Source organism: Ischnura elegans, chromosome 5 (genome assembly GCF_921293095.1).
Source record: "Ischnura elegans chromosome 5, ioIscEleg1.1, whole genome shotgun sequence".
Lineage (NCBI taxonomy): Eukaryota > Metazoa > Arthropoda > Insecta > Odonata > Coenagrionidae > Ischnura > Ischnura elegans.
This window is the reverse complement of record NC_060250.1, coordinates 90,745,192-91,321,907: the sequence shown is the minus strand read 5'-3', so window position 1 is coordinate 91,321,907 and position 576,716 is coordinate 90,745,192. Positions and strand designations below refer to the sequence as shown.

General features: G+C 38.5%; 12 protein-coding genes and 1 long non-coding RNA gene across 20 annotated transcripts; 4 read left to right on the top strand and 9 right to left on the bottom strand.

Moving 5' to 3' along the window:
• Nucleotides 1-106,554: 106,554 nt before the first annotated feature.
• LOC124159255 (transcriptional regulator ERG homolog) lies at nucleotides 106,555-300,855 on the top strand. Its single transcript, XM_046534935.1, has 7 exons — nucleotides 106,555-110,717; nucleotides 112,606-112,653; nucleotides 176,445-176,516; nucleotides 221,932-221,979; nucleotides 236,286-236,475; nucleotides 259,688-259,908; nucleotides 299,957-300,855. The coding sequence occupies exons 1-7, from the start codon at nucleotides 110,639-110,641 to the stop codon at nucleotides 300,124-300,126; spliced, it is 828 nt and encodes a 275-aa protein (XP_046390891.1). The 5' UTR covers nucleotides 106,555-110,638; the 3' UTR covers nucleotides 300,127-300,855.
• Nucleotides 300,856-322,544: 21,689 nt separating this feature from the next.
• On the bottom strand, nucleotides 322,545-337,769 carry LOC124159254 (dnaJ homolog subfamily C member 1-like). The gene is made up of 7 exons (XM_046534934.1): nucleotides 336,894-337,769; nucleotides 336,720-336,821; nucleotides 336,420-336,638; nucleotides 336,236-336,342; nucleotides 332,187-332,643; nucleotides 323,189-323,554; nucleotides 322,545-322,825 (listed from the first exon to the last, which is right to left on the bottom strand). Exons 1-7 carry the CDS (start codon nucleotides 337,038-337,040, stop codon nucleotides 322,658-322,660), a joined length of 1,566 nt encoding a protein of 521 aa, XP_046390890.1. The 5' UTR covers nucleotides 337,041-337,769; the 3' UTR covers nucleotides 322,545-322,657.
• A 3,454-nt stretch (nucleotides 337,770-341,223) lies between these two features.
• On the bottom strand, nucleotides 341,224-354,185 carry LOC124159253 (deformed epidermal autoregulatory factor 1). The gene is made up of 11 exons (XM_046534933.1): nucleotides 353,787-354,185; nucleotides 353,497-353,610; nucleotides 352,964-353,134; nucleotides 351,601-351,746; nucleotides 351,253-351,352; nucleotides 350,966-351,098; nucleotides 349,026-349,384; nucleotides 348,228-348,373; nucleotides 347,455-347,557; nucleotides 345,515-345,742; nucleotides 341,224-341,769 (listed from the first exon to the last, which is right to left on the bottom strand). The coding sequence occupies exons 1-10, from the start codon at nucleotides 354,006-354,008 to the stop codon at nucleotides 345,515-345,517; spliced, it is 1,722 nt and encodes a 573-aa protein (XP_046390889.1). The 5' UTR covers nucleotides 354,009-354,185; the 3' UTR covers nucleotides 341,224-341,769.
• Nucleotides 354,186-356,711: 2,526 nt separating this feature from the next.
• LOC124159743 lies at nucleotides 356,712-358,481 on the top strand. The gene is made up of 3 exons (XM_046535654.1): nucleotides 356,712-357,379; nucleotides 357,662-357,748; nucleotides 357,859-358,481. The coding sequence occupies exons 1-3, from the start codon at nucleotides 357,295-357,297 to the stop codon at nucleotides 358,479-358,481; spliced, it is 795 nt and encodes a 264-aa protein (XP_046391610.1). The 5' UTR covers nucleotides 356,712-357,294.
• Nucleotides 358,482-358,561: 80 nt separating this feature from the next.
• Nucleotides 358,562-359,369, bottom strand: LOC124159742 (putative nuclease HARBI1). Its single transcript, XM_046535653.1, has 2 exons — nucleotides 359,343-359,369; nucleotides 358,562-359,230 (listed from the first exon to the last, which is right to left on the bottom strand). Exons 1-2 carry the CDS (start codon nucleotides 359,367-359,369, stop codon nucleotides 358,562-358,564), a joined length of 696 nt encoding a protein of 231 aa, XP_046391609.1.
• A 2,065-nt stretch (nucleotides 359,370-361,434) lies between these two features.
• LOC124159251 (catalase) lies at nucleotides 361,435-418,877 on the bottom strand. 2 transcript variants are annotated; one of them, XM_046534931.1, is made up of 10 exons: nucleotides 418,708-418,877; nucleotides 370,513-370,684; nucleotides 369,924-370,065; nucleotides 369,576-369,726; nucleotides 367,269-367,448; nucleotides 366,951-367,142; nucleotides 363,382-363,534; nucleotides 362,547-362,779; nucleotides 362,114-362,246; nucleotides 361,435-361,928 (listed from the first exon to the last, which is right to left on the bottom strand). In XM_046534931.1, the coding sequence occupies exons 1-10, from the start codon at nucleotides 418,762-418,764 to the stop codon at nucleotides 361,815-361,817; spliced, it is 1,527 nt and encodes a 508-aa protein (XP_046390887.1). In that variant the 5' UTR covers nucleotides 418,765-418,877; the 3' UTR covers nucleotides 361,435-361,814. The 2 variants fall into 2 exon arrangements, with proteins under 2 accessions (XP_046390887.1, XP_046390888.1); XM_046534932.1 differs by lacking the exon at nucleotides 418,708-418,877 and adding an exon at nucleotides 376,175-376,351.
• A 1,101-nt stretch (nucleotides 418,878-419,978) lies between these two features.
• On the bottom strand, nucleotides 419,979-445,071 carry LOC124159250. Of its 2 annotated transcripts, XM_046534929.1 has the most exons (16): nucleotides 444,935-445,071; nucleotides 444,646-444,750; nucleotides 443,932-444,356; nucleotides 440,308-440,497; nucleotides 438,256-438,480; nucleotides 437,207-437,564; nucleotides 436,634-436,861; nucleotides 435,137-435,258; nucleotides 434,601-434,806; nucleotides 433,071-433,323; nucleotides 432,577-432,729; nucleotides 432,020-432,154; nucleotides 430,334-430,460; nucleotides 423,225-423,340; nucleotides 421,089-421,243; nucleotides 419,979-420,780 (listed from the first exon to the last, which is right to left on the bottom strand). In XM_046534929.1, the coding sequence occupies exons 2-16, from the start codon at nucleotides 444,745-444,747 to the stop codon at nucleotides 420,768-420,770; spliced, it is 2,808 nt and encodes a 935-aa protein (XP_046390885.1). In that variant the 5' UTR covers nucleotides 444,748-444,750; nucleotides 444,935-445,071; the 3' UTR covers nucleotides 419,979-420,767. The 2 variants fall into 2 exon arrangements, with proteins under 2 accessions (XP_046390885.1, XP_046390886.1); XM_046534930.1 differs by lacking the exon at nucleotides 419,979-420,780 and having other exon boundaries at nucleotides 420,979-421,243; nucleotides 444,646-445,071.
• Nucleotides 445,072-446,337: 1,266 nt separating this feature from the next.
• On the bottom strand, nucleotides 446,338-465,393 carry LOC124159741. Its single transcript, XM_046535652.1, has 6 exons — nucleotides 465,389-465,393; nucleotides 465,146-465,282; nucleotides 464,687-464,993; nucleotides 461,267-461,492; nucleotides 457,590-457,753; nucleotides 446,338-446,683 (listed from the first exon to the last, which is right to left on the bottom strand). The coding sequence occupies exons 1-6, from the start codon at nucleotides 465,391-465,393 to the stop codon at nucleotides 446,551-446,553; spliced, it is 972 nt and encodes a 323-aa protein (XP_046391608.1). The 3' UTR covers nucleotides 446,338-446,550.
• Nucleotides 465,394-465,655: 262 nt separating this feature from the next.
• Nucleotides 465,656-477,427, bottom strand: LOC124159249 (protein nessun dorma-like). Of its 2 annotated transcripts, none has more exons than XM_046534927.1 (6): nucleotides 477,054-477,426; nucleotides 475,712-475,878; nucleotides 471,932-472,021; nucleotides 470,427-470,617; nucleotides 467,799-467,970; nucleotides 465,656-465,857 (listed from the first exon to the last, which is right to left on the bottom strand). In XM_046534927.1, the coding sequence occupies exons 1-6, from the start codon at nucleotides 477,294-477,296 to the stop codon at nucleotides 465,689-465,691; spliced, it is 1,032 nt and encodes a 343-aa protein (XP_046390883.1). In that variant the 5' UTR covers nucleotides 477,297-477,426; the 3' UTR covers nucleotides 465,656-465,688. The 2 variants fall into 2 exon arrangements, with proteins under 2 accessions (XP_046390883.1, XP_046390884.1); XM_046534928.1 differs by lacking the exon at nucleotides 465,656-465,857 and adding an exon at nucleotides 466,082-466,148 and having other exon boundaries at nucleotides 477,054-477,427.
• A 13,151-nt stretch (nucleotides 477,428-490,578) lies between these two features.
• Nucleotides 490,579-527,553, bottom strand: LOC124159246 (protein nessun dorma-like). 2 transcript variants are annotated; one of them, XM_046534925.1, is made up of 11 exons: nucleotides 527,408-527,553; nucleotides 507,589-507,758; nucleotides 505,792-505,881; nucleotides 503,829-504,019; nucleotides 502,073-502,241; nucleotides 500,680-500,880; nucleotides 496,127-496,263; nucleotides 495,667-495,973; nucleotides 494,860-495,085; nucleotides 493,158-493,321; nucleotides 490,579-491,254 (listed from the first exon to the last, which is right to left on the bottom strand). In XM_046534925.1, the coding sequence occupies exons 1-11, from the start codon at nucleotides 527,474-527,476 to the stop codon at nucleotides 491,131-491,133; spliced, it is 1,848 nt and encodes a 615-aa protein (XP_046390881.1). In that variant the 5' UTR covers nucleotides 527,477-527,553; the 3' UTR covers nucleotides 490,579-491,130. The 2 variants fall into 2 exon arrangements, with proteins under 2 accessions (XP_046390881.1, XP_046390879.1); XM_046534923.1 differs by lacking the exon at nucleotides 527,408-527,553 and adding an exon at nucleotides 510,230-510,638.
• Nucleotides 505,806-507,555, top strand: LOC124159248. The gene is made up of 2 exons (XR_006864934.1): nucleotides 505,806-505,894; nucleotides 507,191-507,555. It is a non-coding gene; the product is annotated as an uncharacterized LOC124159248 (long non-coding RNA).
• On the top strand, nucleotides 510,727-522,676 carry LOC124159247 (amino acid transporter AVT1B-like). Its single transcript, XM_046534926.1, has 8 exons — nucleotides 510,727-511,580; nucleotides 511,703-511,847; nucleotides 511,993-512,161; nucleotides 513,876-514,064; nucleotides 515,377-515,654; nucleotides 517,059-517,301; nucleotides 519,102-519,351; nucleotides 521,057-522,676. Exons 1-8 carry the CDS (start codon nucleotides 511,455-511,457, stop codon nucleotides 521,190-521,192), a joined length of 1,536 nt encoding a protein of 511 aa, XP_046390882.1. The 5' UTR covers nucleotides 510,727-511,454; the 3' UTR covers nucleotides 521,193-522,676.
• Nucleotides 527,554-529,611: 2,058 nt separating the features above from the next.
• On the bottom strand, nucleotides 529,612-555,529 carry LOC124159244 (L-lactate dehydrogenase). 4 transcript variants are annotated; one of them, XM_046534919.1, is made up of 9 exons: nucleotides 555,429-555,529; nucleotides 548,773-548,911; nucleotides 548,484-548,601; nucleotides 546,799-546,972; nucleotides 546,210-546,383; nucleotides 541,580-541,633; nucleotides 537,161-537,278; nucleotides 533,436-533,559; nucleotides 529,612-531,057 (listed from the first exon to the last, which is right to left on the bottom strand). In XM_046534919.1, the coding sequence occupies exons 1-9, from the start codon at nucleotides 555,491-555,493 to the stop codon at nucleotides 530,893-530,895; spliced, it is 1,131 nt and encodes a 376-aa protein (XP_046390875.1). In that variant the 5' UTR covers nucleotides 555,494-555,529; the 3' UTR covers nucleotides 529,612-530,892. The 4 variants fall into 4 exon arrangements, with proteins under 4 accessions (XP_046390875.1, XP_046390877.1, XP_046390878.1 ...); XM_046534921.1 differs by lacking the exon at nucleotides 555,429-555,529 and adding an exon at nucleotides 552,153-552,260; XM_046534922.1 differs by lacking the exon at nucleotides 555,429-555,529 and adding an exon at nucleotides 551,642-551,741.
• Between the last annotated feature and the right edge of the window lie 21,187 nt (nucleotides 555,530-576,716).

The following is a 576,716-nucleotide window of genomic DNA, read 5'->3' as shown; positions in this document are numbered from 1 at the left end:
CGACGTCGCACTAACCTGAAACTTTTTTATAATTTTTACTTACCATTTCGCACATTTTGAGACCACGAATTTTTAAATCGGACCATTATGAAAATATAAGCGCCGGCCTAATGTCCTGCCCTGCCCTGAAGACTGAATGCCCTGCAGACGATTACAGAGGCAGCTATCGAAACGTCGGCCAAGTAACCCACCCGGTGGAAACCCCGAGAAGACTTCATCATTCTCATCCTTATTTTGACCCGGCTACGTATCGCTGTCACTTTCTTCGGCACGGCGACGTACAGACAGAGTTCTGACTCGTACGTAATCGTCTGTTAACAAACCCTAAATCCCCAAACACCCACACAGTCAATTATGATCACAGTCCAAGATCCCCCACACGACGCTATCTCGTAATGGGCTGGTATGGGCAAAGTGTAACATTCACCAAATCCCAACCCCCGTTGTCCCGACAATTGATCGCAAATCGGCAAAGTAAACAACTGAAGCGTAATGAATATGAATGACGAGGAGGACGGATTGTCAGGGAGTATTAATGTTCATGAATGTCCTCCCCATCTGCGGACCCCTTACCCCTCACCAGGGGTCGCAGCTCCTGTTGGGGCGGGGAGGTTGGTAACGAAAAGGGTAGAATTAATAGGGGGGAGTGGCTGACGGGGGCGGGGTATGGGGGGGTGGGTGAGGTTTACTGCCCGTGGAGCGGGGATAATGAGCTAATGGACTGCTCGCTGACTAGTCCCCCTCAATCACACCGCGCACAGCCATTTCATCCTAATCTATAGCCGACATTGTTGGCCACGATAAACAAAACTCCACGCCCAAGAGCTAGTGCCACAGGGTGAGCCAGTGTTGTAATGGCAAAATTAGCAGTGCCGTAACGTACTTTCCTTAACTTTTTTTAGATGTGAAATATTACTGCGTGTTTTTTACAAGTTATTATTTACTTTTTATTACAATTTTTTTTAGTTTTGGTTACGAATATATGTATATATTAGAAATTTTAAGGCATCAAAATTGATAAAAGTGTAATTTGACTATTATGTCTTCCGCTTGCCAAGCGTTTTGGCAGCATGATACCACTGGGGTGGGTCGAAAAATGGCTTTTTTCGGGATAAAATTTTCCCCTAACTGGGAAATTGCTAGCTTGTATTACGGTCTCAAATCCGAATTGTTTTTCAAAATCGGATAATGTTAACCTAAAGTTCAAAAGTTTTAGAAAATTCAGGCTGATTTTGGAGAAAAAAAGCTATTAAGAAGAAATTTCTGCTCTCAAGCTCATGTAAAGTGATATCTCACGCCACCAGACTATTTAGATGGTATGCGAGTTTCCTAAACTCTACATTCTTGGGCATTCTCACCCATTCGATTCCTTAGATAAATTTTTAACTCCGTATGTATAATTCTTAAAGTTATGATCATCATCAGTAATTTAGGAAATGGGCTTAGTTACAGTAAATTCTTCTCAATATATTTTTGTTTCCAAAATCAGCCTGAATTTTCGAAAATTTTTAAATTTTATGGTTCGGTCGGCAGTTGTTAATATTATCCGATTTTGAAAAAAAAGTCGTATTTATGACTCTGATATGAGTTGGCAACTCATAGGGCAAATTTGATCCTGAAAAAAAGTTATTTTTCGGCCCATACTATTGTGTACTTTATACGGCCGATTTAACTCGCGGCACAAAAATCGCGCATTTCTTAAATGTACGTTTATTTCAATCGAATGACCATTAACATTTACACTTTGCGTGCACTGGGCTTAATATTCCTCCATGTGAAATCCTTCGATTTTTGCTGCGGGCGGTTTCGCTTATGTACTAATGCAATTAGCGGCACTACAGGATGTATATAGAAATTCATGCAGGATCGTACGTGAATCAAGTTGGGCATTTACGTGCTTCGTGTAAAATTGTCTATAGGGTCTTAATCAGGTGACGAATTCTGTGTCTTGTTGCAAGAAGAACCAATTTGAAAATAGCTTACTTTTCAGGAGAGCAGTCTGAAGTTTAAATGGAAAAAATTAATCTTATTTTAAACTAAAGCTAAAAAAAGTTATCTACATGGAATTTTCAGAAAGTTATGCCTTACTATTTTACGCAACATAGTTCCCAAGATTTAAAATACTACTAAAATTACAAAAGTGTATATTTTAGTAATTTGCCCTCATATCACCCGGCCACAGAATTATATTATCATTTTTCGTTCTACGGCCGCAATGTTACGCCACGTGAAATCTTTTGATTTTTGTAACGGGCATATAATTACGCCATCCGTGTTTTGAAAATCGCATTTCTTTTTAGAAAAAGAGGTAAACCTTTAAATCTTACCTCTAAATAAACAAAAAATTCATTCTTTAAAATAGTATCAAACATCTATTCCTATCATCAAAGGTTGGTAGTTAAGAAATGACACAGAAGTATTGATAATGGGCAGCAATGGGGAACGGATCTACAGTACTAATGTGAGCACGGAAAGTGTTGGAGAAGGGATTATTTTCCAAACCCACGTTCCTGCTTTTGTGCTCGCCATCGTGAAATTCACAGATCTATGCGATGTGTTTAGAAATGCAGGTTTCTAAGTCCATTAAATTATGCAATTACGCACCACGTATAATCTATAATATACTCTATAGCCTTTCAACTTACGGTACAAAATTGCGCATTTTCGGGCGGCATCTTTTACTCATTCGGGCGTGCAATAATTTTACACATGGAGTAGGGGCTCTATTTTGCCTCGCACTGCTCGTGCTTTTGCTCTTGTGTTCATGTAATTCACGCCTCTACAAAATGCATTCAGAAAAGCATGCAGGATTGCACTGGCATCTAGTTGGGCATTTACATGCTTCGTGTAAAATGAGCTTCAGGTATTGTGCAATTTCAAGTCCAACTTTTTCAGTTATTTTTTCACCGTTTCCACTAAACTGACACCAATATTTTTTCCAACGAACACCACCAATATACTGCGGCAAGCAATATCTCCATAAATGAGACTTTCGATTCAAATTCAATACATATCAAAAATGGAAGGATATTTTCATAGAAAGAGTTTAGGAGAAAAGTAAAGGAGTAAATATAAAATGATCAGCGAATTACTAGAAATAATCTATTCACGAGTAATATTCATGTTACTATTTTTTGTTAACAAAAGTGGGTAGGCGCATTAAGGCAGCCAGTATCTAGTGAAGTTGTAACCAGCCGCTTCGTAAACGACTCCTATTAATCGAAATATCTTGATCGTTCTCAGGGTAAAGGTGAAATCTCACACCTACGAGATATCTTGACCAGCAGAGCCGGCCTTAGGGCGGGGCGACCGGGGCGACTGCCCCGGGCCCCGCGCTTTGGGGGGCCCCGCGTTCGTGAAAAAATTAAAATATACGATAGTTTGAAAACGCAATTTCAACTATTACTGTATTGTTAAGTCCGTGCTAGACAAAAAATAATATTATGAAAAAGGAATAATAATGCAGTAATTTAAAGTAAAAACCGCGGTTTTTATGTTTATTTTACGTTATAATTTTATGAATAAATATAATTATAAATTTAATTTGTCTTATACTATTTTGAACTCAACTGCGTGATGGTATCATAACGGCGTAATTACGAAGTCTGAATTTGGGAGGGGAACACATACTTAGCCAGAGAGTGGTAGGGATTCAAAATGCTTGAGTTTGTAGATGGGGTGTAGAGTTTAATACTTTAAGTGAAGGGCCCCGCACTGAAGGTTCGCCCCTAGCCCCGCACCTGCTAGCGCCGTCACTGTTGACCAGACAACACATAACTTACTACTTCGTAAACTTACAGTTTGGTACGCGACCATCTCGTAATCGAAGATTGCAGAGGATGCAAGTATGAACGTATGAGAATTATTCATTGCCAAAGGTACAATAATGCGAGCTGGTAGAAATTATGTCAACTATCTCAGAGAGTGGCTATCTCAAGAAGTAAAAATGCTATCAACAATCGGGAAAAGAACAAGGAAACTTAATGTCCAGAGCTCAGTAATTTCGTTAGTAAATTAATTAATTAAATTACTAAATCGGTGGACCCCCAAAAAAAACTATTTGTAACAAAATTTTCAGTGGTTGAATTTTTCGTAGTATCATTTTTATGGGGCAATTTTAATAAAAGCAGGTGGTGTTAAACGGTATGAAATTCGAAGTAAATAAGAGCGTTCTCTTGACAATCATTCCAATGAGACTATTTTCATGCTCTCTTCATTTTCCCGCTCCATGTGATGTATGACGCCCCTGAGTGAGCATGCATCATATATAGCCCTCATCCCCACATCCCAAAAACCCTCTCCCCCATCCCCACAGCTCTCCGACACGACAACCTGACTCCCGCAACGGCCACCAGGGCGCAGCACGTCACAGCACGCATCATCCATATGATCCCATTATTACCCGAATCGGCCGCGGCGCACGCGGACGAGCGTCTACTTTTGAATTCCAGAGGACCACATAAGACTGTTATAAATAAAAACAACTTTTTTACTCATGAAAGCCTCGTTTATGTCGCGCACTATCATTTTTCAACCAACTCCCAGAAAATATTATTTTTTTCAATTAAAAGTTTCCTTATTTTTTATTTTTATAAGCTCTGAATGCTCCTAAGTACAGCTAGTGTTCTGTCTTTACACATTCTCAAATTCTCTTAAGATTATTCCGAAGGTGAAAAATATTTTAAATTCGAGAAAACAAATAGCTTTCCTCATAAAGCTGAGCGAGTTATTTCGCAAAGACTGACTGCTAGCCAGTCCGCGGACCGGAATCAGCGATAGTACATCCACACATTGCCATTCAAGCCAACTACAGAGGTGTTTAATATCCACCAGGGGCGGATACAGATTGGGGGGACAGGCTTCCCTCCATATTTGCGGGCCCACCCGTATTGTCAAACATTGCAGAACCACAATTAACTTTTTTACATAACATATGGCATTGTCAAGTATGTGTGTAATAAATTTAATTAAAATTTCCTCAAACTCTGCATGTGACTTGATTATTTTTTATCAGGATAAAAGTAAAGGTAACTCAAGATATCTTTTGCGCCCCCCCCCCTCGAGTTTTTGTGTACCCGCTACAGATGTTGTTGAATCTAATGAATGCTGACGTTGCTCTAATAAGCTGGAATATCATCGATGATTTTTCCGATAATATTGCTGGAATATTACGGGGGCCTTGGCCAATTTTGGATCGGAGGAGTTGTTAGCGTGAAATTTTTGGAGCACACAGTAACTTAGCTTTTTATTATGTGCGTATTTCGTTCATATTTTGTCATCTCGTGGGAAATTAAATATTAGGACCTTGGCAAATCTTGCACTTGTACCCGTAACTCTTTTCACTTGTTTATTACAATCTTTCGATATTTTTTCCCACCTATAACATGACGTGGTATAACGTGAGGTGCGGAAACGTGGACACTGAGGAAAGAAGACGAGAGAAGATTGGAGGCATTCGAGATGTGGGTATGTCGAAGAATGGAGAGGGTGAAATGGACGGAGAGGAAAAAGAACGGCGAAGTCCTGGGTATGGTTGGTGAGTAGAGGCAGCTTTTAGATGAGATACGGAGGAGACGGAAGGTATGGATGGAATTAGTGCTTAGCGGGGAGGGGATGTTGAAGATGGTGTTAGAGGGTAGAATGTTAGGGAAACGAGGGAGGGGAAGGAAAGGAATAGGATTTTAGTTAGATAGAAAGGGAGTAGGCCTTACAGTGAATTGAAGAAGGCAGTGCTGGAAGGGAAGGGAGGCTTCCAGATCACTTCTTGAACACACCATGGAAACCTACCTTAATCGGTAGAATACTATAATAAAAAATAAATAACATGACGAAACTGCTGCGCTTGCCGCAATTTGCATTCGAGGCACGCATAGGTCCAACTTCAAGGCTCAACTTCTCCATGGTGAGTCTCGGAGGTGCATTACCCGCCACCTTCCGCGCGCTCATGTTAAACACACGAGCGAGGAGGATCATCGCTCTTTCCTGACAGCATCATTTGTTTGGAGGTGTCATCGCGCGCGTTCTTCGCTGCGGCAGACGGTAAACGACGCCGACGCCAGGCGCCCAAGTTACACCAAGGAGGGTGAGAGGTTTTGCACTTAGACTAGAGTGAATAATGCGATGGGATCTTCGAAAGAAATTCATCGCACATCCCGAAAGGGCAGGGTTGGAACTAAGCTCCAAAACAGAATGGAAGTAGCGCTTCATCTTTCCTAAAAACGTATTGCAGGCGTAGCCAGGAATTTTGTTCGGGGGGGGGGGGTTCCATAACTAGGGGGGAAAATAAAAAAAAAAACGGGGTACTAATTAGAGGGTTTAAACTAATTTTAACACTTTTCATGATCGAAAAAACTTCAATTGTTGAAGAAATATTTTGTAAATTCATGATTTTTCATTATTTTGTTTTTTTTTAAAGATAAATTAATTTGGTTTCTTATATTTCTGGTCAGTCAAGCCAAGGTCGTAATATTTAATTTCCCATGAGTTGACAAAACACGAACGAAATGCGCACAAAATGAAAAACTACGATACTACCTAATATAATTTTTGTTACTTTCCCGGCAAACAATTGCAGTGAAGTTTTCTCGGGTTTCGCACCGGGTCAGGTCCTCCATTTCTCCTTCCAACGTTTCGATGGACAACTCGCCCATCGTCATCAGGGATTCAGGAATCCAAACGCCCCCTGGCTATGCCACTGTGCAGGGTCGTTTCAAGATTCAAATTTGCCTACCATTCTTCAGTTTTAAAAGGGCAAATCAAATCAGTTTCAATAGTGTATGCGGCGGATTGCTTTCTAGCAGTTAGAGTGGTAGTCAGCATTGCCTTGTAAAAACATTGACAGTTGGGTAAAAATTAATGTCAATTAAAATGAATGCTGACGTCGTACTAATAAGCTGGAATATCAAAGGGGATTTGGTCAGTTTTGGATCGACGGAAATTGTAGCGTGAAATTTCTGAAACACAAAGTGTCGTAGCTGTTTGTTTTATGCGCTTCCCATTCGTGTTTTTTCAACTCGAACAAATCATAGAAGGTGAAAGTAGCGTAGATATACGAATGGATCCGAGGAATAAAAACTGTAAAAGGCATATCGAGGCAGACGCTAAATCTATTCATTCTTGGTCATTTCATCTTAGCCTTGGTCTTCCCACTGGGCCCTTTCTCCTGATTGACCTCTCCAAATTCTCCTTATCATTGCATACTCCTCCCTCCTTCTTACATGACCAAGCCACCCAATTCTCTTACTTCTTTTAACAGCCACAATATCCGATCTTCCGTAGAAGTTCCTGTGCTCTCTATTTTTTAGCATTCTCCATACCTTTCTTCGAATGTTGACCCATACATCCTTCTTAATATTTTATTTTCAAAAGTTATTAACTTCATTAGCTTTTTCTTTAAAAAATATTCCATAAGAGGATATATTATATATATATTTCCATTTGTAGTTAAGTTTCCATGCATAATTACATTATAATTCTAACTATTATAATTCTTTTATTCCGCGTACTCGGTAAAAATACTGAAACTTGTATGCAAACTATCCCATAAAAATACTGTAACGTCACGTTAAAGTAACGTCCGTCCATAATAAATATGTCCCTCAATTTTTCTACACATCAAAATCCGTAATCAATAAATCATTAGCACAAAGTACAGCATAAAATCCTGAAACAATAAGTAAATCGTCAAACTGAGGTTAGAAAATTCTCTGGCAGTAATTTAGGGAGAAAAAACCACTGGCCGTTTTTGTATTTACTTCCTCTATCGCCCGCAAGACATTCTACTTACCATGTATGAATGTGGAGAGTGCAACTATAGGAATTTAAATAAGATATACACCATAAGAACGCTTACATCGGTAGCTTCGCAAGCATTATCGGAGTGATCTATAGTTATAGATTCCCTGCTTCAATGAAAAAAGAATGCGTGAAAGAGATGAATGGTTGTTCATTTTTTCTTGCTAGAAAAACACATATAACTATATCAATGGAAACGCACGTCAAACCGTAGTATCGCAGCTTTTCATTTTGTGCGCATTTCGTTCGCGTTTTGTCAACTCGTGGGAAATTAAATATTAGGACCTTGGCTTGACTGGCCAGAAATATTAAAACAAAATTATTTTCCTAACCGTCAGAGTCCCCGGCGCGGGCGCGGCGTGGGTCGAGCCTTGCATTTCAAATCATTCCGCCAGGGAAGCATATTCATTTAGTTCCTGCGCCTACCGCCAGGAAAACCGTCCCATGCCAGTGGCGTTCTCTGGCGCAGATCGCTGAAAGCACCGAAGCGGCCCTGCCCCCAAATACGAAGCTGACTGCTTACAAATCTGTCGTTGATGCTTAACGTAGACTAAAACAAATAATGAGGATAAATTTGATTCATTTCTTTAACCCCGCGGACAATGCACCAACTACACAGATAAAAATTCACATACCACTCCTACCATTTATTGTAACAGGCACAAGTAGGCAGTTGAAATTTGTCATAGTAAAATGTGCAATGCGTATATTTTACCTAACATAAAATATCTACTCCAATGATACAACAATAAACGTATTCACATCATTATTAAATAGATACACAGCAGGTGGAAATGCAAAAATGGAATATCGCCTACACATAAAATACTCACGCATTAAGAGTAAATACATAGAAAAGAAATAAATGACACTGATAGAGAAGCAGAACCATCTTTTTCTCATAGCATTGCTTCATAAATAACTTCCTTATATTCATACAAAAAAACAATCAATGCCCTCACAAAGGTCTACTACGAAAGTGAAATTCTTATAATTACTGAATACAAATAGTATGCGCCAAATAAAATGTAAAAAATTATAAGTGCCTCACATTATTTATAGAAATTGAAGTAAGCTAAGGCGAGGTCTCCTCTTATAATTACCGAACATTTTCACAAAAACAATATGTGCAAGTTTTATAAAGATAATTTTTACACAAAAACGGGTAAACGAACAATATATATTGAATTAATAAAAGAGAAAAAATAACTTCCATGTGAGATATGGAGTAAGTTGATTGTATCTCATATTAAATTATGGAATAAGCTTTCGATTAGTTTAGATGAAAATTGAGGATTATGGGGGGTATTGATGCAAAGAAGTGTGGTAAAAATGTTTTTCCACGAGTGAAGGAACAGACTGAAAAGATCTCGCGAAGGATCGAAAGTCTCCTGTTTTTCTGGCCCACGACAGACGCGAAACTCAAGCGAAGAAAAAAAATATCCCCTAATTACGACTCTTGATACCGTGATAATGGTGGCCTCAGGGGAGGGGAGGGAATAGCCGGAGGACAATTTCGATCCCCCCCCCCCCCCGCCCCCTTTTACACTTACACAACCCCGGAAATTTCATTTAAAAACATTTCCTCCGAATTCCTTCCCGTGCACGCGACGCATAATATCCTTTTTCATTGTACACGATTTCCTCCGCGTCCTGAATGAAGAGATTTTTTTTATACTCGCGGATGTCTCCTTGTCAACCCAGCCAGGGTCGGCTATTTATCTCCTCGACGAGCAAAACGAAGGCGATTGAATTGTTTTTAAAAAATGAAACCTTTTCAAAAAAATTTAAAAAAAGCTAGAGGGAGGTTGGGATGACAGCTCTCACGCACGCCAAGGGTAGGACCCGTAAGGAAAACAAATGAAAGACGATGTGGAGATGAGAAAAAGGATGCCGGGCAACAATCTCTGAATGGCTTCTTCGCGTACGTTTCTCCGTCGTCGAGGCGTAATTAACACGCGAGTTTACAAACAGCAAGCATCGGAAATGAGGATTTCTGTTAATGAGGGCCGCTCGCGCCGATAGGGTGGTTTACTATGTTTTCACTACCTAAATCGAAAGATTATTACTCCTGGAGTACGTATTTCACGCTTTTAGATTTTTAAGTGACGATATCTATTTTTCACGATTTAATGAAACGTGAACAATTTCAAGCGCACGAAAACGCGACGGCTAAGTATGAATGCTGGGAAAAGCCCGTGTAACGTTTTGCTGCCGCTGTGTGAGGCCACTGTGGTGCGAGGCTATGAACGCCGCTACGATGCAGGCTGCTTGCTGCCGGGCATGGCGGTAGCGTAGAATACCCTGTTACCAGGTAGCGCTTGGCTTAAATAAGGATTATCAATACCCTATGAAACGAAGGAAGCTTTCCGGCCATAGGCAATTTTAATAAGTGATTATTAAGAGATGTTTCCTTGAGATTTGTGCCTCACGCATGAATTGGTAATCTCAGGTGATGTAAAACTCCTATCTACTCGTACAGAATCTAGGTCCCTGTGACGTCACGTGGAGTGGCATCGCATGGGGGCTAATCTGGCCATTTTCAAATGAGGTTAAAATTGACCATTAATATTTGTCTAAACTGGGATTTCTAAAAATCAAATAATTTGTACATAATGAATACACTAATGGTGGGTAACGAATCGCAATCAATGCCTTTCGTTTTCTATGATGAAGGAGACTACCCTATTCACCCAAAGGGCATAGCCGGATAAGAGGGTGAAAAGTCTCCCCTCCGGGATTTTTCCCGTACTTGGGGTATGCGATTTGGGATCAAATATGACAAACCTCCCCACATTTCCAACCCGCTAAAGGCCCACCAGGGCCGGCTAGATCGAAAATACGATTTTCACTCTTTTTTTAATATCTCGGTCAAGAAGCCATATTTTTTAATGCAGTTTGCAGAATTTAAAACCTTATTTGATGGAGAAAATTTTCAATTGTTTTCAAGAACTTTGAGCGGGACAAGAAGAAAAAGCGTTGATTTGAAAATTTCTAACGCATGTTTTTTATAAAATATGTTTGAGAGGGCCAAAAAGAAAAAAACGTTTTTTGGAGGTGTTTTTTAATAGTTCGAATAGTTCAAACTAGCATATGCTTACACAAATAAGAAGCAATTCATGAGCAGTATTTAGTCATCTTTTCCCTTATATTTAATTGCTTCTAAACATTTCATTCTGTGTCTTAAGAAACGGAAATCCATGCTTGTAAAACGAAGGAAAATACTAATGGCGGAGGATAACTAGGAGAACTAGGTATAATTGGAGAGTAGAAGTGGTGCCTGGGTATGAAAGTTGTTAAGAAACAGCAACAAAGAAGAGATATCAATAAACGCCCGACTTTCAGAAGCTATCAGGACATACCGGAGCTTAAATAAACCCATTTAAAAATAAACTCTTGCCAAATAGAGCAAAAATTTGAATTTTAAAACCATACATGGTGCTGATACTATTATGTGGTTTTGAAGATTGGGATTTTACGAAATAATCACAAAAGAAGTACATGGTTTTTTAAAACAATGTTTTTCGAAGAATATTCGGTCCCATCAAAGAGGTAGAAACATGGAGAATAAGGAAAAGCAAAGAGTTAAGAGAATAGCACAAGGAACCAAATATCGTGGGAATCATCAGAAGCAGGAGGTTAAGATGGTTGGGACATGGCCATAGAAGATGTGAAGAGACAATGGTAAAACAGGCGAAACCTGAAGGTACAAAAAATCGCAGGAATAGAATGATGAACAACTTTGCTATTTCCACATAGTAATTTATTGACACCGGCCATGGATTCGTTACAGAGTAACATTATCAAGGTGGCTTACCATGGTCGGTGTCAATAAATTACTATGTAGAAATAGCAAACTGTTCATCATTCTATTCCTGGGATTATGGATTTCCACCAAGTTACGCCCGCTACTATTAATTATTTGTACAAAAAATCGGTAGGAAAACCGAGGATGAGCCGGAAGGACGAAGCAAAGAAAAATATGAGGAAGATGGGAGCCCAGCTGAATATGGCAGGCGGCCGTAGAATGTGGTGGCCCTTGGTTGGTGAAACCATCTAGGTTTCCAATGGCCACAGGAGAAACAGAGTAGAAGTGGTGCTTTCAACGCTATCGACTCCAGATACCAAGAAACGAGTGCTTGATTGTTTGCCGTAAAACATATTGTCTCGGAAAATCGAAAGTCCTTCACAGAGCGGCCGCACTCCTATCGAAAGAAGCGCACAATCTTTAAGTTTAAGACTTCGAAAACTGTTTCTAAGGTTTCTCTCAAGAATAATCGTTGGTTCCTCGATATCGTTCAAATCCTTCCAATAGGAAAAAATAATCCAATCTGTTCTTTTCCTTCGAGAATTCCAAAGTGCCACAAGTCTCCGAATTTTTGAGGACTCAGTTAGAAGAATGGCTTTTTGAAGGATTCACGAAATAAATACTCCCCACCGATACATGTCTCTAGACATTGCAACTTAGAGCTTGAATTCCACATCGTTTTGCAGAATAGGCTATTTGATATTCCGATGAAAATTAACTCACTTTCTCGGGAGCGGAAAAAACAAAACAAGACGGTGGATACATAGATTTTATTGTCAGCGGTAGGAAAAAAAAGGATTCAAATCGGAACTTGAAGCTGGAACGTGGTGGAAGGGCTCCATATTATCAATAACAGACACTTCGTTACTCCCACAAAATATTTATAAAAATTTCTATCTCATGACCAGTTTCGGCTGTTAACCATTATCAAATACAGAAATTATCTGTTATTTTTCTGATATTCGATATTATACGCATATTTTCTGCATTTAATAATGGTGTAACAGCTGACACCAGTCATGAAATAAATTTTTTTTCGTTTCCGCTTCAGAGGAAATTTTTACTATGGCAATGGTATGGCATGGGTTATCTTAAAAAAAATGGTGCGGCTAAATTCATAGGTTGGAAGAATGGATTGAACGGTAGAGGTGAGTGGATCACTCTAAGGGGACTAAATAGAGCAGGCTCCAGGAAGCTCATTTCTGTTGACACTTCGTTCGCTTTTTTAATCGGTTTTCAAAAATGTTCAAAAGGCGACGATGAGGGAGGAGCGATCAATTTTTTCCAATAGTATGCAGTAGAGAATTTGCAATTTCGAGGAATAAAATTATTAATTTGATGTATCACAGCACCAGAAATATAAAATTTGGCTCACATCCCAGATTATGACTTATTTCTCCGAGAAATCCGGATCGCTTTGTCCGTCAGCGATGCGAGTGGCGACTTTTGTAAACCCATTTAAGTGCTGGGAGAGTAACAACACATCTTGAGGCTAACTTGAGAATCCTTTATTGTAATATCCGTGGGATCTCCAATCAATCGAACACTAACGCCTCACCACGTTAACTCAACACCGACACCGACCGACCAGTTGACCGACGTTGACACCAAGCCGTGGGGCGAATGACGAAAAAAAATATGAAGGCGGGGAAGGACGTGGGGCAAATTGTCGAATAACTAGGCAAACAAATCATCCCCCGGCTCCCTCATCGGGGGTGGGTGGGGGGAGAAGCAAGGATTGTTTGAGAGAGGGAGGGGTCAGGGGTCAGAGGGGCGGGCGGCGGTGCCGGAGGTTGGCTGTCGCTTGCTTGCTGCGGTGGCGGCCGGATATCGACCAGGGAAGTGCATCCCACCCCAACCCACCCCACCTCACTCCCATCCTTGCACTCTCCATTAGCCCCTCTCTCCTTCCTCACAACTCCTCCCCCCACTTGCGTTGCACACGTCACAGCGAGAGACAGGAGGTGACAGGAGCTTCGCCTTTTCGCACCTATACATATTATAAAGTATTCCTCAATTTACTAAAATAGCTGAAATTCCGCTGATGACAAAAATATCACGAGCCCTTGACCTGTGCTTTTATTCTGCTTATTATTATCGGATTATACTTCAAGTTAGCGAACAATAGATCTATTAGTAGTTATAATTAAGGCATCAGTAATTAAAGCTTCCCAAGGCCGTGGCTAAGGATTTTTTCGGGAGGTGGGGAGGGCTTTTCGTAGAGGGATAGCGCATTTTGTAGAGATTTACTTGTAGGAGGATAGCATAAGTTTCATCTGGAGGGAGTAGAGTAGGATATGGTCATTTTTTTTAAAGTTGCTCAGATTATAGATTAGAAGCTGGAGATTGGATATTGAATCAGAATAAATAGATCTGATTTCGAAGCAGGATCACTGAGTCAGTACAAGGTTATGTGGACACTTAGGAATGCAAAGCACTCCATTAAACAAGTAACATTTTACGCAGTCACGCGCACAGGCACAAAGTTTTATACAAGGATGAAGTTAGCCATGGAAAAATTATTTGCCTTAGCTTTGGAATTCGAACCTGAATCTTCCGATTGCCTTGAAAGATGATGTCTTGGTGGTGTAATTGAGAGCATAATTGACCGGCAAACATTTTCGAATTCTCGCTGATCCAAATAATTTTTCTTGGCGAATTTCATCCTTGGTGGACACAACTTAACCTTTCGTTTGGCGCAATATTGGAATATTTGAGTTCAGGCGCAATGTGACTGAGAGGCAAAGATGTGAAAAAACATTATTAACTCTTAGCATGGCTCAGCGGTACACTGTTGAAGTTTAAAGCACCATTATTACATAATAATAGTTAGTGTAAAAGAACACTAAAATGATGCCTTATTTTCTATTTACATACCCGGATATCTTATACCAGATGATGGCTCAGTGAGCCGAAACGCGTTGTACGCGGTACAAAAATTTTGTGGAAAAGTGCTACGATCTTTTATTTATTTAAATATGTGTAACTTCCACTAATTGAAGCCTGAATCTGTTGAACTTAATTTACATGCCCCTTCGCACACTATCTTACGGCCCCGGACAGATCCAGCAAGGTTCGATTTAACGAGCTATTTAGGCTATTAAGTATCATTATGTGTAATGTATTTTAGCATGTGAATTTTTATAAGATCCACGCCTTTATTTTGCTATCTTATTTAGCTAATATTGGTTTTATTTTGCTTTATTTAAACATTATTTTGTTTTAAAATGCTAAATAATCCGCAACTGATCTCATCTCTCAATCGCAACTCTCCCCTACAGCATTTAAGAATAATTCCAATGTTTCCAAATAATTCCTTCTCGCAAAATAGGCCCATAAATTAAATGCTAATGATGAAATTAATGAAGACATATTTTCACGAAATATATATTCAATTCCTACAGCCAAATAGTCAATTACGAACTATTCTTAATTGAGGTAGGCAAGATTAGAGGCAATCCCGAGTAGTGACGCAGCAGCGAGTATTCATAACATCTCCACGGTTCCTTCCTCCGAACTCTTGACTCACACTCAGGAGACAAGACCGCCCCAGGAATTCCGCCTTTTGGACCCCTGAATGCAGAGAGGAGGGAACTCTACTCAACACCGTGGAAGTTGGTCGACTACCTCCGCCGCTCGGAAGGAGACCACAATTGGTCCCGATGAAGACGACTACTCGGAACTTGGGGAGTTGACGTGAAGGAGGAGGTTGGAAGGGGGAAATGTTGGCGAAAGCGCTTCCCTTGTGAGACGGGCGAGTTGGAGAGAAGGAGGAAGGAGTTGGCGGAATATAGGATTCCATGGAATGCCATTAGTGTGGCACACACAAAAGAAGAAGGGGTACGAAGGCAATGGATGGAAGAATAGAAGTGCTGGCACTGGTATATTGTTGCGCGATGTATCATGGTAACCTAGAGGGTGGAGCGCTTAGCTTTTACCAGAAGGTCCCAACTTCAAATCTTTTTTTCAAATAATTTGTCGTACAGCTCCCCTTACCCTCCACCCCGAATAATGCGGGTTATTGCTTTGGAGCGTGGTAATCTATATAGGGTAGAGCGCCTGGCTTTTGACTACAGGGTACCAGGTTCAAATCTATAGGGAATTTTTCGGACCCTTACAATTACCCTCACCCACACCTAACTCCCCCACCCAAAAAAAATCCAACCAACGCTCAATGGGCGGAAATCGGAAATAGCCGGACAGAATTACAAAATGGCTTTTTTTTAGTTAAAATAAAATGATAAATGATGAATTTGAAATTTCACATGTTAACTCGGAAATGATTGAGTTTTATGGAAATTTACCTGATTTGATATGATTAACCCGAGTTAACATGCGAAATTTCAAATTTATAACTCAAATAAAGCCATTTTTTAAATTTTGTCCGGCTATTTCCGATTTCCGCCCACTGACCAACGTGCAGAAAAAGGCGGGAATACAAATAAGGATAACAGAATCAAATATAAACTTGGCTACATTCCACAATTTTTTTATTACATCTTCGACCGGTTTCGACCTTTTCAGGCAATTATCAAGAGGTAAGTTGAATACTATGTGGCATATAACAAAGTTTATTTTTTATTACATCATGTCACCATTTTCCAAAGCGAACCTGAAAACCATTGATTTCTTTCAACATCGAAGTCGTCTTCTGCGTGATGGAGCAATCATAAAATTCCCCGGTATATTTTGGGAGGATCCGAGGTCAGGTAGTCTCTGACCACATAGCGTCGGAGGACATCAACCTTTTGATCCAGTGAGTACCCCGAGCCATCTCTATATATTGGTAATTAAATCATTAATTACACGTCTCATTTTTTTGTTTTTTATTTATTTACCATTTACCCCGAATACAGCTCCAATAAGCATTTACATATGGGGCTACAACAAATAACAATGGACTATCACGAACATGCATGCCCTAGATTGGGGCAAACTACCCAGGCGGGACTTGAACCCGTGACCTTCGGTTCGGCAGGCAAGAATTGTACCTCGCAGGCATTGAGGCCGGCAAAAAATGATGCAAATATAATAACTTACGTAGCCGCGTTTGAATAATGAAGTGCGATCGTGGCCGGATCTTGGAAGGGGAGTAGGGCAGCAATCCTGCCGGGCGTTTAGGGACTATGGAATACCCGCAATGCAACGAGGTGGGTCCCGGTTTGTTTAAATTAGCCTCTTCTATGCACTTCCAATTATTAGGTTGCATAGAAGTATCCTTCCCGCTTCCATTTAAATTTATTAGAACGTAATACCGATCGTTGCGTGGTAGCAGCAGTTGGATAAGATGACGGATGCACACGATGTCCGTCAAAAGCAACGTGCTGTAATTAAGATCCTTATTTTTGCGAATAATACGGTCTGAACCATTCGCAAAAGGTTGAAGATGGTGTGTACAGATGACGACGTCGATCGTAGTACAGTTAGTCAGCGGGCACAGTGAGTATCTGGTGAGAACGGGCACGCCAATATTGAAGATCGTGGTCGCAGCGGTAGATCCCATACTGCACAAACACCTGTCATTGTTCAACGCGCCGAATAAGGGTTTAACCGAACAGGAATACACGCCTTAGTTCCAAGGTAGCGTAAGGCTGTTAAAAAGTAACATGATGGTCTCAAAGGATGTGTTAATACACTGTAAAAATTGGAGGTGCCCAGAATAAAGATTGTGGTACCCATGGTGAAGAACACAAATGGTAATTTCCACACTTTTTAATTTAACACTCAACGACCGACCATGGTTTCAACACATTGTGCCATTTTCATTTCCTTGAAAATCACACAAAGTGATGAAACCGTGGTCGGTTGTTGATTGTTGAATTAAAAAGTGTGGAAACTACCATTTGTGTTCTTTATCATGGATATAGCGAACTTCCACAAAAATCAACCCTGAAACGATTCTATAAAGGTAAGGAAATTTGGGTGCATTAGTTATGGAGTGACCCTCGTACTTGAATGTACAGGTTTTGTACTATTTTCGCACATATTTAAGTTGGGGGGGCCATCAGGCTCCCACTAACCCCCCAAATCTCCGCCCGTGCGTGCGATACATTTTTATTCCTTCGCATTTCCTGATATTGCCAGAAAAACTATGGAAGAAGCATCACGCCCGCACTCACCTAGGGTTGAATCACAGAGTGAGTGACATGTATAAACTAGGCGTAAATCCATATGTTCACGCGGAAAAGATGCGGAAATTAAGACGTTGGCGGTAAGGGAAGAGTTGAGAGGGAGAAGGTGATGTATCCTTAAAAGGGCCACGTTCTTTGATAGTCGCCATTACGAGGAACATTTGCCGTTGCATTGTGTGGCTGAGAGGTGGGAGAAGGGGGTAAGTGGCTGAAACCACCCAGCCCATACAGCCCCTGCCCGACTCCCTCCGCCTGTGGCCTGAAGATCCTCCACGGCTTACCCGAACCCCACTCGTCACCCAACGAAGCCATTTCAGTCATTAGATTTGCTAAACTATTATGTTGTTGAGGAGCTTGGTAGCCTAGTGTGTAGCGAATATGAGTGCCGAGTTCAAATCCGGGCGAAGCCTTCGGAAACTCTTACCTTGTGAAGTCAAGCTTGGCTGGTTGGTCCTGCGCCCAGGAATGCCATAACGTCTTCTTTGCGTCTTTCTCACCATGAGCTGAGATAACAATTTTCCGTGGAAAATATGGGAAGAATATTAATTATTCACAGATGCCTATTGCTCAAACATCTCTAATTTACTCTTTTACATGTTGGTGTCATACACTCTCATAAATTTTCCATCGGAATAAAGTATCAAAATCATGAAATTTAGACTAGAAAAATAACAATGAACAAATGTAAAATCCGAGACAAAGTTATCAAATAAGTCGCACCAAAGAGTCCAGCTTGACGATATCTCCAAAAACGTTTCGGTGGGGGACGGGTGATGGTAACCTCTTTACCTCCCTCCCTCGAGTCCACTTCGGCGTTTAAGTACCTACTCGGCGTTCATGAACCACTTATTCCCCAATTATTAAAAGTTAAGAGACCCCCAAGTAATAATTCCATTGTGTTACTCCAGGAACCAGAGTTACTCGAGGAGGAAATCAAAGATTCAACAATGCCATTCCATAAAATTAAAGACTATTTAAAGTAAAGAAAATTGAACAAGTCTTAACGTAAACAATGAAAACTTATATAGCTAATAATATCAGGCTAAACAAAGTGAAACTTTTCCATTATGGAAAGTAAAAGAATGAAAATTTGTCAGATTAATTTGTACATACAAGTGAAGGTAATCACAATTACAAGTACAAGTGAAACTAAAAATGTTTTATTCTTTGGTTCTCCATCAGAAAAATTAAGATTATAAGATTAATGTTACGCGTTACTTCGACTTAAGGTAATGAGAGGCAGTTTGGTCATGAGACACTTTCACGAACACCTTTTTCGAAGGGGAAAAAGGAATTTCCTTGAAGATGCAAACAGACTTGCCGCTCGAAAAGTTTCACGTGAAGAATGCCTGGATGGTTTGCCTCCCTCGAAGATTGAGTCCCGACGTTTAATGCGCGATTACCGAGGAGTATGAATCACTGTAATTGGGCATAATTGCTCTCCCCAAGTGTTCTCTCCGTCTTAGCACTCTCACACCCCAGAAACCCTCTCGGACCCCCATTAACAGACGCCCCCCCCCCCCCCCCACAGAACCTCTCCCCCCTTAAACACCCCGTCCACGCTTTCCTTTGTCCTTCCCTCCCACCCCGTCTCTCCTCGCACAAAAAGCATTTCTCCGCCGCTGCGCCGGGTCTATCCTCCGATGTTCGCACTTGGTGCAGTCGGCAAGGCGTCTCCGTCAGGTTGACGGATAGTTTAAGGCACCATTGCACGCACCTAATCCCCGCATGTAAGGAACGAGAATGTAACCGACCTCAGGTAAGGATAAAATACACGTATAATCAATCTTTGGGAAAACTCACGAACGAGTACAGCCGGAACGGAAATACGTTAAGTACAGACACATCCAGTGCTGTATAAAGTCAACCTACTAATAATTGTTAATCTCCAACGCATCACTGCCGCATACTATTCTCCATATTTATCAACGACCTACCGAAATGCTTAATTCACTCACTTTATTTTTTTTATGCAGATGAATTTCAAATATCCCAGCAAACAACTCCAGAAAGCCTCATTCAAACTATCGATAATCTAAATGCTGATGTTGAATAGATTAACACGTGGTCTGAGACTAATGTTCTGAAAATAAATGGAAATAAAACAGAGGCCACTATCTTTGGCAGTAGGAAATTTTCCTGCTATTTAAATTTCAACTAAATCTCAGGAATTATGGTCAAACATCAATCTCTCCCCTATGAAATACAAGTAAAAAATATAGGTTTAATTGTGGACCGCAACTTAAACTGGAATACGCACTGTCTAAATATTAGTAGTGAAAGCAATAAAACGCTATTATTCATACAAAACACTGTCGGCAACAAATATACAAAAATCGGTTGCAAAATGCGATTACTTTCCCACATTTCGATTACTGTTATATTGTAATTGTATTGTCAATGAATTTAACATCCAAGTAACAATTTACGAAATTTGAACGGCATGAAGAACTCCGGCGCTAAAGGATAATCATTATACAGTATTTTCCACTATACAGTATACTGCCATCATTACATACGTCTCCGCCAGGTTGACGGATAGTTAGGAAGATCATTGCACGTATCCAACCCCCGCATATAAGGGACGAAAAGGAAATCCACATCAGGTGAGGATAAAATACACCTACAATTCATAACAATTAATCTTTTGGAGAACTCGCAACGAGTATACCAACAAAGGAACCCCGTTTAGTACAGACTCAACCAGATCCGTATGAAGTCGACTTACTGATAACGAATGTAACATCTACGTTAAAATGCACAGCACTTGAACGATACGAGTATCTTCTACGCTAAAAAGTCATCATTATACTCAGTATTAAATTTAAAGAGATAAAGACAGGAATAGTTATGGGAAAGGTAGCATTTAATAAGAATAGAAAGGTATTCTGTAGCAGTATGAACTTAGGGCTGAGGAAGAGAGTGGTGAAATGTTACGTGTGAAGTGCTGTGTGGATGTGAAACGTGGACCTTGGGAAGAAGAGATGGAGAATGAATGAATGGTTTTGAAATGTGGGAATGGAGAAGGCTAAAGAGAGTGAAGTGGGTGGATTGAGTTAGGAATGAGGAGGTGCTGGAAAGATTTGGGGAGGAAAGAACAATACTGAGAACTGTAATGAAGAGAAAAGAGAGTTGGATGGGGCATGTTTTGAGAGGGGAAGGGATTTTGAATGCAGCAGTCGAGGGAACAGTGGAAGGAGTGAAAGAAAGGTGGAAGAAGAAGCGAGGGCGTGCTCAGGATCTAAACTAGATAGTGGGCAAGCCGTGGTCTTTCAAGTTGTAACATTTTAACACAGAGAAGGTTAATAAAATTACAATTTTAAGAAATTTATGACGGGGCTTTATTAGTTTTTAAAATGATTTGCTTGAAAAAATAATTATTTTTATTATAGTTCCGTGTCTTATGCTGATATCATTTTGCTGACGGTCAATGAAGCCAAATTTTAAGAAATTTATGACAGGGCTTTATTAGTTTACAAAATGATTTGCTTGAAAAAATAATGTTTATTATTTTAATTCCGTATCTTATGCTGATATCATTTTTCTAAAAAAAAATTCCAAAATTTCGTTTTGAAATAAATTTATTTTCGCTTCTATTGGGGCAGCTGCCCCCTCCTGCCCCCCCCCCCCCCCCCTTGGGTATGCCCATGAGAAGAAGGCTGAAGATGACGGACGCGGTGAGGTCAGGAAGAAGCCACAGGGAAGCTTGGGAAGGCCTCGGAAAGGGTGAGTTGGAGACGACTTTGGTGCTTAGGACCTGACAGAGAAAGGCGGAAAAGCAGATTATGATGAGGTTGAAATTCGTAACCATCAGTGAACGTGCAAACAATTAGCAGAATTTAAACAGTGAAAATATATTTTTGCCAATCGCAAGGGGTTTACGCAACTTTTCACATGGAATGACCAAATTACGACAGCTTATGTCTTTGTTCTAGACTTTATAAATGTATTGCTGTTTCCATGGATTTAAGAACGCGGGATGATAGGAAATTATTTGACCGTTATACTTCCATTGTTCCATGTTAAAGTCAGCCGGAAAATCACGATAAATCAGCAACTAAACATGAATCGCAGCGTTCCATTCTCGAAAAACGTACGACTATGAGGCGGTTGGAAAGTAGTGTGTACCATATTGGTTAGATGATATTAAAAAATACTGACGGAAAAGCATCGATATTAATGAATTAAGTTAAAATAAATTTGTAATAGCAAATAAGAAATTGTGAACGTTATCGTGGTGGTATCATGACTACATCTGACTACAAATACTGAGTCATGTCGAATCGTGGTGAACAGAAAATATTGTAATTTGCGATTAAAAAAATAACTGTACAAGAATAGACGTACTTTTTCATAAAGTGGAACTTACTTGCATTACAGTCATGAGTGTGAAAAGACAAAAAATATCTACAAATTATTGCATAACAATATAATTACCGCTGCAGAGAGGAAAAATTATTAATTTGCTTAAAAAATAATCTTAAAACCCTTCTTTCTCTTGTGATCATTTTAATCCTCTCCTTTTCGTCATGAACATTTTGCGAAATACGGTAAGTAGTCACTTAATGATAACTCGGCACAAGACTTCTCTCCTGAGGGAGGACCAATATGGCAGAGTGCGCACGGTAGAGGAGGTAAGGTAGCCCTGGAAACCACAGTCGAGCATAATTCCACTCGAGAAAAAGGTTAATATTCAAATGTTCGCGGATAAAAATATCTAAAAACCAGGGGTGAATTACATTTCAATCATAAGTGCGACAAAATTTTAAATATCTACGAAATATTGTGTAAAATCATAAATGTCGCTGCAGAGAGAAAAAATTATTAATGTGCTTAAAAACTTGAAACACTTCTCTCGTGCCCCTTTTCACCCTCTCCATTGTGCCATTAATATTTTGCGAAATACGATACGTAGTCACTCCATGATAACTCAGCACAAGATTTCTCTCCAGCGGGAGGACCAATATGGCAGAGTGCACACGGGAGAGCAGGCAAGGTAGCCCTTGAAAGCACAGTCGAGCATTTTCTCACTCGAGAAAAAGGTTAATAATTCGAATGCTCACGGATAAAAATATATAAAAGCAGGGGAGAATGAGGGTCCCAACAGCTAAGGGGGTAAGAAATCCTTTTGAGTGGAAGCACAGGAGTGCATGAAGAAAAAGGCACTTTGGTTCACCGTGACGAAGCGAAAAAGAATGGGAAAGCAAAAGCACGCTAACGCATTGAAGGATCTTTCCGACGCGTGGCACAGAAAATCTCAAAAATGTTTTTTTTTTTTTTATTTTAGGCCTGGAAGTTGAAATTTTGCCAAGTTTTAGTCAACATATTTTACTTAGGCTTTCCATAATTAGCGGTGAAAATATCTCGATGTAACTCGGTGATATTTTTTTATTACCCTTCGTGAACAGAAAATATCGAATAAAATCAGGGATCGCCATTTTGTTTTGAGCCTTTGGTAAATATAAGAGTTAAGTATGGAAAGTTAAAGATCATCTGTGAAAAAGGACTGTTATTTTCGGGTTGTTTACATCGGTGGTGTGGCCTTGTGCGGCGTGTTGAAGTCTTAACTTGGCTTACCCCCAAAATCCATAAATATTGACATTTACGTGTAGGTATCTTCAATTATATGAAAATTCCACACAGTATTTATTGAACACTCTACCGGTTTCGATCTTTTCAGGTCATTATCAAAAGGTAACTGAGTTCCGTTACATCTTCGTAACGACCTGAAAAGGTTGAAAGTGGTAGTTTTCAATAAATACTGTGCGGAATATAACAACATTCGTTTTTGAAACCTTTACTTTTACCTCCAAATTTTCTTTTAGGCAAATGTTTCATTGTCTAAATACAGAAAATACTGAAAAAGAGTGTACTCCATGTGCCCTGAAAATTATAGAATGATAGCATAATTTTTATGCGAATAATAGGCCAAGAAAGAAGAATCGACGTGACGGATTCATCAGAAATGATGCGCCCTTTCAAATGTATCAACAATGGCGAGACGTGAGAAAAGCGCTGGCAATATCGGATCCCGGCGAGGGCACAGTTTTCGTTCCGCATTTGTTCTCCCACCACGCCGATGGAGGCGTTGTGGTCGCCTAAGCAGTTCTCTTGCTCGCCACTCGAGACGCTTTGGGGAAAAATGAATGCCGGGCGCGCAAGGGGGTGAAAAATATTCCCTCTCATTTTACTGGAACCTTGTTTTCTCCTCCGAGGAGAGCAGCCAGCACGTTTGACTGCTATTAAGAATGTGGTGTGGCAAGAGAGCCTTCTCCTCTCGTATATGTATGCATACTTTAATTTTTTTCAGCTCGTTCTTGTCCAGAAAACCGTTTTTCTCTCTTCGCTGCGGGATAGGGCTGGCAGCGCCAAATGAGGCGTCGTTTTCCGTGGCGAGGTGTTGGACCGGCGTAAATGCGCGACGCCTCTTAATTCGTCCGTCTTTTGTCGAATTGTCCGCTCGACACTTTCGAAAAACTACACGCCCCTTGATCTCTCTCCCTCCCCACGTCCTTTAATACTCCATTCTTGGAGCATACCTGGAAATTTTTCACACGTGACACAAGGGGGGAAAGGTTTGGAACCTTTCCATGGAGCTTTGGTCATTAAAAGTATTAAAATTTTTGTAAAAGTTTCGACAGTTATATTTGCCATACACAGGGCTTAGAAATTCACGACGTATGCAATAACGAATTCCAAAAATTTCAATTTTTTTACTACAACCACTCAACCATGGCTGAAAGTTAATACCATATTGTAGAAACATATGCAGAATGATCCTTATTTTAATATATATCAACGAGTAGCAACGATAGGCCCCACATTATATTACAAAATATGTCGAGCAGTTCCATCTCACGACTCCTCAAAAAAATTGTCAACAAGTTGCTGACAATTTTCTTGAGGGTAAGGTTTGTAATGCTACGAATGGTCACATATGTACACAAATAACAATATGGAGACGCAAAGCTTTGCCTCTCCATCTCCATCGGCAAATTCAAGAGATAATGGGGAGAAAGATTGAAAGATATAAACACTCCGTCCTTCAACAGATTTAGGCTTCAATTGGTGAAAGTTAGACATCTATATCTATATATATATAAAAGAAAGTCGAAAATCGTGTTAGTTAGAACACTTATAACTCGAGAACGGCTGCACCGATTTCAATTAGATTTGGTTCTTTGGATTCGTCTCAGGCGGGGTTAACATATAGGCCATTAAAAAAAGGATAATTTCACAAAAAAAATTCATCTCTTTCCTATGGGCATGCTTTTAGGAGTTATAGTAACACAACAATTGATAAGTCGGTCAAAACTACAAATTAAATTATTTGTTTTGTTTTTACCATTTTATTAACTAAACTTCGTGGCAATATAATATTTTAACTACTAAAAATACTAAATATATTCAAAATATTGAAATTGTATTTAAAAAATTAAATTCGAGCTAATTGTAATCCCAGCTCGAGTTGACTCTTCACTACCGTGTTTGTAAACAAATCTCCAAGCAATTGTTGACAAACGGAAATGTCCGTGTTCCTGTCGAGGACCTTTGAAAATTATTTTAATCGGAAGGTGAGCTCATCAACAAAGTGTTCCAGAATATGATTGATCACCACAAAAATCAAAAATGGTTGATTGAGCGAACAATTTTGACGGCCTAGAACGAAGACGTGGATGACTCAAACGAGGTATATCAGGATAAGATAGTTGGTACTCTGCATGAATTTGAATCTTTTAACTGTGTAACAAACGAAGACGAAATCACCAAATATCTATCTGAATATTTTAAGTCCTTGGACGTACCTGGCTTACCAAGGCACGATTTACAGCTAAATGTTGGCTCTGCGTTCATGATCTCTCGAAACCTAAACCAACCATAACTATCCAACGGAACGCGTTTGGTGATTTAAAAAAATTGATAATGAATGTGATTCACGCGACTTTACTCAATGGAAAATTAAAAAACGAGGAAGTTCTCATTCCGAAGATTCCATGATCCCAACTTATATGCCCTTTTGAGCTTAAAGGTATTCAATTTCCAATTCGTGTTGCATTCGTGATAACGATTAACAAATCGCATGGTCAGTCTTTCAGTTTTTGTGATATTTGTGCTCATGTGCCAATGAAAACCCATAATTTTCTCTTGGGCAATTAAACGTGGTATGTTTACGAGTCGGTAAACCATCCGCTGTATTTCTTCCTTCGCTTCAAGAGCGCAGCTAGGAATTAAGGATAGCGGGGTTTAAGGCGCAGCTAATACTACGGGTCTGTAGGGTATAGAAAACACACTGATGTAAGCGAGAGGTGTGGGGGCCTCCCCCAGACATTTTTAAGATAAATGGTTCAAAATAGTGGGTTTTGCGGCTGTGTGAATAGTTAAATATGTTTTGTTTGTTACTCTTCCGTACCCCTAATATTAGTAACAAAGTTTTTTATAAAAAAATTCTCTAAGCTCTTTGGGGGGTTTTATCCCCCAAAAAACCCCCTCGCTCCATCACTGCTTTGCTTCACTATATTTTTTTAGCTTCATCGGCTTAGTCTTGCGCCTAATAACAAAACAAAAACTGTTGTTAATCAGTAGGTGCTTGACACAAGACATTAAACCCGAATGTATATGGCACACCTTGGTGCGTTTACGCAGTGTATTTTTTTCCAAACAGAGATACTATGACTGGCGCGCCTAAAGTAATTTGATACGAATGCTTCTTATTAGGGGCTATTCTTACACGATTTTGAGCATCAGTCAAGCTTCGGTCTGGCGTTGTGTTAACTTGCCCCGTGAAAATGCCAATTTTACGCAATAGACTTGGACCTAAAAACATTTTTTTGTGGTTAATAACACATATAGCCAACCACTGAATGCGTATATTTTAATTTCATTAACTGCTTAATAATACCACAATGCTCAAAATTTCTTAAGCTAAAACGTAAGAAAATTCATTGAAAAAAATCCGCGTAAACGTGCTCCGATTCACCCTATGTGCCGCCAAAGGGTTTTGAACGCCCAAGTATCCGCGTTCAGCGCGAATTCCATGGCTTTTGTCGAGCCCATGTGCGGTCGTGCCTATGTGCTAAGTTACCGATTCTCAGATGCAGATTCAATGAAGAAAATTTCTTTCTGACAAGCAATTTTGATCCTCATTCACGTAGTTTTATTGAATTTGTATCATTATTTTATTATAATAAATTAAATTTGATTAAAAGTTATGCAGCCGCTCTTGATTTATAAATGGTGTAACTAAACAGAAAGTTCATTTAATTTTAGGCGGTACGAAGTTCGTCGGGTCAGCTAGTATTTAAATAAATAAAAGATTGTAGCACAATCTACATTGTAGATTGTAAAGGTGCTACAAGCTCATATTTATTTAAATACTCTTATCTCCACCTAAACAACACATCTCGAGTAGCTGAGGTTTATTTTTATGCCTTTCTCTAACATATAATATAGCAAACCTTGTCAAGTTCCTTGACCAGCTTTCCTTGATGTATCTACTCTCAGTCTCCTTCATCATCTCTTTCTGTTGCCAAATTCCTATTAAGTAAGAACCTTGTTTTTTTGTGATATTCTATTCGTTTATCAAGAAAGTACGACCGAAGTACCTCTATTATACCTCCTTCACGTTCAACTGTTCCACCCCTTCATCTTTCAATTATGAGGGCACTCTGACTCTGAACTTACCTGGCACTTTGGAACTGAAGTTACCTGATTTATTTTAATTTATTTTTTCCCCAGTTCCTATACGAGAAAACGTAAACGTTATGACTATATTATTATGACTATTCCAAGAAAAATATCCAAGATTACCGGCTTTCAAAGCCGGGATTACGCAGTGGGATAAACGATCGAATGCTTAATCCAAATTAATATTTTTCCCATCCAGTTTCGTATTAATATTTGTCACTTTTTTCTGGTGTAGGATTCTACTTTTTACTATACTCTCCCCACACGTTTCTCCATCTCTTTCTTTCCGTAAAAATGAGAAATTCTTAGTCAACCATTTCTTTCAGCTCTCGAACCCTGGAACGTATCTACATAGACTCCACGACAACACATTTTTCTCCTCACTTCAACGTATGCTGATGGGGTTAATAATTTTCCTAAGTTCAGCAAAGCGAGAGGTGGACATCAAAAGGGTGACAAAAATTATCATTTTTCCTCTTTTTCCCAAGCAACGTTAGCTGCCGTAGTCTTTTCGCCCGAGGGACACAGGAATTCCTCCAATTCGTCCACCAGAAGTAATTTTCGAGCCATTTTTCACTCCGTATCATTATTACGACAGTTACTTTTACTTCACGTCTCTGGCCTCGGGGCCGCTGGCGGGGGAAGAATAAAACTTAAGCCTTTAACGCGGCGATGTGAGTGGGATCTTTTGAGGCTGTGGCGGATGCAGTTATACATAAATGCATCCGTGGTCTCACGTAGAGGCTATTTCTGCACGGAACGTAACACACACAAGCAAAAGCAGAGATGAAAAAAATATTCCCGAGAGTGAAATGCCCGCAATTAACTCGGGGTATTTCATTTATTTACATGACCCTACGATTACTGCTCCATATATAAAGGGATAGGTGTTATTTATTTTTTCAAAAGGTGGCTCGTAAGGTCGGCAACCCTACCGTCACCGTAAATGACCACGTTATTACGTTAATAAGGAGGCAGAGAATATGGTTGCAGTACATTGGAAAGTACTGAGGAAATTCTGAAGTTCATGACAGGCAGAGTGCCATTAGGAATGGGAAACGGGAGAATAAGGGCTGGAAGTAAGTATGCCATGAACAGGGACGATAATTTTGAGATGAAAAAACGAAATGTTGCTACATAATTAATTTATATGAACTATTAATGTAGAGGTACTAGGAGAACATAGGATTTATCCTTGCAAAACTTTTCTCAGCTCATTTTAAGCGTTGAATTTTTCCATCAAAACCTCAAATTAGAATTCTTAGAGCAGTTGAATCGCTAAAAGATATTTCAATTTTAATCCCAAAATAATTGCATTTGTTCTTGTTCAAACCAAATGACAGTTAACACGGTATTAAAAATTCACCTTCCCGAGTTTACACGCACAACATTTCCAAATCAACATTCTTAAAAATATATTTAATGAGGGGAAACACCTGTGTGAATAGCATATGCTAGGCTTTATTTTTATCTACCGTTTCATGCGCACGTATGGGCCACTGTCATGAGTTATCATGGTACATCTTGCAGCATGCACAAATACGATGTAAATAAAGACAGTATACTACAGTTACACTGGAACCAAATGAGCACAACAGAGGTGAAACTTGAAAAAAACAGGAATAATACCAAGCGAAATAACACCAGTCAACACTCCACCGAACGACACAAATAAAAACACATCACCCCATCGCGGTGAAATACACGGAATGAGTCCAAAAATATTTCAACGAATCACCCAAAAAAGCGAAAAAGTTTAGAAGAGAACATATTGAAAATTCCATTCATAAAATAAAAAAATCTAAAAAAAAAACAAAAAAACTCCCTTCACTCCCTTGCCGTATTCGTAATGCAGAAAGCCAATCCCAGTGGCAGTAGATGCTGGATGGACCCACTTTGTGTGGAAATGGGTACCAATTAATCCGCCCTGCGTTTTTCGGGGACCCTCGCGAGAACAATTTTCGCGAGTGTGGTGCGCGTGAAAAGGAAAGAGAGGTCTGAATAGGAGGGAAAAAATGCTCATCCCCCTATTTTTCATTCCAGGCCGCGACGGAGATGGGGAAGGGTTGGAAGGAAATATGGGTAGGAAGGGAGTCGTCATCAGCTGTGCGGGGAAGGAAGAAGATTCGAGCCGAACGAGAGAGTGCGATGGTGGGCCCTTTGTTCGCCACCTCGCGACTCCTTGCGAATCATTCAAGGTGGCAATTCTTCTTCTCTCGCTTAAGTGACGCATCACGCGACTCCCACTAATTCTTTTTTTACATCCACGGAGGTGGCGCAGCGGAAAAAAATTATAATTTTTTTCATCTTCGGGGCTGGAGTACCAGACATTTTTGGTTCCTGGATTTCATATACTAGACTGCCAAATGACAAATTCCACGATTTTTCTATTTGATCCTACTCCTTATACATATAATCTATATAAATATATCGATAAAATCTACGATTCAAAATATCTCGGAAGTTAAGACGTAAAATATCACACGGCAACACCAACTTTTTTTACATCTACGCCATCTACATGACATTTGCACCAAAAAAAATAATAAATTTTTCTCAGGGCTCAAGGATGCTCCGCAGTAACCAAAAGCTATGGGAAAATTAAAACTTCGGTTTCACAAGTGGGGAAAGTTATCAAAACAAATAAACTAAACTTCTTAATAGATTTCATAAACGCATGATTCATCTCCCTCGTGAGCATCGATTTAAATTGAACTGAAATTTCCAGTCGAAACCGACGACATGAAAATAAAAGCTATCACAGTATAATTTATAAGAACCTACATTTGGAATATGGTCCTATACATTGATGAGGCATGGACGATCACAGAAACGGAGAAAGCAAGGTTGGAGTCCTTCGAAACGTGGTGATATAGAAGAATGATGAAATGATTAGGATGAAATAGATAGACCGAGTTATTAATGAGGAAATCCCAAGAAGAGTAGGAGAGAAAAGAAGCCTCATGAAAACCTCAGTAAGAAGACGGAAAAACCTTATAGGCCATACCTTGAGACATGATGGTCTGATGAAGATAATCGTCGAGGGACAGGTGGATGGCAAGAACGGAAAAGGAAGACCCTCGAACAAAATATATGGAACAAGTAAAGAAGGGTATGATGAACAAAATACACGTAGGTGTGAAAACATTAGCTGATAGGAGAATTGAGTGGAGAGCTGCGTCAAACGAATCTTAGGATTGTTCACCAGAGATGATGTGATGATTTCACGATGATGAGTATCATGCCTATCACGTGATCTTGCATTTTACTATAACGATCTCCGTCGCGTGTGCAGAGACCAAAAATCACTCTTGTCTCTGTGTGCCACATCACGTCACTCTTCTGCCCTCCCATAGAAACGCCTGTCTATAAGGGTATATACCATCGCAAGAAGCAACTCTTTCGCACCTATTTTTCGATTAGGTCTCTTTGTCTCCGCTTCAGAGCACTCAGGGCGCTTTCTGACGCTTCAGGCGGTGGGAGTGGAAGGGGGGAGGGTAGAGGGTTTGGACGATTGAAGGCGCTTGTTACGCATTTAACTTCGGTGACGTCAACCCTCGCTTCGAAACCCTACACACACGCACATCCCATTACCCACACCCCAGCCATAACGCAAGACTTGCTCAAAACCTGCAAGACCTGCCGGCCTCGGTGGCGGTGGGGTAAAGTCCTCGACTGCCAAACCGTAGGTCGTGGGTTCGAATCCCGCCTGGGTAGGTGATCCCTATCCAGGGCATGGATGTTTGTGTTGTACTTTGTTAATATTGGAAACCCTCGTTGTAAAAGGCCGTTATGTGCTGTTTACGGGGGATGTGATAAATAAATAAATTAATTAAAAAGAAGCAAACTCAATAGTACCACAAGGTACGGTACAGAAGTCACAATTGTGCAAAAACGCGGTTAATATGGACCGGTTTCACTTTCCTGGAATGTCATCTCACGTGTATTACATGGGTGAAGCGGAGATGTGAGAAATCCCAAAGGTGAAAATATTTTAACAAAAAATTATAGAAAAACTCCTAAATATATACACCGAGATATTTTATTAAATCGTAACTACAAATTTTTATGATACGCATTTGGTAACAGGTTCTAAAGAATACATAAAGCACTAAGTAAAACTAAAAATAACTGCCCTCACCTTAGCCTCAAAAATCTAATAGGGATTTCAACTTACGCTAATTAATAGTTTAAATACCTTGACCTTTTTCTTGACCGAACCTGAATGTAACATGAACTGGATGTAAAACCATTTCGCTGATAGTGGGCTACCAATGAAAACTAGCTTTATTATTTTTTTAAAGGGTCCAGTGTCTAACTACTCTCACTTATCTAAATGCACTTGAAAAAAGAATCGGTTTTATTTTTTTCGAAAGGATAGATGGGAATAACTCGGAAATGTGCTCTATCATTCAGGCCCGAGAATTCAAAGAGTAGGTACTTCCTACCCCTAAAGAAAGCTTCGTTTTTACTCCTAAATATCGATATTTACGGAAGGATACTTAAATGCATGAATACCACAGAGCTTCATACCAAGTAAACAGCAAGCGATGTTCCTATTTATTCCTGAATCCGAACAGATGGAATGTAGTGAAATTGATTTCAATTCATCTGTTATGCGAGGAATAGTAAAATATGTTATGGCTTGGAAGGACCAACTTTATATAAATGCAAATAAAGGTATACTATCATTAAAAAAAGAAATTCATTGCATAGTTACGAATTAATTATGTGCATTTTATGCTATAAATCTGAGCATGCACCAGAAAGATTGACTTACTTGCTGCCAACAACATTTCGCCCTTTGAAAATGGAGGGAGTTGTTCAAAGTAAGAAAAAGTGCTAATTAACCTGAACCTATTGTGCTTGAAATAAAAAAAAGTTGACGCAGTTCCAAAATTAGCATTAAGCATTCAATGCCGTGAAATGCACACCACCTGTAATTTGCGTCCATTCTTCAAATCGAGAAGCTTTTACCCCGGAGCGTTTATTGGCTCATATCCCTCGTTTCCCGTTAACAGCTCTCAGAGTCAGAGGGGGCGACACGAAGGAAGGATTTACGGGAAAGAATGGATCTGCCCATTTGCCGCGCACTTCCACCACTGAATTATTCCCCACCTCTAAAAAATCTGCATCTCTAAGTCTCTTAGTGTCTTATTTCCGTAAACGACTCGTCATACAAGAATTTCATCTTTTCCTAGGACGCAAGTCAACGCAACATATGTACATGGTAAAAACTGCAAATGTAATTTCCACACTTTTAATTCACAACTTCACAACCGACGATGGTTTCAATAATTTTATCAATATAAATCGTTTCAATGGTTTTAGTAAAATTATTTCCTTAAAAATGACATAATACCTACGTTGAAACCTTGTTCAGTAGTTGAGTTGTGAATTAAAGAGTGGAAATTGCCATTTTTAGTGTTTATCATGGATACATCAAACTCCCTCCAAGTCAAGCCTGAAACGATTTTGTACGCATCGTTTGTAATAGGTATAAAATTAACACAAATATAAACACATGAATTTTGATATTCGCAAACCAAACATTATAAAAAACAAGTATGGTTACAGTTGCTATTGATATACGTTTGAGATGATATTTTTTTGTTGATAAGTTATTAAAATGGAAGTTGGTTGAATCTATTGATGTATAGAAAGTGCCACAAAGAAAGAAGAATGTATATTTTTTAACACCTGTTCAAATTTTTTTGTCAATACACCTTAATTTCTCTGCGTCTTCATTAAGCACTCTGAGTAAGTTCACGAAATCGATAGAAAATTGTTTAAACTATTTTAGAGAGGAAATAATGGCTATACAAGAAGAGACGTTGACTAAACTATTCCCATTACATATTACTCGATGCACGCTCCTTCACATCTCTCCATTTATAGATGAATGATTCATTCAACTCTATATAAAATGGAATTTCCTCATCCTCAAGCTGGAAAATGTTTTATTGGAAATGCTGGAAATTCTCACAAAAAATATTTTAACGCCTGTTCGAAAGCATCGCCATGAAAGGACATGCTAAAGCCTCATAAAATCATCTAATCAAAGTTTATTTAGTTCAAAGTTTCAATATTAACTTTTAGGATCATCGTAATTCCTCTGAAAATAATGAAATTCTGGAAACTCGATGAGCGGAAGAAAATTCAACGAACGATGGCTGTCTCAGAATTGATAAAATTTACAAAATCAGTCCAAAATGTTTTCCTCCTACTCCCTTTCGTCATTTGAATAAAAACATCCTGAGCCCTAAACCAATGCAACACGATAGATTTTTCGATATAAGATGAATAAATTGAGAATTTATCTATTTGAAATGTCTTGCATTTAGTCAACGAAAAAAATCTTATCTCTAACCCGAAAAACAAGCACTAAAGATATACAAACGCGGCGTCAAAATTAAAATATAATGCAAGAATAACATTCATAAATTGAGGGGTGAAAAAATACTTATTTTCCGCACAGTAAACTTATCAGTTCTTCCGTTAACTAAATATTACCATATGCTTTATAAATTAAACTCTGCCCATATAGAACGTTACCGATCAATGATGCTTATATCCCTTAAACCTAATTACCATTAAAATTGCAAAAAACGAACTAGTAAACGCTGTTGTTATTATGAACGGTTTGCGGCACAGCGATAAAATATATTTATTTTAATTATATGAGGTTTTGGCAGGTCTTTCCATCATGATTTTGTCGAAGAGGTTCAAAAATATTATGGTGCTAAAATTATAACCGGTTAAAGGATCTGGAAATTCCGTTTTACTTATAATTTGATGGATAGATGGATGATTCTTTCGACTGTCGATGGAAATATGTGAAGGAGCATGCCTGAAGAAATACATGCACATATGAAAGTGTGTGTATTTATAATTTTTTTGTATTTTTCTTTCATGTTATTGCAATACTTAACAAATTAGGGGAATGAACTGGTTGATATACAATAAATATAAATACACCGCAGGGGATTGAGTTATTCCCAACGGTCTCCCGTTATCAACGCACTTAATCGCACGCCCGGTGGAATAAACCCGCAGATTCTGAATCATATTATTGTTTAGATTATTTTATTATTAGAATTTTCACCTACCTTTTTGCGGTCTTTATTGATGGAAACGAAGCTAACACAATTCATCGTTACCTGTCAAATGTAATTTATTTATTATATACATACATCTATGCATCTATTTATCTATATAGGAGCATTATTACCGTCAAATAGTAAAACTCTTCAGCCAGTAAAACAACGTTGACCCGCCCCCTAAATATCAATCGCAAACATTCATACGCGAAATCCAACAGCCCCACTTTCCCCTCTTAACCTTTGCACCTTTTTTTCACAGTGTTTACCCTCCGGGATTTCTCACCCACTTGACCCCCAGAGGGCGGCGGTAAAGAGGGGGGAGGGGTCCGACCTTTAACGCCAATTCTCCCACGGCCAACCCTCAAAAATCCAAAGCGAGACTGCAAAGTGCGGAGTTTCTCACACAAATCACATCCAAAGCGGAGCACGCACTTCCACCGTATACGAGCAAACCTCTCAGCTGTGGAGAAAGGTCCAGAAGATGAATTGAGACAGGGACATAGCGTTATTCGTCCCGAGTCGGAAGGAGATAGGGAGATCCAATGGAATACAACAAAAAATAATAATAGGACCATTCATCTATCTTCGTCTAGTTTCGAGCACGGGGTGGGGGAAAAGAATCTTCCTACGCTCGCATTTGGAAAAAAAAGGGAAAAGGGATTGAAAAAGAAATGGTCCAGAAGATCCAAGCATGAAACCAAGAGGAGGGGAAGATTCTGATGGGAGAGAAATTATTATCGTCACCGTTATGAAAAGTACGTGAGGGGTGGGTAGGGTTGACGAATTGAAGAGGACAATAATAATAATGATTGTGACGGACTAACTGCACATAACTCAAGCAATCGGTGCCATTATGCACCCACACTCCCGCAAGGCCAATAGAAGTCGGGGGAAATTGTTGAACCACACCCCAACCATCTAGTAGAAGCTGCTGCGAGTAGCCTTTTCGCTTCCCCGCCCCCACAACATTTTATCCCACCATTTCCCTTCCTCTCTATGACCCTGACTCCTATCCCTACCCTAACTATAAGGGTTCGACCATTCCATACTCCCCCAACCTGAGCCCTCCCCCCAGACAGTATATATAACGACCTAAAAATGCGTGACAATATGTGATCAGTCAGTGTTGTGATAACTACGGGGAGGGAGAGGGCGGCGGAGCGGAAAGCTGAAAGGGGGGACACGGGTGAAATAGGGTGAGGTGTACGGCAGGGGTTGCAGGAGCGTGCGAGAACCCTGCTCGTGTGTGAGGGTAGGGTGGGAAATGGCCCTGCGGACGCTATGACGGACGGTAGGGAGGGGAAGGGGTGGGGGAAGGGGTGGAGTGGTAGTGTATGAAAGAGAATAGTCACGGAGGGTGCATATATGAACTTCCAGGCTGGGAACAGAGAGGATACGATATGAAGTGTGGGTTTACTTTCAGTAGCATAGCGACAACCTTCGCTAACCTGAGGCAATTCTAGCATCGTTATCAATACCATTTTCGAAGCTATTCCGGGATGGTTAAATTGCAGTGCTAAATTAGCAATATCGACAGTTTTATTTGCATTATAGCTTATATGCGACAGCAAGTTGTGATAGAATAAGCTAATTTTGATACTTTTTAGTTAATAGATCTAAAGCACAGCACAGTAGTTCCTCGCTCCAGTAGAAGATTTGAGAATATTTTTAAATTTCAAATATCGCGAATTTTTTCTTAATAGCACAGCATGCCTTCAATAGCGTAATTCTGCGTCTTCTTTGTATGGAAAATGAATTATTAAAATAGTTACATGCACTTTATATTGATTCCTGGTCTGGAAATAATGTCGATTTAAATACGATGGAATTCGCTTTACGATCGGTCCTACGGAAAGGATTATTATCTTTAAGCGATGGTCTACTGAATCATCCGAAGGGACACATTTGACAAGCTTTCTTTTCAGATTAAAGTCATCAATTCGATAATATAATTGAATTCAATAGAATAATGCGTGACAAATTCATAATATGACTGAAAAAAATAACTAAGTCCGTTGAATTACGTCCATTTATACACGATGTTTTCATTTTTAAGAGAAGATTCCAGCTTGTACAATTGATAGAGATGGTAAATTTATTCTACAATTTTGATATCTCATCCATCACTAGCTACCGATAGGGATAGCTGGTAATCCCGTCAAAGCAGACCCATATTGCCCCACCCTGTAATCGAGAGAATTTGATCCCGCCTACACCCTTAAAGTTTCCCTCGCGAAGAGTCGAGTTTTCACTCTTGGCATCAACCTACCACCCTTTTGAATTGGGATCAGGAAGGTGGAAAAAGCGTCGCGAGGGGAAGGGAGGGAGGAATAGGGGGTGCCTTTATAGAGGGTTGGGGGCTGTGAAAGTGCGTGGCCGCGTGCCGAGGCGTGCGGTCGACCACGTGGCTTGTCACTCGCGCGCTCTCAACCGGGAGGTCACGAGGTCTGGAAAGCGGGAAGAGTGGGGGGGGGGGGGGAAGACGAAAGCGACCGCTCGCCCGAGTTCGGCCGAGTTCATCCGAGTGTGACGCGCCAAAAACGAACCTGTCCCTCGCACCCCTTATCCTTTCTCGCCGTGATATCGCCTCCTGCGATCGTCAAGTTCGGTCAAACGCCTCCCGACTGTTGCCTCCCCGCTGACTTTTATCATTTCGAAGACAAAAAATAAATAATTGACGTAATAGGGTGCAAAGTCATCACGGAAAACGACATAAGCCGAAAGTTCGAAAAAAAAGTTAAGGGTGATGTGTTTCCTCCCCATATAGGTGAACTATGAAGGATTTGGTGCTTTCCCGGCGAATGATGCAGATGAGGTCTTATCGGGCAATAAGATGGCCATTTCTGGAAATAAGGAGAAGACTTCGCCCCAAAGACCGTGGCACAGATGGCCATCGATACGTCGGCAACTTGGAAACTTGCCGCGGCTGATTTTCCGAGAAGACTTCATCGGTGATGCGTCATTTTCACGGCTATACTTGACTCTGCAAATGCAAATCTGAGTGGATCATTAAGAAGACGTATCACTCCCTCCTGAACGTTAGTTTTTTGTCTTTTTGTAGACGCATTAAAAAATCGCAAAAAAATCTCGTTTTCATCTTGCAATATTTTGGGATAAGGAGTAGACAGTTTCCAACATTTTCTTGTACTTCAAACAAAAATTTTTCACCTAGGAAAATATAAATGCAAATTTTTCAAATTTTATAATTTCATTTTACAGCACTTTACAATCGATAGTTTAATATCCTTTATAAATTAAGGTAGTCCATCATAGTAGAACATAAAAACCATTCTCCCTGGCTTGGGGAAGTTTCACACTCTTTTAGGGTCAGGATATTAAGGTCAATTCATTTACGCCAAAAACCATTGAGTCAACGGTAAGATATTCCATGCCCTTTAGGAAGTCTCTGAGCTCCACAATTTTTTTAAGAGTTAAGATCAAAGAAAGATAAAATCTTCGCAGCTGCCACAATCACTATTAAAACAAAAACCCGCGCCTAATCAAAGCAGCACCGCCGACACATTAATCGCAAAGAAATCCTATCACCCACTCGGCAATACGAAAGTAGCGGAAGCAGGTGTTGCGTTGCCACATTCAAAGAGCAGACTCTGCGAGTTTATTCCACCGGGCGTGCGATTAAGTGTGTTGATAACGGGAGACCGTTGGGAATAACTCAATCCCCTGCGGTGTGTTTTCACTGTATATCAACCAATGAATTTCCCAAATTTTGTTATAGTATAGAAATTGTAATATATAGTTTGTACAGAAATAAAGTTAACGAAAGATCCAAAAAAAATATATTTTATTGTATCACAACTGTTTCATCATGAAGGAATCATAATTTGCCGGCCTCGGTGGCGGCGGGGTAAAGTCTTCGCCTGCCAAACCGTAGGTCGGGGGTTCGAATCCCGCCTGGGTAGGTGATCCCTATCCAGGGCATGGATGTTTGTGTTGGTAATTTGTTAATATTGGAAACCCTCGTTGTAAAAGGCCGTTATGTGCTGTTTACGGGGGATGTGATAAATAAATAAAAATAAATTAAATAAAAAATTTGGTTAAAATAGTATCACAGTACAGTAAAAGCTATGTGTGGAAGTGTGCAAGATTTTGAGCATCAATAACAATGACACCAAGGGAAGTAATGTTTAGTTTGCTTCCGGACAACAATGGCAGTAAAGATTTCTCGGGTTTCACACCGGGCAAGGTCCCCAATATGTCCTTCCGACGTTTCGATGCGCAACTTGCACACGGTCCTCAGGTATTCAGGAATGCAATGAATGAATAGGATTGGATTCCGGAATCCCTGAGGATGCAGCTAAGAATGCAGCTAAAATCCGCTTGAGAAGAGATGAGACAAGTCAAAGGACATTAGGGGCTGCAGACAGAATACCAATTTAAAACTGAATATTTTTAACACATTGTTATAAAAATACAGTTACCCATTTCTTTATCGCTATCCAATGCTCAATCCCGACCGAAAGAAAACTTATAAATATAACAAAATGTAAAAAAAAGGAGCATCGAGGCTGAAAAAAAACACTTAAAAAAATAAAATTTCCTTTTACTGATCACTATATTCATTATTAAATTTGAATCTTGGAGTGTTAGTATTTCGTTTGGAATGCAATTTATTCCGAAGTTTCGGTTTATACATAATTCATCATCTCGGCTGGAAATGAAGGTGAGTGCATTAATAATGTCGATGCAAAAACAAAATAAAGGGTAAAAATTATATTTTTACAATAATACGATAAAAAATATTCAGTTTTAAATTAACAAAAAAGAAAAGACTAGAATTTTCACATACCTTTTAGCATCTTTTATTGATGGTAACGGTGCTAACACAATTCATGGTTACCAATCAAATTTAATAAGTTACATAATAAATGTTTTTGCTAAAATTTTCTGTCTTACCATTTATTTAATACAATCTTCTGCATGACCGGTAAGTAGGAACAGCTTTCGTGGTAGAAACCTTGTGCAAAAAACTTGACTAATTTGGATCATAACTTAAAATTGCGTTACTCGACTTACTACTCACGTCTAAAATTTAAAAGAACTCAAAATTTCCCTTGACCAGTAGTGAGGAAAATGCCTATCGGGGATATAAATTCCTAAGTCGTCAAAAATCAATGACGTCATAACTTAAAGTTGCGTTACTCGACTCACGACTCACGTCTATGCTTTAAAATAACTCCAAATTTCCCTTGACCAGTAGTAAGGAAAATGCCTATCGGGGATATAAATTTCTAAGTCGTCAAAAATCAATGACGTCATAACTTAAAGTTGCGTTACTCGACTCACGACTCACGTCTAAGCTTTAAAATAACTCCAAATTTCCCTTGACCAGTAGTAAGGAAAATGCCTATCGGGGATATGAATTCCTAAGTCGTCTAAAATCAATGATGTATAGATGCACAAGCTGACTGAAAATCCGAAAGGGTAACGAAGGCTATCGCACACTGGAATAATATGAGAGAAGGCACACAAACCTCCAATGCGGAGTCATATTCGTCGCAAAAGGAAAGAGGTGGAAATCATCCACTGCCCTCTGCCCGAAGCCGGACGAACTACCGAGTTTCGTGCATACCAAACACGGGCGATTACGCCAGCGACTCCCAACACACACACTGTACGGAAGGAGACCTCACACACACACACACTCACCATAACCACCGAAAGGAGCTTAATGAAGATAAATTTGAGCTCATTCACTTCACCCAGGTGGAGCCGGAGAAATATCTCGTCCACTTTAAAGCCTTTCAGGACAGGGAAAAGCAAGACGTGTTCGCCAAAGCATGGAAAATCACGCGGACTTCAGGAAAGCAGAGAATTTTGAGGTGTCGAGCGTGACTTTGAGGGGATTACTTTTCTCTCCTTTCTCGGTGGGGTGTGAAATACTTCATCGTGCAGAGAGGAGGAGAAGAGACCATGGAGATTGCAAGAGTGGGCAGGGGAGTACGAATGGGAAGGAAACGTGAAAAAGGGGGAAGATGGAAGGAAATGGGGAAGGAAGGAAGGAAGGAAGCGTGGGAGAGGGTGAAGAGGAAGGGGATGAGGAGAGGCGGATGAGTCAACTATCGCCTGGGACAAAAACAGGAAGAAGAGGGGAAGGAAAAACGGGGAGGGAACGAGTCCGAGAAAGAACGCATCATTCTTACAGGAACACCAATCTTTCGCTCTTTCGTGAAAGAACGGATCATTCGTATAGGAACACCGATCATTCCTTCTTTCGAGAAAGAACGAAACACCAATCTTTCGTTCTTTAAAGAAAGATCGGATCATTCATATAGGAAAACCGATCTATCGTTCTTTCGAGAAAAAACGGTTCATTCGCATAGGAACACAAATCTTTCGTCATTTCGAGAAAGAACACATCATTCGTATAGGAACACCAATCCTTCGTTATTTCCACCAAGTCGCCCCCTCGCTGTTACAAGCCTCAAACAAAACATAGAAATGATGACTTTTGAGAATACATCCATGGCTGGAAATACGAGCCAAGACGTTCACTCACAGTTACCAACATCAAACTGATCATAGAAAATAGAAATTTTTGGCTTTTGCGAATGTATCCTTGGTTTGGAAATGCGAAATAATGTTATTTCCAACAACGCTGTTTAAGATAAATTCAAGAGCAGTGTATTTTCTGATGAAGTTTGCCATATCTTAGGGATGCCAACATACTACGGTAGATCAGATTGTATAACTAAAATAAGAGAGATAGACTGTAAAACAGATAGATTCAGAATGTCGTTTTTTCCACCTTTAATAAGAGACTATAACGGTAGCGTTGGACCTCTCAAATAGATTAGATGGCTTGTATTGTAATCTACTAACTTGTGTATACCTTAATGCATGTTTCTAAATTTTCTTATTATTTCTAACAGCATTTTTTGTGTGTGCTAGGTTTATTGGAAGATTGCCTTACTGAGCCTTTGCATGAATGTGGTAGTAAAAATTGTTATTATGCGTAACGTTTATTATCCGTGTTGTATGCATGTGGGAATCCTAATGTATGCTGCAATTGCTGCATGTTGGTGATTGATCACCCCCACCAAACGCCCTAGAGGTGGCTCGTAAGGTATTATGTAGATGTAAATTATTGTAACGCCACGCTTGGCTTTTAATTGAATGGCAGTGTATACACAAAGTGACGGAAAAAACGATGGAAAAAGGAACGATGGGAATGACCTTGTGATTCAGAAAACCTATCCCTGGAGAACCGCTAATTAAGGAAAGGATTCGCTCACAAGAGTTTAAATATTAACGAAACACGTAAGACCTATGAAAGGAAAGGAGGAGTAGGTGAGAAACGGTGACTCGCTTCGGAGGAGCACGTGACGTCATCAACTTATCTGTGATAGGGTTAAAGCTATCCATTTTTCGGAGGAAATAGCTCAAGAGGTAGGCAGTAAAACGCGGAATACGGTTCTCTTTACTTTCAAATCTCTATCACAACAGATGGAAATCCATCAATTTTTAAAAAATGGTGAATGGGATTATTGTAATTCAATTTTTCATCAATTAATTCCTTAATTACATGTTTTATGCGAACACTGTTGTGACGCGTTTACAGACGGAGTAGTTAAGGGGCAGTCGGAACCTCACGGCCTAGTTCACGACCGTGAAATCGAATCAGGCAGTCGAATCAAAAGTGATCATCAGCGTTTCGCACTCGATCGAGCAGAGCTTCGGAAAACGGAAGGAAGAAGCTGCAAAGAGCGCGCGGGACACGAGCGGAAGTAAGTAACGGCGCACGGCTCGGAAGAGGATGAAACGTTAAAAAAAAAGTGACGACCGACCCCCGCGGGACTTTTTCTCCCTCATAACCCCACGGAACGGTCATGATTCGAACACGTGTCCAATCCGCTTCGGCACGCTCCGAAACGTCCGAATCCGTAATGGAAAAGGAAGGATGCAAAAAAAAATGACTCGACCTTTGCGCACGCATATGTTTCCGTTCAACGATGGCAACACTTCGCTCCGCAAGGCATAATCTTCCCTAAAGGGCAATCGCCAATCTCTCATGGACCTAACAAAACCCTGAAGAAATGACCAAGAATAGGAAAAATATCAAGATTGTCCTAAGAAGGGTAGAAAAGAAGAGAATCCTTGTTAAAATCTTCATTTCACAGTGATTTTGTTAGTTTTTAAGCATCTACGCGAATATTCCACGATATCCGATTAAAATATCTTTTTAAAAAATGAAAGATGAAATGAAATTTCATAAAATATTTAATTATTTTTCACACATCAACTGTGAGAGGATGATCATAGAGTAACTTCAGGATTTAACGAATGCATTTCGAATATATTAGTAAATAAGACGCTTATGGCAATTTTCCACATATACTTTTATGTCACTGACAGGGTTCAACATTTGTATAATCTTCAGTTCATCTTAAATCTAAATTTAAATTACTTGATTAGGCTTGTTTTTAAACATTTATTCAAATATTCCACGATAACCGACAAATGTCTACAAAATAAGTATTGGTTAGGTTTGAGTTTAAGCATTTAGACGAATACTCCACGGTAACCGACAAATATATGTAAAATAAAAATGAAAAGATGTAATGAAATTTCACAACACATTTAATGATTTTTCGTAAAAGTTGAAATTCATTATTAACATACTTATGTCTTAATCAATATGTTCTCGAAAGTTATTTATTTTCCTCAAACATAGGTCATCACGTGGTATATTTCATACCAGACGCGTAATCGGCAGTGAATTTCCCATGAACTGCCATAGGAAAAAATTCCCGTGAACCGGGAATCGAACCAGCTCTGGTTTACCGTTCTGTACCAATTTTTAATAAATTGTATTTAAAAATAATTATTTTATAAAATTTTAATTTTTTATAAAAACAAATTGAAAAATATTTTTTAATATTTTATAAAAAACGTTCCCATGGCAATTCATGTGAACCGATAATCACGCTTATTTCTGTATTGTTTTTCATGACAGGGTTATGGGCTAAAAAGTTAAGTGACATTGCTTAACTTCACAAGCTCCAACTTTTTCCACATTAAGTGGCCCTAGCTTTAAGAAAAACCTAATGGCATAAGAAAGAAAACAAATGAAGCACACGAAAGGTTTAAGAGAATAAAGTTAACTGAGTTTCCCGCGGCGTTATTCAGAACACTATTTCTACCGAGTTTTACCGCGTTAAAATTTAATCAGCGATGACAATTTCCCCGATATTCCAAGCACGTCAAGTGGAGACCTGTTACAATATTGAATTCGCTCGGAAGTGTCAGGAGAATCCAGTTTTTACAGATACCTGACGCCTTCTTATTGAGGGCATCGCAAATAAATTACCATCACCCAGGATTCAGCAGATGTAATTAGCGTGGCATATTTTTTTAAATTTTACTCTGGAGTCGTGTTCGAGATAAAAAGTTTTTTATTATTAATAACTACCCTGTGTAGGGAATAGTGGGTGATTAACACATTGCAGTCTAATTTACTCCTTCATTATGCTTGCCAAAATTGGTCATCCTTACAAATCACGACTCGTGATTCATGTTTGAACATGAATATTTGTATCCATTTGTTTGTATGGTCGCGTATTTTAAAGAAACACTAAAACTATTGACGTATCTGATCAAGGGCGGATCCAGGATTTTTTCCTCGGGGGGAGCCAGGATCTGACAGGAAAACGGTCTTGTCATACTTGCGATAAGAAGAATTACATGCAACAATTACTCTGCGAAATATACTCTTAATTTTAATATAAAGGTAGTTTATATGAAAATATTTATAACTTTTCTATTTAAATATAACATTTATTAATACTTCTACGTGTTAAAAATCTCGTCTATTTTTTAATCGTTTGAGGGGCACATGCCCCCTTGCCCACTAAATCCGCTAATGTACCAGATCCTTATAAAACTCTTTCCAGAAACCCCTGATGGAAATAATAGCGAAACTTCCGTCTCGAAATAAAATTAGATGCGGCGAAAACCTGAAGGAATTCAGTCATCAGGCTAGCGAGAAATTGTTAAAAGGAGAACCCTTAACTGTAGAAGGACGATCATGGATTTTTCTCAGGCTGAAACTCGTGGATTTCGGACACATTAATTCATTAAATAAAGGGAGTTGGCGATTTTGCATTAATACTACAAAAAATACCAGTGTCAACAGTTTGTATCATCTTAAGGATCTTCAAGACCTCAATATGAAACAGAATGTTGAAACCGGTCTTAAAATTGAGAATTAAGAGAAAAATTGCCAGTAGCTTTTTACGTATTAAATTAGTATAACGATAGAAATAACGGATCTCCCGATCGGACTGTGTGTTGCCGTTCACTGAACGACCCGAATCCTGCAAAAATCTGGCGGCACGCGATATTCTCTTCTACGTGTTCCATTTATTTCATTTTTGACAAGCCATAGCTGAATAAAAAATATATTATCCGTCATCCTTTAGCAGTCACGAGAGGCTGTCGTCTTCTCAAAAATCGAAATTACGGGGTTCGCAATTCTCCACACCATTTCTATTCTATTTTTAGCAAGCATTGTTTCCTACTGGCCATTCATTTCTGTTTCCATCGAGGTTTGGAGACCGTTCAATGCATGAATTAGTTTCACAGTGTATTCAAATGTAAAATGGTGAAGTTAATAGATATTTCACTATATAGAAAAGAACTGCAGACTTAAAAGTCGCGACTAAACTCTTAAAGATAACACCACATTGTTTTTGAAACATTGTAAGAATACGAAATTTGTTTGAATATGATACTTATCATCTAGCCATACCAAATTTCTACAGAGAATGCCAGCAAATCATCGATTTAGTTTAATTTTTAACATCTAAAAGTAAGATTTAATTTTTTAGGATAAATTTATATTATTCGCTCACAATGGAAAGAGTTTTCGGCAGAAATTTCAATAAACCCATTAAAATGGGAGAATTTGTTACACCCTTAGTTTTATCAAGAACAGAGGTTTAAGCATTTTAAGTGCTTCCCAAAAATAAACTCAGCCGAACATACAAATGGATTCATATATTAATGACCTGACATAATAAGTAAATTATGTTGCTTTAGAATGACTAATTACTGTATAAGTATTAATAAAGGAGGAAATTAGTGTTGAACGCTTTATCGGCCCGCACCAAATTCCTTAATAAAGAAAATATTCTTCAGTAAAAGTTACTTGTTCGTTGAAAATTCCAACAATATATAATACAAATGAAGGCGAGATGAGATGGAATTCACTAAGTCTTCTGGCACTGGCACGCAGATATGACTTCATATATGGTAATTTATTCCATAGTAATGGAAAAGATGAAACTTCAGTTGTCCACGGACTAAAATGACCTATTTACTTGGGTAATAAGTAATAAAAATACGTGGATATCGCATTTTATGAAAGAGTATCTGATTTACAAGGTCACAAGTAGTCAACATACATAATACGTTATCAACCTCCCTTTTCCAATCCGATGCCTGAGATTGACACAAATACAGATAGCTCAAACTAAAAGGATTATAACACAACGAGGGTGTAACAACTGTTCCTGCAAAACAGCTAATCTGACACGATAATTCAAACTGACTTACGATTACTTAAATCCGATACTCGACTTCAGGTCAAGGCTAAAAATTTCCTCGGACAATTGATGGGGATTTTTTTTCTTGCCGCAACGGTGACGTGCGGAAAATTATCACGCCTTCATGATTTACACTCATTACAAGCCAACGACGTTCATACCGCAATCCTCTGCTCAAAATCTCCAGCCGCGCGGTTTATCTCACGTGCACGTATTCCTCACACACATACAGTCCGTTAACCTACCCGCGTCGCACACATCTTCGGCGACCCTGACTCTTTTCCATTCAGCACACATACATACATATATATCAAGTCGCCCGCTGTGGGTGGGGATATTGATTGCAGCTGCACGAGGAAAAGGAGAGGAGAGGCTCTTCCGTAATTCTGCCCAATTGTCGTCAACCCCTCTTTTTTCACCCCTTGCATGAAATAGCCCACACATCCCCCCCCCCCCGCCCACTTGAGTCTTTCCCCACCTACCTTCGCAGCAAATCTTCCTCTCGTCCATTCCGTCTCTTAATCCTTACCCTATACCAATCCCCTTCCCAGCGTATGCTCTCTTCACCCATAGCATATAGTACCCTGGAACCCCATTCATAATTTCAATAACTCAAACCCTCCTAACGCATCAAATTTAAGATGAATGTTAAATGAGCCTTACTCAATAACAGAAAAAGGGTTCAAAGACAACGAGGGTATAACAGCAGTTTTTGCGATGCATAATCTGACACTATATTTCCAATTGAACCATTACGGCAACTTGTGCCATTATAAACGATAATGGCACAAGTTACCGAAACCATGGTCGATGAAAATAAAAGAGTGTGGAAACAGACAAGTTGTTTTAATAAGCTGAACCATTAGTACTTGAAATAAACTCACCAGCTCAAAAAACTCACTCACGGTTGGTTATTTCCCAATTCTCAATGCAACCTCCACCTGGGGTTTCCTTCCACCCTCTCCCCCATCCCCTTCAAGGATTATATATGCTTGCTTAATATTAAAATTTGTTGTACTTTATAATGACCTCTTTGGATCGAAACATGTCGTACCGAGGAAATAAATCAGTGGAAGTCAACGAAGTCTTATTTTAATTTTAGAATATCAACTTCCACATAGTTTAGCCTGATACCATTGAACGAATGATTAATTAAGTCCAATACTCGGCTTCTGGCCAAGGTGAATTTTTCCTCAATAACAATAGATGGGGATAGTACGTGAATCTACATTTACGTAAACATCAATTAGGTTCCGCGCAAGCCACCACCACAGTGATTCCACACCAGGCATGCAGCACTCATCCTAGCCTTAATATATACAACTTCTGTGGTTGAATATATTACCGGGCAGGCACACCTCTTGACAAGCTCATAGAAAATATTAAAATCCAGCTATGTGACCATTAATTCAATTTTCCCAACTCAATGGGTACTATCCTTCCCGAGCAACGCCTGGAGGACTGCAAGTGAATGATAAGAGAGATTTCACTACATCAAATCGCGACAAAAACGATTGCATATTCAGGCTCGAAAATAATTCAATGTGATGAGAACGAGAAGAAAAGGTCATGAGCTGGGCGTAAATGCATATTGAACTGGAAAAGAGAAAAGGGTAAGTAAAGGGACTGGCGAAGAACAAGCCCTTTCTTGACCAGGTGGTGGGATGATAAAGTGGAAAATGGAGAGGGAGGTAAAGAGTGTAAAGAAGAGTAAGGGACAGCGCGACGGATTTCGTGTTCATTTTATTATTATTTTTTTTGAGAAATAGACCATTCAAAAATTGAACTTCCAAGAGAATTATTTTTGGCGGGAGAAATTTTTCACGGCACACCCACGTTTTGTTTCGCATCTTCTCGACCGTGAAGAAAAAGAAAAGAATGAGAATAAAAATCCTCGGCAATAAAGAGCGCGTGCTTAGGGCACATTAGAGCGACCGCACACATATATATATCCCACCTCCTCCTACAAGGCTTTGGCTCTGAATGACAGATGATAGCAAGGACGAGGGTTGAAAGAGTAGGGGTGGCAGACTTTGGTGAGATTTTGCCACGGACAGCCAGGGCTCCGTGTGGGTGGTTTAGGAAGAGAGGAGGCAGGGGGGGAGTGGTGGTTAAAAAAGGACTGAGGTGGAGAATTAGCGAAGCAAGGGTGGGATATATCGAGGGGGTTGCAAGCGAGAGAGGGATAGATACGACGGGGGTGTTAGGGTGGAAATAAAAAAAAGAAGTGGGGAAGGGATTTTTTTTCAAGAGCGGGCGAGAGAAAAGTAATGGCTCGTCCTCTCTTCGAAGGGCGATTCCAACACTTAAAGAGGTGGCATGAGACTACCCGTAATGAATAGGAACTTGATTGATGCAATTTTCCTCACTCCCCCCTCCGACTCCCCCGCGCCCGAGCGAAGCTGCTCCTCCGCACCCTCCCTCTACTTTTCCACCCCCCTGCTCCCTTCAACGCTTTACGAAACCCTTAAGCTCCGTTCACGACAACTTAACTTGTCGTAACTTATGAAATCGTTTCAGGATTGACTTGGTAGAAATGTGATATCATCATCATCACTGGTCAACAATCCTAAGATTGTTTTGACGCAGCTCTCCACTCTATTCTTGTGTCAGCTAGCTTAAAGCCACCGAGTGCGTCCACCGGGTTGCGGATGGTGGGTCGACCTTTAGATATAGGGGTTAGCTGCGAGATAAGCGAGTTCTCTCATCGAATAAGCATTCGACGACAAAAAGCGGCGGTGTTCTGAGGGGGTATTGGGCTACCCTTGGGTAAGGTAGACCATTTAAATGATACCAAAACCTGTGAAGATACCGTGACTTGGCGACTGGGGGCCGCCAACAATTATGCCTCTCATCACCCGCGGGAGAGGGCAGCAGCTCTTCTTCACATGTGCGAAGGTGGAGACCATACTGGTCGGTACAGCGGCACACATTCCACTACGGGCGTGTTAACATTTACTTTAACGGCTGTAGTACTGCGATGTGGAAGGCAAGGGGAAACCACCACATTATCATCCCGAGGAGTCGCAGCTCCTCCACTCAATTTATATAATGACATGAAATGTGATAATCTATGATAAAATATAACACTTAGCAAGGCCGGATCCAGAATTTTTTCTGAGGGGTGCACAAAGGCCCGACAGGCGAACGGAATTCTCATATTTGAGATGTAAAACGATATACAACAATTACTATGCGTAATATCCTCCTCATTTAGCATGAAAGTTATTAATATGTAATTAATTGATAAATGCTGCGTAATATACAAAACCTTACGAATGTAATGACTGCCGTATTAAAAATCTTGTATATTTTTTTAACGTGCCCCCCTAAATCCGCCAATGAAATGTAGCGTTCCAATCACGGCAAAACTGCTTTTAACGTCTGCTCTACTAATGCTCCTTTTAACAGTATTTAAATGAGTTATTCCGTCACTAGACGTAATCTTTGTATCTCTGTTAATTCCTTGGTATAGCTATTTCCATTCGAAGTCGATAGATAACATAAACATGCGGAAATATAATGTTTCCAATTACTCTGAGTTCAGTGGTTATTTGTGCGAAAAATCATTCGCACGGTCAAGGGGAATGATTTTTTCTCTGTGGATTTTTCGCAAAATTACTGCATTGCGGGTGACTACGTAAGTTTATCACTGTGGCTAATCCCGTTATACATAAATGAGTGGTTATTTTGTAATGGATTAAAAAAGTAGCGAAAACGGCCGACGCACAGGGAATGACCAGCGGGTTTTGGGCCAGCGTGCTAAGTGATAAGCAATAAATGGTAAAAAAAACACAATTTAATATATAACTCCACTGTCGACCATGTTATCGACACTCTATGTGATTTTCAAGATTATGTAATGGACTTTTGTGTATTCTAAACTGTTAAGTAATGTTACTGACCTTGAAAATGCCATAGTGTTGACCTTCCCCCTCTATTCTCCCACTCTCCTGTTCCCTTCAACGCTTTACAAAACCCTTATACCCCTTACACAACACCTTAACTTGGCGTAACTTATGAAATCGTTTCTGGCTTGACGTGGTGGAAATGCGATATATCCATGATAAAAATATGAACAATAAATGGTAATTTCGTTACTTCTACGCATATTAAGTTTGTAGCGTGCCAGTCTGTCTGCATTTTGCGTAGTCACACTTTAGGGTCTATCTCAGTCTTACCATGTGCTTCAGGGATGTTGTTTGGTGCCTTCGACGCAGAACCTCCGCACGCACGTTTTAAACGCTGCATGCTGTAACTCGACATTGCGTAAAGTTGCGGGCAAAAATCGTGCAAAAAATACCAAAAACAGCCTGCACACAAAAAGGAAGACAAACGGTGGCAATCCATAATTAACTCCTATATCCCCACTGAAGTGATTCCCCTAAGCAATACTCTAGTAATCAGCAACAGGTGAAATACTATAACAGGCAACAGCGCCACAACTATACGCGACAAGACAACGACCAGTAGCGCAGCAGAGTCAACCTGGCTATGGAACAGTTAGGTTGGCACTACTGGTCAATTTATAACTTCACTACCGACCATGGTTTCGGCACTCCACATCATTTTCAAGGTTCTGTGATGGACCTTTGTGTATTTTAAACTGTTATGTAATGTTACCGGCCTTGAAAATAACATAGTGTCTCGAAACCATGGTCGGCAGTGGAGTTATGTATTAAGGTGTGAAAATTACCATTTGTTGCTTACATTTATGATATGGATTTGGCGTAACTTTACTTAATATCACATGGAACGGACACTGCTGGCCCAAGTGGCAGGGTCCTGAATAGTGAAAAAAAACCATGAGGTCGCGGGTTTGGATCCCGTCTCGGTTATTCACCATACTTGACCAGGATGCATGTGCATGTTCAGCATGTAAAACAAAAGAGAGAAATTAATAGTTCTAATTTCGCCGGTTGATTAAATTTTTATTATTATCATTATTAATAAAATTATAATTATTATAGCCTTACCTATACATCTACATAATATGCTGCGAACCACCTCTAGGGTGTTTGGCAGGGCACCTCAATCAACAGCATGCAAGAGGATTCCCACATGCACACCACACTGTCATAAAAATGTTACGCATACTGACAAATATACTTTCACATCCATGCAAAGGCACACTTTGCCAACTACTTCTGAAGATTATCCGCCTAAGAATTTAGAACATGCTAGACATGCTGTTTGAAATACCAGGAAAATAAAGAAACATGAATTAAGGAATAAATAAATTGGTAGGCTACATTACCATTCAATCAACCTAAAGTAAGTCCTAACTCTGCCGTTATTGTCCCTTATCGATCGTGGAAAAATGCCATTCTGAATCTATTTGTTCTAAAGTCTACCTCTCATATTTTTACGATCTGACCTACGGTAGTATATTGGCGTGATATGGCTAACGTCGTCAGAAAATAAACTGCTCTTTAATGCTATAATCACCAATCACATCTCTACGAACCGTCTACTAATCGCGAAGTCAACTTCAAAGATTTTCCCCGATTTTACCCTGATTTCCAATCCAAATTTCCCTGATTTAATACTAATGATAAAGCAGCCTTATGTAAGGATTTTTATGGAAAATGAAGACAGGTATACCGTGAATTAAATTCAAACGGTAATATTAGCGTAAATTAAGTAGCGCCGAGTGGGCACTACCCTTTGCTGCAAAGCGGGGAGGGCAATAAAATGCCAACTTAGCCGCTCGAATGAAGCATCTTTCCGTGATTTCAATCACAATTCGCAATATATAAGCCAATACTGGAACAATATGTCAATAAAATTACAACTTCTACCGTAGATTTTTGGTTGAAAAAATCGCATTATTCTCGGAGTTATATTCTAAAGGTCTCTGATAAATAATTAAGTCATGCCCCCAAAAAAACTAAAACCGATGGTTTAAAATGTTGTGCATTAATATGGGAAGGATGCATTAATTACGATACATTCTCTTGCAGCCAACATGTCATGACGTGACTCAATAACGAGGCTTATCTACTTTCCGGCTGACATGTTTATCAGTTAGCAATATCAACTCAGATTACTCTTCAATTATCGCCTACACCTTCAGTTTCCTCATGCTGGATCATTACTGGGATTCCACTAAATTAAAAATTCTCATCACTTAGCTAAAATGAACTTATCGATCTTGCTGCTTCCCGCTGTCATGAGAAACTAATCAATGTATTGACAAGTAAAATTTCGTTTTTAGCAATCTCACGTGTCCAGACTCATGACCCGGTCTCTCCTTGATAGCAAGGAAGAAGTAAACAGTAGTAGTTTACGAAACGTCGTACTTTCAATTACCAAGAATATCACTCGGCATCTACCCCATTAATAACTTATAATTTTCCCAACGGGCGGCAATAAATTACCGACAGCGCACCCGTTATATTATTACAATGAACTACTTCAATCTTGTTACATACATCATTTAAGGAATTCAGCGACTTGATGTGGTGAAAATCAAATCTGATAGGATGCATTAGATATATTCCTCACGATGCACCGTGATTTATAATTCAATAAACTGCATTAATACTAGTTGGTAATTTATTTGTGGAATTTTGCAAAAAATGAATGAATCGCCGGCAGAGAAAATCAGCCAAATAGAGGCTTAAAAATCAAATCTGGAAGATATCACTCAATAAGGATAAATTCTTCATGGGGCACCTCGATTTTAGTTGAATAATGTGGGTCATTTCAAGTAAAACATTGAAGAATTCAGCAAAGAATAGAAGACATCATATTCACGGAAAATCAGCCCAACAGACTTGATATGGTTAAAATAAAATCAGGTAGGATGCACAGGACAATTTCTTTCGGCAACAGAACCATTAACATAAACACAACGTTATGAAAACATAACAAACTGGTCCACTTACCGGATTTAGCAGTAAACAAATGACAAGCAATTCAATACATAACACAAAAGTCACTTTGAGCCCGGGACCACAACCGCGTCCACTTACTGGAGTTAGCAGTAAACAAATGACTACCAAGTCAAAACATGATCCACTGTGCTACATTTTTGAATAAGTCTTTTGCAGATGAAATGAATTGCCGAATAAAAAATGTAGGGTGCCATTTAAAAAAGACATACCGCTGTTCATATCTTTGTAAATAACAAAGCTACAAGGAAGGCAATCATGCTAATTAATGTCTCCTGACGGCTAATGAACATTTGCTTGACACATTTTTGAATTTGCATCCGGACAAAAAGTTATTTCAGGTGGTCAAGATAAATGGGACACCCTGTATAGTCAAACACGGAATTCCTCAGGGAAGCCCAACTGTCCAAGGAAATATGAACCCTGGAGACTTGATATGGTTAAACATCATATGTGGAGGGATGCACTGATTACGCTCCCTCCCAGCCACTAGATCATAATGCGTAGTAATATCGGAACTCGTTATTGCACCTCGGCTGTGTACATGGAGAGTGAGAGAAGGCAAAATAATAAACTGGCACAATAATTTCGGAGAGTAGCAGAGGAGGAGGAAAGGACTGAGGATGTATGGATACGGAAGAAAAGGGAGAGAGATAGGAATGTTAAGGGTGTCGGATAGATATTCGGAGAGGGTTGAGCCAAGGAGTAAGGATGGGATAACTTGAGGAGGCAATGGGGAAATAGTGTGAGGTGACACTGAGAAAAGTGAGTGTGTGTGTGTGTGGGTGTAAGGCTGCTCTCCGGGATTGTGAATTTCTGGGTTCCGCTCCTCCACACCGCCCTCCCCGCAAATCGATCTCGGTTTCCATGGAGACACTTCCGGTTTCGGGGGCCGCGCAGTTTGCCAAGAGAGAAAGAGAGGGTAGGGGGAGGGACCCATCGCCCAAGCATAAGAGACTAAGAGACCCCACGAGGAGTCTGTTCCGATGCTGGGTGTCTCGACTTTGTCCACGGGCGGGATAGACGAAGACGTCACCTACATCTGCATACTACCCTGGAAGCCCCCTTCCTCGATAGGCGTTAACAGGAAGCCCGCTTCCTCAATAGGAGGTGGCGGGGGGTGTTAGGACACTAGCAATTTACCAATAAGTAAGAATGAATTAATGAAAGTTAATTTATGCTCTGGAATTCCCCACATTTAGAATACGCTGCCAGTGTTTGGGACCGTCATGAAAAAGGCTTAATAACAGAGTTAGAATGCGTTCAATGAAGAGCTGTCAGGTATGTGAAAGGTCGTTGCAATAGTCTTGTTAGTGTAACTGACCTCTTAGATAAACTCTGATGGGAATCTCTGTCGGACCGTAGATTGAAAAATAGACTGAACCTGTTAGATAAATTCCAGAGCAGTGTCTTTTCTAACGAAGTTAACCATATCTTACGGATGCCAACATACTATAGAAGATCAGATCATATAAATAAAATAAGAGAGATAGATTGTAGAACTGACAGATTCAGAATGTCTTTTTTTCTACGATCAAAAAGAGATTATAACGGCAGCGATAGAACTCATAAATAGATTGCATGACTTGTAGGGTAGCCCAATAACCTATGTAAAACTTAACGCATTTTCTTAATTTTATTATTATTTCTAACAGTATATGGTAGTATAATTTGTTAGCATACGTGACGTTTTTTGGACCGCGTGGTGTGCATGTGGGAGTCCTATTGCATGCTGCATGCTGGTGATTGATCACCCTCTGCCAAACACCTTGGAGGTGGTTCGCAGGGTATTATGTAGATGTAGATGTTATCATACAATGCCACATGAGAACATGTTGGTATGCATTAGCTCCACAGTCTCGAGGCTGAAGCCAAAACATATGACGCCAGGGTGTTCACCATGGATGAAAGAAATACCCGCTGGCAACGGGATAACCGGGATAAAATACTTGTGAGGACAAATGCTTATTCTTCTGCAGAATTTTCACACTCAATTCGCTCTTACGAGTTACTCCGCAATGGAACGCCGACTAGCTAATTTGCAGTTATTTCTTTTGATGATTAGAGAAACCATTTGAAGCCCATTTTTACCCACCCGGTTTAGTTTTCTGGTTAATATACTGTGGAAATAATTCTCATCATCATCATCAATATTTATCAACCGTAAAATTGGTTGTAAGCAAGCTGCGAGCGTGATGTTGCTATGCATCCGAGGCATTAACAGAAGCGCTGACGAGAGGGAGATGACAGCACGTTTTTCAGTCGGAGTGTCAACGAAGGGAGAATAAAGCGACGATCATTCCCGATATGAGTTCTTTCTTTTTTATGCGCGACTTTTCTTATCCATCTCTGGCGGACGACGACGAAAAGCGAGCCACGGGACTTACACTACTGAGTAACATGATGTGGCCGATTTCATTGTCCCCTCTGCTATCTTGATTTTCAGAAGACTTTTTCTCTACTACTGCTCCAGGAATTACGACATTGCTTGCATGATCTATCCATTTGATCCTTATTATTCTTATGCAACACCACATTTCGAAAGCTTCCAGTAATGCTGTTTTTTTATATTTTAACGTTTTCATAAACTCGCTTCGTTGTTTCTCATCTTATCCGGGTCAAATATTGCAACTCAATTTTAACCCCTTTTCCGACTAGCTATCAAGCTGAGGTTTTCAGGATAACTCAGTACCAGACGACAATGCAATATTTTAACACTTTCATAATTATTTCAACTGTAACTCGATTGTTATTAAGAATTTAAAATTAAATATGGAGACTAGTTCAAAAAACGACCACCAAAATCCGATGGCAGCGCTGTTATCATTTGAAGGAACGAGAATGATCGAGAGTCATAACAAGAACTTTGTTTACATGAAAGTTCATTGAAAAATTGATGGAACCAAAATTTACTAACGAAAGAAAAAGAAGGAAATTAACGTCAATTTAAATGTAATTAACTGTGGTCCACTCTATTTCCTGGTTTCATTATGATAATAAGTACAAATTGAGTGTTATAGTGAAACATGCGCCCATTTTTTCCGTTGTAAATTAAGAAATTTATTTAGAGAATCTACCAGGATCATAGAAAATGCAATGTTTTCTTTTTAGCTCTCGATAAAAATACGTATTTTATAAAAAAATATTTATATATAGTATTATTTTCTTTATTTTCAGTGATCCTTTGCATTCAGCCCCAAAAACCGTCCTTTCTCACGCTACCAATCTGAACGTAGCCCTGATATATTCCCTCCCTTTTCAAAAAGAAAACCACTAGGAACACAAACACGAAAATACGATTCACCCCTCACCAATTCGACTCTGAAATCTCACCTCTCCTCTCTTTTAGCCTTTTACACCCTCGCGACATCGAATGAAATCGTGTACTTTGGAATGAATACAGGGAGCATCTAACCTTGCACGTATACGAACTCGTATACAAGGACTCAGACGCTTCCAGGCACGCTGCTATGGAACTACCGATCCGAAACGAAATTCGCCCACACCGCGCATGCCACAGCGAGTGGGTAGGAACGGGAAGGCGATCAAAGGCATTTCCACGGTCTGAGGAGCAAGATGTTTAAGCCCCGGGTGAAAGGGAGAAATGCTCCTATACACTCGAGGATGAAGCAGGAGAGGTTGTACCTGTCGCTATATAGGAGGACGAGTTATTGAACTACTCGCTGGATGAAGTGATGGTGAAGTCAAGGTTCAAAGTTTTGACGAATGGAGGAAGAAATCCCCATGTATAAAGTTTATTGTTGGACCAGTTTTCGTAGAATTAACAACTTCATCAGATCTTGTTTTTTATTTTTAAATATATTAAGCGTTCGCCCAACATCATAATCACTAGAAAAATATAACGAACACTGATCTTCATTTATTTTTAAAAATCAACAATATAACCCGATGAAGTAGATAACTCTACGAAACCTGTCCAGTAGTCGATTAAATACTTTTATAATTCTACCTCGATTCGACAAATGCTTGAATCTTAAGACATAATATTTTCATCCAAATTTGAGCATGAAAGCATATTCAACTCCAACTAAACATTCCGGCGTATTCCATTTTGGCGTATCCTAATGGTATATTTTCATATTTTACCAAAAACTACGTGATTTTAAATATATTATTACTATTTTCTCAGCTCTAAATAGTTGTAAAGTACCTTAATGTACCTCAATTTTACAGAGGACAGTACTTTTAAAATAAATTTTCTGAAATTTCACTCTTTCCTATTTTCGAAAAAATCTCATGGAGTGATATCTGATTTTTTCGTGTGAATTACTGAAATCGTGCTATTCTTTAATGATTACCCTGTACATTCTATATTGCCTACCGTTAAAGCTCGCAAAGGCTGTCGCAATGTGAACCGAGGAGATAGGAGAAGTCAGTGAATCCAATCACTGCCATAAGGATACCCACTCGTACGGTCGACGACAAGAATGAACAAGTCGAAAAACGGAATGCGAATTCAAAATGGGGGAGGGAGACAACTGACTCGCGACGTGCGGATCGGCGCGATTGGTTTTTACGAGGGAGGCCCGAAAATAACCGATTAATCAATGGAGATGATTGCTGCTCCACCACGCAATAAGACCAAAAAAAAATGAAGTATCACGAGCGCAACTGCAACACACAGCTCACACTCCCCCACCACGTTTCGATACCCAGTCGCAATTTCTTTGTTCCTTATTTTCCTCGCAGACGCTCCGATAGCTCAGTCTCCTTCAAAACGAAGATTAGTGAGACAGAAAACAGAGGCGACAGGACAGGCACTTCGTTAACGAGACGACGACGTGTGTCGTTCGAACGGAAATTTAAAGAAGGGGTGTGTGAAAAAAAATGAAGATCGAAAAATGAGAAAAACTGAATTCCGAAAGGCGAAGGCCGTAAAATAAAAAAAAGTTCAAATTGAGCGCAGAATCGTTAAGGGGTCCTCTGTTCCTGTGTATGGTGTAACTGGCGTCATTTCCGGGACCTCTTTTAACAAGGTAGAGCAGGGCGCGGCCCTGGATTCTGGCGCAAAAAAAGAAATGAACACCTTTTATTTCCTTCTTTCCTGATGGATCGTCATATTCATCTCTGGTGGGCAGGAGTGGACGGGGGAAGATTTTGCTGGTTAATTGGGGAATCGAAGGCAGTGAAGAATTTCCATTCGTTCCTTGGAAAATTGGGAGTTGGAGGTTGTTATTTTTTTGTCATAAGGCTATCAGTTAAAGCAGTTACGCAAGCAATCTGGATTCATCAGAGGAGCGAACTATGATTCGTCCGAACGGGTTCCATCTTCCCAATTACCGTTGTGACAGAAATAATACACCCAAGGATCGGAAGAATAAAATCTTCTCATAAAGACAAAAACACGTTGGATAAGGCATGGAAAAACAAAGTTAAATACATTGATTTTATTTCCGGTGAACTTCCCATTAAAAATATGATGATACATCACGTTCGAGGAAAAAAAAGACACATTTCAGCGAAAAATATTTAATTGGAGAGCGGATTGGAGAAAAATGACGCGAATTTGAAAACAATTAAGCGACCTAATCATCAAACGACTAAAAACTATGCATAAAAGAATTGAATCCTTGACTGACGTCTGAAATAACATAACTCTTCAGCATAAGAAAATAACGCAGAATATTATCTTACTTCTCAAATACTTTCAAATACTTCTAGATAAACTAAAAATTTATAGTACAGGATATTATCATCATTACTATAAAATGAAACCTATAAAAATAATGGAAAAGAAAAGGTTCGCTTTTCGGATATTGCAGATATGTGGTGAATTCAAATTTCAAGCCCATCAATGCGGTGGATTCAAGCCTATTTCATCATTCGATGTGTAATGATTTGACTCTCGGAGCTAATTGAAACGGCGATGTAAAAATTAAAGTACTTTTAATAAGTATTAAACAAAGGCATCGCTTATTCAATTTGCGTTTTTCACCATCATTTGCCAGGCAGGATTAAGTTCTAATGTCCTTTCAATATGTAGGTAACAGCCAATAACATTGGTCTCAGAGCTGATATTAATTATGAGGTACACAATAATCATTACGTTTTATAAGCATACCATTGATACCAATCCCTTAAAAAAACATACTACTAGCTGAAACAAAAACTTAAAAGCAATCTAAGGAGCTTACCGAAATCCCAGCGATGACTCGTATGATGTGATACACTCCGATGCCATATTTCGGCTCGATGTAAATTTTGAATACGTCCTGAAAGATTAATTTCAAAGCAATAGTATTAGTGAGTCAGTATAATAATAATAATAAATAAAATAGGTAACTAAATAGAACAACTAGTATTTCTCCAAGCAGGACAAAATAATATCCAAGACACACCTCATATTTAAAGGTTGTGAGGACGGAGTTACCCAGTGCCTACATTGATAATAATAATAATAATAATATCGTTTATTTTCGTAGGCACTGGGGCCCATGAGAAAATATAAGTACATCTTTCTACATTTCACATTGAGATAGATAAATAAAAGAAAAGTAAATAAATATATATACATATACAGTCAAATGTGAACAGTGCATATCGCCTAGTACATGAAAGAAACAATACAATATTTTCGACAAAAAAAAATAATAATAAATAATCGCACTTCGATATAACACACTAATTACAAAATTTAAGGTGACAAACAAAAGAAATATGAACAAGAGATATGAACATAAGAAAGTGAATATAAACAAGAAATATGAACATAAGAAAGTGAATATAAACAAGAAATATGAGCATAAGAAAGTGAATATAAACAAGAAATATGAACATAAGAAAGTGAATATAAACAAGAAATATGAACATAAGAAAGTGAATATAAACAAGAAATATGAACATAAGAAAGTGAATATAAACAAAAGAAATTTAACTTGGGGATAAGGAGGCATTCTTCAGAAACCCATATGTGCTGTGTTTGAACCTATTGATGTTTGTACTGCTTCTTATTTGGGCTGGGAGAGAGTTCCATATTTGTGAGGCGGTTACTATGAATGATTTGTTCATATGAGGCGTGTGATGTTTTGGAATATGGAGGTCAATGTTATGATTTCGGGTAGGTATATCATGAACCTCAGATTTTCTAATGAATTTCTCATACAAGTATGGCGGGTAACCGGTCGTTAAGATACTAAAGGCTAGAGTTATTATGTGAAGGGTGCGACGCTCTTTATACTTAAGCCAGTTGAGGTGATTGTAATAGTTACTGATATGGTCCCATTTTTTTAAATCGTAAATAAACCTTACAGCTGAATTCATGGCCAATTGGAGTTTATTATTGTTTGCGTCGTCTTGGTTAGTGAATAAGGCTGTGCAATAATCCAAGTGAGGGAAGACTAGTGTTTTAACTAATGAAATTCGTATGTCGGGTGTAAGTATTTCTCTGGCTCTGACAAGTTGATGTAGTGATCCCAAAATTTTACGCCTCGCATAGTTTGTTTGAGGCTTCCAGCTAAGGGTTCGATCGAATATGACTCCAAGGTTTTTTACTGTTTCCTCATAAGGTATATTGTGGCTACCGAGTCTTATTTTAGGTAGATTTTCGTGGTCTAATTGGGAAAAGAAATAATTGCTCCCTATAATTATTGCTGTTGTTTTCTTGTCATTGAGAACCAAATGATTAGCCTGCGCCCAACTGTTAATTCTCTCGATGTCCTCATTGATAAGTGCGATTGAATTAATAATATTGGACGGCGATGAATGACGATAAATTTGAAAATCGTCGGCGTAAAGGTGGTAGTCACAATGCATGAGGACATCAGGGAGGTCGTTTATAAAGAGAGAAAAAAGAAGTGGGCTAAGAACAATGTATGAGTTTACCTACCATACCTATGAGTTTAGGGCAAGGAAAAATAATAATAACTCTTTGAGTTTTAGCAGATATTTATCTGAGATTACGGGATGTATTAATCACAACAGTGCTCCAAAAATTCAATTCAAGCCTACCCAAATACCAAAGAGCTGGCTTACCTTGTACCACTACATTAAAGGAGCTAGCCCCTTACATGCGATGATCATTGCGTTACTCATAGAAAAAAAAGCTTTTCGTGTCGATTTTCTATCCATCTTAGCATCCTTTCCTCCATTATCCATTAACCTCCGATTAAAGTTTTATAACCAGTCCCATATTTCAAATTACTACAAATGATTCCTACATATATTTCACCGCTCACTTATTTGTGCCACAGCTTCGGCGATGCAAGGAACAAAATTAAACTCCAACAAAATTTTTGAAAACAACGCTTTCATTGATTGTTTCAGTTCATATGCCACCTTTAATGGGATTTTTTTCCTGAAATATTAGTATCGGAACGTGACGAGCTTTACCATATAAATATTTGACGGCATTGGAATGAAGAGGGGAGAAGGCGAAAATTGTAAGTTCCCACCTAATACAAACGCTGCCGAGAGCAAGTTATCTCATCCATGCCTTCCATCCCCCCCCCCTAAAATTGCCTTCTCCCCGTCCCTCTATCCGGGACATGAAATGACTGCCATCCTTGCGCCCTCCCCTCTCCCTCCACAACCCCCCGTCCCCCTCCAGACGACGCCTTATCCCCCGAATTAAAATTAATATCGGCGGAGATTCTCTCCCCCGGCATGCTTCCTCCCGGGAAGGAAGCTAGGGTTGAAGACGCAGGGAGGGCGAAAAGGGTACATATTGGGTGAAGGGGACAGGGTTACCAAATCTCCAGCGCGATACACAGTTTCCAACTCTTCGCCGTGGTGATAGTTATGTTATCGTTCTGATGACTGAGCACAAAATGTTAACCCAGTCCTTAATTTATACAGTTCTTCCATAAAATCTAAGTAATCTCGAGAAATTGAGGGGTATTTTTGAACTATTCTTTGGTGAAATGGTAATTTTATTGTTCCAATGATTTTTTACTAGTTGCTTAGCCCTTATTTCAACGGTATTACTTATGTAATTTATTGCTATTTAGTTGGCCCTTGGTTTCCACGTTATTACTCCATAAAATCCCATAAATCGAATGCAATACTTGCTACTTAGAGTAAATTCTGTTTTGGATAGATACTATATGCTACCCTTACAGCCATCTTTTGGCTGTAATGCAAAAAAAATCAAAAGGGTACTCATTTGGGAGGCTAATGGAAGCTAAGGACGGCTGCTGCGAGCTTCTATTCTGCATGAGAAGATGTGAGGTGGGACCAAAACAAAACGTAATAATCCTTCCAGTGAAGTAGTGATAAATGAGTTCAAGATAGGGTATGGAGTCAAAATGATCCTGTGATTACGCAAAATCAGATACAACTTTAATAACTGATCTTAAACTTTACAGCAATACATAGCTTAAAAATGAATCGATTACTTTATGCAATGAAAAATATTAGGCGGAGTATCTAATGCAGTAGAAATCTAATATATCATACTGATTTCGAAGCACCACCATCCATGTGGAAAAACTTTTCCATTATTCATTAACATTAAAAATGGTATTTATCCACTTTATAAACTTTTTTTTCGAAAAATTCTGTTACCTTACACTTAAGATAGAGAGAAGCTTGACATTTTTGCGGTATATCGAAACTGGTCGTAGAAAACGACAAGTTTAAAATTGCTATTTCCATTACCAGCAGATATTACGGTTATGCCCGAGATGAGTCATAAAAATTCCCGATGATGAGCCGAAGGCGGAAAGTTTCGTGAGACAAGCGGAGGTGGGAATGGGTAGAGATGCGAAGCGGGAATATCAGCAGAAAGTCGAACTGAAGGAAGACAGGAAGAAGAAATGGCGGCCGCATGAAGGGATGCGGAGAGAAATAAATACACATAACGGGAGAAGCCACCACGCCAGTCAATTCCCTGGCCGCAGGGTAAAAACCCCAGAAGAGGGCGAGGCGATCGACGCGGGGAAAAAGTAATATCGCCATATTGTGCTTTGCAGAGGAGCTTCTGGATGTTGGGAGCGGTTGAGGATATGGTAGGGGAAGTGGAAAGGGTGGAATGGGAGAGGGGGGAAGGAAGGGAAGGGGGATAAGAGAAGCCCTCTTATCTCATATTCCCGTTTTTACGGCGAAGGTCCGCAGTTACACTCATTTTTTTTCTGTTCGAAAAAATAAGCTAAAAAAATTCCCCCCATTGTTGCGTTGCCACTACTCGATCCTGGATACCTTCGCCGAGTCATCTCATGGTTGAATGGAAGGGGTTGGCACTTATATACATTTCAGGGAAAAGAAAGCCCGCGGCGGGAATTCATACGGGTTGATAGAGGGAGTGAAATAGATGGATAGGAGTAGAATATTAAGGCTTTACCTAATATTCCAGTATTAAAGGACATGGGTGAGCTAGCTAAACACGTCCATATATAGCAAACTGTCTCCTAAATATGAATGATTTAGTACTTTACATGGCGAAAAGAATAAATAAACTTTTCTCGGGTTTACAAGCGGGTAAGAAAGACCGAGAAAAGTTCGTCGCCTAACAAAGTTGCACCTGCTAATTCTCGTTGTCTATTTTGTAAATTTGATTCTTGTTTCTTGCGTGTTCTAAAATTTATGTACTTATTTTTACCTGGCCACTATGCAGAGGCCACACTGCAGTATGTGATTATCTATCTTTAAAATAAAAATAATAACCCCTATGTAAATTGCCTTGTTATCATTTTAAAACCAAATATAGTTTCCGTATCATATTTAAGGTCAATTAATTCAGATATCACAGCGCTTGATTATAAGCATTAAGATAATTAGATGTTTATTTACGCAGTACTACACCAATCATCCATAGTATAGTTATTTCACGGATGTATTTTGTTCAGACTTGAGGAATGCAGATCAGATGTCCAAGGAATCACTCCATTTACTTTCTTTACTGCCCCTTAAATGTGTTTATTTTTTATTGAATGGGTAAATCATAACATACTAATGACTGCAGTAGAACAAAATGCAGGGGACGTGATTTTCAGGATGCACTTCGGGATATTATATGCCCCGGTAGCTAATAAAATGAGATGTAAATTTTACTTTTTGGTTCATGTGAGTAATCAATTCTCGTTCATTTCTAAGCCGAAGCAAATATGGCATGGGAATAAGCAGTTCCTGAGCTTACAGCATAAGCCAAAATATGGTCATAAGTCCGTTTGTTTCATTAATCGCGACAAGTTTCAAATGTATGGCATTTTTCAGTATCTCCCTGGTTTTACAAGAAGTCTATAAGAATATTAAAGCTAATCAAGATAAAAAATTTATTTTACTCTATAAATTATTACGGCAGGCTTAAATTCTAAAATAATTTAATATTTAAACAACTTAATAATGATAAGAACGTGATTATTTTAAAAAACTAGCGTCCTAATTTATTATTGATAGAATGAATCACAAACTGTAAAGGAAAGTATCATTCCCACTTGAGTGGTCGTATTTTGTCTTTTCATGTGGCATATTTCTCTTCTAACTTTCGTTATCAACTTGAAATTTCCCGAGTACAAGAAATAATAAATTCACCTGCATCTCAAAAATAAAAAAAATACAGTTGAGACAATACCGACCTCTAATTATCAAATCTGAGATACAGACGATATGTTGCCATTTTATTTACCCTGAAAATTTTCAGATGATAGAGTAAGTTACAAACGAATATTACGTAAGGAAAAAAATACTTACGTATGAAAATTTTCAGGAAAATAAATTTATATATTTATATATAAAGTCTTGAGGAAAGCGCACTAAGCGATAATATATGTATGTGGCCGATCGAGGAGAACGGACAAAAATGACACTTAGAAAAACACAGAAACACATAAAGAGAGGACACTCACAAAAAATTTCGCAGACGTTTCAGCGGGTTGACCCGCTATCTTCGGTGCCGAAGGTGAACTCTCACCGGCACCGGCTCTCTCTCTCATTATATAAATATAATTTATATATTTATATATGATATATGGGACCCTAAAATATGGGACCAGTCGAGCGTAACTCAACTGTTCTCAAAAAATATACTTTTATGATTTTAAGCGTCGTAAAATAATCCCCGAAAATGACCCACGCGGTCTCATTTCCTCCCCATTTTCCTTGGTTCTTGATTTCTGAATTGCCTATCTCGGATCGCTTTGTAGAAACCAGGAATCACTTGACCAATCTTACCCTCCCTGTTCAAAAGGTGCCCTTTCATTGGCCGCATAAAAAAAAGGATCCAACAACCGCGTGTAAAAATAGACACGGTATGTTGAGGGTTCGAGCCAAAAACAATGAATAAGGAGAGAGGGAGAGATTTGGTTCTCCTTTGTGAATTGCTATCGCTGGAAGGAATCAAATACTTGTACACTCTGGCTTAAGATATACGATCGCAAAGTTCTAAAAGAAAACTTTCGCATTTCAGCCTTTGTAAATTACAGTGCTCAAGTTTATGAGTCTTAATCACAACATACGTCATGGTTAACTATAATTGGAAAGTCGTATCAGCATGCACTATTTTACTATCCTTCACCATAGCTGAATACATGGATCAGCAAGCAATTTTATGGAAAAACGTCTGTGGAAGGAAATGTTTGATAATAAATAAAAATATTTGCCGAGATAATTGTTCATTATATTTTACTAAGGGAAAAGAAGATACCACTTTTCACTTATACTCGCGAGTCATTATCAATACTCTCCCGTGGATTAAATTTCAGGTAAGCTTCAGGCCTACAGTAAATTACCTTGCCCCTCAAACTTACTATTCATTAGAGAAATTTCCTACTAAAAAAGTATAAGTGTCTCAGATACTCGTCATCATCGTCTAGTAAACGTACGCAATTCACGTCAATGTGACGTCATAGTGTTCGTCGAAGTTGCTAATGAAACATAAGACCATGAAATAATAAATATGTATTGGCTGACACCCAATGAGCATCAGGCTGTACTGAAAACGCATTTAAACAAGGTAGTGTCCCCAATATATATAAGCATGTCTCATTAATATACCAAAACATGGCAAAAATTTTCATTTAAAATTATTCAAGACATATTCTCCAAGGAACTGAATCGACATAAAACAAAGAAGTCAAGAGAAGAAAAAAATATAAATACATGTTTTTCCATTAACAAGGCTTTCATACAATGAGGTGGTTTGTGACCACAAGCAATCTCATTGCATGAAATCCCCAATAAGAGAAAAATAAATATTCAAAACGTTGAGCTAAATTTATTACGCCGCCACAGATGCGTCGGCTTACATGGCGGTGGGGTAAAGTCCTCGCCAGCCAATGAAGAGGTCGAGGGTTCGAGTCTCGCCTGGGTAAGTTTCCCCTATCCAGGGCATGGTTGTTCGTTATGTGTAATTGTTGAATTTTTTAAATACCCCGATATGATATGGCCAATGAGAGCAGTATTCGGTGGTTTGGGAATAAAATTTAAAAAATATTTATCAATATAAAAATTACATAACTTTACTTCATGAAACACTTTAAAAATATAATAAGAGATCAAGAAGAAAATTCACTTCATTGATGATCGTATCTAAAGTTTGATTTGGCGTAGGGTTTACCACACAACTCGGCGATCGTTGACGCGCTCGCGTCAGCCGTCCGTGAAATCTGTGTGTGCAAACAAATGCGACGCCGGCCAAAGACAGGCGGGGGGGGGGGGGGAAGCATTTGGACCCCTCGAGAGGCACTTGAAGCATAACGAAATGCCCGTTTGAAACACATACACACACCGGGATCGCACTCTGAAAAAAAAGAAGTGGAGCAGCTGTGGTGATCATATAATTCAAAACACAAGTTAGAATGGAAACCATAGCAACGGCGGAAACCGATGAAAATTCAACTCCACCAATGGAAAAACCCCGAGCATCCACATCCAATATCTCTCGAATGGTTCCTATAGTATCATGTTCTTATACAAGGGCTTTTGCGCTCAAAAAAATGAGGAGGGGGCGATTTTCTAAATTCAAATCAATATGGAAAGCAATCGGTGGAGACATCATATCACATTAAAGTATATCAGGCACCTAATCACTGAAACATAAGATCCGCCAATATATTTCTAATATCGCCAATTATCTCCTCTTCATTGATATTGCCCAGTTGACATGCCGTCACGTCCAAGCACATCCACGGTGAGAAACTTAACTACGCATACCACTTACAACGACAAACAAATGCCACGAATCTGAGTAAGAAAAAATAATCATTTGAGGTGGAGGTTTTCTACATATGGTACGACGGAAGAATGGCGAGTTTCAAATGAATGTAACTGGTAAGTAATGAGAAGTCCCAAGAAGAGTACGAGAGAAGAGAAGAAGCCTCGTGGAAACCTTAAAAATGAGACATATCAACCTAATCGGCCATATCTTGAGGCATGATGGCCCGATGAATGCAATCACCGAAAGGCCAGCAGAAGCGGAAAAGGAAGACCTCGAAAAAAATTGCCAAGGTTAGCAAAGTTAGGACTAACAAATATACTTTTAACATTCATTATATTTTTCCTTCTTCTTGAGTTTTTAATGTGATGGAATTACACGACATGAAAAAAATTTTCGTCATAAAATTTCCTAGATATCAAACAATTACATATACCACTTCTTTTTTACAGACCGCGACCCGGGTTTCAATGAATTATCATAATTTTCAGGCTTAAAAAAAGCCTGAAGATGATGATAATTCACTGAAACCCGGTCGCGCTCTGTAAAAAAGAAGTGGTGTAAGTAATTGTGTGATATCCAGGAAAACTTATAATGGAATACCACAAAGTTAATCAAGAGTAAGTGAATTTTATTATCGTCACAGTTCGCCAATCAAACACACCACGTGGTCTCGGATTTTGACATTTCAATCTTGGTCTCGAGCTCAGCAGACGGAGAGCGCCCAAGCATTTATTTGCTTCGAGGATGGAAACTTTTGGATGAATCCCTCTTCATTGATATAGCCCAGTTATTATTAGTTGCCGTCAGATCCAAGCACATCTACGAAGACAAACTAAACTGCGCATATCACTTACAACGGCAAACAAAACATTCCACGAATCTGAGCCAGAGGATATAATCATTTGACCAGAAAATATAATCATCATTATTCCAAAAATTTTTCGCTTGCATTTTCCGCCATTTGAAGATAGGTGGTACATTTGAACGTGAGTTGGTAGGGGGCATGGAATGAGGGCCTAAAAGGGGCCCTTGGAAGGTTACAACTCACCGGGGCCGGGACCCAGTAATCCAACTGATACGCCGTGTCACCTGAGGAGGAGAATGGATGAGAAGGAAAAAGGAAAGAGACGCCGCCAAGACCCGTCGACGCCACCAAGGAAGATAGGGATGGAAGGTACGGGATAGGGACGAACCCGCGTCTCCATGGGGACAACGGGGCCCACTACGATACCTCCACTGAACAAACTTTCAAAAATCGCCCACCGAATCAAACCCGCTCATCTAGTAGGGCAAAAATACGAAGCCGCTCAGCTGGCAGTGTCATGAGCATAAATGCTTACCTCCAAGCTTGGAGAATGGGAGGTGAGCGTTTATGCTCATTACACTGCCAGCTGAGCGGATTCGTATTTTTGGGCTACTAGATGAGCGGATTTGACTCGGTGGGTGATTTTTGAGGGTTTTTGCAGTGGAGGTATGGACTACTATCGAAACCATTACTTGATTTACCAACGAAATTGGCAGATTTTTCCATGAGGAGACAATTCCAAAGATCATATCGTTGTATTGTAGAGGGGCAAGATTGAGAACCCAAGAGGGTTCTTAGAAGGATGAAACACACCGGAGCCGGGACCCAGATCGGCAATTGATACGCCCGCGCACCCGGGGAGGGGATTGGAATGGGAAGGAGAAAGGATGGAGGCGCCGCCGCGATTAAGGAGCCCGTGGACGCCTCCAGGGCAGGGATAGGAACGGAAGGGCGGGATAGGGTAATGCCCTCGACGCTATGAAAGTGACCAGGGCCAACTGCTAGCGAAACCATACTTTAATGTGCCAACGATTTTGGAAGATTTTACTATAAATAAGTAAAATCCAAAGATCAAATCGTTGGGTGGTAGGGGGGCAAGATTGAGAACCCAGGGGGGGTTCTTTGAAAGATACAGGGGCAGTAGGTGGGGGGCAGCTGACCCAACTCGCCGTCCCTTGATACGCCTTTGTTTACGTTCAAAGTGTTTTGTGTGCGCAATATGTATCGCTTCCATTGTTCGCGGCACAAGAGGATGGAGATCGTTGGATATCTCTCTTTTTTTATTGACGTCGCCATGTCGAAATCTCTTTTTCATTACTACACATTACCACTCGACGGTAGTGGAGGGGCATTTTCTCTTGGCTTCGCTACGTGGTTGCGCCGGCGAGAAAGGGTTCTTTGGCCAGCCTCCTCTCTTCATTCTATAACCCCCCCCCCCCCCACCAAGTCCCATTCATCCCCTTTCCACTCTCACCACCGGCCTTAACAGTCTTTTCTCTTAAGGGCAATTCCGGTCGGGAAGGTGGACGTGAAATAAAAAGACGCGAAAAGAACAAAAATGCTGGTGATGAGTGGACCTCTCTCTCTTTTTTCTTTTTTTTGCTCCCCACAAATAAAAGGAGGACTGTTAAAAATGGGGGCTTTAAGTGGTGAAGGAGCCTTCTTGCCCAAGGGGATGGAAGGGGTGGAGGTAGTGCGAGGACCCTGGAAGGGTTGAAATGCGGGAAGGAAGGTAATGCAGAGGGTAGGAGGAAGGTGAAAAGGGTTTAGGAAATGTTCGCAGGAAGAGAAAAAAGGACATGGAAGAAGGAATTCATGTATTTTAAATGGAAGGAAGATGGCAATGGAGGAAGGATGAAGATATCATAATGACAGAAATACGTTTTTGTCGCCCAAAGAATTTTATTATAAACCGATCTAGATTTTGCCAACTTATGCCATTTTCAAGATGAAAAAAGTCAAATATTACATAAGTTATCGAAACGTGGCTCGTTAATAATAAAGTTATTAGCATGGAAAAATTTTTGTCGTCAAGCTACTTGTTACAAGGTTCCAAAGTTAAGTATACTGGTTGCTACGCCACCGAACCAGTTTCATATATATTCGTGAAGAGACTGGATATCACATTTTTGTCTAGGAGTGATGGCAAGTAATGGAGTTTTTATGATCATCAGAATATTTCGTCCTATTTCTGATACACTATCCGCCTTAAGTGTAACGAGACTGGGGGAAGCTTCATGAAAGTCTTAATGAGAAGTTGGACCACCTTAATTGGCCATATCATGAGACATTGATACGAAGGGGCATGTGAATGATAAGAAAGGAAGACCTTAATTAAAATGTGTGGACTAGGTAAAGAAGTTGATGGTTTAAGGCGTCACTTTGTGGAATTTACTCATGATGAATGAAAAAACTAAGTTCAATTTTCATTCATCATAGGTAAAGAATGATACGAAAGAAAAGAATTAAGTGGGTTTGAATGGATGAGCTGGTAGAAGAACTGAGTGGAGAGCTGAGACTAATCGAAGGATTTCAAAGTAATGCACGCAACAATTTACTTTGTGCGTAATCACGGCGCGGGTGCTGTAATTTCACTCTGAGAAGATGGCTTAATGGTGGCATTGGCACGCCTGACCGGCAATTGGGAGATCAGGGTTCGAATCCCGGCTAAGCAATATATTTTTTCATGGAGAACTTCATCCTCGGTGTATAAGGTGACCACCAGTGGCGCAGCGATGGGGGTTTTGGGGGATAAAAACCCCCCAGAGCTCAGAGAAATTATTAAGTTTAATTCATTTTACTCAATTGGATTGATATTACTTATATAATAGTGTAAGTATTAATGAAACATCCCTCAGAAAGCCATAAAACTCACCATTTTGAACCGTTAACCTAAAAAATTTCCTGGGGCGGGCCCCCGCACCTCCTGCTTACCCTTGCAGGTATTCCATACCCCCCAACCCCTACCATAAGTTGCGCCTAACCCCCCCCCCACCCTAGCCTTAATTCCTAGCTTCGCTCCTGATGACCACAATAACACCCGTTCGTCAGTAATGAAAAAATCTAGCGCTTTGCGAAAACTATATTTTCCTTTGACTTAATTCATTCGAAGTAAATATATTTTGCATTGAAGGATGAAGTTAACTTGGTTTCCTTGTTTTCACTTATCCGTACATTCCAACGAAATTCGTCGAGAAAATCACAACTTGACCAATGAAACTGCAATACTTTCTTTTGCGGCCTTCAGTTTCATGATGGGGGCAAGAAAGACTACTCTCTCTACGCCTTGCGAAAAAATGAAACTTACAGAAATAAAATGCTAATAAAAATAAAAACGAACGCCTCGACCTCAAATGAAAAAAAGGTTGCGAGTGACTACTTGGCCGCTGTCCTGCACCACTTAGCAGCAGGTCCGTTACAGCCTTATACCTTATATACACCTCCGAACCCTTTTTCGCGGCGGACCCCCAATGAGAGACACCCTTTCTGCGATACCCTCACCTGCCCAAACCCTTTAAAAAAAAAACCCCTTCCCACCGCCCTTTTCACGAGCGTCCGACCTCGGCCACTTCATTTGCCCCAACAGTCCCCTCTCACTCGCCGCCCCATCGACGATATTCTCTCTCTTTTTCTGCCTCGTTGACGGGTTAGGTCCAGAGGACTTCAACGGGAGTGAGAGAGAGAGAGGGTGGGGAGAGTTAAGGGTTAATACAGGAAGAGCCGATACAGACGGGGAGGGGTGAGAATGAAGGTCAACCGTTGGTAGGAGAGAATGAGAATGCTTGGGAATAAGGGTGTAAAAATACATATGAAGATTCGAAAGTGGTCCATTTGACGAGAAGGAAGGAGCTTTGCCATTTCATGCCCGACTCCAAAGGCAGAAAGAGGCCTTGGGTATACCTTAAGGCCTCTTTCTGCTGATGCTAAGGTGATTGGTGAAACTGTGAATCCTTTTTTTTCAGTGATATTCTGATATCCCGTGCTCTACCCAAGTGAAGCTTAGAATTTTTCTAGTAGCTATGTAGGCAAATTTTCAAGTGGCCATTTGCAGAAAAAACATGCTCAAAAGGATTATTTAAGTATACCACGACTTGGACTAAAGAATGAACAAAATGTAAAGGCGACCAAAAACCATCCCATATATATGACGCGTGATAAACCAACTTGGGGATAAGGGCGTAAAAATGATGGTATGCTAATATCCCGTGCTCTACCCATGTGAAGCTTTATGGACCTACACCTCAACAAATATACCTTCTAAAATCACAGTAACGGAAGCTAAGAATAAAAATCAAACACGCACCATAACCAAGTGATGGCGACGTTATAATCAGGGTTGGCAATCGAAACTAAACGAGAGTCAAAATCAGTCAAATTTCAATAGTTTCGTTCCCGGGAGCGAAACGTAGAAACGAAAATGAATAAAAGTTCGGGGAGCTAAACTCAGGGTCGAAACGAAATCAGAGTCAAAACTACTTCGGGACGAAACTAAACTAAACCTCTGGGACGAAACGAAACACAGATTATGTTTCGCATCGGAGGGAGCACGTGCTTCTCCTTCGAACAGTTTAGTTTCGACCCACACACCGAATACGAAGTATGGTTGAGTTGAGAAGAGGTTCGCCCTACCGCCTCTAGATGCGCGGGGCACTTTTCCACTCATATTGCGCAACGCAGTTATCAGTCGCAATATGACGAAGCTCAATGTCTTGACCTCTCTACATTCTGTCGTGAAATGGATCGAAACTATTTCCTCTTATCCCCCTCCACTCAACTTTTGGGATGGAAACTTAACTATGAGTAGCGGAGTTTCGATTAATTTGGTTTCGTTTCCAGGAATAAAGTTTCGTCCCGGGTCGAAATCAAACTCCTTGGTGATTTTAGTTTTGTGCGGGAACGAGCCTAAAGTCTCGTATTTTCGTTTCCCTCCAGGTCGAAGCGAAACATTTTCATTTCGTTTCACATGCCATCCCATACGAGAAAAAAATCGACTGAAAGGCAAAGGTGAACAATAAAGCCATTCACATTCGCGACTTAATATGACTATCGGTGATCTCGGTACGAAACTGTACCCCGAGTGAGTTTTGTAATGTTTCGCACGATACAATGCGCACAATAGCCGCAACTACAGCCAAAGAACTCTCGAAAACGGTGTATCGGATACTAGCGAGTTGATTCTTAAGCAACATTCGCAGACGTTTTTTAAATTCGTGGGAAGTGTAATGAAAAACATACTTATGGGCATCATTGAAGTTTACCACGGCTTGGACTAAACAATGAACAAAATGTAAAGGTTACTGAGGACCATTCAATATTTATGACACTTAAGGAGGAACCATCATTTCAAACATGCCCGAAAACCTCCCCTTATTTTGACATATGTTGTTGCTCATTATTTTTTCTATCGAATAGTGAAAAAATATTACTATGTCACCGGCCATTTAAGAAAGATTTATGGATTTGAAAATGACGGATTTCCACCTTGAAATACATTGTCTTTATGGGAGAATGATGACCTTCCCTTGTAAAACATTTTTTATCTCAAATTTGGCCCGAAATTTATCGTTGAAAAATTAGCACAGCATAGAATAGACATCGATGCTTAATATATGTATTTTTTTAGAAGGGGTTACCGATATGTTAGCGCCAGTATTTAAGTTTAAAGAACATACTTCCGGTTTTCTGCAGAGCGAGCAGCCATTATGCGGCGGAGGTAGTGGCAACGTTGCAAATATACGGAGGTTAAATATGAAGAGCGATATTGCACCTGTCGACCGCTGCATAATTCCAGTGAATTGGATTTTTCGGAGTCATTTTTATACGTATTCATTAAACGAATATTCAGTTCATCTCGAAACGTGCTATACACCGAAGTATGAAATTTATCAGTGCTGGTTGTTAAAGTAATTCCTATATGCGACTACATTTTATTAAACATGCGAATAATCATGACCGGAATTCAATACATCCCTTGAAATTGTCGGGGTATCGCTTCAAAAGCGAAAATGATAGAATATAATGAGACTTGCGATAGTTTATCTGTTCTTCTGAATACTACTTAAAAAATTTTTACGTTTATTACGAAATATATGCATCGTTTTCAACTTGTAGAAAATACTTATTTAAATAGAAGTTCTAAGCGTAAAGTAGAAAATCTAGCGCATTATGTATTTAATAATCAGTTTAATTGATATTAAATGTCTAGAATAAGGTGTACAGGTAAATGAATATACCACGAGACAAGCATATTGCCGTTGGGTACCGACTATGTAGTATTTGGAAATACAACTTCGCGAACGTACTAATTAATCGAATATTCACCCATGTAATTCTTCGAAAGTATAAAATAAAATAGACAAGAGTACTTCCTTTTTCACTGAACAAACAATTTACTTTGATACGTTTTCCAAAGGTCCAATTAGCATAATTTGAAAAAACAACAGTAAATACATTTACCTATTCATGAAGTCATTGCAGGAGGATAAAAATTAGGATGCATTCCTGAACAATCGATGGCAGCTGACATAAGTGAGTCCGTAGAAGTTGCAATGCCAGCCTTCCAAATTTACTGAAACTTCGGCACTAGGAACAAGTATTATTTAATTATCCTGATACTAATGATTCGAATTACATTTGGGTTATAACTGACACATTAGTTTCTAATTTTCACTAATCAACTCCTTATTAATAGTATGGATGAGGCTATTGAATGGAAAATCTACAAAGAAATAAACATTAAAGAGCTTTGTGTCAGTCATTCGACAGGGACTTTAATCTTCATAAATCAAGGCATAAACATTGATTATTTAAACAATGATGGACACTTTATGTTGGGAAATATTGCAAAAATTTCTTAAGAAATTAAAAATGCACGTAAACGATTCGGTATCCTTCAACAGATGCACTCGTTGAAATCGCTTCGATGGAATTGATGGATTCACTTTCGGCCACATTTCGTTTCCTCAAATAATCCAAGCTCTTACCTTTACCTTCAGACACAAATTTGCCTTTAAATCGGCATAAAGACGCCATCACTTCAGCCCAAAGGTATATTTAATAACTTAAGGCTAAGTAAAAGGGATAATAAAACGAGTAATATTGTCACAATGCAACATAACTCTAACAAGGGGAATACACGACCTTCGCATCGCCGATCGAGCTCAAATTTTGCGATTTGGTAGTTTATGGGTACAAATGTAATATGCCGAAGCGAGACGACGCACTTCTCGTAAAATTCCGAGAAAAAAGCAATTAAAAATAGTAAAAAATGAAGGTACGCTATATAAACTGTTTTGAACGCCCATGTTAAACAATTGGGCGACAGCCGGTGTCCGACTGTGGAGGTGAAGGTAGCGAGATTGATGCTTGCTCAGGGAACTTTTTTTGTGTTAATTTTTAAGAATTTTACTGTTTAAATTTTTAAAGTTCGTTTTCTTATCTTCGTTACTGCTATAGAATATATTTTTAAAAGAGTTTTTTTAAATATTTAAATCAGGAATGGATCAGCTTGGGATTAGGAACTGAGGATGAAGGGTGGATAGAAACCCGGCGTCGGCATTAGCCTGCTCTTAACGAAAGGCGCCAAGGGGACCACGGCTTAACGTCCCATCCGACGGACGGTGTACTGCACAACTAGTGTAATCCACATTACACGCAGGGATTGAATTTAGGAATGCCCCTTAATTCTTTACCGAGATTTGGATGTGGAAGGCCAGGACACTGCCTCACCACTCCAGTTAATCCTTTATTTGCAATTTTCAGGATGGATCTCATCATAAAGACATGCAAAGCAAAGTGATTTGCGGCACCACGAACAAGCAGAAAAGGCGTTTTTTTCCACAACTGCAATTACTGTCCATAATTTTTGAAGGAAAACACACGTCATCACACAATCCCAAGCTGATCCATTCCTGATTTAAATATTTAAAAAAACTCTTTTAAAAATATATTCCATAGTAGTAACGAAGATAAGAAAACGAACTTTAAAAATTTAAACAGTAAAATTCTTAAAAATTAACACAAAAAAAGTTCCCTGAGCAAGCATCAATCTCGCTACCTTCACCTCCACAGTCGGACACCGGCTGTCGCCCAATTGTTTAACATGGGCGTTCAAAACAGTTTATATAGCGTACCTTCATTTTTTACTATTTTTAATTGCTTTTTTCTCGGAATTTTACGAGAAGTGCGTCGTCTCGCTTCGGCATATTACATTTGTACCCATAAACTACCAAATCGCAAAATTTGAGCTCGATCGGCGATGCGAAGGTCGTGTATTCCCCTTGTAAGAGGTAACGTAAACAAACAAAGGTGCTCAACCGCTGTGAAACTACGATATGTTGGCAGCGTTGTCAAGTTGGTGGTCAGCAATTATAAATAAACCATTTTTCCAAATTAGGTTGAAATTAACAGAGCAAAAGGTCTCATTAGTTAAGTTCATTTTATTCATCACAAATGATGTAGTTATAAAGCTTTACTGTATTTCCAGAGAAAGTACTTAAATTCTTCCGATACCTAAGAGTCAATATAACAGCCATTCTTCATATCACTAGATTATTCCATTTTAAGTAAAATTCATGCATTGTACAGCTATTTTGATTGATTTAGCATTACTTTTAATTTTTATGAATGACTAATCTAGCGATTTTAACTCGTTGTTATCGAGTTTATCTAACTAATGAAAGCAGTATTTCGAAGCGCAGGTTCCTCCTTAATAAACCAACTGGACACAGTGTAACTAAACTTTGGAGTGATATTGGTTTGTTACAGTTATTCAGAATACGCGCCAGCTCCAAAATTTCAAGTGGTCGCATAGCTCGAAGAGCTCTGCATTTGATGAAATGTATCGAAAAGGTGCAATATGGAGAGCAACGTTCAAAAAATCTTCTATAGCGCAGAAAAAAATCTTTAAAATAATACAAGTATACAGGTGTCGATGGTGACCAACTAACCCATTCAGTTCCGTGGCGGCAGGCGGAGATTTGAATACGCATCGACGGTTCTGCGATATTTTCCCAGCAAAGCGTAACAGTATTCACAATAGCGGCCTCATGGAATGATATAGGGCCAAGTTATGAGTGCTATTGAAACGATTTAAAAGGTAGAAGAGAGAATTCCGTTGATGCAAAGTCAAAGACAGCCAGATGGATACCAGGCGAGAAAAGGAATTGTCATACAAAGCAAATAGAGTAAAAATATATACTCAACAGCATTATTGAAGGATAACACGACCTGGACTGAACAATTAACAAAAGGTAAAGGTGGTCAAGAACCATCCCATATTTATGAAACTTGATAAACCGACTGAATACAGTGTAACCAAACTTGAGAGTGATGTTGAGTTGTGCCAGTCATTCAGAATACCGGCATCGCCACAGCGTCAAGAGATCGCATAGCTCAATGATCTCTGCATTTGATGAAACGTATCGATAAGGAGCAATACAGAGAACAACGTTCACAAAAATCTTCTGGAGCGCAGAAAAAAAAACTTAAAATAACACAAGTATGCAGATTTCGATGGTGACCAACGAACCTATTCAGCTCCGGAGCGGCAGGGGGAGATTTGAATACGCATCGATGGTTCTTCGATATTTTCCAAGCAAAGCGTTACAGTATTCACAATAGCGCCCGTCTCGTAGTGATCCTGGTTCAAATTATAAGTGCTATTGAAACGATTTAAAAGGTTGAAGAGAGCATTCCGTTGTTATAAAGCCAAAGACAGCCATATAAATAACGGATGGCAAAGGAAAAACGTTACATAAAAACGTCAATGGCAATTCACCGTGCATTAAGACTAGAGGAGGTGATAGGGTTGGCGTGATGGCTTAAGTTTTGGCTTCCTACTCCGTGGGCTCGGGTTTGAATCCCGGCGCTGGCAGAGAATTTTTAGAGATTTCCCGATCCCTGCTTGAATGTTGTGTGGAGGACATTTCAAGCGCGTTACTCCACAACACCGTCCATAGGATGGGACGTTGATCCTTGGCGTCTTTCATTAGGAGCAGACTAATGGCGACGCCGGGTTTCTTTCCATCCTCTCCTCCAGTGGCGTAACTTTGGGGATGAGGGAATAGATCCCTCCCCCCAAAGCCTCCGAGAAATAAATAAAATATTTATAACTATTGCCTAGTTTTGACATATAATAACTGCATCTGCTTAAAGTTAAATTTTTAGTGCCAAAATTATGTAAAATGTATTTTCAGGCATGTCATTTTCCAAAATTTTAACCGGTTTTTGCCTGGGGGAGGTTGCCATTTCATACCCCCCCCCCCCCAAGATATATTCATAGTTACGCCACTGCTTCCCTCCATAACATAAATAGAAAAGGAAATTACAAACAACATCCAACATTGGGAGAAATTTAATAGGACTTTAGAACAAAAACTAATCAATACGCATTAAAAGCAATAACTGGAATAATAGATAAAAGGTAAATGGTAATCTCAACTCCAAGTCATATTAAAAAGACCTACGAATGAGAAAGAGAACGACACAGAGTTGATGCATATAAGGAGAGCAAATTTGAACAAGTAACAAAGGCGAATCCCGATAGATCAAATGAGTAAAGTACGAGTAAAAATAAGTTAAATTGAACAACAACAAGAACATATTCATCAAGTACAAAAATCTTCCTTTGTTTACGTATGAACCAAATATGAATAGAAGTAATGCCCGCACTGAGTGCAGTATTTTTTGAAACAGGCAAACGGTTTATTTGCACAACGCGCCTTCACATGAAGGGTAAGACCTCATAGGACCCAAGAAAAGCCACTCACAAAGGAGAAAACAAATAACAGCCAGCAGGTCGCAACCTTCGACACAATGAGCTCTTTGTAATAGCCCCTTCATCCCGCAGCTGAAGCCTTGGTCTCCTATTCAGTCTCGCCAATCGTATACCCATATCGTGAACTCCTATTTCAACACGTTGGCCCCGCCAAAGCAAATAAAAGGGGTAATAAATGAACATCGTCTGCGATAAACCTCACACAACCGCAAACAACCAACTAATGACCCTGGCCCCTCACATAAAAAGGGTTAAGGGGTCATTCATTGCCACCAAATACATTTCAACGAATATATTATTTAATATTAGTTCAGTTTTAACGAGAATCTACGCGACCATTAAGGCAAAAAATGGAGAAGCTGTGTTAAGCAGATAAATAGAGTAGAATACTAATTATATAGTTTTCTTTCAACGAATACTTTTAAATATCCGGGATAGCATCGAAGAAGGCGTTGATGAATTATTTCATAAATGATAAAGTGTTAAACTAATCCAACATTTTAAAATAAACATACTTTGAACTGCTGCGCACGGGACTAAGATTTAAAAGACCACGTAATGGTCATGATCGGCTGACTACGACGATAGCTTTGTTATCATGCTGTTCATTGCAAAAAGGAAACTTAAATTTCCATTCAAATAAAGGCTGAGGAAGAAATGGAAGTATCAGGATTTTAATACAATTTATACATAACTATTTCTTCCCCTGGCTTCTTCCATTTCCTCACAGGTACATTAATAATGGATATGGGGTTTCAATGTTTGCTTCAACTTTCGATTTTTTGCGCACCCATCTGCGAGAATCCCACGCAAACAACCAGCGGATATCCATCCTCATTTGTTTCCGCATCCTTACACACGCGATCGCTTGAGCACCAAACCAGCGCGCGGTCCACATCCCGCCCGCGCCGAACGCCGTTTCCAATAAACACACTTCCCATCCGCATAAAAGGCGAACCCCAGCATCCATTCCTTCCAGCGTAAATAGCCCGATTCATCCCGCCACGGTTGATATAGTGCCACGACGCATGGACGCGCGCCATCTTGTCGAGCTCTTCTTGTTTGTGTATCCGCCGCCCGCCGCGCCGCCTGGCCCGTCGCACGCGACCCACGCCGACAATGAAACGAAACCTTGAATGAATTCACGGCACTCCAAACAGCCTTATGCTTTTCCCCCCACCCAAACCTCTCCCACTATATATCGCACTATTGATACGTCGTAGCGTCTCACTTGCCTGCCCGGTCAGGGTTTAACCGTAGAGTAGGTACTCCCACGGGGCGACCCCCCGCTGGTGGGAACCCTTAGGGATCACTTACGCGAGGCTCAAAAATCATGGGGGACAGGGTGCGAACTGTCCCGTGATGCACCGCGCGAACCCCTCCCCCCTCCCAATCTCCCTTCGCGTCCTCCCACCCTCTCTGTTGACGACTGGTAGACCAGTATCCAACACCCAAGACACGTGGTGCATTGTGGGACGTCGGAACCCACACAAACTTAACTCCCAGGAAAGAGATAGTGAATATGAGATGTGAGATAACATTTTGTCCGTGTAATTGACCATGTTTGTTTTCTGAGACAATTGAAGTCAACACGCATAAGAATTTCAAGGAAATAGCTACCCTTTTTTTAATGACTTTTTGAGCAAAGGTAGACGTGAAAAACTTAAGATCAAGTTAAACAGACCTATTTAAATTAATAAAAGATCGTAGCACTTTTCCACAAGAATCTTTTTCTCATTCTCATTCTTGTGGGCAAGTGCTACGATCTTTTATTCATTTAAATATGTCAAACTTCCACCAATTGAAGCCTGAATCTGTTGAACTTATTAAACAGACCTTTTAAACCGAGGACGCGCACTTACCTTCATCTACATCTACATACTACCCCGAAAGCCGCCTATACGGCGTATGGCAGCAGGTATTGGGACACCAGCCATTTGCACATAAAAAGGAAATGCTCTAACAAAATTACGACTGGTATTTACTAAATTCCCTTATAGTTCGGGGGAAAAAGAAATTCGCATATCTATCCGTTCGGCAAAACTTATCCGTTCGTCTTAATTTATCGCCTCTTTCGGACTTGGAAATATAGTGGGGCTCTAATATTATGTTCTCCTTGTCGCTCTTAAAGATATCCATTCTCAATTGTTCAAACAATCTAAGCCTAGCGCGCAGCCTCCGAGTCTCCAGCGGCTCCCAGCCTAATTCGCCTAACATCGGCCACATTTGATTTCTTTTGGTGGCGTAGGTAATACTCGTTTATTACGTATTGCAAAGCTTTAACCAACATTCGTCTTCCTCTCCTGGATGAAAAAATTATATCTGGTATAATACTGATGTAAAAACTTTGAAAATAGAGCAACAGTCAATTGTTGACATGCGTTTACTCCATAAACCCATGAAATTTCAAGACGATAACAAAATTTTAAACTAGTGATACGTCCCGAGGGATAAGGAAGTGCTTAGAACAGTGGAAAAAAAGAGAAGTCTTTTAAAAACCTTAAGCAAGAAGACGGGACAACTTAGTTGTCCACATTATGAGGCATGATGACCTGATAAAAAACATTCGTAGGTCAGGCGGAAGGGAAGAAGGGCAAGGGACGGCCCTGAATAAGTTATATAGGACAGGTTATAAAGGATGACCATAAGTATCTTGTAGTTTAGGTCAAGATGATGTAAAACTTTTTTGATTATATTATTGTAAAACATATTTTTTGCAACCTTTAATTTTGATGATTAGTTTCCGGGTTTATTCCGCGTCGACTCAATTTTGGCGGACGTATATGAGTCGACGCGGAATAAACCCGGAAGCTAATCATCACTTTATTCACCGCGGAATCCTTCGTAATAACCTTTAATTTTGTTTATGTATCAATATTGTATACTCGTTTTTCAGTTAAAGCCCTGAAGATGGATTACAAATAAACCGAAACGTCGGCATAAAAGTTTGGCATCATTTTGACATAAACTCCAAGATACTTATGACCAGTAAAAAAATAGAGGTGAAGACAAGAAAACATTCTAGTTGTAAAGGATGTATCAGAGAAGAACTAGGTAGCTATGAAAAGCATAGAGGATAGGAGAGAGGAATGGAGAGCTGCGTCAAACCAATCTTAGGATTGTTGAATTATGATGACGATGAATACGACTTGCGAAAACACCAGTCGAGAGGGAGTGAATCTTTTTCTTACTACCCTTGCGCAGTTGATCGTTGATTTTTTCCTAAATCCAACCTTATTCGTCTTGGCTCATTCATTCAGTATCTAAATATTTCAACACGAAGGTTGGTCGAATCGGTGAGGGTATTCATCATCACATACTTAGTCACTGAAGCGTGGTTTTCTCAGCATCAGTTCGTTTATTTTTCGACCCTCTTACTGAGAGGACTTTTTTCTACCAGTTTAAATGCAACACCTAGTTATGAACCCAGGACCCTTCGCAGAGAAGCCAAGCACTCGCCTAGTTTGTCAACAGGCACCCTACCCATCCTGGATCATGTTTATTCTTGTCGCATGAAGCAGTAATATCATTTTAAAGCGATTCGGTAAAGATCTAATGATTAACGAAATTAAACAAACGTCAACACAGCAAAAACATACAGTGACATCATCAATCAAGTGACCGTGGCGTAACTATGGCGGGGAAGAGGGGATAGATTCCTCCCCCAAAGCCTCAAGGGTAATAAAAAATAATTTTTTAAACAATTGTCTATTTTTGACAAATAATAACTGCGTCTGCTAAAAGTTAAATTTTTAGTGCCCAAAAATGATGAAAATGAATTTCCAGCATGTCATTTTTTCCCCCGTTGCCTGGTAGCTACTCCAGGCAATCCCATTCCTCCACAAAGCATATTCCTAGTTAAGCCAATGACAAGTAATATGTACAATATATATCGGGGAAGGTCAAGGGAAACCGTATTTGATATGAAAGATGTTTAGTAGATTTAAAAAAAAATGTTTTCCGGTGAATGAGACGTTGAAATTTTATGTAAGAGTTGAGGAGAGAAGTTAGAGATCAATATTGCCAGGTTGAGGGTTATCGAAGACTGTCCAGTTAGTTGTGCTGATACAATGCACACATACACCTTATATGGATGAGCTATGGGTGCAATGAATGGTCAAACCTCAACTTCATCGCATTCTAATTAAATGTATTTTTTCCCGCACATTAAGCGTTAAAGAAGTGGCTGCAAGGAAAAATAATGCACGGTGGTTCACTAGATCTTCGAACCCATCAACGAGAAAGTCGCTTGCGTGCATGTAATCACGATGTGATTATAATATTTATTCTTTGAGTTGGCATGTCCCCAAGGTGTTGACATCTGAAAATTTCCTCCGGGGATTACGTATCAGATTAAAACACCGAGGGCTGAAACCCGTTGCGTGTGGAGGGCGATCACAAGGCAATTCATTCACGGCTGCGTTCAGTTCCAAAAATTCTGCCAGACACACTTCTAATCGTATATTCAATACTGCTGAACCCGTAATACAATATCCCTTGTTCCATATCCGAATTAAGGCAATGATTATTAAACATCTGTAAAGCCACAAATGTGTCAGCGTAAGCTCCTCGTACTTGTTAGTGATAGAAAAATCGATTTCGATTGTAATCGAAAATCGCGTTTCAATGGTGAAATATCGAGGAAATCCAGATGCCTCGTTCACATTACGATTGTCCGAGCGATCGTCCAAACGATAGCTGGGAGAACTAGCCGTGTGAATGCATGTCCTGACAATAGTTCACGTAGTTCTGAACGTTGCCACTTTACGATGATTAGTTGCTGGGAGAGCGGAAAAGGAAGCGACAAAAGAAAGACGAAAAGTTCGTGAAGGTCTCTTCGCTCTATTTTTTTCATGAATTTGTCCGAGGAAGGAAGAATATGGGCGGAAGAAAGATTATGCGGTAAATACACGTTGAACACAGTAATACATTGACCCTGCATACTTCAACAGCTTTGCTTACCGTCAATTTCTCGTTCAATTTAGATATCAGCACTAGAGGGCAGCACAGGTTTTAACCATCATCGTGTGAATGCACGATAGTTCCAACGATTGCTGGAACAATCTGAACGAGACAATACCGAGCCATGATCTTAGAGTTTCGATCCAAACTCGATTTTTCAACTTCGATCTAGACCATTTCGTTTGATCTCAGCAGCATCACTACTGGCCTCTGAAAACGCCATCCGTCCAAAGAGAAAGGGTTCTCTCATAGGCCGGTGAAATCGAAAGACACGCCCTCGATCCTCAAGAGAGCATCACAATCAGTTGAACATTAATAAAAATCTTAGTAAATGTGAGTGGCTCCCGGTGGCGTAACTATCGGGGGGGGGGGGGGTGAGGGGATAGATACCCCCCCAAAGACTCAGAGGAATAAAAAATATTTTAAACTTTTGTCTATTTTTTTAAATACATAATTACTGCATCTGCATACATTTAAATATCATTATTTATATGAAACTCAAAGTACCAAAATAATGTAAAATGTATTTCAAGGCATGTCATTTTTCAAAAATTTTCGGACCCCCAGTCCCCTTCATCCTCCCCAAAGCATATTCCTAGTTACTCCACTGGTGGTTCCAAACGGTGATACCAAAACTATAATGTGCTTCTTAAATCGACTTCAAACTTCGATTGAACGATATTTTGGTTCAAATTTCGATTCTTGTAGAAAAGTCTAACTTTTTCATTTCGATTAAAATCGATTACTCGAAAAATCGATTGCCTGAAAAATCGATTGCTCGAAAAATTGATTTCGGCCGACATTTTTCCATCACTACTGGTACTCCCGCCTTCCTGAACAAGAAACTGCAACTCGGAGGATGCATACAATCGCATCGTTTTCGGCGCGGTCAATGAATTTGGCGGATGGGGTTGTGGACGAGGGGTTTGGCTATAATAGGGCGAACTTGGAGTTACTCCCAGCCGTCAATGAATGGGGAGATCAAGGCCACGTGGACGGCAGGGCAGGTGGCCCGTGCACTCTGGGTGCGACCCCAGAGCCGAGAAAACGGCAGCCACCACCATTCTCACGAGTACACAGATCATAATGATCCTGACCAATCACTTTTTTCCTCTCGCCTCCTCCAACCACTTCCGGCTACAATTAATTTCTACACTGCATCATTACGTGCCCGGTAGCATCTAAATGCAGGCACAGTGAGTGAAGAGATTATGTCCTTGAGAGTACGCTAGACCGATGTTGTTTGATGACGAATGAGCGGTTTAAAACCTACATTATCACGAATAAAATATAATAGTTACAGGCTTGACGTTGAGGAAATATATATCCACGATATAATTTTGACGGCGTTGACGGTGGAGGGATCCGAATTTTACAGGAAAATAATCATCAACAAAAACAACATAAACACATTTTTTTCGGGGCGGACAAGTACTTTCTCTGTGCAGTTCCTTTGATTACGATTCTCGCGAAATTTACGTCCTTTTGATGCAGCAAATTTTTAAAAAATAAGGAGCAAACTTAACTTGTCTTAACTTTTGTATAAATAGAAATTTTAATTCAATGAACACGGGTAAAAATCTTACAATAATAATGCAACGTTTTCTTTTCCCTCCTAACAATTAGTAGGTTCTATTGTTTCTTGAATCTCCATGAACCTATTTTCGTAATGATTCCGAACTTAAAATGGCATAACGTAACGGTTAAAAATTCAGCTATTTAAAAAATATGAGAAAATATTGACCGATTGACAAATATTAACTTGAATATTTAACTAATTGGAGTTAACGCGCCGCTTTTTGTAAGAATTCTCTTTCTTTAGTGATGATTTTGTAGAAGTATCTATGCCATAGATGAATTTCCTCGTCAGATAAGTGCTGAATAGGATTAATAGGATATATTCAGGGCATGATAACCGCAATGGACCCAACATCAGACGGTCATGAATGTATCCGCATGTGCAAACTTGAGAATTCCCAGAGCTGACAACTGTGGCCACCCAATCACACCAAGCGAGTCGACGGAACTGAGTGAATTAAAAGCCTCCCCACTATTCCCCCCACGGGAATAAACCCCGTCATGATCCCCAATGCAGTGTTTCCGATCCTCACTCACCCTCGACGACGGAGGATCTTCAGGGGCCGTCACCAGCACCCGTAACTCACACCCTCCGCAAGCCCCAAAGCGTGCATTTCCCACACCCTCTCCCCTCCGGTACGATCTGTGTAGGGGAGTAGTGGATCGGAGCCAATGATGATGGTGGGGACTTTTAGAGATCTCCTTAACGGCGGCGGGATGCGTAGGCCTGATTGCTCCATTGTCCTCGAATTTCCCGGCAACCCTAGAATGGTGAGAACTCTGCACGCAGGGCGTTAAGGGTGGTGTTGAGTGTCGCGAGTGGTAGATACACGCACGGGGGATAGCCGCGCGTACAATTCTCTTTTCAAGTCGTAGGGGTCGTCTCCCTGTCGGTAAAGTCGTCCAGTTTGAGGGAAAGTCCATCATTTTTTTCAAGTTTGAATGGAAAATTCTGTGTTTCCATGCATGCTTCCGTGGAGTCTTTTGGAAGACGGGGTAAGTTTTCCGGGCATTACTCCACGTGAATCGGGCAATATATCGCCAGCGATCTTCTTAGCCTAGCTTCTTCTGAGTTTTATTTTTTTATTCCCATACCACCGACTACAACACGTATAGGCTATTTTACAAAGGGGTGTTCAATAAATTTAAGAATTACACATGCACGAAAAATCATGCCCTTAATAGGGGCAACCTACCCAGGCGGGACTCGAACCCTCGACCTCTTTTGTATGGCAGGCGAGGACTTATCCCAGCCGCCCTCGAGGCCGGTAATTTTCCAAACAATGAAATTTGGGTCGGGAATAGACTGTTTCATTGATGAAAGGAGATAGCTTTTAATAATATCAACGACGTCTTTTCGATTCAATTGATACCTACGTGGGCCTGTTAGTCGGGGACTGCAAATGGCATTTGCTAAGAATTAGTTTGCACTACCACATTTCGATCGATAAACATTTCCCTATAGTCTACATAGAGTGACCTTCACAAATATCTTATACGCATTGTGAGGCCCTGTTAGAAAAAAAGTAAGCTCGTATATTCTACTCCCCTTTCTTCTCGAACCCAAAGAAAGGTGAGAACTGCATGCAACGCACTATGCAGTGAGTGCTACTAGTAGGAGATACAGACGGGGTAGCCGAGGGTATGGCTATTTTTTCCCAAATATCGGGGTCGTTCTTCCTGTCGGCGAAGTCGTCGAGGGGTCATAGCGAGGGTAGATATCAGGACGGTCTCTGAATGAAAAGAGACAGTTTGTGGGAAAGTCGATGTTTCTTATCGGTTGAATACAAAACACTGCGTGTACGCATGATTTCGTTGAAATTCAGAATTTCCGGGCTTCGATAGGTAACAACATAAATATTGAACATAGATAGATGTATTCAAATGTTTGCATCATATTTTAAAATCTCTTAAATTTTTAAGACCCCTCAATTAGCTAACCATTGTATTTTTTCTAATATATATTGATTGTCACTTAATTAACATAAGTAAATCGACCAAAATAAACTGCTTGTAAACGAAAAAAGGAAAACTACGAAAGTAAATATCACGAAATTCTTATGATGTTACAAAACGTCACGCGGAAAACATCATATGAATTTCTATGAAAAATAAGACTGAGGTTCTTTTTTTCATGAAGTAATCAAAAATTTTTGTTGACGAACTAGAGAATTGAATACTATTCATGGAGAGACGCCACCCAAAAAAATAAATGTAGGGAAAATAATGAAGCCAAGAAAAAGAGGAAACAAAAGAAAAGGAAAGGTGACTTTGTGTTCGATTTCTATGAATCTGCACGTTTATGAATTTGTATAAATATATATGACTTGATTGAAATTCTAACTGATTCTTAAACTTGCAGAAAAAAATCACTCTTGATTTTAACTCACTAGCAGACATCGTGAGAATGATGTTCGGGATCCGAATGCCGAAGGTATTTCCTAAACTTATTCAGGTAAAACAATACAGATAAAAATTCACCGTTTTATCCACCAAAGCTCGGGGCTCAAGAGATTAATGCCTACTTTTCCTAACATGAAATATTTTGTTGAAGAAATAGAGAAATGAAAACAGTTCTTGAAGAGACGCCACCAAAAAAATAAAGCCACGGCAAAAAGAAAACAAATTAATACAAAAGGGCGATTTTGTCTTTGAATTATTAAATGAATTTTGAATCAATGTTCAAAAATGATGATTTTAACCATATTAAATACAAAATCAAGATGTAACATTAACATGATTAGAGTGAATTTAGTACGGTTCGTAAAAGGGATGGATCAAGTCAGAAATTCTGACTGAATCAAAAACAAGGAGCTAAGAGTTCAGTTTATGGATTCCAACTCAGAACAATTTTCTGCGTAGATGAAGATGATGCTTAAGTCTCTAGATTTACCTCCGCATCGTGAATTCCGTTTAATTAACCTGATCCAAAAAGTTTCTTCCGGAGAAATAGAGAACTGAGCAATATTCATGAAGTGACGCAACTAAAAAAAACGACGGTAAAAGAAGGAAGCCGAGGCCAGAGAGGATACGAAAGAATACGAAAGGGAGCCTTTGTTTTGGAATTTTGTGAATATGTACGTTATTTGCTGCTCGTTAATGATAAATGTTAGAAAAAAATTCAAACGTGAAGCAAAGAATGAAGTCTCCATATTCTAACTAGCAAGGAAACATCGCGAGAGTGCTGCTTTGCAATGTGAATGCCAAGGTTATTTTTTGAGACTTTACAGGTGAAAAAGTGTCACGGCTTTCTTCCTAAAAAAAATCCACTTGACCTCATCTAAAAACGTTTTGCTGAAAAAATAAATGAATACAGTAGCGTAGCGAGTGAGGGGGTTTCGATAAACCCCACCGGAGCTCGGAGAATTTATAAAAATAAAATTATATGATCTTAAGTTAATACTACCTTGGGTAATGCAATAGTAAACAATTATATTGCTTCTTTGACCTCTTATAAATTTCTGTCTATTATTATCATAAAATACCTTAAGCTTAATCCATTTTACTGAATTGCATTAATATTATTACCGTGATATCTATTGACTAATGTAAGGATTAATAAAATACCCCTCAGAAAGCCGTTAAACACACCATGTTGACCAATTTGAACCATTTAACTTTATATATTTCCGAGGCAGAGCCCCCGAACCTCGCGCTTGGTGGTATGGAGTACAAATCCGGGTACTCCATACCAACCGGACCCTCCAGTATTAGTTGTGCCTAATTACTTATAGCCTTTATTGCTACCTGCGCCCCTGGAGAAATAAGTACTATTAAGAAGAGACGTCATCCAAAAAAATGGTGGGATAAGAACGAAGCCTAAGTTAAGAGGAAACAAAAGAACACGAGAGGGCGACTTTGTTTTGGATCGCAAATCTCCCGGGGAGGAGGAAACGATAGAGGAAGGAAAGGTTAAAGGGTGAAGGCAGGGAAACCGGATTGGGGGCAGTGTAAAGCGGAGAGGGTCGATGGCTCAGTCACGGCGGAAGGAAGGAAGGGCGTCGGGAAGAAGGGAGTCCGGCCGATTTTTAGTGTCCGAGCCTTTTAAAAGGAGAAACACGAAATGTTGCATGTTCCCCGCATGGCCGAGTCGGAGGAGGAGAAGGGATGTATATGGAGAAGGATATAAAGAGAGGAAGGGGTAGGGAGGCGGGGTATGGACAAGGCGATTCCTACAGAGAGAGAGAGAGAGAGGGAGAGAATGGACGCCTTATTCACGTTCACGTGGCTGATCGATATCGCAAAGTATCGTAGGGCGGCGTAGACGGAATTAACAATTTTACGAGCGTAACATGGAGAAATGACAGAGAGGCGGCCTAGTGTTATAGGAGGGTGTCCAAAATTGACGTTGATACTGAAAATGTAGGGCAAGTAACGCCAGCATCTGCCAAAATATGATTGACATTTTAATTCATATATGTTAACCCCTACGTGACTATGCCTAGAAGACTTACGCGAACGACTGTGTGGGGTATCTCAGGTACCCCATTTTTAATTCAAAAATTAATTGTTGTATTTCAGTCTTTCCTGTAATTAATCACCATGTCTTTTCAATGATATAATATCTTGTTTTGTACAATTTATAATACATTATAGGCTACATTTCAGTTTTAACATTGATTGTGTGCGAAATGGCACGAATCTTTCATACTTTGCTATCATAACTGTACATTGACTAACATGATATGAAAAAGCACGCACAATAGGTACCATCATTTAGAATACTGGCGTTATATAAGTGATGATATAATAAATGATTTTGCATTCAACTTATATCGCTGCACTCATATAACAAACATGTTTTTTCTTCCCGCCAACGGCTGTGCGGGGTAACTCAGTTACCCAGCAAAAAAATTGTAGTTTTCAAAATCAATTTTAATGTAATACAATAATTCGTCGCCTAAATAACGACTAATTAGTTGAGCCAAATACAAAAAATAACAAAGGGTAAAAAATTAAATATATATAACATTAACAATTTGAGGGGACTGAGTCAACCCGCACAGACACGGAAGGGTTAATGAGTAAATAAATCATTAAATATACCTAATTAAATATTCATTCCCACATGATGCATAGGAAGGAGGAATAGAGAAGGCGTTAGCAAAGAAGGCGTTCATTAAGGGAAAAGAGCATATGAGTGGATCGTTTTGTAAGGGTTTAAAGGAAAGGTTAGTGAAGAGTCTGAGCTGGAGAGCATCCTTGAGGAGAGGCAGCTTTTAGATGAGATTCGGAGGAGACAGAAAGTATGGATGGAGGGAGTACTTAGCGGGGAGGGAATGTAGGAAACAGTGTCAGGGGGTGGAACACTGGGTAAACGAGGGAGAGGGAGGAAGAAAATATGATTATTAGATAGAATGAAAGGGAGTAGGCCTTATTCTGCATTGAATAAGGAATTGCATGAAGGACGGGGAGGTTGTTCAAACGTTAAGTGTCCAACGGGTGGAACAGATTCAACGACTTATTTTGGTTGGTAGCAAGGGGAAGAGAGAAGATATCGTGGGTGTAGGAACGGACCAGGAAGGAAGGACGGAAAACGGAGACGGGGGAAGTGAGAAGGACTTTCCGGAGGACGGACGACATCTACGAGGAGGAAAGATTGGTGCCTTCCTTTTTTACACCCAATTCGGCGAGAAACGACAAGTATTTCAGGCAAGGAGTGGTCCGAAGAATCGAATAACTTCGAAACAGACCAAGGGCGTATCCAGGATCAAAACTAGGGAGCGGCAAGCCATGGTTTTTCAAGTTGTAGGTAATATTTAAACATGGAGAAGGTGAATGAAACCAACATTTTAAGGAATCCATAACAGCTCTTCATTATTTTTTTGAATTATTTGTTTGAAAAATATTATTTTCCATAAAGACATTTGCGATTTTTGCTTTTAGGGGGGGCATCTGCCACCTCATGCCCTTGCTGGGTACTCCGATGACACAGATTTCTATAGCGATGCTATCAATGAAAATTATCGAGCGATGAAGTTGCAAAATCCTCATACATTTTATCACGTAAATATACTCAAAATGTCAGGTACAATAACGCTAAATAAGAATTAGTTGACAAAAAAAGAATTCACTTACTCATTATTAGCTTTGTGGTATTCCATTATAAGTTTTGTTGGATATTACACTATTACTTATACCACTATGTAATAAATAATTGCTACAAATATACTTTCCACCTATGGATATCTTACGATAGGGAAGGCTTTTAATATGAACATCTCTTCGTGCAATACTGCGACTGTTTAACCTTGAATTTAACAGAAAATTAGTTAGCAAAATTAGCTCCTTAGGGTTTGATTATAATGACTTTAGTACGGTTCATAAAAGCGACGAACTAAGGCATAGCGTTAGTTAATGATTATGCGACTTAGCCGCGAGATAAAAATCGGTACACGAGGTTGACGAATAAGCAAATTTCGGATTCGGTTATGGGGATAAATATGTGGGAGTCACATACTAAAAACCTCCCGAGGGAAGAGGGAGGAGAGCAGGAGGAGGTGAGGAAGAGTGGGGCGGAGGAAGAGAGAAATTTCAGACCCGGGGAACCTCGATTCCTTTTTTATTTGGAGAGAGAGACAGAGTGAAAGAGAGAGAGAGAGAGAGAGGTTAAGGGGTGATTTCCCCTCGTTTTCAATCCTCTCATCCACCATCCCTTCCCACTTGCTTCTCCACCGACCCCCTGTCTATTCGCCGGCCAAAACCAAAACGCCCTCCTCCCCACACAAAATACCTTTCAAAAAATACCCTCGCTCGCTCATCGCACGGAACCCGCTGGAACCAATTTCCACGAGTCAGGAAACGAAGCAACGGGAGGGTAAATGGTGGAGGCCCCGGGTCCACCACCCACCTCCCTCCCCCATCAGGAAAGCAGGGAACGCTGGTGGATGGGGGTTATGGCTTCTGTTGGAGGCGCCGGGTATAGGATTGAGGAGGAGGGGAGGGTCTTTGGATATTTGGTGGGGTAGAGGGGGGAGAGTGGGTTAAGGGGGAAGTTTGAAAATGAACGGAAAGCTCTCCACTTCACCCCGTCCCACCACCACTCTGCACCCCAACCTCCCTCGTCATATCTACGCAATCAAACCGGGAGTGATTAGTGAATCAGCCACCCGACCTCCCACGAATATCTCTCCGCACACCTCGAACGAGTTAGGGGTGGGCAAAACCAACTACTAATAGGGGCGCTGGGGAAATATAACGGTTGATATTCTGAAAAATTGGTTTCGTCTTCTCAAACCTACCATCGGCTACTTCCAGAGATAATCTGTTAAATTTTTTGCACTTGGATTAAAAAAAAGAAAATTCACAATTTCCAAAATATTGAGAATTTTTCCTAGTTTGGAGCAAAACTGTAACATTTTCATAGTTGAGACTCACCGTTATGTGAATGACTCATCTTTTAAAATAGAAATACGCCTATGAAGACGATCTCACTACTCGTTAGGCCATTTTACATACCATCTTTCTTAGGCCTGGCTAAAGCGACAAGACACCGAAACAATTACCCACCTATTAAAACCAACGAGTCCGGTTTGCGTAAGCCTTCTCTTCCATTTAAGGCTCCACTACCTATTGCAAAAAATTAAGAATATTGATCCAAGACGAAGCACTACAAGGGAGGAACAAAGCAAAAATAACTGTAACCAGAAAATGTTTTTTTACTAATGAATGCAAACCACGTCTATATATCACGTAAAAATATCACATCTATTTCCTAACACCAATCTTCGGGGTACAGTTGGTTTTCCTCAATACGAAGCTCGAATGCTGAAATGGTAGTAGAAGATAAGATATCTGCCCTATTCTATCTTCCATGAGATAGAAACAAAGCGTGATTTTATTGATGTCAAAATTCGCGCTTACAATCAATTGAAACCTAAAGTTTGATGGCCCTTTTAGCTGAAACCTATATTTTGAAACCGATTTCTCGCAGAAATTCCTATAAAATAAATTATAATCAGTGGTACGACTATACTTAACCAATTGCGCTGATTTTGTATGCAGAGTTCGAGTTAAAATTGGCATCACTCCAACAGTAAAACTTCACATAAAATAAAAAATGATTGTACAATCACACTTTAATTAGCACAAGTTAGGGTCATAGAACTGAGTTTTGAAGACGTTTTGTAGATCTATAGTTGATAACAAAAGAAGCAGAGTAGTGAGGCGTTTAATGAAATGCCTTCCTTCGCACCGTTCCTAAATATTTACCTCCAGTTTCCTATCTCCAATCTCTCGGGATGCAAACGACATGCATTCAAGTATGAGGGATATGATGTAATGAGAGGCTTTTTGAGACAGGAAAAATAGTAAGGGGCAGGAATTTCGTAAAATATCAACCGAATTGAAAGAGAAAATTGAAAAGGGTTGATAATGAAGCCTTGCAGGAAACTGCCTCATTTAGTAATTAAAAGATTCAATTGTATTAACAACGACGTCCTCGTCAAAATTTGAATGAAGGAAGACAATGCATCATTGATTGGGCGAACACCATCCTTAATCATGCTCGTACGACTCGCGTGCACCATCGAAAGAAAAGCTGAAAACAAAACACATGCGTGGGGGGTGCTTGGTTCCGCTTAATTCACCAAAAAAAGCTTTGTTTGGATTTCGTTTTGAACTCTCAGAGAAAAAGAATTCATGAAATATTTTAGCCAGGAAAAATATTTTCCATGGCCATTTATTTCCGAAACAGTCAATATATATCTCGGAGGTCAAAGTGAAAATCAACTACAGCCCTTACGAGTTTTATAAGATATTTTTCAGGTTTAGTAAGTTTCAGTTGGAAAGCTGTTGGTTATTTCCAGAGAACTTCATATTTTTAAACAAATTTGACAGCTATCTATTAGTTTCCCAAAAATTACCATACAAAGTAGGAGCTAAAATATTTCTAACGAGTAGTATGACGTGGTCCATTGAGGGGTATGTCCGGCAATGTGGAGAGTTAAGGGTAAAAAATTGTTGGCCACTAAATGAGGATTAAAGTCATTGGTAAAAATAAAAGGGAGATGCATTGACCACTTGCTATCAGAAATATAATCAAGCGTATTTCTCGATAGGGATTCACGTCCACCACCGTCCAGGTAATCATTTCATCACACATTGCAAGTCATAAACGGGAACTAGAGGCTTTGGCAAACATCCACAACTAACGCTCAAGAACTCTCTATAGTTTTGAGAGAGAGGAATACCTCAATGTAGCTAGTGAAGAAAAATATATCAAGCTATAGAGCTACTAATTGCAGGATGATGAGAAATTGAACTGGATGTGAAAGGATCGTAGGTAACGAGCTTGGGAGGCAAGACATAGGCTACAGACGTGACAAACTTAAAATAGTATTAATATCCTTTTTGAATGCAAACGCTGTTGCAGGAGAGAAATGAGTGTTCAAAAATATGAAAGATATAAAATGAAGAAGAGAAAGGAAGAGAGAGGACGAACTAAAAAGGAAGGGAAAACCTTTCTCTTTGAAAGGGGAAAGAAAAAGGAATGCCGAGATGGCGCACTTTTTGAGAGCGTCGATAATCCCTAAACCCTCTCCCCTCAAACACGTCACGCTTATCCCTCTTCCAGAGAGGAGTGAAAGAACGGAGAGGAGGCCTTTCGAAGTAAGGAAAAAATGTACGGCAGAGAGTGTATTAAATAAAGTTATTTATTATTTATTTATTGAAATACATTGGAAATCCCAAGGTTCTTGGTTCTATTCTCGGGCCAGAGGGATTTTTCCTCATGACGGTATGTGAATATACATATATGTTTTCTGTGCATAACCACCGCTGAAATCATTGTAAATGTAACCTGGTATCTTAATCGTAAGGTTCTGGGTTCAGTTCCAGTAAGGCCGCATTTTTACCCTTTGATTTCTGGCTTTTTCCATCTACCACAGCACCTTTGCCCTCGTCCTTTCTCTGCTATGTTCCCATCCCTTTCTTTCCCTCTCGGTGGATTTATGTTCTTCTTGCCCAAGTGTAGGCACACAAAAACATTTAGTTATATGGTACAAATAAACATAAAATAAAAAGATGGATCTCACGGTTGATAATTTGTTCTAATTTTCGATGGGAGCAGCGCATCTTTCTCACGAGAGAGGAGGAATAGGAAACTGCGTCCCATTGAAAATTAGCAAAACACTAACCCCGTAAGAGCAACCTTTATCTTTTGTTTATTTCTAATATATGAGAAAATGTTGTTACCATAGGGCAAGAAGAAGTTTTATTTAATTATGACGCTTGTTTGGGTCACTTTCAAACATGTTTAAATGTGTATATATATATCACACATAGGAAGGGTGGATTATATATGAGAGAATGAGAAGTCAAGGGGTACAAATGATTTTTTTAAACAGAGTTATGTACAGCTAATTGTTAAAAGAAATTTACAAAAACTTGGTTGCCCATGGATACGAATGAGTACCTCTGTTTTGTACTGACATCGAGTGGAATACAAAATGCACTGCTAAATATCTAATTGATCACCTTTGTTTTCTCTACCTGAATTCTGTACCTAACTCTGTTTAGAAAACAGAAATCACTTGTACCCCTAAGCTTCTCAACCACTCATATATACTTGTTATATATTTATGGCTCAAATCAATATCACTAAACATAGAAACACAAAAAGAAACACACGGGAAAATAAAACCGGGAGCTTTCGAAGTAGTGACTTCTTCATCAGCCTTAGTCAGAATCAGAATCATTCTGACTCATCCAAATGAAGAAGTCACTTCTTCGAAAGCTCCCAGTTGTATTTTCCCGTGTGAGTGTTTCTTTTTGTGTTTCTATGTTTAGTGATATTGACTTGAACCTTTTATATAACGTGCCACGTGCATCTCATTTTTCCAAAACATTGTGTATATTATATATATTTACATATGCATATAATCCACCCCTCCCTCACCCGCGGCGGCGGAAGGAGACGCTCATCAGCACCATCTTCCCTCACTTTCCCATCTCCCGCCGCCCTCACTTCCACAATCCAAAGACCCCTTTAAACAGCGCCCTCAGAAAACCTCGAAAAAACCCTTCCCCTTGTCCTCCCCTCCTCCTTCAACCCTCTTCCATCTTTTCTTCCCCTCGTGTCTCCGGAGAACATTTCCCGAGGTCCCACGCCGTCGAGAGCACACCCATAAACCAGCCGGGGACACGTTCGGTCTGCCTATAAGATGCGAACGAAGATCCGTCAAAAGGAACGATAGGCAAAAGATGGTGCCACTGCAACAGTCACGAGATGCACAATGGATATCACAAACTATATTCTAAGATGTTTGAACATATTGATGTACTTTGCTGAGAATTCAGTTTTAAAAGATCAAAGACACTTTATGAAGCAAAATTAACACTAAAAATATAACTTTAAATATATATTTTTCAGAGTAATTTATTCTCTAAAATATTTTTTTCAACCTGTCGGACGTAAAGCATGCCTGCATGCATATGCCTATTAGATAACATCATGCGGACTATTAAAAAAATACCACAATAGGATCAAAGTCAATTTAAATTCGTTTAGATGCTCGGATAATAAGCAATGCGTTCCATTATCCTTCCGTCTAGTAGGATTAAAATAGTATTGATAATAGTAAGGCAACCATATGTCGTTCAGCATAACACTTTTCATTTTTTTAGACTTTTCCCAGCATTTCATCCTACACAATTCCAAAGAAATAAATTTTATCAAAACAGGGACAAAGATATCTAAAAGGATGACATTGTTATGATATAATTCTCTGTTGCTCTTCGCAGGACAATGTTATAAAGGTAATGGGGCTACTTTAAATGTATTTAAAAATGACAACATCAGCATTTCGAACAACAAAATTATCATTACTTATTCCGAAGTTCTACACCCTTTACAGAAAGGATCACTTTAAATGCAATGAAAATTCCAGCATCAGCATTTCGAAAAACGTAGTCATCGTTCCTTATAACGAAGTTCCAAACCCTTTTCACATCTTCTGACAATATATGCTCTAGCGCTTAAACGTGAGGCAGAACACCTTGTGTCTTAACTAGATACATAAGGGGTTGTCCATTAATTACACAAGGTGATTTTGGCGATTTTTGGACCCCCTCCCCTTAGTGAAATATCGTGAGGTTTGGCTCAACCCCCCCTCTTATCTCAGGTGATATAGTACAAAAGGTCCATTTTCAGTGTAAATTCGTTCATCTATGCTCAACTGGGTTGGATTTATTTAAAAAACAATTTTTTAAATTATTTCATTGAAGATAATTTAATAACAGCATTCAAGATTACTTCCTCTTCATCTTCTTCTTCTTCCTTCCAGAATTAGGCTTCTAAGCCTGTTCTGACTCCACATCACCATCTTTTTCTTGGCCTGCCAACACTTCTCTTGCCAATTGGTTGATATTCCATTGCTTGTTTTGGAATTCTTTCATTTGGCATTCGAAGTATATGTTCCTTCCTTCTGTGTTTGTATTCTTGTAATTTATCAGTAACTGCCTGGGCACCCAGTTCATCTCTTATTTGAGTATTTCTTAATTTTTCCAATCTTGGGCAGCCTTTCACCGATCTTAAAAATTTTATATCCGACGATACTATCTGCCTTAATTCTTAATTCATTCTTTTTTTCCGTGGAGTACAGTAGAGACTGCCATCACTCTAAAAAAAATTTGTGCTTCTTTTCTCGTTTTATTTTTTAGAGTTCTTCTAATTGTGCCACATATATTAAGTATTATCTTTATCTTTAATACCTTTCTCCTCGTCATGTGTTATATTGCATCCTAAATATTGGAAATGCGACACTTGCTCCAGGACTTGATCCTCAACCACAATTTTTGTTCGCATCGGATTGCTTCCTAAAAATGCCATAGTCTTTGTTTTGGTTTTTGAAATTCTCAGGTTGTATAGTTTACTCAACTGATGCAGTCTGTGTACTGCCATCTGTAGTTGTCTGCCATCCTCTTTATCTTGTATAATAACCAAGTCGTCAGAGCACGGGCTATTTTGCTATCTCACGTCGACGCATTATCGCATTTGTTCTAGCAATTCACCGCTTTACACGACGCAATTTTGACTGCGCCTTCGTACACACGTCAGATTGTGCAAGTACGTACACCGTGTAAAACGGTCATTAGAAATTTATATTCTTTTCTTTCCAATATGCAGAGGTTTCACATAGTCGAGCCTGAAGTTGTCAGTTATACTTAAGGCATGGATTTAAAGCCTATTTGAAATATAAAAATTCTGGAAGAACAGTCAGTTAATGGTTATGTATGATCTTAGATTTTCCCGGCGTATCAGCTGCATAAAATTTTCTCGGGTTTTCCATCAGAGAAGATCGGGTGGAGAGGAAGATCCCCTGAGGATGAACAGCGAGTCGCTGCTCGAAACGCCGGGAGACATGGAAGGCATCAACCGGTGGAAAACCCGAAAAACTTTTCTGCAGTTAATGGCGAGTTTTCACCAGGAACCGGAAATGTAATCAAATAGAAAATAGTCAATAGATAATTGTCAATACTTGATGAATTAACTGGCGGCCCGCCTCGCGCTGCCAAAAAGCCACGCCCGGACGGCTCGCTCGCGGGTGAGAGGAAAAAGGCGAGAAGGCGAAGACGAGGAATGTGAGAAAAGAATGCAGATTGAGGAACGGGCGAAGACGAAGGGGGATAATGGAGACGGAGAGAGGGAAGGGTAGACGGGGGGGGGAGCGGGGTGGGGAGAGAGGACCCAGATTATTACGCCCTTCGCTAGTCTTCTGCGGCGCTTATCTTGTTTGCCTCCCACCCACCCCACTTCCCCTCAAAAGAAAAAAAATCATCCCCCATTCCACCCTCAAGTTCTCACTCATTCACTTCCCCCACCCCTGCCAAAAAGGAAAGACCTGCGCTCTTAAACTCTCACCCCCCTTCCTTCCCCTCCAACCCCCACCCTCGCGTTTCCTTATCCTTTCCTTTCCTCTCAAAAACCCCTTCCTGACTTCCTCCCCCTATACTCCCCTTCCGATACACACCCCCGTTCTTTCCTGCTTCGCAGGGTGGCGGGGAGGAGGATAGGGGAGGGAGGAGAAGGCGTTAAAGAGTAGGAGGGGGGGAAGATGGTTAGCTGCCGGCAGCGGTGTTGCCACATCTCTTCTCCGAGAGCAAAGGGAGCGGTTTTTTTTTTCTTTATTCCGTGTTATCTTCATCATCTTTCACGGCTCAGAAGCGCGGCTTCTTCTCTCCTTCTCGATTTTCGTATATTCTCCGCCTTTCAGGAGGAGTGTATGGAATTTTTTTGCGCAAAATATTTATCTTATTAATTTGGGAATATTACTTCACCAGAGAAGAGACGTTGATATCGCGGAAACAGTAAACATTTCCATGCCTATAACATTAACATCAATGCGAATTCGCGAGTCTCAAGGACGACAATAAGTTTCTTTCGACTCATTTCTCTGATTTCTCTTGCGACGGATTTAAAGGAGGAGTCACAGGGGTATTGCCCCCCCAAATTTATCAAATACTTTTAATTCTTATTAGTTTTACAGTTTTAGTATCCTTGTAAAGGGAATATATAAATGCAAATGTAGGGCTACATGTCACAAACGTGAGGATTGAGTTACAATAATCGTAAAGCGTAACCTGCACTACCTGCTGTCCTACTGTAAAAACGCCCCTAGGGCTCTACCGGGGAATATTTCATACTCCCCGGACCCAAGTCAGGACCCTCTCCCCAAATTTGAGGCTGAATCCGACCCTGAATTCCTTCAATGATGTTACACAATTTTGCAAGAAAGAAAATATAGAGTTGGTTGTTATTGGTCCAGAACAACCAATAATTGATGGGCTTGCTGATGATTTAGTTCTATAGGGGTATATTCTTTAGTACCCTGAAGTAAAGGACCAATACCTTGAATTACCATATCCTATTATATATCATATGTATTTCCTACGATTCCTAAAATATCCCAAAAAAAGGGTTGAGAAGCAAACTGATTCATCTAATTATTATTGATTGTTGCATAGTTTCTCAATCGACATTCACCTCCAAAGGGTACTTTAGGTGAATGCAGTGAGTTCTTCATTATAACCCCTAAATTTGGTAGCATAAAATCGTGATTTTTCACATGCCGGCTTGAAAATCTGGAAGAGTAATAAACCAGTTCTCACAGAGCCATTAACAGGTTTCGATCGCATATGTTAAAATCCAGGATATTATACTACGCAAATTCCTATCAATAAAGAAGAGAACTTGAATATATATTAGATCGCAATCAACATTAGACCTAATAACTGCGAATGCCACAAAGCGCATAGCATACAGAGGGGAAAAAATGTAGGTCAGTGCTAGCCGGTTTTTACAAATCCTCTTGCCAATTTCTCATCACACTCTGTAACGGATAATTGCTTCATTTTATGAGGAAATGGCTAGACGCATATAAAATCATAGTGAGATCATGAGAGATTTATTTAATAAATTATGAAATAAACTTTATGGCAAAAAACTAACATAAAAATGAAATGAAAACCAAGTTTTCATTTTTTTTCAGAAAAATGCGAGATAACATTACAGCATTAATCCAGTATACTTAATGAAAAAGTGATAAAATTTTGAAAATATTTTATCAACTCAATTTTAAGCATGAAATTCATAAATTTATTACGATGAGAAAAAAAAATACTTCACAAGCATGTGAATAAATTACCAAACATAAAATAAAGTAAAAAGGCAAGTCACCGCAACTAATATTTCTTTGCGCGCATCGTGAGAGAACAGCTGAATGAACAAACTTTTTCTCGCCTTAATTCATCTTTCCCTTCCATCAATCAATTTTTTCATTTAATTGCGATTTTGGTCTCATTGAACAAATCAATTGCTTAATTACACCATTTTATTATAGTTTTCATTTACAAAGTGTATCGGTTCCCATTTTTCTTTGGCATTTTTTTAAATGGAAACAATAGATCTCTGTGGGTTCTTTAAATTCTTCACGAGTTTTTCTACAGGTTCAAATTACCATAATTGTAAATTCGAAGCTTGTTCACAATGGAAATTTTAACCAGTAAATAATTTATCTGACCACCAACCAGAGTAAAACTAAGAGTTTATCAAACCACCTATCAACATAAAACTCGTGAAAAATTTAACTAACCATCTACCAGTGTTAAAATAAGAATTTAACTAACTACCTATCTGTGCCTAAAGAATAAAAATTTACCTAACCAACTATCAGCGTAAAACCCGTGAAGAATTTATCTAAAAATCCGCCGGGAAAACCAGAAATACTGCATCAACTTTCATGTACCTCTAGCATGACAAATACCCAGAGTTCCATCTCCTCCGCGATGCAAATCCTTCACATCAACACGCACCCTAGCGTCGAAGCGACTATAACCTCTCCGTCTCCCGAGCGACGTCCATAAATTCAGTTTGGCAACCCCGCGTTGTATTTCGCGAGACGACGGAGTGAGAGAGATAGAAACGAAGAGAGAGAGAGAATGACAGAAGACGACCGGAGAAGGAGGAGGGGTGGAACGGAAAAGACCTCCGCGGAGATAGGGAAACTCCTCGTAAGGGAGTGGGGGGAGTATGCTGGATGAAACGGGAGAGTGGGGTGAGGGTCTAAATGGTAGGGGAGAAAAACCAGCCGGGGGGAGGGACCGCGCGAGGCATTATGGGAGCCGAGGCGACACCGCATTGGCTAGGGGCACACCCGCTTGGCTCCGCCCACAACTCCCTTATCTCTTCCCCGACCGTGCGGTCGGATAGGGCCGGGAGGGGAGGGAGTTTGCAGGAGGGTGCAAACCACCCCCTCTTTCCCCCCCCCCCCCTTATATCCCCCTCAGACCTCTTGTATCCTCTCGCCGCTCTTGAAAACCCTTCCCTTACACACAGGGGGGCGCTGCCGACCCTGTCTCCGCCGCACCTACCTCCTCTAAAAAACCCTGGGCGCCTCTACCCCTATAGAAAGGTCTTTAAACATTGCTTCTCACACCATCAAGCGATATCTCCTTCCCCGCGAAAAATCTCTCTCGATATGCACTCCTCCTCCTGCACGACCTCGTCTTCCTCAGCTGGAAGGAAGGGTTTCTTCTTCCTACTGCCGCTCCGGTGTTGAAAAGAAGAAAAAGGTGAGGAATCTTCCGCGGAGAGATGTGGTGGGATCTTTCTATCGCACGTCGTCGATACCCAGCAAGGGGTGCTGTTTCGTGGGGAGGAGGGAATGTAGCGAGGCTTGGAAGCCCCGCAAGCAGATGGAGGGGATTGGCTAACTACGTTCGGTTGAGGTGGTTTCTGGGTTGGATGTCAGGGCAGTATCAAATCGTACATCCTCCCCTACGTGTTTATGCGGATGATGCGAAGAGGGGCAGGTTTTGCATGCTGATCTCCAGGTAGTTTGAGGAGCAAATCAGTCGTACTCGAGGAGGGCAGGAGAAATTTGTTTTGTCAATCGTATTTCATGAAAGTCCTTCCATATTGTACCATATTATAATATGCAAAATATTTAGGCATAGAATACTAAAAACATCATTCAAACTATTATTAGTTTATAAAAAGAATAAGAATTTTATGTCTGGGGAATATAGCTAAGGGAAATAAAAGTTGATACCCCTTCAATATTGGATCATATTATGTGCAAAATACTTTCACGTAGAATGAATATGTCATTCAAAATATTGTTAATTTATAAAAATAATAAGACTTGTAAACCTTGGGACAATAAGTTGCTAACAAAAGGAATTAAATGCTGTTGCATTACTTGCAAAACACCTCAACCTTTCCGACCATACATACTTTCAACTGCTTTAAAATCACTTTCAAATTTTATCTGCACAAGCCAAGGCAGACAAATCAGTAGTTCCCATTAACACCTAATTTTTTTCCGCAGCAGTTTTACTCAAACCCATCAACTATAGATGCTTGAGAATGACCTCATATTTGCACCTATGCGTATGATTTCATCCACATACATCCTAAGTAAATGAAGTAAATGCCATTAAACGTTAAATGTCTTCGTAAACGTATTTACTTACCATTTTTTAGATATTCTGAGCATGATGAAGCCAGCAGCCATATTAATGATCAAAATTAATGTATATTGAGCAATAACCGATTGAACTTAATATCGGTAACGCTCAATTTCCTTCATAATATAGATTAAAATGACAATGTTGATTCTGCTGCTAAAAGTGCCATGACGAATATCAATCTATTTGCATCAATCCAACCTATTAATTAAAAATGTATAACTTGCTGACGGAAAGAAACACATTTTGTCTAGTTATATGTCCAAGTAGCTATGTAACCATCAGAAATACGTATATATTATTTAAGAAATAAAAAATTTCACTGTTATTCAATATGTGGAACAGTGGGGTTGCCACGGATTTTGCTCCAGAGGGTCCAAAACCTGGGGGGAAATTTAAAAAAAAAATAGGATACCAAGTAAAGTATTTTAAACTAATTTGAACACTTTTCATATGACAGGGAATGAAAATAAAAACTTCATTTATCAAAGAAATCTTTTGTTAATATATGATTTTTCAATTTGTTTTTCTTTTATGAAGGAAAATATTGTTTTTTTCTTATTTCGGGGGGGGGGGGCAACCCCCTGGATCTCTCCCCCCCTCACTACGCCACCGATGGGGAAGTATCAATTAGTGCTTTTCCTTCTAAGTGGTTACACGGAAAATTATCATTTCACATAAGGTATGATGTGTACTACAGAAAGCCACATCTAGAAATATATTGCTGATTCCATTATTATTGGATTACAGCCAAATAGCGTAATACACCTAAAATTACACATAGAATAGGAATTCAGTCTTATTGCAACTAGTGAGACACGGATTTTTAAGATATGCAACTGCACGTTATTGAAACAAAGGATAAAGAAGTATATAAACATAAATTAATCATAGTATCAACAATCTTTCATTAAAGTCAGATACAATGATAGTAATTAATGTGGATTATTTCACAAACTTATTTGAGGTACACTGATTTCAATCAACACAATAAATTAATGATTTTTTTATGAAGATATGTTTGGGTGTAGCGAGACATGAAATACGAGTTAAAATCTACATTGGCATTTTTATGTTTCCAATTGGATTTTGGAGTTAGAAAACCAGGATATTAAAATATGAATCCAACTCTCATACATAGGAAACTCTTATCATAAAAATACTACCTGTCTAAAATACACATTGTTCCATTTTCAAAACGTAATTATTTCCTAAGAAACTTAATCATAAAATGTAATTACCTAAACTGCATAGAGTTACATTTTAAAATGTTATCATTAACCACTGAATAGATGTTCCTTTTTTCTAACAAGAAAAACAATAACGTATCTTAAATCCTGGAGATTGTAACTTTCAGGTAGATCTGCCTTAATTACACAAAACTACTGTTATCGAAATACTATTATATTTCCATTTTTGGCAAAAGTAATCAAAGGCATAATTTCAGGGAAAGGTTCCCGTGATATCTCATCCAAAATAGGGGCAAACTGGGTATTTGAAATTTAGCCCATTTAGACCGAACGCATTTCCCAAAAAGGGCCAAAGATTGATTGCACAGCGAGGGGTTAATCGAGAGAGAAGCAGGGAGACTGAAAAAATTTCAAGATAATGCATAATGGATTTCCCGAGTGAAATTGAAAGCATTAGGCCGTAATAACCCTCGCATATCCAATGTAAACAAGTCCAGGGGCATGCGTGTAATTATAGGGTGGTCGACCAAATTGCAAGTGGCATGCAAAAGGGAATGAGAGATTACGTAAAAAGTGTTTCGGACGAAATTGCAGCCTGAGGAACAAGGCTATTTACCGTAAACTCATTCTCTTTTAGAAATTAATTCAGGAAGTTGCCCTTTACAACCAGAAATGTCTTTTAATCTCCCGAAATTAACAAAATCTCACAATAACCCGATAATACAGGCGAAATCATTGATAAAAAATTTAAACGCTACTATTTACGGTTGCCACAGCAACCCGACTGTTGCCGTGTATCAGCCCGATTATTGAATATTTATCTTAAAATTAAGAAGTCATTCCGTGGAATATGCGACATGAGACGCTTTCTCATTAAGGGTATCAAAACGTCCACATATTTTTTAACAAGTTACATTAAATGTCTCGCTCCAGACATAAAGAGCTCTACCTCGTATGAAAAAAGAGATATTTAACATTTATTCTGAAGGAGAGATTATTTATTTCATTCAGTGCGGAAGGTCAACCAGATCTATGAAATCAAAATCGAGTATGATATTAATTCTTATTGAATTAGTGTCAGAAGTATGAATCTATTGATTAATTCCTTTCCCACTTCCTAACCAAATAAATATTTTTCATGAGCATGTGTGTGAAAATATTGTAAAAGATTCTCAATTGTTTCTGGTCCCGTTGAATACTTTCAATTAAAATGCATCACGACTAAAAATACAATGCATACAACCAGTATTTTGCCGCAATATTTCATTACATAGGTATGCTTGCCACAATATGTCGAGGGCATTTTTTTATAACTATCATAGTGCAAAGAAGTTTCCCCACACAATAAAACATCGGACAAAGACAGAAATATTAGGAGCACATATTTTTTCATTAGCAAGGCGCCAGATGGAGCCGCGATAAAAACATAAAACAACTCCTCGATTACAAACCATCACCAATCCCCCAAATCGAGCGAAATTAAGACCGTCCGATTCCATCTACGCAACGGCAGCCGTTCCACAAAGGATAAAAGGGGGAAATCAAAGCAGCAGAGGGAGATGGGAGGGGGGAGAACTCTGCGCACGGGGTTATATAGCGAAGAGCTTATTTTTTTCTTCACCCCCAATGAAGAGATAGGCAGGGAAGGGAGGGGGAGAAAAGCCATGTGCTCATGGGAGGGGAAGTGGGGAGTAGTAGGGGTCGGGGTGAGGTGGGGAAGTTATATCAGGCGGATTTGTTATGAGATGAGAAGGTGGTAAGGGGACGGGGGGTTTAAGGGTATGGGGGAAGGGTATAGGGGGTGGGGGAAGGGTATAGGGTTGGGGGTTAAGGGTATGGGGGAAGAGTATAGGGAGAAGGTATGAGGGAAGGGTACAGGGGGGAAATAAGGGTATGGGGGAAGGGTACACGAGTGTGGGGGACAGGGGTATGGGGGGAAAAAGAGATCAGGGGAAGGAACGAGAGGGGAGGATATGGGGAGTTGAAGCGATAGGGTGAGAGAGGGGTTAGGGGCGGGGTTGTTAAGGGTACAGGGACGGAAGGGAGTGGTCGAGGCGTGGGCGGGTAGGGAGGAGAGGGGCGGGGTGTTTGGGGGAGAGGGGGCGGGGTGACGTTAAAGGGTGGGGTGGGAGGGTTGGCGGGAGAGACCGGAAGGGGAGGAAGGAAGCCCAGGAAGGAAGGAAAAGGGACCTGAACGAGCGAGTCCCCGCACTCACTCAAGTCACCCGAGCCGTGTTAAGCAGACGGGAAAAGAGACGAAGGGACGATTCGGGTGTTTAAACCAAACCCTCCCCCACGCGGAGAGGAAAGCGTGTGCTGAACCCCCGCTCCGTACGCACACACGCAGCGAATCCACGAGTGTTGTGAACGGTTAAGCGGATTTCTCGGCGTAACGACTCGCAAAACAGTACGTTCGTGTCACACGAAGGAGAAAAGAAGAGATGGAATAGACGACCTCGGCAGCATATTGACTTTTCAACAACTTTTTCACGAGTTCAACGCGTGTCTCACAAATGGTAGACGGGTTTGGCGGCCGTAAAAATCGCAAAACCCTAAAAATTACGTCACAATCTCTCTAAGAAGAGGACACCTTGATAGGTGAAGTGGTGAAGGAAAAACAAGTACAACAACTGAGTTGATTATCTGCTTTTTTTGCCGGATTGAAAAAAGTATTTCATCATAGTTTCAAGTCGTCCTGAAGATTCCTCGACGAAAAATATTGAAATATCGTCTAATATCAACGGACTGTGTGGACTACCAGTGCGCTCAGGGGAGCGTCATTTTTTCGCCGGGCACACCCACGAGACCCAGCTGCGCCAGACCCACGTGCTCTCTCCGCCCGCCGTCGGAACGGAAGCTTCCCGCTTGCAGCTCAGTGTTTTATGCCCTTCTTGCTTGGTGCGCCTGTCTCAGCCACGTCAGTATTGAAGCGAATATTTTCTCAATCGCTTGGTCAAAGTGAAGTTGCACTCGTCGCTCATCGTGTCCTGCAGTGGAATAAAACGCAGTCGCAACAAGAACGCAATAGGAAGATCAATACGGACACATAATTTTCATCCGCGCCAGAGAACCTGTTGACCAAGTGATTCCGGACGCCTCAGAAAGAAATTAAATTCTTAGAAGCCTGATCAGTGCTTTGTACCCCTTCAGGAGGAGGATATCTATTGGAAAGAGGGGTGTAGAGAACAGGACAATCAACCTAATCTGAATCGCCCAAATTGTAATCAGTTTGCTAAGGAGTTTCGTACTGTCCCTTAGATTATATCGGCTCCTCCACGAAAAACTAGACGACGGGAGCATACGATTAGGGGGACTTAAATAAATCTGTGAACAAAAAAAGTGCCAACCGAAAACTGTGCTGTTAACCAGAGGGGACGATCGGGTCTGTGGAACAACGAAGACCGCGACACGGCCAACGTCACAACCCATCGCGGACTCGCGACAAAACCACCCACAAACAACGCCACCCAGCCCATCCGACGTCAGAGAGGAGGAGGAGGAGGGGCAAGGAGAGCTCGTAAAACGGGACAGGGAGGTGGCGGCGTTGTAAGCTGTTGCGCTAGAGAGAAAGGGGTGAGTGAGATAGGAGGCGAAGAGGAAAGGAGTGGTGAGGGAACTTCACTTACGCACACACAGTCGAAAAAGAGAGCTCCCTACCACCTTCTCCAGTCCCACCACGACACCACCATCTGTTCACGGCTAGCAGTCGCACAAGACAAGAAGACTCGCCGGGAGCGCGGCGACATCCTTCCTGCCCGCCTTCCGGAGCTCCAGCAGAGAGACAGACAGAGAGGCCTTCTTACTCCTCTGCGTCATCCTTCGCCGGTGTCCTTCCTGTGAGCAGAGAAGAAGGACCAAAGGCCCCTCCTTTCCCTCGTCCTAACCGCGACGCGGAAGACTTCACCGCCTTCCCCCCTCAAAACCACCCCATAGTCTGCCCCGACATTATTTCGACCGCAAGAAGGAGGAGGAGAGAGATACGAAACGTCTGAGACTCACTCCTTTCCACTACCACTTTGCCGCCTTTGAGAAGGTAGGGTGATAAAGGAAGGGGAAAGGAAGAATCCAAGATAAGGCTAAGATGCAGGAGAAGAGCTGAGATCAACACGGATTAATCTGATTGCCTTTTTTGGCCCCTGCCCCCTTGAAAAGTACAGAGTGCTAGGCTGTGCAAGCGTGTTTATAGTGTTTTCGGCAAAATACTCATCAGCTGGAGCAAGTGCAAATCATACGACGCAATGTGTGCCAATTATCCATCTGATTTGACTCACTTAACGCAAACATTATCTATCGAAGGAAGAATAAGAAACGCGTAGTCACAGCCTTCACCGTATCAAACAAATTCTGCAGTTAGCCCAACTTGTCGCACGTGTACCGTTGGTATTACCAGAAGAAGTGGGGAGTATAATTAATATACGTACTGTTTTTAACCAACTTATCACCAGCCTGTTTCCCATCCCAGCATAACATTCTTAGCAATCTTCAACACCTCCAAAAGATACTCACACTAACACACTAACGCGGGGTACATAAGGTGTCCTCCTTCTTACAGCTGATCGATATAAACTAGGGAGGGATAAAAAGGAGCCAGGGAGGTGTGGGAAAAGGGGTAAAGGAGGAGTGGCACATATATATATGAAAAATAAGAAGTAGTAGCTGATACCCCCGAGAGAGAGCTTCCCTCCCAACAAAAGAAGAGTTGGTGCGGCGGTGACTGAGCGAGAGGAAGAGAGAGAAGCAAATAATAATAATAAAGAAGGAGGGGAGTGTTCCATTCTGCTGGTTTTTTTCGTAAGACTGGCGAGGGAGACACTTTTGAGAAGACCGGGAGGAATAGGGTGGGAGGAGGTGGTATAAAAAAAAGATAAGTGTAGCCGAGCGGGAAAGAAAGGCCCTGGTGAGAAAAAAAAACAAAATCGCGAGGCGAAGATATGGGGCCGGCTCAAAGGTGCAGATCCGCGGACTGATCCGTGACAGAAGTTGTCGCGCCACCCGCCGGGTAAACCTCTCAACCGCATCGCGCGGTGAAACGCGGAAAGAGGAAGATCTGAAACATTACTGTCCACAAAAGCGTGTTGCTGTGCTTGTTCTTAACCAGTGCGTCGGTTTTTTTGAAGATCGCAAATCATCCGCAAACATCCGTGACAGAATATACGCACACATTTTCCATACATGACATCGTGAAAATACCCCCAAGCATCCAAGAATTTCCCGATGAATGTGAATTGTGCGTGTGTTCCAGTCATACAAAAATTACAACTATCCGTGAATATCCGTGGTAATATTACGGACATTTCCAAGCATAACACCCAGCAGATAATCGTTGCTTGAGTTTAGATTTGCCGGAGATAGCAACTCTTCCGGTATCGGTGGACTGGTTCAGGGTGTCTTTCTGATCAATGACCCGTATTTTCGCCTGTCCGCCAAGGCAGCACGCGTTCGTGGGACACGAGGAAGGACGAGGACCGATTGTCACGCCGGGCAACCCCCGGCCGATCGCCGCAGACGGGGACAGCGAGGGGAGCCGCAGAAGACGCCTGGTGGAAGGCGGGGTCTTTCCCGAAAAGCTGCAAGCGTGATACTCGTCAAGATTCGACTCTGAGGAAACTAGAAAAGGCTAATCTGCACTATTTCTCTACCGAGGGAAACGACTCAGAACACAATCACCAATTCAACGCCCATCAGTTGGATGAAACAGCAGATAAAATCCCCATCAGTTTATAGATATCCAAACCTTACGGGTGAATAATATAAATAGTGCTGCAGTTATGAGAAAAAACATTTCTCCTCGAAAAGATATTACGCTATCGAACTAACGCACGCAAGAGCTCATGAAAATCAATAAAGTTGACAGTATAGCCGAAGATTTTCCCGTGTTTCTCATACAATACAGAGTGATATCCGGAACTGATACCTCATCCGCGACCGTCTCCTAAAACTCGCTGCTGTGCCATCACCTGATCTAACAGGATCTAACAGTGAAGGGGAAGAGTGCGCATCTTTCGACTCTTCCTCCAAGGGTCTAGAGACCTCATCATCCTTCCTGAAAGTCTTCCGTGTGCGGAGCCTAGTTCAGTGTCGACCTCTGTCCATTCGCACCCACACGAACGCACACAAGATCTGGCCCACACGTGTCTGAGAAAGAAGTAAGCGGGCGTGTGGCAGGTGAGGGGGGGGCGGGGCAGGGAGGTGTGTTGCGGGTGGTGGACGATCAGGAGGAGGAGGAGGAGAAGGGTCTAATCTCTGGAGAAGGGGGCGAAACGAGAACAATGCTGGACATCAAGACGTCGGCGGACTACCTGACCGGACGGACGGGCACGTTCACCAATTTCTCGATGCTGTTCGCCGGTAAATCACAGCCCCGGTCTCCGACCACTGTCCTTCCCGCCGGTTTCACAAGCGCGATCGCCCCGTGCGGTGACGATGTGATACACTGTGATATACATACACTACGTTCATCCTTTCGAGTTTGACCCAGTAATCGCGTCATATGTTAGAGGATAAAATGAGAGGACGCGTGTGCACATCTAGCTTTGTACTTTTATTTTCGATCGATGAACGCGGCTTCGCTACTTCGTGACATTTTAGGTTAGGAAAATTAACAAACTTTGCTTTCTGCAACTTAATCTTTAATCATCGACTGGGTTCAATACACGGTACGATTTTCAAGTGGTACAATAAACATTGGAACTTGGTTATTTACCAGGTCGGGTGGGTGGGGGGCCTGGTGTATAGCCAAGTACCAATGTTCTTTGTACCACTAGACTTGAAAATGATAGTGTATCGAAGCCAGTCGACAATTAAATGTTAAGTTGTAGATAGCAAAGTGTGTTTATTTTCCTAACTTAAAATAGATTTCTACAAGCTTAAGGCCACAACAATTCCATGCATTAATTCATGGCATCATTAGGGTCTTCCATAAATTTATGAATATGTAACTCCACATTTTTCCGCAAAGATTTATTTTCTGGGGGCTAGTTTTGTCACAAAGGCGATCATACTTTATGAAACCTTTGCAAAAAAACAAGTCGTCTTAAATAAGTAAATAGTTGTGCAAATTCATACTAAAATTGTAAGAAAAATTTATAATGACTACGCATCTAGTTTTCCGAAGAATCAAGAGCTCATTTATTCATACTTTTTATAAACTTTTATACTCGTGACAGTATAATGCTCTTACACCAAAGTGGTTGGTTCGAAAGAAGTGTTTGTGAACACGTGCTCTTTTTCTCGCTTCTTCTCTTTAAGATGGTTATCGATAAGCTCTTCATAATAAGAGCTCGCACTCTTTGCCACGCCCTCATTGTCACAGTATAATCGTATTTCCATATTTTTACATGACTACCAGTGAAGGTGGTATCGGTAGAATTACACTTCACTCCCACAACAGGAAAAACCTAAGCGTTTAGCCATGTGTCACATTCGAATTATAAACATTAGCGGATATGCTATTTTACAACTTCATCAAAACTAATTTTAATCACGGTTTTTGACGTACTACATCATAGAGAATTACCAATCACTTGGTATTCCTCTTCATTTTTCATTATTTTAACTTAGCCGTCTTAAATTCGTTCATACTCCTCCATTATGAATTCAAACTATGTTTTCATGCGATAATTCCCCTGGATGACAATATATCAAACGTTTATTTGCTATGAATGCCTGAGTACACTAGTCATAATCATAAGTATTTCCCTCAAAATGCACACGGATATACGGACACTAATTTATTTTAATTAAGCGTTGCATTTTTTTCATTCATCACTTTTAATTCTAAGCCAACTGGTTTATCCAGATAAAGGTGAAAACTTTGTCAATCTGCACAGCATGTCCTCAATCTTAGCGTGATTGGTCTTTCACTGGAAATTTCCAATAGTCCTACAAACTAGCGGCGAACAAAGCAACTATTATTAACTAGAACTTAAAAACGGAACCTTTTTAGATAATAATCCATCATCCATCCATCATTTCATTCAGCGCTTGCATGAAATATTCCAGTCTGTTGTATTACCTATTAGAGTCTCAAGTTCTATAACGAAAATGATAATCTAAACATTGCTAATGCATGCATGACCATTGTGAGAAACAAATTTAACTGATGATGTTTAAAAATGCAGAAATTCTAATAATATCTTGTTAAAATTTTAGTTTATACTGCAAAATGTGACCAATGAAACGTATATTTGAGTGGAAAACAATGTTTTGATCCTGTGTTTCCTCATTCTCTCCGCAGATACCACGTACAAAGGCACTTGGAGCTCTCACAGCAGTCACGCACAAGGTAAGAAGATTTATATCTCATTTTCTCTCTCTCTCTCGTATTCGTTCCCTTGATCGTTCACTCAGTCTCACCCCCTCTGTGAGCTCCTCCTGTGTATTGTGAGTTTACCCCCTTCCCCGATTCACTCTGAAAACAACCAATCCCATCCCCTCATTCAAAAACTCCAATCCATCCCAAACCACCCCCTCCTCCCTCCTCTGTCTGCCTGTGAGACCGCCAGCTCCACACCCCATTTCGATTCAATGGTTCCCATTTAAAACCAGCCATTGTGTCTTCACTCACAAACCCTTCGACACATGCATGAATCCTCCCCCACTTCGCACGGTGCGAATTTCTCACGGGAGGGAACTTCGGTGATTACTGTACGCATTCCGTCGCTCTCAGAAAGCGAGGAAGGGAAGCCCAACAGCACAGTGACGTGCCGCTATCAATACCATCGAGAGTCCGAATAATTTTCCTCGTTTTTTATTATAAAAACATTATTAATGTACCACCGAGAACAGCCCCTTTGGCTTAAATATATATTGGGGTTTTTAACTTAACAATCAAAGGAAATTCTTTGCCCTAACTTGGGGCGATCATCCCAGGTGTGACTCGAACCCGCGGCCTCTTACGTGGCAGAAAAGGAATTTTCCCCGTCGCCACCATTAGGTCAATAAAACACAATTATTGCCAACTCAAACCTTCAGCTCAATCATGGGACTGATTCATTAGCTGTTAAAATACGTTTCTAATATTATCGATAACTTCAGTATTAACTTTGTGATACGTTTCACTGTGGAAAATAAAACAGTACTCTTCTTAAGGCTCACATCATTAGTCAATAATCCTGAGATTGCTTTGACGAGGCTCCCCATTCCTCTCTTCTATCCGCCACCCTTGCAATTGTGACGTATTTATTCTCTAACGTGCCAGTATCAAAATCATCAAGATTCATTGACTTATTTCTGGTTTTTTTAGCTTAAGAGTGCAAATATTGCCGTCTCAAACCTTTATCTCGATCTTTGGACCGAGTCATACGCTGTTTTAAATATACTAATATTACTAATGATTTCAATCTTAAATTTTTGGTACGTATTCATTTCAAGGTAATAAAAATAATACTATATGCAAGTTCCAATTTATTATGATTACAACCACAAGACAAAACTTGTCCATGCGTGCAAAAGCCGCGTCTTTTCTAGGAAACATGTTTAGTAAACCTTATCAAGTGTACTATTTTTATTTTCTATAACATTTCTACCATTAACCTCCAGAGCCACCTTAAAAACAAAACATGTTATAAAAATATTATAGAAAAAAAAACAAAAACAATTTTTAAAATCGTGTTTTGCAATTTTTATAAAATATTGCGTTATAATATAATAAGTATTCGTAAAAAGTGCTTGAAATAGGAAGAAGATTAAGGTTGATGACGGATCTAATATAGCTCAATCACGAATTATTTACTGCACAGAACTTGTTAATTATTTATATAGGTATAACAAGCTTCACTATTAGCTGTGAGAAAGATAAACTTCTCTGATAAAACGTTCAATTTCATTTTACTGAATATAACATGTTTCTTGTTAAAAACAATTGCCCTTATGAACGGTAATTCATTAGCTTCACAACCTATTTACCACATTGGTTAAAATATGGTGCTACTTTTGTAACACTGACAAACCATAATGTACCTTCATATTAACCACAATAATATCTCCATGTTTCTGGGTTTCACCGCGTGGATTTTCTTTGTGACGACAGTTTCTCCGGTATTCCAACCAGTGTCTTCATTGACCTGAAGACGCCGGTTGGAATACCGGAGAAAATGTCGTCACAAAGAAAATCCACGCGGTGAAACCCAGAAACATGGAGACATCATCTAGACAACGCCGCGGAAAACTACGCATCAACCACAATAATAGATTACAATTGCCCCTTGAACTTAATTTTTTCTTCAGAGGATAATATTTTTCAAATACTAATTCCCTCCTCAAGGCACTCAAGCAGGGATAGGTCAGCATCCGAAAAATCTCCGCCACGCTATCACTACTACCTTACCAGAATAACTGCAGGCGCAACATTCTTTCATGATAATCCCTTATTACTCTAGGTCTTGAATATAAGCACTCGTTTTAAACCAAAAGAATGAATTTTGGCGCAGGTTTTTCTTTTGACGCTCACACAAAAAGGTTGAAGAGAAAAGAATCGTTAGTCAAGTGAAGTCTGACAAAATTGGAAGACTATTTATCAAAAAAACTAAGAAGCGTGCATTGAGATTAAAGCGTTTAAGCCACTAACATAGACATATGAATTCCGCCTGCTTCAACTCTCCAACTGTTTAGTGAAAAACTTCAAGCGGGAATATCTGCGGTTATTTTCACAATCACAATATTATCGCAAACAGAGCACATATTCTACCGGAAAGCGAAATCAATCAATTTCAAGATAATTACGAAAAAAGCACATCTAAATGTAGTTATCAAGTATCGGTCAATATTCGACGTTCTATGCCATTTCTGTTTTAGAAGTTGGATTTGAAAATAGATGTATTTACACAGGATATTTTAGTAACTCTGATAAGTATAGAAATATGGTAAATTACAAATAAAATATTAATACCATTATAACAAAGATACTACAACCAGGTGCACAATTGCATAACAATCGTGATAAAAAGAAATTGTGCATACTCCACCCCGCTACTTCTATATAGGTTGGGATACCAGCGTTTTGAATGAAATCAAAGTCTATAAATGCTATTTTTAATAAAACAAATTGAACTTTGGAAACTCAATTGTTCTCAATTTCTCATTATCGCATTCCTAAATTCCAAGTCAGGTTAATATTTATCATTCTCACATCTCGCGAAAAAACACGTTCCAATCATCACACACATCCAAACGGTTTAGAAAGGAAGGATTCGGTCACCTCAACAACATTCCCAATCACAGGCTTGTTTACTGCGGTTGCTGTAGCACCCACGCGCTATCTGCAAGGGCCGCAAAAGTTGCTTTGAAGCCGTAAAGGTTGAGCATAAAATTTAAACTGAAATCCTAAAAATCAAAGGTAAGAAAATAGGCAGAAGCTATAAATTCTAAATTTGAATTGTTATATGTTATGTTCATATGGGCACTTGATTTATAATCATTCATTTAAGAGTTGATTTAATTGGGAATTAAAACATTTTGCGCTTAATTAATGGCACACGAGGAAATAAAGTCGTATGCGGTGTCTTGATCACTACAATTACAATAATATATTCATTTCTCATTAAAAAATTTAAGTATTTATAATATCGCTGAAATGAAACCAATTTTTGGAGCTTTAGGTGGCATCATGCCTGTTGGTGGGATCACCTTCAGAAAAACAGCCGTAACATTGTGCATTTTGTTGAAAAACAAAATGCACAATAATACGGCTGAATCTTCCAGATGATTTTTTTCCATGCGTAGTATGTAACAAATACACGTTAAAGAAAAAACAATGGAATTGAAATAAAATTAACAAAATTTGAAAAAGGAATTTGTATTTAAAGTTTTTAATTTGGATTAAAGTTTAATTATGGATTTCAGTTTAAATTTTTGGATTCAATTCTATGAGATATCCCCTACTTCTTTTCGCTAAATACTGAGGTTTTCACATGCTTCAGGAAGGTGAACATATTGTTACTCTATTTATATCATTCCCTAGTGCTCGTTGTGCCAAAGTCGTGGAGTGCAACGAAACGCGTCGAGTGAAAATAAATCGAGCAGAATACAGTGTAATCTTCTAATTTTATCGTTGTAACAGAATATCCACTTCATCGTGTCACAAATCGTATATAATAAACAAGAGACAACCTTTTTACGTTAACTAAACCCATGAGCACATTCGGAATCCACGTGAAAAAATCCTAAACTCGCATAACTTCGCAATTATGGAGGTTGTTGATGTTACACAAAAAAATATCAGCATTCAGAGGGAGATTCGGAGAGAGAAAGCGAGAAGGAAATTGAATGCAGCGGGAAGGATGAGGTAGAACTGTCAACGGGAAAATGCCGGGGAGAGTGTGTATGCAGCATCGGGCGGTTTTTCATGTGCAAGCAGCGGCGGGTGGGCTGAGTTGACGGGTGGGGGGGAGCGGATTTCTGGGGGGGAGGGAAGAGCGGTTTCAGCGGGCGCGTACGTATGAGTGGGTGAGGCGGAAGGGGAGGAAGGACCGTTGGGGGGAATGCAATTACCGTCGCATTACCGCACTCGATATTGCAGCCACCCTCTCCTCCCGGAATCATTTCAGGATGCATCGCAGTGGCGGTCCCTGCCGGCCAGGGAATAAAAACAGAGGCATGGGAAGGTATTCAGACTCATGACACTTCAATATTTCGGCCCGACTAATATTTTATTCGATGAGATCACGAAAAAAATATGGACCAGATTATTATATTAAATAATCGCAAGGTTATCTTAATTTGTTATTTTGCATGATTTGGTAAACTTCTTCAATAAATAAATAACAATATTTTTCTACTTGAAATACTCTACTTTACTTTTACTTCTTACACAATGTGACAAACTTTTTAAACAAACTACAATACGTAGCTAACAATGCGTACCCTGTTAATAAAATAATTACCAAAAGATAATTACGAAATTATGAAATCTAAATTGATTCTCCAATAATTTTAAGCCGATGTATAAAAGAGATATTTTATATACGCCTATGTATTAATACAGAAGATAGAGAGATAATAAATAAACAATCACAGGCAATTTCCCACAAATAGTCAGTTTTCAGTGGCATCATATTTTCACTCATTAACCAAGGAAGCTCACGGTTTGTTGATTTAAAATCTTCCTATCACAATATTAATGAGTGGAAACTTCAATGAAAACACCAGATAGCCCAAATTTAATTGCTCCTGCGCGCTTTAAGAATCTATTTTCGCTATTGGCAATGACTAAAGCTTGAATAACGCGATAATTTTTTACTTCCTTCAGAAAGACAAATTCAGCGACCACTGCCATGATGGCCGAATAAATGACTGTGTCTCCCGTACATTTTCCGCGATGTCTGCAGGGAACGAAATTCATCCATCCCTTTTTCCATCACTCGGCACGTCCTTTTTTCCGTCGCTGAAACCATCGCTGGCTCTGTCCTACAGCCAATCAGAACGCACGGCCGCTAACAGCGATTGCAACGCCACGATTGGCTTCTAATTGAATGATATTTGTAATTTCAGAGAGTGACGTAAAAAGCGATGGGAAAAGGGATTTTGGTAATGACCATGTAATTCAGAAAACGATGGGCTGAGCGATCGCTATTTAAAAAGTATCGTGAGATTCAAGCTTTGGATACTAACTTACTCACTCCTTCAAAACTTGAAAATGAGACGTAAGGGTTCGAATATTTTTTAATGGCAAAGTTAAATGAAGCGGGTACCTACAATAACATTTCATTATTTCGCATAATTATCAGCTAGTTTGTTTAGAATATCTCTCAACATAACGCTCAATTTAATAGTAATCAGTTTCGGCAAATGCACGAAAGGAGAGAAGAGAGCTTAGTATTCTTTTTAGTGGACCAGGCCATCTTTGTTCCTAAGACGACAAGGCATTAAGAAAATCCAGGTTATTTGCTGATGAGAAAAAAAACACGCCGTGCTATTATAAAAGTCGACCGTTCATCTATTCATTGCTTCGATCGAAATGAAAATATCGACATGATGAAAGCGGTGTTATTTTCCACTCAAACAAATGGAAAAACGTTCTCTCATTAATACGTATGAATTAAAAACCATTAATAATTTACTTCTACCACTAAGGAAGGTGGCAACGGCCACTGATAAATAAAAATATTAAGTCTTCCCCTAAGTGTCTCTTTTCACTGCGCCTAGGAGCTCTTTTTCCAGTCTTTAACATTTCGTATATTAAATAATAAAACTAATTCGTTTCTCACGCATTTTTTACAAGTCATATACACACCATACTGTCGAAAGTTGTCCCTGATTTCAAGTTGTACTAATGTTTTACAGCAACCAACTAGTCAATGTAAATGAATGGAGAATTACAAAGTTTATCGGTGTCGATTATATCCCGCATAGTTGATATGCCTTGCACCTTGCTCAAATTATTTTAATATACGAAGTAAAGGGGATTGGAGACTCGCGGAGCTCCATAAAACAACAATTAAAAACTTGAAAGTTTTAGTCTTTAGTTTGTTGCGGTGCCACCGGCTCTGAATGTCGTACCGTCAAGGTACTTGCGTTGCATACCATATAAATTTTCAAATTTCATATTTTCATTTATTTTGGGACAAATATGCCTTTTATACACAAGTTCATTATGAATTGAATTAAACCAAGTACTTTACCAGTTTTTAAATATCAGATAAGTGTTTTGCATCACATATTTTGAAAGGGTATTATGAAGAGGCTAAAACGTGAAACCTGAAACGTGTAATACCTGTTATTAGATATAAAATTAACGAGTGATAATGTCTTTTTAAAGATCTACGCTGGAGTAGAATGTGGTCTTCCAACTATGACGCATGCTGAATCAGAATGGTTGCTAATTCCCTGTCATACTTCGCATAATGCACATTAGTGTCGCGTACGAAGGTATACATAAAACCCACCCAATTAAGGGAAGACTCTTCAATCTTACATCATAAAAAAATATTGAATCAGGAGCACAAGCTAGATTCGTGAGCTTACGGAGTGATACAAGATTGTAATGATCCAAAATCTGAATACCGCAGCCACCTTAAAAAACAGTAAATAAACGGTATAAGAATGGACTGAAAAAGATCAAAGAAATCATATTGAAGAATTTCCAAAGGTTTCTGTCAACATATCACTCTGATCCTAACACAAGTTTCAGCCAATCTAACATCCACTAGAATTTACGATATATATTTACATTACTTTCGAACATGATGAGAAAATTAGAGGGAAATGATAATAAAACGACGTGGTAGGGAACTTTTTTTCCAGGGTCAGACGGCTCGAATCTCTTTTTCCTTCCTTTAACGAATGAAAAAAAACTTCCACGCACCCACGTTCTCGGAGTATTAAGCAACTCATAAACCATCAAACCAATATCTCTTCCCGCTCTCGAAGAAAAAAAAAGCGTATATGGCTCCGTGATGCATTTAACCTGAGAAAAGTAGGGAGGGAGAATTTGTTTGAAGGGAGAGAAAAGACTAGCGATGGAGGAGGCGGAAATGAAGGGGGAGGATAAGAGGGGTGGGCAAAGGTAGGGGCTAACACTGCGCCTCTATGTTTCATATTCACCCACGCACCCCAAGCCTCTCGAGATTACGAATTACGGAGAGATAAGGGGGGAAAACTTGGCCATTACCAGCGGTCGGAGGAAGGAAGAAAGGTTGGGGCGGGAAGGATTGGGGGGGATGACGTGGGTGCTGGAGGTTTTTATAGGTGAAAAGGAGGGAGGCATTGGGATGAGGAGGAGGAAATGGTGGTCGGAAGTGGGATGAGAGGAGTCGGCGAGAGAGGTTGCGGCCATCGCAGAAGCTTATGGGAGATGGATTCGTTAGGCACTGCGTCAATACCCTGGAGACTAATGGAGAACGCGCATCGCTCGGAAATAGTGGTAGGGAGTGGAATGAGGAGTCGGCGAAAGAGTTTGCTGCCGTCGCAGAGGCTTATGACAGATGGATTCGTAAAGCGATGCGTTAACACCTTATCGACGAAAAGAGAACGCGTTTCGCTCGGAAATGGTGGTGAGAAGTGGGTTGAAAGTAATCGGCGAGAGAGATTTCTGCCATCGCAGAAGCTTATGACAGATGAATTCGTAAGGAGATGAGTCAATATCTCAAAAACGAAACAAGAACGCACATTGCTTGGAAATGGTGGTCGGAAGTAGGAATGACGAGTCGACAAGAGAGATTGCGGCCATCGCAGAAGCTTCTGGCAAACGAATTGGTAAGGCGCTGGGTCAATACGTGAGCAACGATGAGAGAACGAGCATCGCTCGGAAATGGTGATTGGAAGTGGGATGAGGAGAGTCGGGAAGAGAGATTGCGGCCATCGCAGAAGCTTATAACAGACCATTTCATCAGGTGTTGTGTCAATACCTTAGCAACGCAAGGAGAATGCGCATAGCTCCCGGTCGAGTGGCAATTTATCGTGACATACTGTTATTTTTATAACTTGCTTTATCAGAGAAATGTTAATAGGATATTACACCAAGCATGTACAGTGTGACAGGTGAAATATCACAGTGGCTACTTTTTACCCAATTTATTCTCCTCAAGTTTTTGGCTCGCTTTTCTGAAGGCGCCTTTTAAAACACAAATTTCGATGCAAATTGATAAACGAGGTAAAATCAATGAATGTGCAAACATCATTCAGCTTCGCGCATCTCGAAAAGTGTGTCATCTTTATCCTTTGCACATTTTTATTAGGACAGATTATCATTAAAAATACGATTTTTGAGCTATTTTACGAGAACTATCACGAACACATCTTAATATGCAGCACATGGTCAGTAAGACAGTGTATGGCTTAAAATTCGAATTTTGTACTTTTTAAATGGAATTATCACTAATATTGACAAACTAAACCGTTTGTGTTCCAAAGAAAGTTAAAAATGGAGATTAAAACAGTGGAGTAACTATGGGGGGGATGACGAATAGATCCCCTCCCCCCAACGACTCATAAAAATATAAAAAATATTTAAAACTATTGTCTAGTTTTGACATGTAATAACTGCATCTGCTTCAAGTTAGTTTTTATGTGACAAAATGATATATAATGTATTTCCAGGTATGTCATTTTTCAAAACATTTTCCGAACACCTTGTTGCCAGGGGGGGGGGGATCGCCCTCCCAGGCTCCCCCATCCCCCCCAAAGCTTATGTCTAGTCACGCCACTGGATTAAAATGTACTTTTTTATCCCCCTGGTACTTAGTTTATGGTTTTCCATTGTAGCTCCACCACTGCTTCGGTCCAAAACTTTTGCGAGGGCTCCGGGTGAAACCAAATATATCGAGGTGAAATCAAAGAGTAATACTGTTCAATGAAAAATGTGTCATCTTTATTCTTGGCGCATTCTCATTAAGACAGTTCATGGGTTAAAATTTCATTTTTGAGCTATATAACGGGAAATGCCATTAATATTATCACACTAATTTATACATGTTCCGTAGGAAGGTTAAGAGGCAGATGAAACTTACAATTTTCATCGCACTGGTGCTTAGTTCATGGTTTTCTATCGTTGTTGCACCACTGCTTCGGCCAAAAACTTTCGCGAGGGCTCTAGAATGAGCTTGTGTGGAGGAGGAGGGAGTGGATAGCGGGGGGAGGGGGGTGTGCGAGGCAATTTTTCGGGAAATAGAAAGGGGAGGGTGGAATGAAGGACTCGACCGCGGTAAACGACAGGAAATTCGACGTCGGCAGAGAAAGGAGGATTTTGGGATGGGGGTTTGGGAGGGGAGGAGAGAGGGTTAGCTGGTGTTGGGGTGGGGAAACTGGATTAACCTCCGCTGCCGTACACGCGGAGAGGGCAGAGGATTATGGCGGGCGGGCAGAACAGGGGTCGACCGACGAATGCGCAATCGAGGAAAAAAATAAACCCCGAACAACATCATTCTGATTTATTTTTCATTTTCTCTTCGAATCATTGCTCTGAAAACGCTAGTAGAAATCTTTCTGGCGTCAGGAGGACGGCATTATACGTAGAAATCGACGAAATTCAAAACCTGAAATGACTTAATAGATTCAAAAAGTAAACGTTGTTGTGTTCCACTCAGTAATTGTTAAAATACTCAATTGGTTCCAACATATTCAGGTAATTATTTGCCAAAAAACAAATAGTTTTTTATGATGAGAACAAAAGAAACTGTGAACCCCTTTTGTCAAATATTATGTAATAAGAAATCAGTTTAACGGAACTGATACGATCCTAGAGTATTTTAGTTCCGTAAATAGGGCAAAAATCGCTTAAATTAAAACCCTCATACAGACTGCCACCATTTATTTGGAGGTGTCTATATTTGAACAACGTCTTGGTCTAGCGACAGAAACATTATAAGGGAAATGCGGGTTACGGATCTCTTAGTTTGGTTCCCCAAAACCAATATTTAGATACGCCACTGCCACAGAATGATATATGAATGGTTTCCTCATGTCCACGTCGTATAACTGCGTGAACACACAAGAAGGACGCGAGAATTTTAAAATCGTTAAGGACAAACCTATCAAAGAAATCGAGGCAGACAAGTTCGCATGAAAGACACAGAAACATCGCATAGCAGCACTCAAGATCAAAGGGGCTGTGCAAAAGGTATTCCGACCAAGTTGGTCACGCACTTTTCTCCCGGTCAAAGCAAAAGGCAAATGCCAGCTGGCCAAGGTCGAAAAAATGAGACCATTTCAGAGTCATGACACATTACCACCGAAGAATAAGAGAATATTGAGAAAGATTCAGAGGGAAATCCAAAAACAAATTCAAATGGAGAAAGAGGTAACGTGTTCACCGGAATTCCATGCAACGATATGCGAGAAAGGATAAGCCAATAATGAATAGAAAATTAAAAAGCACAATTGGATCAAAACCTTACACCAGAAAGCTCGCTAAAAAGGAATGAGATAAGAGATCCAACTACCCCTTGTCTAACACTAAAATTGCAAGGGAGTTCCATTAAGTGAGATAATTACGGTAACTTTGCCATTTTAAAAATTGCTCCCTCGAAAAACTTCTCGCAGCACCTGATTCATTTTATCAGGAAACCTAATGGAGGCTTTAAACAATTACGCATCATACAGTTTTCAGATTTCCTTAAAAATCTTTTCTGGGAAAACGCTCACATTACATGACAAAGAGAAATCGGATTGGATTCGATTAATCCTTCACCGACATGATTATGGGGCCTGACTCAAATGCAGAAGCCGGGGGTTTAAGGAATACGGGATTGATGATAAATAATTGAACCGTTGCACTTACCATATTATCTTATAACACAACGTCCTGCTACATATGTATTTACTCTCTTGCGGGAAACTCCTTGTGCAACGTTAGCAAACTTTTAGTCAAACTAATTGAGAAAACTACTCACAATATTCCAACGAATCCTATCCAATAAGAGCCCGCTAGAAGCCTTTTCAAGGGGCTAATCAAAAGTCACTTGACCGTCGGTGCGACTGTTTATATGCAGGTCACCAATTACACGACCCTATCAGCACACAATACGATGGCCGCGTAGGACGTGGAAAAGTGCTTTGGTGGATTTTAAAAATATTATCTCTTTCTCTGTAAAGCACTGCATGAAAGAGCTGAATTTACACGCAGTTACGCCCACGGGTGTAAAGTTATGGATGAAGTTCGCCGTGTAAAAATATTAGTCTTAGCCGGTATTGGAACCGGGATATTCCGATTGCCAATTAGGCGTACTTCATACGCCTGACCAGCAATCGGAATATCCAGGTTCGAGTAGCGGCTAATCCTAATATTTTTTCGCGAACATTACAAAAGAGAATCCTCAAGTCGGCCTCGGAAAGTGTTGTAACCCACCGCGCATTTAAATGGGTTTACAAAAGTCGCCACTCGTGTCTCTGACGGACAAAGAGATCCGAGATTCACAGAGAAATAAGGTATAATTAGCGGTATGAAGCGAAATGTACACACATGATGATTTTATCTATAGAAATAATTACTTTTAAATTCCATTCCTTGCGATAACCAACATTTTACTGCAAAATATTGGAAACAATCTGAGTGGATCGCATTGCACTCATCACCGCGCCGCGGACATTTTTGAAAACCGATTAAAATGCGACCGAAGTGGCAACAGAAATCGGCCTTTTAAGGAATGGAATTGGGCCTTTTCTATGCAGTCCCCTAGCTCATCACCATGGCAAAACCCTCCGCTCAAACACCCCGCCGTGGACGACCGCACCACCCCTGATTAAGGAGAGGACTAAGGGGCCCACCGCCATATCACAACCAGAGAGTATTTAAATAGTCATAATATGTAGTAGGAATTCATTGCTGTTAATGTTAAAAATATCACTACCATCTACAAAGGGAGTAGTCATTCATATCTGAAAGTCGCAATTCATAAAAATAAATCGGTGCTTCTAATAGAAGGAGTGGAAGAATCATAATTTAAGATTGAAATAAATATTCTGTACGCAGCCATTCTCTCGCAAGCTTGAAATAAAAGGTCGTGAAATAAGTTGTCCAATTTTCAAGAGTTGGTGAAGCCATCAAATCTTGTTGTTTATGCGTTAAAACTTTCGATATGATACCATGTTTCCGTTTATCTCTTGGATATTCATATTCCTTTACATTTAACTAATCTATCACCAATAAGGCAGTCACTCTGAAGCAGAGATTCAAACGCCTAAAACACTTATTGATAACGTCAAAGCAAAGTAGCAATATTCATGTTTAACATTACTGGCTTTAATTCGTGTAACCTTGCCATTCTCATAACAAGCAAGTGCATACAAGTCAAGCTCCCCGTCTCCCTCTGTCACAGTCCTTTCCTGTCCTTCACGTTCCACGTCACCCAACCCTTTTTTTCCCCCGGGGGCATATCAACCGAAGGGGCACGAGTTTAGCGGAATTCATTTGCTTCCAGGGAATCTCCCGAGTGGAAGGATCATGGACGGAGATTCATTATTTTTTTACGAGTAACTTTTTTTGTGACCCGTAAATCCGAGCATGTTTTACAGACCTGTTTTCCCCGACCTCGAGATCGCATTGTGTCGCCCCCGCGCCGGAGAGCGGGATAAGCTCGAAAAAAGAGAAGATCGCGGGGCGCAACCGATTCTTTCCCCATTTTTACGACCTCCTGGATGCAAGAGTGCCTGAGATGACGACACACCACCCTCCTATCCCCCCTCACCTCTCTTTGCTACGTCCATTTTCCATCACGCAGCGGAGGGGGTTGTGGGTACTAAAACGTAAAGTAGGTCCCAACTTACGCATACACCGATCCGTAAACCAGTTGAAACAGCCCGGCTTTCTTCTAAATAGCATTATTAGTTTTGAATCCTTTTGCATAATGTTCATTATCAAATAATAATGTCCAGCTTAAGGTAGATCAATAGAAAATACACACATAATTTCTCTCCAAATAGGGTCTATCTAATACATCCACCGGCCTCATCAATCAAGGGCGAAACCAACTCCAGAAAACCTGCTTTTCTATTGAATATAATAATTACTCACGAAAATTGTAGCTCCCCTGCTCATCATTATCATAAGTCAACGACCCTATGATTGGTTTGACGTAACTCTCCATTCCTCTCTCCTATCCGCTAACCTTTTCATAGCGACGAATTTCTTCTCTTGTATATCCTTCAAAACCTGTCCCATGTAATTCATTCGGTGCCGTCCCTTACCCTTTTTCCCTTCCCCCTGTCCTTCTATGAATATTTCCATTCAGCCATTATGTCTCATAATGTGGCCAACTAAATTGCCCCACCTTCTCATTAAGGTTTTTATGAGAGATCTCTTTTCTCCCACTCTTCTTTGCACTTCCTCATTACTCACACAGTCGATCCATTTCATCACCATCAATCTTCAGCAGCACAAAATTTCTAATGCTTCCACAATCTAATCATAAAAGCCTGCTAAAATACCAATGAAAACACACGAATAATTCCTCCCCAAATAGGACCAATCTAACGCAACCAGCGACCTGATCAATGAGGAGTCAAACCAACGTCAGAAAACCTGATTTTCTATCGAATACAATAATTATTCATGAAAAGTATTGCCACCCTGCTATATTTTTTAAATGTATGCCTCTTAAAAGTTAACAATACGCAACATATAATATTTTGCAAAGAAGGACCCACCTTAATAATCCGCCAACGTCTGCTTCGAACGACTGATAAATCAAGAATTGGTAATTTTGTTGATGCTTTTTCGTTAAGAATACCGGGTGCAGGAATCTCTGTAATCGTCAGCGTCATATCCACCATGTGAAGGGTTGACCGCTGTTTTCAATAGATGACATCATGTTTTTGACAAGTTTAGCTCTCTTGCAGTATCTTCATGACCTGGCCGGATGGCAACGTAGCAATTCAAAACTATGACGGGCGTAGACTCTTGAAATTGGACTCTGATGACAATTGAATATGATTTTCCATGCGCTTGAAAATCAATTCCAACTACTTGACCTATTCATCTCCTCCAAAAGATTCTACGATCCACCGAAAGCAGCACAAAATCATTCAATTTTATTTGGTTACAATCCAAGGTTTTTGAGACGGTTGACCTCATTCTCATTAGGATTCCACAAATCCAGCATCTCTCTTTGTTTCCACATTCTAATGGGACCAGATAAAGGATAAAATTTTAGAAATTTAAAATGACGGGTTCACGAGGATTAAGTACCTATTCTGCATCTTTGAAAGGCATATGCTACGGAACATGATATGTCAGAAATTTACCATGAGAAATTAGCATCATGCTATGCGATACCGACCCAATACAAGCAAAAATAGTGTGTAATGGTCCTTTTCTGATCATCATCACAAATGGGGAATTTTTTCTCATGGCAATTCTTGTATATTGTCTCTTTATTTTTCATTTCAGTTACGTATATAAGACTTCCGTCAAACTACTAAGATACGAACATGTGAAGATTTGGATAAATTTTAAAGAGGAGTCTATCGCTGGAAATATCTCATTGCATGACAAATGGCAGCTAGGTTTATCTTGAACTTCGACGGCACAAATTGTCCGAACCCAGCAGAAGAGTCGTTCATTATTCATCCCTTTAGCGTTCAAGTTTCATCTTTCAAAGTTCGCTACGATCCAAACAGTAAATATCATGAGGCTAGACTTCAACACAGTTTAGTAGAAGAATTTTTTTGCTCCCAAAATAACAACTTTTATTCCCAAAATGTCTCATCAAAATAGCGACAGGTCGCACCACACCATTCATTAAGTCTCCAAAGTGACTGTGATGAGAAAACCAAGTTATCCAGCACACGGGAACTAATTTTTAAGCAAACGTATCGAGACGCAATAGAGCAACAATTTTATTCCGATTTCGTGCAGAAAAACCTGAAAAGATTTTATCTCACTCTTTGTCATAATATAGTTCTGGAAACACGTTTCGCTCCGTACAATGATCTACAGTTCAAAACCGTGTTTTATCATGCATTTTAGACAGAGGCGCTATCTTCATCCTCGATAATTTAAGCGCGATGGCCCACATGGAGGCACTGTCATCGTTTAAAATGCTTTTTTACGTACTATTTTCGGTGGCAGAGAGTAGAACGCAGAGGATAGCGTTCAATCCGAGGCTGTTTAACTCTGTAATAACCTCACCTACGAGAAACAAAACGTTAAGTTGGATTGATGCCACGATAGAAAAGCGGCATTACTCCAGGAGTGGATCCACACTCATCGTCAGACAATGACACTATACCGAGGAGATACAGTTTCCATAGAGATATAGTTTCGTCCGGACAGAAAATAAAAGTAGTCCACCACCGCGTTCCCAGAGGTCCTTACAGCAAGCTATTCAGAACTTCAGCGACGTTCATTGTCGCCGGCACCCCTTGCCGTCTCTCTTTCGTACATCAGAAAACAGAATCGCGAAGCAAAAGAGAAAGATACAGAGGAAAAATTTTCCCCTTTGATTTGGCGTGTGCGCTAGAGAGAATGAGAAAAGGCGTAGGATGGGGAGGAATGGAGAGAGATGGGAAAAAGTGACAAAAGCGCAGCGGGACCCGCTTTTCGCGTTTCGATGTCGTCGACTCGTGCGAAAATTAAAAAAAAAAGTCTCCCTTGATTTTCGACGAATCCGTGTGCGTGAGGCCGACGCGTGTGATATTGTGTGAGGAGGGAAAAACTTTCCGAAAACTCGCCGCTCGGGCGACTTCCATTGTTTCTCGGGATCCGAAGAGGAGTTGTTCCCATTTAGTAGTCTCTCCCTTACGTGGGATCCATCCCCTCCCCCTCTCTACTAATTTTCACCCTTAGGCTATGCGAAGGGAGGGTTTGGAGGAATGTCTGAGGACGAGATCCAACGAGGTGTAAGGAAAATAAGAGAATCGGGAGGTAAGGAGGTTGTTTGACAGGCATGCTGCGAAAAGTAGCCTCAAGTAGGCATGGGCGAACCACTGAATTTACTCAATCGCTCAAATATTCAACCCGAAGTTTGTTCTGGGTAAGTTAGGGTAGAGCTCACCCTGAACTTAGCGACAGTGATGTGTCCCGAATACACAGCTGTCGGAGGTCAACCGCTTTACAATCGGTAATCCCTATAACCTACGACCATTGAGACCATACTTTCGATATCAATACTCGATTATAGTGATTACGGATTGAAAATCGGTTGACCACCGATAGTTGGCTTAATACCGGCAATGGAAATGATGCTAACAATACCGAAAAACGACTGCGATAACATTTATTATAACCTCTAATCTTCCTTAGGTTTAATTTTTTCATTTCCTTCGATTTTTTTCATTTACTTCGTTACAATCAGCAATAAATCCGAAGCGTATTTTACGTGATGAACGCTGAGATAATAAAGGCCGTAGACTTCGAGCGAGCCTACAGCTAAAGCGGGAGAATGAATTCAGGTTCATAAATTAAAGTTTCACAAATACATTCATACGTGAATGTTTTGTACGAATTCGATGGGGATGTGAGTAGTTGAACTGGAGTTTCACGTCAGTTTTTTTTTTCTCATTCCTCCGCTTATCTCGCTCCGCTGTTTCTCCTCCTTCTCGGTCTTCACAGACGCCACCCGAGGTGGTGACAAAAGAGAAACTCCGTAGTGAGGTTTCGATCGAGAGGAAGGGAGAAAATGATAGAGGAAGGAAAAACAAGATAAATACGATGCGCGAATATGTCGGCTACGTACGCAGAGGGCGCCAGTACGTGATGGTACCGAGAAAAACTGTGGTTGCAGAGGGGAAGCAACATTTCGCAATCATTCCGTCCCTGACTCCCCATTTAGTACGTCCATACAGCGCGTAATTACAACAGAAATCTTGTGATATGGCGTAATATATATTTAAAAATGAGAGGAATAATATTATACATACCATATATGGTCAAAATACAAATACAATTGCGAAGTCAAAGTATATATTACGAAAAAATAGGTACCATCTCCATCTAGCTAGTATTCTTTTGAGGCTACCTTTGACGCAATCTTTCAAACGCAAACTGATCTTAGTTAGCATAATTTAATTATCGCGGAACTCTCATTTTTAATCAGCGCATATGTAACGCACATAAAAAAAATTCGCCTTCAGTTACGAAACCAACTCTATTCAAATGTTTCTTTCAAAACCATTCTTTTTAGATCAAGACTTTATTTTTATTAAATTATTAATTATTAGACAATTATCAGATTTTTAGTTTTCTTCTGAGAAGAGGAGAGTACGATTTGATGCAGCTCTCAACTCGATTTTCAGATGAGCTAATCCTGTTATATCTATGTAGTTTGTGTCATTGAAACCCTTCTTACTACTAATAGCAGCCTTAATCATAAATGATGTGAATTAGGACAGCGTCAGAAAAATAATATTTAATCGTATCAATATTGGGCGCAGCTTTTGCATACTGCGCTACCAGGTTTAGTAGGTACTCGTGCTAATGTTTGCTATGGAGAGACAAACATAGCTAAACGGAGAGAAGGACAAATGAGGAGATAACATGATAGTAATATCTGAAAAGAGGAAGGAAAAGGTGGCACTGAAATTTCTAGACATTTCATACTATTTTGGCAAATATCCACACCATTAGAAAACTTGTTTCTCACGGAAATTCTATATTTTAGGGAGGCAAAATGAAATTAAGTAGATAAAAACATTAGCCTTGAAACGAATTAGCTTTATGGCATTAAAATGCATTTTATTAGTGACGGGTGACCAGCTGGTTGACATTTTGGGAATGGGATGTTAAAGTAATGAAGACAAACAAATGCCTAAGAGGATAGGAAAAAAAATCAATTTGAATTTTACAGCGAATATCACTTCCACAGATATTTTTTGTGATTTTCCCTAACAGTACATGACTGTACATACACATGAAACACCATATAATTGCCACATTTTCCACAGGAGAAGCCGCCGTGATGATGATAGATGGAATTAAGCAAAGGTCGAAAGAATATTATGCGATCGTTGTATAATGGCGCACTCACAGAGCGTATTCTGTCATAAGGAAAAGAAATAAGGAAATCACAAATCATGAAACCAGCCATCACTCAATTTCGAGAGCGTACGTCCAGCATTCATAAATGGCCGCGCTAACTCCAGGCAGACCACCCGACCCTCCGATCCAAGTCACCCTCCGTGATAGACGGGGCAATTTCGTTTCAAGATTGCGTGATGAGAAAGTTTCGTGGAGTTCTGACGACGACGCGGTGAAAAGTAAAGGGGCGAAATTCGAAATATACAAGACTTCACAAGTCCGTCTAGCTTCGGGAATGCATATTGGTAACTGAAAACGAGCTTTAATATATGTATATGGAACGCAATGGCACGAATAGTAAGATTAAAATGAAAATGGTGGACACATAAAGAAGATACAAAACTTTTTAGGAAAAGGTTTTCTTAGAGTAAAAATCCAAACCCTCTGTCGTAAATAAAGAAAAGTATGAAGATATTACACTGAGTCAAACCCTGAGCAATTCAGAAGGGGGCGGAGAATGGATTGAGAATTAGGATTGGAAAAGAAAAGAGAATTCTCGCTCACGATGACGTGACTTCACAATAATTGGAGGATAAATCACGTGATAGGAGTAGAAGCTCAACCGATTCAGGGGTAATGTAGTGGAAGTTTGAAATATTGAAATGACAGATGGTTGCACTGTTCCGCAGTATTATAATGCGTTCGACGCGTTTTGACTCACAGAGCCATCATCTGGCACAGCACATTGTATTTTTTGGTAGAAACTCTCGCGGGTCACAGGTAATGTTTTTTTTTCGAGTGTGCCTCGCGCACTTATTCCGTGTGTTGCCTGACGTTTCATGGTCGTTGCTGGACACTTTTTCTTCGGGAATATGAAATGAAAAATTGGTAAATTACCTAAGAAAATATGACCACCAACGGCCTCGAAACGTCTTGCAACAAACCGAATAAGTACATCAATGTACCCGAAAGAAACATCACCAAGACATTGTAGTTCATGAAAACATCACACCATTACCATTAAGGAAAGGGTGGGAGAAGATTATCAAATGAAACTCAAACAATTCCTCCCCTTCCCCTTCCTAAAAGGCATAATAAATGTGATTAGCTAATGCATTACAATTGCTTATAATAGATAATATCTCTTTGAACCGAAACGCGTCGTACGCATTGAGGCAGCCAGAAATTTCGATGAGGGGTCCATAACAAGGGGTAATGCTTGAAAAACAGGATACTAAGGAGAGAGTTTTATCTAATTTCAACACTTTTCATAACCGAAATAAACGTAATTTTTCAAAGAAATCCTTAGTAAATTCATTATATTTCAGTATTATGCTTTCTTTTATGGTGCAAAGTGAATGTTTTTTCATATTTCGGGGGGGTTCGTACCACCCACTGGTCGTACGCATTAAATAGTTGCGGAAAAGTGCAACTTCCTTTCATTTCACCTTGTGGAAGGATGAGTTCAGTGGAGCCAATCAATACTCTTCCCCTCCATTCTACTGCTCCCAACTCTAGAACAAATCTTCTTACGGGATCCGATGTTTTTCTTCGGCGCCCTTTGATCTTCGGCAACAGTGATGTACAAAAGGGGCCCACACACAAAACAGTTCTTTTTCTTTGCATCGTGAAACATTCAAAAGGGATGGATTTGATTCAATAATCTCCCCCAAGTACTCCTGAATCACCAACTCCCTCTATCGCTCTTTCACCGAATCAAAATCGACGACCCTTCCGAAAAAATCACCGAACTTGTTTCGTCCTGATTCGAACCCACGGCTTTCTCTTCATGCTTTCCTCCATCCCCCCTCCACCTTTCGATCGTCACATTTCTTATTCTCAAAGCCCATTTTCTTTCCGACTGCATACCGCCCGCTTCCAAAGAACGAAAAGAAAACAATTGTCGACGAATTTATAATTTTGGTTTTCCTGGAATTTTACTTTCGCCAGATATTTTCAGTCTTTCAACTATGTAAACAGGAAATAAATGGCGACGGCTAATTCCTTGGAGACAGGGATGGGCAAAATACAGGCCGACGAGAATTTTAAATACAAAATACTGCTCCAAATGTATTTGAAATTCAAAATACTTGTATGGAAACTAAGATATCTTAAAAAATATGACCTGCCTTGGCACGTGGTGGCAGGTCATATTTTTTTTAGGTTTTATTTTTTTGTGGCAAACATGAAGAAAACGATCAGAACGAAAACGAAGTAATTTCTGAGGCATAATGTTATCAAAGCTACTTCAAAAGTATTTTACGGAAATACTTCTTATTTTAGAATAGGAAAATACCATAAATCTTTATTTGAAATACAAAATGCAAGATAAATTCAGGTCGTGTATTTGAAATGCCAAATAGAAATTAATAATGTATTTCAAATACATATTTTAAAATGCTTGTTTTTAAAATACTGCCCCGACCTGCTTACAGATTATACTTCACTTATTTACTTAGCATAGAATATTAAACTGATGAGCAGATCTTATTCACAAAAATAAACGTGTATGTTGAAGCGGGGAAATTCGGGGTAAAATAGGTATTTCACGCAAAATAAAACAATTTGAGTTAGGAGTTCAAAAATCAGGTGACCTTAGGTTTTTGAGGTAGGGAGAATTTTATTATATCCCTGATAATTTATACTGTATGCATTCATGTAATAAAATTACAATATATCTCGTATCCATTTAAAGAAAAAGCTAAACGATAAGGGCAAAGAAAACAATATTTTAAAGGCACGAAACAGCTTTTTTCGCGGCATATCATTTGCTAAAATCTCACGCTTCCATTTGGAAATTTTTGCATATATATTGACTAAATTCATGTCAACACCTAAAATTCACCAGCATCTAAATTTTTTGATCTTTTTCCTTAGTAAATTCTGATTCCATAGGTGAAATTTTAATATGAGTAGAAGAACATTAGTAGAACAAGCTGAGTTAATTCTAATGTCCTTTTACCTTAGCAGATTCTGAGGTCAGATGTATTTGTAGCATATTGTATTAGTTGAGAAACAGGTAATTATTTACTAAGTTGTACTTCATCTACCCTGACATTTAAAATTTATAGCATAAATTATACACGAATAATTCATCGCTAAAAGAGATGTGAGTGAGTGTAGGTGATGCTTTCTCTTAAGAGACGAGTGAGTGAATGAAATACTTACGGCAATAATTATGCATGGCACTTCTAACGCCAGGGCGGAAATGCGATAATATGCTCAGAAATATGTACTGGTATACAGAGGGATACGGAGTTTTGGTTACCGTATCTTCGACTTTTAATTTTATGCACCGAGTTCAGTGACGTTGCAACCCATACTTTGCCTCAGCAATGCATCCAATTTGAAAATTTGAGAATATGAGACTCACAAAAGAGATTTCTCGAGAAAAATAACTGCGGACGAGCTGAAGCCTTCACGGAGTCACCCGCAAGAACATTAAGCACATGCAAATTCGGGAGTTCCGGGTTCGCATCCTGGACAAAGCAAACGACTCATCCATTTTAAAAAGTTTCTCATTCAAAAACGGCAATTCTATGATAAAATATACACAAAAAATGGTTAATTCCGCAATAACCTTGAAAATGACGTAGAATGTGGAAACCATGGTCGTTAGTAGATTTATATAAAGAGTGGAAATTACCGCTTAAATTTTTCAATGAATTTTCTAATTTTTATGTTTAAACTCAGGAAATTTTGGACATCGTTGTCTTATTTAGATGTTACTAAGGTCAACATTTTATGCATTCATTTTTTAGCCTATTTGTTTTTTTAACCGTAAAATAAATATTTTTGGGTCCAAATCTGTTGCGTAAACTTCCCCCCGTCAGTGGGGAAAGTTTACGCAACGCCAGATCGATGCTCGACTGACGCTCAAAATCTCATGAGAATATCCCGAATGGAGCATCATTAATATGTCATTACTTGTTGGGACTTATATTATTATCTTTACTTTATACTACTATGACCTGATACACGATACTACCTGACTATTACCATGGTTTCGACATCCGATGTTATTTTGATTGTTGAAAATTACAAAGAACGTCGAAACCATGGTCGGCAGTAGAAAAGTATATTAAAGAGTGAAAGTTACTAATATAGTTCATATTTTATCGTGGATATATCGCATTTCCACCAAGTAAAGCCTGAAACTTACGTTATAATCATTACGTTATACGACAACTTGGCTGGAAAAATTTTCACAAAACTTTCCTCACGGAGTCAGGACACCAAAGGAGGAGTGTATCCCTACTAGATCCCCTTAAGTCCATTGACTATCCTGTCTCCTCATCCATGCTTGAAGGCACCCTCTCCATCACAGGACGAAAAGGGTCGAAAATCTTGTTTCGGACCACACACAATCTATATCTCCAGGACGGGCGGCGGGTCCTTTTCATCAGCAGAGGGGGGGGGGAGGTTCCCCTTCGCTCCTCTCCTTCCCAGAATGCCCCGCGGCGGCCAGGACATTCGTCTACCAACCCCTCTACTCTACTCTATCGCATCTTCTCCGTGTTTTCCTTCCAACGTGTGTACGAAAAGTATTGCTATCTGCCGGTCGGGCGTCATAACCATATGATGAAGGATGGTTGGAGCTCGACTGGATTCTTCTTCTTGGAGAATCTCATAGGACGGGAGGAGATAAGGGCCACACAAATAGGGCGTGGCGTATGGGGAAGATCTTTTTATGGCCCGCGCGGAGAGGAACACGTATCTTTTCCCCGCGGCGGTATCAAATTTCGCCAAAGGAATAAAATACGTCGCCACTTCGCATTTTTAGGCGGGTTAAGTATTTTCCGATCGGGTTTTTTTCGAGCTCAGATTATCAACTCCCGGATGTGCTCCCGACGGCGTGGCACGAGAAACGATATTTTGAGGGCGAAATAAATAAAACATTGTCAATAATGGTATCTCACGGGGGGTGGAGTAGGGATAATAAATGCAATGATAATTTTTTTGACATTATTCGCCATTCGAGTGTGAGCAAGACACAGGGTGAAGGAAAATTGCGTGACGAAAGTTTAACCTTGGATAGCAAATGCATGTAGGAAAATAAATTACCAATGATGTTTGGATCGAAAACGCACCACTTTTTAACTACAGAAACTTTGAGCCAAGCGCTCCGATCGCCCGCGAGTTTGCGCTGTTGCCAGATACCTTGGGTACATAGCAACCTCCGGCAGGCAAAGCATTCGAAGTCCTGAATTTGCCCAGAGCATCCGTCAACAGGGCAAACTTGCGACCAATAGGAACGCTTGGCTTAAATATTCTGTTGTTAAAAAAAATGTGCGTTTTCGACCTAAACATCATTTAGTATTTTAGTTCCTATTGGCCTCGGCTATAAAGAGTTAAAATTTCATGGCACAATTTTCATTATATTCATATACACGTTTGAAAATGACTCACGCAAGCATAATAAATAAAACTACTTCTTGCCACAGGATGGGCACATATAAACGCTTATATAGTAAAAAATGAAAAGTAATAGATGAAGCTTAGGGGGGATAGTTTGCTCTAGTTTTCGATTGGACGCCGCACATCTTTCTCAAGAGAGGAGGGGAACGGGACTGAACAGGTCAGGAGATAAGAGTAGCTTCGGTAGCTTGGTTGTCTAAGCATCCCGGAAAGCAGAAAGTCCGTGGTTAGATATCGGTCGAGGTAAAATTTTTCATGTGTTTTCGGTCATCATTCCATCAACATGTCACCGCAAAGTCATCGTCATGTGTACGTGTTCCTGTCTCCTTCTTTCAACTTCTATCTGTACTTGTTTAAATATAATCCTTAATTATATAACAATTATGTACATCTAAGTTATGCACCGTCATAAAGGTATACAACGGTCACCCAAAATACAATCGTGCAACAGATATGAAATTTATAATAACTAACGATACTTCTAACATAATTATATATGAGTGCATGTGATAGCTTAACAGAACTATCGTAAAAAGTGTGTGACTTCATCTATTAAGAGTACCCATACTATGATTTTTAATAGTAACGCTTAAAAACAATCATGCAATGTATATGAAATTTACAATAATTATTATTATGATAACGTAGACGTCAAAGCTCTTTGCTGAAATGCCTTCGTGATTTTAATAAATTTACCAATATTTTTAACTTAAAATCAACTTTCGTGGAGGAAATTAGGTCCATGATGAAGATGGTGCATGCGTTCGAATTCAGTGCATTGCATGAGAAAATTCAATTCTAAACAGAAAAAATTTTCCACCAAAGGCACGCTGTCGTAAGCGTTCATGTAGCAATTATCTGAATTGTATTTTGCTTAACTACATAAAAGCTTCGTTGCTGAGCACATATACCTTTATTTGAATTCCAAACGTTGAAAACTGAGTTAGTATGGGGGGAAGAGACCATTTAGAAATCTCGATTTTTTTAAATCTCGTTCTCTTCTATTACCTCGAGTTGAAAGCCATCGCGTTTAATCATGAATTATACGAGCGTAAAGCTACTTACAAATGGCTCCTTTTGGTCTGAAACTCTTTAACTACGTTTTCGGATAAAAATTCATGCAATTTATGAACCACAATTTTCCGTTAAAATGCAAACGAGATTTAGATCCCTCAATCTCACAGTTTATCCCTGTTGAATTCCATGTGTCGCTTTGCCCCATGCATCTCGCCTTCCATGAATCATGTGACCTCGTAAATAAAAGCTAATTTCTGTCAGGCGTATTTCTGGTTGTGGGCGTGTGGCGTTTAAAGTACTCGTGTCGCTTATCCATCGCTTTTTCGCGTTTTTATCGTCAATCAGAGAGCATCATCTCCCGAGGGACCCTCGCTTGGGACTCACCCATCTATAAATTCCCCCCTTCCTCCTGTCCCAAAAAACTATCTGAAGTCGCGTTATTTCATTCCCTCCTTATCATTCATCTGCTATGTATAACTTATTCTAAGGTTCCTAAACACCGTGAAATTTCTTGCAAAAGCTTAGTAGCATTTCAGAAACTGTCTCTCGTCAGATGAAATGAATATTTTAAAAAACTCTATCATTGCGAGGTGGTTACCCTAATAATGTGAATATCAAAAGCATGTGGCTTAGTCCTGGGTAAGCTCTACCAACACCCATCCAAACCAACCTTAGGTTTTAGCAACTGAGTGAGAGTGAATAAAATATTTAGCATGCATTGCGTCCAATAATTTCTGCTCCGATGTGTGCCAGATTATCCAAACTGTTCCACTTATAAAGACCCTTTCTTACCCATTGCATCACGTAGGAAACACAAATGATCAGATTCCAAAAAAAAGTATGTGTAAAAATTGTTCATGGATGACTCTTTACATGAATATACGCGGTATTAGCTATTTTAACACCTGACACTTTTCATTCGAAATTAATGGGCAAAATTTGTCGTGATTCTTGAGGGAGAAGTGGCAGAAAGCTCATTTCCGAGAACAATTTCCATGCAACTTTACTGCTGTTTCAGCGCGTGTCTTTAGATGTGGAACGTATAGACAGATTTAAATATGCTCTGTCGACTACTCCTCAACGTCAATGGGATCTCACATCGAGATTTTCTCTATGTTCTTAAATTTTTTCAACAATGTTTCGAATATTTATAATTCATTCCCCTACCACCGCAAAAATCACAATAGACTTTAACATCTGGGATTTTTAACTGTTAACCGTTTACAGTCCCCATTTTGGAAGAGATTTATGACAATTTATGAAAATTATACTTCGTATCTGGGATTACTTTTATAGCTTTTGTTATGCAAATAAAGTATGGAAGTATTTTTTTAAATGAATCGCATGACTTGTGCATACATTGGTCGTTTATTATACCTTTTCAAAATTGGTTATTTTCATCACTTATGTGGTGAGTACGTGATTTATTCGATATCTTTCCCAACACTCGCTCTCCAGTGGCAAATGCTCATTTATTCAGAAGATAAATATGTATTATGTAGTTAAACTTAGTTTTTTTGGTCAAGCGTATATATACTTCTCAAGCAATAGCAAAATTTTGTGACGTGTCCCCATTTGAGAACATGTTTGAAAACGCATTCAATTTTTTCCGGGTTTTCTTTCATAACATCTCTCAACTAGTTGTAAAATAAGTGGGATATGCAAAAAAATAAATAAAAATCAGTTGGTAAGTTAGTTCGGTCCTTGAAGGGTTGGTGATTAAACGTACAAGAACATCCGTGCCCTGGATAGGGGCAACCCACCCGGGCGGGACTCGAACCCGCGACCTCTTCTCTGGCAGGCAACAGCTTGACCCCGTCGCCACATACTTAGCAACACATACACATTGAAGAAGATTAGCATGCGGTTGTCCTCGAGGAAGGATATCTATTCCCAGGATTTTTCACATTTTTTCAAACGTAGATCATTTCTCATACTCGTCACAGTGCCAGTCCCTCCCTCCGTGGAATAGACCCCCAGACACCCTCGGCCATCACGGATGAAAGCGTTTCGATTGTTCAGTCGTTGTGGAGACAGACGGGGGATGACAGAGGGGTGGGAAAGAAGTCGGGGTGTCGAGATTACGTCAGTTAAGGGGGGAATAAGAGGAGGGAGGTTGTTCATTCACAAAGAAGCGAAGGGGCGAGGGATGATCCACATCTACACAACACCCTACAAGCTATATCAAGGGCGTGCAGCAGGGGGTGAGTTTTTTTTTCAGCACGAACTACGCTAGACGTATGACACACTGCTTTAAAAGGTAATATACTAGAAAATACAAAACAGTATTTTTTAATGACAGCGCATTTTCAGAAATGATTACATGTAATTTTTCAACATTCAATTCATTATTTATAGATTTTTTAAAATTATACTGAATTATCTTCTACTGTATGATTTATTGGATTAAATTTACTATATGTGGATCGCTATGGAAAAGTAGTTGCTCAGTCCATTTTTAAGCGTCTTCCATTGTGTTGCGCTCAATGTGATAAAACTGATGGAGTACGATAAAAAACAATGATAATTTACGTTGAGTGACTTATTAACGATAATTTAGGGTAGGAAAATTCTTAATATCCGTATTATGTACGCCTTATACGAGAAATGTCTTACTTAGAAATAATGAATACTTTTATTGGGGGCTAATGACTTAAACAAAAATATCAATACGTATCGCTAGAGGTTAGGGTTTTAATTTAGGTCGTTATGTAGTAGTATTCAATCTTTTAAACTGAAGAGAACGCATTACTCCAGCTAGGCCAGTCGCATTTAGTATTTTTTCGCGGTTTATTATTTGCTTGTAGCGAGTCTTCTCGACTTGTATAGTTCAGGGTTTACTGAAAGAATTAGAGTTCTCAAAATTTGACCTAAGAGAAATTTTTAAAATAAAATATTCTATTAAATACAGCCAAATTTAGAAAAAGGTCTACTTTGCTCGCCCTTCAAAATTTCAAGTTGATATAGTTACAAATAACAAACACATCACAATACATTTATGCTATTATGCATTTATGCTATATATTTATGCAATACTATATTTTTATGCTAGCAAATTCATTTCATTCCATAAAATGACAACTTCCCAATTCCAATAGAGCCCATCAATTTATTTAGCATATTCTTGAGGAGTTATTAAAATAAATTTTCCTCTGCCACCATTCACAAATCCTCCTTAAAATGCCACCTCAACAATTCACCGCTGTCTAATCCATAATGCCCCTTCTTATGTTCAAAAATTTCGTTTTCTGTTAGTTTTTATGTATTGTGTTATCTTTTAGCTATTATTTATTCACGTAAAAGGCCAATTTAAAATCCTTTGTGCCGTTTTTGGCGGTGAAATAAATAAATAAACTAAAAGGGGTCATCAGCCGGGTAAGAGATTATTTTTAGAATTTATTTTCTACTTTTCTCTGAGGTGTGCGAGTTCTCAAGCTGAGAAGCGCCAGCTTTCGCGGAAAAAACCATGGATCGTCCCTCATCTCTTTCACACAGATATATCAGGGCCTGAGGAGTTTGCTCCCCGCACTACGTCATCATACACCCGCACACCTGAGCGCTGAATTCCTTGTGCACCCTCAATAAACTTCGCCTCCCATTGCGGTGAAGAACCTGGGGCGCTCCCAACTTGAAGACAAAGCGAGCGTTAGATCCAGCGAGGGAGGAGATGGAGAAACATTCAGAGTGGCAGAATTGACGCAGCGTGCCTCTGAGCTGAAAGCATAGCTTCCCTCTAAGTGAGGCCCGAACTGCGGATTTTAGGACGCCGAGAGTTCTGATTGGCTCCAAGTTTCATTGTTTCCACTAGAGGCTCCCTCTCATTGGCTAACAATTGTCCTGACGGCTTCTCGTTTGCCTCTCATTCGTGTATCGCATGAAAGAAATACTTTTTTTTTATCTCCACGTAAAGTTTGACGGGTTCCACGAGATAAGGTTTATTTATCAAGGATACATTATGTATATTTGCCAATAATGTGGAACATACGAAGTCATACATAATTTAAAATAAATATCAGCATGCATCAGAAATCGAGAAGCAAACACTTATTGAGTTACACTAAATCAAGAGCAGAATTTTTTGGAATATAACAGATCCTTTACTGACAATGCCAAGTGATAACTGATCAGATACGCCAACTACAAAATATTTCTCATGGAAGTTTCATGAAAATTTGGTAATTGCATTATATATCTTATTACTGAGCACAATAAAATGATCGTGAGCGTTATAATATCAAATATGCTTTCACGTATCACGTTATTTGGGTCAAAATATTTCACAAGGCTACGGAAAAACAACTTGAAATGAGCATGCTAAGAGGGTAGAGCCGATAGATTTTCGGTGACCTGAATTTCACAGCACGAAAGTCGGATAAAAATATTTAGTGGACCAAATTTTGATGCCTCATCGACAGCTTTCGTACTTTCTCCAAAGCGTTTCATTTTACATACGAAAATTGGCTCCGATCTCCTATCAAGCTCTCATACCAACCAGTTACTCCAAAGTTGGCATTTCACTTAAGTTATCTCTCGGTCTGCCATGATTAATCATAGCGATCTCCCACCCCTTTCGAGCCAAAATGAAGTTTCTTATATTTTAAGCGGAGATCAATTCGAATTCGGTGTCTTACTATTTTCGTATGCATTCTTTGAGGAAGTTGGCCAGAGACACGAAGTATATTTTATTTGCAGGAAATATTCACGTTGGTGGAGGTGGTGACACGACTAACGCCTATGTCAGGATTATCTCCGCTCTTCCCTTCGGTGAAAAGTACCAAATAAGTCGACCACATACCCCCGAATACCATACCGTACCTAAAACTAGGAGATTCTTATGAAAACAGGGTGGGCTAAGAAATAAAACAAAGGTTTTGGCGACAGTAAAAACTTATACCTGTATGATGTGATTTACATCCACCATAGAGACTTATGAACTGTTCAATAAGGCTGTTCTTTGTCGTTCTTCAAGTGGTATTACGTGCAACATAGCCCCTACGCCCACTCCAAACACCTACCTAATGCCAAGAATATTGCACCGAAAGGCTTAACAAGAATTAATACTGAGTCAGATAGCATACGTAAATTTCAATTGCGTATTTTAAAATCATTAAATAAATTAAACTCTTCAGTCTACGTCGTTCATACAGCTATATGTGCACCACAGCCCCTATTCCTATTCGATGAACCTAACTAATGGCTAACGAAATTCCATCAAAAAGCTCAACAAGAGTTAATACTGAGTCAAACTCAAAAATAGAAACTTTTCAGGAGAGCAAAAGAAACTATTTATATTCTTAATTGTACACTCAAATTATAAACCAAAAATTCAAATAAACTGAAAAAGAAGCATACATTTGCAAAAAAAAGAGTTGTTTTTTGCTTGAATTTTATTTTTTTAATGTCATGACACTTTGTGTAAGATACCTGTCTCAAACCGGCCAAATTTTAAGATACGTGTTGTTAGAACTTAGCCATCGTTATATGGAAATTTCAATTGCGTATTTTAAAATCGTGAAATAAATTTAACTAATCCTTTCCTTCCTCAAGCTTTCCTTGAGCTGCGTTCGACCTTCACCCTCTGCCCTCACTCCTACCCTGACAACCTCCTCCCTACTACGGGTCCGGGTGCCTTAGCAATGCTCCCACAAGGGGTACAAGGAGATCCCCCGAGGCGGAGGTAATGCCCCCCCCCTCCTCATCTCCCGCCAGGAGACGCGTATGTGAGGAGGCATCTCATCACGCCGCGTCGCCGCCAAGCGGCAGAGTCAGGAAATGAGCGGGCGGTGCGGTGAGGGAGGGGGGTGGCAGTTGCCTCGGTAACCTCGTCTTCTCATCCTCGGGCAAACTACCGTCTCTCTCCGCTCAGGCTTTGAGTTGGCGGCTCCCGGGGCGGTTCTGGGCCCCTAGAAAGGGTCCTGCGTCACGCCCATGGCCTCTCTCACGGGGAGCGTGGGTATTCGTGCCGCGAGTGACGCAATGCGTACGTGCACAACACGCGTGAGAATGTCAGAAGGCGTGATGTGGACTAATATCGATTGGGAGCGTGTGCAACTGAACTCTGAGCGATGGATCGCTGATGCCCCCTCTCCGATTAAAGCCAGGAATATGCGAATCTGACCACTCTGAGAAGAGCCTCGAGCTTTCTAATTGCATGGCTAGAAACGTAACTTTGAAATGTTACCCCGGCTCATCATAAGTCAGGATGACATTCCGACCATGAAGACCTGAGATCCCACATATCGATGGCTAAGTTCTAACAACACGTATCTCAAAATTTGGCCCGTTTGAGACAGTTATCTTTAAAAAAAAGTGTAATGACATTTAAAAAATGAAATTCAAGCTATAAACAACTCTTTGTTTGCATATGTATTCTTCTTTTTCAGTTTTTTTGAATTTTTGGTTTTTAATTTGAGTGTACAATTAAGAATATAAATCGTTTCTTTTGCTCTCCTGAAAAGTTACTATTTTTGAGATACGTGTTGCTAGAACTTAGCCATTGATATAAATTTTCAGCACCTCAAAAAACATTATCTTTATATTGTAACATTGAAACTTTTTGAATTTAAAATAAATTTTAGGTTCCCATGCTTGGAGGTCCAGCACTGGCTCTTCCTGATCCCGCACAACCTTTTGATATTGTCCAAGCTAAATTTAAAACTGGACTCGGTTTTATCCTCCACTCACTTTTTCAAGGAACTTTCTAAGGCTTATTTGAGACATGATGGCCTGATGAAGACAATCGTCGAAGGACAGGTGGAAGGCAAGAATGGAAAAGGAAGACCTCGAACAAAATATATGGAACAAGTAAAGAGAGATGTGAAAGAGAAGAAATACGTAGGAGTGAAAAGATTAGCTGATAGGAGAACTGAGTGGAGAGCTGCGTCAAACCAATCCTAGGATTGTTGACCAGTGATGATGATGATGATGATGATATTTAAATTTATCAAGTAAATTTGATTGAGATTTTTTTACATTTATTATGGTGAGTACATCCCCTCAAGTCTTCTTTGCAAAAATATCATCGTGTACTGGGAGACGGGAAAGTGACACAAAATTTTCTAATTCTCAACTATTCAGAGAAATGTAAGGAGTTATCCCTGAAAAGGAGTTATTTAAATCCCAACGAGACCTCTCCGTTTTATTGACTAGTAAGCCGTATTTTGGACTTTTATGACAAGTAACTACTCGTACGGTGTTAGAGTCACAAGCAAGGCTAATAGTCGAGGATACGAAAAGCTGCAGACTTGGTGAGGCTAAATATTTGAAAAAAATACCAGCGTGGCTTTCCTTTGGACTTTCCACCACATTAAGCCTAAAACTACCTAGCTTAATTAACTGATGTACGCGGCATCCATGATAATGGCATTAGATGTAAATGACGAATAATTATTGAAAATAATACTGTGGATTAGAAAAAAATAAGTCTATAGCACTATTAAATTATAAGACGTTACGCCTGAAAGTATTCAGTTTAATAAACTGAAGCATAAGTAACTGACATTTATGGTAACCATATTATGCATAACGAAATGTAAAAACACCTTGTGATTGCAAAAAGTGGATTTTAGTAACGGTGTTGGAAGGTTGATGAAAGTTTACCCAGCAGATTTACGGATGAAGATATTTTCTGGTGTGTTCAAAAGTTTCTCCGAGACTTGAACCCAGTACCCTCGGGTACATCACCAAGTACTTACTTTTTCGCTCATCGTTCATGTACTTTGGATGAGATATCATGAAAAATTATGGTGACAATCCCTAAAATACCTCTTAGTTGAATGCTCAAAACTTAAATCGAGTCAAAATTATTTTCTATTCGGAAGTTGCCAATTTATTCTGGAAAAAAATGAGTAAGATATATTATGTTTGAATAATTCATCTTAATAAAATTCAAATGAAAGGGCAAGATAGACCTATTTAAACTTTATCAACCCAGCTAAAAAGTCATATGACACATAAATGGGAAAAAAAGAAGCAAAAGATTAAATTCTTAAATCTTCGATTGATACTTCCGGGATCATAAATTCATCAAGCGCTAATTCCATCAGCAATTACCAGTATTTAAGTTATCGCTTCATGAAGCATCGATTTAAAAAAAGTACCACTTGGAAATTTCCATGATAGATACACAAATTATCTCCTGTATCACCTCGAGACTGAAATTCAAATCGACTAAAGCCATAATATTTATCACTGACAATTTCGTGACAGTTTTGTGACAATTTCGATCTGCATTACTGTCCCACTGAAGCACAAAACCACGAGAGAAAATGTTCACCCTTTCTTTTAATCCTGAGGCCAGCACATGCCTCTAAACAATATCACTTCTCAAAATCAGATATCATTCTCCTCGGCCAGTCTGTCAAGAAGCCTTTCCACGTATCTCGGGAGTGTGACGGTTCCCCTTCACCCACGACAATACCGCGCTATACACACGGTCAACGGAGAGCATATGGACCCTACGTGTCGTGGAAAATGGCTCGGGTGAGCTTGAGAGGGTGCGGGCATGCGGATCAGGAGACTACGGGGTGCGGTGTCTGGGGATTGGTGTTCCGTGTACTGCGGCGGGGTGTGGCGAATGTCACCCATTTTCCATGTTCCACGCACGAGCTCCTTCACCTTGGTGTTGAAAAGAGGGGTCCATGTCGGCGACACCCCTATAGCAGGCCACCTCTCCTTACACCGCTTCCAAATACCCTAGCCGAACCTTAAAAAAAAGCAAGGCCCCCTAGCCCCTTTGCCGTGGTCGCCCAAGTGGAAATATACACGGGTCTGCCGCATGCAGGGATATGGGGAAAGGGAGTACCTCAAGGCTGCTACCTCGCACCACCCCGCTTCGTCTTCTGCGCCAACGCCCATGTCTCACGCCTTCGCAACCGCGGCACAAAGGCTAAGATGGCCAGCGGCACAAGCCGATGACGAGGGTGACTGCTGGATGTGTTAAGGGATGAAGGGGGAGATTGTAGGTGCGGTGTGGTGCGGATGATGTGAGACGACACGACGGAGATCACGTGACGGGAGACTGAGGGAAGGAATCTAAAACCGGAGAGGTCTTGTAAGATTTTCAATCTCTCTTTGTCAATACCCTTACAATCCTCCGGATGGTCACAACTTACGAAAATCAGAGCCATTTTCACGTCTCATATTATGTAGTTAATAACTTTTTAAATGAAAAATATCCATTCCCCCAAGGATATAAGTTGCAGCCTGACGGAGGAAAAACGATTGCAGTCCAACGAGAAAAGTGATGGATATATACCCACCGAAAAAGATACTTAAAATATAATCAAAATCCGCTTCAATCGATAAATCATAACACTACGCTCTATGCGTCCTGAAAGATAGGGCCGGGGAATAAAAACTGGAAGTACTCAGGAGATGAACAGGGGCATGATATGCCGAAGAACACGGTCATGAGGCCAATGATTTCGTAAATTAACATAGGCGGATTTAGGGGGGCACGGGAGCACGCTTAAAAACTACACTTGAGTTTTAATGCAGTTGTCATTATGCTCGTTTTATTTTGTGTATTGTGGAGCCTTAATCGTTTAATTTAATATCAATAACTTTTACATCAAATAAAGAGAATATTTTTTACAGTAATTGCTGTGTTTTGTTTTTAATCTCAAATCTCAGAAGACCCGTCAGACCCCGCAGAAAAAATCCTGAATCCGTCCCTGTAAACAAACATATCTCTACGACGCTCACGCTCTTTTGAGCATTTTTAGTTATATTTTATATTTATTTCGACTCATTATAATGCCATCGTTTGAATTATTAGCTATATAAATCGATTCGATAAAATATAACAATGAAGAGTCTTTACAAAAACGAAAACTCTATTTCCTCCATCAAATTAGCAATAGAATTAGAATTCATAGGAAACTTTCACTAGTCCATCTAACGGCGAACGGACGTCAATTCTATCCTTCATGATGGCAATGGTATTAGAAGTGGCTTATTTTGGTAAAAAAATATAATAACCGCAGTGAATGGACCAAATGAAAAAATCAGGTAGAGATCTCTGCTTTATTTTTATCGATGCGCCCTTTTTTAGACGCCGGCATACATACTCGGGAGCTTCGTGGCTTATTTTCACTCTCCGCGTCTTATAAAAAAACACCCGCTCCCCTTACAAGTTTCACGCCACTAAATGAAGGAGTGCCGCTTTGAGGGGGGTCGACTCTCATTGGCTCTTTCGCACAGAAATCCAACCCCCTACACACGCGTCAAGCTCTCAGTTCAAACTTCTCTCCACCTCCATTCATCCATTGTACTAAGGCTTCCAACGCCCGCCTCCTCCTTTTCCCCTCCCTATCAGACACACACCTACCTGCTTTCCAACTCCACCTACAAGTCAACAATCGCGAACGAATCTTGCAGCTACGCAATAAAGAGTGGGGAGATCTCTCTATCTCTCTAAAACCATTCTGCAATCACGACACAAAAAAAGTTCGGGAAAAGTTACTTAGAAGCAAGGCAGTGTAGGGGGTGAGTTTTTGTTTAACTCTACACAATCGCTTTAGATTCTTCATTTTTTTTCAAATTTATTTTATTAACACTTTTCAAACTGACTCCTCCTGACTTCTCACCTCACTGTCTCCCTTGAAAATGTCGACGCGGCTGCCGTATATTGTTGTTTTTTTTTTTCTAAATACCTTGACTCAATTTTTTTTTCTCACACACTCTTTCCCTCGCCACGCGAAACTCCTTTTAATTCCTTAACCATTGTCGCAATTTTTCAGCAAAATTCTACTTAGCCAGCGCAGACTTCGTCGAACTCCTTTAGTACGTGAATGCGAGCAAGTGGAGTCATCAGGGTCATACACACAAATGAGAAAAAAAATCTTTGCGAGCCTAAAAAAAGGGATGCTGGTAATACACAAAAGGTTCAGCCTCGACAAGCCTTTCGGCTACCTGTCTTGACATCCACGCGGGAAAAATCAGGAGGGGGGAGCGAATTGAATAAAAAAATATAGTCCACAAAAAAGGATACCTTATTATTCTCCCCTTATTCCCTCTCAACATCATAGGGGGGAAACTTTGTTCTTCAATGTGCAATGTTTTCCCCCCCTTGATTTGTCCCCCCTGTCACAAATGAGGGAGAAAGTTTTCTGGGAATTCATGCGAGAGTTATTTTCAGAAAATGAAGCGAAGTCTTTAGATTGTCTGCATTTCATAATTTAAATTTTTTTCGAAGCAACATAGGCTTCAACATTCAGACCACCAAAGGAATTCATCTTCTCTATATTGAACTGTATTAAATGAATGAAGCTGAAAATGGAGGATGTTTTGGAATTTCACTCATAGTTTCAGGAACTTATCTTCTCTATCTTGAATTGTATCAAATGAATAAGGCTGAAAATAGGAGAGTTATAATGCCACTATTAATCCTGCTCTTAATTTTGATAGAATTTGGGTATTCCATTGAATAAAATTCATACTTAACATCATTGTAGTGGGCAAAATTAAGACAGGAAAATTAACTAAGCCTATTAAAGATGGAAAAATAATATATGCAATAATAGTCATGAATTTAAAAATAATGAATTTCTGGGAGACCCGTTTTACAATTGACTCGGGAATTATCTACGAGAAGGAGGATTGGTTTTAAGTAGCCGAGGGCTAGGCTCGATTTCCTTTTAGCGGGAGTACGATGTCATACGTTCTCCCTGTAGATAATGGCAAGTTGGTTTTAAAAACTGGTTTCGGAGAAATTTTTTTTCGATTAATTCGCATTCAGATATTCTCGGACATATTCTGTATCCAATAAGCAGAAAAATAAGGATTACATGGATCAACCGAGTAACTAATCGATCACCGTTCAGCGGGGTTATGACGTCATACCCTCTCCCTGTAGATGATTGCCCAATCTATTTAAAAGTAGGTTTTGGAGGCATTTATTTTCCGATTAATTCGCATTCGGATTGTCTTCGGACATATTCCTTTTACTCAATAGATAGTCAGACGAGGATTGAAGGATCGATCGAGTAAGTAATGAGGAAGTCCAGAGAAGAGTGGGAGAGAAGAGAAGCCTCGTGAACACCGTAAGAATAATGTTTGAACGTAGGTTTCCGCGGTGATTGTCTGATCTCTGCATTTCTTCAGGGTTTTTCTTCCTCGTCAGCTTGTTCATAGACAACAGTTTCGCTAGCTATCCTCCCAGTGTCTGCCCCCTACGACCTTAAGACGAGAAGAAATGCAGAGATCACCGTAAGAATGAGATGGAATTATGGAATCGACCACATACTGGGACATGACGGCCTTATGACTACAATCGTAGAGGGATAAGAGAACTGGAACAACAAACGGAAAACGTAAGCCTTGATAATATTACACGGAAAGGATAAAGAAAGGCGTGAAAGAAAAGAAATACGTAGGAGTAAAAAGATAAACTTATAGGAGCAATGAATGGAGAGCTGCGTCAAACCAATCTTAGGATTGTTAACAGTAATTTTGATTGTGTAAATCGACTGAATTACTGCATTTGGGTAAGTTTTACGCATAATAATATATACTACGTAGCTATAATCAATGTAAATCAGGCACATCTGGTATAAGTCTGAAATACTGAAAGTAAGGGGTTTGTCGCTAACAGAGCCATCAAGTACTCTAGCGTACTTAAATGGCATGAGTACAAAATATTTCACCAAGCTTGTAGCGCTTTTCTGTGCCAGGTAGCATTCCTCTTTGTACCAAAACATAGTAAGCATTGTAAGGTATATCACCTTTTTCCCACTTTTTTCCTTCCGAGGAAGGAATCTTCTCATACTCTTACGCATAGTCCACGAGCATTGGGGAAACTGTTCAGCAAATATTGGGGACCAAAGGTCCGGGTCGTTACGGAAAAGGAAGGGTAAACTACTGGGGCAGTTTGGAACGACCAAGAGGAGGTTGAGGGGGTCCGGCCAATTGATGCGAAGAAAAAATTCGACAAGGCCCCGGCCTAAACCTGAAAGGAGCAGTAGGGATTTAGAAACTTATTCAATCAGTGTTCAACCCGAAGGTTAGCTTGGAGAGGTGAGAGACGAGCTCGCCCCGGACTAAGTCAAAGACATTTGAGTCTCATGCGTTCAGGGGAGGGAAGCTAGTTTCTTTGCTAATACCACCTCGAAATTAGAAGTTTTTGTGGGATAATCCGAAGGTCTCCCCCGTCATAAGACCCTGTTTCTTTTTAATAATGAAATAAATATCCATCCTAGTGTAAAATATCCCAAAGCTTACAGGAACAAAGCATTTTCTTCTATGCTGATAACCTACTATTCAAATTCCATCAAATATACCGTGTTTATCACACGATTCCACGGATTATATACCAATGCAAATTGGTTACATGCATTATCTGCCGATTGAACTATTAAAGTAATTTATAGTGGCGCAGTTTACACGACAGCAATTTTTTTGTTGAAGTTGTCATTCATATTTCAAAGAGGTGGTCATTATTTAAAGAAAGTTCGAAGCGTGCGATTTTGAAAAAAAACTTCAAAATATTTGTTATATAAACTTCCTTCCGGAAAAAATCATTATAGATACCTACCTAACATCCTCTTTGCGATGAATTACCTTTAAGAGCATTGCAGTGGCTTAGGTTTTGTAAAAATTGGCTTCTTGGGACGCTTAAAAAATTATCTAGAAACATATATTCTGCCACTTTCTCATACCCATTTTAGAAACCGAACACAGTGCATTACTCTTTGTGTAACTCTAAAAGCGATAGAAGAAATGAATCTATTGAATATCAATATATCAATTTCCAAAACATTCAGCCAACGAAACTTTGTCAATCGCTCCAACGTAAAAGGGGTAGGGAAAAACTTAAGTCCCCGTACACCTTCATTGTTTCAGATTTTATGCACAATAGTATCCACGAAATAAACTCAATGGCATCAGCGCGAATCTATCAACCACCCACTTTCAGTAAGGACAAAGCTGGCAACATCCTTAAAATCTAGGTCGATTCCTAAGAGCAATGAAAAGTAAACCGAACTAACGCATCATAGGATTGGTTTGACGCAGCTCTCCCTCCCTCTCTTCTATCCGCTAGCCTTTTCATAGCGACGAATTTCTTCTCTTTTACATCCTTTATAACCTGTCCTATGCAACTCATTCGGAGCCGTCCCTTGCCATTCTTCCGTTCCACCTGCCCTTTAACGATTGTCTTCATCAGGGCATAGTGCATCAAAATGTGGCCAACTAAGTTGTCCCGTCTCCTGCTTAAGGTTTTTAAAAGATTTCTCTTTTCTGTCACTCTTCTTAGCACTTCCTCGTTACTTACACGGTCAATCCATTTTATCTTCATCATTCTTCGGCAGCACCACATTTCGAATGCTTCCACTCTTGACTTCTCCGCTGCTGTCAACTAACGCATGCCCGGTTGTTATTTCATCAACGTCGAAGGCGCGGACGGAAAACACTGAATTCCCTTCCACATCATCCCCTGCACAACTACACAGTTACGGCATCCTACTGAGAAGGGGATTTCCTCCCTGAGGCTTGAAGGGGGGGGGGAGCGAAGTAGTCAAGTGACCGAACGGAGAATTCACTCCATTCGATGATGGAAGTGGGGAGAGGTTTAAAACGACTTCGGGAGGGTGGAAGGAGGGAAAATAGAAGGGGTTGCACGCTCGAATGCCTCGTGAGTGCACTGGTGTGATGAAGCCAATGGATGATGGGCCATTCTTGATGTCCGGGGGATGACTCCTTTGTGCCGAGACGTGGGGGGTGGACGGGGGAGAGGAGAAAAGTTTAAGGGCGGCGGGGGAAGAGGACACTGAAAAGTGTCCCGGAGAGGGTTGTGAAGGGAAGGGTGGGAACGGAGGGGGATGGAGAATGACCTAGAATGGCCAACTTTGGGCTGGAAAGAGAGACAAGGGAGGGAACAAGGGATGGCGCAATAGGAGAGATTAGAGAGACAAAGCAGGTTCACCCAAGATTTTCCTCCAAGACCTCAAAGACATGGGGTACCGTCCGACCTCATGCAAATACCCTTACAGAATGTAATATTTCTAGTACTGATGCGTGAACGGCGGTGGAGTATACAAGAATTGCTATGAGAAAAAATTCCCTTGGACCTGGAATCGAACCACGGACCTTTGGCTTTCCGGGCCACTGCGCAGACCACTACGCTATCCAGGTTCTTCAATTCCCATTGCAATTATACCGAGGCTCATGTACTAGGTGTTAGACCCTCGCGGTCCATCAAGGATGGCAACGCGAGGGAGAAAGGACTTCCAAGAAGCCGCAACCTGTTCAGAGCCTCAAACCTGCGCTAAAGCCGCGCAAAGTGGTAGGTTTAAAATTTCTAGTCCTACCGGGTGAACGGCGGTTAAATATACAAGAATTAAATAACCTGGATAGCGTAGTGGTCTGTGCAATGGCCCAAAAAGCCAAAGGGCCGTGGTTCGATTCCCGATCCAGGGGAATTTTTTTCATGGTAATTCTTGTATTCCCTTACAGAGACTTTTCTATAAATTCCCATACGCAACATAGACAACAGCGCATGATCACCTTTTGCATCGGATTTCAATAGTTTAATAGATTTTATTCAATAGTTTAGCAAAATTGCATGACATGACGATTTCCTCTAAGTTAAGTTATAGTTGGGACTTATAATAAGTTAGGGCACTGTCATTACTACATTGAACTTGCATTTTATAGCTGCAAAAGACATCTCAATTGTAATTAGTGAAAGGTTTTACATTTACTAATTTTTACCTGTCCATGGACATGACTGATGATCTTGGCTTTCAAAAAACTGAACCAAAATTTTTCTTCCAGCGATAAAACATTCACTAAAGCAAGAATTAACTCAAACAACCCAATATAGCTGACAATATCTTTCTCTGCACCCTGGTTTTTCAGGGCTGCCACCATATCGAATGAATAATTCCCCCTTTTGCCCGTGTGTCAACGGAGATAGCTTTTTTCGGTAGGACAAATGTTTTTTTTATTATATAATAAATATTATGAAATAGAAGCAACCCAAAAAGACTATTTTGGAATGCTTATATTGTTGTCACTTCTTTAATCATAGATTTATAATCAATTACTTAGTAAAGGTTGTTAAACAATGAACTCCTCTTCGAAAAACTGTGTGAGACTGTCCACGGACATGACGAATCATCTATGGACATTAAAGTTGGGGAATGTAATTTTTTCTCTCCTACTTTGTCACCAAAATTAGTAAAAGGGTGCATAAAATAATATGCCACTTTATTTTTCATTCACCAGTTTTTTTTTATGGTTGTCAATGGACATAATTTTCTGCTATTGTGGGAGAATGACCCAATAAAGAAAGAAAAAGCAACCATGACCTGGATAGGGACCACCTACCCAGGACTACTTCTTTGGCAGGCGAAGACTATACTCTGCCACCACCGAATTTGCCTCTATAGCACGATAAATTAACGCCTTTATTCGAATTCATTTTATAGGTGTGATATAATCCTGCAGCGTAAAATCCACTAAAATTTCGCGGAGTAATTCAGAGGAATTGCCATGGGAAAACATTCTCGAGGACCGATAATTAGTTTTCAATACCATTTAGCGGGGTAAAGTCCTTGCCTGCCAAACAAGAGGTCGTGGGTTCGAGTCCTGTTTTTATAGGTTGCCTTGTCCGGGGCATGGATTTTCAATGTTCACGTCCGTTTAACTTTTAAATTTTTGAATAAACCCGACCCAAAAGACCATTATAGTGCTGTTTTCGGGGTTATGGCAAATAAAGCAAAATTTAAAAAAAACCGCTGACGCTACTTTATCACAACGTTCGATAGCTATTTACGGTAATGAAGTACCTTTGATTCTTACTCAGAAAATGTCCACTGTGGATAGAATAACCGTTCGCCATTTACTATGGGAACGGAGAAATTTCCTTGTCTCTATTCGAGTCCCGTCGTACATAGGCTGTCAATATCCCAGCTCTCGGGAGAGCCTACCTTCCCTCCCGGACGCTTCGGCGGAGAACGCCATTCTTATGCAAGACTGGTGTCTCCAGCGACCTCTAGGATTTCCCAATCCCAGAGCGCGAGCCACCATCAGTCTTTCCTTCCTGTCTCCCGCGCTACGAATACCATCAGCGAGCAATCCAACCCTCCTCCTCCACCCTAAGGCACCACGCCGAAAACAAACCTAGTTTCTCGTTCCCACACGGAGTAGAAGGGTGTACCTATACCTCTGAGCCCTATATAAACCCTTATCGATGCTCTGCGGTCCTTTTGATCTTACGGGAGGGTCCCGTGATTATTCTGTGGGGGTCGGGCGGTGGCGTTAATTTGCGCACTATACGTGTGGTGGTGGCGCAATCTCCCGCATCCTCCAAGGCTCTCTGCCTTCCGGGGTTTCGGGCGGCGATCCTCCCTTGTTTCTGCAGACCGCAGATTGGGTGCGCGCGAAGGGATTTCGGCCTTTCGTGTAAGCGGAGGATATGCGTCAGGGTTTTGCCCCCCGGGGGAGGGGGGGCGGAGGATTGAAGGGAAGCCGCCGCCATCCGTCTCCTCACGGGCCCCCGCGCAAAGCGCCGCAGAAACAAATGAGTTGCGGATTGAGGACGAGGCGCAGCGACAAACAGAAGAAGCACGAGTATAGAGAGAGAGAAACCAAATAGGGGGATGGGGGGTTTAAATGTATTCACGTGTTACTCACACAACCGTCTCTCTCCATCCCCTTGTCGTAAAATACCGCGCCTCTGGGGGCCTGTTTGCGTGTTATTTTTTTACTCCCCCCTACCCTACCTCCTTCTCCCTCAATCGTTCCAGTGTGATTTGAGGTGGCTTTCCTCCCTATCTAAATTGTGTTTATTGGGTTCCATCTCCAACCGAACGTGTACCTTTGTCGAGTCAAAGTGTTTCGCGTCGTCGTCTGCAAAGGGGGCCTTCTCTCCTCGCAGAGGGTGCTGCTGCTGTGTTGATCAGCGTTCCGAGCGCCCGCCCGTGTGGGGAGTTGGGTTTTCGGCGCGATCAGGACGTAGCGCTTGCCTTGGGGGGCCGCGCTCGAAGGCTGGGGACATTTGAAGCGTGAAAATGCGAGCGTATTGCTATCGAAATCCTCACACGTATTTTCCGATATTGAAATCTCGGTGCAAATTATCTCGATTTGTAAAATACTAAGATCCAAGCGTGAACGAGTGGAATTTTTCCAGATTGAAATAAACGACTAAACGATAAAATTTACTCCGACATTTTATGATCATAATATTTATTCCAATGTTACTTCCATTCCACTTCCTATGTTTATTCCAATGTTACTATATTTATTAATGTGATCATCTTCAATGAATTAACGAATAAATGCTTCGATGGAACCAATTTTTACCTTGACGATGTTATAGTAACGTAGAAACCTGAGTTAGAATAAATTTTATAATCGTGGAAAACTGCAAGTTTTTATTTTAATACCTCGATTTGTATTTAAAAGCGCACCTAATTTGATTTATTTTTTGTACCTCAACGCATTTATATATTATTAAATTTTTATGAACTACTATAGTGACACCAAGCCAAAAATATAACAGTACGTAATACCTTTGATAGTGCTGTCTGTTCGTTTACCAATTAATCCTAATATAATCCGGATTAAGTACCAAATGGTGAAGGTTATATAAATAGAATTAGCTTAGTTATTTCCAAACAAAGGATACATTTCCGTATCAGAAAGGATTCGTATTAAGTCCATGAAAATTTTTATATCGTGATAAGTGCTTTTGACCATACGTTAATATCACTGCTTAATGACAACCGCTAATTTGATCATACCTTCGTAATACCCAAAGCGTGAGCCCACTATATCAGAAGAGCATAAATTCTATTCACTTCTAATATCAAATGAAATAGTAAAGTATCCAAAAAACCAGAATTATTGTAAAAACTTAGACTAGACTTACCACTGCCGATTCTAAGTTCCATTCCCAATCGATGGTATTTTCTCCTCAATCTCCATCCAAACCCACAGCTGCAATAAAAGAAGAACTTTTAAGATACAGAATAGTTTAGGGATCGTAAAAAAATAACTATCACCATTTAGTGTATAGTCCATGAGTTTCTAAACATATTATTTCACAGTTTTAGGTTGCTGCGTACTGGTAGACGGTCCTCTCAAATCATTCCAATTTACGTCAAGGGAAGTGGTTACGGATGAGGCTTACCGAAAACTTTTTTAACAGAAACAACCAAAAAGCCTTCCCCTATCATTCATAATCTATAAAATTGACATTAAATGCATAAATATGTATGCAACTATTACTGCCATTCTTTTAATATCTATTTAATATAAATTGATCAAAAATACAAGTTTATGAATTAGTTGTCCAGAAATGGAAAACAATGTCGCAGAAAATGAGAAAAAAATATGTTTATTATGATGATGAATTATGATTGAGGAAAAATACATTGCAAATCCGTATAAGAGAACATTTTGCCCGTAGATGCGACCCTTAAGTACATCGCAAAATATCCCGAGCTCATGCATGAGAAAAACATGGCCATAAATACTCTATACGTAGGACTAAGTAAGGGTATACGACAATCAATATAAAATAGCCAAACTTATAAAAATCCCTCGGTTTATGACGCTATCAGTTTCTCGGTACTCAATCGTAGGGCGAACTAAATCATCTTCCCCTACATGAGAAACGCGCGGAAGACCTCGATCCCTGACAGGCTTTAGTCCTTGACGACGGTTGACTTGACGAGACTTCCAAAGCAGGCTGAAATGGAGCAGTCAAACGTCTCACAGCCCCCTTTTTCCGATGAAAAGACTCGTCAATGAACACCCATCCCCACCTAATTCTCTTCCCCCCACCAGAAATTCTCCCGCAAGCCCCCTCTCGGATCAGCGATTCATTGTCAGCGCCTATCCATCAAAGGCGAAAAAGGGGCCGGTGTCGCCAGGATAAACCCATCGAGGGATTTTAATTCCGTGCGACTACATATGTACTGATACGCACAGATATAAAAAAACACACCCAGAGAGAGATGCATACTACTCGCTCCGTCTCTACCAGCCCCGATCATTGGATTATGAACATAGTTCTGGCGTAAATGATGAGTTATCGGGAAAGAGGATGAAAGAAGCGAAACATGCATTTCATAGTGGAACATAAAAGCCTAGTACAAGATTTATAAATTGAGTTTTTCCCGGCGTAAAGTCTGAATGAATATTTATCGGGTGTCCCACCGGGTGTGGTTTTTGGCAATTGATCCTAACGTTTGGGAGGCTGAGTCTTGTTGTAGTTCTTGTCGGTATTGATTCCCTCGTGTGCTGTTCAAGTGGGCCTTGATTGGTTCTCCCTCGATTAGCGTTGTTTTTCTATGTTGTGGTTGATTATGCTCTTCGACGTATTGCTTTACTGGAAGCCTTTGTCTCTAGACGGAGAAAGAAAGACACTGGCCACCATATAAGAGTCACCTTCAACCGCAGAGTTTTTTGTTTCGCGTGCATGCGAGTTGAAGAGGGAAGAATGAGCCTTGATCGACGTTCAAAAATCGATTAGCTAGAGTGAGACCTGTTATGAAAGCTTGACTCCGAATCAGTTCGCGCGAGTTAAGATCAAAAAGACGATAAGATGACCCCTTTGGCTCCACGATATGGCTTCCAATTGTAAAAATACACAGAAAACATATTCTCTTCCTGTACTCAATATGAGCATGTTATCGGAAAACCAAGAAGGCGATTCCATCAAAAATAATTTTGTTAAATTATTCAAATGCCAATACATTTTCGTAGCTATTTTCGTATTGGCAACATAAATTCACCGAATTATTTTGATTGTTACACATTTTTACACAATGGAACAAACATTACGTCCAAAAAGAAATAATTCAAAAAATTAACGAACATAGCGCTAAGTCCGGTGCATCATTAAAAGGTATCAGCAATGAGGACTTAATACCAAATTTGACTGTAAAATGAGATTTGGAAACTTCATTTTTTTTATTTTTCTGGATTTTACAGGCTTCAATTTACATAAAAATACATCAAATCCTCTTCATTTTTATGAAAATTAAGCTTGTTATAAATCAAGATATGCCTTAAGATTGCTGCCTTAAGTGCAATCCATCACTGATGCCCTCCAGCGGGTAAATGAATATCATGAAGTAGATCTCCAGGTTTGAAAGCACAAATTTTTATGTATACACATAATATTCGAAAACTTGGAAAAATACTGTATAAAAATTAGGGAGCCAACTTATGAAGAATAGAGTGTGTGTAGACGAAATACGTCCAATGAAAAAGACAAAAGTAAACATATGTAAAGTTGTTATAGCTCGTGAAATTAATTTATCACCAAGTTTTTTTAGTGGCCATTTTCTACCTTACTTTTCCCAATCTTTTACATTAAAGTAAGCATACATTTTTCCAATAATAGAATGCCATGATGAGGCTAAAAATAGGAAACGAAACACCAGTTTACAGAGAATTCTTTTGTGGACTAAACCGGAGAGAATTGATACCACATCCAAAGCGACGGAAAACCAGTGCGGAGAGCAATAACCCCGAACATTTCCCCGCTAAGCCACCAGAGCTATTTCTCTCTCTCTCCCTCTTACCCTTAAAAGCCTTCCCCGGGACTAACCCTGGGGAGGGGGTGGTACCCTGACGTTTTTTTTCGCACCCTCGCCTCCCCCCCCCTCTTCATTGTTTCTCGTCTCCCTTAACCACCGCACGATGCCTCAGATAGCCTATTTCAGCCCTTCCCCTGAAAAACCCCCTCTTCACGCGTCCAAAACCACTCTCCTCACACTTCAGCCACCACACAGGACGCCACCCTCTGTGACTGCCTCCAATACCCCCGCGGGGTCCACTTTGCCGGGCTTTGAGTGGCCAACGGTGCGGCAAAGTTTGAACTCTCTCCGGGGCGCTGTGTGACGACGACGAAGAGCGAACGGCTGCGTTTGCTTGCTGCTGGAGTTGACGGGCCGGGAGAAAGGGATAAAACCCTTTACACTACTACTCCATCCTTCCACCACTCGCACCCTGGCGCTCTCAATTCCCCTTTTCTCCTTCCCGCCACCCCCTCCTCCAGGGTAACTCACACAATTCGCAACCCTTTTAGCGCACCCCTATCTTCCAAACGCATTCGCCCCGCTTTTCTCCTCTTCTTATCAGTTGTCCTGCTGATGTGTTCATCTGTACTACTCTCTGTATGTGTGTCTCAACTATTTCCCCGAATTCCATGTTTGCTTTTCACTGCAATTACCAGGTATTCACGTACAGTTTTCAGTAGGGATGAAAGGATCCAGGATTTTTTTCGGATTCGGATCGGATCCTTGATTTTCGGAGCAGAATCTTTCGGATCGGATATTTTCGGAGCCAAATACATTTTCCCACAATTCCCGCTATTAAACGAAGTAATTATTAAAGTTTATTCTGTGTACGTACAATCGAAGGAATGCTTTTAAGATTTCCATACAAATTTTAATATTTTTATAAATTAAAATCATTTCTATAGGCTTTCAAGTTGTTTTTTAGCATCTTTACATGCTCAGGGCCTAAACTGTTACGCTTGGGTTTGGAATTGAAAATAGGAAAAATCTTCGGATAAACCACTGACCAGTGGCGTAGGACAAGAATCGCATGCGACGGCACATTCGAAGAGATAATCGGAACTCTTTCCACCCGTTGCATTCACTGAAGCTATTGCTTAAAATTTCGGATCCAGATTCGATGTCTTCCGCGACTTTGGATCCGATGTATGCGATGAAGGGCAATATCCGCGGATATTTGGATCCGAGGTTTCCGATCCGACCATCCCTAGTTTTCAGCATTAAAAACTATTTGATTGAGATTTTTCCTCCTTAATAAAATATGGCTAAAGTTATCACCTGAATGACTCCTGATTGATTCCTCCTCTACACAGGACCATTACTTGCCAACAAATTTTCTTTGTTGCCGGGCCAATATTCTAGTTCATCTTTGGTGGTAACGAACGGAATATTCCCAGAACTGAGTAGACCCAGTATCCTCAGAGCACCTCCCTTTCGCGGAGAGAAGACCTCGACGAAGCTCTAACTTTGTCGCCCATCCATTCCCCACCCATCTCTTCCCAGAGTTCCCTCTTCCGGCAGTTGCCCCCACGAGTAAGAGGACAGCCACCGCGGGAGTTTTGAGAGGCGTAGTGGGGGGGGGGGAAGACGGGACAAGGAGTTTTTCGTGGCATCGGACACCATAGAAAGAGGCTGGAGGTCTCCCTGTAGCGGAAGGGGGGAGAACCGCGATGTCTCAACCTCAATCCGTGTGGCTCCCAAGTTCTCTTCCCTCGGTCTTGTTCAACTCGAGTCTCACATCCCATTGTGTTCCGCCGCCATCGCTGCTTCGGCGGTGTCCCCCCACACGCTAGTGTCGCGGTCAGAGAGGTCTTGTCACGCGGGTGGCAAAACTTTACTCAAGTCCATCCATTTGGATGACGCGCGCTCTCGTGTTTCAAGTCAACCCAAGCATTTCCCATCACAAACCGAAAGTACATCATTATTTTAATACTATTTTCTCTTTATTTCCTCTTCATTATCATCACATTCCTTTATTTCATCGTCATTATCATCAGTTTCACATAATAAGGATTAAATTCTCCATTAAAAAAAACAATTGGACTAGCAGGGATTCGAACCAGAATCTACCGATTTCCGGTCAGGTATACTATCAGTTACACCACCAAGCCATCTTCTATCGAGGCGAATCTCAGATTGGGCATCATTGTCATCGTTTACAAAAGTGCCGTAATATCAATACTAAGGTTGACTTGCAACAATTATCTCACTGTGGTGGAATTGTTCCATCATCTAAAGGTGAATAAAATGTATTTTTCCCTTTCTACAAAGTTATTATACGGGTCGACCGGTTTCGACGCACTGTATCATTTTAGAATGTCAAGTTGGAGAGTCGCCTCATACTTAGTTAAATAAGTGGGAAATAACATTTCATTTACGAGTAGAATCGGTTTATTTTATTTGTCCAGTTCATCTTCTCACGGAACCGGACCAGTGCATATCCTCCTCGAAGAAATATGAATCTAAAATCATCTAACAGTAAAATGAACTACGTAACGTAGACTTTAATCCCCCATGTAATAAAAAGTATTTCACTAAATTTATCGGTGGATCTCACATTTTTTCCTCCCTTGTTCAATTATCAAATGTCATACGACTCTTTTCTTTCAATATCACCCCATGTACGTTGCCAGCACGTCCGAAAGAATTACCCGGCCGTAAAAATGTCAGGGGCATAAAACATCAGAGAGAACAATGCTAGATGAACTCGCTGCACTTCAAAACAAAGGAGACGAGTGTCTGGAAACGCAAAAGCAGCAACACGAAATTCGTAAATTAATTGCTGTAATATTTTTCCGCTCATATTGCGCAAAAAATAGTAGTAGTGCACGAACGAGAATTATTGACCCTATAACTCAACTCACGCACATGCAAGGGGAGACCCTTCAATGCGATTAACATCGGTGGATAACAATATATAGCTATATAAAAGCTAACGAGACAAATTTCCTCATTCTTACTAGAGTATTAAAAATGCGATATATTTTGTTGTGATTATCGACGACTATATGTAAAGGAGCCTAGAAAATTCGGATACAAAAATTCCATCCTGAACTTTCGATGAAAACATAACGAATATATTTGTTGGTGGAAATGTTGAAAAGGTTGGACATTATGTAAAACGAAATTGTTCAACATTTTTCGCTTTCTCATCAAGCTTAACACGTTCCCTGCCACGCGCCGCCATAGGGCGTCTCACATAACTTCAAATACGAGTTAGTGAGCCGCCATATGGCGTCTCGCATTGCTGCTGGACGCAACTAGTGAGACGCCAATGGGCGTCAAAGTAGCATTTTCGTTGAATCATCAGGCGATGTATAGAACTTGAAATTTAAGCTGCATTTCCTTATGCACTGATGAGACAATGTTATCCTCTGTGAAAGGAGGGTATTGGTAACATATTTCAGCTCCAATTTCATTATTTTTTCGCCTTCGGTTTCTTGTGTTTTTTTCGGGAGTAGTATATTTCAATGGCTACATCAATCTATGTTTCAACTGGAAGCTTGAGGTATTATATGTCAACACAATGTTTCAAATTACATTTGAAGAGCTTTCTTTCGTTTCTTTCCTTCCCTCAGTTGTCGCTCATGCCTAACCGAGTGAGGAGCGCATCAGTATACCAAATTTATTCTCTGTGTCTGTGCCTTCGATACGGAAGTGATAACCAGTTAAGTGAATATATCATGTGTACGCCGTCACGCATTATTGGGGGAAAAAAACGTTTTAACGAAGAAGAAATCGGGCATATGTTTTATTCTGACAATTCGGCTTCCACCAACGACCTTGAAGGATTTTCTGAAGAAGACACCGCTAATTCACGGTGTCTGAGGAGTCGTATGAATCCTCAGATTCAGGTAATCTTTCTTCTTCTAATGCAAGTATGATTCCTTATTCCATTTTTTTTATTCACATTCTAATAACTCCTTCTCAGTGGCACCGACTCCACTGGGCCTGAGGGGGCCCGAGCCCCCCAAAAATTCATTACAGAAGTGAGGAAAAAATGTGTCATTTTCCCCGGAGTGTCCAGATATCTAGATTCCAGTGATCAGGGTTCTAACGTCGATCATATGACTCTTCTTAAATGCTTAAAAAACTTAAAATTCGCTACTTATAAAATTTACAGAGACAAGGTCCCCCGTTTGCCCCCCCCCCCCCCAATATTTTTTGTAAGTTGGCACCCCTGCTCCACCTGTAATGTTTAGATACTTCTAGTGAGGTGATTCATCCCACGCTTATGGAAAGAAATCTTGGGAGATAAGTCTCATTTTGTGGGAACCATTAGGAAAAATAGGGAAGGGCTGTTAAGAGAAATAACGATTTCTAAATTAAAGAAAGGCATTTCAGTGCTATGAAAAACTTGTGGAGCAACAGTAAAGAAATGGAAAGATCAGCGCGACGTATTCATGATCTCCACCACCATCAGATAGGAGATAATCCCCACGGGGAAAGAAATCGAAGAGGGGAAGTGGTTACTAAGCCAAAGATGGTGATTGAGTACAATAAAATAAAGGGAGGAATTGACATTGCCGACACCCTTTCGTTCGCACCCATCGAAAAACAGTAAGGTGGTACCACAAGGTGGCCGATGATGCTCTTTTTGGGACTTGCATTGTTAATGCTTTTATGCTGTGGAATGAAACACGGAATCCAGGTGCCCACATGATCTCTCTCCTGCAGTTAAGACGATAAATTATAGAAGAATGGATGCATATTATATGGGATTCCGTTGATAGGGTCTAAAAAATCGACGCACTACCTGGTAAATATAAATAATACTGAAGGAAGTCTTCGAAGTCTGGTAATTTAGAGGATAAAATTATCATTACATAAAATCGAGAATTAGTATTTTTAGCACTAATTTTAGCACTGTTTCTTCATTTTAGAAAAGCCCGTGTTGGCTGTCGCGGATGTTAAAAAGAATTCTTGCTGACGATGAGCCGCAAAGTTGCCCTCAGTAAAGCCAAAGTTGCCCTCAGTTTCTACAAAACTTATGATCTGTCCGGATCAGCCGTACCTACGTCTCCCAAATTTAAATCATTGCACTAATCATCTCCGGATACGGTAGCAAATATTATTAAAAGCATAATCAACAATTAAAATTTGTTTTAACATTATTTTCAATCATAGCTTTTCAGTGAGCACTAAAAAGTTGGAACGCACATCCAATTGCCTGAGCCGCCAAATGGCGTCTCATCAAATTTTAGACATTGTCAAAAGTGGGGAGACGCCCTATGGCGTCGCACGTGATTAAAGGTACAAGCGATAGCGCATCACGTAATGAGTGTAAATATACCGAGAAATATAAGTAAAACCCGAAGATAGGCTCAATATCATTATTGCCGTTTGGTAATAGGTTCGAAAATATTTGCCTGGCACACGCGGAATGACAGTAGAATTCGGGCCCGGCAGGGAACGTGTTAAGTGTCATATAATACTAAAATAGGTAATGGCGAATATTAGTTTCACACAATTTATCTTATAAGTAAAATAAATCCCGTAGAAACGACGGCTCAAATCCAAAAATTCAGCATTGTTAAAGTACTACAGCAATTTTTTTAAGTTAAAATAACGAGAGCTCTCACAAATCGGAGACACAACATAACATCTATTATTATTACTCTTCAATCGCAATGTTTTACATAAACTCCTTTTACAGTAGCAGTTGGTTAGGGTGCAACGGTCCCTTACACACGACCAAAGTCGTCTCGTTAGCTCGCTAAATAACGTCAATACGATAGAATACGAGCGTGATTCAAGTGGTAACCTAAATAGCTTAATAATTCTCCATTAAGGCAGTTAAAAACAAAATTTTCAACCATTTTTTTTACATATTCTCCCTTAAGTTCAATCCAAGTTTTCCAACGTTTTGGAAGTGCATGGATACCAAGTTGAAAGATCTCTTTTGGTCGTGTCTTTTGCAACTCACGCACCTCAGTTTATACCTCTCCGCCACTTGGGAAAACTCGCCTCCCATTGCTTCTTTGAGTGCACCGTACACATGTAAGTCACTTGGGGCGAGGTCTGGTAAAATTAGGTGATGAATAAGACATTCAATGTTGATATACTGAATTGTCTGAACTATCTAACTTCAGCATACGCTTGAACGTAATAATATTGTGGAAATACTCCGACAATCAAGAGTCGTCGCGTCGTTTATTCCTGAATGCAGGGCGAAGATGATATATATGAGCACAGTTGAATGAGAATGACTGACTATTGTCACTCACTTTTTCATTAAATAACTCCGTTTCCATTCCATAATATAGCAAGTTACAACTCGTATAAGATGGATTTTTCAAAAATCCTAAGTCGGGAAAAAGATTTCTAACAACAACGCACCCCTGCCCTACCCACGACGGGATTAGAGGAGACAAAAGGCAGATAACCTAATTTCAAAAGGGGCCGAATAAATACGATGGATCAATAGAGAGAGGAAAGGAGAAAAGAAAGCGTAGAGATCGCAGATTCCAAGACATCCAAAAGAAATTGTCAAACCTGAGTGATAGAGAGAAAGATAACAAAAGAGATGGAAGCGCCATCGTTTCCTTCTAAACTTGCTCGTGTAGCCCTCAAGTCCCTTACGCAAAGCAGCCGGGTGTAAGGAGGACGACGTATGTGATAAATTAAATGTTTACTGCTTACTGTTGCAATTTATGTTCTTCTTATTATTTTCTTTTCTTATGGTATCTATAAGATATTTTTTATTGCGATAAAGTTACTACTAGCCGTATTTATCTTGAGTCAGTGGAAGGACGATGGCATTGCATTGAGCGGACGACTTTATTGGGGATAGAATAATGAGTGAAATCGCTCATAAGGACGATGATTGAGTTCCTCTACAACTAAAGGAGGGATTTTTACATGAATATTACAAAACTGAGCAATATCTAAAGCATCGGAGACTCAAGAGAACAGTTTATAATTATAAATATAGTCAACAGCCCGGGTATTAACATTATGTTCACCCAACCTTCTTTAATATCCAACTCTCGTTTAAAACGATAGCATGCCTCCATTCTCTAACGTGCTCACATATTGGCAGCATAAGCATGTTATTAAAAGCTTAATGATGATTATAATACATTAAAAAATTTGAGGGATTTATTACACTAAAACAATGCACGACCGTAAAACATACATTGGTTTTAAAACTTCGCAATATGAAATAAAAGAAGCACAAAGTAGTTTCCGTAGAAGCGTAAGTGTTCAAAAATATGCAATACATCGCCTATATTTTACCTATCACCTTAGTTGAGAGTTAGAGAAAACTGACCCAATAGATATCATTTTTAACATTTTTTGCATAGTCACTACTCTCAACATCGTCTAAATCCATTGAACACCAGTCTGTTCCCTTTCTCGACCATCTTCAAACCAAGTCGACGCTAAATCATCACCTTCGAATGTCGTATTCCAACAAAAATAGCCGCCTTTCCTATTCCACAACATCCCTCAATGGTAAATCCAAAAAAAGATTTCCCTCACACGAGTGAAGCATACAAGTGGAGCCATATTCTTCTTCCTTTCCGCATATTCTTACATAGAATGTCAATTGGGTATTTTCAAGAGGGTGACGGTCGTCCATGAATAAGAGGGCACAGTTCTTTGGCGACGAAGAAAGAGTACCTACGCGAAAGAAAAGGCATGACGTAAGGGATCGAAACGTAGAAAATTGAACGCAACGGAAAGATTATCATAAAACGGTTACGCTCTTTCTGAAGTGTTTTCCGCAGAAAATATTGCACTCATACAAATGTAGCTTTAAGAATGTATCTAATCAATTCTTCGATCACTTCACCTCTGATTGTTTTACAAAACCTGAACATATATTTAACACCCATATTCAGTTCACAAGCCCAAATTGAGTATTACATAAAAAATAATTACATAATATTAATACTCTAAGACTAATCACATCTGAGATGATGAACCTTCATATTTATACTGATTCAAAATTTTTAAAAGAAAACAGCTATCTAGCAACACCTCTGGGTAAAACAGAAAGAAAAATCACGCCACGTTCATTCACAAAGTTAAATAGATTAGTTACACCAATAAATTATCATATTTAATAGCAGCATGCCACTGAAATCAAATTTTTTCGGGCATGATTTAAAGTTCAAATTAGCCTCAAAAGGAATATAATTCTTTTCCAATGGTTAAAAGTTCCACTTCACCGAATCCAACCTTAGTTTCACCAACCCAACAAACAATGAGTTCATAAACAGAACTCTCGTGAATAATTACGATTCGTACTTAGACGCGGAATTATGACTCGCCAGAAAACCATTAAAAACCTGAAAGGTGTCTCGAAATAATTTTTTTTTTTTAATATTCCACTCCCGCATTCAAGACGAAATTAAAGGAACTTCATTCAACAATACACTTCAACATAAATTACGTCCTTCGTCATTGGATGTAAGGGAAAAGAGGGAATGGAAAAAATCATATAAAAATGAGAAAATTTAAGAAGGCATTTCACCCTATTTCTTTCTCAACGCTACTCTTTTTCCATCTCTCATTATTGTCCTCGTACTTTTCCATTCCTACCCTCCCGGCCGACGTATATTACACTACGACGGCGGCTAACTAGCTGACGAACGCGCCCCTTCCACGCGATATGGAACCGAAATTAACCCCTTGTTTTTCGCAGGCAATCTGAAATGCATTACCTGCACTTACTCCTCCGCTTGGAACTGACTTTTTTTTTAACTCTTGAAAGCATCGAAAATCTCTCAGCGGGCGACGGAGGGTAAAAATTTTTAGCGGGTAAGTGCGAGCACGTAAAAGGTTGCGGAGAGGAGGGTTTGGAGATAGAAGGGGTGCCAGGAGAGAAGGTAAGATAGGGGGCGTGCCAAGGAGGGACCCTTGGAAAAGAGTTCCAAGAAAAGTGGAGAGGGAAAATGGCTTGTTTCTTGCCCCGTCCATTTTCTTCCTCCACCGCGCTTTTCGAAACCAAAGCGGCTATTTTGAAGGAGGGTTTCACGGAATCTAAAACGACTGGTCGTCTCTTTTACCAAATTTTCGGCAGGTTTAAAGCCATCGCTACCTCCGCGACTTACTGAAACTAAGGACATCATTCTGAAGGAATGTTTAACGGGTTTTAAAACAAGGAGTTTTCTCTCGCACCAAATTTTCGGAAGGTTACTGATTTCTCCGCAACTTGCTGAAATCGAGGAGGGAAGTTTTTTGCCGGTTTTAAAACGAGTGGTTGTCTTTTTGATCGAATTTTCGTCAATTTGCGATTCATAGCTAAATCCGCTACTTGCTGAAACAAAAGACGTTATTTTGAAGGAAGGTTTTATTTATTTTTAAGCGGTTAATTATCTCCCTTTCTAATTATTAGTTACCAAGTCAAGAACTACCTCTCCATCCGCTACCACCTCCGTGGCCCGCAGCATTCAAAGTTATCACTTTGAATGAAGGGCTCTGAACTTCACGGGTTTTTAACCAGGGAGGTATTTGCATCTCTGACGAACCATATCGATACTAAATACTTGACTTGTTTAAATGACAATCAAATAAACGAATGAAAAATATAATTGACCTTTTCTCCAAAAAATAACGGTAAACCTTTACCTTTTCTAGAGGTGTATATGGCGTTCACATTACGTAAGATTGAAGAAGTCTAACGACAGTTCGGGTAAAATAGTCATTGGCCTGACAGCGTTTACCACGCAAAGATATTTTTACCCGAGGAGCAATGCAATTGACTGAGCAAGTGACACCGAAAAAATCTCATCAGCAATTTACGTTTTCATTTCCTGATATGACCCTTGTATTAGGTACTAAAATTATTCAAAACTTGACGACCTTCTCGGCATCCTGTAACCTATAATATGAGAGTATTGGGCCACATGTAAAAAAAACCGTTTAGAGGCTCTACGATCAAATGTCTTTCTATCAAATTTCATCGAACGAGAAGGATTTCACTCACCAGCCAAACATTGGCGACGCGACCAAATTCAGTGATTTGAGCGCCAATGAGAGGCACCCAGAAGAATCGGAAATTGGACCAATGCGGACTCGTTTGCGGGGCGACAAAAGAAGCGGTCCCGCATTTGATTTTGTTTAAGTCACTTCCCCGCCTTTCCTTGGCCTTATACCGACCTACGAAAACGTCCAACCTCCCGCTGGTTCTTCATCTCCTCAGGAAATGACGTGACCTTCTCCCTACTCGGCATCGAGGGATTCCCGTGGCGGATATTGTTTCCCAACCGCATTTCCAGGTGATGTTTCCGAAGATAAACCGTCATTTCCTCGTGGTCCTGAAGGGAATCGAGCAGTTTTTCCGTTTGCGATAGAAGTTAAGTCTTATGGCATAATGTCTTTTCCGAAGAATTTTGGTATGTTCCACAGAAGGTGAATGTCCAGCAGAGATACTTTTCTTACAACAATCAATTACGACAGAAAATGTATTACTTAACGTTCTCAAGATCACTGAAGGCGCAGTATAAATAATTTTTCAAAATTGACACAAGGAAAAGATCTTCCAAACAGACGACACGATCTGTATCACGGAATTAATAACAACTTATTGCAAATTACGGATAACTGTATATATATTTTTTTTCGAGTAAAAACTGTTTCACCGAAAACAGATTGATGATCTGGAGAATGAGGTTATAATTTATGATGATAAATATCATAATGTAGTCAAAAATGGCACAGGCCAGAATAAAGAGTTAAAGAATATTGAATTCGCTCAATTAATCAGAGGAAAAGTACATTTACGCAATAGCAATTTAAACAATCTTCTCCGAGCATTACATGTATTTGGTAGTTTTTTTCGGGTTGCATATGATGAGGTGGGTGAAGCTGTTTGTCCAGAGCATGATTCTCATGACTTCTAATGAAAGCATTTTGATTTTTGGATCAATATTTTGCCTTAGCAACGCATCCACTTCTAACAACATCGAAAGTCTATGCACAGAAGGCGAGCTATATCTACCATGGCCCCTTCTTCCTATGGCCGAGCCTTCTTTCGGTCAAGCTCTCATCCCATGATCTTTCTTCCTTGGCTCAATACCTATTCTTCGACCACCCTGTCACCACTTCACTCTACGAGTCGCGCCCTTTTCCCCCTCCAAAACTTTCCCATACCTCTTTAAAATACCATGTTCCGAAGAATTTTGGTACATTACACAGAAGGTGAATATTCCGTATTGATTATTATTCTTTCAGCTATAAAATACGAGAGAAAAATACAGTACTTAAGGTCGACATGGTCTCTGACCGTAGAGTATTCAATTCGTCAAAATTGGCCCCAGGAATAAAACTTACAAACAGAGGAGACGATCTGCATAACCTCAATAATCGATTTTAGAGGCCTAAGAATAATTTTTATGTCCTTGATACGAGGCAATTTCACGGGAAACGTGAGAAATTTTCAACTATTGACCATCTTTAGTCGAGTTCCGCCATTTAAAGTAGGAAAACAACACATATCCTTTTGAGTTTTCCGCTTAATAGCTACGGCTAGTTAAGTTATTGTGAAGAAGACTCATGAAGACGATCTAAAGCATCTCACCGCTCCCTTCTATGACAGTGGGCACACCCTGCTTCCCCCCATCTACCAGAGAGAGAAATGAGAGATAATATTTTATTACGTATTTGTCCTATAAATGTACCTAATAATCGATTTAAAAAACTATCATCCTTTTTTCATCCAAAAAGGGTGAATTTGCAAGATAGATTTGAGCTTCTATCCACTGATGACAATCATAAGTCTAATTATGCCATTCAATTTTTTTTGTGAAACAAGAAACGTTCTCTATAATCGATCAACTCTATACTTACGCCAAGTTAAATTTTACGGAGCAAGGCTTATGAATACCATGACCTCACTATGCACTGGTCAACTCTTCTCCCTTCGGCCAATCCCTTTTTCCTCGATTCCCTTCCTTCAGCCCCCTTTGCTTTACCTCCTCATCCAACGCAGCAGTCAAGGGTCGTGCCCCATTTTCCCTCCAAAACTCCATCCTATCCTCTCTCTTTAAACACAGCCCCACCCTCTCTCCCATTACTGTCGACACTCTCCCCGTGCCCCCAACCCCATCTCACAAACAGTGAGAGAGAGAGGTGTATATACACTGAGAGGGAGAAGTCTTCCATTTCGCTCTTCTTTTTTTTCCCTCGGATTCCCGGCGACGACGACGCCTTTTCCCGTCACTCCTTGCAGTTCCTTCCTTCCTTCCTGTCGTCCGCTTCCCAACGGACGCGCATTTCCCGTCTTCCTCTTCCTTCCGCAAAAAGGTCATCCCCGTCACACAGAACGAGTCACGGCGGCAAACACACACTCCCAGAGTTCCCCCGGCAGAGAGCCGAGGGTGGAGAGGGACCGACCGAGGAGACGACAGAGGCCACTTGTGGACATGCGAAAAACATTTTCATAATGGAGCCCAACCTCCCTTACTTATTCCGCCCACCTCCGATGTGTTTCACTGATCGATCCTTTACCCACCTTCCTCAGATACTCGTTTGAATGCCGTTTGAATTCCGAAGGGAGCGGAATAATTCTCGGCACTAAGTCGGACTCAGCACTTCACAAGCGTACTTTCGAGGGGCGAAAGAGAACCCTTACCACCGCTGCTGCAGTAGGATACAATAAAGAAAATATTTAGTACCTTAATCTGAATTATTATACCGAATCTTAGCTTGGCATTGTATGTCAAATTCATTTGCAACTACTTACGGAGAGAGTAGGTACATATACCTTACTCTGAATTATTATATCGACTCGTAGCTTGACATGGTATGTCTAATTCATCTGCAACTACTTAAGGAGGTATATGTACCCACTCTCTCCTTATTATTTACCGAATTATTATATCGACTCGTAGCTTGACATGGTATTTCTAATTCATCTTCAACTACTTAATGAGAGAGTAAGTATATGTACCTACTCTCTCGTTATTATTTACCGAATTATTATATCGAATCTTGACATGACATTTCTAATTCATCCACAGCTACTTTCATAAAAATTTTCTTGGTTTACGCTTTTTTAAATGTAAAAATGAAGAGGTTTCCTCATTTAACATTTTTTAGCGTAACCCTGAATAGAACTTAGACTACTAATCCACAATGCTATAATCTATGTTCGCTACTGGCAACAATCATAAAGCATGACTTGCGCGAAAGACTCCAAATGCACACCAAAAATAATTAAAAGCCGTCATATGAACTTTCATGGATTAGAAGAGGTGTTGAAGGTGAAAATGACAGCTTAAAATAGGATCGTTAATCCCAGTAATTTAACGAATAGCACAGCAATCTCCCTTCCTTGAAAAACACTGATATGGGAATTATTTCATTTGATTTTCTGGTACGAATTCTCGATCTTCGTTAGATGTCATCTGAAAGAAGGTATTTCATTTTTTATGGTCCAATTCAAACTTGAAATAACTGTTAATCAAACGCAATAATTCAAGAAAACGGCACCGTAAAAAATAATTTAGGTACTTATTTTTTCTTCAGGGAAGCAGTTGTTATGAATACCAAAGATGATATAGCACAAACGTAGGAATATTAGAGGTGGCGCGATACATGAATATAAGTAATATTAATTCCCTCTGAGTACAGTGAAGGCCTCTATTTTCACGTCAACTATTCCTCGCAATAAATTACAATGATCATCACGAACTAAGCACTTGTATCGCCTACACAAAACTTGAAAATTCACTCCCACGAAGGAAATTTGTATACGACCATCACAGAAGCCACTTTGACTAAAGTGTAGTAAACAGGATTTGAAGGAATCAAAATTGGACATCTAAAATCTTCCCGTCATACCCTTCCGATGTAATCAAAGTGGTAAACTTAGTCGTACACCATTAGCTCACGTGCATTACACAAATTGACACCCACACCGTATTCCTGTCACATATCCACCCCCTTCCCCAGACAAGTCGGCTTCCCAATAAACCCAACTTCGTCCACCACCCCCTCCCCCGACACCCATCAACCCCTGCAGACCGCCGCCACCGCCGTCAGCGTGTCCGGGGAACGTGGCAGGGGGAGGCCGACCCCCTCACCGACGCTCCCCGGCCAGTGTTTGGCTTGCTCATCCAGCCGATCTGCGAACACGGGATTCCTTTCCTGGGCGTATTGGGAGGAGACTGCGGAGGGGAAGGGATGGTGGAGGGAGAGACAAGGGGAGGCACTTGTGCTTGCTCCCGCAGTGAGCTCACATCATCGAGGGTACGGTGCGAATTCAAAGATCAAAGATTTCTTCCGATGGAAAGGGAGAAATGATCAGTGCCGACATATGAAGGAACGAATGAGAAGTCATATATTTTCTCAATGGTTATTCTCTTGAATTTATTTTAGACAGGTCGACAATTATATTTTTCAATAAATAATTCCCGTGCCAAATTTAATGGTTTGAGGCGTTACTTGATAAAACTCCTTCATGACATTCAGAAAAAATAAACCTTAGCTAGTTCGATCATAATGCATTATTGAAAATGCCGGTATTAATAAAAATAGTGTGGAACTAGCAGTTTTATTTTTTCTGGTAGCCAATTTCCTTGCCAACGTTTAGCATGAATTAGTTTCAGGCTGGACGTGGTGAAAATGCGATGTATCTATAATGAAATATAAATAAAAAATTGTAATTTCCATACTTTAATATAAAACTACACTACTCCACTCCTTAAAAGTAACATTGAGTGTCGACATCATGGTCGGTAGTGGAGTATTATGTATATTAAAGTGTAGAAATTATCATTTGTTGTTTATATTTCATGATGGCTACAATGATTAGCAATTGTATTTTTGCATCATCGGGTAGTAGTAGGTAAAACAACCCATTGAAATAAGGAACACGGAGAAAAATCAATAAAATATACAAGCGATTATCTATATAATATTTAAATTTCAAAATCTAGCAAAAAAGTCCTACTCCGACAAATTGAATCTTCAAGAAATCTATTAATTAAAATGGCCAAGAAATACGTATTAATTGTTAATAGACTGAGTTACTAACTTCGGGTGGATACTGGGTTAAATAAACAAAATTTAACGAGTTGGCTAAAAGAAAAGAATCCACGACGATTCAATCCTATTTTAACTAAGAAGAAGTACATTCATTAAGTACCGAGGCTATAAATAGGCTCATCTCGATAGAGGATCACTCGATTGACCTTGTAACACTAGCTTTTATTTACAATATATCCATACTATAAAACTGTTATTGTCTAGAGATTGACAATGAACTTGTATTATGAAAGGTTATGATGACATAATGTCAAAGGAAAATATAATTAAAAGATCACACAAAAATACAACGTCCACTTTATAGCAGAAGGAGTACCAAACTGAAGCCAGAATATATATGATTAATAAATTAACTTCTCATTTTCCTCGAAGAGTTTATTTATAAATATGATTTAAAACTCGCCCTCGATTGCTCGAAGGAAACCCAGGTAGAAATTTTTTCCTGGTGTGAAAATTGGTTTGATCAAGTACGACATCTTTGGAAGATCTTACAAATCATATTTTAAGATGCCTTAATTCGCTTTTTACCGCAACAACAAAGGACTTAAATAGATTCTGTTTCGAACACTAATTCAAATACCTCATCATACGTATCTATTTTCTAAAAGGTTCTCGCAAGGCCGGTATCCAACACATCTACCCCACGCCTTCTGATTAAGCTTGATTAGTAGTACGTAGGTATAGATGAATATCTCATTCAAAAAAATATAACCTCCAAGTAATTGCTGTCTACGACACCGTAAGCTACTACCACTATCGAAAAACGGCTAAGGGACAGTCTTAACATCTGATCCGTTGGACGAAGTGCTTTAAGTGTTCTCCAAAGCACCAAAGTAGTGAGGTCAAATTACAACCGTAAATTTGGGAAGAGTGAAAGATATGGGCAGAGGGAAAAAATTGAAGACCGATTAACATTCGAAGTCAATTTCATTCAAAGTCCAGTATCATTAATTCAAAGAAGAAGTTCATTCAAAGGTAGAGTCGGCCTAAAGTCCCTGGTTCCCATGGCATAAAATACGACTTCATACGAATAATACGACGGGAATACCTCCTTCACTCGGCCTGATGGAAATGCAGAAGTGTTTACAAATATCACAGTATCTCTGTCATCACATAAACTGCCTATTTAAGTAGTAAATAATGACAGTAATAACGGGAAACTGCCGGTGTCCCAACAACTCCTGTCACAAGTCTATTGATGCATCTTGCGTAGTGACACGTAGATGTAGGAGAAGATCTCATTTTAAAAAAGCACAACCCCCAAGCAATTTGTTCTACACGACACCGTAAGCTACTACCACTATCGAAAACACCAAAGGGACAGTCTTAACATCATATCCATTGGACGAAGTACTTTACTATAAAGAAGTGTTCTTCTCCAAAGCACCAAAGTAGGAGGGTCAAATTACCAGTGGAAATTCGGGAAGAGAGATGGATGTAGTTGGAAGGAGAAACTTGAAGACTGGTTGCGAAGGGCAACAGTGGGGTAAGAGTGGTGGAAGGATGGAACGTGATCTGAATCCTCATGCGCTTGGTCTTTCATTCAACGCCCAAGGTTCTCCTGCAAGAAGGCTTACCATCCCTCACTAGCCGTCTCGGGTCGCTTCTTCTTCAACCAAGTCCGCCCCCGTAAAAGGGGATCGGAAAGAAAGTAGAAGAGAGAAAGATAGGTTGTAACGGTTCACTTCGAGTCTTTTAAGTAAAAAAAAAGAAGAATGATTTTCTTTTGAAGTTCAGAGTCCCACACACGTCACTTCAGCCAAGTGGGAATCATTGCCTTTGAAAGACGGTGGAGTCATGACTCTCTCAATTCGACCCTAAGAACCGTGAAGGAGTCCTAACTCTCAAGTACTTAAGGGGAGTTGGTCGTGATTGCAATGCCTCAAACCGAGTGTCTTAAGAAAATTAACGTCATCCTAAATTACCAACTTTCTGCAGAGAGACATCCAAAACGCAAAGGCTATATGCAGATACGTTTAAACTTTAAACACACAAGGAGTTCTTGTCTCATGCATTTTCAAGTATATCTTAACAGAATATCATATATAAATCGAGATATTAAAAACTATTTCTGCCGTAGCTGGTGAATGATGACCTGGCCCTTATTGATTAATTACAGAAAAATAACAAAGTTTTCTCTTCGCAAATATAAGTTTGATCAGGTAAATTTGTGTACTTCGTCATTTTAAAGAACTTCACATTGCATTCTACTGCAACTTCATTCTAATTCAAGAACATTCAGCTTTCGATTAATCGACATCATTTAATTCATCTAATCCACTATAAATCTTCAATCATTGCAGTCTAAATAAATTAGAAATTTCACTGGGACAATACTGTTCGGCGAAAGCATACAACATTGCATCGGTGGCTGGATTGTGTTCACAACTTACCGTACAATCAGGTAAACCAGCAATTTCAACAGTAGTGGACGTTCGATATGACATTTGCATGAGTCAATTTCCCATTTGCGACCATTCCTACTGCATGACCAGTCCTACAATACATATTGAAAAGAGACATAAAATTAAGAAAAAGAAGAATCTTGATACGAGGCACATCGTATTCAATATTCAAGCAACTCAATTTATGCTGAATAAATCAAAACCGATAAATAAATAAAAAACTTATAAGCTGTTTACACTCATCGGCATGACTAAATTACATAGAAACTAGTTTTAAATTTTAATTAGTTTCTCTCCTTATCTTCCCGACTAGGTTATGCCACCAACACACTTGGAGGGATGTCCAAGACGTCGCTGGACCCCCACAGTCACCTCCGACAACCTGGTGAGCTAAAAACTAGGATTATAGAAAACTGTTTACGCACTGAAGGGAAGGTATTCCTCGAAAATGTATTTCCCTGCTAAGCAGAATTTTCTCAATAACACTTTAGGCACTGGGACCTCAGTCAAAGTGAGAAAAATTTTTAAACTAAAAGAAATCAAAATTGAAACTAACCCGTGAAAAAAATCGAGGTAATATAACTGAGCACAGGAAATTTTAAAGACGGAATTTTTCTATTCAAAACGCTTAGTGTGAAAACTACTTCTTGAAACTCAAAACTCCCTGCTATAAGAGAGAGGTACTGAGTAAAGTTAATTTAAATAGATGTTCGTTATAACAAGGCGGTCATTGTGTTAACAGGCATAATGATAGACCAAAGACACCAGGAATGAACAGTGACACTGAACATTTTACTTTAAATGGGTGCGAAAGGAAATATTGTCTTACCAAATTTAGAGGATAAAGAATTATAGACTATTCTCTGGCTAAGAGTCAGCAATACATTTAGTCGGCTAGCTCCAATTTTATAGATTATTTAACATCGTATGGTTTCACTAAAAGCTCAATTGTAATAATTTCTTCAAATTTGTGATCTGAATTTATATCAAAAATAAGCATTGGTTTTTGCATTCAGGAAAATTTTAGAGCCCATAAAGTACTTAAAACTATAGCAAATACATCAAAATAATGATGTATAGGCAACATCGAGAAACATTCAATACGAAAGTGTCCTATTCCCAATCTGCTATGCATATTAAATTGCAAATGTGAGCCTTTATTTTATAACTATGCGGGGTGTGTGGTAATTCATAGCCGATTAAAAGGGCTATCCCCCACACGCCCTTTCCACAAGACGATTGGCATCAGACCCTAACCATTCCAATTCGTTCAAGATGAAGAAAAAATATTCGCGCATAACAAGAGGATGATCCCCTTACATAGTCATCAACATCCCAATCGCGGCGATGAAACTAATGGACGCGCATTATCCGGAGTCATACATCTCCAGTTACCGTAATACTCCCTCTCCGCACATAAAGCAGCGAGGGATGAATCTTTATCCCCTACCCCACAAAACAGCTCAACCAACCCTCCTATTCCAGCATTTAACGTCTAGCAGGAGAGAGAAAGGTGGGAATGGAGATATCTAGAAGATCCAGAGATCCCAAAGCGTGCGTGCACCCTACCCCCGAGACCTGTTAATTTCGGGAGTCCCACAAGGATCAGCCATTGACCCTGTTTACTTAGGCCCTCCGAGACTGCCGGGTCTAAGTCCCCCCAAACCCTCAATACACGGTCTCACACGCACACATTCACTCTCACGCCAATCTTTCCCCACGGCACCCTTACCAATCCCCTCGTCCTAATGGACCACGCTCAATCATCGCCTTCTCCCTTCATGGAAGCCGACTGTCGTTCATATTGCGGCGTGTTTACTTTATCGGCCCTCTCTCCTCTCGTGCAATGCTAACCCACTCCTTGAACCCTCGGCCCTGGACTCATCTCCTCACGAGGGCGTATCCGAAAAAAAAAGACTGTTGGGACATAAAATCGCCCGGTACATTGTTCCGCTTTCTCCGAGAGCAAGAGATAAAAAGGAGGTTGATACAAACTTTTGATTATGTGGTCTGTAGATTGTCAGCTTGCATTCTCTTTGTATTTGTGTCCATACATGCATTGCTTTCGTGTACGTCGTTTTTTGTCAAGGTATAATGGCTGCTTCTTCCACACAAACAATCGACAAAGGGAAGCTTTATTTACATTAATTGCCACGGGGAATATTTACTGGAATTAGAATGGACCCACGGAATTTGATTATTCCTAAAACTTAGCACGATGACCCTCGGGAAAATTGCCATGGGGATTGAAGCCTTTCACCTTGTTTGATTGAAAGATACCACATTTACCACCAAATCGCGGCTTATGTGCTCCTATGAGGTTTGCAACTGTAAGTAGGCACTTGAAAGACAAATCTCCGACTACCGTTTCTTCTAAAACTTTCCTATTATTATACAGTAGAACTCAAATTATCCGTATCAATTGGGACCATACCCCATTCGGATAATCAAATATTTGGATTATTAGATTACTTCCCGAAAATTGGGGTATTTTTAAGAAAGGATTTTATTTTTGGTACTGCATGCAATTTTAATTAATTTTAAATCGAAAGAGAACATTTTAACAGATTTTATTGCGCATAAAAGTGTTTTAAATAAGTTGCATTGAAGCAAACGCTTCTCTAGCTGATGGTCCCATGTCTGCTTCAACATCCACGTCATCGTCATCTTCTTCCTCAACACTGTCTTCTCTAAAGATTTCAAAAATCTCATCATCGCTAGCGGCTATACTAGCTTCGAGGAGGTAAAAAGAGTAGTGCGCAAAGGCAGAAGCGTTACTTTACGATTTTTTTTAGTTTTCGGTTCCAAATTTCTTTGTGTAAGCGATTCGGATAGGATAATAAATACTTAGTTATCTCTCTATCACCTGAGATACTTTGGTTCAGACTTATATTTTTCTTAAGCCCTTCGATGACACGTCACCAATCTCCCCTTTCCAAGCATAATGCCCACTCCAAAACTTGCCCCCGATCTTCGTCCAGATCCCAGCGACTGTTTGCTCATCAAAGAACGGGCTATTCTACGTGTGGAAGGGATAGATTGACCTTTTGTCCTACGACCATCCCTTTTTTATCAAATCGGAAGAAGCTTACACATCCTTTCATTTCATCTAAAACATCGAACATGATTCTACCACCATATACAGGTAATTTTTGTGTTCTGTTAAGTACCCTTTATAGATGTCGTTCCTGGTGACATCATGTCTCTCCTTTACTCGTCCATATGAAAACTAGTAAATAAAGAAACATAAAACGTGCAATCACTTGCATCCTGCAAATTCTGAATATATCTCGGGGAAAAGATCACCACTAAAAGCTAGAATTAGGGAATTTATATAATATTTAAAACATTATATAACAATATACGTACTTGGTCACCCCTTTGTCCCAAAACGGTCCTCGTATTTGTTTTTTAAAAGAGGAGATAATACTTTTTAAAAACATCCTAATTCACTTCTTTAGGTAGAAGTTTCGCTCAAGTTTTGATTTTGCTGAAATATACATTTTTTACTTAATTGTACATGGGAAAATATCAGTCCTTACAGGTATGCAACACAGCAAAACATTTATCGACCACTTTCATCCTGAGAGTGCTTTTACCGCAAAACGTATTCGTCAAACACATTGCATAAGACCCTGGAAAAAACCCAAACGCACTTTCTACTCTACTATCTAAACCCAGTACGGCACGAAAGCAGCTGTTCATACTTTCTACGGCAAATTATTCACCCTAAAATGCAATTTTCTGAAATTAGTTATGAATTCATAATATCAACATCTTTGTCAAAAAGAGTCGTTGCATAAATTATTATCAACAGAAATAGCGAATGACTTCCTAATCTTATGAAGAACTCAATAAGATGAAACTAGCGAAAGGATAGCACTATGTCTCGTTCGAGGCATTGAAAATACCTGAATCATAACGTCATTTTAGCTGGATTTTAAGAATTATTCTACTCCAAAGGAAATAATATCCATCATTTCCGATTAAGCGGACAGGAGGTTGTTAAGATTTTCCGTTTGCCCGAGGAACAATCCATTAATTGCCCTCGGTCGTCGTATATGTCACATGGCGCACCCCTGTAAAGTGGTCAAGTCCAATCGTTGTGCGGTAATTCTGTGAACCTATACAACACCTCTCTCCTATCCACCACGCCCTCTAATCCTAAAATTCCTCATTCTCACTCTGTCTCTCACTCAACGTGCTCCACTTGGGTACAATTTTTATCACAAAACGTAGCTTATCGTAAAAAAATACATATATCTACTGGATTTCCCAACAATTATGATAACTCATTTTGGGAATAAAATTTGAGCAGTATTGGATGTCTTGGGCACGCAATACGAAAAAATAGAATCAAAATATATTATGCTAGCACTAAACGAAAGCGGCTTTACATGAATTTCATAACCTACAGAGTTAGATAGAATATTTGCATAGAGGGCCAAAACTTGAGCAGGTGGAGCAATTTTATTTATTGGCAGCACACGTGGAGAAAAGCGAGCATTGCTTTTAAGATCTCGCATAGTGAATAGCGTATTCTCCGATGTAATTGGGAAACGGGTATCAAAACTCACTCACCCTAATCGGATTTTTAATCGATTCCAGTTAGGTTAAATAGAAGAAGAATTTTAGCTACTACAAAGACCAACATTAATTTTTTAAACAAATTCTAATGCAGAAAACTGTAATCTATAGGGGTGTATAGTATGAATACCTGGTCCTTGAAGGAGGAATGGGCAAACTTGAGATTTGAGCATGGAAGAGAACGAAAATGGTTACAGACAATATAACGTACATACGAGCAGTACAGAAATTTAGAGTGTCCATATCTCCATAACTACTTATCACTTCCCATAAAAATATAAGTTTATTATCAACATAATCAATGTAGTAAAATATGAACCTTAAGAGCAAAAGACTTTAAAGGAAATAGAATTTGGTCACGAACACAAAATTAATTTCCTGCTTGACATAACTCATTCTTCTCCCACATTTCTCCGCTAACATCGTCCGGTTATTGGCCCATTGAACGAAATGAGTTGAAGGAAAGACGCAAATTGGACAAACGACACCCGTGGGAGCTGTTGAATGACATAGGTCTATTCTTGTGGGATTGGGTGGAAAGCAAGAATGAATGATTGTTGAAGAGGAATGTGTGGAGACATTAACAAAGGACTTGAGCACGGTCTTAGAATATGAGAAGGTCTGGACACTCTCCGTTCAGGCATGGTCTTTTAATGAAGCCGTTTCCCGTTGAGGCCGGTAGGGGCGCCACCTATCCTGAAGGGCAAGTTTCCTACGTATCTGTATACGATACTTCAGTAATTATGAACTAATTTATGGCAAAAATGAATATAAACACATCGACAGTGGTTACTAGTTTACAAGTTCATATGCACTTAACATCTTATAGCGAAAAATACCTAGAAATCGTTCTCATACGTGAGTATTAATCAAATGGAAGGCGTTGGATTTCAGCTTCGTCTGCTTCCATACCTTTGTAAAATCAGTTACAGCCATAACGAAAGATTGTCAGCAGTTAAAACCTTATGTAGTGAGGAAAGGTATTTTTAAGGAAATAATTATTTATAGCTATCTTGTGGCAAACGTTAATATAAGTTGTCATAGAAGCTACGTACGCACCATTGCCTCTGAGCCCATCGACATGTTTCCACGGCCTTATAAGAATATAGATGTTATTCCTTGCTTTCAAACACTATTAACAAATATAATATCAGAAACGCAAACGGCTTCTTACCAAGGCCGAAGTGAAATACTTCTTATAAAGTGACGTATGTTAATGTTTTTAATCTCCTGAGTCTCGATCAAGTGATAATAATAATGGCAGGGCACAGCAAACCTAAAAAAATGATTTTATCCTAGGGACGTTTTGCGGGTATAGAATAGGCATATTTAATCGTTGAACAGGGTGAATAATTTCCGGAAGTACCATTATTACCGTTAAAGGCTATTTTATAACGATGCTTGCCTACTCACCTTGAGGAATAATTTGAGATTTAAGGGAGTAAAATACCATATGAAAGATAAGAACGAAAGAGATTTTGCAAATAATTTCCGAATAAACTTCCACGAAAACAGTGCAATGGATATAATCCGAGGGATTTGCGGATGTCTGATCACTTTCAGGTGCTGGCAAATCTGAAATATTATCCCTCGCCCAAAAATAAGATGAGTAGTACGACAGAAACCACAGGCTAATACTGCTAATACGCGGTAAATGTACTTTTCATGAGAGTTGCACGCACCATCGATAACAGCTACAGCTGTGCGATGCATGCATTAAAAGAAATCATCGAAAGAGGTATTAAGAAAGAAAACGATTCACATTTTTCCAACTTATATAATGTAGACACACATCAAATCTACATTTCCAGAATGATTACACAATGCTATTGAAACTGAGATTATTTATACAATCAATGCAAGGTAATGTCATGAAAAATAAATTTTAAGTACTCACAATTTAACATTTCTATTAATTCTTTCTATTACTAATTTCTAATTACTAATCATTCTAAGAGATTCAATTTAGTAGGAGAGAATGATGAATAGTTGATGAAAGCCGTCGCACATCTTGCATTTTCTCAGTGTTACTTCATTCCTCCACTGTGAATGACATTGACCACTGGAACAGCAAAACCTGTAATTTAAAATATGTATAAATTTTGGAGCTTTAGCACACCAAAAAAAGGAATCGTACAGCTATTTCATCGCTTCTCAGGGTCCTTGGGGACTTTAAAAAGCGAAATCCCCGAAGTCTTGTGGCCATAACCAGTGGTGCAACGCGGTACCACACACGTCCACGGCATTTTCCTTTTTTCAGTAAATCCGCGATATATATCTACGAAATATTAATGTAGAACAATAAGGAAATAATGCAGAAGACTAACATTAGAAAATAAATGAAAACTAAATCTTAATTAATTACAAAAATGACTATTTCCACTCACCTGTAGTATGCGCTCAACAATACGGAAATTAACTTACCCGCTAATTCTTGCCCTCCAGAATACGTGGCGCCGCCCCGGCAAACGTGCGGCAGGTTGAGGAAACGACTTCAATAAAAGACCATGGGTTCCCAATGGAGTGGGATAGGGAGTGACATAGGGCTGGACTTGAGCATACAAACGCAGCCGATTGCAGCGCCTGTTTAGTAAATTCGTACGCCTGAGGAACCGAGTTTAAGCGAAATGAAATGGAATGAAAGAAATACACACATACACACGTGCGGGCGCGCACGCTCGCGGAACGAATGCTTGAGCGTCACGCCAACGGGCAATTTCGTCTCCTAAAACAGCTGAAACGCGCGTTCCGCCTCGACTCCCGACGACGCACAGTGGGCGGAAATCGAAAAAAGCTGGCCAAAACCCCAATTTTTCACTATTTTTTTTTAATCCAAAAGTTACGTAGTATTGTTCTAGAATGTCTAGACACCCAAATACGTTAACTTTTTAAAATTTATTTATGCTCTTTATATGTGTAATATCCTTCGAAAAGCGATAAAAAATCGCGAAGTTCCAAATCTACGTTTTTTTCAAAAATTCTCTATGTTTGTTGCCCTGGTGTGTGAACAAAACATAAATATTGTTCTATTGGCGAATGCAAAACGATAATATATATCTTTTAGATACTATAACGCTATTCATCGTGGAAAATAATACTTTCCGAATGGCTATTATATATTAATTAAAAATTAACTGTTTTTCGTTCACATTTTAACTAAATCAGAGATAAACTTACTTACCTCCGCTTATCTCCGCGGAGATATTATCATCAACAGTTAGAGCGAGGTTTATTCTATGTAACGGAGCGATAAAATCCTGCGCATACTTGCAACTTTTCCACTTTTGTTGAATAATGTAAAATAACGCACGGCGCGTAGCGGAGCGGCGTCGCAGCGCTCGGAACAGAGGGTGTTCTGATTGTCTAATTCTTTGGAAAACTAGGATTGTAATCACACTAGCCATTCACTTTGCATTTTTCACATATTCCCTTTAATGCTTTTTGGGCGACTCCCAGCAACTGCGTTATAATCCTTTCCTAGAACTCCGCAGTGTTCAGACCCTGTCCGCGGTTCACCCAGACGGCAATAAAGAGCCCTTATCACTGTCCCTTGCCGTCTTTTGTGTACAGCGGCAACTGGTTCCTGTGCGTAAAAGCTTTTAGGGGCACATGCAAGGAGTATTGGTCATAAAATGCATTTTCCTAAAATTAATTCCTGAGTATTGGTTACGAGTGGAGGCCTCGAGGAAGACCGTTGACGCTTTTGGAGAGAGCAAGTGATAGGTCCAAAAGAAGAAAAACAGAATGATGTGAGAAGCAGCACTTCGAAAAAAGAATTTTGTGTGGCAACTTCAATTCAGTTACGTGCCACTGGAGATGAGAATACTTGACAAATGGAGAAGGAAATAAATAGCTCAATCAGAATAATCGGGGGAAGAGGCTATTTCCCTTATTGTAATGGGCCATCTGACATAGACGCAGTATATATTAATTCGTGAAATGGCGAGAAAACATGGCCACAAAATATACCCAAGTTACGACCAAATCAGTTTGGCAAAAAGTGCAGCATATCCTGAGGGATATCTATTTCTGAAGAAAAATGTGAAGTTAACTTGCAGTCTCTATTAAATCACACAGCCTCTAGAATAATATATAAATGGGGTTTTAAGGGAAGTTCTGGCCATTCCCAGTACAAGCAAACATGTGAGACTCCTAATGAAAGATACGAAAGCTTGTTCGCGACCTCTCTTGTACCACTACACTGTTAAACACTACATCAGGTAAGCACATTTAGAAATAGTAGTATTAGCACCACGCAACGTTCTCATTCTGAAACGTAAATAATAGTTTTTTTGATACAGGCAAATCTTTATGGTCTAATCCTCGCCCATCATCGACCAGATTTTGTAGACCAATAAATATTCGATGGACCCGAGTAACGAGAGAGGTTTCCGTGGAAGAAGAAAGGTATATTAGTGAGCAGATAAAGAATCTTTGACCAATTCAGATCGAAATTATTTTGGTGACTTTCAAATTATTGCTTACAGATATTGATGGAAAGATATGGCATATATAGAAAATGATAATAACTCGTTTTTATCAATTATTTACTCTTTAATTTATACCTAAATTCTTTCATTGCTTGGTTTTGTAGGCATGCTATGCATTGGCAGAAACGAGCAGCATGAAACGTTATCTGTCAGCTGCAAATATATGAGGCTGTATTTACTAAATATAGTTGTTCCACGGCCAAAATTTATGTCAAAATTTATTCCTGGTTCTATATGCCACCTACTGTGCATTAAGTTTTGATTCACGGTGCGGCAGTTATTAAGGACGCAATTATTCGTATTGGCCAGCTTTCCGAGGAGGCTTTGGAAGCAAGGAATAAAGATATTCGACGATTTAGAGAGCATCACTCGCGAAAAATAGCCATACTAGCCACTAATCACGAACTTTTTCACGGAATACTTCTTACGTGCGACCCATATATTTCATCTACTCCAAAATTTGGTAAAAATACAAAGAATAATGTACCTGAACTAGTCAGAAAACTTCCTTTGACGAAGAAATTGATTCAGATGCTGAAGATGAAGATTCTGGATCAGATCTGGATTTTGACTTTTCATGCGCCTAATTGATTTTTTATCGTTAATATTATATTTATTTCATTCATAACAATAAAAACTCAAATACGATAATGCGTTTAATAACTTTAAGCCTCCCCATTCTCTATAGATATAAATAAGCTTATCCTCGAATATTTAAGATTTTACTAAATTGTGTTCGTGAGAAAGTATTAAACTGCTAATTCGTATTGAAAATAGAAGACTTATGAAGTAAATATCAAAATATTACACTGACGGAAAAATATTTGGGGTAAATTACCAAAAATTAGACCAACCCATCTGATGACGCAAAAACGGCCTCTCCGCCATTTTGTTTTTAGAGCATCTTCTTGTAGAGATAGAGTCCCAAAAACACTAAAATTGGATTCTTCAGATCAAAAACTTCTAGAATCACCACAAATTAGCCATAAATTAGCCAAAAATTCTTCCGCAGAGGTTTTGGCCAGCTTTTTTCAATTTCCGCCCACTGTGCGACGGCGCCATCTTGCTTCCTCTTACGAGAGACTTCCCTTCCCGCACCTCCCACCACGCAGCCCTAAACGTCCTTAACTCTCGTTGCAATCTCTTTCCGTGCACACGAAAACATTTCCCTTTCCTCTGCATAACGGCGTCCACTTCGAAGACATGACTACGCTATCTTCGGCTCCGGTAAATCCAATTGAGTGATGATGAAATTTTGGAAAAAATATGAGTAGTAATTAATGTGTATGTGAAATTTCTATTTCAATGAAACTTGCCCAAGTATTCACTTTATTCATCGGCCACCTCCATAAGTGGTCACTTTTCTCTGGAAATGAATGTGCTACAAGTATAACTTAATTAAGTTCCAGCTCTTATAAGTGGTCATCAACCTAAACGGCCAGCGGTTAGTACTTAAGCGATCTCCCCCACTTCCCTTCCATAAAATACTTTGTAATATAATATTGGATTCTATATCGTATAATTTGGAAAGTCTATGTTCCAAATCATGTTTAAAAGAGCTATAATACACCAGTGGCGGATCTATATTGGGGGGGCTAAGAAGGCTATAGCCCCCCTTGAACGTCCAATTAGCACTCGATAGAATGGTAATTTTTGTTCGGACCCGCAACTGGGAGTTTACCCCATACCTAGCCCCCTTTGTCCCTATCCTGGATCCGCTACTGTAGTATACTATACCGCAGCCGCCCCTCCGAGGCAAGCAACCAGTTTTTCATAAAAAAAAACACAATGGCACCTAAGAAGAAAATCAAAACTTTTGAATAGAGCCCAATAATTATGGAAAATTTAGGTATGACATAAAGAAATGACGCATTTTATCATACTTCATTCCTGAAAACCTAGCACCTCTCACTCATATCCACCTCCTAGAGCAGACACTTTTCTGCGACCCTATCGGATGGTCGCTTAATACAGATTTCACCCACTTGAATTTCTATCAGATTCGTAACAATAGCACGTTGTACATTCTTATACAAACCTCATCCCTATTGACAGCGACCTATATAATTGCGAGCTCAATGTCTCATATCTCTGTGAGGCTTTATAGGTGAAGGTAGAGCTCACCCTGGAATATTCCGTTGGCGTGTGCATCTAAAAGTAAAAAGCCGATACAAATATAAGTATTTTTAATATCCCAGTTTCCAAAAATCTTCCTATTCGCAATTTGTACTTCTATTCACAAAACGAAATACTGTTCTAAAATATTTCTATTATTACCAAAATCTTTTTGCTTTGCTGTTAAATCTCTTAAGATAGTTACATTGACTTTAAATAAACATAATTTAAGCCGAAGGTTCTTATAATTTGCGAGAAAGAAATTCGCTTAATTCAGGCGAAGGCACTGTGGCGTACGCTGCCGTTTATATACTTGTCAAATCAAAAACATTTATTAAACTGCATGCAAGGTATCAAATTTGGTTGCATCATATGAATACTAATCACGTGAAGTTTCTCTAGTAGTTTACATTCTCGTATTGATGTCCGACTACTCACAGAATTTGTGAAGACAAACGAATTCGGGATATGATTTGCGTGAATTTAAACGTATAACATTTTACCCACACCGGTAATTGAGGCACCCACCTCACTGACAATGGATATCGGAGGGGTGTAAAATGTTCCCCGTAAATACTAAAATTCCGCGATCCAACTCCTAGCGTAGATGACAAGCAAATATATCCATAGGTCCATGAAGGAAATAGGAAGACAAAATGAGGTTACCCAAACCATCCATTCTGAGTAAAAAAAAAATACGGGAAAGTTTCTCTTAAAACGTGTCAGATCCATTCTTTGACCTCCACCGCAGGTTGACACTTTGCGCTTCCAGCCCTCAATCTTTTTTCTCCTACTCTTCGTAGAAAGAAAGATATATTTTGTGCACGGAACGTACTAAGCGAGAGCAAGAGAATGGAGAACATACAATAATTTTTCCCTTCCTGCCTCGGTCAAGAAATTTTTTCTCTATTTAATCCCAACTCCTTTTCTCGACTGTGTAATATTGACTTTTATAGTGTTGAAATTTTCATTAGTTCTAACGATATTAGAGGCCAATTTACTAAATACTCTACTGCTGTCTGTACGCAGGCAATATGTTGGGGCATGGGCCCTATGATTTTTCGTTCCCATTTGCGCATGAGCGTCGCATCATGGATATAGGATAAATAGAGATAGATAGAGATAAAATAAGTAGCGTTTCAAAAAACCTACAAATTTAAATTGTAACAAAATGCTAAATAAATGCAAAAAATGAATAGTTCATAATTTGGTACAATTCTGTGCAGTAAATTTCACGCACCGTGGCTCAGTTACTTAGATCCGTGGGTGATTTTATTATCAAACGTTATACCTCCTCTGTCTAGCAGATTCAGAACATCATTATAACAGGAATTTACTTTCACAATCTCATGAGTAGTGCGATGTGAAAACGAGACGGTAAGAATTTTTAATGAGAAAAAATAAGTATGTCTTTTAAAAACATTTTTTTCTGACTAAGATAATTTTGATAGTTCTCTTTCATTCATCGGATTTCGTAAATATTCATCGTTCACAGCCAGCAATGTCCAAAACAATATTTTCTATTCATAATCACTGAGCGACTAGAGGCGTATTCTAATTTTCTGCCTAAATATTTTAGGATGTTTTATTTAGGAAAGAGGCCGTCTTCTAACAGACCTGCAATCTTAGAGTGTTCACGTGAGTGCTGCAAACATGAGTTATGGTGGTGGATATGAGCAAAAATCATTCTTTTTTTCGGGCGTGACTTCACGGAATCGACTTGACAAAATTAAATGCAAATAACTTTATAATTCCACATAAATTTAGTACTACTTATCAAATATTATAAAAAAATATTAGGTAATACTAAATTACTAGAGTATTATTTAATTTATTATTTCACCTAAGTATTATATTAAGAAGGAATTATTAAGTTTTAATGCATTTCATTACGAGCTAAAACATTCTAACCATACGCATTGGTTTCATAGGCACCAAATCCGAAAAAACATACCACGCAAAAAATATATATTCCTATACAAAGGTACACGCATTGGATGTATGCGAGCCTTCGGACGCAGAAGACGAATTCCCTCTCTCTGGCCTCTCGTGAACTCAATTTATACATATTTTTTCTCCGACCGCCATTTTCGGACGAATACCCAATTTTCTCCTTTCTCCCCTCTCTCGTGTCAACCATTGTGGACTCCATACCCCTCCTTTCACACCCACAACACTACAAGGGGAGGGGGGACCGGGGGGCCAACCTCTGATTGCGGGGGCGCCACACGTCGAATGACAAATCGCGGCCTTCCTCCGCGTCTTCCTGGGAGGTTCCGGCCTTTGCCGCCTGCGCCGCCACCTCCGCCCGCTACGCCCTCCTCTTTTCCCGCCACTTCCCGCCTTATCACCCGCTTCCAATCTCAGACCACGCTCTCGCCAGCCGACATTTCCCATCTCCCTTCCTCTTCCCCGACGTTATTACGGCTCTTTTTCACCCTTTTGGATGAAAAAAGTGGAACACCCTCTCTGGCTTCTTTTATACTTCACTCGCCTCAATGCCTCCGGAATATTCCGCTAGGTAGAGGATTTTGAGTCAATACTGTCGTCAACTATCAAGAACAAAATCATTATAGAATCCAACCGTATTTCATATGTTTCATGAATGTTAAATGATATTATTTGATAAAAATACAGCAGGAATCTTGAACAGGAAAAAATAGAAACCGGTGGACGTTACAATTGTTTTTTTTAAGAGTACCATTATAAATATTTTATTAAATAAGGTGAGATTATTCACATTTTGTGCGCTTGGTGGAGGATTTTAAGTCAATACTATCTTCAACTATCCAGAACGAAACTATTATAGAATCCAACCGCATTTCATACGTTTTACGAATGGTACTACTTGACTTAAAGACAGCAAGCATCTTGAACACGAAAAAAATAGAAATTTGTGGACGTTATAGTTATTTTTTTAAGAATACCAGTGTAAATATTTTATTAAATTAGGTGAGATATACACATTCTGTGGTAGCACACCTATCAAAATTAATTAAATCGTTCCCAAAAAATTGTTCCTTAACCATTTTTTGTACTAAGATTCTTTTATTTTTCTTGCTTCATTTATCCTAATTATGAAATTATACTAAATAAAATAATATAACTAAAAATACAAAGGATATTACGATTTCTCTACGCAGGAACTACTTTAATTTCGCATGTTTTCTGAATAGTATTACGCGAAAAAAAGGAGAAATCGTCTTGGATGCGACCTAATTGGAATTTATCAGTTGTCAATGGACACATTTTTTTCTACTGACATTCTTTAATTTTTCTGTTTCCATATATATTAGATTTATTAAAAATACAGAATAAAGGGATCCGACGTAAAACACCGTTACTATTATTTTTCAACGCAGGAACAACTACATCGTTTAATTGAGATAGTTTTCTCGTTTGCGGACGGGAAGTATGACATTATATAGGTTAAAATATAATATAATTACAGAGAATAATGACATATCAGATTTCTAAAATGATACAGAATAAAATAATCCATCGGACATCGCCAAATATTCTACTATTTTTCATCGCAGAAAATACTGACGAGATATTAGAGATTTTTCTCGTTCCAATACGGGATATGTATTATTATATTGATTGATCCATGGGCTAAAAAATATATACGGTACAATACATATTAATATTTCCCAGGAAGTATTTCATTAGTCTCCAAAGATTAAATAGAATTTTTTAACTTATCTTCCTTTTCGGCAAGCGACCTAAAGTATGAAATTCTTATTTTTTCAAGTCATAATTTTATAATTTAATTTTAAGCAATGTAGAACATATTCTCAATGAAAGGACTTAATTTTTGGAAAATGAATGCTAACCTGGATCATCGATTTCCAAAACAAACGTCATGGTCAACCTATTTAGGCAATACAGCATTGTCTCTCAAATTGATCAGTTTTGTGTATGACACTCCTAAAACCCTTCATTACTCTTCGAAGATTACGTTCGATTTTCCATTTATTCTCCCTCTTCGACAAGCGGCATCAATTATAATAGTCTAGCATTTTGAATTTACAATTTTATACTTCAATTTCAAGCAATATAGATCGCCTGCTCAATGAAAAGACCTAATTTTTTGAAAACGAATGCTAACTTGGATTATCGATTTCGCAATGAAACGCTAGGGTCAACCTATTCTGGCAATACAGCATTGTCTCACAAGCACAAATATATAAGTTTTCAGCGAGGAGACTCCATTAAAGGAGGCCCAAGAACATGGCGGTTAAGCGTCATATCTGTTGCCGTTTCGCGCGTGTTTTGTTCAACGGCGCCACCGGGCAGCAGTATCTCGTTCAGCGAGACTTTTGCCATTAACCGCAGCGGAAGTGGTCGCTTTTAGTTGGAAATCGTCTCGCATGCGTTAAATGAGTGTTTTCTATGATTTATTGGCTCAGTTACGTTTTACTGTTGTGTATTTCTTCGTGAAAAGTGGATGGTAGCAAGCAAGCGGTAGATGGTTGGTAGCACCGCGAGTGACGATTTTCAAATCTGATTTTTATGCGCGCGGAGCGACAACAATTCTAGCGGTGGACTTGAGAATCATCTGATGTAATACTCTTGGTTCTCACCGTTCAACTCTTCCTTCAATCAACGTGACCCTCAAGATCCTGGACGTCATAAAAACACACTCTTCCCCCCCTGCCCAAAGAACACACTTTTATCTCTTCCTCCTCAACTGCCATCAGTAACCGGATATTCGAACTGCCTCTCAAACCCGAGTCAATTCGGCCCACCGACCGCCAGGCCACGTCATTCCCCTTCCGTGTTCAACGGCCCAAACCAACACACTCTCTCATTCACCCCACGCAGAAACCATATTTCCAAAGAAATACATTTTTCTTCCTTCCGATTCCTTAACTCATTCTCACCTTCTCCTCCCATTTCTTCTCGTCTTTTGGGAACTGAATGGTGCATCGATTATCAAGCTTCTCGTCACTCCTCCTTCATTATTTCAGTTTTTTATATTCTTTCCTCTCGCTCAAAAAATAAAATTACACAAGCGTGTTCAACTCCTCCTCCTCGGGAACGTAAAAGAAGTTATCTAGATCAATGTAGGAAATTCCCGGGAAGGAAACTCCTGGAGTCATTTCAATTTTTCACCAATCGAGTACCCTCGTATCGCGTCCGGTATTTTTGGCGTGACATGTTGATTATTTTGAAGGTAAAATTAAAATAAAAAAAAGAAATACGATTAGCCTTGGCGTGACCGTTTAAATGAGATGATGACGGACTGTCTAAACTCGCCTCAAGCTTGCTCACAATATTAAATATCCGCTTTTTTATAATTACAAGGGGGAAATGCGTGGACAAGAGTAATAATGCATAAAAATTACGATGAAGTCTTCACAAGTTCTCAGCCGGGTGATACGGCGGCATCCTACGTTCCCAAGCCCAACTCTGGCCTCGTCAAAACATCGGCAGCCGCCATAACATTAAAACAGTGGAGAACCCGTGCTGACAAACACCAGATCCTTTGGAAAAAATATATACGGTTAAATATAAATAGCAAACAACGTCACCGTAAACAAATTACGCTATTCTCACGTTATCAGACTACAATTTTGCATTGCATAAAAATATTTTCAGCAATATAGGATGTCCCAATCAAACAACTCATGTTCCAAAAATGACTGTGACACCCTGTCTTATATTTCTTCAATAAATTTGTCGAGTAAAAGTAACTCTGTTGTGTTTTCTCGAAACATAAGTTGCCGTATTAGCATTTGAAAGTTCGGATAATGAATGTTAACTTGCGTTTTTAATATCCAAATGAAATTTTTCCTAGTGTTTTGCTTTATGAGGACCATTATAGCCATTAATATGTAAGAAATATCTTTCCGACTAATACTGCTCATTGTTAATTAAAGTCTTCTGTAGCAACGGTGCAATGCATTAATTATGACCGTTAAACCATTATAATCCATAATCAAGTTATCCAGCTGCCACACTTCCCCGTACTTCACAGTGGATGGATTAAAAGAAAGACAATTTCACAGTGAAACTCTCCTCAGATTCAAAAATATTGTTGATTAACATACGAGACTTAAATATAGTATTCCCATCTTAAACGCGGAAGTTGAAAGTGGATACATTAATTTTATGATACTTCTGACCTGTTTCCTTTCCTTCTCAGATGAATTAATACCCTCTTTTGAGTTAATTATAGGCCTAACGCTGACCCAAAATACAATTTAAAAAAATAAATATTAGGATAATGAAACACTTTTTTCCGACTCGGGAATATTAAGAAAATGAATACGATTGGATCAAACAACCCCTTTAGACGACGGTCAGGGGATTATATTCGTATCCTTCACGGAAATCCTTCTTCACGTACCCCATCCCTCTCTCCCTACCCGACATGCACCGCGCTTCCTGCCTTCACCCCAACCTTCTTCCTTCCCCATTTCCTTTTGCTCCTAACTACACTCGGGACGATGCCAACTTTCCCGATATTTTTATATCGATACTTTCACATCAGGGCTTTACACACGGAGTCTTATAATGACGATCTTCTTCATTTTCGAGCTTCTGCCGCCAAAAGATAACCGTTAAAATACGAGATAACCGAAAGAATTTGCGGTAACCCACTCCATGACAGCGTTGAATTCTCATGTATTGCCCTTTTGATTTATTCCGGGACCGCTACTTCGGATTTCCGGACTGAAACACTGAGTGATTGATAATAATTTTATTACTCCACAAACAAATTACAGGACAATAGCAAAATTGAGTTATTTTAGGTAGACTTGAAGGATAACCTGTTTGAGGCTACCATCTTAATTAATAATATATTATGTGTAGCTCATTTTGTGTTACTACATTGGTAATCTATATTAACATAGCTTAAGTGCGTACATGAAATATAAAATAACGAAAAAATTATTTATAATTCATTTTCATCAATATTTTACGACAGTACTTGTTCCAAGTACTGTCGTAAAGAGCAAGACAGTACTTGCTCTTTGGTGAGAAGCCAAGAATGTGCATTTTGCAAAAAAATCAAAGACTTAGAAATAAAGCATGATTGGGGTGGCAAATTAAATACCTTTGGTCCTGCATACAAAAAACATCTTTTAAACCAATTCAAATTTGGTTGCGGGAAGGGCACACTTCTTTTAGGCAGGGTAAAGGGAGAAGGCACAAAAATGATTGGGTAAAAATACTCATCACTTCTTAGACCTAAAGGTGTCCGCAATAGTTCAGGCAAAACAGTTGTCATCCGCCCGAAAAAAAAGGAGAAATTCGTTGCACGACATCGTGAGCATCTTCATTCTAACAATATAAATGCAAATTCCTTATTGGAAGAGATTTAGAAAAATCCCTTTGTACACACAGTTTTTTTAAGAAAGTCCTTTTCATTCTGTGACAATATCCTGAATAGAGAGAATTTCCTAAAGCAGAATCATTTTTGAAGAGCAGTGAAACATTAAAATGCTAAACATCGTCATTAGTCAACAATCCTAAGATTGGTTTGACGCAGCTCTCCATTTCTCCTTCCAATCTGCAAGCCTTTTTATAGCGACGCATTTATTTTCTTTTACATCCTTTATTTACTGTCCTATGTAACTCATTCGTGGCCATCCCTTGCCCCTCTTCCCTTCCACCTATCCTTCTACGATTGTTTTCATCAGGCAATCATGTCTCATAATGTGGCCAACTTAATAGTCCCTTCTTCTGCTTACGGTTTTAAGGAGACTAAACTACTAATGAGGCTACTCAAATATTGAGAATGAAACTAATTAAGTTATTTTCACCCAACAGATCTATAGATAAATGTATGAAACTGCGACAAAATGAACAGAGATGAAATCTTTTGGATAATTGGTGTGATGTTCCCTTTTGATTTATGTCGGGCCGGCTACTTTGGATGTCCGTACAGAATAATTGATTGATTGAGTAAACAGATTTACAAATTTTCAGCCAATTTGCAATAAAAAACCCCAACGAATTTGCTGCATTACAGCGTTATATCACAGCAACACTTATGTGAAGTAAAACTTGCTCATAACGATCACGCATATAACGATATCCCGCCTATAACGAGGTGAGTTCCCGGTTTCTTGGACTTTCCTCTGATCGCCAATTTTTATTTCCCCGCACGTAACTAGTTCAGATGATACGACATCCCTGCTATTACGGACCATTCTTTGGTTCCTTGGGGAATTATTTCCTCTTTTATAAAGAAATTGAGTGCATCTTCTCCATTTAATCGTTCATTACCTTATCATCAGTTGTTTTTACGAGTGGCTATCACCACATAGTTCCACTGTTCCTTTTAGCCGTTTGATGTTAAGTGTGGGACGATGGTTAACTGCTACGGATCTGTTGCCTAAACAGAGACGATTTTCGGAACATTAGCCGGAAATCCCGTGATGTATAGGGCAAAATCCTTTATTATGTATATAACGAAATCCCGTTTATAACAAAATAGAACGATGGTCTCCTAAGCATTCTTTATAAGCAAGTTTTACTGTATTTCCGTATTGATCTAAATCGGACTGGCTACTTTGAACAATAAAATCAGCTGCTACCACGACAGTAAAACGAGTCGGAGAGAAAGGCCGATACTGGATAGTGAGTATCGATATCGGTCAAAGTCTATTCAAGGCGATCCTTGCGCTGCACTTCCCACTTCGGAGCAGTCCGCCTTCTCTTCATTTTTTTTATAATCGTTCCTTGCCTCCGGGAGCGTTTCCCTCACCGAGTCGCCGCAGCCGACCAAACGCCGGCAATCACTGACTCACCGCGCCGGGCGGCCGGCCACCGGCCAACCCGACCCACTCCCCCTTTAGCTCTTTTAGACTGCTCGCGGGAGAGGAAGTCAGGTAGGCGCGTGAGAGACTAATCTCGGCCGACCATCTCCGGTCCCCAGCCGAGCCGCCACTCGCCGACTCTCAAACACGCGATGAGATTCGCCCCACAACCCCCACGTCTCAAAGTCCAACCAACACCCCCAATGACCACACTTCATCGTCTCTCCCGCTATCCACTAGACCAACCGCCTCCCTTCACTGTTACCGACCCCCTCACAGTAAGTTTCTCTAGGGAACAGATAGATTTCTGGGTTGTCCCACGCATCGTTTCATCTTCGTGATGACCGTTTCGGATCGCACTTCATCATCCCTCCACCATAGCCACTGAACCAACTTCCACCCTTCCTGGTAACAGACACTCTGACAGTAATACTTCGTGTAATGTTCTCGGGATCGCCACCGGGTCAGGAACTGCATAAATACCGACGTTTCGATGTCCGACTCGGTCATTGTCCTCAGGGCTGTGAGTGTCGAGTGAGATTTTTTCGTTGCTTATATAAAGTCATTCTCGTGGTCAGCTGACTGCTGATTGGCTGTCGTCAATGGCGCGCTCTGATTTGCTGGCGTGTTAGTGACGATTTTGCCTATCCATTTTGATGGTTTTGAGCACAGGTTTCCAAGTGTTGCTCAATGCATATCCGGAATCCTATTGAGTGTGCTCTTGGCCAGTCTAATTTCAATTATGTTTTCTTGAATTAAATTACACTATTCCTTATACAACTGCTTTTTTAAAGCAGTGGTATAAGTAATAGAGTAATATCCAAGAAAACTTATTACGGAACACCACAAACTTAATAATGAGTTATTGAATTTCCTAATTTCAACTGACTCCTAAGACGATCCCAAAAGCCATTGGATCGGCAGATCATCTTGTTGTTGTCGAACTCAGAGCGCGCCATTGAATACAGCCAATCAGCAGTAACCTGGCCACGAGTGACTGCATATAAACAAGGAAAAATCTCACTGGACACTCACAGCCCTGAGAACGATTCCCGAGTCGGACATCGATACGTCGGCAGTTATGCAATTCCTTACCCAGTGGCCATCCCGAGAACATTTCACGAAGTCTATTCGCCGGGAAAGCGCTAAATTTTTCTACACCCAAACAGTAAGTTTCCCTAGGATCGGCTAGATTCCTGAGTCGTCCTCCGCGCCGAGTAGTCTTCGTGATTATAGTTTCGGACTACACTTCATCATCCTCACCCCTAGCCACTAGACTAATTTCCACTCTTCCTGGTAGCCGATCCTCTAACAGTAAGTTTCTCTAGGCGAAGATATGTTTGCTTTCCGCGTCGATTCATTGGCGTTGTAGCAAGCGTCTTCAACTTTTAAATCTTATTCTGACATTTTGAAAACTCTTCTCGGGATACCGCACGGGTAAGATTATATGAGAGCGCCGACGTTTCGGGTACCGACTCGCTACCCATTCTCACGGCTACCATTATTATTCATTTTTGAGCAGCCGTGAGAATGGGTAGCGAGTCGGTACCCGAAACGTCGGCGTTCTCATATAATCTTACCCGCGCGGTATCCCGAGAAGAGTTTTCAAAAGTTGTTCGCCGGGAAAGTGTTAAATCTTATATTATTCTGACATATCTAACGTTTATATTAGAGAAAACAAACAAATATATTTCTCTTCGTAATTTCCATTACCGACGCACTGTTTGAGACCTTAAGACGGCCGCTGCAATTCCGGTGAAACTGTCGTCACAAAGCTGTATCGACGCGGAGGACAACCCTAAAACTAGCAGCACGACAACTATTTATCACGATATTGTTGGTATATCTATAGCCTTGCAGATGAGGAAATAACCTTCAAAGAGACTAACTAACGTTGAAAGAAGAGAACTTTAAGTTTAGGCAAATATAAGAAAGTTAAATCCCTTTCAAATAAAATCACACAAAAAATCGATTTAGTATTCTCAGCAAGATATTGCTCACAGGAAAACTCCTTCAACGAAGAAAGAAGGTATCAATTATAATTATTCCTCACGGATTTTGGATTTAAAAATAACGAATTAACTTCATTGCAAAAGAAACAAAACATGGCATGTTGATGAGGATCACATTTGAAAAATAAGGCCTTATATTTGGCTAATTCGCTAACTTTCTTTTCGTCAATTCTTTTCCTCACTATGGGATGGAGTTACAGACATCCCTGATTCATGTAAAAGATTCCATCTGGACAAACTAGCAGGTGAAGTTAAAAAGCAGAGGAATATCGAACTCGGTGGAGTCGGGATAAAGTCTGCCTTGCCTGTCAAACAAGAGGTCGCGGGTTCGAGTCCCTCCTGGGAAGGTTGCCCCTATCCGGAGCATGAATATTCATGCATGTTTTATTAATTAGTAAAAAAAACAATTTAAGAGGCTAATGGTGCTGTTTTCGGTGGTACAAGAATAAATTAATATAAGATAATAAAAACCTAAAGTTCCATATCGACGATGTAGTTGACGTTCGAGGTCCAACGCTACAACAAGCAGTCTATTTGCTTACTAATTTTCATAGAACAATTACATCATTATGGTTTCGGTATCATTGATACTGACGCCTATGAGTCGGTGACCGTCACTGTAAAATCATGACAAGTCCCGAATCGAAGTAATCAGGGATTACAGTGGATTACATTTTTTTTAAATCCGTGAAAATAGTGCACTATTTTAAACAACTACTCATTAACAATTCAAATAGCACATTTCCGCGTCATTTAGCCAAACTTAAATGTTTGACTTTTGTCCAGCGAGATCGGCATTTCATAACACTGTGCGACGGCATCATCGTCCGCGGAATTATCTCACCTCTTTCCGCAAAACTACCCCCCTCTCCCTCCCCTCTTGCACACACGTACACAGAGAACAGCGAGGAGAGAGAGGGCACGGTCATTTCTTCTTCCCGCGGAACTTGCCCCGGATGCCACCGCCAACCGCTCTCGGCCACGGCTCGGCGGCGTTCCGATTAACGAGCGAACACGTCCTGTTACAAGTGGGGCCGCCCCCGACACGTATGCGTCGCCCTGATCGTCGCGAGTGGATTAAATGAATAGCAGCGATTGTGGGGACCCGAGATTTTTTACTACACAGGAGTACTTGGTGATACGGCAGCTTAAATGCCGTTTAGTATCATTTCAAGTCCGATTTCCATTCGTAATTGGAGTGCAATGGTACCGTATTACGTTAGTCTGTAATAATATTGTTCCGCATTCGTTTTGAGACACCACTCGAACGATTACTTTTGTTTCATTCGACTGCTGTCTCCCATGTTCTTAATAGTATCTATGGACCAACTATTAAAATATTATGTAACATTACTGGTTCAAAACTTTCATTGTAACCAACACCTATTTATCAAGATATTATTAACTGAAAGTTAAATGATTATATCATTTTTACTGTAATTTGAGACAAACATCAAAAAAGGAAGTAAAAAAAAACCTTTAAAATTAAATCACACAAAAATCGATCCTGTACTCTTATCAAGACATGGTTTTCTTGAATAATCAATCCTTCAATAAAAAAATAAGATATTAATTGCAATTATTCTCAATGACAATATGGAATAAAAAGTAACAAATTATAGCTTGTTAAAAAAACAAATCATGGCATTTTGATAAAGGGTCGTATTTGAAAATGAAGGTCTTACTTTCTTTATTATACTCTCGTTTACTTTCTTTTCATCAATTCTTTTCCTCATCTTGGGATGGTATAACAGAGAGCCCTGAATCGTATACAAGTTTCCATCAGGAAAAACATTCACCTGAAGTTAAAAATTGAGAGATAATAAAAAACATCGGTTCTGAATCAACATCAGCAACAGAGCAGCATCAAAGAGCATCATTACACAAAATTAATAATAATTGAAACAATTTTATAGCTAATAAATTCACGGAAGGAAGAATATTAACACAATTCGTTACAAATGGAAAATAATTTTTTTCTCCTTTCACATTTTGATATTCCAAGCAATGGGATCAAATGAGATTTTACCGCTGTATATAGGGGCATTTAGCTTTTAAAATATCCCTAGGCATAAACTAAATTCGATTTTTAAGCATATTTCTGCCTTAATAATGGCTTCCACAGAGATAAGAGGTAGCCACAAAGCAACAGCAAAGCCTATCATCATGCATAATAAGCGACATTTGAAACAAATTTTATACCGAAATCGGGACTCCTGAGCTAATATTCTTAATTAATACATTACTGGTGTTTATAAAACACAAATAAACCAACGGAGAAAGTGAAAGAGCCAAAAAAAAAGGCTATGAACATTTCACGGGAGAATATTTAACGACGTAGATGTCTCTTTTAAACTTCCCTTTACTAAATCTATGCATACTCTCTACGCCTGCATTAATATCTAGTATGAAAATGAAATTCTAAGCACTTAAAAATCAAAATTTCCCCCTGCATGACCAATGGAGCATCTCTGATATGCTCCAAATCATCGACAATGCAATCAAAAACAAATATTAAAAATTTAGCAAATCACAAGAATCAAGAAATGTGTCGTGAATTACGACACCTAACGAAATTTTTAACACGGTATTCCTTCACCCGATTTTAGGAATTTTCTTCAATTCTGACAAGGAAATTCAGCGCACAACGTCTTAGTTTACCTTCCTTGTAGACCTGCGGTAGCAATTTGTGCTGGATAAGACATAAATTTAAACTTGCGACGGTTACCTTTCATGGAAATGAAAAATGTTTTTTCTCCTTTCAAGTATTTGTAAAATTATTAGGGACGCGCATGAATCACGAAGACTCCAATTAAATATGAATTTCCAACGGCTATTTGAAATTAAATACTTGCGAATGAATCAGCTATGGCTAACGTTCATTCTCCACATCTCCGCGCTCAAAGCATTAATTTCTACTCAGCAGCAACGAATGATAAAGCGAAAAGAATTACATCGCGTGGCTATCTCATTATGATTGACACTGCAGTGTTAAAAAAAAGCATGACACGAGGTGAATTCTTCGGGTAATGACATTTAAATCAGCTGCTTTTTCCGTAGAGGTAGCAATGACAAGTGGAACGGAAAAATAGAACTCACGCTCCCCTTAATTTTGTTTTCGAGGATACTTTAAAAATGTTATCATCAAATCGTTTAACGAAACTATGTATAATTTTGAATAGTTTTAGTAAAGCAAAGTTATTACAAGGGAAGATGCCAAAATTTTAATGTGCACTTGTAAGTTTATAGTACCTACTAATAATTCAAGTATGTATTCTAACTATAAGTAGATTTTTCCCAATACTCAAATATGTATTTTGAGTGTTTTCCGAATAGATAATAAACGCGTTAGTATATTAACTGTTTTCCATCAATTTTTTTATAAATCGATTCTTTGGTTCAAATTTAGATATTCATCGATATCAAAAATCGATTGCTCGAAATATCGACATCGACCAATATTTCTCAATCACTAAGTAGGTATAGGAATTTCAGCGTCCGAGTTGTTGAAAGGGGCGAAAAGATTAATTTAATTTTCCTGCCTTCAACAGTGACAAAGCACGTATCGTGATAACCTTCTCGACATCGTGATTGATTATAAAATCGCACTTGGAAAATTAAAAAAAAATTGCAAGAACAATCAACGCATACTTCATTCACAACTAAAAGTAAAAAAGACATAGTGCATTAGTAGAAGCAATGGGATTCACTGAACGCACGTAGCGCAATTAAACTTAAAACAACAACGTGCTCAACAGCAATTTTGATCCGTAACGAAAAAGCAAGTTCAAAACTAAAAACAAAAGAATTAGAGCCAAATTATATTCAAACAGGCAAAAACCGTGTACAACGGTAAGACACCTGTTATCTCGCTTCCGTCATCAACTCCGCAATGGGGTTTCCTAATTAGTGTACACGCAGTTGTGTACTTTTAATAATTTTCGAATAAAAAATTATTCCGCAAAAATATTACCGATGTGGTTCCTTCCGTGTCCCTTGGTGGCGGCGAGGGAAGAAGCGGTGCCGAAAGAAAAGGAGAAAATAGAGGGATAATATGAAAGGAGAGGTTGAAAATAAAAAGACTGAACAAAAAAGGGAAATAAAAACCACTTCCTTCGAGTCTCGCTTATCGCATGCATCTCCACCACTGCATGCACTTGAAGACTCGCTCGAAAAGGTCATGCGCTGCAAATCGGATTTCTCTCTCCCAAGCGGCGAACCTTCCCATATACCGGTCGTATTACGTCGACCGACCTTATCCGCAGAGAAAAACCTTATGCTGCTCTAGGGCAGTCAAGCATTATCTGGCGCGTGAAAACAACGGACCTTGAGAGAGAGGGAAGAAGGAAATATGTCGGCACATATACTTCCCCATTCCCCTCCGACCCTTCCGCAAGATCGGAAGGTGTACGTCAGGTTAAAACGTATCTCATGCCCACGAGTAACGCCGGCGAAGGGCCGTACATCACGGCTAATACTCCCACGCACGAAACAGCAACTGTGGGAAAATTGGAAGGGAAACGTGTTGAAGAAAAGCAAATTGGTTCGAGGTGAAAATTTAACGAAACTCGATACTCCCTAAAAGAAAATTGAATTGGAATAAGTCATGTCCCAAATATAACATTTCGATTAGCTTGATAACCATCCCGGAGGATTTTATCGGGGAATTAGCCCGAGAATGTTAAGGCAAACAAACATAACTTAGAATGATTATTACGGAGGCTTAGAACTTAGAATGATAGAATAAAATAAAATTACTTTGTTCTATTCCACACTTTATTTTAAATAGTACGACCCGGGTTTCTGCATCTCATGCTACCATCATAACTTAGAATGAGTTATAACACACTTTTAACACAACATGAGTTAACGGATTTTCCTTGGTTGAAGCTTTCGCAGGTCACTGTAGCTGTTGGTGATGTTTTTTCGGGTGTGCCTCGCATACTCATTAGGTTTGTTGTCAGACGTTTCGTGGCCCTTAGTGGTGACTTTTTCTTCGGGAATAAGGGTAGTTTTTCCGTGGAGGGTATTTAATGGAGTTCATGGAGGTAAATGTTGAAAAGGGAGGAAGTGAAGGATTTTTCATTTAAGTTTTGCATAATTTAAGAGCAGGGTCCCACGTGTGATTTTTACGCCACAGTCCCAGTTGAAATTCTTTTTGCATTGGTCCCGGAGCATACAGCCTCGGGACACGCGATTGGCTTCCAAAACGCCAAAGTAGTCGCCAAGGTGATAAACTTTAAGCCCCGCAGTTTAAAATTAAGAAATGCGATGAATCATCACAAGCACCCATATCCTAGGTAGAGGTACTTAACTCGATCGAGGACTCGAATGTGCAAGTATCAGTTTGTCACTCGAGGATTTTACCCCACCGCCATTGAGGCAGGCAAACCTTGCGATTAACGATCCCTCCTTTTAAGGGTGGATGGCGATATTTGGTGGAAACTGTGTCACAGGAAACAATTAAATATTAGCTAATATTGTATGTTCCACAAATTTTTTAACGGTCTAACCCAGGTTTCGTCACTTAACACTATACCATTCTCAAAGATGAAAATATACATTTTGCGAGCTTATTTCCAAAACGGTATATACAGGGCCGGTTCTAGACATATTTCTAGTGTAAGCGAACAAAATCCGCCCCCCTCCTGCTCAAAAATAACCAGAGAATTAGGGACTCTCTCTGGATACATTTTAAAATAAATACGAATACTTTAGAAATAAGGATCGAGACTTAAATATCAGCGTGAACTTATAACGTGCTTGCTCTTATGTAAGTGGGTTGGAGACCAAGGGGTACAAGTGATTTCTCTTTTCTATATACAGAGTTAGGTACAGAAAATACGTATATAAAACAAATGAGATCAATTAATTACTTAGTAGTGCATTTGATTTTCCACTCGATGTCAGCAAAGAACAAAGACTCAACCGTTTCCCTTGGCAACCAGGTTTTTGTATATTTATTCTCACAATTAACGTTAATATTTTCACCGCCTTTTGCTGGACGCCTTGCGCGGCTGCGGACTTTGCTTGCCGCTTGAAAACGGCCCTGAGTATAAATAAGCTCGCAAAATGTGTATTTTCACCTTTGATAATGACATAGTGTATATTTTCGAAACATTGAGTCAGACTACGAAAAAAAATTTGGAACGTACAATATTACTGTACCTGTGATTGTGTGTCCAATCCCTCCTTTAACCATCTCGGCGGTAATATACTTAATTGTTTCAGTCAGTATCTCTCGGTCAATTCACCCTTTAGATTTGTGCTAAAAAGGGCTGGTGGATTAAAGACGAACGTTCCCTAGTATACGCAGACCCCTTTGTTGACTGACCACTCGATACCCTGCGAAAGCAGGGCGAGGAGTTGAAGAATGGAGTCTTATCCTTCACCGTTCTCTCTCATTCTGCCGAGTAGTCTTGAAAGAGGGGAAAACAGGGCAGCAATGAATCTTGCTGCAGAGGACGAGATTTCCACCACCACTTTATTCCGTGACCACGCAGTTTAAATGCAGTAGGAATCGATGATTAGGTACACATTGCAAGCGAAAACGGTGATTAACTACATAGTTAGCGACAACTTGACATTTCTCAATTTCTAATGGCCATTTTACACGGGGAAAGGAATTGAGCAGGTTAGAGCTGCATTAATTTCTAAAATGGCGTGGAATTGCGTGAATGCATGAACGAAATTAGAACAGGGGCTATTTTGCCGTCTCACGACCACGCGTTCTCGCATGTGTTCTAGCAATTCACCGCTTTACACGACGCAATTTTGGCTGCGTCTTCGTTCACACGTCGGATTGTGCAAGTAAGTGCCCCGTGTAAAACGGCCTTAACTCATGAGGTAGCAATCGCTGGACAAAATTTAAGTTTATTTTCGCAAAAAGGAATTCAAGAATTTTTTCAACCAGAGGGTATTAAAATATTTCTCTTTCATCAACGGCAATCCTTTTCTATTCTATCTCTGCAATCACGAAGTGTTATGACACCCTAGGGACACGTATATGTTAATTACAGTAGCGAAACATTGTGCTTGAGCTAATATTGCAGCAGTCAAAATCAGCGCATAAGCCCAGTTGAAGGTGACGAAACACTTCGCTCGACAATTCTTTTTTCGTTTAGAAAGATTGCCTTAATTTACGGTGTATTCTCGAGATTTTCAGAGTAAACAGAGTAGACCGTATTAAAATTTTGAATTGGACTAACATTTGTAAAAATGTATCTTTGTATTCTTCTTCTTAGTTACTTACTTCTTAGTATTCTTATTCTTTGTATTTGAGATAATAGCAAATGCTAAAAATCTGAATATGAAAGCATGAGTTTTATAAGAGTAAAGCTAATGTCCCACCGTTATTTTTTCGTAATTTTTTCATGTATATTTAATATTATTTATTTTATAATTCTCTGAAACAATTAACCTCAAACTGGTTGAGATTGCACAATCATATCGTTGATGAGTAGCCGCTCAAAGCTCTCGTTTAATTAAGCTCAAAGATAAATTGTTTTAGACGATTATAATCGCACATTTTCATCCACCCTTAATTATTTAATGTCCTTAAAAATCCAGAATATTAAATAAAATGTCGAAAAGTACCAAAGAAAAACCGTTTTTATGGTACCTGCATAGTGCATCCAAAAAATTCGTGCGTTGTCATAGCTCTGTAACTAAAGAGTTACTACCCCATGTTTACTGGATAAAAATCCTTACAATTGTCTCCCCTACCACCTCCTCAGGCATTGCATATTCCTCCTGAAGCACCCGTATGTATTTCATGATGGTTTGCGAAAAAATTTAGCGTGGGACACCGGCTTAATACGTCGCGGAAAAAGAAGGCAGGGCAGTAGTGATGCGTCCTATAAACAGCCAATTAGGAATCAAAATTCAATGACCATACCATGAGCCATTGTCCAATCCATGAACATATTAAGCCATTAAGATCGCTCCCAACCATGATCCATTTAATTCTGCTGAACTACCACTAGCCTGCCATGTGAACTCAAATGTAGCAAGTGATACTTAGTGGAATTTATTAATGTCACTAATATAAATAAAACTATGTACTATTTCGCTTAAGTATCAAAATACTTTGCACTGTTCTCACAGCCCATCAATCTTGACCAACCACTGATATTCGGGCTTCTGGAGAAGTTGAGAAGCCTAGTGTGGACACTATCCAAAGAACGAGTCGATCTCGATTGGGTTCCTCTCACCAGAGGCTTTGGAAACCTCGGAGGGTGTTCGATTGGCATTCAGTACGACAACACCCCTGGAGCTCCATCTGCTAAGGATCGTTCCCTTTCTAGTGGCAGGCGATCCACTCCTTCAAGGGTCTCACGCACAGAAGCACCCTCCAGTCAGGGATCGACTATCCCGCGCACTCCAGGGTCAAGGATCTTAGGAATTAGCCGAGGGAGTAAGGAGTCTATAAAACCCATCTATCCTCGATTTCTTTCGCCTAATTGCTTTAGGAGGCTCTTGGTGTCCAATCAGGGGTAACGCTCGCGGCAACCTTTGTATTGAGGGATGGGACGGACGGAGTCTGAATGTTGAGTTGACTCCCACACCAGTCATGGAGCTCGTAATCACACTATAGACTATAGGATACTAATTGATAGATGTGAGGGCAGACTCGGTTTGATACTTTCGCCTGATTTAGATGTACAAAGCTTTTCTCGGTCTAATTTATGGTTTTTAATTGTCTAATAATCGCTTAATCAGTAATCTAACCGAAAGGTTTTTTTATAGGTATCGGAAGAGCTCGCCTAGACTAAGTCACAGGCGTAATATGCACGCACTCAGGACGGGATGGGCAGTTCCTTTCACAGGAACACCTCTCACTGTGAGAATTTTGGTTTAGGAGCATCGAAACGCTTCAACCGGGAGTATGAGCCTGAAAATTTCGACTCGTACATCTATTCTATGTTTTTCGGGCCGAGGTTCATTGAGCTATAATTAGGACTTTTGACCAATATTTATTGCCGAATTGATTTGATCGATATCATTCATAACTTTTTAATGCTTCCTCGCGATTTCAGATATTACATTTTACATACTGAGAACAAATGGATCTTTACTCATGGCCGCGCAGCATATATTTCTTAAAACCATTTGAATTAAATTGCGCCGTAAGTAAATCGTAACATAGATGAAACTTCTTCAATACGGACTGGAGCCTTCACTAACAGTCCCCTCCCTAATACTCTTCGACCTTGGAGCAGAGTAGCGGCCTCTTAACTATGAATGCCACGTAAGCTTGAGCTTTGCGGTGCTTTATGCCTGCTTCCCTGCTAATGGTACTCCCCGAGGTAGGTGGATGTTTCCACTAGCGGGTCCATAGCTCACATCCTACATTTTAATCCACGACGAGCCACTTTGTTATTGATATACCGACACCATTAAAACTTAAAATACCACGTGCAAATAAAACTTAGCACCTACATCTAACACGCATCCTCAACGTATTTATAGACTGCCGCCGTATATTCGTGACTCATTATTAGTGATAACCGGAACTCTGATTTTTCAACCACTTCGTTACCTATGACTGCTACTCATCAGTAACGGTGATATTTAACTGTGATTGCGATCACTGAGGACGATCACTCATAAATGTCAGCGTTGATTTGTGGCGCTGCTTTCCTGCTATTTTGTCCAATTCCTAAGAATGAGCTCTACGCAAAAGGAACGAATAAGCTTATTGAAAATTGGATATTAGGGAATATCACTTTGAGGGTTTAGTTCTAATTCTGAGTTTGTATTACGATAATTAAGCAAATTTTATATGGTAAAGAAATTGATGAGTGGCAACCATTAATATCCCGTCGGTATTTTTTAACATATTTTATATTCAAACCGTTAGCTGTATTTCGTAAAGGATGTCTTGTTCATCATAAAAGATTAGTTTTCTGCAGTTGGTAGCTGCCGAAGCTATCTTTACCGTATTCACAGTCGCAGTGATTTCGAGTATACAGTGATTTAGTCACCGGCAATGATAGGCTACTTCTCTTCAATCATAGGCAGCGATATATCGCTCATCACTTGGTAGTAGCCTGAACTATCTTCACCGAATCCAGAGATCCAGTCACAGTGATTTCGAGCATTAAGTCACCGACATTGATTGCTACTTTTCAGTAACGGTGATTCAATCGCAGTTAGCGATATATGGCCCATCACTACTCATTATAGCTCACGCGGTCCACCGGGCCCCGGCTACTGTTTGGCGGACGGCAGGAACGCGGATATTGTTGGGCTATATCGAGTGGTGCATTTAATGTCTTACTTCGCTTTCCGTGTTTGGACTGACTATACCGACACCATGCTAACTTAAAATTCCACGCGCAAAGAAAAACTCGGCACCTGCATCCTCACCTAAACCCGCCAACTCATTCACACTCCCGGGGCGAGAGAACGCTACGTCTCCCCCCCTTAGAACCCTTAACCTTTATAATCCGCACATACACCGCAGGGGAACTCAAAGGGGAAAAGGGGACAGAGGAGGGGAACGCCACACCAACACCAAGGCCTCCTCCCTTCCTCACCCCCAAAAACATCGGCCCTCGTTACCGGCCATTTCACCGCAATTTTCCCAATCAGAGCCTCCCAGAGGCTGCTCAAATAGAATTCCCAAGACAATCAAGGACTCGGTATGGGCCGAGTGAAGGGGAGGGAGCAGGTTTTGGGAGCCCCGGAGGGCTAGATCACCACCGTTTGGGTGGGCTGGGAAAGAGGGTGAAGGAGACCTAGGGTTCCCGTCTGACTAGCCCTAGGGGTGATGGGGTCCATACCCTGTTCTGCAGGGCGCAGGGAATCCAAAGGGTCCGCCCCCAAACTGTCCGATCCGCCCGCGGGGGCAGGCAAGTAGCTTCAAGGGTGGCGAAGACTCGTGGGGGGACTCAACATACACGCGCTCAACCTCTTCCCCAAACTGGCGTAATGAAATTCCATCCCTCTCCATGGGCCGGGTCTATTCTCACCCCAGTATTTCCTACTACAACTACCAGCCTGACGATATACTGCAAAGACAACTCCGAGATTTATTTATGAATTTGATTCGCTAGGAAAGAATTAAATCTTCAGTGACTCAGAGATCGATCGAAGTCGACCTCCATGAGCTAGTATGCTCCAGTAATACATTATCAGCCTTAAAAGACATTAATGAGCATATGCAGTAAATATAAAAACTAAAATAAGACAACAGTCTCATTAGTCAGTAGTCTTATACAGAAACTAAAATAAGACTACTGTTCTTCGTAAAAACTTTCGCCGGTACTCGTCATGTTATATAAAAACTTTTGGGCTATGACGCGGCAATATAGCCCAAAATTTATTATTAACCAAGACTATAGTCTTTTTTTAGATGTTTGTGTGATATTTTATTATGATAGTCTATGCTGAAAATTTTTAGCAAAAAAGGGTCAATAGAAAGTAAGCGTTGCTAAATAATTTAGTGAAACTCTTAGCACATACAAAAACTAATATAGCAAATAAAAAAATAAAGAGTTCTTATATTAATAAAATAAGACACATATATTTTTTTGACTTTTTTGTCCTAAAAATATGCATAATTTCGACTTCGCATCCCTTAACTTTTAATTTTTTTCTTTAGCTTACAAAAATTATATTTTAAGATAATACAGTACAAAAATTATCCACGGATGGACAATACTTTACGCTGAAATGCATCAACTAATCAACAATAAAAGAAAGTAAAACAAGAAAATTTCGAAAAATTATAAGCACCAAGACATTAACTCTAAAATATTTTGCTATCTGTATGAATCACCGTAAGTAGCATTTTTCGCTCCGCTTTTGTCGGACCTGGAAAATTTTTCTCATCCGACTCCACGAAAAGACAAAAAAACGTGACCACCGTAAAAAAAGGTGGGGATTCTTGCAGCCAGCGCAGCGCGTTAGTCCAGTTGTGAGCATTTCCCGCGACTTCATCTCAGATAGGATCCCTAAAATCTACTTCCAAGGCACCACAAAACGAAACAACTGGTCTCCAGGGAGTCCAACACCGATTAGGAATTTAAAAATTGAATAACCTGTTGCACAATGATGGTATTACGTCTCTTTTCTCCCAACCACATGGCAAGACCCTTACTCTAAAACTTGGTAGGCTCACTTAAATTCCCAGGAGATGACTTTTGGTTCTTGGGGGACTTGAGATCAATGGATCAGAATTTCGGCCGAATTCTCAGATGGCAACCAGCAACCTAATGCAGCACGGAATGAAATGTTTCATTTTCCTCGCAACGTACCTTCAAAGCGAGACATTGACCGACTAATTTCACTATGAAACTATCAATCGCAGTGGCGCCGACTCCACGGAGCATGAGGGGGCCCAAACCCCCTCAGAAATTCGTTATGGGGATGAGGAAAAAATGTATCAGGCTTGTCGATTTTCCCCGTAGTGTCCAGTTTTCGAGAGTCGAGTTTTCAGGGTTCGAATGTTGATCATATGATTCTTCTAATATGCTTAAAATGTAACTCGGCCCCCAATATTATTTATAACTCGACCACCCTGATCAAGTGCGTATATTTTTAACGACTTAAACCTTTATTCCCACATTAATAGACCACGTAAAAATCAAGATATTGAAATACACTGCAGGCTTAGGAAACACTTTTCACGGAAATTCAACAAATGACTCTTCAATGATGAAATTAATCTTCCTTTGGATGCGATATACCAAAAATCAAATTTTGAATTAAGTTAATTCAATCGTGACACATGGTTCCCCTAATCAAAGCGTAGTACCCGACCATATGACGGAAAGAAGAATAGGTTCTCGACTGACACATGGTTGGGTTCATATGATAGATAGATTCACAAACCGGCACGAGAAGCCTTGATGAATATGGATAACTTTTCGGTCGATATTCCTGCAGCAATGGAGCTAATTACATGGACGAAAAACCGACAACTTTTCTGCATATAAATTAAGCCACACTAAACTAATAATCCCATCAAATCATGTTGAATTCCTCAAATTTATTAATTCTATCCTTTGCCTTTCTCCCATTATAACAAATATGTCTCGGAATCTGAAGTTAGAATTTTAAGTAACAGCATATTGACATTCACAGATTGATTTTTTTATTCTAAATTAAAGGGCATAACACTTATTTAGGCTTACTTGAATAAATGGAAATGACTGAATCTAAGATCTAGACAGGCCTATGCGTCCCTCATCTATTCTCCACCAGATACAGTGCTTACCCATATAGGAATTGCGAGATGAAAATCGTGCTTTTCCAATCAAAATGACTCCTACATTCCTCCAAGCGCAGAGCACTCGCAATTGAGCTGAAGAGAGACTGCTGCGAATCCCACTTTCCCCCTCACGGGAAAGGGTGTGCGGAAAATAAAAATATTAGGGCATTTTCCAGCCCGCACGAAGAAACCAACTTTCAAGTATCGAGGGAGAAAAAGGGGGATGAACATGTGCTTCACGAAGAAGTGCTCGTGACGCGATCTCTTGAAGGGAATAAAAAAGAAAGAAAAAAATAGACGCGAGAAGAAACAATCTTTTAAAGGAGAGAAGGGAGAGAGAGGAGAAAAAAAGAGAAGAACACGTGCTTTGCGAAGAAGTGCTTATGGCACGATGTCACGAGAAGGAAAAATTGCATCGAAGTTAAAAATAAAGAAAAAATGTAAAGAAAAAAAATTAAAAAAAAGAAAAAAACAAATGCACATTTCCCTTCCCCAGAACCGTTTCGGTTGTCGCCTTCAAGCGTCTCCCAGACGCTCGCATCATTCTTACACAACCCTCCTACACGACGACTTAGGGCGAGAAAGAATGAGCCATCTCAGCGCCCCCTACTGCCAGAGAAAATAATACATAATCACCCTTCCTTGAAGGCTCACGCACCCTTCCTCCCAACTCCTCCACCCTCTCCCTTGTACTCCGACATCCAAAAACCCACCCCCGTCATCACAAAAACCATCTTTTTGCATTACTCGACGCGACGCTGGGTCCGACGCCTCCCGGCGTTATCCCTCGCGTCTTCGGGACGCACCAAAATATCGACCCAACTCCTTTTTTTTTCTTTCCTCGGAACGAAGGAAGGTAAATGGGAGTATGGCAGGGTTTGTATCCCATGCAGGGATGGATGGAGTGAACAAGGAAGATTGGGAGATACCGAGATTGGGGTAAAGTCCTTTGTCTCCTACGAATCTTTTCCTCTCCCCCATACAATCGCCAATAATGCTTCGCACATCGATGATCACGTATTCCATTTAATGGCAGATAACGTGACAACCCCACAAGGATAAAAAACCTACTGGTTTCCAACTTCGCTCAGCCCAGACTGAACTGCCTAGGATTTTCGACAACTGCCTGCAAAACTCTAAATACGTAATTAACTCCTCAAGTAAAATTGGTTTATAAACTGTCAAATCTTCTTTTCATTGGCATTCCCACATTTATTTTCCTTTACATGTATATTTTACAAAATCTTAACCTGTTTTTGCACGAATAATTTTGTGAATTTATGACAATTTATAATTATCATAACTATACGTCCACATGTAAAAGCTTAGCTTATCAGATGTGTTTGATTTCGTTAACGTTTTCTATACAATATCCTTTTCTGGCCGGTAGAATAAGATAATTTGTGGTACAATGTTTCCAATTTAGTCCCAGAAATCTCGAGCTGCATGTTCCAATCAACAACAAGATTTATAAGCAGATTCCGGTACCCCGAGCACCGGTGACGATATTCCATTTATTACTTACTGTAGCGACCTAATATATCTAATACCCAAGGCGGAAATTTCGTGGGATGATAATGGCAAAATGAATTTTACTCTTGGTGAAATTCATGGTGAAACAAACTTTCGGATACTACACCATTATCAATTATTATATTTTCTGTACTTGATAAAAGTGTAACAGAGCAACAGTGTGAAATCGGTCAAAAAATATTTTTAAATATATTGTGGAAATAACAAAGTGTCTGTTATTGATAATATGGAGCCCTTCCACCACGTACAAGCTTCAAGTTTCGATTTAAATTCAAGGTGTTTAATAGAAGTAGAATAGGCTGGCATGGAATCTGGAAGTTATTTTCAAATTCTTCAAATTGCCAGAGCGAAGTAGCCTAGTGGGTAGAGCTTTTTAACACGGAGTGGCAGGTGAGGCCTCAAACCAAAATCTTCGAATCACGTGGAGGTCCAAGGAAAGGAATCGTCTCCCTCTCCCAAACTCTGTGACATCAACACCCCTGCGGCCTTGTCCGGTGTAAACTCTACCCTTACACATCCATACCATCGTCCAGGGTGAACAATGCTAAAACTATGATAAAAATAAACTGTGCTTAACTATGAAATGTGCCTTATTAGGAAAAAATAAATTGACCAACAATCTGAGAGGTATTCGGATGCTACACCATTATCAATTATTATATTTTCTGTACTTGATAATAGTGCAACAGCCGAAACCGGTCAAATAAATTTTAAATTTTAATGTGGAAGTTACAAAGTGTCTTTTATCGATAATATGGAGCCCTTCCACCACGTACAAGCTTCAAGTTTCGATTTAAATTGAAGTTATTTAATAGAAGTGTCAATAACGTTTCAGGAACAATAAAAATAAATTGCTAGTTTAATTGTATTTTTTGATAGAATATTTCTTGTAAAACTAGGCGTGTGTGGGAGCCGGGATCAGTGGCCGCTAAAACGACAGGCGCGTGTGGCCATCGGCCAACTATTACGTGTAAGTATTATCGAAGCAACGAACTAAAAGCCGGATGATGTGGGTGGGTTGGCTGGACGAAGAAGGAACGGGAACTACTCCCATATCTCCGTGAGCCCAAGTGGGAAGTAATACGTAAGATGGGGGGGACGTTCTATTTCTCCACCTTTCATTCATCGCCTTCTGGAGCAATCGCCAATAATCTTTCCCGCATCGATTATCGCGTAGTTATATCTCCCACGATGGTATGGCATCGTCCACTCGTCCACCGACAACGAGAGAAACAAGAATGGTGATAGTGGCTTGCCCATTTGTTTTTCTTTTTACCGTGGGTACCTTTTATTCGCGAAGGACGATTGAGTACAGGGTGAATAAAATAAACAAGCTTGCTTCTGCAAGTTCTAGATGGAGTGACTAATATCTTCGTTTTCATTCTTCCTAGTGTTGAGGATGATGAAGTTAGAAATTAGGATGCGAGGGATGGAATAAACGAAGTCGAGAATAGTCAAAATATCATGGACCATAATAGAGTAACATTTTTCAAGTAGAAAAAGACAGAGGACATAACCAATTCGCTTCCCATGATATATTAAGGATATACTACTTCTTCTTGAGTACTCAATACAATGGAACCTGAAATTTACAGTTGAAATACACAACATAAACATAAGCGATATCCGTTCAATGGTATTAGGCTCAACTATGTGGAAGTTAAAACTCGAAAATGAAAAGGAGACTTCGTTGATTTCCACTGATTTATTTCGTCCGTACGACATGTTTCGAACCATACAGGTCATTATCGAGTACTTGATAATGACCTCTATGGTTCGAAACATGTCGTACGGACGAAATAAATCAGTGGAAATCAACGAAGCCTCCTTTTCATAAGCGATATCGTCAAAAGTCAGCCAATCAGAACCATCAGCTTCGTTCAGTGCTCTAAGTTCTTGCAATTTTAGTATTGGTACTGGGCGCAGAAGCCTTTGCGTGCTCTTGTACGTATTTTCAGCGAGTAACAATCCTTGGAAAGCCAATCTTCATAATTGATATAGGTAAATATAAAAAATACGTTACCGGTGCTAAGGCTTTCACGTAGTTGCTTAGTGATCGACAGCATTTTCTTGGGTTTCCCACCTTGTCCGTTGTTTACTTTTGTTCGTTTTTTGTTAACAACGAACACGATGGAAAACCCAATAAGATGCTTTCAATCAAATACGCCATTGTTAATAAAAAAAAACTTGTCGCACGTTACAGTATCGAACGTTCTCTTACGTCTCGGTAGGGACAAGGGAGAATCATGGATTGGTGGAGGGAGAGGATGAGACAGAGGAGCCTTGGATGCACGTCGATCCAGGAAAATGGGAATGCACCGAAACAAATGCAAGCGGCAAGGCGATGCTGGGTCGGAGGAGGGAATAGAATGGAGACCGGGATTGATTTTTTCCTCTCGCGAAGGAAGGATGTCGGACGGCGAAACGGGGGGAAAAAGACAAAAGAAGCGCACAGAGGCGCTATCGAAGAAATGCAATCCTTGATCGGTGGTCCAAGATGGAACCGATACCTCACCCTACCCTTTGCTTTCACCCCACCCCCATCTCCTCTACTATTGTTCTCCCACCCGAGAATATATGGCACTCAAGGAATATGCCTCGATACTATTTGAGTCTTTTTTGACAGCTGCCAATACCAGTTGGCTGCAGTTTAGCAGTTTAGAATGAATATTTTCCAAAAACATACCATTAATGAATTGGAGAATTGAAAGGGAGAAAATTTCGAGGCATTCAGGAAATATTACTATATTATGATTAAGAGGAACGAAATTTGAAAAAAATCTAAGTTGCATTTGACAATATTAATGTTTGGGAATGGTAATCTAATATGTGATACATTTGGCTGAAGACTTAAGTACTACAGATCCTTAGAATTTTTTCACTCAAGAAAATAAAAACACAATCGAATTCGCTAAAATTACAATTTACTACAGTTGGTTGTTACAATACAATAAGCTGTGTCAAGAAAAACAGACAATACATCATTTATTTACAATAAAAATAAATCTCCTCACAACGGAGAATAAACTTCTTCACTGATCGATGCATTTGCCCACTAAAATAATATTGTAGTTAAACATTTGAAATATTTATGCGAAAATAGACACTTATATTTTGGGTTCCAAGGTAAATACTACACTTACAATTACAGTGAATACTCACGACTTATATCAGTAAGATATTTTTATCCCACTTACACCGGTTCATGTTTTGATAAAAGCACGATTCAATAATAATTTCCGAGCGTTAAATGTTTGCTTAGCATTCTCAAATCTGCCCGGAAAAATCCAACAGCACGAACTGGAGATTTATGAATATATTTCTTAATCATAGGAAACAAGTGAAAAATGCACAGGAATGGAGTAGAACTACACTTTAAACCTAATTAATCGATTAATTAGATACGACCTATTTCACCCATAATCCTTTTTTTAATAAATCCTCTTCCACGTCGAAATCCGTCACGAAATTAAAATTGCTGCGTTAACAGTGAAGGGGCGAGAACATAATTTAAATGACACAAAGCCACTCCTCATTAAAAATTCCCCCTGAAAAAAAAGAGGCCTACAAATGATCTTTCGTGTACAGCGTATTGATTTTGGAACCAACAAATGCGACGCTGGCGTACAATTACTACGACAGATTATCAAACGTCATTCGTGGAAGCAGGAAATTGTCGGAAGTCGACATGAATATTACTGCTCCCGCTTCTCTGCGTTCATCAATATCACGACCGAGATGATGCGAGTTCTCATTAAGTTCACAGAAAACCCGATAATTCCTGGGATAGCACTGCGCGACTTAAGTCATCTGCTAAGGCATTTACGCGTAGCATTTTGTTTGAGAGTATGCGTCAGAGGAGATGAGATTATATTCGGACTCAGGCGATGAAGGATATTGAGCTTAAAAGTTGAAGAGGTAAAACAATGAAAGGAATTCGAAACGGTCAGAGGCGTACGAGAGCTTATAAATAGGTAATAATTTTAAGAGGAGTACTCGTTTGTAGTAGAACGAATTTTTGTTTAGAATAGAATTTAGTTTGAATAGAAACGAACGAACGAAGATTGATGTACGAATTCCCCTTTTGATTCGACTAACCTCACGAAATTTTATTTTTTTAGAAATCCTGTTTGTTTTTCAAAAAATATTACGACCTCATATGTGCATTATGTGGTTGAAATTTACATGCAGATAGCACATAAACTCGTAATACGTAGACAACTTTTCACAAATATTTGCCACTATGGGTTTAACTACGTAAGAACCGCTCTCTATGCGCTCCTTAACCGGAAATGCGCGTAACTCAAACTTTTTAATTTGTTTTATATTCAAACAGGAGAGTTTTTTGGAAAGGATGGTACCCAGAAAAGTGAGGAACTTGGAATTGATGGTCATATAGCAGGTTTTTAGGTTTTGAGCGTGTCAAGAGGCGTGCCTATCCGGCAGGATGTCCAACCGCAGAAGTTGTATGACGCGACTTAACAAACGGTAGTGAGAAAAAAATGACGCGTTGAACAACACAAAAAGTAGAACTACAAGATTGGCAGCATGAGATTTATCTAAGTACGAACTTTGGTAGCAAACCGTGACGCCGTATGGAAACGCATAGCGGACAAACAAACAAAGATCCTCTTTTATATAAATATATTTCCCGAAGCATATCCGTTGAAAGGAGCTTAAAGCGGACATCCCATGCAAAGAACGGAGAGCAGTACTTGAATTTACCACCAAAATGAACTAAGGTAGGGATCAGGCAGTCACTGAAAAATCTCCGCCTTCCCCGGGATTTGTCAATCTTTCGATCATGCTATTTCCGCTCTATTCTCCACTCTTATACGGTCCGCATTTTTTTGTATCCATGAGTAACGGTTCTCCCACACCCCAACCTTTTTCTTCTCCCAAATACCCCTGTGCATTGATTAACTCGGTCATTGTTGTGACTGGACTGGGGTCGAGCAAGTCATGCGATCGCGGAGATGGCGAGATAAGTTTCGACTTTTCCGACCACAAACGAGATATTCGATTGTTCGCGCATGAGCCAACCTGAGCAAACGAGGCCTGAAAGAACTTGAAGGGATCCGTAACCTGATTGCCTGAGGAATTGTCCTCAGAATGAATAATGTAAGAACAAAAGCGTTTATCGGCCTCTGCGCATGCGATCAAGGTTGAAATTTAGAAAGCCGATACTATGAGATGGGTCTGATTGGTTGACTATGACGACAGCGCTTTTTTCATGTTATTTATTGCGATTGTAAATTTTATATTCATCCACACTCACGAAGACGGAGAAGTACAAGGATTTCCGACTCATTTTGATTGATATATCCCAGTGCTTAATTTCGGCTGAAACGCCGTTTCAGCATTTTTCAGAGAAAATTGGGTACTATTAATAAAAATCATTTGTGAGTAAAGTATACAATGAAAGGGTTTTTAAATCGTCATCGTTTTTTATTCATTTTAAAATATGATTCCTCGTGGTAACTTTTATTTCAAGTTTTAAAAAAAATCAATCATTCATTCATTGTTACAATTGAAAAATCGTGAGTGTACAATAGAGTATGTGAGAGGAAAAAATGTGTGAGCATGCGTTCCGGTACCTAAAATGTTAGAAATTGAGCACTGGTATATCCTTCCCTGAAGTTTGCACCCGGAGATGTGATTGGGGGACTATTTTCGCTGTGGGAATATATATCCGGAAAGGATGCCATCACGATGTGTTTAACGCGTGGCTGCATCTTCTAGAGAAGATAATGTGGCGGTTTTCCTTTGCATTCCACATCGCAATAGTCCGACCGATCCCATGAACTTCATTCTTGCCCTAAGCTATGGCCATAGATACGGGGCAGAGTCTCTGAATCTTCGCCACCTTCAGGTGAAACTGCTAACTCTCATCAGTGATGTCGAGTAGATAGGGGCAGATTTTCGCTTCCCATAACATTACAAATATCGTCTTGAACTGCCTATTTATTTCTTTATTAAATTTAAAATTAATTTCCTGGAGGCTCCGATCGGGATTTTAATAAATTTATTTTTTATAATATCATTCGCCAACGTTTTCCATTTCCCACAGTGATGATAATAATATTAATGTCTCATTTAATATCGTGAGCCTCTGCCCATGAGAAAATAAGTGTACATCACTTTTAACAATTTACAGTCGACCGATGCATAAAGAGAAGAAAGAAAGAAAAGAAGAAAGAAAAAATAAAGAAAAGAAAAAATATTTTTTTTTAACAACTCACCTCGTGCGGACCGCCGATATATGGAGAAAATTCAATGTAACAATTATTTCCAACAAATAATATTATATATTTAAAAAAACAAAGATCACACTGTGATGTAACCATTCCACACCATACATAATTCGGAGAATAAAGGTCACGCTATGATTTAGCAGAAACCTAAACGCAGTAAGGATTGAATTAATGTGCATAAAAATAAAAATAAATAATTAAGCATGAATGAATATAAAACAAAAGAATACAAAATTGAAAAATAAAATGCGCCATTATGACGTTGATGTTTCAATGTTGGCTTTAGATTTTGTTTACTGTGCGGCCACCTTGAGCGAACTATCTTGTATAAGCCTGTTTACTCTGAATAGGGAATGGGGTTTTTGGAGGAGTAAGATAGAAGTCTGAATGGGGTCATGAGTTGGTTGTCCAAGGAACCAGAGGTAATGTTAGCGATACTGCTCGCTCCCTGTGGGCCAATCATCCGCTCGGCAAGACACCCGTTCTGTATCCCCCAGGGCACGAATCTTCGTCCTCCCCACCCCTCCTTCTCCCTACCTCCTTCCTCTCCTCCTCCCTGCCCCTCCCATTACCCTCTCCCAGCACCCACCACTGCACATGTCCGAAAGTCATTTCTCCCGTATCGAGAACATCATCGCCCTTTCAGTACAGTCGGTGAAATAGGAATCTCCTGATCCCTCAGACCTCTCAAGAAGGTACGCCTTCATGCAATCGTACCTAATCGCCCTGATGCAAACGTTTTTTTTCTTTACTAGGAGTATTTAAGAAGTATTCTTGCAGTCTCCCCTCCTTTCATGGATACTTGTCTCTTTAATTCTGCATACATTCATTTATGTTTGCTCTACTTGCGAGGATTTTTACGGATGTTGTGAAATTCGAACTCGAAACCCTCATGTAGGTAGACAAATTTTCTACCCACCATGTCTCCACGCTTGGGTTAAGTCCTTTAAAATTGAAATAACTGATTATTCAAAAAATAATAACAACAATAAATTAAATAAATACACTGATATCAGCGATGCAAATACGTATCTCTGCATACGCGCCGGGTGGTGTTTTCTAATGATGACGACATATCGACAGAAGACTTGTTCAACGCCTTCAGCGAAATTCACCGCAAAAAATCTTAAATCCTTGATTATGTTATTCAGATTCTCCGAGCCAAAATTCTAGTTCGTTTTTATTCATAGTTTTAACTCGGATCAGAATCGTTGAAAAAAATAGCAAACAAACCCAATTTAATGTTCCAAAACGGGTAATGTCTACAAATGACTACGACGCTTCGACAGAAGATAATTTTATCATCTTCATCAAAATTAACCGTGATCAGTCTTAAAGCATATTTTCTGTTTCCACCCAGATGAATGCCGAATACATTTTTCATCATATTTTAAATTATATCAGCATTATCTATTTAATAAATTTTGCTTACAAGCCCATTCAATGTTTCCAAACGATTACACAATTGTATACTGAAACGTCAAACCATTAGCGAGATTTTTGACTCACCCCCTAAATTCAAAACCGTGTGGGGGGGGGGCTGACAAAATCATCGAATTTGGTCGACCAATGCCTACCCTTTCCACCTTCCCATCATTCCCTTCTGTCACTCCAAATCCCGTATCTTCCGTAAAAACGGTCGCCACAAAATGACCACCCAACTTCCCCCTGTCTCTATCTATCTCTCTTCCCATTTTCCGATGACCTTTTCCCCTCGGCGCAACGGAAGAAGACTTATACCATCCTTGATTCACAATCCCCCAAAGCGCAATCAACGAGTATAAGGATTTTTCCCCCATTTTTTTCTCCCACCCCCCAAAAACCTTCATTCCATATCTCCGCCCATGAAGCACTCCACACACGCCCAATTCCCCGAGCCAATGTTTGCCGATAAATTAATTCAATTCGATTTCCCATCGCTGCTCGGGCCATTTCGCGTGCCTCCCCATCATAGATTGACTCCCGCAAAATAATGACTGTCGGACGGAAAGGTCAGATGTCGCCGTCCACAGCATCCGACGTTTCGCCAGGGAGGAAGACGCCCTTTCCCCACGTTCCCCGGGCCTGACGGACAGACAGGAACTGGGGCGCGGTTCCTCCCGCCGCGGAAGGGGCCGTTTGTAAATGGGTCCGTTTAGCGAGGGAACAAATGGTTGCGCACATGTCCAGAAAAAATTACGCGTCCCGCTCCACCTCACATGTCCAAGTTGAACGAAATATTACGATGGTTTTAAATGGGAATCATTCAAATGTAGGCATTCATAAGCGCTACTGCTAGTGATATGCGCTCTTTAAAACAATAACTATGAACATTCAATTATAAAATATCAGTATTCCATCATCTAACATCAGGGTTCCATCATGAATGATCAGTATTTAATTATTCAACCGTTCAGAATTATTCATAGCCAGCTTAGGTGCAAGTGAATCCATACAGCGCACAAATGAACAGTCATCGTTCATAAACTATATGGAAGGAGAAATGATTAAAAATAAAAGCAAATAGGGAAATTATTACATAAAGTGATTATACGATTTAGATTTGGAATAAAAACATATACTCTAAGGCATATTAACCATAAAATTTCATTAAAAACCATAAAAATAGCACTCTTGGTGGTGCTGTTAACCGCTGACATTTTATTTCGCATTGAAATATACAATTCAAGTATTAAGTTTAGATTTATAAGTTCATTGCATGCTAATCATATTGGTATGTCGTAGAGAGAGAGAGCAATGAATCGTATGCATTATGTCCTGAAGGCTAAACTTTGCCAAGCGATGAATGATAAAGTATCTTTCTTTCTACTTTTCAGATCCATATCAGATGTTCGGACCCACAAGCAGTAGATTGGCAAGTTCAGGTGAGTTTCTACTGTTCCTTATCCCGCTCTGCCCTCTTGATAGTGAATGCAATCGTCGCCTTTTTGTGATCCGTCCACTCATCACCCCCGCAATTAAGGGAATGGAATATCTTGGGGTGGCTCTCTCGCCGCGGTCGTTTAGGCGCGGCCGTTTTAGCGCGGGCCAGTCGGGCCACCTTGGCGCGAAAAAATCTTAGCACGGTACCTCTTGGCGCGAAAGTGGGCGCACATTTGTTACGTTTTCTTTTCAGCAAAATGCGATGGTTTTATCACACACGATGAAAATACCTATTAAAATAATGTTATCGTGTATAAATTAATAATTAATGAGCATACATCTTTCGTCTAATTTGAAAAAGAAACTGTGATTGGCGCAGGAATTTTTAAAGTGTGCGCTCATACGTAAAAGTATGCATTCAAATTCTGGAGTCTTTCTTTTTTTACGAGGTAGATGAGAGATCCGCTCGCTTACTTTGCTTAAAAATATTATTTTGAAGTAGTTATATTGATTAAGCCTTTTAGGTGGTGTTGTACCTTCTTTTTTTAATACCATTAGTAGTATTATCTGATTGAAAGATTGAAGCTGTTAAGGTATCCATAATAAATCAATTTCGAATCTTGATGAATTGAAGACGAAGTCGGTGCACAAGTGGGACAAGTAAAAGACGTAACGTTGGGGTGGAAATGGAGATATTGAGCCGGTTGGAAACCCGAGAATAATTGCTTTATACGATTCGCCGTGAAATATATTTCAGATAGTGGCGGGGCATCTTAACCCTATATTCTAAACCTAGCACCTAGTCACTTGGTCATTAAAACTTCGTCATTTTGACGACGCTATTTTTTTACCTTCCAACCAGGTTATTTCTGTGCTTTAAACCAATTAAATTTAAGTTTTATTATTGTCAATGTATATTTTAAAGCTTATGTCATGTCTTTCATTGAAAACATTTTTAATAATTCTTTTTACAATGATTTATAACAAAAATTTTGATGCAAGGTGCTGGGGAAAAATATTTCACATACCATTAAAAAGTATTTTTTTATTAGAAAATGCATTTTCCAAAACTATGGAACAATAATTTTGCATGTGGTAAAAATTACGAAAGTTTAGTGATCCAGGGTTAATTTCAGTCCGAAATACAAGCCTCGCCATCAGATGACTATTCGCAACACACACCTTGACACGGCATGGCAGGATAGAGTGCGTCGGAGATTAGGGGGCGTGACCAAGTCATGACTTCACGGAGCGGTCACGTGCCGGCAAAGGCGAACCGCCACCGCCGCCGCCGCCGGCAGCTCACCGAGCGGCGTCCGGGGTAATTACCACCCGGGCCGAATATCCAAACCCTCACCGCTTACCTCTGGCCCCTTGAAAAGAGCCAACTCTTTGCTTTCATCGCCGAGGTCGGGTTTCCAATCGCACGAGATCCCTCTCTTCTCGGGTCAACTTTTGTGAAATGGCAGGGGCGGGCGCGTTTACGTACGAGGTACGTTTTTTTATCATCACGTGAACGTAATTGTCTCACGTTTTTTTTTATAGAAATGGTGTGCGTTGCTTGCGAGTGGAGACGTGACGAGAATGGTCGCCCGGATTTTGTTTTCCCTCGCAACGGCCGTAAAGTACAAGGGGTGAGACCCCATGAGAGTGGCTGACGGAAAATAAACACAATAGGCGTGTACTGTAAAGCGGTTACGCGCTTCTCCCTTACGCTATCATCTGTTTCGCAGTGGAAGTGAATCCAATATAATAAGGAGACGACGAGTGCTACCGCAAGAGTACGCTTTTGCTTGGAACAGTAGTATCAAGTATGAATTGACTTGAAAATAAAAACAAGAGCATTATAAAGCGGTTACGCTCTTCTCCTACACGCTATCATCGGTTTCAAAGTAAAGATAAATTCTACATGCCGACGAACGCTACCGCAAGAGTACGCTTTTGCTTGAAACAGTAGTATCAAGTATGAATTGACTTGAATATAAAAACAAGAGCATTATAAAGCGTTTACGCTCTTCTTCCATACGCTATCATCGGTATCAAAGTAAAGATGATTTCTACATGCCGACGAATGCTACCGTAAGAGTACGCTTTTGCTTCGAACAATAGAATAAAAGATAAATAGACTCAAAATTTTTCCTCAACTTTTACACTGCGGTTTTTTTTTTATCATCAATACAAATTTAATTTCGTCGCTTTCATAAAAACCATTTCATAAAATAAAACCGATTATCTCTCAGATTCACACGTATTATGAGTACTGGAAAATTCCATTCGTTTGAAGGAAACGATGAGATAAATCGAACTTTCCCCGTAAAATTAGAAATAATTTTATCATTGAATACAGAAAAACGTACCATTTTTGCCAAAGACCATGTCAAACCCCATCCAAATCATCATTCAATGAAATTTAAAGAAATCTTATTGTACTTCATGTGCTCACAATTGTGCGTACACAAATCGAAGTAAATGTTCTTAAATCGTAAGTCACCGCAGTGTTCGAGAAGTGTTGCATTGTCATTTCATTTTTCGTTCATCCAAATATCAATCTCATGAATGAGAAGTACATCACATGTCATGAAAAGTAAGGTTGAGCAAAAAAAGATGTATGAAAAAGAATAATTTAAGCATTTCACCAACTTTTACCAACTTTCAGACACCGTTTCTTATTCACCGTTTCGTATTTCTGCCAACGTTTCCTTAAATCCAAAACTATACTAATAATTCCATGAATACATTAACCTTTTCAATAGACAGAAGAAATTACGAGAATGAGGAACATGACAAAGTCACAGTAAGAGTGATTCTAGAGTTTTTAGTAGCGATTTTTATAACTATTATTACATATATAAATTTGAGAGTCAAGGTACTAAACCATGAACCATATACATTTATGAGGTTGACAATGAGATGAATGAAAAATGAAATCACAATTCAAAACTTCACAAACACAACGGTAACTAACGATTTAAGAACCTTACCTACCATTTACTTACGTACAGTACTGAGAAAATTAAGTGCTTCAAACTTTCTTTAAACGTCATGATAATTGGGATGGGTAATATCATAATCTTTGCGTTTACATGGACCAATTTGCAGATTAGCCCAGGCTGTTTACCCTCCTGGCTTAAACTTCCCTCTTCCGTAGCATTCTTTTGAATTGTGCTTAAAAAAATACAGGATAGTACTGCAGCTGGTTCATCTCCGAGGTTACGATTTCCACGACGGCCACGTAATGGCGGGTAGCATAAGGTGACAGGCAACTTTTTTCCTCTCAGCACAGGAAGCCATTTGCATTAGTCCTTCTCCCACTTTTCCACCCCACCCTCACTTCCACTGAGAATCACCCCTGGCGGGAAGTTTAGTTTCGTTCCTTTTTTTTTCTTCGGGTGACAACAAATTGTCGCCACGTGCCTCGACGAAGGGGCGGAACGGATGAGGATGATTCGGCGGCAAGAAACAAACACGTTATACCTACAGCGACCCGGATATGGAGTCACTATTAAGCAACGACCGCCAATGGCACGTGATGGTGTCCGGGAGGAAGGGAAGATGGGTTTGATGAACACATTAGGAAAATGCATGCGATGCTCTCGATGATCGATGATGAGACTAGCTTCGGCAAGAAAACATCGATTTGGTTCATTTTCCGAACGGTTGCATGACGGTTCCAACTTTATTCTGATTTCAATCGACGAGCAAAAGACGAAGATCTAGTTGAAAATATTGTGACAAATATTATTTGACTATTCCTCAGCTGTTTTGATAGGCCGTTATATTATAGGTGAATTTAAATCTAATAAAAATCACCAATTGTGGCACTAATTAATATATTGAAAAAAAAATCAACAAATAAGAAGCTTCATTATGAATAAAAGATAATACGCATCAATATACTGCCGCACAAAAAATATAAAAAAACAGGCTATTAGCGGAAACCAGTAGCTAAATTATCTATTTGATGGCAAAAACCTTCAATTGTCAAATATCTTTGGCAATGCAGTAGAATCTTCTCCCATAACCCGAAGAATTACAGTACTAATAAACCTATACCTTGAAAATGACACAATTTGTTGAAACCTTGGTCGGTTGTTGAGTTTTGGAATTAAAAATTGTGGAAATTACCATTTGTGTTATTCCATCATGGATACGTCGAACTTCCACCAAATCAAGCCATAAACAATTTTAAATACAAATAAGGTAAATACACACTAAATATTTATCTCTGTGTATCTATAGCTACCTCGTAAACCTCCAACCGAACGTGAGAGTCACCCATGACTACTAGTAACTTGCGTAACTAAAATAATTTCCCCATGCGAAACCCTGAATCACAGACAAAAATGAGAAATCTGGCCAATCCACCATTTCCAGAAGGAAAAGCGTAACCAAAAGGAAAGTTAAAAATGAAGGCATACGTTTTGGAAAAACACGCGTCACTGCAACCACTTACACGCAGCCAAAACAATCACGGGTCGTGGAATACCCCAAGGCTGACGCAAACTGATTTAAACTCCGCGCTCTGGGGACACAGGAAGGAGGGAATTGTGACGTGGGACGCAAAAGGGAGCAAAACAATGGAGAAATGGTGGCCAACGGACACGGAGGAAGTACGGGCAGCACTTAATTTGAATATTTAAGCCAAACAACAACTGCCGCCTCTCTCCGCGCAGAAGAGAGCTCGGCGGGAAGGAAGCGACCGGCCGCCGAGAGGAAGGTGCGCGGCCAGGCCATGTTGGAGTGACAGAGGTTGGGGAGATGAAAAATGAAAATTAATCCAAGTCTGATTTCTCTTGATTTGTTAGTGCCGCTGTTCCCAGCCAAAATGGCTGTCTCCTGGATGTTTCTCTGGATAAATGGTTTCACAGACATTATAAAATTAACTTTTTACTAATTATGTCATGGCATAGAGGATTTAACTATGGTTAGGGATATGGGTAGGGTTAAGGGCACATTTAGGGCCGGTTTATAATGCCTTGCTAGCGCTAACTATTAGATGATACAGCCTTCCACTTTATCTAGTGGTGGCTGAAAGATCCGGTTAGCTTAAAGTGTGGTCTTACACAGAAGTTAACCAGAACTTTTAGCCACCACTAAGTAAAGTTAAAGATTGTATCATCTTATGGCTATCATTAACCAGATATTATAAAACTGGCCCTTATAATATCGATGGCCCTTGAAATATCGATCTGTTTTTGAGGAGGTTCGTAGTCCCATAGGTGACTTAACAGAAGGTTGTTGGGGGCGGCAAATAATGATGTTGAAAGTTTCGTCATAGCATACTTCAGATATGTTAGGATTGGCGTTATTTTCAGATCATTACGAATTTTGAGGTTGCTTACTAGCAACGGAGCGCCTACGATTCGTCTGACAATTTTCTTTTCTGCTGTATGGATTTTCTTTAGATGTGATGGAGCTGCGTTTAGCCATGCCGGAGGTACGTAGGTTCACAGTGGTTTGATTGAGTTGTTCAACAGAAGTTTCGTCTTGACTGAAAGTGGAGAGTTGTCTTTAAGTAGTGGATATAATGCACAACCTATGCCTGTAGCCTTTTGAACGGAAGATTCAAAGTGCGTAGACCAAGTTAACTTTTTGTCAATTAGTACTCCCAAGTATTTCGTAACTTGGGATTTTGGAATTGTTTTGCTCCCAAAATAGATTCGAATGAAACTAAATGAATGTCGTGAGAGGAGGGTGCAGGCATAGATTACAATACCGATAGAATTACTCGATCTGGTGGGAAACGAATAGAATTTTCACATACGAATCTTGGCAGCACATTATTACGTAATAATAGACTTATAAATTTACTCTAACCTTCACATCAGTATATACAATAATGACTCTCCACATTCACCAGCCATTAAAAACGAATATATTTTTTTACCGGTAATACCTAAATTAAAATAAAAAATGGTGTAGGTAGAAAAAAATTTCAGATATAATTTTAACTATTTAAAGATCAAATTTTGATATGAATGAGCTCCTCTAGTAAAATACCAAATTCGATGATAATTTAGTCTCTTAGCTTTGACTTTGATTTGATTTTAATATCGTAGCTAAAAGTATTGAATTTTTAAAAATTCTCATAAACTATACCCTTGAAATTATATGACCAAAAACATAATGTAGCATCCTTCATACACGATGAACTAACTCAGTAATAAAATTAGTCTAACTACAAAGATACCCCCAGAATGTTGAGCAAGCTAAATTTTTTATTGATGGCAGTTCGATATCAATATTAGATACCAAAAGGTGTTTACAGAAATTTTTCAAGAGCTATTGATGCATCGGTGAGGGTATTTTTATAGTTAATAATTACATCGAAGCAACGCAGTACCGTGAAATGCATTTTCCAAGGGCTGAAACACTATTCCACATCTTTTATATGTCAACCCTATCAAATTTATCAATTAACAGGGGTGAAATGGGAGAAGGGCATAGGAAGGCCTCAGATAAGCAACTAGAGGAGATGATAAATGATATAATGCAGAGGAATTATGCATATTCTAAAAGATCATCTTATTGGAGAATTGAGTGGAGAGCTGCGTCAAATCAATCCAAGGATCGATGACTATTGATGATTAAGACCTTCAAAGAATATAGTTAAATAGTCGGCGGAAATCATTGCATCCTCTTAGGATACATCTGGCAGTCAGTCATCGGTTTAAGTGAAACATCGGAATACCAGGAAAAGAGAGAATCCCGGATACCGCGCACACACGAGGACTCCATCTTGCCCGTAGCGCACGCGGGCGCTCAGAAGCGAGCGAGTCCTGGAAATGTCCAAATTACCCCATTAACTGAAGAGAATGGCTGCCGGACGGGAAGTCAAGCCCGTCGCTTTGTCCACCGGGTTCAATTTGAATCGCAATCGGATACGGCGAGAGAGGAACAACGGACGCTCGCCAACCCGTCCGCCGCCCGACCTTCATTTTTTTTCTCGTTTTTATTTATTTTTTTTCCGTGACAAACGGAACACGCTCACTCAAACATGCACACGGACCTCGTGGTGCCTCAAAACTGTCCCCCTTAAACTCCCCTCAAAACACAGAATCCCTGCTTCCTTCCCAAACGCGTGCTTATCTCCTCTTTCTTCCGGCAACCAATGGCCCTTTCCCTCAAGCGCACCTTTCCTCCCTTGCGTACATACATATATGCTAATTCCTTCTTTCCGCCCCATGATCGCCCCTTCCAAAACGCAAAACTGCCTCGGCGCTCGTGTGGTATGGCTAATGAGTCGGCGCGCAGGTGCTGCTGCTGTTGCCGCTACCGTCGTTGGGTCGTATCGCGGTCGCGTCGAGCCGCGTAAGCTTCCCCCTCTCGCCCTCCGCACACAGTATGCGAGACAGGAACATCCATCAACAACGGCCACCCGGATTCTCGGACTGAACATGGAGATCACTGGACTGGAAAAGTAAAATGACGTCGTGGACTCACAAGGGGAGTGTCCAAAATCCTAATTCATTCAAAATTTGGATTGTATAAATTTTTCTCGGGTTTCCGTGCGGGTAAGAAAATCTAAGACAGCGTCGACGTTTCGGTTTCTGTCGCGTTACCCACTCTCAAAGCTGCAAGTCTGTGGCCTTGTGAACGGGTGACGGCATCTCAAGGCTAAAAGGCTGTAGGTGGGTGGATGACGAGACTGCAGCCGAAACGTCGCGACGTTTCGGCTGCCGACGTGTCGGCCCTCCTAGAATTTCTTACCCGTGCGGAAATCCGAGAAAATTTCATTTCTTTCGCCGGGAAAGTGCTAAATCATGCATAAAATATGGAGTGCTTTAGATGATCGGTCGCAATCCCTCAATCACTCCCACATGTAAGCAATATTTTAAACAAAAAACGCACGTAAACATTTACATGCCAAATGTATACCCTTCAGAATGGCCATGTGAAAAGACTGGCTGGAGTCCAGTGGTTACGGTGTTCGATTGCATACCGAATACCCAAAATCAAGACTTAGATCCGAAGCTTTTACTCGACATTTCTCAAAATAATTCAACGCATAACAAAATTCCCACCCATCAAAATAAAATTTTCAGCGAATATATTGGAAACAATGGAGAATCGCAGGCTTCTGTAAAAGAAAAGTAGAAATAGCTAATGAAACAGTGTCGCAGATAAGGCTGGATCTTGGGGCATCGGTATTGACTACTGGTTACATAATCCCTATAGGGAATGATTCGAGGACAGCGCCCGATAGAATATAATACTCCAAAGTTAGATTGAACTCTTAGACCAGGATTTCGGACGCTTCCCTTGTCAGACTAGAAATAGCGACTCATATGAAGTATCCGATCGATGGAAGGAAAATAGGTAAATAAAATTCATTGCGTGCGTTTAACAGTGGAAATCAATTGCCAACCATATTTTCGACTATGTCTTAATAAACCTTATAATACTATAAATAATATATAATATGTGTAGAAACTAGCTGACTATGAATTTGATTTCGCATTCGCTATCGACTGTTCTATCTCTAGTGTCTAGGTTTCTGGTTTCACAATGTAGAATATAAAATCAATACAAAAAATAATAGAAACAGCTTGTTTAATACAATGGCCTAATATATCATTATGAGATATCAGCCTATAAATCTATTCGTTCCTTTATCTCCATCGTTTTTATCGCCGATGTCGTCCGGAATGAGTTTGGGAAAATAATATTTTGAGGGCAAAAAATATATCAAGATCCTTATCCGGCATCCCTCCTCAACACCTGGCTCCGGAAATGGATGAAACGCTAGGCAGAGGCAGTAAGGTGACAGCGACGGATTTAACACGAGGCCAGCGGGAATATGCTAATTAAGGGAATGGTTTTGACCGTGCTTTCCAAGGCGTATTATTTGGAACTTCGAATAATAGACATTTGTTCCGTCTTTCGTCTGACTTTAACTTCGGATTTGAGTCGGTCACCTGCCGGCCAATACTTGGGTTTTAAACTAGAACTCGGCAAACCCAAGGAATCAGGAATATTACATGCGGAGATCGTCCCAACAATACCATGTTGATCGCTGATTAAAAGAACATATTTTCGTAAAAATATTTTTCATTACCTATTTAAAAACATGTTCACAGCGTACGCATTGTATAATTATAAACGAGAGTAAATAAAAATTTCTTCGCATCACAAAGGAATAATTAGGAATAATATGGCAAAATAAAAAGCAATAAAAATTAATTTGGAATTTCGGCCAAATTTTTGACAAATCTTTCTCAAGAAAGGTAAAAGGATACTTCTATTCAATGAATTTTTTAGACAGACTTTTTTCATTTCATTACGGTCCTAGGATTTCCTCGAAGAGTGGGCTCAAGCTGAAAAGGCCGGGGAGGGGGTTGAGTAGGAATTCGGAGTACTCTGCACATTGAGTGTGACTAGTTGAAAGATGATTCGTGGGGAAGGATGACAATGTTGATGGAGGCTTCCGCGGAGCGTTGCAGTAGGCGCAGATTGGCTTTCGGGTTGTCCTCCGCGACGATTCGTCTTCGCACGACAATTTCGCCGGCGATGCAGCACGTGTCTTCAGGTTTGAAGTATCGGATACAAGTTTTTTTCCGTCTTATATAGGCCTTTGTTTTTTCCAGGTGCGTCCTGATCGGTCGGTTTGTAGATGAGTTTCTTCCAGGCGTTGGAGAGCGAATTGCTATCCTCCCTGTTGAAATTAGGTATTTTGGCTGTTTTGTTAGCCTCTCGTTGAAGGAATGCGAATGGAGACGTTGAAGAAATGGGAGAGCAATGTGTCACAAATAACAAAGATGAGTAAAATCATCTCATTGGAGACTAATTGCCACAGATACAGTCCTTCTCTTCTCTGAAACACTGTTTGACCCTATAACCTATAAATTAGAGATACATCATTCGATAGCGAATGCAAAGTCAAATTCACTCCCAGTATCGAAATGAAGAAAATAATCACCCAATATCTTTATTCCCAAGCCTTTTTCAGCAAGGAATGAAGGGAGCTACTCAAATTTCTCGGATAGCGAGGAGCAAGGGAATTCTGAAAATAAAATGACGAAGTCAAAAATATGGTTCTCCTTTCGAGTTTAGCATTTTCGAAGTCCACACCGTGTGCTGTTCCTTCCCATACATGCTCAGCCGGGGATGATATAAGTTCGCATTGGGGCCAGGTCAACAACGGAACGTTCGGACACGACACGACAATGATTCCATGCACACAAAAGAGTGAGTGGTTGAGCGGTCATCCCTGCACACTCTCGCGTGCGCGTGATAGCGCTATCGTCGTTCACAATATGTCGGCACGGCGCGTCACGCTCGCGGAACGAACCCCAGGAGATGCGTGAGATGGGAAGAGGAGGGAGTCGCCATCAATGCAAAGGCGGATCGCAGCGGCGACTGCATGCGAAAAGGGGGAGAGAATGCAGTCACGGTGGGCGAATCGCTTCCGACGCACGGCGAGGACAGAAATGAAGATGGGTGACGAATTGCAGCGCGGACTGTGAGGGAACGACGCACGTGACAACGGCGAAAATGTTCACGCTTCGCAGCCAGACTCCAACGTCACCCCGGCTAGGTCTAATAGATGAGTGGAGAGGGAGAAACTCAGTCCTCGCGCCAACGTAGCGCCTCGGCATGGAAGTGTTATTCCGAGCCGATTTGAAGTCACTACCGATAACACCGTACACGTTTTGGATGAAGTTCGCCATGGAAAATATCAGGCTTAACCGGGATTCGAACCGGCATCTCCCGATTGCCGTTTCGGCGAACATCGTACGCCTGACCGGCAATCAAGATATCCGGGTTCGAGTACCGACTAATCCAAATATTTTTTTCGCGAATATTACAAAAGAGGATCCTCAAGAAGGCCTCTGAATGTGTTGTCAACCACCGCGCATTTAAATGAGTTTATAAAAGTCGCCACTCGTGCCGCCGACGGACAAATTGATCCAAGTTTCAATACAAAATAAGGTATAATTAGGGGTATGAAGCGAAATCTACACACATGATGATGTGATCTCTATAATTAATAACTTATAAAGTCCATTTCTCGCGATAACCAACATTTTACTGCAAAATATTTTAGAAAAGTGGATCGCGTTGCATTCACTGCGTGCTGCTGCACGGACTACGTGGCAGAGGCCCAATTCCATCACGGAGAAGGCTGATTCCTGCTGCCACTTCGGTCGCATTTTTTATCGGCTTTCAAAAAATGTCAGCGGCGCGGTGATGAATGCAATGCGATCCACTTTTTTCTCAATATTTTACAGTATGATGTTTGTAATTGCGAGGATCATAAATGAAGAGATGTATTTTTTTTAATGATAAAAATAATTTATTATATAGGAAATGGTTACAAAATAATTATACCTGTGATCAAAAATAAAACGTCTCCTCACATAAACAAAACAAAGAGAAAAAAAAGAATACAATATTATGAGTTTAACAATATGAAGATATTATAGAAATCCAAGTCCTGCTAAGTACTTCAAGGCTTGTCCGCAGGTGCCTATTTGTTTTTTATTTGTGGTCGTACATAGTTTTTCAAAATTGTGTACCACAACTTCGTTTATAATATTTCCAAAATATAATATAATAATTTTAAGATATTTGAATTTTGATATATTTATCAAATTATTATATTTGATATATCAATTTGATAAATAACATCATCATGAATGCTTTCGGTTGATACCCCAAATTATACTTTATTTCCCCGTGAAACTCGGATCAATTTGTCCGTCAGCGACGCGAGTGGCGACTTTTGTAAACCCATTTAAATGCGCGATGGGCGACAATTCATTATGAGGCCGACTTGAGGATTCTCTACTGTAATATTCGTGCCCAACAGAGAAAGGAAGAAAATAATCGCCCTCTACCTTTATTACCGAGCATTTTTCAGCCACGAACTAAGGGAGCTACACACATTTCTGGTATATTGAGGAGCATGGGAAAAGTCTAAAAATAAAATGACGAAATCAAAAATGCACGATTCTTCGTTGGCGAGCGGAGTAAAATACGCACCGACTACGTGCACGGAGGACCGCGTGAATGAAGGTGTGTTCGTGGATGAATGTGGTCGCAGATAGCAGAATCGGTGGAAGGGGGGTGGGTCTCGGGTGGACGCGCGTTCTACCAGCGGGAAGGTAGGGATGGGTCACGAGAATAATAGACTGAGGATGCATTGGAATCCTAACGAACGAACTCCGAAATGGCTGCGGAGGGAGAGGTTGGTTATGACATAGGCGGTTGACGTGAGTGGACATTGTGCCCGATATAAATCATCGAACGAGTCGATTTGCATTGTAGGATTCGAACCCTCCCCTCTCCCTCTCCTCTCCCTCTCCTCTTTCCCTCCCATCCCCCCATCCGCCTCCTGCCGTACACACAATGATTCGATTTGGTCAAATGCGCCGAATCCGAGATTATGGTCAAATGCGACGAATTTCGGGATAAATATGTGCGATGGTAATTTTGGGCCGTGTTGATTACGGTCAATTGACCCTAGGGAGTCGGACGCGGCATGCTCTAACAATTCCCCCAACCCCGTATGCCCTCAACCCACCCCATTATTTCTCCACCCTCCACGGGCAGCTTTACGGTCCGCTGGGATATTATTGTTATCACGTCCAACACGACCAACCCGAATGCATTCATCGGTCGAGCCCATATTTCTCGCCGATTGGGTATTTTTTTCCTCCACCTTCGATTCAGATCCAAGTATTTTCATTCCCCCCCGCGATGATGAAGCTTTCGCTAAAGAATTGAAGGGGTCGGCAGCATCGCAGGACCACTATCTGTGGCTGCAAAGGCTGCATTTTATTTTCGGAGCTAACAAATCTCACCGCGAGATTTCACGTGCAGTGAATTATTGTTCGGGAGAGATCGTTTTCGTGGCCATGAATCGAAAGGTGTTAAGGTACCAATCCGAAAACAGGTAGGCAGCACCACTTCTTCACCAAACTCAGAGCATACTAAAGAGAATCGGAGTTTAAGCTAAAATTTTAGTGACGAAGCTTTACATGTATAATAAACCACCTGTAATGACTTGGGCACTTGAATAAATAAGACATTCCTTGGTTACAAAAGCAACCAAATTTTAATTGAACTAATGACTATGTTTCTTTCTATTGATAATAGATGCTCCCATGAAGCAGATACTGTTTATTTTTCAGTTATATTAGATAACTATCGGGTATTTACATGATATCGAGTTGAATACATCAACTCTTTCATACGATAAGGCTTTCAGTGCCTTTAATTAATTCCCCTTAAGCAAAAACTGTTTGATGAAATTAATCTGAAGCGAAAATAAATACGAAACTTTATGGGATAAATTAGGCATGATTTTTTAAAAATATAAATACAGAATACGGTCATTGAAAATTAATTAATTTAAATACGCAGGAGGCGAAAGCAAAATCAGACGCATGTATAGAGCAAAGTCATTTGTTATTAAGATAAATAAAATTATTTTTACCGACAACCATTTCCGAGGTTTGCTTCCACGCATAATAAGTATTTTTGAAACCAAACGTATTTATCAATACCGTCGCGACGGCATCCACTGGAAGCAGAGAAAATAGTCATGCCCTACTCTATTTAGCCGTATTAATTTCTCAGATATTAGCAAGTTAACACAGTAACCGAAACCATAATACCAACCTTTACGTAGGTGGAGAGGTTATTCTTGAACGAGAAAATGACTCATATCTTTAAAAGGTGTAGAAAAATTGTGCCGCGACATTTTCACCCCGGATACTTGAATTCAGCAGAAACCGAAATTACTGACGATGATTAGGTCGAAAACGCACCATTTTTTAACTACAGAAACTTTGAGCCAAACGCTAAGATTGGCTGCGAGTTAGCCCTGTTGCCGGATTTCCGACAGGCAAAGCATTGGTCATTCGTCAAAGAAAAATCACGAGTTGATCAGAGCATCCGGCAACTCGCGGCCAATCGGAGTGCTGGGATAAAAGTTTCTTTAGTTTAAAAATCGTGCGTTTTCGACCATTTTTTTAACGACAAGCACTTTTTGTGCCTACTGGCATCAGCTGTCCAGGGATAAAATTTCATAAGATAATTTTTCTCCATCCTGTATGATGACGTAACCAACTTATGAAAAGTGGGCCGAAACTTTAGCGTTTACTTATTTTACACTTTCGAGCGAATGGCTCAATGGGAAAGATTTTTTTATTGTGGCTTTTCTTTCCTTTCCATCTACCGAATTATTTTAATGGAATGCGATTTGAAATCTCCGTTAGTGACACCATTGTATCAACAATGCTGGATACCATTCCCACCATCTCACTGAACATCCTATCTTTCTCTTCCTCTCCGATTGAAGGGTCCGGTCAAATCCAACTGTGGCAGTTTCTGCTCGAGCTGCTCTCCGACTCGTCCAACGCCAACTGCATCACGTGGGAGGGCACCAACGGCGAGTTCAAGCTCACGGACCCAGACGAGGTGGCCAGGCGGTGGGGGGAGCGCAAGTCCAAACCCAACATGAACTACGATAAGCTGAGCAGAGCACTCAGGTGAGACACTTATATACATATTAATGATACATCAGTCATCTTAAAGCGCATAATAATTCGTGTTCCTTCCCTTTATCTGTAAAGGTCTGAAAGAGAGGATGACCATATTCTAATACTCCATACTCCATGCCCCTAGGATAAATTTTCCTTAAGGATACAATTTCTGCATTTAAGATGCAAACAAATGTCGGAAGATGTCTATTCTATAAATACTGAAATTTTCAACGTAATATCGTAGCTTTAAACAAGTGAAATGTCACGAATTTGCCGGGAGTCTTGAAAAATGTATATCACAAAATCACAATAGAAGGAGTTTTGAGCCTTGAAATTCCCCTATTAATTGCAGGGTCTGAATTAAAGTTTTGAAAAAAATTCATGTTTGTAACCCCCAAAAAACCCTCGATGTAACAATCATGTGGTGTAAGAGTTCTTCTTATGAGAATGAAATATGATATTGATTTATGGAGAAGTACAACAGAAGTTGATGGTTTCTGGCGAGACTAAATGAAATTTACTCATTTTGAATGGAAAAAAGGGATAATTTTTCATTCAAAAAAAAGGACAAAAGACAGTAAGCGTCAAATAACCCAATCTAAGACGGTATCCAAGACGAAAAGATCGCTGCTCTGTACCAGAAGCATTAGACTGGAGACAGGACGACAGTTTTCGAAAAACATTGCCACGAGCAGTGGTACTCCACTGATAAGATGCATGGGCCATTGGAAAAGCTGATGAGAAAATAGTAGAAGCCTGTCACACCTGGTGCTGAACAGAAAACGTAGGGATAGGAATATAAAGAATATATTCCGATTAGGACCGTGACTGAGGAGCAGCGCATGCCAGAGAAAGACACTACTTAACAATTATTATCCATCCATTCATGAAAACGAAATATTTATTCAGAACCCATGTGTCGATTCCCCAGAGACAGTAAAAGATTGCAATGACGACGTTTTTCGACGGAAAAATGCAGTGTTTCGAACGGTCGAAAGGATTTAAACACTCTCATTCTAGTGAGTAGTTTCCGCTTTCTCCGAGTGAATATTCCAAACTTTACTTACCAAAATACGTTTATTTCGGTATCGGTTACTTTTACGCCGCCATTTATTTGAATTTCTCCTCCGTAATTACCGGAGAAACCCATCGCCGTTAAACTTGACGCCATTTTCAGTCGTAAACATGAGCTTTTTTATCTTGATCGACACCCCATAAAATTAAATGAGTCATTGTCCGCGATGTAATCGAACATTCGCTCGTCATAAGTAGATACGTTTACCAGGTTTGGATATCGTCGTGTTTCCCTATAAGATACTATAAGATATGAGAAGAACGAAAGAATGGATTCTAAGAAGATCATTCAAAGGAGAGTCCAACCACATACTTCAGAATCGTATTATCTAAGGCGAAACATGAGTTTCCAAAAATCTCTCTAATGTTCACAGTTAAAATGAGATAGCTAAATCGCCAGGCCTCTTTCTAGGAAGGTATCCGTTAACATGTCGAAGATACCTAAATAGTACACATTTTTCCAAAATTCGTCAATAATGGCGTAAAATAATATATATCACTAAAATAACATAAAACACCCGCACGCCTAACGTTATGAAACATTCGCAGTGCAAGTGAGGGTGATTTCAAGAGAGAGATTCATGTAAAATCAAGATAAAAATATTTCCAAAATCAGGGTAGCCAAGCGGTCAAGGCTCTATTTGAAAAGTATGAGCGGTTAATGAATGATTTTATCAAAGTGACGTAGTAGCATTTTTAACATGAGTGCCCTGATTAAAGCAATTAGCATCAAGTAAACACGAAAAAATAAGTCGCGACTGTTGAAAATAAGCTTTCGTCGACATTAGGATTCCATCGACCATCTAATACAACAGCCAAAATCAATTATCGTCATTGCCCTTTGACAATGGTTGTACGGCTTCCAACGAAGTTGTACAAATTCGATTCTTTTCGACCTTTGTGTATGGAATTTTGAATAAGCTTACGAAGAATTCATTATAAGGGTTGTATATACGAGCCAAATACGCCAGCAGTAATAAAATACATGCGTCAATAGACAGACACATGAGAAAAAGAGCTTTGAATTCATAAAGAACGCTGGATAAATGCGAGCAGAAAATTTGGATAGATAATACAAATACCATCTATGAAATCGATTGCCGTTGATCGAAAATAGAAAACAGTCAACTATTGTTGAAATTGCTAGACAATCGTTAACCATCGACAATAGTTTCTAAGGGCACCGCTGACCATCAACAATCGACGAAATTCGCTCAACACTTCCCCACGACATTGTACATAGTCGATAATTTTTTGTCATAATATCTCGGTAGCCTATATCGTAATTTGAACAATTGAATCCAGCCACTTATTACGGACCCGATATGCCACGAAATACCATAGAACTACGAAGAAGAGAAGCAAAAATTTTAAAGGGCAAGTAGCCTAACTGGACATGAGCGTAAAGAATTCATGCATTATCCATAGGGCAACATTATTGATGGTCAAACAATCGAATACCACCTCCTACAATCGCCTCTTGGATACCAACTTTGGCCATCAATCTTTCCATACACACCATCAACATTGAAGTAAATCGATTATTTTTAGCCTCCGAACCTTGATAACCTAGAATACCCTATTGAACAAGCCTATAGAAGAGATTTTAACACAGGAGCGAAATCTCGCCAGTAGCAAACACAGCAGATATTCCACGAGATAAGAGGAGCATGACAGCATAACAGAGGAGCCATGACTTTCGTTTCCGTATGTTACCATTTATAGTTTAAATTTTATTTCACAATATATAGCATAAAGTGCAATTATTACGTGAAATTTATATATCACGACCCTTGTTTTCGAAGCTATTTTTCTATATCTTTAGGAATACTAGCTGTCTTGAGGAAACGTACTTTTTCTATTGTAATGCGATTCTTTCAAGCGTTCTTCCTATTGGCCACAAAATCTTAAAATTTCTTCTTCTCAATAATTACATACAAAATTTTATGTAAGTTATAAAATCATCAATACTTTTCTAAATAGATAGATGTATAGTATATTTTGCTTCACTGCCCAAAATTACACATAAATACATAGATAAACAATGAAATTGGGCGCACCAGAATATTCAATATTTTGTGCGGGGTTGCCATTCAACTAAAGTAAGACACTGCTAGGCAGTACATTACAAAATAGTTTTAAACAAAACCAGCTCATCTGAGATTTATCATCAGAACACATATCTCCGTTATTTATAATTTGTTATATACAACTCGTTCGTAGTATAAACGGTAAGTACCACTTATAGTTCATATTTCAACATGGATACATCGCATTTTCACCACGTCGAGCTCACATTGATCACAGCAGATATTCCACGAGATAGGAGGCGGTGAGCAGCATAACAGAGGAGTCATGAGTTCACCGAGGAGGTGAGAGCTAAACGTGAAGTCGGTGAAGATATGGAGAGAGAGAGGTGTGACAGAATGGCAGGCAGAGCAAAAGGGATCGAGCAGACAGGGTAGGGGTGGGTGGGAAGTAAATACGTGTTTGCTCGCCTCCATGGTGTGATACAAGTCCCTCCCCACTACACTGCACGCTCACCTTCCAAACTCCCTGCCGCGCGCACCTTGCGATCCCCCTCCCCTCTACCGGGCATCCGACCAACCAACGCCATCCGCACCCATCATCCACCCCTTATCTCCTCCACCACACCCCTCCCAACCTTCCCATGATTCCAGTTTCGCGGGCGCGTGGTCGATATGAGTCCCACTCGCGATGGCGCCTGCTCCACCCCTCCCTGTTCCCCTCTCACCCCTGCTTAGGGGGGAAGGGGGCTCCCTTTTCCCATGCGACGGCGCAGAAGGTTTGTCTCCTACCCCTCACCCCGCCCCCTCTATCTCCGATATACATTGAACAGCGGCGTGGAAAGACTGGGACGCAACGCAACACGGCCGTAGGGATGAGGAACGGGTGAATATTGATGAATTATTCTCGGGTTCTCAGCCAGGTTAATTCTTTCATGTAAGCCGACGTTTCGAGAGACGACTTGTACCCCATCTTCAAGGCCGTGTTACTCTGTGGAATTACAAATTCACACTCCAAAATTTGACTGTTTTTTACTGTAATTTGTAACTTACTTCTTTACTTGTAATTTACTTTACTGTAATTTACTTGTAATTTGTGTGAATTTGGACTTCTAACGAGTAACACGGCCTTAAATATGGGGGATAAGTCGTCTCTCGAAACGTCGGCTTATACGAAAGAATTAACCTGGCTGAGAACCCGAGAAGAATTCATCAATAGTATTCACCAGGAGAAATTAAAATCGTTTATTAACGGGTGAATATCTTGGTAAAATATAAATTATATATATATAAACTTGATATTATATAAGCTATAAATGGTATTTACCCAATTAGAGTCCATATTTTAACATAGATATATCGCATTTCCACCACGTCAAGCTTCTAACGATTTCATCATCATAATTAGTCAACAATCCTAAGATTGGTTAGACGCAGCTCTCCATTCCTCTCTCCTATCTGCTAGCCTTTCTATAGCGACGTACTACTTCTCTTTTACATCCATTAGAACCTGTCCTACGTAACTCATTCGGGGCCGTCCCTTGCCCTTCTTCCCTTCCACCAGTCCTCGTACGATTGTTTTCATCAGGCCATCATGTCTCATAATGTGGCCAACTAAGTTGTCCCGTCTTCTGCAAAAATGTGTAGGCATAATAGTGCCTTCCTTTTGTAACTATTTACATGCCACTTAATTGAACGAGATATCGGGAAATATACTTACATTGGAAATTATTTAATGCACTTCGTTATAAATTTTTAACTACAAAATTACGTTGGAAATTTCGGAAAACATTACTCACTGAGTAGGTATTAACTTGAATGAAATCGTAACTTAAGCCTTCCATTTCTAACGTAAGTGTATTAATTGATGTCAAAAGTAAGTATATTTCCCGTTCTCTCGTTAAATTAACTGGCATGGTAATAGTTACACAAGGAAGGTACTATTATTTCTCCACATTTTTGCAGACCTAAGTTTTGATATAATTCATATTATTATCGTCGTTTTTTCTCTTCGTTATCACCGTTATTCATAAATTGGTATTTAACTCAATACTGAGAATGAAAAAATTACGATTTTGTGGGCAATGTAGAGAAATTTTCAAAGAATCGCATCACAAGAGAAGAAGCTCTTTTCCTTAGTTTACCTGTGTTCCAAAAGATATTGAAAATGAGTCTTGAACCTAGGTTCGAGGTGAATAAATTTCACGTCACAATCGTCAGCAAACATTGTGAAACATACCTTGGTCTCTTGGCATTGTGCTTATATGAATTACTAAAAAGATGTACATACATTTTTAAAGAAAAGAAGGTAGAAAAATTAAACTGTAGGGCATTGAGTAACCCACGAAAGTTCACCGTGAATACTCAACCGTGCTGTCGTACAACTTTAATTAGCAGGCTTCTGAATATCCGAATTTCAACACACCTTTTTTCAGGATTCATTCCGCATTCTATTTTAAATTGTAACAAGTTGTTTCGTAAAATAAAATCACTTCTAAGGCTATCACCACAAAATACGATAAATATTTTTTCCGTGATAAAACTCTCCTAGCTTATTCCTGAAATGGATACAAAATCCGCACAACGACAACTTCAGGCACGGTTGATAGCAAGATGAAATATAAGAAGTGAACAGCTTTTACGATGAATGAATAACATTTCAGGGAGTTAAGCTCAATTTGGTTGAGTGTAAACGCTGGATAACTTCCTTATAAGGCCCTTTACACCCACAAAACTCTAGCTTTTGCAGCGACAACTCCCTCCTTGCACCCCTCACGCTACACTCACTTCCCATTCCCAACCATAACGATACCCTTACCACACTCTTCTACGACGCGAGCACTGATAGGAATCTCGGCCGGCGGTCGTTGACAATATCTATATCATACACTATCGGGCGTTGCGCGGAATGTGAAGCAAGCGGCAACGACGGTGTAAAAATTTTGAGAACTCGAGTAGTGATGAAATAAAAATGCATATTAGCGAAACACTAATAACTATTATATTTTTTGTCATATTAAATATTACAGCACTTAAAGTACCTTATTCAAAGCACCCAATCCGGGATCGGGGAGCATCTGAAAAATCTATATGTAAGTGCAACACTCTGTCCGTCGGATGGGACGTTAAGTCGTGGTCCCCTTGGCGTCTTTCGTTCGGGGTAGGCTAATTTCAACGCCGAGTTTCTCTTTTATGAAACGACATAGGGCGCACACAATGAAATTTATTCATTATATAAAAATTGCTTGATATTATAAAGTAAATAAATAAATAATAATGTCAATTACTCCATAGTAATTACAAACAAAGACATACAAATTTTAAGGAGCTACAGGTAACCTAGAGGGCAGACCTGTATTTAGGTTACAATTTTCATATAATACCTAATCTTCCAAAAACTGGTTTATAAATAGTGGAAACAACGGCATGTGCCAACGTAAACAAAATTGATACCTTTGCCTAAGCACAGCATTATAATAATAAAATTTTATTTAAAAAACTATTTCTGCAATTTTAAGGATAATTAAAATAAATTAAAATTCGAAAATTAATAAACATGAACTAATAATAATTCATAATAATAATTTACTATTTCCTAATATGATTACATTTTTTAAATTACATAACAAAATAAATTGTGAAAAAAGGCAAGCTTTAGGTGGCCTCTAAGAAAAAACTGTGCCGAGACCACCTTCACAAACGTAAACAAACACCACTTGATTTTCATATTTGTACCAATCAATTTTTAACAATTCATAAATTTATAAAAGAAGAAAAATGAAAACAGCAACACACAACTTGCAGAAATACTACACGTGCTTAACTATAGTAACAAAATAAATAAAAAATAAATCACATTGAGTATGCGAAAACGGCTGATTAACTGTAAGTAATTCTGTTTTCATTTAAACCATGTTCCAAATCGCACCATTCGTTTATGATAACCTTTTATATCAGTAACGCAGGAAAAGTACCTCTATGTAGTCGCAGCATCTATCCCTTTCCTAAACAATTCCTCTCCAACTCTAGCCTTTCCTTCCTTCCTTCCTCACAATGCTGCCCCCTTTCCAAACCTCCTCCTCTTCCCCATCTCCCCTTCCCCGCCTCCCTAAAACCCTCAACACCCTCAAAAATGCCCCTTGCTCCTCCCACCCCTTTCCTTCTCCTCCCCAAAAAGCCAGCAGCTCTCGGATGCGCGGAATCTATTAGGAAATCAGGCAGGATGTGCATGTCTCCGGTCGGCACGGAATGGCGCCCCAATCGCCAGGGCTCAAAACGCCGAGGAAAGCCCTAATTTCCTCTCTCTCTCTCCCTTACCCTCCCCTCTCTCTCTTTCTCCCTTTCCCCACCACCAGACCCCTCTCTCCCCTACTCTCCCCCCTCTCCACTCTCTCCCTTCCCCTCCATTTTCTCCCTTTCCCACTCCACTCGCCTTTCATGCCCCACACTTATTTCCTCCTCCTATAAAGCCACTGATCCACATCTACATGCTACCGCCTCAATAGGCGTGTGGTGGGGGGTTGTCACAGCACCAGCCGTCAACCATTGAAAAACAAATGCTCCTAACGAAGTTCCGCCTAGATTTTATTAGGGCCTTTTGTTGTTATGGTATTATGTTATCACATGTTATTAAGGCCTGTTCACACGGTACATTAACATGTACGGGTTTAATGCCTAAATGTATGAACGCGAGAATGAACGCCAAAATGCACCGTGTAACCACCCAACTTGTGCGAATGCATGCACAGAAAATAGAACCCGTTCTAATTTGGTTCATGCATTCGTACTTATTCCGTTTTGGTCCACAAAAATCATTCAAACAAACATAAACTCGTACGTGTTAATGGATCGAGTAAACAGGCCTTTAGAAATGATTATGGCAAAATTAAAAACTAAAAAAAAGCTTATGGGGAATTTAAATTATATTTTTACACGCCTTCTCATATATTTTTCAATATTGGTATAGGAATAGTTTTTTTCAATATATATTCCAAATAAAATTTCTTCTTAATTTCATGATTTGCATCCATTGAAATACGCTTAATAACGTAAATAACTTGCACCGGCGTGGTGCCAAAATGGCTCCCTCGGATATTTTTAGGTGTAAGACCGGTTCAGTTGCACTGATGCTCATCGGGAACGGATCTAGGATTTTCATTAGTAGGGTGCGCAAGGTTATGAGCCGGTAAGCAAAGACATATATACGTCTACATCTACATGCTACCCCACAAGCCGCCTCAATAGGCGTGTGGCGGGGGTTGTTAAGACGCCGGGCGTTAACACTAACGAAGTTCCACATGGCTTTTATTATAGTCATTTATTGTTCGGGGGGAAATCGAATTCGCATATCTATCTGTACGGTAAAATATCTCTCTTAACTTATCGCTTCTGTCAGACCTGGAAATATAGTGGGGTACTCACATGATGCTCTCCGTGTAGCTTTTGAAGATATCTGTTTTGAATCGCTCAAGTAATCTGAGCCTAGCAGGTAGCCTAATGAAATCTCCTGGGGAGTTAGATAGATCCAAGTAAATCGGGACTGGTCACGGTATGATATTCTCTGAATTTTTCGTACGAGTTGGATTGAGATTGTAAAATATAGTGAGCCTGAGTTTGTAATAAGAACGAAGCGCTGAGTGAAAAATAGTTTTGTGGGCCTTTACGCAGACGTTAACTTGGTGCACAAAAATAATATTAACATAACTCTTGATCTCTTTACATATCGTATGTAGATATGTATCGGTTATGTTTAGGAGAAAACTGATAGTCAATATACATTAACGTAAACGTTTCCCTGAAAATTTATTGTCATCATTACGGATTCTAAATACTACAAACTACATTGACAAACTAGGCGAAACATCTATTAGACCTACAAATATTATTGTAAACCATTCATATCGTAGGTAAACCTTCAAAATTTGGATTTCTATTCAAATGTTATGTTTTCAAATAGCTGTTTTTGTACTGTTTGTCAATTTACTATGTGTTCCGAAACCTTAAAGAGACCGATTAACTTGCGGAAAAGCTGGGGGAGATATGACTTTGAATTTTGACCAAAAATTAATAGGGAGGTATAACATGTATATGTAGCTCTTAACTCCTGAATTCACCCCTTCTCTCCACCCCTTCAAACATACTCCACCTTCCCTCCATTCCCATACTCTACCACACCACTTCTTTCCTATGCCGCTCCCTTCCTTCTCCCATGCAGCTATTGAGTTGGACTTGCCATGCTTTCATTACTTCACGCTTGGCTAGGTGCCGAAAGGGGAAATAAATGTTAAATGCACCCCGCTTTTAACACATGATAACACTTGAGATAAGTACAGAAATCAAACCGATATATACGACAAAAATAAACATTTTCTCAGTTAATAAATTAAACTTATCTAAACTCTCTCCCACACATATTAAGCTTCCCATATAATTTCAACAGTTTTAAGTTTGAAACGATTATTATTTGACGCGAAAAAGAGACTGCGAGTGAGATGTCCATTTAAATTCTCCTTGTTATGCTTCCCTCACAGTCAATATGTATACGAGTGTGGCCTAGTATCAGGGATATGCTTTTTACACTGCGACCTACGTTGCTTTCCTTTCTTTATTCCTCTTTACTCGTTTTCGTCTTATACTATTCTCACCACTTAATCTTTGATCAACATCTATGTCAAGTATCAAAAGCATTAAGATAAAAACGCCATGATTTATAATTAGTTCATTAGGATGCATGCAATTTCTAAATTATGATAAAACTATTAAATTTTCTGGGAAATACGGAGTTCGACCAAGTTCTAGCGAATAGATAACCGAAAAAATAATTTATATTTTTAGCGTAGCTCAATGATCAAGACACTGTATGTAAGGAAATAATGAAAAAATACAGCGCAATTAGAAGGCGATATATTTAAATTTCACATTTTTTGGAGGCGTTATGACCAACAGATTTCAAATGACCAAAGCTTTGCTTATGACAAATAGCTATGCAAATTAATGATGACGACTCATTAAAGTACATTATTTTTCACACTTGACATCTTATTATAGTAATGAAACCATCGAAGAAATCGTGAGGAACGATGGAGTGCTCGTAATCACCATGAACTCAAGTCAACTCTAATTTTCACGTAGAGGATTCATGAAACACAAAAAATAAGTATGTCAACCGAGTGATGATGAATAAACCACTTTGGGCAAACCAAAGATCACTTATGTGAAAGGTCCCAGCCAAGAACTCCTGTTCATAAAAAAATTACCATCTTTCGTTTTTTTTAATGATAATTTATTATGGTCGTCGTCAAGTCAGCTTTTTATTTTTTCTAATCTCTCAAATATTCTAGTTGTAATCTCAATGGTATAACGCTCAGACAGGCTTAACCACCATACAATAAAGTGTGGAAACCCTCTTTGTTTCCAATCAAATATTACCTCATATTAAGAAGGGTATGCCAGTAAACTCAAGTCAAAGCGGCATTGAAACTACAAGGAACCTTTAATTCTTCGATATCCTTTACTGAGTATCCCTCTCATCGTTTCCCAACAATTGAAAAACGCCATCGGCCCTGCAGTCCTACCATGAATATAACAGAATAGGATCCTCAAGTCGGTATCTAAAAGTGTTGTCAACCACCGCGCATTTAAATGGGTTCACAGAATTCGCCACTCGCGTTGCTGGCGGACAAATGGATCCGAGTTTATAAATAAGGTATAATTAGGGATGTCAACCAAAAATTGTATACATGATGATGTGATCTATAAAATTCATAACTTTTCAACGCTAGGCGAGGACTTTGCTTTGGCAGGCAAGGCTAGGAAGTCCTCGCCTGCCAAAACAAAAGTCGCAGGTTCGAGTCCCGCCTGGGTAAGTTACTCTTACCCAGGGAATGGATGTTTTTGCACGTTAGATTGTTTAATGTTAACAAAAACTCCGATGTGAAGACCGAATAGTGCTGTTTTCGGAGATATGGAAACAAATAAATAAAATAAATAAGTAAATAAAATCCTCGCAATCACAATGTTTATAATGCAAAATATTGGAAAAAAGTGGACCGCATTGCACTCATCACCGATCCACGGACATTTTTGAAAACTGATTAAAATGCGACCAAAGTGGCAACAGAAATCAGCTTTCTATGGGATGGAATTGGGCCTCCTCTATACGCCCCACTCGACTCTGACCTCCCTTACCCAACGCGATCCTTCCGGGTCCATACCCCTAGCCTCTCAGCGAGGTCCCTCGAAATTCCCTCAAACGACACCAAACACTCCACCCCCTTCTGGAAGCGGCTAATTCCCAAACCGCCCCCCGCTCCCCCTCTTCTCCCTCCAATTCTTCGAACTCTTCCCGCCATTTCCCATCATTTCCGACCGTCCCGCCCTCTTCCTGAGCCATCCAAAACTCACCGCCGCCGCTTGCTTCCAAGACCCACGACGAAATCATCATCTTCGTCATTGCCGACTTTTCCAACCGGCAAAAGGGAAGAGATGGTATACAAGCAGCCAAAAACGGAAAACGAGTTCCGTTAGTATGAAAGAAATTCTCGCATGTTCGCCATCGGGTGAGAAATTTGAACTCAGCCGACGTCTCCAAATCGTTGCGAATTCTCAAGGGAACTCTAACTGGTTTGAAGTGGCCGCTGAAATTCGGAGGGATGGGATAGGTCAAGCTCCAATAGTTGTGATGGAGAGACGTTTAGAGATTGCGCTGAAATGACGAATCTAGCTCGTCACGAACTTACGATGCCAAATCGCGCACTGACGACTGTCTCGTCATCAGATTTACATAACATTAGAACAATTTAGGGGAACAGTAAAAATATTTTGAAAGTATAATTATGTTCAAACATACATGATGTACATGAAGAAATCATATTTCATGAAATATGATCCGTTGGAAGCAAAAAAATCATTTTATACAACCAGTGATAGCTATGTTATCGATATATTTAAGTACATACTTTACAGTGTGAAAAATAATATGTTTTTATTTCACTGTTCTATCAGTTTTTTACGTTGATTAAAAACTACAAAATACCATTTCATTACCTACCATTCAATTTTAAAATAATCACAGAAAAAATAAATGGAGAATAGGAGCACAGTATTCAGAAAATAAATTGAAGTGGAAGGGGCTAACTCTGGCTATCTGAATTCTTTTCCCTCGATTTCCGGCCGAGAACTTTAGCCAGTTGAGATAAGGAGGCGTCAATCCCTTCCGTGGAAAATTTTGGACTTGGGCGGACAAGATTGTTTGAACTGCTGAGCATATTATGCGACTAAAATTTTACGCTCTTGACTGATTCTAATATACCGGGACTATCCTCGGTGATAACTTTAACCGCAATACACAAAGGTGCGAAATTGCACAGAGAGTTGGGAGGGATCCGGGTTCGAATCCCGGTGAATACGAATGATTTATCCTATGAGGGATTTCCACAGAGGAAAACCATTCGTCTAGGGTTGGAAGGTATCAAGGTTCGAATCCCAGTCAAGGTGAATAATTTATCCCCTGAGGATTTTCCACAGAGGACAATCATTCGTCTCGGGTTGGGAGTGATCAAGGTTCGAATCCCGGTTGAGGCGAATGATTTATCCTCTGAGAAATTTCCACAGAGGAAAATCATTCGTCTCGGGTTGGGAGTGATCAAGGTGAGGAAAAATCATTCATCTTGGGTTGGGAGGGAACCGGGTTCGAATCCCGGTCAAGGCGAATGATTTATCCTCTGAGGAATTTCGCACATTTAGCAACAACCTCACTCAAAGCTCACACTGAGACCGGCTCAGATGTTTGAGGAAGAGGGGATTAGTCCCATGGGAATGAAAGGGAGAGATTTCGAATACGTGGGGGGGGGGGAGGTGGCGGAGAGGGCGCTGGTTATCAAGGCACAGGCACGGGGCACACTACGCCGCACGCCCTCCCCGGATATGAGGCTCCCCCTTCGCTGCCGCCGGGGTCCCAGATTGTCAATTAAATGGCGGTTCGCGCACACCCTGGCGGCACACCCGTAATCCAATCGCTCCGACTCCCCTCCCCCTCTTCGGCCTCCCACCAGCTGCCAACACTGGGATGCCCCCACCCTCCCCCCCAGCAGAACGTAAGCGACCCCTTTCCAATTGACATTACAAGGAATTACGATGTGTCTTTTCTGGATTCTTTGTCGGGAAGTAATTTCTTATTCAGAATAATTCCAACGTTTCGGGAAATTAATTCGCCTTCATCCTGGTTTACTGCATGCTTTTTTATGAAAACTTCATTAAATTAGTGCCCAAAAATTAAATTACATATAAAATGTCTTTTCATCTTTTGAATTACATAAAATATCTTTTGAAATGAACTAATTAATTTTAATATAAATTCTAATACCAAAGTTTCGGCGTATTAATTCGCCTTCATCGGGTGTTACTCTATGCCATTTTTTATGAAAACGTCATTGAATTAGTGCCGAAAAATTAAATTACATACAAAATGTCTTTTCATCTTTTGGATTACATAAAATATCTTTTGAAATGAACAAATTAATATTAATATATATTTTAATACCAAAGTTTCGGCGCATTAATTCACCTTCATCGTGGTTTATTCTGTCTTTTTTATGAAAACGTCATTCAATTAGCACGCAAAAACTAAATTGCATATAAAATACCTTTATAATTTAATAAAATTAACATTATTAAATAATAATACTAATACCAACGTTTCAGTGCATTTATTTGCCTTCATCGAGGCTTATTCTATGCCTTTATTATTAAAACATCATTGAATTACTGCACATAGACTAAATTTCATGTAAAATATCGTTTTATCTTTTGACATATATTTATAGAATATATATTCAGATGGACTAATTAACGTTATTAACTACTAAATTTTATATTATTAAAATATTGGAGACCCATCATGATCCTTATTGCACATAAGACAAAAGGCAGGAAAAGCAGAACACGCCAGAGCCAATCAGATTACAACTGACCCATGGACGGGTTGTTGTTGATACCGGATCACCTTGAGACACGGCATTCAGAAGATTCCCTGAGGATGAAGAACAAGTCGTTCTTTGGAGCGTCGAGAAACACGGAGCCAATTACCTCGTGGAGAGGCAGAGAATCCCTTCTGATCTGATACACGCCGGGAAGATCTAAACATATTTTATTACGTTTTACATACTGATAGTATTTTTAGCACTGTTCATGACCTGGATTCGGAGAGTTTGGAATATCCTTCGGGAGAGAGGGGCGTTCTCCCGTATAAAAGTTTTAAAAAAGTTAGTTTCGAACTATTTTGAAGCCTAAAAATTCATTTTTACTGTTAACAATAAAAATTAAATTTTAGGAAAAAAAATGAAATAAAATTGAACGATTTTAGACATTTAAAGGTCAAAAAAACCATTACATTAGCACAAATTTAAATTTATTTAAATAAAATTTGAGGGTATAAATGACCCCTTTGATCCCCCCTGAATCCGCCACTGTATCAAAAATTGCATCATGTTTTGTAAGACTAAAAAAAATCACTTATACTTTTTCACAATATGTATTCCTGACGTAATCGAACCAGGACGCAAAACGCACATTACTCGCGCGGAGCAGTGAACTGAAGCAACCGCTGGTCCAATCCTTTGGTTCCACCCACCGCGACCGTATTTGGAACAAAGAAAGCCCGTTCGAACACGGCAGGAGAGATGAAGAGCGGTCGAAAAAGCGCAAATAAAATGCCCGTCACGATTCTCTCAACTCTCCTGGACCAACATAAAACCTGCTCCCAGAACGAATATACCCACATATTTTTCCCTCCATCATTGCCTCACACTCCTACCGCCAGAAAACCGCGGATTCTTTTTATTTTAGTATTTCATCTTTTTCTCCGTCGGCAACCATTCCGAACGGACCATTATTATCCCCGCCCAATGACTTCCCCGGGTAAAACATACAGTGCACATATATGCCCCCACCTTTCTCCATGTCTACCCTTCATTAGACCCCCCCCCCTTACCCCTCCTTGCCCTCTGACCCCGTAGAGCAGGCTTTTTTCTGCAGTTCGCAGACGTGGTCATCGCCGACTTATTCCACGCACGTAGCGTAATGGAACCACGGATTCGATTCCGTCTCTATATCGAGATTTCTCTTTCTTTTCCCTTTACCACTCTTCTTTTTATGGTTTCTCGTGTGGTATTTATTTTCCTCGTTCACTTCATCTTTAACGCGTCATATTCAACTCGCACTTCCCCCAGTGTGCATGCATACAGTGTTTAGGTATTTGAAGGAGGCAGTCGACAATTGACTCGATTGAGGCGTAAGGAATGGAACGAAGGATGAGGTATATTTTAATAAGAGATTAAACTACTTTATTGAGACTGTAAAATCACTGAAAAATTTACTTAATTTCCATTTTCCCTCTGTGTAAAACTGTAATTATGAAATACTACAGCATCAATATAGGAATGAATATTTACTCTTTCCCTCAATATTTAATTGAAGGGAAAAGGAAATGAAGGATGAATAATAAATAAAACTTAAAAGATAATATCTACATGCAGTTTTTGAGGGTGTAGTTTTCATATCGATCTAGACAGTTTTCAAGATAATCGATCAAAATATATATCATGCAATATATCAATATCATTCCTACCAGACGCTGCATTATTTTAAGAAATTTGAGGGCATAAAAAGGTTAACCATGCTATCTCTCGTCAACTCGGCAAGATGTTAACGCATATAGTCAGTGAGATGACAGTTACTATTCATCCGTCCAAAAACAAGGAAGTAGTTCTTACTGCTGTCTGCATTATCAATTAATGTGAATATGAAGCAAATGATATCCATAAAAAAAGGATCAAAGAGAACGATGAAAAAAATAGGAGTAAAAAGATAATCTGAATGTGTTCACCAGGGTACAAGTACAAAAATGATAAGGCAAAATAAACGTAAAACCCTGTACTAACTCTAAATCTCATGTGCATCCCAAGGTTAGTGCGGGTAGAGATCACAATAGACTAAGCCATCCACATCTAAATTTCACATATTCAGGGTACAAGGAGACATGCGTCTTCCAAAACGTCACCTCTTACATGGAGTATTTTGATTTTGGGGATCCCAAAGGCATCCATCCGGGATGTGAACCCGGTAGTCTCATATAATCAGCCAAGCGCCCTCCCCACGAGGACGAAATGCTTTCCCCAATGAAATCCTAAAATCTTTCAAATACCCTCTCATTATATACCCCTTCATTCACCGAATCCCTTTTATGAGCATACACTGAAAATAACTCAATGCATTTATAATGAAAGATATCGATCCACTGCCATCTCGAAGGCCGCAGAGGAAACTCCCCATTCACATTTTCCTGTCCTCGTTCCAATTCATTCGCCGTATTGTCAGCCGGTCGCCACTGATTGTTTTTTTTCGCAAAACGTTTCTTCAGCGATTCCGCGATTATTTCGAGTTATTCCTTCCGGTGGAATTTCTGCGCATCTCGGCAGAACTATCAATCCCATTCCGGTTGGACCACCATGAATAAGGGAGTAGGAAAGAGGGAGAAATACAAAAAGTAAATAATTACAACGTACACTACATCCAGGTTAAGTATTGGTAGTTCAACTTGTATGATGTTGGGCACGATATGGTGGAAGTTCTTGATATTATTAAAATAAGACATTGCAATATTTCCACAGAGTTTAATTATTACAAAACGCGTTTCGTCGTTACAAACATTTGATAATGTCGTTTGTAACGACGAAACGTGTTGTTTAATAATAAAACTCAGTGGAAATATTGCAATGTCTTATTTTAATAATATTGGTAGTTCAGTTCACTGGAAAACCTTCTTTATACACTATTAGCACTATATTCTTCCTTTAAGATTATCTCTAGATATGAAGGCATTTTATATCAAAATGTTAGATAGTATAATTACCCACAATCATGATAAACCAAACATCGCGATTAATAATAATAATATCCGTTTTGAACAAAATTTCATGAAAATATATTTATCCTTGTCATTTCTGGTGGTTATTTCCTTCAGTTATCAACGTGAGCATTGGTAGTGGCCAGAAAATTTCTCTGAATGTTTTCATGCTATTCTTTGCAAACGTTTCCGTCGAATCGCTTTGATATGTAGTTTCCACAGAATTTTCAGTCGCTTAGGAAAAACATATCTGATTATTAATTGAGCAGATGACTTACGCGCTTTTACGTGAACAACTCAAACATTATGCGTATTTGCGTACGTTCAAAATTCGCATCGAAATAAAAATAATTTGACTTCTCCGATAGTTCAACAGTCTCTGTAGTTGAACAAGAAGCGGTATATAAACTCCAAGATCACAAGTTAGACTGAATATGATTGATTCCTAAAGTAATGAAAGGACAAAAGAGATGAGAAGGAGACCTCTTGCTGTGTATCTTAACTCCTTGCGTTAAGAGCATTTCACCCTTAATTTGAGCTCAAAAACTAAGGACAGCAATATGTTAAGTGCCAAAGGATTCGATCAAGTAACCTCTTTTAAAAGGTCACAATCCTATCTCAAATTTCCCATTGGGCACAAATGACCTCCGATAAGAAGCACGCGAAATAGAAAAAAACCCTTCACGGTACGATTAAGTTGGCTGCGGTAATAACGCATATCTTTAAGGCTAATAACACTGAAAGGAAAAAGCTCAGTCATCGAATTAAAAATAGCCTAGTCTCAAACGTTTCTCTACAATGAACTAAGTTATGACTTAGGATTTCATTTGTACGGTATTATTCTATTTATGCATACGCTCCCTTAACTGAGATTGGGGATTAATTGGTTATGTTCATAAAGTAGATCTTAGTAATTGTCCAAGGAAATTCCAAACAGACCACTTATCACCCAAAACTGTTTCTTTCTCGTAGCTAGGATTTTCACGGAAAAGGATGGACCCAAACGTTTGATCCACTCAAACAGTGACAACTATGTATATCCTTATCACAGTATTAATCCAAAATTTTTACATTGCTAGAGACGATCATTATCTCTTACATCTTGGACGAGTAAATTTTTCACATATCTAATTACAAATACTTCTTATTTCTTCTTTTCACATCAGTTGTACAGCCACTAATACAGTTCAATCCATCATCATCATTGATCAACAATCCTAGGATTGGTTTGACGCAGCTCTCCACTCTATTCTCCTATCAGCTAATCATGTCATTATATAAATTGAGTGGAGTAGCTGCGACTCCTCGGGATGATAATATGGTGGTTTCCCATTGCCTTCCACATCGCAGTACTACAGCCGTTAAAGTAAATGTTACCACGCCCGTAGTGGAATGTGTGTCGCTGTACCGACCAGTATGGTCTCCACCTTCGCACATGTGAAGAAGAGCTGCTGCCCTCTCCCCCGGGTGATGAGAGGCATAATTGTTGGCGGCCCTCAGTCGCCAAGTCACGGTATCTTCACAGGTTTTGGTATCATTTAAATGGTCTACCTTACCCAAGGGTAGCCCAATACCCCCTCAGAACACCGCCGCTTTTTGTCCACGACTGCTTATTCGACGAGAGAACTCGCTTATCGCGCAGCTAACCTCTATATCTAAAGGTCGACCCACCATCCGCAACCCAGTGGACGCACTCGGTGGCTTTAAGCTCAGCCGCGAGGTTCAATCAATAGAGAGCACTAATCTTATCCTTCTCTTTGAACTTCTTTGGCGTTAATGGTCAAACCTTAATTCAAGCATGCGATGCTTTTCAAAGAGGCATATAATAGAGAAATTCTCTGAAAAATTTTAGACCAGGCTCTTTGTACGAGTGCGAGAAAATATTCACACCGGTTTAAACGAGTATTGAGGCTAGTTATCCCATATATAGCTAGTGATTACGTAACTCTTGAGATTTATAATGTATATACCATCATGGATTTTAGCACCTAAATATAACATTGAAATTATAAACGAAAAATTTCAAGATATTGTTAAAAAAACTGCTAAAATTATCTGGATTTTCCCTGATGTTTTCGGTCATTGGGTCCTTCATTAACGTGTTAAAATTTCCTTACCAAGATATCAATGAACTACAACTGTCAATAAGAGATTCATTTTAAAAAATCAGCGCGATATGTGGATGTTTCAATAAAAGAATGATCTTAGTATTCTTTAGCAGAGTATACTAAATGCATGACGTCTCTATGGTTTTTCACACGTGAGTGAAGGCTAATCCCGCTACTATTTTGTAAATAATTCACTTCATTTCGAACAATTTATCAATGATTTTACCCAAAATTGATGATGGATTTTTCCATTGAACCGTAGAAACGCTCTGACGAACTTAGATGTACACAAAAAGGAAAATGTCAGCCTCCTATTACAACAAAAGCTGTTCACCTGATTCAAGATTTAGTTGTCAGGACCAACGATCATACAAGCAATATAGTCTTAACAGAATTGAATAAATTTCCATCCAGAAAAATATCTATATCGCCGCGGTGCACGTCAAGCATAGCAAATTTCGAAATGAAAAGTTTGGTAAATATGTTCCTAAAAGAACAGTCAAGTAAGTTTCTTTCACATTTGCACGACATAAGCTATTCATATTTGCACGACAGTTACTAATAGCAAGCATTGATTTTAAAAGGATATAAATATATTTAATATAATATAAAGAAAACGACTCGCTGGAATAAAACCCTTTGAATTCTAGTCTTCATTAGTTTCGTTTCACATTCCTCACACGCAACATTTGCTCCTGAACGTCAACCAGTAAAATATTAGACGATTATCATGCTGAATAACTTAAGATAACAAAGGAAAAACCAATCCTTCATTTCAAGGGAATCGATCCAACTCTTAAAAACAGTTTGCACCTTGTCCAATCAAGAATCGAAAACGTCAATCGTACAAAAAAACAACAACTCAGAAGAATGACATCACTCAATCCAATTCCGGGGTCAAATGCGATTTCGATAGAAACTTTTTTTTATTCAGAGATGTTTTTTTTTTCATTTCTTCGTCCCTCAAAAAAAAAGACTGCGAGAAAAAAAGGAGACTCAACTCTTAATCGCATATAACCCAATGTTCCAACAGTTATCGACTCTTTATCCACCAGTTAGGCGGCGCAGTTATTCCCCCTTTGCGTCAATTCCAAATTTCAACTGCTCCACATCCATTTAGTGAAAGAGAGAGAGAGAGAGTTAGATTCTCCGATCCATCTCTCATCACTTTGCGAACGATGTTCAATTTTTTTTATCTCCGCACGCCCCCATTCCCTCTCCATGGCAACCAAACCAACCCTCTACGTCTCCCGTAATTCCCTCACACACCACCCCGGCGCTCCCGTCGACGGAGGATTCTCGCGCAAAATGCCATATCCATCCAGCTCACACACACTCACACATACATCTGCAGGCCTTCCACACATTCCCCCATTCAGAAGTCTGGTAACTCAATAATGTCCCATCCAACTAACCCCCATCCCCCAAGCCCAAAACCTCATATTTCCATTTCTCCCTGTAACAGATTGCTTGTCTCTCCTCCATCCCCCTTCGGCCATCAACGTCGTCATAAGCCCCCAACCCCCTATGAACTTACTTTTGACTGAATACCCCTCCCCCTCGCGATGGTTTATCTCCCCTTCACGCCCCTTTTCAACACAGTCACGCCGCGCCAACACCCCCTGACGGGCGAGTGCGGAATGACGGTGAGACAGGAGGCTAATTCCCCAACTCCCTCTGGCGGAGAGTCCTCGAAGCAACAGTTTCCCGCCCCTGGATTGAGGAGAAAATCTCTCGCGAGCGCTAATGAAATAACACATTCAAACGTAGGAGTTATAGTGACGAAATGGCATTACCATACATACACCAAGACCGCCTCCGCGTTCATTCATTCCGGCTTTCGAACCATTAAGCGTACAAACTTTGCAATTTCCCAGGTTATTGGTCCCGCCTTGAAGATGTTACCACAAAGGAAACCCGTTCCTTTATATTAGTAGTAATTTAATTGCTATTTTCGAGAATTAAATACTAGTATTTCAAAGGCACAAACATGGACAGATGTCGTATCAAATTAGAAATCACTGTGAAATAAGCAGATCGATTAAAGAGTTATAAAATAGGCATTGGCATACTGGTGGCAAAAAAAAGTCTGCAATCGATCGACAAATGACCAAAATCGAAAAATTTTCAATCAATAAAAGTAACATTCAATCTTTGTATGAACGATAGAAAATTATCTTTCCACGCATTATGTACAACATGCATTTTATTACCGTTCCCCACATATTGCTTGCAATGTGTACCTTGAAAAATTACTATAATTAACAAACTTGGTCAATAGAACAGTAAATTTGATGTAATTCATTATTTTAAAATGTCAAAAATGAAGAAACTATTCTGATAACTGTTATAGTTTTAAAAGGTATCGCAAAATTGAAATTCGTTATATACTTTTTATATGAAGAGGAAAACAATATGCCAAATTTGAGCAAATTCGAATAAATTTAAAATTATGATTAACAATTTTTAAAAAACTCTTAAGTACTTCCTATCGAAATTAATCGACCCGAAGCTGGACGTTGTGCAGTACTACGCGAATTTTTTTTACGGAATTTTCCTTCTCATCATTTTGAATTTTCATCCTTTTATTTGATGAGCGAGAAATAATAAGCAATCAGAGATCAAATTACGTGGAACAGTGTCCTGAATTCATTATCGAGTGATCGGAATAGCCCCATGAAATATGAGCAAATAAATTCCCGCGTCCCTATTGAAATTACAATGGTCCCTTTGAATATGGACGAATTTATGAAATCATTTCATGGCTTGATTTGGTGGAAATGCGAAATATCCCTGATAAAATACAAATTACAAATGGTAATTTCCACACTTTAATATAGAACTCCACTACCTTCCATGGTTTCAATCAGTGGCGAAACTATTGGGGGGGGATGAGGGGATATATCCCCCCCAAAGACTCTGAGAAATAATAAAGTTATTTGAAACTATTCTCTAGTTTTAAACTTTAATAACTGCATCTGCTTAAAGTTAAATTTTTAGTCCTAAAATGATGTAAAATGTATATCCAGGCATGCCATTTTTCAAAAATTTTCCCGAAGAAGGTGCCTAGGGGGGGGGGGGGGTCACCACCTCAGACCATCCCATACCACCCCAAAGCATATTCCTGGTTACTCCACTGGTTTCGATATTCTATGTCAATTTCATCGTCCATGAAAATGACATTTAATGTCGAAAACATTGTAAGTAGTGGATTTTCATATTAAAATGTGGCAATTACCATGTGTAGTCTGTATTTTATCGTGGATATGGACTAGACCTGTACTGGCCCGCTGGGACATCGGTGCGCCCTCCAGGCAGGAAATCATTGGCCCCCTCCTGTTCCTAAACTGACAAATTTTACAGGCAGAATACCAACATTGAGCAGTTAACTTTATTTCAATGATGTCTCATTAAACAGCATTATTACAAAGTTTTGAGTAAACGAAATAATGGCTAAATAATTCCTGGATTATAGGTCATATATAATGCAAAAAAGTTGGTAGCCTACGTTTCGGTTTATTTTAAAACCCTCATCAAGGCTATGGATTGAAAAATGAGAGTACAATAAAATACAATGGTGTAAAATATTGTTACATAAATAAAGGTTACAAAAGAGGTTTTTACAATGATATAATTTTTTTAATAAGAAGAGAATACACAAAATTTTGGCATACCTATACCCCAGGAATTATTTAACCATTAATTAAATGAGGTCAAGTTAAGAGGAAAGAAAAACGAAATAATAAAATAAATTGATATAAATCAAATTGGTAATGTTAAATAAATATTATATAAAATATATCAATTAATATCAACTTATTTTATAACATAAATGTATGTATATAATAAAGTAAATTCATATAAAGTCAGTCCCAAGAGGTTAAGGATTAAAATTTCAAAAATTAATTTATTATATTCCACACCCCCAGACCCTCCAGAAGTCCTCCCTCTGCATATTGCTGGCGCCCTCTGGCTATGCCCGTCCACCGCCAATAAGGAGGGGTCCAGCAAGGGTCTGATATGGACAAATTTTCATGAAAATGGGATTTTTTTAACTCCTCGGTGAATGGACTGTAATGAGATTCCTTTTTCCCTCGCTTCCGCAGGTACTACTACGACAAGAACATCATGACCAAGGTGCACGGCAAGCGATACGCCTACAAGTTCGACTTCCAGGGTCTGGCGGCGGCGACGCAGCCGGCGGCAGCGGCCGCGGCGGCCGACCCCGCCTCCTACAAGTACCAGTCGGACCTCTTCATGTCCAGCTATCACCACTCGGCAAAGCTCAACTTCATGGGGCCCCACGCGGGAATTCCCACGTCGTCAGGTAAGGAGAGTTCGTCACGGATGACGAGGAGAGGGGAGGAGGCAACAATAGCGGGGATTTCCTCGAATTTACAAATGAAAATTCCTGGCATTTACTACAGAAACAGTAACAATGTCGTAAAAATGACACTTTCCAAAACTTTCGCCCGAATAAATCTCACATTGACTCCGGTTAATAAACTGGTTAGATAATATGTTTCATGATTTCTCACGTGCACCAAAGAAAATACGATTTTACGGTACCAACGCTTACGCGTGGAGCATAAATTTGGCAAAAGCGTAATTTAAGAAATTCCAAATAAACGTTCTTCTAAACATAAATTATATCAACAGGCTATCAATCTACCATTTTGCTTGAAGGCGATAATTCTTTTGAGGGTGTAGTTCAGGTGGTGGCTTCTTAAAAAGGCCATCTTAAACGATAATTAGGGAAAACAGTAAATACGACTAAATCCGCTTCGATATTTTTTTCGACAGTCGAAATTTTACCACCAAATTTTCTGATATCATTTGGAGTGAAAATGCCAGAGCTCACACGTACACTATTTGTATTAACCCACCTTTGCCTCGGTTTACTATTACGGGCCGCCATTTTCCCCGCCACTTTGAGCCTCTACCGCCGATCTTAGAAAGAAGATCCATAACCTATATAATATTCAAAAATTTCTTGTAAAATGGAAACCAAATCGCTGTACACTAAAATAAAGTTTAATTACATCTCATCGGCTACTTCACGTAAAAATTGCACTGGAAGTACAGCCCGGTGGTACATCATGTTCAACTCCATCAATCGAACTAAAGAAACAGAAAAAAATAACAATACGATAATATGATAAAAATGACAACAAAATGATAAAAGTATCAACGGAGTTATAAATATTACGAAAATTTTGATCAATATATTGTTACGTTCTACTTCATAAACAAGCTTTAAGCCACATATTTCATCTTATTAATAGCCATTTAATGTTACTGCAATGTTCGTACCGACCCTGAACCGCGATACCATTACCCCGTACGCAAGTAATTCCGTGCGACCACTTCTGTCAGTTACTTCCCCCGGCTTTCCACCGTGGATAATCTCTTACCTCTCCGCCAGGAAATGTGAGGGTTTCTGTAACGAGGGCGGGAGTGATGTCCTTTAAAAGCCTTACCCCAAATCCGTCTCGCTTCGTCAGTTCATGCACGCATATGGTCATCATTTCTGGGGGAGCACCCCTAGAACGATGCTACCAAGATGGAATCATCGTAGACGCATTACTCTCCTCCGTTGGGTTGGGCACGAAAATAGGAAATAAATAAGGCGGTTTAATGTGTATCAAACCCATCATCAACGTGACAGATACTTAAGACTACGTTTATGACCGTACAAACCTCAAAGCCCAAAGATTCCTACAATAATAGCATTTGTGAATCCGATTTGTTAACGCGGCAGTGAATACAGCAAAATATCTATTCTGGCGGTATAATTTTCCGCACGACGATTGCTCAACATACCCGTATCCATTTGTGAATCAGATTTTTAACGCGAAGGCGAATATAGTAAAAACAAACTTGTTCCATAGGTATAGAATACCCCACGACTATTACATTACATATAGCTACGAGTTTGAATCATAGTTGTAAGATGAAAACACACTTTGATATTGTATTTTCAAGTAAAATGATTCCATGCTATGTCCCAAAGGAAAATCTTGAGCCCGTACAACCTCAATCTTTTTTCCCAGTATATTTCCCCTGAGTTGATTTCACGTTTCTGATGGATACATCTATCCCTTAAGCTATGTACTTTTTGTGATTAAGTGATTTTTTTATCAATTTACATAGTATCTTTGAGCATTTACCTTCAAGATTTTGGTTAAAGGAAGAGCTAGGGGTTGTTTGAAGGAAAAAGTCTATAGACAGATAGCCAGGGATTGGGCGGAGCTGTTAACGAAAAAAATGCTAGCCTTCTCAGTGCTACAATAATTTCGCGACAGGCATTAAGGGCTACTTATTGCTAGTCAAATGAAACATTGTAATATTTCCATGGGTTCTTTTCGAACATGACGTGTTTCATTGTAACAACAACATTATCAAAACTTGTAGCAACGAAACGCGTCATATTCGAATAAATCCTGTGGGAAAACTGCAACGATTCAAATAGCTAATAATAAGAACTTCCACCGCATCGAGCCGCATATCATACAAGGTTAAGAGCTAACGACATTACGCATCAAGCCTCGGATTATCGAAGATGCTTATGCTCATCTTCTTCCATGGGAGCCTTCGGACGATGCTCAGGGCATTGGGAATCATTGTGGACGACCTGATGGCCACCGCTACGGTTTGTACGTAGGGGCCACAGAGCATGAAAATGGAAGAATGATGGGGCGGTTAAATGGGGAGGAAACTGGACCAGAAGAAGACGAGCGTTGCGCGAAATGGCGGAGGGCGTCCCTCGCACAGCAACAATGCCGTCTACGTCACGCGGCGGTCTCTTCCGGCGGCTGCTCCTGCTTGAAAGCACTTCCGAAATGATTTGGACGGATCGGAGGAAAGAAGCATGTCAAAAGGGGAGAGGGAGAATAAATATAAGGATGATTCACAATTCGGGAAAGACGCCTACTTAAAACCACGCTTTCTTGCAAATGTAATCTTGTCGATGACTTGGAGAGAAAAATTTTCCCAGTTCCCTCTAGCTCACTCCTTGGGCGTACCCAGCGAGGGGCAGGAGGGGACAGCTGCCTCCCCCCCCCCCAAAAAAAACATAAATTGCAAATGTCTTTAAGGAAAATAAGATATGAAGTGAAACACTTTGCGTTTTCCACATAAAAATGTATTAAACTACAGTCGACATGTTTCAAGCAAATAATTTTAAAAACTAATAAATAGCTGTTACAGTTTCCTTAAAATGTTGCTTTCATTCACCTTTTCCATTGATAATGCTGCAGTGCAGCGAAACATGTCGACTGTAGTTTAATAAATTTTTCTGTGGAAAGTGCAAAGTGTTTCACTTCATATCTCATGATGGATCTCCACAAAGTATCTGCCTCATCCATCTAATTTAAGGAAAATAATAATTTTTCAAGCGAATAATTTTAAAAACTAATAAAGTGCTGTTACAGTTTCCTTAAATTTTTGGTTTCATTCACCTTTTCCATGCTTAAATCTTACCCACAACTTGAAGAAACATGGCTTGTCACACCCTACACTAGTTTTGTTTCTGGGTACGCGCTTGGCTCACTCTAAATGGTGGAAGGAAAAGGTTTCTTACCAATACGAATTGGCACGTCAAGAGATATAGAGCTCTTTCGTATCTTGCCGAACATGATTACTGAGTCCGAACGTGATGAGCTTATGAAGTTTATGCATATTCAATGAAAGTTTTGCAAATCAGGCTATTCTGCTGACTATTCATTTCCTTTTTGCATAGTCCATTGCTGGTCACTCGGTTGCCCAAGCAGCAGAACTCCTCCACCTCTTCAAGTTTGTCATTCCCTAGTTTCAGGATGGTCATCGCCTCTTCTCTTCAACTGGAAACCAATGGTTTGTTTTCATTACGCTTATTTTCAGCGTGATATCCGATCCCGAGATTAGGCCCCAACAACAGCTAGATACTGTGACGTCACAAGGCTTTATTCCATACCTGAAGTAGTCATACGTACGCGACCTGATTTTCGATAGCATATCAGTTTCATCGACAGGTTCAACACGTGTGTTAGTTAAATTTTCCACCGTCCACTTGCACTAACGTCGTTTAAACTAAATAATTACCTAAGTTTGATGCGGAGGACGCTTCAAAATATATATCATCGTTGCTGACTCCACGAAAGCGCCTATTTCATAAAAATGTGAGGCCGTTAGACTTCGATGTAGCTGCCGAGCTCCTTACGGAACGGGTTTCATTTCCATGAATTAAAGTTGCATGACTTTTTTCACAAAAAAACTGCTTACAAAAACTGCTAAACTTGACGAGATTAAAAAGACATTGACCCAAACTTTCATTATAAATAAAGAGAAGATGCCAAGTTTTTTAGCATAACATATATTGATATACTATTCAGCTTCTTCAACATACGTTACTTGCACACTGGCGACGCGAAAAATAACAGAAATCGTCCTCTTGAATGCTTCAGAATAAATTACACAGCATTATTTCATTGGATAAGCATTATTTTACATCAAACTAAATCTAAAATAATATTTTAAGATGTAAATTTTCATGTTCAAAGAGATTATGAATTTTAGCGCTATAACGGGGTATCAAACTTAAAAGTTAAACGAAACCGTAAATTCCAAAACAGCACTAATCCACTTGGCAGGAATTTGGAATGAAGAGTTTTAATGCACATTTTTAGGGCTACTAAATCCGGCTGACCTCGACGTAACCTTCAACACCCGTTCCACCACCGAAGAAGGAAGAATCCGACACGAAGGCATCGACTCATTGTCAGCGCGAGACAAGAGAGCATCGGAGCTCGCTAAGCGAAGGACCAACACGAACGTGAGATGTTTGTCGAACGGTATTCGTCCGCAGGGAGATGGAGAGAGAGGCAGGCACATGAGGAGAGGAAGAATATCAGCGAGGACGACACGAGTAATGGCTCCACCTAGCGGAGCCAAGAGCGAGCAAACAAGAGACAAACACAATCCGTCCCCCCTTTTCCTGAAACCGTGATGGTTAAAGAGGCCCGCATCCCGAATAAGCTCGGAGAAGTCGGAAAGTACCGGCAGAAAGCACTATAAACCTGCTCCGGTCAGAGTAGAACTAGAGAGGGGTGGTGGACCACAGATGTAGGGTGAAGGAAGGGGTAATAACGAGGGAATAAGATGAGAGGGTGGACTAACATAGAATGGGGGCGTATTTCAATGTCCGAGCGGTCGTCCCGAGCACTAGGCATTGTTGGGGAGCATTGTTGTCGATAGGGTAATTTCTTCGGTGGAGTGGACGCCGGAGTGGTACACTCGTACAAGAGAGGGTTGGGAATGCGTTTATATGTGTGTGTTACGCGAAGAGACACTGAAAACCGTGCTCTTTGCATTGAGGATGGAGGAAAAGGGGTAGTTTGGATAATGAGGGCATGAAATAGGGGTACCCACCAAAGGATACGGTAGAGTCACCGTAACAAAGAAAAAAATAAGAAGAAAACAGGAAAAAACATGGCTACAGAGAGAATAAAGCACCTTCAGAAACAACAGCCAGTGAGGAGATGATCACGAAATTCCAAGGCCACTATTTAGAGGTTCTTATGTGGCCCGGTAAGCCGAGAGTCATGTATTGGATCACCGCAAGGGTCGGCAGTTCGAATTCGTGTTTGTAGGCGTCATTTTCATGCTCAACCACTGTCTCAAGAAGACACATCACTCCCACCCAACCATTAGAATTATATCTATTTTCAATAAGATTCACAGTTAAAAATAACGTCATCACCTTGATATGTGAAGGGAAAATAAATATAGGCCATAGTGAGCATTTCACCATATCTCATACGTTTAAATTTTTTACGTCGAATTTAATACAGCGGCGATATTTTCAAAATTGAGGTACGCACCCACCCAATGAGAACAAAGATATAATTGAGAGAAAGAAAAGATGAAAACTCTAATAATAAGAAAAACTGATCGCATTTTTTTATTGCAACCTGATATTTTATTTAACAAATTTGACGGCCATGTTTCAGCAACTCGCCTCTAGATCCATAGTGAAGAGCACAAATGGTAATTTTCACCCCTTTTTAATTCAACACTCAACAACCGACAATGGTTTCAGCACATTGTGTCATTTTCAAGGTGATACAAGCAACACTCTCTCAGTACTTATACCCAAGCCAAGGTAGGAAAATGTCACAATGTGTTGAAACCATGGTCGGTTGTTGAATGTTGAATGAAAAAGCGTGGAAATTACCACTAGTGTTCTTCATCATGGATATAGCGAACTTCCACAAAATCAAGCCTAAAACGATTTTCTGATTTTTTTAACGGTCTGATGAAGGCAATCGTTGAAGGACAAATGGAAGGGAAAAAGGGCAAGAGACGGCCCCGAATGAGTTATATAGGACAGGTTATAAAGGATGTAAAAGAGAATAAATATGTAGCTATGAAGAGATTAGCGGATAGGAGAGAGAAATGGAGAGCTGCGTCAAACCAATCAAAGGATTGTTGACTAATGATGATGATGAAAACGATTATATACGCTCCACTCTCGACTTCAGTTGTCATAGCTCTGGAGAAAATTGCGAAATCTTAAGCCTGAATCACACGATCATTTTATCCGTCATTTCCGAGTGATCACTATCGCGATCACTAGAGTGATCACTCGCGTATGATCGTCGCCAGCAAATGTTTTTCGCGATCTCTCCAATGATGAGGATTCCCATCACTTTTTTCATCACTCGTCTGGTTTCTTTTCCCGCCGCTGAAACCGTCACTAAAACCCCCATATCAGCCAATCAGAACGCATTCCCGTATGGAGCGATTGCAGCGCAACGTTTGGCAATCAAGGGAACGACATAGATGAGCAAACACGCTTTATATTTTCGTTACGCGGGTAACGATTTATATGTTCAATAAAACAAGCGAACTATACTACAGCGGTAAATAACCTCAGTATCTCACTCAATCTTCAAATAAGAGTTTTAAACACATGTGCTCTCAAGAGAAATTCAGGCTACAGGTGGCGCTACCCCCAAACCAAAGCGGAGAACGCAGGAACTGGCTTCAAAAAAGGAACATGGAGTCCAATGGACTGGGATAGGGAGTTCTAGGGGGCTGGCGGGTCCTATGACAACGAGCTGTGATATCAGAAGTGATGCGAAAAGCGACGGCGGGAGGGACCGTGTGATTCAGAAAAATGATCACTCGAGCGATCACTTTTCCGGTCTAGTGATCACTTTTCGCGACGAAAGAAAATGATCTTGTGATTCAGGCTATAGTTGTGGAAGCAATTTAAACATTGCGAACATGACGTACCGTGTTACTATGGCTTTAAGGAGGACTTAAGCGTCAGGCTGTACAGAATGACGTACGAATCATGATGGAATTTATTTTTTATTTCATTCAAATATTAAATTTTTTACAAGTAGCACGGATGTGTGAGTTCGGTTCCGAGATAAAAGCGTGTACGCATGCACTTGCGAGGAAGAGAAAGGAAGAAAAGCGAGAGGAGAAAGAGATACGTTGGATTGGGTTGGGAGGAAAAAAGTTTTTATTCATTTATTTATTTATTAAATTTTCATTGTGCGCGTTAAGCGAAGCGAGAGCGCAAAAGGATGGGGTGTTAAAAAAGAGTGGGTAGATTACTATGATGGAAGGGAAAGGGGTTTGAGAGGAGGAACGATAGTAAAGGGAGGGAAAAGAGGAGAATCGGAAAAGGAGCGAATTCATTTGAAGTGGAAGAAGATGATGGCGTAAGAGATTGGTGGTTGGGATTTGAGTAGTAGGGATGAAGGGATTTCATAAGGATGGTTGGCAGGGGGTGCGAAGGGGATGAGAGAGAGAGACAGAAGGAGTGTATGTGTGTGTAGTGAAGGCGAGGAAATTGGCTGAAATGGATGATATACTCTCCCATCATCGCCTCAAAGTGGAAGATTGCTAGCAGTTAAGGCTCTTCTTCCCTTTTCTCTTTCTCCTCATCTCTACTTTGCCGCGTGCGCGCGGGGCTCTTCTTTTTTTTGTACCTCTAGCTTCTTATTTTTTAAACACATTTTCGTGCTTTCGGCATTGTCGTTCTCTACCGAGAGGGAAAAGATTTTTTTTCGGGACGAATTGGGGAGAGATGATTGCGATTGTGGGTGCACTCCTCAGGCCCGGGGCCTATCTCTTCTGGGACTTCATTTTTTGTGCCGGAGGAAAATCTTTTTACCCTCATTTTACCTCGGCATTGTCAACTTTTCCTAATAGCTGTCCGGTGTCGCTAATGTTCTTGAATGATTTTTATTACTACGAGAGCCGGCACTACATATATTTTTAGGTGTCTGTTTAGCGTATAATCACCATTTCTAGAAAGTTATGCAGCATTAGTCCCTCTTTATCCACCCCTTTGTGCTCCTCAATTGTTTCAACTCACAAGAGAGCTCGTATATGATATTATACCGCTGTCTTTGAAGGATTTTGGTCAGTTTTTGAAAATTTACTGAGTATTTGTTCACTCGTTTCATTCTATGAGTTATGTTTAGGTTCAGATCTTATTATAACCGCCATACGTCCACAAAAATTTGTCTTTTTTTATGAAAATAACGTGTTTTCACAAAACTTTTCTTGTAAAACAGGTCATATTTCGATACGCTGACGCTTGAACAAAGCATCACCCGATGCAAAGCCCGAGAAAAATTTTTATAATTCAATTCGCTGAGAAAATCTATAATCATGTAAAATAATATTAAAGGTTAAATAGCTTGGAAAAAATAAAAAAAATAAAGCAAAATGTAGTAAGTAAAAGTTGCAGGGGATCCATTCACAGCAGTCTACCAAAGAAACCCATGACCTGATTTTTTTTCCTCTCTTTCTCTTCGCTTAAACCTTAAACATAAGTTTGAAGAAACATAAGTCTTCAAGAATTGAAATTAGAATTTTTACCAACGTTTCGGCATATGAGCACACACCTTCATCAGGGATAAAATTTGTATGAGTACATAAATTATTATTAAATGAAGGCATGAAAGGTTATTACAATGATACTTTACAATAACAAAAAAAATTAAATACTAGAATTTTGTTATCCTTTTTGCAATGAATTGGATTTGTTTATTGATGGTAACCACTTCACAGTTAACTATCAATTTTCATTAATTAAATAATAATGTATTTTGCTAAAATGCAGAAAATTGAAATTTTATTTGACAATAACAAAATAAAAATAATTCAGTCATAAATTAATTAAAAAGAAGATACTAGAATTTTATCCTTTTTTGCTATGAATTGGATATTTTATTGATGGTAACCAAGCTGATACACTTCACAGTTACCTATCAATTTTGATTAATTAAATAATAACAAATATTGCTTAAATTCAGAAAATTAATAAACAAATAAAATCATTCACCATCCTCTCTCCCGCTCTTTCCATACAGAGCTTCTTTCTCTTCCCAAATCTAAAACTCAAGCTGAGGCTCTTTTGCCGCCTCCATCTACGTCATTTCCTCCCGTCATTTGCCCCAATTTCCAGCCCTAAGGGAGCGTCATCCTCCAGCTTCTAAACCAGTCAACGCTCCTCTGCCCCCCCCCCCCCCCCCCCCCCCCGACTCTGCCTTTTCGTCGGTTCCTCGCTCTTTGCCCGGGACCTCCCCTCGAGTGTTTTAATCAGAACTAATTAATCCCCAAGACGCGAGAGAGGATGAAAATGAAAGAAAAAACTCGACTTTGCAGCCGCGTTCACGGGTTCATCCTCTCCTGTGAAGGCAATTCCTTTTCATTTTTTCGTCCTAAGTCTCTCCCTCCATCCTTGCCACTTATTTCTAAAAGAGTGTCTCCGAATATCAAAAAATAAGGTAGCTTCCTTTGTATGCAGAATCTTACTTCGACTCACAAGAGAAAAATAGGATCTAACACTAAAAAATCAATGTCAAAACTTTCCTCATTGTATTCCATACTAGGTGAACCTGTTGATGCACTGTTTTCCACAAATTAAGGCTATAAATTTGGGTAAGATAGAATGTATGTATCAAATATTGGTGCTGTTTCCGTTAAAAAAAATATCGGGAAGAAGCCTAATATGCCACTATGATATGAAATGTAGTAATTATAACATACAATAGTATCCTCAGTAGTGGTTTTCAGGGTGATTTACAGAAATAATCACTATTAATTATTATTTCCATAAAATAGCACCGAACCCATTTTATCTGATTGGAAATATTCCTAAAAACATACACCTAAGAAATAATGAGGCAAAATTGCCGAATTTGAGGTAAAATTTAATGCTGGAATTTCAATCACCCTCAATGTTTCTGAATGATAGAATAAGTTTGAAATAATAAATACTAAAATAATAACAGTCGATAAAAAGAGACGCAACCCCTTACAAAACCACAATCTCCCTAATTTCGGGGTTTAAATAAAAACCAAATATATGAAAAAAAAAACTCCTCATGACACAATATCAGTTAGTCTCCGAAGTATAAATAACGGAATGACATAAGTAAACAAATGCTAAATAATCGACAGGAATCGATGAAATTCATCGAAAGACGCCTTCAAAATGTTTCTTTCGATCATTTCTTGTATTTATAACCATTTAAGAACGAAAAAAAAAACAAGAAAAATATGAGGTACCACTGAATAATATTCTGGAACAAGTGAAAATCCTCGGCAGAGGTCTAAAAAATCTAAACAAACAAAATTCGACTGATTCACATGGTCACTGAGGAAAAAATTTAACGAACCGAAAAGGGAAAAATATCGACACTCATCCCATTTTCTCACCCCCTACCCTGCCTTCCAAGGGAGTTGACTCAATTGTCCCCAACCCCCCTCGCTCTCTCGTCTCGCCAGCAATGATGGATCCCAGCTGTGATTGCCAAAACGAACGCGGGAACACATTTCAATGGGACGAGCGGGAGGAGTTACAGAAGCTTCCTCCGCGACTTAGCGCTCTCTTTTTTCTCATATCCTCCGGCGCTGCCATCGTTTGATCGACGAGGAAAATTATTCGAGCAATATCTCGGACACGACAGAAATCTTAATAATGAGATCTGAATTAAAAGTAATGACTCTCACTCAGAAAATAGAGGTAGACATAGCCGCTATTTGGATCAATGGAAGACACTACTGATAGATTGACGATAGAATAAAAATATGACTTTGTTTAGTTATGATATAAACGCAAATCTATGTATACGCTCATTAGTAAAATAACTTCTCAATTTGTTTAATATTCTCCTCGCGCGGAGTATGTAACATTGTTCACTGTATTGTTGTCAAAGCTAGAATGAATGTTTATTTTTTATACGAACAAGATTCTTTGCATAGCAACATGGACGATACGACCAAAATGTTCGGAATTATAGCTTGCTTCACACGTCAAAGGTGACTGCTTTAGAAGTATTGTAGCTTCGCACGTACCTACTTTCCATATGTATACGAGTCGTTCGCAATAGGGTATTCTTTCAACAGTCAACTTTAACTTGTAAACAAGGTTTTATATTATGCATGTGATAATTGCATGCATATGCATAAAATAATTTTGTTCGTAAAAAAATAAACATTCATTCTGGCTTTGATGACAATAGAGTGAATGATATTACATTCTAAGCACGGGAAGAATATCAAACAAATTGAGAAGTTATTTTACTAATATGCCCATAGATTTGCGTTTATAGCATAACTAAGCACATTCATATTATTAGCCTACTCGAATGAAAACTTTACGAGAAAAATATGTGACATCTACAGAGGGAAAATGATTTTACTCTTAACTAGGATGGGCTTACTCCGCAGAACTTCAGCAATTTGAGTGGACTGGTGAGTGACTCCATATTAGTATATCGCCAGCAAGTCCGCGAATATTTCCGTGAATAGAAAGAGATATTACTACTGAGCTAAAACTCCAACCTGAGAAAATTTGGAAAGGAACACGATTCAATACTAACTTGGTGGAGAGGAAACACTTCGCCGAAGTTCGGAGAATGTAAATCTTACGACCACCCATTAACTCAGCGGTGGTGAATTCCCTTCATTTTAAGTACCGACACGGCATAACATCAAAACAATGAATATCTCAGGGCCGGGCAATAAAAATAATTATGATGCACAACCTCCATCAGCGACGTCTACACTCTCGGGAGAAACAAACGAAGAGAAATCATCCGTGGACAGCGTCCCGAATTATTCCTTCGCGACCTTCGAAGAATGCGCCCATGCGGAAGGTCCCCATCCTTTGTTCTCTAGTACACTAATGTCTTCTCTTCCACCCCCAAGCTCCCCTCTCTGACGGTCCTAATTCACAGCACCCGCCAACCCCCGCTAGGGGGGCCACTTAGGGCCGCCGGGGGACCTCTTCTCCTCCGCCCCTAACACTACAGCTTTCGGTGCAGCGGTGGTCGACCATTATGTGCGATGCGAAAGGGCTCTCTCAAATGCAGAGATCCCCAACAATGCAAGGGGGTGACTCCGAGTCGATCTTATGGCGTGCCAAGATTGGATTCGCCCAAGTGTAGTTTCGGCTCATCCTCGCACGTTAATTCAATTATGAACTTCGGGACAGTGAAGTGTGTAAAAATGTGCCTAGATGTGCTCATGTATATTCATGAGTGACTGATTACTTGGAATGATTAATTAGATGAATACCTAATTACAACTCGGATATGTTTTTTTTAACCGCACTAATACCTCAGGAACAACTTTGGACCACCGTATGTCCCTAGTATTAATCTACCTAAGTAAGTACCTACTGCTACACCTAAATTGTAGCCATGAACTTTATATTTTTCATTTGGGTGCTCATGCAAGTACTGGAGAACTAATGTACCATCCCTGTACTCAATTTTACCTAAGAAGAGCCTTTTTCCTAAGATAATTCTTTTTGTAACTCGGATGGAAACTAATATATACGTTATGATCTCTTTTATTGAAAATTATGATGCATTAATGAATCAGGATATTTTATTTTTTTATTCCTATACCACCCAAAACCGCACCATGTTGGCCTTTTACATCGGGGTTTTTCAACAAGTTAACAATCAAACGTACAAGAACATCCATTCTATGGATAGGGGCAAACTACCCCGGCGGAACTCGATCCCGCGACTTCTTGTTTGGCAGGCGAGGACTTTACCCCTCCGCCTCCAAGGACAGTAAACGTTATGTATTGCCCGATACGTAATTAAGTGGGTAATAGACATGGAATGGGTCAGGGCAGCCCCCGGCGTCCGCGGCTCCACGTACGTTCCCTTACTGTCCGGTTAGTTCCCATGCCGGCCGTCAAGCGCTAGCAGTACACTCGTCCGGTCGTTCCGGGCGTATTACATGGGTTGATATGGCTGTGAGGAAGCTTGATGGACTATATTTATAAAATTTTGTAAGCCGTGCTTCGCGCATGTACTCACTCTTACGCGCTTCAGTTTTAAAGAATATAAAATAGCTTTATTCGTGAAAACTGGTGCAGTAGCTTCCGTAAACGGTCATAAAATAGCCTACGAAATCGGGTGTTTGAATGCTTAATCTCACGGGGATAAATAATATAGGTGTGTTTTTTGTAGATCCCATTTCCGCGAGCCATTTAAGACAAATAGGACGATGGTGTGAAGATAATATACCCACCTGAAAAGGACATCGGTCGAAATTACCTTGCAATGGAAGCAAAACTGCGAAGTGTTAACGGAGAATATCGGCAAGGTACTCAATAGCATGGACAGAAGTATTAGGCTGAAAACTTAGTAAATGAAGCGGCAATAAAGAAGCAATGACAATCTCCCTTTACTATTCCTAGGTACTTGAGGAGAAACGAGTGCCGACCTAGCCAAAAAGCTTTCGCGTAACTTTGCCGCTACAGCTTTCACATTGATTATTTGTAACAAGCGTAACTGCTAAATAAGTCCTCTCAACAGTAAAACTTAAGACCGAATATTTACCTCTCGAGTTCCATAGCTCAGGCCAATTAATTTTCTTTTCCAATACCCACCGAAAATCATCTTTTTTTCTACTTTTCATTAATTTTTTTCCTATCTATCTCCTCACGCCTCCCCCATTGTTTCGCCACTGCTGTATTAGCTGCTCCATTCCTTGGATAGATACCAATATGAATTCCTATAAACTGAAAATATTAATCCTTATGATAACTGTAATTGTAGATTCAGCATCTGGAAAGCAACACACGGCATACTTATACTTACAGGCACTACAAGCAAAGGAATGGTTAAACAATATAAAGGTGTGAACGATCAAAAAAGATATTTCTACAAGGCTAAAATGAATAGCATTTATTTTTTCAAAAACTTTAAGTTTCTCCTTCTGAAGGCATACTCTCGGCCAACCTCGGCATTCTCCACCCATGCAGCTTGCCTCATCCTTAAATTCAAAAACTGGACAATGATGGCAGCAAGCATCATTTCTCGATGCTCACTGCACGGGAAGGAAAGGTTGTTCCTTTCGAGGATATCACTAAGAATAAGTTCGCTGGCATTCCAGCATTTGCCATGTTTTTTAAATCGCACTTGAAGCGGAATTGCACTTGGTTGGACAAAATTGTTGATTTTCCTGATATTGCATTTCGCAACCTTCAAAGCACCTCAGGTTCGTATTTTCCTTGTATTCTAATGGTGATATGGGGTCCCCTGGGATATTGTCCTAGTAGTCTTATTTTTTAATTGGTACCTACGAATTTAAAAAGAGAATGGGCCTTTTAGTTGATGTGCCGAAGCCAAAATATGGTACATCCAGTGATGAAAACTCAGCTAGGGGCTTTTTCAAAAATTCCCGCCTATCGGCTGAAATTACTGGCGAGGGTCAATATGTTTTAATGCTTTCTTTTCATTGTTGCAATATAACATCTTTTTATTATTGCTTTATGCAGTATTTTTCACATGATATAACATAGTTAATTAATTTTCAGGAGTAGAGGAAGAGTTAATCTTTCACTTCTCAACAATTTTAAGGTCTTTTTCTTGCGGATTTTTGATTGATTCAGTAAAATTTAAAAAGTTCTGTATGGATACAGCGGAAAATTTTGTGAGACATTACGGTTGGTTTTACATGCCACCCACTGTGCACAAAGTGGTGCAGATGACATCGAGTCGGCTCTTCTTCGTATTGGAGAACTGTCGGAGGAGGCCCAGGAATCTCGCAATAAAGACGAATATATCGCGAGCATCACGCGATAAAAATATCTCGACTTCAAACTAATGAGGATATTTTCCGGAGACTGATCCTAATATCGGATCCTTTTATTAGCACATTAGGAACTGAACTAAACAAATGCCGGGGCCTTAAAGATCTTCCGCAGGAGGTTCGTGATCTCTTGGTCTTGCAAGAGTCTCAAAATTTTTCGAGTGAATGAGAAGAGGAGGATGGGTGGGATCCAGAAGAATCTGATGCTGAACAATTATAATACATAATTGTAAATTTATGAGGAATTAGCCATGCTTTTATGAGAATAAAAGAGTCACTTAAATACTATTTTGACACTAATTTAGTAATTACTTTTTAGTCCATACAGAAGAATCTCTCGAAATCTGGAAATCGTACCTCTTTAACGTAAGTCAATGCACCCAAAAACCCTACTTTTAGCCGTTTTTTTATTGACTAATTTGAAAGAATATTAACTCATTCTATACAACTAATTATCATTTATTTTCATATTTTACCATGATTACCGTTTATCTATGCAGTCAGCGTTACAATTAGCCAGTTAATAAGTTAAAGTTCCACGATATCGCATGAAATAATAGTTTTTTTCGTAAAAATAACTGCAGAAATGAAAATAGCTCGCCAAATAACATGTAGGGAGCAATTTTTCAAGACATCCAACGAAAATCTGATTTTTGTCTGACTTTTTCGCGATCCGGACCACTGTGCGACGTTTCCCTCGTTGTCCGTGATAATCTTCTCACGAAGAATATCGGATTCAATAAAGTGTTTTTCACAAACAACTTGCGGATACTTGACGATAAAATTATCACGAGGAATGCACCTCTGCCACTCAGCTCGTAGTCTTTCTTCCCTTGGCACCAAAAAGATATGCACCTTTTCTAAGTTAGAGTCATATCCAGAGGTACAACCTGGCACGATACATCATTTGCCCACCATTTTCCTTTTAAACCGAAATAGAGAGTTTTTCAAACTCCTAAACACTCGATCAACGATTTACCATAAGTAAAACTGGCCTCCGTTGCAGGAAAAGACTGTAAAAAACGTGGTTTATCGCAATGAATCACCAAGACGCATTACTTCCCATGCAATCGCAAGGCTGACGTCGGACGAGTGCACAAGTAGCGCCAGCGGCGAAAATGACGAACTAATCGGACAGTAAGAGTCGCATGAGCCTGCAGGGGAGAGGTAGGGAGAAGCCGGGGGCTGGGTCAGGGAATGGGTGAATTTCCAGCAATGCGCTAAAAAATCTGGTTCCTTATAGCCTGTTTCGCAGATATTCCGGAAAGATAGGCTTGAAGAAAAGATATTAAGTATACAAATCTGATATCCATGGTATTTCTTTTCTGGACCAATCAATCTCCCTTACGTCATAGTCGCCATGGTATCATACCTACGTCAAATAAGGTCATTATGCTAACAAGTCACTGCGTTCTTGTTCAAGCCCCCGCTTCCTTTGATTGCTCAATTAAAAGCAGCCATTCCATTGTCTGGTCCACGGGCAACAATACGTTTCTTACCCCTTTCATCTTCCGCCGAGGGAAGCCGCGGATAAAAGGAAGGAAAAAACCCTCGACTGAACAGTATTCCACAATCCCTTTGACGGTTGAGATGGAGGAGAGCTACCGCTGTGAAAGCGGCGTCACGACATCTTCCCTCCACACACAAACGCTACTTCCAACCCTGAGAGAGGACCCTAAATAGTTCTCCGACACCGCCGACCGTCAGTCACTTGTTTTTCTCTTGGCGAGCATGGCTTTGTGCGTGCGGTTCGAGACGAGTACCAGAGGGATATAAGGAGGAAAAGAAAGAAAGAAGAGGGGAGACGGATGAAGAGGAGGAGGAAGAGAAAATAGGCCTTTTTTGTTTTCAGGATGGAGAGTCATCTCTTTGAGGGAAAAGATGGGTATAGCTGAAGGAAAGGGCGATTACCGGTAGGCAGCGACATTGGCTGTGGTGTTGGTGGTAGGGTAGCGACATACAGTTTCAGAGGAAGCGATAAGTGGGTTTATTCAATCCCGGTCGGTCGGCAGAGCTCTTATGAGAGAGAAAAATATGCCGGCTCTCGGAATCAATATCCTTCAACAGCCGCGGTCATTATTCCTTGCGAGGAGTTAAGGGGACGCCCACCTTCAGCTTGACCGATCTTTTTTGGGGAAGGAATACAAGCTAAAGATTATTATGTGAAGGTACGCCGTTATCAACATATTCCTGTATCTCAAATATTAAGAAATTACACCTTAGTTACTTACTTAGAAATTACTGAAAGGTGGAAGTTAAAATGAGATTTGATTCTTTCCCGGCGAATTATGTATGTTACCTCCTATCGGGATTACCACGCGGTTAAAAACTCCATCTCTGCCGACGTTTCGAGCTCCAACTCGGGGTCCTATGGATGATCCCCGAGTCGCAGCTCGAAATGTCGGCAGAAATTGAGATTTTAACCCGGTGGGAATCCCGAGAGAAGTTTACAGTAAAATAATCAAATTTGAGATACTGGCCAATGTTGACAATGATCTATGTAGTGTAACCGGAAAATTTCATGACGATACCATACGTTTTAAAACAATAATATGTCTCAAATCTGAATGAGCGGGGAGGCATGCGTCCTCTTATTCCATGAATTCCAAAATAGCACAAGACAATACAGGGAATAAAATCAATAGTTTGCGGCGAAAATAAGTGGAACTCCTTCACATGTTGGCATGAAAAAAACTTGTAAATTCTACATGCACAATTTTTGACGACCAGTACAACTTTACCAAGTTCCCCTGAATAATTTTAATTATTAAACCGAATCAAGGCTTAGTTTCTGGCACAATCAAATTCTTTTAAAACCTTTTCAACCCTTGCACAATCGTCAGAATTATCACGAAAGCGATAGTAATCTGAATAGGAGTCTTCAAGAGTTTCTGGACATATATTACCTATACATGATTGCAACATGGTCTGCACTTTTTATGAGTAAATATTCCCGCACACCCACACTTAAAATTGTGACTTCAAATCGACATGAAAGAAATATTATGCATAAAATTAGAAGGGGAATACCAGCAACACGGAAAATTAGACAAAAAGAATCGTCGCCGACTGCACTATACTTCCTGCTATGCACACACTCCGGGAGAACATTTTCTGCTGGCGTTGAAATTCTCAACTCTGACAACATTTCCAAAAACCGTTAAAAATTATTGACTTTGTCTCCTACCTTTGGACATGTTTATGGAAAATTTAAAATCCACTCCGTGTACACTTTTTAAGTCTTCCGTCAAAACCAACGAACTAATTTTCCAAATACGCATCTAATCCAAGATAATTTATTTCAAAGTCCCCGGAAAAGAATGAGCCGGAAGCAAAATGCCCTTAACCTCAACTAAATCAGGTACAAGAGCATAATCGATAAACGTACCAGAAACAGCCTATCCTCATTCAACCTTCTATAGCCTCCATTCAAATACAGAAAATACTGAGCCGGCGTGAAGCAAGAAAGAAATGAGTATGTTTCTTTGAATTAGAAGAAATATTAGGAACTCTCTTAGCAATTTTACTGCTATAAATCAAGCATTGGTTGACAAGTCGCTTTTCAAAATCAAACTAATGCCTCGATAATATTAGCCGATACGTATAGTTTTAATTCCCGAACAGTTAGTAAAGGAATTTTGTTTTCGTCACCGATTTTGCCATTAGAATGGTAATTTTAATGATGATATGAAGGCCGATAAATGGAAAAGAACTTATCAAACATAATACAATAGTTTCCATAGAAATTGTAAGCAAATAAATTTTTGAGTTATTAAAAAAGTAATCACTCCGAATACAAAGAAGTCAATGGGCCTGATAAGCAAACAGTCATTAACTACACCCAATTAAAAGCATACCCCACACCCTCACCTGCATAATTTCCAGTCCACTTGCTCCCAAGCAGTCACGATTTGGGATCAATGAGCGACGTACATTTTGACGACACACACCAAATTTTGGTCACCATTTTTTTCCATGACTAATTGCAACACTCGTAATTTATGTCTTATAACAGCTAAAAAGCCTTATTTAATTCTTTCATCTCTCAACAACCCTCTTATAATCAAACAATTCAAACCTCAGATCCATTACCGCGATCGCATACACACGATCGCCTTCGAAGCAAGCGAATTTTTTAGTTCCGCCTCATTCCGCAAGGCTGCACCTCTCCCCATGTGAAGCCTTTCTTCCTCGCCAGCACCCATGGAACCAATTCTCTGCGACACTCCCTCCGTCGAATCGCACGCGATATCGTCGCTTCTATTCTCGAAAGTAAAATGCCTTCATTCCACCACTGATAGGCCCATCCCCACTGCGTGGGTGTGAGACCCTTATCCTGCCATCCAAACAGTGTTCCTCTACCGATATTCCTCTTTTGACGCGGCATCCCATTCGTATCCCATCATTCTTCAGTGATAATACCACGAATATTACAATAGAGGATCCTCAAGTCGGCCTCTACATGTATTGTCACCCATCGCTCATTGAAATGGGTTTACAAAAGTCGCCACTCGCGTGGCTGACGGACAAATTGATCCGAGTTTCACGGGGAAATAAGGTACAAATAGGGATGTTAAACGAAATGTATGTATATTCTCATGTGATCTATCAAATTCATAACTTTTCAATGATATTTTTGTTATTACAAGTATAATAATGCAAAATATTGGAAAGAAATTTTCCGGGCATAGCTTTCAAATTCATGGATATCCCTTCACAATAGGAAGATAATAAAAAAGAATATGTTAGTAATCCGTACTGGTTTAACGCTTTGCTTTGGTCCTGGGCACTGATCATTGCTTATTTAAACGTGTTACCTGAATAGAGGGCAGGGACGGATTTAGGAGGGGGGGTCACAGGGGTCATGATAACCCCCAAATTTTATCAAAAGAAAATAATTTTTATGTTTTAAATTGTTTTTGCATCCTTAAATGACTAAAATTGTTTAATTTCATCCGTTTTTTAAGGATAAAAATGAAATTCTAGGCTCCGAAATGAGTAAAAATAGGTATTTTAAAAACATTTACGCGGGATAACACCCCCCTCTCCCGGGGGTATTCCCCCCCCCCCCCAACCCAGGTTATGACACCCCCCAAATTTGTTGCTTAATCCGTACGGATAATATTGCTTGGGACACTAATAAAACTATATCACTAGGTGGTACCTCATAATCTACTAATAGTGGACCATGGTGCGATAAACAATTCTTAAAACCTTGGTTGAAATGTGATGAGGTTAACTTACGACCCTAGGAGATGGTTGTGAAAGGGACCAACTTTGTAACATCCCAACTACTTCCCCATCTCTTCCTTCTCCCCCGTCTACTAAGTCATTCTTCCACCAAATATTTCGCCCGCTACACTGGTGTCCCCAAATCTCCCACAAAGCCTATTGTTTCTCGGACCCATCGCGGGGCAACTCAGACACCCCCAACCTCTTTCCAGTTCGACGTCACCCCCCATTCCGCTTCACTTTACTGCACAATCCCCTCTCTCCCATTACCCCCAACAATACAAAACTCACCCTCACAGCCACACTTATACCCTATCCGCGCATCCCCTGGACAGAGCACCAAGCCAGATCTAACGACGCGGGGATCTACGAAGCGTCAGAGACGATTCCTCATCTCTCTACACTCTAAATCGACGAAAGCATTTCAGCGAAAATTAAAATAAAAGCTTTGTTACACTCCAACAATTTATTTTCATGTACATGTAGTTGGGGACCTTACTTCCTTCATTGACCTAAACGATGGGGACCTTATTTACTTCATATGCCTTGTATCCACAGCGCAACTTTTATACTGATTAAGGTGACAGTAATTAAATAACGTTGAGACTTCCACAGCTTATATAACACAGAACGAACCGTTTCGGCTGTCAAACCATCTTCAGGTGCATTGAAAAATATGTTCCTGAAGATGGCTTGACAGCTGAAACCGGTCGTTCCGAGTTGAATAAACTGTGGATTTCATAAAATTCTCTCGTATTACCGAGTTAAATTTAGAGCAATTAGCAAAAGAATTCTTTAACTGAAGTCAAATAACGTTATTTACGCGAAAATGGTACCTTAGTCGAGTCAACTGGAAAAAGGGATGAATAAAAAATATAAGGATTGGATTATTCCCATTCTGAGTGCCCAAATTTTGTTTTTTTTTTTAAGCTCAATGAATGTCGTTTTCGATGGGAAAATTTATATTAACTACAAAAGCAGAAAGTTTTTATAGCCCATTGACGAACCTGCAAAAAGAGAAGAAATATGTAGGTGTGAAAAGATTGGCTGATAGGAGAATTGAGTGGAGAGCTGCGTCAAACGAATCTTAGGATTTTTGACCAGTGATGATGATGATGATGAGTGGCGAACCAACCTCCTAACTACCAGTATTGTTGAATGAAATCTCCCTTGACATTCTCACATTGTAGAGTCGTACTTTGTAATCCCCCTTCCTCATTATTCTTCCAACAGAGAGACTCGTAACGATAATCTTTTTCGTCTCGCTTACTTTGCGGCCAAGTCAAAATAAGAGATTGGGATAACATAGAGAGGACAATTCGTGTGTGCAGGAGACCGTGAGAAGGAGTCGTATGGCGAGGGTTTTAAGATAAGCGAATTAGAAAGAAGGTACGACGGTGAGAAGATGGGAGGTGGTTGGTGTGGGAAGAAAGGGTGATGTGAAACGAGGTTTGCTAAAAAAAAATTGATGGAGAGAAAAAGAGCCAACACATCTCTCCACTTGCGTATTTTCCTTCTTTAAAAAAACGCATCCCCTTTCTTTTTTTCCTCTTCGCCAAGCAGAAAAATTCTCAATATCTTCCATTTATCTAGAAGAAACGCTTGCTCCTCTGATTTCTTTATCACTCACGTTTCGTGCAACGCTCAGGCTTTCTCTTGGGGACTAGGCAGGAAATTCAAAATAAAAAATATTTTTAAAAAATATACAAGAACTGTGGAACGTATGACCGTTTAAAAAACGTTGTTTCGTCGCAAAGGAAGCCAAAAGTGAAAATAAAAGTTTATTTTCTATGCTTACAGGGTGTTTGGATATTTAAGTAGAAATGGAAAAAATCTAATGCATACATATATAACAAGTACTCGCTAATTGAATTTTTTCCTATTCAGTGTTTGTCAGCAAAGATGTAAAGATTATATATACTGCGAGTAGCAGTCATTAGTAGTAGTCAGAGTACACGAGATGCAAGGTAGACCGGCACAACCTCACGAGGTAACGACAAAAGTGAAATAAATCGCTAAAAGCATCACAGATGTACTCCCCATAGGTGACCCCAACTCAAAGCTAAGTAAATTCCACAAGCAGGGATAACACTTACTGCAATCCAATTTAAATAGCCAGATTCACAAGGTAAAGAAACATTTGGCTTCCACCCACGAGAAAAGCTAAGAAAAACGTGAGAGAAGTCTCATTTTCTTCTTTTAATTTCCATTGCAGTGTTTTCCGTAATTGTTTTTACCAAAAAACTATTCTTTGTATATTAAAGTATAAAATAAATAAATATTTCTTCAAAAATATGTACTAAAACCATTTTGTTTAATTTTGTCACGGCAACCGTACTTGACGGAAACCAAAAGAAAATCCAATGCCGAAGTTTCTCTCAAATTATACCGATTGCTAAGCCTTTCGATACAATCAAGACACGTGTACCGAGTTTGATGTCTGTCATCAGCAGTTTAAAATAGCCACGCTCCCCAGCATCCTTGAAGCCGCTCCGCTGAAGAGATAGGACGCGACAGATGCATTCCCTCCGCTTCGCCCATCGAGAGCATCAATGATGCACCCGTCCCGTGTTCCCGCTCTCCTTACAACCACCGGACCGACGCGCAATCAAACAGGCACGACGAATGTGCGTAGGGTCCCACATGAAACACTGATAACGTCACTCGGTGAAGAGCCACTCTTATAGAAGAGGGAACACTTTAAGGGCGGGGGGGTGGTTTCGCAAAGGGAAAATTTTTAAAGTTTCGAACAGCATTTTTGGCCTCTGAGAGTGTTACTCACCAGTCATCACCGTCATCGCGGTAGAACAAATCTTCTAAGGGGCTAATAGGGTAGTTTCCTTCATCAAAGAAAACGAAAGGCATTGATTGCGATTCGTTACCAACCATTAGTGCATTCGTAATATACAAATTATTTGGTTTTAGAAATACCGGTTTAGACGAATGGCAAGGGTCAATTTTATCCTCATTTGAAAAAGGCCGGATTGGCGCCCATGCGATGCCACTCCACGTGACGTCACAGGGACCTAGTTTCTATACGAGTAGGTAGGAGTTTTACATCGCCTGAGATTACCAATGCATGCATGAGGCACAGAGCTCAGGGAAACATTTCTTAATAATCACCTATTAAAACTGCCTAAGGTCGGAAAGTTTCCTTCGTTTGATAAGGTATTAATAATCCTTATTTAAGCCAAGCGCTACCAGCTAGCCGGGTACTCTGCTACCTGCTAGCATCCTGCGTCGTATCAGCGCTCAAAGCCTCGCCCCAAGGTCTACCCACTTGCGGTAGCGGGAACCAGAACGAAGTCACTCGTTTTCCCAGCATTTATACTTCCGTCGCGTTTTCGCGCGCTTGAAATTTTTCACTTTTCATTTAATCGCGAAAAATATACATCGTCATTTAAAAATCTAAAAGCGTGAAATATTTACTCCAGGAGTAATAATCTTTCGATTTAGACAGTAAAAAAGTAATAGGAAACCACCCTATTCATGGTTGAGGGTTGAAAACAGAACATTTTTGCAGCAACCAAATGTAAATCTGAGGTGTGTTTTAAGGAACTGATATTCATATAGATATAAATACGGTGCCCGAGAAACTAAAAAAATATTTTATTCTACGTAGGTACCATCGGCGATGAGATCGTGTAATGTTGGAGCTGTGGCTAGGGCTCTTTGATCTTTAAAAATGCGAATTTTCGCAAAAACATTATTGCCTGTAGTTGTTGAATGTAGTAATGAGGTTGGAAAACCATCCCAAATAGAGCAAAATTAAATATCTCTATGAGTACTAAGCATCCAGTAAAAGACCAAAAAAACAAAAAGTCAAGAACATTTCATTCCGCGAAAATCAATGAGCTCCATTTATGCTAAAATTTAAAACCGTTTACGAGACAAGGTAGAACCAACGTCCGGCAGAAATGACCAAAATTCTGTAGGTGACAACGCAAATTGAGCCAGAGAATAAACGACATATTACAAACAACATTCACAGCCGGGAAAATTCATCTTTAAAATGGGAACAAAATGGCATAACAATGACACCCAGACCTTTGCCACGTCCCGACGACTTGCCTCTAGACAAAATGAGTCTTGAATCTCCGATTTGCGTCACCACGTAACGGGAAAAATACCAAACACTTGCATCGCCGACCCTCTCTGCTCAATTTTACACATCTCACCGGTGCCGATCTCTCCACTTCATCGTCCAGGTTTGCAGTTTTCAGAATACTCCTTACGTTAGGAGACAAAAGATGGGACAAAGGACTGAAAAGAACGGGAGTGAGAATGAGATAAAACAAAGGGTATACGGAATAAAAATGAAACCTTCTCCTTTTATATTGCAAATGAAAAAAACCGACCCCTCGCCGACCCTGTAAACCAAAGCACCGCAGAAAACACGTGGTGTCGCCTTCAATTGTCACCCCTCCCCGACGCACTTTCCCCTAGCGGCGGTGGCGAGAATCAAGCGTACACGTGGACCCTCCCGCAAATCACCCTCCCTCTGAAAACTAAAAAAAGTCCCAAGACAATCGGAAAATCGCTTCGAATTCTTTCGTTTGTGCTGGAGGGGCTGGGTTGAATGGTAATCCCTCTTCCTCCATTAACCTCCGCTTTCATCAAAAACAAAAGAAATTAAAATAAATCCCCTCGGGAGATATTAAGGGTTGCGAGGTTCATGTGCCTTCTCCTGCCTTCCATTAATTCCACTCCTAACCCCTAACTATTGCGCTTAACAATAGGTCTATCATATTGTAACTTTAGCCTTGAGTATCTGGTAAACTCAGGTATCAGGGCTTGGATAAAATCGCTGATTTACCCAGTGATCATATAAATGAGTCTTGTGAGAGCTATTATACTGTTTTTCTGATTTTTCCTCGGTTCTCTTGGAAAAAATGGTATTTTCCTGGTGTGCATTAGTAACGTTGAGATAGATCTGATCACTATTTTGGGTACCGAATATGCCCAGTTAAACTCGCGTTGTTGAGGTATTTTGCATAAATATTTCTGCTTCAATAACGCGACATTATACATTTGAGGAGGAGAAAGGGGAAACCATATGATGAAAGACCTGTAGCAAAAACATGACTATTTCTATAGCTACCAAGAGCCTATAATCTATCAGCAGACCTACGGTGGGAACGAATAAGATATTAATTTCGTTATAACTTAATTGGTTTTTCGGCGTCATCCGCGACATCGTCTTAGTAGTGATAACATATTATCGCTATTAATAATATGAATGTGTAAATACCCACGAGCCCCAGTTAATAGATGGGGCCGGGTCAGTGTAAATATGGAGGGTTATCACATGAAGCAATCTGTATTCTTTTCCAATAAGGACGACAGTCAATATTCTTAGGTTTTTCCCACGTTTGCTTACATCTTTTTACTCTTAGTAAACGGTAACTTCGTTCACTTATAATTATGTTTTTTGATTGAAAATGGAACTTCTATGTCTCTTTATGTACTTTCCTTGCATGTAATTTCATGAGCAACTTCACTATGTATTTATCTGCATAAATTTTATCTTTGACGAGGGATTAGATGGAAGATGGGACTTTCTAGTCCCAATCTCGCCCAATAAAGGCATATTATTATTATTATCCTTCGGAGCCGACGAGGACGGACGCGGATGCGACCGGACTAGCGAAACGAGAGTCAAACTACAGGTGCAAAAGCCCTAGCGAGATTAAGATTACCGGATGGAATGCAGTGAAAAAACTCATGTCCTTGCATGAATTGGTTTCTTTCTGGCTCCGTGGCGAAGTTTTTCCTCTCTTTAGATTCATCTCAGGTCACACCATTTATGTCTCACTTACATGAGTAGGTCTATATATTTTCGCGGTAGTTGCGGCGAAGTTCTGAGAGGGTTGGAGTCCGAAATAATCATACTTTTTTCATTTTTTAAAAGAGGCATTCTTAGCATCAACAAGATCTATGCAGATGGCTCCAGACAAAGTTAATACTGATTTTATAAAGGGGAGAAAAATATTTAATATCGCATTATTTTCTTCCCAAATATTTACACATTATAGGCAGATAGTTACTAAATTTCATATCCGAATCAAAGTTGATGCGTGGCTACTGATGAAGAGGAGGCGAAAATAGAGGCAGGAGAAGGAGGGGGTGGTCTCCAAAATCAAATCACCCCCATCCAAAACTACCCCGCAGTACGCACCCACTCGCATTTTATGCAATATCCCCTTCCATCCTAATCCGCCCCCATCAATGGAAATAATAAAAAGGATCAACCCCCTTTCGGTCCCCTAGCCCTCAGGGTACCGACCGTCCACTTGTTAACTCTCATTATCATCCCAAATGAAAGAATGGGCACAAACTTTTTTGATGATTGTGTGGCATTCCTCTTTTTTTCCATTTTCGGGAGAACAATCCAACACAGACCAGTAATCACCGAATATCTCTCTCTTCTGAAGGCCCGTTCATCATCCCGCCACCGTCCAAATTTTTATAAAATATGCATAAAGTCACCCGAATAAAAAAAACGAACAATACGATCCACCTCTCGTTCCTCGTAGCTTCGGGGCAAGAATGAGAATTAGTGGTTTTCCCGCGAGCGAATGGTCCACGGGAATCATTTCCAAGGTAGTTTTTTTCTCGGTTTGTGCGCGTGTAGTGGGGAGAAAAATACAGCTGTGAGGCGCAGCGGTAGTAGAAATATTTGGAAACCATGACAACAACAAATGATTCAGAACGTAGATGCTATCAACGAAGGTGGGGGATAAAAAAATGAATTGGGTAACTGAGAATTAATATTCTGAGAATCCATGAGCCCGGTGTTTGCAACTCCACAAAACTAGCTAAAAATCACGTTTAACGTAATGAAAAGTATTCGTCCATTTCAACACTTATTTATTTATTGCAACCGACCCAGGTTTCGGCACATATTGCCATTTTTCAAGTTAAATACGTCAATACCTTGAAAATGGCGTTGAGTGCCCAAACCTTGGTCGATTGGAATGAATAAATAAGTGTGGAAGTAGACAATTACTTTTCATGATGTTAAATGTCAAATATTTCCACCGAATCACGTCGAAAACTGTATGTTATATGGGAATCACGTCATGAATGCGCTCCTTACATGAAAATTAAGCTGTGCGAGGCCATTTTCCTCGGTTTACGTTAGGACCATCTGTCTAAGCTAAGAAAGCACAGGGCGTGTCGGCTTTCGCCCATGATCAAATTTTATATGAAGAAAAGAAAACATAGTTGAGAAATTATCGATCAAAACAGGCATCTAGAGAAAATAAGCGAGACAAACTCCAGTGGAATCAATAAAGCTTAAAAATATTGCGAAAGAAGATGAGATGGAAAACAACGTCTGGGAAGGTTTAACCAAGTAAATGAAGATCTATGTAAGGAAGGAGAAATTAAAAGGGATGTAATATATCGCTCTAGGAGGATGGGGTTCGTTGAAGATGATAAAAATCGCCAAAGATGGCCAAGGAAATGAGAGTAACGGCAGCAAAAAGAACCCTACTCCCCATGGAAAAATCATCAACTATGTATAACCGATGCGTACGTGAAATCATCTATTTGTGGACGAGATTTACGAAACTGTTTCATTATGTGGCTGTTGTCGGTGCTTCGAAATCAACCGGCACGGAAACTCAAATCCCTATAAAAATTTGAAGTAGGTGAGAAAACTCTTCCAGTCGTGCGTTAAACTTTAACCAATAAATAACCGTGGTTTAGCCAGCGACTCAGTCGCACGCAATCTCACGTCATTTGCGAAAATTTCTCATAAGAAAAATTTTTATCCCTGACGGGTGGATGTATTCGAACCCGGACATATTAAAACTCGTTCGCAGGTAAAGCATAGATGGTTATTCCACTGCTCCTCATCCTGCCATAAAAATTCCAACCAATGCGTGATGAAAACAATAGCATTCGCAATTTAAATAGCTGATACCGTGTAAACGCACTATATAGCCGCGAACCAAAAACACTTGGATAAATTCAGACCAATGATACATAAAAACTTACGAAAATTAATTGTATAGAAACTTACTTACTTACTTACTTACTTTAGAAGCGTATAATTGTGTACTTAATTACTTTCGATGCAAGAGTTGATAAAATTTGCAATGGCTCCGTTCACCATCGTCACCTTGTTTATAGTAATCCCTTTTTAACAGTAATTTCATTCTAAATCCTCGTTTATTTTTTTGGAATTTAATCTTAAATTAAAATGTCATGATCACGGACACGAGATCACATTGAGCCAGCATCACACAGGCTAACTCAAAATATCATACGTTTGGGCCTACACCATCAACGGTTACCAAAATAAGGGTGCAAACCCCGACTTACTAAATGCGGCAGGCGTAACAAGGGTGGCAGAAACAAACATTCCACACTGCTATCGATTTAAGTAACTCTTATTCTTTCTTACATAACCCAAGAATTTTAACGTCAAGAAATATTTGGTAACATTTTTACTATTAAATATGGGATCAAAAATTAAAAATTAAATTAAAAAATCATTCAATTACAATGAATTGAATTTTTACGAGATTTTAAATGCCATGAAATTACAACGCAAAAAGACACGAGTTGAAAAAATGTAAAAAAAAAAGGAGTACATTTCAATTCATTCGATACTTACAGAATTACTTACAGAATTAACATAGGAAATCTTGCTTCAAATAACGATATACCTTTCTCCTTAAAATCCACACGGCTCGAATTCCAAAAAGTAAACAAATATCAATATATTGTAGCCCATAAATGGATCAAAGAGTGGTTAAAAATTATAATATCCAGTGCCGATGCGAGCGAATTGAGAACTTAAAACTGAAGTTCGAAGTCCCACGGAGTCAGAAGGAATGGAATTTTTTTAACGCGATAAAACCAAATTCAACGAGGCGAAAAAAAGAAACTTCGACGATACCAGCGACCATCTCTCTTGGGAAGGGGACGTCACGTAATCTAATGACTCCACTTCGCGCGGGTGGGGGGAATATAAAAAATACAGAAAAAAGAAACATTTTTTTCAGTATTTTTTTTATTCCAAACTGCCTTGAGCTGTTATCCCACCACCACCCCCACTCCAAAAATACCGAATAGCAATGCCGACAGACGCTCGCGGTTTTCCAACTTCATCATCACGAAGCGCAGCCATTGCGCTTTTAATTGCTGTCGCAGTCGTGTGTTCTTTTGTTTTCCGTGATTCCCTGCGCCACCGCACCCCCCACCCCCTTTCCCATTCACCCAGAACCTCCTTTTCTTGCCCCCTTTGTCTTTTTTAGATCGAGGTTTTTCGAAAGGGTGGATGATATGTCATTATGTGGCATGATGGTGTGGTTGGCCGACGGCTTCATTTTTTTTTTGTTTTCGTAATACTCTTTCCAATGGATATATGTGTGTGTATATAGGTGGGCATACAATTTTTTTTATACCGTTCGGCTGACATACCTTAGGCTACATCGTTTTCAAAGATATTCATTTTATTATTTCTTTTTATACCCATTCCAATCAAACAAAAGAGCTCTGGAGGACGAGAATTCAAAAAGTTTCTGAGCGGTGAAATGCTGGTTCGTTGTTTTTTTTTCTACAAACAGCCCTTTTTTCGAGAGCATGTGAAAAAACGAATACCCTAGCAGATGAAAAATACACGCCGCGGCGAAATTTTGGCATGCCACGCAAAAACCATCACATTTTGTTCGATTCATTGAAGCCACTGCTACGAAGACACGCACAGTTTTTTCCCTCTGCCATATTTAAAAATAAACATGCGGTATAAAAAATAAATAGAAAGCCTACATTGCACGAACTTCAACTGTTTTTGGTAGCTTTATCAGGTATCCCATCGATTCATATCCCAACCTTTGAGTGATCATGTAGCATACTAATTAACTATCTCCGATCACTGAATGACGTTTTACGCTAATTTTATGACAATATATTGATTTTCGAGCCGAAATTTGGTGAAATAATAAAAATTTAATGAGCTAAAGAGATATAAATATACATTGGACCAACAAAATGGAAATGTAAGCACAAAACATATTCAGAATAATAGAAGTCATATGAGCTAATTTAGCGTGATCTGAAAATAAAACAATATAGTAAAAAAATAAAATACCGGGGTCATACCTGGAAAAAAGTATATGATGGTATGGTTTAAGCATTTAAACGGACGCCCAAACTTTTGATTGTCAAATCTTTTTTTCTCATTATTTCGCTATATGGTCTTTGCGAATGCGAGGAATAGCATTGAAAAGTTATGAATTTGATAGATACATCATCATGTATATAAAGTTCGGTAAACACCCCTAATTGTACCTTATTTCCCCGTTAAATTCGGATCACTTTATCCGTCAGCGACGCGAGTGGCGTCTTTTGTAAACCCATTTAAATGCGCGGTGGGTGATTACGCATTTAGAGGCCGACTTGAGGATCCTCTTTTGTAATATTCGTGGCGCAAACACAGTCAAAAAGAAGGGAGTTAAGATATTAATCCGATATCACGCGCAGCAGTGGCGGCTCGTGAGTCAAATGCTGGGGGGGGCGCACTCCACCGGGGGTCATAGTTTTTTAATATTTCGTGTATTTTATTAAGTTTTTACGGCAATCTAGGAATAAAATTTTGTGATGCCATATGTTCCGTTTATTTCTACAAAAATACCTTGTTTTCCTAATAAAGCTTGATTAATAAATACTAAATGCAGTAGACTCTCGGTCATACGGATCGGCTTAGTCCGGACTCTCGATTATACTAAACAATGATCTTGAAGAATAAAAATATATTTGCTGCGATATTTTGCAAATACAAACGAAAATACGTAACTTTAGGTTTTAGCGCCTAAATTCTTCGTGCGGATATGCCCGCAATACACTTATGTTGTTCATTTTGCAATCGTAATGCGTTATTTGTCAAATATATTCAACATTTGCAAAGATTTAGGTAGCAATTACACTTGTAACACCTGAGGAGGGAGGGGAGTGTCACTGACTTCCACTAGGTAACAAACACTACTAGAATGCGCGCGCTTTGCTATTGCAGATGTAAACTTTGATTGCTGTGTACGCGTTGCTTCTTGAATACAGTATGATTTAAAATCAATAATTAAACATTTCTCACACATTTTTAACAAAATCTGAAATACTCACATGCCTTTAGTTATATTGCAGAAGTCCATCCTTCTTTCCTTTTGTCCAGCGAAGTGATCAATTACACGTTCGTTGAAATCAGCGCCGGACAACAATTTCTTTCCGATTGAACACATGGTAAGGGCACTAGTCTATAAATAAACAAGGGACTTAATAAACAAGGGACGACACAAAATGAGCCGACGAAAAATACGACCAAAAGAACAAGGTGCCTGGACACAGATTTGGGGACAATTTTTCCCTATATTTCCCTATAACAAAAACGAGCACTGTTGCTTAATTCAAAATTGTCTTCGTGAATGTACACACAGCACTAAGAAACTTCTTAATCGGCAATTAAGCACAGTTAACCCCTCAAAAATGATGTCTGAACTCATTTCACTCCGTTCTTTCCGAGAGTCTTGCCGTTACTATAAGGAAGACTCAAGGGAGATGGAAGTCGTGGTCCACTAATGCTGATTCAGCTGAGGGACGAATTTAAGGTCAGCAAAGGCATTCAAGCAGACGTCACGGACCATCTCCTTGAGTCTGATTCATGTGTGGTAAACACGCGAAACGCCAACGGTTCGCACTTGGAATAACCATGTCTTCGAAATCATTGCCATGATATAATAGAATATAAATTCTAGATCGTAAAAGAAGACGACTCTGAACCACAGATAGGAGCTGTAAGGATATCCGCACTGATATGAACTCTTCGAAGCCACTTAAATCAGACCCAAGGGGACATTTTCCGTCAGACAGCTACCGCTCTGCCGCTGAGGAATTAGGTGAACATGAACTAATAGAACAAGGATGGCTAGAAAAATGATGACCCTACACACAAAAGGTGCATTGTACGCGGAACTTCTTGACATTCATTGAATAACTCCATTTAAAGTCACGTTTTACGGGTTAAATCATGTTTAATCCTTCCCTATCACGCACGCACCCATTTCTTAAATTATAAATCAGTGGGGAATGTTAACTGATTTTCCTAATACTGCAGGTCTTTTGATAAATTTATCTGAAAAATAGGTACCGCATTTATAAACATCGGGAAGATATGAATACATTGTTCAGGCCTAAACATTATAATATTAGTTTCCCCAAGGTTCTTGAAATTCGTAATCATAATAGAACTGTGGCAAATACTCGGGAATAGTTTTCCTACATCAATACGGCCTTTAACTGGTTGATTTTATGTGTTCCGGAATTCAAACACCAAAAAAACGCAAGCATAATGGGATAATTTATTTTCTGTAGCAATACTTACCAGTAATTAAAAATTAAAATCGTATAACTACACCCAGTACAGTGACCATTCTGATTCCGTACGTCCCTTTTCTGTGGCAGCACCAAGTAGACGCCAGATTGTACGCCCGCCGGCCTGCGCAGCGATGTCAACTCACACGTCGCTCTGCGCATTTTCGGACGACGTCCCAAGAGTTCCATAAGACACAACGTTAGACGCGTCATAGCACCAGCGGCCCCCACCACTACCACTCTCCATATAACTGCATGGGGATGGATTGGGACGTTCTGGCCAGCGCCCCACGGCTACAAATACGAACTTCTTGCGCTTTTTCTTTTCGTGTTTTTCCAACACTTTCGATGTATGTGACTGAAAAAACACTTTGATTAATTAGATATATAATTATAAATTCATGGATATTTATTTTTTTTTACTTTTTCAAATATTTGGGAGGGGCGGCGTCCGAGAGTCCTTATGGGCAAGCCGCCACTGACGCGCAGAATGCTCGCTAGATCCAGCGGCCGACTGGGCAACAGCTACGGACCAACCTTGCGCGTAAACACCCTTCGGATTTCTGATGTTTGCTTTTTTTGAGCGCCGCTGTCGGGCGCAGACGAAGGATGATGCATTTGGCTCGTACTTTGGGACGCATGTTGACGCAGCGCGACTGTTTGAAGGACTTTCAAGTTTTCGACGGAAGAGGGAGAGGAGGAGGTGAATTTGGACGGCCGAATCCTTCGCGAGAGAGCTAGCTAAGGTCCGCACACAAATCGTGTCCCCCTACAAGTGGATGAGTGGGCCCACTGAATTGGGTGCACTTTACGCATCCCCTACCTCACCCGTCTCGTGTGAATCTTGCCCGAATACGCGTCCCAGAAGGATCGCATTTTTGTGTACCGAAGCATGTACGATACATTTCTCTCCCTTGCGTTTTTTCTCGTCCCCTTTACATTTCAAAAAAATTGACATCCTCGATGGCAACCTTTCTTCTTGGGTCTAAACGCGAGTGCCTCGAATTTTCAACTTCCGTACGAGGACGTTCTTGAAGAAGTGAGGAAATCAGCATGTAGGGAGAGCACGATACACTCTGATAACATCTATCAACACTAATATTTATAAAGAGGATCTTCAAGTAGGCTCCTAAATGTGTTGTCAACCACCGCGCATTTAAATGGGTTTCAAAAGTCTCCACACGCGTCGCTGATGGACAAATTGATCCGAGTTTCACGGAGAAATACTGTATAATTAGGGTTATTAACTGAAATTTATAAACAATACGATGTGATATATCAAACTCATAACTTCTCAATGCTATTCATCGCAATTACTAACATAATAATTCAAAGTGTTGTTATTATTATAGCAAAAATTGTTACAAGTCGACAATAAAGTCGGCTGGTAGCATGAAGTCAGAAAATATATAAAGACAATAATATAAAATATGAAGTACCAGCTTGGTCGATAGGTTTCATCACACACAAAAATATATAATAACCAAAATACAAAACATAAAATACTAAGTACGAAAAAAAAATTTGAAAAAGCCTTCAAAATTCCATTTTTAAACATTACATAGCACGCAAGAATATATGAAGACCAAATAAAAAAACATGAAACACCAAATACAAAAAATAAACGTTTGGAAAAGCCCTTAGAATTTAATTTTATTTAACCTTGTCATAAATATCTTAGCGTTAGTTGGGAAGGGCTTTGGAAGAAAGTAAACCGCATCGCGATCTTCACCACGCCGCGGACATTTTTGAAAACCGATTAAAATGCAACCAAAGTGGCAACAGAGATAAGAAATGGGATGGAATTGGGCCTCCTATATGCAGTCCCCTTGTCTATCAACCATCCTTAATCAGGTTCTGCCGTGACTGCGTGTTTCAAAACACAATCTCATTCACAGTTTTCGCTCGTAAAATAAATATTGCTATTGATATCTTAGGATGTTGAGAGGCACATATAGATATTATTGAAAATTAATTTTAAAAACGTCATAAGATAAGGTTTATGAAGTAAAAACGAAAAAAAACCTTACCCCGCTTTCCAAATCATCAGTAAATACACGTTTTCCCTTTTTAAAAATATATTAGTTACAGAAAAATAGTGCTGTAGAGTCCTCAGAGCTGAAAAAAGTGATTGAAATCAAACTTTCCGGAGCAAACTTTAAAGATAAATAGTACATACTCTTCTTCCAACGATAACATAGGTGTTCAACCATGAATATGGGCCCTACAAGTAGTTACGTTTTCTGAGTAAATTTCCAAACTGAAAACCTGTATAATTTATACATCCCTCACGGTACAAAATTTATAGAGAAAAACTTGCTCATCGTTAAAATAATTCCGGACTCGACTAGATTATTTTCAACTCTCCATTTTTCTCCATGAATCCCAAAAATCTTTTTTCATACACGGTATATATATATCCATATTCTCATGCCATCTGACGTAATGCGAAAAAAATCAAATGCAAATTATCAATAATTTCTAGCACTTTCTGCTAACCTTTAAATTTGAGCTTAAATCATCCCATACCAATGCCTGATAAAATTCGAGTATTCCCAAAAAAATCGCTACTGGATCATATTTCTTGCCACCGTCTGGTTTTTACTGCGATTACTTCGATTTCTGATCAGCGGACACAAAAGCAGATACGGTTCCATTGTGGATAACTGGTTCGCGATATCACATTCAGAGAATGGCAAGATAAAATAACACCTTACACGCCAACTCTTTCCTTCGGCTAAAAATACTACCTTATTTTCTTTTCAATTCCAGACAAACCCTAAATTAAAGTGATATCTAAACTTTGATACGGCCAGTATCAAGACTGACCAAAAACTCTCCGTTCTGAGTAAACAGCTAATCAGAAAATTGAGCCCCGAACGGACATTTCCCATGCATTCCTTATTATTATATGGCATCCAAGGACATTTTCCCGCCGTTATATGAAGTTTCTTCACTTTTCTTCATCCAAAAACATGATATTCTGAAGATAATATCCTTTCTTTAATGGTGGTAGAAAATAATACACAAAAGAATTTGGCAACGTTACCGCCCAGTGTAGGCATATAGCCACGGGTTATTCAAAGGAAACTGTTTGATTGATGCACCATAAAAATATTTAATCCTGTCCAACCCATAGCTGCTTCTGGGAGATATTAAATTTCAAGACTTCTCATTTTACATATGTGAAAATATTCTTCTCAATCAAAATTACAATGGCGGCTACCTAATTTGCCATTAAACTTCGCAGCACAAAAGAACAAGTAGTTCAAGTCTACCCTGAATAGATCTAAAAATGTATAAATTTTTGATGTTGCTAATAAGCAAAATTGGGTTGTTATAGGTTAAAAGGATATGTTAAGACGACCATTGCAACGGAACACCTAAATACCTTCAAAATCGCAATCAGACATCATTCTAGGCGGAAATAGGTTGAGGTTCTTTTATTCTTAAAAAGAGTGAATATGACTGGGCCAATTATTCGCTGAACAATCTTGTCAATCCCTTGGCAAAATATTTAATTCATAAATATAGCCTTTCACTACTCCGCAGATAAACTTTCTTATTCATCCCCCTTTACGTATAATGATTTTTTATGCTACCACTATTTTTTAAATAATACTTCTCCCTGATAAGACAAATAGAGTGAATGAAGCACTTATTTTGAGTCTTGGAGAGAAAGGAACAGCAATGGATATGTTTCCCACGTCCTAGATTTACCACTACGAAACCAACCATTTCACTTGAGCCGATGAGGTGGAAAAGAGATCGTTATAAATTCAATCCAATTAAATAGTTTCTGCGTATCTTAGGGGATATAACTCGTGGATGTTTTTAATGGATTTGAAAGAAGGGCTTTAAAAAATGGAAAATAGAATTGGCTGAAGAAACCACGCTGGAAGCGAACGAAAAAAAACTGAGGGCCAAAAAGTTTCTCTAAACTTGAATTCATTTCCATAATCACAAAATTTTCATTCCCCTCTCCAAGCACCACAATCTCGTCCAAAAAAAAATTAGCCGCATTATCTCCGCTTTGGCGTGTTACGCAAGCGAATGAGGTCCGACAAGGGTTCGATCCGCGCATTATTAATTCAAAAAGGCTCATGATTGAGTCACCTCACAGATTCCAAAGGCTTTCGTTATTATCGTCCCCGAGGAGGAAATGGCGAAATTCAGACCGTACAAATGAATTTCCCAGGGAGTTACTCCCCTTTCGGTGAAAAAAATGTACTCACGCGCGTTTTCGAGATTATTCTCTGCTTTTTTTCATCGTTTTCCTCTCTCGCCTTTCACCCTATCGATTTACCGTGACTTTAATCCTTTCCGGTTTCACGAAATGGCTTTCAACCAATCGTGTGAGAGCGATGGGCGTGATTTCGAGGTGGAAAAATTACCACCACACGATTACCCACTCCCGTGAAACGATAATTATGTGATTAAATAATTAATAATTAATTGCTATTACTATGTGGTTATTACTATTATTTGCGCTCTGTAAAAAAGAAACGGTATAAGTAATTGGTAATATCCAAGAAATTTATAATCGAATACCACAAAGTTAGTTATGAGTTAGTGAATTTTTTAAAATGTGTTATTAGCGTAGAATGTACTCAAATTAATAATGATGAATGAATTTCATTCTCGGCTCAGTTCGATGTCTCCACAGGCGAAAAAAAATCAATCCCAGCGATAAAAAATGATCAACAGAGACCTGCCAAAATACCCCAAAAGCCTTTAAAAGCTAGTCCGGTTGTGTCCACAAATATCCACAGAAAGGAATGACGCCTCGGTAGCTTAACTAGCTATAGCACTCGACCGGAAATCGGGGGATCAGGGTTCGAATCTTGGTCAAGGCGAATAAATTCTCTGTGGATTTTTCGTACTCCGATATAAAATCATATATTTTCTGAACCTGAGGAGGAGTGCAAAAGTTTCCTCCGTCCACCGAATTTATGGCCAACCAAGCTAACATTAGTGAAGCCGAAGAATTGATTTTTACCAGAGAAATGGAGGATCGCTTTATATGAGTGAATGTCCAGCGAATTTTCTCTAGATAATGAAATTACAACACTACTCTTTCGAAAAATTATAAAACTCTATCCGAGTGCTCTTCATTCTGGCGAAACGAAATCATTGTCCCGATCAGTTCAGTATCTTTACTGGCCAAAAAAATCAATCCTAGGAGTATAACATAATCAACACAGACTTGCCTTTGTTAAAAACTTGATAAGTACATGCTGACTTCAACAACGGCCGTAAGAGCCGAGTTCATATAAGAACTTAGGCATTCTACCCATTTTATAATTTTTATTTTGGGAAGAGTTTACGATCGAGACGGCGGCAGTTCGCGATATGGCCTCAGAGGATTTACATACAAGAGCGCACATCTACTTCTTCGCATGAGGCCTAGATGTCCCGCATCACGCGATACCCCATTCCCTACTCGCACTTACACACAAGCTTTTTAGTGACTGTTTTCGATGTTTAATATTTGGTTTGTTCCATCTTATTATAGTAATTTACACGATTTTAATACTGTTTCCTTTTCAATTTTTTAATTATGATATTTGAAAATTGAAACTGGTAAATGAACTGAAATTCCGCCGATGGCACTCGAAATGCACGACGTGAATCACTCGTAGCCAGGGAAACGAATAATTCTACCTAAAATAAACCGCACCACGTGGTACACCTTGGTCTCAACCACCTGCTAGTGCGCAGCCAGTATGCGCGCTCTTGTATTTATATTCTCTGAGATTACGGCTCGGCTACAATTTCTTCTCTACCGTTATCGACAAAAAATAAGTTGAGGACGTCGGAAAAAGCCTGGCACGACCTCAAGAGAAACGATAATGGAAATTAAGAAAAGCGCACATCGACACGAAATACTTATCGATGGAACAAAAAATGAAAGGGCGGCGTCGATAAAAAGTTTTTTTTTACCTTTTTTCTTTTTTATTAGTATTTTTTTTAAAGGGCAGGAAGTGGTACACTTCCCCGATCCGAAAACTCTATTTCAAGTTTCCGTCGCAATCAAAAGGGGCGAAAAATGATTCGGAAAGTTTCCGAGGCGAGATTCCGAGACGCGAAGATTGGTTTACAGAGATAGGAGCCGCCCTTCGGTGATAAGGTAGTCGGAGAGGAAGGTGATGAAGGCCCGTGTCGGAAGAGGTGGAAGGAGAAACCGCTCTAAAGAGAATAAAAAAAAGAAGGCGGCACGAGCGATGTCGGTGCATGGCAATTGGAATCGTTATCTTCTCACTCCTCTAAGATTCCATTTCCTCCGCTGTTTCGCCGGGTCTTTCGTTTCACGAGACGGAAGGCGACCATAAAATTACGACGGCTGCCGCCGTCCGGTAATGCATTCTGGGATTTATCTCGCGTTTATTTTCCGGTCGAAGGGTAGGGAAATAGTATCTCGCGATTATTGATAACGAATTTTCGCGATTGATGCTGTGGCTTTGTAAAGAGATGAGTGAGAGCGAAGGTCACACAAGAAATAAGGGTAGATTCGTACTTGGAATTCTCATCTGAGACTCATTCCTCCTGATGATGAATGGAAAATCGAGCATCAAAACGTCGGCCATTGAAAACCTGACCCGTTGGAGAACCCGAGAACCATTACTACAGATAGAGGTCATTTTCTTTGCGACTGATAGGGAAGTCTAAGTTTTTCGGGGGGTGAGGGTGGAGGTCTCTTTGTTGACTTCCTCAAAACCGACCAAACCACGATAAGCGTTGTTTAAGTAAGAGAAACGGGTTACTTTTCCTTTGTGAGACCTCTGAGAGTACGCCGCCGGAATATGAGATCCTCATTACTAATGAGGTAGGCTATCAACGAGCTGGAGCGCGCGCAGTTGGTTCTTGGTTTTGTCATTTATAGCTAATATATACCTTGACCAGCTAATAAACAAAGTTTCTCACAAAATGTCAAGATTTTTCTCCTTATAGGTATTAGATACATATAGCTATAGACCTACTTAAGACCCGAAAGACGACCTATTGCCGATGACACAGCAGCTATATGCGAAGTTCGGACGCTCTAGGCCAGGAAACTTGGGTTAGGGGTAATGTGGTGAATACGGACAGTTGCGGTCAAGGCACCTTGGGCACTGTGCAGAAAACGGACATCCTTATTTACCCAAAGGTTGATTTGGTGGAGGTAGAGCTCACCCAAGACGAAACAAAAGGGGCATGAATTTCACACATTCAAGGGAAGATGATTAGTATCTTTACCTGAACGACCTCGCATTTCGATGTTTTTTATATGGGGTGTCATACGGATTAACTCGGGAAATCCGATGTATAGCCTTAACATTCCCAAAATATTAATATCGGTATACAGTGGCAGATCCAGAGAGGGGCTAAAGGGAATTTAGCCCCCTCCACCCCTAAGGTATACTTTTTACAGTAGATAAAATGGTAACTTTGTTCGGACCCCCACTACTGCTAGGAGATTATCCTTCAAGGCCTCGCCCCCCCCCTTTTCCCTATCCTGGATCCGCCACTGATGGTATATACACCAAGGATGGAAATTACCAAAACATTTCATGAAGAATTTCATCCTTGAGTACAAAGTAACTTGTTTAATGCGGTGCTTTTGATTAATAATGCTATTTTCTTTTCGCCACCTATAGGGAGCATCTTCCCATCCGCGACGTCCTACTGGACCAATCCCGGCGCCAACCTCTACTCCAACATCGCCGCCGCCTCGGCCACCCACACCATGCCGCACCACCACCACCATCACCACCACCACCCTGGACACGTGGCTTCGCACCTTGGCTCCTACCCGCACTACGCATGACCGGTGCCGCCCTCCGCCGCGGCCGCCGCAGCCGCCGCCGCAGCCTCCGCGTCCGCATCCTCGCCCTCCGCCCTCGCCGGGTCCTCCACGTCGCCGCACGGCGCCCCGGGCACCGCCGCCGGGCCCTCGGCAGCAGCCTCCGCATCCGCCGCGTCCGCGTCTGCAGCCGCCGCCGCTGCGGCCGCCGCGGCCGCCGCAGCCGCCGCGTGGAGCCGGCACTACCGGAGGATCGCCATGTAGCCGCGGTGGGCCCCTCCCTCTTCCGGCGAACGCTACTCCGGGCTCCCGGAGGCGGAGGAGGGGGAGGGCGGAGTTTCCTCGGGCGGCGCGAAGCACGCCGAGGAGGGCGGGGAGGAGGAGAAGCGGTCGCCGGCGGATGACGCGCTGGCGACGCAGGCGGGGGGCATCGGTTTCCTGGGACACCACCACCACCCTGAAGCACTGGAGGGGCACGAGTTTGCCAAGGCATTCGGCTTCCACCTCTACGGCTGTGGCGGGAAGGGCCAGGCCTGCGGGGACGTACGGGGATACCACAGGGACAAGTCCGGCGATGGTGAAGTCCAGTGAATTTCTCCCAAGTCGTAATTTCCCCCATTCGACGCATCGTGCCGCTACTAGGCGCGAAACGGTGACGAAATTTCAAACTGAACAACGTACCGTGAACAAAAATGGCTGCCGGTCGACAAAAATGGCCGCCGGTGATTTCAACGGACGCAAAAAGTGCGACGCTTTCCAAAAAGTGAATAGGGGTGTTGTATAAGGGTGGCCATTTTCGTGTACAGTACGGCTGGCGTCCATTTAGTACACAAAAGTTACCCTCACCGACCACCCTGATATTTTCTTTCGTAACTAGTCATTTGAACTTGAACGACCAAAGGGACAAACCGAGCACAAGAGGGCTGGCCAACGTGTGTGTGGACAATTTTACCATATTTGAAAAAAATGGCATTGTTTTCCCAGCGACGGATTCCATTGAAGTCCTCTTAAAGAGAAAATAACGTGATTCTGTGTAATATAAGAAAATTTTTACCTCTTCTGCCCTCGGCCGTTTTATACATAGTAGCTGTAATCCTTATTCGCGGATGTCAAAAGAAAATTATGTTAAGAGACTGTGAACGATTTCAACGACGTGCGTTAGTCACTTGTTGAACGAAAGCGAAGATTTACTGTATAATGTTTTGTGTAAAGAAGTTACTTAGAATAGGGCTTCACGTTGGGAGTCCTTATCTTCGAATACATTCCAAAGACGCAATTGTCATAGTATTGTGTAAGTGTGGGTGCGATTAATGTTTCCTCTGCTGAGAAAATTAGCGGAGAAAAGTCAAGTTAATTGATATGAAAGAGTGAGTAAAATATTTGCCAAAGATTCTTGTTCCGTCGTTCCCATATGTAGTTACCCTAGGACTTCCTGATCAATCCACGCCATCAAATAACCCCGACCAACCCGAAGTAAATATGGAAGGGGTTTTGAAAGGAAAACGAATGTGCGATGTTTACCGTTTTTTTCGTAGATACTGTACATGTCTATAAAATATAAATGCATTAAAATATTATATGTAATAGGAGGGTTATTTTTATCCATCAATGATTCTTACGTGAATGCGTTCCAGTTTTTAAAATCCGGGTACGTCCAATGGATGAAACGAGATCGTTTCGGAAGAGTAAATGGTTTAAACTGTTTTCCCGTTCATTGGGGAAATAAATTAATTGTATGTATATTCCATAAATTATATAACTTTAAGCGTAATAACACATGTTTTCGGAAAAGCGAATATCCAAATAATTTTCGTCCCACCAATTGTGACGCGGAAGGAAAAGTTCAAGCGATCAATTTGTTTTACATTCTTTCCAATTAGGGAAACGTATAAAATACTGCTTAGTTGCCATATCCATTGAATGCGAGTGAAGATGGTGATATTGTTTTCTTTTTTTCTGATACATGAGTTCGAATGCAAGCATGTGACTGGTAGTTTCCCCAACTTAATCATGAAAACAGTGAAATAAGGAAGGGAAAATAAAAAAATGAACGACGTCACTCGTAAAAACAGTTCAGCGGTACCAAAAATGGTTTTCTGTTCCCGTAAGTAATCACCTTAAGAGTTTGAACTCCCAAAAGTGTTCGATGTTGTAAGATATCCTCTTTGGCACCGTCTGTTTGTGACTCCGTAACGACATTTCCAAACCCCCTTTTGCTAGTTTTACAAAGATTTCCGAATAAAATTACCATGCTGAAATTTATTTCGATCAGTTGATCAATTTTTAATGCGGAAATGCATTTCTGCATGAAAATACGTGAATAATTTCTGAGCCACCTTAGTCAGTCGAATTTCTGGCGCCATAACCGGACAATCAGAACTAACCAAATGTCAGGACATCCGCGAAGTAAATCTACTTCCAGAAAGCAGACTCTCTATCAGGAACACAGGACAAAGTCAAATAAAACATTGTGATAACATATAATATATCCATGCAGGGATATATACATTAAGCATAAAATAAAAACACAACACAAATCGTTAATCTTTCTTACTACAACTCCTGAAATTCTTTCGGTTGAATGTTCAGTCCTCGAATAAAATGAGCATTGATAAATATGCAAGCAAGGTGGTCATCAGATAATACGTTACTTTGCGATCCCTATCCTTCTGTCCGATAACGAATATCAATGATAATCAAGCTATTTTTATTCCTGTCGTATACTGCACCCAAACTGCTGAATGCCTTTCATTTCGATAAAATGAGTTGCAGTAATTTTGACAACTTAGTCCACAAAATAACAGTCTCTAAAAGACTCATTTGAGCCCACTGTTTCCAGAGCTGTTAGCAGCTTTTTTATTTGCTAGGGTAAAAAAATGGCAAGGATGTTCTTTTAATGAATTCGGATTCTTGAATTGAATTGATGCAGATGAGTTTTGCGTTGAAAATCGGTGAGCTCCCGAATTACAGTGATCCTTAAACATAAACTTGTTTATGTTATACTATTAATGGTACAGTATTACAACAAAACTAGTCTAAACTGATTACGCCGCATGATCAGAAAGCGTTTCCTCTGTTTAGTCAAGAGAGAAATACTTTCCAACGGCAATTATTATTTGAAATTTTCCTTTTTTGTGAAACAGCAATATTTTATGTAAGCGGATGTGCTACTGGTCTAGATATGGCATCAATCAATCAATGATCGATTTACTAATATATAATGTAAAATCATTTACAAGCCAAGTCAAATTTTATGCGAGTTATTCATTCCTATGTATATTTAACTTATGAATGATACATAAATGCTCAAATGTGATAATTTTAAGCTAGTCAGTTTTCAACGATTGTTTAATGAATTGCTAAGTCACTGAATAATTTATTTTCATACATGACGGAATAGACAATTTATTTATTTTTTAATAAATTTAATCTTATCTTTTGATCCATGTATCCCATCTCCCAAAATAATACACCGACGACATTTTTAACATGTCTATGGTAGGTAACGTTTTCGAACTACATTGCATTTAGGCATTCTACTCAGTGTTTTATGTACTTCATTTTGGCAAACTCACCACTCTTAGTGTTAAATACATAAATGTCTGGCCGATACATTATTACTTTCTTTCTCAGTGAGACGTAGATACTTGTTCTGAGCAAAGATGTACATAGAAATCGATACCTTATTAAATCAAAAGAGGAAAGTAAACGTAAGGATTTACTTCTCATCTAAAGAGTTTTTTTCCCTTTTGTTTGAAGAAATGTCTTTTTACTATTAACCAAATAAACCAATCCTGTTACACCCAATGTATGCGTTCCTCAAACAAAGTGTGCGTACTTCTATGTACTTGTATTGTAAATGTTATGTATATGATATTTATCTGAAAATTGGTAGAAAATTAAACCAGTCCTGTTGGATTTTGTAAAAAAAATATTTTCATTTCATGTGAACGTTCAGTGAGGGGTATCTCAACAATACTGAGTAAAACTTGCAAAATGATAACGCAGATAATTTACACGAGGCCAAGTATGAACTTACTCATCACTGAATCTTCACAGTCCAAACCCTGTCCTTATTCCTAAAGTCAAGCGCAAGATATACTCATCAATCTTAACGCATTGCTTCACAATTAAAATCAACTCAGTTTGAGCAAATTAATATCATAGTCATCGTGGTTAATTTGCTCACTAAAAAGGGTACCAAGGTTTTTTTTAATAGCGATGAAATAATGTCAATGCAGTGAGTCTTAAAATAGTAATCAGCAATAAATTGTATGCGAGAGAAATTTTCTTACAGCCTTTCTTTAAAAGTTACAGACTCTCTCGATTTATACAGAAAAAATCAGAATTGGATCTTTTACAAGAGGCAAAGTAATCAGTTAATTTTCCTCAAATTGCCAGTCCTTTACCATCACGTTATGGGAATAAAAGGTGTAAGTTCAAGGTTGACCCACGACGGTGGTAAAAAAAATTAATTCTTGCAAATAGAGAGATTCATTTAGCCAACTATCCTGATTTTCCTGAAAGCAGCAAAACAGATAGGTATGAAAGTACCAATATTCCAATAACTTTTGCAACAGAAACAAGTTCCAAACACGCAACTAGTGTATTTCTATGCATTATTAAATTAGCTCACGGCCTCAGGCTGACCACTTATTGCATATTTTATGCTGGAATCAATCAGTTGGATTTTAAGTCATGGCATATCAGGATAGATTAATTATAGGGGAAGGGACATGGTGAGGTAGAAGAGCATGTTTTTGGGACTTTAAGTTGTAGTTTCACAGGGAGGTTGTAATTCCAGGGATGAGAGAGTAGCCCACTTTCAGTAAGGAAAAACAAGTACAACCATAATATGCGAGAGATAAACCATAATATACGTTATAAAACTAAAGTATTTTTAAGTGCAGGTAAGAAGGTACTACGTCGCAAATGTATTGTGTGCTTATTCATCCAGTGACCTCTATAAGTTTTCCGTCCCAAAAAGGAATTTTAACAGAATTTTGTTCGATATGAAACCAAACTTATCTGGAGTGTAGCGCTTTACGGTGCGGAAACATGGACACTTAGGAAGGAGGACGAGAAAAGATTGGAGGCATTCGATATATGGGTGTGGCGAAGAATGGAGAAGGTAAAGTGGACGGAGAGGAGGAAAATCGATGAAGTGCTGGACATGGTGAGTGAGGAGAGGCAGCTTTTAGATGAGATACGGAGGAGACAAAGTATGGATGGAGCGAGTACTTAGCAGAGAGATGATGTAGTGGGGAGGGAGATGTTTAATACACTGTTTGAGGATAGAATGTTGGGTAGAAGAGGGAGAGGAAGGAAAGAAAAAGGATTTTTAGATAGAATGAAAGGAAGTAGGCCTTATTGTGAATTGAATAGGGGAGGGAGGATCCCATAATTCTTCTCAAGTACTCCATGGAAACCTGCCTTAATCGTTAGAATACTTTAAAAATAATAATGAAACAAAAACAAGAAATATGTAGCAGGTGGCTGGGTGGAGGGTGGCTGATGGCTGGAAGGTGGATGTAAAAATAAGGGTAAAGAAGAGAACGAAGGTGTGATAATCGAAGAGGACAAGGACCAAGCGAGGGGCAGGCACAAGGAAGAGAATGTAGTCCAATGTCTGGAAGCAGTGGGGTAGCCAGGAAGTTCGGGGGATCCAAAATCAGGGGAATTTTTTTTTTTAACAGGGTACTAAGTAGAGGGTTTAACACTAATTTTAACGCTTTTCATAATCAAAAAACTTCATTTGTCAAAGAAATCTTTTGTAAATACATGCTTTCTTAATATTGTGTTTTCTTTTATGAAGCAAAGTAATTTTATATTTCGGGAGAGGGGATCCGGACCCCCCGAACCTCCCCCTAGCCTACGCCACCGTCTGGAAGATAATTATAAAGCGTGACATGCTTTCTCTCGATTTATCTACCAATTTCTCGCTTTTTTGTACTAACTGCTGAAATTTCCTACACCAATAACATATTCCCCCCTAAAAACTCTCCACATTTTTCCTGCATTCGCCGTTTTTTCATCGCGCTCTCGGAGACGAGTTCAATGGTATCAATTCGCGCTAACGGTGGAGGATAATCGGGTAAGTTAATCACTTGCAGAACTATTTGACGCTGCGGAAGGACATCACGAGCATGAACTATGAAGACGACTGTGGTACCTGTCAGGAGGCAGCTTACAGCTAAGTGATCCCTGGTCTGGAATAAACGGTCCTTTGCTGTATTCGACCCCGATTATCAGCATCGTACTTGGGACGATCATTTCAATTCACCTTTGCGACTGCATTAAGAGGACGCATCGCTTGCCTTCAACCAAGAGTATTTTTCGTGATTTATCACTTGTTTCACACAAAAGAAATCGAATTTAAATTTATATAATACTAGCAAGCTAACCGGCGTTGCTCGCGAAGTATAGTACCCTGAGATGTGGGAAACTTGGAACTCCTACCCACAGAGTACTTATCCCACGGTTGACTCAAATTTGAAGTGAGCGGAAGAATCTTAGAAAAATGCCAAATAGTAGATTGATGCCGAAATTTTTCTGAACTTTAAAAACCAAAAATTTTGCATCTTTATAAACACCTACATTTTTTAAATAGAAGAATTAACATTTTTGGGGTAATGTTATCAAATTAGAGATATTTTGACATGGGGCCACTTTTTGTACTTCACACATGCTAAGAAAATAGCTCAAGTTTTTTAATAACGAGAAAAAAAAGTTGGTAGGGCAGGAATGATGCGCCGGCTGAGTAAACATTTCACGTATGTTTATGTGAATTTCCATTTTTTTCTCCTTCTTCGCCACTTATAAATTACTTGGCAACGAACTAAATAATTTTTGCCCCAAGTATCATTACCTATCTAAAATATTCAGCCCCTGGCCCCTTAGTGAATTATCGTGTGATTTTGCTCCACTCCCTCCCCCTAAACTCATGTGAGATAGTTCACGATGCGTATTTTCAGTGTAAATACGTTAATGTATGCGTCCTTGCCTTTGATTTGATAAAATAATGTTTTATAATTTTTATTTTAGATTAGTTAACACTAGTATTCAACATGATTAATATCGCAATTTTACACTATTTCTTGCGGAAAGAAATTACGTGATACTTGCCAGGACCCCCCTCTCCCTTTCGTGAGATTGGGTGAGAATAGGCTTCATCCCCTCCCCCCGCCCTTAATACCCTAACGTTTTTAATGGATGTCCCTTCCTCTCCTATATCTAGTGTGGTAAGTTTGTGGTCTGGCATTTTCACCGCAACGTTTAGAGAAAACTCAAAGGACTTTATAAATGAATAAAAGAGCCTTAATGGGAGAATATTTAGTTTCCTAAAAAGAGAGAATGAGTGGCTTTTCCTCAACGATCGCGTTATAACCGTGTTAACCCTTTTTAGCGCCGTTATTAATGATTTAATGGTATGGTAACACGTGCTCCACTCAAACAGGTTATTCCTTATTCACTCTTGAATAAACGAGAGCATATTAAACCATTATCAACACTGATTCAGGATATATGCATCTGAGGAAGAAGAATCTTCTAACTATAGAAATCATTTATGATATTTTTGGTAAGAAGTGAATGGATTTGGTAAGAAATGGGGTGGTCAATTGCTCCATTCAGTGGCGTAACTATGGGGGGCATGAGGGGGATAGATCCCCCCCAAAGCCTCAGATAAACAAAAAAATATTTAAATATATTGTCTAGTTTTGACTTATAATAATTACATCTGCTTTAACTTAAATTTTAAGTGACAAAATGATGTAAAATGTATTTCGAGCATGTCATTTTTCAAAAATTTTCCCGGTTGCCTCGGAGGGGGTCGCCTCATCAGGCCATCCCCCCCAAAGCATATTCCTAGTTACGCCACAGGCTCCATTCATGAAATAAAGAATTAGTGCCATAAAGATAAGAAGGGCCAGGGAAAGCATGAAAGAAGAGATGGTCGAACGTTCTTGCGCGTTTATTCTGTAGCCACCGGTACACTCGTAAATATACGTTTCGGGCAGCTTAAAGGTTAAATTCAACACTGAACATTTTCCGGCCATCATTCCTGCGTAAGCCACAAGTGAGGAAGGCGAACCTCTAAGAAGATTCCCCGCTCTCCCAATTAAACCACAGCCGACCCATTCCCCAACAAAGGAGGGTCGGTAAACCACGAAGCCAAAAACCGCACCCATCTCTCAACAGAGTAAATCTTTGCCCTGCACCCCGTCCGCCAATTTTTGACCCCGAGACGTTCTCAACAATGAATTCGCCGCTTCCTCAGCCAGGGCGTCACCCAACATTCGCGACACAGGAAACCTCTCCTGGCCGTTCACTTCCCCACACCAGAGGGCGCTTTCATACCATTCCTGACCTACGGAAGAAGATCGGAAGGGAGTGCTTGAATAGTCCAACCCCCTGAAAATACCTGGAGAGAGACTACTGAAGAGGAATATCCAACAGGCACACACATCCCTTTGTGTCCCACACGTGTAGGGGCGCGCGCACACATCGCTGAAGTCAGCAGGGACCTTTACCCAACGGTCTTCCGCTACCAAGAGGATATAACACAGGGAGAGAAGGAGAGACAAAGGTTCGTGTGAGAGACCTAAAAGGAACTGGCCTTTTCCTCGCACTCCACGATTCGCGCAGGAGGCCGACTGTCCGAGCCAGAAAGGAAGGCGGTCCCTTGGTGACTGGACGGATAGCTTCGCAATGAAAATGAGCACGGCAGTGCACGGATGAAAGGGTTATCCGTACCCTTTCACCTCACGCATGGAGAGTTGGCCCTCTGGCGTCGAGACGTCTAATGCACGCGCGTGAATACCGAGGAAAACAAAAGACGCCCGCCTTCCGACCCCTTCGACCGTTTCGTTCGTCAAAGGGCTTCCGCCTCCACTGGCGGCTGTGGTGGCTTGGCCGTTGCGAGGTTTTTAAGTAGAGCACGAGGGTACAGCGCGAGCTCCTTTCATTTCTGAGAGGAGGAAGGAGAATTAAGTCAGAGCAGGGAGAGTCCAGGCCAAGAGAACGTCATTACAGGAGACCCGACAATATGTCGAGTTCGCTTGATTTCTATTGCTATTTGGCACGCATTTCATTTGTTCGCCGTAATGTTCAGTATTTTTTTTCATTTTTATCAATTGCGATATAGTTTGAAAAATAGAGACTCAAATTTTTCCGTTTTTCGATCCGTCTCCTGCTTCTCGAGCTATTCGCGGAGAAAATTCGGCGAGCGTAGCCCTTTCGCAGATAAGTTCATGACGTCACTGACTCCTGCCGAGCGGCTCACCGCTTCTCTGCCACGTCTCGGCCCCGCGCACACATCTCACGCGGTTCGTTCCCACACACTCTAATGACCAAGGTAGTACCCAGGATCAAAAAAATGGGGGGGGGCAAGCCGTCGTTGTTCAAGTTGTAGGTAAGATTTAAGCATGAAAAGGTGAATGAAATCGACATTTTAAAAAAGCTGTAACAGCTCTTTATTAGTTTTTAAAATTATTTGCTTGAAAAAATATTATTTTCCTTTAAAACTTTCGCGATTTTTGCTGCTAGGGGGGCTGCTGCCCCCTCCTTCCCCTCGCTGGGTACGCCCATGCTAATGACCGATTCTTTCTTCAAGTATCGGTACTCCTTGTATGAGTTAATTAACTATAATTCAATGACGTCACCAACTCATGAAAAGACTTCTTCAACTTCCGTTGTTTTTTTTTAGTATGAGAAAATGGCTGAATGATGAAGGCTTTTTTCGACGTAACTAATTATTCTCCACCATGAAATGAATTGTTTTAAAACACTGCGATTTCGGGTATGAGTTATCGACCTCATTGAAAATAGTAAGCGAGAAGACTGCGCATATGTGTGTCCTGAATGCGATGAAAGGAATTCTGCACTTTGCCATCCTAACCCCAAGTTCACTGATCACATTAATAGTAAAAAAAGAAACATGGTCCCCACCCAGAGTTTCCCTAAACTCCCATTATTTCAAACGTTCGGAATTATTCGCCCTCATTAAACGTGAGGGGGCCATAAAAATTAAAATGTACATCGCACGAAAGGGGGAGATGTAACCCACGGATCCCTCGGTATCACGATGATTTGATCCCTCAACAGACAAATAAATATGGTGCGAAGAGATGTAGTGGTGTGCGGAACAAGGAAAAATAATGTGCAGAGTAAATAACAGCCGCATTTAAAAAAATCTGAGATTAATCAAATCATAGAAGGCTATGATGAAAATAAAATGTGATTATTCCGTTGAACCATTTTCTGAGTGATCGTATGGATGAAAACTGTAAATGAGTTCAAAATATGTTATTGGAATGGAAATATTTCTACAGCAGGCAAACTGCATGAAAACGAGTTTAGAGGGCACATTAATCACTCTAAACTGCTCGTATTAGGTCTTTTGGTGCGACTTTATACTTGATTATTATGTGCGAAGGTGAAATTTTCAAATATAAAATTCATTAGAATTCCGCATAAGCTTGCTTGTTAAGGCTATCTCGGATAATTAATTTTTCCTGCTAATTGACGGTTTGCAATTTTTAAGTATGCATGTGAAAAAACATGCATAAATTCAGGGTTCTCCCAGCGTCAATTTAATTACATTTATAATATATCCACATACATTGAACCAGTTATTTATTGAAGTAACCTTCAATGTTTTCTGTACTTATTCTTCACAACAGTTGTGGGCAACCTAGTCTCGCCATCTTTTTAGCAAAAGAACATCGGCGAAGAGTCTTTTGATACCTCGACGAATCATGGTGTAATCTAAAAATAAAATTTACATACTCCATTTTACTGCACACATTTTACATACACATTAATTTCAAAATTGAAAAGATTGCAAAGAACACAATGAAAAAATATATCATATGAAAAAAAGCGTACCTAGAAAGCATTAAATGCAGTTTCTGCTGCTGCTCGACTGACGTCACATCCAGTTGTCGCATCTGCGTCATCTCCTTCAGCTGTTCCCTACACCATATCGACGATGTCTTCATCTGTTGACTCCAGTTCGAAGTATCCTTGGAAGCATTCTGCGACGTCATTTTTCTCAATATCTTCACAACCTGGTACTTTTTTCGTCAGTGTCGATAATTTATCAAAATTCTCCTCCTTCCATCATCTGATGTCACTTTATCGTACAATTTAGTCCATGCGTTTTGCAAAAAGGTTGATTACACTTTATCCCACGGCTGAACCAGTAGCGGATACAGAAATCACTCAAGGGGGGGCGTAAAAGATATTTTGAACTACCTATACTTCTATCGTTATGAAAGATAACCAAGTCACATGCAACGTTTTATTCAAACTGATATTGCACTTATACGAGACAATGCCATCTCATGATATAAAAAAGTTGCAATTGTGGTTCTGCAATTTTCGGCAATGAAGGCGGCCCCGCAAGGGGAGGGGGGGCGCACGCCCCCCATATGTATCCGCCACTGGATTGAGCGGTTAAGTACACCCCTCCTTTCATAGTTAGTTTTTGGGGCATCTGGAAAAGTCTTATGGCCACTGTCCCTTTCACAAAACGCCCGACGAAGTATTTTGTCTAAATAATTGATATTTGATTTACCGTCAACCGTTCCGGTTAACCCAGGCTCCGGTTGATCGGTTCCTAGCTTCGCTGTCGGCGGTGATGAAGTTTCCCAGCTTCGTCTGATTGTGAGACTCTTCCCCTGATGTACCGTTACATTTTTGCCGACATTAGGGTATAGGCTCCCAAAATCATTATTTTTTGTCGAGTATATTTATTTTTACATAAACCTTAAACCAAAAAGAGCAAAAGTCGACCATATCGTACCTCTCCGTTTAAGAATTTTAAAAGGAAATACCAAAATAGCATAAAAACGAATGTGGCGACAAAGAATTTTTCGTCTTTTTGACGATGTTGCATCATTTAAACACTTGGAAAAAATGGGGATTGTTCTTCGACATAGGGAAACATCATACATTATTATACAATGCTGTTTTTATGCATATCCTACTTTATTTTAACACCTCTGTTGGCTCACAGAGAGTTAAAGTTCAGAATTAACAAGCCAAAATTCCACCAGGCCATTTCTGAATTATATCTTACGATCACACAAAAAATTAGCGCAGCTTGAGCACGCAGAATGCGAGATACGGAAAACAAAATTTCTCGATAGCATGTGATACCAGGGTGACCGGCCATATATCGATATTGAATTTCCTGACTTCTGCAGATTTCCCTTTCACAATTTTCCAGCCAGTTTCATAATCTTTTTCACTCCACATTCATTAAGATATATGATGAAAATGTGAATGATTGCAGTTAAATATTCCCTAATACAAATTGGGTGAACTATGGTGCCAGCGATTGATTCAGCGACGGAAAAAGGGACGCGTCGAGTGATGGTAAAAAGGATGGGATTCTCATCCCTGGATCCATCGCGGAAAATAATTGCTTGAATGGTCATTTTCGGCCATCATTGGAGCGATCGCTGGAGCTGTCCCTCGAAAGGGATGGAAAAAAATGCTCGTGTGGTTCAGGCTCGAGTAAGAAATTCCCTGACCCTCCAGGTATTCCACAAAGTGTGTTCTGAGTCGAGCAGAAATAGAATCGCGCCCCGAAATCTCGCCAATTGGAATCGGGTGCCCAGGGCGGGCCCGCGCAGGGGGGCAGTTAATAATTAAGGCTAAAGGGGGGGGTTTAGGTGCAACTAATAATGACAGGATTGGGTGGTATATTCCATACCACTTACCAGGATAAGCGGGGGGAGCGGGAGCCCTCCCCCAGAAAATTTTTAAGGTAAAATGTTCAGTTTTACGACTTTTTGAGGGATATTTTATTAATCCTTACTCTATTTTATAGGTAATATTTATCAATTAAGTAAAATGGATAAAACTAAAAAATTTCTCTGAGCCCTGGAGGGGGCGGGTTTATCCCCCAAACCCCCCCTCTCCCCCCGCTGCGTTACTGGGCCCGCAAAGGTTTACACAGGGGCGATTAAGGCGGGTTAGGTGAAACTAATATCGGGATGTGTGGGGGTATGGAATACCCACCAGGATAAGCGGTAGCAGCGAGATTAATAAATTGCGTAATTTTAAGATAAATGGTTCGAAATGATGGGTTTTACGGCTTTCTGACGGATATTTTATTAATCCTTACACTATTCTATTAGTAATATCAATCCAATTGAGTAAAATGGATTAAACTTAAAAATTTCTCTGAGGCCTGGGGGGGTTTTATCCCCCAAACCCCTACCCCCCCCCCCCCCTTGCTGCGCCACTGCTCCTGAGGGCCGGCAACCAAGTCTCAGAGATTTTCACCCGCACACCTCAGGAGGGGAAGGACAGAGGAATAAAAAATGATAGAAAGCGTCGCCGCGATGAGAGCCCGACGATGCCTCAAGGGAGAGGATAGGGATGGAAGGAGTAGGATAGGGACATAGGGTGGTTTCCTATTATTTTTTATTGCCTAAATCGAAAGATTGTTACTCCTGAAGTACGCATTTCACGCTTTTAGATTTTTAAATGACGATATCTATTTTTCCCGATCAATTAAGAAGTGAAAATTTTAAAGCGCGCAAAAACGCGACGGCTAAGTATGAATGACGGGAAAACCCCGTGTTACGTCGTTCTGGTTCCCGCTGCCGCAAGTGAGGTGACCTTGGGGCGAGGCTTTGAGCGCTAATACGACGCAGGATACTAGTAGGTAGCAGAGTACCCTGCTAGCAGGTAGCGCTCGGCTTAATTAAGGATTATTAATACCTTATTAAACGAAGGAAACTTTCCGAACTTAGGTATTTTTAATGTGTTATTATTAAGAGATGTTTCCCTGAGCTCTGTGCCTCATGCATGCATTGGTAATCTCAGACGATGTAAAACTCCTATCTACTTGTATAGAAACTAGGCCCCTGTGACGTCACGTGGAGTGGCATCGCATGGGCGCCAATCTGGCCTTTTTCAAATGCAGTTAAAATTGACCATTGCTATTCGTCTAAACTGGGAATTCTAAAACTAAATAATTTGTATATTATGAATACACTAATGGTGGGTAACGAATCGCAATCAATGCCTTTCGTTTTCTTTGATGAAGGAAACTAGCCTATTCCAACGCCGTCATTTGGGCGGCGTGGGCCACTACTGGCGAAACTATAAATTAATGTCGCGAAAGGTTAATAGAAATTTACCGATGGAAATCCCGAGTGACCTTCCACGACACTATACGCTGGGAAAGCCTGAGATCATTCTTCGTGATTTAATTTTTCTACCGAAATGTAAGAATATTCTCTAAATCTATCTATTCTCCAGTCAGGCCGCATTATTATCCTCTGATTTCTGGCTTTTTTCCATCTACCACAGCACCGTTGTCCTCGTCCTTTTTTTATTAAATGCTCCTATCTCTTTTTTTCCTCACCTGTGAACTTATTTGTATATACTCTAAATAAAAATATTCCACAAATTTTCGATAGATATCATATCGATTTTATTAGATATCGAAACCTACAAGAAATGAGGGCTCAGGGAAGCCCTTCGAGGATACAACACACTGGGGCTAGGAACCAAGTCCGAGAATTATACGCCCGATCACCCGGAGAGGGGGTTGGATGGGAAGGAAAAAGGAAAGAGGCGCCGCCGCGATAGGAGCCCGACGACGCCTCTGGGGTAGGGAAAGGGTTGGAAAGGATGGGACGGGGTAAAACACCTTACAGCTATAAAAGCGAAAAGGGCCCACTCACTAGCGAAACCCGGCATCAGCCATTAATGTGCCAACGATTTTGGAGGATTTTCCTATTAAAGAGAAAAACCCAGCGATCAAATCGTTGGATATATCGAATCCTACAGTGGATACGAAACCCTAGGGCGGGCTCGCTGGTTACACCTGGGCCGAAGTCTGGAAGCGTTAGCTTATCACCTCTGCACCACGGAAGGGGGAGGACAGGAAGGAAAAAGGAAGGAGGCGCCGCCGCGATAGGAGCCCGACGACGCCTCCTGGGACGGGATAGGGAAGGAAGGGATGGGACGAGGAATCCCGCACCGTCACAAAGGCGGGCGGGTCCTACCACTAGCGAAACCAGGAAAACTATTGCTGTGCCAGCGATTTTAGAGGATTATTCTATGAGGAAGAATAATCCAACGATCAAATCCCTAGAATATCGAAACCTACAGAAAATGAAGAGCGCCAAATAAAGAGGACTGGTCCGGATGAATCTGCACGGTTTTTTTATGAAATAAGACTGTGCGGTCGTCCGCCGAAGAGTGTGAAGGAAATCATTATGGGGTAAGTTGGGAGGCGGCACAGCGGAACCGTTGCAAGAAGGGCGTCGCGGGTGGCTGATGGCAAATGGCGGGGTGCGAATGAACCACGCAGTGGAGGTGAAGTAAAAGGCGTTGGAAGGGTACAGAACGGAGGGTATTCTGATTGGTGAGCTTAGACGCAGGAGAGAGAGGAAAAATAAAAGAATGAATTAGGGGGAACGATGCCGACCCCCGAATATAGGGGTGAATACTGAGTGGGAATTGTTAATTTCGACTTTTTTTCTACTCCCATCTCTTCATTATTTCACACCAACCCTTCAAAAATTCTCTCCATCCGAGAGAGCTTGGGGGATAGACTCCCTGGCCAACCCCATGCACCCATTACTTTCCCACCCCATTCGCATTTCGGTCTTCATTTTTTTAAAGGCCCAACCCCACCACCCCCACTGGGAAGGTGTGGAATAAATGTCGCATTTAATGAATCGCATTCATTCTTTCCTTTATTTTTTTCTCGTTCGCCCCCTAAGGAACAGCTTACGTGGTTTGGTTGCCATGGTTATTCCCCGATAGCTACCCTTCCAAAAAAAAACAATTTCAGAGCACTCTCACGAGTTTTCAGAGAAACCAGAATGGAAACGGGGAATACACTGAAAAAAAGAGAGCTAAGTTTGTTTTCTGACCAACCACCAGAAAAAAACGAAACGTGTGCCATCGGAATTGATCAATTCGCCAAATAAAGTGAATATTTTTCATAAATTCGCGTTCGAATATGAAAAATACTGAACCACAGCTAACAAGTAGATTCGGGTTTCTAGCCGAATATATCCACATAACCAATAAGGGATCACCATAAAAAAAGGTTTGATAAAAGCAATGACGTCAATTTATAACTAGCTTTCATCGTGCTAAATCTAACATTTTCTCGACTGCCAAGGAAATCGCATTAAGACATAAATTATTTAGGCATCCCACGACCATACACACAACCTTAACTCGTACTTCACCTAATTTTCACTGTTCACCACACTCAGTGCTTAATTTCTAAAAATTTAGGTACCGTGTCGCAGTGTCGCAGCTAGGAATTAAGGTTAGGGGGGGTTAGGCGCCACTAATACTGGGGGTCTGAGGAGTATGAAATACCCACCAGGGTAAGCGGGAGGTGCGGGGGCCCTCCCCCAAAAATTTTTAAGATGAATGGTTCAAAATGTTGAGTTTAATGGCTGTGTGTAAAGTTTGATGTTTTGTTTGTGAGTAATCCGTCCTCCTAATAAAAGTTACAAAATTTGTCACATTAAAAAAATTTCTGAATGAATGAATGAAAATGACCTCTGGGGGGGGGGGGTTTATCCCCAAAATCCCCTCTCGCTGCGCCACTGCGAACGCATACCCACACATTTAGTAATCCATACATGATTTTCAAACACAAACCGCCGCCATCCCGCCCTCAAAAACTTCCGCTTCCTTAAACAAGTAATAAAAGTGACAATAAGGAATAATGCTATACAAAACATAAAAAAACGATGGCTTTTTTTGACATAATCCAATTTTCCCTGAGAAATGCGGGAAAGCCGCGGCGTGTTCCCGTACTGACCAATGACTACGCTCTAAAATCTAATGGGACACGAACTGGCGAGCGAGGTGTACAATGGGGCCCCAGCGCAGGCCCAGAACTAGGGCGGGGTACAGGGGGAACGCGCCCAGGGCGACAGATTCCAGGGTTCGGCCAAATTTGAAAAGTTGATTTTTAAAATTCATGTAATTTTTCAAATTAAACTATTTAGCAATAACTATCAATTTATAAATTATTAAACAATAATATAAATAATACTGCTAAAAGCAAATATACGGTGTGCAATTGCATCTCAGTAAATTTCTTGCGGATGTATTATATTTTAGCGGTGGTGGGAGGAAGGTATCGAGGGGGGAGAAGTCATCCTTGCCCCCCCCCCTGACAAAACTTATTCGCGATTCCAGCCCGGAAGACGCCAACTACCGGCGAAAAATGTAAGCAGCGCGATGGTGATAGAGTGAACTGTTTACGTGTAACTCATATGCCGAATATAGGCTGCGTTGTGCCTTACAGTAATTCCTGACGCCTGTTGGCTTCTTGCCTGACAATCCTCCCTCTTTAATGGATCTTTCACTAATTGTCTCGCATTTCTGTGATACCTCCAAAACTGTATATTTTATGTAACTCTCAAGTGTAACGTAACTGAATTTCCTTGGTAGATCCTGCCCTGCCTCAGCGGCTGAGAGATCTACATTCTACAGCAGAGAAGCATTCGTTGACAACACACACTGGTCATGGGAAGTTTTCAGGAATAGTTTCAGGGATAGATTTTCACAATCTGAATGCACTCCGTTTTACGCATGGGATTTCTCCGTATATTCTGATGCAATGTCAGGTAATACAAGACGCAGTGAAAGCTGGATCGTGTAAGGAAACAAACTTTGACAAAGAATGCGATCAGAAAAATTGCCGTGCTAATTCTTTTCGTGCACTTCAGACTGCAGGAATAGCTGCAACTAAAATTAACGAACCACTAGCACAAAACGATAGATAATAAAATGATACAATCGCTGGCACGGAGGCTAATTGAGAATCATCCCTAAATCAGTTGGATACGAATTCATGAGAATTTTTCCAGTTAATTCTTTATGCGGTACCTGCGTAGCTCTGCGTAGTATGAGAGTTACTTTATTACGTGTTTTGCAGCTATGCATAGTGCCTCTAAAATGGGCACCTTGCCTCCTAAAACTATGTGCATATCTCATTCAATCTCCATCTCCAATATTCATTTCTTATAAGTTCCTAGATCTATATCTTAAGGTACAAAAGTCTGTAAGGTGGAACTTTTCTGTCATGTACTGACATTTTTCACTTTTAAAAAAGAACAGTCTAGACTCGAGAGTTATTAAGAGTAGATATAGTAACAAGTCCTCATTACTTTGTTTCATTACGGCATTAAGTCACTAAATATTCTGTAGTACATGAGGATATATATCCTAAAATGTTCTCTTCCTTTAGTCGTATTAACACGATGCATTTAACTGCGCAAGTAGATGCGAAAATACACATTAGCTACAAAAACTGATTCGTGTTAAGACCGTTTTACATGAGCCATGTACTTACACAATCTGACGTACGTGCGAGAACGCATTTCAAATCGTGGTTCTAATTTCGTCCATGCATTCGCGAAATTGCAAGCCATATTGCGTAAAAATTCAAGCCATATTGCGTAAAAATTCATTGCAAAAAAGTCGTGCCAGCACATTCCCCGTGTAAAACGGACATAAACAGATCGAAATCCTTTGATGATCCCTTCATTGTAGCTATTTTAAAATTCTAGCAAGGCATAAAGTGTAGTATGTGTGCGATATGTGGTAGGTATACAAATATTTACCTAAAATGGTAAATCACCAAGTTCCTTTATTCCGTGAATTACCTATACACCAATAAAGGGAATTGGGCTCATCCACCATTCACATAAATTGCCATGAAAAAAAATATCCTAGATCGGGGATCGAACCAAGGTCCTCTAGCTTTCCAAGCAGTTACGCAGACCACCATGCCATCAAACTTCATCCATCCACACGATCAGCGAACGCCGATATATTTTTCTCCAGTGATGGAGGATACCAGTCGGCGGTAATAGTTCCACAAAAATCTTTTCTCCGATGCTCTCAGTTACAGAATTCACCGCTTTACACGTGTGCTCTTGCGCGTACGTAACTCGGTAGTGCCAAACTGTAACACATGAGGATCCTATAAAGACAATACAAGGAACGGATACGGTAGGACAACTGTGGGGGGACAACACGTAAGATTTTTTTTTATTTCGCGTAGATCTTTATAGCAGATTAAATTCTTAGGAATAAAATGTCTCGTTAGATCTCACGCTAATGAACAAGGCGCAAGTGAAGAATAACCCCAAAGCCAATTGCATGGAGATTATAGTATTGTACCCATTCGTGGCCCATAGAGGCCTTAGATCACTGCCTATACTGCTTTATTGATAAACCGATACTAAATGGCGGCATTGACGCGAAATTATAAGAAAGTAAATGAGACTTACCTCAATATTTTCTCCGGTGTACGTCCAGGCACGACAGCAATTACTCTCACGTTGGATTCCTTTTAACGCAGAACGAAAAGCAGATGGTGGCATAATAATGGTGAAATATAATACACGGCGGCTGTAACTTAATATTTTCTATCCCGCTAACAAATATTAACACCGGAGACAATCAATTATGCACCAATGAAGTAAGAACTAGAAGAAAATTTCTCGAACCACGGAAGAGGCAGCATACGCTTCAAAACTCACCGGATCACGGTACTTACTAGTCAAATAAAAACACAAATTACCAAAAACAAAATGTTGCCGCCTCAAGTAGTAAATTTTTCTTCAGTGATCTGCATAAAAATACGAAAATTGTTTAAATAAAACAGTCCCGGAAAATAGAATACTTCTTCACGGAAGATATCAATTTTAAGATAAGTATACTTGTTAGAAATGTAAAAGCTTGATATATATATATTCGCTGTACTCAAGATGATTAAGATTAAGAGTATAATTAGTATAATATTCGCTACCACTAGGTATATCATCTACGTTTGAGATAATTACCACTGGCAAATTTTTATAGCATGCTAACAGCTGATCCCTGCTAATTACACATATGTATCATAAATATCATTGAACTACGTCAATCCGCTGTACTTCAGCTTGACTAGGTTTCTAATGGATGAATAATAACAAATATTCACAATAATAATTTAGGTTCCAATACAACATAAGGCTTATATGGCGGCAGTGGCGCAGCGAGGGGGGGTTTTGGGGGATAAGCCAGCTCAGAGAAATTTTAAATTTTTAACCTATTTTACTCAATTGGATTGTTATTACGAATAGAATAGTGTAAGGGTTGATAAAATATCCCTCAGAAAGCCATAAAACTGACCATTTTGAACCATTTATCTTAAAATTCCGCAATTTATTTATCTCGCACCTACCGCTTATCCTGGTGGGTATTCCATACCCCCACACACCCCGGTATTAGTTGCTCCTAAACCCCCCCCAGCCTTAATTCCTAGCTACACCCCTGTATGGCGGGGCTTCCACGGTATGATCGAAAATTGTCGAAACCAGGCCCAGAACTAGGCCGCAGCAGGGAGGGCACGTCCCCCGGGCAGCAGATTTCAGGGGCGGCAAAATTTGAAAACTTACTTTTTTACTAAAGTTTTTTAATTTTTCTAATTAAATCACGTAACAATAATTTTCAAATTATTGAAAAGTTTGATAATCAAAACTTCTAAATAGCAAACATAAGGTGTGTAATTCCAACTATCGCATACCAAAAAATAGCTTACGAAGGTATTATATTCTAGTGGTTGGGGGTCAGAGGAGGGGAGGCAGCAAACTGATCTCCCTTCTAGTTCTAGCCATGTGTCTACCAGTTCTGTTTCAACATCAGAGTTGGGAATTTTTCTCTCTCTGATTCTCTCATGGTAGACCAGGATTTTATAATACCAATACTTTTCATTCTAGGCATTTAGTTCACTAATGCTCAGTATATCCATTTTTCTACTATACTTCCCTGGATTCTGTTCTCCAGGGGCTTAACTATGGGGGGATTAGGGGATAGATCCCCCTCCCTCCAAAGCCTCAGGCAAATAAAAAAATGATTTAAAACTATTGTCTATTTTTGACACATAATAACTGCACATGCTTTAAGTTAAATTTTAGGTGCCAAAATGAAGTAAAATGTATTTCCAGGCACGTCATTTTTCAAAAAAAATTTCCAGAAACACCATTGCCTGGATGGCGTCCCCCTCCCATGCCCCCCTTCTCTTTCCAAAGCGTATTCCTAGTTACACCAATAAAAGGAACAATCTTCATTCGAAATCGAAGGCAACCAGTGAACATCAAGTTCGCAGCAGTAATGGTTAGACCTCACTTCATTCCAGCTTTAAATAACCTACCTTGCAACATCATATTGAATTCAGCACCTTCCTCCATTTTCTGCAGTCACAGCTGTATTCTTGCAGCTTCTTATCAGTTCTTTTGTACAATTATCACCAGCTGTCCACATCACACATCCGAGTTAGAAATGAAAAAGCTTGATATATGAAGAAAACCAGTTACAACAACTCTTACCAAATAATTTTCAATAAATAACAATATTTGATAATTTATGTGTTAAAATTTTTTTCCAAATATGTACTCTTACCACTTATTGTTAGTAAGAAATGCAGGAAAACTTATTAGTCTCTCCGAATTCGTGTGCAATAATTGAAGGCACACGAAGTAACATTAATGCATCACAGGGTAAATTTACCGAAAAGAATGAAATGCACTGAACAAACTTAAAGAAGATAGATGGACTTAAGCCAAATAACATCAATTGAAAACAATTTAAAAGCAATGAAAACCATTCAACAATCACATTACATGCATGCCAATTCCGATTCATACCAAAAAAAATATTCATAGTGATGCAATTCATGCTCTCAAAGTACAAGAATTGTTTCAGTTATTACTAGCTCATTTTTTCATTATTAGCTAACGTTTATGTTGACATGTATGCCAGCCATTTGAGAACAGAAAAAATTATTGGAAGAATTAGGATGAATTTAAGTTTGAGCAGGTTATTAAAAATGGTCAGGGAATATTTAGGGACCATTCATGCGCTTTATAGGATCCTCATACTGCTGGGTACTTCTATTAAAATTCCCACACCCCTGACCGGTCTTCTTAACTTCTTACAACTCATTAAGAGCTTGATATCTTCACCCCAACCAACCACATGGATTTGAGGCTGGGTCTTTACATTAACATACGGTGGGGCAGATGTACCAGAGAGCCTAAGCCCTAATTGGGTAGTAACAACAATGACTATTTACCCATAAAAATGTCATTTTGGCCATTTTATCTCAAAGCCACTTTCATTCCATGACTAACATTCATACCAATTACACTTGAACTTACCTGATATTGAATCAAAAACAGATAACTATCCTATGTGGCAACTCCATACCAAATTCCCAAATTTCATCACAACTTGGTGACTAAAGCCCATCTCACTAAGTATGTATATATTAAAAGAAACATTCCATAAATTGTACACGTTGAGGTCATTGCTGTCAGGGAATCACTCGCCCCATAATCTTCTCCTTCCAAATGGGCTGCGACAAATTAAGTCAATAGAATGTGTAATATGTAATAAATTTATTTAACAAAAAAATCACAATTCATTTCCTTGGCTTTCAACAGTATGAGATTCTTCTTGAGGTTCTTTCCTGTTCTTAACAAGCTCCTCCAATAATTTATGTCGTAGCATACAATCCTCCCGAGTTGTTTTCATCAGTTTGAGATTTTTCTTCACTGGATTGGATAATTGATTTACTGTTTTCAACAGTTGGAGATTTTTCTTGAGATTCTTTCCTTTTCTTAACCAGCTCCACCAATAATTTATACCGTAGCATACAATCCTCCTGAAATTAATTAAGTTACAAAGCTTTGAAACCCCATACTATTCTTAATGAACCACCCAACAATTATTTAACATCAACTAATAACACTTGATATAAATATAATATTTCATACGAAAGTAAATTAGGAATGAGAAATTTCTTTGCAACAGGCAGAATTGAAATACAGAGATGAAAATCATTTTCCTCCGCTAATGACTAGGTAAAGTTTGCTAAAGCAAACAGAAAATGACATAAAATTACCGCTAAGAACATTCCACTTTTTCCAACCCCAATTATGATTTAGTAAAAATTTTTGCATCAAAATTCCAGAAATACTGACGAAAAGTTGGGGTCCAATCTTTCAGAGACTAGATAAGTACATACCTTTCTCTTCCCAGGAACACATTTTGCTATCTTGTCCCATCGCTCCAGGGTCCCTTTTGGATACTTGAGTAAGGCATTTTCCAGGGCTTTCTGTTCGACCTGAGACCACAAAACCTCTGGAGTGTGAGAATTGCTAGCCACCACCGATGAGGCACCAGTGCTTTTCCCCATATCCTCATCTGCATTGGAGGTCTCCTTCATTTGGCCATCGCCCGACGTCTCCTGCAGCGTCTTCCCCAGTTTCCCCCCTTTCGTCTTCACTTTCCGAGGCTTTTCCAGCTGCCACTCTTCACCCTCTGCACTCCCTTCCGCAGACGTTGGGATGATGCCAGGAACAGCATTCACCCGATAACCTTCTTCTTTCACCTACACAAACAATAAATAAGAAGAATTCAGAATAATCCCTTATTTTAATAATAAGAAGGTTGGATTATCCAGTTGAAATCCTGCATAATGCCATCGATGAAGACAAACAATTTTAATGTCTGTCATTAAATCTATTTCAATGGAGAATGAAAAATGCATGATCAACAGTAAATCAACAACTGATTGTCAATGATATCCTATCATTGTTCAAAAATATATACGTACACATTCAACATACAAAAACTGCTTTTTTTATAGCAATCGCTACTCTACTTAATTATCCTTCCAAACGGCTAACTTAAGACCAATTATGTAACATAAGAATATACTGACATAAATGCGGGGAAATTCAATGAATTCATTAAATCTGTAAAAACTGTTGCAGTGAATTTTTTCTGAAGGACTTAGCAGTTTAGAAAATTTCTTTTTTCAGGGGATTCATTCCACTTTTATTTGCACAGTACAACTATACTTCACTGGTCCTACTGATTGCTTTTTCAGATTAATCAGAGAGCCCAAAAAATAGTGAAAAGACCATTGAACATCAACCAAGAAGATTGTTAAACGTTGGGGAATAAGTCCACATGGATTTCTTCAAATGTAAAAATTCAGGAAACTGTGGGGTCCACTCCTACATAGGACTACAAATGACAGATCAGTTAACCCGGCCTAACTAGCAGGAGAATCAGCAAAATATTGTTATAATATATCATTAAATACATGCAGAATGAATCCTGAAAAGAGAAATTGTCAACATTTTGTTTACTATTAATTTTTTTATATTGATGAGGTTCAATTTTTCCACCTCAGCGAAATGTGATAGCCCAAAAAAGGCCTTCAGTTCTGTGAGGCATGTTTTTCTAGCATCTCTTCCATACAATACGAATGTTATGGAAATATTGGTCATTAGCAAGAAATTCAACCAAAAACCCAAAATAGCATTGTACCCCATAAGATTCTTATTGAGTATTAATGATTCTTAATTTTTGTGTACAACCCAGATGTCTACGATGTTTAAAAAAATTGCAAATCACAATCCTGAGATCTCCTCAATGGCTTCAAAGGAGACCACTCTGCCATTATGTTACTTCTGACTAAGAAGAAGCTTTTACTGTAGCTAAATGTTCACCCTACTTTTTTGACGATCGATTCATGGTCTGAACGGTATACAGGTGTTCAGCACATCTCATTTCCACTCGCAGTCAAATCCAAGCATTCCCCTTCATACTCTCACTCCACAGCATTTTCAGTATTTGCAGCCATTAGGTCTCTCTATTATTGCCAAATGTATGCTTAGAGGTTTCAATTTCTTATCCAACATATATGAACAAAACTATGACCAACCTATGAATACTCTTGTAAAGAAATCAAACTATACAAAGCAATACGGCAAAATACAAATACTGAAGCAAGCTAAAAATAAAAAATTGATGGGCAAGAATTGATTTGGATAGATTTTTTAAAAATTGGCTTTACTTAAATTGAAAATTGGAGTGAGAAAATCAATTTTTTATTTGAATCGAATTGACTTTCCAACACCCAGTCTCTACTACAGAACATCGCAGTTAACACTTTCCTGTAGCAAAATGAATCAATTAAAAATTAGTTATGAGGTTCACAGTGATTTTCTCAATCAAAATACATTTCCATAATAACCAATAACTTTTTCAGAACATCCATCACTTTTTAATGACACAATTTAAAATTAATGAGCCTCTAGTAACATAACACACAAAAACACCATAAGACTTGATGCACAAGTCAACTTATATATATGCAATAAAAAAACAACCACAATTTACTGTTGACTAATACATAAGAGCACTATTGAAAAACAATTAAACAAAACAGTTGAACAGACAAACAATTCTTAAGAGAAACAACTTGCCTCATTCATCAACTATACAGAATATACTTCCAACAGAGAAGGACCCTTATATTTCACAGAGGTACATCCAAGGTAAGGAATAAAACCTGGAGCCTGAAATGGTGTTGCCTTTGTTAGCATTAGTTAATATGTATTAAAAATAATAATAATTCTCCCATGATGTGAACCATTTCAAAATTAAATATCTACTCATGAACTTTTACTATCTTCCACCTCATTAACTATTTGCATTGATGTAGCAAATGTTTTTACTTCTTCCATAATAAACACAACAAAAGGCATGAGAGTTAATGATTCTTGATATGTGTGTTACTAAACTGGTTTATCCATGAATGTTAAATGAATAAAGTAAAGGTAAAAATAAAGTAATAAAATAATTAGTTTTCACCCAATTTCCTTTGAAAAGGTTTTAATTTTGCAAAAAAGCGACAATTGCAATTAAAAAGAAAAGATTTAGGATGAATTAATTTAGGCTACAGAAAATTTTATGTCCAATTTAAACTTCAATAATTTCTTTCTTAAAGATATCGAAAGCAATTGATCAATTTGGTCACTAACCGATTGCTCTCGTGCAAAAATAACAGGTATAAATAGACGTTTGCGATCTTCATAATTTCTTCAAAACTCTGATTTTTTATCACATATATGATCCCTACAAATGCATATTTGACTAAGAACATTAATTGAAAATTAGATAGATTCTATTAAAATAGATGTATCTGAACTCAGCTTTAAATGTTTTTCAATTCTGTAAACTGACAAAAACTGATAATCAGAAAAGTAATACATAATTATCATTTTCATCTACTGCAAAGTTATTTAGAAAACTACAAATACATATTACAGAAATTTGAATGGGTGAAAAGGGACTTAATGGAATTCGACTCCATGATTGAGCAAATAGGAAACAATGACTTTTTTTAGAATTTATCCGCAATAATCAAATTATTATAAATATTTTCCTAGCTAAACATTGATACATCTCATGGACTGATATATTTTTCCTTATGAATTTCAGACATAATCAATCTATTAATCCTTGAATCCATTTCCTCTTACTCAAACTGAATGTTCTATTTTATCAAATCCCATCTTTGATGCAAGCTTTCTTTATCAAATCCTGCATAATTCCCCTCTTCCCTAAAGCAGATATGCTGTACCAATTTACCATGCCGTTTTTTACCTATCTTTTCCTTTCTTGTATCCGAATCGGTTCTGCAAAGTATTTAATGTTCACACTCAAACTCATTTACCTGTTATTTTGTTTAAGTAGACTGCTTTACCAGTCCATCTTTAATGCACATTTCAACCACACAACAATCATGGAAGTAAATCCCTTATAAGAAATTGAAAAGGAAGTCTGCTGTACATGAGGAAAATTGTTAGTAAACATTCAGCAGCTTACTGGTAATATTTTTTTGTTAAGAAAATGGCAAGATTAGAACAAATACTATAATTCACGGGATGGTCAAAAAACAATCACACCTGTTCATAGAATAGAGAATATTGGAAATTCAGCCACAAAATGAAGATGTTGCAATGAATGGCCATTCATGTAATAGCAAGAATAAAATTCTTCGTTGATAGGTAAAGGTAATGAGCAACTCATTTTATATTCACTGCATTTCAGTTTGTAACTTTGTCTTTTCTATTTAAAACAACAAAAATCACCAGATTAGGAGATTTTATAACTTAGTATGCAAATTAACATAAATGTCTTAAAACAGCATTTCTGATGCAAAATTCCCATGCAAAATAGAGCTCTATTCTATTGTTAAACCTATGTCGAGTGTTAAAAGTCATTACAAACTGAAAGTATGGACTAAATAAACAACAGAAAATGCCAAGAGTCAAATATTTCTAAGACTTCGAAATAACACAAAACCATGATAATGATGAAATATTATTTTTATGTATGTGTAATTCACATTTTGTCAGAAAATTTTAAGGCAAGCCAAATACAGTGAAACCTCGATATAACGACACCCCACGGTGCACTAATAAACACTCGCTATAGCGAATTGTCGCTTTACCGGAGGTGGAGCAAATAATAGCCAATATACCTGTTGCGAACAGATATGCAGGAACAGGAGTGGTGCGGCGACAGATAAACATCTATCCGATAAACGTAAGCATAAATCCAGACGAAAGGCAATGTTTTTTTGCATCACTAAATTTCCTTACTCAAATAACGACCAACTATTCAAACAATTTATAAGCGCCGCACTGAATAAAAATCATGCAAAGCATTGTTTCGTCATCATTATATTTATCGAACGACAGTTTACCACATAAATTTGAGACTGAGCACTCCATTAAGTTCATTTCTAACAGATCGCTAGCAATTACAGAGGTTAAGGAGTCTTCATGAAAGTTTTCCGGCGGTGAAACCCTAGCTATGGCGAGAGCCAACACCGAAAAGGTCTCGTAAAAACGAATTTTTTAACACGCTAATTATAGGGTCAATTGACGGTGCATCGGCTATCTCTCGTAATAGCGGGGGTGTCGCTATAGCCCGTACTCGCTTTAACAAGGTTCCACTGTATTGTGTTAGCTCAATCATTTGCTCAATGCTTCTGATGAAATACATACACAGACACCCAAAATTTAGCGATTGAAAACTACTGAGTTTGGGCGGCTCAATATTCTGCCTTCACTCAATCCTACGGAACTTCCTATGATTTTTCCCTTGAAATGAGGGAGGAAGAGTAGCTCGTGACACATCGCACATGCAGCTAATGTTAGGAGCCTTGAAGTGGGGCTGGACGACGTGGAAAAGGTTGTCAAAATTCAGTCCACAGTCAACTACCCCAATGGTTGTGCAAGATAGGTTTTGAATTTCAACAAATAAATTAGCATGTACGAATTCAGTTACCATACAACATCCTCTGGACCTCGTGATAGGTTTTTCAAACTTTTAAGGTCAGAAAATGTCCACAGTGTGTAATCCGTCACTGAGACTTGTTTTGTGGAACCTCTGATTCGTAGCTTGTTACTTTACCCACAACGCCACCAGAACAATTGTGTCCTAAGGCAATCTCCATGTCCAATATGTTGGCTGTGTTCACAGATATCCCAACGAGATTAAACTCCATTATAGGTGAGTTGTAGTCGAAGCATACTTCGGAGAATATGGGGAAGAATACGTAGCAGGATCTTTTGCCTGTTGTCATAATGCAACGGATATGATTATTTCCCCGGTACAAAGGGCATATAGCTTTTAAAATTCCTGGTTGTATGAGAGCATTACAAGGGCAAATTTTCGGAAGACAAGTAGTTGCTGAACTGGCCGCTTTACGATGCCAATGAGCTGTGCATTAATTTTTTCTGCTACTGTACGTATAGGTATATTAATTAGCACTTTCACAAGCTGCTGGAACCCACTGATGTCTTTCTCAATCTTTCATGTACAACATCCCAAGAGCCCTTTAAGTAGTGTGTTGAAGTGTCCACAGTTTATTTTCTTTATTATTGACTCATTGTTATTATCAATTTTAAATGCTATGATATAACACATCATATACATATTATTTTCAAGTCACAACCACATAGTTCAAAGTCAAAGTCTTTTTTCCAAGCATCAGCAAGCATTACCATAATACCCAAAGTACTATTCACTTGTTCAATGCTTTTTCCAAACAAAAGGAGGTGTTTTTAACAGATTATGATTAGAAGGCCATATTTCAATGTTTTTCAATAAAATGACAAATACTTTGTTTCTTGTGGATGCTTGACCACACTACTTTAGGAGCTGTTAGGATGTTGAACCCAAAGTCAAGATTGACAAAGACAACAGTAAGTTCAAGACAATTGTAAAAATGTCAATTAATAAATATGTATATATGTAGTTGAGTTGTTCACATTCCGGGGATATAATTGCTATTTTTTTCAAAATCAATTCCCACGATGTGGGGACCGTAAATGGCACAATCGTCATTATATCGTTGCCAAGAAGACTTAGCTGCTAATTTATGTTTAGGTATCTGTTAGACTATCTGTTAGGTATCTGTTAGACTATCTGTTATCTGTTGTTTCAGTAACATCAGAGTTCTTAAGATGTATTTGGCAGACATACCCATCCCGACACATTTGTAAGACATGTAAGATTTTTTTCAAGCTCCATCCTGTCCTTTTAGTCTCACAGATGGTGTCTGATAATTTTCACTAAATTCATAAATGCAACGGATTAAAATGTTAGTCCAAAGTAAAGAGTTTCAATTTGTAGTTTAATAAAACTCAACCAATTGTGTTGCATAGAATGATCTCCCATCCCAACTTCTTTCCTCCATAATTCATTCTTAATGAAAGCAAGATTTACAAGGAAATAACAAATACTTCTTATTGTATACATCTTCAACTTGCCCTTAACCAAAGCTTCGGAGACTTATTAAAAGTTTTCAGAAAAATAACTGAAAGCATCTTTTCACCCTTAGTTAAAGGCTAAGTGGGGATTTCGCCGCATTTCTCAAAAATTCGAAATAGTGCCTTTACTGCGTATAGATCACTGGTGGTGTACTTTGGTATTCTATTTCTGTACTTTTTCCTCGACCAAGAACTCTATTGTCTGCAATTCCTTCAGAAAAATTATTCAAAGTACAAGAAAGTACAGAAGTACAAGTGTATTTATCAAGAAATTTGCATATTAATATGCTTTATTTTTGTTCATAAATGAAAGAGACAAATATTTAAAGTGCTTTTAATTATTAGAAGTTATCCAAATGCGTTAAAATACCTGAAAATTTTAATTTATACTTAGGAAAAACAAAAAATATTTAAGTGTGGCAAAAAATCAGCAAGCGTGCACTGGCGCTATCCTCGCGGGCACGTGTAGCTAAGGGTTAACTGCAACCAGTTACTTTTCTAAATTGTAACAGGTGATTCTGAAGCCCAAACCACAGGATCATTTTTTTTCCATTCCTCAAAGTGATAGTTCCAGCAATAGCTTTTCAGTGACCTAAAAAGTGGGGATAGACAGATCCGGGATTTCTTTCAGATCCAGATCGGATCCTTGATTTTTGGAGCCGGATCTTCGGATATTTTCGGATCCTCTTGCATTTTCAATTGTCTGCTATAAACGAAGTAATTATTCAAGTTTCTTCAGGGTAAATACAATCAAAGGAATTCTATTTAGATTTACATACACGTCTAAAAATTTTTACTGATTAAAAATAGTTTTTATAAGCTTTCAAATTATTTTTTAAAAACAATGAAATCTTTACTAGCTCAGGATGTAAACTGTTACGCTTGCGTTTGGAAATGAAAATAGGTTTCAATCTTTGGATAAACCATTGACTGATTTTTGATATTCCTCACATAAGTTTCCCCAGAATTTTATCACTTTATCGTCGCATACTGACTTGTGTTTCACCTGCAAATGCTTTAGTTGGGGTGAGGTGCATTTTCCAATTCCCCGTGATAGTTTCACCTCACAGTCCACGCACATGATGTCAATGTCCCTTTATGTCAATAAAAATGTTTACCTTACTTAAAAAACCTAAGAGTAGGCCAAGCATCGCAGTGCAACGGCACATGCGAAGGTAGAATCGAAAATCTTTCCACTCCCTCGGATGGGACGCTGCATTCACTGAATCATAAATTTTAAATTTCAGATCCAGATGATATCTTCAGCGAATTTGGATCCGAAGGATCCGATGAAGGGCAATATCCGTGGATATTTGGATCCGAAGTATCCGATCTGACCATCCCTATTAAAAAGGGATTGCTCTACCCATCATTTTCTGAATCACATGGTCATTGGCACCGTCCCTATTTCCACATCTTTCACCGTCCCTTTCCGTACTTACAACTGTCATTCAATTGAAAGTCAAGCACAGCGTTAAAATTTCTGTTAATAGCCGTGCATTCTGATTGGCTGAAGGATGGTGCCGGAGATGGTTTCAGCAATGGAAAAAGGGATGGGACTCCCATCTCGCAGAAAATGATCACGGTCATTTTTTCAGCCATCATTGAAGCAATCACTCAAGCTGTCCCTTAGAAGGGATAGAAAACAATGACTGTGTGATTCTGGCTTAACAGATAACAAACTATTCAAAGTAACTGTAACTGAGCCCAGATAAATTTTTATGGCACTTAACCCATCTCTGTTATTAGAGTTAGGGTTCATTCACTAGTAAAGGGACAACTGCTTATTGAGGTATTGCTCACAAGAGTGCAAACAACAAACTACGTGAGCCTGAAGCAAGGCAAAGAGGAGTGGCTGAGAAGTAGTCACCCACTTGGCAAGACTGTGGGTCTTCAACAACTGCGAGAGGGTTAAGGTAATCCATTTATCATCGTGAGTAGCTCAAGTACGCAATTTAATGAAATACAGAAAAATGCGCGTGTCTTTAGGTACCAAGCTATAGGAATCAACTGTTTCAAAAAAAAAGCCAAGCCCTAATTGCTCTCTAACCACATGTATTATTTAAGAAAAAGTGATGTAACAACGTAAGAACCCAAGGAAGCTGTTAATTATATCACAAATCCAAAAAAAATTGACTTTATAACTCACAGCAGTAACAAAATAAAGGCTCCAAAACTATGCAATTAAAAAAATTAGGCATAAACGCACATTTGTCGAAACACCAAATATTTCTCATAGTGGCCTGCTTAGCATTCAAGGAGAGTATTTCAAAATATTTTTTTTTAATTACCCAATAACAAACTGCATAAAAACTACATCAAAAAATTCTCAAAATATTTTTCCACGTGGAAATATAAAATGTTATTTCATTAATTGTTTACCTTTCTTGCCATGAAAGTGACTTCAGGAACTAATCGATTCATAGCGTAGGCTATCTTCTCCCATCGATCTAGTGTGCCCTGGGGAAACCTCTTGATCTGCTTAATTAACTCAATCAAGTCGTCATCTGTCCAGAGCCCCCCAGAAACTGGCGCTGTCCTCGACTGTGCAGGTTTCAGACTGGATTCCTCACTGCAAGCATCACAGTTTTCCTCCTTTTCGTTGGACGTGCCCATTCCATCCTCTGTCATCTCCGGGAGCTCGAAGACTTTCCTCCGCCTCGCCCGCTTCTTAACTCCAGTATCATCTTCCTCTTCTTCATCATCCAACAAATCTTCATCACCTAAAAATCGCCGCCATTCTTCCCAATAATCTCGTGCCATCTGGTAGCACGTGGGCAGCGTTCGAATACAGAACCAGAGCAACCGAACAATTTGCACAGGCAAGATATCATACATGCTGAAAAATAGAATATGTAATATTAGGGGGGAAGCAGTATCTAAACAAATCTTTTGCCACAGCATTTTACACCTTATCATTAATTTATATATCACTATAAGACAGCTTTGAAACCTGATTTTCAGGAACATGAAAATGATGGCATGAGCCATTTTTTTCACCATCACAAGTACATTTTTTCAGTGACCTCCTCCATCACTTTGGTATGTCTCAATGGTACTTCATGTTTAAATATCTTTCCTCACTGAGAGCTAAATATGTATTACATCCGATCACTCAAGAAAGTCATGTACTAAGTTCAATGGAAGTAGCTTCAAGGACAATGGAAACGGCATTCCCGATGATTTAAACACCAACACGCATACCAATTTCATAAATTTTTGTACCAAATTATGACTCTTAACACACTGCGTACGGATGGCGAGAATTCTCGTCATTTTTTCCCGAACGTTCCGGACTGATGACAAAGATTCTCGTCAAATACACCAAAGGATGAAGTTCGCCATGAAAAAATATTTGACTTAGCCGAGATTCGAACCTGGATCTCCCGATTGCCGGTCAGGCGTGCTACCTGTTACACCACCAAGCCATCTTCTCAGAGCGAACTTCGGGATGGGTTTTACCGAACAAGATGTTGACGTCACAAGTCCACACTGTGGCACATGTGGCGAGGGTCGTGCTTACTAAGCCACTGTCGGGGAGAAAAACCCTTATTTTCCGCTGGTCTGCGGCGACGATTTTCAAAGTACCGAAGGAACAAGTGACTTTGTACGCAGTCACGCGCACGGGTGCAAAGTTAAATACACCAAAGGATGAAGTTCGCCATGAAAATCGTCATTTAGGCGCGTCAACCTAAACAATTTTAAAGTGTACAATACATATTCGTTAGTACGTTTTCAGTTGTTGTTTGTTATTCATAATGAATTGATGCATCATTACGTTTGATTAGGCAAAGTCATATTCTAAACATTAGCTTTTTAACCACGTTTAAACCAAAGGGACTACGCCACTAATAGGCACATATTTCCAAATCGGCATTCCTAGGAATTTAAATACCTCGGTGCACAACGTGTTAAGGGATGATTTAAGCTAACTATCATCAGAGCTAGCCCCCTCAAGGTACAAAAATTATAATGAGATTGTGCCTGATAACAATCCTGTTAGTTCTGATTCCTTGCCAATATTATGACTGCAACATTTTATAACAAAGCAAGAACAATTAAAGAATTTTTGGCATGCAACTTTCCCCTGAATTGCTAACTCATAACACTCAAAATGGCATGCCATAAGATTTCAATCAAAGAACCAATAACACTCATGGTCCAAGTATAAGACGTAGCCTTGATCAATGTTGTGTCCTGTACAGAGGCCAGCGAAGATGGAGATATAGGTAGTAGTGATGTTATGATGAGCATATGTTCTAGTTTATGCATATATATATTTTACTGGGATTCGTTGAGACTTCATATTGCGAGATTTGTCCATTACTTTTACTCCAAATGGATAACCAGTCTGTTAAAAAAAAAAACTTCTGTGCTACTAACCCTTTCGGCATGATACTAGGAGATGAGTTTTCTGTAAATGAGCGGCTAGTATCATATATTTCATATACTGCATCTTTCTCCAAATTCTCTCGCTGTTAATTTTATAATAGGGTAGTTTCCTTCATCAAAGAAACCGAAGGCATTGATTGCGATTTGTTACCCACCATTACTGTATTCATAATATACAAATTATTTCGTTTTATAAATACCGGTTTAGACGAATGGCCATGGTCCATTTTTATCCTCATTTGAAAAGGGCCAGATTGGCGCCCATGCGATGCCACTCCACGTGACGTCACAGGGACCTAGTTTCTATAGGAGAAGATAGGAGTTATACATCGTCTGAGATTACCAATGCATGCATGAGGCGCAGAGCTCAGGGAAACATGTCTTAATAATCACCAATTAAAACTGCTTATGGTTGGAAAGTTTCCTTCGTTTGATAAGGTATTAATAATCCTTATTTAAGCCAAGCACTACCAGCCAGCAAGGTACTCAGCTACCCTCTAGCATCCTACGTCCTATCAGCGCTCAGAGCCTCGATCAAGGTCACCTCACAAGATGGGAGGGGGAACCAGAAATACGTCACACGGAGAGATTTCCTTACCCGTTGCGTTTTCGCGCGCTTGAAAATTTTCACTTTTCATTTAATCGCGAAAAATAGATATCGTCATTTAAAAATCTAAAAGCGCGAAATATGTACTCCAGGAGTAATAATCTTCCGATATAGGCAATAAAAAAATAATAGGAAACCACCCTATTGTATGTGGATGTTGAAGGAAGGGTTCCTTTTATCAAAGAATTTGTGTATGAATGCAGTGATCAATAACCCATGTCGTATTACTTGTCAAAATCTACGCTATTACATATCTTGAAATTTTCAGAGAATGTAAATTTGACTCTCGTTGAAGCTCGCATGTATCTCCAATCTGTAAATTTCAACTGTAAAATTTCTATATTAGAGATACAGGCATATGTAGAATAGGGTCTATTCTGTCATCATCATCAACAGTCATAATTCCTTAGATTAGTATGGTGTAGCTCTCCACTCATTCTCTCATTAACTAATTTGGTTAACACCTACATAATACTCGTGCTTTACATATTTCATCTCCTGCCCTATTCATCCCATCCGTGTCTTACCTCTGCCGTTCTTCCCTTACACTTATCCTTCCACGATTATTTTTATAATTCCGTCATCTCTCATGGTGTGACTGATAAAATAGGGTAGTTTCCTTCATCAAAGAAAACAAAAGACATTGTTTGCAATTCGTTACCCACCATTAGTGTATTCATAGTACACAAATTATTTGGCTTTAGAAAGCCCAGTTTAGACGAATATTAATGGTCAATTTTAACCTCATTTGAAAAAGGCCAGATTGGCGCCCATGCGATTCCACTCCACGTGACGTCACAGGGACAGAGTTTCTATACGAGTAGCCAGGATTTTTAGATCACCTGAGATTACCAATGCATGCATGAGGCACAGAGCTTAGGGAAACATGTCTTAATAATCACCTATTAAAATTGCCTATGGTCGCAAAGTTTCCTTTGTTTGATAGGATAGTAATAATCCTTATTTAAGCCAAGCACTACCAGCTAGCAGCCTGCATCGTAGTGGGCTCATAGATGTATTACAAGACCATAATATCAAAGGACACATTCAGAGGGAATGGGTAAAAAGTGCACTCATGACAGTATGTGTAGAATTTCCTACCAGGCACGACTGCTCAAGCCACTCAATGTGAGCATTCAGTTATCAATTGGAGCACTCTTCTCACTCGCAACTTGCCTGAGCATCCATTGATAATTAGAAGAAGAACAAAGTAGTTTAAAGAGTCATTCCCATGAGCCAATGGATTGCTGCCAGACAATTTAAAGGCTTTGCTGCAGTATATGCCACATAACAGTCTGCTCAAATGATTGGCAATAGCCCTGAGGACTTACTGCCCCTGAATCAATCCATTGCAACAAAATTTGAGAATATAGTTAACATGGTACATCAACTGATTTCTGAACTAAAATGATCACCTAATTCTTAGTGTTACCTTGGAGGAGGAATTTCTATCACTGGTTCGGTTGATACAATCGCCTCTGCCTTCGATTTTTTCTGCTTCTTTTGAATTTTCTTCGCCTTGGAGTTCATATTCTGCTCCTAAAGGAAAATTTCAGCTTTTGCAATGACTGAATACAGAAAACGAGAAATGTTATATGCAACTGGGATCACCTTACCGCAACATATTTCTTTTCCAAATAAGCGGCCCAACACACTATGTACTGCCCTAAAGTGACAATCACAAAGAGGATGATCATCATCTCAAGAAGGCCCATCTTCCGCACTCGACGATAGTAGTACACAGCTTCATGCCAGTTAGGCAAGCCATTTTTCAGGACTAGATCGTACTTAGATCTTTTATTATTATCCTTTAAAACTTCATACACAGCAGCAAGCTGTCAAGGCAAAATGGTGATTAGGTTAAAAAAGTAATATCACAATCACTCACAGCTACTAACAAGAAGTATTCAACTCACCTGTCTAAATTGTATATCTGCATCAGGAGCGTCGTTTTTATCAGGGTGGACAACAAGCGACAACTTCCTAAATGCTTTCTTAATCTCTGTAGCGTTGGAGTCCTAATAAAAAATTATTTAATTTGTTACCGCCATGAAAATTATCAAGTGAAGGGGTACACACTCTTTACATACCTCTGGAACTTGTAGCAGCTGATAAAAGTTGATATTGACTTCTTCGACAAGATCGAATATTTCCAAGTCTTCGCTGTCCCAACACGACACCATTTGTAATAACGTGGAAGCTAAAACTAGCTTCAGAAACGACGAATAATACTCCATTGTGTAGTTTACTCTATCCTTTGTACTTGAGGTTAAAATTCCTGCACTTCCTACGCATACGGACCGCGTTTACGATGCCATATGGCTTAGTTCTCAAATTCATGCAATGTCAAATCTCGCTAACAAATAAATAAGGCTGAGATTGAGTTTGGTTTGACATAATTACAACCTTATTAATCACATTGACGCTAAAATGTCATTGACTCACTGAGAGAGCTATTAACAGGCCATAGCCCATGGTAACACAGATAAACCCACTTTCCTTCTAAAATAAGAATGAAATTCTTGGACACAAATCGCTACCAGGCACGATGAAGCAGATAAAAAGTTTGCAACGCTTGATTACACACTCAAAAAGAGAAAATCCCGAAAAAAAGCTGAGCCCATTCAGTCCCTTAACAGTAAAACGATAAAGAGTATTGGAAAGTACATCAATTAGCAATTCGTTAACTTACAACCAACATTAAGTACGAAAATGTTAGCTGAACATTAAATAAAATGTTATTTATGTCAGTACCTAGCTATGAATTACAATTACTACAGCTAAGTTATAAGTAACAATGACCGCCCATTACCCTAAAAGCGATTGATCAAAAGGTGAGTTCCATTAAGCTTTAAAAAATACCATGTTCGTCGCCTGTGTGGCACACAATCACACAGTACTTGTTGATCCATACATCAGCAACTTGCCAAAAATATTAGTTTCGCTAGCGCACAACGGCCTTCAATTCTAGAATCTGCGTACGCGGTCGACGCATATGATTGCTAGCCAATAAAATCAGTTTTTAAAAGCCCTTATAACGCAGAAGTTTGGTGGAAATCGTTGATTCCGAAAAATAATGAATTTCTCAAGTAATGTTTAGAAAGTTTAATCAACTCTAAATACTCTATTGGCATATTTAGGCGTGTATTTGGAGTGGTGCTAACAGTCATGATGTACAGTTGTGTATTTTTTTAGTCTTACGCGCTGCCGCATTGACCGCGCATTGACGTCGCGGAGATGCGGCGGATGCGGCAACGGCAAAATTGGGCAAAACATAAGACCGGCCACTGCCGCAATCGGTACATGGATATTTTCGCCCGCTGACTTCAAAATACTTTCGTTAAAATTTCAAGTTGGAAACTGCCGTAAAAAACATTAAAAATACATAATTTTCCTAAAATAAGTATCACGAAACGCTCCTACGGATCTCCTTTAAATTCTATGCCATTAAAAATTGGCATGCGTTAAATTCAATAAATGAGTACGTGACACTACGTGTCCGATGTGATAAAGCACATGTCATGATAACATATTCCAGTTTTGCCGACAGAATCGCCTTCAGCTGTCCCTGGTTGAACCCACTTGTACGCAGAGGTTACCTGTGAATTTACTTCAATTCCGGTTTCACTATCTCCGCGACCGTGTATCGAATTGCATGGAAGCATGATAGCGCTTCGCCCAACCCAATCATTTTATTTATTGACGAAATAATAAAATTGTTTCACCATTGGCAGTACACTTATCTGCAAGGCTAAAGTCAAGTTAAATTTACAACAATTACATACATACATGAATATTGACATTACCAGGATAAGATTCTTGGGAATTCCCAAGATAATCATTTAACTATGATATCTATGAAAAGATCCCCCCATCATAATTCCTTGACTTATAGAAAAAATTTCGTTCTGAGGCACTTTATACTCCAGTCAAAAGTGATGTTTTTCATGAAAGCATACAGATACACATTGGTGGGTGAATTGTTTATCGATTGCAAAATCAATTGTTTTGCATAGGTATGCTTATTGAATCTGAGGCCAACATGATATATTAAGGTGTATTGACTGCGTTCAAGGCCTGTTGGGGTAGGATTGAAGCCTGCAACGAAAATATTTAAGATATCCAAGGAATGTGGCAGGTGTATGCAAAATGGTCACAAAAGAAAATGCCAGCGTAGGTGATGCACTTCAACACAACATTTCTCAAAAATGGATATAGAAAAAGCCAAAGAAATTTTTCCAAACTGTAATCTATCTCATTAGCACCAGCATCCACCGTGTGCATGAACAATGACAAAAGCCATGTTACGTCTTACTGATAGAAACTAGTGAGGACATTTGCAATCATATCTGAATTTTCCTTTCTGCCAAAATGTGAATTAGCCATGTCCTTATCACTGAAATTGTTTTTCATAATCCACTATTCTCATGTCTTTCTCCTGACAGTTAATTCCTGGCATTTTTCTGAATAGTAGACATCTTGTCATCTCTATATGATCCTTTTTTAAAATCTTTGCGACTGGCCGAATCATGCAATCTCCTAATGGTTTGAGCGGCATCATGGCAGGAGATGGGATCTACAACACTGGGGATGTGGAATGAGGAACAGTAGTGCCGACTCCATGGGGCCTGAGCCCCTTCTCAATTTGCTATGGGTGTGAGGAAAAAATGTGTCAGAACGCATCACAAAACCCAGACCAAATTTGGAAATACATGTACAAGTGAGATCTAACAACCCAATCTGCCTGAAGAATCAAAAGTATGTGCAGGATTCCTGGGTTCATACAGGGTATCATCATAGTATGTATTTGTTATTTTTAAATGCAACTTCCTAACCATCCACCGACTAAAGGCAACACTTTATATTGATTGGTAAGGTACAACGTGAACCAAATAATCCATCTATTCTGACTATTAACTCTGAGATGGAAACAGTGGCGCCAACTCCATGGGGCCTGAATGGGCCCGAGCCCCCTCAAAATTCGTTATGGGTGTGAGGAAAAAATGTGTCGGGCTTGTCGATTTTCTCCGGAGTGTCCAGATATCAAGATTTAAGTAATCAAGGTTCTAATGTTGATCATGACACTTCTAAAATTCTTAAAAAACTTAAAAAATTTCCCGGGGCAAGATCCCCGGTTTGGGCCCCCTAATATTTTTTGTAAGTCGGCATCCCTGGAGGAAAACCAATATTTAGAAGCCAAACAAAGGAAAAAAATCATTTCAACATTTGAGGAAAACAAAAGAATTTCTAACATCAAATTAGTAACATACCAAAATATCTTAAAAAATAATAAAAACATATACATGGGCCTAAATCAGCTAACCCTTTGCACTCTCAATCAAGTATACGTGGACATGGGAAGTGTTCCTTTCCACTTCTGTGACAAAACCCTCTCCATTTGTCACTTAGCTTTTAGAGCTTGTCTCTGGGTCATATCTAATGACACATACAATAAACTACCAACACATTGCACTGGGCTAGTATATGATATAACTTTTACTTTGAAAATATTTTCAAGTTGAGCTTCACCTTATGTCATATAGAATTTAAATGAGATGCATGGGGCAAAAACATGATTTTAATTTAAAGATTCCAACGGAAAAATACATCACTTGCATCATGATTCATTCATTCAAATGAATAGAGAAAAAATTAATTTGAATGACAGCCTACATTGGAAAAGATTTAAGACCAAAATGGCCATTGGTATGTACAAATTAGTCTCCATTGATATCAATGGTACCTAAAATGCACAGAATAGCATGTTCTCATACATTATTCATTTCAAATATTAGAAAACTAGGGAAATATTTGGCAAAATCAACAAAAAATTAAAAGTGAAGGGAACCATTACTCTCAGTTTCCCGTATCTAGATAGTAGCTATATGTGTTCTATGTCAGTAGCAATTAATTAAAATGAAAATGTCAATTATTAACATAGATTAACTTTGCTTTTAATTAAGAGAGACTCTCAAGTCACAACAATATTTATGCCTCTGTAGACAAAAATGAGATTCACATAGACAAATATATGATATTCATTTAAAAAAACATTTAAGACAGTAAAGTTGAAGTGTTAATGCAGTTAATGGAAATCATAGAAAATGCATTATTTTAAAAGATATTAAATAACATTGCATATTTGAGAAGCTGTGAATATGATTCCTTAGGTACATAAGAATGCTAGCCTGTCGTTAAACCAGCAATTTTCATTATTATGATCCAGTATCATGAAACAAAGATACGAAAAACTAAGTTTGAACTACTAACATAATTTTTTTTGTTAACTGGGCAGGGAAGGACCCATTTCAAGTAGTCTACCATGCAATTTATCACCATTTCCCCTTTCATTGTGTAGTTATGCAACAGAGGGCTAAGCACATTTTGGACAGATTCAGGTAACACATAACACAGAGAAAATAAATATAACACAGACTTTACTACAATAACAAAATTTTAAACGATTTTACATGATTTCCTTCTGCTAGGAAATGTTTGCAGGAATACCATCTCACAGTTTTAGAGGAAAGCTGACAGTCAACATATCTTAAATTACACATACAATATTCCAGAGATATGTTTTTAAACATTAAAACAACATGTAGAAAGATGGGAATGTGAAAAACCAGGTACAGTGCAATTAAGTAGCTGCAATAGAGAATCACACTCCCAAAGGAAAAAAATGACATTCAAAAAAAATGTCCACATTGAACTGCATCTTCATGAAAATGAATAGCATTGCTTAGAACAACCACATTGTTCAGAGCGTCCAGAAAGAAACAATAAAACACTCAAAAGAATGATTTTCTCAAAGAAATATCAAAATATGATAAAAAATAAATTAACTATAGTACAAATGCTTGAGACACATTGGAAATTCCCAATGATAATTACATCCATGAACGTCAATTCCATAGTCATCTTTGGTTCCTATGAAGGTGGGATAAGCCTTCTCACAGGTATACACTGAAATAAAAAAATAAAATCAACAATGAAACCACTGCCCACAGCATTTGATAAAAGCTCGAATTCATTCATACACTTGCCTAAATTCAAAGGATTTGTTATTACTTACGCGAGAATACACCATGGAAATGGAAAAATTGCCTGGTGCAACCAATTAAACAATTTTCTTTCTCAATATTATTATTATTATTATTATTAAATAATTGGTTACAAGTCGACCATGTAGTCGGGTGGTAACATAAAGTTATTACACAATAATATACATAAACCAAAATGCAAAACAAAATACTTAGTGCCACAAAATTTTTAAAAAGCCCTCAACAAAACCATTTTTACACAATACATGTCCCCGTATACATAGCACCAAATCAGCAAAAATACATTACATATCTACATTTACATTGCCCTCGAAATCCATTTTTACACAATAATATACTAAGACCAAATATGGATTAGATATTGGCCTTCTGAGTAGACAAAACATTTTTCAAAAATTCCAATAATTAATAATACAGTAAAAACTCTACGTAGTGAACCTCTTTATATCATAAACCTCCATACATCATACCACCCCTTCGGTCCCGTCTGATTTACATGTAAATTTATAGGCAAACCTCTATGTAGTGAACCTCTTTATATCGTAAAACCTCCACTTATCATACCAAGGAGATACCCCCAAGACGGCCTAACTACCTCTGCAAATCGTACCGAGACAACAAGAGACCATTAATGCAGCCGTGATTACCTACATCGAATGACATTTTCAGCAATGAATGTTTCACTCTTTTTTTTCTTATATACCTTTAATATGCTGTAATTTTCACGTTAACCATTAGTTGTGGCCATTTTGTTCCATATGAGAGCATACCTTAGAGTAAATAAGAAAAAGATATCCGACTATCGTAATCATTTTAAGTGACTGTTGAATTGAGAAAGATCACATAATTTTCTCCCGAATCTTAGAAAAAATCATGCGATAGCACTCGCTTTCTGTAATTATTAAATAGTAAATATATGTTCACTGATGTATGCATGTTTGTTTAAACACATAAATATAATGGTATAAAAGACAGTAGTGCCTTTCATTTCCAAAGGATATGAAAAAATGGTGCCTATCACTGAAACCTCTCTAGTGAACCTCCATACATCAAATTTCCTCACACATTTCCTCACGCATCAACCTCCACATTACTAGAACTCTAAATTTTAAAAAACCAGAGGAAAGCCCATGCATCCAAATTGATCTGAGGTCAGAAAAATTTCATTTATTATACTTCTAAAAATTTGCTTCCAATCAAAATTTCTTTAAATATAGCAGTATATTGAGTACCCATTATTCCATTATCTCTACATTGCATTATCGGTCCATAACTTCCATACCCAGTCCATCCAAACTGTCCTTTGTGGAGGGAGGGTTGATGTTGAGTGGATGGCAATGTGATTGGAGTTTGGGTGTTTGAAATTTTTTATTTCAATGACCCATTTTGAGGGCTCATTGCATCATAGGAATGAAAAATATCAAAAACCAATCTCAATTAACCTCTTGGAACTAACTACTGGTAATGACAAAAATTCAGAATGATTGAAATCAGCACCAAGTATAACCCCCTACTCTTTCCTTTCCAAACTCTTCTTCACATCAAAACAACTACCGTATATCTCCGAATATAGTCCCCCTCTGAATATAGTCCCCCCCCCCAATTTTGAGACCTCAGTTTTGGGAAAAATTTTAAAATGCAAAGGAAGGCAATTTTTCTGTGGTTAGCAAGGATTCTAGAGTCGATAAAAACTATTATCTTGAAGATTAAGAACAAATCTGTTCACATATTTTCCATCACAACAAAATAACTATACCTAAAACATGTTGTGATCCATTGCATGTATCAGTAATTTATAGTTCCTTAACCAGATGTAATGAAGAAATGAGAAAAAATTTTAAGTATCCAAGGCTATTGTATTTTTTAAACATTCACAAATTATTAATATTTTTGATTTCCAAATGACTACAAACAATGTCAATATATAAGCTTTAACTTAAATCCCATAAACAGTATTGCATTTGGCCCTGAAACTTCCTTAGATCCAGTGTAACACACCCATCAAGTCATCACAAATCCAAGTGACCTGAAGAATTTAGGAAATCTAAATAAAATTGTGTTAAATAAATTATAAACATTATAAAATATTGCCATCAAATGCCTGCCAAGCAAAATAATTAAACTACAGGACTTACAAATATCAAAGTAATAAAATTAAGAAATAAACTTTTTCCAACAAACATTAAAACTGAAAAAAATATTATATCAATTTTCAATGCCTCGTCGCGAATCATTGCATAAGTTACACAAAGAGCTTCTGCTCTGCATTTGCGCACAAATTCGACGATATCCTCTAATTCTTTGAATCTGCCGCATCGAGACCCCCGAAATGACTTCCGCGATGTATTAGCGCTTTGCAAGCGCTGTGAATACTATGATTTACGGCGTATTCTGCAAAGGCTATTTTTAAATTGGCATCGAAACTCCGTCTTTGATGGCCTCTAATCTGCCGCAGGATTGATCCTCATCTTTCTACTTGATCCATCACCTCACTGTTGAACGTAAAATTATTTTTAATAAAGAAAATATCGCGGAAATAATTGCGAAACGTTATGTGACGTAATTTATCGATCCTACTTACCCTGGCGAATTGAATATATTCCTCAATAAATTGATCACACTTTCGATGCTGAGTCGCTGGATTTCGATCAAATGCAGTCATGCCGGCGCTTCTAGTTTAAAGTCGTCGATTATTGCGCCTTTTCAGAAACAAATGCATCACTATTGCGCATTCTTGTTCTGTGAAGGCGGTAAAGGCAGTGGTTGTAAACACGAACCGCACGGACGTATAGTAGCTACGAACGCAATGAAATGCTAAATCGTCACGAAAGGTTCACTTTATCTGTTTATTTTTCGCAATTATTTAAATCGTGTAACTATTAAATGAGCGACGGGTACATATACTATTGATTCAATTCCAGTGTTCGATTGATGTAATGATAGTGTGTGTTTAGTTTTCATTTTAATTATTTACTGTTTTGCGTCATTAAGTGATCAGTGTCGATTGAATTATTCTAACAATACTTTTCCAAGAAAAATTAACGGCTACCCGATGGATTCCGTGAAAATGCATATTCGATATGCAATTTGAATCGGAAGAATCGTATCTTTACAACATTTGTGGTAAAAATTGTCTAAATTTCCGGTAAAACGTGGCAGTATTTACTAATATCTCCGATTATAATCCTCATAAATTTACTCAAATAGAAAGACTACGAGAACATTAGCCATTATGCCGTTATTTATAACTTTATGGTCACCTTTAGTATGCTAAACTGGATTACACTCGATTATAGTCCCCCCCCCTTACTTTTCCGCGGCCATTTTTGGAAAAAAAGGGGGGACTATATTCGGAGATATACGGTATTATCTCTGGAAAGGGTGCAAGAGATGCACAGAAAGCATGACACAAAAATAAATATTGGCCATTAAATGATCAGGAATGAATTACTTAAAATCACATAAAGGCCTTATCACCTGCGGTTCCTAATGTACATATGTACATATGAAACAAACACTCACACCCTGGAAAGAGGTAAATTGCTCAGGAGGGACTGGAACCTGTGACCTTCAGTTTGGTAGGTAAGGCCTCTACCATAATGTCATTGAGGCTAGCAAAATGTAGGAAAAAGGCAATGAACACCTACCTAGCCATCTGCAGCGTGGCTGAGGTTCTCTGGTGATAATACTTGGTCTGAGCTTTCGACTATGAGCATGATTGGGCCCGTGTGATCAGACGTGGTAGCCACAGCTGACACCCTAACACATTCCACCTGGTGGCTGCTCCAATCCTTTCGCTGACAAAACGTCGAGCAGTAAGGTGTCCGCCGGCATAAGGAGCATTCTGCCATTGCTTCCCGATTACAGTTGGCACACTGGAATTTATGAAAAAAAGAAACAAAATTGGGAAAAATTGATACAGGAAGTCACTAATTTCTAAAATGAATTATACTCAAATTTGGATTACAAAAACAAAATTTTAGATACACAAAAGATACCCAAATTGGTATATATGTACACAAGAGGTGACACTACCCGTTGAAATCTATGCCATCAATGGATATCTTTTGGTGGCATTAACAGTTTTTCATTTCTCCATGATATGTAGCCTCCACTTATAACCAAAATTATTTTTCCTCTACGGTAGGATATGGAATTAGATCAATTTAATTAATATTACACATGTCTTAAAGGCCTGGCATTAAAATGGTGGAAAAAATCCATGTCCCAACAGCAATGCAGAGGAGAGATATGAGGGTTTATACAATTCAAGTCGACTTTTTGGAGAAAAAGAGAAACAATTAAATAAGCGTACCTGCACTTTTTAACTGTGCTAGGGCCTTTAGTTTGAAAATGGTCCAGTATTGAGATGGTCACTTTGCAAAAGCTATGGTTTGATTTCCAAGATATTGTTTCATAAAATTGAGGTCTAACAAGGGGAGTGTCTGAAAACCAGGTCTCACATTTTAATCAAACTTCGTAGTATTTAAGTCAATCAGGAGCTATCCACAAATCACCCCCATATGGAGTTATATAACCAATAGTTTAAACAAAAAATGCAGTTAAACATTTACAGGTCTAATATATTCCCATAGAAATGGACTTCCCACAAGTAGGAGCGCTAGTCCAGTAGTTACAGTGATCGACTCCTATCCAAAGGTCCTACGTTTGATTCTCAAACGTCGTACTTTTTTTCAAAATTTATTTCCACTTCTCAATTACCAAAATCCTGCTGTTCATTATTATTTCCATGATTTTCACTGAAAATTATATTTTTCTGGTGGAAAGTTTTTCTGCAATGCAGCAGCGTCTGATGTTTTCCCATTTTTTTCACATGGAAGTCTAGTTTCAATTACGTTATTCCGGGCTAGCACTCCTACTTGAGGGAAGCCCATTTCTGTGGGAATATGTAAGACCTGTAAATTTTTAACTGCGTTTTTTTGTATAAACTATTGGTTACATAACCCCATATGAGGGATCGGGCGCTATCCTTCCTCGAACGACTCAAGCAGTGCTTCTATTTTCACCGTGGACGGAGTTCCCGCCGCCACAACCAAACTTCAGTGAGCGATGTCCACTTCAACAACCCAGGCATATACACGCTCCACGCTCACGCCACGCACACATGGATTTGTCGACAGTTCCTGATTGTCTACAACACTACAAAGTTTGATTAAAGTCTGAGACCTGGTTTTCAGACACTAGTGCTGTAGAATTATTTCTGCGAAACATATGGAATTCTACGGGAAGCGTCATTGTTTCCATAAAACACGTTGCTTCTATAAGGAACTGTATTCAAAACTAACTTTCAGGGACCCAATAGTGGATCATAAATCCAGAGAGCTCCTGAAACAGCAGCATTTATGGATGTTTTTGTTAGATGTTACAGATGATTTGAAAGGTACATAGCAGGAAATTTAAACAGACACTGAAATGCAATGCAAATCAGGCCCATAAACTCAGGGATTCCAAATGCTTCCCAGGAAATTCCTCATTCATGGTGATTTAAGAGGAAAATTTTTAACAAAACTAGTCAAAGCAGCCCACACTGAGGTCTGGGCAACTTGATTTGTGAAATAATACCTACCCTCTTGGAATCCGCACCGTCGGGCGTTGGCTGAAGTTCAACATTTTCAAGAGGATCTACAACATGCACAGGAAGGGCTTCGGCTCGCTGTTCAAATTCATTCCTGAACAGAAATAAAATTACCATAGTTAAAATTCTCAAAAGAAAAAAATTCACAAAATTTGTAAAATATTTTAAATATATTATTTTTATATAATATACTATTTTTTCAAATTTTCAGAGTATTAGAAAAATGTGATGCAGCAGTGGCAATTTAGGAAGAAAGTTCACACAATAATTCACTGGGAAAAGCTTTCCATTGATAGCCTTCATATCTATAGCCATATTAGATAAATCTATTCCACACAATTTATTTGACAAAAATATTACAACAGAAACTAAACTATGGTGAGTAAATATTTCCTAAAAAGGTCAGTAACAAATAAGTTTAAGATGCAAGTCAAATTAACAGTTACAAATTAAAACTCTGGTAAAAGCTTATCTAGTTTTTAAAAAATTAAGAGGGCCAAGGTTAGATTATGAGACATTGTGGACACATAAATTTTCTACATGTGCATTATTTACAGGCCAATAACTGCTGGGAGCAAACTCATTGATTAAAAATGACAGACATAAGTAAGTGCACACACAGGTTTAAACACCACCAAATGGGAATATGAATGGCTAAAATAAAATTCTTTTCTTCTCTACTTCTGAAAACTGCTAACTAGATAAATCTGAAAATTTTCATTAGATTCAACCTTAACAGATGAGAAAATAGGAAAAAAACTTACCTAGCATTATGAACTTCCACCCGAGCAGCTAAAATAGCAGCCTCCCTCTCTTTCTTCAGCTGTTCTATTTCTCGATGGCATTGCTCCTTGGTGTCTTCAAGTGCATTTTTGAACTGATACATCATTTTCAACATCTTACTAGCCATCTGGAAACCAAGATAAGATCAAATTAGTAAGATAAAAGTAACAATGAAATCAAATGGTATACAGAGCATACATCGAGTTGCACATATTTATGTTTTTCAAGCACCACACACTTAGATATTCAAACAATTAGTATTTCACTTTCAACAATTAGAAAAGTGCTTGTTTTAATTGACATGTTTTCATTCATTTAGGCAATGTGAAGAGTTAATTCAAATCACTATTGAAGATAAATTTATTAATGCATGGATTCATTCATCGTGTTGAAATATTTCTAAATCACATCAAATTGATTAAAAGCAGGCATTATTAAATTTTATCCACCAACGAATCAGAATGCAGCAACACAAAAATGATATAAAATATCTAACTTAAGAGGATTTTTTAAATTGCTTTAACAGCTTGCTATTACATGTGCATATCGGTATTGCAGATGGCTTTAATATTTGAGCAAATTTCATTTTCATCTTTTCAATTTGACTGCTTAAAAAATTTTAATATTAGTAGAACTTTGATTCGAAGTATTAATCACCCAACTCCACAAATGTGTTCACCGAAGAGAATCAAACAAGATAACCTCCTCAATTTTCATAAGGGAAAAAGGAGAAGATGCATATTAATCAAAATGTTTTTCATCACCATGTTGCCCTTTACCTCATCAAGCTTTTTGAATGCCTCGTTCTGCTTCGCAATGACTGAGGACAAAGGTTTCGAAACCTGTGTTTCCTCAGCACTCTCATTGGCTGCAGTTGTACTCTGCTGACTAGGTTTCTTTTCCACGTCAACAGTGACTGTGGCAGTAACAGAAGGTGTTGAAGATGACAATGTGGAGGTTTTATCAGATGGTGAGGTGGTCACCACGATAATATCACTCATTTGAGATTGTGATAATGTGGCCGTGGTAGTGGTGCTACCAGATGGTGCTGTAGTCGCCGGCTGAGATGAGGGAGTGGTTGCATCAGATGACGAGTGAAGGGGTGAGCTTCCCCACTCCTCTATGCTCACCTTGATATCTGAAAAAAATTGAAACACTTCATAACCAAAACATCACAATTTCTGAGGGCTTGATGAAGATTTTTGCCCTAAACCATGGAATTGGTTTTTGGTTTTTGTCCACAATGCCATCATGGAGATGGTAACATATCTTCTGATTTGCAGTAGGCATCTTCAGACCAGGCTTAAGTTGAGATGACTTTGAAAAGGTACTTTCCCACACTGTCTAAGAAGCAGTGGAAATAATTTAAAGACAAGACAATATGAACGGGTCCATAAAACTTTCCGTTTCTCTAACTTTCCCCTGATTTCCAGAACTGAATTTTTTTAAAGTTTCCAGACTATATCTATGGAAAAGCAGTAGAGTACACAGATTTCAAAGAAAATGTTATGAAATGTGGCAAAATATGTTGAGAAATTTAAGTCAAAAAGGAGCAGTAGTGGCAGTAATTAAGTCAATTAAAGCTAAGTTGGCACTATCCATGCAGCCTAGCCAGGATGACACTATAATGCCTACCTTACTGCTAAAAAACAGCAACACACTGCTCATTCAACCGCCATTTTCATCCTTTTGCTATGCCTCTTTAGTTATAGCCTGACAATGGCCTCATTTGATGGCATAATGAATCCTGTATGAATCAAGAGGATGGCTACACTATTTCCTGCCAATGGTAATGCAACTTCAAACACAAAAGAGTCATTCCTTCCCACTCCCATGTTCCATCCAGAGAATTGATCAAACATGGAAGACAAGCCTCACAGTCCACAGGGATCTGAAATACTTATACGCACAACTTAGAAGTCATTTTCACTTCAGCCTGACCTGAAGATAACAACAGCAGATTAGGCGAAATGTTGCCATAACCATGATCATGGGGACAAAACCCAAAATTTAAGCCCAGTAGTTCCAACCATGCGAACTTACGCAAAAAATTCACATGGGATAATAGGTATCACACACTGAGAAATTAAAAAACTCATTTGCCAAATTTTTGTGGATACCATACAGTTTAATTTTACTGCCAGTTGTTTGAAATGACTGAGCTACTCGTGTTACCATACTGTCACATGTAAAGCCCGCATAATCACACAGTAACTTTTCTTATCTCCCTGAGAGAGAGCTTTTTAGTGGTAGTTCTTGAATGGTCATTTTCAATTTCCCACTTTCTACCATACTCAACGCACTCTCAATTTTCAAAACTCTTTACACAAATGAAAGGCAAACATGGGATTAGAATAACTTTTAGCGATTTTTGGGCAGTTCACTGAACAACATTTTCAGCAGCAGAAAAAGGGAAGTGCTCAATGAAGTGAGCCATGCCTCACTCTACGCTATCGGTGGAGCAGCTTGGTAGGTGGTGAAATCCTCCGCCAAAGGAAATGGCCTCCGGTCAGTAGGGGCCTAACATTGGTGGTGGCAAATGGGCCCAAACATATATAAGGGAATGTCTGAGGCAGTTTCTACAGCTAATATACGAGTGCCAATATATAGGCCTGCTGACAGTACAAGGATGAAGTTGTGCTCTAATTCCAGGCATAGCAAATTAGCCATGCTTAATTAATGGTCAGAAGAAATGGCAATATGCAGAAGTTCAAAATACCTGGGTCACTATCTTCATCATTGCTTTGACTGTTATATTCCTTTGATGTAGACCGTTTCATTCTATGTGATCCTTCATCTGTATTTTTCCTTTTCCTTCTCTTATAAGGAGTGAACAGGCGGATTGGTCCAGTCTGAAATATGAAAAAATTGACACCTCCATTTTAATCCAAAAAATTAGTCAACACTAACGGGCTGAAAGAGTTAGAATTTTATCTTAAGTGATTCTTTCTCATCACTAATATATAAAAAAAAAACATCAAAGATATACATAAAAAGTACACTCACAGCTGTATCGTCATCACAGCATGCAGAGCATGTACAGCTAGTGGCATGGGGAGTTAAAATTGCTTCATCAACTAATGTTTGCAAACTCCTCCCTCCAAACCTGGAATAAATAAATACCCACAGTGAAATATTTAAAAAAATCTCAGGGATACATACATGTAGCATTATCCTCATTGCCACTTAAATCACGAATAAATACGATTGATTCAACAATACATAAGTAGGTATCTCTAAATATCCAACACCATAGCTGCCAACAGCTACTTCATCATGCGTAACACATCTGCAGAGCATAAGCTTGCAGAAACCATACAGTTATTAATAATTGCATTTTCTGCAGAGGCATACCTAATACTCCTTTTCCAGTCTTTACTAGATGCTCGTCCACAAAGTGCTTCAAATTCAGAGGGGGTGTACCAATTTTCTCCGAGTTTGATACATCTCCCCCTTCCTCCAGAGCCAAATTTTGCTTTGTGCAATTCAGCACTGGTGTTCTGAAATTTATAAAATTACTTATTAGGATAATTGAAATATTACCGATCAATCTCACATCAAAATTATCTCTATACTCAATAAATACTTTAGTTTTAAATTGTACCAGCATATTACAGAGTAAAATAAAGATATGCTAAACAAGCTGTCCAAATTCATATGCAAAAAACAGCAAAAATACATACTAAAATTTCTGCAATCAGTAAGAATGACTTTCTAAATCGATATATTTTAAAATTTAATTACATCAATATGTTTTTGCTGAAGTTCAAACACAGTAATACTCGAGGATGTTCGCACATGAGAATAGGTGGATTATTTAATTTCATCCAAAACAATAACTTGAACGCATAACACAACACTGAGGTATTTGAAAGTCCATTGCCCTTAAATACGAAAAAATGATGGCAAGGGTACATTTTGGGGAGGAGACAAAGGGGAAGGCAAACCTATAACTTCCCTCACTGGAGGAGGGGGGAAAAAGGGGAAATCCTGGAAAAAGCAATGAGCAAGAAATGATGACTTGAATACAATAAGACAATACTTTTTGGATACCTATTTCGTACATTGAAAGACCTGAACTACTTACTCATTTTTCCACACAATTAATTAAACACCCAACAGGTATCAACACATTACTCTCATGCTATTGTGCTCACGGCAACGTTGTATCTTGACAATGAGGTGTGTCTGTCCAGCACGTTAGACTTGGGCTCTCAAGGCTTCCAGAACATGCCACAGTTTAGACATGAGTTCATCTTCAGTCAATATATAAAGGTTCACAAAATGAAGTGAGTTCAATCAGAGTGAAAGATTATTAACCAGAATAACGGTGGGTATTGATTATTTTGGCCAAAATACCCTGTTGATCCTAATATCTCGTAACTCTGGATAAAACATAATAGCCAAACCATACTTCATGAATTGAGTGGACTAATACAAAGTTCATGTCTTACAAAAATGGACTCGCTTGAGTTAAAAGGATTTCTGTGCTCAGGCCATGGTATTGATTACAGGCTCTGCACATGCCAAATATATCAACTCATTAAATTTTCACCACAAAGGCATGTAAGTATTAGTAAACAGATGAAAGTCCAATAAATCACAATAAGGTACGGAATACCCGGCCTCCCAAGCCTGAATGACTCCAAATTCAAATCATCATATTCAGAGAGCCATTCGAAATAATAAAAGAAAAGTTATCATTTTCACCACAGACCTTGCACCGGACCGGTAGGACTGGCAGATGCACCGACTCATTCCAAGTGGTTGGGCAATTTAGGGTTGCAGCCTGAGGGGTAGCGGTAGCATTTGTAGCTGCAGATGTGACATCACCTGTCACCAAGGACTCCCCTTGGATCACTATGTGTGTAGCCTGTTCCCAGCCATTCTGAAAAGAAATTCCACGCCAATATTCAAAAGGATTCATGCCGTCGATATGTACAGTGCTACCAAAAGCATCGAGAATTCTTAGATTCGATAATATACAGTAATTTTAACTACAACATGACAGTCTCAATATAATCCACAGTACTCAAAACAACAATACCAACAAAACTGGTAATTGCAAACCAAAACCTTTTAAAGCCATATATAAAAAAGTTTGCCAACAAAGAGAGATTTTTGGCTTGAGATCAATAAACAAAAGTAAGTGCTCCAACAACAATCAAAATTTCAATGCATGACCCATCTTAAGGCGACACCATATTAATTTAAAAAATAAGGGAATGTGAAGTTCATTAAAAATCGTACCTGAGCACTCCTCACCCACGTTCGAATTGTATCAGCGTCTTTGTCATTTCTTGCATCGCAGAGGAAGCTATTGTCAACACACAATACTGGCTTGAAGTGCCCGGCACTGGAAAGCTAAGAAGAACAACAATAATTACCACATCCAAAGCAACCACTTTAAAATATTCACACAATTGAATGCGTGTGAAAACACACCGCAAACCAGATTCGAAGCTTTCACAGCTGACAGATTGAAAACAAATTTCACGACATCATCGATTAATACTCGAAGTAAAAAATCACGCACTTACTTGAAACTGATCAGGAGTAATGACATTAAAAGTAGTACCGGCACTGGCAACTCCAATAACTGACCCGACAGGTAGAGATACAGGCACCGAAGCAACAGGAACAGCTATTGGAGTAACCGAATGATGATCCGAAGTCAAGCTACCATGAGCCTCGGATTCATTCGTGAGAGGTTCGGTAATGTCCGGTATCACGACTGCTTCCGATGTTCGGTCTCCCTCCATCTCGAAAAATGGCGCCAGGTAGTAACCGGTCACCGTTTACACTTAAAAGTAACCATTTTATCGCACTGTTGCCAGCCCCTACTCAAGTATTAAAGTAAATAAAGGCACACATTTCAGTTTTTGCCTTATCTTGTCGTAAACATGGCGATATGGCTACGGAAATTTTCCCACAAGCTACTTCGAATGACAATTGAACTTAGTCTTGCGCAAAACCGGGTAATTCAATTGATGGAGCAATATGAACTCTATGGATGGAGCACGGTCTTAGAATGGATGGAGCCATGCATTCAGAGATAGAAGTGCTGAAAAGAGCTTAGCTAGGTTTCATCATATTTCCCGGTTGATCATTGCATTTGAATTGAGCATTAAATTTTTAAAGTAATTTAATACTAGTTCTACTCAATGGTAAGCTAAATCAACGTGTTGTTAGACTAACACACAATAATAATATTTACATATTATACTGATTAATGCCCTTATACAAATCATCACAACAAACACAGTTACATTGGAAAAAATACGAAAATTAGGCATTTTGATGGACAAATTTTTATTACAAAGTGTGTTTATAGTTCTATTGTTATTGCCCTTTTTTGTCGCATTAATCTCAACATTTTGTTTTCATTATAATTTATTTTAATATTAATATATGTCTTACTAACTTATAACCTACATAACATAGTTTGTCTCTAGGACATTTAAATCGCATATGCTGTATTTACTTGGTTATATCTCGTTTATTTTTGCCTTTTTTTCTATAAATATCTTGTTGTGTATTAATGTGTCTTATATCTAGTTAAACTAACTCTATCGTAAGTCATGTCTAAATTCTTCACTATTCTGTGCAGCCTCCATTTATGTTACACACTACGATAGCACTTCATTGTACGGCCTTGTTTGTGCCCCTCTCAGAAAGAAATCCTGGATCCACCCCTGTGAGGATGGACAGGATAGTTACAAGAGGATAAGAAATGAGATATGCCTATTGTGAAGCGAGGAAAGTTAGAGAAGCATGGATGAAAAACATCTGTGAACATATCGAAGACATACTGAACAATCTTGTGTATGGGAAAGTAGTAGGCCGTTTATGAGATAGAGAGGAATCATTTCAAGGCAATGAGTGTATGATGTAACATCTGAAGGGACAAAAATGGACAACCATTGATTGAAAATGAAGATATAGAGTGATGAGATGAAAGGAATATCTGGAAGTTTTATAAAAAGGAAACAGCATAAAAATTAATGCTGTCGAAAAACAAAAGGGAAGAGGATATAGATGACATGCCCCAATTTTAAGATCAGAATTTGATGTGGCAGTATGAGACCTGCATATGAATACAGCATCTGGAATTGACGATATTCCTGCAGAGCTAATTAAAAATGCAAGAGAAAAGGCATTGAACCAGCTGCACAAAATCATACGTGAAATGTATTCAACGGGTGAAATATCAAAGGACTCCAAGAGGAACATTATAATCCATATGCATCGAAGATACCAACAAGGACCATCCATACAAGAATAGAATGAAGAGTACTTGGATGAAGACCAATTCAGATTCAGAAAAAGCAAAGGCACTAGGGAAGCAATACTGGACCTTAGGCTGCTCATACGGAGAGAATAGAAAAGAACAAGCCAACATTAAAGGATTTAGAAAAGGCATTTGACAATATGGATTGGAACACAATGCCTGGAATCCTGAAAGAAATTGGAGTTATCCACAAAGATAGGAGAATCATCTACATTTATGCAAAAACCAAGTAGTGATCAGGATCCAATACTGAAGGAATCGGCAGTGAGATAAGACTTCATTGTCACGCATAATTTTCAAAGTGTAAATTGAGAAAGGCATTACTGAAATACAAGAGGTCTTGGGAGTGAATACCCATGGCGAAAAAGTTAGCATGCTGATGACATAGCTGTCATAGCAGAGACAGAGAAGGATTTGAAAAAGATTACGGTTAATATGGGTAGGGTAATGGGTAAATATAAGCTGAAAATAAGTACAAAGAAAACCAAGCTATTCGTATGTAGCACAAGAGAAGAAGTCAAGACTGAAACATGGAAATAAAATCTGGTAGAGGTCGATGAATTCTGTTATTTGGGAAGCAGGATAACTAGCAATGGGAGAAGCAAAAAGAAATTAACAGCAGAATAGCCGAAGGGGAAGAGAGCAGATTTACATACATACTTACAGAGGAAAATTTAAACATAGAAGTAAGGAAATGATTTATCAGAGTTTAAATTTGGAGTATGCTCCTGTACACAGGTGAGGCATGGACAATGACTGCAGCAGAGAAATCAAGGTTATAGGCCTTCAAAATGTGGTACAACAGAAGAATGATGAGGATCAAATGGATTGACTAAGTTATGAGGAACTCCCAATTTGAGTAAGAGAGAAAAGAAGCCTTATGAAAACCTTGATAAGAAGACGGAACAACCTTAATAAGCCATATCGTGAGACATTATGGCCTGATGAAGGCAGCTCTTGAGCGACAAGATGGCAAGAACAAAAAATGAAGATGTCAAACAAAATATATGGAACAGGTAAAGAAGGATGTGAAAGAGAAGAAATACGTAGGTGTGAAAAGATTAGTTGATAGGAGAATTGAGTGGAGAACTGCATCAAACCAATCTTAGGATTGTTGATGAACCAGTGATGATGAATTACACCCTTGGGGGACATAATCAATGGGCGCATTCAGCCGACGGAGCAGCTCCGGATCCGCTCCGGAGCGATTCGGCTGAATGCGTGCGCTCAGTAGACGCTCAGTGAGAGCGGTCGGCCATCTTTCTGAGCGTAATAAATCATCGCTCAGTGCTCACGGAGCGGCAAAATATGGCGGAAATTTGAAGAGTAAAAGTAAGTATTCCATGATTAAGGATAAATAAATGGAGGTAGGAGGTAGGGAAATGGCTTAAAACAAATTTATTTGATTTTCAAATATACTTATTCATATAAAATTAAGCTAATTTTTGTAATTGTCATTTATGTGTTGAATAATATATAATTTGGCATTTCGTGTTGTTATGCAAGAATTTATCTTCCGCAGCTGCACATAGTAGGAAGGTTTGTAATGACGATTTTGTCCCTCGTGGTATAATACCTTCATACTGAATATAGAGGTTAGAATAATTGCCAAATCTCAAAATTTAACAATTTTCGTGATATCTATTGAAATGTTTACTCATCTAGTGTAGGGTATTTCTATGATGAAGATGCACTAAACATCGAATAAGATATTTGAATGAGTTCTCTCATTTTTAAATGTTTCTTTCAGTAAATCTATGGAGCAGACAATACTGTATGACCTAAATGGCAGTCGGTATGCCATCACGGATAGGGAGGAAATACATAAAAGAATTCAGGAAGGTAAATTTATTTTTTGCTACTTATCATTTGCATATTTTTATAGTAGTTGAATATTTTATGATGCCTGGAAAGTGGGATTCTAATATACATATTTAGAAGATAAATATTCAGCAGTTGAGTAAATTCATTTTCAAATGAATCATAGCACCATATCCGGTGAGTTTTGATCATACATTATGATATACAGGTATCAGGTAATATCTAGAAATACCAAGTTAGAGCTAATCAAATCATAAGTGATATTGGAACTTTGGGTTGCATTTAATATTTATCGTTTCACAGATGCGGCTTTTGCCGATGAATATTTTAAGGGGAATTTAGCATCAGCTGAGCTACAGACTCCGTCCACAGAGGCAAGCTCGTGTGCAGGTTGGTAACAGTTAAAAAAAATTAAAATACTGTAACAGCCAATCTGATTCTCTTGAAATACATGAAATTTAATAACATGAATCTTTACAAACAATATAATCGCTTTTTAGGTCCGAACTGGAAGAAAGAGCAGACCCTCTTGCTTTTGGAGGAGTATAGGAGGAGAGTAGACTCATTTAGAGATCCAAAAATTAAAAAAAAAGATTTATGGCAGGAAATTTCCAGAACTTTTACTGAAAAAGGCTACAATTTCTCCGAAGATGTTTTGGACAAAAAATTTAGAAATCTTAAAAGAACATTTACCAGCCTCAAAGACAACCATAAAAATTCTGGCCGAAATAGTGTACGGTGGGAGCATTACGATTTTTTCCTTGACCTTTTTGCCAATGACCAGACCGTAAATATTTCAAACATAATAAGTTCCAGCATTATTACAGACACCTCACCAACACGCCATCAGCCCCTACCCACAGAACCACAGCCTTCAACTTCCCACCCCCTTCCAGAAATAGATGCCGAATCCTCACCCAGCTTACATAAGAAAAGAGCCATGCCACCAAAAAAACACCTTCAACAAAAAAAACTTGATGCTTACCGTAAAATGCAATTGGATGTTGAAAAGGAAAAATTAAATGAATTAAAAAAATTAGTTTCAGCAATTGAAAAAAATAATGCGATCCAAGCGGAAAGAAATCAACTTTTAAAGTGTATAGCTGAAAACATGAAAAAATGATATATATTACATTTAAATTATTTAAATCCTTCTTTATTTAATGATGTATGCCTTGTTCTTTGAAATTGTTCTTTTACTTATTAAACTCTCACTAATAAATCTACGATATAATTTCTTTTGTGCTGCCCTCTTTCATTTCCTTCCCTTTCATTGGGCATCATCTCTGCTGGAACCTCTTCTGCTGCTTCTTCCTCTAAGAATTCTTCCACATTTAGCCGCTCATTATTTAAAATAAAATTGTGCAGAATACAACAAACTGCGACTGTCTTATTAATAAGGAGTTCATCACTCATGTCTAGGTACTTAAGGCGACGAAATTTTCCTTTCAATAGTCCAAAAGCTCTCTCAATTATGCAGCGTATTTTGCTCAGTTTAGTGCTGTAATTCACTGTTGCAGCATTAAGGTGTCCATTATTACGGAAAGGAGTCAGTAGGGAGCCAAGGAGGGGATATGCACTATCGCCAATTAAGTGGTTTTCAGGTGATATCAGAGGATGGGCAGCATTCATCATTTGTCTGTACAGGGGGGAATTTCGAAAGACTCTTGAGTCGTGCATTCGGCCAGGCATACCCACAGTAATGTTAGTGAATTTCATTTCGTGATCACATACGGCTTGTAAAATTATGGAATTGTATCCTTTCCGATTGTAAAAATCTATTGGGTTGGCCTCAGGTTGTTTTATTGGGATGTGACATCCATCGATGGCTCCTATAACACCAGGCATACCATTCGAGCGTTCCCTAAATACCTGATGAAATAACAGGAGAAAATTGTAATTTTTATAGAACTGAAAATTAGCTGAGCAATTAATAACTTAAGCAGTTTACGTATTACTATTTCTTTCTCTTGTATCAACTTACATTTGCAATGGCTGTGGAGCTTTGCATGTTGGGCCAAGTGATTACATCATCCATCAAATTCATTACACCATCAACAATTTGACTATATATTGCATGAGCTGAACTTGGGGCAAGACCAAATCTGTCTCCTGCAGCTAAAAAACTCTCTGGCTTGGCCAGAAGCCAGATTCCCAAAAGAACCTTTTTCTCGAAAGGTATTATATGGACTTGCGGGTTATTTTGCCTCCCCAAGGCAAGTGTTAATAGCTGACAACAAAAAAATTTGGGTTTAAAATTCCATGTGCAGTTTAATAAGTAAGATGCACTTATAAATTCTTATGCTGAAATATATTTTCTACATCACATTTCTCTGAAGGATTGGAATAAACCGTTTAAAATGTGAAATAATAACGTATGTGCAGCTTAGTGGACAATGGTATCTAAAGATATGTTTGTGATAAAGTTAAAAGGTATACTTATACTGAAGACTACTAAAAAAAGCCATATCCCTACCTCAAATGTTTGTCGCTGCATCCTGAAATGACGATAAAAATCGTCCATTGTGTATCGAGGAACGGTTTCCTCGAAGTAGTTTTCATTTCGAGGGGGTACATCTCCGTTATTACGAATTATGTCCCTTCTGTTATCGTCAAATTCGCCGATTACAGCATTTGCAATATCCGGATAATTCAAATCTTGATCTAGAAATCCTATTGCAGCTAATAGCGCTTGCTGATCCATAATATTATATGTTTGCTGTCAATTTAGAATGCAGCACAGACGCCACTTCGAAAATCTTCAAAACAAACTTCCCGCTCCGGATCGTAGCAACTGAGCTACTCATTCACCGGAATGAGAGCGCTCTTTCGGAGCGCTCGGAAACCTACCCTTGAGCCGCTCCAGAGCGGCTCCGACGGCTGAATGCGCCCATTGGAAGCTTACAGTAAGTAAGTTCTAATAAGAACACCCCTCCATATTTTAATTTTGAAATAAATGGTTACACTAAAATTATAATAGACGGTTGCATGTCTCAGTAGTGACCTCATATGCATGATTCATTGACATTATTTTGATTATGGTTCCTGATTAGCTTTGCCTTCATATTCTTGATTTCCTAATACATATATGCCCTGATCCAAAGGGCAGTGCCATAATATTGTCTTTATATCTTCACCATTACCTTTCTCTGAAAAAGGGCTCAGAATTTGAATATTTATGTAAACATTTCGCTACCTTGGTTTGACAAGGTTCTAACTGACATTTTTGCAAAATTTGGTGTTTTCATTCAAGATAACTACGTTTATGTTTCTCTATGTGTTGCGCCGGTTTTTATTCCTCTATGTAAAATAATAACAGATTTAGAACAGTGACAAAGTTCCAACTGCAAGGAGAAAAAACTAACATTTGGTGTGACAAGGTTCTAACTGCATTTTAATTATTTTATTACTCATATAAACATGTAAAAAAATAAAATAAATATGTAACATATTTTCTTAAAGTAATAATTACTAGTGTATCACTAGTGTATGTGCCAAAAATCAAAAATAAATTCCTATTAATAATAGAAATAGAGCAGTTTAAAACTTTGACAAGGTTTTTCTCAAAACCAGCCGATGGTCAGTTAGAACCTTGTCAAACCAAGGTAGCGATTTATAGTATGCAAGTATGCCTTGGGTCAATATGAGAGAAATCATAAGGAATCCTAGCATGTCTGCAAATTAATACCTCAAATAATCATAACCAACTGAAAAATATTGGTAAAAATGTACATAACACTCTGCTGCCTGAAAGATCAATTGAAATAATTCCATTTTCCATGGGTGGAACACCAGCTTAAAGATTGATAATATGTTCAAAAGCTGTTATTTTACAGTGAAAAAAAAAAAAACAAAATAAATACCGAAGTGCATTGCTTAAACTAATTTTCACCATCTTCAGTGGGATAGCCCCTTTAAAAAATTTAATAAAATCAATATAAAAATTAAAAGCACAGAGCAAAATGAATTACCATTGTTAGTAACAGCCGTTACAATTAAAATAACCTACATATTCCATAACTTTCAAAAGTAAGCTTATTACCAGTTATTGATTCGTTAAATAAGTAAATACACAGTTAAACAATAATACGTAAATATTTATTTCGTCACAAAACTTACACGAACAGTACTCCCACAACCAATAAAAAAAACATATAAAAATATAACAAAACAGCACCATAGAATTTGCAACTAACTACATTTTCCATTTTTAATACAATGGTTTTGCAATTGCACTTGAGTGTGAAAATTTTTATCCAATTTAATGATACCAAGGAAATATTAACTCTTCCAAATTAACCTCTTAATATTTTTTTGCATTTTACAAAATTCATATCAACTATAGGCTTTGTAATCATGAAAATCCCAAGCCATTTATCCAGCACAAAGTATATACTTCCTTGAGAATCCATTACATATTTTGGATTGATTTTTATAAGAATAAAAAAATGCCATTTTAGAGGTTGGAAGTGGCAAATTTTGAGCCAGGCCGAGCATACTTCTTAAGGCCATCACGTAGCTTGCTACCAAACTCTGCATCAACTTGGCTAAAATTCTTCAAAGCACGCTCCTGAAAATATAAAAATAAGCTTCAAACTTACAGTCTTATTCCATATTCCATGATAAATTTAAGCCAATTTTAGATATCTGTATTCTTCCAAAATGTAGATATAATTAGATGTACCATACATTTACTAACAAATATTTATCATGAAAAAAGGACGATTTTTTAAGACTTGATTGTCTAAACCCTACCTGGATGAAATCAGCAGCATCTTTCAAATGAGACGCTATGTTTTCCACTAATCTTTCCCTCTCTTCAGGCTTAAGAGTTTTCTTCCAGAACAATGTTACTTGGCCAAAATTATCTTCATCATCCGCATTGTACCTAGAATAAAAAGAGAACCATCATCAGACATGCACCTCTTTGCTCCTCTCATGGGCAACCTGGTTATAAGTAGAATTACATTGTCAATTTGAACTTTAAATTTTTATATTTTATCATCACCATAATAATTCCCAATGAATATTTTTTCTTACTTATTTAACAACTAGCCTTATTGAGAATAAAATAAATGAGGAAGAGAAATGATACCTGGTATGTACTCTATCATATAAAATAAGTTTTTTCTGCAACAATATTCGTCAACCTTCATGAGCAAACAATCTAATTTCGGATTATATGTACCTCTGTACGTCTCCTGTGGTGCTGAATTTGGCGAGTGCTGCCTTGGGGCACTCGACTGGTCCACTAAAGCTGTTAGGGAAATAATTTGGTGCTCCATCTTGATTGTGATAAGTTTGAGGTCCATCTCGCTGGTAGTTTTTGACAGGACAACGATACGGACAATTCACAGGTAACTGAAGGTAATTAGCTCCAAGGCGGTGTCGGTGGGTATCAGCATATGAGAACAAACGACCCTACAAAAAAACATGGCAACATTTTGAGTATTACATACTCTCAGAAACAGCTGGTACAGAACAAGACATATTGAAATTAAAGAACAGTTACTGATATATGTAAATACTCGGATGGTTTACAAAAATTCCTTTGCAATACTTGCAATCAAAGTTTGACCAATCATCACAGAATAATTTCACTATATTAGCTTGTATTTTTCAAACCCAATTGAGTCTATACTTCTAGCACGCAAACAGAAAAAAGGACCCAGAGGCTGTTGACCAAACTAATATGCTCTTCACCTTAATTGCCATGAAAAAAACTGAATTTCACCGCCATTCACACAGCAGGATTCAAATTTACCACACAATATGCTGTTAGCGAAGTTGTATGAGTAAACATTATTTTTTTCCCCCGAATAAATCCTGAGACATGTCCCAGGTGATGTTGTGATCCAAGCTCTAGAACAATGATCTACTTAAAATCAACACTGATGTATAAGTAGTTTACTTATGCATCTGTTCATCAATAAATCTGGTGACATTTTCATGTCTTTAATCAAGTTTTAGTAAACAAAGGATGTGGGTGATTATGCTTGAAATATGGATTATTTCTGATTCACCTGCAACATCTTGTCAGGGCTGGGTTCAATGCCAGGAATCAGATGAGAGGGGCTGAATGCTATTTGCTCCACTTCAGCAAAGTAGTTCTTTGGGTTGCGGTCAAGAACCAACTTGCCCACAGGAATCAGTGGGAATTCGCCATGAGGCCAAACCTATAAGACAACAGAAACAAAAATCAACTCAAGAGCTCATTTAGAAAAAATAACTGGATGGAGAAAGATCTTATCAGGTTTCCATCCTGGTCAGGTACTCCATCTCCTTCTCACCCACCATTTCAAGGGAAGATTTTAACACCCTCATTAAATTTGTTGATGACTGTGGCTGTTTTTCTATGAAAGGTTAGCATTTAACACTTTCCATGCCAATGACTTCTTAAGCAGTCGTGCAGCCTCCCAGCCCATAGCAAATGACTGCTTATACCATCATGGGGCCTATGACGGTTCTTTCGTTTCCCCCACCCTGTCACCACTGGGAAAGGTTCTTTTTTTGGCCCGTCATCATCAATTGAACCCCTAGCATTGCTAAGGAAGTAGTCGTTCTAGGCAGATATATAAAATATGAATACATATAATACATATTACTTCATTCATTCACACGGCGCCTTAAGCGCAAACATACATATAAATTCAAAGATAAGGAAAGAAAGGGATAGGAACATGGAATAGAAAAAGAACGAGGACAATGGTGCTGTGGTAGATGGAAAAAGCCAGAAATCAGAGGGTAAAAATGCGGCCTGACTGGGACATTTGCCATTTCTCATACATATTATATGTATAAGATATGGCAAATGACTGCTTAGGAAGTCATGAAATTTAAAAAAATGTTATTTTTTTATCCGCAGAAATATGATTATATGACATACCGTTCATGTCTGAATATAGTCCTCCCTTTTTTTCCAAAAATACCAATGGTAAAAGTAGAGAGGGGACTATATTCAGACGCATTTTAAAAATTTTTCCCGAAACTGAAGCCTCAAAATTAGGGGGGGGAGACTATATTCAAAGGGGGACTATATTCGGAGAAATACAGTAATTGTACGGTAATCAGTCTTTTAAACATGAAATTAGCAAAATAATATATTCACCATTGAATATGAACTCAAAATGTACACCCCCACTGAAATTGTTAAGAAGAGATAGACCATATTATCTTTACAGATACCCATGAATGATTTACTTTAATCACCCACAAGGGCAGGGACTGAAGGGGGGAAATAATTTCAACAAAATTGACCCATCATTATCGACAGTCATCAGCCCTAAGATTGGTTTGATGTAGCTCTCCACTATTTTCCCCTACTGGCTAATATTTTAACACCTGCATAATTTTTCTGTTTTGCATCTTTCAGCACCTACACTACGTATTTAATCAAAGGCCTAACTCTGCCTTCTTCCCTTCCACTTGTCCTTCAACCAGTGGCAGCGCAGGGGGTGTGGGGGGCGCAAGAGGCATGCGCCCCCCCCCCCCCTTTGCGGTGCCACCCGCATTGCCTAACATTGCAGATCCACAATTGTAATTCTTTTATATTTTTAGATGGCATTATCTAGTGTATGTATATAATCAGCTTAAATAAAAATTTCTTCAACTTTGCATGTGACTTGATTATTTTTCATTACAATAAAAGTAAAAGCAGCTCAAGATATCTTTTGCACCCCCCCCCCCCCCCCCCCCCATTCAATTTTTTCTGTATCTGCTACTGCCTTCAACGATAATTTTCATTATTCCATCATATCTCATTGTGTAGCATATGTCTGAATATAGTCTCCCTTTTTTTTCCAAAAATGCCTGTGGTAAAAGTAAAGGGGGGGACTATATTCAAACACATTTATTTAACTTTTCCCGAAACTGAAGCCTCAAAATTAGGGGGGGGGGACTATATTCAGAGGGGGACTATATTCGGAGAAATACGGTATCAAAAGACTAGTCTTCTATCCTAACCTTCTCAGAACTTCCTCATTACTGACAACATATTTCCATTATTCTTCTTCAGAACCACATTTCGAAAGCTTCCAACAATGATTTCTCTGCTGCAGCCACTCTCTCACTTTCATAAAGAAACATGCTCCTGCTGTAAGTCCTAATATAACGCTTCCTAAGTTCAACGCTTATATTTTCACCTGTAACAAGACCTCATTTTGAGGAATGCCATCTTTGCTTGGACTATTCTTATATTTCGATAAATGGACTATTTCATCGTTTTACTTGAGAAAGCTTGTGACTCTGTTGCCATACATACAACAATTAAGCCTCTATTGGAGTGAGAGAAGATAAAAAAAATATATATTTCAAAAATCAGACAAGAAAAATGATAATTAAGAACTTCTATCATCTTATCAAGTTTTAAATTTCCTACTTTCAGGTTGGTCCTCACCTCTTCTACTGCAGACCAATAATTTAGTTTTCTTTGCATTGATTTTCAGCTTATATATAGTCATTATGCTTTCCACAGTAAATACAATTGTCTTCAAGTCTCCCTGTCTCTGCTATGATCGCTATATCACTTGCAAAATGTAGCATCCTAATTTTTTCACCTTGGATTTTCTCTCCTGCCGATCCTGCTTTATTTATATATTTTTTATTTATATTTATTGTTCCGTTGGTCAAGGAAATTTGACATGGAACATGGTCATGAAAACATAAAAATATACACTTTACACAATATAGACACATTATATTACAAGATACTCTAATCATAGCATTAGAGTTGGTCACAAAAGTATTCATTAACACAGTAGTAAACTTAATTGAGCAACATTTTCTTTAATTGACATTTGAATGTGTGGGGAGATATAATTAACTTAATTGATTGGGGCAATTTATTGTATATAAGGGAAGCAGAGTGAAGCGGTCCATTCTATGCTGGTCATTCTAGCTTTCATTTCTATATACAGTTTCCTCAGATAATTCTCTTTTAGGTGATATTTCATTACCACTAAAGTATGGTCTGGGATATGATATCTGGCCTGGGATACCTTCTGCAGTTTTCATCTGGCTTCTAAATCTCCGTTTCACTAAGATCTAGACTATTTTAAATTTTCTAATGCCTCCTGGTATTTTCCACAAGAATACCCTTCGGTTAAGATTTTTAAATAAAGTGTTCACAACCACTAGATTGTATAATATTTCTCCTCTTTCACTTTGTTGACCTAATCCACATTCTCTGAGATTATTCTTCCGTATTAACCTTCTCCGACAACAGCGTTCCAATCTTCCAAAATGATAAGATTCTCTTCCCTCTTACCTGTTTGATTGCTCTCACTACATCCTCACATACATCCGTTCATCTTCATAGTCCACAATTGGCATGTAAACCTGTACCACCACAGCATCTACCTTTTGATCTCAGTCTTATCCCTTATAATCCCTTCATTAAACTGCAGATAGCTTTTCACCTATAAGTGATGCTCCTTCCATTCATTTTCCCCACCCCAGCATTATACCATTTATCCCTTCTGTATCTTTCCGTAGCTCACAAACAACTGAGGGCCATGGTAAATAGTTCAATCATCGAAAAAGTCAATGTAAAATACTTCAACAAACAAAACAATAATAAAGACCACATACATACCTTTGTAAGATCAAAAGGATTCCAGCGCCACTTCTCAGCCTGTGCAAAAGTCATCACTTGAATGTACATGGTCCATGATGGGAAATCTCCTTTTGAGATGGCATTATAGAGATCTCGGATTGAATAATCTGGATCAGTTGCAGACAATTCACCAGCTTTGTCAGCCATCAAGTTCTTGATTCCCTGATCAGTCTACCAAAGAAAAATGACTTCAAATCCTACCCTTAAATATTATATAAGTACTTTTAAGCACTAAAAATGCTTAAGTGCTACACAGTCACAATAACATTTGTTGAATCAAAGTAAAATAAAAGTTACCTTGTAGTGGAATTTGCAGTAAACAGGTTCATTCTTGGCATTTACGAGCTTAAATGTGTGAGAGCCATAACCATTCATGAATCGATAGCCATTAGGAGTTCCTCGATCCGAAAATAAGAAGCACACTTGATGGGTAGTTTCAGGCCTTAAAGTTATGAAATCCCAAAACATATCAGGATCCTGAGGGATAAATAAAATGAGCAAATAAGATAATATAGGTCTATCATTCACTGAGAAGGTATTAGTTTCTTACGAGTTCACAGTATCATTTATTTACAGTATCTACATACAGGACTGAGAAATAATAACCAAAATTTAAAAAAAAGTATACGCAAAAGGCTTGTATATGCACAGGCCAAATACTATATTCATTCGTAAAAAGCATGAGAGTTGATTACGGGGCGTGATTCACAACTTAACAGAAATACATGCAAAGATTTAGATATTTAGATTGTGAAGTGCAGACAGGTAGAAACCAGGAAAACAAATAAAAGTAATCCATATGTAATACCCATTGGGCTAAAGAGGTAATTTGGAATGCACTGGCCAATGAAAGATAGCATCGGCCAAATATCCACCACTACCTTGTTGTCATGGCGTCAATGCCAGGGTAAATATAAAGTAAATAATATAATTTGCTTTACAATGGATTTACAAAATAAATTCCTCAAGCTTTCCCTATAACAATGCAATATGCGAATTCTGTAATGTGGCATTCCATTCCATAGAAAAGTTGATTTAGAAATTCCAGAGAAAATAAATTTTCAAAATCTGCAACATAAGCACTTAGATAAAATTTCAAAATCCACAAGATAAAATTTCAAAATCAGCAACATAAGCACTTAGATAACAGCCTTGGGTGCTGTATATTTATTAAAAAGTATTGGGAGGAGGTAAATTACAGTCAAAATCATTTTCACAATGAGGGAAGGGTTGAAAAGGAATTGTATGGAAAAACTAATAAGCATGACTGCAGGCATGAGCTTGCACATAATAAACTAGGATACCAGTATAGGGCCACTTTACTGTCCAATCTGCTGAACGAACGAGATGCTATCTAAGTTCTCTCCATACCACACCCAAATTATGTTTGGGCAAAGAGTTTTTAAAACTCTTTGCCACCACCAGGATTTGAGCCCGCAGGCCCTCAAGATAGGAGACAAGCACTCCAACCACCTTATCAACCTGAACCCCCATTGCATATTAATGTTAAGCCTGAATCACACGATCATTTGTTCCGTCCCTCATAGTGATCACTTGAGCTTTTTGTGACCGGAAAAGTGATCGCTCGAGTGATCATTTTTCTGAATTATACAGTCCATCCCACTGTTGCTTTTCGCATCATTTCCGATATCGTAGTTCGTTGTCATAGGACCTGCATCACGAAAATATATAGCGTATTTATGTTTACCTTTGTCATTCCCACGATTGTCAAACGTTGCATACAGGTATGCGTTCTGATTGGCTGATATAGTGTTTCAGTGACAGAAAAAGCAACCAGATGAGCGATGAAAAGAGTGACGGGAATCCTCATCATTTGAGTGCTGGCAAAAATCAATTGGGGACGACGATCATTTCCGAGTGATTACTCGAGTGATTGCTGGACTGATCACTCGAAAATGACGAAAAAAATGATTGCGTGTTTCAGGCTTTAGGTGACAATAACATGGTGCCAGCTTAAGATCAACAATTTTGAACATGACTCTTCCTTTAAAAACACATCTAAATGAGGCACTTTCTACACACTCAAAATACATAGTAAAATTATCCTTTGTAATTCTTGGGGGAGGTCAAAGGATGGCAAGATAAGACAAGTTGGAGACATGTACCCTGCATTATACCTTTCTCATTTTTTTTTTAATTTAAACACCACATAATAAGAATAAACCAAAGAAAATTCAATGCAATTTTTTTAGCAGAGCAATCAGCACCTTGGTAATTGAACTTCAAATTCAAATGCACACAGTTGTTTGTCCTTCTAAAATCAATTAAAATTATCAGGCTGTTTTAGAGGAGGCTACATATTTCTGGTAATTTTGGCTATTAGGTAAATTCTTATTAATAGAAAAGAACTGGCAATCGGTTAAACTCAGTTAAAAATCAAAATTGGCTAAGTTTGTATCATCCTAATAAAGGATGATATGACCTTAAGGATGATCTCAAATTTCTTGAAACTGGTTGACCATTAAAATGTTTAGTCTTTCATTTCATTTGACTATATTATTAATATGATACCTGACAAAGCAATCCTGAATCACTCTCATGAAATTCATATTATCAAAATTAATTGAATACATCATTACACACCTTCAGATGTGTTGCAGGATTCCTCTTCTGAGTGTGGATGAAGCTTGGAAATAGCAATGGATCCCTAATGAAAAAGATGGGTGTGTTGTTTCCGACTAAATCCCAGATTCCATCTTCTGTGTAAAATTTAACTGCAAAACCTCGAGGATCCCTGAAAAAACATTCATAAAATAAATAAAGCTTAAACTCAAAGCATTCAACAATGAAATATTTACCAGTTACTACAATATTGCTCAGTAACAGCAGTGAAAGCCTTATGGTTCACCATAAATGAAAATTCTGTGAGTTTAAAAATATAAAAAGCACAATTTCTAGGAAGTTTTCTTATTTCCCAGCATGATTGCTTACCTAGCAGTGTCAGCGGATCCACTCTCACCACCAACAGTGGAAAATCTCACACCAATTGGAGTTTTCTTGCCAACTTCAGAGAAAAGGCAGGCCTTGCAGTACTTACTGATGTCATGAGTAACCTCAAAGTAGCCGAAGGCACCTGAAAGAAGGGCAAAAATAAATTTAACATGTGGGTACACATAACATATCAAGTCCAGGTAAGCTTTTAAATACAAATGCCAAATTATAGGCTAAATTCACAACTAATCTTCAAGAAAGAAAAATAGTCATCAAATGCTAAATTACATTTTTTCACAAAATTAAATAACCTACATTATGATACAGCTATTGTCAACGTCAGATTCTCATTGTAATTTATCAGGCAGAATTATGCAAATGAAAATGCTTAGTAACCAAGGAATGTTAAATAAAAAATATAGCTTAAGGCTAATGCAAAGAATTAGCAATGTCTTTAAAACATAATGCATATGATGAACGGATGGTTGAATTTCTACCAAAACAAGGATTCACTGACTTTTTGAGGGCACAGCTAAAATGAGTAAATATGACACTAAAATGTAGATTAGTAACAGCTTCTTCAACCCACCTGCACCCTTAGCATGGACAACTCTTTCTGGAATCCTCTCCCTATCGAAGTGGGAAAGTTCATCAATAAGGGTTACATCTTGAAGTAAAATTGGTCCCCTTGGCCCCACAGTAAGACTGGATATCTTGTTGTCAATTGGTGCTCCATGTCCTGTGGTCAGCTTGTCCGCTTGCTGCTCATACAAAGATAAGATAAAAAATAGCATTAATTAATCTTAAAAATTTATTATGTTAAATGCTATCATATATTTTACTTGCCGAAAATGCATTCATGTATCTTTGTTTGTCAATGACAAAATTAACGGAAACAATGTACTAAACTAATCAAAAAATCAATAATGATCCACACTATTAGTTCCATAAAAATATATAGTTTATTCTTCGTGCACAAAAACCTTTGTTCAGTTTCATGAAAAAAATGAATTCACGTAGATTATGTGGAAAATAAAATATCGCATATGAGAGAGAAAAACTGCGAGAGTAAGCATTATGAAATATTTTCTTGAAAAATATTAGAATTCCCAAACTCTCTCACTGAAGTTCCCTATGATATGGAATAAAATACAATATTCACTGGAAAGGATAATAACTCTTCAATTAGTACCTAATGCAATGCATTAATTCCATATTGCATACACTCTCGTAAACCCTCCTCCCTCCAAAATTTATTGCAGGATCCACCTAAATATAAGATGTACTCCAAAAGGATCGTTTCTGGGTAGTATGGAAACTGGTGTTAAGATAGGTCAAAATCTCCACCTTCCTACGGGTGGTCAAAAAATGATTTCTTGCACATTAGGTCTCTCCAGTTGCCTCATCATTCTACATAAAAATATATGCCCTCTAGAAGATTTCACGAGTTATGCGACGAATTTCGATATTTGTCCCTTTATTTACACTAAAGATCAAATGACTCATTATAAATAATTCGGCAAGGCCGGGATTCGAACCCGGATTCCGAATTACCCGTGAACGATGCCACCATTACTCCACCAAGCCATTATTCCTCCAAGGTGAACACCAGAACTTTTTCTCTTTCTCGGACTAAGTTTCTACTTCTCCGAAATGAAGTGAAACGCAAAAAATCGCAGTGACTAATCCTCAAGAAAAATTCCATCAAAACCGTTTGCGTAATAGCAGCGGCGTAGTATAACAGGATACGAATGCATAATTGGCGAGACGCAGTGGAGTTCCCTTCCGGAATGATGCAGAGACGAAGTATTCCCCCCCGGAGTGAATTCCCAAGCTAGGATGACAATGCTGTTTCGCACGGATGAGTGGCTCAAGGTGCGAGATACGGATCAGGGCACATGAGGATTACCTGCGCGACGTCCTGCTGCCGAGAAACGGCTTATATAACTCCTCTTATTTGAAAAATGCGCTTGATCAACTGCGGGCTTATCGAAGATCTGGAGAAAAAAAATTCATACAGCTTGCGGGGAAAGACAATTGAATTTAGTCACCAAATATCAAAAAGGAAATTGATGGTACAATTTCGGTATTAATTTAATTCAAACGCCCCAAAAACGGCACAAAGGCTTTATTAGATTTTAGTTCTTCAGAAAACAAATTAACAAATAAATTGACAAACTAAATCATTTAACATACAGGGGTGGTCTGGGGTGATTGGGGCCCTCGGGGGTCCTCTCCCGGAATATTTTAGGAAATTGAATGCCCGGAAATGAACTTCGATGCTATTTCGGCTCTTTAAAACTACATAAAAGTTTATAAAATTAGCAATTTCGTAAGAAAAAAAACTTTGAAAATTGAGGATTTCACATCTAATAAATTTCAAAAATGTATAATATGGCCCTATTATCTATTTAGTGAATTTGTTCCTTGAAACTGCAATGAAATCTATTTAAAAAATCATCAACATAACCTTCTCGAATAATCCTTTCAAAAAGGATCATGTTATCTTTTATCTTCTGAGACCTTTATTTAAATCGATTTTTATATAATCTTCTTACACTGAGTGTGCTGTAAATAAAGCAACTAATGGCGACGAGGAATTTTGTAATGGCAAAAAATTTGGTTCACGTAATCTGAATGTTTTTTATAACACGATTTATATACGCATCACTATAGACGCGAGCGTTGTGGGGGGCTCCTAATATACGGTCCCTCGGCGACTACGAGGTCAGCGTCAGACTGCCCCTGAATACAGTTGCGCAGCGTGGGGGATAAACCCCCCCCCAGGGAAATTTTTAATTGTAATCCATTTTACTTAATTGGATTGATATTACTAATAGAATAGTGTAAGGATTAATAAAAATATTCCTCTGAAAGCCGTAAAACTTACCATTTTGAACCATTTATCTTAAAATGCCGCAATTTATTAATCTCGCACCTACCGCTTATCCTGGTGGGTATTCCATACCCCCACACACCCTGGTATTAGTTGCACCTAAACCCCCCCAGCCTTAAGTCCTAGCTGCGCCCCTGCCTGAATATATATACATAAAGCGTTCAGGCCTCACTTGGTGGAACCACATGTCTACAATACGAAATAACTCAAGGTTGGAATAATAAAGTTTTGTATAACATTACAAAGTGAGTTATTTTGCACTATAAAATCATTTAAACAAAGAAAGCTTCTACGTGAAGGGGATCGGGTTGGTGTGGTCGCTAGAGTTCCCGCTTCCCACCCAGTCAAGCCGGGTGCATCTCCCGACGGCGGCAGATATTTTTCAGAGGCTACCCGATCTCTGCTTGAGTGCCTTGTAGAGGGCACTTCCAAGTCCTCACTCCACTCCGTCGCATCAGACATAAATCCGTGGTTCCCTTGTCGCCTTTCGTTAAGAGCAGGCTAATGCCGACGCCGGGATTCTTTCCACCTTCCCGTCATGGCGCGAATGACCTTGGCTGTCGGTCGCCCCCTCGAAATGCCCTAGTAGGCCCAACTTAGCTTCCGGGTTGTCCTCCGTGCCGATCAATCTTCGGGTCGACAGTCTCGCCGGTGTTGCAGCAGGAGTCTTCAGGTTTGAAGTGTTGGATGAAACATTGCATTGCATTCAACACTTCAAACCTGAAGACGCCAACGAAACTGTCGTCACGAAGATGAATCGACGCGGAGGACAACCCGGAAGCCTGGCTGCACCTACTCAACACCATAAATTATGAATGTGAAGACAGGTCAAAATCTACATCTTTCTACGGATGCTCAAAAAATGGTATCAAGGAAATATAAAAAGGAAATGCCAACACGTGAAACAGTAGATACGTCGGAATTAACCGAATAAAGCTAAAAAGAGAGGATACAGTGGGCATAGCCATGACCACCTAGATACTCACTGAGTATCACACTGAGATGCATACTGAGTATCTAGGTGGTCATGGCATAACTGAAGAGGGAGAATTGAAAAGGGGGCGTATTCAGGAGGTGCGGATGAGGTCGAGTTAGCACGACTGGGAGTCCAACGATTTGAAGGCTTTACGGAGACGATCGAACAGGGATGGCTGGGATATTGGAACCAGAAAGTTAGGGTCGTTTGGAACTATTGCGTCAGGTATTAGACGGCACGTCTAGAGGAAGCACAGAAGGATGGTTAAGCTAGACCACCATTTTTTCATCGCTATCGAATATGATACGGTTAGAAATAAAATAGACCCCGTTTTTCAATCCGTCGTCTAAATTTCGTGCTATTCGCGACGAAAAAATTATTTATTTCAACGTATTATAGAATCATAGCACAAAGTATCCTAGTAACGCAGCATGGACAGTAAGTAACATTTGCATCAATTAAGCCCGAGGAGGCTGCATAGAGGAGGCCCGATTCCATCACATAGAAGGCTGATTTCTGTTACCACTTCGGTCGCATTTTAATCGGTAAAAAAAATGTCCGCGGCGTGGTATTGAGTGCAATGCGATCCGCTTTTTCCAATATTTTGATTTTTAATGTTAGTAATTGCGAGGAAAAGCTTTGAAAAGTATCGAATTTGATAAATCGCACCATCATGAATGTAAATTTCGGTTGACATCCCAAATTATACATTATTTCCTCGTGAAACTCTGATATATGTGTCCGTCAGCGTCGCGAGTGGCGACTTTTTTAAACCAATTTAAATGCGCCGTGGTTGACAACACTTTTAGAGGCCGACTTGAGGATCCTCTTTCATAATACTCGTGATTAAGCCAATCTCCATATTTTAGAGAATAGCTGTTCAGATTTATGTCTACCTCATGTAGGAACATAATTACACTGCCTATATTTTTGGATCATCACTGAAGAAGCCTCAAAATCTTGGGAACGACGATTAAGGATAACGAGAGTATTATGAGCCTGGTATAAAAGAGCCCACTGGAATTCGAGATAAAGTGCACGCTTTATCAATCCATCAAGATATCCCCAAGCTAAGAAAATATCGCTAGTGATCTTTGACCATTCGATAGATAACACAGATGGGCCTAGGTATCCGAAAGTTTTCTCTACGCTTCATCGCTGAGTATGAGGTGCCGAGAGAGGAATTCTGTCTAGATATAAAAAGAATACGCCACTGAATCAAGATTTTCGGCAGAAACGAATTCGAATTTAAACGGTCTCGAGTAGGGTTAAGAAATGTCTTGAACAAGTCAGCGGCATCGCCAATTCCCAAGCTATGGACAATTTCAAATTTCGAACAACTTACGAAAAAGAAGCAAGCACAATATCACTCCCGATTTTTTTCAAATTTAGCCTAAGTATTAAATTCTAAATTTGTACAAAAATAATTGTCAAATCCACTACTTGGGAGATTCGTCTAAAAGTTTTCGACCGTCGAACACCCAATCAGGGAATCCACAGGAAATTTTTAAAATCAAGCTACATGATGAGTATGAGAACAAACGTGGCCGATTCAATTCGCCAAACGAATCTCGTTAAAAGCATCAAAATGACGATTCTTTTACGTTTCATAAATCCTTCATGGGCTGATATCCAGAAAGTAAAGCATATCCTACCAAGTTGTGTACTCAAATTCGCATTAACACTTTAAGGCCGAGCGACATCTATAGATGACGGCCGACTACGCTACTAAAAAAATTTCGGATCTTGGCAAAGTTAAAATTTTTAACCTCGGGCTGAAAATATTAAGCGAGCAAAATATAAAAATGAAACGCGCAGATAGCTATTTAATTACTAACCTCAAAATTTCAGTGGAATTTTACACAGAATGTACTCACATCACGTACTGCACCTTCTAGCCTCATGTTAGTAATATACTTATCACACCACAAAAATACGCATATTTCACCAAGTTAAGCACAAGAGTGCATACCTCTTTTACGATCCTACCCTCCAGCAGTAGACGTTGTTTTTCAAAGTACAATGGGCTTAAGTCAATCTAAGTCAATCAGCACCTTCTTAGTTAACTGTAACAATTCTTTATTCATAAATTTAAAGAGTATTGTGGTAACGTAACATGGACCGTAAGTAATATTAGCATTAATCAAGCCAATAACCTTAGAATTTTAGATAAAAGCTGTTGAGACCTTGGTCTACTTCACTAATGAACAAAACACTACACTGCCTATACTTTTAGATCATCACTGAAGATTTCTCACGACTCATTGGAAGGTCCTCCCCACTAAATGTGAGGACAGAAATTTTAAATGAAGACGGTAAAACATTTTAAAAGAGATGTCCATCACAATCTATGATTACACCCGCTCACGATGCGCTCACCTTATCTTCGTGCCTTGCTTTTCTCGATGATGTTGATGGCGTCTCATTCGATGGAATCGAAGAGGAAAACTTACTGTGTTCATCACATCTCCTTCTCTTTCCACTAACTTTTTCCTGATTTGAGTTATCCTTCTTCCGTTTACCTGGTCTCCCACGAGGCATCTTAAGATTCGAAACTGTTATTGGGGGAGGGAGGCATTAAATGTATTTTGCGACTCATTGTCCGAAATTCTTGTTCCCCGTTTAATTAACTCTCAGGTTGAATTAATTTACTTTTCGAGATCGTTTGCGGTGACAATTTGAATTTGATAGCTTACCAAGGCTAAATTAACATTCTTGCTGTGGTGAGACAACCTTTGTTTACACTAGCATCTAGCATAGTAACAGCTAAAAATAATGGAAACATCGTTAACTTTTATCTGTCTACAATTCACTAAATTAACTGCTAAGTTCACTTGTTTGTACTTCTCATTCCATGTTATCGGACAATGAATCGATAAATATACACAATTTCTGGTAGATATATACATGTGCAAAGTTATCTCGTATTAGGGTATAGAATTTGATTTACGTAGCTCTCCTTTGCGCGTAACAGTTTCCCTCATAGACACTCTTTCATAAGTGTCAGTGAAACGAAGGGAATCAAGATAAAAGTATCCTAAATGTACTACAACCAACATGACACCAATACAAATAGCCCTCATCAATTAGTACGAAATTACTAGTAACTACGGACCAAACATGACTGAAGTACCAACTCACTTCCTCAAATAAAAAAAACTTAAAAACAGCAGTTTTCGTGGGAAGTTTCCAGGTATGCACTACAGAATCATCATTCATACATAGCCATGTTTATACCAATTATCGAATATAATACCTGAATGCAACATAGGATCAATTCATTTTAATGTCATAAAGCCTCCATGGAGGTTAACTGACGTATACTTGCAACAGAACTAAAGGCGATTACACTGCTCTAAGGCTACGCTTAACAGTACCCTTAAAATTGATGGGGTTGTTCACTCAGTTCCGAAATAGCAATTTAGTGAAAGAATTCGGTACATGAACGGTAGAGATAAGTTATGACGGAAGAAAAAATCTTCCTCATTTTCCATTCCCCATAAGTTAATAATGAAAGAAGCCCTTAAGTAGTCGCCCACTTTTCACGAATTAATGACATCGTTCATTCACACATCGGGAAGAACCTTCAACTGGGGGAAGGAATCGTTGTACTGAATGCAGAAAAATAACGAAACACACGAGACCCATTCACAGGACCGAGAAATGGCAGAGACACGGTGTCACGCTAGGCATGAGTTCGTGACGTCATCAACTTATCGGCAAAAGGTCGAATTTTCGCGGCGGATAGCTCAAGAAGCAGGTATCGAATAGTAAAATGAAAAAAATGGGGATCTCATTCATGTTCAAATCGTATCATAATCTATAATTGATAACGATTAGTAAGAGAGCATATTATCGAATTCGTATAGCACACAACGGATTATTATTGTATTTACAGGATATCACCAGCTTGCATTACTAGTATGATCGAAGAGTAAAATATTTTCTATCTTCCTCCCCACACCTATCGAGTTCTACCCTTTCCACGCATTCACACGGTGACCGAGCGCGAATGAATTTCAGTCAACCGCAGGGTTCACTTGACATACCTATCATGGGAAGTTGACGCCCTCTTGCATTGAGTGACATTTTTACTTCACACGCTCAAGGAACGTCTACTTACATGCTGAAAGAGGATCCCCTGCCGAAACCGCAAGCGGTTACTCACCCTAAACACCTCCTCTTGCGGTTCAATGGCACAGAAAATCATAAGGCTCAGGTGCAGCCCAAGTGGCGAAAGCAAAAAACTGGGTTCAGAAATTTCGGGACTTGATGGAGAGCAAATTACCTAGCAGTATTTTCCTTTTTTTAATAGATGTATTATTTTTTTAAATAACGATAATATGTCCACATTTTCAGGACGTACAGAATAGGCAGTGAGTTCATTGAGAAAGCTATGAAGGAAATAAAAGAGAAAGAGCCAGGAGTGAATAAATCCACAGTGAAAAGACTATCCTGCTACGATTTGCATATGACAAATACATCAGTCATAGCAGACAAATCAGTCATAGCAGAGGCAAAGGGAGAGCTGAAAAAAATTCTATTAACGATGGAAAACATTACGACAAAACAAAATTATTCATCTGCAGTAGAAGAGTAGAGGCAAAGACCATCCCGAAATTAGGAAACCACAAACTGGAGGAGGTGAAGGAGCTTTGCTACTTGGGTAGCCGAGTGACCAACGATCGGCGAAGCAAGAAGGAAATAATCAAAAGAACAGCCCAAGCGAATAGTGGTTCTTTAAATAGGGGAATCTTAGAAAACTGGAAATATAAGTGTTGAAGTTAGGAAGAAATTTATTAGGACTTGCCACTGGAGCATGCTACTTTATGGTAGCGAGGGACGGATGACGGCGTTAGCGGAGAAATCAAGGCTAGAAGCTTTCGAAATGTGGTGTTGTAGAAGAATGATGAAGGTCAAATGGATAGATCGTGTGAGTCGTGAGTAGTCTCTCGATAACCCTGGGAGGAGGACGGAACAATAGGGTGGTTTCCTATTTTTTAATTGCCTAAATCGAAAGATTCCTGCAACTCCTGGAGTGCGTATTTCACGCTTTTAGATTTTTAAATGACGATATCTATTTTTCGCAGAAGTTTTTTTTTTAACAGACTGGTTATCTATTTGTAGTAAAAGTAATTGACAAACCTCGCACTCAACGAAGCCTGGTAAAATTTATACATAAAATAGAGCATTTACTCAAAACCTCGCAATATACATTCTCAACGAAGCCCAGTAAAATAAATGCATAAACTAGAACATATAATCATCATATCAGCACAAATTCTGATCCCTTCATGATATAAAACATGCACGCGTCATTTCAGTATAACCAATTTCTATGCAGTCCATCGGCATATCAGATATCCAGTTCATCGGCATCTATTAGTCTTAATTCAGAACATTCCCCTCCACTACATTCACACATGGTTTTCTCGACCTCATTTTTCCTCCCACGCCATTCTCTCCTCTCAATGTGACACTTAAGGTTCCATTCCCTTCATTTGCCCGCACGAAGAAAAAAAAACACTCCTTTCATATAAGGTCCATCGACGGAAAATTTATGTCGCACACTTTCTTGATACAACCAGTGCTGTAGCTGGAAAAAACATTTGGGCGGTACTCACCAAAAAATGCCAACAGCGATGCTTCCGGCCGCGATTGAATTGTCAAACTCCCACTCTTACACTAGTTCCAAGTTTTGCCACGAGATAACTCTGAACAAGTAAATAATCATTTCCGATTTTTCTCTCTAAAATCCATTGGACAATTTACAGTAGGGCTATTTTTTTACAGATTTAAAAAGCTAGTTAACTGTTACGCTTATTATGAGTTTGGATTTTAGGGGGTAAGCCGTACCGGCCCAACTACAGTACTGGGTACAACCGTCCCAAACTACTATCTAAATTTTCTTTTGTCTCCCTACTGCTATCGGTACCCTATTAATTTTTGGTACCAACTTCATAGTACCCGATTCTTTTTTTGATTTGAGATATGAATTCATCCAAATATATCAAATGATTTAAAACTGTAGTAAGGGGACACACACTCTGAACTCCAAAGAATCGAATGGCATTGCCTTAACTCTTTATTTTTATGCTAATAAAAGCAAAACGAGCCTTTATTATAACGACCTCGAGCATTATCGCCAGATTCGAATTATAAGCAATTTCCCGTTTTAAAATTTGCGCCAAGTTGAGGATTCCCAGAGGCTTCAACCGACCCTGTTCTCAGCATATAAGGATCATAATTTCATTCCTTTTATGATATTAGTTAAATGAAGCATTGTAATATTTCCTCTGATTGTATTTTAGCCCGACCCGTTTCGTTGTTACAACGACATTCTCAAGTGTTGTAACAGCGAAAAGCGTCGTGCTAAAATAAAGTCAGAGGAAATTTTGCATGTTTCATTTAACTAACATTACAAAAGGAATAACATGATTAAACAACAGAATTCTGAAGTATTTAAATAGTTCCCTGGTATGCAACAACGAAAAGGGATTCAAGAATTCATTTGGGGTTCAATACATTAAAAAATATAGATCGCTTAGCAGCATACTTCCCAGGATTACTCGAGTCTTCCGGAACTTAGCGTAAGCATTCCACAAACCACTGAGCTTGCCAATTGCTATTTGGGTGCCTAAGGCGTTTTCCACATACCAGCATAGCGATTACCTAACTGCTTGTTCATGACCCCTATATAATTGACACGCGTTAAGCTTATCCTCACCCATTCAAATCATTCGTGACACGATGAAAACAAACTTGAGAACGTTTTACGACCTGATAATAACTTTAAGGACAGTGTATTAGAGATGATTTTTATTGCCTCTAAAAAGAAAATTTTAAACGGCGGGTATGTTTTGCAACACCTCAGAACGAAGATAATCACCGTCCCCGATCGCAGCTAAGTACACAAAATACTGAAAATGCTGTAAAATGAAACAAGATAAACAATAGGGCCTCGGTACAATTGGCAGTGTAATTCAGGAATCTGGATAGCGTAGTAGTTGGTCTGCGAAGTGGTCCGAAGAGACAATAAGGTCCGTGATTCGATTTCCAGTCTAGGGGTATTATTTCTCAAATAAATTTATGAGAACCAGATTCATTCGATTATCTTTGAGCAAGACAGAAGAGGATTCCAAAATTTTCGCACAAATTTTAATGGTAATTCAAAATCGACCGAACCGCAAGGCGTTTAACCCACTATTTTCACCAGGTTCTGCGCTATTATTGTTTTCTGAACCATTTCAGCATGGGAACTGGAATATCACGCTTAGTACTCCCTGATGTCGATTTTTCGCTTTTATTTATTAACGTCCATCGGCCTTTAGGATTACTTTCCATACAAGCCCATAAGGTCACAGCCACCATAAAAATAACATGCCGGGTTGTTTAACAACCGTTCTAAAAGGGCAATATAGCTCTATAAAACTTTCTTCACGCTTAACTCCGTTTTCATGAAATAACAAATGACCGATGATTTGAACGGCTGCGCAACGACACGAGAGCGGTATTCACATTTGCTTAAGCTCGGGCAAGAACCCTAGCTCGGGTAAAGCACATTTTTAAAAGAATTATAAGTGACACAATATTCATAGATTAATTGAATCATCAGTAGACATTCGTACACGATAGGTCAGTGACACAAAAAATATAACTCCATACGGAAAGGTGCTATGTGGGAGAAAAGTAATCCAACAAAATTTAAGCCGCCACTATCGCTCTACTAAAAAAAAAATGGTTTCTCACAATTAAGAACGAGACGAGGGAAAATCAAACACGGTCATTCATCAGAAAGGTTGAGTAGGAACATCGCCAGCCTACATTCCCCCCAGCGTAATTTATGCAGGTCACCAGATTGGTGGTGAATTCGATATCCTTGAAAAGTAACCTTCTTTTTAACTCTAGTGCCTTTCTTTTCCCCGCTATCTCCCTCTCACACTCCCTTCCTTCGATGCTTCGCACTTGATCTCTCAATCCTTAAAGTCCAGGAATGTGCTCCTATCTCATTCCACTCCTTCCTTCTCTATCCTCTGAAAATTTGAGGACAGTAGTCTCCAGACGGAAACCAGTACATACCCAATACAATAGACACCAAGAACGAAACTGTCCGAAGCTTCAGTTCTGTTTAATCCGCGCATTACAAAATTGATATAGGTCTTAGTTCGCATCAGACAAATCACTGTAGCCTTAATCTTTTATAGGAAAGATATGCATTTACCTATTACCTACTTTTATTCCAATTTATGGCTAACCAAAGTTGGTGCTTCGCTCGAACACTTAAAAACGGGTACTCTTTTTCGTTGCAACCGTTATACATATATACTCTTCAAATGCTAGTATGAAGTAAAAATTTTAATAAAAAGAACGCAAATTTGACCAGGAAAAGTATCGATGCAGTTGGTTTCTCTGTTATCCACTGCGTTATTTAGTTGTCTATATACAAACTCGGTGTCACATAATCACAGCTCTTACAACAATCACCCTCCTATTCTCCAATTTTATAACCAGTTTCCATCAGTAGTGAACGCTGCCTCCATTTAAAGTCATTTTACCGGATGTTTTAGCAATTTTTAATCCTGCCTCAGTATAAGCCTACTATTTTTCCCCTCTAGCCTGCTGTCAACGGCATCTCAAAGGACTGATATCCTTCTCAATGCAACTTAAAGTGTTCTGACAATGAGCTCGTTACTCCTAGTAAAACTAATATGACTTGACCTAATAATATGAACTAACTGCATTCAAAAGTGTATCCCATGGAATCTGCCTGTCGATTTGTCTTTTTCTCTCTCAAAAGAAAGTTTTCTGTGGTCATCCGTAGGATACTTAGAGAGGGGAATCCTAGAGCTGTCGTTTCGTTAAGGCATGTAAGGTAGAAATCAAGGAACACTTCCAATGTGCACATCAAGCCATATTATGCACCTCAATTCCAAGGAGTTAAGGCTGTCTCGATAAACGCTCAGGCAAAGAAAAACACGAGCAAACCCGTCGCTTATTTGGACGACGAAAAAAAATGGAAAAGGTTTGCTTAGTTTTAATTTCCCTCGCCGGTCAAAAATAGAAAAATCACTGAAAAGGAAGCCTATATACCCGCCGATCGATATTGGCGGCACTTTTGTCTTTTTCCCCCTATTACTCCCAATTAAGTATTTTTCCGAAACCAGAACGACAGAGATGACACCATTCCTAGTCAAGTTCATTAAACCTGGACGATAGCGAGGGAGTCTATTGCTCCCACTGGAGCAAAAAGCACTAGCTTCTCAAGAGAGAACGTGTGTACATACACCGTTGAAGGTTATGTAAGTCTCACGACTGTAATAGAGAAGGAGAGAGGTGGCTGCCTCGAAAGAGGTCAGCCGGCAGCACCGATCGAGTCGTCTTTTAAGCAGCAAGGCGTGGACGCAAGCCGGTGTGCCACGTGGTCATGCAAGGGACTCACCGACATGACGGCCCGCGGAGGTAGAGACCAAAGCAACGGGAGAGAATATTCAATGGCAAGCCAGGGCAATGCTCTCTCCTCCAATCACCCACGCCCACCGCGACCGGAGTCGGATGACGGCAGAGTGAAATCGTGAAAGAGGTCTAGCTATTGGAGGACAATTAAATCAGTAATGGTTCTCGAAAACATCCCCATCAAAATTAAATTTCAGATAGGAATTTGTCAGTATGCATGGGCGAAGTTTAGAGTTTTATATATGGGGGGAAAGGGTGAGCAACCCCGCCGGTGGTTTTTACTGGTGATTTTATAGTGACTATGGAACACCCCCATTGAAAGAGAGGTATTCAAGAGCCCCTAAGTTTTCCTAGAAAATTTGTTTGAATTAGCTTCTGAAGACAACATTTTAAGTAGTATCTCAGACTAAAATTTATTTATTTTATTTATGTTTTAGTTTTCACTGCACATAAATGTACAGGTTTCGTACTTTTTTCGGACAAATTACCGATTAAATTAGTGTGGGTGGCAGGATTTCCCCCCCTAAAACTCCACCCATAGCAGTATGCAACATGGTTTCCATGGAAACAATTGGGAATAGGTATGGATGATAATACCAGTTTGTTCTCGCGCCCACGTTCAATACAAGTTCCAAACAGAAAACTCAGTTCCATACCTGTTCGAGGCCTAAACAGATGAATTTCTTACCTTGTTTAACTGAGAACCGACAAGGAATTTTTGTTAGGGATATGAAGTCTATAAGCAGATATGCTCCATTTTCGGATTTCATTGCTCCCAATGATAAATAATATGTACTAATAAGATGCACATTCTCACTGGTGTTCCTACCAAAAGGTATATTTGGATAGACGAGGGTAGGGCTCACCTCGTACTAAGCCACAGGCATGTGAAGAGTTAAGTATTTCCAGGAGGCGACCGACAGCTCAGGTCATTCGTGTAACGAAGGAAGGGGAGGGACACGGGGCGTGCGTCAAGATTAAGCCTGCTCTTAACGAAAAGCGCCAAGGGGATCACGGATTAACGTCCCATCCGTAGGGCGGAGTACTGCACTTGAAGTGCCCCTCACATAGTATTCAACTAGGGGTCTCCGCCATTGACAGGATTTGAATACGGGTTTACGGATTGTGAAACCAACATTCAAGCCATCATCCCATCATATATATCATCCCATCCCGTGTGTATAAGAGGGTCACTGCCCAGGGATGCCGACTTACAAAAATATTGGGGGGCCCAAACCGGGGATCTTGCCCCGGGAAATTTTATTAGTGAGTTTTAAGTTTTTTAAGAATTTTAGAAGAGTCATATGATAAACATTAGAGCCCTAATAACTCGAATATCGATACCTGGACACTCCGGGGAAAATCGACAAGCCTGACACATTTTTTCCTCTCACCATAACGAATTTTTGAGGGGTCTCGGGCCCCCTCAGGCCCCATGGAGTCGGCGCCACTGTCAGTGCCTTTACATCCACCAAATCGCAGCTGAAGGATATCGGTTGAGGGTTGTCCTAAGACTTCACTCTAAATTTGAACCCAGGATCCTTTGGTCAGAATCGACGCGATCTACCCACTGAACCTGTTCAAGATTAAGTAGCATAGTCAAAGTGTTTGTCACCCACACAATATGAAAATCGGGTACCAAATTAATTTTTATTATAAATTTACTGAGCTTTCTACCTAGGTGGCAACAAGGTTAAGTCTTCTCCTACCAAACCTAGAAGGAGCATAGGTATTTCGAATGCTGACTGAAAAGCTTTTTTACCACGTAGGGAAACGATGCCTGCGATTTTCCATCTCACCATATGTTTGAGGAATGTCTTAAACTTATGAGGTTAAAGATTCGTTAATAATTAACTCGCAGGCCGATATATAATTCCAACAGTGCAACCTTAATTTCAAATTTAGGAAACAGCAATTTCCTACAGACCACTTGTACTATAGATTACTTGTTTGTTAAGTCATAATAAATAATCATAACTAATCAACGGCTTATAAAAACAACGTCATCCATTAATGCCTGTTTTCATGCGATTTCATTTTATTTTGCGATCTTTATAACTATCACAATCCAATTTTTTTTAAACCTGTACTTATATCCCATGAAAGTAGGTTGTTTAACATTTATCCGCTACAGAAATTAAGTTTACGTATTTTCGTCAAAAGTGTGGTGCTCTATGACTCTAATATATTTTCAGTGTTTTTTTTTCCTAGAAATAAAAGAAATCGGGAGTTGAAGCAACACGACATATGTCACAGGTAATTACGCTATCAATTCCTTTAGACCAGTGTTAAGGTAGCCCAATGAAAGTAGCAATAGGGAACCTTGGTTAGAATCTGATGACGCCCATTCTCATAAGAACTCTCAGAGACACCTTTGTGACCAACGACGCACCTTGGAAGTCAAGTGGTAAAGGAAGAAACTCCCTAGTGACACGTGAATTTCACACGTCGTTTCAGTCGGTAGAGGGAACAAATTCTGTTCCCACTGAAGATCCGAACTCAAAGGATATTGCTTTTTATTTCTTTTGCAGACTGGTTTCGCCAAACGAGTTGACCGGAATGCCGGTGATGAGCTCGCGACCAATGCCTAAGTAGGAGTAACCTCGTAGTTCTAAGGCGAGCCAGAGATTTCTAGTATCCACGTTGAAATTTTCCACGAAACGGAAAGAATTCCGATGACAGTTGTCAAATCATCGTCAGATCACCTGGTGATGGTTGATCAAAATTGACACCTGGATCGGGTTTAATTTTATCTCGTGTAAAATTGCATGAAATATTTCAATAAGCATAAATTCCATTCGATTTCGCAAGAGTAATCTAGTCGTGTTAAGTCTCAATCGCCAGTCAATGATGGTATCAGGCCAACTCAAAGAAGGGGAACGCGTGAATTGGATACACTCAGATGAATTCTTGCATACGAGAGTTTATTAGCGAGGGTGAACAACGAAAAGGCATAGTGTAAAACTCAATTTAGCAGTTCTACCTACCAAAGAGACGATTCGCAACGACTACATTCAAAACCTGAACGCCGAAAGTCAAATTGAAAAAAAAGTACACGAAAAGGTACTGGCAGTTTAAATTGCAAAGATATTTAAATTTACTTACGAAATAAATTGGCAATTAACATTGCCAAGACATGTTAATTCACTTATACTTTCAACGTTGAAAAGCAGATGACTGTCCCAGAAAACATTTCGAAGAGCAAAATTATATCTTAAAAATATAACGTACGTCGCACAGAGAAGCGTTATCGGCAGTTGGATTCCAGTGATAAGCTCTTGATCAAAAAATTGCTAAATTCGAAACCTGTCAAAACCTTATGTAACTAGAATCTACGTAGAGATCAATATCAACAATATTTTTGAGATGATTTAGAAAACTGTGCCTTTAAAGCAAACTAAAATTTCCACGAGAAGCTGTAAAAAACAAGTCATAGATTAAATTTAAGAATTCGGGGTATTGACTCACCCACAATCTCTACAGACTCGAGAAAGAAGTACCAAATTATTTTGTGTCTTAATGATAAACTTGTGTCCTATAAAGATCAGATTTATGAAAAAAATGAAAATTTAGGTTTATATAAAAATATATAAAAATATAAAAATAAATTCATTAAATTTTTACTATTAAATCCTCGAAATCCTCGCTCGATAAACTTGATATTAAAGGTACTATAGAGGGAGGTAACTGGAATATAACTGACACATTCATTTTGATTACAATTTCTGTTCAATCGTGCCACTATAAATGCACACGTGGCACACAAATTGATGTACTATTATCAGCAAACCTTAGCAAATATTCAGAAGAATGATATTTTTCAAATTAAAGAGTTGTGAAAAAGGAGTTAGCACCAGCGAATTTCATTTCCATCAATTTAATTCTACGTAAATATTTTGCTCAAATCAATTTCCAGCGTATTATTAGCCGTGGCCAATAGGTGCGTCATAGGACACCCAGTAAAAGACAACCAAAGAACTCGCACAACTCCAATACTGAAAAGAGGCAAGCAGGCATTGTGCTCCGCATCGTGGCCTGAGGAACATTTCCCTTTCAAATTCTTCCTCAGCCGTTGTCCTCATTCGTATTTTTTCCGTCGTCAAAAGGAAAGAATCTAAAGGGACGTAATGCAAAAGGCCTACACCCTCCATTCCATTTTTGTAACTTGCCTAAGTGGTCGAGCCTACGCGTTTATGGGGAATACGATGAGAGTTATATCATGCACGAACTGAGTTTTTAGCACTTCTCCGGAATATTCTGAGAGGAAACGTACACATACGCTTGTTTACTCCTGGCGATTCTCTCAGCTCACAGTTTTCCTGAGTTGGCAACCAGAGAACGATCTTATCTTTATGGTCATATCATTCGCCACATATGAAGAATGATGCTCGTTATCGTTAAATTCGCTCCTCGATGGGTTGTCATCAGTTTGGAAATGTCACGATAAACGAGACGGCATTGTTACATTTTCATAAAATAAAACATTTGAATCTAAAATGATAGCCACCACTTGTAGACAATTTTGACCAACAAGTAATTGCAGAGGAAACAGCCTATATGATATTTCGATAAAGTAATCCATTAAGTACTCTGTCCATCGAAGGACCGTTAAGGCCGTTTTACGATGGCGCACGTAACTGCGCAGGTTATAACTGAATTTCTTTCTCAATATGGCGTGGAATTGCGCGAATGCATGAACGAAATTAGTACAGGGGCGATTCTGCCATCTCACGTCCATGCATTCTCGCATGCGTTCTAGCAATTCACCGCTTTACACGACGCAATTTGGACTGCGCCTAGGTAAACATATCAAATTGTGCCCCGTGTAAAACGGCCTTTAAACTGAGCGAGAGACGGGAATATTTTGGCGAAAACCCCGATCGCAGTGCCTATCGGAACTTCATATATACCAGTGACCAATAATGAAATGGCGAAATCCGAGATCGCTTATTTGGTCAAATGGGTCTGATAGGCTGATTCTAGCGAGAGCGCTCATCTTAGCATTGTTTATTTCCATAGCTAACAACATTGCCAATCACTTTAAAACTAACGATGTTAAAGTGTCACGATTTGAATAAAATCTTTAAATCATTTCATTTAATATTTTTCTTCTTTCCCAATGTAATACAAAAGTTTCAGGGTTAAGGTTTCCGAAGTTTCAATTCGAATGTTAGCCTCAGCTTTAGGTTACTGCGTACTTTTAGAAAGCGCCACTACCATACAATATATTTTTCACACTGCACTCGAGTTGCCCTTTAGTACTTAAGAATTGCCGGTTTACCGTACTGATTTCGAATACCAATCAAAGGCGTGGGGCAATAAGCGAAAATATCGACAGCGAAGTCAAAAACAACAATTATTAGAGCATAGAGATAAATTTATCGGCAGAGGATTGATTCCGTCAATTTTACAACCTGTTTCAGCCTTCCTATACATAATTAATTTTCTTCCGATTCTGAAACTCTCTCAATGATTTAAACCGATAGTTGGTTTGGATAGGAGAGGATTGAGCTCTCCCCAGACTAATTCACAAGGATGTAAATTTCAAACATTTCGGGTAGGAATGCGGGCAGTTACTTTTCGTCAAACAGTTCGTCATAGATTCAAGCAGAGGGACTGCATAGAGGAGGCCCGATTCCATCCCACAGAAGGCTCATGTCAGGTGCCACTTCGGTCTCATTTTAAACGGTTTTCAAAATTGTCCGCGGCGTGGTGATGATTGCAATGCGATCCACTTTTTTCAAATATTTTTCGGTATAGTCTTTGCTAATACAAGGAATAGCATTGAAGTGCTAAGTGAATTTTGTACATCACATCATCATAAATATCAAATTCGGTTGACACCCCTAATAATACCTTATTTCCCCGTGAAACTCGGATCAATTTGTCCGTCAGCGACGCGGGTGGCGGCTTTTGTAAACCCATTTAAATGCGCGGTCGGTGACAACACATTACGTGCCGACTTGGGGATCCTCTTTTGTAATATTCGTGGATTCAGGAAAGCCACCTTAAATTTAAAGAAAATCGCACGAAAACAAAAAGTACCACATTTTAAATGTCAACTACTTTCATTTTTAGAAATACAGATGAATTTGATTAGCAAGAGAGTGGGGTAATATGTTTATCAAATGCACCACGAGTCGAACGCGCTAACCGCTGGATGGAAGGTCCCCATCCGACACACGCCCACGAAAACCCGGACCGTTCAAACTCTTGTTGCAAATCGCAGGAGGTGTAGGTCAACGAACTGGAACTCCTCCTCTCACCCAGCGAATAAGGTTTCGCGCACTTGCGTGCTGAGTTAAAAAAAGTCCAGCCCCACCCCAAAATTTCAAAATCGACCTTCATTGGGAAGGCCGTGGTCTTTTAGCAGCTTCATTGATCGAAATACTTGTCAAGTCACTCCGACTCCACTGTTTTTCAAAGGGAAAAAGATAATTTCGTAATCGCACGTCCGAAAGAAATTCGGCAAACATTGGCGTATCATGATTCAGCACGGTAGCGATCCCAGCCACAGCATGACCAATAGAAAATCTCGCGAGTGGCACTTACTGCTGCTCTTTCGCAGTACCCTGGCGACGAAACGTTTCCATTTTTACACGCTTTCCGTTTCATCGATGGAATTATGTAAATAATTTTTAACCCACTTCCTATTGTCGGATCGGCTAGAAATTTTGCACAATTGCTCCTGATGACAATATAATATCCAGACATAATTTTGTTCAATTAATTAACTACATTTCCACATGGAAAATAGTTTTAAATTCTCTCATTATATGTCATTATTAATAAATTTTTGTCAGAAATTCCTCTCACAGCTCTGTTTTAATCGATTACACGATTCACTACTAACGAGTATAAAATAAAATAAAAAGACTCTTCTCGAAGAATATCGGGCCTCGATCACCCACCACTGATATTGTTTAGGACAAAAATACCACTGTGCTCTACAGTGCAACCCACACGATAAATTACAAGCTTTATAAAATAGTTGGCAAAGTAAAATGCATTGTTTTACAATGGTAAGTCCGCATTTATCATCTTCAAATAATAACAATCAACTGAGCCTTACGCTTCTCACGAATTCTGACGAGTGGTTGGTTATTTACCACGGATGGTTTAGTTATTCAGCCTTTATAAGACGAAATATACTTTAAATTGCAAATACACGGAAGTTTTCCACCACAAGAACCCATTAGCTCATGCATCATTTCAGCTTAAATCACTTTTAAAAAGCAAATTTTACGTTTAATGCTGACAAATTTCGGCATTTCATGTTTATGTCCCTCCGATTGCACAATGACATTAAGTAAGTATGTGTGAATTGCATTACGACCACTACGATGTCAGAAAAACCAATTTACATGTAACATTAGTCGGTGAGAGTACTTACGACGAGATCAATTCTATTGGAAGTTAGAGGATTAATAATTACGACAACGTGTAGAACAAAATGAGAGGGCAAGGTATATTCTTGTTTCACGTCGGAATATAAAAAATACGTTAAATAATCATAAAAACGAATAGAAATCCCATTCTCACGGCCGGTTTCTGATGCAGATGTTAAACGAAATGTAGAAACAGGCACGTAAAGATAGCCGAAGTATGATAAATTACTTTCCTAAGCAATTTAATTAATGAATCAACTAAAAATTGACGAAATATTCTCATATTCTCAACAAACCAATGAAAAATTAATAATGCTGACGCAATCTCCTGATTAATTCAATCGCCCATCGGGTATCTAAGGTCATCGCTGATTGGCTGACTTGTTAGCGGCCAAATGATCTATTTCGTTGGTACGATTATAGTCGAACCCATTGCTCAGGGTTCCTATGATTGCTATTTCGGAATATAAATAGATCCTATGTCCTATAAGTTCCGATCTCAAGGAATGCGGTGGCCAGAACGAGAACTGGTTTGTGGAAGTACTCTTCGCGGAGTGAAGCAAGTGTGGTCCTCTGAGGGCCCCTTGCTGGGTGGGACTCAGAGCAGCACTCCTCGGCAAGTTGGAAACAAACCACGTCGCCAGAGGAATCTTTATTTCTTTTCTTTTTCACCCGACGGCTGGCACATTGCTGGCGTACGTGCCTCCAATCACGAACACAGCGCTTCCATGCATTCCTACCAATGTAATGCATACTTGAAGAGGATAAAGGAGATTAGTTTTTTTCCTCTGATCGGGTTCGAAAATCATTATTCCGTATTGACAGCTGATTTGAGAGGGCGTTAAAAGGTGAATCTCAAGGATTAATCCTTCACCTTGGGCTATTGTTCACGGAGGCCTTGGACTTCCTAATCCGCGAGGCATTCAAAAATCTATTTTTTCTGAGAAAACTTCGCGAGAGGAATCAAGCCGACAATTATCCCAAAGTTTTGTGCAGCCCAATGAAGTGAGGTCATAGTTTTATGCTTGTCAGCATAAAAATTTTCCTCTTTTTAAATTTAATTTACATACATGAACACATTTGTAAGTCTATAGCTATTTATGCATTGAAATACAAGTATTTGTACACGCAATAAGAACAAAAAATGAGCTTCCATTGTCACTTAATTCATTAAGCTAAAATTCATGGGTGAAACTGGAAACAACCGAGTATTACCCGAGCAGCCAGGAAAAATTTCACAAGCTCTCCAAGAAACAATGTGATAGTGTTAGCATTGATAAATTTTCATTGATTTATTGAGACAAGGAGATTATTTCCTCAAAATTTTGTTGATATTTTAGTTAAATTGAATAGAAAAGCAATTTGGCATACTTCTGCTATCTTTACATGACTGTTATCACATTTTGATTAACACCTACATCAGAAACCGGCTTTAGGGATGGGATATATACTTGCTTTTAGATTATTTAAAGTAATTTCCTCGATTCGTTTCACTCTGGTTGTCTTTGATTGGTAATTATGATCCTACGTGTATCGTGAATATCCCTTTCACTCAAGACATTGTTCTCCATTATTATTTTCCGTCATTGACATAAGCTTAGAAATTGGTGGTCATTGGGATACTAACTATCGGTTAATTTTTCGAAAATGTTCATCAACCTCTATTTAATCTGATCAGTGGTGACCAATCCATATGATTGGATTAGGGTAGCGGTACAGAGCATTAGTGGAGGTCTTACGGTCAGGCTCAAGGTCGTTAAAACGATAGCTGTGCTTCAGGTCACCTGCTTACGTGTGACCGCTACGAGGGATACGTGTATACTACGGAAGTGCATCCTTCGAGGTCAATGTATTTAAGGGAGCTTCAATTTAGAGAATGGTCGAAGCTCGCTCTTTGACAGAGGAGACATCTTACGAACCAAGACAGCTCACATAGAACGAATAGATTTTTGAAGCAAAATAACTGCATAAAGAGTAAACAAGTATTAGGAACTCAAAATTAAAATAAAATGTATTTGATAGCGATAATATTAAAATGCTGAAATGCCACAAATTTTGTACCCCATCTTTACCGCGTAACCAGCGTAACTCCCAAAGTTTCCGTGTCCGATTAAAATAGTCTCCCAGGATTTTCAATTCTAGAATTTCTAACCTCGAAAACCTGGAATACTCCAGCAATTCCAATCTTCTGGAAAAAAATAGAGAAAAAAGAGGGAATCCGCCGAATGACCTAGCAAAATTGGTTTCTGACGCATGCAGCATCCGGCGCATACTAGATTACGCGAATAATGCGGAGGTATACCACAAATTTTATTGCACATGAGGGAAAACTATTGTATTCATTCACTATCAGAACACCGATTCCACGAAAGCAAGGAGACTTTCGATGATAACTGAACGTTCATTCTAGAAGCGATTTTACATAATTGCGTTTCTTTTATCTGAGTCGTCGACATAGTATTATCGTAATCGGATGTCACGAAGATTTATGGTCGTATTTAGGAAGACATATTCTGTCGAAAGAAAATTATACAAGATACTTTTATCGTATCTCATCGGCACTTATGTCATTATCTGCCAATGTTCATTAATGAGTAGGAAAAACACTTCTTTTTCAATACGTATTGAATTTTAATCAATAGGTACACGGCTAGATTTCTTATTTTACGTACTTAAATCCACAAGGCTTTACGAAAAATACTTACATTCACAAAATAAGAGTTTTTCTCACATAAATAATTTTAAAGGAATAAATCACATTGAACGAAAGTAATCGTGGTTTACAGAAACAAGGGACAGTAGTTATTTTCTGGAGTCTACAACCGGAATACCGCGATCATTTTCACGTGCCAGGAACGCAGGCAATATTAAGGATCACTACTTCTCTTCGCATAATTACAAGCTGCCGCGTTTTCCGTCCTTTAACACGTGCATGAACTCGTGCAGACATTAAATGTCAGCAGTAAATTGTACTGTGTTGCCAATAATAACACTTTCGTAGGAAAGGGCACGAAAAGGTGAACTCAGTAACGACACGGGAGAAGATAGTGAATGAGTTTTAAATCATCATTTTCCACAACACTATTGTCTCACTTGTATGTAAATGGAAAGCAAGAAGATGGATCGGGAAAATAATACGCGCGGCTAACAAATGCAAACAGCGTGGCAAGAAATCTGGAAAAAGAAAATCCAAAGGAATGGTCACCAAGATATTCCAACCTAAAATACGAAACCGATTAAAACCAAGGTGTCAAATTTTCAGCGTTATGAAAATTTCCTTAGATTTTCACGGATTACACGGGATTACTTTGTTCCCTAGGGTGCTATCAACTCCTAAAAAACAATATGGCTACTATAACAATATGTCACACATGGTACAAATTTTTGACTACAGGAGTAGTTTTCATCTCATTTTAAAGCTGTGTGTAACATCTGGAGATTATAGAAACTTATGTACAAGGCGATTAACCCTAGATTGAAGAAGTTTAATAATCCTTCCACGCTTTCTATAAACATTCAGCTCACATATAAACATATGAGGTAAAAAAAACGGCACAGAAATATCCACGTTATCTTATTTGCGCTGGAATCTGCATGTCAGAAATAAATTTTTTCAAGCAATCGCCGGATTCCCCGATTTTTTTTCCAGAAGACGAAACTTTCAAGAGTATTCCAAGATATCGAAGACAGTGGACGCCCCATAATCTGACTAAATACTGACCGATCATAAATTGACTGAAAATCCTAGGAGACATGAATTTTAACAGGACACGGAAATTTTTGTGTTACGCAGCAAAGATAGGTAAAAGACAAGAAGGAGAGAGCAAAAGTCAGAGTGCAGAGTATAAGGGAAAGATTGCTAGAATGCTCAATCTATGAAATATAGAGGATGAAGTTAAGGTTCGAAATCAACCAGAGCAATGATAGGAGGGAATTAATCACCAAAATCTTTCTTAATCCTGCTACCCACGATAACCACAAGGACATCGTCCCGAAGGAAACGCAAGACGAAATCAGGAATGTCCCACACCTTGATTGGCTCGATAGCCATAAAAAAAGAAGAAGAACGGTAGGATATCAGGATTAATGTAAAGAAAGAAATATCAATACCTAAGTTTCGTAAAACACGAAGAACCTTGAAATTTAAAAAATAATACCACATATAAAGGCAGGGTTGATAAAAATCATGATTTTTTTTCAAAAAAATCATTTTTGTTGACTTTTTTTTATTCAAATCGGATTTTATTGATTTAAATCGGATTTTATTGATTTAAATGAGATTTTTATGATTCTCCATTCATCAAAATTCAGTTATTTGCAAAACTAACTATTTGAGCAGCAGCATATTGGAGAATGATCGTTTGCAGAAACAATGAGAGGCAACATACTCTAAACTTTATACAACATTTAGTCAATCAGGGGAGAGAACTATGGAAATGCCAATGGTATCAAATAAAAAATTTCACCAGCATAATATAAAATTGCTATTGGAAGTATCAAATGTGCTATATTATGCGGTTCTAAAGCATATGAAGTTTAGAAAAATTCTGCAATTGCAACTTTGTATGGTGCCTACGCTTAGAAGTTAAATCAGAAAACAATTTTTTTTTCAACGGATACACTAGTATTCTAACCAAAGCCATTTTTTTTAATTTTCATGTTACATGCATTCCTACAGTATCATTTCTATTTAAGAGCCACCATTGTGCTGATAACTGTCGATTCATTGTATTAATTAAGAAATAAAAGTCAAAATTATACACTTACAGCTTCCTTTTCTTGACTCCTTAAAAATCAAACATATAGATCACATTATGGTTTAAATCACCTGATTTTTTAAAATAAAAACCAAGTGATTTAAATAATGATTTAAATCAAAGTGATTTAAATCAATCAACCCTGTATAGAGGTAATGATACAACAAACAGCAAGAATTGAGAGATAATTAAAACGTTAGAACTGCGTTTTTTCTCAGAGCAATCCGAGACAGGTAGAGACTTGGAATTGAATAGCGCCCATGGGTTGCTCAGGGGAAATCTGCTTCCCCATGCATTCCAATTCCCTCAATTTTCCCCTAATACTCCCAATAATAAGGGACGTCTTTGTTCTTTTTCCTATCGAATTTGTACAACGAAAGACTTATAGCCACATTTGAATACCGCAATCGGAGAGAAAGTCAGGTAAATTGCAGACAGCCAAACGATGATTAGTCACTCACCAGAAGGTAACAAGGCACTGGATGAAGCAGGGCAATTCCACAAAACGGTAAACCTCAACACTATTATTTTTTTTATTTCAAACCCCTATGTATTACACATTTTTGGAAAGCTAAAAGTACCAGTTATAAAGTTCTAGTATTTGTTTTAGGAAAATTTTCCAAAATAAAAAGATATGGTACTTTGTTTTTCAATTTCATTTAGTGTTTTTCTAGTTGGTTTTTGCAATATTACTATAAATGGAATAAAAAAGAAAAATCATATCAAACCAAAGTTAATGTTTTTGGTTGATTAAGGAACCAAATAAAACATTCTTGCCATTTACAACTTTTTAACTCTCTTAGTTACCATGACAGAGTAGTTTAACTTTGAGTTACAATTCGTTCTACGTCCGACACCAAAAAAGGAGTTTTAGTTTTATAGCAGTCACACAAAATTTTTTTAAACCATGAAAGATAAGATTTAAAGTGAGTTTATTTATAGCTAAAGGATCCTGGAGTTGAAAAATATTATGTCCCACAGTTTTGTTTTTATACTGGTGTCGGACGTAGAAAAAGAAGTCTACGTCCGACACCAGCCTTTAAATGCTGCAAACTTCATTTATATTGTCTGTATTAAGTTTCAATTATTAGACTATTATCATCATTGGTAGGAATTGTGTTTATTTAAACTAAAGTTAAGCATAATCCATAAAGGATAACCTAAAAGTAAAATCTGGTATTAATAATTTATTATACTCTAAGAAAAAATACTTCACTATAACAGCAATGTTGTAAACCACATTAGGCTCACATTGTTATGCCAAGCATGTTGGTATTTCAGTTATAAATAAACCTTCAACCTGCAAAGTTGTAGATAATAATGAAGTTTATTATAAAGAAGTTGTAGAAGTGTACAACAGTGATGTTGTGACCTGGCAGGTTCCGGGTTGGAAGGACCGTGTTATTTACAGAAAAAAATATGAGCAAAAAAAATAAAATACACGATCACACTCGATACCTAGTTGTGAGTTTAAAACAAGCTTGGACAATTTTCACAGATAAAAACCCAAATGTTAAAATAGGGCTATCAAAATTTTGCAGCCTTCGTCCTAAACATGTTAAATGTTTCTCAAACATTCCACATAACGTTTGTGTTTGCTCTTATCACGAGAATGTTCGCTTGTTGCTAACAGCCTTAGAGCCACATACAGGACTATCAACAAAATACAGTACATTTTTATGCCATGTTATTTGTAACTAAGAATCTAAAACCTGTATGCAAAAAAATGCAATGATTGCGTAAATCATATAGATATATCTGTTCAAGCGTACGGGTGACAACGAACCCTTGAAGTACATTCAATGGCAAAAGTTTGATGGACAAATACAGAAAGTTGAAATAGTTAGTTCAGTTAATGAAGCATTTGAGGAGTTAAAACCCCAGGCGAAATATATTCTTATACATACATCAAAAGAAGACAAGCTGATGTATTTCAAAAACTTAAAGCAAAATTAAATGGAAGTAAAATACTGATACAGATGGATTTTTCGGAAAATGTCACCCTTATTCATCAAAACAAAATTCATTCGGCCCATTGGACTCACAATCAGGCTACAGTTTTCATAACACACGCTTGGATCTCTGAAGGAATCAGCCAGAGCTCTGTAATTATATCCAATGACCTTGGTCACGCAAAAAATCAAATTTATTGTTATGTGAGCTTTCTTCTGGCACATCTGAAATCTGTTTATGCGGATATTTCGACGGTACACAATTTTTCTGATGGAGCATCAGCCCAGTTCAAGAATCGTTTCATTTTTTCTATTCTTCCATTACTTCAGAGTAAGTTTGACATTAATTTACACTGGTACTACTTCGCAACCTCCCATGGGAAAGGGGTAGTAGATTGGATAGGAGGAACAATGAAGAGAGGTGTTTGGAATAATGCCAAAGCAAATAATACAGAAATCGTTTTCAGCTCTGCAGATAAATTTGCTGATGCAACCTTAAGAAACCCCAACATTGTGATAATTTATTTGTCTAGTAATGATGTGCAAGAAAGGCACATGAAGTGCAACATGTCTGGGAGTCAGCCATTCCGATGTTGAATACACACAAAGTGCACTATGCGACACCAGCTGGTTCAAACTAATTAGTGCAAGTTGGCGAAACAAGTGACGACATTATGAAGCGCAAAGAAAGACTAGTACCAAGTCGTGATTCTGACAGTAAAATGTCAGAACCTGAAGTTTGTGAAGATTTCGCAACACTCATCACAACCTTAAGTCTTAAGGACCTAGTAACAATGCAGGACTGGGTTGTTGGTATGATGATACCTACTATCCGGGCGAAGTTCAATCTGTTTTGGAAAATGAAGCCGTGGTGAAAGTAATGCACTGTTCCAAGTCAGGTGCAAACTACTTCTGGGCTGCTGATGAAGACTGCATTAGTCTTTAAAAACAGACATTATAAAGAAAAGTGTGTCTCCTGAACCATACGGAAGAACAAGACAACAATATAAATTTAAAAGTATTATAGGACCAGATTCATTTAGTTCAGGCTAGCTATAAGTACGTTATAATTATATTTTAGGGTTTAAATATTGATATACCAATTACTTCTGTGTAATAATCTGTTTTAATAAGTACTATATTGTAAAAATAAAAATATAATAAGGGTTTACAATTTTTTTCCTCAAAAATCCATTTTATATGCGTACATTCTACGTCCGACACCAAAAATCCTACGTCCGACACCTTAGAAAAATATTTCTTGAAGTAAAACTACTCAATCAATAAAGGTGAAATTGGTCCCATTTTGAAGCTTATAGTCCATTTAATAATTATAATTTTTGTCATTTGCATAGGCATTCACAAATCGTAGAGTTTTGAATAAAAGTTTGAAAAAGAATTAAGTGAAACTTGTACACTTTACGTCCGACACCAAAGAAATTATTTATTCCACTAATAATTAAACATATTTTTGTAATGGATTATATGTCAAAATGTTCCTAGAAAACTGGTCTTTCAAGTGATATAACTCACAACTAATTTTAATACTTTTAAGTAAATGAAACATTACAAAACAATGAGAATATTTGTACAAATTCTACGTCCGACACCATGGAACTGCCCATCATTACCAAACATATCCGATAAAGTGAAGCAAGAGTGCTTACTTAAGGTTTTTGCGCTGTTTTAGGGGTGATGAATATAATTAAAAATAAAAAAAATAAAAAAAGCAATACTGAAAGACGATGGACCACTAAAGGCTAAATAAATGTGACGCAATTTTCTACAGGCCAAGGAATTCTCACAAAGGATTCCTTTCGGGATTTTGCTTCGGCTTCCTGTGTTTTCTTTCGTTGCGGTTCATTCTCACATCCGCAGTGGGTGAGAAATTTTCATGCAAAATCCGGAAATTGTCCAACCACAAGAAAAAGGAGGCCGGAATTTCAGTGACGAGAGATGTTAACGGTATAATGAACTTTACCACCTACCATTGAAATATGGATCCATTAGATTCTTTCCCATTCTTTACGATCAGTGGCTAATGAGTTAAAGAGATATAAATATAAATTGGGCCAACAAAATTATATGTAAACACAAAAGAAAATAATAATAGAAATCAGATGAGCGAATTTAACGTGATCTGAAAATAAAATAATATCGTAAAAAAACAAAATACCGGGGCCATACCTGGAAAAAAGTGTATGACGCTATGATTTCCTCATTTATACGAACGCCCAAGCTTATGATTGTCAAATCAATTTTTCCCAATATTTCGCTATATGGCTTTTGCGAATGCGAGGAATAGCATTGAAAAGTTACGTATTTGATTGATCACATCATCATGTATACAAATTACAGTTAAAACACTTTATTATGCCTTATTTCCCAATGAAACTCGGATCCTTTTGTCCGCCAGAGGAGACTTTCGAAAACCCATTTTAATGCGCAGTGGTTGACAACATATTTAGAGGCCGACTTGAGGATACTCTTTTGTAATATTTGAGTTTTGCATTTTAGAACGTTTGGCGATTTTGACGATTTGGTTAATGTAGCGTTATGATTATAATACGAACAAGCAAAGTGCATATTTTTCTGGCCTTTCCGTTTCCTTGTTAGGTATACTCTATCCTACGGACTGCCCCGTATTGGCAAGTTCCTAGAACCACGACTGTTTACGAAAAGGTGACTTTCGTTCATCATTTAAGTAAAGTAACACATAATTGACATATATAATTAATGGTATTATTCGGGGTTGTAACAGTAAAAATGTATCTACAGCCTAAAAATAAGGACAAATGAAAGAATGTTACATATAAATAAAAAACAAAGCCAATATACCTATTACCCGCACTAAATGTTGATTCAATTTTTTCTGTTCTTCAACACAATTACACGAGAGCCTCAAGTGGCAAGCAGATACAATGCTCCAGATGATGAAAACATTCGTTCCCTGATCACACGGGTAGAAGAAGGAAAGACCTAGTGAAAATAAGATACACAATCGTTTTGAACAGGAAGAAGAAACATCGCGCCATATCTAATATGCAAATAAAACTCAACCTTTATTCACAATCGATTTTAACGAACATATATCAATTTTACGGGATGAGCCAGGCATCAACCGAAATCAAAAATGTAATTGTACCATGAAGAAATGAAGGAGAAAATGGAAGGATTACGTATTTTTATCATAACACTTGGGTGACATCAATGATAGATGCGTAAAATCATTGATTTGAGATGAGTGTGGCTTAAAACCGGATATATGATTTTAAGACTATTTAAAAACTGGTAACACTAAATTAGGGTACTTTTAATAAAAATTAGCATGCGAATAGAAGGAGATAACCAAGGACTTTCAAAACCCAATCAACAACTTCAATTATTCCAATGAAAAAATTCAATCAGTCATCAAGGCGGTGATCATCAGTTAGATAGTCTATCGTTGGAAAACCCCAGAGGAAATTGGGGAACTAATTCACCAAATATTCAATGAAACCCCAAAAAGATTCAGGGCATATGAGCTCAGTCAACTCAAAAAGGGACCGGCAGACAATCAGTTTGACCACTTATTCAGATGCGCAACTTTGATCTATTCGTTTCCGGTAACTCATTTGTTTGCAGAGATGAATGGCCGAAATGATATCCATTCTCCTAGGATGAGCTATAGGGCTTACACTTATGCCCATTAACTGACGTTTGTTTTCAAGCTGTCTTATCTCTAATGGTGTAAAATAGATGGTCTAGCACTCAGGAGAACAACCTCAAAGATAGCAATGAGTAATGTTTGAGGATATGAGTAGATTCCGCAGGCAATAAATTGAAAGCGCTTTCCGCGGAAGAGACGCTTCTAACATTTCACAAACACTCTTATGAGCCAAGATCTGTGCAAACAAACGAATTACCGGAAACGAGTAGATCAAAGTTGCGCATCTGAATATGCGGTCAAACTAATGGTCCTTTTCGGTGTTGACTTAGCACATATGCCCAGAATCTATATTTGGGTATCGATGAATATTACTTCCCAATTTTCCTCTGGGATTTTCCACGGATAGACCAAGCTAGACCATCTAACTGATGACCGCCTTGATTTTGGTTGCATATTTTTCATTTAATTAATTGACTTTGCTGAAAAGGTTTGAAAACCGTCGGTCTTACGTAAATATTCTGAGGTCATACATTGAAAAAATTATACTTTCCGAACTGATTAGGCAACCACTATAATTACATCATATTGCAATCCTAAGATTGGTATACATGAGCCCTCCATTACCACCTATCCAAAGATAGTTCTTTTACCTCCCCGAGGCTAGTATCCTTCTTGATCCATTCTAGGTACTTGGCCTTGAACTGGGGACTTTTTCATCAATATTTCTTTCCATTATTTTTTCCACGCAAATGCTGTCTCATAATGTGGCTCTTTTTTTTCTTCTCTGGCGTGCAATGATCTATATTGTCCTTTCTTCGCCTATTTTTTTTAGATACCGCCTCACTCTAACACAATCCGTCAGCATCCCCTATAGTACCAGGTCTCGATGGGTTCGTAATTAAAAGGCCTCTTTTCTGATTACTTTTTCCAATTGTCCAAGCTTCTGAACCATAAAAAGCCACTGCCTACCCGAACATTAGGCAACTACAATTTCAGCTAATAATTCAGTTTAAACATTGTTATCAATAAATTTATATGAAGAAGATATTTATATATAGAAGACTGCACTGCTTTCCGTTGTAAGCTATCGAAGTCTTTTTTTAACATTATACAGGTTAAATGGGAAATCAGCAGGCCAACTATCTACAGGACATTAATAATTGCAAAGACAACAATGCTACTCTATAATCTTGGTTTACCACACCTTTACATCTCAATTTCCAAAACATTTTCAATCGTTTCCTGAGTAAAAGTCCAAAACATTATTTATAAAAATCGCCATTGTCTATTTTCCAACGTAGAGAGTACCGTCAAATTTTTTCGTATCCACGGCTGCATTTTACGCACATTGTGATCAGATTCAGGCCTTCGCGTAAACAAGAGAGACCATGAACATTGAACATTTAATTCTTAAGTCATAAGTGATGAGTGGAAATAAATTATTGCACCAGACACTTAAATATTATACGCTTCAACCTTCAATTCAAATGACTCAATTAAATTTCAATGCACGCACAATTACTTCCTTCTTTACGCCACCACAGTTAGTCACAGGACGTATTTCTCAACCATTTCCATCATCGCTAATTATGCCTCCAATAAAGAAATAAATTCCGACTTTCTGAGTCACATATATATACTCTTAACACTTGAGGGAAAAAGTTTTCTCGACATATAACTAGATCCAACTACCTCCACCTATATTGATGTTGCATCATATCATGGACAAAAATAATAAGATACTACCAATACAACCATAATCAACTGTAGCTTAAATAACAGCTTCATTTTTATACTTGAGATTTCATTTCATCAGTTAAAAATATACATATTTTTAATACAGTTACCAAAAAAATACAGTAAATAATTGGTTTCTGAGTCTGAATGCGTCAATGACCTACCTAAAGATCATGATGAAGACGAACTTACGTCCCAAATTCTGCTAAATTTTCTAATTCTCAACTAACTTCCTTACGAGAAGTGTTATTATCCAATCATCTTTCACCGAATACGTATCTAGATACAAATAACAAGAATTTATCCGTTAATTCTACACAGTATCGTCATTACTACCGGATTAGATACACTAGACATTAAAAGTCCTTGCTTCAAAGCCACAAAAGAAAGTAGAAGATTTATACCTGCGAATTAAATGTCTAAAAAAAAATTAGTTTCAGAATTTTAATTTGTTATGCCTTAAATGACGCAGACCTTGTCATTATCAGCATAATCCCATCTCTCTAATTGATTCTTAAATAACCAAAGTGCAAATTAAAAATTATATACTTTTCCAGCGAAAAGTTAATGTTTGATCCTATAAAAGCAATCGAGAAATAATAAAAAATACGTATGGTTTATTAATTTAGATATTATTGAAAAATGTAAAACGATCATTTTTTCCCAAAATATTTACCTAAGCATAAAAAATACCCTCAACCTAACGTACGCGTTGTTGACATAAAGACATTTAATCGAGTAAATTTAACCAATTCGAATTTAAAACGATTGCAATGAACCAGTGCCTGATGTGCTCAAAGCATCCTAACTGGTTGCTAAAGAAAAAATAAAAATAGAGTTCCGTTCTTCCTCGTTTTCATAGAAATATATTCTTGCAATAGATAACTCGTAAATTGCTATCAACGTAAGGATGCTTCACGCTACCAACTCTTTACCTAAGCAGACTCGAAGATGGAAAGATACACATGTGACAATAGGCCACAGATTCTCTTCTTCTCACATGCATTTGACGTGGGATATCCACCGATTCCGGCCTCACCACTCCACCTTCAGACGGAATGAACAAAGGGCTGATCACATATAAATATAATGCAAAATCAAGGAGAATGTGAGGTTGAATGCACGCAAACATAGATATAAATAGTCACTCCTTAATTTAATGAACTACTCTAAAAAAGATAGTTTCGAATTCAACACACACGAAAGCGAAGAGTTCTCAAGTACACTATCTGAGTATCCGAGCGGCAACTACATTTTAATAAGTCCGCGACTATGGTATAAAAACTTACTTTTGAGCGGAATCAGATGGTTCACATATGCACAAAAAACTGACGCACTATTTGTTTTTGCAACCGCTGGCGCGATGCTACGCGCATAAATCTAATGGGGCAGGATACGATCTGATTAACGACGAAGAAAAGACAGAGCGGAAAGTACAGAATCAGAGCGAATGGGAGTGGTCGGGGATACGACCGAGAGAACAGACCACACAATGATTGCATTTAGTTCACGACGGAGTGCGAGTAGTACCACGGAGCGAAGTAGTACTGCTCTAATCATGCTCGAAGTTGATTTCCGAAAGAATTATCTCTTGTTTTTCGGTCAATATCTGCCATTTAAACGAGATAATTTTCTTACCAACTCGAAATGAAAGTGTTTTTAACCTTTTTCACCTTTGTGATACGAGTTTAAACCTTACTGGTTGCTTACAGATTAGTTCGAAAAAAATAGTGTTTCAAATTATGAAGCTTATCTTTACTAAAAAAAATAAAAATTCGATGCGGAAGTATAAGAAGGTTTAATACGATTGAGGAGGATCCATTACTTCCTAAATTATTTCTATAGTACTAACGAATCGAAGAATAAAATTAGTGAAAGTGATACGGGATTGACCAGAGGATAAGTAATCTAAACATACAAGCATGATTCGTTTACAAGCATAGGAACTAATGGTACTCGACGTTAACAGTGTCGCTAGAAACTGTTTTTTTTTAACTAGCCTGTGCAGCAATAGAGATATAAAGAATATATCTATGAAACAGCAATAGAAATAGTATAGACATGGGTGTATCCAGCGGAGGGCAGAAGGGGGCAGCAGATTTAAATTTAGTCCAAAACGAAAGTTTTAAACAAATTTCCTTTTAATACAAGAAAGGTGATACTAGTACAAACATGTAATTAAAATTATTTAGTTTTCGAGTAATTAATTTTAAAAACTAATAAGGCGCATGTATAATTTTCTTGAAATTTTTGTCTCATTAACTTTTCCTATGTTACAACTTGAACGACCACGGCTTGTCCCTCCTCCCCTAGTTTTGATCCGGGGTACACCCTTGAGTACAGACCATATTTTTCATTAAAAGAGCACGAGAAACGCGCATAAGAACACAAGGCATAAAGACTGAAGGGGAATGCGGCGATGTAATATGGAGAGGAAAGTAAACAATATCACACCAAAGGCGCATAGAGAGGAACTCCGCCCGGGTCCAATTACTCCACGTACTTCACCAAGTCATGTAGTTTGATAACGCCGACACCGACTATTACGTCAGTATGGCCACTGCGTCAATGCTAGGAAAACATGAGCCTTATCGGGTAGATAACATTTGGGGATTAAATGGTCCTGGTGATATTTTCAATCTCTTATCTCCCTCGGCTGGAGGTGAAATCAAAGGTTGATCTCATACTGTCGATGCTAATCCAGGATAAAAAAATCATCTGTTATGCAATCACTCAGAAAAAAACTGCGCACGAACCTCAAGGGCTGATGGTCGTAACTAATTTGAAGTCGAAGATGCCAGAAGAAAACTTGTCTGTACGGATATAAGAATTTTTCTGGTACGAAGGATAATTTAACTCCAGCAAGTTAACATCTACGTAAAAACTCCGTAAGAATACGATGCATTGACGACGACTGGCAGCCTTCGAGTATAAACCTCGGTTAGGTTCGTAAGCCTAAGTTTCTAAGTTAACGACAGGATGCACTATTGGAAATGGCCTGATGAAAAAAAAACTCATTTTTCGGCGTAAATGAAACGCTGTAAACCTATAGGCTAAGTTCTCACAGAATTAAAAGATGCATGTACATTTCTTTAAAATAAATTAGAAGACCCCGCTTAGTCCACGCATTCAAAAAGAAATTCCTTTAAGATAATTTTCCGATAATTTTCTCAAAACATTGCCTACGCGTGAGACATAGTGTCGTGCTATTATGCAAAATAAGGCTACATTACAAATAGATCAAGCGATTAATTATTTGTTTAATAGTCACTTAATTACCATTCCAGTTAATTTTAGCGCCATTTTTACTTAACTAACACATTTATGGCTTGAACGGCAGCATTAATTTGCTAAAAACTCGAAATAATACGGTTCGGAACTTAAATTTAATTTGTATCGCTTCTTTATCAAAAAGTACAGTTTATTTATTGATAAATATAACTTCACGGTGACAATAACTGCAAAAATATTCTCACACTTAATAGTGCACCAGATATGTAAGAGAAATCCATTGCTCCAAGTATCCTTCAATCGCACGAGGATATACACATTCTGGAAATATGGAATATTTGGTGAGTACCCACGCCACATAAATTTTTAGGCATAAAATCACAACAAAAGAATGAACAAATACGAAACAGAATTGAGAAATGCAGCTTTTTTCTAGAGTAATAAAATATAGACTATAAGCAAAGTTGAGGATTCGAGAATTAATTTCATTTTACGCGGACAATCCAATTAAATATAAAACAGCATATATTTTTCACTCTTAATCCGTTTTTAGTAATAATTTGATTTTTCGGCTACCTTCACGGGCACTGAAGCAACCACCGTCGATCAGGAAACGATGAGTCACTCCGACCCGGCGATAAATTGGGAGAAGTTATTATCATCATCATTTCAATTACTTCCCAAATTTCAGAAGACTAATTCCTACGCCTGGATATACATAAGTGGATGAAAAATTATAACAAAGTCGTGAAAATTTTGAGAAAGTTCGATCAAATGTTTTATTGGACCGAATTCTAAAATCACACTTCGTCACCAACGAGGAAGCGCTTCGAGAAAGCCCCATAACATCGTCATATCAAACTCGGACCTAAATCACAACATCACGCTGAGCAAACAATAATCGACCAAAAGTGACCAAGACTGTTTGACGGATAAATTTTAGCTTATAATGAGCTTATATTAACACGTTTAGTATCACTTGGAGGAGAGCTAACAAGAGCCGATACAAATGAAGAGAGAGATTGGACCTTTTCGATGCTCGGTGGCTGCACATTTTTTTATCTCAAGGCGGAGTCTTACAAAGAAAACCACATGCCGGTTAATTTTTTTATGGTAGGGAGTAAGCGATCAAGGCACGAACTGCGCGATGAAGGAAAATACGTCTGTGTAGGTCGTTCGAGGCATTTGTGTCTTTAGTTATACATCCACTGAAAAAATGGTCGCTCACGAATCTATTCATCGCGCATCGGTTTATCTTACAAACAAGCTCAGATACCATAAGAAGCAAAACTCCAAAACTTGAACATTTCTGAACACATAACAATCATGGTTAGGCTCATAATAGGGTAGGAACGTATAACCATAGAGTAAGTATATTCTTACTCTATGGTATAACTCAGCTTCGTTCGGCCAATAGATACGGCGGCTGATCGTTTCAATTAGTTGAAACAGGATGAAAAGGAAAACGTAAAAACTATAGATGAACTTTTTCTTATATTAGGCTTTCATTTCTAGCGCTTAGAAACTGCTATGGCAATTCAAAAATTACATTCGCAAGATGTATAATAAGATGAAAAAGTCATAATAATATCCACCACAACAAAGGCGGGAGATGGCCACAACCACAAAGAACATGACATTTATCATTTGTCGCTTAAATTAAACTACTTCTGGTCATGTTATGGTCGAAAAAGTCTCGCATTACGATGGTTGAGCTTCGTTTCACAAAACAATAATACTCACTGAACCAATTGACGTCTTCAAGGCTAACGAAGCTCGGGAAACAAACGGAAAATATTGACATACACCAAGGGTATTCAACATCGACTCGAGAAGCGTGACTATCAGGTTAGTCGGATCGTTCCTTAAGCAAACAGATCCTATTGGATGATCAAATTCTTATTGTAACTGGTAGTTCGGATGCCGAAATATCAGCAAACAGCATTCTCTACTCTCCAAAACAAACATTCTCCACCATGGGCGCATCCAGTGGGGGCAGAAGGGGGCAGCTGCTCCCCCCACGGAAGCAAAAGTGAATTTAGTTCAAAACGATATTTTTGAAGAAATTTTCTTTGACCTCAATCAACCATATGTTGATAAAATCTCATCAAACAAATGGTTGTCATTGGGTGAACTTTATGGAGAAACCGAAGGGTTCATGCTTGCAATACAAGACCAGGTTATCCGCACTAAAAATTATGCAAAGTACATCCTTGGTGATAAAAGCATAATAGATGACAAATGTAGAAGGTGTTTTCAAGTACCTGAAACAATCCAGCACATTATATCTGGCTGTAAGATGCTAGCTAATACAGAATATTTAAGTAGACATAATCAAGTTGCAAAAATTATCCACCAAAAACTGGCCTACCAACACAAGTTAATAGATACTAAGACCCCATATTATGTGTACCACCCTGAAACAGTGCTTGAAAATGGCGCATTTAAAATCTATTACGATCTGCCTATTCAAACAGATAAAACTATAGTTAATAATAGACCAGATATAGTGTTGATTGACAAGAAATATAGAACTTGCTACATAGTTGATATTGCCGTGCCACTGTCCCCTATGAAAAAATTGTATAAACCTGTTTCAAAATTTTATACAATTTATACAATTACCATGGCAATTGTATAAATTGTATAAAATTTTGAAACAGGTTTATACAATTTTTTCATAGGGGGTCGCATAACATCGAAAAGACAATTACAGGAAAAATTAACAAGTACCAAGAATTGGCAATAGAAATAAAAAGAATATGGAATATGGAACAGGTTTATATAGCTCCAATTGTCATCTCAGCTACCGGTATCATTCCAAAACATATACAAAATAGTTTTAAAATACTCAACCTCCATCCAAATACATACATCAAACTGCAAAAGGCTGTAATAATTTCAACCTGTCATATCACGAGAAAATTTCTCAACCCAATTCAACAGTAAAGAGTTACCTTGGTGAGAGCCCGTGCTCTTAACACTAAAGCTACTCAGTGAAAACTGAAGAAAATTAAAGAAGAAAATTGACATTATTATTATTATTATTTCGTCTTATTTTCTCAAGCGAATTTAGGACATTGTTGTCCTCTCTTCCAATTAACTTATGGACAATCACAAACATCCATGCCCTGGATGGTGATCAATCCACCCAGGCGGGATTCGAACCCGCGACCTCTAAGTTAGCAGCCGGGGACTTTAACCCGACGCCTCCGAGGCCGGCAAGAAGACATTAGTATAATACATGTAATAAAAATAAAATTATTTTTCCGAGCAAATAATATTAAAAACTAATAAAGCGCTGTTATAATTTTCTGAAAATTTGGTTTCATAAGCTTTTCTTGTTACAACTTGAACGACCACGGCTTGCCCCACCCCCCTAGTTTTGATCCTGGGTACGCCCTTGTTCTTCACTCTCCGATTCAAAACTTAGGTATTGGTGGAAAGCCCAAAATTCGAAAAGCAATGACAGTCCTCTACCCTTAAATGAGAACAATATGAAATACTACACTCGTAACATAAATACACAGTATTGAGAAAATGTGGAATATCAGTAAGAACGCAAACATTTTTTCGATCTTTTTTCCAATATCGCCAGGCCGAGGCAACATGTCGTAAAAACTCGTAAAACGCGTTTGTGTATTCCGTACTGTGTCTCCACACCCAGTTAAGTAGAAATAAATACTGTTCACACACGCAGGTGAAGGATTAACCTCAGATACTGTTAAATAGTCATTTAAAGTAGCAAACAGACCCAAGTTAACTTTATATAAACGCTGTTTTCTTTGCATGGGGCCAAAGTTATTTCATTTACTGCCCGCTAGAATTAAAGAAAAATAAAACCTCAAATGTAATGTTAAGACTTGTTATAGACTGGCTTTTCTCGCAAGAAATAGATGAAAATTTATTTTGATGTTATTTATCTAAAACACTCATGTATCATTTACTGCATTATTATGTTTATTGGCATACATTTTGTTATTTGATGGTGGCTCAATTCTGGTCCTATGACCTTGGAGACCACCTAAAGCTCCTTCTCTTGTTTTTTTGTGTTAAGATGTAAAAACAAAATATAGGAGTAATAAATTATTATTATTAAAAATGATATATTCCTTTCTGTGTACATAAACTGCATGGAAGCATGCAAGAAACGAAAATAGACGAGTACCTATGCAAAATATTAGACTAGTATATACTCAACATCAATATTTTAATGAAAAATGTCTCAATGTGACTGCGCACATACATTCTTATTAAATTTCAAAATTAAGCTACGACAAGGGAAATTGCGATAGCCAGCAGGCAGGCTTTCCATCGCGATAGCTTACTCGCGAATTCAAAAATTAATAAAATAATGATAACTGCCAATGATTTTAAAATCAGAGAATATCTGTTTTTTTGATTTACCGAGGTAAATACTAATTGCAAATCATCTAGGTACTCTTAACATTGGGTATTTGGACTTCCAACATGCTAACTTCTAAGAAGAGCTTTCCAACGCATTACACTCATTCACTGGAGTGGCTTGACCCAGCTCCTGTCGACATCCCGTCGGAGCGCGAAGAGAAATGATACTGATGCCATGTGTTTGTCAAGCAGACAGCGTCTCCGCAGTCACTCTTCCCTCTCACCCAAGAGTATCACATTCAAGACGATACCACGAGATCGCCACGAGACGTCTTTGAACTCAGGTTGATGCGACACTACGAAATTGTACCCTACCTCATAGCACTGCCTACATCGAGATAACTCGAGAATAGTTTCTGACACGCTCATCGTTGACTTGAATGTTTTGCGAAATGTGAGACAGTGGTATATTTAAGGGGAGGGGGGGTCACGGAGGTGAAGACACCCCCCTCCAATTTATTTCTTTTCCATTGTTAAACTTCTTATATTACTAAAAATTTTCGATTTCATCAGTTGTTAAGAATAAAAATGAAATTTTAGGCTCCAAGATGGGTATTTTAAAATTTTTACAAGGGATTTTTTTCTCATCCCTCTCTACCGAGGGGGGGGATTACATACTACCAGGACCAAGCCCCCACTCAACAAATTTTAAGCTGAATCCTCCCCAGATTTAAGAGCGTACCAGCGTATTTTTTTCAAATAAAACCCAAGTTTCTTTAATCTTCTAGTTTTGTTCGGCGTTTTACAGACAAATCTGGCCTACTGCCAAAGAAGCCACTTTCCAGATCCAGTCGCGTGGGATTATATCATAATAATACGGAATACGTAAGTACGTATAATAAATGAAATACAAAGCAGTGAAAACTAATGATGTGATATCGCTGACACAGCATCATCATCATCACTGGTCAGCAATCCTAAAATATGCGTGTGCGATAAACGTATAAAAGAAAGCGTGTCTTTGGGAGGTAAATTACCTACATCTTCATGAAAAACACATTGGTGATTTTATAGTTAAAATTAATAACTAGAGTCGACAAGCGACTCGGAGAGAACTTCGATTTAAAAAAAACCTTCATTTATAAAATGCAAGAAAATTTCCATAGATTGTATTTATCCTAGCTTGATAAGCAGATTTAAACTTAATATTATGTGTAAGAGATAAAGCCTAAAATGTACGTGGGTACACGATTATTTCAAAACTTTAGCGTTTGGTATGATTTTCATAGAAAAGACACCTTTCAGGTACATTTCCGCAAACAAAAGTCAAAGAGTTATAAACAAGTTTTTTATCATTTACAGTTTTTTTTCTTTTACAGGGCTCCACCAACCCCTTCGTCACAAACTGCACCCCAACAAGCAATGAATAATTTCTCCCATACCCAACAACTTGACATAAATCATAGTCACAACGAAAACAAACAACGAGGAAGTGTCACCAGACCGTGAAAAAGCCAGAATGACCTTGACCGTGGATACGTAAAGAGGTACATCAACGATCGCTGACCCCGAGGTCAGACTAGAGAGAATCGTCCTTGAGAGTTCGTCAGTTATACCGCCAAGCGGAGGCAGATTTCCAGTAAGACACACGAAAGAGGAAAGTTGGCATTTATCAGTAGACTAAGAAAGAATACATGAGATATTTATGGGTGCTTAAGTACGGGGTCCAGCGGAATTTTGCTTTAAATTTTACAAACGGAATAATTCACTGGAGGTGGTAGACAATTATATTAAGGTAGCTCATATTTTGAGAGTAAATTGTCTTCCCAACGGCCTTATAAACAATTCTCGAGTTTGTGATACTTAATGAGGAAGCATTTCTCCCATTCGACCGGTCGACTTCATTTATTTATTTTCAAAGGATCCGCATATTAATTTAAGAAACATGACAAGAAAAAAATCCAGTAACTTCAAGAAGAACACAACATAAACAAAAAGATGAACTCAACGAGCAATAAATAGTCTAAAAAGTAGCAATTATATGTGACAATACTAAAATAAATAGGTGGTTTAAATATACATGCATCCAATAAATATCAAGCCAGTAATTTAAGAATTTCCCCCTTGAATATAATTAACAGCATTAATCCCGAAAAAGTCTATATGTGATGCTACATCTTCTCTTAGAGAAAGAGTCTTAAGACGAAACTGTAATAGGAATAGAAGACTCCATATTTTGACGTGTTAGATGTTTAAACACTAACGCTATTACCTCTAAATTTTTATAAATTAAAATTATAGATCAAAAAAGGAGGAAAACTGTACTAAAACCAGTACTGATTACGACGCTAGAGCACAGGTTGGGAATAACGAGGAAGTGAATAATGCATATCACGGGTAATTCAATAACGACGGTCGCGATGCACGGAAATAGCTAGCAAGTATGAGGGGGAGATGGGTAAGATGCCTTGAATAAAGACAAGACTCGAGCAGGATTAAAGTAACAGAGCAGAGTTGGAAGGTCAGGGAGGAAGAACAACAGCAAAAATAAACTGACGGGTGGAAATTTAAGAAAATTCATTAAAACCCAAAGGATAATGGAAACGCTTCGCATAGTTTAAAACGACTCCGGGATGTATCAGAGCAGAAAATGCTTAACAAATATCAGAAAAAAATTTAATCGAGAACCGATTTCAGTGAAATCGGACAGTCATTAATCAGCAATTTCTAATCAATAGCAATTATACATAATCACTGAGCAATCGTCAGATTATGAAAAATGTACCTAAGTCGGTTTGGATTCCATAACTTCAAACTAAACATAATTAAACTGAAGTATTAATCAGATTTCAAAAGGTTAGCAATGTCACGTGGGTTAAAATCATTATTTACGGAGGAATACTTCGAACAGGCTGTCCATTAAGTACATTAGCGTATATTAGGGGATAAGGGCACCGCATCATAATTCTATATTTAAACCAAATGTAAAATTATTTAAAATGAAGGAAGTTGAATACTTCAGGACGATCGATTGGTAGTACAGCGATAACTCTTAGAGGCGGGTAGTAAATTTTGCGGCGCAAAGTTTTTCTTCATTTCGGGGGGAGGGGAGAAAACCCCCATGAGCATGTGCCCCTGATTGTGTAGCAATAAACCTTCGAATTTCATAGCATAAGTTTTCGGGGATCCTCAGCTGGTTACCATCGTGGTTAGTCTCCTCTATCGCTTTTAAATTCTGTTCCGCAGAAAAAGAACGAATAATTCCCATTCGCTTGTAGGTACTTTCTGTTCGAGAAAAATGTTCACACCCATCGACGTACATATGCCCTGAAAACTAACTGCGCACACTCTGCCATTCTTATCTCAATCGCCGACTGAATCACATCGAAGTTTCGAATAATGCCAAGGACGAAAGCATTACACATTAATGGTGCATAATAATTATTCTTCTTCGCTATTTCGCCCACAAACATCGATTTTCATTCCAATTTTCCCACGTCCACTGCGTTTGAGGCCTTGCCTAACTTCCATTTCCACTCTAAATTCAAGGTTTCTTGAATGCGAAGTCTCGATTGAAATAAGTGGCGACAATAACATTTATACATAATAACTCGACCAGAACATCATCTTGACTGCTGGAATTTGATTTGAGCCCCTTTCCTATTAACACTGATACTCTCACAAAATAAAGGGAAGTATATACATATTTAAAAATTGCATAAGCTTAGCATACTTAAACCCAGAGATTTATTTATTCATTACAAAGTAATATGATGCTTTACGCAAGGGGGAACTAAGGGTGTGTTCTGAGACTTGATACCTTAAAACTTCCCCGTAACCCAAAAAAAAGGGCGATTATTCATGATCATACAGTTGATTTCATGACGATCTTCCTCATTTTTGCAGTGATCATGACATGAAATCTCCCAATCACACGCCACAAACCTAGTTAACACCATCTTTACATTATCCGTACTCCATCATAATTCTTTCTAAAAGTTTTCGTCCCTGGTGCAGCTGACACAAGCATGTCAAAGTAGCAATGGTTTATCTTGGAAATAAATCAAACATTCTCCACTTATATTTTTCTTCTATTATCATCCATTAAAGAGTCGACTTTTTTTAACCAGCTCGCGAGTGAATCTCGTTCATTTACTAACGTATTTCTCCCCATGCATTTTTCAAATCACGTTTTTCATACACTACACCTAGGGTCCCACTTGGGTCCGGGGAAATTCTACAAATAATTACCTCAGAAACTCAAATCTGTTAATTAAAATCGTTTGACATTAAAGGACTTAAATGTTTCGTCACTTATCCACGAGTCCCCACCAGTCAATGCAAAGTCAGATAAAGAATTAGCGACAGTAAAAACGACGTATTAGACTCGCTTCTAAAAGCCTTAATAAAATATTTACTTAGTAAAAATCATTCACCTAATACTCATTTACGTCACAACTACTGCTTGTGACGGAAAATATATCTTTAACTCTGGGAATGACTACTTTGCGGAGTTATGTTAGGTGTCGCAATGGTTTTCACGACTGAGGCTGGTTCGCCGAAGTTCACTGCCCGAGGAAGCGATCACTGACACCGGAATGGGTCAAGGACTAGCAAAACGAGTCAATGCCTCAAGGTAGGTAGAGAGAAACCAGCAAACCAGACTACCTATTTACTAACAATAAGTGGTCAATAACCGAAATAAATAAACAGGGAGAACGCTATACAAAAAGAAATTGTACACTCAAACAAAGAACTATTCCGCTTCAATGATTTAAAGTGTCACCCTAAAGGAGACGCGTCACACCCTGTTGACGGGTCGTATGTTCTTTTTCCCTGAAGAGTTTCTTATTTATGATTCACACTGCCATCTTAAAATTTTCAGGTGGGACAGAGTACACCCGTTTCAACAATTGACTAGGAATAAAAAATGAATATTTTACCGAAAAGATTACACATAGGTATACTTCTCACATTTGAGACATAGGTTTATGTTGGCTTATGTTGCGAATCGAGTGCCAACTATATCGTTCCTGGGCATACAATAAAAATAAACAACGTGAATAAGATGGGGGTTAATTTTTTTCACGCATTATCACCCATGATTGGCCACAAAACTTCTGTTCTATGCGTTGGGATTTAAAAATTAGCTTGTTCTGACACTGTTTTTAAAACCAGTAAAAAACTTTTGTACACGCACAAAGTTAATCAAAGATTTAAAAAAATGAATAAAACACTAACAATCGTATTTTTGTGGATTTTTATATTTTTAACTAATAATTTGTTGAGGCACAACAAAGCGCACATTTTTCATCGGAAAGGAAAACTAAACAACTTCTAACAAATACAGTTGATTAACAAATGGCAGATATATGTAAAAAAACATAGTACCACTATTCAAGCAGAAAACTGAACAATACCTACTTCACAGTTCATTATATCGAAATCGTTTCTTTAAAGGTGATACGAAAAAACATGAGTGTACTCGGATGCACGCAGTTTTCACAAAGGCTAACATTACCAAAAAGACTAACTACATTTCTACGAAGCCAAAAACTTGTTCCCGTATTCCTAAAAAATTTTCCCGGTACCATTCTAGATATGCCTCGCCTTAAAGCATAGTGATACTTCCGACGACTTATGCAATGAATTGGGGGGCACAATTGCTTCGACAGTTTGATTCAAACTACGCAAGAATTCGAAGAGTAATATAACCGTAGTAATCATGAAATAACTCCGGAGGGAGATAACACATCAAAGGGTGCCCGATACCTCATAACTATTACACAACAAACAAGGCACAGATTCTGATTCACAACGATTTCCTACAAAAAAAATCTCCCCGACTCGTATGGAATGTCACCCGAGAATTTCCGCAGCAGTATACCATAAAAAGATAAGGTTATTGTACAAATTGCACGTACTCGGAGAAGTGTGGCTATTTTTTTCGTTCTCTACGAAGAAATGATAAACACTTCCACTACACTCATCACACACAGGGCATTAATATAAGATATTCAAACCTAAATTTATAAACATGAAAAGTAGAACATAGCCATGTAATTAGCGCTCGAAGAATCGAATTGTACCTATATCAGTTTCGTAGTAAAAATTGAATCCTTAGTTACGAGAAAAAAATCGCAGGTGCCATCAAGAATAAAGGTTAAAAACATACCAATATATCATAATCGACTGCAGGCCATAGTTTGGACGAAGCTCACGTAAATAACAAAACGATTCTTTTATAAAATGGTATTGACATATATGTCAATACCATTGCATGTACTGCTAAGCCAGTAACCTTCGGATTCCTATCGATGTAAAACACAAATACACGGATTACTCGGGCACCCAACAATAGAGTTTCCATGGAAGTAAAGTTACGTGTACCATACAAAGCTGAAGGGATGAGTTACCATAGAAACCGTTTACAGGCGTTTCTATGGCTACCACATCAGGGAAGATAATTGAGAAAGTTGGAGTGGAAAACGTCAGAATACCACGTTAAGAACACTCCGTTTTCATGAAAATTTCAAATATATATCTTCTCACTTCATCGAATGATGGCAACCAAATATGAGCTTTACGAGATACAATTTTTAGTTCATACAAATTAAAATTAGCGTTTTTGCCCAGGATATTACGGCGGTACTTATGGCAAAAGAAACACGTTTGAATCAGGTAATATCGGAATTAAAAAAAAACTACCCCGGCGCTCAGAGGTCCAACCATGTCATCCGCTGCGCTGTGAATAATGTCGAGAAGCTGATAAGAAAAACAGCAGAGTCATGCCACAAATACAAGAAAGGAAATAGTTTCCAGTGCGAGAAGCTAAAGGAAAATCGCGAGGGAAAGTTCCAAATCAGTTCAATAGCGTTTGGCGTAATGTGGTGGTACAACAAGATGAATAGGAGAGTATAAACTCTATGAATAGGAGCATAGGCGGATTTAGACAACACAACAACGGTTTCAAATGTTAACGGGAAATAAAAAAATTTAAATCATTGCGGTACTACCGCATTCGATACGCGATATTGAGCCAGAATTGGCAATGCAAATTGTGTCACCAAGGCTAAAGCTAGATTTTTTTGAGGATGGGGTGAGGGATGGGATGAGGGTCATGTGAAGGGGAAACATATCAGAGGGGTTCTCAAGGGAGGGCGCATTTTAGACCAACTGCTACCCAAACATTTAGGGGAGGAGGGTAAGAACAATGCTCTATATTTTGGACTACAAGGCTGATTACACACTACGCACCTTCATTCTACATCCTCATCGAAGAGGTGATTGCGACATGAAAAATTGATACTCAGCATATTAAATATTTTTCTACTTAAACCATGTGCCTATAACAAAAAAAACTAACGTCCTAATGGTGAGAAAAGAACGTATCTGGCGATGCACAATCAGTACATTCCAGTTTTCATATATTTGATTTTGCATGCTTAAGAATGAATTATTGCTACTTTTCCCCTGCCTCCAGCTCCCCGCGCGCTGCGGCATGAATGGAGAGATTTTTAGAAGAGTAACTCGGTACTCGGGAATAAGCTCTTACAGCAATAAGACTTCAAGCACATAATGCACAAAATTACAAGCATTCGTTCAAAGTACTTTTATCAAGCCCATAAAATATGCCAGGGGGATAAAATACTCCTCTCCTGCGGATTGGAAACGATATATGCTCATGCTTGTTTCACCATTATCAATTTAAGGGGGACGATGCCTCCCTTTTAAAGCACCGGGTTAAATGACTTATCAGAGTCCTAAAGATTACAAAAAGAAAACGTAGCGCTGAGACTGGTAACATAGAGGGCTCCGTTATTAATGACATTAATGCCACCCCTTTCAAAACAAACATGCATTCAAGTCACTCTTCGGAAGGGTGAACGGTGAACACTATTGAGGGTGGAGTATAAATGGCACTAATAAAATTTTAAGGCTTGTTATTTACTCTCCTGTTCCGGCAACTGAAGCTCCTAAGTCTCTTCAGTCCTCTCCCGTGTGTAAACAACCATATGCCGAAGAGGCATAAAAAAATATACCTAATATCATCGATACCCCATCAATTCGCACAAATTTTGAAAGACAATTCAAGACGATAAAGAGGGCTGTGCATCAGACGACCACGGGTATTCCATACATTGAGGGAAACATGGTAAAACTATGAAGCTCACCCTTTGTAATATCCTATGTAACGTAATCTATAGACCATAGTTAAATATCAAGTGGCTACGGTAGCGATATATTTTACTAGGATCGTTTTCACTTGAGCGACAAAAACCGAGAGTACTTAAGGTCAGACGTGAACAATATGCAAGGATGAAGAATCGTGTTCACACACAAGTTAAACAATTCCCGTTTCCTACAGCCTAAAGAAATATTATTTTCAATCACTCACCCCAACTGACTTCTTGTAGTTTGTGAGTTGATCTGAGGCAGGATCACGGTTTGCCATTGCGCAGCACTCTTGAAAACCTCGAATAAAAGGACTCGTAAACACTCCAAAAGAGCTCACAATCCTCGCTGAACTCCAACTACGCACAGAATGATTAGAGAGCGATTTATATCTTCTCGATGTAGCGTTGAGCCAGTGAGTCGAACATTTCCAAAACAAAATACCAGTGCTGCCACCAGAAACATACATCGTATTGGCGCCTAATATGAATCGTAATTTTCCGTAAACATAAACTTCCAATTGTGTCCAGGAAAATATTTACACGAGCGGATCAAAATTCAAGCTATATTCTGTTACCTAGGTTATTTGATGGATAAAAACGTATCACGTACACCTGTATTTATCATTTCCAAATTTTAAACTTCATAAAACTTTTTGATGAAAAAATACCTTAAGACAGAAAATTATAAATAACCTGAAGATAGTAGAGTTCAAATCTCTTGGAAAATATTTCACAAAACTCCCCATGACAGAAAAAAATCATCCTTATTGATTCTTACAGCAACAGTAACTATGTAATGAGAAATAAGTTCTTACAGGGATTGAAAAAATGTATGTCGATCCCCATGAGTGATCACCCAGCTGATATAGCCAACGAATTGAAAATTAAGTGGAGTTACCAATGGTAGATACTATAATGGATGGAAATCATTATGCACATTACTAAGTTACACTCAAAAATGCAAATTCCAAAATGTCTATTATATGTACCTGCTTTTTATTTTTAAAATATAAGGGCAATTCCATTTGTGACGGAATTACCTTTAGAGACAATTATGCAATAGGATATTTCGATTGATTTGTAAAATACAAAAAAATTGTAAAACTTTTAACTGTGCAAGATCAAAAAACATTTATGAAGGTGATTTTCATGTAGTACATAAACAAAATTAATTATCGAAATACCTTCTAAACAAGCCCATAATTAACATGTGACAGAATCACTGCGAGGTCAACCTCATAAGTGTAATGATTTTAAACATCTTCAAAGCTCTGTGAATCGAAGTATAGTTTGAAAACTTTTAGCAAGGCTGCGAATAATATTTCAAACATTTCTTGAAATTTAATCAAGTAGCTGTTGATTTATATAGATAAAATATTTCCAGCCTAAATTTAAATATGTGAGAAAAAGTTGACATTTTCATGGAAATGCCCATAAATTATTGACTAATTTGAATGTAAATAATATTTTACAATCTTAAATATGTAACCTAAATTTTAATTTGAGTCAAGGGGCCCTCTACCACAATTTTTTTTCCATATGTTCAATACAAATCATCATATAGAGAACTAAAACAGAGGAAATTTCACATTTGTCCCCATGAACAGAACTTAAGTATTGTTGTGATATCATTTTCCATGAAAACTTTTAGTGCGATAAGTTAGGGAGACAGTCAAGAGCCAGAACGAAGAGTATATTTAAGTTATCATCTTCCTACGCAAAGATGGGCAAAGGTAATTAATCATTGCCCAATTTAAATCTTCTACTCAACACTTTTGCACAGCTGTGGGGAGGAAATAAGTGAACTAGAACAGGGACACAGTATCATGGGAAATACACTTGAGGACATATTAAAATTTCAGAATAAAAACAAGACAATAGCTATTCAGCAAAAAAGTAGGAATCTTAATAATTAAAATATGATAATTAATTTTAAGAGATATGACTACTAAATTTTGACATCAAATAGAATTTTGCCTTAAACTGAAAAAATGGCGAATGAAACAGTGATTACTCCATCATGGCAATTATTTTAACATGAAATTAGTTTACAACACATAGTTTGTTCGTATCACAAAAATTTGTCATCGTAAGAAAAGAGAAATATGTACTTAAAATAAGCTAACTTTTACAGATTGCACAAAGAGGATTCTTCAGAATATATACAATGAGATAATGAGAGGTATATTTTATATGATAGGTATCTTTACATTAATGTGTTGAGAAGCTTCCATTTAAAAATAAAAGTGCTTCAAATATCAGACATTTCTTCTATTTTCTCTTACTTTTTCTTCCTGATAGAAAGAAAATCAAAATTCCAGGTTGAAAATAATATCCATGAAATACTAAAATCATTAAAATTAGTAGCGAGGTTATGAAGTACATATAATGAAAGTAAAGGCACTTCAAAATGTAAAACTATGCAATATATAAATATTATTAAACTTTTATAATATGATTGCAAACCTGAACATAAAGAATGAGTCATCATAATTCAATCATAAAATTTATTATTTACATCTTATGTTATTTACATGCCTGAACCAAAAATAATTTTCATATTTACGATTCTGTAAACCATCATGGTCAATAAAATAATTACTTTTCCATTTTCTTCTTTCTAGCTGAAATTTCATAAATAGCTTCCACTATGCGCTGTTGCTCCTGCAGTTCTTTGCATGTTTCCTTGACTTTAGCCTCTTTTTCCAAAAGTAGCTGCTCATTCCTCTTGTTTACAAGCCGAAGAGAATTATTATCCTAAAATAAAAACATTAATTGCAATAAAATTTGTCCCAAAAATAGTATTTTAAAACCATTAACAGTAGGCCACCACAATTTTATACTTAAAAAATTATACAACAACAGGTTAATCTTTTTTCATTATTATTACATATTCTGTAGCATCACGCTCCATGTCTATACATTAAGACCAGCAAATTTACAACATTAATTATCCTCGCAATCAGTGGTGGATCCACGATAGGAACAAGGGGGGTGCTAAAAGAGGGGTAACCTCCCAGCAATAGTGGGTCCGAACAAAATTACCGTTCTACCCATAGTCCCTCCCTGGGTCCGCAACTGGATTGTAACATATCAAAAGTGGGTGAAATAGCCCACACGTTTAGAGCTAATTTGCCTTTCAATTCGTTAAACTAGGAAAGTACACCGGAAAATATTGCTAAATACTTTTGTACAAAGAGGCAAACTCCAAAATTTTGATTTTATCTCGTGTGTTTCGACCCAATGGGAATGATGTAATTGGTCCAACTCTGCTAATAAAAAGCAGTTGTACACACTCACAACTTCATTTGAGATAAAAATAAAGTGGCCATTCAAATTTATTAACCCTTTCGCTACTAATGACAAAAATATGTGGCAGGACGTTTTTTGACCTGGGTGACGAAAGCTGCAAATTTTTGTCGGAGATTTTTCTACACAGGTGAATGAATGCCGAAAATATACGTTTCCTTGTTCTCCCCCTTTATGACGGTTGCAGGTTTGCGAAGTCTTAGTTTCGGGATCTAACAAAGTGGGACTTAGGCCGTACCCTTGAAACCTGAGAGCAGGTACCTGGACCCCTCGTCTTATATTGCCCCTCTTTGAGGAAAGAGACTGCGGTTATTCAATTGTTCATTCAGTTTTCGAAACAAATATTTGTTCCTTTCTCAATAAATATAAACAAAGAATTAAATTCCTCGTCATTTGAGCAGCATTTATAATTTTTAAATGAAATTCTACGATGAATATTAACTTATATCTTGATTTCAGTGTGAACATCAACACGGAAATTGTTACTGCACTAACATTGGCGCTAGTGCTTCGTTCGAAATTTGATGGAATTCAATTCGAAGTTGCAATTTACGTGCAAGCAACAATTATCCATATAGCTAATTCAGATAAAAAAAGCATGATTGACTGCCTATGCCGCTGGTAAGGTTATAAACCCCGAAAGGAGGGACCCCACCCAGTGAGAAATGGGTGGTGGAACCCACGTGGAATCCACGTTGAGTGGTGGATATTTGGTGGGGGTGGATATTGAGTGGTTGGACCCACGTGGAATCCACGTTGATTTCAAGTGGATTTGTGGTGATTAGCATAAAATGGTAAACAGAATTTCTTATTTGTGGAACTTAACTCTCTGGTGTGACATTGCGTCATTTATCATCCTGAAACCACGCTAGTTATGTGAAAATGTATCGCACATTCTATTTTTATATAATTCGTGGAAAGGCAGCCATGAGAGCACATGAAAAATCGTAGACACATATATAGAAGGTTTAGATATAGAGTGGTTGAGGTTTTAATGGTTTTAGGACAGCACCTACTGCTGTTTTAATTTTTCCACCAAATTTCCACGTGGGTTCCACGTTGATTCCACGACCAAAAACACGTGGTATCCACGTTACATATCCACGTGGGTTCCACGTGGATTCCACCACCCATTTCTCACTGGGCAACTACCCTCGGAGTTCAAGATAATGCAGAGTCCCCACTAGGCAGGGTTGAAAAGCGTTGGTGCTGAGAGTGTGTGATTATCCAAAAGACCCTTCTTAATGAATGACCAGCAAAAATGCTCCGTACAGAGAGGACAGAACAATCTCTTGGGGCTCAGTCCATCAGTCATGCTAAGGTGACAACTCCACCATCTTGAAAGGGTTAATTACCTTTAACTTCCACTATATATAGCCTGAAAACGCTCTTTATGTTAATCTAAGATCTTTCAAAATGTACCACTTACTTCTAACTGTTCCTTGTTCACTTTCAGTAACCTCTCATTCTCTTTCATGCGCTCTTCTAACAGCTTATCTTTCTTCTGTATGCTTTCCTCAAGGTCCTTGAGCCTTTCATTGAGAGCTGCAAATAAGAAGGACCTACTTATTAGCCAGTAAAGGAAGCAAGAGGTCTAGAATCATTAAACATACATAGACGGGCTTATTATCACATGGATTGACTTCAAACATTTAATTTCATATTACAATACTACAAATGTTTCAACACTATTGGTAATGAAAAATGTGTAATTCATGTTGTCTGCTAATTTTATGACATGAAAAAGTTTTTTGCAGGTTTTTTTTAAGAATGGAACAGTTCCATTTCGTCATCGATGGCTCTTGTTAGGTTCCTGGAACCAGTTCCAAATCCTAGCTACAGTACTGGTTTTTAATTAATTTTTTCAATTTTATTTTTTAAGTATCATTAGATACTATTGGAGAAAGGACAAATACCTCTTTTTTCCTCGGAGGTACAAGTACCATAGCATTATCGCATAATCTAATTTTCCCTCAATAAGAAAATTTGTTTGATGATGCTTCCTTCCTCATGAATTAAATATTACAATCTAATACGTACCTACTGAATATTACAAGTTAAATTAAACTATTATGTAATCCTCTGCTTCTATTTGAAAGCCTCAAACATCAATTTTAAAGTAGACTTGAATATATGAAAATGATACGATTTGACTAGATCAAATAATCTCCCCCACTTGTACCTAATTATGGCCACTAACATGACAAAAAAAAACTAGGAAGTCTAGGAAAACATAGGCGTAGTCAACTTGTTTATTTCGCTATAATACATAATTGCTTAAATTGCCTCTTATTTATTTTTATAAAGATTGAATACTAATACAGTAGAATCCTGATTTAAGGTTTTTCAGGGGGGACAAAATTTAAAACACTAAATGCGGAAAAACACTAAATGAGGACCTGCCATTTTTTTTCAGGTTTTAGGGCCTGTAATGATTGGAATGGCTTTTTATGAATAAAAAATGTTATTTAAAGTAACTAAAAGGTGCTGAATGCAGCAAAAAATTCTTTAATGAAATGTTCTCTGCCCTATGAAGGTTGGATAATACTTTTCAGGAATCGGCTAAAAAAATGGGTAGTAAAAATAAGTGATGAGAGGATGACAATTGATTTAATGAAATATTTTAAGAAAATTCTAATAATCGTCTACTTAAAAGCATTCCCACACAGATTATTATTATGGACATTAGTGATTCCATTTTTATGCATATTTCAGTGGTCTCGATGAAATTTAAAATTTTTTCTGTAAAGTGACATGTAGGTGACTACAGCATTTCTAATATAATAAGAAAAGGTGTAAGTAGGTACTCGAAAAATCATGAGGAATGAGTGAAATAAAGGGACAGCAGAAGATCGCTCATCCCGAATTCTCAACTACCGAATATCTAGTAAAAGGGAGGTTTTCTGGAATTTTGCCAACTTAACGTTTTCTGTTGCCTCGGCAAAACAAGGGATTTATGAGCCTTTAAAAAGCCTCCTATGCGCACATTTTGGATTTCGAGGTCATCCAAAAAAGTATAATCTTATTTTAGTGTGCATACAAGTCGATGGTGATTCAACTCGATGATAACACCAGATTCGTTGTCATATATCCGCGGCCTTATGCAGGTCGAATGGAACCGGAAGAAGTTGCTTACGCGGCGCGCTGATCACCTTGACTCCGACTCGCCTTGCTTCTCGGCAGCTTTTAATAAAATTTGGTTGGACCTTGAATAACGATTAGCTAAACTCTGTTAAGTGAAAAGGTTTAATCTTCAACCGAACTGGATTTCATCCGAAAAATTGTCGTGCCTCTGGAGTTTGGCAATTTCGTCAGGGTTATGATGTCGAAGTCAACCACCAAGGGTTACCTGCCGGATTTTCGTATTTCTCCGTGCTCATCTATTCTACCGTGAGTATATGGTGATTTTTTTATCAGCATGAGCGATTTATTTAGAGTCGTGGACCGTGATAGTTCGTCAAAACTCCGATTGTCATTCTCTTTTGACATTAATTAGCACCAGATAAATATTTTTGAATCGACAGCGATATCAACCAGCCGCATGTCGATAAATTGGCTCCGGGATATCTAAATTACGATGTAAATTAATGTTGTTCCGTAGGGAAAGAATGCTCTCACTCACGGTCATGACAGGGGAAATACTTCCTCTGTTCTTTCGCCGTTCCTCCGTGGAAACTGACCTTGGAGTGGATTATAGAAAGAATCTACTAGTGAACTGCGCAATTGATATTGGGCCTCCTCTTTTGAAAAGAGAAAGTCGCCGACTGAAAAAATATTGGGCTAATAATCGACTGCCCGTAGGGAGTAGAGTTGAAAGGGGCATAAGCCATCAATTGAAAACATGACGAGAATACCATTATTGTAGCGGCCCTCGGAGGATAACTCGTGTCATCAGTCGTCACGTATCATCGAAGTCAAGTTCAAGAAGTGAAGGATAAGGTAGTTCGAGGTTATTAAGGGATGACTTTGCTCCATTAGATCGGATCTGATACAAAAAGTGCCTGGTGTTTGGATCAGAAGGGGAGCGAAACGTTACGAGAAGACAAATCACCCAACTTGCGAGTTGAAGGTCGCAGCGCTGCTCTCGCGGAAGAAAGCAGTTGAAGAAGCGTTCCCCGGTAGATTCTATCGACTCTTGGTAAAATTTCATGAGACTGTTCTTGTTGATGAGCATAAATTCGAAGATTTGGATGAACTGTCATGAAAAAACGTTAAATCGGGCAAAAAAATCTTGAGCGGGACAATTTTTTACGACCATAAATGCGGAAAAACGCAAAATGCGGAAACACTAAATACGGATTATTTTTACATTGTCCTAACAGGGAATGAATCGGGACCCAAAAAAATAAACGCTAAATGCGGAAAAACGTTAAATGCGAAGACGTTAAATCCGGATCCGACTGTATACACTTTATTATACATGTATAAATAGTTATCAGTGAATTTACTTACAAAAACGATTTACAGTACATATTTATCCATACATAGTTCTCTCCTAATTGTAGAGGATTCAACTTGGAAACTCTTAAGTCACATGCACTCAAAACTTCTCTAAATTACCTCCTTTTTCTCTTATAATTTAGGGCATAATAAACAGGGTGTGTTCAAAGGAATATGACATTACACCCATGTCTCGTATAGCGCAAGGGATGTGTTCCTTGGGGTCTTTGCGCTATACGAATTTGCGTTATACGAGAGCGTTTTAACATTGGGAAGATAGGGATGCGTTCCTGGGAGCACAGGTGTTGGGTAACTAATACTCTCTAAACCATATATATTCCCATAAATAGCCTTAAAATACCTTACAGGCATCCCCCGAGTTACGTAAGAGATGCGTTCCGGCAGACTCTGCGTAAGTCGAAATTTACGTAAGTCGAACCTTTGCGTTAGTGCTTCAGAGATTGCGATCGGCGCGGTGAAATAATCAGCGGAGAAATGCGCGGTAAATTCTCGGTGAAGTTTCATTCAATTCACTGCGATATTCATGAACTCTACCGCGTATTCTTACGTTATTAGATACAACATCGATAAACATTAATATAGTCTGAGAGTTGCATCTCGAGCATTGCCAATCAAAAATGCGTAATATTATTGCCAGAGTTGACCGATCGGGTGGATTCGGGAAAGTACGGCATCTCAACGCTACATTACTAAACTGAATACTTAAATTGATTCATTATGTTATACTGCGATCTAAGGGCCCAATGAATGCATCGTCTACCTACCTATAATCATTATATCTTCTGCCTTTTATATATTACGTTGATCGATGAATCTGGTGGTTTCACTGTCACAGTTAATACACGTAGGAGGAGTGTCTAGGATTACGAGCAAATAACACACAAAAATACAACAGTAAATTACTATATTCTTAGATGCATTCACACGTACATACACTCATTCTTTCACGCACGGAAACATACTTTCATTCTCTCATATCTCAATAAAATAACGTGAAAATATCGTCATTTGAATATTTACTTCGCTGAAAACATCGAAGAGCATTTCCAAAGCACGAAGCTAATTAAAAGTGAGCTTTTATTCAGCCAACTCCGTCATTAACGTGCAACAACGTTAGTGGTGAAAAGCTTTCAATGACGTAATATTCATTTACAGTTGCACACAATATGAGAGAACGAGAAAATGCAGCTTAATAAAATTATCCGCCAGAAACATGTAAATAATTACGCAATTAATATCGTGTGTCAACTTTTTCTAAACCTTTTCGCGGCGTACATTGCCAACACTCAAAATTTCAATTCCGTTACGTGGGTACTAATCAATTCGTTTCCTCAATAAAGATTTCAGCTTGAACTTCATTTTCTTTTAATTCCACAGATGGAAATGTCTAAACTTAAGGATACAATTTTTAAATAGTTGAAAGTCGGAGTTCGGGTGTGCATGCTGTATAACAAGTTGTATCATACCGGAATGAGCGCAACCACATCCAACTGCAAATTTTCACGTTGATTGCTGACTGGGGATTTTTAAGCGATTTTTATGCAGAAATTAATGAAAATTCCTTCGAGGAATGACAAAAATGGGCCACTTTGTTATTTTTAGCACGTAAAAAACTCGATAACTATTCGATATTTTTTCTACTATGGGTTGTACGAGCGATTATCTACTTATTCGCGCTCGCATTCGAAAATTAACGTAATCCTTTGAAATACGGTTATCGCTTACGTAAGTACGGATTTACGTAAGTCGAGACATACGTAAGTCGGGGGATGCCTGTATTTATATAAATTTTATTGTTGAAAGTATCTTGAAAGATAGTGGGCACGCATTCAAAGACTTTTATTGACGTTAAAAAAATTCGTACGAGCTTTTGAAATTCCCTCCTGTCGTGCAGGTAGACTAACATATGCTATCTCAGGGGTTCGTAATGCATTGCCGGCAGTTGACGATTTTTCAAACCAGTCTAAAAACAACTGTTGAGTCACCCAGGCCCTTTTGTCGCTCATCGAAATGACAGGCAAATGCTACTTTGAATGCCATTTCATAGCAAGCGGAGTTTATAAATGTAAAATTAATGTAATGTTTTTAAATAATTAATAAAGTAATGTTTTTAAATCAATTTAATTTGAAGTCCTCCGAAGCATTAGCAGCCACATGAAACAGTCTTTACATGCCTTGAAACCTGACCCAGGTTTTCCTTCCCCGAAAATGAATGAACGAGAATGCATTCTTTTCCAAAACAATATCGTCTCGTCAACAGTAAAAACTAGCTGAGGGGGAAAGGAACCACTTTCAATCACAGCTTAGAGTTCATCAGAAAATATTGCGGTGACTGCGCTATCAACACTTCCAGATTCACCTGATATCGCCGCACTGAAAATACCTGCTTGCCGTTTAAATTCTGGAACCAACCGGAGCTTTCACTAAATGTCTCGGAGCGATTACCACTCTCGTCTTTTTGTACTGATTCACTATGAACTTGCTGTATGTGTAGACCGCTTGGTTGAAGTTGATGCGGCTGAGGTCACTGATGTTTGAACTTCGTCTTTATTCAGAATAAGGCTTCGTGCGTTTAAACTTCCGCGCAATATCGCTTTGACGTTCTCCATTTTGAAACCAATTGACCTATATCAATTTCTCTTCTAGGTTTATGGTTTTTCTTGATAAATTCTTGATTTTTCTACCTGCATTCCTATTTTTTGCCACTTTCTCTTGGTTTTTACTCTGCATGGCTCTATCGAAATCACCTTCTACTGCTGAACTGTATTCCTGAGACGCAGAGGGACTACAACTGCAGGGAGGGAACGAAGCCATTATGTTTGAGACTCTATAGCGGACCCTTTTATGAGTGGATGCTATTCATTCGGAACTCGGGCACCACTCCATTTCTCCCCCGTAATACCGATGACCTTGAAGGCTTAAGCGTGGACCCTCTACCTGGAATTCAATCGCCCGAAAACCTATGACAGCAAAAATTACGTCTCAAACCGTATTGCTTAAAAAAACTCATTTCCACTAGCCCCATACTTAATTAATGATCTAAATTAACTGTTGTCATTCTGTTAAGGAGACGAGATAAATTACTTCGGTAGGCCGGCTATCTGGACCCAATGACAGAGAACATATTATTAGAGCCACACTATATCTCCAGGTCCGATAGAAGCGATAAATTAAGAGAGATGTTTTGTCGAACGGATTGATATGGGAATTCGTTTTTCCCCCGAACCATAAAGGACTTTAATAAACGCTAGTCCCAACCTCGCTAGAGCACTTCTTTTTTTTATAGTTGTAAACGGCTGGTGTCCTAACACCCCCTGCCACACGCCTTTTAGGCGGCTCGCGGGGTATTATGTAGATGTAGAAGAATGACGAGTAATACTTTTCGCCATTGCACAGCAATGGATTTCGATTAATATATCAACAAAAAAGAAGATTTGAGGCAAGCAATGATAGTAATATGCGTAAAATGATAGCAATTTCGTGTGTACTTAGCGCAAGTTCACGTTTTATCATGAGAGCGTTTAAGTTTTTGATTAGGCTACACTGCGTTGCGATGTTTCCCCAAGAAATGAATTTGCGCTATACGAGACATGGGTGTAAATAATTCAGTAGTACATAATTCCACAAATATTTTAGAGTGATGAATCTGAACACTGAAAAAGCCTCCAACATATGACGTCCCAATTACATTTTTATCTGGTTTGGTGTTAAACATTTTGATTCCATTATATTAAAGTTTTATCATGCTTGCATTTTATATTGGTTGTTTTGCATTGTTGTTACGCAAGCTGTAATGTTTGAAATAAATAAACAGGCATTCAGGCTGGGACGACAATAGAGTGCACAACGCATTGAATTTGTTGTTCTTATTTAACTCTTTTATTGTAATTAAGTCATTAGAAATCCCATATGAACCATTGGATTAGTGTTGATTTTTAATTCTCAAAAGTAACATTTCATTGTACTTATTAAAGCACAATTACTAACAGTTTACTATGAGGTGAGAAGAAAATTGCTGCCATTATAAAGTGAAAATTGGTTACACACACAATATAATAAAGAGCATTATCTACTAACCTGCCAATCTTTTTGAAAACTCTTCCTTCTCTTCTTCTTTCTCCTTTGCCATTGCCTCAAATTCTTTCCTAAGAGTTGCTTCTTTCCTTTGTGAGACTTCAATTTCCCTCATTTTGGCCCTCATTTCCTGGGAAGTATACAAAACATTAATAACTCACACCAACCAATGCAGCAAAAACAGAATTTTAGCTGGACAACTAAACACGATAGAAACAACATACAGTAAAACCTCTCATTTACAGACACTAGTGGTCCTCAAAATTGTGCCCGTAAGTCGGGGGTGACCTAAAGAAAACCATTTTTACACTTAATATTACCCCACAATTACTATAGCATAGGAATTGAAACTAGCTGAAATAAATCCATTTTACTGTATGCCTCCAAATATAGTCCCCCACCCCAATTTTGAGCCTTGAGTTTTGGGAAAAAACTTAAAAAATGGGTTTGAATATTGTTCCCTCCTTAACTTTTGTCACCGGCGTTTTTGGAAAAAAAGGGGTGACTATATTCAGACATAAACAGTAAAAAAAAAAGAAAAACTCAATTTTTTAGAAATAGGTTAGAAAACCAATGGCGAAGATGTCCATAAAGAGTAAAATTGTGCCTAAGAAGTGCCTGTGTCCGTAAGCAGGAGAGTACATTCACTAGAGGTTCTATCGTGATGCACATGCATATCCTTTTGCTGGCGAACTGAATACTGCCCATAAGACAGATGTGTCCTTGAACTGAGGTTTCTCTGTATTCATAAGGCAGGAAAAAACATTCTAGAAGGCATATCACTGAGTTTCTAGTCTCCCAGAAAGGACACCACCTCCGTGAAATGGGCAGTTCTGGCTGACAATTAATAGGAAGTGCATAACTTAACAGATAAGAGAAGATGATGTAGAAGGCAAAATAATGGAGGGGAAGTTTAATATCACCAGGAAAGTAATGCAATGGAGGAAAGCAGCAGATTAGGTTAAGAGACCACAAAGTAAGAGAAAATATAGTTTTAAAGTCTATGATGGAATAATAAATTAATTGGAAGGGAGTGGGCAATTGTGCAAAAAATGTTACCACTAACGCATTTTAATTTAGAACCTCAATTTTAGCAATAGGCAAAAACAAGCCAGTGTTTTCACATTTGTACGTTGCACATAAACATTCCCTGAAAGGATGAAAAACATTGAATTCATTGGACAGAAGAGAGGGTAATTGACACCAAACCAAAGAATCGTACGTCCAACGTGTAAAAATATTGCTTCAAACAATTAACCTAAGTCTTAAAAAGAGAAAATCAAAGCAAATGACAGCCATTCTTGAAAATTAAAAGCCTGTTTACAAGGTAAATAGAAACGTAAGACTTAATGTGTGAATGCATGAACGATTTTAGTGGACCAGAACAGAACATGTACGAATGCATGAATCGAATTAGAAAAGGTGCTATTTTCTGTTCATGAATTCGCACAAGTTGGATCATTATACTGTGGATTTTCATGTTCATACATACAGACATTAACTTATATGGGTTAATTTACCATGTAAACCACCCTTAGCAATTGCCCACATTTAATTCAGCAAAAAGACAACATGAATAGCTTTTGATCAACAGAATGGATACTTATACAATGAGAAGCAGCAGCATTGTGATAATTACATGGCATACAACATGGTTAAATAAAAGTTAAAAAAAATATAGATTAGAACCTGCATGTGCTGAGTATGTTTTTCCATTGCTTTCAGTTCTTCATTCTGTAGTTTGAGAGTCAACTGCTGTTTCTCAGCCTGGCAACCCTCCAAACACTGCTGTTTATAGTACATGAGCTGATGTAAGCGACTCAACTGTGTGATAAAAAAAAAATAATTATTCAAAGTTGAAAAATTGTGAAATTCATTAAACAAAGTTTGGTACAGTAAAACAGGGAAATCATCTTTAATGGGAGCATAATTTCAATATTCAAGGTGCCTTAAAACAAATTTGTACTCGATCATCTAATTGATCTTGCATTTGCCAGCCCTATGAAAAGATTATCTAAGAAAATTACTGAAAAATTCAAAAACTACGTTGGCATCATCAAAAGATTGTCATTTTTTCTTAATTATCCACATAGTTTTTGCCCTCTCTCATGACAAATAAATATAAATCATTCTACTCTAGTTACAAATATTTCCGGTACTTCATGCCGATTCACAAATAAGTCTGAACAAAAATAAGCTCTAAATCAAGACAAACAGAAATGAACCATATCAAAAGTCCTTCTTACCTCGACACTAGACTGAGCTAGCTTGTGCTGTAGCATACATGAGTGGGTGGTGGCTGAATCCAGACTGGCCTGCAAGGCCCTCTCCGCATGACTAATTCCAGCCAGTTTATATTCATACAACTCAATCAGGGCAGACATTGCAATGTCCTCAATCTACACCCATAGATAAAATAGGAGGAAATTTAAAGACAAATACATTAAAAAGATTTTACTTATATTGATAAATGATTTCCATCACAGCAGACTTAAAACTTGACATCTACATATATACATAACTGCAAAGATCATTGGCTACTACAAATAAAACAGAAAAAGACAAAAGAACAGAAGCAACTACATCAACGCTCTACCTTGTGACACATATATAACAATGGCCACATTTTGAAACAAAAATTTGATTTAACACGTACAGCAAAACCAGTGCTTTAATTCCTTAAAGATTTTTCAAGACAATATCTGTATTGAAATAGAAGCCACTGTAGTAAATTACATACTTTGTTATTATCCTTGGCCTTCTGCAGAGAGGCAATGAAAGAGTCAAGTCTGGATTCCTGCTCCCGTGTCAAGATAGGTAGACCTTCATTGAGTTTCTGAGAACAGCCTAATGGAAAGCCATTACTGCCATTCATTGAATTAAGGCAATTTGAATTCAAATTTTCTCCATTCAACATAACTTTCCCTCTGCACTTGTCTGAGGTCATTAGCAATGGCTCCATGCTGTTCATCGCCTTTGCCAACGAAGCCACACTAGAAATTGGAAGAAATGCAATTATGAAAAAAACCTGAAAGCATCCAAGTTAGCCAAACAAGACCATATAACCTTATCTTTCTGAATGTAGTCACCCCCTCTCCTAGTCCTAATTAATTAACGGGTTAATAATTTAGAAAGAGAAAATTGAATAAAACTTCATTAAATATTAGCAAAATATCGAATAAATTATGCAAAAAAACCATCCGTCTTTTTAAAAGTATAATAAAAAATACTCCGGGTTTAATGTGTTAATAAGAATCAATTTAAGAAAACAATAGATCATTTGTCCTGGAATACAGTCCCTGAATTACTTCTCTCTAAGAGATTGTGGGCAAAAACAGGGAGAATTATGTTCAGAGAAATATGAATAATACTCAACAAGTAACATTACATTTTAAGCAATGGACACTGGGAAAATAAGAAATATCCCCATGGATTTTATTACCACCTAACAAGAATTCCTGGACACCTTACATAAATGATGCACAATAGTAAGTACATACAGTTGCATAAATGCTTCACACTATAGGAGTAACACACAACCTCTGGATCCCAACCTCAAAGCAACTAGTTCTCGGATGGAATGGGGACACCAGATGGAACGAGAGCATGACACAGCAACCAAAGTAAAAATTCTCGATTATTCATCTCTTCCCATGGAATTTGGAATTTTGCCCAGGGAGGGAGGAGAGATGTTCCAGGGATTTTGAATCACCCTAAAGATTGTCTAACAGGCACACTTTCCAAGCAACTCCCCTGAAATACATTCCCCCTACAAAACTGACCCTAAAGTATTTTCTGGCTACGGCGGCACATATTCAATGATCTAAAAAGAGTGAGTAAAAACAGCATCTTATTTGAATAACCAAGGAAGAAGGCAATGTTTCAAATTATTTAAAACACGAATTAAACTACTGTAGCAGAAGACAACCGACACGACAGGACATCCAGTTCTAAGTAGTCCAGTCCAACTTATGAGGTTAATAGGAGTAACATCCAGTAGTTGGTTGATGATCAAGTTGTAGTATGATTTAACAGTGTTTTTGCAGCAAAATATATCTTTTTGATCACATTTTGGGATTACGAGTTTTACTTTAAGAAGTAACCTTCATTAAATATACAACAAATACTACCACAAAACATTCTTATAATACAATATCATCATTCATTACTTGCAACTGAAGCCAGCAGTTCTTCTTGGAATATAACATAGGTTGCTATACAGATATGCCACTAGTACATCATAACTGAGGACAGCATATTGGTTAACTACCTTTCTTCTGGGAAAGCAACAGTGCTCACCAAAGTGAGCACTCGCTCTCTCAACACCCAGTCACCAGCAAGAAGAGCCATGGCTAGCAGGGACAGAACTTGACTGTGAGACAGCAGACGTGAGCAGAGGGTCAACCATGGGGCAGACTGAAATGCCAGCATTGTCCCAAACCGTAGAGCCTCAGCATACAAGCCAACAACATCCATCTATAACAAGAGAAATAAGATATCTTCACAGGATTGTCAATAGGAAATCATGGTATGTAATACACTTTTTTATTTTAGCAAGGTTGAGATAATCTACAACTACATTAAAACTTTTCTTTTTCTTCAATAGTTACTTACTAAAAAAATCGAATCTCAACAATTGTCAATATAAAGTGTAAAAATATACATGACAATTACACTCATGAAGTTAATGAATTCATCCATAAAGAAAATATTATCCTTAATTTATTTAAATTAGCATAAAATACATAATTGAGTGATCCTTCTCCATCAAAATAAGAAAATTGTTGCAACAGAGGTGTGACATACCTGAAAGAGATCATCAGCCATGAATGACTCTGACCCTAAAATAGGGTCAAAAATGGAGGCATATACTTCTTTTTTAATTTTATCTTCCATTTGTTCACGAACATCCGTTGCCTTAGCCAACTGTAAAGGTATGCTAAGGAACTGTGATTTTACACATGTATATCATTAATAATGTATATAAAACAATTAATATGTATTTCTTAAAACACCAAAGATGAAAAAACTGTACCATAGAAAATAGCCTTGTAAAATAAATGAAATCCGGCATTTTAATTGACCCAACTTCTCAATATAAATCTTTAATCTTCCAAGGACTACACAGATACCTGGTGGCTTATTTACCTAGTATCTAAGGTTACTTCCAAGCCAAAGGCCACAAAAAATTTATTATCCATTGCGGATGACAGGAAAGAATTTGAACTCCAATCACAGAACCATCAAAATGCAAAAAATGAATGGGTATCTGAACTGAGCTATACAAAGGCAAAATTCAGAGATTGAGAAGAAATAATTTCAACACTATAATCCCATTTCCATTGCTATGAACAAAACTGCTTACTCTTGTTATATGGATAGCAACATGTTATAATTGGTCAAGGAAATGGAGTACAAATTTCTGTTTACTTTTCAGCTGGCAGGAATTTTTAAACTGCTAACTTAAAATTCATCTAATAGTTGTGCTAATTTGGAACATCTTTGGGAAAAAGAGAAATGGCAAACTCAAAAAAAATAGATTGATGAGCAGTTAAAAAGTAAATCTGAATGGATTAGTGTCTTAGGGGAAATCAAAACCAACTCTGTGCATCAATGAATAACTCAACCCATTCCATAACACAAAATATCAGGAAGCGTAAATACTAGGTCTGAATTAGAAGCATATATGACTAAGAAGGAGACATCACCAAAGTGATGTTCGGGATCTGGATACGGATTTTATTTTCTGAAACTATATAGGTAAGGTAGAAAAAGTGTCACGGCTTTCTTCCACATGGACGCACGCTCGAGAGATATTCACATGTAAAGATTTCACGCACCATGGGTAAGGCACAATTCGGAGTTCTATTTAAATTCCATAAGTTAATATGAAGATTGAACAATTGCGAAGAAACTAAATAAAACAAATGGGGATGAGTTGTAACAGTGATTCCAAAAATTATAAGAGGGAAAAAAAATATTGCCGTCACTGGGACTCGAACCCGGGACTCACACGAGAAGAGTCACAGGACTAGCACCCAAGACCGCACGATGAGATGAAGCGATTACTCAAGTGAAGTCATGGTGCACGAAATCTTTACAGGCAAATATCTATCGAACCTCAGCCTGCGTGGAAGAAAGCCGTGACACTTTTTCTACCTTACCAATATAGTTTCAGAAAATAACATCTGCATCCAGATCCCGAACATCACTTTGGCGATGTCTCCTTGCAAGTGATTAATTAACCAAGACGCAATGACTATCATCAATTTTGAACAGAAACCCTGGGATAGAAAAGGATATGATATAAAAGCTGGAACAGGGACTTGAGCCGTTCTCTTGTCTCTCCCTTACATGGAAACTTTTGGGAAACTTCTTGAGCAATTACTTCCAGCATTGTTAAGAGATCAGGTAGTGCTTGAGTCACCAAGTGCTTCACTGATGTGCCTGATGTAGATTTCTCAGCTGACTCTTCATGATCATTGGACACTTTAAGCTTGGTTTTGTAAAGTGACTGCCTCCTGTTGATACCTGAAATCAGAGTAATAAAAAAAACAAATTTTAGACACCAACATGAGAGTATACAACAAAAAAGGCAAAAGGGAAATACGTACGGGTCATTCCACTCTAACAAACAATTAAAACGTAAGGTCTCAGATTTTGATTGAAATATCTGTATGGATGAGTTCACCTCAGCGTAAACACTCTAAAAATGCAGGAAAGAATTTTATTGTAATTTTTGCATATTTTAATTTTTTTGATATTTTGCTAAAAAAAAAGTTATTGAAAACTAATTTTCCTATTCCCAATCAGAGTAGCATCATGATTTTTGGCCCACAGATCAGCAGTTCTTCCCCTTACCAAGAAATGACTTACCCTTGCTTGGGCCATTGCACAAAGACATCCTCTTCTTCTTGGCAGAATCATCACCACTCCCACCGCTGTCTTCCTGCACTTCCATTTCATTTTCCTGAACGTCAAGTGGCTCCTGCTCATACTCAAAATCAACATCCTCATCAATGGACGACATTAGCATGCAGAGGAGATTGAGGGCATGGTACGATGCCTCCCCATTGCCCTTGATCCAGCCAATGGCAAGGGACACTAAGGAAGGGTAAAGGCTCCTGATCCCCTCTACACGCAGCTCAACCAGAGAGCAAAGGAAGCTCATCAAGAAACAAGCTTCCTCTGAGGAACAACCTTCTGAGACAACAGCCAACAATGACTCAACACCCTGAAAACATAATAATATCTAATAATCATATCATCATAAATACCGTATATGTCTGAATATAGTCCCCCCTTTTTTCCAAAAATGCCCATGGCAAAAGTAAAGGGGGGACTATATTCAAACGTATTTTTATTACTTTTCCCGAAACTGAAGCCTCAAAATTAGGGGGGGGGGACTATATTCAGAGGGGGACTACATTTGGAGAAATACGGTAAGTATTTGCATTTCTCAATAAAAACTAATGAGGCTACAATAGAAAGTGAAGCTTGCAGAAAGTTGTTGAAATTTTTGAAACCAAACTCATACATTAATTGCCACATATTGAATGTGTTGAAAAAAATGGAATAGGTAATGTTGAAAAAAAATCAAACTCAGCAACCATACTGAAAGATGATTTTCAAAATTAACACAAAGCAATCAGCTCAGTAAAAATGATGAGGGGTTAATATTATGAAGAACTTTAAACCCCTAGCGTGTCCATATGGGCACAGTGAAAAACCTCTAATTGGTGCCTGGCATGCGTCTACAAACACGCTCATTTAAAGGGCATTTAAGGGCAAATTAGAATTAAATCTAGCAGTGAAGCACAACTAGTGAGACTTTAAATCTGGCTGTTAAAGGTTAACACATAAATCTGGCTGTTAAAGGTTAACACAATATCCAGCTAGCTCCAAAGTAAGTAATGTTTCCTTGCCTCTTTGTAACCATTGTAACTTAGAAGAGCTTCTCTTGGCCTTGAAGTTCCACCACCACGGACATCAGCAAAAAAATCAACAACATGTTGGAGGAGATAAGGATTTCGGTGTACCAATGCCTCTTTCATGGACATGAAAGTCAGATGCACAAATGATTGCATGGATCCACTTGGGATTCCACCAGACACCTCTTCAAGAATAACCAGCATCTTTGAAACTTGTATCTAAAACAAAAAATTAAAGTATCAATAATGAATATCAGCTGTCTAAAAAATACTTTAATTGCCATTTTACACTATAATCATAAATAACAGCACCAGGATAAAGACATTTTTTCTAAAGATTAAAACAGAGTGGGACTCAATGCAAGGACATAAGTCCTCTTACAGTACCTTATACTCTAGCAATGCACACATTGAGCATAACCATCAGCAGAGACAGATCCAGAGAGGGGCTTGGGTTTCTAATCTATATTAGACAAAAATGTTATTTTTATTTAGTACTACTGCTAGGTCACCCTCCAGGCTCCTCACCTAGCATACCCCCACACTTGTCCCTATCCTGGATCCGCTACTGATTATCAGTAATCACTATTTTTGATCACATAACAAGTTCAACAACATCATCTTCAGAACTACTGTTGAACAAACAATAAAAGAGAGTACAATTATAGAATAAGGGGTGCACATGTGAAGTGTTCCCCCATATAAAAACCCTGACTAGGACCATCTCATGAGTACTTGTTTGGCAGTGCTGTTTTTGTGAAGGAAAAAATATTTGTGGGTTATGTGGCATCATAGGCGACAAAACTCTTTTTGCTTTTCAATTGTTTGCTTCTCTTGTTTTTATCACAATTATCATCCAAATTCCTGTAAAGGGGCGAAGTAATAAATAAATAATGAAAAATTGGAGAAGGCAGTGCTAATTTCAGATTATTCAATTTTATACATTTGTGCCTTATATTATGGAGGTATTTCTTCCAATTCATGGTCCTTTATGCAACAGAGATTTCGCGGGCAAGGTCTAATGAAAGCAAGAGAAAACCGAATAATATCGTGCTGTGGGAAAAAGGAAAGGAAGTGGAGGATAATGGGAGTCTGGGTAGGCCATGGAAAAAGAAAAGGGAAGGGACGAGCCGACAAGCCAAAGTACGATCATATGGGCATTGACCTCAACAGGTGAGGGCCTTGAACCAGTTTTAAGTTGGCCGAGTAGTATATTCCAGTTAATTAAAAATTCATATGTATCGACAATTCGTTCCCCAGCTTATACAGCTTGTTTGAAAGCTCTTGGCACCTAAATACGTGGAAATAAGGACTCTGACAATGAGAGGATGGTAAGTTTGTGGGAGGAAAGCATACCTCACCCATCGGTCGGTTAGGGCAAGAGGAATAGGGAATAATGGTCGGCAAGGTGCCCAAAAATGGCTTCATGGAGACTTAAAATTCCAACAAAAAATATAGACGGTACTTCAACCTACTATCCAGGTTACTACGTGTTAAAAGAACTTCGTTCTAATCGTCTAGCCCTTCGTTAGGAAAGAATAATTCGAAGCAAGGGTTAGCTAGCAACATAAATGGCAGTTTAGGGCTTGTTCTCAAAAAGCAGTCAAGTAAAAAAAATCTAAAATGTCCTAAATGGACAAATCTGAAGAAGATGGAACAGATTAAAAAAAAAATGAGGAGGTGGCAGACTGGAAAAAATTTACTCTCTCCGAGTCTCGAGTCTCGCTGGTCTTTCTCAAAAGAAACGCGGGACGTTACCACTCGGCCAAATCGGCCTTAAACAATGAGAGAAATTTTTAAAATTAAATTCAAGGTGACCATATTTTTCAAGGCTTTTTTCTCTCAAACCCGGGCATATATGGACAAAACCCTTCAATAGTATTCCTATCTAAGTGTCTGCTTTAAAAAAAATGGTTTCATCTTCTTTCTAGACATAAGTTAGGCAGTCTCCTTGTTAGTAATATACATTAGAAAATTTTATGCATAAAATTATATATACTTTTCCTTAATGTAAGAATAATCTGGACAAAAAACTAGAAAACAAACCTGTAAGTTAGCATCTACAGATGTCATTCCTTCATTCAAGCGAAGAAGAGTCCGAATGAATTCACGGCCATCTATTGTCCGCAGTAAGCAATACACAGCAGGAAGATTTCGATGACAAAGGTTGACAAGGACAGCCAAGGCTACAGCAGGTTGCTCACCAACTTGATCTTCAGTTTTTACTTCATCATCCCTTAAAATATTCATAACCACAAGCAAAAAAGAACAAACATGATTACTTATCCATACAACTAAAAGTACAAATAATATATTGCGTAAACTGTTGAAATTATTTTAAGGGTATCCAAGTGCATGAAATCATGTAATGCTATGAAAGTTCTGCATTTTTCATTGGTTAGAATAGAATTAGAATGTCGATCATGGGGCTGGGTACCATATTCCAAAAAATATACATCAAAGAGATGGAAAAAATTCAAAATAAATACTTAAAACACTTGTACGTATTATGTTTGTTTCCATGCCAACCGATTACAAGGTAATCATACACTGTGAAAGGCCCTATTGTATATGTTTGATTGTAAAAGTTAAGACTTGCTAAAGACTTCCACAAACCTATTTGACAGCTTAAATATTGGTGAATATCAGTTTTGTTAGGAGAATATAAATGTGAATTTCAAATTTCATTTGAGACCTAAGTCTTTGCTTCACATGCCTGACTTTACTATTTACAGCACAAGCATGCCTCAAATTAAACATTAAATAGCGTATGTGAGAAATTAAAAAACATTATATGGAACTTGATCTGCTGCAAGAGAGAAATAAATTTTTCACAATCCTATTTGACATTATGGATGGATTATCGTTGAAGGACAAGTGGAAGGGAAAAAGGGCAAGGGACGGCCCCAAATGAGTTATATCGGACAGGTTATAAAGGATGTAAAAGAGAATAAATATGTAGCTATGAAGAGATTAGCGGATAGGAGAGAGAAATGGAGAGCTGCGTCAAACCAATCTTAGGATTGTTGACTAATGATGATGATGATGATGGATGGATTATGACTGAATGCAATTTAACTGACACATAATACAGATTGTGACTGTGAATAATGCATACAATTTATGGGCCAATGATGGACTCGTCTTCACATGAAATAAGTTGACTGATTTAACCTTTTTAATTTTAATGTTTGCAAAATTTAAGGGCAAAATCAATACATATTATACCTATAACTCTAGTATTCAGCAAAAACAGGAGGTTAAAACAAAATCAAACAAGGAAAATGAAACTTGGAAGAGGAGAAAGAGTTTTGTCGCCTAGGATACCACATAACCCACAATGGACGAAGCAAGAAAGTAATACATAATTCATAAAAAAACCAAAGGTGATGAGGGCTTTCTAGAAAAAGAAGAACACAAGTATAAAAAGTAAAGAATTATCCACATGCTACTCATGGGGTATGTTTCTCTATCCACATCCACATGCTACTCATGGAGCAAGGATTGGATGTTGACAGCTGCAGAGAAGCAAAGAGAGGAAGCGCTTCATATATGGTGATACTAAAGAATAATAAACATAAAATGGAACAACCAAATAAGCAATGAGAAAATGTGAAGAGGAGTCAGAGAAAGGGAAGTCTTGTATTAACCCTAACGAGAAGATGGGATATTTAATATTTTTATTTAATTTTAATAAAGACGTACAAATACAGCAAGACTGCCAATTTAATGTGCACTTATTATAAAAAATATTAAATAATAATTATTTATTACAAATTTAAATAGAATAAAAGAAAACAATAAACATTTATCCGGCTATCTTGTCATTAATGCCATAAATATGTTGAAGTGAGGTGAGTGAAATTTTTAAGTGTCAGAACAAACGGATCAATATCACGGGGAAGAGAATTTATCAGAAAAGGAAGTCCATGGAAAAGTGAGCGCTTAATTACAGACAGCCAGGGTGTAGGAATGTGGAGTAAAGAGGTAGATCGGGTGTGGTGGGAAGGTACTCTAATGTTGAGGAAGGAAACAATGTCAGGACTGTCGAAGTGGGAGTTAAGGGTATTACAAATGAATTTGATGTCTGATTGAAGTCGGAGAAGGGAGAGACTAGGGACAGATAAAGAGGATAAAGCTGCACTAGTAGCAGATGACTATCCAGACTGGTTCTTTAGAGGGGTACAATGGACGAGGGCAAGGATCCAAGTACCAGAACTTATACACCCCCTCATCCTCAGAAGGGGAGTGGAGAGGAACGAACAAAAGGAGGGGATCTGTGACTTGTCCACGCATTGGTAATCCCAGACGATGTAAAACTCCTATCCTCTCATGTAGAAACTAGGTCCCTGTGACGTCACGTGGAGTGACATCGCATGGGCACCAATCTGGCCTTTTTTAAATGAGGATAAAATTGACCATTGCCATTCGTCTAAACTGGGATTTCTCAAACCAAATAATTTGTATATTATGAAAACCCTTATGGTGGGTAACGAATAGCAATCAATGCATTTCGTTTTCTTTGATGAAGGAAACTACCCTATTTTAATATTTTCTGACCGATTTCGACGTGTTCTACGTCATTATCAAGCTAGACTGTCTAGCTTGAAATTGACGTAGAACACATCAAAACCAGTCGCAACATTTATTAAAATTGTGTGGGAAGTACAAAGAGATTTTATTTAATTTATCATGTATAATTTCCACAAAGTTAATTCACCAACCATCAACTTCAATAGAAACCATAATTTGATGAATCTATGGAAGGGGCAGATTTTTCTATGGAGAAGGAAAATCTTTCAATTCTTCCCGAGAAATAAGATCGGATAACTACGTTGACCACATCATGAGGCATGATAGCCTAATGAAAACAGACGTAGAAAGACAGGAGTACTGGAAGAAGGACAAGGGATCCATTACACATTTTCAGACTAGGTTGAAGTAAAAAATCCAAGAAAAATTTAAAAAAATAAGCCACACCCTAGAGAGAAGCCAACACAACAACCCCACCCCTAAATCCACTCGTTGGCCAATCTTCTCCACATGTAGTCTCAAGATGCATTAGGCACACATTAAAAAATATTTGCTAAACTATGCTATCTACTCTATTGTGTTGATATGCTGAATATCAAGGCAAAAACACAAAAAAGGAGGACAAAGTGTCCAAGAAATGGGAGAATGACATAACCCAGGTTAGTAATAAAACATGAAGAGATTTCGACAGAATGTGAGAACAAGTTTATGAAAGAAATAAAGGTAATCCAGCGCAGAAACAATAAAAAGGATACAAAAATATGTTCAAGAAGAGTGAAGAGAAAAAGGGTTTTACTATGGGGATGACACAAGGAAAAAAGTAGGCAGAAATAAAATAGAGATTAAGTCTGCAGCAATGAATAGATATTAATTTTGAAACACCAACCATCTCAAATCACGATATCGAAAGGCAACACTATACACATAGTCAAGACTTGGAGAACATTGACACAGAGCAATATCAAAACACATGTTCAGCAGTGTATTTCAATGATAAGAGGTCCTCAGATTCAGAAATACTAAAGAGTAAGTTACACAATTAAAAGAGAACAATCTTTACCTAAAGCAACAGCATAGCACAAAAGTAATTCTTTCGTGCTACGAGTAGCCATGCAAAATGCATGTCAAGATACTTACTTGCAATTGGAGACATTATTCAAAGTTCCACTAACAATGTCCAAGAGGACTCGAATAAGTCCTGGAAGATAAGACTCTTGCCACAGGAGACGGATACCATAAGTAAGTTCTCGAAGCAAGCACAATAATTTATAGTCCCGTTTAACATCGTTATCATTTTCTATCCGATTTTCTGGTTTGGTAGATTTAGACGTTAAGGCCATGAAGTGCCTAGCAACTGGCCAAGAGAATCTAAACGTGTTTATTATTTCTGGACGAGCAGATCTATTCCGGATTGCATTGGCTAAGACATCAGCTGCTGCGAAGGCCAGAAGGGAGTTTGTCTCCTCAGATGACAGAAGTTCATGCAGAGCAACATAAAATTCTGGTCCCGCGCCGTTGGCAGATGGGTCGAAAATAGTTTCATCGGTGATTTCAGCCAACAACTGTACATTTTAAAGAAAAATAAAACTATGTCTGAATACTTAGATACTTTTCCACTGACTCGAATCCTATAGAATAACAGCATTCATCTCATATGTAATGAAATGTCAATTTCGATCACAATACTCGAAGAGCAAAATTGATTTAATGAACTTCAAAAAGAAAATTAATCACAAAATTAGAGGCACAAAAATCATCTTCTGTACGCCAGCCATAAAAGCATTAAGGTACTTTAGAACTGCACACCAAAACAATTTACATCGACCCACATAAATAAACAAAGTTACTTACTTTTAGCTTGCGTTCTATGACAACAGCTGTTTTCTCACTCCGATTAGCGAAATGCTGCTTCGCAGCGTTAATAAAGATGTGGATATCGACATTTTTTGGCATCTTCTATCACATTAACAAAAAAACAACCGAAAATTACTTCCAGAGTAATGCAATCTATGAGTGATTCAAAAATATACTTGCAGTGCACATAAACAACGTTCAAATTTTGAATTAATATCACACTGAAAGAGGCAGCACGAATATGTATATGGCAAATTAAGTTTTCTCGCTATTTCACCGGCTATACCAAGTTTTATGGATGGAGTCACTGTTGTCATTCATTAAAAACAACCCTACAACTGTGTTGAACAGTGATGAAACTGTTTTTATCCTGTGAGCGCGGGAAAAACTTTTTATCAACGAAATATCTTTTCGAAATAATCAAGTTCAGCGACAACAGCGCTACTGTGGATTATGACGAAGGTGAAAACAAATGAATCGCATAAAAACAAAATATATTAAATTTTTAAAATTGTAAATATGTTTTAATTAGAATTTATTTTTTCATTGTTGACCAATAAAAACCTATTTCCAATAATTCAATCATTATTAATCGAACGAATAAATTCCTTTATGCATGAAGCCGCGGGAAATATAAATAATCTAAAATAAAATCTTGTTCTTCCCCGGCATATGATGCTGCTGAAGTCGGGTTTTTCACCGGGTGAATTCAATGTAGGTCGAAGCTTCGATGACTTCCTGAAGACAAAGGCAGAGGCAGCCATCGAAACGTCGGCCTAAATGAACTCATCCAGCTGAAAACCCAAGAAGGCTTCAACAGCATTAGTCATCTCTGCTGATGCGTTGCAGTCAGGCCCGCGCTGGGCCGCCGGGACGTATCCCGTTGCCCCCATGGCCATCTTTAGGCCATGGGGCCAAAGGTGGCCATGGGGGGCAACGGGATGCGCCCTCAAGCATGGATATCTTTGGCTCCCTCCAGTTCCAAAACTGACAAATTTTACAGTCAGAATACCAGCATTGAGCAGTTAACTTGTTTTCAATGGTGTGTCATTTAACAGCATAATTAAAACTGCCTTGAGCAGACACAACAATGATTTAAACAAATACTTAATTCTGGATCATTCCCGTGGTCCTCCCCCTGCATGGTACGGACGCCCTCTGGTTATGGCCGTCCACCACCAAAGGCGCCCAACACGGGCCTGGGTACAGTGTGACTACCAGTGTTACCACAATAAAGGTGGTACCACCTTTATTCTCTTCTTGAATTTCTAAAATTTACCATATTGAACCACATTTGCATTTGCTCGCTAATATGGTTTTTCTTTTTTTTCATGGTTTGGCTTTGTGATTAAAAGTATCTCAAGGTTTAAATGGACACATTTTAATTTATCCAAAATGAGAGCAATATAATACATAACAATATAATTTTTTTAATAACATGAAATATTCACAATTTATATTATTTCAATAAAATCTCTAAATCAGAGCAAATAGCAAAAGTCACTGAAACGATATCTCAGTTTACTCCTGCATTACTGGGTAAGAGCTTTAGCTGCAGCATGAAAAAGAATATCATTTTGTGGTGAACTATATCTATATATGCATAAAGATAAAAAATAAAAATTATCACCACAGCATGAAATGTAATGCAGCAATACAAGAATAAGAATTTTGATTTAGATAGGAGGCAGAGGGGGCAGTATTTCAGCATTTAAATACATACACTTAGATGTACTTTGAATATCAATAACATTATAAAATGTGAGCTATAAAAGGCATTGAAGATCAATTTCTCAGCCATAAAACATAAATAATGAGTATTTAACTTTCTTGGTATATATCACAATAGAGACAGTATGCACTTGTACCAATAAGTACAATAAAATTTACTCTTCAAACATTCTAGCTGCTCTCAGTTCCACCCAATGAAGACTCTGTGCAGTGTTTGTGTGTTTCATCATAAGCAGTTACAATTACATCATTCACATCCTTATCAGATATGAAAATGCAGTCATATATATCAATTCCAGAGATCCTGCAATACAAAAAAATACCAAAAATAAGACTTCTCAAATACATCTTCTGGACTGGGAGGCAAGGCTCATGAAAATTATAGAGGGTGGTGTAAGAGATCTAATCAACATAAGAATATCACTGATACAGCCAGGATACAGTAACTGTGACCTACAATGAAATTTCTTTGACTTTCATGGAAGACACCCCACTTCCATAAATAATCGGCCCACCAAAAATTATTTGAAGACTATTACATCTTAGGATGGCAACTAAAATCACAATCCCAGAAAGTGTGAATTAAATATGGTTAACTCTTGCTAACTCCTTTGCTTGGCTAAGATCAAGGGTGAGTCCAGCCAAAGAATTATCCATGGGACCATTTATGGCTATGTAGCTACGCACCCAGCTACCTAACAGGCACTCCCTGTCTCTTTTCAGAATCAGCAAGCACACCTTTGAAAGACAGTGGTGCAGATAGCATTACTTTCTATTGTTATAAGAGGATGCCTAGAAGGGCACTTTGTGACTTTTGCAAAAGTCATGACAAAGTGGCGTAGCAAGGGGGAGGTCCGGTGTGTTCTCATCCCACCCCCCCCCCCGAAATATATCGATTAAAATTATGTATTATCTATCATTAAAGCTACTTTTTTCAGGTTATCTCAATTACAGAAATTTTACATATTTGTTTCGGTTCAATTGAAAATAGTCAGGTCACTGAGAGATACAGTCTTCATTGTTGATATTACTAAATTAGTATTATCATAGAGTAAGTATATTCTAGAGGGCTCACGGCATAGGGGGAAATCGTATCGACAGTTTTAATTCTCAAAAAGCGGGAAGATGGCACGACAGTAGCTAGCCAGAGGCGAGAGAGATCGCTTCAAGGTCAACTCGCCTATCCCCTTCCCTTCCCGCTCCCCCTCTTCCTGACTCAGTCCCCCGAGCCCCAAGCATCGAAGGAAGGGAACAAGATGTTTATATCGGCCTGATAGAGCATAGGAGGACAGGCGGCGCACAATGGCCCAGATCGCGAAAAAGTTGGACAAAAATCAGATTTTCGTTGGATGTCTTTGAAAATTGCTTTTCACACGTTTTTTGGCATGCTATTTTCATTTCTGCAGTTATTTTCACGAAAAAATATTATTTTAGGCGATACGTGGAACTTTAACTTATTAACTGGCCAATTGTAACGCTGACTGCATAGACGAAACCAAATCATGATAAAACATGAAAATAAATGATAATTAGTTATAAAGTATGAGTTAATGATCTTTGAAATTAGTCAATAAACAAAAAAGGCTAAAAGTAGGGTTTTTGGGTTCATTGACTTACGTTAAAGAGGTGCGATTTCCAGATTTCGAGAGGTTCTTCTGTATGGACTAAAAGTAATTTTTAAATAAATGTCAAAATAGTATTTAAGTGACTCTTTCATTCTCAAGCCGATGTCCCACGGTCAAATTTGCGTCAAAATATTTTGATCAAAATTTTTGTCCAAATATTTTGATGCAAATATTTTGATACAACTGGACTGGGGGTGTCCCACGATGCATCTCATTTTGATCAAAAACAAACGAAAGACGATATTTATGTGAACAACTAGGAAACTTGTGGAGGTGGAGGATTAATCTTTCTTTTTAAGCAGGCGAAATTGTTTGAACAGGCCTCTTGAACATTAAAGATGCGAAAAAAAGGAAACAGAAGGAATGCTGAACTTGGCCTTGGCTGGAAAAGGGGTATGAAAGCGTTGGAATAAGCATGCTAAACATGTTGGAGAAGGAGTTGGTCGCCGATGTTCCCGTTTATTATCGATAATAATTGACGACAAGTCAATATATTTTCATGTCCCTTATCAGGAAGGTTGAGGGCAGAATAAAACGCCAGGATACAAACGTGAGGCAGTTTATTCCCGCGAGGAAAATGTTATTAATAAATGATGGACATTGTGGTTGAGGAGATGTTATGAATAGTGCTGTAAGCGTGCATTTAAATAACATTTTTCTCTCCTAATCTAGCAGTTTCTAAAATAAGGTCCTTATCCTATAATCATAGTAATAGAAACGGGCAGCTGTAGTGTTTCACAGGTACAATCGTCAGTTCATATTAGTTATTTCTCCAGCTGCTCGCTCGCATTGTATGCCTTCCATAAAGCGTAAAATTCGGCCTCGATACCTTAAGTAAATCTTTTATTATTTCCAAAACATCCCTCCTGGTATTGCGATTCTAAAGATCGCTTCCTTTCTATTTAAGATCAACTGATTATTACGGATTTCCTAGTTGAGAGCTTCCATCGCCTATCACTAAGACAAATTTTTGCTCATATTTACCTTTAGGGCCACACCAGGCGATGAAATAGACGATCACGAACATATATATATATTTGAAATAATGTTTTGTGAATTCACTTCGTGGTATCGTGATATTATAAATTTAAAACTAAACCTTTTAGTATTCCATACAATACTAATGAAAAAACTCAACCGGTTTCGATCTTTTCAGGTCCTTATCTAGAGGTTTACGATTAAGATAACGACCTGAAAAGGTGGAAACCGGTTGGGTTTTTAATGCATACTGTGTGGAATACAACAAAGTTTATTTTTGTGTCCATAATATACATAATTATTAATTAAAATACTCATGCAGACGATAAATAAGTTTAACGTATTTGGCCTGTGTGTCAGCGCTTGGCGATGCTTTTTTGTCAAAGGCCCTGTGATTGGTTGGTTTCATCCAATTGGATGAAAATTTAGAACCTGTCCTATCCATTTGTACAAATCGGTGATTTGTACAAACGGTACAAACGATAGGACCAAAAGCCAGTTGGACAAAATTTTGACCGTGGGACAGGGTGCGCGTCAGTTGCATCAAATTTTGATCAAAATATTTTGACGCAAATTTGACCGTGGGACATCGGCTTCATATAAGCATGGTTAATGATTTATAACTTTACGAATTATGTATTATAATTATTCATCATCAGATTCTTCTCAATCCCACCCATCCCTCTCCTCTTCGCATTCGCTCGCAGAATTTTGAGACTCATGCAAGACCAAGAGATCATGAACCTCCTGCGAAAGATCTTTAAGGCCCCGACATTTGTTCAGTCAGTTCCTCATGTGCTAATAAAAGGGTCCGATGTCAGGATCAGTCACCGGAAAATATTCTCATTCGTATGAATTCGAGATATTTTTCTCGCGTAATGCTCGCGGTATTTTCTAATATCTTTATGGCGAGATTCCTGGGCTTCCTCTGACAGTTCTCCATCAGGAAGAAGAGCCAACTCGATAACATCTGCACCATGTAGAAATACTTCGTGCTCCATGGGTGGCATGTAAAACCATCCATAATGTCTCACAAAATTATCCGCTGTATCTAAGCAGAACTTCTTAAATTTTACCGGATCAATCAAAAATCCGCAAGACAGAGATCTCAAACTAGTTGAGAATTGAAAGATTAACTCTTCTTCTACTCCTGCAAATTAATTGACTTCAAGCAGCTTCGTTTTCCTAATTTTGGAGCGCGTAGTAACATCAGTGAATTGGTTACTTGGCCTACCCCCTTGTATATCGGAAGTACCTGTTAAAAAATAAGACTACTAGAACAATATCCCAGGGGACCCCATGTCACCATTAAAATACTAGGAAAATACGAACCCGAGGTGCTTGGAAGGTTGCGAAATACATCAGGGAAATCAACAATTTTGTCCAACCATTTGCCATTCCTCTAAAAAACAAAAGAGATTGATCGTGAACTAGCTCATCATCTTCTCTCGTCGGAATAAAGAAATTTCATGTTCAAAAAATTAATAAGCTCAAGTTTTGCCTTTCATCTCCGTATAATCTGAAACAACCCCCTAGATATGCATTCAAATTCCTTTTTCGAGCAACTATGGTTTTCTCTTTTTTCTCCAGCATTTTTCCGTGCAGTTCTCGCCGCGTAAAAGTCCATGAAATTTTTGACAGTCAACAATAATTACACAGATTTGTAAAAAGCTACACAACAGTCTTCTTCCTACAAAGTTTAAATATAAAATAGAAGGGAAAATATGAAAAATAGTGCTGTGCCTCGTCTCAGACCAATTTAAAAAAACGGAAACTAGAAACGGAAATAAATGAAACATAGTATGCCTACTCGTATGTGGTTGTCAGGAACTAATAAATCACTGAATCACATTTCTTTAGTTATCACAACACTATAACTTCTGTGTGAGATCACTGTTAAACACAAAAACTGTGGCCAAAATAGGACTTCTCAATTAGTAATGGGTATGTGTTCACATCGGCAGAAAAGGAGAAACTGAAGGGTAACAAAATGTTTTGACCGCTATTTGGACGGGGTTAAAAAGAAGAGCCATGAAAATGTGGCTATTCCCCCAGGTAACTTGTAGGGGTAGGGTTGGACCCGTAAAGAGAATGTGAAATGTTTAGATTTTGTGCGAAAATGCAATGCCATGAAATAGCGGCGGACCTGCAATACAACCCGTCCAAAAGGAGGCGGGTGGAGGGTAAAGACCTCATCTATTAACAAGTGTAGCTTCAACTGCAAGTCAGACCACCTCTAGGAAATTAACTCAAGTTGGGTGGTGCTCCAAGTTAAGATAACATAAGGTCCCGACTAAGGACCACTTCCCACGTCCCTAAGGTCCGGCATGTGTTCGGGTGACGGGTCTCTTGCCACTTCGGATTGAAAGAAAGGGAAGCCGGTAGTAGATTTTCCCATTAGCAGTGCATGTAGCCTATCGTATTTACTTCAATATATCACCAAAACGCAATTGAAGTCGTTCTGAGAAGCGATCGAATACAATACAATTAACGCTAAAGACCTGAAAAGGAGGAAACCGGTTGGATTTTTAATGCATACTGTGTGGAATACAACAAAGTTTATTTTTGTGTCCATAATATATATTTTATTAATTAAAATGCTCATTTGCAAACTTTGTTGTATTCCACACAGTATGCATTAAAAACCCAACCGGTTTCCTTCTTTTCAGGTCATTAGCGTTATCGTAAACCTCTAGATAAATACCTGAAAATATCGAAACCGGTTGATTTTTTTCATTAATACTGTATTGAATACTAAATGGCTTAGTTTTGAATTTATAATGTCACCATACCGCGAAGTGAGTTCACAAAACATTATTTCAAATGTATATATACGTTCGTGATCGTCTATTTCATCGACTGGTGTGGTCCTAAAAGTAAAAATGAGCAAATATTTGGTCTCGATAGGCGATGGAAACTCTCAACCAGGAAATCCGTAATAATGAGTTGATCTTTAATAAGAAGGAAGCTATCTTTAGAATCGCAATACTAGGAGGGGAGTTTTGGAAATAATAAAAGATTTACTTAAGATATCGAGACCGAATTCTACAGGTTATCTTTGTGGCGGGCATGCAATCCGAGCGAGCGAGCAGCTGGAGAAATGACTAATATGAAATGACGATTATACCTGTGAAACACTACAGCTGCCCGTTTCTATCACTATTATTTTAGGATAAGGGCCTTATTTTAGCAACTGCTAGATTAGGAGAGGAAAAATGTGATTTAAATGCACGTTTACGGCACTAATCATAACATCTTCTCAACCACAATATCCATCTAATTATTAATAATATATTCACCACGGGAATAAACTGCGTCACGTTTGTATCCTGCCGTTTCATTCTGCCCCCAACCTTGCTGATAAGGGACATGCAAATATCCTCACTTATCGTCAATTATTATCGATAATATACGGGAACATCGGCGACCAACTCCTTCTCCATCATGTTTAGCATGCTTATTCCAACCATTCATACCCCCTTTTCCAGCCAAGGCCAAGCTCAGCATTTCTTCTGTTTTCTTTTTTTCGTCTCTTCAATATTCAAGAGGCCTGTTCAGACAATTTCGCTTGCTAAAAAAGACAGAATCCTTCACTTCCATAAGCTTCCAAATTTGTTTACATAAATATCGTCTTTTTCCTTTTCGTCCAAATGATATGCATCGTGGGACACCCCCGTCCAGTTGCATCAAAATATTTGCACCGTTTGACCGTGGGACACCGGCTTAACCTATGTGGCCTCTGTTTCAGCGCTAGGCGATGCTTTTTGTCAAGGGCCCTGTGAATTGTTGGTTTCATCCTATTGGATGAAAATTTAGAACCTGCCCTATCCATTTGGACAAAACGGTGTTTTGTACAAATGATAGTACCAAAAGCCAGTTGGATGAAATTTTGACGGTGGGACAGGGTGCGCGTTAGTTGCATTAAATTTTGATGCAAATTTGACCGTGGGATATCGCACAGTGGGCGAAAATTGGAAAATGCCGGACAAAATTACAAAATGACTTTTTTTGAGTTATAAACTTAAAACTTCGCAGGTATACTCAAAACTGATTGAAATTTAAGGATATGCAATTCATTTGACAAAGATCCTACCCGATTCTGAGATACACAGGCTTAAACGTGAGCAACGTTCCATGAAAACGCCCGCCTTCAATTTTCTCTGAAAATCTTCCAAAGTATGTAGAAGGTGAAGTTGTAGGTGGATTCTTGCGGAATAAAAAACCACATAATCTATTGGCATGGTGTTCTTTCTTTAATATGCGCACGTCGGGAGTTGGATTAGCCGCGACGTGGTAATGTTATTGAAACTGTATGGGTTTTAACGCACAGCATTCACCGTTTTTATGCTTTTATTCAAGACACCGATTCTCAAATGGTCTGTGGTGAAGACAGTGGAAGTATTTTAGCCGAGGTGAGTTCACGTTTCATTGCAGTTCATTTCGTTTTCACTGGATACGATCGAAGACTATGCTTCTTTAAAAAGCGTTCACACTTCGAAAAAGTGACTTGTTCCCGAGAATCATACAAAAGACCTACCAGAAAGATACCAGCTGAGACTGTTATACCTTCTGTACTCTCCGATCCCTCACCCCCAGGGTTTTACTGCGAAAACGGACGTTTTATGACACCGCGGAGCTGTGCCTAAGACCGTCTTAACGGGGTATGTCTACGGGAACATCTAATAAGAATATTTGTATAAATTTGTACTATTTCAAATTTCTCTAAAACATCAAGCCTTGTGCCATTACTGAAGGGGTGAAGAAAATTATGGTTGAAAATGACAAGAATGAAAAGTCTGTACCAAATGTTTGGCGAGAAGTGATGTTTCATCCCAATTTCCTGCACTTTCTATGTTCTTTCATTCTGATAATAAAACTTCTGCCTGTTTGACCAATGAAACTCAAGTTGCATGATTCACAATTAACTTTGTAAATGCCGGATTGATGGATGGGTTCTATTTTGTCTTTGTCACGACACAGAACTTCACCGAGAGTGCAAGGGTTGTAGAAAGAAACATAGAATTTATTTTTGGGGAATTTGTTTGCAAGCCTGTTGGAAAGGTCTCCCACAAAAAATGACCGGCACCAATTTTTAGAATTCTCTGTGATGGCGGAAGGGAGCAAAGCTGAGAAATAGCTCGCGTTTTCATCTTTCTCTGAAGGATTTTAGTTTAAGTATTAAAGCTGTAGCCATTTGAAATTGCAATTGATTTCATTGTGGAAAGTTCACAATTGAAATTGACTGCATTTAAAGGTAGATTGACCTATCTATGTAACATTAAATTGAATGTAACATTTTGCGATGCATGAGATCTTATTACGGATTAGCACACTGTTCTTTTTTTCTGCTTTGGAAATAATCAAATCTCCTTCGTTTATCTTCTAATTGATTGATCAAAATCAACTTGTTTGTGATTAACTTTCATACGGTGAGATTTACTTGGATTAGCAAAAGTAATATAATTATATATATCGCACAATTTTGTTTTCCTACATTCTCGCGCCGGAGGGCTACTTTCACGTCGACTCCGTCGAAATTTTTTTACATCAGATGGAAGTCTTTTAACCTTCTAAAAACACATCACTAGTTTTTACTCGTCAGGACATGAGTCCCCAACAATGGAGGAAAATGAGGATTACACCTCGGGAAAATCATTGCTAGGTGACATTTCAGCCACTCAGAGGAAGTATCTCCGGAAAGGCTCGTCAATAGGTCTGTTACAGTTCGAAGTTTGGACTTAAAACTTTATGTTGCATGATCTCTGCCTTCTCTTCGGGTTTCCACCGCGTCCGTTGCCTTTTGGCGAGAACAGTTTCGACAAAAGCCAACGGACGCGGTGGAAACCCGAAGAGAATGCAAAGATAATCTGATCAACGCCGCGAAAATCTTCGAACCTACTTTATGTTGCAAGATTATAATAAATCCTGTATTAGTGTTGAAAATCTGTATTTAAATGAATAACTCGTCATCAAAGACAAAAAAATAGGTTTTGGTTTGTTAAATTGTGTACGAAAAGCAATCAATATCTAATATACATAGAATCAAATGTTTTATAACAATTAATGAATGGACAACTCAAGATTCTAACGCGATAACATATTTTAGCCTACGGATTAGGATTCCCCATGAGGCCTACGAAGCAAATTTTGCTTGCAGTTTCGATTCACAAAACTGCATAATAAGAGATTTAATTCCGAAAAAGGGGAGGGCGTATAATTTTGAATCGCCATATTTTTCTAGTGCCGCAACAACTTACAATCGGAATATGCCAAAAATACTCCATTCGATATTCCTGTATAAATGCTCACCGCGTAAAATGTATCTTTGGATATTTAGTTTTTCGGCCCCTGGGAGAAGGGATTCATTCATATAATGAGGCAAGAATTTAAGCAATGAGTGAACCCGGGCTCAATTGCAGCCGCTATTTGTTTTACTTTTAAGAACCTCAACTAAATGCTAACGCTTAAAATAAAACTTTCCTCAAACGACAATGCGTCTTGTTATTGACGAGACGACGATTATCACAACTATGATCAGAATAAGGTCTCAAGGAAAGACAAAAACATGCATTAGATGATCCCCGGCCCCATACGTAAGACCTGAAGTAGAAAACTGGTACAGCCGAAAGAAACCTTTCCATTTTCGACGTGGTAACAGAATGGGCCATTACTCATCCCGCTATCGAGCAAACAAATCAAGGTCACCGACCACCCCTATTCCCAAAAATGCTACTGCTGGTCCATACCTCTTTGTGTTCGTTTGAAGCTGCGCGCTTAAGAATTCATTACCAAATACTTTTAAGCTTTAGTTACCAACTGTGGTGAAGAGGCTATGACCGTTAGCGAAAGGCAAACAGTGCATTGTTTTTCAGTGTAGGGATCCTATCTCGCATTCCTATTTTATTGTAATATTCCGGCACTTGGTGTTGCAAATAACATTTACACTTCACCAAAGTGAGGTATTTCATAACTGAAGTTCTGAAGCACACCACTCGAAATGTATTTCATTCTATATGTTGATTGTTCAATGAAGCGATGAACATCAATAAGATTTATAAGTCTCTTGAAGGGAAAAAATCTTCCCTCACGGAAAATCTCTTCCTCGTCAAAACAACAGCTCACCTCGCCAAACTATCTGATGGCAAAACGATATCCTTGGGAGGCGGAAGCTTTCAGCGTGGACCCAGGCCAGAAAGGAAAGCCTGACGAGGTGCGTTCATTAAAAATTCATAACTCCCCTTGTAATCGAGATAAAGTTACAATTCTTTCACCAAAAATAAATTTATAGTTTTGTTCAAATTTCATACGCAGCATATATGGACCTATATCGTAAGATACGAAAGTTAGCAGGCGATTGATTTTTACCCTGCAAAATTCCAGATTTTTCGTCCGAAAGATATATAAACACACATAACAACGTTGAAACTGAGTAATGAACAAATTAAAGTTTACCAGTATGGAAAAAAATGTACTATAAACATTTCCTGCAAGTTTCAACTTTATACTAAGAACAGTCTGCCGGAAAATGGATTAGGAATATAAACTCGGAAAAGTCAAGTAACTAGCCGAAATTCGATAAAATATTTTTTATAACAATTGTTATAAACAAAATCGAATAATTAATGTCTCCAATTAACGTAGCAACCCTTTCTGCTTCAGAATATATTTTTAGACTTGTGGAACGAGCAAATTAAAAAAATTGCCAAAATTCTTCTAGTGACATCTGGTTAATCGCTCTAGAACTACACCAAAAACGTATACGATTTTTGTACGTGTGGTGAGCTCTCTATATATACTTACTCTATGGTATTATGTATACTTGTATAAATATATGCAACATATATTGGTACAGTGGATTCCGGTTTATTGGGACATATCGGGACTTGTGCACTTTGCCCCAATTAGGCAAACTCTCTTGTATGGGCATAAAAAACTTAATGAATTGTAGAAAGAAGACCAAAGAATGTTTATAATGCAACATAAGTTTATGAATTTGATTAATAATTCAATGAGTTTTGTTAATTTATTATCAGTTTTAAGAATTATAACATTTTTGTTAAAAATATTCTTCACAGTCTCGGACGAAGTCGAATGAATGTCTTTTACTAAGTCCTTTTTAAAGAAAAGTCCTATCCTCTTGCGGATAGTATAACAACAATGAGCTTTCAAAATAGGGCAAGAATAGGACCAGTTTTGAAAAATAAGAGAAAATCAAAGGAGGAAAATGTAAAAAAATAGTATTCTGATAACAAAAAATTTTAATTTCGTTGCGAGTATAGTCTATGTTGCCGACTTATGGCCCAATGAAGCGGCATGCCGTACCAAATAAGCGGAGAATACTCTGGGATATTCCTCTATTGGGTTCTGTTCTTCATGATCTGCTCCAATTAAGTGGCTGCCCCAAGTAACCGGTGGACCCATTAAACGGAATATACAGTATTACTAAATGACCCCAGACCAGAATGTTTTACTCCTCAAATGAGCCACAAAAATTTTCTGGACATGGGATTGCATCAGACAAATACAATTTTTCAAGAAAAGGCTTCCAGATGACCACACAATGAAGTTCATAATGATTTAAAACAATAATGCACACGATTATCCTACCTGTCTAAAAGTGAACTTGAACCATGGACCTCCTCCTGGCCTTTCATAATTTCCATGATGGCCTCATCTTGTTCATCTGGACATCCAACAACTACTTGAATAGAAGCAGTGCCACTGTTCTCAAAACTGCAGCTCTCAATAATCAATTCAGATCCTTTAATAACCTATAAAGTCATATTAAAGAGGCAATGAATGGGTAATATTAAAAAACTCCACTCTTACAATGTCAGCAATACTCATGCCAAAATTAATTTTTATTGAATATTAAAGAAAAAAAAAACTTTCACAAATGCCGTCTCAAAAAGGGAAATATTTCAGTGGGATTACAAAATATTAGATGCACAAAATTCTAATGAATGAGATGAAAAATAATTTTATGCAAATAGTGTAATTAACATGATTCTATTCAACGCCTGGAATTGTTGTGATGCATGAAATCATGCTAACTTGACATAAATGAAGCTCTTTAAGTTGCAATTACACTATAAGGCCACTAAATTATTTTTGTTTCCCAAGGCTATCATTAAAAAAGTTTTCATGAAAAAACTGACAGATATGAGCCAATTAAACAAAGACTTATTTAAAAAAATAAAAATTACACAAATGCTACCTAATACAATTCTTATGTAGCAAAATGAGAGTGCCTAACATAGCAGCAAGCTAAAAGACCATGCACTAGGGCTGGTTTTTCCACCTGCCAATAATTATCTCACGGATTACTCAATCTGGCCGATAACAATAGGATAACGTTTATGATACCATTATTATTCGAAGGGTATATATTAGTAGGTATAACCGACCAATAACAATGCCACTTACACTTATGGGTGAAAAAGAAACCACGAGCTATAATTAGGTGACGATTAGGTACTCCCCCTAGTGGTTGAACAGTTTTAGTCATAAGCAGTGTCCCGGTAAACCAGATGCATTTAGCTGAAGATAAGTTGTTGCTGCATCCACAGAATCATTTCCTTTCACGCTGATTATTTTGCGTATTATAAAAGGTGCGTACACTAGAAGCCTCTTTAACATCTACATGATGATGTAGCTTACCAAAAGATAAAAATAGCGAGAGACAATTTTTCAGGTTAATCAGCACGAATGGAGGTACTAAAAAAGCTCAAGAGAACCACGAATTTTATTCCAGAATGTAGGTGATAGCTTTTTGTTAGGCCACCAAAAAGAAAAATACATTAGAAAACAAATCGAGTAACACCACCACATGGTCGCAGGAGGAGGAAACTTGAAAGTAGATAGAAGATTTATTTAAGATAGGATTAAGACTAGATTTGATTAGGAGAGGATTGGTAAGATTCATTAATGGATCAATTGCATAAATTCATTTTTACAAAAAAATAGATACAAATTACAGTTGAGGACCTCAAATATGGAAAGCTTGGGACAGAAGGGTTTCTGAATTTCTAGTCTTTAGCAGAAAAAGTGGTACACTTTTTCAGAATTTTAATGCAATAAAACCATAACTCAGAAATTACACATGAAAGGGATTTTTAACATTAATCAGCAAAAACATTCAAGCAGTATTTCAATTTATCGTGTTTAACTTTGCTTTAAAATGATTAGAGAAAAAGTAGTAAGTGATTTAATACTCATACAATTCAAAACATTACCTATTTGAATTTTGAGCAACAGGCCCCAGATTTATCACTTAAGTCAGCAGCCATGCTATTTTTACTGAACATGCCATACAAAGTTAATTGATTCATATGGCCAATTTGTTTTTATGCAAAACTTCTAGAATATTATACAGCCCCATTATATGTTGCTCAGTTATAAAACTTATCGATGTATACTATCGATACCTTCCTTAGTTCCTCATCGATACTTATACTATCGATACCTTGCTTAGTTGGACAGTAAATCTGTGAAAATGCTTCTATATTTTGTTAATTAATAAATTTATAAATGCGTTCAGGCTCTTGTGCTCCATGTTTGAGATCCCTAGGCATCCCTGCCTATGTTGTTAGCGCATGTTTATTGGGTATGCTGACTTCCTACTCGTCCCAGAACAAGGCTCGGAGAGCGGTGCCACGAGGTGGCAAGTCGAAACCCTATGCAGAGGAATTTTCAAACATTGCGGATTTCTGTTTTTTTTTTGGGTTTCTGGATTCCGGATTTGAGATCCTCAGCCGTACTTATTTTCAGGTACTAATTAAATGTGCCAGATTTCAATATATAGGTGTCAAGTTTAGGTATCAATCCTGAATTGCCTGTCGAGCGGTATTCTCTTTAAGGCTTTCTCAATACATATTTATTTCTTTTAAATTACTGGAAGCTAGGATGAGCTAATGGTCTGCCCTTGGTCTCTCTCCTTCCAGAACATAATTTCAAAAGAAACATAGAAATTTCGAGAAAGCCTACACCTATCCACAACCATTCCCACACCCCATCACCTTCATGATACTTAAAAAGATCGACATGTAAGAAATGTATCATTGGCCTGAGGAGGTCTCAAGCAGCGGAGACAAAAATGCATGACATTAATCCAACGGTGACGTGGGTACACCTATAAGAGAATACCGCTGGACATCATGGTATGCCAAAGTTTCAGCCTATTGACTGTCTTACCTGACTTAAATTGGTGTTTTCTAGTACATTCATGTGTCATTTTTTTGGGAGGAATTCAATTCGTAAACCTATTTTATTCATTTCATTCGCATTTTCAAAAATCAACTCTGCAATATTACCACATTTCATACTTTTTCAATGTTCAAGCAAATATTCTTGAGTTAAAATCTCAGGTCAAAGATGGACAGATCGATAGCTTATACCTATCTAGGTCTATCACGCTCTCCAGCATGACATTAGAAATTCATCTTGCAACTGCTCGTGTCTCTTTCTTCATAATTTTACATGCTGTTGATTTAATCACTCCCAGAAAATCACAGACAGCAATGAGCACAATCACAGAAGCATCTTAGAGTTATAAGTGATTTTTCTGTGGGTTTACAGCATTATTCTTAAATGACATTTGATGTAAAGCCACTACACAACATGATTACCATGGTCTGAAAAAATCTTGTTTACCACCACCAAGTGTAGTTCTACACACCTGTTGGTCAATGGAGAATTCTCTCCTAAAATTAGGTGGATGATATATGATTTATTTTCTTCAGTCAACCGAAATTTGTGGTGAAAATGTGTCTACCATTTCTGAAAATGACTACTCCATCTCTAATAATACAAAAACATCTAATATAATGAAGGTATTCAACTATATCACCATCATCATCTTCCAAAAATGCTAGATGATCTAGAATATAAGGATCTAGCTATTGGGAGGTGGATAAACCAGGCCTTGCCAGCACAATTCATAAGTGGAGAAACATTTGACGAAGCTAAGACAATACACTAAATACAAAAACATTTTTTACGGGATAAACTAAGAACATTATATGTATTCTACTCTTAGTACCGTATACGTCTGAATATAGTCCCCTCTTTTTTCCAAAAATGCCCAAGGTAAAAGTAAAGGGGGGGACAATATTCAAATGCATTTTTTTAACTTTTCCCGAAACCGAAGCCACAAAATTAGGGGGGGACTATATTCGGAGAAATACGGTATATGACTATACCACACGACATTACCATATATTTAAATAAAATTACACTAATTTTCATAAGATAAGAGAATATTCTCTTTTGCAAGAAACACTTACCCTAATAGCCACCCGACAGTTGACAAATTTGCAATCGGATAAATAAACTTTGGATTTGGAGTAAATGACTATTCCTAAGTCAAGTCCTTCAAAACAGCATCCTTGGGCCACAAGTTTTCCACTACACCCAACTGCTATTCCCCGTTTGGGCGGAACTTCAGATGTAAGTGTAGCAGGAAAGGATGACGTTGACAATGTTGATCCTGGTAAAGTTTCCAAGGTTTTGCTGGGGAAAATAATAAATTTTCACACATTTTTATTTGATAACAGAAATTTAAAGTCAAGTAGATACCTATTTAGAGATTTTATGAGAGGTATCAAGGACAACGTGGGACAAAAAAGGTACAAGTGATATTTAACAAAATTGGGCATAAATTATGAGTGATTAAGTATAAATAATACATCCACATCAAATTGTCATATGGAACCTAAATTACTCCAATACATTATCAACCAATAATTATTACACCGTTTATAACCATTAAGTGTAAAAATTCATATCAATTTCACAATTTCTACAGTAAATGCACAGGCATAACGAAAACCACCTCATACACTGTATTAAACCTTTGCCAAAACAGAATATGAAAGCCTTGGGAAAAAGTCATAATATGTAAAGGTATAATAAAGATGTACAAAATAAGATAAAAGAATAAAACAAAAATAGAACTATTTTTTTAAATTCCAGGTCAAATGGGTCAGAAATGCATGACAGTCATAAAGCCACTTACAAATCCATACAGCCATCATTACTTTTAGTCATGGGCTGTTATTGTGCTTTTCTGTAAAGGTAGTGATGTTCATACATAACTAGTGAACCAGCAGCAGTGGGGGTCTGGTCATTTCAAATTAGCGATGAGGATATAAAATCTAATGGAGAAGTTAGTGCTAGGAGTTGATGACTGGGAGTCATAAGAGGAGGGGCTGCATGAATATTTCAATGTGCAGGATACGGGAGACAGTGCCATGGAGGAAATGAAGAAGAAGGCATCACAATAATCGTCCATAGACAAGAAGTAGAACAAAGTACAGTAAAACCTCTTTACGTCGTAATGGAGGGGACCAAAATTTGGGCAATTTGATGTATGGAGGTGCACTATAGAGAGGTTTTAGTGATAGGCACCATTTTTTCATATCCTTTGGAAATGAAAGGCACTACTGCCTTTTAAACCGTTATATTTATGTGTTTAAACAAACAAGCACGCATCAGTGAACATATATTTATTATTTAATAATTACAGAAAGCGAGTGCTATCGCATGATTTTTACCATGATTCGAGAGAAAATGATGTGATCTCTCTCAATTCAACAGTCACTTAAATAGTTGTTAAGTTATAGTAGTTAAAAGGATAGTTGGATACCTTTTTTCTTATTTACTGTTAGGTATGCTCTCATATGGAACAAAATGGCCATAAGTAATGATTAACCTGAAAATTACAGCATAATAAGGTATATAAAAAAAGAGTGAAACATTTATTGCAGAAAATGTCATTCCATGTACGTAATCGGGACTGCATTAATGGTCTCTAGTTGAATTGGTGCGATTTGCGGAGGTAGTTAGGCTGTCTCGGGGGTATCTCCTTGGTATGATAAGTGGAGGTTTTATATAAAGAGGTTCACTACAAAGAGGTTTGCCTATAAATTTACATGTAAATCTGACGGGACTTTAGGGGTGGTATGATGTATGGAGGTTTATGATGTAAAGAGGTTCACTACAAAGAGGTTTGCCTATAAATTTACATGTAAATCTGACGGGACTTTAGGGGTGGTATGATGTATGGAGGTTTATGATGTAAAGAGGTTCATTATATAGAGGTTTTACTGTACTTAGAAATTTGTGAGAGCTGAAGAAACCTAAGGAGTGCACTCTATCACAAATTAAAGAGAAACTTCGGACAAACTTTAGTCCATAAAAATCAGTCACTGCAGAAAGACACAAACTTAACAAGCAAGTACAAGGTGGAAACTGCACAGGAGTTTGCCCTGGGGATAAGAGAAGATTCGTAGTATTGCAAGTAAGGAGCTTTCCAAGACTAATTAGTGTTAGGCTTGAAAGAATAGGACATAGTTCAGGCTCTCTACTTGGAGAATGAGGACCTGACGTTTGAGAAGTCCATGGAATTTTCGGAATCAAGAGAAAATGCATCATGTAACCCAAGTGGAAGCCTGCTCATTGGCTTTATAAATGGGCAAAGATGATGCTATAGACATCCATTTTGTGAAACAAGGGGCCTCAAGGAGCAATGACAACAAGAGGTACAAGAAACTATCGCAAGAAGTATCGCAAGGGGGAAGTCCACAGAGTGAAGGCAGGAGGTGGAAATGTGGGAAGACAACAGAGAAGAAGACCATTGAACCCTCCCACATTGTGTGGGGGGACTAGGTATAAGGGGAAATGCAGCTGCTGCAGATTTGGGGGCCACAGTAAAGCAAATTGCTGATTGAAGGTGTACAGATGTGACATCTGTAGAAAGGTAGGATATCTCAAGGTGATGTACAGGGAAAGTTGTAGTAAATTTTCCATATTGCACCAGGAGGTACTGGAAGATTCTTAGGGTCCAAATGCTATGGTTGATGAGTTTGATCTTTGCTTGTTCAATGTGAGAAGTTCAAACATGGGAGACCCTGGCAAGTGGGAAATGAAACTTGGAATTGATCTAAAGAAGTTAAAATAGGAAATTAACACAGGTTCAGCCTTATCAGATGTGTCAGAAGATTTCTACCACAGTAATATTGCTCACATAATTAATTAAAATCCTGTTCAGCCGGCGGTCTTATTCCAATACATTGGTTGAAACAAAGGTTATTGGATATACCAGTACAGTATGTATTAGGGGGGTAATACGATGATCTTGCCTTAGTTTGAGGCAAAGATAAGTGGCCCACCCCCGTTAGGTAGAGATTGGTTTTGAGTGTTAGATTTTCCCCAACCAATGAACGCAATATCTGTTGCAGCAACAGACAAAACCAACAGAATCTTTAAGGAATTCAATGAATTATGGGAAGACGATTGGCGGTTGTTCAAGGGAAGTGTGGCAGCCTTGCACTTGAAGGGAGGAGCAAAACCAGTACATATTTTCCTCTCCAGGAGCTTTGGCATTTGCACTAAGGAATAAAGTGGAGAGGGAACTGGGCGGGCTTTCAGAATTGAGCATCATATGTACTGCAGATTTCAGTTATTGGGGTACCCCAATAGTGCTAGTGATGAAAAATAATCTCAGCAAATAGCACTGAAGAGTCTCAGAGATTTTGTACAGTCAACACTCATTGTGGACTTTTCAGTTACTGACAGTCACCATTTGCAATTGCAATGCATGGCAGTCATTAAGTCACAGTGAATACTTGTGACTGCATCCACCAGATATATAAAATTGAGAGAAACCAAGAGGGAAATATTATATTAAAAGGATTTGAACTCACCATTGACAACAAAATATCCCATAAGATGTCAATACACTAGTGGAAGGAAGCTGCACGTCTCCAATTAATGGTACACGCTCGGCATCTTCATGGACAAAAGAGCACTGCTTAATTGACACAGAGCCACACTCCACCAACAAAACTGCCTCAGTCCCAACAGGATCAAAGCAAATATTTTCCAATCTGGCCATGGAAATTTGGTTGACAGGCAAAGTCTTGAGCATAGACCAGTCTACAATGATCATTACTCTCCCTAATGAGTTTCCAAAAATTGTTGTCTTCACACTTTTCATATCACTAGATATTCCTGCGTGATAAAGTGAAGACAATAAAATCAAATGAATAAAAGCAATGGCTGGCATAACTTTTAGTGCTTAAATGATTCTCCATGACAAGTTAGTTAATGAGGTCATGGTACAAGCTAGATAATGACAGTATAAAAAACAGCAAATATATTACCTGCAACAGTGGTGCCAGGAAGAAGAAAATCTTTGCTTGATTTCAGCGAATGGAATCCAGAACAGAGAACAAAAGTGGTGTCAGCACAAGAGACAAGATCCTTTACAACCTGGAACTTTGGATACACCTCAATCTCACTAAAAATTCAAATGGTAAAAATCATTACATTCCGTGAAATGTATCAAAGTTGATGTCTGATTAAAAATAGAATAAAAGCGTGAAATTTTTTTCCATCAAACTGACAGCATAGGCCAAGTTTGATAAACTTATAGGATAAAAATTGTCATTAAATGTGATGATGTACTTTAAATAATGGTAAATAGCTTATTTATTCCCACAACCCGGAAAAAATCTTGAAATTGCTTTTTCATTAAGGATTCAAACCATTAACAACTACACACGCTCAAACACCTATGCCGTGTAAAGAGGAAACTTACCCAGGGGAGACTAATATGACTAAGTTACACTATATAACAATATATAACACCATTAAACTTACCATTTCCCTTCTTGCTGATACCTCGCCTCGATTAGTTTAAGGAATTATTGGAGCTCAAAAATGCTGCCCTTCCCAGAGATAGCAATAATTCTCTTTGAATATTTAGGGATTTCCTTTGGAGTGTCCCTCCACTGAGGACTGCAAGCATCCACTCCACATTCTTTAGGCATCCACTGTCGGTATCTTTTCAATTTTTCATTGGCTAATGCCTGCCTGGAAGTAAAAATGTCAAAAAGACATTAGCATTCCTGGATATTTCTCAACTTATTTGGAACATTACATAAAATTTTAATACAAATTATTTCAACATCATAAGCTTTAAACCGCTAATAAATGTAGCTACCCTGAGTTAATTGATTCTTATATGAATATTAAAACACAATTAGATATTTGTTGAGACAAAAAATAGGGAAAAAAATCACAATTTTTGCATGGCAAACAATGATCTAGTATTATCCACCATGCATGATTAACAATTTCAATTTTTCATTGGCTAATGCCTGCCTGCCCGGCACAGAGAGAGCCGGTAGATACATTGTCCATTATAACTATTTAAATGATTATGGTTAAATGGTTAAAACCATTCAGCTACTCTAAAGTCTTCCTAAAATTATATTCTCTTTGAATGAATCAAGTCAAACAAGCAAGGGAATCAAATTATCGCAACAAAGATAATAATTTTAAATATTCAGTCATAATGGTGCATGGAGTGTACTGGCTCAACTGCTACTGCAAAGGAAATATGAATCTCTTTCTCACTACCTAAAGGTGAAGATATGTACATTATGTTTTTCAAGCATAAAGGGGATTGAGTTACTCAGTCTAAAAATAGACCATCATCAGGTTAACCTCGCAATTGAATTTTCAAATGCTTCACCCTAAATTTTCCTTTTAATGCTAAAAATATATTGCATAAAAAATGAAATACATTGATTTCTGAACCTTGATATCATGCAAGACTGCCAAAAGTTACATGTCTACAGTTAATTATCCCTTGTAATTCTCCTATTTTGCAGAATCAGGAAAAAATTGTTTTGAAAAAATCTCTCGCTCTACCCATCATGGACTGAGGGAAATTTATGTAGCAGTCAACCTCAAAAAGGTGATCTCTGCATTCTATTTGGGTTTTCAACGTAACCGTTGGCTTTTGGTGACAACAGTTTCACTGACATTTCAGTCAGCATCTTCAGGTCAAAGGTGAAGTAACTCAGAAAATTTCCGTGACAATTTGCTGGCAATGAGAGATGGACAATCACCGACCAATGAGAGAGCTGCACCGGGATGAAAAGGCCTATATGAGACGGAAATTTTTTGAGTTATTTCACCTTTGACCTGAAGATGCTGACTGCAATGTCAGCAAAACTGCTGTCGCCAAAAGCCAACGGATGCCGTGAAAACCCGAAGAGAATGCAGAGATCATATGATCAACGCCGCGAAAATGTTCGAACCGACAACCTCAAAAAGGTTTCTGAGGTTGACACATGTTTTGACACAGCATCTCATCCACTTCCCAACCACGAGAGGTGTTTCTTTTTCTCCGCAAATGAAGAAGCACAAGGTCAATTGCTTTAAAGTCATCTTCCCACCTTTAAACAGCTATATTTTAAGCATCATGGATTAAGATGGCAGAGTAAGGTAAAACAGCCTTTCAACGTCTATTTAAAAAACATGCTTTTGTTTAGGAATTCATTCACCGATTTTATTCCCAGCTACCAATCACAACACACTGCATTACTCACGTCACCAGATTCATCCGAAATTAGATGATGATGTATGTACATGAATTATGTAGATATCTGCATCAGAAGGTGTGAAATAAAATATTTGATAATTTATTGCAGCTCAATCTACAGGCTTCTATCTCTCACAAGTTATGGAATGACAAATGACTACATACAGCCTACGAAAACATTTTCTTAGCATTTTCATTTGCTGAAAGTGGGGAAATTTCTTTCGAAGTGGTGGTTGTTGATCGGATTGATGGGTGATCTTTGAATTGGAATAATGAATACCAAAAACCTTAAGGAAACTACAATTGAGTCCATAAAATACTGGTCTTTAAAAGGGGTGGTTGTTAAGAGAGATTTCAATGTAGCTTGATTATGCAAATGAATAACTGTATAAATATCTTCCACTGTCGATTTCACAGATTACCTGACAATAGAATTACCAAGGAGTTCAACTTCTTCCTGAATATATTTCATTTCGTTATGCAGTTCAACCATACGAACGAAGAGGGATTCCTCATTTTCAGCTGACATCGTTTCACCTTCACCATCAGGAATATCCATTCTTTCCAGCTGGGAAGATAGAAGAACTTCCACATCTGCAAAAAAGTCAAGGAATATTTACATGATATCCAAAGAGAAAAGTGGGTGAAAGCCAACACCAGGTAATTGATTGAAATAGCAAGCACAAAGTCATAATGAATAAGATTAAACAATTCAAGTGATTAGGAAAAAACTGCCATTTGAAAAAAATGTTTTCTCCCCCAAATATTTCAAAAGTTGAGTTTTTTCAGGATACTCATGTCCAGTAAATACCAAAATCACAACAATCCTAAATTAAAATGTGATCGTGACATGGACAAGAATCTTAATTTTGAATTGCAGTAGAACCTCATTATTATGAATTTTATACCCACCAAAATGTAATGAGTTTGTTATTGTGAAATTTAATACTGTGAAGCTAAAATGTTGGAACCAATTATTTTATGCTGTCCTTGATATTCAAATATGTTTTAATAGAATCAACAAAATTATTTATTAAAATTATTTACTTATTAAAATTGTACAAAGAGTAACAAAAAAAGACTGCTATTCCACAAAATAAAATATATATTTGTGACCGGTTTTGATGATGGCCAAATGATGATACGCCAGATCGAAACCGGTCGCAAATATATATTTTATTTTGTGGAACAGCAAATTCTTTTTTTTCTTACCATTTGAGCATCATGAAGGAGTTCCACCATGTTACGCCACCTGCCATCGCATTTATTAAAATTGAATGCTTTCTTCTTATTAACTTGAAAATTGTAGTTAAAATACATCAATTGTTAATGTATCAGGCTCTCTATCAATCTTTGAAGATGTTCATACCAGCTATTACGTGAAAAGGTGTTTTATCTAAGAAAGAAATTTGTCTATCAGCTGCAGTAATCATTGGACACCGTGCATGCATATTTTTGTTACTTGTGCATTGGCTTATTGACATGGTTTCCACTTGCAAATCAGTAAATTTTGACTGAATATTGAGCTTTGGGAAATAAAAAGTGCCCAACTATGGTTTTATTTATACTTTCTTTCTGCTACTGAATAGGTGTTAAGAGTTTTATGTTCTTAAGCACTGGTTTCCAAGAGCCATGCATCAGTGGTTGCATATGCCCAAGGTCATGATTATGAATCCAGGAAATTAGCTCGCTGATATAAATTCAACCACACTGCAATGTCAGAAGCTAACTTGCCAGACACCATCCCACGCAGTTTTGCCATGCATAAGTTGACCAAGAGGCAACTACTACATGATGTGGTTTCGAGATCATGGAGTGCAACGCATCCTGGCTCTGTCTGCAATGTTTGGAAACCAAAGGAACTGAGTTGCTTTCAACTCTATGGCACGATAATATGCAGTTGAGCAAAGGGGGCTGGTGAGCAGTGGCAACAGTGCGCATGTCTGGGAAGCTGCAACTCTAATTCCAGCTCGTGACCAACCGAAATGCAGCAGACAGATTCAGGGTGATTCCATTATTTCTCTCCCTTTAGAGCAAATCCATAACCCACCATACAAAGTCCACAATCATTGTTCAATTTTGTGGTCAACTTATGCAACTGCCTCACAATAGTGCCGATAATTTCACATGTTCTAGTCTCTAACCGGATGAGGCAATAGACAGCCTATCACCCAGCCCACCCAAGCAAAGTTGCATCGCATGCCAACTCCAATTCGTCCTAGGATTAACAAAGGCATAGGGCTCACAGGCAGGGCAATAATTCATTGCTAAAGAGAAAATTACATGGTGCAGCTATGATTAATTGTGGTATCACAGAATGCGGTACCACAGACTTTGGTGAAAGTAACCTGAGATAAATTTTAGCAGGACTTCATCCATTCCGATGTTATCCACCGCATTGATTGATTACTGGGAACTGAAACTTGAGTTCCCATCATTATAAAGAACAATATAAGCTGTAAATAACAAGAACCTGCCTTGAAAATAACCTGTGAGAGATTCTTGATATATTTTTGTACAGATACGGCTTAAACCAGTTGTTTCAGCAGAGAACATGTTTAGGTTTACGTTTTTCTCCTAGACTCCTCCCCAATGTGCACTCCCCCCTCCACTCTTTGCCATTCTCAGCAAAATTCTACGATGGATATGAAATCTGACTTCATTCATAATCGTAAAATTTCATAATAATGAGGGTTCCCCACACACTATTGTGCAAATTTTGGTGGGACAGCAGGAAATTATTCATTACAGTTCGCTATACATATAGGAGTTCCTTATACCTCGGTTCAACTACACCACAATTTTACAATCATTTTAGTCAACCCAGTAATTTAATGTCAACTTTTGGCTGGTAGCAGCATGTCATTTAGAATGAATTGTGTACACTGATCATTGCTTGGATATGGCTTGGAGCAAGTCCTTTTGTACCCTTTTTTGGTAATATATCGAAGGAAAATATTGCAAAACTACCTTTTCTAGTTTATCAGCAAAGTCTTGGCAAATGTAACATCAATGAAAAAATGAATTATGTAATATAAAAGAGATCTCACCTTCACTATCAATGCTTTCCCGACTGCCAAAGCTCCCATCGGAGCTGCTGCTATGAGCACTGTCTTCACATTCATCTATAGCAACTCCTGCCTTATCCATTTCCATCTGAATGCAATGTGCTTTTTTAATCAAATGTTGGATATATTTGGAATTTTTTTCACTCAGCTCACCTGTCTCCAAGTCATACAAGCTGAAAATATAGAATGTGGTCAAATGAGTAATACAGGGTTTGTATCACCTTTCCGTTTTCAGCTTCCCAAACCTTTTCCTGATACCCAGAACTAATGTTTTTACACTCCCTCGAATTTACATTGGTGGCAAAACAGTCTCATTTAGGGATTCCATGGAAAAATGCATCAGGGAGTACTGTGAAACATAGTGAAAGTCAATGACATAACCATATGTGACATGCAACAAAGGAAAAATACATGGGACATCACAAAGAATGTCATCATTCCTTTTTCAAAGATTGAGATATTAACATGGATCATCGCCAAGAGAATAGAATGGAAAGCAAAGGACTAATAAAGGATAAAGACCAATTCAGACTAAGATATATGTACTCAGCAAAATATAGTAAAATAGGACAAACATTAAAATAGGAAAGCTTGAAGAGGAGAAAGAGTTACCTATGATGCCAAATAGCCAATTATGGGCAAAGCAAGAAAGAAATAGTATGTAGTCAGAATTAAGAAACAGGACAGAAAGCAGATGTATAAACAATTCGATACCTCCACTGCATAAACGCTCAACAATCGCCCACCGTATCAAATCCGCTCATCTAGATAGCCCTAATAGTACTGGATGAGCGGATTTGATACAGTGGGTGATTGTTGAGCGTTTATGCAGTGGAGGTATCGAATTACTCCAGACACAAAAGTCAACATTTGCTAAGAACTCCCAAATCGTCTTGACGCGTACAGTGTGACAAATGGTGCTTACATTTAATACATGTAGGCTTTTGTGTAAAACTGTTTGAGATGCTCTTTTGGTTGATGCATGATTTATAGCTGTAAGTTTGGTTTAATAAATAAGAAAGCAATAAAACACCGCTATTCATTTTGAAAAACTGAGTACTAAGGACTCTTGAGTGACCTCTAAATGTTAAATGATCGACCAGATTTTTTAAGCATGTTGAGTCAACCCTTCTTGGAAGCCTTGTGGCCTCCCAGAAAAATTCGGCAAATCAAAATTGTGGCAGTGATGCTCTACACAGTGCAGGTAACCCATTTCAGTTTCACTCAATAATTTTATCAGAAATTGGGTTTACTTAAAGTTCTCTGAAAGCTAACTTTAGAAAATGTCGAGGGGAGAAACACTCCCTCTTGAAGATGTGGTCCCCCCCAGACACCTCCAGAGGATGTGTGGTCCTCAGCCAAATTCCTTGGCTATGGCCATGTTAGGATTACTTAGTACGAATTTATCAAATATGAAAAGTGAATAGAAAAAATATGTACTAGATACGAAAATGATGTAATTAATGCCTTTCAACGAATAAACTTACAGATTCAACCGCTTCTTCAAGACCACATTTGACCAACTTTCAGAACTATCAGTCTCATCCCATGGATACCACATATGTACAAAGAAGAACCTAGAAACAAAAAGATAAGAGCATACTTACTATCACGTGATGAGGGAAATGGTTATTTTTTCATGCAAAAACCAATTATGATTTTCCAACCCTTACCTTAAAATTACTACTATTACCAGAAAAACAAATAAAAAAACTTATTCCTCAAAGACATTAAAAAAGAGAATGACTTCCACTATTACAATCATTGATAATACAGATTCTGTTTACATGGAAACATAAGGAACCATTTGAAACAGAGATATCAACATAATATGGACATAGCTTCTTCCTTTCTCTTAATCCAAACTCCACATGATCTCTAATTCATTTCATGACTCAAAAACAACATTTTTCCTATTATCACAATCAACGACAGTTATATCTCTTAACATGCACTTGATAATGTCTTTGAAAATTACATAGGATAGGTTTCAAGGTAATTCATGTTTTGATGAGGTACTCAGATACCCTTGTGAACCATTTGACCTCCAACAATACTACAGAAGTCAAAGGTCACTTAAGTATGAGGCAGAATATCAAAACAGCCAGAACGTCAAAATATATGTTTAAAAGGGTGCCTAAGTCAATTGTGAGTTCCATATGCGACTTTTGGAAACTCAAGCAATCTCCAGGGGATGAACCAGGATAGGGAGTCAAATGTTCCCAAGGTACGCATTGGACAATATGGAGTTCCCAGAGTAGAAGATCCAAAGGGTTCAGTTCTCCCTATCTAATAATTTGATTAATAATGGCCATTGAGACCAAAGGTCACTGATGTATGAGGCAGAGTATCAAGACAACCAGTGTATCAAACAGGTTTCCAACTCTATCTGAATTATAAAATTCACGGTTTTTCCAGGCTTTCATGGTATAAATGTCATCAAATCCATGGTCTATAGATAAGTCATTTCAGACAGAAATATGTATTGATCACATAACAATCATCGGCTACACGTTAATTAAAAATGTAACAAACGCAACAGATGCCATGAATGCCAACGCAGCGATGAAAGTTTTATCTCTCACGACGTCACCTACTGATAGCAAAATTCAGGTCCTGCTTAAGGTTGTGAGTGGGAAAATTGAGGGAGCAGGGTGGCAGGGAAGTGAATAAGCTCTTATAAAAAAATTTTTTTTAAAAACCAGCCTTTATATTTAGATTACAGGGGATGAGCAACGTTTATATATGACACAAAGCAAAAAAACTCAGTGACCCCGAAAAACCAAAAGTGACTTATTAAAAAAGTCACTATATTTATTACTACGAATCTGCAGGCGCTCGAAGGGAAGAAAAATTTTTTGACGATTTTCGAAAAAAATCTAAGTGCCGAAAAATTTCAGTCCAGAGTCCGGACCTGGGACGACGGAATTCGGACGAAATTTTTCCAAGTCCGAAGCCGGACCCGAGACGACGGAGGGACTTTGAAAAATTTTCGAAAGCAGGGGTCTCGCCGAGTAAAGCAAGACGAATCCCCCAAGCTAGGGCTGAGTCGATGGGAAATTTTATGGTGGATAACTTTTACTGTGGTCGCAAAACACGAAAATCGACCATTTGGAACTTCTTTGATCAAAAACATGTTTTGGGGGGCTATAGGTTGACTGGGGGGGTGGTTAAAGGGGGGTTGGAGAGAAAAAGTTATATTTTCATGTATTGTCATCGGAAATGAAGAAGTGTGCAAAATTTCAGCGTTTTTGCTTCACAGGAAGTGAGTCAAATTTCAGTTACAAGATTTGTACCAGACAAACAGACAGGTTGGTGAGTTGATATAAAGACTGTAAAAAGTGCCTGATTTTTCACCAGGGTTTATGAAAACTTTACCAATTAGGTCTTCCAATCACAGGCTTAAGGTCAATGTGTCGTCATGGCACATGGACCAATAATTGCACTTCATATACGTGTGTGCAGATAAATGAGCGGACAGTGTCTGTATGTGACTCAGCCTTGAAACATGACCGAAATATTGTTTTGATCTGTCAGTCATAGTTAACAATCAAGTTTGAGAGATTTGTAAGATTTTACGATGAAATTCAAGGTTATGTCCAGGTTTTTTCACAGTGGACTAAATTCACGGCTTATTCATGGTTTTAAGGTTTTCACTGTTGAGTTGGAGCTCTGATCAAACTATAGGCTTAGAAGGGTGACTGAGTCAATGTTTAGATACTTAAATCACTTCTGGTCAAATCTGACCATAAGAGGTTGAACCTAAGTCAAAGGTCACCAAGATACAGTAAACTCCCAAACTGTGCGTGGCTTATCCGTGATGCGGAATATCCACGTATGAATTTCATCCATCTTTGATCACGTTAAATGGCTTGCCAAAGACAGCCAGTTGGATCACAAATCTCGATAATCAGCCTCCTACATCTGTTTGGTAATAATTGAGAGAGAGGCCGCTAGGCCTATCACACAATTGCTCCCATGGATGACATAAGAGCTCCCAGGGTAGAGAGGAGCTAGGGAGTTCAACTGACTCATAAGTTAGTATAGTCGTGTGGGCAAAGGCAGTACGGTGCATTACGTGGTATGACGAGGACCGCGAGCCGAACTCATTGGGGGAGAGGAGAGAAGGCATTTTGGGAAAGCCAAATTCTCTCTCTCTCCTATTCCTATTCAGAATGCAGTCCATTTTTTATGTTTTTTTTGGGGCGAATTTTTAAATTTCATTATTTCGTGAAATGATATTGGCCCAGACAACATCATTGACATTTGACTACCATTGCATCAATGGAGGTCAAATGGTTGAGTGAGGAAATCTGAGTACTTACCTCATCAATAACTTTGGAAATTTAAAAAAAAAAAACATGTTTAAACAAGCTGATGGTGTGGATACTATGGCATGTACCTGGATGATCTTTGACCAACATTTTGTCCGTTAAAGGACACCAAGTTGACGATATGGATATGAAAACAGTATAATTGACAGGGACAACAACAAAAACCTTGACACTTTGGTAACTAATCTTCCCTTTTGTTAAATCTCTTTGACCTCATTGGTGGCCACCCCAGTGACCTTACTAGGGTTGGGGCTGGATGTTTTGAAAATTGTATTGATGCTATTGTTTCCCCCAGCCCAAAAACCTGATAAATGGCATTTAAACCAATAAAATCAGTTTTATTTCAATTTTGATTTTTTTGGACTGAGAATGGAGATGATTAGCTATCCCTATAATAGAAATCGAAGATGGAGAATAAACCCAAGGTTTATGGTAAAAGAGAGGTGAGTTCCACTGAGCTGGGGACAGTGGTGCTGACTCCAAGGGGCCTGAGAGGGCCCGAGCCCCTAAAAAATTTGCTATGGGGGGTGGAAAAGATGTGTCAGGCTTGTCGATTTCTCCCGGAGTGTCGAGTAATCAAGAGTCAAGTTTTCGGGGTTCTACTTTTGATCATACAACTCTTCTAAAATGCAAAAAAAACTTTTAAACTCACTATTTAGAAAATTTATGGCCCATTATGGCCTCCCCCAATATTTTTTATAAGACAGCACCCCTGGCTGGGGATATGTGGCCACCTAGCTGCATGATAACCCAGCTGTCGTGAAGAGCTTGTCATTGGCATTAGAATGGTTTGAGTGAGTTTTGAGCAGGAAACGGGACCATAGTGGAACATTATCCTTAATTTTGGGTCAAAGGAGCTTGAAGATATAAAGTCGAATACATGTAATCATTTTCCAAATCAGAATGGTTAAGCACCTTTAATACAAAACTGACCTAAATTTGTCTAAATCATCTGCCAAGATCCATCCATCAACAAAATCATTGTCATCATCAACTGGATACAATTCAATCAAGGCAGCATGTGTTTTAGAGGCAGGTAGTGGTTTATCATCAATGACTTCCACATCTGCAGAAAATGTTTCCAACTCTATGGACAACACCTGTGATAAAAGAGATAAAAGATATTAGATATAAGAAGAAAGATGACAGAAAAAAGGAACTAGCATAGCTAGGAGGAATATTATTTCCATAGATATCACAATTCCACTAATCAAAATTAACAATAGATGAGTAAAGATAGCCATTAAATACCAGTTTGTTCATCTGTTAAATGGACATATGGATAGATTAACAAGGGCCCTGTAATTGTGGTCAATCGATTATAGGTTTTGGGTTTCCTTCATTCACCGGTGAATGAAGGAAACCCAAAACCTATAATTGATTGACCGCAATTACAAATTGAACAAATCCATAGTAGTCGGGACAACCAGGTACGGAGCGGGACAGCTGTTCCCTGCATTTTAATTTATTAATTAGCCAAACATAAGGGAATTATAGAACTTCATTCCATTGCCAAACTACTTTACCTAAATTAGAAAATGAAACAGTGACGAAATAGCAGATGTTAAATGATTTAATAGCACAAATGAAGACGACATCACTCAAAGAAGATTCTCAGACTTCATTCAAATTTCCAATAAAAAACCAGACATAACTCAGCCTCTAAAGCACATGAATGATAAATATTTAACGAACAAGTTCAACAGAATGAACAGTACTGAATACTGCCATCCTTCTCCAAAACTCATGTTTGTCTTTCCTGGCTTGACGATAGTATTAAATACAAGCCATTATACCCTGGGGCACTGGAAATATGGGGACTAGTAGGGTGGAAAAACTCAGTAGAGCACAGGACAAGTGCCTCAGCGATTGTTAGGGAGCTGGGGGTACAGAGTGCGAGGCCAGTATCATCACCAATTGTGAGCCAATGAAGTACAGGTATTTATAAAAAAAATACAGGTGCATTTTAGGAAAATGAGGTGGGTTTTAGGAAGCTTAACTTGTATGGCACTCCGGGTACAATTGGACAGAATTTTGGATAGAAAATAAACTTTAAAAGCACATTGAGTAAATTAAAAAGGCAGATATATACTTACTGGGAAGTAAATGAAACTCCGGGGATTACGTCAAAATAAAGTCTGTCACAAGGCATGTCAAGGAAGTAAGTCGCTAGGGGAAAGAAGATAACATAAGGATTGCTATTTGCAAGAGGGGAATCCGTGAATCTCGGAAGATGATTCGTTTTCGTATTGATAGACATTAAAAGTTAACTCACCTCCACTAATATTTCACGCGGATATGTGAGACTCATCACAAGGCACTTTTCGGCAGGAACTTTCCAAATAGCTCTCCACCCTCGAGGAGCCAAAGCATCACTAAGGTAATCCCTCCACAAATTTTTCACGTCACGCACTGAAAAGCTCACATCGTCATATTCGTCGCGTATAGAAAATATCTCTCTGTATTCATTGAGTCTTTGGCGAAGGGTTTTGCGGAATTCAGTAATTACTGGTGCCATCCCGTTCAACTACTTAAGTGTCCGGTTGACTCTCCTCTAAGGATTAGAGACAGTCCAAAAATCTCACCGGATCACGCCCTCAACGTCTGAAATCTGGCGGGTCCGGCGGTTACAAACAAACGAAAGAGAATCTAGAGAAGAACGGAAATATCGAAATATTCTTCACACATGAAACGATTTTACTGCTCCCACCGTAAATATGTGAACTAACGATATGAACAACGATAAGCGAACATGTTTTGAACAATGAACTACACAAATTAGACATGAACAAATATGAAAAATATGTCGGAGCGAGTTTTCCATCCAATTTATGGAATGCTTCTATGATAGGTAGTGTTATGTAAAGTTGTATTTTCACTTTTCTCGCGACAAGTAGTGTTCATCCTATTTACTTCTTCCAGTTAGGAAGATTATTAGGAAGCTTTACTTGACACAGCTTTTTCTAAGCATACGACAATGTTTTGCGCTTAGGTTGGACCAAGGCCCTTATATACTGGTTACTAATCCCTGGCTCAATGTTGTTGCCTTGACTGACGCTCCCACCCCTCCAGAGAAACTCTGGCGCGCAGTGGCGCTACTACTAGGGGAAATATGGAACTAACTGCGGTCTCGGCGGCGGTTCGAAAGCAAATCGGGACGAGATGGAGTGATAAGAGTCGGATGTGGACGAATTATAGGAGGAACGATTAGATTAATTGAATAATTTCACCATGGAAATGCGCTATGGGCTGTAAATCACTAGTTTCTTAGTTTCGGCGGGTAAATAGGACCTAGTGAAGCCAAAGTAACAATAAATTTATCTGCATTAGGGTTTTACCTAACTCTCGGAATTTTCTGATTAAATGCTATGATCGAAGGCGGCGGCAGTTGGAAAAAAACATATAGGTACATTAAAAGGCATATCTCCCGTTAACGGCCATTTTACACCGTGCACATAATTGCACAAACTGATGAATTTACTAAGGCGCTGTCAAAATAACATCGTGCAAAGCGATAAAGTGCTAGAACGAATACATGCAAGATGGTGAAATAGCCCCTATTCTAATTTCATTGAAATATCCGTGCAATTGCACGCCAGATGGAGATAGAATAAGATCTCATGATGGCCACTGCTAGTCTTCTTTACAGAGTGAGTCAACACTTCCAATGGTCATTTTAACAAAACACAACAAAGAGTCACTCTCTCGTCGCCTAGGGTCCGGTCTCCCAGATGCCAACGTATGGTGAGGATATGATTGATCAGTTCACCTTACGCATGCTTATATAGGGTTATGTTATGCAAGCAGTTACATAACATACAGGGTGAATTCTGAAAGTGATGCAATTGAATAACCCGTGCCACCCCAATTGGTTGGAGTGGGATCAAACTACTTGGAGTAGGAGGAATGGACTCTAATCATTGTTGCAAGACCAATCTGATCGCTTTCTAAGCTATGGAAGGACGTAAGTTATGGCCGACCTTGTCAAGGAAAAAAATGGAATCAACAGTCGAGCAAAGTTTAAGTTTTATGCTAAATATCTTTAGGAAACGAAATAAGTTGTGAGGCTTCTAGCGACTCTGTTCTGCCCTACTCACAAGTTTTGAGGGAGTTAAAAGCCTTTACAATAATAACAATATGCCTTTATTCAGGCGAGGTTGAGACTATGAAGTCCCCTCTTCCACCTATTGAAGGGCTCCTTGCCACAACATGCTACGAATCCACACCCTGGTTCCTGGCCAAACACCAGATTCGTATGCTGCCTCACCTGTAGTCCGGAGGTCACCCCATCAGATATTTTTGTGAAAGTTAGGATTAAGGCAGCCCTGAAATGAACCCATTCTTCATCCATAGAAGAGATACAAACAGCCATGAAAAAGACCTTACGAGAAGCCTCCGAAGAAACCTCCTTGGGCATGTACTCAGTCACAGCACAGTCGCTGGAAAAAAATGTGCAGAGGCCTAAAGACAGTACTTAATCAATTTCTCATTACTCTAAATTAATGACACAATATCCAGATCACAAAGGAAATATAGTTAATTATTAACCTACACTATTTAATGTCTCTTTAGAAGTGCACCCTATAACATTTATTGAATTAGAAATATAGAGCGGCTGTAAAATATACAAGACCATTTCAATGCACTACTCTCCAGTGTTAGGAAAAATCTGAGAGAGTAAAAAGTTCTCTCTTACCTTTTGGAAATAATCACTAGGATTACCTCTATCAGGAAAAAAACACCTTTTGAAGCTTACCAACATTTATTTCCGAGAAAAATTGATAAGCAAACATTTTCAGGTATACATTCTATCAAAAGGAAGTAAATTTCCACATCAATTCATCAAACAACATCTCTCTATAATGTCATGAAACAGACAGCCATAAAAAGCATCAATTATTCTCCTGAAAACGGATTAAATAAAAGCTGACTGTAAGTTCTTCATTTGAATTCTAGTAGGAAACAGCCACCATATGTCTTGAATATTGAAGTCCACTGATGAATCATCTTAAGGAACAGCCTTCAAGGAGTTTCACAGACATCATATTAGCTGATAGAACAAATAATAAAAAAGGATTAGTACAAGTATAAGGGCTAATAACAAAACCATGATAAGAAATTTAAAATAAAAAATGTCCAAAATTTAAGAAATTAGACCAAGGCATTTAAAACATATTAAGTCACAAAGAACACAAATATTAGTAATGTGAGTGAGAGTAAATTATTGAATAAACTGAATAAGAATAGGAAAAAAATAAATATTCAGGCTTACAATTAGATAATGATCAATAAACAAAATTAGTTCACAAATTTGGCATTTAAAGTAATGATTTCTTAATGATTTTATAAATAATTAAATAGCCATCCATGAATTCCTAAAAGTCAAAATGTAAAATTCATTTTTGTGTTTCATTGAAACAGCTATAAATTGTTAGGTGTAGACCTAAGCTATTTTTCAAGCTACAGTTTTGGCTTTAGCACTTTGTTGTAACTGTTGCAAGAAAAAATAAGTGCCTGTTACGTACGGGACAAGCTGAGTCAACCACTTGTTTGGCTCATGTTATGAAAAATGATATTTCAGCTCAATTAGAATTTTCATAATGCTGTGGTATTTTTTTCATATAACTTAAAAAGTATGCTTCAATTCATATACTTAACATTATTAAGAAATTTTTTTCAACTAAGTTACAATTTTTTCACCTTTTGTTACGTACGGGACATTGTACACTTCAGGCTAAAAGTTATTGAAAGCAGGCAGAGTTAACATGGTCAAAAACACATTTATCAGAAAAGGTTGTTAAGCCAATTACAATATAAGAAGATCATATGTTTATAAGCATTACTTTCTTGATCAATTAACTTGTATTTGCTTAGCTTAATTATAATACAATTAAGGTATAAAAAAAATTATACAGCTACTTTAATCTTTTTACCATGGTATTATTTAAAAAAAAAAGGAGAAAGATACCAGAGTTCATAATTTAAGATCTTTACGGTTAAATTTTCCATCGTCTTTTTTTGTTCAACATTATAGGAGGAGAAATAGCTTTAATCACCTCTGTCTCTCTATTGTATACAATACAATCGGGCAGCGTTGGCCATTTATAATGTTCTGGGGACTGGTGGGTACCATCTGGGGCACAGCTAGGAATTAAGGCTAGAGGAGGTTTTAGGGGCGACTAATAGTGGGGATCTGGGGGGTATGGAATACCTGCCAGGGCAAGCAGGAGGTACGGGGACCCTCCCCCAGAAATTTTTTAAGATAAATGGTTCAAAATGGGGAGTTTTACAGCTTTCTGAGGGATATTTTATTAATCCTTACACTTTTCTATAAGTAATATTAATCCAATTAACTAATTTAGATTTGGGGGGTGATTATGCCCCAAAAACCTCCCCCCCCCCCCCTCGCTGTGCCACTAGGTACCATGACTGTAACTTACAGTTGCTTCTGTGAGACAATTTCTGTGATTTTGCCTCAAAATAAATTGCCATTATATTGCACTAGAACCCACTGACCTCTGAATTCTGTCTTCACTTTAACAAACAGGTCTAAATTCAAGTTGATATCTTTAAAATGTTTCTCTCCTGAAAAACTTTCATTTGTATTGCATATCACGTGAAAGCTAAGGATATCTGGTGCTGCTTGAACATTGTCTCAATGCTTTACTTTGATGATGGTATCATTTATATAATCTTCTCCAGCATAATATGCCTTGAACAAACAAATATTGAACAACAATACAATAAAACTTGTCTTTGAACAAACTACTGAAGATTCTGATGCAAAATCCTTGGCAGATTGAATAGAGCATCATTTTCATCCTCACTACTCTTAACATTCAGTCAGTTCTCTAAAATTGCATTCAGGAGAACTGATGTGAGCTTGATTTTTTAGCTTAAGTTTGCCTGCTATTCACTGTCATTTTTTCCCTTTCATACTTTTTCTTTGTCGGTAATATTTTCTCTCCGCTTTTTTCTTAATTAATTTATCCTCTTACTTCTTTTTAAGAACCCATCATGATCACTTGCATTTAGTTTACTTTGCATTTTCTTTACTCTAGCAACAGCAGTTGCCTAAGGTTTTTCCACCACCATTTAAATTCTGAAAAAGCATTAAATTTCTTATCTTCAAAGTTTCAGGCATTACTCAGTGGTGCTTATGTAAACTTACTTAAATAAAAATACTTCATGTAGTCCACATTGTTTATTTTCTGACCTTGATTCCCTCCTAGTAATCGGTCACAAAAATAACATATGCTATAATCACTCACGCACTGAAACATGTATTACGTGTTGGCTAAAGGCGACTGTAAATTCTAGTATCACCAAACATCTAATCGAGAACAACTATCCCAGTGATTTCACATCTGAGATCTACCACACACTGAGACAAAAGAAATTAAGTCCCCACTTTTTGTCATGAAGAACTGGAGATTATTGAGGTGACAATCAAATGAAACGCAGGAATTAAACAGTCATGTTTTACCATTTCATTCACCTTACTTTTTCTAACCTTTTCTACCCGCCCTCTATGCACCTAAAATTTTACTTGTTCTTCTGTTTACTACAATGCATACTTTCAACCACAGCACCTACTCCTCTGCCACTTTGTCATTTCATGACATAAACTTAATACCTGGCCCTTCTATTAACTGATGCCAAACTCCCCAACCCTGAATGCCCAGAGCACAATTTTAAATTTAAATTACTGTAGGCCTAGACTTTTCTGGCCTAAATGTAAATAACGCTTCATTTTATGCTTTAGAATTAAATATTACCAAAATTTAGTAATGATATGACATAGTGAATTCATTTTTATGTATATTGCATATTATGTTGTGAAGTGTCCCGTACGTAACGTTACATACGGGACAGAAAGAAATTGAACATTAGGGTATGTTTAAATTTTATTATTTTTTCACAACATCATAATCATTTAGTTTGACACAAAACCAGTTTAGAAAATTGTATTTTGAGTAGCTGTTTGTCAAGAAACTTTGTGAAAAAATAAATTTATATATTTTATGTTACGTACGGGACAAAGAAACAATCTACTTTTAAACACTGTATTTTACCATTATACTATCGCAAAATTAATATAATTTTGTGATAGAAACTCTTATACTGTACTATATTTTGATATTATAATTACCAAGACACATAAAAATAGCATTTAGTCAAGCATTGATATGGCAACACAACCTATGAAAATGGCAATTTTTGAACAGCTGATGAAGAGACGACTTTGAACCTAGGTTACCTACATATTTAAACATATTTGACTAAAATTCCTAGTAAATACTCATAATATAACCTTATGAGAAGACAATCATGACACAATAAGTTAAATATAAAAAAATATTTTTATTTCCAAAAGTTACCTATTTTCATGGAATGGCCCATTAGAGGGGCCATTCCATGAAAATAGGTAACTTTAGTTAGTAGATAGTACATATTACCAAAAGTTCTCCAGGAGTGTAAGTCAAGTCGTAGTTCACAAAGGTCATATGGAGGTTGTTAGTATGAAGAAAATTTTAAGAACCAAGGTTTGGAGGAAAAGTATGCAAAAAGATGTTGAACAGTGGTGTAGATCCTGCCATGAATGTCAGTTAGTGGCTAGGAGTGACCCACTAGAACCAATAGTACGATCTGAATTGCCATGTCAACCATTGTAAGTTTGTATTTCCTTGGCCCCTAACCATCAGGGAAGTTGTTTGATAGTGTTAGATTTGCACAGTCCTTATTTGTCTAAAGGCTTATGTATGATCTTAGATTTTCCCGGCGTATCAGTTGCAGAAAGGTTTCTCGGTGGTTTCACATGAATAGTCAGCATCCGAGCATCAAATTCACCATGGAAAAAGAGACAAATGGCCAACTCCCGTTCCTCGACATTCTAATCCAGAAAAAGAAAGATGGAAGCCTGGGACACAGCATATACAGGAAAGCGACTCACACCGACCTATATCTCAACAATCAGAGTCATCACCACCCATCACAGAAGCAAGCTGTGTTGTCTACTCTATTGCACAGAGCGAAGAAGATTCCCGATAACGAGAGCATCCAGAATGAGATAAAGCACCTGAAGATTACGTTTCGGAAAAATGGCTATAGCAAACATCAGATTTCTGAGGCCCTAAAAAGGACCTTTAACAAGCCCATTGGCGGCATAAGAGAGCCGCAAGAAGAGCCGACCGCAAAAGCCTTTCTTCCCTATGTCTCCACAATATCCGGAAAGATACAACGCATTCTAGGCAGATACAATATTAAGACAATTCATTTACCACCTCCAAAGCTCAGGGATCAACTGGTGAGAGTAAAGGATCCCCTCGGACTGAAGACACCAGGAGTCTACGAAATTCCATGCGAGTGCGGAAAGAAATACATTGGAGAGACCAGTCGGACTATTGAAACCAGAACGAAGGAACATCAGAGGTACTTACGGCTGGCCCAACCGGAAAAGTCTGCAGTGGCGGAGCATAGCATCAATGAAGATCATGCCATACAATGGAAGGAGACGAAACTGCTATGCCGAGCACATGGCTACTGGGACCGCCTTGTCAAGGAAGCCATTCAGATCCGCGTCAACCGCAACAACTTCAACAGGGACACTGGTTTCCAAATCAGCAATGCTTGGAGACCAATAATGAAGTCTATTATATACGACAAAAATGGCGGGAAAACCTCAACAAGCGTGAACCAATCAGGTTACACCTGAACTCGGATGGAGTGTATATATACTGAAAATTTTTGAAGAACGGCATTCGGAAGATCCCCTGAGGATGATCAGCAAGTCGCAGATCGAAACGTCGGGAGACATGGACGACATCAACCGGTGGAAAACCCGAGAAACCTTTCTGTCTAAAGGCTTGTTCGCACGGTATGGTTTGCTAAAATCTATTTCATCAGATAATGGACCACCATTTAAAGATGCAGGATTTCAGAGGTTTCTGAAAGATTTAAATATTATCCATCATTTTTCTACACCATATTGGCCCCGGGCAAATGGAGCGGTAGAATGCCAAAACAGGAACATTATGAAAAGATTAAGGATTGCTGGCGCATAAAAGATAAGTTGGATAGAGGAACTTCTGATATACCTATCCTCATATTGAGCCACTCCCCACTTGGTAACAGGTTGCCCACCAGCAGCGTTGTTTTTAGGATGCAAGATTTGGTAAAAAAATTCCTGATTTACAGTTATGTATGCAGGTGAACCTGATATTAGCTGTAATAATTAGAGACAGGGTGTTAATGTTGAAAGATGATGGTAAATTGTATGCTCATTTAAACTGTCTTGCAAAGCCTAGTCTTGTGGAACCAGGGGATGTGGTGTTAATGAAACAAGCTTGGGAAAACAAACTATCCACTCCATTTAGACAAGATCCTGTGACCATTATAGAATCTAATGGAAATTCGGAGTTGATTTATGATAATCAAGGGAAACCTCATAGAAGGAATACTTCTCATGCTAAACCATATCTTCAGAGGGAACAAGAGAATGGGAATAAGGAAGAGAACTACAATGAGCTAACACCAAGGGAGGATATAGTACAGTTGAGGACCAAAAATACGGAATCCAGAAACCCAAAAAAAACCAGAAATCTAAAATGTTTGAAAATTCTTCTGCATAGGGTTTCGACTAGACACCTCGTGGCACCGGCCTCTGAGCCTTGTTCTGGGACGAGTAGGATGTTAGCACACTCTGTAAACATACACTAACAACCTGGGCACTTAGGGATCTCAAATATCAAGCACAAGAGCCTGAACACATTTATAAATTAATTAATTAACAAAACATACCATGAAGACCAGAAATCCAGAAACCCTTTGGTCCCAAGCTTTCCGGATTTGAGGTCCTCAACTGTAGATGGAGGAAAGAATTTGCAACCTAATCCTGTGATGGCAGGAAACAATTACAGGAAAACAGGAGACTCTCCAGGAGAGATGAGGTCAATGAGAGAATGTAATAAATCTAGTTCTTTGCAGTATTATAAAATGTAGATCACTGAATAACTAGTATTTATTTATTACTTATTTACTGAACACTCAGTATTTAACATGCGCTGATTATTTAACATATGCCAAGCTTGTAAAAAGACTTTTGATTTATCTGGAATGAAGAATGTTATTTTGGTTTATAAGTGAATTGGTGTAGTAAGTGTCAGGATTTGCATTTGTTTTTGTTCAAGACTTTACGTTTATGTAAGGGTAAGAATGTCTCTTAAAGGAGAAAAGGGATGTTGAGTCCTAAGGTTTGCCACCATGCTCAGAAGTTGGGAATGAGAGTTCTGGTGTAAGAGTGATGAACAATAAAGATGGCGAGATGTAAGGTGTGCTTACACATCGTTGATACATACTCTAATAGGTGATTGATCACCCAAGCTTGGTAGTACATATACTAACTTTTATGTTATGCTTGATGGTCTAAACTACCTAAACCTCACACAGATGTTGGACATTGAAGTTGTAAAAATTATCCATAAAATAAAACTTGGGCTCATGTCACCTTACTTAAATTAATAAACAATAATAGTGATATTCATAAATATGAGAGCAAAATTTTCATATTACTTCTCTGAGTAAATCGGGACACAAATGTTCAAAAGAACAAGCTCAGATCAGACATCAATATACATTTACATATTTTCAAATTTACTCACATTGCTGGAAGGCGGCTGTATTTCTCTTGAGGACATACAGTATATTTGGATCTGAGGGTCTACATCATTCTTTGTATCTAAATGTTCGACTCCTCCAGACAGTATTATTAGGTTTCATCTCCCAAAATTACTTCACATTAAATTACATTCACAAAGTTTCATGCTTCACTGGTTTTATATATCAGTTAATCCTGGGGAAAAATAAAGAATAATTAGTTCTCAAAGCCACTTACAGATCCAACATCAATATGCATTCATGTATTTTCAAATAGTAGCACGGTTAGACAGAAATTGTTCATGAAACATGCAGGATGTGTAAGGCTTGTCAGCAACTGGCTAGTTAGTAGGCCATTTATGACTTGGCAGTGAAAGATGGCCAATTTCTCTTGATTATCCAGATAATTTGCACTGAACCGAATCGATAAATCTCAGCAATTGTAGAAGCAGATCAAATTGATAAACCTCGACATCCAATTATTTCCAGAAAATTTATTGCAAGGCATTTATTAAATAACTATTTCAATTTGTTAATTCACGCATCTGGTCTTTATAAGCTCCCGAGTAAAACAGTCATTGGTTCCGGTCATTGATTATAATTAATTGTAATTCCCAAAATATCATATCATAGTAGAACGTAGAACACTTCGAAATGGCAGAGCAAAAATGAAGTTAATTACGTTAAACGCAAAATCAACCAAAGGAAATTCTTGTGCGCGACATTGCGAGATACCTGTCACGCTTTATCTATGAATCCTACATAAAAAGTTAATGTTTGTCTGTGTCTGTCATACAAAAATCATCATATAAATGTGGTTTTTATGCGATCGAGCTAAAATAACGTAAAAGAATATTTATCGGTTGTTTAAATTGCAATGCATTTAGATTCTTCAAGACTATTAACCCTGCAAGGCACTAATATACGCTAAAAATAGAGGCCAAGATAGAGAAAAAATACACTTATTTGCGGTGTGTAGTAGGATACGATCGAGGAGTACTCCTCTCTGCTACCATGAACAAAACTTATGAACCTTGTGACGAAGAGAAATAAACAATAGCATTTTCACGCACAACGGCCAACTTCAATGCACAAAGAATTAGGCAAATTCTCTAACTCATCTCCGAACTGCTCAAAATCAAAGGGCTTCTCAGCTAGTAATGTATATAAACAAGAAACCCAAACCAAAACATCAGGTCCATTCCAGATAAAAAAACTTAAAAATAACTTTTCAAGAGTTTGATTCTACTTCCGATAGAGCAAAACAATGTTTAAAAAATATCAAATTTAAATGCGAATACTCACTGTACCATGCGATGGACAGTAGGCGGCACACATTACTTACAAAATTAAAATTAACGTGTCCACCACATTCTGCCATCTTGGAATAAGGTCGGCTAAAAATGTTGAGCGGGATAGGTGTTTCATTTTCGACAAATGCTGTAATATGGACACGCAGTTGAAACATTTGCATTGTTATTAAACTTAATTGCTAAGATTAGTGACACTTCGGGCCTTCACCGTTATCATAACTTAGGTACCATGCACAAGAAACAACTTATTCAAAAATGCAACATGTAAACATTCAGAGTACTTACCGCCGCCTTCCACAAATGGGAGTTTATAATGCCCAGTTTGGAATTTTATTTCTTCTTAGCATTATATACCCACTTAAAACCACGCACAAAAACGATCCCTTGTCGTAAGCCATGGTGTTCACAGGTAAGTAAACGGGATCCCACTACGAGCGAGGGCACGGGATTTGTTTCAAGTCACTACTCCTGAACCATCGCTGACTTTTCTGAGCTAATAGCACCACTTTCTAGCCACTACACTCAGTTTCGTACTGTCAAAAAATGAAACCTCCAGAAGGCCTCCTTACCACTGAAAAAATGGAAAAAAACACCACAAGTCAGCGTTTCGCCTATACTCGCCATGTTAATTTTCCTACCACTAGAAACCCTGGGCACCCTCGCGCTGCCACTCGTTCAACAGAGGAACTATTTGGTGTCGGAAGATTGAGGCAACAGCGCCCCCTACCGATTTCAATGAGAACCTCTTGGAAGATTAGTAACCAGTATACAAGGGCCATGGGTTGGACATTCAGCAGCTATGTCGTCACCAGTAATTGAAGGTGATTTAAAGTTCTGGACATGGTCTGTTTAACATTTTCTTACTCAGCTGAGAGATAGAGACTTGCTTCTTATTGAGGAGTTATAAATAAGTTTGTTTTAACTTTAAGTGATATCGCATTATTTACTGGCATGCACTATAAAAGGTTGTCGCAAGCAGCTTTAGTTGCTCTAGAACCTTGGAAGTCTAGTAAATAGCTCTAGAACCAGCTGTACGTGAGACCCCATTTGAACTCAAGTTTCTTCTCAGCAAGAGGATAGCTTAGTGCCTGGAGGCCTCAGGCATGGAGGGCATATATATAGGGTACAAATGATACTTCGGCATCACTGGAAAAAATGGAAGGCTTAAATGATCAATTTTGTCACATCGACATGGCATTAGACCTTCAGAATTGCATGCTTTAACCTTAGCCAGGATAAGATTTTCTGGAATCTTCAAGTGTTTTTTGAATCATGACCTTGTTACTAATATAGTCTGAGGTTTCAGGCGAGATGGAGTGGAAACGTGACATAATGAAAATGAAAAAGCAGGAGCAATTTCCACAATTTTACATTTATTAATACGACTGGTTTCGCTTTTCAGCATCATCAGGTCTGATGATGCTGAAAAGCGAAACCGGTCGTATTAATAAATGTAAAATTGTGGAAATTGCTCCTGCTTTTTCATTTTCACCTTGTTACTATTATAAATTAGCTTGCTTGATCAATATCTGGTTGGAAGATTAGACTAATTCGAAATGATGTTGAAAAGGTATGAAAGGTGAGGCCGGGTGGGAATCTAGAATCTTGGGAGTGATGACATCTCAGCCCTGATAAAAATAAAATCACCCATGGTGGGTAAAGGAAGGGTAGTATCCTTCATGATAAGTAATTACCCTTGCTAAACCCACGCTCTACGCTCCTATTGGAGGGTAAGGGAAGGGGAGAACAACCCCTTCTCTACCCTTCCGGAAAACTACTTCACTTACCATCCGTCTACACTCCATTAAGGGTAAGGAAGGGGTAGTTCTATACTTCATCTGCCCTCCCTGGGAACTCCTTCACTTACCATTTGTCGATCCTTCGTCAAATATCTATTGAGTGTAAGGGAAGGGTAGGCCTATACTCAATCTACCCTTCCTGGGAACTCCTTTGCTTACCATCTGTCAATCCTTCGCCTACCATCTATTTAGTGCGAGGCTTATTCATAAAATAAGAGCTGTTTGGTAACAGGAATAAATATACCCATATAGGGCTACTAGTGTAGGGCTATCCTTAGCCTACCTTTCCTTGGAACTCCTTCTCTTACCATCCATCTATCCTTCCCCTGCACTCCATTAAGGGAAGGGTAGGATTATCCTTCGTCTACTCTTCCTTGGAACTCCTTTGCTTACCATCAGTCTAACCTTCCTCTACACTCCATTAAGGTTAGGGCAAGTGTAGGACTATCCTTCATCTACCCTTCCTTGGAACTCCTTCCCTTAACATCAATATATCCTTCCTTTACACTCCATTAATGGTAAGGCAAGTAGTATGATTATAATCCTCTAACCAATGTGATATTTAGCTGATAATTGAGTATCATCACTGGTCAACAATCCTAAGATTGGTATCATGCAGATCTCCACTCATTTCTCCTAGCAGCTAATATTTTCACTCATACTAGTATTATACATCATACATAATTACATACTTGTATTAATATACACAGCTAGTGTTTCTCCTTTTTCACATCCTTCTTTACCTGTTCCATATATTTTATTCACAGCCTTCCTTTTCCATTCTCGCCATATACATATCAGAAAAAACATAAAATAATGAAAGCCATGCATTTTGTGAGGCCTATAAAATTGGCTGCCTAATTGCCGTGCCTAGGGCTTTCTGAAAGGGAAGGGATCAGTTCCTTCACACCCACACTTTCAGAAAAAAATAACTTAAGAAAAATAGTCATTTTTATAAAAATTATCTCCCTGCCCTCTGAAAAATGAAATAGAAATGTATTGAAAGCATAAAAATTTAAAGAAACAATAAAAATGAAAGATAAATATTTATTTATTGAAACATTCAAATTCACGCAACAATTTAAATAATTTTAGGATTATATATTAATAGATAACATAATTCTTAAACAATACTATTTCAATTAAATCTCAAAATGATAGCTAAAAGCAAAAGTTAACGAAACAATTTCTCAGTTGAATGGTGTATTACTGGGTAACATTTCTGTAGTATAAAAAATAAAACAAGAGAATATCATTCTCTGGTGACCTGTCAATATAAAAAGGTAAAAAATAAACTAACATTATCTCCTTGGCATGAAATGTAAGCCAGAAATAGAACAATAATAACTTTGTTTTAGATAGGAAGCAGAAGGGGCAATATGCCAGCATGCTAAAAACAATAAAATAAAAGCAGAAGTTCTTTGAATCTTAATAACATTATAAAATTTGAGCTAATAAATACAATCAAGATCAATCTAGAATATAAAAATATAAATAATGAGTATTTCCTTTCCCTGGTACTTATCACAATGAGACAGTATGCACTCATACCCTTCTGTACATTATAGATTTCTTTTCAAACATTCTAGCTGCTCTCATTTCCACCAAATGAGGATTGTGCATTTGTTTCATTATATGCAGTTAGAATCACATCATTCACATCCTCACCAGATATGAAAATGCAGCCAGATATATCAATTCCAGATATCCTGCAAACACAATGAAAAGTTTTTCAAAAACAGTCACTTTCAAATATGCACATGCATGTTTAGGACTAGAAGGCAAGACTAAAGAAAATTGTAGAGGGTGGTGGAAGAGAGTTGATCGACAACAGACTTTCACATATCCAACCAGGATATAGTGATTGTGACCCACTATGATTTTTTTTTTGCCCTTCTGAAAGCAGTGGTGGCGCGTGCGTATACGCATGTTAGCAAGTGCACACCCAAAGATGAATAAATTATAGAAGAAAACTATTCCTTTGCAACGCGAAGGATAAAAGTACTGTCTGCATATGCAAGAAACATGAGCCTCCGAACGCTACAGCTATCTCCTTTTCGAATTCACCGCTCTACAAGTGTGCGATCCCGTGGCATCATGCCGGGCGCATTTTCGGTCTGTGCGATCGCTTGAGGGAGCTCTGGCGGGACGAGGTAAGCGGGGGGGTATGTGCTGTTCAAAGGGGCGATGAGAGCAGACTCAAAACCATGCGAATGCGCACGCGCATGTTTTTGGTGACTGACTAGCAGGTAGTGTAGTGGTGTAGCCGCCACCTACACTACCTGCGCCCAGGATCCTAGTCCGTCTACAGAGCCATCTGTATAGCCGTTTTCTACACTACTTCCTCATAGGGCGTAAGGAAAAGAGAATGAATTTCAACTACTGTCACTTGTAAAGGTTTGTTGGGAATAATTGTTTTCATACATGCTAATATTATTTCTGTTCATGCAATTTTAAGGGTAGAGTGTACCAGTGATATGTTTTGCTTGCTATGTACTCTATTACGACGAAATATGACGCTCATGGATTAGGATTAACATAATATAATTAAATCATCCTATATCTGCTCTAATGCACACCCTAGATAAATTACCACCAGCCGCCACTGTCTGAAAGACACCCAACTCCTAGAAATAGGTACTGGGCACGCCAAAAGTGATTTGAAGACTATTACATCTCAGGCTGATTTATGAAATCCCAAGTCCAGAAAGTGGGTATAAAATACGGCGATTTCTTTCCAACTCCTTAGCTTAAGGCCAACACCAAGTTAGGGTCAGGCTAAATAAGGATTCAGAGGACCATTTATGACTGCATAGGCAGTCACCCATCTCCACACCAGGCACTCACTGCCACTTTCCAGGAGCAGCAACCTCACCTCCTAAAGAAAGTGGTTCTGGTACCCAGTGGCGAAGAGTGACGTTTAAGCTTAGTCATTGCATGCATGGCGTGTGGCCTGTTTCTAGAGTCCTCTTTTATTCATGAAATTGTGGATAAATTTAAACAGCGTGGATGAAACATTCTTAAAAGTCAGGCGGTCAATTCTGGGGCACTTGGAGGTTCCAGAACTGAATGCTCCCCGGATGGCATCCGCAAGCTCATAACTGCCACTCGAAGATATGCTCAGGATTATTTAAGCCTAGAATTATTTTTTAATCACTGCTATATCAAAACAGAACAGGCAGAGGTCATTTTGACCTATAAACTCTCTCTCTATAGAAACCATGTTTCTTTGCATTTTCTCCTCCTGGAAAACCCAAGATTTATTTTCATTAACGCTAATGCGTCAATATACCTTTAAGTCGACATTTGAAGGAATTTATTTTGTTCCAGAATTATCCTCCGTCATTAAAGCCCCTTGAAATTTGCAGGTTGCCTAAATTACAGAAATTTTACAAATTTGTTAGGGTTCAAACAAAAATGGCTCATGTCGCTGGGAGATACAGTCTTCATTGAACCCCCTCCTTCAAATGACTCCACCCCAAAATTTATCACTCCCTGAATGAGCCCCCGCAAGTCTTCTGTCCATGGGATACGAACAGCCAAATACAATTTTTTTAGATTACCACATAAGTTTATAGCAATTAAATGCAATAATGCACACGATTATCCTACCTGTCTAAAAGTGAACTTGAACCATAGACCTCCTTCTGGCCTTTCATAATATCCTTGACTGCCTCCTCCTGTTCATCTGGACATCCAACAAATACTTGAATAGAAACAGTGCCACTGTTCTCAAAACTACAGCTCTCCATTGTCAACTCAGAGCCTTTAAAAACCTATAAAGTTAAATTAAAGAGGCAATTAATGGATAATATTGGAATACTCCACTCCAAAAACATCAACAATGCATACTCATGCCAAGTTAATTTTCATTGAATATTAAGACATAAAAAGCTTTCATAAGCACTGTATCAACATCTTTCTGTGGGTTTACATAAAAATAGATGTGCACTGCCTTTTAAATTAATTTTAAATTAAATGCCACTTAAAATAATTTTAGTCAAATTGTGTAATTAGGATGATTCAATGCAATGCCTGGTCTGATGAATGAAACCACACTCCCTTAACATAAATGAACATCTTTATGTTGCAATTACACTAGGAGGTTCCACAACATTTTTTGTGTATGATATTGATAATCCACTTCAAACATATCCTCTAAATCTAATGTAATAGGTCCTTGAAACAATATCATAAAAATTCAAGACAATGAAGAGAAGCATTGGCTTCACACATATGCCTACATTAAACACTACGATATTATTGTCATAAATTAATTTTCTCGTTGAGCTATGCTGGTAACCACCACTTCAATTCGTTTATGTGGATATAATGAAATTTGTTTATGTTATGAAATGCTACACATGCACACCTGAAGTTTAATTGTACGTTACATAAACATATGATAGTGAGCAGGCTGGGAAATGTAGCGAACCTGCAACAGCAGAAAGTGATATTTTAAATCAGCACAGGTGTGTGTCGAACAATGGAGGGAAAAGGGAATATCACACCACAGCATATCCCATACCAGAGCCTATATGTATACACTTCGCATCTACTTTGCATGTGGAGCAGTGTAAGCTGTGCCAGCTGGGTATATTGGAATGGCAAATATGTAATGCTCTCTCTTTAACTCTTCTCTTGTTTATAAACAGGTGACATGAGAGTTTTGACTGACTCTGTAGTTGAAATAAATCAGGATGATTTCTTGAACTAAGTGAAGGGAATCGTTGAGATATAGATACTCATGTGATAGTGAAAACAGCTTTCAGCAAATTCATGTTGAGTGAGGGATAACTGCTTATGACTATGAAAAATAATTCATACACTCATTACATAGTATATTAATTCACCATATATTTTAATAACATTGAAGCAAGTTTTCCCGCAAATATTTTTATCAGGTGAAAGCTTTCACATTCCTAAGGTGCTAAGATTGTCTAATTTCAGGAATTCCTAATAAATCCTAACTTCGCTTTCAACTAACACCATGTATTTCAGACAGATAACAGAGGAAAAGTCTACACAGATTCCAAGACATTCCTAATAAAAAAAATATTACTTGTAGACAGTGGCGGATCTATGGGGGTGGCTATGGGGGCTCTAGACCCCACCTTGGACATCCTATTTACACTAGATAGAATGGCAATTATTGTTTGGACTCGCAATACTTTTGGGAGTTCACCCCATAATTAACCCTCCCCCCTTGTCCCTATCCTGGATCCACTACTGCTTGTAGATGTTCTGGCAGACCTACTGTAAGACCGGAAAGAGTAATTTCTTAATTAATATTCTCAAATGGAAAAACACTTACCTTGATGGCCACCTGACAGCTGACAAATTTGCAATTGGATAAATAAACTTTGGCTTTGGAGTAAATAATTATTCCTATGTGGAGTCCTTCAAAACAACATCCTTGGCCTACAAGTTTTCCTCCAGCTCCTACTGCTATTCCTCGTTTGGGTGGAACTTCAAATGCAGCAGTAGCAGGCAGTGGTGGCATTGAGAACATTGATCCAGGTGGAATTTGAAAGGATTCACTGAGAAGATTATACAAATTTTTACACATTACTACTTGATAACAGCAAGTAATACATAGTTAAGTACACAGTTTCTGTGAAGTACCACTGATAATGTGGGATAAAAAAGGCACAAGGGGTACTTTAAAAAAATTAGGCATAAATTATAAGTACATAATTAAGTATCCATTATGAAACATGCATATTAAATTGTCATCTGAAAGCAAAATCGTACCTATATAATATCAATTAAGAATTATTACAACTGTGACAAATCCAATTAATTTCAAAATTAATACAGTATTAAACAGGTGTGACAAAAACCACATCATACACCATGTTAAGACCTTTGGGAAAACAAACTGAAAACTTTGGGGTTACAAATATCAAAAGGAGGCTATAATTAAGCAATTGATTATTTGACAAGAGAATAAAAAATATGAAGAAGAACTGATTTTTTAAAATTCAGGGTCAAATGGGTCAGCAACTTCAATGCAAGACAGTCATCAAGCCACAGTGCATACCTGTAAAAGCATCCACCAGATATTTAAAATTGAAATTTATCAAGACGAAAAGATTAAATAAAAAAGATTTAAACTTACCACTGATGACCAAATCTCTCAAATGATGACAATATACTAGTAGAAGGAAGCAATAAGTCTCCAATCAATGGCACACGCTCAGTATCTTCATGGACAAAAGAGCACTGCTTAATTGACACAGAGCCACACTCCACCAACAAAACTGCCTCAGTCCCAACAGGGTCAAAGCAAATATTTTCCAATCTAGCCATGGAACTTTGTTTTACTGGCAAAGTCTTAAGCTTTGACCAGTCAACAATGATCATTACTCTCCCTAATGAGTGTCCAAAAATTGTTGTCTTCGCACTTTTCATATCACTAGATATTCCTGCGTGATAAAGTGAAGACAATACAATCAAATGAATAAAAGCAATAGCTAGCATAACTTTGAGCACTTAAATGATTCTCCATGACAAGTTAGTTAATGAGGTCATGATACAAGCTAGATAAAGACAGTATTATAAAACAGCAAATATATTACCTCCAACAGTAGTGCCAGGAAGAAGAAAATCTTCGCTTGAATTTAGGGAATGGAATCCAGAGCAGAGAACAAAAGTGGTTTCAGCACAAGAGACCACATCCTTGGCAAACTGGAACTTTGGATAAACTTCTACCTCACTAAAAATTCAAATGGTAAATATCATTACTTTCCATGAATGATATCAACCAAAAATAGAATAAAAGAGTGAAAATTTTTCAACTAAACGGAAAGCCAAAATTGACACACCCACAAGATAAAAATTGTCATCAAATGTGTATGATGGAAATTAAATCATGGCTCACAGCATGTTATTCCTTCACTTCATTCCATAGAGAATAGAAAAATCACTTCGTACCTACCACACACTATTGCATGCCACTACGATTTCCAGAAACTATGCTACTATCACGCCAAAAATCGTTCCCTTGATGACCTTTAACTACTCAAAACCATGATTAAAAACAAATTTTGTAATGTACAATGAGATATTTTATTGATGGTTCAGAATTATCTCTAAATTTTATATTATTTGTCTTAATTAGAATTCAACTTGTTCGCAGCCATTAAATTTCATTAATGGTAAATGCCATTAATTGGTTTCATTAATTTTTTAGAAAGCATGCCATACATCATACACTGCATAAAACGACAGGTTTCAATGAGCTTAATTTAGTTTTTGTTTCCCTTACATCTTACGAAGATTGTATACTCATAAGATATTTCTTCATTTTATTTTAATTGCATCTAGATGTTTGAAGGTAAGTAAAAGGGCAAACAAATTTGTTTCATCAAATCAATAAATGTTTTTTATGTTTCATAAAAATTTTTTTACTTTTCAAAGAGTGTCAGCAGAAAACAGCTTCACTGTTGGATTTTTCAGAATAAGCTTACTTCATGTTGTCCTGGATCAGTGTGAAACTGTTGCTCTATTACTAATAAAATGATACTTAATATGGTCTGAAGCTGTTACAACATCCATGGCCCAAAACAATTAAAACAACTGGAAATTTTACCATGCCAAATGTAAAGAGAATATCAAAAGTGGATAATATTAATGAAATGAAAATAAAACTTTTTAGTATTCCACCAATTTATTTTGAGGCATGATTAGTTTCAACGCAGCGGCATCATCAACAGATACAAAGAGTAGAATCAAAGGCATGGTTCTTATATTTGATCCAGGTTGTAGGGGAGGAAGAAGGTAAGTGGAAGGGGTGGACACTTCTAGATGGGGGAGGAGGGGTAGGGTGGATGTCCGTTGGCATGTTTGAATTTTGAAGGGTAGTTCGTGACCAAGCTAGTGGTGAGAGTGTCCACGGGAGTGTGGGGCGGGGGAGAATTATGGGTTAATTCTTTTTCTGTGAGGGTTAACGAGGCTTCTAGGATGGGAGAGAGGTTTAAATTAGGGGAAAAATTAACAATACATTAGTGGAATACAACAAAGTTTTTCATTTCATTAACTTAAATGAACGTCCACAAAGTTGAGTCCTAAAGGCCTGTTTACACGGTACATTAACACGTACGGTAGGGCGGATCGCAAAAATAGATTTTTTTCAAATCCATCTGGCCCAATGAAAAAAAGTTGTGGGACCGATCAAAAATAAGGCCTGAAAAATTTGAGACCTGTTCGTGAACCCCTGACCCTCGCTCAAATGCAATTTAGGGGGGGAGGGTCAAAATTCGAAAAATATAATATTTAATGGTCATTCCCTATAGATTTTGCCGAGTTATTGCACTTTTAGGGCAAAAATTTCGTGCATTTTGATGTATCTGCCACCGTTTAGCCACAAAATGCCTAATTTGAGTCCGCGTCCGCGAAGAAAATATTCCAACGCCCACGCAGCGTCGCGGATACCTCAGCCGCAGGCCGATCCCTTCCCCTCCACGCTCGCTTCTCCCCCTCCCACGCCTCTAACACAGCAAAATTCATCCCCCGCATGCTGCTAGGAGGTCGTTTATCTTTGATAATATAAATCAGAAGATGGTAGAAGGTAAAAAACGATGCGTAGTGAGACGACTTGTCCCTTATTTGGCGCCTCGTCGGCGTTAAACAAATTGATGTTACCAACTTTTAGAGAAGTGATGAAATATTTTTAGACCTGCGCACGCAGGAAAGAAGACTACGGTCTATGAAGTCGCCTCTCGAGTGGTTATGAAGGTTTGGGAACTTAGGTTATGCACTTCTATTCCGGTATTGTCCGACAGCTGTGACTAAATGGATGAATAAGGGCGAAGGCCGCCGGCGTACCCTCCCCGCTCCCCTCTCGAACGCCCCAGATGCAACAAAATTCACACCAAGTGCGTCTTTCTTCGTTAGTCTTACTAATATTTGATGTATCAGCATCGTCCGGTGAGGAACAATCACGAAGGAATTACTCAATCACCTGCTTTCCAGTCTGTATTTCTTATGTTAGTGTCATTCCTCGTCTTTTGCTGCTGTCAACAAAGTTTTGGTAAATTCTTTCGCGAATCTCTCGTCCGTATGTATAATAAAAGGAATATTGAAATTTAAATTTGAACTTTCATCAATAGATTTTTAAATTCCACAGCGCTAAGCTCAGATATAGCCAAAGGAAACGGAGTCTCTCTCCAATATATCATCAGCCCTTACGTCGATATTAAAATCCAGCAATTAAAAAAATCTCGGATTGGTCGCCAAACGCATCCTTGCAGAAACGCAAATTGGGTCCCTAGATTACCCTCCCAACGTTTATGTCGCAAATCCAAGTCAGCATAGTGCAATTAGCAAATAGACCACTGTAAGGGATGAAATACGATTTGATGCTTTCCCGGCGAATGATGTGGGTAAACTCTTTTCGGGGTTCAACAAAATTTATCCCTTAGGATGAGCCCCCAGTCGGAGCTTGAAATGTTGGCCATTATGGAAAAATTAACCCGGTGGGAATCCCGAGAAGAGTCTACCCACACTGCAAGGGATGTTGGAATTATGCTTATAGCAAAGGGATGATGCCTCCTTTTTGGGCGGTATACGCTTGGTACCATCATAATCAAATCCTTTTTAATTCTGTGTATCTAATTTTCACTCGGAAAGGATTCGATAATCGCAGATTTTATAACTTTTGCTAATCCTCCGACGGGGGAGGCAAACCTCCAAAAGTGGGACCCTGTTTCTTCAACTAACACCACACATTCCCCTCTAAACTTGTATTGATAAGTCCTCTTCCCTTTTTTCATCAGACAAGAGTATAGTCTTTCATTCCAATAAAATAAGGCCCTTTGATGACACCTCTCTTTTCTTATTCACAGTAATTAGCATCTTTTTTTGTCTACGTAAGTAATTCTGGTACACTAGCTTTGATTTATCTTACGAAGTTATGACTTTTGCGTCAGCTGAAGTTGCGGGAACGATCATTGCTGTTGCTTGGTTCTTGCATATACCTCTATTACAGTTGGCAGACGCATTTTCCCCGAAGAAGTTCCAATTTGAGGTTATAGTCCTTAATGTTTATTTCATGAGGAAAGTAGAGATACAAATCGGCTAATTTCTCGCCAGTTTAATTTTCTTCGGATGAATTGATGAAGAAAATTTTTGATACTATTTTCCCGTACAAGAATTGACGATGATGACTCAACGCTCTCCTACGATTCCCTTTTTTCCTCAGTTGTCGAGTTTCTTTAGGGTTCAATCCAGCAGCCATCATCTTTCTTATCGAGAATGAACACCAAAATGCACCGTGTAACCACCCAACTTGTGCAAATGCATGCACAGAAAATAGAACCTGTTATAATTTGGTTTCGTGCATTTGTACACGTTCCGTTCCGGTCCACAAAAATCATTCATGCAAACAGACATTAACTCGTACGTGTTAAAGTATCATGTAAACAGGCCTTAAGACAATAGAGATGTTGTAAGTGAATGCTTGCCCTATCATTATTTCCCCTTTTGGACCTTTCCCCAGCCTGCTGTGATCACCTTCAACTATACTCATCATTCCCCTCTAAACCCATCAGACTCAAATATTTCAAGCACAATTACATTTTCTGCCAACCTTCCCTGCCTCCAAACCTACGTCAATACTTCATAAGTGCACATATATTCCAATCCATTCATTCCCATCTGGGGGATGTGCTTGACAATGATCAGAATTATTCACATTGGTTTTATATGGGTGGCTGGCAAGGCAATTGGAATGTGTTCCGTTAAAAAATGTTCATTCCTACCAGATTCGTCAGAATGAAAAATTTCACACTAAAATTCCTGAGGTTAAGACAAAAGGTGGCTGGCTGAAGGGAAATATTTAGTTCTAAAATATACTTCTTGCTAGAATTACTTTGTGCCTGGCAGTGATTGCCAATCAAAAATCAAAGGAAAGCATTTATGCGAAATACAGTGAAACCTCTATTTTACACTTTTGAATGGACCACTTACAAAAAGTGCGAAATTGAGGATATTGTAAAATAGAGTATCATTTTCTAAAGGCGGTATTGTTTGGGACCTGATATAAACGGTGCAAAATCAGGGAAAATGTATAATGGGGGAATGTAAATTCGAGGTTTCACTGTATAAATTAATACGACCAAGTTATACTAACCATTTCCCTTCTTGCTGATATCTTGCCTCAATTAGGCGTAAGAATGATTGGAGCTCAAAAATGCTGCTCTTCCCGGAGATAGCAACAATACTCCTTGAATATTTAGGGATTTCCTTTGGAGTGTCTTTCCCCAGAGTGATGCAAGGCTTCTTTGCCATCGACTGTCGGCATCTTTTTAGTTTCTCCTTTGCTAATGCCTTCCTGAAAGTAAAAATTTTCTGTAGACATCGGCAGTCCCAGAGATTTTTGAACTTATTTTGAACATAGGGTTTTGAGGCTACATTAAATATAGATACACCATTATCAGAAAATTGTTTCTATACTGTCAGTGAATTCCTATCCACTATCAACTGATGATGTTGCGCTACGTAAAATCTCAACTACCATTTTCATGATTTACTTTTTTGACTCATACATATGTAGGTATTATGCTATCAATGTTTGCAGCTCACAAGCCTTCAAGCCTGCTTTTTGAGTGAAAGAGGGAAGCAGCCACGCTTTGGAAAAGGCCCATGTGCCCGTGAACCTTAAGTCTTCTTAATATTTTTCATTTTAGTTTAATCATCGAGGAATCCAGAGATGACCAGATGCTTTGCCACTGGCCCTGAATGACTTCTTGCACCAATTGATAGAAATATGTAGTAATTGAATGTTTTCTTGAAATTTCTGATTTTGTTTGGATTATTTCCACATAGTACGTTTAACTTCATATTGTTGGGCTACTAGATGAGCAGATTTAATTCGGTGGGCAATTGTTGAGCATTTTTGCAGTGGAGGTATGAAATACCTCTCAGTGGGTCTACTTTGGCAAATGACTTTTACAGATTCTCCTATTACCTTTAGGCACTGTTAGATGATATATGAAGTGAAATAAAACCTAACATTGGAAAACCACCTTAATACATAATTATCAGCTTCAATAATTTTAAAGGAATTAAAGGGACTAGGGGTGTGTACCTTCCACCCCCACCCCTCAATCCACCCCTGAGAGAAGGGGCCACATGCAAAGATTGATTTGCACATTCTGAAAGAGCTCAAATATTTGGAGTTGTTTGAGCAACAGGAGTTATTAATGTTAAATATATATGACTCAACTGCTAAGGTCAACTTGTGGATTCAGAAAATTGAATTGACTCACTCACAAATTGCCCACCACAAGTAAAATACATGCCTTGCGTGTGTTAAACTTTTGGATGAAAAATGGAAAAAGAATGACTCTGGCGTTAACCCATTAATACCAAGCCATTCGTCGTAGAATTGTGAGTCATAAATTTGAACAGCACTGGCAGTGTCTCACTTGCAATCCAATAGATTTTCATAGACTATCAGATCAGTTTAACTATGCAAATAAATAACTGCATAAACATCTTCCACCATAGATTACACTGAGTACCTGACACTAGAACTAGCAAGGAGTTCAACTTCTTCCTGGATAAATTTCATTTCTTTCTGAAGTTCATACAGGCGAGCAACATGGGATTCCTCATTTTCTGTTGACTTTGTCTCACCTTCACCATCAGGATTATCCATTCTTTCTATCTGGTAAGGTAGAACTTCCTCCTCTGCAAAAAAGCCAATGAGTTTTCAAAACATCAGTCAAAAGTCACTATGTTTTGTTAATCTCTACAATATCGGGGCATGTGGCATACTCACGTATTTCTACCAAGTAATTTTTATAACATAAAGAAGGTTCAAATTTTTATCGAGTATCTAATTGACGTCCTCTATCGTCATTGCTTTTTAACGTGTATGCTGAGGAAATAGTAAGAGAAGGGTGGGTGGAGTCAGAAGCTGGAGTAAAAGTGGGAGGAATGATGTATAAATCAGCGAGGTTCAGGGATAATCAGGCGCTCATTAGCCAGTCAGCAAAGGGGGCTTCAGGCACTAGTGGATGAGTTAGACAAGTGATGCGAGGAGTATGGGATGAGGATTAATCCCAAGACAACCAAGGTTATGCGGTTTCGTAAAGCATCGCAAGCTAGGAATGTGAGACTCAAGGTAAAAGTAGGTCAGGAAAAACTTGGAAGGTAAAACAATTCAATTATTTGGGTAGCACATTAGAGGAAATCAGATGCAGTACTAAGGACATCATGAAGAGAAGTTTAAAGAGAGGGTTAATGAAGAGTCGGATCTGGGGTGCAGCTCTATACAGTGTGGGAACGTGGACACTAAGGAAAGAGGACAAGAGAGGACAGGGGGCAAGAAAGGTGTAGGTGGGGAGAGGAATGGAGAATGTGAAGCGGTCGGAGAGGAGGAGGAACTAAGTAATACTGGACATGGTGGGTGAGGAGAGGCAGCTTCCAGATGAGATATGGAGGAGACAGGAAGTATGGATGGAGGGAGTACTTAGTGGGGAGGGAGATGTTGAACACACTGTTAGAGGGTAGAATGTTAGGTAAACAAGAGAGAAGAAGGAGGAGAATAGGATTTTTAGATAGAATGAAAGGGAGTAGGTCTTATAGTGCATCAAAGAGGGAAGTGCTTCAAGGAAGGTGAGACTTCCAGAATGATTTTTTATACCTCATGGAAACCTACCTTAATTGGTAGAATACTTAAATAATAATAATCTACTTGAGCACTTCTTTTGGACACAGCATATCCCTATCATGGACTTTGTTTTCCCCATTACTGTGGATGCATGCAAAGTCTGTAATTTTAGTAATAGGTGATGAATGAGTTGAGTGCCAAAAATATTCATTTTATTTATTATGTGTATCGGAGAAGATCAGAAGATATTTCATCTATAGAGTGGAGTGTCAGATGATAGATACCCCTAAGTTGGTCATCTCCTCAGAAGATGAAACGTGGATGGTTGCACACAGGAAAAAATATTTGGGTCAATTTGAATGAATTCAGTACAACAACAGCTCATTGAAATATTATAGCTTAGAGCAATTCCTTTAATATTCTTCTCCGGGGAGTTATACAAAGGAAAATATTCCAAAAAGGCCTTTTGAAGTTAATCAGTGAAGACTTGGTAAATTTAGTGTCAAATGGATGGATGCCAAAATGTGTTAGGATGTTGGGAAAGTCTCCCAATGAAACGTCGGCCTGCTCCATGTAGACCCTGACCTGGTTGGAAACCCGAGAAACTTTCATCCAACATAGTGTCAATTAAAAGAGAATGAATCAAAAATACATATTCTCACCTTCACTAACATTGCTTTCCCTACTGTCAAAGCTCCCATTGCAACGGTTACTGATAGCACTATCTTCACCTTCATCTATAGCATCAGCTGCCTTATCAATTTCCACCTGATTCCAACGTGCTTTGGCTATCAAATTTCGGATCCATGTGGAATCTTCTTCACTCAGTTCACCAGTCACCATATCATACAAGCTGAAAATAAAGAATTTCCTCAGAAGAGTAGCATATAATTTACTTCAAATTTTAATTTCTAACTTCCCTGACTATTCCCTGATTTCCAGGACGAATTTTTTTGCACTCCCCTGAATTTACATCAGTGGCAAAACAGTCTCATACAGGGATTTCATGGAAAAATGCAGTAAGGTAAATAAAGTGAAGCAGTGAAGTAAAGTGAAGAAGTAAAGCAGTACTAGGATAAATATTACATATAAAGTCAAGTATAATACACAACCACATGTGACATGTAACAACAAGAAATATACCAAGGAACATAACGAAGAATATCATCATTCCTATTCCCAAAATGAAGGGAGGGGAGAAATGTAAAGGTTTTAGGACCATATAAGCCCAATGATTCATGCTTGACATAAACATTAACATGAGAGATCTACAGGAGAATAGAGTGTAGGAGTTCCTCGATGAAAACCAATTCAAATTTAGGAAAATCAAGGCCATGAGGGAATTCATATTGACTCTTAGGCTGCTCCTGGAGAAGACAGGTGGAAGAGAAGAATGGCAGAGGTCAGTGGCATAGCCAGGAATTTCGTTTGGGGGGGGGGGTCCAAAATCAGGGGGCAAAATAAAAAAAACAGGGTACTAAGTAGAGGGTTTTTAACTAATATTAACCATTTACACAATAAAAAAAACTTCATTTGTCAAAGAAATCTCTTGAAAATTCAAGATTTTTCAATTTTGTTCCCTTTTATGAAGGAGAGTCATTGTGTTTTCATAAAATTGATTGTTTGAGGCGTAACTTGGTGAAAGCGATTCATAATTAAAATTAAAAAGAAGAACTTTGTGCTTTCACATTAATATTTGTGAATATAAATATTAATGTGAAACCACAAAGTTTTTCTTTTTAATTTTAATTGTGTTTTAATATTTGGGGGGGAATCCGGACCCCCCAGGCCTCCCCCATGGCTACGACACCGGCTGAAGTAGACTATGATTGAGGCACATAGAGCAGGTGATGACGGATGTAAGGCAAAAGAATTATGTCAGTGTTAAATGATTAGCCGATAGGAGAATTGAGTGGAAAGCTGAGCCAGACCAATCGAAGGAGTAATGACTGTTGATGATGATCAAAGCCAAGTCCGCTCAACCCCTTCCCGCCCACTAAGGATGGCAACAAAATGCCCGCCATGGCACTCTAAGGTCGACACGCTCTGCATCTCCATCCAGGATTTTCATTAATTTGCTGGGCCTCTGGAGTATTTCCCTGACCATGATCTTACATGGCAAACGTGGACGTACCCATCAGGGGGCAGGAGGGGGCAACTGCCCCCCCAGAAGCGAAAATAAATTAAGTTCAAAACAAAAGTTATGAACAAATTTTCCATTAGGGAAAAACGATATTAGTACAAGACATGGAACTAAAATAAAAATCATTATTTTTCCAAGCAAATAATTATAAAACTAATAAATTGCTGTCATAATTTCCTTGAAATTTTGGTTTCATTAATCTTTTCTGTGCAAAAAAGTTATAACTTGAACGACCACAGCTAGTTTTGCCCTCCCCCCTCCCCCAGTTTTGATTCTGGGTAAGCCCATGATACCAAACATTTTCCTGAACAGTATGAACGCTGTATATGGGTTAGAATAATCATTGACCAAAGCTAACCTGAGAAAAAATTTGTTCAAAGCACAATCAACAATGACTCAATGGTGATTTTATTGCGAGCTGATTAAACTCCTCACATTCCACACTATGCAATCAATTTCTCTTTAAACAAACATTTACTTACAGATCCAACCGTCTCTTCAAGACCAACTCTGTCCAACTTTCAGAACCATCAGTCTCATCCCATGGATACCACATATGTACAAAGAAGAACCTGGAAACGAAAAGTTTGTACTTTTTTTAATTTTTATGCTTTGATGAAAAAACTGCCGTTTTTCGTGCAAAGACCAATTATAATTTTCCAAACCTCATCATAATTGCTACACAATAAATAAAAAACTTAATTCCCAAGGCAGTGAAAAAGAAAATAAACTCCACTTTTGCAATCATTGATAGCACTGAATAACTAAAACAAGAGAGATTCCCATCCTTTCTTAACATGAATATACACCACTGTCTCATAAGTAAATTATGTAGCAGGAGTGGCAGAATTAATAAAATGACGAAAGTTACCTAAATGCTACACCTTTGAAGCCCTTGTGACATAATTTAATGATTCAACTAAATGACTATCTGGCTCAAGGTAATGGAGACTTTACGAAAGAGCCACTACATTAAGGCCAGCGTATCTTGCTCTGTCGGAGTGGGGAGAAGACTGAGCTTGCCTGTCACTGCAGTGGAAAAATTAGATTACATAAATACCAATTGTACGGCCAATACCATTTGGTATTATATGCATGTTTGGTTAACAGTACTGGCAGCTCAGCTACAGGAGAGGGAGGAGGAAGGGCCCACGTGGTTGCCAACAATTTGACAACAGCTAACAGTATCAATACCTTACGTACCGGCATTGCTTAAAATATACATATGTACAGCACTATCAAATTGCAAGTACCAAGCAATTTCAAATTGCTCCATTGATTTTGAAGTTAGCATAAGTATGCATTGTTTACAAAAATTTCTTTAATTTTTGTGGTACAAACAATTTGTTTTCTGCAATCAGGAATAGATATAGCTTCCATACATGATAGTTGCAAGTTATAGGAATGAAAACTATGTGCATACCAAGTGCTCAACGTTGGGAAATGGGAATTTATGCACAAAAATGGGTAGCTTTTTGAGTAAGTATTAAGTACAAGAAATACTGCAGGGCAGAGAATTTTTTAAAGTGTGAATATGATCCAAAGTAAAATTGTTCAGTCTCTCCAATGCTTTTTGTTGCATTTAAATTAGTTGCTTCTTAAAACGATAGAGCTCTTCAAACTCGGAAGTCTTGCCTTTTTTTTACAGGCAAAGTCTGGGGCACTCATTGGTTTCGTTTGTGCAGTAAGTTTTTCTACAAACTTAGATTATTCATTGCATCACCATTACCATGGATGGCATTTGTGTTTGATATACCACTTTTGTAGAGAGATCTTTATTTTCCTGCAACCAAAGCAAGGATGGGTTTTGATAGCTGCAACAATCAATTTAGAGTAAAATACATAATACCATCTATGACTTTTATTTTTTTCATTTTCCAGCCAGGGAGGCACACCAGAACACATCCTGGTGGGCCAGACGGGCCTGCGTGCACTCTGAATCCATGACTTCAATATTCACTGAGTTCTATTGACACCATAGAGGAGGCTCCCATGTACTATGATGAGCTCAGCCATCATTCTATTAATCTTCTAGCATAGATGATACATATGAATTCTGGATGAAGGGTTTCTACCGATCATTAGAGAATTAAAAATATGTCATGGAGAATATCATTGTTAAAATCCCTGTCTTTTCAAGACAAAGCTGATTTTAGGTTAAATGTAATACCAAGATGCTGCATGAAAATATTTAGCTCGAATTTCATCCATAATGTACATAAAATATAATCATTTAAAAATGTGAATGGCTAAGTATCTTTATATAGAAAAAAACTAACCTAAATTTATCCAAATCATCTGCCAAGATCCAACCATCAATAAAACCATTGCCATGATCAATGGGATACAGTTCAATCAAGGCAGCGAGTCTTTTAGTAGCATACAGTGGTTCATCATCATCAATGACTTCCACAACTGCAGAAAATGTTTCCAACTCAATGGACAATACCTGTGATAAATGAGTTAAGAAATATTAGACATGAGGTAAGATGACAGTAAAAAGGAACTAGCATAGCTAGGAGGAAGATTATTTCCATAAATATCACAATGACACTTATCAAACTTACAATAGAAGAACAAAGATAGCATACCAATGGCAATGTATGCAATTCTTTAGTGGATATATCTATGGATTGGATTTGAGTGAATGTAGGAGACCCTCATAGTCTATTGATCACAATTATAAATTTGAACAATGGCACAATACGTCATAGCATCACCAGTTAAAGAGCACTCTAGGGATTGGTGTTCCTATGTTTTAATTAATTAATAGCCTAACACAAGAGAATTATAAGGTAAGAAAACTTCTTTTCATTACCAAACTACATACTTCACTTAAAACAGTATATGAGAGGAGAATAACTAAATAGCAGAATGTTGACTGAAAATCATATGAAGACTACATTTTTCAAAGAGGATTCGTTCTCCATTCACTTTGCCAAAAAATTCAGCGAAAACAAAAGTGAATGAAGTAAATTATTCCATTATCGACATGCATAATTAGTAACAATAACAAGCATGAATTTCATACTCCACTTAATTATTGAATGTTTCTATGACAGACTTTATTTTCTGTAGGAATTCAGCAGAATTTATGGAATGGAATGCTGCAGGGAGAGTAGGATAAATGAAAGTTATGGTAATCTTAGTGGCGATTCAAAAAGAAGCATTAGGAAATAAAAAAGATCCCAATTTACTACCTATTGGAGGCAATATTAAATCCACAACCCAAACCATCAAATTTATCATTTGAATTCTACGACATGGTCTCTCCCATGTCCACCATTCACAACCAGTAATTCCATTACCTAGCATACATGTAACCTTGCACAAATACATCGTTATTTTCAATTTATTATTGGTAGCAGTTTGATAAAATTACATAATTTACTAAATACATCTTTACACCAATGCATTTTTTAAGTTTTAACGAAAACTTTGCATTGAATAAGAAGAAAAACATTAAATTTGGTCATGTTGTTAGACAAGTGGGGTCTAATATGACCCTTAAAATAAGTACTTTTACTTACCATTAAAATAAGTACTTTTACTATCAAAAGTGTAAATTAAAGGCAAATTACTTTACTATTGCATGAATATCAGTGTAAAACTCATATTTAAAAAAAGCTTACAAAGGAAAAGTTGTTTACCAACAAAAATACAATGAAATTACTGTGTGGGTTAAAATTTAACCCCTCCAAACTATCTAAGGTTTAAAAACCAGCAGGTATGTGGGATAAAACTATTTGTTATTTATAAGGGAATTTATAATTGATCACTAACACAGGAACACTGGAAAGAAGGGGGATGGCAGGGTGGAAAAACTCAATAAAGCACAGGACAAGTAAGTGTCTCAGAGCTCTCATGATTGCTGGGAAGCTGGGGGTACAGAGGTCCAGGCCAGTATCTCCACCAGTAATTTGCCCTCTCTCACAAGACCAATGATAACATTCGAGGTGGCGCATACTTACGAGCTTGGTATGTGTCTGCAAGTATGAGGAACTTAGAGGGAATTCAACATATTGCAGAAAGTATTAGTGGAACAAAATTTTGAGGGGCAGACTAGCTTTTAAAGAACCGTTAATGGAAGATACAGTTGCAACTTTGAGAAAATGTAGAGAGTCCAGGTTAAATTGGGTCGGGCAGAATTCCAAATTGAAAAATATCATTGAATCATGCTAAGTAAATTAAATAAGCAAATGAGGGAGAGGAAATAAGATTATGGGGACTATGTCAAAATGTAGTCTGTCACAAAGTAGATTGCTAAGGGAAAGAAAATAACTTCATCTTAGGATTGCTGGGGGTATAGTACCTGTACCTAGTAAGGTCTGTCTAATCACCAATATTCGCCCTGGTATTGAGCTCTCACCAGAGCCTTGGCTACCCTTAAGGTGTAGTATACCTCGAAGATGAGGGAAATAAAGAGGGCCTAACATCTTGATTATTCGTGGATCAAACTATTTACATTTTGCAGAGCTATTGGCAGGCTAAACCAGTGAGGAACAACTAGTGTTTATTAACAGTTTCAAAAATGTGTTTACTCTAATACCACATTGATACTATCAGCATTTCCAATACACACTAGAGGCCCTCAAAAGTGGGCCAATAAAAACTTTATACGAAAATACAGGTGCATTTTGAGAAAATGAGGTGGGGTGTATGCAGCTATACTTGTATGGAACTCCGGGTATAGTTGGACAGAAATTTTTGATAGAAAATTACCATTAACCGGGTAAATAGGCAAATAATTGGAAGTAAATAAGACTCTGGCGATTAAGTCAAAATAAAGTCTCTCACGAAGTAGGTCGCCGGGGGAAATACGGCAAATTCGTCTCACGATTGCATTTCCAAGTGTGGATTCCGTGAATCCATCAAAAGATAATTAGTTTTGCGATTGATAGACATTTACAGTTAGCTCACCTCCACTAATATTTCACACGGATATGTGACACTCATTACGAGGCACTTTTCGGCAGGAACTTTCCAAATGGCTCCCCATCCTCGAGGTGCTAATGCATTACCCAGGTAATCTCTCCACAAATTTTTCACGTCACGCACTAAAAAGCTCATTTCATCATTTTCGTCGCGTATAGAAAATATATCCCTGTACTCATTAAGTCTTTGGCGAAGAGTCTTGCGGAATTCAATAATTACTGGTGCCATCACGTTCAACCACTTCAGAGCCGGATAAACACTCTTTTGGGGACTAACCGACCAAAAATCTCACAGGCCAAAATCGCCCTTAACGTCTGAAATCTGGCGGGTCTGGCGGTTACAAACAAACGAAAGAAGTATCAGCTAAGATCGGAAATTGTTCATACATGAAACGATTTGAGTGCTCCCATCGTGAATATGTGAACGAACAAAATGAACAACGATAAACGAGCTTCTTTATTTTGAACGGTATGAAAAATATTTTGGAGCGAATCCTCCATCTAATTTATGCAATGTTTTCATAATAGGTTGTGTTATGTAAAGAAATATTTTATCTGTTTTCACTTTCCTTCCATCAAGTAATGCTCCGCCTGTTTATTATATCGTGTAATACGTCCATTTAATTCTCAAATCTAGTGGGAGTAAGCTGTGTATTGTAAATACGTATGGTGTTCTAAGATTGAGCAGTTCAATGTGAAAATCGGCCTAAGTGCTTCAGTTTATTTTTGGTGCACAAGTACCTTTTCAGTTATCCTAAATTGCGCCTGCAGGGCGTTAATATTGATGTGATTCTGCATTAAGTTCAGCAAGTGCAACTGTAAGAAATCTTTATGTGACATAGCTTCGACCTCAGTGAAGGTACTTTTTCGCGCATAGGTTGGTTATCCAGCAGCAATGTCGTCACCGATGTGTTTGAAGGTGATCTGAAGTTCTCGACATGGATTTGGTCGTTAACATTTTCTTACCCAGCTGATAGAACGAATTGGCACGAATAGGGAATACTAACGAAATACTGGAGGTCACGAGGAATTGCAAATGAAGCGTTAAAAACATTGTTTCATCATATGACAGAACTCAAACACATCTATGATGAGCTTAATTGCTTTTTGTTTCAAGTGGCCATAAGCGAAACGATCACAAATACATCTCAACTAGGAGTTAATGATTTTGTTTTAAATTTAAGTGACACATCATAATATTGTTTACCGATATGCACAAGAAGGTTGTGGCCAGCTACCAAACCTCTGGTTCGCGAGACCCCATTTGGACTCAAGTCTCTTCTCAGCCGGAGGATAGCTTAGTGCTTGGAGGCTCCAGGCATGGAAGGCAGTCCAGGGTATGAATGATACTTCTCCATCAATTTAATGAGCTCGAAAATTAGTCTTGTAATCTTATTTAATTGGTCTCCCATTTGAAGTATTACTCTATATCGCTTGAATTTTCCTCGTAATGTTTCAGAGAACACCCCAAGCACCATCACTTAATGAAACTGTAACCCCCATCAATATGAGGGGGCTAAGTGTAATGGCTACTGCAGTATTAATTGCTGGAGAAATGGCTGGAAGTGGGGTTCTTGCTTTACCAAGAGCTGTTGTAGATACCGGTGAGTGTTAAACAAATGATTATGTAATCATACATTTGTGTCCAAATTTTCAGATCAAACCTGAGGTATCTGGCTCAAAGGCGATAATCATGAATTTACTGGATTTTTTATTGACATGATTGTCCCTTTTCTCTCTTAACTTCAGGCTGGATTGGATTAATTTTAGTTGTAGTGTTCTGCTGCTGTGCAGCATACAGTGGGTCCCGTCTTGGTGAATGTTGGTGCATCATTGAAGAACGCTATCACCAATACAGGGGGAAAACTAGAAATCCTTATGCAACTATCGCCCATGCTGCTTGTGGTCGGTGGGCTAGGTAAGTAAGATTCAGCCCCTTTTGATATAAATTATTGAATTCACTCATACACCAGATATTCTGATTTGTATTTCATTTTGAGGTTGTTAAGAATTGTGAAAAACTTGATTGATTCATGTTTGGTCAATCTTTATATTTTTTGCCTAGCCCTCACCTTCAGCCCTAATTGATTAACGTTGGTGAGGGGTTAATTGTGTTCTATAATAGCTGTTTATATGGTAATCTATATCTATCTGTTGACACTATGCCACTTATTGGCCTCTCCTTGCTCAATCAGTGAGATTTATATGTTCCCTTTAGGCACTCAATGAACGTGGTTGCCTGTGGCTCCTTTGTCGAGTGTATCTTATGAACTTATATTCCAATCCTCAGCACATTCTGTTTTAGCTCTATGGTCTACTTAGATGTATAATAATGTTTTCATCATGCCAGTCTTTGGTTTTGATAATATTTCCTTTGCTCCATATTGTCAAGAGCATTTATTCAGACATCAGGCCTATGGGGAGGGGATTTAACGTCTTTTCTTTCGTTCTCCTCTTCCTTAGAGAGAATTGCATCAAATTATATTTTATACAGAGTTATTTTGTGAGTACAGATTACATTGAAATAAGCCTAGCTTTTGCTTCACCCAATCAGTGTAGGGTTACACTGCTTATACCAGCTTCCCATTTTCAATTTCCCTGACTTTTCTGTGATTTCCAGTGCAAATTTTCAAATTTCCCCGTGTATCTATCCATCAGAAAACACATTAAGTGGGGTCTTTTTTATGGAAAAATGCCGTTTGGTATATTGAGAAATAAGGTCAAGCTGTAGGCAAGTATTATGTCAAGTAGCTTAAAGTAGGCACTTCTCCACCCCTGCCAGGATGATGACAAAACGCACCTTACTACTCAAATGTAGAAATACTCCACATGTTCAACCATGATTTTCACCTTTTTAATATGCTTCTGGATTTTTCCCTGATCTTAGCGTAATTTCTCTGACATTCCATGCTCAAAAGTTGAAATTTTTATTTCCTGACCAGTATGAACCCTTGTTTGATGGGTTTCTTCCCCTCCTCTAACAGAGTACACATATGTAACTTCTTTCTTATTAGCTTATAGGGTAATGTGATTTGGGGAGAGAGAGTTGTGACCAATGAGTTAGCACTAATCAATATGTTGTGTTTGAACTACCAATTTCTAATTCATATTGATGAGGGCTCATTAATGTTTCGAGTATATGAGGTAGAATTCATTCTACAAATCCACTCTTTCAAATATATTATATAATAAGTATTTTACGTGGAACTTGTGTTTTTCAATAGTAAATAACACTTAAAACTGTATTGTAATGCTCATGATCATAATCTCAGTTCAAACTTTTCTCTTGCTGCAAAGTGTAAAATATGACTTAAATTTTTTTCTTTGGATGAACACTTCATCTAGTTGGCAGAAATTGAATGAATATGAGGAGTAGTATAAGAATTATAGCAAAGAATTAACCTCATATGTAATTGCAGTTTTGGTATAAAATTTTTATTAACAAGTTTAGTTCATGCTTATTTTTAAATAAATGAATCTAAGGAATTTTTTCACTGACATCATTTCCCTCAGGATGTAAATAAATGTTATTCTTAGTCATCGTCAATTAATCATGCTCTATGTAGAAAGCTATAAGTTTTAAAATATCATGGTGTTCAATTCAATTAACAATTGTCTTGTTCTCTTTGCAGCCGCTTAGTGTCTACCTGTATCCAAATAACATTATTTGGAGCTGGGACTGTTTACCTTCTCCTGGCATCCAACATAGCTCAAGACATGATGCAATCTGTGATGCCAAACATCTCCTTTTGTCTTTATCTGATACTGATTGCTGGAGTTCTATGTCCTGCTATGTGGCTTGGTTCACCTAAAGACTTTTGGTTAGTTAACAGCCTGCGCCCCCTTGCTTTTTTCCGTATCACAGAATCAATGATAATTTTGATTTTCGTGTTTTCAAAACTATGCCCCTTAAACTTCTTTCCCTCACATAATGAGATAGTTGAAGAGGATTGAGTGCAATCTTGCATCTCATTGAAAGTTTATTACGCTAGAGAAATCTGGGACGATCCAGGAGTCTGATCAGTACAATTTCAATTATCATATGATGCAAAAATTTAATTTTGTGGTTTTTTTTAACCCAGTCATAAATCATTTTGATAAAAATTCTTCTTCCTGTTTGAAGCTTTTTAAAATTAAATTTGGTGTCAATGGAAACTTGCCCTCTTTAGTAATTTTGAGGGTATGAATTGGGCTTTGAGTGAATATGATGGTTTTCTTGTATTTTTATGCCTTGACTTTGAATGAACATGATTTAACGTACAAAGAATTTCACTTCCTTTCATTCTTCACCTAAGTGTTTTATTTCAATATAATGTCGAGAATCACTCCATTTTGTTACCCTGTGTTAATGGCATAGTTTCCCCTTCCATCTCCACGAAAAAAATTGTTTCTAACAATTTCTAATGCATGCTGATGAGGGCTCATTAATGTTTCAAGTATATCATGTGGAATTTGTACTACAAGTTCACTGTTTCAAAATTTAATTCGTGTTGTAATTATTGGGGTAAGCAAAAAAAGGTCAAAAACATGAAATTTTGAAAATCTTGTCTATTAATGGTAATTCACTCATGTCTTTATTTTTTGTTGTTGTACAATTGTACAAATGAATTGTACGCTCAATTTTTGTCGATCACCTCCTTGAACACAATTTATTCATGAATATTTTATGAAAGGAGTCTTGCAATATCAATAAAATTTGTACATACTTATGAATGAGACAAAACTTGATAATTTTTTACATAAGTACCTTGTGCGTCATCATATTTTAACCTTTTACTGCCAGCCCATTTCAGGTGGGATGTACGAAGACTGCCAAGGCTATTTTCAGGTATTAGTAACATTTCAGATTTAAAAATTTTTCAGTTACTTAATTTTACTTCTAGATTTTTTTTCCCAATTCTTAAGATATATTTATATCTTATAACCATAGATAGATTATGGGGGTTTACATAAATTACAGCCGTTGAAAAGGCCACAATCACAAAAAAAATAGAAATAATTTGAGCCGATAAATCGGCCCCTGGCAGTTTTCGCTCAACCAGCGAGGGTCGATATATCAGCCCGGTGACAGTAAAAGGGTTAAAATTAGTTTGCTGGAGCCATTTATATTTAAGTTTTGTATTTTATTTTCAGGGCTGTTGGCATAGGGGCACTGTTGACCACTGCATTGGCTTGTGCTTGTATATTTTCCAAAATGCTTATAGATTCAATGGGACCATTTCATCCCCGAGAACCTGTACCCACAGATTCTCCTGAAGACCATCAAACCAAAGTGCACACCCTTTCAAAACTCTTCCTTTCATTCGGAACTATATTGTTTTCATTTGGAGGTGCTTCAACTTTCCCTACTATTCAGAATGATATGAAGGAAAGATCACGATTTTCATCGAGCGTGATCATTGGATTTTCTGGTGAGTGGAAATTTCTCTTATCTTCCTTGACTGATGAAGATGGTAAAAAAAAACATTTAAATCCTTATCTTACTTCCCTCCCTCGTAGAACTTTTTGTTAAATGATGCCAAGATTTCTACTACCCCAAAGAAAACAGGAAGAAAATCTCCTGATTATTTATATCTATCTCTTGTCATTCTACCAATTTTGATTTCTTTGAATTCTACCTATGTGGATTTTACTCTTATATTAAAAAAAATCCGATACGAATCTAACTCTTGACATTCTACCAAACACCATTAAGCAAATTATAGGGATTTAAATGGCTCTTTGGCCATCCCTTGCAAAAGCTACCATATAATTTTCTGTCCCCACAATATGGGCTTTTGTTGTATCGAAGATGATTCATAGAAATTTTTTACACCATCTGAGTCGATTATTTTATATCATTGTCATTAGCGGTGGGGATAATGCATTTTGGGGCATTGATTTGGAAGGGATGTACCTAAAGCTATCTCCCAAAAATTTTAGAAGGAATTTGAACACCATCACTCCTCCTGCTTGCAATGAAATTTGAAATTAAGGTAATTTTTTTTGCATATCAAATGCAATTAATAAAAAATGCTCTTTGGAGATAACTATATGTTGGTATAGTCAATGTACCAAGTTCATAGTTTTCAACAACTTATTTTGAACAACATTACAACAAGTATCAATGTTCACGCTGTCATTCTTAAGTAGACCTACATGTCTATGTTTCTAAATCTGAACATTTAAGAGTACATATTTGAAATACTCTGAATGTTACAGCTTGCTGTCATCTCCAATAGAAAAAAAAGTTTTAGAATACCTACCATGTTGTTCTATAAATGCTACAAAAAATTATTCATGTTACACTCATTTGAATTATTGACTGGAATGGATAAAAATTTATGAAAATGATAAAATAAAAAGGATAAAAATGAGTGATCATTCCAAATTGCAAAAGAAAGATCTCCAAGGATACTTTGGAGATTTTCTTCCTATCTTCAATGAGAAAGTAGAGTTCTTGAAATCATTTAACAATAAGCTATAAAGGTTGTTTTACAGAGGGCACGTCATTGCACAATGTGACGCATGTACAAAGGCACATTCAAAATTGCATCGTGTTAAGCGGTGAATTGCTAGAACACATGCAAGAATGCATGGATGCGAGATGGCAAAATAGCCCCTGCTCTAATTAAGAGCTTGCATTCTCACAATTTAAAAAATGTTTTCAGAGCTAACCCATGCAATGTGTAAAATGGCCTATAATAAAAGAATAAATTACAGCATCTGAAAACTTGGATAGGCTATTAGATCAGCCCAGTATAAATACATAATTCCTTATTTGCACTCTCTGTGTTAATGACAAATTCATCCACCTAAATCCTCTTTCTTTTCAGTGATTCTTTGCCTGTATTTGCCAGTAGTGATTGGAGGCTTCATATTATATGGCGATAAAGTTGATCCAAATATTTTGCTATCTTTGGCAAGAGGAATTTCTGGTGCCGATAGCTCAGAGGCCAGGGGCCAGTGGTTGGTGGATGGTGCTTATCTTCTCATGGGAGCACATCTTGTGCTTGCATTCCTAATTGTTGTGAATCCTGTTTGCCAAGAGATTGAAGAATGTTTTGGCATTCCACACTGTAAGTTGAAATCAGATTTTTGTTACTTATAGTTCTACTAATTCTTATGGGCACATTTTTCACCTTTAGTCAGGGCTGATAAATTTTATGTGCACCGTATGGAAAGAATGGGTAACTTGCATGATTTTTTTTACTAAACAGGCAGACAGAAAATTATTCTCTGAATTCAGCAAAGAAAACCGCATGTAAATCTGAGTTTTCCTTCTCGAGATTTTCAATGATAAATATAACGAATTTTAAAGCACGCCAAAAACTCCTTCCCCCTCAAGCCACTGCCGACGAAGCCTCGATGACCTGGAAACAAACTGGCCCCTTTTGAAAAGGATTTTATGCTAAATGCCGGAAAACCTCACATATAAAACTTCCTCACTTATGAGACTTTTTTCAGTTCTCCGCTGAAAGTTTCATAAGTGAGGTTCTACTGTAGTTTGTTATATTATATTGATGTACGACAGCCTTACAGGCCTGAAGGCTTGGATTTGGAGACGGCCGTGGTGGTGGTGGGGTTAAGTCCTTCAGGGCTCCCACTCAACCATGAAAACCTTAAAACCGTGAATAAGCTGTGAATTTCATCTACCGTGAAAAAACCCTGAAAATAGCCGTGAATTTCATTATAAATCCTTAAAAATCTCTCATACTTAGCTGTGGGACTGCGATTGACAGATCAAAAGAAAAATTGATATGTCTATCATGTTTCAAGGTCAGTGATTTGCAGATACTGGCCTTGCATTTATCTACACTCGTGTATTCGAAGTGCAATTCTGTGTGCCATAGTGAGAAATTGACCTTAAGCCTGTGAATGGAAGACTGGTAATCAAAGTGTTCATTAACCCTGGTGAAAACTCAGACACTTATTCCCTCCATTTTCCAACTTGCAACCTGTAGCCGGCCCTGAATTTTGCTGACGAGAGGTGGCGTTGAGAGAGATAGCACTTGCATTGCGGCGTTTGTATTCACGGCTTCTGTAGAGTTTTTTAAAAGTTTTAGTTCACGTGCGGACAGTGATTGTTACGTGATCAATATTTCTGCTGAAAATGGCTCATCAGCAGGCCTTGAATTTGACAACATTTAGACTGTGAAAGCCTGGAAAAAACCGTGAATTTTATTACCGTATTTCTCCTAATATAGTCCCCCTCTGATTACAGTCCCCCCCCCTAATTTTGAGGCTTCAGTTTCGGGAAAAGTTAAAAAAATGCATTTGAATATAGTCCCCCCCTTTACTTTTACCACAGGCATTTTTGGGAAAAAGGGGGGACTATACTCAGACATTTACGGTATTTAGCACGAGTGGGAACCCTGCCCTTGCCTGCCAAACAAGATGTCGTGGGTTCAAGTACTGCCTGGGTAGGCTTCTCCTCTTGAGGGTATGGTTGTTCGAGCACATGTAATTGTTAAATTTGCTAAATGCCCCGATGTAAAATGGCCAATACGAGCCGTATTCGGTGGTTTGAGAATTAGAAAAAAATTAAAAAAGAAAACTGTGATAAGGGAATGTCAAAGGATCTTCTGAATGATAGAGCAGTGGCAGTGGTGATGATTAGTATGATGAGATGTTGTTGTTGTCTGTATGTCTGGTTTCGTGAAACTCAACTGCGTTATCTGGGGAGCCATTATTCAATTTTGAATCTATTGAATATTTAAAGTTGAAACAAATAATGCAAGAATGTCAGAAAATACTCTGGCAACTGTCAAATTTTGCCACAGGCTAAGGACAAGTTCATTGCCAGAACGAGGACTAAATACCTTAAATGTTTGTGTTACAAAGGTGTCGTTCTTATTTTTAAATTTGAATCTTTTCAGATTTTGGTTGGCGGCGGTGTGTCATCCGAACAGCGATAATGGTTGCAATGGTGATAGTTGGAGAAACAGTTCCTAGTTTTGGGAAGTTACTTGCTCTCGTTGGAGGTTCAACTGTCACACTGTTGACTTTTGTTCTTCCCCCCCTGTTCTACATGCGTTTATGTGATCAGGATCCACCATCACTCCCTCGGAGAAGGGGACTAACACCTGCTGGATCTACTCAAACCATTGAACTGGCATGGCCCAAAAGGTAAATATGCAATGGAAAACCCTCTCAGGTATCAATTTGTCTAATGTTTTAATTGTGCTCTCTTTGCACAATCAATTCTTGGAAGTGGCATGCGAGAGACTTATTTGATCTTAGTAAAGTTGTTTTGACAAGAAGGTGGAATCAAATGACGTTTAAAATTGGGTTGATGTGGAGCTAAACTCATGGCTAAGCAGTAAACGACTAAGTGCATTTACCTTACTTGCGCAAGAGAGGGAGATACTGCAGGTATTCCGGTCAGGTGGCCCAGGAATGGGTGTGAAAGAAAGTTTCAATATCGCTTATTCTCTTGAAAGCAGCCGTGAAACATACCATTCCAGCTGAGGAAAAAAATGCTATGAATAGCCTATCAAATTACCTATAGGTCACCTCGAATCAGCAAACCTTTGTTCTGTTCCCTTTCCTGCCTGGCGCCTAGAGTAAGAAAGCATTTTTGTGCTACGAGTAGCATGAGAATATTTTAAACCTCTCTGTACAGAGCTCTTTTTTGGGGTGGCGTTATCCTGGTATTTTCTTCCCTCAGATTTGGGACCCAGCTCAACCCTTCCCTTAACCCAACCACTATGCCCGTCCCTTACCCTGGCCACTAGTATACTCCCTCTAACCCTATCATAGCACAAATCTACAGTCAACTTATTGCATTACCAGTGGAAGTAACAAAGTGTCTATTGTTGAATTAAAAAGGAGGATAAATCAACTAATAATCACCGAATGGCAGAAGAACTGGGATTCGAGCGAAAAAGGACGGCAAACGTACAAATTCTTCCCCAGCATCATGGAGCGCCAAAAAATGAACATAACAGCATCCAGACAAATAACAGAAATTCTAAGCGGACACGGAAATTTCAAAACGTATCTAAAACGTATAGGTAGAAGCAAGACCGATGAATGCGAGTGTAGCACAGGAGACGATTCTTTCGAACATAGAGTGACTTACTGTCCATTGTACCAGGCTGAAAGAGCTGAACTACGAAAAATCCTCGAAAATTGGCCACCAGAAATGACTAAAATTGGAAAACTTATACCCAATAATGCAAAAATTATTACTGCGTTTAACCGCAAAATCATTCAAGGAGACGCTGATGATGAAGATGGAGACGAAGACCAATGGTAGGATGAAGGAAGAAGATAAGAAGAAGAAGAAAGAAGAAGACGTCAAAATTGTTAAGCAAGTAAGAAGAGAAGACAGAAGATGCAGAAAATCATGTAAAGCAAAAACAGAAGACGAGCCAGATAGAAGACGCTGAAGATAATGGAAAATAAACGCTTACATTCTTAAGAATGAAAATGTCCAAAAATAATAATTTTGTAACTTAAAAGAAAAAAGAGAAAGGGAAAAAAAAAAATATTTTGTTAATTTCTCTCTAACATATTATTTTTCTTTTGATTAAAGCAATTGTAACTTAATTTAATAGGGGGTTAAATGTTAAAGGAACCCCAATTTCTGTAAAAGTCTTACGGAATAAAGGCATAGAAAAGAGGAGAATGGAATAGACTGGAACTCAGACTTGACATCTGATAACATTCCATTCTCCTCTCTTTTTTTTTTTTTGTTGATAATATGGAACCCTTCCACCACATACAAGTTTCAAGTTTCTAACTGAATAATCACCTTGATGGGTGTATGTGAAGAGTCTCTATGTACATAATTTATTTTTTTTACCATAAATTTTCTCGTTTTTTGAAGGTTCATACCGCTGCACATACGAGTATTGCTGTGGGAACTGATCTTTGTGGGACTTGTTGGTGGAACAGCATCTACGGTGTCTGCTGTCAATGGCATTTTTGGAGCTCATTCCATAGATAAGCCTTGTTATCTATGATTTATATTTTAGTAGTATTTTTTGTAGATAAATTTATTATAATTTCTTTCACTTCTGGGAGTGACTTGCTCAATCTGTGCATTTAATACTGCTGGAAAGTTTAATTTCATATCTGTTTTTACCTATCTGTTATATATAATACATATCTGTTGTTGAATATGTATCATATATGTATTTATGCTAAATCTCCTGGAGAGAATTTAGCCACTAGACTGGGGCCAACCAACTGTGCATACAGTAGGCATTTTTCTTGTTTTATTTACAAGGAGAGGAATGGAGTAAATTTTTTTCTGTTAAAATTTGTGCTGCTGCTTAATTTAGCTTGCCAATCTCTTTTACAATCCATATTCCAAATTCAGCTTTTTAATTAAGAAAGTTATTTCCTGTGCCTATGTAGACTGAAATAATTAGCAAATGACTAACTTTAATAATTTCATTAGTATTGAGGAATAATCAAAATGATTTATTTTTTATTCATATATATGTAATGGTAAATTATTTTTAACTACCAGAAGAAAGATCTTTTAAAGTTAGCACGTTTTTAAATAGATTATTTGTTATACTGAAACATCTCGCCATCAACTTGTAGCACTATTGACCTTGATTTCATCAGTATTTAATGCCCACTTAGGTCTCAAATCACTTCTGAGAACTAAGGAGCAGTGGAAAAGGTGCGGGGTACATGGGAGCCTAGTTGATTTGTGATGGTTAAGCCAAAGTACTAAACTGGAAAGTGTGAATTCCAGTCGGATTACAGAACTGTGAAATTCTTGGATCCGCTCTCCTAAAGAAGTGATGGATGTGGACAAAATCCACACGCAGTCCCCTTCTTATTTCTCTAATGGTGATGTTACTCCCTAAAGCTAAGCTCTCAGAATACCTAGGTATAAATGTTGACGATATACTAGTTCATTGAAAATGGAAATTCTATATAATCTCATTAAAAAATCTCACTATGAATCTCTAAAGGTGGAGGGAAAATCATCAATAAATACATAGTAAATACCTACAGTCATTATCAATATGAGAGGTCTTCAAAAATTTGGGGAAGTGTATAAAATTAGATGCTTGGTCATGACTATCACATTTTCTGGACATCAAAATTTATGTAGTACTTGTTGCAAAGAATGTATTTAATTATTGTTACCGTTATTAAATTTTTTAATACTCAAAGAGTGTGTTATATGACTTACACTATTTTTATACAATATGAACAGCATGATAATATGATATCAAGAACAATATATCTTTTCAATAAACTGAAATTCAATCAGTAATCATGTCTCTCAATGATGTTTACCAATTGTAAATATGTACCGGCTTTTTTATGCATCAATGTACCATATACTTTGGTTACCATTATTTGAACTTATTATGCCAACAAATTACTCAGTATTTAAAGTTGGATCTGAAATATTGGTGATATGGTTTTTATTTCATGTACCTACATTAATGAATCACTGAATAAATGTTTTTATATTTTTGATCATTTTGATAATTTGGAACCTATTCTGTGTACACTGGTGGATTCTCTTATTTGTGAATGGAAGCAATTTGTTCATGTGGTAGCTTTAGTTAGAAGGAAAGCAACCCTTGGAAGGTTAAATTATATTTGCATGCAATATTTTCATCTTTGATATGAAGAATGAAAAATAGAGGCAAGAAAGGTGCTTACTCATGCACCATTAGAAAGAAATACCTTAAGTTGGTCAGAAAAAATATATGATTTTTATGAATTTAGCGGAAAAACAAATAAGAAAAATATATGAAAGTTAGCAGCATTGGATACTTTTCTCATGAAAATCAAAACCTCAAAGCAACCTTGTTGGAGTTAACAAATGGATTTTCATTGCTATTTGAATGGAACAGACGCTTTCCTCATTAATTACACTGACTCAGGGAAGGGCTGCCTTGATTAATTTATGAATAAGGTGGTTGAATTAATTTTCTTTGGGGGCATGAGCATATTGGTTAATTCTAATATTTAGGAGAAATTTGTAAAATTGCCTAGTGAGTTACCCATAAGGCTTAATGCATAAAAATTGGGGATGAAAGATAACGCAAATTTCTGTATCCATTCAAAAGACTCTCCTGCTCTCCCTTAGAGCTGCTTGATTACACTGGTCATTATAGATTTTGTCCTAGAGACGTTTTTGGGTAATGTTAGATGCATATTTCATGCTGATTCCAAATCTGTGCTTAGATTCTTTCCATCACGTCCAGTTTCCATAGTATAGCTTGATGTACGTTTTTGATATAATGAAAGCAGTAATTTAATTCATTTATACAGGGTTGTCACGAATTCACTGATACGTTACCATGTACGTTATAAAGTAAGTTATTCTTAACAACAAATTACTTAATTTTTTTTTGCTCAGTTGCATCATTTTTGAGCCATCCGCGATTGAAATTAGCCAATCAGAGTGCAGTGCGAGTGAATGTCTATAGAGAGGCTGCGTTGACGAACCGATAGTGGTTTCGAAGCAACAGCAAGGCAGAGCGAAAAGATTGAATTTTACTATTGAGACGATTCGAACCAAAAATCTTTGGACGGAGTCTCGCTTCTTGCCACTTGTGCTACTGAAATACTGATGTTCAAATTGCTTTGAGAGTAATATTCCATCTTTATCCAGATTTTGTGAAGTGGACAAAAATGGTGCTGATTTTACTTATATGAAACAAAAATTCCCTAAAATCTGTGAGTCAAAGATCAAAGAAGGAACGTGGATTGGTCCACAGATTAGGGAAGTGCTGAAGGATTTGGAATTTCAAAAGCAATTGAGTTCAGCGGGAAAAAAGTGCAAGGAACGTGTTAAAAAATGTAGTTGAACATTTTCTAGGAAATATCGCAGAAAATTATCGTGATCTGGTGGCCCATCTAATTAAATTGTACCAAAAAATATGCTGCAATATGTCTAAAAATTCACTTTCTCGACTCACACCTAGACTTTTTTCCGCCAAAACTTGGCGGTGTTATTGATGAACACTGAGCGTTTCCACCAGGATATTTTACACATTGAAAAATGGTAACAAGTAAGGATGAGTCGGTTCTTAAATTTTTTCGGTTCTTGGTACCAGTCCGGTTCTCCCCCATCGGTTCTCGATACTCGGTTCCAGGATGAACTTTTATTATCTGAATTAATGGCAAATTTAAATGAGCAACCACAAGAAATGAATGAAAATAATTTCACTGAACATGTAAAGTAGCTGGAAAGATCTGTAAAAAACTTAAGATAGTCTCCTTATCAGCCAAGCGAAAAAGTTTAAATAACTTGTTGTTGAAGAATGCATGATCAACCAATATGTCACATTACATCAGTCAGCGATTGGCTTGTTCTCCAGGTTTTGATTTTAAAAATTCATCACTTTTACCCTATCAAAGTCTAATCTATCCTTTTTTGGCAGAAATATTGCTTGCAGTACTGAACAGGTGTTCACTGAAAACAGTAGTGGTCGATGTTGATTTTAAAGGGTTGCGCAAATGGATCATTAGTGAAACTCTCCCAACATCTGACGATATCATCCGTTTATTAGTTGTATCTTGTGTGTCAGTTCAAATGTATTGTATTCTGTGATGTAGCTTAAATTGTTACTTTAATTAACAACTGATTCGCATGCTTCACTGCCACAGTTCCCATAACCTCGACAATAAACTGCTCAACATGCCCCTACAGCGACACCATGGATAAATAGAGCGGCCATAAGCTAACGCAAAGTTGTAATACAGTGTTGCATTCTCCAGGATGACCACACTTTTTGATGCCTTGCATACGTTTATCAACTTACAAACAAGTTCTCAGAACATATCTTGCTCGAATGACAAAGAATTACTGGTTATGTACATGATACAATCGTGAGACCACTTTCAGACAAAACCATTTTCTGCAAGCCGCCGTTCACGGCACGGCACACGGCATTGCAAAGAGTTGTCTCATCTGAAAGCTGCCTGAATTTCACGTCAATGGCGGCCGGCTAAAAGTCGTTCCGTCTGAAAGTGGTCTCAATGTAGCATCCTATGTATTTCACGCTGAAGGCGGCCCATTGTAGGGCCGGATTGAAATGGGCGCCGTGCTGTCAACGGTGCAATTCAACTCTTATGAAGAGATCCATATAGATCAATGGTAAGTTGAAAGAACATGGTGCCATGGGCGGCGGCTAAAAATCGGCTCGTTTGGAAGCAGCCGTGGCTATGAAAATGTTACAATGTTGGCGAGAGCTACAAACTGGTGAACCTTTAAATGGGCGTGTTCGCTAGCAACTCTCAAAATAAAAAAAACATGGATGCAATTCCACGGGAGAGTAATACATGCGTTTTTTAGTATTTTTTCACTTATTGGCTTTGAATACGTTGCAGACCATTTCGGCTTAGGGTGCCAAATTCAAATTCTCGCAATCGTTCCGAGCCGGTTCCAAAGTACCGACTCTATGTGATCGGTTATTGATACCGGTTCCACAGCCAAGAACCGAGAACCAGAACCGACCCACCTCTAAAACCAAGGAAACTCAATGCAAAATATGTGAGAAAATCCTATGGCGAGAAAAAATACCCATTTTGTCACATTTTGTTAAATTCACGATTTATTGCTGAAACGTCCTAGAACCCTTAATAAATACGGTTTTCATGAGGACACTAAACTTGATGGAAAAAATCTGATTCCAGATTCGGAATCAGCACGAAATACACCTTTGAGATCACATGTCTAGAACAGAAAAAATTTTTTTTGTTGACCAGTGCTATCGTGACATGACAAGTTTTGAGCTAGTTGCAATAACATTAGATCTCTGTGTAGTACATTTGTTGAGCACTGAACAGTATTATCCTATGAAATTTCTTGTGAAGTGTCGATATGACTTTGCTGGGAAATTGAAGCTTATAAGGACTAAAAATATTCTCTTAAGCTTAAGGACTCATTCTCACTGGCTGGCCAAGGCTAACTAACTGTTACGGTTCCTTGTGTCTACGAATTTACAACATGAGCATGCTACATTTGCTCAAAATTACATGCATCTATTTGATTTTCTGTTAAACGAAATCATTGTATAACAGTGCTATTATAAGAGTTAACAAATTATAAATGTAAGACTGTAAACTTAACAGCTTAAGCAGCGATAAGTGACTTCATGACATACCTGTGCTATCGATTACTTTAATGGAGAGGGAGGATGGACAAATCAGTTTCTATATCAAAACTAGCATCATCATCATTTGTCAAAATCCTAAGATTGGTTTGATGCAACTCTCCATTCCTCTCTCCTATCTGCTAGCCTTTTCATATCTACGTATTTCTTCTCTTTTACATCCATTATAACCTGCCCTATGTAACTCATTCGGGGCTGTCCTTTGCCCTTCTTCCCTTCCACCTGTCCTCCTACGATTGTTTTCATCAGGCCATCATGTCTCATCAGTGGCGTAGCCAGGGGGGGTCCGGACCCCCCGAAATATAAAAGCACAATTATTTTCCTTAATAAAAGAAAACAAATTATTGAAAAATCCTGAATTTGCTGAGTATTTTTTTAACAAATGAAGTTTTTTCGATTGTGAAAAGTGTTAAAATTAGTTTAAAACCCATTACTTATTACCCTATTTTTCAAAAATTTTCCCCCCTGGTTTTGGACCCCCGCCTCCCCCGAACGAAATTCCTGGCTATGCCACTGTGTCTCATAATGTGGCCAACTAAGTTGTCCCGTCTTCTGCTTAGGGTTTTTAAAAAACTACTCTTTTATCCCACTCTTCTTTGCACTTTCTTGTTACTCACACGGTCGATCCATTTAGTAAATATTGGGCAAATATCACTGAATTACCTATGCCTATTTGAATGACCATCATCCCAATTAAGCAAAGATAGACGAAGGTAATTCCACAAGTAGATTTGGTTTCAGGAAATTTTTCCCAAATAAACAACTTCCCCAATAAACCTGCGGCCCAAATAACCTTAATCTATAATTCTAGTGATCAATTATGCTTTGCCTAATGGAACTGTAATTGAGACCAATTACTACTTCCAGAAGTCACACCATAACTACTTTGAAGATGATTCTCAATGGGCATTTACTCCTGCCTGAAGCCTAAGTGGAAGGACCGTAAAAGGTAAATTTACATTACTCATAAAAATGCATAGCTACAGAAATATTGAGCTCTAATGGAGGTCACAGAGCAGTTTATGCTAGAAACAACCTTCCCAAACTTGAAAGTAAGTGTAAAAGACAGATCTTACCTTGAATGAAGTTGAGAGGTACAGCTGCTTTTGCAGATGAAGACAAGTTACTTCTTTGGGAATCACCATGAGTTTGAAATCCTAGCATTGTTAACCGATGTTCACCGACATTTATGGTTCCAATTTTCAGTGAAGTTCAGAGAAGTACTGCCAAAATCACAAAAAAAGCATTTTATGTTAACAAATACATACCAGACTACAAAAAGATGCATCATTAGGATAGATGTTCACCCTAATCCAAATGAAAATATAATATGCAATGCAGGGTAAAAAAGACTGGCGAAAGAAATATGTGAGCAATTTTTTGAAAGAAACTCATTCCACCCAGTATCCTCAATTAAAAGCAACACATACACAATAATTGGTATTTATAGGGCTTATTGGCCTTAATCAACCAATAAAAAGTTGAAATTGATCGAAGTGAAAATGGTTCATCCAAAATGGGTCATATCAACTCATTTTTTCCCTGACCAAATGCTGAAAAGGTACGTGGAATATTAACATCAAAATCCCACTACCATTGGCCTTGTGAACACTATACACAATAGAAAAAATCTGAGCCCAGATTTGGAATCAGCTCGAAAAACTCCTTTGAGATCACATGCCTACGACAGAAATTTTTTTTTTGGTTGCCCAGTGCTATCATGGCATGACAAGTTTTGAGCTAGTTGCAATAACATTAGATCTCTGCGTAGTACACTTGCCGAGCACTGATATCAGTATTATCCTATGCAATTTCTTGTTACGTGTCTACATGACTTGGCTGGGAAATTGAAGTTGAAGGACTAAAAAGATACAGACTCATTCTCACTGGCTGGCCAAGGCTAACTGACTGTTACGGGTCCTTATATCTATGAGTTTACAACATGAGCATATGTACTTACATTTTCTCAAAAGCATATGCATCCATTTAATTTTCTGTCTAACGAAATCATTGTATCAAGGCCCGTTGGCCTTGTGTCAGCCTTAGGTGAACAAAGTAGATCACGTGAGGAAGTGAAAATCTTCTTTGTTCACCTAATCAGAGGATACATAGGTAAACAAAAGAGCCCACACAAAGATAGCAGGACAACTCTGGCCATGGTGGGCAGAGTTGCAATGCCATCATTACCAAAAGCTGATGTGACCACTTGTGACAAATAATATGAATGTAAAACTCTCGCTCATATGACAACCAGGTTCTTTATTCTGGTTTTATTGCTGCTATGAGTCAGATACCAGACAGTAGCCATATGTACAACCACAGCGGGAAGAGTCCCTTTATTTCTAATAAAACTTGAATTAGCAACCATTAACAAAACCAGGATGAATACCTAAGAGATTTACTGTGGAGTTCTTGTGACTTTTCATGGCTCTCCTACAGTTTAAAAAAAATATATTTTAGTGCTAAGGCTCTTTTTATGTACTTTCCTTTACAAAGTACATTATCACTGCCTAAAATTCTTGGGCAATAACATTTTATATAAAAATATAACATCTAAGTCTCATGATGACATACTACATAATAATGACACACTAACTCATAGAAAAAATCTATGCAGGATAAAGTATATTTTGATTTTTGGTAGGAGTAGAATCAAGTTAAATGAATACCTACATTGAAGAGCAGAGTGCCTGGACAAGAGGAATAATATTTGCTATTTATGTATATTAATTGCTAATTGGTATTTGCATGGATGTCTGCAAAGAGTCAATCGCAATTTTAAAATTAACATAGAATCTTTCACAGTAGCAGAGGGGATTGGATTGGTATGGTGGCTAGGGTATTGACTTCCCACCCTGTGGACTCAGGTTCAAATCCCAGCGGCAGCAGAAAATTGTCAGAGACTGCCCGATCCCTACTTGAATGTTGTGTGGAGAATATTTTAAGTGCAATACTACGTAAATCTGATGAGATCTTAAGCCGTGGTCCCCTTGGCACCTTTCGCTAAGAGCAGGCTAATGCCTATGCAGGTTTTCCCTCCACTCTTCCTTCATGATGCAAATGACCTCTAAAGTCAGATATCTTCTCCATATAACATATCATACCAAGGTAACAAATGACATGCTGATATTATGATTTGTCATTAAAATAATACAGATACAGAAAATAACTGCGCAAATCAACCCACTCCAAAACAATAATACAGATTACTCATTGATGGTAAAATTTTCACTTCAATAATTAGAGAAGATTTCAGCGTCAGATAAAAAAAATGCAGGTCTGATCAAAACATTAAGGAATTTTATTCACGAAGGCAAACAAAAATAATACAATTGGAAAGGTTGTTTAGTTGATGGTTATCGATAAATTAAAAGAAAGCATAAAAATATATCCATCAAAACAGTAAATCCAATAAATTACCAACATCATAAGTTAAATCAATTCAACAATTTTTAGATTTCTAATAAATAAACTGCCATATCTCAGAAAAAAACGGCCGTTAGTTAAAAGACGAATACTTTCACAGGTATACTGATGAGAGATTTCAAACGTACATCTTCATGGATGGATTGCCTGATATCTTTGAACCATACTTAAATAATTCCATAATACTCATTAGGGTTTAAATTTTTTGAATAAACACAGAAAACACTGTGCAAACACCAGTGCAGTGCACATGACAATGATTTGGTGCAAGATAACATTTGGCATAACAAAAATACTGGTTCAAACTACAACAGTTATGAGACTAGAAGTTGCAAATGTCATGGCATACATTCAAAACATGTCACAATAATACTCCTTAGCACAATTTTCAAATTTAAACAAAATCTTTACAAATGGCAGTGTACCAACTTAATGACTTCATGTAGGCTAACTCATTGCTTTTAAAGCTATATAAATCACTAGATGCCAGGTAAGCAAAGACAACCTTACTCAAAAAAGAAAAAAAAAATGTTTACCAAAGAGAGACACATGAAAAATTATGGATGGGTAAAAATTATCTTAAATGACAGCCATTAAACAAGTTGTAAAATCCACAACCTACACGATAACATTAAGCATTCACAAATAAGCTTGAAAGAATGCCTTTCCTAACAGAAATGGAAACATGACAGCAGTAATACGGTTCCACAAAGCAAGCAAGGCAAATAATGTTTCATAGTGAAACATCGTCTACTCTCTTGTAAACAAGTAATAACCTCTCCCTATCTCAAAAATATCTGTCCAGTAACCTCTGCATGTATTAGGAAAAATGTTTGAAAGATAATAGTCCTTGGAATTGAAAAAGATACTCTGATTCTTTACCCGTCATAGATTTGCACGATTGTCGCAGTGATAAGATCTATTTCAGTTGTGAGAAGATGGACATGAAGAGGGTATTAAATAATATCCGATAAAATAATGCGACAAAAATAATGACAAAAATTATGTGGCACAAATAAACTGGAAGAGATCGAAAGAACACAAAAATTGGATGCATTTAAGATGGGTATGCACAGAAATTTGTAGCTATCGAGTGACTTTCAACCAATTTTAGCTTTGAGATTATAGTAGCAGCTTAAAACTTCAGTTTAACTTGGACATCGTTCAAAGTTCCAGCTGACTTCTGCAACTGAGATGTTTCATCTGCAGTGAAATTCATATTCACAACATGTGAAACTCCATTGGATCCCAAAACACTTGGAACTGAGATGAAGATGTCATTTTCAATACCATTGTATCCCTGCAAGAAAATGACGTCATTAATATAATGCAGCCAAACAAAAATTTACAAATTATAATATTTATCAAAACCATGCATGCAATTACTGAATGCTGGATGCAAAAGATGAGTGAGTGAGGATCTTAGGTGAGAGTTCTGTCTTAAAAAAAATTAATTAGACCTGCAGGGGAGGGAAATGGGCACATTGTACAGTGGAGGCATTGTCCGATGACAGTTAGATGGATCTAGTTCGGAGTAGGGGGCCAGGTTGCCAGGTAAGAAAGGGAAACGCCCACGTCACAAGTAAACAAAAAGGTTCCTTGGAAAAATGAGCCAGAAGGGACAATGACCGTTAAGGACCCAAAAGAATAATTCTTCATTTTGTTGATTCAAAGAAAGAGCTTGTTTAGGTGGCTCAGTGGCTTGTTTCAGAGCTTCATACAGGGTTCCCACTCTAACTAAATTATAAAATTCACGGTTTTTTCCAGGTTTTCACGGCCTAAATGTCGTCAAATTCACGGTCAGTGGATAAGCCATTGTAGGCAGAAATATTGATGACGTAACAATCACCAGCCGCACGTTAACTAAAAATTTATCAAACGCAACGGATGCCGTGAATGCAAATGCAGCAATGAAAGTGCTATCTCTCATGACATCACCTATCGATATCAAAATTCAGGTCCGGCTAAAGCTAAAGGGAAAATGGAGGGAGCAGGGTGGAAGGGAAGTGATGAAGTATCTGATTTTTTGCCAGGGCTAATGAACAGTTTGTTTATTGGTCTTCCAATCACAGGCTCAAGATCAATGTGTCGTCATGGCACACGGACCAATAATTGCGCTTCCAATATACGTGTGGAGATAAATGCGTGGACAGTGTCTGCGCGTGACTGACCTTGAAACATTATCGACATATCGATTTTTCTTTTGATCTGTCAATCGTAGTTCTACAATATAGTTTGAGATATTTTTTTTAAGGTTTTATGACGAAATTCACGGCTATTTCCAGGTTTTTTCACGGTAGCGGAAATTCACGGCTTATTCACGGTTTTAAGGTTTTCACGGTTGAGTGGGAACACTGTTCATATGTATGTGACAACATTGTATAACTAGGCGAGGGCGTGAGGTGCATTTGGGGACAGCAATAATGCATTGTATGCACCAATAATAAGAAGAGCAATTTCCAAAGCCGGCAATAAACTTTTTGGAAATTGCTCTGAAAGAAAAGCAATTTCCAAAATGTTAGATCGAAGTTTCTATAATTACATCAGAAAGTAATTTGTGGATTGGGGAACCTTTTGACTAAGTTCTGAACCGTTTTAAAATTAATTACTCACAGTGTTCAATCTAAAGTTATAAGTTCTATTAAAAGATAAAGAGAATGAGTGATGCTAGGCGGCCTGACAATAAAATATCTCTTGGTGTGAAGTTAGAAGCCTTGTGATGTCTTTATGCAGGACAAGTTGACGGTGATGGTATATCATGGTTCATGCTTTTTTAAACATTGGTTAAAGGATTTTTTCCTTCGATACATTGGACTATGTTTTCTTTTTTAATTAAAAAGTTTTTTGGTATCATACAATTCAGGGCAAGTTAAATGCGTACATAATTACTATCAAGTTGTCTTTCATGCAAGTTTTGAATTGCATTTGCATCTGATAAAGCAGTAATTGGCTTACAGTTTTATCTGAGGCTTATGGTTTAATTTTATTTGTTTTACCATTTTAAAAGCATTAAGAAACACACTTGGATTGTTAGATAAATATTTCATATTTAATGCAATACAATCACTTGTGTAAAAATATATAAGGTGTCTCCACATACGACTTACAATGAAGCCTATACACCTCAAAAGCTGTTATTTTTTATTCATATCTACTGGCAGAACATAAAAAAAATTGAATAAATAATGTATAAATGACATTCATTTGTGAAGTAATTTAACAGCATCATATAATTTTCAATGTTTTATTAATAAAAATTTTCATGAGAAGCCTGTAAAGGTGGTGCATCAGGGAAAAATCAAGCTCCAAAACATTAGTCTTTTGGTCATTTGATGACTTGAATAGCACTGTTTCAATAGCAGTCGCCTTTCATGGTACAAATTATGAGCATCCATTGGGAACTGGGCATATTGTATTTTCAAGCTAAAATTATGCTTGGCATCATGTAGCCTTATTATTGGTATGACAGTGTGAAAGAATTACATACAAGTCTGACAATCACTTATGCTTGAATCATATTAAATGAATGAGAGGCATGATCCATGCAGGGTTTCTGAAGCCGTGAAGTTCACTTCCTCCCATGAAATTAACTTCCTATCATATAACCAGCATCCAGCTATTCATCTTGCTTTCAATAAACCTAAACTTTATTTCAACAAGCAAAATAAATGAACTTACCTTTACGTAAGTTGATACAGCAAAAACACCACTGCTGTTACGGAGAATGGCTTGCGCAAGAGTAGCCACACTCAATCCAATAGCCCAGGATGTGTATCCCTTCAGCTTAATTACTTCATATGCACTAAAATGAGAACAAGCCATGACTGAGCACGTAGAGGCAAATGCGGCACTCAAATGTTAACCTTTTTCCACATTGGACGTCAATCCAATACAAACACTTTTGAAAAGTGAAATTAAAACAAAATCAATACTTTCATCCCTAATTTAGCTGAAGATTTAAACTTATTTTACATTTTTATTACGTAAAGCAGTGAATACCCACAGCATCCTCTGGTTTTGATACAGTAACAAATTAGAAAGAGATATTATTCCATGATGGTAATATGAAAAACATTGATGGCAGTCTAATAAATAAATTTTATAATTGGGACAAGCACTGTATGTTTTAATTTCTCCATTTATGCTTCCAGTAATGTCAGCAAAAATCATCTTCATGAATTAAGCATCAAGTTTCGAGTTACCAGCAGTTGCTATGGTTAAAATATCAATGAAACATGGCAGCCATCAAGCAGAAAATATGAACACTAATTGTCACATTTTAAACTCAAAATTAAAGTCCATGGATGTCTTTTGAATTTACTTTGACGAGGTGGATACTGATGAATTAAATTACGAAAATACAAAAATCACATGCATTTGCAAAAAGGAAAACCATAATGAGACAATACAGTCAACTGTGATAAAAGGGTAAATGAACCATTACATGGGTATTTACAACAATGTTATATCGATAAGTCATTTAGAATTATACACACCAATGACTAGCTAATAGAGCAAAGAGAGATCACTTTCAGCAGAGAAGTTGAGATTTGAGAGGGGGCTGTGGCTCAAAAATACCTCTGCATGTTAAATTTCAAATTTTGGCACCAATCCTGAAATTACGCCAAAGGCATTATGCCCATATCCTCAACGCCACACCATTTCAATAAACAAAAAGACCCATAGCCAAATCAATGCATTAAAATAGAAAAATGAAACTAGAAATATATTGCAAACCACCACTGGAATAGAATAACTATAAAATGCAATCCATAGAATTATTTCTTCACAATACATATTTAGTCAATAGACTTCACTGGCCATTTGATACCCTGCTAGCCAAGGTGAGCCTGATGAACGACTGCTGAGGGCAATGGGCATAACATGATTCAAATGAGTCTTATCAGGACCTCTGACCTTTCTTTTTTCCATTTGTCAATATAATGGTGCCTTACATTAATTTCCAATTAATACCAAGGGCAGTCTCGCCAGGTTGGCGATCGCCAAGGGCCCCCCTTAATGCTCATGTCTAACGTGAAGCATTTATGAAAGGTGTCATAAAGAAAGGCTCAGATTACTTGAACCAAAGTTTTCTTGCAATTAGAAAATACCGTATTTGTCTGAATATAGTCCCCCCTTTTATTCCAAAAATGTCCAAGGTAAAAGTAAAGGGGGAACTATATTCAAACCTTTTTTTTAAATTTTTTCCTGAAACTCAAGCCTCAAAATTAGGGGGGGGGGGACTATATTTGAAGAAATACGGTAATACATTTTAATCAGTAGCTTTATTTAGCATATTAAGTGCAAAAGGATCATATGAAAAATAAATAGAGTTGTCAAAAGATAAAAGAGGACCTGAAGCTTTATTGAAAGGGTTATTTGAAAAGGTTATTTTAGAGGATTTTCGGATTTCAGAGCAGTTTCCAGGAACAAATTCACAAAATAGATAATAGAACCATAATCCATTAATTAACTATGCTAGCAGTGAAATTCTCACTTTTCATTGTATTTTTTCCTATAAAATTGCTACTTTTCTAATTTCATGTAGTTTTTAAGGACCAGAATAGCATCAAAATCCATTTCTGGGCAAGCAATTTCCTAAAATTTTCAGGGGGAGAGGGCCCACAAATCCCTCAGTAAGTAGGGCCCCATCATGAGGCCTCGTCGAGAGCCCTCTATCTCTACACTCCTGATTTTAACACTCAAAGAAGTTACTATCCATACCCCATACTCACTACACATATTTTGCTTGATAAAGCAAAAGCTGATGGCAAAACCACACAACTTCAAACAATTTCGGAAATTATTAAATAAATGAGTGAATTAAAGTGTTCCGCATTTAAAAAGATTTGTTGCTGCCATAAAAATTTGAACCACAGACACCAACTCTAGGACATGGCATGTTGATTATAGTTCTCCAAAACATTAACAAAATGGCATACTAAACAATGCTTAACGTGGAATTCAAGGGGAGAAAATAGATGAGATAAACAGAGCTTGGGATGTAGACGTACGACGGACTGAGTAGTACAGGGGGCTGAGAGTGTCGATTGAGGGAAGAATATTGGGTACAAAGGGTAGGAGAAATATGATCCGATACCTTCCATGCGTAGCTATGTGAATGACTGAGATTAAAGCTATTCAGGTTGCCCATCAGATAAAAAACTACACCATAGCTCATGCTGGAGTTTTTTACCAGGAAGGAGAACCTGAAAGATATTCCTACAGAGTAGGAAAAACAAAAGAACAGTTCTGTGGATATAAGAAGAAAGGCTTATTAATTAGGGAAGGTGGATGATAAAAAATACTGCTATCTCCATACATATAGGTATGCTGGTTTTCATGTGAACCTATCTTGAGCAATAAGTTATCACAACACAATAATAATATACAGGGTCCGTTCCATAAGTATCGGGAATGGTTCGCTGTAGCCTCAACAATGTGGTGGATGGGGGGTCCGACATTTCGGCTTAGTAGAGGGGTCCCTCACTACTCATGTGCACTTTAGTTCAGTCGCCTACGGGCATCTGCTGAGACAGGAAGTTGATTGTTGTGACGTGTGATTGTTTGTGGTGCCATCGTGCCAACCTGGAGAGCACTGTCGAGCAACACTACGCTGTGAAGTTAAGCATTTAACTTGGGAAATACGTATCTGAGATCCTTAAACTCATAAAACGGGCTTAAGGGGATGATGGCTTAAGCTGCACTAGAGTTTTTGAGTAACACAAAATGTTTAATGAATACCGGGAGCTCGTCGAAGACGAGCACCGCGTGGGATACCTGACGACCGCTCGGACTGATGCTCAGGTGGGCAAAGTAAAAAACGTTTTGGACTCTAATTTTAACCATCGCCCTCACGAGTGAGCAGACCGGCCTTTCGGTTGGAACCGTCCACACCATTGTAACAGAGGATCTTGCGATGAGGAAAGTGTGTGCAAGGCTGGTGTGACATCACATTATGCGTGTGCAAGCCATTGCCAAGAATTGGAAACTTCACCATGACAATGTGCCGTGCCACAGTGTGACTGTTGTGCGGCAGCTGCAAACAAAATTCAGCATGGTAATGTTGCCTCACCCCCCCTACAGACCCAACCTGGCTCAACCTGAATTTTTGTTGTTTCCACAAATAAAAAGGGAGCACAAAGGTTATCGGTTCGAATCCATCGAGACAGTTAAAAGTGGCGTCAACAAAGGCTCTGAACAGTATTCCAGAAACAGACTTCCAGCCGGCTTTAGATGAGTGGCAGACAAACCGAACTAAGTGCATCAATGCAGGAGGAATGCCTTTTGAAGATTATAAAGTAATTATTATAATTACTGCGATAAATTTTGTATTTTAGAACCAGTCCCGTTTAATGAACAGACCCTGTAGACTTGTCATGAAAAAATAAACAAGCATATACCTTTGAACAACTTGATGGTGAAGTTTCTTCCATTCCTCAGGATCATCTTCCTTGCCAGCCTTGGGGTTGACCTCCCTCAGACGAACGCCGGCTACATTCACTCCTGACCAGATGGGCACTGTCATAAAAAACAAAGAAATCATATTATATTTTCAACAAAAAGGTATATAGAAGAGAGAGTGATTACAGCAACAATTTTAAAGAAAATTGTATGACCAAAAGTAAAGTGTATAAGTTTTTGTTCAGTCCCATGAAAAAATAATAATAGTCTTAATGCATTAACGGTTGTTAAGGATTAAAATGAGGAGATAAAAAAACTGGCCAAAAACAATTTTACCCAGCAGAAAACCACTAACCACACTGCTCAAATCAGTAACTCCTTCCCAGGATATTCATTGTCTGAAACAACAAAACACCCTCAAGTTCCAAAAACCAATAATGAACTTTAGACGTTAACAAAATAATTCCAAGATGTTAGGATTGTTCATCACACAAAGCCAAAAATACCTCAAAACAATCCACAGTACTATGAATATTTTGACAGTAAACTCATTATTAAATAGAAATAAAATATGTGCAAGATCATTAAGAATTCCACTGGGTAAGTTTCTGACTCATTTATATAAAAAAAGATATTTATCACAGTAAGAGTTACATGACACTCCAATTTTTATCCATCCGAACTCAGAACCTAACAGAAAATATTGGATTGGACTGTTCACTCTTACGTAAAATATCTTTTGTAAAATCATAGAAAATTCACATAAGGAAAGAACATTTTTTTTACACAAATCGATGTCAATGTACAGCAATGCTCACAGAAAAAAACCAAAGACGATATGTATTTTTACTATTGAAGAAGAACTTTATTGGGAGGAAATGAAATACAGTAAAACTGCGTTAAGAATTTTGATAAGAACCTAAGAGTTGGATACTTCTTAATGCTCCAACAGCGGATTTTTCTCATTAATTCAACCAAATAAATGTAATACATTTGAGTGCCGTTTGCAATGGATAAGCATATAAACTTGTAATTGAAAAATGAATGAAGCTTCCAATATTTGTTGATTGGCACTCCTCTATGTGTCAATCATTAATAGGGTTATCTGTGAGCATAGCTTTGACTGCATAATTGAAAAACTATGTGTAATATGTATAATAAAATAAGTAATGTATGTATGCCTTAAACTGTGGGGCAGACATTTTTTTTACACAAATTTAAAATTATGTACCTATATAGGAATGTCAAATTCACTGTTTTTGTGTTTTTCTTAAATTTCTACAATAACTAGTCTATTAAAGAGAACACATGAATTTTTAAAGGGAAAATGGGCATTTATATTGATATGGGTAGATGTGTACCATGCACTCTTTTTTTAGGATTGTACTTTTGGAAAAAATTTCAATGAAAAAATCAAGTATAAACATTAGTGAGGACAGAAACAGTAGAGTCTGACTGGAATATTGGAGAGAGTTTTCAGTGATACACCAGTACACCAGTCTTAAAGAGAAAACATGTTGATATCAAAAGATAATGACTCTAAAGATATGTAAAATGAAAATTTAAAACTAAAGATTAACTCCCACAAAAAATATTTACGCATGACATAAATCCCATTTTTTATACTGTAAAACATGAGAAAAAGAGTGCAAGTACACAAGAAAATACAATAATAACGGAAACATAAGGATAATGACACAAGTCATAACATGTGTGTGACACTAATTCAAGGTTTATAAAATTCATCAGCATATTTAGAAATCTAAAGCCTATTAAAATATTTGTAATCAAACCAGAGTTCTCACCATAAGAATAAAAGAAGACATTTTAATCAATTCATAGGTGTGCAGTGCCTCAAGTTACTCATGTATACAGTGTTCTTAAATTGAATTACCACAAAAACGTAGCTTAACGACAAAAATGAGGCTTATCAGTATGTCTGATGCACGATTGGAGCCCCTTATTTTATGAGAAATTTCAATTTTCCAGCCTCAACACAAAAATAAAAAAATAAATTAAATAAAAAGGCGTTAACATATTCAAAAATATACAAACTAATAAAGAAGGATAAAAGCAACAGATGAGAGAAAAGTTATCCATAATAAATTGAGTATATTAGCAGGTGATTTCAATAGAATTATTTTAGTTAAGGTAGTATAAAAAAATAAAGCTAATTATTTATATAAAAAACAATTTCATTAATAAATAAATTTAAAATAACAATAAAGGCAAAAAAGTAGTGTAAGCCAAATATAACCACAATATTAAGGGACCCATAGGTATTTTTAAATTAGCTAAAGTCAATTTTTAAAACACACACTTCCAAAAGTATCAACACAAAAGGAAGGAAAAAGTAAAAGCAAGGCAAGAAAACATGAAAAGAATACCTATAAAGACAGGTTTTTTTGTTTTTACTGGTCCAAATTTGAGGGAATTGGGTCAGAGACAGGTGTTATATATTTATTTTATTGGCCACAAAATTTGAATACCACAGTCATTTAAGTCCGTAACTAGGAAGGGCAATTTAAGAATAAGGCTTCTCAATAAGAGGCCTCAATAAGAGGCCGCAATAAAGTAAGACCTCCTTGGCGTGAAATCACGCAACGCACACTTGCAAAATTTATAAAATTGAACCCTCTGCCACAATCGGTGTAAAAAAAGCCCTATCTTCAAAGCAGTTACTTTTCTCCTTGTGACACCTCTGCAAGGTAGATAAAATTATGTCACAGTATTTTCACCCGAAATAACTGGCGCCAGTAGGAACCAATATTACTGATTATGTTTAGGTAAAAAATGCACAGTTTTTTAACTACAGAAATTTTGTGACAAGCTCTCCAATAGGTGTTTTCCTATTTTTTTTTATTGCCCAAATCGAAAGATTAATACTCCTGGAGTACCCCATATCATGCTTTTAGATTTTCAAATGACAATATCTATTTTTCGCGATTAAATGAAAAGTGAAAATTTTCAAGCGTGCGAAAATCAGTTAAGTATGAATGCTAGGAAAACCCTGTGTGACATCTGGCTGCTGCTATATGAGGCCACCTGGGTGTGAGGCTTAACGCTACTTCGACGCAGGCTGCTTGCTGCCGAGCATGGTGGTAGCGTAGAATACCCTGCTAGCAGATAGCGCTTGGCTTAAATAAGGATTATTAATACCCTATCAAACAAAGGAAACTTTCCGACCGTAGGCAATTTTAATAGGAGATTATTAACAGATGTTTCCCTCAGCTCTGTGCCTCATGCATGCATTGGTAATCTCAGACATATCCTATCTACTCGTGTAGAATTTAGGTCCCTGTGACGTCACATGGAGTGGCATCGCATGGGCGGCAATCTGGCCTTTTTCAAATGAGGTTAAAATTGACCATTAACACTCGTCTAAACTGGGATTTCTAAAACCAAACATTGTTTATTATGAATACACTAATGGTGGGTAATGAATCGCAACCAATGCCATTCGTTTTCTTTGATGAAGGAAACTACCCTCTAAAAGGACCATAAGGCAATGAAAAATTGACACGGAATGAAAGAAACCAATACTTAAAGGAAACTAGCTGAAAAGAAATAAATCGAAAAGAAAACAGAAATATTTTCTATGTTTTAAATTAAAAAATCAAAATATAAATATTTACATAAAGAAGCCTAAAATAGCTGTGAAACCAATAACTACAATTCCTGTTCTCCTTTTCATATCTATGCAAAGTTTCAAATTGTGGTTGGGCAATGGTGAGACGAGATTGATGTATAATCTAACATTAATTAGATAGCTCTTGAAATGTGCATATTCATGATGTAAAGGTACTCTTGTTCCTTATGAAAGAGTTTGGGAATTAAATATGATGCTGAGATGAAACCTCAATAGAATGCAGAGATATATTAAAACAACAAGCACACGAAGAAAACACCAGAGTTCAATCAAACACTATTTCATATATAAGCCTACACTTAGTAATGCAAGAGTAACAGAATTACCCTAATTTGGATCCCATTATTTCCTAAAAATTTTGAATAATAACACATCAGCCATAAAAAAATTACCCTAAGATTTATCAGCGTCACACTCCTGTAAACATGACAGAAGAAATTTTGCCCACATAATCCAAAATTGAAAGCAAAGCAACAGGAATCATACATGGCAATGCGATCTCCAAAGGTGTCCTCTCCGTGTAGGTATTGAAACATACATCAAATTAATTATGTACAAGCATACCTTTCTAAGGTGTAATAAGTGGGTAATGGACATTGTGAATCTAGGGAAACTATTGGTGAGAACTATCAATTCATACATGATGGGTACCATCGAATGTTATCTATGCCTACAGCATTTCCTAAAAATACATGCTGCTCTGTGTAAAGACAACAAAATTTGCCATTCATGATTATGGCGATGTTGGGGAATGGGATTATTGCCTTACCAAGAGGTTCCCCACGCAGATCTTCCACCTTCACATCAGCCAAAACCTGGTTATCTGCGGGCACAAATGCAGCAAAGAACTTCTAACTCACACATGCACATTAACAACCATAAAGACAATTGCAGGGAAGGAAGCCAGAGGGTCATCCAAACAAAACTGAGGAGAATACAAAAAGCATATAAAAAGAGAAAACAACAGAAAGAAAATAAAACGAAGAGCCTCTGGATTAGAGTTGCCATATTCCTCATTGTGGAGTTAAGTTAGCGAGCTTATTAATCCAGGTTTTCAAACCATTGCCGTTTTAGTCAACACAACTGAAGACACGGAGAGAATCAATTGAATATGTATCATGAATTATGCTTGTGGCTAACTCAAAATGGACGGGAATGCAACTTGTCCAACGTAGTTACCATTAAAATTACTTTCAAAGCTACATTTAGATTCTGAATAAAATAATTACCGTAGAATAAAAATGCCTTTTATTTTAATAGGAGATATGAACTTTTCTACATCTCGAAAATTACAGTTTTCATAAAAATCACGAAAATTCTTCACAGTTCCAGAGATTGATTTGGAGTGAAGATAAAAAAGTATTCATTAATCTTCCAAACTGAATCCGTACAGTCTCTAGATGACATTTTACTATTGACAATACTTTTGGATGTTTTATACATGCCAATATAGCACTTCCAGCTAAAAAACACCTGACATATGACCATTGCTATATCCATAAATATACACTTGAGAATGAGTATTTTATTTATCATTAAATCTGACGATGTCCATTAATTTTACTCAACCCAATGACGGCCCTCTATGTAACCCAAATGCTGAAATGAGAATATATTTTCTGGTAGTTAGGTAATACATCTGTTCTTGCAACAAAAGTAACAAAGGTTTGGTGAAAAGTGATAAAGCAATTATTAGTACTAGTTGCTAAATGCAGTGCATGCCATCACCAAAAGAGGAAAGCTATTTTAGTGGGATAGAACGACTTTCATCTAAAGGCAAAATGCAAACCTTCTAATCCAAAGGTGAAATTAAACATGAAGCAGAAATAAGCAGATAAGCAGCAATCGCAAAATAAAATTCAATAAAAAAATAAGCTTAATAAATGCATCAAATCCATTAAACAGAAAAAAAATTGCAGCAATTCTTACCAAAGAATAATATTTACAAGCCTTGCAAAGAATTAGACCTTCACCATGAAAGAAATTAGGTATAGCAAGGATACCAAAATCTGTGCCTAAGTTGTGCAGAAACATTTTCAAAAAGAATTTTCTATTTTTTTATTGGATTAAAAGCATAAAACAGCTACATTAGCTACCGCAGACCTAGAATAATTTCTATAACCACTTCACAGCACCCCTGTAAAAGGGGCTGTCTACTTATGTACACACAATGTAACACACAATGACGTAATGTCACACATTAGACAGGATTCCAACACCTCCAATCCAACTAAACCATACCATTTCTTAGCATTGGAATCTAATAAGTTGAAATATAAATGAAGCACTACTGAAGGCCAGCTTTACCAATAGAAAAAATATTATAGGTACACACACCATGATTAAAACAACCTTAGCTACCTTGATGTGCAATACTAGTGACGATTTGTACGCTTTCTTTGGGTTATACTCAGGCAAGCACCGAGAGTTGTGTTCATAGGGTCATCATCACCCATGCTGCCGGCAAGCTAGGGCAAAGGTGACCTTTATTGCTCAACTCTAGGATCAGGCCTGAACCCTAACAATACAACTGTAAACCGCCTTTACACATATGTAAACAGCCCCTTGCCTGAGGTGGCAATGAAAAAAGTCATTCAAATTCTTATAATATTCACTATGTTCAGGTCTCATCCTTTGCAAACATCTGGAAACCAATTGCAAATTAGATTCACCACATATTTAAAATATGTGGTGAAATAATAATACTATCAAATATAAATAATACTGTTAAATATAAATACTATCAAAAACACAAAAGCACATACTTAAGATTGATTACACTAAAATATAAAATATTTAAATCAATACATTAAGCTTAAACTCAAGTGAAGTGAGTACAAATGGTATTTTTTAAATTATATCAGGTCATGAATAAAATAAGACACTCAATAACACAAATAGAAAAGGCATTATCATTGAACAATACATTAAATTAATATTTCAATATAAACGGTGATTCAATGGCCCTTTGCCAAATACGTAGAAAGTGTGATGAAGCAGAACAATGAGGAAAGTAAGGATGAATTCAGAAAATTTCCAAGGGTAAAGGGGCATCCATTAATTGTGCGAGGTGATTTTGACAATTTTTGGACCCCTCATTCCCCCTTAGAGAGATATATGTACTGAGATTCGGCTTGACCTACTCCCTCCAATTTCACAAGAGATTGTTCGAAATGTGAATTTTCAGATTATATGGGGGATTTTACTACAACGATTCAAAGAAAAATTAAATTATTCACCAACGGAAAAATGCCACGGTGAGGATTAAAAAAAGTTAAGAATTTTTTTAAGACTCAGCCCTAGCTAATCAAACTGAGGAGCAATACTTTAAGTACACGGCTATGATTGAATATCACCCCCATTATTTAGTGACAGAAGAGTTTACAGCTGATGTAACACATCTGTAAGCCATTATGCTTGTTAATTCTGAATTAGAATTATTCTTAAGCCAAATAATAACAGCACATGATAGTAGTCACTTCACTTGCCATCCCTGAAAATTAAGCCCTATTACAACACTGAGGAAATAATCACTATTAGAATTACATTAAATATTATTCAAATTGTGACACTAGCAGGTACCAGGCCATTACAACCCTGCAAATAAAAAATAGCTAGAACCAAAGATCATTTTTGGAGGAGAGGAGTAAGCTATTCTTTATTTCCCACCCAATTAGGGTAGAGAAAATTAGCATTATCATCCGAGGAGACAACTGTAAATTTATAAAAAATGAGAAGAATATAGGAAGTTGGAAGCAAATCAAAATAATGTTTCCTGATGATTTCGAATGCCAAACCATGTTAAAATTTTCAAAGATATCTTACAGGGTCATAAAGGCTAAGCACCAGAAAAATTAACCAATGCAGTGAACAGATTCAGCCAAAAAGCCAGGCTGACAACTATGGCGAGACGATTCAGGGAAAACAGTTTATTCCAGGTAATCATTCGCATGAATCTTAATCAGTTTCCAAACAAATCATCACATTAAACTAACTGCAAGGAAATATTTTCAGGTAGGCCATCTTTAGCAAATTATTACTAAGAGATTGTAAAAGGCTTCAGATAAATAAATGATGATATTAAAATTGTTTATCATAAAAGACGATGCTGATGGTTATAATTTGCAAAACAGACATAGGAAGCTGACAATTATGTTACCCTTATTTTCATTATTTTAAATAACTACCATATATGTCTGAATATAGTCTCCCCCTTTTTTCCAAAAATGCCTGTAGTAAAAGTAAAGGGGGACTATATTCAAATGCATTTTTTTAACTTTTCCCGAAACTGAAGCCTCAAAATTAGGGGGGGGGACTATATTCGGAGAAATACGGTATTTATTTAATTTCTTGAATTATGGTAGAGAAATCACTGCATTGATCAATAATCCAGATTCCTCATCACCTCACAAGGACTTTCGATAAACAAAGACGGGGTCCGCATGAAAAAGCAACCATGGCCTTGAGGGAACAACACATGGGTGCACCAATATGACTGTGGGCCAAAGGTAGTACTCAGTATGCTGCCTATAAGAGATTAACAGTTTATGACAGTAAAAAGGCATAAAAAAGAAAAAACAAAAATTTGGGGACCTATGCTGAAAGTGATGCTCGGCAGAACATAGTCCTTGATATGAGACTGGCAAAATGCTTCCACTGTATTTCAGCTGAATAGGTGGTTGGGGGAAAGTCACCCTACCCCTAATTTCTATAAAACTGAAAAATATGGTAATCTTTTAGGAGAAGGTTTTTCTTTCACCAGCTTAGCAAGCAATGATTTACAAATTACTGATAAAAATCAAAAAGCCACTGGTCTACGCATATCAGGGCTCAGATGTATCATTGCTAAGAGATGGGGCTTACCAAGGTGACACAGAAATAAATGAAATACACCCCCAAAAACAAAAAATCTTAATCCTCCCCTGGATTTAAGCCATCAAATGCCAACAAAATTTTTAAGATACTTTGATAGCACGTGTTCAACAGCTCATAACAAAGAAAAATTATCCGCCCGAATATCACTTCCCACGTCACTGGAAAAATAAATAATCAAATGGGCTAAGTGATGTACAGATGATTATGTCAAGGTACACTGCAAGAAAGTTAGCACCTGATACATCCATTATTCAAGTCTAATAATTTTTAAGAACTACAAGGTTAAATATAAATTTAGACAGGAAAGAAATACCACCCACTAAACACCAACTGAACAAGATCAAAGATACAGATTAGAGAATCAACCAACTGTAACTTCCAAAGTTGAAAATCACTGCTGACTTTCTTACTGCAAGGGTTCCTTCTCTGTGCAACACATTCACCCAGATAAAGATAAAATTTAGCATAAATTTTAATAAAATATTTCTAACATAAAGGACACAGTGAGTTTCATAGTGACTCACCACTGGTATCTCCATGCTCTCCAATGATCCAGCCATGGCAACTGGATGGGGCAACACCGAAACGCTCTGACAGCAGAAAACGGAATCGAGATGAGTCCAAATTTGTACCAGACCCAATGACCCTATTGTGAGGGAGGCCACTCAGCTTCCAGGCCACATACGTCAACACATCCACTGAAAATAAAAATTAGAGATTCGTGCACTTGTCTAACGGTAAGCAGCAGTAATTACGACTGACAGCTGACTAGGTATGTAGACTTAAGGGCTAATACACTTTCTCTGCCATGGAAAAAGTTTTCTAACATAATTTATAGACATTAATTCCAGATGGATTCCAGAAAAATTAAGACATGAGTAAGATGATGCAGCTTAATGCCAGCTAAATTTCTTCAATGACAAAAAATAAATAAGAATAACATTTAAAGTCATTTTATCAAATGCAATTTTTAATAAAAATGTGGTAGTGATATAGCCCCTTAACTTCTCGTCAAACCACCCCGGTGCCAACTTTATAGTTGTAATTTATTTATCATGTAAAAAACAGTACATTGGAGCTAATGGAGACCTTGGCAGTTCATTTTTCCCTTACCTGGGTTACTCACGATAAGAAGAATGGTATCTGGACTGTGCTTCACGAGATTGGGGATTATTCCCTTGAAGATATCAGTGTTCCTTTGAACCAAGTTAAGTCGAGACTCCCCTTCCTTCTGGCGAGCACCTGCTGTCACGATGCATAACCTTGATCCAGCTGACACACTGTAGTCTGACAAGAGAAAAAGACAATCAGGAGTCAACTCTCAAATCCAATTGGAAAAAGGAGGGAAATTCGTGCACAAAATCCCTCTAGATCTATTAAGCTGCATGAATTTCATTTTAGGCTGCCAAACCAAAAATTTCCTGAGATTTTTTCGTACATTTAATTCAAAAACTACGTTAGGAATTTTCGAAAATAAACGACACGTAAAATCAAAACGCCGTAGCCATAGTCAAGTAATAATTTTGCTAAGTAAAGTCCGATGGAACACGTAATGACAACCTCATTTAAGGCTCCGGTAAAAATGATGAAAATCGACTAGAGCGAAGGGTCTCCGACAGAAAATGCATTCAAGCACCAACGAAGCGGGGATTTCCACCGCAAACAATAGTTTCCGAACCCAATGCTCCACCCACTGGAATTCACAGCGGGCGCTCAGCGGGATCGATAAGCAGTAGGTACCCGCGGAAAATAAAGAACTTCAGGGGTGCGTTTCCTACGAGCACCCCCAGCCAAAATGGGATGACACGCAAATAGGCATGTAAAATCAAACGAAAGTAATTCTAATACCAAAATCTGCAACTTACAAAAGTGATTTATATAATGCTCATAGTATAATTCCGGCGATTCGCGAAGACTGAATGATGACGGGTCGAAAGCGTGCCATCGCATTGAGTTAAAATGGATCAACAGGGACGTGGCATACGTAAATCTAGAATATGAATACGTGACTCACGTCATGAACAAGACATAACCAGCTCCGTAACTGCAGGTATGCGTGTTAAAACCGCGTCTTCGAGACAATTCAACGTAATTGACGCGAAAATTTCCCAAAAAAATTACACACAAAACGTAAGGTCACGTAATAATACGACGAAGAGAGTGAGCAAATACACAACTTTTACACTTTGGACGTATCGAATGCGTTAGCAGACACTAAAAAAAAGTAAAAACACAGCAAAATGAGAATGACGTCCTGAGACAACACAATACCACCAAACATATGCTTCGACTGACTACAGAGCGGCAACGTCGCATCGTCAAGAAGTAAACAGCGCGGCTTTTAAAAAGGAGTTTAAAGGGCCAACACAGAAAAAAACAGTCTATGATAACACAAACATGAGCTTTGGTAAAATAAAAGCTGATTCGCCTTAATGAACGATTGCCCTACTTTTTTAATGCCGATAAAAAGAAAACGCCCTAAAATAAAACAAGAATGGAATTATCATTTTTATCACTTTGAGTAATGGTTAAGAATAGCATGTTTTCGCGTTCTCAATAAGGCAGGAATAGAAATGCGAAATTAATATCAGAAGAAGGAATCTAACGCTAGGAGGACAAATAAAAATTCTGATTGATTTTAATAGCTGATTTAACGAATAAGAATTCAGAAATTGATGTGACCTTCTGAAGTCCTTGATATAAAAACAATAAATGAACGCAAGATTTACGATACCACGAAAAGATTGCGAAGTAAAAAAACTACCACAATCTAAATATACAAATACATAGTAACTGACCTGTTCCAGCTGTGACCTTGATGTTCTTCAAGAAGGTCAGACCATGCTGAAGATCCATCATTTCACCTTTAAGTTTGTCTGCCATCACATCCACCAGTGCAATTTCACTGGCAATATTCTAGGGGAATGAAATGGATAAATATTTATTGACTATAAAAAATACAGCCTCATAATTTGAGCACAGAACAGCAAAATACCACTTCAAACAAAATCTGCAGCATAATGGAAATTTAATTCTCCTTCTAGAGTCAAAACAAGAATTTCACGTCTGATATACATCTATACCAACCTGAGTTAGGATGCTGAAGGCACATGCCATTCCAACTTGTCCAACACCCACAATGGTGACTTTGCTTCCAGCCTGAGGTGCAGGCTCTGCTACCTTCTTCAGTAATTTTTCTTCTGACGTCATGATGCTGCTTAGGAATCTGCAAAAAAAAGAGGACACAAGTTAAAAGAGAAGCAACTGATTGAACCTTTCACAGACCAATGATTACAAATGGACTTCTTTTATGGGTAAATTTCGTACATTTTTATCACTTTATCTAGAGGGGAGACATTACTAAAAGTGATAAAAATACTCAAAATTTATCTTAAAAAGAAGCTTATATGTTTAACACAACTGAAATATGCAACAACTGCTAGAATAATTTCAGAGCAGAGAGTGATGAAATTTTCCTCCATCAAAATAAGACGTTGAAAACTGGAATCAAAAGGTCTAATTCACAATCTCACATAATGCAGGTGGAACAGTAACATCCCTATCGGTGTGTTTCAAGGCATGATACAATCCACCATCCATAAATGATTCCCAACTCTTGACTATTTGACTATGGAAAGTATATAGCTATTTGGAAAGCTATACTAAGAGGAAAGATGATTATTTTTTTTATTAGGGGTACGTTTAAATTTTTTCAACATATGCTACCCAGAGCATGGTTTAGGAGGTTTAAACTAGATAGGTTAACTAAACTAGATCGATTCCATGTATCTGTTAATGGGTTAGCCTCAGATTAGAAACTTGCCGAAAAAAAAACAGACCAACATATGCAGTGCTTACACAGTACAGGAATCAGAAAAAAGTGGACAAATAACCTAAACCATACTATAATCTAAGGATTACCTAACACTGTACATAGTCAAGAGAATATGTAAACCTGTCTTTTAGAACCTTATTAACATTGTGGATGAAAGATAATTTCAAAGTTTTTAACTGTGGAGCTACAGGACAGATGACTTAACACCGCAATCAACAAAAACAAGGTGAATTTTCATTTAAAAAAACAGAGACTGACTTGCATCCTAGCACGAGATTATAAACTGTCATATTTTGAAAACTCCGAGACATAAAGCTTAAACCTTTAAAAAGTGAATTCCATAGGCTAACTTTCTAAGTATCATCACGTTGGGTCATCAGAAATAGCATCGTCGAGGTTCAGTGAACTGGTAACCTTATTCTTTCACAAGGTCACTTGAAGGACACTCAATATACTCCACCTCAACTCAGCCTTCTTTTTTAGGGTCAGTCCATTGAATACCATCCAATAATTTCTAATAATAATCTGGATCCACATTTCCATAAGGATATAATGCTATGATATATGTGCATGCCTCCTAAAATAATTTGATCTGGAATCATTTTCTGCTATATACTTGAAGACAGACCTATTTGAAGGCCATGAATGAAGAAATTACATTAATTCGATCCTGAAAAAATATTTATGAGCAATGAAACATGAATTAAAAAAATGATTTGAACAAACTAGAATTCAGAGGTAAGAAGGATAGACTTTGAGGGATATCTATGAAGATTGAGAAGATAAAGCTGGAAAGCAGCTAACGGTACTGAAGTGTCATGAATACTGCAGAAATTAAAGAGTAAGACAATTATGTATTGATTTCTTGTTAGGTTGACAGAGGTTAAGCCTCAGTGGCATAGGCTTGGGCAATGGAAATCCTAACGGGGACCACATTGTATCATAGGTAAGGAGAGGATGTAGTACATCTAAAAGCAGAATTAAGTATAATCTGAAAGATAAATAATGGTACTGGGCGAACAGAACAATTTCAAATTGACATTAGCCTGTCAAAACCTAATTACCTCTGACAATATCTCAAAACATCCCCCCAGCAAAAATTCACCCATAAAATAACAGATAATTAAAATAAGCTAAATCAGACTATACCATGAAGATCCATGATAATGATTACTAGGAGTTAAATTTAACCAGGCACTTGTAAGTTCTTAGAATTTGCTTACATCAAAGGTATAAGGAAACTGGTCACAAAATCACAATGTTATGGATATAAAATTAGACCACTCACATGAGAACAATTAATATAATATGGCATAATGTTGAATGACCTTATCGACAAAAAATCAAAATCAACTTGTAGGTCTAAAACTAACACTATGAACATAAGGTTAAGATGAAAAGCCACGAATTAAAGCAAAACAAATAATATTTTGTCAAAATCTGAATAAAATACAAGAATACCAAATATAATGCCAATGGAAGAGAGGAAAAGCTATATGCAAACATAGCCTCTGCTTTTTTATGCATTATGCTTGAAACACTCCGAATATATCCAACAGTACATACAAATTCCTCCAGAATTTCAAGTCAAAAATATTAAAAGTGACAGGAAAAACAACACCAAGAGCTCATACGTCAGCTCATTTCAACCGGAACAATGAATGAAAATATGGTTAATTGAGTAAGAAGCTAACTTTAACACACCTATAACCACAAAACGCACGTTTAAAAACTTATATAAGGTATACTAGTAAGCTGTAAGGAATATATACTCAATAAACGTACAAACTCGAAAGACAGTATATCCGTTTCTCTACAAACAACCTTGACATGACCCTGGAATGTAATACGCTAAAAATCTAAGTAGAAGAACTTCCGAGCATAGTTTAGAGATTCGACAAGTCATTTGATAACATCAAAAATATAAAATTGCAATTTTTCAACCATTCGAGTAGGACAAAATGTTATACGTTGAGGTTTTTGGTTCCTTAACGCCCAGAAAAATCATTACGTGTAAATAAAATACCCCAGGTCATTAGAGACCAACAGGGAATCAAACAACATTAAAAAATTGCATACACAGCAGCTTTAGAAAGACAGTATTCAAATTAAGATACATACTTGACGTACACACTTCGACGATTTAACCTGACACAAGCAGCAACGAGTACCTATTTTGTTATCGGTGCGGATTGATCACATTTTACGAAAGTATACGTGGTATACGTCAATAATTCTGCACAGTGAACGCATCGTAGTAATTATTCATCTCATAGCACAATACTATATCACGTAAACCGTGACTCAATTCACCGGCAATAGTTGAAGTTTATTTGAAGGTCAATGACATTGTCAAGAAATAGTGGCGGTAGATACAACGTTGGAAACGAAACTATCACAGAGAGTAAAGCCTTACTAATCGCAGAAAGAGATCTAATTTCCGACTTATGTGACAATAAACGTTAAGTAAGGGTTCTGAGAAAAGGTCTGCGATAAAGCATACGGACCAAGACGAATAAAATCAACAATATTCCAATTATGAGAAAAATCGCATACATCACCGATGGAGATGGTATACTCGTTCGAAATGATCGTAAATGTAACCTGTTAAACTAATAATAATTTTACTAACCTTAGAGGACCTTAAACCAGGACAAAAATAAGAACAACACACGACTGCACAGAACTACTCCCCAAGAGCGACTGCAATTTGAAAGCGGCTCTGCCCTGCTGATATAGTTAAAGGTGACCTTCACCAGGCGGCACTACTCTCGAGTCAATTGAGGAAATTTGAAAGTTACGATTTTCTAAAATGAGCACACATCACATTATTTGCAATTTAGGAGGGAAGGATACGATTCAAGAATATTATTTGATGCATTCAATTATTTTAGTACAAGTCTTTAATAAATTGGGAAAACTTGAAGAAATTATTACCGAGATTACATCAACTTACAAGATCGATAAAATACACCTGAAAGGAGTAGGCATCATTGTTTTAGGTTAACATCAAATGGGAGTGACAGCAAGTTCTTAAATACTGAAAGAGCATTAGGAATATAAATTTATGAAATCATAAATTCACAAATTGAAAACCGAAAGCGTCCTTTCTCCTGGAGTACGTGCGTACAGCACGTTCCAGTCCCCTTTCCGGGAAATTGATCAGGGCTCCAGGGTGCGTCATCACGCGCTTCAAACGAAAAGAAGCTGCAAGGAAACGCAACACATTTCCTCGATTACTAAGATAGAACTAGAATCGAAAATTCTGTTCCAAATTGCAAAAGCCGGTATCATTATAAATTGCAACTCTTAAGTAGTAGGTACGCTGGATTTCCATCTGCAAAAAATTATTTTTTCACAAATTTTACTCCAAGCGTTAGACCGAGTTCAAACAGATGATGAAAAATATTTCGTGTTTTTCATGAGGGTTAATTTTCTTTTGGAAATTTATGAGACCTCCTGAAAAATAAGTATCAGTCGTTCACTTCTAAAAAAATAAAAAAGAAATGAAAAATGCCTTAACACCAGCAGAAAGGTTTAAAAATAGCAAAAAATATTTAGAAGTCACCCCTTTTGTTAGAAACAATAGGATTTTAAAAAAGGTTGCATCAGAGCCACAAGGTTTGAAATTATGATCAGCACTGGGAAGAGCCGAAAGAATATTTTAACAATCGTTAATATAAAATTGTACTATCTAAACTCTTTCAGCTATTCAAGCGAAGTTTTTTCCACAAAAATGGCGGAGGAAAAAATATATAGCTACACCAATAACTTAAAGTTTTCCTCGGGATTTTATTAATATGTTTAAAAATATAATAAAATCTGATGTTTTCCCGGCGTATGATGTTGTTGAAACTGGGAAACCCGAAATAACTTCAACAACATATAATAAAATCGCTAATGTGTCGACACATCTGATCTGCTGCTGTATGCTTTTATTTCACGCACTGAATTTAATATTTAAGAATTTTATCAACTGCTATTAATTTTTTGCCGCATCTTCTTCAATTGTACTCGTTAATGGATGGTAATTGGCATTAAATGAAACAATAGCGCTTGTTTCTTCGGAATTGATTGGGTCATTATATGCGCTTAATATACTGTAGGACATAATCTTATTAGAAGGAAATAACCCGTAAGGCAGTAGGGGTAATGTGGGTAGCCAGGAATTTCATTCGTGGGGTCCAAGCCCTGGGGCGAAACTTGTTTAAAAAACAGTGTACTAAGTTGATGGTTTTAAACTAATTTTAACACTTTCCATTATCGAAAAAACTACATTTTTCCAAGAAATCTTTTGTAAATTCATGATTTTTCAATACTTTTTCTTTCAGGAAGCAAAGTAATTGTGTTATAATATTTCGGGTGTGGCCTGGACCCCCGGACCTCCCTCCTCGCTGCTCAACTGGTTGAGGTGGAAGCAGAGCCAGCTCACATATCTGTTTATGTGATTTGCCACTTTCTTGAATATTACAGAGAAAATTAACCCGGGTTTCTTCCAATCTCTACTAGATAAAATAATATTTCACATTTTCTTTCCGAACTTGACTTCTACGTGTTCTAACAGAGAGAGAGAGAGAGCGACTGACTTCCAGGAAATGGACGAAGGGGGAAAATACCGCGGAAATATTTGCCTGTGAGAGGAGGTATACACCGGCTCTGTCACGCACTGGAAAAACGACGAATGGAGAAGAGACAATCCACTTCGAAAGCGAATCTCTCCGCTTCCAACCAAAACCAAACTCGTTCTATAAAATGCAAAAATCAAACCCATTCTCTCCTATATTCCGGGAAACGAATCTCAAAAAGATGCAAAACCTTGCAATGTTTTCAAACTGAATCAATTTTCATAAAAATTTGGGATTCGTCTAATCTAACTCTCTGCTTCAATATCTATATTAAGCTGATGGGTTTTCATTAATTTTTTTAGGGGTGAAAACTACCCCTAACTGCCAAAATTTATAAGTCTACATTTTAAAGCTAAATATGGTTAAAATTTAGTTTGTTTCAGTTGAATAATGATTTTATTTATGCTGTAGAACATAATTTCAGAGTATTTCAACCCTTAAAAAATCAACCCTTATTAGGGATTATTAAAAAAATCATTTGCCCTCAAATAAATCATTTATCACAGAGTTTAACTTTGATAATTTTGTCACTTGAAACATGTACTAATATCATTTTGCAACTTTTCAACCCTTAAAAACACCCCATATGACTTTGCAATGTTATTAACTTCTAAATAGGATATATGAACGAAAAAAGTAAAATTAAATACAAACGTTTATCTACACAAATATATTTTGCATATTGACGTACGATAATAAAATTAAAACATACAAATACAACAAAAATAAATTCTTTAATCAGCTTCATTTATGTAATCATCGTCATCTAATGGTTCACGTGGCGTTCAAAAACGCTCAGAGTGTATCTTCCTTTATACTCTACCTGTTGTAATATTGACAGCGAAAGTACTACACATGTACTACGCATCTCCTACCTGGCTACGCGCTGCTCCGTCTCACCTAAAGAAGATACAAACTTTCAAGAACAAAAGCACCCGGCGAATCATCGAAGCACCGTGGCACAGACCTACTCTGTGACCGTGGTTCGTTAGCCATGGAAACATCAGGAAGGCCCCAAAAATCACACCACTTCCTAAATTCTCAAAATCCTTTGCTGCCACTAACACTCCATGTCTAGGTCACCTTTGGGACTAAAAACCTCCACTAAAACCCAGACAAAAATACCCTAAATGCGCCCTAAACCCTACCTACATCCCAATCTCTAATTAATTCCATGTGCCATGACTTTAATAGCTCTTAATAACTGTGATTTTTAATTGTTTGTGACACTTGTATTGAGAGAAATGACCTGTGGCCCGAGTCTTGAAATTTTCGTTACTCACCGAGCACAAATCGACGTTTTCGTTATCTTCAATAACTTCGTTAGCCTCATTGGGAATTTCGGCATCAACGAATCGCGGAGCAAGTCCTTAATTCTTTCGTCAACATATAATCTTTGTTTCGTTATTCCCGCTAGTGCTACAGTGTTAAATATTGTATCTAAGAGATCTAATCTGTTTATTAGTTACTAGGCTAGTTGAAGTAAAATAATATTGTCCTGTGTGATGTGTGGAGTTATAAGTAAAAATAATTAAAGAATTAGTGGAAGTTTCAACAGGCCATATGGACCCAGGCACCTATATCCACCGAACGCTTAGATTCTAATGAAAACGTAAAAACTAGAAGAAAGAAAAAAAGACAATATTGGCGTAAAAAAACTATAAGAAGATTTAAAAAAAACCGAACTCGGCAACAATGACAGAAGATCTATCAAACATTGAAATACTAAAAGGAGCTGAAACTTTCGAATCATGGAAGTTCCAAATACGAATATTCATCCGAGCAAGTGGTCGACGGAATTCAACGTCTGGATGATGTGAAAGATGAAAAAGACATGCGTCACTGGAAGATGTTGGACGCCAAGTAACAGAAGTATATAATAACGACTATTGATAAAAAAAATAATGGTGCATATAATGTCTTGTGTTACTGCCCATGATATGTTAAAAACCCTGACGAATATATACGAACGTGATACAGAGCAACAGAAGTGTAATTTACTGCAACAGTTCTACAATTTCCGTTTCGAGAAGAGTGCCGACATAATGACGAATATTTCCAACATCCAATCAATAGTTCATAAACTTAAAATGCTACAGAAAAATATTGATGAAACCATGTTAATAACAAAGATACTTATGTGCTGCCAGCTGATTATCAAAACTTCAGCACCGCGTGGGAGTCTACCGCGAAACTTCATAGCGAGATTGGCGGCAGAGGAACAAAAATTTAAAAGCTCTAACGATGAAGTCATACAGAACTCAGCATTAAGAGCGGAAATGAAATACTCGAGAAACCAAAATAAATGCAATAGCAAACCATTCTTTTTCAGTATATGCAAGAAAAACAATCACGAAGAACAGAATTGATATTTCCGAGAAAGATCAAAATATCAAAAAGTGTGTCATCACTGTAAAAGACCGGGCCATTTTATTAAGCAATGCCGTTTTCTGAAGGATGAAGAAAGGAAAGATAAAACAAGCAAAAATGCATTCATCATTTCTACTGAATTTTTCAATGAACGAGTAAATGAAGAAATTTGGTACTTAGACAGCGGAGCCAGCGAACATATGCGCAATGAAATTGGAATATTGGAGAAACACCAAGAGATTAGCGAACCCAAGAAAATAAAAATTGGAGACGGATCAACGCTGGATGCGGTTGGTTGCGGGACGGTAAAACTTCTGGCGAACAACGGTGAAGAATGGATGGAAACAATCCTTGAAAATGTCTTGTATGTGCCTGAACTTAAAACTACATAATAGAAGGGATTACACTAACAAATATTATGCATGATTTATAAAGCAACGGGTGTAAGAAAGCCTCTCATCGAATTTTAACATTGAGCGCTGAATAATTTCGCCCCTAGAAGAATTTGAAGTTTCAACTTGAATTCCGCGCCAAAAACGTATTTCTCGGACGACGCCATGTTGATGACGTGTGAACCTCATGATGTCTGCATTGCTTGCATAAGGAGTGCATTATCGTAGGCGTTATTTCGAGAATAAATAAATGGTAGATGAAACGTAAAATTTTATATGAGTGGGAGGAAACCGTACGTGTACTGTTGTGTGCCTAATGTGAATCTACCTCTTGTCAAACACAAGAAAAGTATTTTTTTTTGCTGTGCCAAACGACCCAAACCGAGGTAGGCGGCACGGAGACAGCATATGCCTTCAGACAGGGGCTGTTATAGAATTTGTGAGGGCCATTTTAATGTCTCTTCTGCTTCTCAATGGGATTTAGTTTCCATTACTCCTTTTGTTGTCTTTGGCCACACATCGTAAAAGTTCGTAATGTGCTTAAATACATACGCGATCAACGGAAAATTTTACTTTTTAATTGCAAATATATCATTATATATTACATGGTTCACAATGGTGAGTTTTCTGAGGCTTTCTGAGGGATATTTTATTAATCCTTACGATTATACAAATAGTATTTATCCAATTAAGTAAAATGGATTAAATTATGAAATTTCTCTGAGTTCTGGGGGGGGGGAGGTTATCCCCCAACCCCCCTCCCCCCTAGCTGCGCCACTTCCCCCCTTAATCCGTCTCTGCTTATCCCTCATGACATTAAAAAATCGACCAGAATTGGACCGAAGTGTCATCAATGACCCCCTACAGCCGAAGGAATTGGGTCTCAACCTCCCACGTCCATGACACGAATTTCAACTTGACACACAATTGACTAGCACGGACGAAGACCTGAGGGCAGTGACGCAAAAACCAATTGCAGAGACGACTTTGACGAGTCACGGGCAGAAGAAGGGCTTCCCAACTCCACGAATTACTTCCTTGAATCAGTGGCGAGTACATATGGGGGGACCCCCTTTCGGGTCCGCCCGCATTGCCGAACATTGCAGAACTACAGTTGTAAATTTTTTATATCATGGGGTGGTAGTATCTTGTATATTTTTAAAAAGGCGTAACTATGGGGGGGGGGATGAGGGGGATAGATCTCCCCCCCCCAAAGCCTCGGAGAAATAAAAATAATATTCAAAACTATTGTCTAGATTATTTTTTTATTATGATAAAAGTAAAGGTAGCTCAAGATCACAAATGAAAATAAGACTTCGCTGACTTCCACTGATTTATTTTCTTGGTACGACATGTTTCGATCCATCAGGGCCGCTTTATCAATTAGTCACAGTAGGCACTGTGCCTAGGGCACCTGAGCAAGTCAAGCTGCAGTGCTGTAGATCTGTAAATTACAGTATGTTAACTTTTTGGCTCTTTGTCTTAGCAAAGTCACATATGACGTCCTCAAATGTCATTTACCTCATCAAATTCTTTTCAATTGAAAGTTATGCCTGGGAGGATAGTCGTGTTTGCCCCATCGTTGACCGAAGATAATTTTTTATCTATTTGAGTTTAGAAAAGGAACGTTCCCCTTCAGCACTTGTTCCAAAAATTGAAAGATGGATCCGGAAAGCAAAATTTACATTTGGAAAACTGTCACCAACCTATTCTGTATTTAGGCTGTAAGCATTTCAGCCACAATTTTCTTGTCAGCAAACATCCGTGAGAACAAAAGAAATTCGGGTACAAATAAAAAGAAAGTCGGGGAGGGCATACGACTTTGAAAGTGCCTAGGACCTACGATGACCTTAAAACGGCCCTGCCATCCATAGATGCATGCATAGATGTATAGATCCATAGATCTTTATGCATCGATACCTTCGTACTTGAAAATGACCTCTATGGATCGAAACATATCGTATCCAGAAAATAAATCAGTGGAAGTCAACGAAGTCTTATTTTCATTTGTGCATATCAACTTCCACATAGTTGAGCCTGATACCGTTGAACGTAGCTCAAGATATCTTTTGCGCCACCCCTTTCGGTATCCGCCACTGCCCTGAATAAAGGCACAGGCATTATATTCGCTCTAATAAAAGATTACAGAGAGACTATTTCGATAGCATGAAGTCCATTTACGCGAAATATTGCAGCTGTTGGCGGAGTCAGAAAAAACCTGTATGATTGTTATAATGATGTATTTAATTTTACGCGCGAAATGAGGAATCTATTACCTATTAATGTGACTCTTTAACATTTAAAAAGTGTGAGAATCAATACCCTATGTGGTTAAAACTTACTCAGGCGGGGTTTGATCCCGCGACCTTGAGGTAGGCACTGCTCTGTCGCCACCGAAGCTATACGATATGTTTCGATTCATAGGGGTCATTTTCAACGTTTCCACACGGAGGGGTTTCATAGAGATCTGTCTAAATGGTCTGATAAACATAATCACTGCGTTTTAATTTCTGTTCCAAGCTTTCGTTACATTATTTTAATGGTGAATCTATGATTTACGAGAAATGCTAAGTCGTCGTAGGTTGGCTATTACGTTTCGCGGCCAATACTGACCACATATTCAGATGAGATTCGAATCCTAAATGAAGATGTGGCAAAAATTCCTGAATAAAGTGCAGTCATATAACATTTTACAGCTTGTAAGTAATCTGGATAAAACGCGTCTAATTCAAATTTTGAAATCATTAAATACAAAGGGGTTGGTCACTCCCACCCGAAGTTGCATTACATCACATCTTCGGCATTTAAAACGCGATTTTCGATGTTAATCGAAATCAATTTTTTCCATCACTAATCGAGAGGTAGGCAACGGATTGGAAAAAGGAAAACTATCTATCCCTTTATTCTTCAAACTCCATCACACTCTAATAATAAATAAAATTGATGAACGCTCTCTTTCATTCTCGTTCTATTTCAGCCCTGGAAAAATATTCATTAGAACTTCATTGCAAATGATTAATTGACGACCCGGGAATCGACAAAATAACTTAATGCCATCTTCAGGTGCTGTTGCAGACTTCAGTAGGAACGCATAACCGAACGAGAGGTGTGGACTGTTTAATACAGTCGATACTTTGTTTGATATTAATGTTTCTTGGATACTTGTGTATTAGTAGTTAATGATTTATACTACTGTTGTTGTCGTCAAATAAAATGATAGGAAAATATCGGAGATCGAGTGTACAGCAGTGGAATAATAAATGATTTAGGCCCATCTGCAGCTGAAAAGAGGGATAGAAGTTGATGTGTACAAGTAGGGACAGAGAATAGTGGTTTTCCATGTCTAGGGAGGAAGGGGTGGGGAGGCTCTGTCTCGAAATTTTACGTAAATAACTCCGAAATCTTTTTAAAAATTCCATCATTTGATAAAATTTAAATTTGGAATGATATGTTACCCTATATGCTCCCTGACACCATTAACAGCCCACACGTCCTCAAGTTTCCCAAAGTTTCTGTGCATGTGGCCCCCCTCAGCACATTCAAAGATTTCTTTAACCGGTTCGAAATAAAAACTAACATTTTCCACCGAATCATAAAGCAGAATGGTAGCTTCAAAAGACCAAATGAATTGATTGCTACATCTCATTTATATTCTGGTTCATTGAACTAAAATGCATTCTTGCAATAGCAAAATCGCGATTTCTATATTAAACCAAATTTGGACAGAAGAATTGTGGGCTAAAATTTTAACTAATAGGAGAATAGGATGTAGAGCAATGTCATACAAATCATCGCATAGTTGACAGTTGATGATAATGAACGAAATGGGGCAGTGGCGAAGAATGGTGTAGGTAAAATGGCTCAACAAAGTGATTAATACGATGAGGAGAGATATAAGAGAAGTTTCACAAAATTTTCAGTAAGAGTGTCGGATGACTTGGAGACACCTGGTCTGATAGAGACAAGCTTAATAGGTACTCGCGTACTTAATAGGTATACTCGTGGAGATTAATAACAGCAAATGAATCCCTCGCATAGATCATAGTTACATAGATCTAATAGTTAAGCATGTGCAATAGAATAGGTAGGTAATTATAAAAAGATGACCCAGAAGGAGAATGAATGGTGAGCTGAGTCTAACCAATCTCAATATTTCTGACCAATAAAAATGTTAGTGCATAACTAGGAAGTATCTAAGTTTTCTACGGAATCAGTCTCATTCGGCTGTAAATACATGAGCAATTATTTCTATTGCCGTGCGTCATATACATATAAGTCGTGATTGATGATTGACATATATGACATTTTTTTATCAAATTTTAGAATATTTTTTTAGGAAATCGATACCGCGTAACTTTGTGTACCTTTCCAATATTCACACTGAAATAACACTAATATCTAATTTTTCAAGTGATTATTTCAACATTTTTTCATTGGAAAATAAAAGAATAAAACCATGTTAGGGTCACTTGTATATTTAAATAGGAACGACCCAGGTTTCTTAACATAGTTATGTCTTCAGATGTGCTAGGAAAAACTGGTCGTGCCTATTTAAATATGCAAGTAAACATAACAAAGTTTTATTATTTAGTTTTCCGCAATGGAAATGTTTCACATAGCTCATTCTGAAGTTTTCAGTAAGAAGTTTTTCCTGGATATACACAATTACTTACACCACTTATAACTAATTGTGTACATCCAGGAAAAAATTATAATGGAATACCACAAAGTAAACCAAGAGTAAGTGAATTTTTTATCAGTAATATTTTAACAATGAACCACGATATGAGACAGTGGCGTAGCCAGGTATTTTGCTCGGGGGGGGAGTCCGAAACCAGGAGGGGAAATTTTTGAAAAACAGGGTACTAAGCAATGGGTTTTAAACTAATTTTATCACTTTTCATAATCGAAAAAACTTCATTTGATAAAGAAATATATTTTTTAATTCATGATTTTCAATATTTTGTTTTCTTTTATGAAGGAACATGATTATGTTTTTATATTTAGAGGGGGGTCCGGACCCCCGGATGCCCCCCTGGCTACGCCACTGATATGAGAACTCAAATCCACCGGCAGCATTAGATGAGGACATTTAGTAACGAGTATATATCCGAGGGTCTCGTTACACAGCTTTTCACATGAAACTATGTCTCTCATCACCACTTCTCGATAAATGCATCCTTTTCCATTCCACTACACTCCCATTATGTCTTCCTCGCTAACTACCAAAGCTGCTCGTTGACTCCTTATCCACTCCTCATCTCCTCTAATAATCCTATCAATGCCGAACCACAAGGCTGTCATCCACAGTTCCGAAAACATCGCCTGTCATTCGCGTAAGCTTAACAAAAATAAAAATAAACCACTTCAACGCTCCACGAACATTCAATCTGTGGCTACACAAAAACGATGGGCAAATCGTCAGTTCCTTCACGCCCCAAACATTCATCTTCTTCTTATGTCTCAATTTTACCTCGCCCAGATACTTTTTAACCGCTTCATTCCAACGAGAATCACCTCTCGTTCTCCGTACCACACCTTTTCCATGTTCTCTTGCAGCGATTTCGACCCGATTCGTAGAATACACGGCGATAGGCCTTGTTTCGCGTCGCCCGAGTATTTCTGGCAATCATCGAAGGCCGGAGGATAATTTTCTCAGCAGCGAGGATCCGAAAAACACAAGGCTCTTGAAAACCGCCGCCTCGCGTCTGCCGGCCGATTCTTTGCTTTTAATCTCGTTTGCCGACGAGTTCGGCTCGTTGTTATTATTATTACGTGAGGCGACCGAGAGCCAAGATCATTTTCGCCTTTAAGGACGGGTGCTGGGGATTTAAAAAAAAAGGACTACAGAATGGCGGAAAGACACATGTAACCGGCACTGACCCTTCAAATGACCGAGGGCCGACGTTTCAGGGCAAACACGGGCAAAAATCGCCAAAAGGAAGTTCATAGGCCCATTTTTGGAGCATAAGTAATACTTGATTTGTACTTTCAATCACAAAAGATGCAAAAAATAATTAATTGGGTATAAAAAGGGAAGTATTAATGCTCATTCAATGCCTATAAATATAAAATTCTCTCATTAGATCAAAATTTCTATATTTTAAATTCATAGATATAGAATATATTGGATACCACCACGTCATGAATGAATTGATTCAAATGATTATTTCTTTACAGATTTAATTTTGACTTATCAGCAAGATTTCAAAGATAAAATTTATACTTTTTATTGATTTATAAAATTAAAAATAAATTAAATTTTGATGAGGAGATCAACTACCACCACAAAAGAAAAGGCGAGCCTTTTTAGATCAGCTCCATATTTTCTACTATCAGGGAAGCTGAGCTAGTTCTTGAAACAGCTCCCAAAAATCTGCCTTCCTGGGGTCTACTGTCATTTATCATTGTATTAGGAAATCGATATCGTTGTCCAAATAAATTTTTGCCGCATTTGGATTTCCCTGCTAAGATTTTCTAGATTTAATTAATCAATAATTCTTCAATAAATTTTGAAGCTTGACGTGAACACCTATGGACATGGAATTTTCGTACACGAAAAACATAACTTGGCAGAGTTCTCGCAAATAAAACAACAGTTCACAAAAGGATTAAACCATCGATATCATTTAAATTATTGGGCGATATAATTAATTCATAATTCTACAACAATTTGTAAAGCTCGACGTGAACGCCCATGGCAATGGAATTTTCGCACATGAAAAACAGAACTTGCCAGAATTCTTGAAAATTAAACAACAGTTCACCAAAGGAAAAATCCAAAATATGAATTCTCGGGTGTACATACACACAGTATCCGAAGCACAAAAGAAAAGACTTCTAATTTACCTCGTGATGAGTTATAAATCTAAATAAACACGAGTCGTCTGGAGTGAGCTCAATAGAAATCCTGGAAGATTACATCATCGCCTTCTTATCTCTCTAGCCCTGAAGTTATCTCTCCTAACCCACAATGGATAGCATTGTATAGCGCAAAATCAGCACGTAGCACCTTTCCCACTCTCCTATACACCCACCTTTTCAAATCTATATAGCTATACAAATTTTCCTCCATGAGGGTCAACGATTCCCCGCCATTAACGCAAAACTCTTCGAGAGGTTTTTTCTTTTAATTCTCTTCCGCAATATGCCTATCATAAACTTTATACTTTAGCTGAACGTCTCAAAAAGTGAACGCTAATACCCTCCAAATACGGTAAATGACGCAGTTATAGGAAAAATATCGCTGGCCAAAGAAGAGTTTTGCAACAGGAAATAGCCAACGACGTACGTATAAGCGTGAAAGGAAGAGCATGTTTTAGATACGAGAATCCTAGCGAGAGATGCAGTCATCTTCCTGGAAAAAATGGCCGGAACGAAATCGGATAAGCAGAATTGCAAAAGTGAACCAATGATGACGATGAGCATGAGGGAACGTTCATGAATTACGCGAGGAGATGATAGGAGGGAAAGGCCGTTGGTAAAAGACCTTTAGCATCTCGATGGGGTAGAGGAGGTCTTCCAATGAATAATTCGGATACAAGTTATAGTGCCGTAACGTATCATTAAGAACTTCTTTAAAAATGGGCAGTTATAAGATAGGTTATAAAAATAACGAGACCCGTATTTTTCCATTTATCGATCCCATACTTTAAGGCCCGATACTTTAGTGAACTCCATTTTAATGATAAAATAATATACTTAGCACTATTTCCACATGGGCCATATCAATTTCAATCTTTATAAGTTTGTTTTAAGGATCTTAGATATTTATGGAAATTTATCTTTAGTTATGTATTCATCTCAAACTAAATACCTAGAGACTGTTCTACGAAAAATATATTCAATGCGCATTTTAATGCTTTCGCGTTTTTGACCGAAATCGTACATTGAATCGCATAAGCTCTTCTATTTATCCATAAAATCGCCGTAGAAATATGCTTTCTAGCTCATTTTAAAGCTATCACTGTAAGGAATTGACTGTGTTGATTAAATTCTCTTTCCTATGGTTGTTATGAGTAAATTTTTATAATATTGCTCATTAAATTTTCTGGTACATTCCATTTCAGAATTTCCCAAACTTTTGTTTTATAAACTAGGCTTATCTACCTTTCTATTATAAAGATAGAATTTGGTTGAGACTCATAAGTGGATTTTTAAAAAGATTTTAACATTTGAATCCACCATTAGAAATACATTCGGTATACAGGCTTACAATTTTGGTCAATGGATGTGATCCAGAACATAGTAATATGACCAAAGGATTAAATGATTAACTATCATCGCCGCCAATATCTATCACTTATATTATCAACCATATGCTTTTGAGTAACCTTATACGAGAGCTGAACTGAATATTTGAATTAGACAACCTGCCAGTAAGACTTAATTTTCAACTTTACCTATGCTTTAATGGTTAGTATGGTGTAAATTATTGTTATGCAAGGATGAGATAAAATTCAAGCAAATTTTTATTTGAGCATTGCTAACTTTATTGATTTCCCCAAATAATACTGAAGTTGGGGTTTCATGCTGGCTTCATCTTGTAGCTATCGCGCAGCCATCATCCACGCTCTTGTACATATTTACTTTGAGTAAAATATTAAACGAACAAAACAAACTTGCAGAAAAGGAAGACTTCACCTGCCCTGGAGACCAAGAAACCAGAGAAAGACGAAGAAAGAAAGAAAAAACTCAGTGCAGCAGCTCAGGTAAAGAGGGCATTCCACCAAGAAAAGAAGAATCTTCCTACGGATGGGAATACAAGCATCACAGTTGGGAAAAATTCATCGAAACTTATATCTGGATCAAGAAAAATTAAATTTTGACTGATAAAGTCGTCGAAATCGAAAACTCATTACATAAAAAAACATGTTTAATCTTCCAAGTATGGAAGATTTAGAGACTCTAAAAATACATATCTATAGTTTTACAACAGTTTATAATATACATAGTAAAGGTCACACAAGTTGGAAATTTCAGCGAAATTGGAGAGAGTCTATCTACACATAAGAGTCTGTTGCGACAATCACAAGCATATTCGCCATAGAGTCAGAACACAAGAACTTCCCCACGCCTGATTTGAACTCTTAATTTCGGGGCTCTAAGATTTTAGACTTCATCTCCTCATACAGTGTAGCTGTAATTTCCCCTCTGATAACCTCTATGAATAGATTACAATTCATATAGGTGCATGCTTAAGTTTTTAAGTTATGTTAGAGCTGTAATTGTGAATTAAATCATGCCGCTGTGTCTTTCATACAATCAAAATGCACAAGGAACTGGAAGTGAGCATAAGCAATCATGCATTAACCCGTAGGTAGCTACACGCGTCCGCGAGGATATCGTCAGTGCACGCTTACGGCTTTTTTGCCGGACTTAATATTCTTTGCGTTGCTGTTGCTGCAGTTGCTGTTGGCGCAAACTATTTCAATACTGTATAGACATAATGATAATTCCCCATTTGAAGCATACCGGGACTAGCCACGGTGATAACTTCATGGAGTCACCCTTTATGCCCAAATTGTGCGAAAATTTATTTCTTGTCTGGTAAAGTAGGTAGCTAAACTCGATATAGCACTCGACCGGATATCGGGTGATCCGGGATCGAATCTCGGTCAAGGCGAATGATTATTTCACAGTGGAATTTTCGTACAATTTTTGCCGTAATTTAATATTCTTGGTTTTCCTAAATATACATTAAAATTTTGGTGTATTTTAACGCATTTGGAAACTTCTAATAATTAAAAGCACTTTAAATATTTGTCTCTTTCAGCTATAAACAAAAATAAAGCGTATTAATATGCAAATTTCTTACTAAATACTTTGAATAATTTTTCTTAAGGAATTGCAGACGATAATGTTCTTGGTCTAGAAAAAAGTGCAAGAATAGAATACTGTAGCGTGCCACCAGTGATCTATATACAGTAAACGCGCTATGTCGAGTTTTCGAAAAATGCGGCAAAATCCCCGCTTAGCGTGTATCTGAGGGTTCAGGGGCGCAGCTAAGAATTAAGGCTGGGGTGGGGGTTTATGCGCAACTAACACTTAGAGGTGTGGGGGGTATTGCATACCCGCCAGGGTAAGCGGGATTTGCGGGGGCCCTCCTTCAGAAATATTTTTAAGATTAATGGTTCAAAATGGCGAGTTTTACGGCTTTCTGAGGGATTTTGATTAATCCTAACACCATTCTATAAGTGATCCTAATCCAATTAAGTAAAATGGATTAAACTTAAATAATTCTCTGAGCTCTCGGGGGGGGGGGGGGGGGAAGGGTTATCACTGTAAGGGTTAATGATGTTCACAAACTAGTTACATAGTGTCGGGGTTTATAAAGCGTCCTGGTTTCAAACGTATTTATATGTATTAGGTTTAGTATTGTTCACCAGAGCTAACTCATTCACGCTTATAGCCGTCCACGCTGACTACCGTGGTTATATCTTTTACTGTTCGCGAGAGAAAGAAATCCCTTCTTCCACATTTCTCCGGAAGCAATGACCAATGTTCCGTGTCCCGGCTACTCCTATCGGGATGGGACTCCAGGAGGCGTCGAAACCTGCGAGAAAATAAATATGATATCGCGCGAAAAATTTACCCACCTTAGCCCGACTCGGAGAACATACTGTCCGTAGCGGAGTGTACCTTCATAAATCAGATTTAATCGACTCCCCGCGCATAAAAGGATATTTATCAATTCCCCATCCTTTTTTTGGCGTCGGAGCCACTTTAAAAAAACAAAACTGCCGAGGTCAATGGAGCTCCTCATGTTCGGAGATGTCCGGCGTGTCCGAGGGAGGCGCGCCGCGCCGGGACGCAGTTTGGTGTGACGCGACATCAGATAGCGCCACGAGCGCTGGTGGGGCGAAAGCCATAAAATGATCACGCTTTTCTCTCTCTCTCTCTATCTTCCAACCACCGCGGAGGGGTGCCTTTGGGGTCGTGGGAAAAGCCCAGCACTCGAGGCGACACTTCGGTGGAGTGTGACTCTGTGAGATAGTGGAAATAATAATAGCCAAGAAGGCGGAGTCGATCGGAGGGAGACCATTTTAACGTTGGGACGAAGAGGAGGACAAGAAGTCCATTAACGAGGCACTGTAAAAATAGTGGACACCTTCATTTGGCTAAAAGCTGAGCACTTCTTCGTCATCGCCCTGTGAGCTGATATGGGAGCATTCCCAGGACATTTTTTTAACGGCTGTGTCACTTTCGATCGCGTTGTCCATTTTTCGTTGTCGAGAATGCTGGTGGGTTCCATCGAACTTTAGCGTCGTCGAAGACATGTTATTTCCAAGACTGGTTTGTCGCACCAATTCACTCCATCCCCTTATCGTATAATGCTGGATTATCGCGATTTTTAGAAGTTTGGATGAACCGAATTGATACCGAGAAAGTACTTTCAAATCTTGACTCCGCTTATCAACGAAGACATAATACATTTAATTGCTAGTACAAGCGCAAAATCGTTGGTACCCCTTGTTATAATTTCGGGAAGTGGTATACCAAATCAGCAGAGATGGGTATGGAACAAATTATGCAAAATGGAGCAGCTGGGTTCAATTCACTCAGTGGCGTAACTATGGGGGGGGGGGGGGGGGGGGGGAGAGGGGACGAGGGGATAGATCCCCCCCAAAGCCTCAGACAAATAATCAAATATTTAAAACTACAATCTTTTGTATAATAACTGCATCTGCGTAAAGTTAACTTTTAAGCGCCTAAATTATGTGAAATTTATTTCCAGATATGTCTTTTTTCAAATATTTTCCCTGACCCCTATTGCCTGGGGGAGGGGGGGGGGATCGCCACCCCAGGCCAAGGCATTCCCCCCCAAAGATATGTCTAGTTACGCCGCTGAATCCACTTACTTTTTAATTCTTCTTATAAAAGAGGCTCTCATAATTAAAATATAGTCTTTATGGCTATTATTCGAACTGTGTATTTCAGAAGAAAAATACTTTAAGTAATCAGTCAAAAAACTTTAATTTACCTACAGACCCTGATTTTGCGAATGTTCTCTGTAGACATTTTTGAGCAACAAATAACAGTTGAAAAACTCATTTAGACAGAAAATTCTAAGGGGTGGCAATGAAAGGAAGATGGAGAAGGGGTTGGGAGTAAAGTAAATGGTGTGGAGAAGGGAATGTGAGAGAAGGGAGGAGATACCGTGGGATGAGGAAAGGCTAATATGGGCAAAAATTGGGATCATCAGAATGATCATGGGATGACAAATTCAATTTAAGGACAACACTGTAGTAATTTGATGATGCCACTATCACCAATTGTTCGAAAAGGTCTGATTTTCCTCCCATTTCCTCTGTGCGTTGTACCGCAGTTACTTCACTCTTGTTGTATTGCTTCAGGAATAAAATCACTATCGTAGTCGGTTTTCACTAGGTGTTTATGCAAATGTTGACCTCATGTCCATAGTCAATCAGCACCTCAAGTACTTATGTACACAAGTATCGATTGGCCTACTATTTCGTTTAAAACGAGGTGTATGCATTGATTGTTTAACCACCTTATGATCTACAGAGCGTATGATTCTCGTCACCTAAGTAATAACGTATCTAAATCTCACCCATAATCATAAACTCTTAAACTCCTGTTCTTAAGCTGATAAAAGGGTTATCCATTCAAGAGGGCATCGGAGATAGCACGTAACTCCCTCCACATATTATAAGTACCTTTATTCGAAGCAGAGGCAATATTTACCCTCCGTTAAGCAGCCCACAAAACACATTAAAAATATTTTTCAGAGGTTTATCACTTAATATTTCTTTAAAACAGCACCAATAGGGTGGTTTCCTATTATTTTTTTATTGCCTAAATCGAAAGATTATTACTCCTAGAGTATGTATTTCACACTTATAGATTGTTAAATGACGATATCTATTTTTCGCGATTCAATGAAAAGTGAAAATTTTCAAGCGTGCGAAAACGCGACGGCTAAGTATGAATGCTGGGAAAACTCCGTGTGACGTCGTTCTGGTTCCCGCTGCCCCAGGCGAGGAGGCCTTGGGGCGAGGCTTTGAGCGCTGATACGACGCAGGATGCTAGCAGGTAGCCGAGTACCCTGCTAGCAGGTAGCGCTTGGCTTAAAATACGATTATTAATACCTTATCAAACGAAGGAAACTTTCCGACCATAGGCAGTTTTAATAGGTGATTATTAAGAGACGTTTTCCTGAGCTCCGTGCGTCATACATGCATTGGTAATCTCAGACGATGTAAAAGTCCTATCTACTCGTATAGAAACTAGGTTCCTGTGACGTCACGTGGAGTGGCATCGCATGGGCGCCAATCTGGTCTTTTTCAAATGAGGATAAAATTAACCATTGCTATTCGTCTAAACCGGTATTTCTAAAACCAAATAATTTGTATATTATGAATACACTAATGGTGGGTAACGAATCGCAATCAATGCCTTTCGTTTTCTTTGGTGAAGGAAACTACCCTATTCTCTGCAATTCATCACATTACCCACCTCTCCAGAGACTTCCTTTCTGTATTTTTGGCCGCAAGTTTTTCCGCAGTCTTTTTGAAGAGAAATAAAACACCACTCTCAATATCTCTTCTTTTTTGCTATCGCATTTAGTAACTACACGTTTCTCTACGCCCATTCATTATCAAAGGAAGCACATGCGCGTAGATCATGATGACGCATTCATTTCATTGGGGCGGCAATAAATTTCAAACTATGCTTTAAGTGCGACGGAGGTGAAGAGTAAGTTGTCCGTGGAAACTCGAAGGCAGCAGTAAAAGGTGATTGGGGGAGGGGTTGAGAGCTAACGGTATGTTAAAAGGGAATGTAGATGAGAAAGAGGTCTAAAATAGAAGTGAAATCCATTTAAATCGAACTTTGTAACGTTAAATCCCCGTTTACCGCATTTGTGCTGATATTTAGTTTTTTTTCAAGCAAAAGAGTTTACAGTCAAACTACCCTGATTGGACGATAAAAGGAAAACAAAACCGTACATATATATAAGATTCGAGTGCCTAGATAAAAAACAAAATACAATGTTGAATAACTTTAAATTTAGAAGTCATCTGTGATTTTTAGCGATATATAGACATGGATGTTACAGAGAATAAATACTATTTCATTTAGATTGTGCAATAATCTATATAGATGATTCGATAATACATTACTATGAGTATTAACACATCTGGTTCGAATCATGTGCGTACGCTCATAATTGAACAGGCGCATCGATAACATAATACATAACTCTAAGTTGACTGAAGATTTTTCATAGAGATTTTTTATAAGTATCACTTACGACACGGAATTCACAGGGTTGTCATCGGTGGAGCAGTCGCTGATTAGCCTGAAACTAAAGATGGGCACAAAAGGCTAAAAAGGCACTTAACCTTCCGTCAGGCTCGAAATTGGAGTTTCTGAGTTCAGGCGCAATATGCCTGACAGCAGGGGGGCAGCAAGGAATTAAGGCCAGGAGGGGTTTTAGGCGCAACTAATACGTTGATGTCTGGGAGTATGGCATACCCGCCAGGGTAAGCGGGAGGTGCAGGGGCCCAGCCAGAGAAAAATTAGGATAAATAGTGAGTTTTGCGACTTTATGAGGGATATTTTATAAATACTTACAAAATTCTGTAAGTAATATTAATGCAATTAAGTAAAATGGGTTTAACTAAAATAAATTTCTGAGCTCTGGTGGGGGGGGTTTATCCCCCAAACACCCCCCTCGCTGCGCCACTGCCTGACAAGCACAGGTATGAAAAAACATTATTAACTCTTAGCATGGTTCATTGGTATACCTTCTGAGTTTTAAGCACTATTATTAGAGTAAAAGAACACTAAAATGATGCCTTATTTGCTTTGTATTTGATACGAGGTCACTCGACCTCGAGTTCCTTCGCGCACGACGAGGTCGAGTGACCTATTTCATTGTTTCACCCCCCGCCTTTCTGTCTCGAAACGTTCTTTTCTATTCAGACTTCCTTCTTCCATTAACTCCTTTGCCAAATGTGTTCCAAATTTTTGATCTTTTTTTTCATCCCTCATCCATCTTGCACCATCACTTTCGTAATTTTTTCACCTATTCCTCGCACCACCCGATGAAATTTACTATTCTTTGTTATTTATTTGTAAATACTGATGAATATTTTTTGTTCATTATTGGCTACGTTGCTTAATATTATTAATTGTTTTTCTCCTGTTATTGTGAGTCCTCTGTAATTGGCCTAGTGCTGTTTTTGGACTGGATTAAATAAATAAATAAGTATATACCCCTTTACTCACCGTCATATGGCCCCGAACCGATCCAGCAAGGTGCGATTTAACGTGCTCTTTGGGCTATTAAGTATTATTATATGTAATATATTTTAGCATGTGAATTCTATAAGATCAGTTTTTTTAAATTTTTCTCTCTTATTTAGCTAATAATGCTTTTATTTTGATTTATCGTGCCATTATTTTGTTTATCTAGAGTAAATGATCTGCTCTATCGGCATGTATGCGAAAAGCATAAGGATGTATAGACCATATCATAACAAAAAGCTAATATAAGCGCCAAGGATCTATACTGGCAAGTGGCACGGAGAAATGAACGAAACACTCGCGATTTGCCTGTCAGATCCATTCCATTAAGGTTAAAATAGAAATATTTTCATGTCATGGTCACCTTTATCTGCGGCGGAAAGGTGTACAGCAGTTTCGCGAATGAAGTTGGAAAAGCCTCCAAAAATATCAATCAAAGAGTGACCATTTTGTCTCTCTCTCTCTCAGCTTATTTTAACTGTTGTCCTACCCACGAATATGAAAGTACAGGATCCTTGAGCCGGCCTCTAGATGTGTTGTCACTCACCGCACATATAAACGGGTTCACAAAAGTCGTCACTGGCGTCGCTCACGGACGAAGCGATTCGAATTTCACAGAAAAATAATCAATAATTAAGACTCTAAACCAATATCGAGTGTATAACTTTTCAGTATTATTCCTCACGATTTTAAGAATTAGTAAATATTTAGTAAGATTTTAAGTAAATATTGAGAATACATGTATCGCTCTCACCTCACCTTTTTGAAAACCAATTAAAATGCATCCAAAGTGACAACAATATTCAAGCTTCACCGAGATGAACTGGGGCCTCATCTACGCAGTCTTTGGTTCCACCCACTGGACTAAATTCATTCGGACAGCTGCATGTCTGCAGTACCTACACAGTCCGAGAATATCACGTAAATTCCCCATTGATATTGTAGTTAGAGAGAGGTGTGCTAGCTATTTTGGAATTCGAATTGAAATTATTATGGAAAATATTATAGAAAGAAAAAATCAATTACTGTAAAAGAAATTACATTTATTATCCATTTTTAAATGAAAATTACTACCGAAAATATAACGCAAAGGTAGTGCGAAAAAGCTAAAATAGAAATTCCCCATCAATTCCTGGCCAAAAAACAGTTACCTATCCCAAAAAAACACAGGAATGAAACTTGCACTAAAAAAATGTATTGCTACTCGACGTACATATGTTCGCAAAAAGGTTTTCGAAGACAGTTCCATAATACGTTCTTATACAACTTAAAACGGAATGTTGGCAATACCAACTAAGGGTACTGCTAACATTCCAAGCTCTGAATTTAAATATTTCAACCTATTTTACTGCCGCAAGCAATAAAGGTTGGTCATGCAAAAATTATAATATATTTTAAAATGGAAAATGAGTAATAACTAGTTAAATTATTAATTTTTAGGTTGGTTTTATAGAAAACACTTGGGGCATTAATTGTAGGAGTGATGCTCAAAAAGTTTTTATTTTATAAAATTTTCATAAAATTATAAAATACGAGGAATAATGAGATTTCCATGATCTCAGAAAATAAAAAAACGTTCCTATTTCTAACTCTTTTAAGCCCGATTTAGGTCAGAAACGAATGTAACCGAGATTTTTCGGCTTTGATTTATTGTACGAATTTGAAAGGCATTTATGAGGTATTACAGCAGTTATCGCGTCCTCAAAAATGTGATAAAGCGTTAATTATATGAATATACCCGGCCACTTTCACTATCATCATTATAGAAAAAACACATTATCTGTTCCGGCTAGGCGAGAGTGAACTAATAAAAATTATCAAAACGCATCAAAAGGAATGATTCGGAAAAGGGGAAAAAACTGCTCTTAAAACGAAAATTTATGCTAAACGACTGTAGAAAACGGATTGTGTCAATTTATAATCGCTTGTAACTTTATATAAAAAAGAGCTGTTCCCGAAGACAGAAAGGCGAGAGCCATTTAGTCTCCATTGAATGCAAAAGAATTTTTTTCAGCCCCCAGAACTTTCCATTCTCTGTCAAGGTTCTCCCAAAACTTTAAATGGAAAAAGGAGGCAGAGAAACGAGCTTCCCTCCGTAAAACGCAAGGAGAATGTACATAAATAAAATTTAAAAAAATATATAAAACACACCTTTCCCAACAGCAGTATAAAATCGTCTACAAAGTAGAGAATAAACTTTTCATAACTCGGAGAATAAAGCGTTGGTGCTGATTAGATTTCATAGAAATGAGTGTAGAAGTAATGAGGAGCAAGGTCTGGACTACTAGCGTCACACGCCTCGTTGAGTCCCGCAGCGCATGCGCACCTGGAAATAAATAGCTGAAAACCATGCAATGAATGGGCTCCTCAGGTGAAAATATAAAGGGTGACGTCACTGCTCCGGCTTGATGTTAAGCCTGAATCACACCATCATTTGTTTCATCCCTCTTAGTGATCACTCGAGCGAGTGATTACTTTTATGAATCACACGGTCGCTTTTCGCATCATTTCCGATATTACAGTTCGTTGTCGTAGGACCCGCATAACGAAAATATGTAGCGTGTTTGTTTATCTATGTCGTTCCCACGATTGTCAAACGTTGCGCTGCAATCGCTCCATAAGGGAATGCGTTCCGATTGGCTGATATGGGGTTTTAGTGACGGTTTTAGCGACGGAAAAAGCGATTGGACGAGTCATGAGAAATAGTGATGGGAATCCTCATCGCGATCGTGATCGCGAAAAACAATTGCCGGCGACGATCATTTGCGAGTGATCACTATATTAGCGATCGCGATAGTGATCACTAGGAGATGACGGATAAAATGATCGTGTGATTCAGGATTAACTGTAATCTATCTTAACCAGTGACGTCATGGCAATATTATCATAGCAGGAACACACTTTCCTCAACTTTTTTTAGAATATTCCACATTACTCTGAGTGTTTTTTAACACAAGTTATTATTTACATTTTATTACAATTTTTTTTTGGTTGCGAATGTATATACATTAGAAATTTTGAAGCACCAAGATAATTAAAAGTTTTATTTGACTACTACGTCCTTTGGCCCATTACACCACTGATATTAACGTAATCTCTATCTTAATCTAAATTAGCATACCTAAATGGGGCGAGAAATTCACCAAAAAAAGCTTTTAGAAAAATCCTATTTCAGGGCACCAGTGCGTGGCACAAGGGATACATCCTGAAAATTCCGTGTATCTTCAATAGTTCTGCGCAGCGCATTGATAAGTGAGAGTAGAATTTCGTGATTTCGAGACGCAATTTTTTTCCACCCTGTATATTATCCTTAGGCAGCGTAGGCTGCTTCCCCATATCGCTAAGCGTATTCACAAGACAGAATCCGGAGGAAGGAGAGAGAGAATAATTCATGTTTCCAATCCTTACCCCACCGACACGAACGGCCCAGAGTCCACCAGGGTATTATTGACTGGTTTGGCAGACTTGAAATCTTAGAAGGGAGAAAGAAGGTGGGTGAAATATCTCCCGCAACATGACTTAAAAGTTTATTATTTAACTGCCGGGCTATTGCATCCGTGACTCTCCCGGCGCGAGCGAGGATAATTATACATTAGACCCGAAGGTGAAGTTTAAATCTTTTTCTCCCTTTACCACTCCTCACTCTTGGTCCACCAATCCACTCTTTCCTCCTCTCCACGCGATAACTCCGTTAACGGTTTTTAAGGGAACCGCAATTATGAGCGTCTCAAACTCTTTCGAGAAGAAGAGTTCTGCTTTATAGAGCCGACCGCACTCGACCGTAAACGCGAACTCTTTTATCAGGACTCAAACCCGTCGTCTCTTTATATTTTTCTCTTTTTATTTCTCCTCCACTCATTCCTTTTTCTCCCTCTCTCTCATTCTCCTCTCGCATTCCTCGCTTCATTTGTCCGCAGGAGGAGGAGGAGGAAGCGGGGGTATAGTAGTTTTTTTTTTTTTTTTTAACGGACGACCTCTTATGGCCAGAACGGACCCTTTCTGAAACGTCTTAATCAGCGATGATCGGGGAAGGGGAGGGGGCGAATGGGTTTATTTTCCCTCTCCCCCGCCCCTTTTCTCACCCCTCTCCCAGCACACTTCGCTTCCTCCCCCCTCCAAAATATTCTCTCCAGGCACAAGGCGCCCATCGCGGTGCCGAAAACTTTTATACATATCCCCCCTCGGACATGCATTCACGCATGATCCACGGATCAAAAGTGGGCGGGCGCGCGAGCGGTTCCCCTAAAGGAACCAGCCAACCACCTCTGCCGCCTCCTCCTCCTCCTTCCCGCTCCTCTGGCCACGCCCCCTTTTATCCCCCCTGAGGGGGGCACATGTTCCTTCCCCGCCCCTTCCCGCCATGCCGCGCCCCGGGGGCGTCAAATTTCCACGCAGCCATGCGTGCGAATACGACGGAAACGCACGGGTTAGGTTGGTTAATTTTCGGCAGGCGACCAACAACAGCGCTTTCACGCTGGTTTAAAACGTGAAATCCACGGTGATCCTTGAGTTGCATGCAGCTTGCGAAGCAAAAGG

Coding starts and splice junctions, on each gene's coding strand:
- LOC124159255 (XM_046534935.1), top strand. CDS start 110,639: ATGCTGGACATCAAGACGTCGGCGGACTACCTGACCGGACGGACGGGC. Junction 176,517..221,931: donor CAGTCACCTCCGACAACCTG/GTGAGCTAAAAA, acceptor TCTACTTTTCAG/ATCCATATCAGATGTTCGGA. Junction 221,980..236,285: donor CAGTAGATTGGCAAGTTCAG/GTGAGTTTCTAC, acceptor CTCCGATTGAAG/GGTCCGGTCAAATCCAACTG.
- LOC124159254 (XM_046534934.1), bottom strand. CDS start 337,040: ATGGAGTATTATTCGTCGTTTCTGAAGCTAGTTTTAGCTTCCACGTTA. Junction 336,822..336,893: donor AGCTGCTACAAGTTCCAGAG/GTATGTAAAGAG, acceptor ATTTTTTATTAG/GACTCCAACGCTACAGAGAT. Junction 322,826..323,188: donor GTGTTCCTGGGAAGAGAAAG/GTATGTACTTAT, acceptor AATTAATTTCAG/GAGGATTGTATGCTACGGTA.
- LOC124159253 (XM_046534933.1), bottom strand. CDS start 354,008: ATGGAGGGAGACCGAACATCGGAAGCAGTCGTGATACCGGACATTACC. Junction 353,135..353,496: donor CGTGGGTGAGGAGTGCTCAG/GTACGATTTTTA, acceptor ATTTCTTTTCAG/AATGGCTGGGAACAGGCTAC. Junction 351,353..351,600: donor GACTGGAAAAGGAGTATTAG/GTATGCCTCTGC, acceptor TATTTATTCCAG/GTTTGGAGGGAGGAGTTTGC.
- LOC124159743 (XM_046535654.1), top strand. CDS start 357,295: ATGGAGCAGACAATACTGTATGACCTAAATGGCAGTCGGTATGCCATC. Junction 357,380..357,661: donor ACATAAAAGAATTCAGGAAG/GTAAATTTATTT, acceptor ATCGTTTCACAG/ATGCGGCTTTTGCCGATGAA. Junction 357,749..357,858: donor AGAGGCAAGCTCGTGTGCAG/GTTGGTAACAGT, acceptor ATCGCTTTTTAG/GTCCGAACTGGAAGAAAGAG.
- LOC124159742 (XM_046535653.1), bottom strand. CDS start 359,369: ATGCAAAGCTCCACAGCCATTGCAAAT. Junction 359,231..359,342: donor GCTCCACAGCCATTGCAAAT/GTAAGTTGATAC, acceptor TTATTTCATCAG/GTATTTAGGGAACGCTCGAA.
- LOC124159251 (XM_046534932.1), bottom strand. CDS start 376,336: ATGCCTCGTGGGAGACCAGGTAAACGGAAGAAGGATAACTCAAATCAG. Junction 362,780..363,381: donor GCCCTGACAAGATGTTGCAG/GTGAATCAGAAA, acceptor GTTTTTTTGTAG/GGTCGTTTGTTCTCATATGC. Junction 362,247..362,546: donor ACCACAGGAGACGTACAGAG/GTACATATAATC, acceptor TTTTTATTCTAG/GTACAATGCGGATGATGAAG.
- LOC124159250 (XM_046534929.1), bottom strand. CDS start 444,747: ATGCCAAAAAATGTCGATATCCACATCTTTATTAACGCTGCGAAGCAG. Junction 430,461..432,019: donor AACATACTCAGCACATGCAG/GTTCTAATCTAT, acceptor TATACTTCCCAG/GAAATGAGGGCCAAAATGAG. Junction 421,244..423,224: donor TGAACAAGGAACAGTTAGAA/GTAAGTGGTACA, acceptor TTTTTATTTTAG/GATAATAATTCTCTTCGGCT.
- LOC124159741 (XM_046535652.1), bottom strand. Junction 457,754..461,266: donor ACTGTCGGGTGGCTATTAGG/GTAAGTGTTTCT, acceptor ATGACTTTATAG/GTTATTAAAGGATCTGAATT. Junction 446,684..457,589: donor TCAAGTTCACTTTTAGACAG/GTAGGATAATCG, acceptor TTTGTATTGCAG/GATCTCTGGAATTGATATAT.
- LOC124159249 (XM_046534927.1), bottom strand. CDS start 477,296: ATGGCACCAGTAATTACTGAATTCCGCAAAACCCTTCGCCAAAGACTC. Junction 472,022..475,711: donor GATGATTTAGACAAATTTAG/GTCAGTTTTGTA, acceptor TTTTGTTTCTAG/GTTCTTCTTTGTACATATGT. Junction 465,858..467,798: donor CTTGGTAATTCTATTGTCAG/GTAATCTGTGAA, acceptor TTTTACTTCCAG/GCAGGCATTAGCCAATGAAA.
- LOC124159246 (XM_046534923.1), bottom strand. CDS start 510,472: ATGGCACCAGTAATTATTGAATTCCGCAAGACTCTTCGCCAAAGACTT. Junction 504,020..505,791: donor TTGAAGAGACGGTTGGATCT/GTAAGTAAATGT, acceptor CTTTATTTTCAG/CTTGTATGATATGGTGACTG. Junction 491,255..493,157: donor TCAAGTTCACTTTTAGACAG/GTAGGATAATCG, acceptor TTGTGTTTGCAG/GATATCTGGAATTGATATAT.
- LOC124159247 (XM_046534926.1), top strand. CDS start 511,455: ATGCACAAGAAGGTTGTGGCCAGCTACCAAACCTCTGGTTCGCGAGAC. Junction 511,581..511,702: donor GGCATGGAAGGCAGTCCAGG/GTATGAATGATA, acceptor GTAATGTTTCAG/AGAACACCCCAAGCACCATC. Junction 514,065..515,376: donor GGTTCACCTAAAGACTTTTG/GTTAGTTAACAG, acceptor TTTTATTTTCAG/GGCTGTTGGCATAGGGGCAC.
- LOC124159244 (XM_046534919.1), bottom strand. CDS start 555,493: ATGCCGAAATTCCCAATGAGGCTAACGAAGTTATTGAAGATAACGAAA. Junction 548,602..548,772: donor CCTTCAGCATCCTAACTCAG/GTTGGTATAGAT, acceptor TCATTCCCCTAG/AATATTGCCAGTGAAATTGC. Junction 546,973..548,483: donor CAAGGTCACAGCTGGAACAG/GTCAGTTACTAT, acceptor TTCTCTTGTCAG/ACTACAGTGTGTCAGCTGGA.